Source organism: Triturus cristatus, chromosome 7, assembly GCF_964204655.1.
Source record: "Triturus cristatus chromosome 7, aTriCri1.1, whole genome shotgun sequence".
Taxonomy (NCBI): domain Eukaryota; kingdom Metazoa; phylum Chordata; class Amphibia; order Caudata; family Salamandridae; genus Triturus; species Triturus cristatus.
Genome location: NC_140590.1, coordinates 102,922,996 through 103,475,804, shown reverse-complemented (window position 1 = coordinate 103,475,804; position 552,809 = coordinate 102,922,996). Strand labels below are relative to the sequence as shown.

Below are 552,809 nucleotides of genomic sequence, written 5' to 3'. Positions count from 1 at the left end.
TAGCCTTTGCTCCTACAAATGAAATAAGTGTTGTGTGGGGACAGGAAACTGCTATTGTTCATTCCAGTAATATTCAATACTGTAGTACAGTCACTTTTTCCCACTGGAATACTACCAAGACTGCTCACACAAAGATTTGCTTGGGCTCTAGTAATAGGCATAACAAAAGGCCCGTTACCCTTGGCCGGTCGAGTGTTGGGGAAAACATAGCGTGTGGAGGAATTTCCTTTGCGATACTCTTCCATTTCCCATACAGTTCCTTTGGCTTGTGGGTCCCCTTCCTCATCGGGGTAACAAACTTTATTACGTTTTGCATTAAGTCCTCCTACATCAGCTAGAGTAATATTAGCAATTTCAGAGGCCCACAACAGTGCAAACCAGGCTCTACAGGAGCCATTATGTGAGAATGGCAAGGGAATGAAAGGCGTTCCTCCCTTCTTCTGATGAGCTGGCATCATTCCGCATACCCAGCAGTTGGTAGTGTTTGTAGCTTTATGAGTATGATGCAACATTTGTATGAAAGTGTTATTGAGATGCGACATCCGGTGTTTCTTCTCATGATAGGGAAGAGTAAAATAATAATGTTCGGCGGGGACAGGAGTAGTAGCAGTCAATAACTTTCGAGCCGGAGCTACTTCCTCCACAACCCACATAATAACAGCAATGATGACAACAGTCAAAGTTAGTCCAATAGCGAGCATCATATTTTTACTACAGACTTTTGTAGCATTCAATTTCTTCTGCTCCGGCATGTTCATTTAGTTAGTGAACAACAAAACAGATGGTGCCCTAAGGTCCTGGGCAGGCGTTGGTTACTTCACTGACGTTGAGACGAGTAGTCACTAAAAGGCTACCCCTTTGTAGTCAGTCTTTAACCACCCAGGACAGTGGCTCAAACAGTCTCTTTCTGCGATAAAATGTCTTTCTTCCTGGATAGAAGCAGATATCTAGATGTACAAGGGATCGTGTGGTACGGGAAGACTTCCTCAGGTCTTTCAGGTGACACAGCTCGTCCTTTCTTGGTGACCAGGATGTCACAGTTATCTGTCAATGCAGCTGGGCTCACGAGGGTATGCGGAACTTAACGACAGTGGGCGGCGGGCACCCAGTTCTTCTGGTTGGTCACTCGTACCACAGTTCTGGTATCCAAGAGGACTTGCTCCGGTCCATGCCAACGTGGTGCCAAACAATTGGTCCGCTGGAAGGACTTTGTTAAAACAAAGTCGCCAGGCCGCAGATCATGGGCATCACCCTGCGACCTGTCTGGAAGGGCTTGCCGTACCTGCTGATAAATAGAATACAAGCTATCAGTTAACTGGGACAAATAGTCACTCATCAACACATAGGGTAGATCATGTATAGGGCGAGGCTTAGGGATTCCCCAAATATTCATGGGCCTGCCAAACACAACCTCATATGGCGTAAGGCCAGATCATGTATGGGGGTATTGATCTGATAGAAAGTAGGGCAGGGCATCAGGTCATTTAAAAAATGTGGAAGCCTGTATTTTAGCCGATTTCAATCTCAGAGTGGAATTGTAACGTTCCACCAAGCCTGCTGATTATGGGTGAAAAGCGGCATGAAATTTCTGCTTAATCCTTAACCCTTTCATGACATATTCGACAACTTGCCCAATGAAATGAGGTCCGTAGTCATTCCATAAGACCCGGTCAATGCCAAATCGAGGAAAGAACTCTTTTAGGCGAACTTTAGCTGTCGTGAGAGCTGTATTATCCTTCGTAGCATATGCCTCCACCCATTTACTGAAGGCACAAACCAGCACCAGGACATATTTCAAGTTATTACAGCGCTCAAACTGAACGTAGTCCATTTGCAGGACCTCAAAAGGTGCAGTTGGTTTCGCAAACCCTCCTGTTGGAGTTCGCGTACCCTTTCCAGGATTATACTGAAGACAAACCAAAGAAGACTGGACCATCTTTTTAGCAGTGCTGGCAATATGAGGATGATCCCAAACTTCCATAAGTTGTTTTGCCATTGAGGATGCTCCAACATGTGCTGGCCCATATACCATGTGAATCATGGGGTATAATTAGGCTGTGGGTAACTTCCATTTGATCATATCTTTATTCCTCCAGCAGCCCTCATCATCCAGTGCTTCCTCCTTAGACCATTGGTCTAGTTCATCAGTGGAGGCAGATTGTTGCATGTCCAGTACCTCTTGCCTGGGGGTGAGTGTTTGATTTGCTCAAACGCTCCGTCCATCATCCCCTTTGGTATCGCTTTGTTTGCCCTAAGTTGGCAGGGTATGCCCAGACGTGGGTCCTTTGCTCACTCTGCCACTGGATTCAAGAAAGCCTGGCTGATGAGGGATATGAACCCGAAACCGGTCCCAGGATGCTTGTTTCCGGTCCAGGGAAGACATTGCTTGGCAGTTCGGGCTGGACTGTTCCCATGAAGCACAGGATCAGACTGATTTGCATATGGCCATGTCTGAACTGGGGTGGTGGAGTGAGCTAAAGAATGATGATGGATTAAACCCAGATCAGTTGACTGGGGGTGAGTGTTTGATTTGCTCAAACGCTCCGTCCATCATCCCCTTTGGTATCGCTCAGTACCTCTTGCCTTGCATCATGCCAACGTTCGGCTTGTGACTTCACTACATACAAAGATGTGGTACTTCGCTGCATTGCGGTTTCACGGGCTGTGTAATCTGCAAAGGCATTACCTGCTTCTATTCTATCAGTCACTTTCTTGTGTGCACTACACTTAACAATTGCCACTTTCTTAGGATAGGTTAGGGCAGTAAGAAGATTATGTACTAATTCTCCATGCACTATCTGTGTCTCATGTGAGGTAAGAAACCCCCTTTCTTTCCATAGGCGGCCGAAATTGTGTGCCACCCTGAAAGCTTACTGGCTGTCAGTAAAAATATTAACAAGCAAATCTGTACTAAGCTCACATGCTCTCATTAGTGCAATCAATTGGGCCACTTGGGCTGACTTCTGTGAGATGGGAGCTGTTTCCACCACTGTCTGAAGTGTTGTAATCACACAGGCAGCAGATGTAGTGCCATCAGGCAATTTTAGACATGATCCGTCAACCGATAACTCCCCATCAACACTAGAGAGAGGTGTATCTTGTAAGTCAACGTGGCCCTTTGTTTGCTCTTCAGTAAGGAATATACAATCATGTAACTCTTGCGACTGAGACTGAGTAGCTGGAAATGGCAATAGTGTAGCAGGATTTAGGGTCAGACATCTTTTCAGTGTAATATGAGGGGTCACAAGTGTCAATTCATATCCTGTGAAGTGGGCACTATTCAAATGCTGTGTTTTTGTTTGATTTAGCAAGGCATTAACAGAATGAGGTACTAACACAAGCAGTTTATGTGACAAAACTATTCCTTCACTCTGATGTATTGATACAGCCGTTGCTGCCATCGCTCGGAAACATCCAGGCAGCGTGCGAGCGACTGGATCAAGAACAGCTAAGAAATAGGCACAAGGACGTTGCTTATCACCGTGTGTCTGTGTTAAAACTGAGAGGGCACAACCTTCCCTCTTGTGTACATAGAGTGTGACAGTCTTAGTGTAGTCTGAAGTTCTTAATACTGGTGCAGAGCAAAGAGCTGTCGTAACTGTTGGAAGGCATTCTGACATTCAGTGGTCCATGGGAAGGGCATCGGAGTGTCTTTAGTCAAAAGGGCCAATATAGGTTTAATAACGTATGAGAAACTGGGGATCCACTGCCTACAGAAAGAAATGAGGCCAATCAGTGCACAAACATCCTTTTCAGTACGGGGCACAGGAGTATCTAAAATAGTCTGAATGCGGTCTGGTGTAAGTGCACGTCCCTCCTTAGACAGGAGGTGACCTAAATAGGTAACTTGCTGGCTACAAAATTGCAATTTCTTTCGCGAGACTTTGTGATTGTGAGAGGCAAGAAATGATAACAATAACAGTGTTTCTTCTTCACACTGCTCAGGGGTATCTGCAGCCAACAAGATGTCATCGACGTATTGGATAAGGGCCACCCCTTTGGGTACAGGAAAGGAATCAAGCTGCCTTTTTAATGCCTGACTGTAAATGCTGGGACTCTCTGTATAGCCCTGTGGAGCTCTGCAGAACCGGAAGGATCTATTTTTCAGGGTGAACCCGAACAAATAACAGCTGTCAGGATGAATGGGTATTGAGAAGAAAGCATTCTTCAAATCGATCACCGAAAATGTAGTGGCAGTAGGAGGGACCATAGTGAGAAGTGTAGTGATATCAAAAACTACCGGATATTGAGGCACTACAATTTTATTATCTTCTTGCGAATAAATAATGAATCTGTAGATTTTAGTGTCAGTGTCTTTTTTCAAAATAGGAAGGATAGGGCTATTGCAAGTGTTATAGGGGACTTCTTCCACTACTCCTACATTAATCAAATCCTGAACAATATGTGCTAATGCTTCCAAACCTTCTTGAGATATTTTGTATTGGGGCAGTCGAGGCAATGAAACATCCTCCTTTACTTGGATATGTACAGGTGGAATAACCATTTGACCAACATCAGTATCTGATTTAGCCCACAAAGTACCAGGTTAGGATGCCAGGGCGAAATCCTCATGGATAAGACAAGATCTCTCAACCACTGGATAATTGTCATTCAAAATAACATGCACACCTTCCGGAGAACAACGTATTGTGGCACAAAAATATTTAAGCATGTCAATACCCACAATAATGTCAGGTGTGGTAGGGGAAAGCAAAAATGAACATGCTGCAGTGAATTTATCAAGTCTGAATTCAAGTGGCTGTGAAAGTGGGCTAGGTGTAGGTGTCCCATCGAATCCTATTGACGTTATCATTGTGCCATACAGGGGAGCCTTAAGGAACCAGTTTTCTAGACAGAGCACTACGAGTAGCCCCTGTATCAACCAGAAACCGATCAGTAGAGCCCAAGACATTTGCGTCAACTTAAGGACCCATTTGATCTACTGGCACCTCAACCGGTTCCTTACACCGTCCTAGGCATCCCTATGCGTAATCAGAATCTGCAAGGACCTCATCAGAATAATCAGACATTTGATATTGATTTTATCTATCAAACGTAGTAGAGTAATTTGGTCCTTGTGCAACTGCCTCAAACCTGAGACGAGCTCCTGCACCTCCCCTGTTTCCTGAATTCCCTGGGCGTCCTCTCATACTGCCCCTTCACTGCTGACCTCACAAAAGAGAGCACTCAGAACGCCAATGCCCAGTCTCTTTACAATAAGCACACTGATCAGGGGACAAATTTGCTTGAGGGAGAGGGGGTGCTCCAGGTGTATACATTGCACGTCCGCCTCTTCCACCTCCCCTAAATGGTGGACCATATATTTGAGCCAACATAACCTTTGTCTTTAAGGCTTTATCCTTCTTATCCTCCCTGACTTTCGCTTCCTGTTTCTGTTGCTCATAATATTGGACCATAGTCAAAAGAGAAACTGAGGAAGACGTAGTCCAAGAACTCTTACTGGCCTTTTAACGACTAGCTATTTCTGGTAACATATTAGCGACAAATTTATTGACAAACAAATACTTACCCGTATCATCGGCCAATGACTGACCACTAAAATCATGGAATGTTTCTTCAATCCTTGAAAAGAAATCAGAAACTGACTCATCTGTTTTCTGTTTACAGGATGCTAACGTAGTCCAATCTATTTTCTTAGGAGGTATGAGAGTCTTTAACTTAGTCACAATAGCTTTAGGAAGATCTAATATCTCCTTCCGAGGTTTCTGCTCAGGCTCCCTGTCCGCATCTATTTGTTCCTAATGTTCCCAAGTATCAGCATATGCTACATTGTCATCTATTTTACGTATCGTTCTCCAAATATCGGGGGGCAAAATAAGCCCAAAGAACATATGAATATCTGGCAAGGTCATAGTGCAGGAGCTGATGGCTCCTTCCACCTCCTCATAAAAGGCGGCAGGATTTTTCCTTACGTCGGGCAAAGCAGCTTTAAGAGCCATCACGTCAGCTCTACTCCAAGGAGTGTAAACCCAATTATATAAAAAATATCCCTTTGCATCATCTGAAGTTTTATCATCATTGGTTCCCCCACACTTCGGAGGAACATACAGGTGTGCAGCTTCATGCCTAGGTTTAACAGTAACTATAGGACTACTAGGTGCAACCTCTTCCACCGGAACATCTACGTCCTGTGCTTGAGTTTGAACTGCTTCTATACCTCTCTGTTTTCTAGCTCCTTTCGTAAACGCAATGTTGCGTCTCATATTTTAACCACGCGTCTAATCATATCAGATAGGTTTGAAAAAGGAAAAGTCCCCTCTGTTAATCATTTATAATCAGTATTTATATCAGCTGGCTCTAGTTCCTGAGAAATGTGTCTGTAATCGAATATTACCTCCCAAACGAATTTTTCTACAAAATAAAATTGCTCTATATTTTGCCACTGTTGAACCATAGCTATGATGACAGATGCAGTGTGAGGCAGACAAGCCTCCTCTCTAGCAGCGGGTTTTTAATTTATCTTTTTTCTTCTTTAGTCAAAGTAGAGCGAGTCTGTCACCCATCTTGTTTATCTTGTTCTTTGTCGTCTGAAGGCAAATGCTCGTCGTCAGAAGCCTCATCAGGGGCTCTTGGAGTTTGAGGTTTATACGGGGGTGGGGGACGTTCTAATAGGATGCAATCATCCTTAGTTGTATCAAGTAGGGAATAGAGAGGGCGCCTAAAAGGATACTGGCCATTTATCTCTAATCGACGTTTTCTATCTTCTTTTTCTGTTTTTTCCTCCTTTTCTTTATTTTTTAATTCTAGCGTTTTTTGAGATATCGTTTTACGTTGTACTTTTTCTGCTATAGCTTCTGCTCTCTTCGCTCTCTCTCGCACTTCTTTCTCCCACACACGCACACAATCAAACATATCTTGTCGACTTCTTCTTTTAAATCAATCAATCAGAGTACTTGTAAAGCGCGCTACTTACCCGTGAGGGTCTCAAGGCGCTGAGGGGAGGGGGGGTGCCGCTACTGCTCGATGAGCCAGGTCTTGAGGAGTCTTCTGAAGGAGAGTAGGTCTTGGGTCTGCTGTAGGTGGGTAGGGAGGGTGTTCCAGGTCTTGGCGGCGAGATAGGAGAAAGATCTGCCTCTGGAGGTCGTTCGTTGGAACCGGGGGACGGCGGCGAGGGCAAGGCTGGCGGAGCGTGGTTGGCGGGTGGGGGTGTGGAAGCTGAGTCTGCTGTTCAGGTAGGCTGGTCCGGCGTTGTGGAGTGCTTTGTGTGCGTGGGTGAGGAGGTGATCCTCTTGTCGACGGGGAGCCAGTGTAGGTCTCTCATGTGGGGGGTGATGTGGCTGCGGCAGAGGGCGTTGACGATCAGTCGGGCGGAGGCGTTTTGGATGCTCTACATATTGAACCTTTTAAAGATCAAATGACCCATTCACTGGCCATTGCAAATCGGAATCTTTCTTTGTGTATTTGTTCCACAGTGGACCGTACATTATGGAAGAAATACCATATTTGACATACATATCCCTATTAGGCGTCCCTTCTGGTTGAGCCGGCTGACTTTTTTCTAACTCTACTTTGGTACCACCAGAGCAGCAACACCACCTACGGAGTGTGCTGAGCACAGGCATGTTTTACCAAATTATGTGTAAAATATTACTACTCCAAACAAATATTCAAAAAGGAGAAAAATCTCCACTTTACCTGCTTCCTTTGGCTTGGCAGTTCGGGCTGGACTTTTCCCATGAGGCACAGGGTCAAGACTGGTTTGCATATGACTGGGTTCAAACTGGAATGGCATGGTGAGCAAAAAAAAGATGGATTTAGGCCGAGATCTCTGTACTGGGGTGAATGTATGACATTGTTCTGCATTCTGTCCATCAACGGTTGTTTTTGCATTTGTCACCCCGAGTAGGACGGGTATGCTCAGACGTGGGTCCCGTGCTCTCCATGCTACTGGAATCAAGCTATCCTGGATGAAGAGGGGTGAAACCCTGAAACCGGTCCTAGGATGCTTGTTTCCAGTCCAGGGAGGACCTGGCTGGACGGTTCTCATGAAGCACAGGGTCAAGACTGATTTGCATATGGCTGGGTTCAAACTGGAATGGCATGGTGTGCAAAAAAACGATGGATTTAGGCCCTGGGGTGAATGTATGACATTGTTCTGCATTCTGTCTATCAACTGTTGTTTTTGCATTTAGTCAAAGGAAAGCAGCATTTTAGCGGAACATTTCCCCCTTCTCCTCCCTGCCTTGGTGGATCTCATGGCCAGCTCTCTTCAGCTCTGCTCTGGCTCAGAAAGTGGAAGGCAGCTGGACAGGGTAGTGCGACTATTTGTTGCTTTCTTTGCCAGGCTTTCACCTCTCACTGCCAGATTGTTTAACGTCCTACAAGTGGGGCTGACAGTCCTTCACTGTGAGTTATCTTCATAGGAGGGAAACATGCTGCACTTTTAAAAATTGTTTACATTGATTTAGGCAAAAAAGTGTTGCTCACATTATTCATTTGGCAGCTAGTGGACACAAATATGTCCTGTGTGTATCTTGATTTAACCCAGATAACCTCCCCTCCTTCAGCGCCCCACCCCCCAAGATCTGGAATTACTTGTGTGTGAATAGCCGAGCAGGAATGTTACTGTCATCACCTGCCTTGTTGCTCGGAGCGCACACAATCGCATGCCATATTTATTTACTTCTTTCTTTTTGTGTGCCTGTTAGGCGTGGAAGCTGAAGTTTGGGAGATCAGGGAAAGGGGTAAATGAGGGGCGCCAAGTGACAAGGCCCCGAATACTTTGAAAACACTTTACCTTCAGAAGCACTGCTGGTTCTTAAAGCAGCTTTGTGTTGAAAGGTTTTTTTAAAGTAAAGGCGTCGGCTCCTATGTAGGCTTTAGTATTATCACTCCTGTCGTTTTGTGGATACTTTAATATCCCAGGTTAAAGGATGTTAAGTGTATGTACAATCATGCTTGCCGCGCGTAGTTTTATATCTCCAAAATAAAGCCAGGAAATTTCAGATAATATTTATAGTCCATGCTGAATAGTACTGAAACAGACATTCAATTTTGACCAGTAATTTATTTTACATGCAGCATATACTTTACCGTCCTGCCGTGTTTTTAGACATGTATGTGCTAAGACCGGATCCATTACAGTTGTGACTCATGTTTTTTTTTTAAACTGACATTTATATTTAAATTTATTTTTGTGAAAGCTCTCATCTTGAAAACGGGAAAGTGGCTGATATTAGACACGGTTTTTCAATGAAATGTGAAAATACTGTTTCTCAAACATGGTACTTTGTTGTATTTAATCTTATTTTAATAATTTGTTTTCACAACCCCCAATGCTAGCCAGAAAAAGTATCTTTATTTCACGGGGAACTCAGTAATTGATTGCTGCTTATCTGAAGATAATTTATGTCTCTGTCAAATTTCCATTTTTATGCTTCTGATCAGGTTCAAAAGCCATCTTTGCATTAGAAAAGCACAGGATTGGCTCAGAACACGCAGTCTACATTAACAGTATGCTGCACTTACTTTGCTGCATGCACTTTGAGTAGATGCATGGTGTTAGAACTGGGGGTCTCTAGTTGGCTGAGGTAGGTACCTTAGTCCAAATAGGGAACCTTGCAACTAGTCAGGGAAAGGAGGAACACCCTCTAAGATAACCCCTGCTTACCCCCCGGTAGCATGGCACGAGCAGCCAGGTTTATCTCCAAGGCAAGGTGTAAAGTATTAGCAACCACACTCCCAGTAACAGAGTGATAACACCACAAATGGACACCACACTGGTTTATAAAAATAGCGGTATCTTTATCAAAAGGAATACGATGAGACCAAACAATAGATATCCAACATTTGCGTATTTGTAATCTTTCACTTTGCCGGTTATTAGGCCAGCAACCACTTATAGGTTCTTGCGGTATTAATGCAGTCCTAATGCAATGCTATGCAGTCCGTACTATTGCAGTTCGTAATGCAGGAATAATGCGATTCGTAATGCAAGAATAATGTGATTCGTAATGCAAGAATCAGGCAGTTTGTAATGCAAGAAATAATGCGATTCGTAATGCAAGAATCAGGCAGTTCGTAATGTAAGAATAATGCAGTACTCCAATCTGCGCCGTCAACTCGGGCCCACACTAGGCCCCAACACCAGAGACAACGGTCATTAGCTTAAAGTGGTGGCCCTGGTACTGCTGGGCAGGTACAGGCCGCTCGGGGACTCAGCGCGTCTAACATGGTGCAGCAGGAGAGAGCTCGGAGCACTCCTGCACTCCTACTGCACGCCTCCCCAGGCAACACAGGCTTGCGGCTCCTGACCGGAGTCCAAGCCTTACTTGTGGGGGGGGGGGTGCGCTGCCTCGCTCTCTCTCTCTCTCTGCCCACTCGTCGGACGTCCTGCTGGGCGGCCCGATGACGTTGCAGCTCCGTTGTTAGGCGACGCTGTAGCAGGATGGGTTACGGCGCTGCCTTCTCCTACGTTGACGATCTTGGGCAGATTTCTCTTGGTGAACAACGATCACGATCCCTTTCACCTTGCAGCTTTCTTAGCTTCAAGAAATCCTTTAGCACGTTGAGGCTCAGGCAGGCGGCAGTGATCCTTACTCACAGCCTCAGTTATGGTGACAGCTCGGGCCACAAACAGAAATACAGCAGCGTGGATGATGTTTCTGTCAGGAACCCCGTCACGCAGTCCACAGAGTGCCCTGCATTGTTTATCAGCACCCATAAGGTGGGAATATCATTCATATTGCAGTGTTCCTACAATAAGTACTTTGACCAATGTTTGTTTTTTCTTTTTGTATGGACCTTGCCAATGTTTATTAGATATCTGAGGATCAGGGGGCACAGGTGCAGCTGCTAACACGTGAGCAGTAACTGTACTGAACACATGGATTGAACACACCCGGCAACTGCCTCGATCTGCAGACACCTGTTGCTTGGCTTTCTGTTTCCTGCCACAGGAATTCCCTATAGCCTCGCGTCATCTGAGCCTCAGCTAAAGAGAAGGATTCCATCTGTTCAGGAACCACGTGCGCTCTGCCAGCAGAAATTCTCCCGGTGTTTGAGCTGGCTAAGGACTGAGATAAGGACATTGCAGAACTCTTTTAAAAGCGCTTCAGAGCTAAGTGTTCTATTGAAGCTTTGCATGTAGTTTTTTGTTATTGAAAATGATTGTGAGTGCTATTTAGGTGAAGAAATTTGCTTTAACATTAGTGGTGTTACTTTTGAATGCAATTTCGAAAACTGCCTGATATTGTTGAACTGTGCTTTTACATTAATGGTGTTATTTTTTAATGCAACTTGGAAACTGCCTGATATTGTTGTACATGTGTTGTACATATGCGCATGCTACGTAAGATCTTCCGGTGGATCCCCACCGAGACCAGGAAGACGGTCACCCAGGCCATCGTCACCAGCCGACGTGACTACGGCAACGCCCTCTACGCCGGAACCACCGCCAAGCTCCAGAAGAGACTCCAGCGGATCCAGAACGCCTCAGCAAGACTCATCCTCGACATCCCCCGACACAGCCATATCTCCGGACACTTGAGAGACCTGCACTGGCTCCCGGTCAACAAGAGAATCACCTTCCGTCTCCTCACCCACGCTCACAAAGCCCTACACAACCAAGGCCCAAGATACCTCAACAGCCGCCTCAACTTCTACACTCCCATCCGCCAGCTTCGGTCGACCAGCCACGCCCTCGCCACCATCCCCCGCATCCGAAGAGCCACAACAGGAGGAAGGTCCTTCTCCTACCTGGCCGCCAAGACTTGGAATTCCCTCCCGACCCACCTCCGCCTGACCCAGGACCACCTCGCCTTCAGGAAGCAGCTCAAGACCTGGCTGTTCGAACAGTAGCGGACCCCCCATCCCCAGCGCCTTGAGACCCACCGGGTGAGTAGTGCGCTATATAAATGTTTTGATTTATTGATTGATTGATTGTGTTTGATTGCGAAATAGGCAACAATTCTTCCTGGTATTTTTTAAGCTTTCTGATGCTTAATGCAACATGTTTTCTGGTCGTGTTTGGACAACAACTCTCCTTGTATTTTGAAGTTGACTGATTTTGGTTGTGCACTTCTTTGGCAGTAGTAAGGGGACATTTAATAACATTGTAAAGCGCCAAGGACTATATGTAAAGTGCGCCTTTTTTTATATTGTTGTGCGCGATTGAGTTTTAGTGCGCCATTCTTAAGTTGCTGGATATTTTGGGCAGCATTTTAAGGCCCAGTTGCTTAGTGTGTTTTAAATCAGGCTTGGAAACGTCTTTGGAAAAGTCTTATGCACAATCAGGTGAGATCATAAGGTATTACAAATAAACAAATATACTACGTGAATTCATAACATAGAACACACAGTCTAATACAAATTCCTGTCTTATGTTTATAGAAACCTGTATATACATTTCTTAATGCTTATTGAGAGACAAACTGTTTGAAGCGCCATCATGCCTAAAAGGTAATCATAAGTAGTAGAAGACGTAATGTTAGTATTGCTAGCAGTCTAAAGAGTTTTTAGGGCATTCTGTGCTTATCAAACTCTGTGTATCTTAGGAAAAGTTACAAGTGGCTCGCCGTGTCGAACTCCAGAACCTGGCTGGCCCAGACGGCACACCATGTTCTTGGCAAAGCGCAAAGAGTAGCAGTCTCTCTTTCTTGTCTCTCATCCCAAATCTCCCTCCCTCTTTGGGCACCTGCCAGGGCTTCTGTTTTGGGTCAGCAGCACTGAGAAGTGTTCAGGGGGTTGAGTAACTGTCATCGCCGCTGCAGACGGACCTGGTTTTCAGGTGAGTGGCTGGACTCACATATAACAGTTTCACACTGCGGGGGCAATGCGATTACAGAGCACCTCGTAAACAGTACCACAGACCACATGGCAGTCTTCCAGAAATCCTGTAACACGTTGCGGCTCGGGACGGTGGCAGTGATTCTTACTCACAGCCTCAGTTACGATAACGGCTCAGGCCACAAACAGCAATACAGCTGCGTGGACGATGCTTCACGCTGTGGGGGCAATGCGATCACGGGGCACCTCGTAGACAGTACCACAGACCACACGGCAGTCTCAGGCATACAAAAGCACCACGCACCAAGCGTCGCTGAGACACGGTTGGAAACTTTTTTATGTTCCTGAGTTTCCACAACAGGGGACCAGCTCTCCTTGGACCCTTGGAGACACGCTACTTCAGGACACAGCACACAGCAAAGTCCTCACAAGCAGGGGGACACAGCACACAGCAAAGTTCCTTGGCCTTTCCTTAGTCAAATCAGCAAACTGCAGGCCAGCCCCAGAACACACAGCAAGGGCAGTCCTTCTCTTCAGTCTCTTCAGCTCTTCTTCTTTGGCCGAGGATCCTCTTGATCACAAAGTAGGTTCAATCCTTTTTCAGTCTGGATTTCAGTCTTGAGTTCAGGGGTTTCAGCTCTCACATTTATACCCCTAAATGCCTTTGAAGTCTTTGTCTTCAGGGGGCTCTGAGCCCAGTCCAAACCAGACCTGGGTGTCTTCCTGTCAGTGCACACCCTCTTCCTTTGATAGTCAGGGTCTGGGGCCCAGACGCTCAGCAGGAGGTGGAGCCATCCTTTTGTGGCAGCAACACAGCCCTCTTCACATCCAGGGGGCTAATACCCCCACCCCCATCAAATGCAGGCCAGCCTGTTGCTGTCTCTGCTCTTCCTCCCTGGGGTCAGGACACGTCCCAGACCTTGTCACATCCAAACCCAGATGGTCAATACACAAACAGGCGGAGGCGCACAGGATGGTTTAAGACAAGAAACCAGCCACTTTTAAAAACGTGGTTTCTAAGCACACAATTTAAAAACCATCTTCACAAAAAGATGTGTTATTAAATTCAAAAAGACATGGTACACACCTCAGTACAAGTCCTACCTTTCACATACACTGCACCCTGCCCAGGGGGTTACCTTGGGTCTACTATAGAGGTGTCTGTTGGGCATAAAAAGGGAAGGTAAGGCCTGTCAAGTGGGTGCACTTGTCAGGACAACAATGCAGTTAACAAACTGCGCGCAGGCACCGTGGTAGGCCTGAGATCTCTTTTTAGGGCTACTTGTGTGGGTGGCACAATTAGTGCTGCAGGCCCACTATTAGCATTTGCATTTCCAGCCCTGACCCACATAGTGCACTTTACTAGGGACTTTACTAGTAAGACAAACATGCCAATTATGGACAACCAATTACCGTAACACTTTATACAGGGAGCACTTGCACTTTGACACTGATCAGTAGTGGCAAATTGCCCAAAGCATCTAAGACGGCAACATAATGTCAGAAAAAGGTCTAGTAGGAAGGCAAAAAAGTTTATGGAACTTTAGCCAAAAAGGGCCAGGTCCAACACATGGTATGTGCTTGCTGCGTCAGTCTGGACAGGTCATTCCTATTTTCAGCAAGAATTGCAGCCCAGCCCATTTGGAAGCTCCTCCAGCAGAAGCATCATTAATAAAGGGGCTGGCTTCACATAGGGTTGTTTACTTTCTCGACTGTGGGAGAGCAGCAAGCTACAATGGATTTGTGATAAGGTTGTCCACGGGTTTTGGTGCACAATTTGTCATTCTTAGTCCTCTGGGCAGCGCTGCAGCTGTGTCTCTGAACCCAGTGGTAATTCCTCATTCTTAGTCCCCTGGACCGTGCTACAGCTGCTTTTCTGGTCCCATCAGTAATACCTCATTCTAGGTCCTCTGGACCGTGCTGCAGCGGAGTCTCTGTTCATACATCCACTACACTCCAAACCAAAACACATGAGTAAAACACATTGTCATTTACAACACCATTAGCTCTAACTCTCAAAAATGCGAGATCTATTGCATTGAAAATGCTTGTTTTTTCAAGGCGCAGGGACCGAGTCCCAATGTCCTGTAATGCCATCCATAACACGTTTCTCTAAATTTCAAGAGTTATTCAGAGACCTTTGGGTCAATGACCCGGCTTTTGGGGTCATGGACCCAGAATAAGTTACAAGAAAAAAACTCGCTCATCCTACCAGATTTGTTTATTTTTTTAATTTAGGCCCGGGGACTAAAAATCCAAATGCGTATCTATTTGTAATCCTTTCAAGCCCATCCAAAAACTCTCTTTAAATTTTTCTCAAATAGATTTACACCACACCAAGCAGCAAAGGAACCCCCTTGAGGAGAGTTTTACTTCCATGCCAAGTTGGGTGTAATTCTGTTCATCTGTTCTTTTCTGTATTGAAAAGCAAGATTCCTTAAATGGGCTATTTCACTTATTTGACCCTGCTCTTCCCCCCTTTTTTTGTTGGTCTTTATGCTTGATGGATCTGCATTTCCCATTGAAAAGTAATATTTTGATTTGCCTATACTCTGTTAATGGATTTGCATGAAGTGCGGCAAACACCACCGTAGTCACACAAGGGTTAGAATGCCAAATTTCATGCACATCCGTACAGTTGAAGAAAAGATATAACAATACTTTACTCAGAAAACGTGTTTTTGTTGATTTGGTGTGAATCCGCCCATTCGTTTAATATAGATCAGCATTTTTAAAAGTTGCTGGGTAGCTTGAAAAAGTTTAACACCTCTGTACAGACTCCTGTCAATCACATTTGAGTTTTTACTCACAGTCACAGGTTCAGTGTCAAGCCAATAAAGACAAATGCATGGTGGTATATCAATCACAAGTAGGACATGTTTACCCACTGTCGCTCACCCACACACACTCATGGGCAGCGGTAGGGTTCTGACATTGTCATTGACTCAACGACACACCATTGGGATTAAGGTCATAGCTACTAAACACGTTTTATATAATCCTGGAGATTAAAGAAACATACATTCTCAAAGGATGATGGTAAATTAAAAAGAGGTTAGAAGTGATAGCAGTTAGCAGTAGATAGCATTTAGCAGTCATGCTATATTTAAAATGTTTATTTATCCTTCCATTTGGTTTTTAAATAAAAAAACTAGTAAATTCACTGAAAAGAAAAATAGAACCAGAGTCACGGCTCACCAGTTATTTTGTTGCAGGAGCAACTCAGGTCACCCCTTGCACTGTGTATGACATCACACATGACATAATTAATGACAGCATAAGTGAAATCATTTATGATAGAATTGGTTAAATCACTGTCAATAAAAAACAAAAGATATCAATGCATAGAAAGGGAAATAATAAGAACCTGCAATCAATCTTAGACCAAAATAGCATTTGCTGCATGCTTGTCTCCCACACAGACTCATGTAAGCATAGAAAGACTCTCAGAAGCACATACAAAGACACACTTTAGTCGTACACCACGCACTCAAACACACATTCACAAAGACAGAGGCACATTGCTATATTCAGAGCCACACTTGAGGACACCATTTGCAGAGCACTATAGCCTCAGACCCACAATCACAGAGACACAGGATACCCCTTCCTACACAAACAAGCATTTGCAATGCAGTAGGTCTCGCATTTGTGAGAGTTAGAGTTATTGGCGTTGTAAATGATAATGTCTTTTACCCATATGTTTTAGTTTGGAGTGGATGTATGTGGTGTGGAGTAGAAATATGTGGGTTGGATTGTAATTGTTAGTTGTGGAATTGTGTGGTGTGGATTGGGTTTGTGTAGTGGAATTGTGTGGCATGGTGTGCAGTGGGATTATGTGGATAGTAATTATGTGTTATTGAGTGTACTGGAATTATATGGAGTGGGATTGTGCGTTATGGAGTGTAATTAAGTGGAATGGTATTTTGTGGGTTGATGTGGATTTCTGTGTTTTGGATAGGATATATGAGGTGTGTTGTGCAATTGTGGTGTGAAATGGAAATGTGTAGAGTAGAATTGTGTAGTGTGGAAGTGTGTGCCATTTAGTGTAATAATGCTGATTGAAATTATGTGGTATAGTGTGGAGTGTATTTGTGTGAATTGTGTTACCAAGTTTGAAAATGATGAAACAATTACAAAGAAAGGCGGCCATTCAGTGTGCACACATTCACAAAAAAAAACAAAAAAACATGTTGCTTCTACTAAAAGGCACAACTAATATCTGTGAGATATGGGAGACTGAGAAGGGCTCTTCACATTCTGTGAGGTGGAGGAAGGGGCATACATTGCATTACACCACTGTGTACATTGAAACTTAAACCTCAATGAAAAGTTGACGAGCGCATGAAAGAGGTTTTTTGGGAGGCTAGAGCCTATAATTATTTCCTTGTTTCTTCGTTAATGGTCGTTGATTGTGATTGTACTGCTTTATCGCGAGGTTATTTAACAGTTTTCCTCACAATCATTGAAAGTGAATGGATGTTGGCGATCTGTTTTTTCACTGCAAAGGTATTTGAGGCTTTACCTCTTATCACTTCAGGGATACTAGCTTGACATTTTTACACATTTTTAAACCACTGCAGGCATTGGTGGCTTCAGAGAGAGATCCTGGGCAAATCTCTGTTGAATGAAAGACCTCCCTATGTCAATTACCCAGTACTCGCTCCCATTTCATTCACCCTAAAACCCACGCCATCCGGCCTCAGACACTGTAGACAGGCGGGACCCGATTCACAGAATTAACTTAAGACTAAATCCTAAACTTACTACTTTGAGCTATTCACAGAATGCACTTACTACTTTTGGTATTCACAGACTGCACTTACTACTTTTGGTATTCACAGAATGTATTTACGACTACTAACTTTACGTCCGCACTCGGGCCGGAAATTCCGGCCCGGAGGCAGAGATTCCGGCCCGGAGGAGGGGCTTCCGGGCCGGAGGCGGGGATTCCGGCCAGTGGCGGAGATTTAGCCATGGCCGAAATCTCCACCTCCGGGCCGGAAACGCCGAATCAATGAGAATCAATGAGAAAAGTGGAAATTTGTGAAAAACAACTTTTTTTAGCTTGATTCTGAACATGCATTAAAGAATGAGTGATGATACAAATCTTAGGATACAATAAGAATTATTTAGTGATGAACTGAAGATTACGGAATAATAGGGCAAATGTAGTTAGGATTTGGCAATGGTGTAAATTGGTAGATATAAGGCTCTGAATTCTTGACACATTGCGGGCATTCTTGGAACAATTGTCACCCTCCTTCATTATAACTGCACTAGAATGATGTTATTAATTCTTTATAAGTATGTGGTGTAAGTCTTGCACTGATATAACATTGGTCATTCTTGCTATTTTAGATCATTATCACAACTTCTGCTATTGGAGCCCTCAGCTTGTAACATTGTTGTAACATCCATCCATGTATTCACACATTCAGCCACCATCCGTTCATTAACTCAATTACTCAATCTGACATTCAAGTCGGTATCTCCTATTCATTCTTCCACCCATACATTCATGCTCTCACTCAATTATCCATGCACGTACTCATCAATCTGCCGACTCGTTCTCGCATTCACCGTCCTCAATCATCCTCACCAATCAATGGAGATGCAGTTTTACTTCTACCAGACCAGTTGTCTTCTCCACTGCAGCTTTACTGCAGTACGTCAGACCTGTTCTTCCAAGGAAAATATAATCTTTTTATGCAGACATGTTTGCAGTTGCTTTGGATCCACTCTGCACACTGACTTAAGGATGTTAACAGCATTTAATCAAAGTGAAGGAAATAGGGTCGCAGGCTGCCCCAGCCTCATCTCATGATGCACTGTGTTACCCTCATTCTGTAGTATATGCATACCTTAATTTGTGAACTGAAACTGGTTTAAACGGACAGTCCTATTGGAACATTTATGTGTACCACAAATAACTTTTTGGGAGTAATTAGTTTTTGTCCAAAGGAGGAGAAATTGACCATAACATTTGGTGACAATCTGCACCCAATTGCTGCCATGCACCTCCATCACAGCTGCTTTTAGTAGCCTGCCTCTTCGCATTGAAAGTATGTGCAGGGTGGAGTGGTAGGGCTAGTGCCAAGACAGTGACCCGTCACACATCCCTGGTGTTTGTTTGATCAGTACAGCAGTGCAGTGGGGGTGTTTTCCTGCAGCTTCAGAAAAACGTAAGTAAAAGGACGAGTTAGGTGCAGGGCTCTGTCATTTTTAAGAGCTAAGGGGCATATCAGCAACAAGCGGCGATAATTATCGCTAAGCGCACTTAGCGCTAGGATAATTATCGCCGGCTAGTGTGGATTTTTATCGCTGAGATAGCGTGCTATTAGCAACGCTTATCTCAAAAGCAATAAAAATTCTCATGCTAACTCCCTAACATGAGATTATCTCTGGAAACCGAGCGATAATCTCACGCAATGTGGCGTTAGCTTGCTGATAGGGCCCCACAAACTTAGCCATGATATCCACCTTCCATAGGATATCATAGCTAAGTCAGTCCTGAAGCAGGCGTAAGGAAAGTAGCAATTACAGGGGTTATCGCTACTTTTCCTGCCGCAATGCTTCATAGCGTGGGGCTTGATGATAAGAGAAATGTTGCTTAGCGACATTTCTCCTGTCATGTCTGGTCAGGAACGCCCACTTTGATCTCATTAGAGATGCAAATCAGGGCGTTAGGAATTCCTACGCTAACGCAAGTTTTCACACGTTAGCGTGAGCTTCATAATTAGGCCATAGGGGTGACTGATAGGTTTCTATGTGCAGTGTTAGGGGAGGTATAGTGAACCTATACTTCAGTAAGGGGTGCATGCACCACCTTACCCAGGCTGCAGTAGCAGACCTGTGGTGTCATTTTGGAGGGCTTTCCAGGGGTGTCACAATACATGCTTCAGCCCCTGGTAGGCCTCTGGGGTACCTATGCCCTGGGTACATAGTATATAATATATTAGGGACTCACAAGGGTACCCCAGAATCCAATCTGGAGTGTACCTAAAGTACATGCAATCAATTTAGAGAGGAAGCAGCTAGGCTGGGGCCCTGAATAGCAGGGTCCCAGCCAGACTAAAGTCGAAAAACAGTGAAACACCAAGCAAAAAGTGAGGGTAACCATGTGAAGCCGATCCTACTCTCCTACACCCAGGACAAAATAAAATATTAAAGATGTCCCTGTAAGACAGAGAGAAAGCATAAAAGCTAGCATGGCGTAAGTGATTGGTTTTGCAACATGAGGAGCCACCATGTCCGAGGTGTTCTGGAGCAACAGCTCAGATTACAACAGAAACTGCAGCTTCCTGCCACCCTATTAAGAATCATCCAAAATGTCCACTAGATTATATACAGCACAACTTCAGATGACCACCAGAATGGGAGCAGGTCCAAGGGAGCACATGGTTCACAGTCTCGGACCCCTCTCAAACCATCACTGATTCAGCAGTCAAATATGGTTATTGTTTACAAATGGTGTTACGTGTGTTGCTCACATTTTAAATGCAGATTCTAGAGCATGAATTATCTAAAAGCATAGTGACCTGATTTTGCACTGTTTGCGCTGCTTGTGTAATAACTTTAAAAACGTTCTTGAATTAAATTCACTCTCAATTTTCATATTAGAAAGGTGGCAAACATTTACGTTTTTAATATCTTATTATCTAACCACAGCAAACATGGTGAGAATTATGTTTTCTCCATGTCTTGGCCGATAGTTAAAGTTTAATTTGGAGCAAACACCATTTGCTCCACTCCTTAATACAAAAATTTCAAAAACCAGTGCCACTGGATTCTACCAGTTTTATTCAGTTACTTTTCGGACTAATGGGGGTATATATATATTGGACCTGGTGAACACCAAGTTATTAAACTCATATAATTCTGCTGGTCTCGTGGGCAGAGTTTCAACAGAATTGGCAACTGTCCTCAAAGCTTGAGCACCGAGACCAAGCCCCTTTGTCCATCACGTCTCCCGCCACCCCATCGTCACCCCATGGCTCAATGAGTCCGATTACTTGCCTAGGGGTCAGATCCATTCCTGGGTGCGCGGGGTCCCCTCGCCGGTCCTCAGACAGCATCATTCACCTCCCGGCCCGCACGGACTGGAGAGCTCCGGCACGATCATATCGAATGCCTGAATCAGTAGCTCGAGAGCCTTTAGAACTGTGCTCGGACGGATGTTGTTAATCTGCCAGAACGGGAATCAGCGGCGAGGCAGGAAATATATTAGCCAGCTCATGGGTGCTCCGTGAGATGAAGCAAAGTGGAGAAGGAGGATGACACAGGCCTCCCTTAAACAGGAGCCCAGATGACACAACAGGCATCTGTTGCACAGAGCGAGTCAAGAACACACTACAGCCCGTGGCGTGTGTACCAACTCATGGCCGCCAGTGCCGATGAAGGAGAGGTGTGTTTACCTCTCTTCTGCAGGGGGTGACTCTGAGGTGAGGAGGGGGAGCCTGCTGCGCAGTGTGCAGCATGGGGAGACATGAGTGTCGCGCGCCTGCCCTCCCGGGGGCCGCGTCGTCAGGCGAAAGGTGGGGGGTGGGCAACGTCTCTTAGGGCTTCTCTGATGGAAACTGCAGATTACAACGGCTTGGTGGGAAGACAGCCTCGCAGTGTGGGCGGGGCCTAAGGGAGACAGGGCGTGCACCAACCCCACTTCCAAAGAAACCGGACAGAAAACCAATGACTATAGATCTCGCAAGCGAGCAGCTGTGCTGCATCGCAGGCAAGGCCTAAAAACAAAGTTCCCTGTAACTCAGGCACACTTGTGCCAAGGCGCGAGGGTACCTGAATTGGCACTAGGCTGCCTGAAGTGCACCTGCGCTATATGAGGGCAGAAGTGCAGCGTATCTTAGTAGACATGACACATTTCTGCTCTCTCCCTTTCAAGCAACGCAGCATTGCAAGTTGCCTTGCTGCAATGTGTATGTGTAGTAGGCTGCATTATTTTTGTGCAGGAAGGGACACTTTCCTGCATGGAAAATATCCCGAGGCATTTTCCTCTTAATAAAGATATTTCTCCTCATTACGCATCACTTGGGGAGGTGTGGCATTTTGATGCATTCCAAGTATGCCAGTAATGGTAAATCTGAGCATGCACTAAAATCCCTGGGTGTTGCATGGGTACACCCGTGCAACAACGGCGTAACAGGCCCCCACGATGTGGGGGGTGCGAGCTGTAGAGGGCCCCCTAAGCACAGTATTCAGGCCCAATAGCTCCAGAATAAATCCAGAGCGAGGCCCCTCCGTGTAGGTGGCAGGGGGGCCCCCTCAACTTTCATTATTCCACTGCCATGCACCACCCATGGAACACCTCCCTGGGGCACGGAAAGACAGCGCAGCAATTTGCACTGCGCTTTGGTACTCCAGAATTGTCAAGCCACTCAGGGCCACACCAGGGGGCCTTGCATTGCTTGATTAATCTAATTTATGAGTTGCGTCACTCTTGCACAACATTGTGAGGCGCAAGGACAACACAACTCATTGGTAAATATGGCCCCAAAAGTGTACTCAGGTTATGTGGGCACTGCCTTAATGTTAATGAGAAATACCACCCTCCTCTGATCCATCAGGGAACTCAAAAGAAATGAAGTATGCTTAAGACGCTGACTGCGAGCCTTACATACTCAGTGTGTTCTCATCGCTCTTTCCGGTTAAGAATACTAGAACTGACAATGCACACTGGTCATCTTCAGTCACTCTAGCCTATTACCTGTCATGCTGAATCACTTCACAATTTGCATTCAATGAGCATCCATTCATAGTCTTTCCTTCTTCAGCCAATCAGATGTTCAGTCTTCCCAGTGCCAGTACAAATCATTACTAGATCTAATTCTAAAAACAGGACTTCCTTTAGTTACAGCTAATAATAATGATCATATTAACCAGGCCATTTTAAGCTATTCAAATAATGCATCCTGAGTCATCTTGTGAGCAAATATGTTGATCGACAAACATTAACCTTCCAAGCACCTTAGAAGCACTCTTTTGGCATCTTCTGCAAGATCATCTAAGATGCTGAGTAATAAGTAATAAGTAGTAGCAAAAGAAATCCCCCCGGAGAGCAGCGGTATGTTGCTCATGAAATATTCAAAAGTCATGAAGGCGCCATTCCCATTCTTCATCAGCAGGTGTGTTACCAGTTGAGTGGTTATTTCTGTAGAAGCCACCTGTGATTGTATCACTGATCTTATTGTTTCCACTGGCTTATTAACTTTTTGTGCAACTCTTTGGAGCGATTCTTCATCCAGGCCAAAGTCCCTGAGATACCCTCTTATCGCTTTTATCAAAATGGCAATATCACAGGCGATCGATAGGCCTGGGACAGGCAGAACTGCAATGGTGCATGATAAGGTCGCCAGCTTCCATATCTCCGTCTTAAGGGCCTCTTTCTTCTTGTCCACAACATCTTGGGAAATGTTGGGCAAAGAGAGCAGGAAGGCCTTTCGCTTGTGTTCGGGAAGTTCCTCCCCTAACACCATTTGCATCTGCAAAAAATCAAACTTGCCAATGTCGAAAGATGAAACAAGAAAGATGTGGGAGCATTTCAGCCCCCTCATAGTTAGGTGCTTTGTGCAATCGTCTCTTATCTCTTGGAGTTTTTCCTCCTTGTTAAATGGTTTCTTTCGACGTTTTAATGCATCAATATCATTATCAATTTTTGAGCGCACAAAGTAAAACTGTTTTCCCATATTTTGAACTGCATCCGCGAGCAGGATTAGGTTTTCCCTAATTCTCTCTGTAAAGACCAGGATAAAGAAGTCATAACGATGAAAGTTTACTTGCTGAAGATACGTCTCGGCCATAAAGGTTGGTGTTCCAATTCCAGGCAAGTCCCATAGTTTTACGTTTTCCCGATGTTGGTAGGGATACGCCTTAGGCACGGTTGTTTTCTCCACCGCACTTGTGGGGGCAGCCCCTTTGTCGTCACTGGTCATGCCTCTCATGGCATTGATGAATGTAGATTTACCACAGCCAGATTCCCCTGTGACAGCAATATCAAGCTGTGTTTTCTCTAAGAGTTTCTTAGATAAACTTAGCCCACAATCTGGCAGTCGAAAGGCAGTTTCAATGTTTTCAAATTCCTCCTTAGATATTTCAAATGGTTTAGCATTGGTGCCAAAATGAGCCATGTTAAGTTGGATCTTCTGAATTTAAGCTTCTTTCTCTTTCACTGTGAGTTCTCAAGGTGGCCTACAGTCAAACGAAAGGGAGAAAAAGTAATACAAGAAACTATTAGTGATTGAAAGGAAGACAATGAAAAGTGACCAAAATAATGTAGCTATGCATAAATAAAATCTTTGAAACTATACTTGAACTTTTAGACATCATAGCAAAATTTCATTCATATCACCATTTGCAAACAGATACTCAGGGGCTTATTTATGAGCCCCTTCCGCCGCCGGTGCTTTGCCTTTTGGAATGCACTGGTGGCGTAAAATATGGGCCAGACTGTGACATATTTACAAAGTGATGCATCTAAGCAGATGCATCACTTTGTAAATCCCTGTGCTACATTATACCGGCAGCAGGTATAATGTATGCAGGGTGGGTGTTCCTCTCAAAAAAGGCTCATAGAAGTGTTGCAGTGAAATCTATGAGATTTCACTATGACACTTCTAGGACTCTACTTCGTCAAATCCTTACGCTGCCTCACAGCAGGCGCAAGACTGATGCAGGCCCTGTCACATTGGGCGTGCCCCATGTAAAAAGACACATTGCTGGAGTAGTGTCTGTTTTCAGAACACCCCAGCAGTGCGCCAATTTTGCACACACAGATACGTCAGGAATAAATCCTTGCAACATGGAGCGCCATACAGTAAATGCGACGCATCCATGGTGTCGCAAGGAGGGCGCACTGAAAAGTGTTGCATTGATGTTTTTACGCAGTGATGCAACACTTTTCATAAAAGAGGCCCAATGTTTGTACTATTTTCATGAGCAATGTCGATGATATGATAGGGATGCACAGCTGTAAGTTGCAGAGGGAGTACAAAGTTTGGGGAGAAGAGCATCTATCTACAAGTGATAAAATCTGAACAGTTAGGGGTCAGCTACTTACATAAAGGTAGAGTCAGGCCATTCTAGAATAAATTTGCATCTGAATATGGGAGAATGTAAGGAGCATTACAGGAAGTAACTGGTTTTCATGAAGATCAAGGTAGAGAAAGTGTTGACGAATGATGCAGAGAACTATAAAAAGTTGGTATGAATGAAGTATATAGTTACTACTCTTAATTTGACTTTTATGTACATTGATAATATGTAACCAGACTCCTGTAAAGGGTAAAGATGGCCAACGCAGAACAAAGTATCAGAAGGAAGAAGTGTCTGGAATTCAGGGTTCTGGGAGTAGCTAGCTATGGAACACATATATAAACTACTCTTATTTGTGGGAGACGCCAAAGGGGATTACGTTTCACTAAATAATATTTGTGATTGTTACATATTACACATTGCTTAGATTACAGTGACTGCTTAGATGTACAATGATAATTAATTAGCACATTCATGCTTTCTTCAACATGAGCAGGAAATTTGGCACTCTGCCCTTGGCTTGTGGTAAAAAAATGTTTCATCTTCCCATGATGACAACCTGAATACTGAGTAATGTCTTCAAACTCCTTTTATTTTTTAAACTGAGGGCCATTGTCAGATTTTACTCTCTTAGGTATGCCATAGCTGGAAGATGTCCACTGGATTCACACTTCTGTGTGGGATGCATGAGTAAACATGGACCCCTGATTTCAGGGACCAGGTATGGCTCAGAGTGAAATTGATGGCTGGCAGTACATCGTCTGCGAAGTACCGCGAAGCTATTACAAGTGAAAATCTCTAACTCTCATCAGTGATCATCAACTGATGGAAATAAATCAGTGATCCTTGTTCCAGGACTTATTAAGGGAGTGGAGAAATCACCAGGGATTTAGATATGGGGGGGTCTGGTTTGACTCTGGCAGACGTGGCAGGCGGTAAGCGTCTCCTACACCAGCTGATACAGACACCACACCAGGACAACGCACCTTCCGTTTGAGAGCACGCTTTGTATCAATAATGCTGGGAGGTAGATGAGTACGTCAGATAGTCGGCACCTATGGTTGACCTCTCAGACAGGGTGGGACTCCCAAGACACATCTCATGGTGCCACTGGCAAGCCCACTGCTAAACTATGTATTGTAAGGAAAATCAGGACGTTAATCCCACTCTTCCTGTCCTATCATTGCAGAATGAGGTGCACGTCCAGGATCAGCAAGCCTAGAAGGAAAGTGAGGACAAGCGGGGAAGAGCCAACGTCATGGCTATGTGAAGGGGACATGATGTTGGTAAGATTTAAGGTCCACACAAGGACGATTCACCGTTTGACCTTCAGCTAAATCTGATCACTGACATCAAGGGATTCATATTAAATGATTGAGACATTGACGCAAAAATAAAGGAAACGCTTAATATGTCCACCTACTGAGTGAAGAGCTCCGTGGACTCTAATTGGCTGAAAAAGGCACTGCCATCAAAGATCTCCAACCCACATCCCACCATCAGACTTTCTGAAAGACTTTGGGCCACATGCATCAACGAGAAAACTGGTCGCAAACGGGCAGATTAGCAGAATCTGCCCCTTTGCGACCGGTATTTTTGCATTTGGGATGCATAATCCCAAAAGCAAAAATCGCAATTCAAGGAATCTCCAAATAGTGATTCCTTAAATTGCGATTGCATTTAAGGAATCCCAAATTGAGATTCCTTAAATGCAATGCATTAAAGTAAAAAAATTAGCGATTTCGCTAATAGGTAGAGCAAATTACCATGAAGTTGAACTTCATGGTAATTTGCAAAAACTTAGAAAAATGCACTTTTGTGCAATTTTCAAAGTTTCATGTTGCGCACACACATGCCCTTAGAGCATGTGTCTGTGCAACATATGTGCATAGATCAATTTCATGGGTGCAATAGGGTGTCATTTTGACACCCTCGCACCCTTGAAATTGCATGAGCAATTTGCGAGTACCTACCGGTACTCGCAATTTGCTCATGCAATCTCCAATTCATTCCTATGGGCCTGGAGGCCCATAGGAATGAATGGGACGGCATTCCTTAATTGCGAGTCGCACTTTGCGAGTCGCAATTAAGGAATTTGTAGGAATCGCTATTTTTATAGCGATTCCTATATGAATAGGCTTTTGCAATTCCTTAATTGCGATTCCTTAAAAATCGCAATTAAGGAATCGTAAAAGTCTTTGTTGATGCATGTGCCAGTTAATGGGCTAAATGTTGTAGTTCTTAGCTGAGCAAAGAGGAGTTTAAGGGCCAGATTTATCAATACTCTGCACAAGTGAAAAGTCACCCAAAAGACGCATATCAGCACAGTGTTGAATTGTTATTTACTTTCCAGCGCAAAACTTTATTCACACTGGAAACGTGCCTGAAAGTAACACAAAGAAGTCCTCTGCAATACTTTGTGACAAAGGGCATCCCACAGGGGATTCATAGTTCTATGCCAGGACCGGAGGCTTCAGATTATGCTGACTCTTTCTTCGCTGTTTATTAACATATATTCACAGCAGCCAATTAAAATTCAAACATTCTCAAAACTACATTTCCCAACATTCCTCTATTGACATCAAAAGTGATACACCAATCAGGCCAAGCCTCAGCCGATATAATGAAAGGATGCAATTATGATTCCTCTTTCTTTCCATATCTGAGACAAGTACCCAACTTTATTCTCTCGTTATTGTGTCAAGTGTGTTGTTCCTAACAAGTAATGTACGACCTTAGGGCTTTGGCCAATTATCGCACACCCGACATGGGTGGTCAGGAGGCGGGAAGCGGAGCGTTGGTCATACGAACAGTGTTGTCCCATTTCTATCTCACTCCCGCTGTGGGAAACCTTGGACATATTAGGTGGAGCGAGCCACATTGCCTCGCAAGTAGAGCCCCTGCACCTCTGTGAGCTGCCAATTGCCGGAGGTCCCAGAAAAATGCTTCCACTACGCCCATGTGGACAAGTGAAAACGTTACCTACAGGCTTTGCCTAAGGGTTTCAGGGTCCTATTAAAACTGCCACCTTGCTGCCATTTTCCTTTATAGATATCCAGGGCAGCCCCTCCCTCAGCTGCTTGTGATCAGTGTTACGAGAATTACTTGTTCGTTCTTCACCATGGCAGAGCACCAATATTTCACTGACGATGCCAATGACCCTGACATGGATGACGATCGAGCCCTGTTTCAGGAGAATCTTGTAGAGGCCCTAGATACCTCTGTGATACACTGTGTCAACAGAGCTCTAGCAGCCGCCCTCTAGCCCTTTACATGCCGCCTGTAGCACCATGCCCTCAACTCCGCCCCACCTTCAGGCCATCCCACGCAGGTAATGACACGCTTTCCTATAACTGCCCCCACACCCTCCAGCTCGCAAGACTCACATTCCCATCCACCCTCCTCGCCACCCTCAGAAACTGATGACTCTCCATTCCCGCCCCAGAATCGCGCAACAATGTCCCTTCCAGAACTTTTCAGGGTGGAAACTGCTCCTACGTCGCTGAGACCTGTAAAGAGGCAGTGGAGGGCGCCACCGATATAACAGAGGGCCACCCCCAGGACAAGGAAACTTCAACGCCTCCCCAGGTGCTTCAGGTAAGGCTCAGTCCACCTTTGTCTGTAGAACTGGCGGGCAGGGCACAAAGCTTCCTCCCCAACTGGAGGTCCATCATGCATGACCCATGGGTTCTGGAAACTGTCTCTGGGTTCAAACTAGAGTTTTCTGGAACACCCCACCAACCCTTCCTTCCACAACCCCTCCTTTTTTCCCTTCAAGATCAGTCTTTTGTTCGAGACGAAATACGCCAACTCCTTCAGAAACAGGCAATTTGCCACTGCCACCCTGACCCCTCAGAGTTTTGCAGTACCATCCTCGTGGTACCCAAATAAGGGAAAGGTTCTCATTTGGTCATCAATTTGAAGGAATTAAATTCTTGGACTCTTTATCACCATTTCAAAAAGAAGGGGATTCAACTCCTTCAGGATGGGGACTGGATGGTCCGTCTCGACCTGAATGTTTACCTCTCCCTTCCCATTTTCCCCCCTCATCGCAAGTTCCTCCAATTCACTTGGGAGGGGGGTGTCAGTGGTTTTGTTTCAAGGTCCTTTCTTTCAGTCTGGCCTTTGCACTGTGGTGCTTCACCGAGATGATGCACCCTGTGGTGGAACATATTCGTGCCAGGAAAGTAAGTCTTATCATATATCAACTTAACAACTTCCTAGTGGGGTTGGCATCTTTAGGATTAGGCTATTCTTCCGTTAATAACTACAGTTCCGCCATCTCAGCCAGGCATGCCTTGGTGAATGGAAGATCCGTTGGGGATTATACCCTAGTGAGCCGAGTCATGCCAGGTATTCGCTTAAGTAATCCTCTGCAACCCAAATAGTCACATTTGTAGGCTGTGAACACTGTCCTCTCCTTCTTACAGAGATGGGCAGCTAATTCTGATCTTTCACTGAAACATCTCTCAGTGAAGCTGACTATACTACTTTGTTTGGTGTCCTGCAGGAGTGTATCCAACGTGAAAGCACTGGATTTAACAGGTAGAGTGTTTACCCTCACTGGGGTCTCTTTTACTTTATCCGGAGACAAACAAAAACAGTTTCTAGACAGATTTCATATGCACACTTTCTGAACAATCTTAAATTGTGTATTGTGCAATGTCTGAAAGAGTATGAAGATTGCACCAGGGTCCATCCAAACCCAGATGGCCTTTTGACGAATGCTACCGTTATCGGTGATGGGCCAGGTCGCCCTGCTGAAGATGGTGGCCCTCCCTAGACTCTTATACGATTTTTCCAATCTGCCCCTACACGTTCCGACCAAATTTTTCCAAAATCTTGGAAAAGAGGATCAGGGAATTTGTCTGGTGTGCCGGGGGCTGCAGAGTGGTGCTATCAAAACTGTATGCGCCCCTTCTGCGGTAGCAAACCTGGAATTGTATTATCTCACGGCTCAGCTGCAATGGGTGGCCAAATGGCTCTCTGGACTACAATTGCCTAACACGCCCACTACTCTACTGCCCTGGACATTATCCCGTGTCCTTCATTTGTTCCACACAATTACCCTTGCTAAGGCACCAGACCCTCTGTTACTGGGTGTCGAACACCGCTGCTACTGTCGGAGTCTCTGCCACAATCAGTGACTCCCTATGCGCCAGGGCTGTCTCTTTTGGGCATGCCTAGACATGCTGCCCTTACCTCGGCGACAGAACTTAACGCCTGGTATGCTGCTGGCTTGCACACATTGGGAGACTTATATAGTGATAATGCCCTAATCCCTTACAAAACCCTAATGGGTGAATCTTAATAGTGCCCGGACATTTACTCTTGCGCAATTGCCTAATGACAACACTTAACTGCGCATGGGAAGACTTGACGACTGAACCGCAGACTCACTTAGAAGTACAATATTTGCAGGTTAAAGGACCGGGTAGTCAAATAGTGCACTGGTTGGCTGCTTCGCTTTTGACCCACATGCAGCACTGCGGGTCTTTTGGGAGGTAGACCTTACTCGTCCCTGTACAGATCGGGAGCGGGCTGCAATCCTAGAAGGCCCCACTGATGTCCAGTGTAATACAAGATTCCGTCTCATACAGTTTTACATTGGGTACAGGGCATTGCTCACATCCGCCAAAAGCAATTGCTATTTTTACTGTATAAATGCTACCTGTCCCTGATGTGTCCGGGTGAATGCTGATTTCCTCCGTATGATATGGTCTTGCTCCAATTTATACACTTAATGGCAGGTTGTTACGACCCGGCTATCGTCATGTATGGAGCGTCTTGCCCTACATTCATGGGAGGTGTGCGTGCTGGGGCTATTGCCTAGGGCCAAGATACATAAGAAAAATTCCAGATTTCTCAACCTGAAATTTCTAACTGCAAATGACTTACTACCCGCAAGTGGAAGTCAACAGAACCCCTTCCAATTGAAGCTTGGTTGCAGTCATTTCTTGTGTGGGCGCAAGTGGAGAGTGAAGCATTACACAGAGAAGATGCTCTAGGGCCGCGCAAATACCCAGCGGCTTTAGCTGGAATGCAGTACTAACAGTCTTCTGGGCATCCATGCAAGGAAATGACAGGAGTGAATCCAACCGGTAAATGGGCTGGGGTCGGGGGAAATAGATGATTGTCATTTCCATAGTCTGATGCTTTCTCATACTGCTCCGTCTCTCCATTAGCTGAGATCCCACTAGGCTATGTCTGTTTTCACGTCCACCACTGTAGATGATCTCTTCATTGAAAGATGTGGGTTGGGGGGAAAAGGGGTTGACGCAAAACACTGTAATCACATGCTCCATTTGTTAACTTTGTTTTGGTTTTTCATATAATGAAATCTTGTCCTTTCTTCTGTGAAAATGCACTGCAATGAGAAATCGTCTGCACACTGATATATAACAGCATAACTAATTTGTTGAACACAGGATGATTGCTTACTTAATTCTAGTTATTTGTTGAAGGCAATTATTTTTTGGTTTTACAATATCATTTGCATGTTCTGTATTGATTGTATTTGAGACTGAATGACCTGCCATGTCTCTGTATATGATGTCAACAGAATGCAGAAATAACAAAATGTACTAAAAAGATTCAAACAAGATCACCCCTAAACTCCAAGATCTTTTAAAACCAAATCACCCCCCACCTCTCAACATTTGAAAGCGGACCTTTACAGATGGGCTCCCATGTATCTCTCATGGATAGGTCGCATTCAGACGACCAAGATGATGGTGTTCCCAAGGGTTCTATACCTTTTGCAGGGCCTTCCAATCGAGATGGAGAAGTGGTTCTTGACCACTTTAAAATCCATGATTATCCGCTTCATATGGTGAGGACAAAGGGCAACGGTATCACTTCGTCAACTAAGTCTACCCAAAAACGGGGGGGGGGGGCCTGGTGCTACCGGACATGAATCTATATTATAAAGCAGCCCAATTACGAGTGATCACAGAATGGTCTGCCGTGGAATCTGACAAACACTGGCTGCATATGGACAGGGCAGTGACAAGAAGGTGTATCTGGGACTTAATGTAGAAACCCAAAGCAGAACGACCGCCAAATGTATACTTAAGCATGCTCAATAACTACTCTTAAGGTATGGTACGACATTCACAGGACTTCTGCACTGACCACCTTTCTGTCCCTCTTCACGCCCATACACTATAACCCAGCATTTCTGCCTGCGCAGACACCAGGCGCCTTCGATGCCTGGAGGGAGGAGGGGGGCTACCATACGATCTCGGACTTATTCCATAATTGGGATATTCTCACCTTTGAGCATTGCCGGAGGGAGTTTAATTTGCCAGCCACTGAATATTATCATTATACCCAACTTAGACACTGGGTTCTCAGTCGTGAAGTAAGAGAAGCAGCGACCGGGGAACTTACATCAATAGAGAAGCTAGCAAAGTCAGAAAACGGCATAAAAGGTAAGATCTCACACCTCTATAAGATACTCAAAGCTACACTGTACACTAGCCAACCAAGGCACAAACTTTTCTAGGAACGCATCTTGGGGGTGAGCATCACAGAAAAGCAGTGGGACAAACTGTATATGGACATGCACAAATGTAATCAATCAATGGGAATGCGGAAGGCCAATTATAAAGTACTATATGATTGGTACCTATACCCAGCGAAGCTTGAATAGATTTTCCCCAAGACCTCTGATTTATGTTGGAGAGGCTGTGGGCTCCAGGGGGATTTTAGACATACATGGTGGGATTGCCCAACGCTTAGGACTTTCTGAACAGAATGACAAGCGCAGATTAAAGACATACTGGGCTATCCCATACCCTCCAACCTGGGATCGACGTTACTAGGTCTTAGGTCTGACACCCTTAAACCCCAAACAGTTAGTGATAGATCTATTTGATCGCTATGCTTAGGGGCAGCAAACATGGCAGTAGCAGCAGCATGGAAACGGAAAGAGGCGCCCTCCATGACCAATGGCACTCTTGCTTGTGGCAAGCACTCACCATGGAAAGGATGGCAAGTGTACTAGCAGACACATTTTAAAAAATTTGAGTATAACTGGGGACCTTTGGTGGCATATCTATCACAGAAGATCTCCATTTTTGAATGCCCTACGCGCACCTGGGCACTCTACCTCTTCCATCTCTAGAAAAACTAGGTGGGGAGTGGGGGGGGGGGGGAGTTCGGGACAGCGACATCGAGGCACTTCATTTAATGCACCATGCACCCTTAATGTTCTGCGGGCAGGGTGGAGGGGGGTGTGTTGAGGGATTGAAGCGTCTTTGAAATTAGTTGAATTTCAAGGCTGACCAATAGTGCTATTTTGCTGTTACGCTAAATATGATTGGGATCAAAAGAGGCAATTGTACCACCCTATAGACTGACAATGTATCAACTGTGAGAAGTGGATGGAACAGCACTATGTAACGATATGATTTTTTAAAATTTCAATACAAATATTGTTGATAAAAAAAAAAAGGTTCAAACAAAAATGAAGATCACACTAGGGAATTTCAACGCTCCATTGGTGGACAATTACTAATTTCCCTTCAAAAGCCTTTCAATGCAGTTTCCTCCAATACTTCATCTAGATGAGTGTAGTGGCTTTTGGGGGAAGCGAGTGTTGACACCAGTAAATTCGGTGCCCATTCGGTCAGGGGAGCAATGGCTTCCAAATCATTTCTACTGGGTTCACAATTCAAAGACATTATGAGGGCCGAAAATTAGTCCTCTGTTTCTACTTTTAAAACATTTTACAGCAAACCTATTGTAGATGGGGCCTCGGTAGTATTAGACCAGCTTTAAACAAGCATAATCCGAAGCCTCCCGTCCTGACGTAGAATTAAAATAATTCAAGCTAACGCAACTAAAAGTTTCAATTCTATTAAGGACTTGGAGGCGAGGATTATCCCACCCAGTTTATCATAAGATTTATGATTGATGGATTTTGCATGATATATTATTACCTCATGTTCGATTTGACATGTGTTGAGACCATTTTCATGAATAGATTAGAGAGATTTGTTTTTTGATTTGCCCCAAGACTTTCCTTGGTGGATTGGAATTACGCTGTTTTTTTCTTTTCCAGGTTCTGAGGAGAAAACAGACTAGCTGTGCTCCGTCGGGTTTATCTGGGTTCCAGTCATACTTCTGGATGCCCCAACAGAACGTTCCGCTCCAGACCATCAGTAGGGTGGGCAGTTGGGTGCTTTCCAGTTTTCATGTGGTTCAAGCTATCCGAGTTCATGGGACTGCTCACTGTAGTTTTTCAAAGAAGGAGGAATTATAATGGTGTCCTCTCATTATATCGGCAGATTCTCAGCCTGATTGGCGTATCTCTGATGACATCAATAGAGGAATACTGGGAAATGTAGTTTTGAGAACATTTTATATTTGAATTGGCTGCTGTGAATATATGTTAATAAACAGCGAAGAAAGATTCAGAATAATCCTCGCCTCCAAGTCCTTAATAGATTTGAAAATTCTAGACACATTAGCTAGAAAATGTTTTAGTGTTCCCACGCTACTACCCATGGCTTTTGATGCAAAGTCCTATCTACAAATATTTGTACACAGGGTTTGTGCCACAACATAACAGGACAGATCCGATGAGTGTTTGCGCAGGCCAAAAAGTGACTCAAAGTGGCACATAGTTTTGATAAACTATTTACTTTTCGGCACTTAGTTGCCTATAGTAGCGCAAAATATTGTTTCGCACCGTAAAGTAATGCCTCTTTGAGGCAGGCCTTAACTTGGAGGAATGTTCAAAGTTTGCAGCACATTTGTTATGTTTGAAAAGATTTAAAGTTGGTCTAGGCATACTCTTTTTTGTGCTGGAAGGGTACTGTTGCAGTACAATAGCTATGCTTCACCAGGCACACTCAGAGAGTCAGCTCTGAGGGAGGGCGCAGTAGCACAATAGTAGTTATAATGCTATCCTGCTCTCTTCTAGCGCACCACAATTCATGAACTGTGGTTGAAGTGATGCATTTCGCTAGATTTTAGTAAGTCTCCCCTACAGTATCATCACTCATGAGTGCATGGGGTGGCAAGCCAATGTTGGCACTTTCTGGTGCATGTTTTCTTGGATTGAGCATTCCAGAATCCATAAATTGTGGATGGGCAGATCTCAGTAGCCAGTTGTAGAGTGTGTATGCAGTAGGCTATTGCACTGGCCACACTTAGATCAGGTATTGTACATTGGCACCATATTTCCTGCATCATGCTGTAGCTAAGTTGATTAACAGCAAAGATGTGTTTGTTACAACTGGTCTGTGCCAGAATGGACGAAACGTTACAAACAGCGCAAGGACTTTCAGGCCTTGCGTGGACTCTGCAGCAGTCCTCATGCACAAAAGACACCAATGGGGCCCTTTTGTTGTTACTTGGTTGGGGTGACCAGGCATTCCGGATTCGCTGGGACAGTCTACAGTCCATTATCTCCTTGTGTTTGTTTTGTTTGCCCTAAGTTGGCAGAGTATGCCCATACGTGGTCCCTTGCTCACTTTGCCACTGGATAAAAGCTAGCCTGCCTGAGGAGGGGTCTTACCCAGAAACCAGTCCCAGGATGTTTGTTTCTGGTCCAGGGAAGACCTGGTTGGCAGTTCGAGTTGGACTGTTCCCATGAGGAACAGGGTCAAGACTGATTTGCATATGGCTGGATCTGAACTGGGGTGGCAAAGTGAGCTAAAGGTTGATGATGGATTCAACCCATATCTAATAGTGACTGGGGGTGAGTGTCTGAAAAGTTTCTGCGTTCCGTCCATCTTCTCCTTGTGTTTGCTTTACAGTGCTGGTTACTCACCAGGGGGCATATCATCAAGGGCAATATCGCCGCTTTAGCGGCAACTTTTGCCGCTAAAGCGGCGATATTTTTATCGCCCTATGAGCAAGCTGTCGCTAACAGCTGTTAGCGACGGCTTGCTGGCAATAGCGCCCATGTCAATGCCGCTTTGCATGTCAGCGATAATAATCGCTAATGACATGCAAAGTAGGCGTTCCCTAAGCGTTCCCTCTGGAAACAACCCTGGAAAAGGCGTTAACCGCACATCGCGGTATCATCAAGCCGGACCCTGATTCCCCTAGCAACATTAAAAACGGCGCCATCAGCTAACGTCTGCTAAATGTCAGACTTAGCTATATTTATAATGGGAGGTGGATTCTAAGCCTAAGTCCACATCTCCCAATTAACAAGGATTCCCTTAGCGCTGTAGTTGCATCGCTGGATTTCCAGCAATGTTCCCTCATAACGCCGCTATCGCCGGAATTTTTCCGCCGTGGAGATAAGCGTTGATAATAACGCGTTATCTCGGCGATTATTTCCGGCGATAGCCGACGTTATGCAAATTTGCGCTACGTGGGCTCTGCGATGTTTATCGCAGTTTGTTGGTGATATGCCCCCAGATGTCCCTGCAGTTTTTGACAAATTTAACTCATGTCCCAGTTTTTAGAGAGTATTAACTGAAAACAGAGCGATGCAGGTTTGTATGTGCTCAAAGACAGGAAGTGTTAGCAGCTCGTATCAGAACCCAATTTAATTAACTCCTATGAGGCTTGGTTGAAAAGTTGCTTTTAATTTAGTTCCTTAGTGCCTCGCTGTCTGTGTTTCTATGTCGATGCACGCTTCCATGAAAGTCTTTCTGTGTCCCCTGGCTGATGTAAAAGTGTAGTCCTTCCTCTACATTTGCTAAATGTCCCGGTTTTTTGGTTTTAAAATCTGGTCACCCTACACTTGCCGCAGCATACCAAGACTTATGGAAGCACCGGCTCTCCATGAGCTTTGCTGTAGCAGGAGCAGAGGTTACATCTTCATAGTAAGCACTGTAATGAAAACAATCCTTCCGTTGGCATGACCATGAGGGACAGAAGACATTACTGCATCTGCTGAACAGGTTTGTAGTGATGCGCATGCTGGGCTCTAATGGGAGAAACCACCTAGTCCCCCCTTTGTTATTTAGTTCCAAGTGGTTGCATCTAGTGATTAGAGGTCAGGAGCCTCTGAAAGTTCTAGCCAGGCACACGGTGTATGGATGTTTGGGGGCACCACATAGCGGAGGCCCCAGGGGGACGGGACCCAGCTTGGGGCCCCCAAAGTCCCTTTCCGTCTGCCTTTACATGGAGGTTGGACAGCCATGGAAAGGTAGAGGGAAAAGGACATCGTAATCCCTATGGCAGTGTCTGTGCGGTCAATGCCCCATTGTAGGGATTACGATTACGGTCTGACCGCTGCATGTCAGTGGCGGTGGTCCTTCCCCCTCGCCCAAATCGATCCGGCTGCCGGCATTGTATTCTGGCAGTTGGGCCAATACTCTGGATGTCGGGTGGATCGCCATGACGACCTGTCGGTGGTGGTCAGCCAGACATCATCAGTCCCTTAATTTCTGTGGGCCCAGAAAAAATTATTGTGACCTTATGTAATGTAACCGGTGCTTATGTAAAGTGCTCCAGTATCTTCGGGTCGAGTTTGCACTATATAACAACTGCAGAAAAATGCACAAGGAGGTTAAAAAAAAAAAGCTAACATAAAGAAAGGCAAATAGATACCCATTTAGTGGTAGATTTGTACAAAGTGAAACCAGAAAACATGGATGAATCGCAGCTTCCCCACTTACGTTGCGTGATTTTAGGCAAATATTTGAATTCACCAAAACTCCTTTTTCTTCACTGTCACGTATGAAAGAAGTTTCAAATAAGTGAGTTTAGAATACAAGTTGTGCAAAAGCATATTGTGTTTCACTTGTTAATGTTGCTCTGTAATAATCTGGGCCACATACAGGGTTTACTGGACAACCGTCTTGCCGCTTAGTTCACTAATGGTTCATGTTTGAAAATTATCACTTTAAATAAGTACTTCTCAATGGAGTGGTTTAATGTGATATAATAATGTCAAAGTTTCCAGATGTTAAAGGAGGACATTTTTTTCAAAGAGAATTGATAATATTTTAGGTGATTTTTGTTGAATGATTCACATAGCAAACACTTTCAGGGCTCAGCTCATGTACAGGCGATGAAAGGCCACCCAGACCCCTGGCTCTGATCTGCCTCGGCTCTCCCTGCTACTCTCTTGGCTTGCCAACCTCTACTAGTGATGTGTGGTTTTAAAATAGAAGGGCTGACCCGTAACCTCATTGGAGTCTTTGGGGCAAGCCACCAGCTGTACTACACAGTGTACAGTGCCTCTCGCTTGCAAGCACGCGTGTGCCTGGAGCCTACGACATGGGGTACTCGAGAGGGAGGCCAGATTAACGGAAGTTAACTTAGGGCTCGGCCCTCACTTTTATAAATACTTTTAATTGATTTTAACAATGTGGTTACAATCACGAACACCACCATCGAGTTACAGCCGCTACCCAACTAAAACCGTAGACTGTAAAATTGTACATGACGCGTGAATCGCCCCAGAAGCTGATGTCCAGAAGGACTTTTCCACGATAATGGAATTATTTTGCAATTGTGTAATACATTTACTCAATTCCTAATTGTCATCTCCAAGCCCACTACACTTTATAATTGATTAGACCCCTGTGACAGAACCATCTGAGTGCTCAGGAATGGACCCCAGCCCAAGGCGAGAGCCGAAGGTCTCATTAATGGAGCTGGCTTACTACTGTCCTCCAGAAACATAATTTAGGGCACAGCCATACACACAAACAAATGTTGTGCATAGAGCTTCACAAAACATCAGGACTCTAACTGGGATACAAAAAGGAGGGTCTCTAAAACAGGTGCAACCTATGTAATTAAGGGCTTAGTTTAAACATGTAAACTAAGGGGCAAATTTAGCAAAACATCACGCAACGCAGCAAGACATCTTGCTGCGCTGCGTTGTGTGACAGAGAGAGTGCAGCAATGCGCCATATTTAACACTACATAGCACATTTCTGTCCTCTCCTTGCGCTGGCGCACTAAGTGCTGTCTGGCACCAACGCAGGCACCCTTCCACAACCTGTTGGCAGGATTGTTTCATTGCAGGAACTTATACCTTCCTGCACAAAAAACATCCTCTAAGGCGTTTTCCTCTCTCTACCTGTGCTACAGAATGCAGCACACATAGAAAGAGGAAAAAGGAAGATTACTAAACATGTTTCTCCTTGGTACACAAGTGGCGGCTGGTAACATTTTAAAATTGAGGGGCTGAAAGAAGACAAGTAAAACTCAGTGAAATGCAATGAGCAAGTTAAGCTTGCCCCAACTCTTAAAGGAAAGGTTCAGGACTACTTATGCTCATGTTTGTCCACCTTTCGTGTAAATGCGATGGAAACACTGCACTCTGCCTCGCCTCATTATTTGGTGGAGTACTGATGTCAAACATGCATTAATTTCATTATTATATTCTAATACAATAAACATCATATACAACAGTCCAGAAGGTGGCGCTGTTTTATTACAGTACATCCGAACAGCTTTGCATTGTCTCAACTAAAAGGCAAGAGAAATGTAGGAATTTTAAAAAATGGTATTACAAAAAATAAGAATTTTTACAGCTTTCACTCAATAAAATCTAGTCACTGAAAGTGCTACAAGCGTACCTTACTGTGAAATAGGAACAGTAGAATTCCCTAAAACTCATGAAGAACCGTTACTCATCTTTGTAAAGAAGTACTTAACCCCTTCGCTGCTAGGCCTTTTCCCCTCCTGTGCTAAGCCCTTTTTGGGCTATTTGAGGTAGTGCGCGCTTAGGTCCCTGTAACTTTTTGACCACATTAGGTATCCACGCCAAATTTGCGTCCTTTTCTTCCAACATCTTGGGGATTCTAAAGGTACCCAGGGTTTGTGGATTCTCCTAGAGGGTTCCCAGAAATTAGTCAAAATACAGCAATTTTTTTTTTTTTTGTGAAAAATGTGAAAAACGGGCTGCAAATGAAAGCTTCTGGGTTTTTCTCTGCAAATGGTATCAAAAAAGGGTTTGTGGGGCTGAAATCACAATTTCTCCAGCTTTTAGGGAATGACAGAATTTTGTTAGAAAACCAACATTTTTTACACAGTTTTGGCATTTTTCTGGGACATACCCTATTTTTGCTATTTTTTGTGCTTTCAACCTCCTTCCAGTTAACGGTAGAAAAAGGTAACAAAACAATAATGGATCCTGGAAAGCTATACATTTTTGAAAAGCAGACAAAATTCTGAATTCAGCAAGGGGTCATTTGTGTAGATCCATCAAGGTTTCTTTATAGAAATTTACAGGCAAATATAGGAAAAATTAAAAATTTGTTGAAAAAAGCAGCCTTTTGAGTCAACGTTTTTACCTGTAACTTCTTCGAATTATGACATCTCTTTGAAAGCAATGTACCGTTACATCCGGTAGACCTTCCTGGTTGTGGGGACATATAGGACTTGTAGGTTCACCAAGAGCCCAATGAACCCAGAGTAGAAAAATGAGCAGCATTTTGTAATGTTTTTTTTTTTTGGTCCGGGTATATAGCAATTATTGTGGGAAAATGTATACATGGAAAAATCGGTATGAAAGTCACCTATGTATTTCTGAAATGGGAACAAATTACAGAGTTCAGAAACAGTGCATATTTGCACATTTTCGAAATTGGGAATACTCATATTTGCATGACAATTATTGGTCATTTTTCAAAATGACTTTTTTTTTACACAATGTCTTTCATTTGGAAGGGAGAAATGCATCAAAAATCAATAGGTAATAACAGTTGCTTTACAAATTTGAACTACCCTAAGTCTCCCGAGAAAAATGGTACCTCACTTGTGTGGGTAGGCATAGTGCCCACGACAGGAAGTGGCTCAAAACCTAAGGTGAACACACCACATTTTCACACTGAAAATTTACACTTTTTTTGCAAAGAGTCTAGCTGTAGTTTTTGAACCCTAGCCCTGCCGGCACCTAGGGAAACCTAGCAAACCTATACATTTTTGAAAACTAGACACCCAGGGGAATCCAGGATGGGGTGACTTGACTGCCTCCCACCATGGTCTGTTACCCAGAATCCCTTGCAAACGTAAATAATTGACAAAAAAAACACATTTTCCCCACATTTCTGTGATGGAAAGTTCTGGAATCTGCGTGGATCCACAAATTTCCACCCACCCCGCGTTCCCCAAAGTCCTCCGAGAAAAATGGTACCTCACTTGTGCGGGTCGGCCTAGTGCCCGCGACAGGAAACGGCGCAAAACGCAACGTGGTTTTGCAGTGAAAAATGACCCTTTTCTTGGCAAAGTGACTAGCTGTAGATTTTGTACCCTAGCCCTGCCGGCACCTAGGGAAACCTAGCAAACCTATACATTTCTGAAAACTAGACACCCAGGGGAATCCAGGATGGGGTGACTTGACTGCCTCCCACCATGGTCTGTTACCCAGAATCCCTTGCAAACGTAAAAAATTGACAAAAAAAACACATTTTCCCCACATTTCTGTGATGGAAAGTTCTGGAATCTGCGTGGATCCACAAATTACCACCCACCCCGCGTTCCCCAAAGTCCTACGAGAAAAATGGTACCTCACTTGTGCGGGTCGGCCTAGTGCCCGCGACAGGAAACGGCGCAAAACGCAACGTGGTTTTGGAGTGAAAAATGACCCTTTTTTTGGCAAAGTGACTAGCTGTAGATTTTGTACCCTAGCCCTGCCGGCACCTAGGGAAACCTAGCAAACCTATACATTTTTGAAAACTAGACACCCAGGGGAATCCAGGATGGGGTGACTTGACTGCCTCCCACCATGGTCTGTTACCCAGAATCCCTTGCAAACGTAAAAAATTGACAAAAAAAACACATTTTCCCCACATTTCTGTGATGGAAAGTTCTGGAACCTGCGTGGATCCACAAATTTCCACCCACCCCGCGTTCCCCAAAGTCCTACGAGAAAAATGGTACCTCACTTGTGCGGGTCGGCCTAGTGCCCGCGACAGGAAACGGCGCAAAACGCAACGTGGTTTTGCAGTGAAAAATGACCCTTTTTTTGGCAAAGTGACTAGCTGTAGATTTTGTACCCTAGCCCTGCCGGCACCTAGGGAAACCTAGCAAACCTATACATTTCTGAAAACTAGACACCCAGGGGAATCCAGGATGGGGTGACTTGACTGCCTCCCACCATGGTCTGTTACCCAGAATCCCTTGCAAACGTAAAAAATTGACAAAAAAAACACATTTTCCCCACATTTCTGTGATGGAAAGTTCTGGAATCTGCGTGGATCCACAAATTTCCACCCACCCCGCGTTCCCCAAAGTCCTACGAGAAAAATGGTACCTCACTTGTGCGGGTCGGCCTAGTGCCCGCGACAGGAAACGGCGCAAAACGCAACGTGGTTTTGGAGTGAAAAATGACCCTTTTTTTGGCAAAGTGACTAGCTGTAGATTTTGTACCCTAGCCCTGCCGGCACCTAGGGAAACCTAGCAAACCTATACATTTTTGAAAACTAGACACCCAGGGGAATCCAGGATGGGGTGACTTGACTGCCTCCCACCATGGTCTGTTACCCAGAATCCCTTGCAAACGTAAAAAATTGACAAAAAAAACAAATTTTCCCCACATTTCTGTGATGGAAAGTTCTGGAATCTGCGTGGATCCACAAATTTCCACCCACCCCGCGTTCCCCAAAGTCCTACGAGAAAAATGGTACCTCACTTGTGCGGGTCGGCCTAGTGCCCGCGACAGGAAACTGCGCAAAACGCAACGTGGTTTTGCAGTGAAAAATGACCTTTTTTTTGGCAAAGTGACTAGCTGTAGATTTTGTACCCTAGCCCTGCCGGCACCTAGGGAAACCTAGCAAACCTATACATTTCTGAAAACTAGACACCCAGGGGAATCCAGGATGGGGTGACTTGACTGCCTCCCACCATGGTCTGTTACCCAGAATCCCTTGCAAACGTAAAAAATTGACAAAAAAAACACATTTTCCCCACATTTCTGTGATGGAAAGTTCTGGAATCTGCGTGGATCCACAAATTTCCACCCACCCCGCATTCCCCAAAGTCCTACGAGAAAAATGGTACCTCACTTGTGCGGGTCGGCCTAGTGCCCGCGACAGGAAACGGCGCAAAACGCAACGTGGTTTTGGAGTGAAAAATGACCCTTTTTTTGGCAAAGTGACTAGCTGTAGATTTTGTACCCTAGCCCTGCCGGCACCTAGGGAAACCTAGCAAACCTATACATTTTTGAAAACTAGACACCCAGGGGAATCCAGGATGGGGTGACTTGACTGCCTCCCACCATGGTCTGTTACCCAGAATCCCTTGCAAACGTAAAAAATTGACAAAAAAAACACATTTTCCCCACATTTCTGTGATGGAAAGTTCTGGAATCTGCGTGGATCCACAAATTTCCACCCACCCCGCGTTCCCCAAAGTCCTACGAGAGAAATGGTACCTCACTTGTGCGGGTCGGCCTAGTGCCCGCGACAGGAAACTGCGCAAAACGCAACGTGGTTTTGCAGTGAAAAATGACCCTTTTTTTGGCAAAGTGACTAGCTGTAGATTTTGTACCCTAGCCCTGCCGGCACCTAGGGAAACCTAGCAAACCTATACATTTCTGAAAACTAGACACCCAGGGGAATCCAGGATGGGGTGACTTGACTGCCTCCCACCATGGTCTGTTACCCAGAATCCCTTGCAAACGTAAAAAATTGACAAAAAAAACACATTTTCCCCACATTTCTGTGATGTAAAGTTCTGGAATCTGCGTGGATCCACAAATTTCCACCCACCCCGCGTTCCCCAAAGTCCTACGAGAAAAATGGTACCTCACTTGTGCGGGTCGGCGTAGTGCCCGCGACAGGAAACGGCGCAAAACGCAACGTGGTTTTGCAGTGAAAAATGACCCTTTTTTTGGCAAAGTGACTAGCTGTAGATTTTGTACCCTAGCCCTGCCGGCACCTAGGGAAACCTAGCAAACCTATACATTTCTGAAAACTAGACACCCAGGGGAATCCAGGATGGGGTGACTTGACTGCCTCCCACCATGGTCTGTTACCCAGAATCCCTTGCAAACGTAAAAAATTGACAAAAAAAACACACTTTCCCCACATTTCTGTGATGGAAAGTTCTGGAATCTGCGTGGATCCACAAATTTCCACCCACCCCGCGTTCCCCAAAGTCCTACGAGAAAAATGGTACCTCACTTGTGCGGGTCGGCCTAGTGCCCGCGACAGGAAACGGCGCAAAACGCAATGTGGTTTTGGAGTGAAAAATGACCCTTTTTTTGGCAAAGTGACTAGCTGTAGATTTTGTACCCTAGCCCTGCCGGCACCTAGGGAAACCTAGCAAACCTATACATTTCTGAAAACTAGACACCCAGGGGAATCCAGGATGGGGTGACTTGACTGCCTCCCACCATGGTCTGTTACCCAGAATCCCTTGCAAATGTAAAAAATTGACCAAAAAAACACATTTTCCCCACATTTCTGTGATGGAAAGTTCTGGAATCTGCGTGGATCCACAAATTTCCACCCACCCCGCGTTCCCCAAAGTCCTACGAGAAAAATGGTACCTCACTTGTGCGAGTCGGCCTAGTGCCCGCGACAGGAAACGGCGCAAAACGCAACGTGGTTTTGCAGTGAAAAATGACCCTTTTTTTGGCAAAGTGACTAGCTGTAGATTTTGTACCCTAGCCCTGCCGGCACCTAGGGAAACCTAGCAAACCTATACATTTCTGAAAACTAGACACCCAGGGGAATCCAGGATGGGGTGACTTGACTGCCTCCCACCATGGTCTGTTACCCAGAATCCCTTGCAAACGTAAAAAAGTGACAAAAAAAACACATTTTCCCCACATTTCTGTGATGGAAAGTTCTGGAATCTGCGTGGATCCACAAATTTCCACCCACCCCGCGTTCCCCAAAGTCCTACGAGAAAAATGGTACCTCACTTGTGCGGGTCGGCCTAGTGCCCGCGACAGGAAACGGCGCAAAACGCAACGTGGTTTTGGAGTGAAAAATGACCCTTTTTTTGGCAAAGTGACTAGCTGTAGATTTTGTACCCTAGCCCTGCCGGCACCTAGGGAAACCTAGCAAACCTATACATTTTTGAAAACTAGACACCCAGGGGAATCCAGGATGGGGTGACTTGACTGCCTCCCACCATGGTCTGTTACCCAGAATCCCTTGCAAACGTAAAAAATTGAAAAAAAAAACACATTTTCCCCATATTTCTGTGATGGAAAGTTCTGGAACCTGCGTGGATCCACAAATTTCCACCCACCCTGCGTTCCCCAAAGTCCTACGAGAAAAATGGTACCTCACTTGTGCGGGTCGGCCTAGTGCCCGCGACAGGAAACGGCGCAAAACGCAACGTGGTTTTGCAGTGAAAAATGTCCCTTTTTTTGGCAAAGTGACTAGCTGTAGATTTTGTACCCTAGCCCTGCCAGCACCTAGGGAAACCTAGCAAACCTATACATTTTTGAAAACTAGACACCCAGGGGAATCCAGGATGGGGTGACTTGACTGCCTCCCACCATGGTCTGTTACCCAGAATCCCTTGCAAACCTAAAAAATTGAAAAAAAAAAAACATTTTCCCCACATTTCTGTGATGGAAAGTTCTGGAACCTGCGTGGATCCACAAATTTCCACCCACCCCGCGTTCCCCAAAGTCCTACGAGAAAAATGGTACCTCACTTGTGCGGGTCGGCCTAGTGCCCGCGACAGGAAACGGCGCAAAACGCAACGTGGTTTTGCAGTGAAAAATGACCCTTTTTTGGCAAAGTGACTAGCTGTAGATTTTGTACCCTAGCCCTGCCGGCACCTAGGGAAACCTAGCAAACCTATACATTTCTGAAAACTAGACACCCAGGGGAATCCAGGATGGGGTGACTTGACTGCCTCCCGCCATGGTCTGTTACCCAGAATCCCTTGCAAACGTAAAAAATTGACAAAAAAAACACATTTTCCCCACATTTCTGTGATGGAAAGTTCTGGAATCTGCGTGGATCCACAAATTTCCACCCACCCTGCGTTCCCCAAAGTCCTACGAGAAAAATGGTACCTCACTTGTGCGGGTCGGCCTAGTGCCCGTGACAGGAAACGGCGCAAAACGCAACATGGGTTTGCAGCGAAAAATGACCCTTTTTTGGCAAAGTGACTAGCTGTAGATTTTGTACCCTAGCCCTGCCGGCACCTAGGGAAACCTAACAAACCCACGCATTTCTGAAAACTAGACACCCGGCGGCTTCCAGGGAGGTATGGCTTGCGTGGATCCCCCAACGTTTCCTTACCCAGAATCCCCTGCAAACCTCATTTTTTGCTCAAAAAATCACTTTTTTCACACATTTTGGGGTGGGAAAGTAGTGGCATCACCGGGCTCACACAAATTTACCACCACCCAGCGTTCCTCCAGGTCTCCCGGTAAAAATGGTGCCTCACTTGTGTGGGAGGCCCAAGTACCCGCGGCAGGCAAGGGCCCCAAACGTAGTGAGGCGACATCAAGATGGCCTATCGCCAAACCACCTGGTTTTGCAAGGGGGGTCACTTTGGTTTTTGGCCCGGTGCGCGGCGGTCATCTAGGGAAACCTACCAAACCCAGGCATTTTTGAAAACTAGACACCCGGCGGCTTCCAGGGAGGTATGGCTTGCGTGGATCCCCCAACGTTTCCTTACCCTGAATCCCCTGCAAACCTCAATTTTTGCTCAAAAAATCACTTTTTTCACACATTTTGGCGTGGGAAAGTAGTGGCATCACCGGGCTCACACAAATTTACCACCACCCAGCGTTCCCCCAGGTCTCCCGGTAAAAATGGTGCCTCACTTGTGTGGGAGGGCCAAGTACCCGCGGCAGGCAAGGGCCTCAAACGTAGTGAGGCGACATCAAAATGGCCTATCGCCAAACCACCTGGTTTTGCAAGGGGGGTCACTTTGGTTTTTGGCCCGGTGCGCGGCGGCCATTTAGGGAAACCTACCAAACCCAGGCATTTTTGAAAACTAGACACCCGGCGGCTTCCAGGGAGATATGGCTTGCGTGGATCCCCCAACGTTTCCTTACCCAGAATCCCCTGCAAACCTCATTTTTTGCTCAAAAAATCACTTTTTTCACACATTTTAGGGTGGGAAAGTAGTGGCATCACCGGGCTCACACAAATTTACCACCACCCAGCGTTCCCCCAGGTCTCCCGGTAAAAATGGTGCCTCACTTGTGTGGGAGGCCCAAGTACCCGCGGCAGGCAAGGGCCCCAAACGTAGTGAGGCGACATCAAGATGGCCTATCGCCAAACCACCTGGTTTTGCAAGGGGGGTCACTTTGGTTTTTGGCCCGGTGCGCGGCGGCCATCTAGGGAAACCTACCAAACCCAGGCATTTCTGAAAACTAGACACCCGGCGGCTTCCAGGGAGGTATGGCTTGCGTGGATCCCCCAACGTTTCCTTACCCAGAATCCCCTGTAAACCTCAATTTTTGCTCAAAAAATCACTTTTTTCACACATTTTGGGGTGGGAAAGTAGTGGCATCACCGGGCTCACACAAATTTACCACCACCCAGCGTTCCCCGGTAAAAATGGTGCCTCACTTGTGTGGGAGGCCCAAGTACCCGCGGCAGGCAAGGGCCCCAAACGTAGTGAGGCAACATCAAAATGGCCTATCGCCAAACCACCTGGTTTTGCAAGGGGGGTCACTTTGGTTTTTGGCCCGGTGCGCGGCGGCCATCTAGGGAAACCTACCAAACCCAGGCATTTTTGAAAACTAGACACCCGGCGGCTTCCAGGGAGGTATGGCTTGCATGGATCCCCCAAAGTTTCCTTACCCAGAATCCCCTGCAAACCTCATTTTTTGCTCAAAAAATCACTTTTTTCACACATTTTGGGGTGGGAAAGTAGTGGCATCACCGGGCTCACACAAATTTACCACCACCCAGCGTTCCCCCAGGTCTCCCGGTAAAAATGGTGCCTCACTTGTGTGGGAGGCCCAAGTACCCGCGGCAGGCAAGGGCCCCAAACGTAGTGAGGCAACATCAAAATGGCCTATCGCCAAACCACCTGGTTTTGCAAGGGGGGTCACTTTGGTTTTTGGCCCGGTGCGCGGCGGCCATCTAGGGAAACCTACCAAACCCAGGCATTTTTGAAAACTAGACACCCGGCGGCTTCCAGGGAGGTATGGCTTGCGTGGATCCCCCAACGTTTCCTTACCCAGAATCCCCTGCAAACCTCATTTTTTGCTCAAAAAATCACTTTTTTCACACATTTTGGGGTGGGAAAGTAGTGGCATCACCGGGCTCACACAAATTTACCACCACCCAGCGTTCCCCCAGGTCTCCCGGTAAAAATGGTGCCTCACTTGTGTGGGAGGCCCAAGTACCCGCGGCAGGCAAGGGCCCCAAACGTAGTGAGGCAACATCAAAATGGCCTATCGGCAAACCACCTGGTTTTGCAAGGGGGGTCACTTTGGTTTTTGGCCCGGTGCGCGGCGGCCATCTAGGGAAACCTACCAAACCCAGGCATTTTTGAAAACTAGACACCCGGCGGCTTCCAGGGAGGTATGGCTTGCGTGGATCCCCCAACGTTTCCTTACCCAGAATCCCCTGCAAACCTCATTTGTTGCTCAAAAAATCACTTTTTTCACACATTTTGGGGTGGGAAAGTAGTGGCATCACCGGGCTCACACAAATTTACCACCACCCAGCGTTCCCCCAGGTCTCCCGGTAAAAATGGTGCCTCACTTGTGTGGGAGGCCCAAGTACCCGCGGCAGGCAAGGGCCCCAAATGTAGTGAGGCGACATCAAGATGGCCTATCGCCAAACCACCTGGTTTTGCAAGGGGGGTCACTTTGGTTTTTGGCCCGGTGCGCGGCGGCCATCTAGGGAAACCTACCAAACCCAGGCATTTTTTAAAACTAGACACCCGGCGGCTTCCAGGGAGGTATGGCTTGCGTGGATCCCCCAACGTTTCCTTACCCAGAATCCCCTGCAAACCTCAATTTTTGCTCAAAAAATCACTTTTTTCACTCATTTTGGGGTGGGGAAGTAGTGGCATCACCGGGCTCACACAAATTTACCACCACCCAGCGTTCCCCCAGGTCTCCCGGTAAAAATGGTGCCTCACTTGTGTGGGAGGCCCAAGTACCCGCGGCAGGCAAGGGCCCCAAACGTAGTGAGGCGACATCAAGATGGCCTATCGCCAAACCACCTGGTTTTGCAAGGGGGGTCACTTTAGTTTTTGGCCCGATGCGACAGCGGCCGCCATCTAGGGAAACCTACCAAACCCAGGCATTTTTGAAAACTAGACACCCGGCGGCTTCCAGGGAGGTATGGCTTGCGCGGATCCCCCAACGTTTCCTTACCCAGAATCCCCTGCAAACCTCAATTTTTGCTCAAAAAATCACTTTTTTCACACATTTTGGGGTGGTAAAGTAGTGGCATCACCGGGCTCACACAAATTTACCACCACCCAGCGTTCCCCCAGGTCTCCCGGTAAAAATGGTGCCTCACTTGTGTGGGAGGCCCAAGTACCCGCGGCAGGCAAGGACAACAAACGTAGTGAGGCGACATTTGGGATAGGCAATGTTGATGTTGCCTCACTACGTTTGTTGTCCTTGCCTGCCGCGGGTACTTGGGCCTCCCACACAAGTGAGGCACCATTTTTACCGGGAGACCTGGGGGAACGCTGGGTGGTGGTAAATTTGTGTGAGCCCGGTGATGCCACTACTTTCCCACCCCAAAATGTGTGAAAAAAGTGATTTTTTGAGCAATAAATGAGGTTTGCAGGGGATTCTGGGTAAGGAAACGTTGGGGGATCCACGCAAGCCATACCTCCCTGGAAGCCGCCGGGTGTCTAGTTTTCAAAAATGCCTGGGTTTGGTAGGTTTCCCTAGATGGCCGCCGCGCACCGGGCCAAAAACCAAAGTGACCCCCCTTGCAAAACCAGGTGGTTTGGCGATAGGCCATCTTGATGTCGCCTCACTACGTTTGAGGCCCTTGCCTGCCGCGGGTACTTGGGCCTCCCACACAAGTGAGGCACCATTTTTACCGGGAGACCTGGGGGAACGCTGGGTGGTGGTAAATTTGTGTGAGCCCGGTGATGCCACTACTTTCCCACCCCAAAATGTGTGAAAAAAGTGATTTTTTGAGCAAAAAATGAGGTTTGCAGGGGATTCTGGGTAAGGAAACGTTGGGGGATCCACGCAAGCCATACCTCCCTGGAAGCCACCGGGTGTCTAGTTTTCAGAAATGCCTGGGTTTGGTAGGTTTCCCTAGATGGCCGCCGCGCACCGGGCCAAAAACCAAAGTGACCCCCCTTGCAAAACCAGGTGGTTTGGCGATAGGCCATCTTGATGTCGCCTCACTACGTTTGGGGCCCTTGCCTGCCGCGGGTACTTGGCCCTCCCACACAAGTGAGGCACCATTTTTACCGGGAGACCTGGGGGAACGCTGGGTGGTGGTAAATTTGTGTGAGCCCGGTGATGCCACTACTTTCCCACCCCAAAATGTGTGAAAAAAGTGATTTTTTGAGCAAAAATTGAGGTTTGCAGGGGATTCTGGGTAAGGAAACGTTGGGGGATCCACGCAAGCCATACCTCCCTGGAAGCCGCCGGGTGTCTAGTTTTCAAAAATGCCTGGGTTTGGTAGGTTTCCCTAGATGGCCGCCGCGCACCGGGCCAAAAACCAAAGTGACCCCCCTTGCAAAACCAGGTGGTTTGGCGATAGGCCATCTTGATGTCGCCTCACTACGTTTGGGGCCCTTGCCTGCCGCGGGTACTTGGGCCTCCCACACAAGTGAGGCCACATTTTTACCGGGAGACCTGGGGGAACGCTGGGTGGTGGTAAATTTGTGTGAGCCCGGTGATGCCACTACTTTCCCACCCCAAAATGTGTGAAAAAAGTGATTTTTTGAGCAAAAATTGAGGTTTGCAGGGGATTCTGGGTAAGGAAACGTTGGGGGATCCACGCAAGCCATACCTCCCTGGAAGCCGCCGGGTGTCTAGTTTTCAAAAATGCCTGGGTTTGGTAGGTTTCCCTAGATGGCCGCCGCGCACCGGGCCAAAAACCAAAGTGACCCCCCTTGCAAAACCAGGTGGTTTGGCGATAGGCCATTTTGATGTTGCCTCACTACGTTTGGGGCCCTTGCCTGCCGCGGGTACTTGGGCCTCCCACACAAGTGAGGCACCATTTTTACCGGGAGACCTGGGGGAACGCTGGGTGGTGGTAAATTTGTGTGAGCCCGGTGATGCCACTACTTTCCCACCCCAAAATGTGTGAAAAAAGTTATTTTTTGAGCAAAAAATGAGGTTTGCAGGGGATTCTGGGTAAGGAAACGTTGGGGGATCCACGCAAGCCATACCTCCCTGGAAGCCGCCGGGTGTCTAGTTTTCAAAAATGCCTGGGTTTGGTAGGTTTCCCTAGATGGCCGCCGCGCACCGGGCCAAAAACCAAAGTGACCCCCCTTGCAAAACCAGGTGGTTTGGCGATAGGCCATCTTGATGTCGCCTCACTACGTTTGGGGCCCTTGCCTGCCGCGGGTACTTGGGCCTCCCACACAAGTGAGGCACCATTTTTACCGGGAGACCTGGGGGAACGCTGGGTGGTGGTAAATTTGTGTGAGCCCGGTGATGCCACTACTTTCCCACCCCAAAATGTGTGAAAAAAGTGATTTTTTGAGCAAAAATTGAGGTTTGCAGGGGATTCTGGGTAAGGAAACGTTGGGGGATCCACGCAAGCCATACCTCCCTGGAAGCCGCCGGGTGTCTAGTTTTCAAAAATGCCTGGGTTTGGTAGGTTTCCCTAGATGGCCGCCGCGCACCGGGCCAAAAACCAAAGTGACCCCCCTTGCAAAACCAGGTGGTTTGGCGATAGGCCATCTTGATGTCGCCTCACTACGTTTGGGGCCCTTGCCTGCCGCGGGTACTTGGGCCTCCCACACAAGTGAGGCACCATTTTTACCGGGAGACCTGGGGGAACGCTGGGTGGTGGTAAATTTGTGTGAGCCCGGTGATGCCACTACTTTCCCACCCCAAAATGTGTGAAAAAAGTGATTTTTTGGGCAAAAAATGAGGATTGCAGGGGATTCTGGGTAAGGAAACGTTGGGGGATCCACGCAAGCCATACCTCCCTGGAAGCCGCCGGGTGTCTAGTTTTCAGAAATGCGTGGGTTTGAAAGGTTTCCCTAGATGGCCGCCGAGCCCTGGGCAAAAAACCAAAGTAACCCCCCTTGCAAAACCAGATTACCTATTGTTACTACAGCGTGAGAATTTAGGAATAATACTGCAAAGAAAATGTGGCAGACAATTTGAGGTTTACAGGACAATGGGGATAAAAAATATTTTTCAAATCACTAGAGAGACATCACCATGAACTCCCAAGGGTTTTCGACAATATCTACAGTTGGTGGGTTATTCTTACATGGAAAGTGTACCTTGGCAGAGAAACAAAAGACAAAGATTCCTGCACAACCATCTATTCCTCAAACACACACACATACTGGTTGGATTTGGCACGAGGGCAAGTCATGGTTCAGTGTATTAAATTTTATTAACAAGGGATTTCACAAAAATGAAATGCACTGTCAATAATTAAATTCACAAAAAACCAAACCAATGACTTGCAGCTCGTGAGCTGTAAAGCCACGTCAAGGCACCAACCACTTTACAGGCCATTTACACACCTTTCATACGTGATACAAACAAGACCATTCGCACCACCAGGTACAAAAGCAACACAGTACAAAAATCACCAAAAAGGGACAAGGTACACCCTGCTTCAGAAAGACAAATATTACTGCACAGTCATCTAACCCGCAAGCACACACACATACTGGTTGGATTTGGCACGAGGGTGAGTGATGGTTCAGTAGATAAAATTGTATTACCAAGTGATTTCACAAAACATGAAATGCACTGGTAATAATTGAAAGGGCAAGAAACTGAACCATTGACTCACAGCTCGTGAGCTGTAAAGCCACGACAAGGCACCAACCTCTTTACAGGCCATTCATACACCTTTCATACGTGTGAGACATACAAAACCATTCACACCGCCAGCCGCGGGCCCATCACATAACAAAACTCACACCAGCACACAGCGCCATTCAAGGGCCCATCACTTTCACACGCCCACAATCCAGACACAGCAACTACACAGGCTGAAGGATTGCGTGGAGTGGCACTCAGCTAGCAGTGTGTGTAGTGACCAGCAGAAAGTCACTACTCACACACAGCCAGCCAAGCACCAGTCGACACACACCGCTAGCCAAACGCCAGTCCACGCACACCGCTAGCCAAGCGCCAGTCCAGGCACACCGCCATCCAATCGCCAGTCCAGGTACACCGGCAGCCAATCGCCAATCCACCTACACCGCCAGCCAAGCTCCAGTCCACGGACACCACCAGACAAGCACCATTCCACGCACACCGCCAGCCAAGCTCCAGTCCACACACACCACCAGACAAGCTCCAGTCCACGGACACCACCAGCCAAGCTCCAGTCCACGGACACCACCAGCCAAACACCAGTCCGCACACACCACCAGTCCACACACACCGCCAGCCAAGTACCAGTCCACGCACACCGCCAGCCAAGCACCATTCCACGCACACCACCAGCCAAGCACCATTCCACGCACACCGCCAGCCAAGCACCATTCCACGCACACCACCAGCCACGCACCAGTCCACGTACACCGCCAGTCCATGCACACCGCCAGTCCACGCACACCGTCAGCCAAGCACCATTCCACGCACACCACCAACCAAGTGCCAGTCCACACACACCAACAGCCAAGCGCAAGCCTACACACACCGCCATCACATTTTGGATTTTTTTAGAAAAAAATAAAAACACAAACAAATTGCAAATAGATACAAATCTTCTAACAGAAAATCAGCAACTAAATACATTGCACTAACACCAACCTTGAAACAGAATCATATTTTCCAAAGAATACAGACCAGGCAGTTCACTTTACCACTCATGAATCTTCCCAGAAGTTTTTACGCGTGTGGTACGCTCGGAAACAAGCAGAGAGACACAGTGCAGGATGAGAGGGACAATCGGGGCAGTACATACGACTCTCCTTCCGCAAACCTCTTCGCCAACAGACTCTACATCTCCTACTGGGAAAATCTTTTGCGGGTGTGGGAGGAATGTGATCTGGAAAGTGGCGTTCTTTCAATCTAGCAACATCCTCCACCAGTCCAACTCTAGGAACACTTGCCTGTTCCACTACAACAAGGCTGCCTATTACAGACTCCTGAAACTTAGCAAAAGTCATCTTTGACTCAGGGCAAGAATCCTGGAACACAACAAAAGCATTAAACATTGCCAAGTGGAAAAGATGGATAGCCAACTTCTTGTACCAAATGTAAGCCTTACGAAGAGCAGTGTAAGGTTCCAACCTCGGATCTACTCTGTCAACACCACCCATGTGCCTATTATAGTCTAAAACACATACAGGTTTGCGCGCTTCAGCGACCTGACCCCAAACAGTCACAGGTGCAGTGCTTTCATCATGGATGGAAGTCAGCATGTAGACATCTCTCCTGTCTGTAAACTTCACAGCAAGAAGCTCCTGGCAACGCAACGCACTGCACTGTCCCCGCACAAGCTTTTGACAAACAAGTTCTTTCGGAAAACCTTTACGGTTACAGCGGACTGTGCCACAAGCAAAAGTGTCCACTTTGGCCAATTCCCTGAACAACCGCACACCAGTGTAGAAGTTATCTACATATAAATGGTGGCCTTTGTTAAAAAATCCTCTACCAAGTTCCCAAACAATTTTCTCAGTCACTCCAAAAGTGGACGGACAACCAGGGAGGTTAAACCTAGATTCCTTACCGGTGTACACCCTGAAATTAGAGACATATCCAGTCCTACTGTCACACAGCATATACAGCTTTATTCCATAGCGTGCCCTCTTACTAGGAATGTATTGCCTAAAAACCAAGCGGCCCTTGAACAACACCAAAGACTCATCCACTGCAATTTCTCTACCAGGGGCATAAATCTCAGAAAATCGATCAACAAAGTGATCAAGGACAGGCCTAATCTTAAAAAGACGGTCACAATCAGGGTGATCTCGTGGCAACGCTAAACCATTATCAACAAAGTGCATCATCCGAAGCAGAAGCAAATACCTGTCACGAGTCATGACTGCCGGAAAAATAGACGTTGCCATCAAGGGACTGCTAGACCAATATGAAGCCAATGATGGCTTCCTTAGCAAGCCCATCAAAAAAGTTAAACCCAAGAACTTCTTCATCTCTTCAACATTTGTGGGAGTCCACCGGGTAGCTCTAGAGTGTGGCTTAAGACTGGCACTGTTGTCCCTCAAAAACTGTTCGGCATACAAATTAGTCTGCTCAACAATCTCTGCCAAAAACACATTGTCCATAAACAACTGAAAAAAATTTACAGGCAAAAAGTTCTCAGTATTCACTCTAGACCCTGGAACACCAGTAAACTCTGGAAATTCCGGCTGCACCATGCCAGGGGCAACCCAGAGGTCATCACTTTCAACGGGAAGACTTGCAGCCCCAGCCTGCAGCCCAGATGTCTCTTGCCGCACTACACCAACGGAAAGGCTTGCAGCCCCAGCCTGCAGCCCAGATGCCTCTTGCCGCACTACACCAACGGGAAGCCTTGCAGTCCCAGCCTGCAGCCCAGATGTCTCTTGCCGCACTACACCAACGGGAAGCCTTGCAGCCGCAGGCTGCAGCCCAGATGCCTCTTGCCGCACTATCGGCACATCAGTCTCCTCCTCTAACACAGGCACTTCATCCGCACTAAGAGTATCTTCATCATCCGATGACCCCATACGGAGAGAAAACTCACTGCCAGAATCGTCCCCTGCCCCCTCTCCCTCAGAAGCAGAGTCAGTCTCTGACCCAATATCAGAGGAAGACTCAAACAGCAAACCAACAACCTGCTGAGCAGTCATCCTGCGGCTAGCCATTATACCTACTAAGATAGAAGACTGCACAAACAAGTCAACAACAACCAACAATGTGCAAACCAAGTAAGTAAAGAAATGTGTACCTTATATCAATAAGATCAATGTACTCAAAAACTATACAATCCAAAATCAAAAGAGACAGCTGCACTCACCAGAAACAAACTCTGCAGTGACACAGCAAAGACCAACGATATCAAACTAGAAAGAAGAAAAAAAAACAAATTACTCACAAGACAACAAAATACACATCGAGCACCAATGCAAAAAGTTTTTGAAACTCAAAAACCAAACATACTGCTATTATTACACCATTTGCAAAAAAAAACAGGCAGAGAAATCAAACACATTTGCATTGTACAAAAAAACAGTCTCTTACCAAACTACACAAACAGCAAAACCACCAGAACCAAAACGTCAACGTGAACAGAAGAAAAGCCTTCACCTAGAACAAAAAAGTAAACAAAAAAAACATTACAATTGGAAATCACAAAAAATATAACAATAAACATTATAACATGCCATGTCACTACCCAAATGGTCAATCGGTTTGTGTGCCAGGTCAGGCAGAAAACAGCAGGAAAAAAAAGGCTATTCAGTCCCGGGGCAGGTGAGCCAAATACATATAACAAATTGCACCCTGGAAGCGAGGGGTCACTTCTATTTCTAATTGAACTAATTCCCTGGTGTCTAGTGGGCTTTTCTGCCCCCAATGGGAGCAGAAACGGCAAGAAAATAAAACCGATCTGCCCACAGAGGGGGCAGAAAAGTCTTCAAAACATTTAGGGGCCCAAGGAAGCAACCCTTGCCCAAGGGGTCGCTTCCTACAATAATATTTATATCCCTGGTGTCTAGTGGGCTTTTCTGCCCCCCCCCTAGGAGCAGAAACGGACAGAAAGACGACCAATCTGCCCCCAGGGGGGGCAGAAAAGTATTCTAAATAATTAGGCCGCAAAGGAAGCGACCCTTGCCTAAGGGGTCGCTTCCTACATAGCATAAACGACATCCCTGGTGTCTAGTGGGCTTTTCTGCCCCCCCTGGGGGCAGAAACGCGCAGAAAGCGGACCGATCTGCCCCCAGGGGGGGCAGAAAAGACTTCCAAAAATTTTGCCCCCAAGGAAGCGACCCTTGCCTAAGGGGTCGCTTCCTACATAGTAAAAACGACATCCCTGGTGTCTAGTGGGCTTTTCTGCCCCCCCCTGGGGGCAGAAACGCGCAGAAAGCGGACCGATCTGCCCCCAGGGGGGGCAGAAAAGACTTCGCCAAATTTTTACCCCCAAGGAAGCGACCCTTGCCTAAGGGGTCGCTTCCCAAATTCGAAATAACAAATCCCTGGTGTCTAGTGGGGCATCCCTACTCCACGATCGCGACGCTGTGCGCGATCGTGGAGCAGGAATGCCCTGTATTGAGACATCGGGGGAGAGGAAATACTCTTTCCTCTCCCCCGATGCCTCAATACTACAAATTTCACCGCCGCGGCCCCCACCGGACTACAAAAACCTACCTCTGCTCCCTTGGACGCGCTGGAAGAAATGGATTCCAGCGCGTCCAACGCTTCCTGATGACGCCGGCGCGCGCTGTGCGCGCTGACGTCATCAGAAAGCGTGGGGGGGCTCGGGGGTGGCAGCGGAAGCTCTTCCGCTGCCACCCCCGTAAAGGGGATGAAGATCGCTGCACTTCCCCCGGGGGCTGTCCTCATGACGGAACGGTTCCGTCATGAGCACAGCCCAACCGATGCTCATGACGGAACCGTTCCGTCATGAGCATCGAAGGGGTTAAAGTACCTGGTCCTGCAGCATTTAGTGGAGGTTTCTGATTGCCCTCTATAATCAGCTTCGAACATAACACAGTCAAAATATGCAGTCTGCCATCCATTGAACATTGCAGATGGACTGCTACAAAAGAGAAGTCTCAGGCTGTACGAGTGACGTAGCTGCAACTGCACTACGCTGGGCTTGAGCGTACACAGCCCTGTGACAGAGGATTTTCTTGACGTGATGTCGTCACCCCTGCGGTGCCCTTACTATGATAATCAAGGGCTGTAAAACAATAAGCCCCAAGGGAGATATTCCCATAGGTGCTTGGCTGAACTTTCAGATGATGCTCAGAAGGACGGAAGATGAGGCCCTTTATAAGTAAGATTAAGGGAAATATTTACCAGGGCACAAAATTGGAGGGCCGTGGCCCCGAAGCCATAATGCAGAAACCGCCCCTGTGGTACACCTCCCCGGGTAAGGTGTAGCTTCTCAGGTCTATCACTCATGGTAAATCTGGGAATGCGCCAAAATCCATGGGTGGATGCTTGGGAACACCGAGGCTCCACCCTTGGGCCATGCAGGGGCGCGGAAAACCTTTGATAAATGTGCCCTTCATTTCTGTTATCCCAGTAGCGTGCCACTCGGCTGGGTTTTTGGGCAAGATTTAGTAAAACATGTGAAATATAAACAGGAACTAAATGGCTGATATCGATTAACTTTAAGCATTTGCTTTCAATGTTCAGAAATCTACCAGTGTTATTTGCCTGTTAACAGACCCCGTTGTGGGTCCGTTTCAACGCCCGTTTGTAATTTTTAACGGGTCTCGGACCCAGCCCAGTTATGCCACTGCAAAACAAAGAAAAACCTTTCAAAGTAAAGTTTAACTCACAGGGTTGCTGTGTTTCTCCCCTTCTCCTCCGCGAGGGCTCCGCTTCTCCCACTGCTGACGGGCGTGAAATGATGAGCTGGGTCCGGCGGAACCCTGTCTTCAAGAACCCGCTGGGGATCACGTGACCCGAGTCCCTGACGGCTGGCTGACGAGAATCGAAACCGCAAACAACTTTAAACAAAAGCTACAGAACAACCTGTCCAGCCAACAGCAACGCCCGCGTCAAACTGAAATACATACCCCACTGCCAGAGCTGGGGCAGGCCATCACTGTCAGGGGCCACACAGCGCTCCGTTAGAACTGTCAACATCGAGGCGCTTCGTCTATGAGGGAGACAGAGTGAAACAAACGAACCCAGTGTTGATGGGGGCGGAATCAATGCGAGAGTGACAGATTGTCCATAATAAGCGCTAGACCGCAGGAGTGCGACAGACAACCTGTGATGACGGAGGGACAGTATGTGACAGAGCAGTGAACATATCAAGGGTGCGAGGAGGGGGAGGAGCTTAGCGCGTGATCAAGATGGCCGCGTGAGCCTAGAGCTCCCGAGACCCTCGCTCCCTCCGGCATCTATCCTGTCTATTATCCTGTACTTGATGCCCGGGCTATTGGAGAGGATCTGCTGCTGAGGCGGGAACCGTTGTCCGGGTCGAAATCGCCCACCGGAGACCGAAGTTATACTGCCTGGAAGTTTGGGGCCTAATCCCCGCACGGTGCCCGGGACTCGCGTTGGCACAGTGCCCGTGCCCTAATTGAACAACAGCGGCCTGGTCGGGGAGGAGTCGTCGGAGGTGGAGGGGATTTCACTTTCACTTTCGATTTTGCCTTCCAGTCTCCAGGGCGCCCGTGACGGGGCGTGCGCGGCGCCAGCCACTGGTTGCATGCCCATTTACCCTGTACGGGCCAGGAGATTGTCTACACGGCAGATTGAGATGTCGACCAGGTCGGACGCCGAAAAGCAGAAGCCCAAGAACACCAGGCGGGGCACCTCCACCCAGACTAATACCATGGACCGCTATGCCCATCAGAGGGGGTCCCCGGGCGAATCGGGCCCGACGTCGGAAGCCTCGAAGGACGCGGCGTCCCCCTCCACAGAATTAACCCTGCAGGACATCATGGGGGCCATCGAAGGGATGAAGTCCTCGATTGGGCAGCAATTTGAGACCCTGGCACAAAAAGTAGATGCCATATCGATAGATGTCAACCTGGTTCGGGCCGACCTCGGCAAAACTAATGAGCGGGTTCAGTCCTTGGACCTCAAGACTGCCGGCCTCCTGGGCGATGTCTCCGGCCTCCAGCAGGAAGTCCGTACTCTCCGGGCAGCAAATGATCACTTCGCCCGCCGGTTGGAGGACTTCGAAGGCCGTGCTAGGCGCAACAACGTCCGCATCATTGGGGTCCCGGAAAATTCGGAGGAGCAGTCGGTGGACCTGTTCGTGGAGGACCTGGTGGTGAACCATCTGGCACCCAAAGGCCTTAGCAAGTTCTTTACCGTCGAACGGGCCCATAGAGTTCCTGGTGGGAGGCCCAAGGTGGGGGCCCCACCAAGGCCGATTGTCGCCCGGATCTTTAATTTCAGGGATCGAGATGCCATACTACAAGCATCGCGGATGGCCGGCCCGCTGCCATTCCAGAACACTACTGTAAGCTTTTATCCGGACTTCACTCAGATGGTGCAAAAGCAGCGGCAAGGCTTCATGGCGGTCAAGAGAAGACTGCGTGAGATGGGACTAAAATATGCCATGCTCTTTCCTGCAAGGTTGCGGGTGGTGTTCGAAGAGCGAACTTTCTTTTTTGAGGCACCCGACATGGTCGGAGACTGGTTGGACACTCTGCCCCAAGGGCGGCCTGGCATGGAACGCTCTGGTGGCGCAGATGGTGCCGGTGACGAACATTGAACCGGGACTTAAGTACCACGACTCCGATCCCTCCGGGAGGTTGATAGTCCGGGGGGTGGCGGGGGCAGTAGGGGAGCTTTTCCTCCTCTGGGGTTCTTTCCGTAGACTAGTTTTATAAGGGGCGACAGGCACACTGCAAGTTGGGGGGCACTTTAGAGCTTACGCAGGGGTGCAGGGTGGGGGGTGGGTGGGGTTTGTTGTTGGGGTTGTTGTTGTTTTTGGTTCTGCAAGGCGTCATGATGCAAGCTCCTGTGGTTCGGGTCGGGTTCCACGTGGGTGGTGGTGTTCTCCTTACATGCTGGGATGGGGGGTAGGGGCCTCAAAATACTCAGTTGGAATGTGAATGGCCTGGGGGATCGTATTAAGCGTGGGATTGTACTGCAATTTCTGAAGAGATGTGCCCCTGATATTGTCCTCTTGCAAGAGACGCACTTGATTGGCAACACGTGCCATGCACTCAATCGTAAAGGCTATAAGTTTGTTGCTCATTCCGGGTTCACCTCGGGTTCCAGAGGGGCGGGAATACTAGTCAGGTCCTCTCTCCCATTTGAGGTTGACTCTACTACTGTAGACGATAGGGGGCGCTTCGCGGCAGTAGCGGGACGGTGGGAGGGCAGGACGCTGGTCCTGGTGTCGGTTTATGTCCCCCCTGCATTGCAGCCCACTACCCTAGCGGACTTAGAGAGGACATTACTGGATCTCCCAGAGGGCGTGTTGGTGGTGGGTGGTGACTTTAATGCGGTCGGCTCAGGCCTGCTTGACAGGCACCCGCAGAGGATTTCGGGGGGGGCTCAGAAGTGGCTTCCTGATTTCATAGATACCCTAGGGCTGGTTGATTGTTGGAGAATGTTGCATCCCACACAACGGCAGTACACTTTCCACTCAGGTGCGCATGGCAGTCTCTCCAGAATTGATTATGTCCTTACTCTGGCTGCACACGCTTCCAGTGTCTCTGAGGCCAGGCACATGGCACGAGGTATTTCTGACCATTCTCCGGTGTGGATCTGTATGGATGTTGCCAGAGGAGTGGGTGGTAGGGTGGCCCCAATTAACCCGTGGCATCTTAGAGACCCTGTGACTCGTAGTGAGGTACTTAAGGCGATCGACCGTTATTTTCAAGAAAACCTCGGTTCGGTCACGTCGGCGGTGTCCTTGTGGGAAGCATTCAAAACCGTGATTCGGGGTGAGGCCCTCTCCTTGATTACAGCGGCCAAGCGTCGGAGGGACGCGGAGGTCGCCCAGCTGGAGGCGGAGATCGCAGACCTAGGGCTTGCCCTGGAGGGTGAGGTCACGGAGGAGGCGCTGCACGAATTGAGCCTTAAGCAATCGGAGTACAGGGCCCTCGTGACGGACGCAGCCAAGGCTCTGAGTAGGGAACAGCGGGGCCGTCTGTACGACGTCGGGGACAAGGCCGGGAAATTGATCGCGTGGCTGGACAAGAAGGAGAGGGTCAATCGAGTGGTGCCGGACCTAGTGACGGAGGCTGGCGTCCTGGTCACGGAGCCGGAGGACATAGTCCAGTGCTTTGCGGATTACTTCCGCACGGTCTATACATCCGTGTCGGATAGGCCTGTGGAGGACTCATGTGCACTCCTGCGCGATCTCGCCCTGCCTTGCCTCTCCGACGTGGACAGGGACGACCTTGATGGCGACATCACGGTCGATGAGATTGCGGGGGCGATCCGTTCTTTGCGTCCGGGCAAGGCCTCGGGTCCGAATGGTCTGCCCATTGAGCTCTACAAACTCCAGCCGGACAAGATCGCTCCGCATCTACGAGCCATGTTTGTGGAGGCGCGGGCGACGGGTTCCCTCCCGCTCGACCAGCGCCTGGCAATGATCGTGGTCATCCATAAAGATGGCAAGCCTAGAGACAGGTGCAGTTCATACCGGCCGATCTCGCTCCTTAACGCTGAGCCGAAGATCCTTGCTAAAATCCTCGCAAACCGGCTAGTCAGGGTGATCGGTGACCTGATCCACCCCGACCAATCTGGATTCATCCCACATCGGAATACTGCGTTGAATCTTAGGCGCATTCATGGTGTGATCGCAAGGGTCGGGACGATGCGGGAACCAGCCGTGGTGGCGGCGCTCGACGCAACGATGGCGTTCGACACGGTTGAGTGGGCATATTTGTGGGCCGCGCTCGCGAAGTTCGGCTTCGGGCCCGGATTTGTGGGCTGGGTGAGGCTCTTATACGAAGGACCTCTCGCCAAAGTTGCGGTTAACGGGAGGGCCTCCAATCCCTTCGACTTGGGAAGGGGTACCAGGCAGGGTTGTCCCCTCTCGCCGCTGTTGTTCGCTCTCGCCCTTGAGCCGCTAGCGGCATGGATACGGTGGCACCCAGACGTGAGGGGGATTCGCTGGTCCCCCGATCACGAGGACCGCATTTCCCTCTATGCCGACGACATTCTGCTCTATCTTACCTCACCCCGGAAGTCCCTTATAGTTGTCTGCGACATCTTGACTTCCTTCGGGAGGAACTCGGGGCTCACCATCAACTGGGGTAAGTCATATCTGTACGCCCTGTGTGGAGACGCTCCGGTTCCCCCGCGGAATTGCCCGATCCAGATCGCCCGGGAGGGCTTTCAGTATCTTGGGATCTATATTTCAGCCGACCCCACGGTACGGTATGAGCGAAACCTGCTCCCTCCGTTGGCGCGCCTGCGGCGGGACGTGGCAGGCTGGAGGCGGCTGCCGCTTTCCCTCCTCGGTCGTGCGGCGCTCTTTAAAATGATGTCGCTTCCCCGCTTTCTCTATGCCCTGCAGAACACCCAGGAGCTGGTCCCGGCCAGTTACTTTCGGGAGGTTGAGAGTCTACAGCGTTCGCTGCTGTGGGACGGCCGCCCGCGTATAGCGATAGCAAAACTAACTCTCCCTTGGTATGACGGGGGTATCGCGCTTCCCGACATCCGGAGATACTATTGGGCCTCCCAACTGAGCGCAGTCAACCACGGAGTCTACGGTCCTGCGCTTAGCCCCGGCTTCGCTATGGACCGGTGGTTGTTGCGGGGTGGTGGCTACTATAGAGCACTTTATTCAAGGGCCCCGTGAGGGGCCGACCGGGGTGGCGGTGCACGTGTGGAAGGCAGTCACGAACTCCCTGGGGTGGAAGGATAGACTCACACTGGCCACTCCGCTGTTTGACTCGGACATGCTGGGGAAACTCTGGAACTCTAAGGGTTTCGACAAATGGGACCTGATTGGTATTTCCAGGGTGGGGGACATGCTGGCCAAGGGGCGGATTAAGTCGTTTACAGAGCTGCAGACGGAATATGCGCTAGAGGGCACGGAATACTTCCGGTACACGCAGGTACGTCATGCGCTGCGGTCGGTCCTCGTTGAGGGGGAGAAGGTGCCCGAATCCTCTCCGTTGGAGGACCGGATCTTGGACGGCCATGTGCCGGAGAGCACAATCTCTCTCATTTACAAGAAGCTGGTGAACGTCCGTACCGATCTCCTCCTGGGGGTGCGGGACCAGTGGACTAGAGACGGTCTTGAGCTGGACGATGAGGACTGGCAGTGCGCTGTCTCCTCCCCGAAAGAGGTTGCCATCCCCGCCAGGCTGCGGCTGGTCCAGCTTAAGATACTCCACAGAGTCTATGTCACTGGCCCCCGGTTGGTCCACATGGGTTTCTCCGAGGACGGGCTGTGTAAGAGGGGCTGCGGGATGGTGGGCACCTTTCTGCACATTATATGGGAGTGTGGTGTGATTGCGGAATTGTGGAAGCAGATTCATGTTGTGATGCAGGAGGTCACGGGTATTGTGTTGCACTCAGAGGCGCGGCGCTGTCTCTTGAACGTGTGGGGCCCTACAGACTACGATGCTGCGCAGACTCAATGGGTGACCCTTGGTAATATGGTGGCCAAGCGGGATATTGCACGATTGTGGGGATCCCCTAGCCCGCCCACCCTGGATGCATGGAAGAACAACATGGACTGGTGCATGTTTCAGGAGAAAACAGTGTATTGTGCACGGGGGAGGCCCAAGAAATGGCACAAGGTGTGGGGGGGGTGGAACCAGTATAGGGGGTACATCTGCCTGCCTCCTGCCACTGACCCACCAGAGGAGCACCTTTCCCCCTAGCCCCACTTCCGACTTGAGTTTTGCGGATGAAATCTGATAGAAAGTTAGTGCCTCTGCCTCTCCCTCCCCTCCACACTTGAGGGCTGATCTGATGGTGGATATGGGGCCGCCTCATCGGTGGGATCTGACGCGAACACATGATGTATATTGCCTTGCTCGTTATGTTTTTCTTTAAAAATTGAAACCTTTTTTCTCTCCTGCATGACAGCTATAGAAGACTACATATGTTGATTGACGAGCTGCCGAACCTCCGGGTTGTCGGCTGAATAGCTGTGTCTCTGAAATATCCGAATAAAGGTTTTAAAAAAAAAAAAAAAAAAAAAAAAAAAAAAAGGGTGCGAGGAGGCGGGCTACAGAGACGTTGATTAATGGAGGCCAGGGGGAGAAGAAGGGACAGAGTCTTGGGTGAATTGAGGGGCAGGGGGAGAAGAAGGGACAGAGTCTTGGGTGAATTGAGGGGTAGGGGGAGAAGAAGGGACAAAGTCTGCGATAGATTGAGGCAGTAGGAGAAGGGACAGAGTCTGAGATAGATGGAGGCAGTAAGAGAAGGGACAGAGTCTGAGATAGATGGAGGCAGTAAGAGAAGGGACAGAATCTGCAATAGAAGGATGCAGTGGGAGAAGAAGGGACAGAGTGTGCGATAGAGCAGGGGGAGAAGAAGGGACAGTGCCTGCGATCGATGGAGGCATTGGGAGAAGAAGAGACAGAGTCTGTGATAGATGGAGGTAGTGGGAGAAGAAGGGACAGAGTCTGCGTTAGAGGCAGTGGGAGAAGAAGGGACAGTGTCTGCAATAGATGGAGGCAGTAAGAGAAGGGACAGTCTGAGATAGATGGCGGCAGTAAGAGAAGGGACAGAGTCTGAGATAGATGGAGGCAGTAAGAGATGGGACAGAATCTGCAATAGAAGGATGCAGTGGGAGAAGAAGGGACAGAGTCTGCGATAGATGGAGGCAGTGGGAGAAGAAGGGACAGAGTCTGCCATAGAGGCAGTGGGAGAAGAAGGGACAGTGCCTGCGATAGATGGAGGCATTGGGAGAGGAAGGGACAGTGCCTGCGATAGATGGAGGCAGTGGGAGAAGAAGGGACAGAGTCTGCGATAGATGGAGGCAGTGGGAGAAGAAGGGACAGTGCCTGCGATAGATGGAGGCAGTGGGAGAAGAAGGGACAGAGTCTGCGATAGAGCAGGGGGAGAAGAAGGGGCAGTGCCTGCGATAGATGGAGGCAGTGGGGGAAGAAGCAACAGACAACCTGTGATGGAGTGTGACAGACAACCTGTGATGACTGAGGAACAGTGGAAGGAGGGACAATATACGACTGGGCAGAGAACAGCAATGAACCTATCAAGAGTGCGAGGAGGAGGGCTACAGAGACGACGATTAATGGAGGCCAGTGGGAGAAGAAGGGACAGAGTCTGCGAAAGATGGAGGCAGTGGGAGAAAAGGGGACAGAGTCTGCATTAGATGGAGGCAGAAGGGACAGAGTCTGCATTAGATGGAGGCAGTAGGAGAAGAAGGGACAGAGTCTGGGATAGATGGAAGCAGTGGAGGCAGTGGGAGTCTGTGATAGATGGAAGCAGTGGGAGAAGAAGGGACAGAGTCTGCGATAAATGGAGGAGTTGGGATAGAGGGACAGAGTCTGTGATAGAAGGAGGCAGTGGGAAAAGAAGGGACAGAGTCTGCAATAGATGGAGGCAGCGAAAGAAGAAGGGACAGAGTCTGCAATAAATAGAAGGAGTGGGAGAAGAAGGAACAGAGTCTTGGATGAATGGAGGGGCAGTGGGATAAGAAGGGAGAGAGTCTTGGATGAATGGAGGGACAGTAGGAGAAGAAGGGACAGAGTTTTGGATGAATGGAGGGGCAGTGGGATAAGAAGGGAAAGAGTCTTGGATGAATGGAGGGACAGTAGGAGAAGAAGGGACAGAGTTTTGGATGAATGGAGGTCAGTAGGAGTAGAAGGGATAGGATCTGCGATAAATGGAGGAGTGGGAGTAGTAGGGACAGAGAGTCTAGGATGAATGGAGGGGGGATGCATGACAGATCCAAACATGCCACTACCACTCATGACCTTACAACGCGGTCTAAACCACGAATATGTCTGAACCACGCACGTCTTTACCACGCACACCACTACCACATATGTCCATAGAGGTACATGGAAACTACATTTACCACGCATAACATTACCAGGCAAGCCTTTGCCACCCATAGTAATACAAGGAAAACGTCTTAAGCAAATTAAAAAAACGTTTCTACACTCCGAATATTTTTTAGAGAGACAAAAAAGTTACGGGTTTTCTACAGTGTAGTAAAATGGAAAGTAACGCAGTTATTATTCTCTCTAAAAATATTTCACCGGAAATATTTTCGAATACAAAATAAACAAGATACATTTAAACTTAGACACATATATTAGAAACAATCCCGTTTAGAACTGTAGTCCTTCCTTTGTATCTCTGCTTCTAAAGTTACCTATGTAAAACTAAAATGGCTGTCGTAGTAAGTGACGACTTTAACCAGCGTTTTCCTCAGACATTTTTAATAAATACACTTTTAATATAAAACATGCTAAATTGCACATTCCAGTGCCTATTTTGTTTGAAATGTGGTTGTCCCTTCAAAACAACTTTAAAATGAACCGTCCACCATTCCGTGACTAGCGGTACACTGACACAGGTCGGGACCACACGTCTCTTCGGTTCTCTCAGACCAGTGACAGTTTGCTGTGGAAACACTGCCATCTGCTAGGTAAATTAGGGTTGCCTTTAACCAAACAACATACCTAATACAAGCAATGCATCTTGAATATATATATTTTTTTAATCCTTTTTTTCTCATTGTAGGAGAGTAGGATCTGCACTTATGTTGCCCCCATTTTTTTCTGATGTTAACACTGGTTTCTGGCTATAGTCTGGCTGGGACCCTGCTAATCAGGGCCCCAGTCTCTCTGTTCTCTCTAAACAACTTGGAGTGCATATTAGATGCACTAGTGATTGGATACTGTGGTACCTTATGAGCCCCTAGTATATGGTACCTTAGGTACCAAGGGCATAGGTACTTCACAGTCCTACCAGGGGCTGAAGCATGTATTACGTCACCCCTGGGAAGCAGACTAAATCTGACACCACAGGCCTGCTACTGCAGCCTGGGTGAGGTAGTGTTAGCACTCCTCACTGAGATATAGGTTCACTATATCTCACGTTACACACACATATAAACCTGTCAGTCACCCCTAAGGCAGGCCCTATCAATCCTGAGGGCAGGGTGCTTGGTTTCCATGTGAGGGGGTGCCTCTGCCTAACGGGTTTAGGGTTCAGCGGTCCGGGGTACGGCATGCACACAGGAGCGCGGCCAACTCCGCTCACGAGGACGGCGTCAGCCTTGTGGCGTGGTGAGTGGCACCACCCTGGCAGAGACGTTGGGCTTTCCGGAAGAGGACCACGCCCAGGGCTACGTGCTTTTTATTCACACCCCTATGGTGTCTGGCGTACGCCGGGCCATCCCACTCTGCTCATGCTTACGGGGGGAAGTAACTGGCAACATTTTTGCAAACTCCCCCACTGGCCGGGGTGACATGGTTGCCTCCACTGTCCTCTACACTCCATACACTAGCTTGGTATGTCGCCATGGATATGGGTGTGTTCTGCATACTGCGGTCTGTCCAGCACATCTCTGCCACTCTTGGCTTTGTGTAGTTTCCCAATCATGGTTCTCCTGCATCCTTCACACATGCCTGGTTGCCACCTCTCCCCACTATCGGCTATTGTGTGGCTGAGGTGCCATGTCGTTGATGGCTCATGTTCACGGCTTGCCCAGTTTTCCATTGTGAGTTGTCCTGTCGTGTTGGTGGGTGGGCATGTTGTTCTGCATGTTGGTTTTGTTTTTGTGACCTGTGCATTGCCAGAGTTGTGAGTTGTATGGTTGTGGAGTTGAGGTGGGTGGGGTGTTCATTTTGAATTGGCCAGGGGGCTGTGCATTTCCCTTGGTGCCATCCTGGGGACGCTGGTTGCTAATGGACTGTCGGAGGATGGTGGAATCGTGCACAGTGGCTAGGTATTTTGAGGCGAGATTGGTGGAGGTTCCACGGTGTTCGGTTGTTGCCTGCACAGTGATGTGAGACGTGTGATTTCTGTTGCAGTGATTGTGTGCTGTGTCGGCAGGAGGCACAGGTATGACATGTGTGCTGTGGATTGCCCACAACACGTGCGTGCATCCAGCTATGGCGTATGGTCCTTGCTTGGTCTCCAGCGGATCCTGCGCATTATGTTTGACGTATGGAATTGGGGTACCAGGCTGTGGGGATGTCCAGGACAGGTGTGAGTGACTTGGATGTGGCTGGCTGTGTGACTCCTCCGACTGTGGCAGGTGTTGGTTGGGAGGTACCAGGGGCCTACAGGTGCAGCACAGCTAGCAGCTTTTTGTGGGGTGGGATGTTGGTTGTCCGCTGTGTTGGTGTCGTCGGCCTGTTGGGCGTTGTTGGTCATGATGCGTGTGATGGGTGTCCTTTTGAGCCTGTATTAGGCAATGACATTGTCAGGTGTTGGGTCTGTGAGGCTGGTGCGTTTCCTGGGGGTCCACTGTATTTGTCAGTGCCACCTGGGTGGTGGTCCGGGGGCGGGGTGTTCCGGGTGCTGTATGGTGTCCTGTGATAGTGGCGGTGGGTGTTTTGGCCCTCTTGGGTGTCCAAGCCGCATGACCAGTAGCTCCATGGCATCTGCTGCCCTTCCGATGTGGCTGTGGGCTGTGCTCCATTTTGTGGTGCAGGCTGCGGTCCGACTTTGCACCAGGTCAGAGCACGTGTTATTTTCCTGCTGCTAACGCGCCTTATCGCCTGTTTTGGGCTCTTATTGCAGCTCTGGCTGTTCGTTGTGAATGTTGTGGAGTTGTGTTGTCGCGGCTTTTGGCACCGTAACGCCTACTCTGCATCTCATTAGCGATAGTTGCGGGGGACATCCTTGGCAATGTTTTTTGCGACTGCTATCGCGCATAAACTGGTGCTGTGGGCTGTTTACACCAGCTTGTGAATGGGCGGTAAATTTATCGCAACTTTGGCTGCGATAAAGTGCCGTTAACTCGGCGATAGCTCCTTGTGAATATGCCTCTCAGTAGCTTATCCTCTTCTGCACTTCTTTTTAACTCCAAAACTGAAAATCCAACAACCTTTAAAGGCAAAAAACAGAATGGCCATACCTAATTTTGGACATCACAAACTATACTTCTGGTAAGCAAATCTTACCTTTTCATTTATCTTTCTCTAACAATTTTTTTTTCTCTAAGAAGTGATGTGGAAAATAGGAATACAATTTACAATTTCAAACTGAGTTTCAAGTTGAGTCGTATGGGAGGTCGGTCATTTCGGGTGAAAGCAGCTATCTTGTGGAATTCTCTCCCGTTGGAGATTCGCCTTTTGGACGATCTCTTTCTATTCCGTAAAGCTGTAAAGACTGTGCTATTTTAACCATCTTATTTTCTGTGCTGTTTGTGTGTTATTCCCTTTGTTCTGTTAGGTGCGGCTAAGTTTATCTTGTCATGCGCCAGGACGCCCCTTAGCTGGGGCAGCTGTACGCAATACAAATGCCCCTAACATAACATAACATAACAAACTAGGTTTCTACCCAGTTCATTTTGTCTTTTGCTAGCCAAAATTAACCAATTTGACTTTTTACCCCATATAGCCATAAAAGCATGAGCAAAAAAATGTAAACATTATAAAAACACATTAGCTTATACTTTTTTCTCTTTCCCTTTTCTCAATAGCATAAAACATAAATGGCCGAAGGTCAACAAGCTGTATATTTAAAATCCAGAAGGGGCAATCAACTGCTAAAATACAGTGGCCACCTTTATTGTAAGGATAGATTGACTGAGCCCAGGAGTCATTGGAGGTGTGTGCAATATTTTTCATCCTATTGCACAGGCAGAGCGGTTACTCTTCAAGACTGTGTGGAAAGCACATCTGAGCATAACCACTCTACCTCTGCAATGGAGATAGAAGTTAGGGAGAATGTTTAAAAAACTCAAGCATCTTGCATTCACCTCCGAAGAACTCTGTGGCGCAGTCTTGAGGGAGGTATCAAAACATTGCAAAACCAAAGGGGTTGATGGACGGAGTGTTGAACAATGCAAGCAGTCACCCCCAGTCAACTGATCTGGGTTTAATCCATCATCATTCTTTAGCTCACTCCGCCACCCCAGTTCAGACATGGCCATATGTAAATCAGTCTGACCCTGTGCCTCATGTGAACAGTCCCGCCCGAACTGCCAAGCAATGTCTTTACTGGACTGGAAAACCGGTCCTGGGATGCTTGTTTCCAGTCCAGGGAGGACCTGGCTTGGCAGTTCGGGCTGGACTGTACCCATGAGGCACAGGGTCAAGACTGATTTGCATATGGCTGGGTTAAAACTGGAACTGCATGGGGAGCTAAAAAATGATGGATTTAGGCCCAGATTTCTGTACTGGGGTGAATGTATGACATTGTTCTGCATTCTGTCCATCAACTGTTGTTTTTGCACCGGTATCAAAACATTCCCATCCATGTTGCTAGTAGTATACCTGCAGTACCAAACCTGAAAAGGATGATACAGAGGTCAAAAACAGGCAAGTAATCCACAACGTGTGACCCCACAAACTTTTTCTGATATTAACATTCCCCAAGAACTTACAATTACTTTCACTAATGAGACTTTTTTGCTGCATGATAAAGAAACCCTCAAAAAAGACTAATCATTTTTTCAACAACCCGTAAACGGTAAATCTTGGGAATAGTAAGATATTTGGATGATGGATTATGTTTTTAAATCCACACCCTATCCATTCGCCGAAATATATACTGGTCATACCAAAATTAATAACACAACCGTACCTTTGGTGTACAGTTTATTCCCAGACAAAAAATCCTCAACATATACAGATTTTTGTCAGTTATAAAATCCAAAATCTTGAATAAAAGACCTACAAAGGTGATTATTGACTTTGAATTATCAATGACTAATACTTTTACTAAATTATATCCCACCACCCAAATTAAAGGATGTTTTTTACACTTTTCACAGGCATTTTGATGAAAAATCCCCAAAGCATCCTTAGTTAAGTATTAGACCTGGCATTCTTGGCGTAATTTTCCCTGACTTCTTGCCTCTACCTCCTGTATTTTTTGATGCTGTGCTGGATTTCGTTTTTGCTGGCTTAGATGCTTTGGGCACTTTGCCACTGCTGAACAGTGTCAAAGTGCCAGTGCTCCCTGAGGGCTGCGATGTGCACAGCACCCGTGCTTAAGGCACCTAACTTCTCCTAAGAGTTTGTAGTACAGACAGACGCTTCAGAGCATGGCGTAGGAGCAGTACTCTCACAACTAAATGACGAGGGTTCGGACCAACCCGTAGGCTTTCATTAGTAGGAGGCTACTTCCCAGGGAACAAAGGTGGAGTGCAATTGAAAGGGAAGCTTTTGCTGTGGTCTGGGCACTAAAGAAGCTAAGACCCTACTTGTTTGGGACTCACTTCCGGGTTCAGACAGACCAGAGGCCCCTCAGATGGTTGATGCAGATGAGGGGTGAGAACCCAAAACTGTTGAGGTGGTACATCTCCCAACAGGGAATGGACTTTATGGTGGAACACCGCCCTGGCATTGAACACACCAATGCTGATGGTCCGTCCAGGTTTTTCCTCCTTAGTGATGAGAACTCCCAAGGGGATGGATAGTTCTCCCTTACTTTTCAGCTGGGGGGGCACGTGTTAGACCTGGCATCCTTGGCGTGGTTTTCCCTGACTTCTTGCCTCTACCTCCTATATTTTTGATGCTATGCTGGATTTCATTTTTGCTGGTTTAGATGCTTTGGGCATTTTGCCACTGCTGATCAGTGTCAAAGTGCAAGTGCTTCCTGTATAAGTTATTATGATGATTGGTTATCCATGATTGGCATATTTTTCTTACCACTAAGTCCCTAGTAAAGGGCACTAAGTGTGCCACGGCTGGTAAGTCAAATGCTACTAGTGGACCTGCAGCACTGATTGTGCCACCCACCTAAGTAGCCCTAAAAGAGATGTCTCAGGCCTGCCACCGCAGTGCCTGCGCGCAGTTGCTAACTGCCATCCTGACCTGACAAGTTGAAGAACCAGGCTGAATTAGGCCTGGCGGCGCAGGGTACGCCTGAAATCTTCTGAGTTCGCCTGCTTAATTGTACAGAGACACGGAACACTCTGTTGGCATAGGAACTTCAATTTATTAGCTGCAGCCTGGTACAGTTGTCCTAGAAGTACATCAGTGGTAGGTTCTCAGGAGACTGCCACTTAAATCCGTGGCTCACAGTCTTTTATAGCGCTTATATCCCCTAAAGCAACAACGCCCTCAATGTGCAAAAAACAAAAACATGTCATCCACTAGCAAACATTCATTTTACAAGAAACAGGATAACAGTTAATAGAAATTCCTTCCCTAGGGTCGTGTTCTCTACCTGACTCTATAGGCCAGGTGGCATGAGCATTCCTAAGTTTAATTAATTTTACAACAGGACGTGTTTGCGTGATGCAGGTGGTGATTCGTAAAACAAAGGGAAGGCAGAGAAGGATCACCAAGGGTCAATAGATGGTTATCACGGAAATTAGTTGCTTCGAGCCGGGTCCCAGAATGTACCTTGCTCAGAGGAAAAGGAAAAAGGTCATTTAACATGTTACAGTTCAGAGTACGAAGAAACGCTACGAAGGTCGTCGGTGCCTGAGTGAGGGCAACATCACAATGGTGTCAATACGCAAGATGGAGCCGTAATCAAATTTCCTCAGACCCTCCTTTTGCCATTACTCAGGCAAATCCTAATTCATTGTTAGGTGAGCATTTTCCATTCTACACATTTCATTTAAGCAGGTATATGTAAGCTATCAACAGGGATACAAAGAGAACAAAGCATCGAGTCATAATTAACATTCAGATAGCAGAAGAAAGTAATGACCATTATTACAAACAGGATTATCATTTTTTCACAACCCTAGGCAAAAGCAAATCCTAAAATTATTTAGCGAACCTTTTTAGGGCTCTTATGCATTTCAGTGACTATTGTATACTCAGGTGAAACAGTGGCGATCCTTATCAATGCTCTCAGGTGAAATGGGGATACTCTTCAACAGAGGATAGACTTCATTCTGCTTTTACTAAACAGAATACTACTCTAAAACAATGCCAGCAAAACAATAAGAATCAATCTCCTAACACCCATTCTATGCAATTGCACGGGAACCGCTTGTGCAACCATAACTATGCCAAAGTCCGTTCTAAGCCTCTCTGGTAGGCTTCTATCGTCCATCAAATCTGCTTCTGTTGTTTTCTTCCGCATTGGGCCTCTTCATTCAGGCCTTCCATGAAAATAGTGCTTCTCAGTATCCGTTGGAGTGCCCTCCTGGCAAACACTCACAGCTCACTCGAAAGTTTCAATGTCTCAAGGCAGTGCACCAATATATTTCCTCTGCGGCAGGCACTACAGATATTGTGCTCTTCGTTGGTCATGGGCACAGATCATCTCGTGCAGACCCAAGTACTATTAATCGGAAAGAGCAACAGACTTTCACGCTCAGCAACACTTTCAGGCTCCAACACTCGCTATTCAGTGTCAGAGGATATTTGGGCTGCTCTTTCATTTAATTTTCCTTTCATCATGTAGTGCCTTAGATCCTCCGGTGCACTGCCCTTCCATTGGAGCAAAGAAAAGAGAGGGGGGGTGGCCAAAACTCAGGCCAAGGGGCTCAAGGGACTGCACACTGTCAGAGGTTACCAGCACATGACAGGTAGAAAACTGAAGCCTCAAACCAGCCCTGCCATCAACAACAGGGATCCTTCTCTTTTGCTCTTTTACACTGAAACTCTGGTTTTCTGATGTCCAGCGCCGTCTGATGGAGCAAGTACGATGCTTTGGAGATACAATTGACGACGCGCTGGCGATCGCTGTCCAGCCTTGCTACTTTCTGGGTGCTGGGACTGTAGGGCCAAGACATCCGCCTTTCATCTGTAGCTGTCACTGATGGGAATTAGGCTTAAATCAATGTTCTGCAGGTTATTATGACTTAATTCCCGCAGAATCTAGTGACGTAGGAAATGTGACACAGTTGTTCGTTTCCTTCAGTTTAGTATAAAAACAGTTCATTGTATTTAACAATAGGACTGCAGGCAGGTGGCCTGCAATCTTCAAGGGAGTGGCCAGAAGCCACGGGACAACTCTGGTTTAGAATGCACTGTCACTCTCATAAGATGCAAAGGCAAAGGCAGCTCTTCTAGTCCAGGGGTCTCCAACGAGTAGCTCGGGAGCCACTGGTAGCTCGCCAGTACTTCAAAGTAGCTCTCTGAGGTGAAGTTAAGCCCAGAATCAATTTCCGAGTAGGTGCCTATTAAAGAAGGCATCACTGATCATCTCAAGACCCTAAGAGTGACAGCCAGCCAAACGTATCACAGTAACTCATACCAACACTCAAACACAGTGTGCCAGCCTATAGGATCTGCTACATGAGAGTCTGTATCCAATCTCAATATAATTAAGCCACAAGGAGATTGACCATGTTGCAGTCTCTCCTTTATCAGTCACAACATGTGTGTGAACAGTGCACCATCAAAAAGGTATGGCAGCAGTAGCCTGAGCTGTAATCAGTGCTGACCCACCAAAATGCGGGACTGCAGGAGTCATAGTGAAAATGTGTCAGTTTAGATGCATGATCAGCTCAAAACCTGAGGAGAACAGGGTATGATACAGACCAGAGAAAACTAAGAGACTTTTAGAACAGATCACCATATTAAATGCTCCTAATAGAGAAAGAGGTTGCTCCGAGGGGAGTGTGAAAAAAGAAAGTGCTCATGAGGTAGGACAGATATAAAGGAGGGGAATCCAAAAGGCAAATTCAATAACCAATCAATTAAACATTCTGGTTATCATTAGTAAAACTGGACGTGGTTCATAGTGGCACCAGTTTTACAGATAGGCCAGTCCTTTATGGATTTACAAATATTCATTTCATGATTTTCTAATGGGATAAACATCTCTTAAATTACTACATCTGTGTGTTCCTACATTCCTTATCTAGAACACCTCAAAAGGGGAAACGCAAGATACAAATTATCAGGGGCATGCAGATACCTCCCTTTAATAATTGTGCAGCAAGTGCACCATGCAATACACAGGCTAAACAATATCTCCTCATGATCACTGAGAATACCTGTCACCCTAGTCTAATAATTCTCAGGTCTCTGGTGTCTGATCTACAATTTTTCCTTTCCCTAGTCACCTGTCCGGAGGGGGCACTATACCCACTTAAAATAACAATCCTGTTACTCAGGACAGCAAATAAGAAACTCTTGGTATCTCTTATGACTACATGTAGAAGTGCAATATCATAAGGAAAGTTAGGTCACCTTTAGCAAGAGCCACAGATTTATAGTTCATCCTTAGGGTCTAATCAGGGAACATCAATCTAGGCTGCTCGTCCCTTAAAGGAAGTAGCAGTAACATGACTAACTGCAGGTGACACACTTTTAATCCTGTATATCTCTTTGTTTATTTTGTTTTTCAATACCATTATAGCCAAATAGACATGCACTGGTGAAGTGTTGTCTGTCATATTCACAGCATGAAATATCATATCTGTGAAATTTAGTAACCAGAACAAGTCCAACCAACTGTTGCGTAGCGATGGGCATCGTCATGACCATCCCCTCACAACACAGGGGAGCTTGTAACAGTATTAAAAGCAAAAGCGTAAACACAACGCAAAAACAAAAAAAACGTGCATAAAATAAAAACACACATGCCAAGCCATCAGGTATACTTGCTGTATACCAAGCACAGAAAGCATAGACAAATTTCAATATCATATGTAAATGAACGGTGACGCACAACACTATGTCATGCACTTTATGAACAATGAACCTGCAACTCAACAACTAATATACTGGCCTGCTTAATTTGTCAGGCTCAAAAATAATATTCCATTTCCTTACTCTTTTCTTTTGACAGCAGGTAACCAAAGTGGTGACCGGCTGTCAAAACAACTGACTGTGTCGCTTCTGACATACAGGATCAGCAGGAACAATTCATAGAAAGACAAAATGCACAAAAATAAACACAAACATTTCTTTCCAAAGAAGTTATGCAAAAACACATCTGTTTCAACACACAGCTGACAGCACCCTCCTTTTTGCAATTTGCACATTGATTAGGTTCCACAGGGACATATAGAACACTCGTTCCACCACCTCATGATATGGACCATCGCTGTTTCGTTGGCTGTTAACCCCTGCTTTTTCACTACTCCTCTTCACCTACTGTAACATTCTCAGTCCTTTCTAGTCTTCTCTCACCCTGATTTCCTGCCTATAGTCATTCAGGGTGCTCATTTCACCATTATTCCTTCACAACTAACATCTTCGTCAAACCAACTCACATGTCCAACTGTAGTCTTGTCAGCCCTCGAACCACCCAGAACAATCCATGAATGATCTGTGGACAGAAGCAAAAAAAAAATACACAACACACAAAAGAAAAATACTTCACATAACACACAAAAATATCAACTATAACTTTTAATCAGGAGACAAAACATAACACACATTAACAAAACACAAAAAATAAAAAATACAAACCTAGTGGTACTTAACTGTAACCATCTTGTCAACTTTGCAATGACTAAAACATGTAAGCATGTTAAGCCACCTTAATTTTAACTGTCTAAAAGGAAAACATTTTCACAGACACTGCGCCACAATTCCTCCTGTGAAAGATGAATCTTAATTTGCTGATCGTTTTTACCTAGGCATGTAGCCCACAAAAGTCTAAGAAAGAGCTTCATCTTACTTTTTGTCTGAGGCTAATGCCACATTTGTTAAATGAAGGCAACTACGTGGACATTATTTTTCAAAAGCAGAAATACCAATGTATCATTTTCTTCTCAGCACCCCTTTTTTTTTATTTTGTCTTGAACAATATGGGAACAGACAGGGCTCCGTAACGATTCTCGGCTGTCCTATCTTATCAGAAAAGCTAAAAATAGCACCTCAGCGCGGAACCAGCCACTGTGAGCACTCCTGGCCCCCACCACTTTTCAAGGTTCCTATAGTGTGCAAGCATTAATGTCTTCTTGTCAGAGAAGCTTTTCCAAGCAATGGTTTCTCCATCTGTTTACACTCACTTCTAACTCCCACCTTACTGACCTCAAGGTCAAAATCTGCCTCGCGCTCTGCGCTCCTCAGCCCTGTCTCTCTACTCACCCTGAAGCTTGTCACAGACAAAAAAACCTTCCTAACTCTTCCTAACCTGCAATAATTAACCCTTTTTAAAAACACATGTTATATATAGTACTTCTGTTAGGGGCTACAATTTATTTCTATTCTTAAATTATTAAAACATTTACTGTGAATAACTCACAGAACATAATAACATAACATACTAGCTTTAGAACAAATGTTTGTTACTACCTTATGCAACGGTACTTAGTTCATCAACCTTAAAAGGATGAACGTCTCAGTAGGTCTAGCTAGAGTTATAACCTTCAATCTTGATATTAAACCCAAACCTCTGCACTGGGCACATTGGCTCACTGAGACATTAAAAGCAACCCCAAATGGGAACAAACTGCAAATTTGTATTATACCTAAAAATATGCATTTACTGAAGCCTAAGGCACTTTAAAGCTATTGTAAAGGGCAAGAATGCTGTTAAATAGTCTAGTTTACCCAATTTCGACTTTGATATTTGGGGCACTTAAAAATAAATATCCTATAATTGTGCTACATATTAATCATCCTCAGAATGTTCTTTACAGATTGAAGATATTGGATATTAGACATATCTCTTGCAAATCCTTTAAAAAAAATGAGTTTTTTTTTTTTTAAACCTGCGCCAAGTGAAATTCCATATACAAATGTCCTTATTATGCAGTACAACACAACTTATAAAAATGCTTAAAGAGAGGAAACCCTTAATTGAAATGTCTTCCTGTAATACAAAATAATGAACCTTAGTTTTGGAACCTTTTTTAAAACAACATTTTGAAATGCAAAGTTTCACCTGTGTTCAACTGAGGGCGAAGTCCTGGCTGAGTAAACATTCCTGTCTATTAGAGCTGCTTGCTTAGCGACAATAAAAAAGCTTGTCTCTCAGTGTTGTAACATGAGCACGGTGGCAGTCTTTTTCAAACTAAGACATATCAATGCGTGTTGCGTTTGAGTTCAGCAAAAATTTACTTCAGCTGAAGTGTTTGCCTGTTAATATCTAATACAATGTATGTAAGTAAAAAAAAATACTATAAGTTTATTTTTCTACAAAACACATAATTTCGTTTTTGAGGCCATTGTATTCCTAGTGAATGTGAATTTTAATTTTAGTTTTTTAAGCATTTAACAGTTTGTACATGTGCATAGTTGCTTACTCTATAAATTATACAGCAACATATAGCTATTTAGCATATCACATGGTTCATTTCTGGATTTTTATTTAATTTCTACTTAATATTAATTAACTGACATTTTGCTTAACAGACTGAAAACATCAAGAAATTTCCCTTTCATGATTAATCTCATTATCTTTAAACTGCTGGGCAGCCTGTATAATCGTCCTACTTTGTGTTTTCTTATCTCTTTTTGCCTGTTTAATTTCTCTCTGTTTGGCTTCTTGCACCAGAGGCGGCAAGAGTCAAACATTGCCAGCCGGGCTTTTCTTTTAAACAAAATTGCTTCCAAATTATCTAATATGTCAGGCTCAAAGCTTCGTGTATCGGATCCATGCCTCATTAAAGGCAATGGGGCCAACACCATGTTTAGAATAAAGCTCATAAGTGTGAGTTCTAACCGGAGGAATTGGACAAGAGTCCTCCAGCTGGGAATCCCTTTCACAACCAAAACAACAAAACTTTCTAAACTTACTCAGACCAGGCATCGTTATTTCACTGGACTGTTCACAAACATCAAGGGGTTAAATCTAATAACACAGCACAAATGTACTCACCCCTCGGCTTCGGCTTTTGCAATAGCCGAATCAAAGACCCAAATCAAACAAAATAGTGGGAGCTACCCACCAATACTTAACTAAGAGTCTTCTTACGCCAACAGAGGCCCGTCTAACGTCTCGCGATACCATACATCACCAAAAAGGGCCAAAGCAAGGCGGCAGTCAGGGCAGCAGTCGTCAGCAGCCGTCAGGAAGGAGAAACCGCGCTGAAAAAGACCTTCGGACCACTTTGACATGCAGGGGTCGCTTGACGTGGTTCGCGATTTCTCCAGAATTTTCTTGCGGGGTTCCTCACGACCTTCAGGCAAAACCGCTACCTCTGAAGCCGCCTCACAGAGGGCACCATTTGAAGAACCAGGCTGAATTAGGCCTGGCGGCGCAGGGTACGCCTGAAATCTTCTGAGTTCGCCTGCCTAATTGTACAGAGACACGGAACACTCTGTTGGCATAGGAACTTCAATTTATTAGCTGCAGCCTGGTACAGTTGTCCTAGAAGTACATCAGTGGTAGGTTCTCAGGAGACTGCCACTTCAATCCGTGGCTCACAGTCTTTTATAGCGCTTAAATCCCCTAAAGCAACAACGCCCTCAATGTGCAAAAAAAAACATGTCATCCACTAGCAAACATTCCTTTTACAAGATACAGGATAACAGGTAATAGAAATTCCTTCCCTAGGGTCATGTTCTCTACCTGACCCTATAGGCCAGGTGGCATGAGCATTCCTAAGTTTAATTAATTTTACAACAGGACGTGTTTGCGTGATGCAGGTGGTGATTCGTAAAACAAAGGGAAGGCAGAGAAGGATCACCAAGGGTCAATAGATGGTTATCACGGAAATGAGTTGCTTCGAGCCGGGACCCAGAATGTACCTTGCTCAGAGGAAAAGGAAAAAGGTCATTTAACATGTTACAGTTCAGAGTACGAAGAAACGCTACGAAGGTTGTCGGTGCCTGAGTGAGGGCAACATCACAATGGTGTCAATACGCAAGATGGAGCCGTAATCAAATTTCCTCAAAGTGCAGCCACTTTCCAGGTCCTACCTCTCCCTTCTTGTGCACATAGGACACCCCTATAGCATGCCCAAGGTACCCCTATGGGCAGGGTGCAGTGTATGTGGAAGGTAGGACATGTACTGATGTGTGTACTATGTCCGGATAGTGAAATACTGCCAATTTAGTTTTTTCACTAATGAGAAGCCATTTTGCCCATAGGATATAATGGGGAATGCTGTGTACCATGAGTACCTGCATATCTTCCAACAGGAGTGAGATAGCCCATTGGAGTCTGGTATCCCTGAACTCAGAATTTAATAACACATCTTTTAGAAAAGGTGTTTTTTAAATTGTGTTTGAAAATAGCACTTTTAGAAAGTGGCTATTTTCTTGTTCAATCTTCCTGTGTGCCTCTGCCTGGCTGTGGATTAACTGTCTGGTTTGAGAGTGAAAGGGGCTGGGGTGGCTCCAGGAGTCTGGGTGAGTCAGCACTAGGCTGAATAAACCTATCTATATTTAGAGTGGTGGGAGGAGTAGCACCTTGGGCCTGACTAGGGCTGTGCCTACCTTCCACAATGCTGGCTCCACCTCCTGCGGTGCGTCTGATGACCCTGGCCCACCTTCACAAAGGAAGAAGTAGTGCACTGGCAGAGTGCACCCAAGACTGGTTTGAACTGTCCAGGACCCCTAACACATGAAGGACAAAGACTTTTGGGGTATTAAAGTAAGAGCTGAAACCCCAGTAAAATTAATACTTCTACAATCAAGAGGACCCTCTGCCCAAGAAGATCAACTGAAGAAACTGAGGAGAAGTACTGCCCTTGCTGCGTGCTCTGGGGCTGGCCTGCAGTTTGCTGATTTTACTGAGGGTGAGGACAAGGGACTTTGCTGTGTGCTGTGTCCCCCCCCCCTGCTTGCTGAGGACTTTCCTGTGTGCTGTGTCCAGAAGTCAAGAGTCTCCAAGGACATGAGGAGAGCTGGCCTCCTGTTTCAGGAAAACTCAGGGATATAAAAGTTTTCCAAAGCCTCATCTGCTCAGCGCTGTGTTCATATTATTGCGCCCAGTGTGTATTTCCCGTAAAGCCCACACCTCTGAGAAAATCTCTACTGGTGAGATCGCCTCTACGTTGCTGAGTGTGTGGTCCAGCGCCCAGTGGGTGTCTACGAGGAGTTGTGGGGAGAAGTGGGACCAGTCAAGGCGCAGCGACTCCAGTCACAGCCGCTGGCCCGAGATTGTAATCGCAACAAAGAACAAGCAAGCTGTGCAGAGCTTCCCAGCTGCCTGCCTAGCAACTGGGACTCCCCTACCGACATCACCGCCACATAGAGCAGAGGGCCGCCCAGCAGGAACCCAGCCCGAGCTGGAGGAGAAATGCGGCTGACTGTGGGAAAGAAGTCTCAGCCTCGCAGGAGAATCGCCGCTAAAGGAGAAGGGCTCCCCTGGAGGATCTCCCAGCGTGAACCAAGCATCAGGAGCAAGACCACGCTTGAGACTGGGAAGCGGCCGCGAATGAGAACTACCTGCGGAGATAGCGCGAACTGCACCCTCCACGTCGTGACCCAGGAGTGCTACAGGTGGGGTGTGCCTTGCTGGCTGGGGAGCTGTCTCGGCTTACCCTTATTCGCACCGTGAGTAGAGTGTGATACCGGGGCTGGCTTGGGGTGGCCTTGCCTAAAACTCTACAAACAACGTTCAGGAGCTCACAAGAGCTAAGGAGTGATTCTTGATTACGCTTCCTTCTTGAGGTCATCAGTGCAGCTCGTACCGGTGCAACAGAAGAGCTGCGGTACCGAGGTCCGCTGCAAGGAGCCTATTTGTTTTTCACCATTTGGGGGCATAGTGTGGCAGCGCTGACCACGGAGTCAGCCAATTAAGAGGCACAGCAGTTTACCAGCCACGAGAGGCCGGTATGTGTAATATTTCTTGCTGGGCACGTTTCAGGGCTTAAAAAACACTGCGATTAACACCGGAGGCAGTGTTGGAGGGCGTACAGTGGTACACATCGATCGTGGAGCTAGCAGGCCCGTGAGGGAGAGTTTCCCAGCCAGAAGAGCACCGCGTGCAGGTGCTTAGGGTAACTGACTTGTGATAGGTTGTGGAATCTGTTGGTTTATCACCTTCTATTTGCCTAAAGAGACTGCTATTGCTACAGGGTATTTTTTTTTTATCACAAGAACATTCCAGAGAACATTCTAAAGAAGAGTAATTGTGTATGTGGACGTTTTTGTTGTTTTTGTTCTTGCCTAAATTTATATAAAGATACCTATTTTTTTTTATAAATACCTGTGTGGTGTCAATTTGCGGTGTTTCACTGTGTTATTGTGGGTGTTGGTTCAAATACTTCACACATGGCCCTGGTGATAAGCCTGTCTGCTCTTGCCAAGCTACCAAGGGGTTGAGCAGGGGTTATCTACAGTGTGTTTCCCCCTTACCCTGACTAGAAGCAAGGGTCCCTATTTGGCCAAAGGTACCTACCTCTGCCAACTAGAGACCCCCATTTCTAACATTAAGTATTATATGTCTGACAGTAAATTGCAATTCGAATTACGCACACTTCCTGCCTTATGCTTCATACCAACTGAATGTGTAGACGAGTTCAACAGTTCAATTACTGAATGAAATTATTTTACACAAAATGGCAACAAATTGCCACCCTTACCAAGGGGTTTATTATGATGCCAATGGGACCGGCTTCCACGCTCCTGTCGAAGGTGGTCGGACCGCCAAAGGTCTTGTCGGAAGTGGTTGCTTTGACCACCAGATTATGATGCATTCGAATACATGGCTTTCTGACCTACCCGGTTCCTCCATCTTAGACAGGAAATTCCGTCAGCGCATGCCTCGAAAAGGACCAATAGAGCCGATCGGAGCGCAGTACTTCCTACGAACTGCCCGCCCAATTATGATGCATATTTCCGACGTGCCATCTGTGGCGGTCCAACCATCTCATCAGAGCTGGTGGAAGGGGAAGGATATAAGGCCAAAACTCACCTCTACACAGTTTCTCACTTCCCTTTAGCAGTGACACACCTACCCATAGGCATTGATGTGACAACAAATTGATGGCCTGCCAATGAAAATCTGCTCTGTAGCATGGTCAGCATTAGGAAGGGGGGAAGTCTCAGCATAGGGTGACCAGAGTTGGAAAATAAAATACAGGGACAGGCCCGACATAGAGGTAGGACTAAAAATGTGCATATACACATAAATATGAAGAAATATGTATTGTTAGATCACCACCGTTATATGTGCCGCATGGTATGGCAACATAATATACATGCACATACAAAAGTATGTGCTACTTTTATTAATACACTGGCACAGAACATCCTCCCTGACCCGAATAACCTCCTCACCATTGCTGGGAGCAAGAACTGAGGGTATAGCTGAACTTCTGCTGTGCTGCTTGAATGAGGTTGTTGCTGTACAGCATCAGGGTGAAAAGATATATCTTGAGAAGTACCGCATGAGAGGGCAGGAAGGGGCAGTGAAGGAGCGAGCACTGACAGATGTATTGCGGGCCTTGAAGTGGTTCAGGGAATGTAGTGCATAACACTGGCAGGTTGCAAACGTAGTTGCACAGAAGGGTTCCACCTAATGTCCATTGAGTACAGCAGCCTCAGGAACAGACAGAAAGCTTACTTTGCAGCAGCATCACCTACCACTACCCCAGAAGTAACAGCAGAGATATTCGTAACACTACATTCACAATCTCCACATGTCAGAACTGAACCTAATACAAATACCTATGGAATAAAGCCACACATGCATCACCAAAATGATTTGTAATGTGTACTATCACTAATCTAGAGGCTGTGCAATTGCAGAAGTAATGACATACCATATGTGTGCTACAAAATGCCAATCCCATGGATGTGGCTTACATGCCTGTAAAAGACACCCTCATGGACATAATACACGCCCCTTCGAGAGCCACCCCCAAACTCTGGTTATCTTAACCACTGAAACTCCTGTCATGACGAATAAGATAAACTGGTTTCAAACCCAAAAATCACTACACTGATCCACTCTACTACAACCCAGACAGAGAGTGTGTGTGTCAGTGTTTGCAGGTGATACATCCCAGCTGTTCTCAATTGACAAAAAAACAGCTACAGTTGGTTTCTTCGACTACATGTCTAGTCTTACCTTACTGTAGTGCGTCTTAAGTGTTGTGCATACGTCTCTTTTGCTAACAGTGTGTGCCTCATTTGGGTTTGTGAAAATATGTTCATAATTAGCCCTGCTAGTCATGGGATGTCCATTTCTTTTTCACATTTAAGGCAGTCTCCTATAATCTCCCATGTGAGGGTTGCCACTTGATTTTTCCAGATAGCTAGCCAAAATAGGGCAGGGTGTGCCTGTATGTAATCTCCGATATAATGAAGATTCTCTTTCACTGTGGCAGACAAATTGTGACGTGGAGATTAGGGCACCCAAAGGTTTCCAGCAGAACCTGTTTTCCTCGCACTGCAGCCCCTGAAGATTCCCCAGACTTCCGCACCATAAGTAGCTGTAGGAATGCACTGAAATTTAAAAATGTAAGATAGCTAGAACGGCTCCTGTCATCCTTGGTTGTTGAAGGCTGAAAACCGAATTAAAGGCTTCGGTAAACTTGTTCCTGCACAAGGCCATGTGATCAGACCAGAAACCATTAACAGCAAAAACAAGCCCCAAATAGGGGAAAGTGCTACTGCGTTGTAAACTCTGGTTGCCCACAGAGATAGAATTTAAAAGGTGCTTCCTTGGTCCACAAGCGATAATTTATAGATTTATTAAAATTAGTACATAGATCAAGAGTGGCCATAAAATCAACAAAACCCCGTACTAGGAGGAGTAGAGCATTGGGTGTGCGGCCCATTAAAACTGCATCATCGGTGTATAGTAGTGCGGAGAGTGTATTACCGTTAACTCTGGGGACATCGTTGGGTAACTCAATCAATGATTTGTGTAAGTTATTGATATGTATGATAAAAAGTAAGGGGGCCAAGACACATCCCTGCCTGACCCCTCTGCCAACCTTGATGTCATTAGAGACCTGACCCCCGGTGTTAATCCTGACTCGGGCTTTCAGATGCTTATGAAGGTGTGCTAAAAAGTGTGCCAGGGCCTTGTCTAACCCATACTCTAACAGGGTTGAACACAGTTGTGTCCGATTTACATAGTCCAAGGCTGAGGTCAAACCTATAAAGGCCAGGTAAATGGGTGACTTCTGTGCAATGGTGTATTTCACTATTATTAAATTAAGATTAAGGCAGTGCTCGATCGTGCCCACACTGCTCCTAAAACCCAGTTGACCTTGTTGTAAAATAAAATTGTCTTCAGACTAAGTTTTGATCTTATTATATAAGACCCTCCCTCAGATTTTGAGAGTGTTGTCGATCAGGGAGATTGGTCTGTAACAGCTGGGTTAGGAGCGGTCACCCTTTTAAAAAATTGGGACAATGGTGCTGGTTGAGCAGGTGCCAGGCAGTGGAGCACAGGATAAAAACTTTCAGGAAATGGGAGGTGTCCAGAATTCGGTTTTATATTTAATGAGGTTGATTGATAACCCATTGGGACCAGGTGCCTTATTACCCAGACTCTGGTGTATGGCTTGCTCAACTTCAGGTAAAGATATTGAGATCCCTATGGGGTTTGAGGCCCGGGCGGGTCTTCCTCATGTGAGGTGGCGTTGTAGATCTTCGAGAAATGAGCCTCCCAGGCCTCGCTATTTATATTGCAGCTGATTGGTGTTAGTGATAACTCCATTGGTCTCATATCTTTAATGGCAGCCCAAAAATGTTTTCCCATTCCTTAGTATGGCAGTGTTAGCAAGGGCAGCCCATCGATCTGATAGTACTTCCTCCTTCTGATAAGGCCAACTTATACGTCTGTCTAAGTACCTTAATTGGAAGGGGGCACCTTGGGTTGGTTGATAAGGCCTTTTGTAGTTGTCTATTGATCGCTGAGCACTCACCATTGAACCACTAGGGCCTTGCTGCAAGGCAGCCGAAGGTTTTGATAGCGCAGGCTTCACAGACCTGCAAAGTTTGGTAAATGTGCTAATCACCTCGGGATTGGGTTCCTGTTCAAACAAGCAGGAGTTTAAGAGTTCTGGGTTGTCCCTGACTACCGTATGGAACAGGTCCACATTGTTAACCCCTCGCCACACTAGTCTTAAGTTGTCACTCGGGGGTGCCACATTCTCTTTTAGTTGTTGGCCTCGGGGACAATTTAAACACAACTTGAATCGGGTTATGGCCACCATGGGACAAGTACTGCTTTCACTGGAAAATCTTCAAGGGCAGGAGAGATAAAAATATAGTCAATAGTACTTACGCAATCCGTCCCTCTGAATGCTGGCTCGGGTGAGTTGTTATCATTGGTTACGGGAGCTATGTTCATACCATGATAGGGGAGTATTATCCCTGACCGAAAGATATATTGTGGGGCCATCCATGCAACAAGACAGACTGTATATCTCTGTCAAATATGCATGATGCCTTCTATGTCCAGGTCACTGACAATGTTCAGGCACAGACTTGGAAACTCTAACTGTGAGTAAACCTCAGAAGCTGCTGTACATATGTGTGCAATGAAGTGTCATTCAAGGCAATCTCCCCATGATTGAAATAGCTATCAACTCCTGTGACACACAATCACTAACTGTAAGTTAGGCCCTGTTGTAACTTAAACGTACATCAATATGGACATTTCAGTTAAGAAAAATAGCTTCGCTCACAAAGCACTGCAATGGCCCCACACACAGGATAAAAACAGCAGCTGACAATTGGGGAGGGGTGAAAAGCTGCAGTTTCTGGAGGCAAGTGGGTTGATTTACAAATCGCTACATATAAGTAGAACTCATAGGCAGTCTTCTGTGTAGGTAGTCAAAAAGATTGGTCTGGGTTAGTCCCATTTTCCCACTTTATTCAATGGCTGTGAATGCCATTTGACACTCTGCCCACCGCCCGGATCAAAATAGCCGGCGGTCCACGATGCAGCATGCTCCATTGGCAAGTTTAGTTTACCACTGTTGGCGGACACATCCAAAGAGCCGCAATTGCAACTATAACAAGTAACAGCCTCTGGCTGTGTCTGCTAGGGTCAAGACCACCTCTGGCTGTGTCTGCTAGGGTCAAGACCGCCAACCACGACCTTTAAAATAGGCTGCATGTAGCACATCTGCATTTGCCATTGGTGTGGGTTAGAGCTCCATCATGTCTATATTCACATTACTATGTGTAAGAGGAGCATCTAAGTGAATCTCCCGCCCTCCCTTAATATGGTCACATTGAGAGAAGCCCAAAACACGCAATAGTAGGTGAAACGAGCTGGAAAACACTGCTTACATTTTTTTATCCAAAATAGGGATTCTACCATGTATTATGTGAATATATATGCACCCATGTGTGTGCTGCTATTTTTATTTTTATTTGAAGTGTTTAGTCATACGTGAAAAATGGTGCACAAAAGATCAGAGCTCCTTCTCTCAATTTGTGGGAAGGGCAATGTTTAAAAAAATTGTAAAATACCCCTCACACACTGAAACCTGATTCAGTGTCATGCTTCATCATTGGGGTCTTCCCGCCCCTCTACGGGACGGGGCGTGCTACGACTTACGTAGACGCAAGAGCACTTTATTCAGTGATTGGTGAGTATGTGCAGTGCGTCGGATCGTGAAAAGAAAATGTGAGATGGTTAAACATTCTCTGGCTAGTAGAACGAAAATACTTTATTGTCTTTCCTGGCTGAGAATAGTAAAAGTGGGGAGGTGTAGATGGTGTGCTATAATGAGTCACCTCCTACAAGGTCGACATGTTTCAGAAGCCATCCTCTTGGCTTTCTTCCTCAGGACCAAAAAAACAATCCCTGTTACACCTCAACGGGTGATAGAATAAATGTACATATGCCTGATAGTCCAAACACTGTCCTTTGTTCCCTGTTATGGGAGTAGAAAAATATACCACTTGTATATCTTAAGAACCTGAAAGGAAAAATATTTTGTATAAATCATGGCTTTCATCATTTATCTTTATCTATTCACATCACCATCACGTGGAAAGTTTTAAGCTTTTTTGTGATATATTTCTCTTTTACAACTCTGTTGTAGGTAATGGTACCATTTGGTAAATATCCTCTGCTCATAAATCATCTGAAAGAACACTCCTTGTGATTTCTAGTGCCCGTATCACATTTATTCAACATTCTTTCATACATATGTATCTCCTAGCAAGATACATCTTATGTTACAATACATTCATACATAAAGGAAGTATTTGTACACTCCTATTGTGCCCCAAAAGATTACAGATTAATGTTCACAGCAAACGAGCACTCACATTCATACTCCCATGACGAGCCTTGTAAAAAACGGGAGATGTTTGGCAAAAGTCTGTGCACTCGTCCTTTTTAAACTGTGATCTCATGATGTGTCTTTTTTTTTAAAAAAAAGGTATTCATGCTCTCAAAAGGATGTGCCATAATAATACATACTTTAGAATGTTATCGTTATCGCTCCATGAGCTCACATGAGCGGTGTAGGGCGCCTTCAAATAGACACTGTGGGTATTTTAAAAGACCAGAAGGAAAAACAAGGTTTCAACGCCAGGGTCGTTTTTAAACAAACAAGCGTGGTCTCTTTGGCTTTTTTAAGGACATGCCATTGTCCTACTTACATGCTGGAAGGAGCGCCATCACCAAAGGAAGTACCTTCTCGTGGCTCGTCGGAACCTAAATGAAGTTTGCCAGAGATCGCTCTTTTAAAGTGCAAGGAGGCATGGTTGATAGGAAACAGGTGTGGCTGGAAACACTAGACCTTGAAATTTTAAAGATGGCCGCCGGTAAATGGACACTCCTCCATGACTCCTACATGCTACGGAACAGCATCATATCCCATTTGATGACACAACTACTACCGGAGAGGGCCTGGCTTGTTGGTGAATATGATGTTTTTAAACCTTTTATGTGTGAAGATTATGTAAATGTTTGACTGATCATTGCACTCCTGTCTATCTTCCATGTAGGAGAATCAGGGTATCCCAACCAGCCTTGGTTGTTGACGCCACTGAGAAAACCAATAATGTCAGAGGAAGTCCACTTCAATAAGGCCCATGGAAGAACAAGGCGGCCATTGGAGTGAGCTTTTGGGCTTCTGAAGGCCAGATTTCACTGTCTGGACAAAACCTCCTCTACTCACCTGGGAAGGTGTGTCAGATCACCGTCGCCTGCTTCTGCTCCACTATCCGGCACTGCGACGGAACATCCCTCTCATCGTAGAGGATGGAGACCAGCAGGAGCCACCGGGTGAGGATCCTGGAATGCCTAATGATGATGACAGTGGTGAAGAGGAAGAAGGTTACATGCGTCAACAGCTTATCAACAACTTCTTCTCATGACCGTAAGTACGCAGTGAGATGTCTTTACGTTGTTACAGTGATTGTTGTTGTATAGCTGTGAGGACTATGTGTATGGATACATGGTGGGCCTGGACAGGTGTGCTAAACTCTGTGCAAGGCTGTTTTTGGAAATAAGTAATGTCACATGCACGCAGTATTGATGTAGGTTTGCATGAGTGACACTCACCAATGTATTGTGTAACATAAAAGTTGACAGAGATACTGGTGAGATGTATGGTTACCTAGTTAATTTTTTTTGTTTATTATTTGTAGGGACATTAACCATATCATCCTCATTTGGATATTTCAAACTTGTGACATCATCAGGTACATGATGCTGTGTCTAAGTCCGAAGTGGACATGGACTGTTTCTGGGAATGTCTATCTTGTGGTGGTCCTCTTGCATTATGTGCTCCAACACAATGTCGTTGTGGCGACAAACCATGCTAGTTTTCTTTCACATTGGCTATGTCCTCTATGTGTAGAACTGCATTAAGCAGTTGATGGGTCTCATCATTGTATGACGCAGTGCTTGTGGCACACCACTGACATATGTTTATGACAATACACCCGATGCAGTAAGGAACCTGCGCTTAAAGATTAGATTTAGTGTTCTTTTGTCTAGTGATGTTGGATACCTTTTGTGAAGTATTGGATGTGGGTCCAGCTGATGAAATGAACCAATTGTCTGTTGCCTATTTCCTATGGCATTGTGCGAGGTGTCTCCTCCTACCATGTCTAAAAAGAATGCACATGCCATTTGTGGTCACTGGCACAGATATTTGAGTGGGATATATAGTTTTGCTGATTGTTTGCCATCGTGACAGTCTATTGTTTGCAGTAGCAGTCCGTGGAAGGAGATCCGTAGGGCGGTGAGGCGGGGCGGGGCGGGGGAGGGCCAGGGTGAGGAAATGTAAACACCGGAATATGGATGAACGGAGGTAAGTACACATTTAAATAAATAAAACACATTTCGTTGCGCGCGCTGCATTGCATTTTGCAATGCAGCGTGCGCAACGAAATTTGTTTTATTTATTTAAATGTGTACTTACCTCCGTTCATCCATATTCCGGTGTTTACATTTCCCCACCCTGCCCCTCCCCCGCCCCGCCTCACCGCCCCACGGAACTCCCTCCACGGACCGCTACTGATTGTTTGGCACTATGGAATAAAGGTAGTCTTACACTGGACATCTGTATGTCTATCTTGTGGTGACATGGTTGAGCGACTCTGTAGCACTTTGTTTACAATAAACATCTCTGTTTACCTAAGTAGCTTATACTTTCATTTGAGAAATGACTGTCATGATTCCACTACCTAGTCTGCACTTGTAATACCCACAACTGCATACTACCAATGCACGTCACGTGCAAATCCGATAAGTTAGCTGCTTTTTACCCCTGTTAAAAACCCACCCCTATACCCTGCATCCAGCCTCCATAAGTGTGTTATGTTTTTTGTGTAAATGTATGATAAATACATTGTTTTCATGGTACTGTATATGCAATCCATGTTATGTATAATTTGTGTCCTTTATTTACGATATTTGGATTGTCAAAATTATGGTTTCCTTTTATGCAAAGCACTGTTCACGCAAATGCATCTAGTGAAATACAGCGGCACCCGCAGCGCCAGCTTTCGTTTCTGTTTGTTGGCAGAAGCAGGCTTGAAGTAATTGCACGCTGCACGTAGGGTGCGCATCACGTACTTTTCCCGCTCGGGGTGTGGCCACGCTATAAATAGACACGCCCGAGTTCTAGAAGGTGCTTAGCCTTCCATCATCGCTCGAAGAGACAACCGGCCACGAAGCTTACCTAATCTGTCACCGCGACTTCCCGCCTGGATTCTTCTCGGCTTGGCTTCTTCGCTGAAACATCTCGGTGAGGTTTCTGAGATCTCCGCTCCGATTCCTGAAAAAGAAAGACATAATGAAAGCTAAGTGAAATAATTCTTTACCTTAAGGCGCCCACCTCAAGACAGCTGCATTTAGAATTTGAAAACACAATTTTTGGAAGCCTTTTTTTTTTAAGAAAGAAAAGCACTCCGAGACTTAAAGACTTTGGAAACAATATAAAAGAAAATAAATTGTTATTTGTCTGTTATTATATATTCTTTCCAAAGAAGTACTTGATGGAACAAAAACTTGGTAACAATTACAAGTAAGTGATAAGGGGCAATAAGGTATTGAGAGATTACTAGATTAAGAGAGTATAAGGCGTGTAAAGAATTGAAGTAATTTATTTCTTGTTAACTCACAGGAGATATTCTCAGGACACAATCCACACAAGGTCTCAGACTGTACATCTCGACGACAACACCCCCCCCCCCCCCCCCAAAGTACAAATTGACGCCATCACAAGACGTCAAGGACTCTACACTAGCTTTCGTATGGTCGCAGGTAGGACACCTAACTTTAGTACACCACTCATTGAAGAAAACTAGAACAGTTGTAATTAAATCCTTTGACTCATTAGGAAGCTGAGTCTAAATCTTCCCTGTTGCCTCGCAGGTCGACAATAGGAAGACGCCAGCGTTGAGTATCCGGCCCTCCTCCCCAAACCTTATCCCTTAGACTTTGTGGTTTTACATATTCACAGGTTATAAGGTAGGTGACAGGGAAGTTGGCTCATAGCGTCTCTGCAAAACTACAATCAAGCACCCTACAGGGAAGAGTGCTTATCGTACCTTGACAATCTCAGGGTAACTAAAAATATATTGCCAGATGTAAATGATACCACATGAGCTAGTATTGTTGTGTTAAGTGAATTTATTACACTGGTCACGTTGAGTACAAGAAATGATACAAATAAAATATAAAGAGAAAAACACAATGAAGTGAAGTTGTCAGTGTTGGTGGATAAATTCTTTGAGATTAAAGTCACATTGACTGGAGTCCAAAGTCCAACACACTCCTCCCATCGGAAGTGGAAAATTGTGAATGAATAGTCAACAAAGTGAAGGGATTGCACACAAAGATGGAAATCAGGGGCGCCGTCTCTTACTGGCGGTGGTGGGTGTCTTGCCATGTCGCTCCATTCTGTGGCCTAAGGACACCTGCAGTTGCTTAATGTCCCAGAGTTCCTGAAATTCCTGGCCCATTGCTCCCTGGTACCCCTCATAAGCACCCAGGGCTCAAGCAAGGTTTGCCTGGACATCCCTGCCACCAGAATCTTGACACTGTGGCCCACATTTGACCTCCCACCACCCCTGCCCCCATATGCTTCTACTGTTGCTTGTGCCTGCACCCTTGCACCAGCTCCTCCATCCTCATTGAGTAGGTTTTGGCTCATCAACAGTGGTGCACAGGAGATGTTGTTACCCATGCTGGATTGTGTGGTTGTTGGAGTAGGGGTCCACTGTTAGATAGAAGATGTGGTGGAAGATGTTGAAGTGGACCCAGTTGGACTCACTGATGCTGTCTGCCCAGTCAAACCTGATGGGCCAGGTCCCCTTCCACGTACAAGTTTGGAGGGAAGTCAGCATTGCTTGAAGGTTGATTCCGAGTTGGAGGCTGAGGCTAGGGGGGAGGGTGTGGCCAAGATGACAGCTGGGTCGGACGCACAGTGAAGATCTCCGCACCAGGCCTGCTAATTGTCCAGTAAATCATCCCGTCTGTTGCTGTGTGCAGGCAGCTTGCCTGAAGCAATTTGGACTTTGTGGCTGCATTTGGCCTAGATCGAGCTGCAGGATTAAATTCCAGCGGTGCGAGAGCCTGGGCCCAGCAAGTCACACTCAAGCAGTGGCCCGATCACTGACGGTTGTGCGGTTGGGGACTGTGCTGAGTCTCGTGATGTCTCCAGGGCTGTCATGGCCCAGATGGAGAAGGTAACAGGCTTCACATCATCGTGGTGTCCTGTACCAGGACTCCTGAAGTTTGAACTGACCCTCAGGACAACCAACGGGCCTCTCTTTTGGTGGGCACGCCCCTTGCATCGGTGCCCCGGAGAGGACAAAGGCCTCCCTGCCTACCTGACCGCACCTTCATTATAATGTGGTGGAGCGGCTCGTGCAGCCCGACTCTGTTCGGCTCTTGGAATTGGGTGGTGCTGCTCCCCCTTTGGGGGCCTGGAGGCCCTGTGCTACCACCACCCCCTATCAGTGGTATGGCCTAAGGTGTTGCTTCGTCCTGGAGGGAGGCCTGACTCCTGTGTTGCTTCATACCTGTGCACTGGGGATTGTATGCACCGAGAAGGACTAGTTGGACAGACACAGTGCTGGGGCCCGGTGCGGCTTCCCAACTCTATTTGCACATTTGCGACGGAGCCCGAAGCAGAAAGATGAGCCAGCATATTTGGTGCACGAATGCCTATCTGATGTACTACTGCTATTATTGGGGCTACGTCACACCATGAACAAACAGGGGCTTAACAAATTGCACCGCTCTCCTGTGCATGCTCTACAGGAATACTTGGCTTCTAGTCAAATATACTAATTTTGGAACAGGCTGGCCCACTGCGGTGTGCTTGAACTTTGAGTGGCGCCCGACCAGGGACTCGAGGACAAGGGGACCCCCGAAGTGACTCACACCATCTATTTACATTGACTGGGAGTTCATTGCCCTGCAGTAACCCCTTTGGCATTCCGGCGCTGTTAAACCCAGGGTGGTATACCTGAGGTGACAAACTTTTCGGATACCTCCCATTTAGACATCAGTCACTTTCTTATGCCTCTACTATCCACATAATAAAACCATGGATTAGAATGCCCTAGCCACCGTTCCTCTTGTGGTGATGCGGCTCAGTATGTGGTGTTGATTGCTGCAGCCAAGCCCTCCTTGCTGGGACATGGAATATTAAGCACTGGGCTTGTTGGGTCTCTCTGTTTACGTCCCACCATTCGGTATTTCTGGATACCCTCTGACGCCTCCTCACTGCTACTGCTATTCATCGCGCTGGGGTGCAGCAAACCCAGTAAATATAAAGCCCCCGATATGGTGAAGACAAAGAAAGATAAAGCCCCAGCAGTGGCTAGGGGTGCCCATGGGAACGAGGAACGCATAAACATCAGCAAGCCCGCGTATACAACGTTGACAGCCCCCCTATCGGATCATTCTCGTCAATTCGATGAACTCCTACCTGGTGTTCTCGACATTAAATCCACTCTTGAACCTAAATTGGACTCTTTATGTATTAAAATGGGCCACCTGCGGGAGGACCACAAACAACTGAAAAACCGAGTATAAAATACGGAATCCACGCTAGCTGCGCTGCGTCCCACAGTGGCAGATTCTGATAAACGTCTACCAGCTATCCAGGAAGAGATAGAATATTTGCATGGACAAGTGGGGGACCAGTAATATAGATCGAAGGGAAATTTTGTGTGGGCATCCCTGGGCAGGCCTTGAGGACTAGTTTGTGAGCACGATTCATCAGGGTAAACAATCTCCACGTTTGTGAGAATGCCCAAGTACACATTTATCCTGACTATACCCTGGAAGTTCAGTGGCGTACATCTTACTTTCTGGATATAAAGAAATGCCTCCGGGTCATGGCATCAAATATGCTTTGCAGTTCCCCACAGTTCAGGTGCTTTATGAGGGTTCACTTCATTCTGTGCGACTCCAGAGGACACTTGGTCCTGGCTAGAACACAGGGGTCTCGCGCCCTCATTTGGGGAAAAAACTGTCCCCTCCATGTCATCGCAAGAACAGGGACAACGTAAATCTCATAGCAGACATCGACCAAGGGACCCCACTAAAGAGCAAGCGGCTAAGGAACGTGCTCGTGTAGTGGAAGACGTGCAGAAACACACCGCCCCCCTCTCCCTCAGAGGCAGAGAACTGGCACATTGACTCACCGAATCAAAACTCACAAAAAGGTAACCGGATGGCGTATCTATACTACTCGCCAAACTTTCACTGTGAGGGTAGAGGGACAGACACACACGTGTTAAGACGAGAACCTTCACAGAGTGCAAAAATTAAAAGAGTGAGTTTAAAACTTCTCCTGGATGACAGAGTCAATCCTGTATTAATGTCTCCAGTGGATAGATTAAAAACAGCATACACAGAATTTGAGATTATTTAGCTGTTGCTATTCCTGTGTATTGTGCAGTGCCAATGCATCAACAGGAACATTGAAGTAATAGCCTTACCACAAAGCATTGCTGATATTTGATGTGGTGTCGGTAATGGATTTATTATTTCCTGCTCTGGAGTCCATGGGAAGTTGAGGTTAAGTAGGCAGATGTGTCAGAGGATAGCAATTTGTGTACACTGAGTATGGAGACACAACACAGGTGCCTGCTGGTCGGTGTTGTCCTTTCCATTAATCAGATCTGATTACTTGATTAACTGGTTAGTATTACATACCTGGTAGCTACTTACACTATTTATATGTATAGAATTGGAAATGAACACTTATTATTGTTGCTGGGATGATTACTTAATGGTTATGTACTTACAGTCCACATTTACACATGTGAATTTGTTATTGCTTTTGACATTTGTCATTTTATGTGCAGGTATACAGATTGTCAACATTACTAACACATATACTTTGGCTACTACATATTGTACAACTAGATGAACAAGACTTTGGCTATTACTGTGATGTGTGCTAAGGTGAAAAAGATATCTTAATACACATGTAGAGGTGTAACGGTGGACTCGTGGGGCACGGGGACGAAGGCTCTGCAGGAAGCGGGGCCGCCATTACTGCAGCACGAAGGTCAGCTGTCTAGCGCCCTGACAGCCTATTTAGGGACGAGCTGGCGCGAGCGCGCACTTCCTAGTTCGACTGAGGCCTGAGCCGGGAGACGTGTGAGTGGATTGCGAGTGAGTGATTAGCGCGCTTTGCACAGTTCTAAGCTTTTAATTATTCCATGTCTGCTGCTATTGTTTTTACTCTGCTTTAAAAAGCGCTGAGAATTTACAATCATTGCTGCCATTGCTTTACCGGGAATTGCATTTTGAAACCTTTTAGCCAATCAGGAACTATTTTTAACTTACTTACTGAACTTTGATCCTACGGTGGACTCGGGGGGCACGGGGACGAAGGCTCTGCAGGAAGCGGGGCCGCCATTACTGCAGCACGAAGGTCAGCGGTCTAGCGCCCTGACAGCCTATTTAGGGACGAGCTAGCGCGAGCGTGCAGCAAACGCGCGCAGCGGGCGCGCCGCTGGCGCGCCTAAGGTAAGCCCGTCTGCGCCCGTCCGCGCCAGTCCAGCGCCAGGCGCCAGGGACCCTGCCAATTTCAACCTAACTGTCAGTCCGGCGCTCAGGTATGATTCTGTTGCCTTGCGGAGGCTTCGGAAAGAGAGGCACCCCTCCTACTGTATCTGCCTCCGACCAAATGATCTGCCTCTCACTGCCCTGGACTACTGTCCCGGATGTCTGTCCGCTATCCCTAGGATCCTAAATCGTCCTATTGTCACTAAAGGAGTGAGGGGAGGAAGGGCGAAAATCGAGAAGGATCTCTCTTTAACATGTATTTTGGTTAATGCTAGATCATTGGTCAAACACAGTCATGAGTCCGCTAGACTTATGAAAGATCTTGAGGCTAAGGTAGCGTTTGCCACAGAAACCTGGACCGACCCGCCTGCGAGGCCAGATATGGAGGCGGCGACCCCCCCAGATTATCTGTGCTTTACACAGGATAGGCCTCTTAGGAAAGGTGGAGGCTTGGTGGTGATTTATCATCACTCATTTAAAGCCTCCTTTCAGTCTACACCGATGGCCACCTGTGAAGCTCTTTTTTTCAATCTAATGCTTACGCCTCATCAATCGTTCAGGGGCTGCTTAGTCTACAGGCCACCAGGAACCAGAAATGCTTTTCTGGCATCCGTCGGTTTGCTCCTGGAGGAGGGGCTACTCTCGGATGCATTTACAGTTCTAGGTGACTTTAATTTTCATTTGGAATGTACGGAAGATCCTGACACTAGGGCCTTGGAGGAACTGATGCTGCCTTTAGATCTTAAGCAGCAGGTAGTAGGCCCTACGCACAGGGGAGGTCATACGTTGGATGGGATTTTCTCTAACCAATGTAATATACACTTTAAGAGCCTCCTTCCCCTGGCCTGGTCAGATCACTCCGCTGTCCAATTTGAAATCGTATTAAATAATCCAGGTAAGACTCTGTCTGGATACAAAAATAGGATAAATACTAGAAGCTGGAATAGGGTGAAGGGAGACCCCCTGATCAAATTGCTGTCCTCTTCGGCGGTCGAAACGTCAGGCGATGTGGATATGGCCTGCCATAATTACACAAGCTGGCTGCAGGAAGCCTGTGATATCGTTGCCCCTATAAAAAGTTTGCGGCCAAAGAGAGCACTGCCTTCTGCTCCATGGTATTCACAGGAAATTAGAGCCCAAAAGCTTATCTGCAAACAGCATGAACGCAGATGGAGGAGTAATTACAATGAATCTGACAGAAAAACTTATAAATCCAGCCTTCTGACATATAAACAGGCAATTTTCAAGGTGAAACAATCTTACTTTGCAACACAGATTGCAGACTCCAGCAACTCCGTTAAGGAGCTATTTAAGACAGTGGCCAACCTGGTAGCCCCAAAGCCATGCCCAGTTCAACCCAGCTAACAGCTGTGCGAGGACTTGGCCAAATTCTTCTCCTCAAAGGTGGAAACCATCTTTGATGTTTTTAAAAAGAAGAATTTCTGCAGCCCGGAGACTAGAGGGGAGGGTCCCAGACAAAAATACGTCTCCTACCCAACACTGGCCAAATTTTGCCCAGTGTCCTCGCTAGACACGAAAAAGATCCTGCTGGAAGCTAAGTCCGGATCACCTTTTGATCCTTGCCCTATTAAGGTGGCCAAATTAGCTGCGGGTCCGATTGCTGAGCAGCTTTCCAGGCTATTCAATTTGATGTTTGAAACGGGACTGTTTCCTTGTCATTGGAAATTGGCTTCCATTCTCCCATTAATTAAAAAACCCCATCTCCCGAGCAGTGACCCCAACAGTTTTTGCCCTATAGCCAGACTTCCGCTTCCAGCTAAACTCGTGGAAAAGGTCATGAATAGACAACTTAGTCTTTTCCTGGAAGATTCCCAAGCACTTCATTCCACGCAATATGGTTTCAGGTCAGGCCACAGTACGGAATCGGCTTTAATTAAAGCTACAGAAGAAATCAGGGAAGCAGTAGATCAGGGCGGCAAGGCAGCGTTGATCCTGCTTGATCTGTCCGCGGCCTTCGATACGGTTCACCACTCTACTCTTCTGAATCGTTTAAAAACCTGCGGGATTGTTGGGAAAGCCGGGGACCTTATTAAATCCTTTCTAGCCGAAAGAAAACAAGTGGTGACCTTGGGGGACTTCCATTCGAAATCTTTCTCAACACCGTGTGGGGTCCCTCAGGGGTCCTCACTCAGTCCCACTCTTTTTAATGTGTATGTTAGTGCGCTGGCACCCGTCATAGGGTCCTATGGTTTTGGCATTACCTCCTACGCAGACGACACGCAAATTGTAATACCACTGACCCCAGGGGGAGAGGTGGACGTGGAACTGCGACTGCGGGGAATGCATGGTGGCTGTGAGCAGTTGGATGTCCCTAAATTGTCTGAAATTAAATTCGGACAAAACTGAGGTTATCTTGTTTGGCAATTCCTCCAACTTTTGGACCCCAACCTGTTGGCCTAACTCCATGGGCACCTTTCCAACTCCAGCCACCCAGGTTAAAAACCTCGGTATGATATTGGATGATAAACTTACCGTGGAGCGCCAAATCAAAGCAATAACATCTAAAACCTGGTATGCCATCAGAATGATGAGGAAAGTGCTTCCTTTGCTCCCTCAAGAGAGTAGGCATACGGTGGTAAGGGCCTTAGTTACTACAAGACTGGATTATTGCAATGGCTTATATTTAAATGCTCAACAAAGCATATTGAATAAATTACAGACCCTACAAAACGCGGCAGTCCGTCTGCTGTCAGGCTCTTCCAGGTTTTCCCCGGTTACGCCAGAAAGAAGACCTCTTCACTGGCTCTCTATAAAAAGCTGTATACATTTTAAGGCGCTGGCCATGGCATTCAAGGCCTTGCATGGATTGGGCCCGGACTTTTTAAAGCAACGCATACACTGGTATGTTCCAAGCAGATGCCTTCGTTCAGAAAGCACTAAACAGGCGCATGTCCCTCGAATCAGGAGGGCCCGATGGGGAGGCAGAAGTTTTGTTCATGGAGCTGTTAGGGCGTGGAACTCTCTTCCTCTCTATCTTAGATCCTTGCCTGATTTATTGTCCTTTAGAAAGGAACTCAAGACTTGGCTTTTTCTGCACGACTGATTCCCTTCATTATGGACCCCTGACAGGTTGATCCTCAGGACTTCTAGATAGCGCCAGGACACCTCCGGGTATTTGTCGCGCTTAATAAGTTTCAATAACATAGCATAACATAACTTACCAGACTCCATTCCCCCAGGTATTCCAATCCAGCCCTCAGAATGCAGGATGACGTGTACCTTCTCCCAAGCAGTGTGTAGGAATGGTGGTCCGGGATGGACTCTGCCAGTCTCCTTTGCGGCCAGATAGTGCCTATTGACCAGTGCCTTGATCCTCTTCTAGGGGTGAGTGTCTGAAAAGTTTCAGCACTCTTGTCCATCAACTCCTTGTGTTTGCTTTGTTTGCTCTAACTAACAGGGCATGCCCAGCCGTGGGTCCCTTGCTCACTTTGCCACTGGATTCAAGCTAGCCTGGCTGATGAGGGGTGTTACACCGAAACCGGTCCCAGGATGCTTGCTTCCAGTTCAGGGAAGACCTGGCTTGGCAGTTCGGGCTGGACTGCTCCCATGAGGCACAGGATCAAGACTGATTTGCATATAGCTGGGTCTGAACTGAGGTGGTGAAGTGAGCTAAAGAATGATGATGGGTTCAACCCAGATCTGTGACTGGGGATGAGTGTCATTAAAGTTTCAGCACTCTGTCCATCAACTCCTTGTGTTTGCTTTGTTTGCTCTAACTTGGCAGGGTATGCCCAGACGTGGGTCCCTTGCTCACTTTGCCACTGGATTCAAGCTAGCCTGGCTGATGAGGGGTGTTACCCCAAAGCCGGTCCCAGGATGCTTGTTTCCTGTCCAGGGAAGACCTGGCTTGGCAGTTTGGACTGGACGGTTCCCATGATGAACAGGGTCAAAACTGATTTGCATATGGCTGGGTCTGGACTGGGGGGGGCGAAGTCAACTAAAGAATGATGATGATTTCAATCCAGATCTATTAGTGACTGGGGGTGGGTGTCTGAAAAGTTTCAGCGCTCTGTCCATCCTCTCCTTGTGTTTGCTTTGTTCGCACTACAGGGCCGATTACGATGTTGGTCAGAAAGGCTCCGAACGGCATTCGGATCCTCCCAATCTGAGTCGAAACCCATGTGTCTGACTGAACTGACACATTTCTGACCAACGGATTACGATAGTAAATAATCGTTCGGTCTTGTCCGACTCAGTTCCAACCGGCATTCGGAGACTCCTATTCAGTCGAAGCCGATTCGTACAGCTCAATGGACCGCGTTTCTGAATGACCGATTACAATGTCAGATTCTAACTGCCTTTCCAACTCGGTCTGTCCGACACGAAAAGGCTGTTGGAAACTGACTTCGGGGGCACAAAGCACGCCCCCTTCACTCGGCCACTTCTAAATTGGCCCCGTGGGGGTATCCATGGAACCCCTCTTTACAATCATGCACAGTGTGGCAGGTACCATGGGGTGCCCACCACAGGGTGCAAGGCTTTCCACATCCATCCCTTTTGTCAATGTTGTCGGTTGGAACAGAGGCTCCCATTAAAGTCAATGGGTGTCTGACCGAACGGTGTTCGGAACCATCGTAATCGGTCGGTCGGACTCCCCGAACCCGTGTCGGTCGGAAACCATTCTGACACCGAGTCGGTCTGAATGCTTTCCGACCGACATCGTAATCGGCCAATATGTTGGCAGGGAATGCCCAGATGTGGGTCCCTTGCTCACTTTGCCATTGGATTTAAGCTAGCCTGGCTGATGAGGGGTGTTATCCTGAAGCCGGTCCCAGGATGCTTGTTTCCAGTCCAATGAAGACAGTTCAGACTGGACTGTTCCAATGAGGAACAGGGTCAAGACTGATTTGCATATGTATGGGTCTGAACAGGGGTGGCAAAGTGAGCTAAAGAATGATGAATGATTCAACCCAGACCTTAGAGTGACTGGGGGTGAGTGTCTGAAAAGTTTCAGCACTCCGTCTATCATCTCCTTGTGTTTGCTTTATTAATACACTTTCCCACCCCATAATCTTATAACCCTCACATCCTGTACCTTAACTCATCACTCACATATTGTCAGGTTTACAGAGCTCCTCAGGATCCGGGCGATGCTATATATGTCCACCTCCTGATATCCTCGGTCTCCAACCAAGGGTTACAGAGCCCAGAGGTGATCAGGCGAGGGATAGAATGGGGGAAGGGTCAGCAGGGACAAGAATCTGTAAAGACAAAGAAGACATTTTCATACATGGTTCACATAAACAGTCTACTCTCATAAGTTCTCATTAGAAAGCCTCAATACCTGTAGTTCCCTTATGCCAAGTACTAAATCAGAGATCCAGCTCTCCGCCGTACTCAATTATGACCCATTAACCAAGCTCTTCCAGAGCAGTCACCAGAAACAATCGCCATCTTGGACAGTGTTTGGTCAAACATTAGCGAGGAAATAAGGTCTTCAGTCAGACCTATTCTCCCATTGGTGAAATTCCCCCTTTTTGTATAAATGATATTAATAGTAACTTAGGATGGCTTCCACGGCGAGTACACCGCTGCCCTTTCGTACCCTCGTTGTAGCGCTCCTTCACTAGGCTGAGGATCAACACGCTATGGTCCCTATGTCCGTAGTAGGGCTGCTGTGGTGCTATCTCAGCCGGGACAGTCACCTATCCAATACAGTGGGTGTCTTTCTGAGTGTTGGTCACCTGAGTGCCTGGTGTTCTTGTATGCACTCCGAGTAGACCGCGCTAGTGCCGGGTTGGATTGGAGCTCCTCCGAGCTTTTCCTGATATCTGTGCTCTTCCGAGCACTGCCTGAAAAGTTATGCTCCTTCGAGCCTTCCTGTGATTCCTGATATCCGTGCTCTTGTGAGCACTGCCTGAAAAGTTATGCTCCCTCGAGCACGTCCTGATATTCCTGTTATTCATGCTCCTCCGAGCACTGTAATTGCCGCAATATGAAAACGACTCGTCCGAGCCGTTGAATCCTCAAGGGGAGAGGCGAGCGTTTGGAGAATGGTCGCGGCAGCGGCAAGGGGTAATCCGGGGTTCCCGCTCCGCCTAGCGTACTTGGAACCGCTCACCTGATTAGCTCTCCTTCCGGCTCGCTCTCCGCTGCTCCGAGTATCTCCTCGTTCCTCCGGGACGCAGTGGCCGATATTCACGGTGATTTCTTCAGCTGCTATGATACAAAATAACGCACGCCTTCTGCTGCGCTGGGCTTCCTGATATAGACGCCCACTTCCTGGTTCTAGGGCTGATAGGACATGTAGTTTCTATACGCTAGGCAGGCGCCGCGGACCTTGATTACTCACAGTAGGTCCCCTCCCCAAGTGCCTCCTAGCTCCAGGTTTCCCCGGATACCTGGCGTAAAACCGATTCACCGCCCCCGGTGCGTGCACCGCCTCCGATGGCTCCCAAGAATCATCCTCCGCAGTGTAGCCTTTCCATGAGACCAGGAACCATAACTTGACCCTACGAAATCGGGCATCGAGGATGCTCCTGACCTCATATTCCAAACCCCCGTCTCCCCATATCGGTGGCGGGGCTCTCCTTCTGGATGCCCCAGCTGGCTTCAGCAGACTGCAGTGGAAAACCGGGTATATCCTCAGAGAGCTAGGCAGCTTAAGTTTGTACACCACAGGGTTAATCTGCCGCACCACCTCGTACGGCCCAATGTACCTGGGGTGGAACACGCTACGTAGCTTGAAACGGATGTGTCTGGTGGACAACCAGACTCGATCCCCCACGGCATATGTAGGACCAGCGATTCTCTTCCGGTCTTCCCACCTCTTGTACGTTTCTTTGGCCTTCCGCTGGGCTCGATGTGTTTTCCGGTGAAGGACTTGCAGTTCCCGCAACCGGTTTTGGACCGTAGGTTGGTTGCCCACCTCCACCGGTAGTACCACAGGGAGAGTCTTGGCGTTGTACCCAAAATTGGCCATGAACGGGGACTCCCCTATCGAACTATGCAGCGCGGCGTTGTAAGACAGTTCTGCCATCCATAACACGGAAACCCACGATTCCTGGGACTGTGACACTTAACACCTCAGGTATTGTTTTAGCGTTTGATTGAGGCGTTCGGTCTGTCCGTCTGTTTGAGGATGGAAGCTGGTGGATGTAGCAGACTCGATCTGTAATGCTTTGCACCAGGCCTTCCAGAAGCTTGCTATAAACTGTGGCCCCCTATCCGACACTATCACCACCGGCAATCCGTGTAGTCTTACCACATGTGTCAACAATAACTGAGCCGTCTGTCCTGCCGTAGGTAGATTTCGGCAGGGGATGAAATGACTCATCTTGGTCAGGCTGTCCACCACAACCAGGATCGCGGAGCAACCACTATCGACCGGCAGTCCTGTGATGTAATCCAAGCTTATGTTTTGCCACGGTCTTTGCGGAGTGAGCAGAGGAAGCAACTTCCCTTTTTTCTTACAGTGCTCTCCCTTGTTTTGGGCGCACACCTCACAGGAGGTAACCCATAGACGGATGTCTTTGGTTAATGTTTTCCACCAAAAACGCCTGGTCACTGCCTCCGTCGTCTTTCGGATTCCTGGATGACCAGCCAAAGGAGAGACATGGCACCATTGAAACGCCTGTGTTCGTAACCTCTTTGTAGGAAGGAACAACCGGTTTCTGTAAAAAGGAAGACCGCTCTTGATGGCACGTGCCATCTCCTTGTCGGCCCATCTTTTCCAATCCTCAGGGGATCGTCTGATTCGTATCTCATCCAAGAATTTGTCTGCTCGCAAGATACAGATCACTTTGGCGGGGTTGATGATTGCTACCGGTGCAGGTGTTATGGTCCCTTCCCTCGTGGACTGTCGGGATAAGGTGTCTGCCTTTCGGTTGTCCGTGCCTGGCCTGAAGGTGATACAAAAATCGAACTCCGCAAAAAAAAGCGTCCATCTCATTTGCCTTGGTGTTAGATGACGAGCTGTTTTCATGTATAGCAGATTCCGATGATCTGAGTATACCGTTACCGGATGTTGCGCCCCCCACAAATAGTGGCGCCATTCCTGGAATGCTTTCTTTATCGACAGGAGTTGTTTCTCGGCAATGGTATAATTTAACTCTGCTTTGCCTAATTTCTTGGATAGATATGCTACCGGGTGTAGCTGACCAGTGGCTTTGTCTCTTTGTGAGAGAACGGCTCCTATAGCGTCTTCGGACGAGTCTGCCTCCACTATGAACGGGACATCTGTCTGCGGATGTCGTAGTATGGGAGCAGATGTAAATTTAGTTTTCAGAAGTTCAAATGCCGCAGCGGCCTCTGTCGACCAAGTGAAAGGCACTCCTTTCCGAAGCAGCTGGGTTATGGGTACCGCAATGTGAGAGAAATCCTGTATGAACCTGCTGTAGTAATTAGCAAACCCTAAAAAGCATTGAACCTCCCGCACCGAACGTGGAGTGGGCCAATCATGGATCGCTTGCACCTTCCTTTCAGACATACCTAATCCCTCTGGATTCAGAATCACACCCAAAAACTCAACCGTGATAACCCCAAACTCACATTTGCTGAGTTTACAAAACAAATGGTTGGCCCTCAATTTCTCCAATACCAAGATAACATGACGTGTGTGATCCTCCACTGCTGCTGAGTATATCAAAATATCATCGATGTAGACTACTACAAATATGTCCATATACTCCCTCAGCACCTCATTTAAAAAGAACTGGAAAGCCGCCGGGGCATTACAGAGCCCGAACGGCATCACCAGGTATTCATACAGCCCAAAACAGGTCTTAAACTCCGTTTTCCACTCGTCCCCTTGTCTGACTCTCACTAAATGATATGCCCCCCGGAGGTCTAGTCGGGTATAGATAACCGCCTCTCGCACTTGATCCAACAGGACACTGATCAGTGGCAAAGGGTACCTGTTCCTCACGGTATTTTTATTCAACAGCCTATAGTCGCAACACGCCCTTAATTCCCCATTGGCTTTTGCTATAAAAAAGAGCGGCAACGCCGCAGGGGAGCGTGAAGGTCTAATGAACCCCAGAGCTAAGTACCAATCTAGATATTCTCTTAGGTGGCGTGTCTCGGGTTCCGACAACGCGTATACTCTGCATGTGGGGATGACCGCCCCGTCCACCAGGTCTATCCGACAATCAAAAGGCCTATGCGGGGGGAGGCGTTCCGCCTGCGTCTTGTTGAAGACCTCGGCGTACCTGGTGTATTCCTTCGGTAACTCCACCTCTTTTTCAGCGGCCGTGGCTATGCAAAAGGTAAATGTCAGAGCGAGCGCCTGTGATTGATGAACTCGCAGGCACTGTTCTGCACAACCTCCCGAAAGGAACCTTACCGTTCTTTCCTGCCAATCCACTGTTGGATTGTGACACACAAACCAAGGCATCCCTAGGATGAATTCGTATTGCGGTGCCTCTATGACGTTAAACTCAATCTCCTCCAGATGTTGTCTGTTACCGTCTTGTATGGTCATTTTTAGATTCTCGGTGTGGAGGGTGATCCTCCCGAATTTCAGGGGTTCACCATCTACCGCCAGAACCTCTTCTGGGGATTCCCGAGGCACTACACCCATTGATAGCAAACTTACCAGCCCGCTATCAATGAAGTTGCCGGTGGCTCCCGAGTCCAACATAGCTAGCACCTGGTGTACTTGAGTACCCACTTCTAATCCTGCGTGTAACACTATATGAGCTTCGGTATCTGTAGATCGAGAAATGGCTAGTGAAGGTATCTTCCACACCGTGTTCTCAGCTATCAAAGGCGAGACTATCTCAGGGTTATTCACTTATTTTCCCAAAGTAGACACCGCTGCTCTTTTTCCTCTATATGACCCTGAGGGGGTTTTAGGCTTGGAGGGGCATTCGCGTACAAAATGCCCTCTTTTTCCACAGTACATGCATAGCCCTAGGGTGCGGCGGCTTTCCCTTTCCGCTCGAGATAAAGGAGCTCGGAGGGCCCCTACCTCCATGGGTTCACCAGCGAGGGACACTGGGGTCTGCTCTTTCCGGGTATACCTAGAAGTACCCCCGCTCCCTTTGTACCTGTCTCCCCCTCTTTCTGCCATGCGACCATCCAGTTGCAAGACCAAATTCATCAACGCAGCGCAGGAGGAAGGTTGGGGATCTATCTGTGCCACCACATCCTTCAGCTCTTCACATAACCCTTGATAGAACAAGGACATACGTTTTTCTTCGGCCCATGCAGCCTCCGCTACCAACCGGTTGAATGAGATCGTTCTTACCTTGCCTCAAGGAGAGCAGCTCCTTGTCTGTACTAAAAGTAGTTGTTCGCCTATCAAACACCCCTTCAAAAGCGGTTCTGAATGCATCCCAGTCTGACAGGATAATGTCGTTATTCCTAACCAATTGGACTGCCCAGGACACAGCGTCTCCCACCAGGTATGAAATAGCGAAAACCACTCTAGAGTGATTGGTAGGGAAAGAAGAGGGCTTGCATGAAAAATGCAACATGACCTGGGTCAAAAAAAATTGAATTTTTTGTGGGTCCCCCGCATATCTCTCCGGGCTCGCCAAAGGTATAGGCGGAGGCACCGTCACATGAATCTGTTGGCCACTTGACCCAGAAGCATCAAAAGGGTTACGGGTCAGCCTATCCACCCTGTCTCTCAATGATGCCGTCTCTAATCGCGATGCCACTAGTTCCTGCTGGACTAAAGCCAGTGCCTGCACTACATCCTCTAAGGAGGCCATACCCTACACCCCCGGACCGGGACGAGCACCTAAAGTGGGTGCGTTATTCTGTCAGGTTTACAGAGCTCCTCAGAATCCGGGCGATGCTATATATGTCCACCTCCTGATATCCTCGGTCTCCAAACAAGGGTTACAGAGCCCAGAGGTGATCAGGCGAGGGATAGGATGGGGAAGGGTCAGCAGGGACAAGAATCTGTAAAGACAAAGAAGACATTTTCATACATGGTTCACATAAACAGTCTACTCTCATAAGTTCTCACTAGAAAGCCTCAATAACTGTAGTTCCCTTATGCCAAGTACTAAATCAGAGATCCAGCTCTCCGCCGTACTCAATTATGACCCATTAACCAAGCTCTTCCAGAGCAGTCACCAGAAACAATCGCCATCTTGGACAGTGTTTGGTCAAACATTAGCGAGGAAATAAGGTCTTCAGTCAGACCTATTCTCCCATTGGTGAAATTCCCCCTTTTTGTATAAATGATATTAATAGTAACTCAGGATGGCTTCCACGGCGAGTACACCGCCGCCCTTTTGTACCCTCGTTGTAGCGCTCCTTCACTAGGGTGAGCATCAACACGCTATGGTCCCTATGTCCGTAGTAGGGCTGCTGTGGTGCTATCTCAGCCGGGACAGTCACCTATCCACTACAGTGGGTGTCTTTCTGAGTGTTGGTCACCTGAGTGCCTGGTGTTCTTGTATGCACTCCGAGTAGCCCGCGCTAGTGCCGGGTTCGATTGGAGCTCCTCCGAGCTTTTCCTGATATCCGTGCTCCTCCGAGCACTGCCTGAAAAGTTATGCTCCTTCGAGCCTTCCTGATATTCCTGATATCCGTGCTCTTCCGAGCACTGCCTGAAAAGTTATGCTCCCTCGAGCACGTCCTGATATTCCTGTTATTGGTGCTCCTCCGAGCGCTGTAATTGCCGCAATATGAAAACGACTCGTCCGAGCCGTTGAATCCTCAAGGGGAGAGGCGAGCGTTTGGAGAATGGTCGCGGCAGCGGCAAGGGGTAATCCGGGGTTCCCGCTCCGCCGAGCGTACTTGGAACCGCTCACCTGATTAGCTCTCCTTCCGGCTCGCTCTCCACTGCTCCGAGTATCTCCTCGTTCCTCCGGGACGCGGTGGCCGATATTCACGGTGATTTCTTCAGCTGCCATGATACAAAATAACGCGCGCCTTCTGCTGCGCTGGGCTTCCTGATATAGACGCCCACTTCCTGGTTCTAGGGCTGATGGGACATGTAGTTTCTATACACTAGGCAGGCGCCGCGGACCTTGATTCCTCACACACATATATATATATATATATATATATATATATATATATATATATATATTTAGAAAACCTTCTAAAGTATGTAGGTAGTCATTGTTAGGATGTAGCTTCCATAGGAAGGGCGTTTTTGATTTGCCTAGAACTGTGGCAACATTTGAGGAATCCTCGAAATGTTTTTCATACTAGTTAAACGCTCACTGCAGCTGCTATCTTGAAAATTCCGGTGTGATTCATCAAGCAGGGGCAGGGAAAAAGAGGGGGGGGGCCCAAAACACGTTTTCCCAACGTTAATTTTCTTAGGAAATTTTAAACAAGGCTACAGCCCAAACTGCTGAACGGAATTACACCAAATTTGGCATAAAGTAGCTGTTGGTCCAGAAAGCAAACTTTTTGTGAAATGGTGGAAGGCCGTTCAGTAGTTTTGGAGTTATTTAAAGATTATTTAAAGAAATTTCCGGTCGTATAAACAGGTATACGGTGGATCCACGACCTCTCCCAATCTCGTGCTAAGATCCGATTGGCGTACAAAACTTCAAACCAGGAAGCGTTGGCAGCCATGTTTTGAACCGAGTCATAGAAAAACGATTACAAATAAAAAGAAAAGAAAAGGGGGCAGGGTAGAAACAGCCGGACAGCCTAGGCCTCCTGGACCAAAAAGCATTTAACTAAAACAAAAAAAAATTGGCAGGGGCCATGCTGGATCCATGAATCCTGCAAAGTTTTTTTAAAACGAAGCATGGGCTCCCATGCTTTGTTAATTATAAGCCCCCGGGTGGTCCATTTGCACAAATAGGAGGGGGGGCGCTCTGTCCCCCGCTCCTCGGGCTTACTAATGCCCGCAGGGACCACCACCTCCCAGGTGCTTCTTTAAAAAAAAACTGTGGGGAAGGCCCATACAGCCTCCCCTGCTGCCCTGGGGACCACCACCTCCTCGAGGCTGTAATAAGAAATAATGCAGGGGCCGCATGCCCTCCCCCGCATCCCCACGGACCACCACCTCCCCGGGAATTTAATGGAAAATAATACGAGGGGGCTGCATGCCCCCCCCAGGGCCCCAGGGAACGCCACCGCCCAGGGGCACATACAGAATAATTAAGGGGGGTCCATAGCGGACCCCCAGGTACCACCACCTCCCCGAGGCAAATAGAAATAAAGGAGGGGGGCTGTTAAATAAATACCATTACTTAATTAATATTCCAGTATGAAATATAATAATTGACTATTAACACCCCCCACAAAATTACTTACCTTAAATGTGTGGTAAAGGCATGCGTAGTAAAGACATTCGCTGTAAAGACATATTCATTGTAATGTATACGCGGTACTCTTGCATGCATGGTGAAGACTTCATTGTAATCGCATGCCGTGGTAAAGGCTGTTTCCCATGGAGGGGCAGTAGGAGAAGAAGGGACAGAGTCTTGTGTTAAATGGAGGAGCGGTGCTAGAAGAAGGGACATAGCATCTGCAATGAATGGAGGGGCAGTAGGAGAAGAAGGGACAGAGTTTTGGATGAATGGAGGTGCTGTAGGGGAAGAAGGGACTGAGTCTGCGATAGATGGGGGAAGTAGGAGAAGACTATTTGGTGAATAAATCTATAAGCAAACAAAGGGCATAGCAATGAGCTTTTCCTTTAGTCCTAGCTACGCCTGTTTGGCAATGGACTGGTGGGAAAAACAATTGGTCTGGCATGCGAAGAATGACAAATTTGTGATTAAAACGATTATGTGGCTACGTTATATTAACGATCTTTTTATTATTTGGGACGGATCAGAAGAAGATTTTATTGAGTATTTCAATATTTTGACCTCCACAAATGCAAATTTCAAATTCACATATAACATCAGTCACTTGAGAGTGACATTTCTGGATACGAAAATATATATTCAAGATAATAAAATACACGCAGCACTACATCGGAAGGATACTTAAACTAATGAGATTTTACTTGCAGAAAGTTTCCACCAGAGTACTTTAATTCAAAACAAACCATATGGCGAGTTCTTATGGATCAGAAGAATTTTCTTTGAAGAGAAAGATTGGCCTAAAGACAGTAAAGTAACGTTACAAAGATTCATATAGAATTAGAAGGCTATAACAGCAAGAGAAGAAATATTAAAAGTAAAAACTCCGAAAACCACTGAAAACCTAGAAACAATCCGTCTGGTCACTACATACTCTATTACTCTATGGAATCCCAAAAAATCAAAGGAATTCTAAAAAATAATTGGAAAATACTCCAATTGGACCCAACAGTAGCTCAGATAATGGGAAAACATACAAATGTGTCATTGAGAAAAGCGAAGAACCTGAAGAACAGCAAACCAACGCAGTGGTTGAACACAAGTGGTTTCGTAGAGTGCTATAACTGAAAAGTATGCCAAATTGCGAAAAATACAAAACAAATCAAATTGTCTAATAACAAAATATGGAAAATTCAAAAACTAATAACTTGCAAAAGCCAATACGTAGTATACGTAATTGAATGTCCTTGCGCTTTGAAGTACATTTGAAGTACCATCTGTGAATCAAAAAAACGTATCCTGGTACATGTTCGAGCTACCGTAAACAAAGACCGCAGTAATATGGTAGCAAAACATATGGAGTCACACGATGGAGGTGATTGGAAATTGCTAAAATTCTTTGCAATTGAAATTGTGGACCCCCATGAGAGAGGCATAGACAGGGAAAGAAGGCTGAGACAAAGAGAATCTTGGCACATCTTGGATCGGCGTACCTTAATACTGTATGGCCTTAATCAAGATGAGGAATTGTATGTACACTAATAATAATCTCTATTACTTTTTGCTTCAAGACTGGATTATGATCAATTTCACAATATATCACTTTTGCACTTTATTTGGATCACCAAGCCTGTTTAATAATTAGATACGAGTGGAATAGGACTAATGTATATGATCGAAAAGATTTGGGATTGAAATGTAGGCATAGTAAAGGATAAGACGCTCTTTTTGACTTCGTAAAATTGGATTTAACCTACCCACTGGAGGGTTGGAGTGATGTATTGAACAATTGTTACAGTCAGATTTATGGTTAACCCACTAGAGGGTTATATTTTGTAACAATATAATCAAATATAAATATGGTGTTAAGAACTAGTCAATTAACAGATGGCTATTGGAAGCAAAGAATTGCCAATCGAACATATTATAGGACAAAAAAGCGATGTCCAAAGTACGAATGTTTTAAAAAACTTTAACGATCATAAAAATGTATACCTTTTCCCTGACCTTTTTTCATTATATAAGGCTTGTTTATAATTCACAGATTGATGCACTTGTTAACATTATTTAAAATGAGTTTTTTTTTTTAACTACATCTCCCAAAAAGCAAAGTGATGTAAGACAAGAAGTGACCACAAAGAGCGTAATGAATTACATTGTATTTAATTTGTCAAAATGCATTGTTTTTTGTTTTCCGTGAAAAAGGTCTCTGTGAGACTGAAACGTGTTGGTTTGTTGCATCTGGCCCGTATGAATCTTTACTGCCGGAATTAAATGAAACTGTAAACTCCCTATGAGTGCCACCCGCTCTTCTTTTGAAGTTTTGTGTGTGTGTTATATATATTTAGCTAAGCTGCCCACAAAACGTGGATGGCCAGTATGGGTATAGTAGCCCCAAAAGCTGTACCAGTGGACCGAGGTGTCCCTTGCAAGTAAGTTTAGTAGTGGCAGTAGAGCCAAGCAGACTATTCTTAGATTGTCTGAGAAGGCGCATGACTGACAGGTACCTTGCTAAATTCAGTGAACTCTCTTGATAGTGTCCCCTTATTTAAAATCTCCTATAGACCAGGGTAGCTTTAATTTTCACTTGACGGTGTTTCCGTTTGTTTATCCAGCTGCATGAGCCAGCAGCAGTATAGCTCCCCAGAGAAGTCCAGCTGACACACATAAAGTCTCAAGCTTCCAATGGGAGTGAATGTGAACCTTCAGGTGCATGCACATGGCATTGCTAAAGTGTCTTAGAGAGATATATATATATAATTATCGATGGGTAGCCATCCATTATGGAGATGTTTTTCACAGAGTGGTTCTGAGTGGCTTTGCAAGGCTGGTTTCCCGAGAACACTATCTGCCAGAACAGATCTGTAGAGTAACACAGGACTATGGACAGGTGTATGTTTCAGGCAAGTACCCCTTCCCTTAGATTGAGAAGGGGTACTTGCCCAGGGAATGGTCATTGTCAGTCCCCAGAAGCCTATTGACTACATCCTTGGCCCATCAAAGAGAAAAGAGCTAGCTGGGAGGAGCGGCAGCTCAGGGGCGGATCAAAAGCACAGATGTCTAAGGCTAGGGCTACTGTCTCTAAACAGAGTGAACGGAGGCCCAGAGAAAGAGTAAGGGGGTAGGAGGGAGATGTTGTCCAACGTGTGAGGACCAGAGGGTCAGGGGTTACCTGCACTGTGAGGAGAACACCCCAAAAAAGACCCCAGAGAGGTCACTTCTCACTTGGAAGTGCGTCCTGCGCTTTCTCAGAAACGGTGACAGGCAGACCCCTACATGACACTGCAAGAGTGTGTCATATTTGAATGGAACTGTGTGTCTACCCTGGAAGTCTTGGACTCCCAGGCACATGTCCAGTTTCGAGGTAAAGAGTGTGCAGTCTCAGGGTTTCACCACTGAGATGGTGGAAGTAAGAGTGGAAGGAGGGTGTCTGCACCCTGAAGATGTAGCCCCTCACCGAGAAACCTAAGAGAAGAGGCCAAAGGGACCTAAGGAGCAAGTGAGGGACCCCTTGCCACTTAGCGGTGGGCGGAATTTGCGTAATCGCGTTACGCAAATCTTCGCGAAAATGTTAAAAATCTCCGCGAACACGCGGAAATATCGCAAAGACGCGGAAGTTTTTGTCCCGCCTGTTCACGATGTTTTTTGCGTGATCGCGTTGGATATGTGTTGCCAACTTGCCCATGCGGTCACTAATGGGCGCGGCCATCTTGTTTTCACTTGTCCCGCCCGCTCGCGATGCTATTTCCGGGTCGGGCAATGCATGCTCGCGCCCGTTCGCGATAGGTATTTTCTGTTCGGGAACGGGTATTACGTGTTCGCGATGCTTTTTGCGTGCTCGGGGGAAAATATCTCGCGAACTTGCCCGAGCGGTCGCAATGGGCGCGGCCATCTTGTTTTCACTCTATTGCTATGGTTCTGGGGTCTCCTTTTCAATCCTCCCTCTATCTTTTCAATCCTTTGTTTCTGCAAACTTTTTTTGATCTTTTTTATTTATTATCTCTCTCTCTATTTTTCTGATTCTATATTTTTAGTTTTTGTCTACTTTTTGTATGTTTTTTAACTACTTTTTCTATTACCTGATTTTTTCATTTCTTTTACTTACTTTTTTAATTTTTACCTTTTCTTTTCCGCCCCCCGCCTACCCCAGAACCATGGCAAATGGCCACAGGGAGCATCGCAGCCAGAGCCGCGACCGCCTTTCTTGCGGAAGGCGGCGCCCACAATGGGTGCAGGCACGGGCCTTATTTGGGGAAGTGGGTCCGGGTACAGGCTCCGGGAGCGTCTGCAGCGGTGGGGAAATGTGCGCCAGGCAGTGTTTCGCTGCTCTGACGTCCGGCGCAGCCAGAACCAGTTGACGCACCTGTGGTCCGATATCCTGGACCGGGAGCAGGACCTGCTGGACCTGCTAGGAGTGGAGGTCCCGGGTCTTGGTGAGTAGCTATTTAATTATTACTATTTTGTGTCTGTTCTTCTGCTCTGTGTTATATATTGCGAATATATTTTTTTTCCGACCAGCTAGAATGCTGCTGCTTACATTACAGGTAATTTAAGTTTAAAAGTCTTCTGTGATTGTTATGACACAGGTGCTCTGCGCTACTAATCTTGTTATTTGCAACTTTGCGTTTGCACTCGTTTTGCGTGATTATGTAAGAGTTTATTTTAGAAAACTTAAGTGAGGTAATGCTAGAGTGACTCTAGTCCTTCCTTTGTCCTGTCACTAAGAGATAGGGGTGGATTGATACTTAGGTTTAGTTACTTATTATGAGCTTGTAATTGTTTTGCGGTCTGCGACGCGTGACGCCCCCTCCGTCACGTCACATGCTGCTGAGTGCTGCTAGTGCTGACCCCAGTCCTTGTAGAACCGTTTGTAGTTTGTTCAGTGAGTGGTAATAGGCTTAGCATTAGCAGAACATCAACATCAACCAACCAAAAATTTGGTGTATGCAAAAATGCAGGCATGTGTCCTCCATTAATGCATTTTTGAGGACAAAAAGAAGTGGAAATGCTTACTTAATGTACAACTGGCACGCCTGGACTAGGTGGGCTAGGTCAGGTGGAACGTACTACTTAGGCTTAGTCAGTACTCTAGAATCAGAATGGAACACTGGATTAGTGTAGATAAAGAATAACTAGTCGGTCCGCGAATCCGCCGATACTACTTGTCGACCAGATTAGATAGGTAAATTTTATTGCAATTGTTGTTTACATAAATGTTTTTTTGACAGTCTTTTAAAAATATTTTATTTGTTTCACACCAATCATCAATGTTTGTCTCTTTCTTTCTTATATTTTCCATGATCAGCACCCAGGGGCAAGAAGACGGGGGCAGAGTTTGCGGGAGCAGTTCCACAACACCAAGGACAGTAGGACCAGAACGAGGGCTCTTCTGCTGGCCCCAGTAAGTCTTCCTGTTTTTAATATTAATAATTCTTATTTAGTAACTTTTACTGCACCTTATTTTTCCGAACTATTGTTTCCGTTTCCTAATGCTATTTTTTACCAACAATTATCCTTCGATCTAGACAATCTGTTTCTAAATTCTTGTTATCCCTGCCTCTAACTGCCTCTGCTATGACTCTCTGTACTACTACTATTAGTCTGTCTGTAGCTAAGCATGCCCAGTTGGCCACTCTTTATTTAAAAGGTTTTAAATAAAACTCAGATTCACCAGTAGCTCTAGCCATTGAGTCCAGTCCTTTGGGTTGTCCTCTTGTACTCCTTCTAGTCTTCTTAATCTTTGAGGCTTTATTAATCTTGATGTTTTTCGACAATTCCCACCAACAAAATGCCCAACCAGATTTTACTATTTTGATAGGATAGGACATACTACTACTGTTGTAGGGATTTTCCACATACAGAACTTTGCACAAGAAAATAGGATGTTGGTGATGGGAGGTTGGACCTTCCTCACACCTCAATCAGAAGAGAACCCACCACAATCCCCTGCCCGACTTGTTATAGTAGTCTTTCATTACTATTAGCTCTCCGAACCCCCCATGATACCCAATGAGTAGACAACCCAGAACATAACACTCCCGACCTCTCAGTCGTGGAAGCAATGCACATGCACACCCTTCCTTTCGCTCACTCACTCGTGTAAGTTCATCCACACCAAATACCACCGAGTCTATATAAGTTCAAAGGTTTATTTCCAACTGACAAGCTCTGTATGTAGTTCTATAATGCAGCACCAACAGCAAAATGCATAAGATTAAAACTATAAACATTGTTACACTTAGTTACACTTACAACTACAAGTCCATAGAATGAATATCCCTTTGTAGGAATATAGTTTATATAAAATTATAAATGAAGATCTCTGAGAAAATTCTGTGGACCCCTTACCTTAGAAGAACCTAGTACTGGTTACATCATAAGCTCTGCAAAGCTCTGGTTCGTAGAAGGGAATCTTCAGTCAGTTAGGAGAAAAATAGTGCGTGTTAGTATATTGCAAGCATTTCTCAGTCGTGCCAAAAAGTGTAGCATTTTGGATAAGCAATATGGACTAACACCAGAACTCCATAACAAAGTGGCTTGTTTTGTTTGACCTTGTACGCAGCGCTTAGACAGTAGCAGTATGAGCTCATGTGGGCTCAAAGGCGTCACTCTTTATACAACAAGCTGCGAGGTAACGACGCGTGTGTAAAAATAAAAGACACAAAGGTAAAATGGTTGCATGGCTCGGGCTAACTAAGCAAAGACTAGAATGACCCTAGGGACCATATAACTACTAGTGTCTACTCTACTACTACCTGATTTGTACTAGTGATGTATGTTGTATATGTATGTATTACTATTAACTCATTTTTTCAATCTTGCTAGTGAAAAAAAGGGGGAGGTGTATATGACACCTAAAAAATGTGTAATGTTTTTTCAAGGCGCACTACCAACCACCAGTGCCGGGGCCAGCGGCGAAGGCGACGCGGCTGCTGACGGAGGAGAGGATGCGGCAGTTGCAGAAGGAGCTGTGGACCAGGGTCGTGGACCAGGGTCAAAACGGACTCGATAATTCTCGCCTCGGTACCTACTCTAACCAGGAACACACTCGGCAACTCTGGGCATTAAGCTTGCCTCATCTCTACAACGGCCCCCCACAGACGCCAGGGATGCCTGGTTTCACCTTGGAGATACCCAGAAAGGGACCATCTCACAGGATAAACCAGGACGGGTTCCCCAGCGGTCTTCAGCGCCAGGATACTCCATGGAGTCACAGTGCGCTTTACAAGTTCACCCACATTTACATTTACAGCTGCAGGGGGTGAGCCAGCAACAGTGGCGGCCGGAGCTAAGTTAGATTCCTAATACTTACTTATTGACATTACACTCACTGCAAGGGTGTACTGTATAATACTGTACAGTTGAGACTTACTAAGTAAGAAGTTGTTGTGAATGGTTGAAGACACCCTTTACTTAGCATTAGTAAAAGCATTAGCGGCGGGAGTTTTGAGTAACCAATGGCCTCTTCTATCTGATTTCAACTCAGCTGTGAAAGTTTTATGGAGAAGACTAAAAGTCAGATCAGATGACCTTGATGGATGGGTTGAACGAAAAGGGAAAGAAGAGTGGAAGGAAGAAGGAAGGGCGAGATTTAATATTTATGACTGGCAGAGAAGGATACGTGGGATGCATGCATGCATAGGTGGCTGATAGGAATCAGATGCATGGTTGGTTGAATGACTGAAACTCCCACAAATGTTAAAGTCCAAGAAAGTGGGAGGATAGATACATACCACAAATGTTATGTACTGTGCTTGCTAGTGCTACCATGACACAATGTGTAGAATTAATTTGTCTTACTGCTTTGCTAAGAGTATATTTTACAATAGTCTTGTTTTTTCTTCTTCATATATAGCTACTCCTTCCAAGGGAAAACCTGACTGGAAGGAGTTGGCAGCTAAGGCCGGAAGCTGGAGGCCATACAGACTGAATATCGTCGGCTGGTGGTTCTGGAAGAGGAGGAGGAGGAGCCGGCAGCAGCTGCAGCCTCTTCCAATGCCCCGGGCCCAAGCCACCGCCCTCTAGTGGTACGCTGCCACCGTCTGGTAGCCGCCCGCCGCCGCTCCATCAGTGCTGCCCCCTCCTGTGGATGCAACTGCTGTGCATTGAAGCGTTGTGTTGCCCGCCTGGAGGAGCAAGTACGTGTCCTCCAGGGCGTTGGGTTTTCTCTTTTCATTGGACAATTGAACATTTTGTTTGACGTTTTCTTTACGGACATTGGTTGGGGTTAGGGAGAGGCGTGGGTCAGGTGTTGTGGGATTTATTTTACATAGTTTATTTTTGTTAGGGTATTAAATAATGTACTTCTACTTTACATACAATGTTGTTAATGTTTTCTGGGTGGGGTTACTGTTTTACATCACACTGTATCCTTCTTTCCTTGCTGGTGCAGGGCCGCCCACAGCCAGTGTTTGATTTTAAAAATTGGCTGACTTTGTAAGACACAAACAGATAGATGCGGCACCCCTCACTGAGTGACTTGTCCTACTAGTACTGTCAGTCTCTTCTACTCTAGGCACTCTGCAACTGGACTCAAAAGGGTGTGTGAAATTGAATTAATGAAAACATGTCCATTATTAATTATGCCTCCCCCAAACTTCTCTTACCTTTTCTTGATGTTTAACTTAGGCACAGCGATGGCTGCATGGTGATGATGGTTTTGTTTCCTTACATGGTTGTGGTGGTGGTAGTAGTAGTAGTAGACACTGGCAGCAGCATTTGCAAAAAACGAAAATGAGGCAGTCAGTAGCCTGAGAGAGACTCTTTGAGGAGTAGTAGAATGAAGTACAGTACAGAACTTACTGCCAAACAATAATATGCAAAAATACAACAAAACATAATGGTGGTGGGGATAGCGTAGTAGTACACAGAGTTATAAACTCTAGTTGTGTCGAGTCACTTGACTAGGCCTACAGTACATGGGACACAAGCGTAACTGTTAGTGCTGTGTAGGAGGATGATAACAAATCCATTAATCCAATCAATGCCGGCAATTAATGCTGATGTATTAGGTTCCTTTGGTAAAAGAATTACCTCACAAATATACTGTTCATGGGTGGGCAAGCAGAAGAAGATCCCCGCCCTGCCTTGAAATTGAAGTACTGTTGCTTTTGCCACATCCGCCCCAGCAAGCATGTGATAAATTATTGGTGTACATTTAATTTAGTCATACCTCAAGTCACACAGCCCGGGGGAAGAGGGTTAGGGTTTGTTGAATGGTTGGGAAGGGGGGTTTGGGGAAAGGTTTGAGAAAGAAAAACAGTATGCATGGACAAACAACAAACAACATAATCTTTGTAGACTACCATATCCATATCAATATGTTAAGGGAGAAAAAGGAAATGCATGCAAAATGATGATAAGGAGACTCGGATTACATACAGTTTGTGTTCAGTGTTACCGGGCTTACTTTTACAGATAGCAAAGAACATTTTAAAATATCTGTAGGGATGAATTATAAACAGAGAGCAAACCTAATGATAATAATAATAATAACAACAAGAACACACTGTTGTAATGATTGTAGACAAAAAAATGAATCGAATTATTTAAAAGATGATGAAAGTTGATACTGTTACTGTGTTATCCTGGTCAAATGGGGAGTTGAATCTCGGCATTCCTCTTGGTCGTCCCTTCCATGGATGCTCCGTCCATCAATCTTGGGTGACGCAACTGCCTGCCTGCCTGGCAGGTATAGATTCATTGGTAAGGTAAGTGTGCATTGTTTTCCCAAGTATAGCAGAGGGTAAGGCCCGGCCTGTAATTGTAGATGCAAAAACAAAACGGATATTGAGAAACCAAGTTGAAAAAAATGCACAAGTTATGGTGTAGTGCAACAAGAACACTTTCTGAGGCGGCATGGATGCATCATCTCTACTCTAGTCTGTTTCCAGCATTAACCTACAACACCAGCAGGACAGAGCAGGCCCACGGTGACGACACCCTTTGCACATCCTCAATTTAGCATACATTTTTTGAAAGAGTTGGACAAAGCACATATCCAGCAACATCGCATTTTACAATTTAAGTGACTAAATCAATGCCCCGTAGTCATACCACCACTACACTGCTACACAGACATTTAGGTCTGCCGTGGTTGTTGTTTACTGACTTATTCCATCAATCATTTCCGATCCGTGTACTGAGTGGCTGTAAAGATACTAGGTCACTGTGGTCGACTCATCATGATGGTGTTGTACAGAGTGAGTCCCCTTCCTATATTCAAAATGCAATGTATCGGCCTACAGTAGAAGTACAAATTTGTTATTAAAAATACAAGAAGGGAAAAGGGACTTGAGTTACTTTTAGTGTGTAGATTATTACATAAAGTACACAATGAAGTAACTTCATGCACAACAAACAACAACAAAATCACTCAGTCAGTGTCCAATGCATGGCATCATTCATTACCTGTTCCTTCTCATCTCCAGTTAATGGGCAGTCTCTCTCGGATCAGAAAGGAGGATAGCTATAGTAGTCATCATCAATCATGTTTCACTTCTTTTGGAGGGACTAGGAAATATTTTCTTTTTTCTTCTATTTTGCATCATCCAATCATCATCTGTCTTCTTGAGGGCAATGGATTTAGGGAGATTCAGGAGGATGGAGGAGCAGGATTCGGAGGAGTGTACTGTGAAATGCAGACAGCTGAAACTTGTATATGGCAATAAAACAATTAGAAGACGGTGGTGATGGATTTGTTGTGATTAAAAGTTTCTAACCAGAAAGAGAGACACACAGATAAAGAAAATAAGGGAAGAAGACAGTAAGAAGTGCAAGCCCAATTGTCAGGGAAGTATGGCTCATCCTCAAACTCTGGGGGTTCAACCAGAAGTAGGTAATCATCATCTAACATACCACTTCCGTCACCTGAGCCGCTGTCCTCATCTTCCTCCCTTGATTCATGTATTGTGTAATTCGGTGGTATAAAGCGCTGATTCATTTTGATCATGGTTTACCTCTCCACGTTTTAGGGCAAGAGACTGGTCCTTCTCACTGTTACAATGGAACCAGCAGCACTGAAAACACGTTCAGAAGAGACACTTGTGACAGGGCAAGCCAGATAGTTTATCGCCAGCCTGCTGAGCAGTGGCCATTGGGCCCTTTTGCCAAACAAATACCGCAATGGGTGTGATCAATGTACACCTCTGTTGGGTCGTCCAGATAGGCCTGGACCATCCGCTCAATGTTCAGGGGTGCTAAACTTTTTTCGGGCTCTTTTCTCGTTGCATCAGCACTAGACTTACGAATGCCTTGCTGTAAATACCAATCCTGTAACGATTTTACTGGGCCTAATGATCCAGTTCTTTCTGTTGTCGATAGTGTTGGTGAGTGTTCTGAGCCAAATGCACTGCCCTCAGGCTCCGAAGTTGAACTTGACGCCAGATGCCCTTCTGCAGTACTTGTTGTGGGCTTATCTAGCGGGCTTTTAATTAGCAGCAGTTCATTTTCAAACTTACTTGCTGACTCAGCTATCCAAGTTTTGTACCGGACAACATCCATTTCTGAAACAGGAATTAATGTCTTCAGTGCCCATTTTGTCCGTGGATCCAGAATTGTGGCACAAATGTAATGTTTTTGTGACAAAATCTTATTTTGCACCCTTGTATTGTCAGCTAAGCGACGGGCTAAGCTCTCCACCAACTCATATGCTTCTTCTTATTCCTCTACACCTTTGTATGCTTCAGAAACCTCCTTCAGCTGATGCTCCAGCATTTGCAACAATGGGATAGCTTGGCCCATAGTACAGTCCTCCTTGCTGACTTCACGTGTGAAGACCTCGAAAGGAAGAAGAATCTCAGTCAGGCATTTAACTAGGCACCATTGGTTCATCTGAAGGGTCATGCCTTTCACAGTAGCATCCCCTCTTCGCATGACATATTAATTGATTGGCCTGTACTGCTCAAACAGATGGTCAAGCATGTAATAAGTTGAGTTCCAAAGTGTTGCCACCTCCTGGATGAGTGCTTTGACTGGCATTCTATAGTCACGTTGAATGATCCTCAGCTGCTTCCGAGCTTTAAAAGAATGGCTGAAATGAGTGCATATTCTTCGGCAGGTGATCAGTAAGTTGTTGACTATGGCTTCTTTTTTCAGAAAGTCTTGAACAATAATGTTAATGCAGCGCGCCAAACTCGGAACCCATGGCCTTAAGTACATTACTGCCATTATCTGTGGAAACAAAAACAATCTTAAGCCCTCTTGGGTGCAGCCATTCAAAAACCTTGCTGTGAAACTCTTCCAATATGTTTATAGCAGTATGAGATTTCTCCATGGCGAACATGGATACAGTTGCATGTTTCCGAGTAGCTTTAAAAATCTCAGCTGTGTCAACAGCACCTACTTCAGATAGCTTATCTCTAACCCCCACAAATGAGACCCAGTGTGCAGTGATGCACATGTAATCAGTGGCTTGGCAACTGGTACACATGTCTGTTGTTAGGTGGATATTGTGAACAGCACTCTGCTGCAAAGCTTGTCCAACCAATTCCAGCACATCATGATGTAGTGCTGGAACAGCAACTCTTGAGAAATAGGTCCGGTTGGGAACCTTCTATTTAGGGCAGATGGTTGACACAAATTCAAGGAAACCCACCCCTTCCACAAATAAAAAAGGGAGAAGGTCCAGCGCTAACATTTTAGCCAGCTTTGCATTGTACAACTGTGCCTTTGGGTGGTTGCGTTGGTACTGCCCCTCCAACCTAAGCATGCTGTCAATGGTAGGCTGGATTATTTTCCTTTGTAGTGCAGTTGTTTTCTTTAACCCAGTTAGGCTCAACGACGCACTTTGTTTCATTGCAGTACTACTCGGTCGCCTTGGTGTCTCAGCCTGACTCTGACTCTTAATGCGGTGTCACTGAGATGTTGCTGAGGAGGATGTGGGCGGTACCACTACACTACTGGGGACAGGGCTAGAAATGTCTCCCTCTTGTTCACCTTCCACCGCGATAATATCGTCCCCTGATTCTTCATGCCCAACAACAATAGGTTGAGATTTACTTTGTTCTAAGCAAAGTAGGTGAGCCTCCCACACGATAGTGTGGTGTATTTTGAGATGACTTGTTTGGCCTCTGGTACCATAGTTTGTACCAAGCTTACCTCGCCTAACAGCATGTCGACAAATTGAGCATATAGCAATGTTCTCCTCCTTACTGCTAACCGAAAAGATGTCCCAAACTGGGGAGGAGAACTTTCTGGTACTGCTGGATGTGCCACTTTCAATACCAGATGAACTGGAAGGTGTGCTTGGAATGTGACTCTGTGCAGCTACACTGTGACTTCTACCACTACCTACTGAGGTGGTGGTTGAGCTGGATGTAGGTCCCTGCCTTTCCTTTGCAAATGAAAATATGGAAGCTGGAGGTCGTGGTGGTGTTACCTGTGTTGGTGGTATCCGTGCTACATCCCTTGCAGCCATTTTGGATAGGGTAATAGTGTTGGTCTCCATATCCTTTGGGCCGGGAGTGATGTCCGTGATGTCTGGCTCGTCATCATAATCATCCCCCTCTTGTACATCTACCTCCATAACTCTAAGGCTTTCTGGAACCTTCCTCTTCGCTAGCCTTGTCTTGTGGCGTGCATCACTCTCAGACTGAGCTGGTGGCTTCCAAGTGGCATCAATCAATCAATCAGTCCATTTGTAAAGCGCACTACTTAGCGGGGCTTGAAGAAGAGGATGGACTAACCCTCCTTTTCCTTGCTTGGAAGACAATTGATCTTCTGAAACAGTGGCTTGCCCCTCTTTGTCTGCAGGAAGCTCGATTTCCTGAAATGCCCCTACTTCAGGGGGAACAACTACTATTGTGGGCTGTTCTTGTGGCGGCTGCTGTTCTTGTGGCTGCTGCTGTTCTTGCGGCTGCTGCTGTTCTTGCGGCTGCGGCTGTTCTTACAGCTGCGGCTGCTCTTGCGGCTGCGGCTGTTCTTGCGGCTGCTGCTGTTCTTACAGCTGCGCCTGCTGCTGCAGACTTATCTGCTGAGTTTCCGCCTGTGTTGATTGTGTACTACTTGCGATAATGACATTTTAACATTGCTGCTCGTTAGTAGACTGGCTACCTCTGCGACACTCATGGGCTTGGGCCTAGGTTGGTGTGGTTGGCCCGCTGGTGCAGAGGTGCTGCTCCCAGCGTGGTTCCCACTGGACAACGCTGCTGCAGGCGTAATTTGTTTTGGCCCCAAAGAACACATTTGCCGGCACACCAGTTGTGGTTAGTGCCTCTTGCTTTTTCTGTTCCTTCTTCTTCTCACCAGCAACTTTCTTGGTACTGGAGGACCTGGTACCTTTCTTTGGGGTCATCTTCTTCAGATGTCAGACAGGACGCAGGTGCACAAGTTGCAGAGATGTCTGTGGTCACACGTGGACGTGGTGTGGTGCACAGCAGGACTTCTGTCTGGCAGTCCAACGGATGATGTTGATAGTTACCTCCGCCTCTATCTTTTTGTGCACCTAAAAGCAAATAAGCCAGGAGAAGAACATCAGTGAAATGTTGCATTTGTTGTTGTGGTTCAATTACTACTAGTAAAAACAAACAAATAAAAGATATAGTGTAGCCATTTGTGAGACGTTGGCAACAACGGCTATGGTATACTACTTACTGTGTACAGTGTACACACTACACTCTCAGGAAGGCTAGGAAAGAATAAGAACAGCAACCAAAATACAAATGTAATGGAAGGGAGCTGCTGCTGGCAAAGGGGATGGATGGAAGCAGTAAGCCAATAGGAAAACCATGCAGGACCATATGGCAAAAGCAACACACTAATAATAACTCCTACTAGAAAAGGCCACCAGCCACATGGACACTCACAAATCACAAGCAACAAGAGAGGAGGCCTGGGAAACAATGAACTGACAAAAGGCCTATAAAAGAAGCCAGGCAAAAGATGCATGCTAATCCACACTGCTGTGCCTTTTTCATGCAATAAAATTCAAAAACGAAACTCCACAGGGCAAAACAAGGTCTGCAGGGTATACACCAACGCACCAGGCACACACAACAAAGGCATTTCTTTAACACACACCCAAAAACAGAAATGCCACAGAAAAAACACATTTTCCAACTCAATCCAATGCCATCCATGCCCTAAATGATGTTTAAATTCAACAGAACACACAGAAACACTTGCTTAATGCACCTGTGGCTACCTGCTCTGAGCCTACTGGATGAAAGCAGGCCCATGGGCAGACAAGGCCACACACGCTTGCAGGCCTAGGCTTCAAAATGGCCACCAGCCACATGGCCAGGTCCACCCAACTACAAGAAACAGAAGACAGACAATGAAGGCCTGTTGCAAAAAACACACTGCCTGCCTTCAAAATGGCCACCAGCCTCATGGCCAGGCCCATAACAAAAAGCCTAGGCCACAAAGGAATACCATGCAGGCCTATATATGGCAAAAGCAGCACACTAATAACTCCCACCAGAAAAGGGCACCAGCCACATGGACACTCACAAATCACAAGCAACAAGAAGGAGGCCTGGGAAACAATGAACTGACAAAAGGCCTATAAAAGAAGCCATGCAAAAAATGCATGCTAAACCACACTGCTGTGCCTTTTTAATGCAATAAAATGCAAAAACGAAAATCCACAGGGAAAAACAAGGTCTGCAGGGTGCACACCAACACACCAGGCACACACAACAAAGGCATTTCTTTAATACACACCCAAAAACAGAAATAACCCCCCAAAACACATTTTCCAACTCAATCCAATGCCATCCATGCCCTAAATGATGTTTGAAAAACATTCTACACACACCAAAGGAACAGTTGCTTCATCATGCACCCTCCCATGACTAGCTCTGGGCCTACTGGCTACCCCCAACAAAAAAAAGAATGATAAGTACCAAAATTGTAGTTGCAGCAACTGCAATGCCCCCAATCAGATACAACACCAACTTACTTGTAAAATATCAAATTCAAAAGTCCTCAAATCCAATGATAATGCTGCAGCAGACACAAAGAGTGATCCTTCCAGCTCAAATCCAAAGGCAGAATGAACAGGAGATGGACAATGCACTGGGAGGAGCCTGCTGGACAGGAACAGGAAGTTGGAGACTCTGTGGCACTTCCTCCCTCTCCCCCCAAAAAGCTTTTTTTTAAAAAAAGGAGTCCTTGAACAAAAAAGGACAGCCAAATGTCAATCTGAGGAGTTTTTTTCATCCAAATCATCATTTACAGAAGGTTTTATGCAGCTAGAGTTAAAATTCTTCTCCAAATTGAAAATTCGGCGTGTTTGCGATCGTGAGCTTCACCACACTTCCGCCGGATGTCGATGGCGCGTCCAAAATGACGTGTTCGCGATCTCATGCCCTCTGTCGCTGTGGAGATTGACATGTTTGTGACATCACGCTCTCTCTCGTGGAGGAAAAGGACGTGTTCGCGATCTTAGACTCTCGCGGTGTCTGATGGCGAGGCGAATGACGTGATCGCGATCGTGAACTCTCACGGGATAGCGCGATCGGCAATCAACATCTCGTGGAGCACGCAAACGGATTGGAAAACTCGTCGGTGAACGCGGGGATCCCGGTAAGGCGATCACGCGCGAGAACGCATTTTCAAAGCGCGAACATGGAAAAATCTTCACAACGTGGCAAATAGCGGAACGCGAAATTGTCAAAATATCGTAAATTCCGCAAGCAGAACGGAATTTTACGCCCACCCTCACCAAGGCTGGAGTTGAGGCCTACCCAAGCCCCAAGATTGGAACCTGGCAGTGGGTGTCCATGGGCCTGGATCCTGACAATGACAGCTGTCAGTGCCCACTGTTGGTTGCTAGCCCTTTGTGCAGAGTTTGACTTTGGTTGGAAACAGAAGTCTGAAGAACTGAGCAGAATGGGCCTCATCACCCTGTCGACCATAGTGGTACCCTCTGCCTACTGGTATGCATCTGTGAACAAGCTATATATGTAATCGCCTCCCAAGTGCAGGGGAGTGAAAGGTTCCACGTAGACATGGTTAGTGACTGGGGCATATGCTGACCAAGGGGTATAACTTTTTTCAGAGGGGCAGAGAACAACAAACAAGTGCTACTGCAGAAACAACAAATGGCCCATATCCGTCAAGGCATTGGTTAGTCTATCCTAGCTCTTGGCAGGGGGTGTGGGAGTCACATCATGTGTAGGAAATCCACCTTTTCTGTGTGGTCAGCCCAGATTTTTCCACCTTTTGATAGCCCATATATTTTTGTAGGCTTTAGAATTCTATGCACCTTCACTCTGCTAACCACAAGTAAAGTGCCTGTTCTCCACTTTTACACGTGGTTGAACTTGCATACTCCTAATTGCCATATTTAGCTTGTCTATTAGTCCCTAATATATTGTATAAAGTGTGCCCAGGGCCTAGAAGTTAAATGCCATCAGTGGACTGTAATACCTATTGTGTCATCCACTTCAGTGACATGAGTTCAAGCCTACCATTATAGCCTGACTGTAGCAGTGTAGAAACTGCAATTCAACCAGTCATAATAAACTCTTCTGACAGGTAAAAAACTCTCCTTTAAATATTAATAAGTCACCCCTATGTAGGCCCATAAAGTAGGGTGCATGGTATTTAAAATAGGACAAGTAGAAATTTCATGGTAACATGTCTTTACAGTGGCTAGCACCCAAAAGCTATTTTCAGAGGCAGGCCTAGCTGTCCTATGTGAAATACCAGAGTACATAATACAATACAAATTCTGTATCTTAGATATGGATCAGCTAGAAAAATAATTAAACAATTATTTCAATAGTATTAAAAATCAAATAAATGGTGAAGTCAGATTTTTAATAAATGTTAAGGAAAGGTAACTTAGTACGTTATGTTTTCCTAAATTGCATTGGCTCACCAGTTTCTCCCAGCCAATAATTTGCCTTGAATATGTGTGAAATACCTCCCAGGAGCAAACAAAAGGAAGACCTAAATGGGCAGAGATGATTCCTCTGACCTCCACAGATATTGAAGGGTGGGCCAGTGGGCTTCTTTTTTGACACTACAGTATTAATCCTGCTTGTGTCAAAACCTGCTTAACCAGTCAGCTGGGTTCTCATATAATGTTTGGGGCACACTGAAAGGGGAGAAAACAGAATGCCAAGGTAATTATTGTGGGTCCACAGTCTAGAGGATGCTGTTTTTGTCCTGCCAGACTTGTCTTTGAGTTCACATATATACCCTGGGGCACACTTGAAAGGGAGAGAACGCAATGCTAAGACAATACTTGTGGATCCACTCTCTGATTTCTGAATGATTGTCTTACAAGATGTTCGTCTCTGGATTTGTTGTGTGTAGAGTGGCTGCCTCAAACTGGATTTTAGTGTTAGATGTGGGTTTAGACTATGACTACCATAGTACACTTGCAACACAGAGACCCAGCCCTCAGAGCCCAAGTTTAGTGTGACCAAAGACTTTCACCAACTTCAAAATGCTCAATGTGGGTAGGGTTGGCCCTAGGGACTTTTAAGTTTTTGGTAAGGAACTGCAAATTCAGACCTACTAGCTAGTGCCAGTCATAAATATGGCACCTCTAAGCACCCACTTCAGAACACTTCCCGGACCTGTGAAGATCAAAAGAGGACTGGACCTGCTGTCTGTGATCTGAGAGGCGCTCTGAAGGGCTGGACCTGCTTCCTCTTGTACCAGGATAAAGAAGTGGATTCTAAGAGTCAGATGGCTGACCTTCTTTGTAGGCTACAGAGCCATAGCAAGCTGCAAGAAGCTTTCTCCTGGAAGTACCCAAATGACCAGCTGCAAGTGGACCTGGACTAGACCCTGCTGTTGGCCTTTGCCTTACACCCTGTGAGTCTCTAGGTGCCTCCCCTCAGGTCCTGGGGGTTTGGAAGTGTACTGCTGTGGTAGATTGGGACTTAACAAACTAAATCTGAGGGGGGCATGGTCTGGAAGTGCAAGATGGCAGATATGGCTCAGTGAAGATCTCGCCGTTCCCCCTATCAAATACACAATCCTCAGTCATCTTCTATTTGCAGCAATTTCCCTGATTGGAAGGCCCCCCACTAGGGAGGCCATGTTGAGTGAGATGAGTTCTGCCCCGGGACGGAGGCCTGCAGGTGCCCTGTGCTGAGTGGCGTGCGGGGGGTGTCTGGTGCGCGGCTCCTGAGATTTCCTTTCACTGTGGAGAAGGAGGCAGCAACTGTAGCGCAGGGGGGGTCTGTTTGGAGTGCTGGGCCTACTGCTACCACTGGTGGCATCTGGGAGCCTCAAAAGTGGCCGTGGCATGGTCAATGAGATGAGATCTGTGGAGGAGTGAGAGAGGCCGGCACCTGCGTGGACTGGTCCGGGCCGTATCATGAGAGGCGCTGGTCTTGAGGGACTTGGGATGGACCGAGTGCTTGAGCATCGGGTGGTGAATGGGGAGTATGACGCACTGAGCATCCATTGGGGGACTGTGGCCCCAAGTAATGCCATGGCCCTGGTAGTGACTGCCATGCAGACTGAGCATGAGGAGCCCAAGATGGAGTGGTGGCTACCCATTAGTATTGAGGACATCTGAAATGGTGCACATTCCACTGTGTATCCCCCAATGCCAGGCTAAGAGCCGCAGTGTGATCGGCCCTGCTGAGGGGGAGAACCTGTGGGCCACTTCCTGGTGCCTGACCCACCTTTGGTGCACACTGTGTATCAGGCGGTGCCCTGACGCTTGGTGGGTCTTTCGACTGGGGGGGGGGCTTCAATCCTAGACACCTGTGACTCATTGCATTGCTGACTGCTCATACTGCCCCCAGTGACTGGGGCTGACATGTCTGCTGGCAGTTCAGTGGTTGCCTACCTACATACGACTGGAATCCTAAGCCTTGGGAGAAGCAGCTAGCATGCCAATCAAACAGGGTAGAAAGGACAAATCCCCTGTCCTCTATACCAGTGCCACGGAAGAGGGAAACCGCGGAGCCCCCTGACAGGGGCTTGGATCCCTCGGCCAAGACAGAGTTCATTTTCCTGACCATTGAAAACTGCAGGAAGGTGTTTGAGACACAGATAGGGGGAGTGGGGACCGAGATCTCGCTCCTCTGCCAGAACTCCTGCAATGCGGTGGAGCATATCTCAGACATCGAGGATTGCTTGACCACCCTGGAGACCTCCACAGTGTGCAAAATTGAAATCAACAGTCCATGAACTGTGTTGTGGAACTGAAGATTGCATTTTGTGGACTTCCTGGAGGTAACTGAGGGAACTGATGCCTTGCTGAGTCCTGGATCAAGGCCTCCTTCAAATACCTAGTCCCATCTCCCCATATCCCCATTTCTTGATAGACCGTGCGCACCGTGCGCTGAGCCCTGACCCTCCTGGGAGTGCCGTCCCGCACTATGATTCCCTGCATCCATAATTACAGAGATAGGGGCCTGATTCTATGTCAGGACCGGAGGCTCCAATTATGCTTCTCTATTTCTTTTCTGAAATACTCAGCAGCCAATGAAAAACTTAGAACAAAACTACAATACCCATAAACACCGTATGTGTCACATGTACATCCATTGAGTCTCTGCCTATAAAAGTTCCATCCACCGGAACAGTGTCCTCTTTCTTTGCTGCTCCGCAGCCAGTTAAGTGCTCTTGTCATTGTCTACTATTTATTGAGCATAAAGTTCATTCTGGTGGTGATTGTGAAATTTGCTATTGTGACTTGTGACGTCACGTTACTATAGCGACTGTATTTAACGTATTCCCTTGCTTACACCCTGCTTTGTATTGCGCATGATTGGGGCTTACCGTGGGTAGTTTCCGCATGCCCGAGTATTGCCGCCCGACGCTATGTGCCGCTTAATGTCCGCTTCGGTCTGGAGTACGGCGCCGCTTTGTGTGTTATCGCAGCCGATCGGCTGCTGCCGAGTGGAGCGGAAGGTGCCGGGGAGCGATAACGCACGTTTCTATTGACGCGCAGTCCTCTCTTCATTTCCAATGAGCGGCCGGTTACGCGCCTGCGTGGCAGCCATATTTGCCCTGAATCCATTACTGAGGCTTGATTGAACGCCGGAGCAGTGTTTTTCATGCTCCTGACCCCGTTTTCTTAGCGTTTGGCCAGAAAATCAGCTCGTTGTGCTCCCCAGACGCCCTGCACTTACAATGCTGTGTTGGAGCTGGATAATAATTGCATAGGCTCTGCCTAGAGTGGCTTTTGGGCAAGCTTTCCTCCCTCCAAGTCTTACAATAAGTACTTACATCCTTTTAGGATTACACTGAGCTTGCCTGGGGTTCTTGCCACTCCCCCTGACTTCTATATCTATATATCTGTGCCAAGTGCGTTTTTTCCCCAAACATTTCACAGACAGTCCTCCTGGGGTCTGCAAAGCTACACTTTCATTGTTTCAGTATGGCCAAGTATTATTATGAAGAGGACTATTATTACGAAGAGGAACCGTCAGGTTCTATGGAACAAGACCTTGTTGAGGCTCTGGACGCAGGTGTCCAATATTTGGTTAACAGAGCTTTGGTGAAAGCGATAGAGCTCCTCAAACGTCATTTGTGCTCATACGCCAAGCAACAAGGCTGGCTCCCCACCTCAGACAATCGCCTTAGGTCTGGGGGAATAGGGGTTAAGAACCCGCACGCAGCAGATTTCGCCAGACTTGCAAAGTCTATGGAGGAGCAGAGGTATTCCGCCTCCTCCAGTAAGGCGACTATTACAGAAATCTCACAGGATGATGACCAGGATACGTCCTCCGACCCGTCAACCAATCAGGAGGAGGCTCCTAGACCTGCCAAAAAAGCAAGGAAGGAGAAACATACAACGGAGTCTTCAGCTCCTAAGGTACTCAATTTTGAAATTGTTCACCCCAATTCTTCTGCTTGGCTACCACCCCAGGAGGTGGCTGATTATGTCCAGTCTCATCTGTGCCAATCCTTCGACAAGGATGTACGGGCACGACTTCATTTGGAATGCCCTAGACCTGATTTAGCTGGCAAGGTGGCTTTAAACTCCCGAGGTTGACCCCTCCATGCTTATTTGCCTCAAGAAGTTTTCGAACAATCCCGAAAAGGGTCTTGATAGATCGTGGCGGTCATGTCAGGACAAATTATTGGACATGACTGGCCCCCTGACGTAGATCCTGGAGTTAGGCTTTAGGGCCAAGGAGTCCGGGATGGCGATTTACCCGGAGGAACTCATCGGTTGGGCCCAGAATGCCAACTGTGCACTGTCTTCAGAACATCGATGCTCTATTTTGTTAAAATTAGACCCCAAATTGGCAGAATTCTCATCATCTGAATCAGGTCCACTGGCCTAGGGCTTGCTTTTCGGACAGCCGTTCCTCAAGGAATTGACCAAGTTCGTGGCGACGTTCAGCGGTCTGGACAAGGCCCAAGTGTCCCTAAAACAGGCTTTTCACCCGGTTTTCGGCAGGGCTGGAATTATTTAGGGGCGCTCGATCGGCCGGGGTTATAATCAAGGCGCCCCTCGCGGTCAAAGAGGAGGTTATCAAGATCCCAACACCTATAATACCTTAAACAACAACTCTTCCTTCTACCCCATACGACACACCAAGAATAGATTCCGCGGAGGCAGATTTGGAGGCAATTCAGATGGACAACAAGATTCCGGATCTACAGGCGAGACTAATTCCCTGTTCAGAGGTAATCTTGGGGGGCAGAGTGAGGTTTTTCCTAAATAACTGGCGCACGATCTCTCAAGATGCATGGGTTTGAAAACCGTGCAGGGGTACAAGTTAGAACTGTACGCTGACCCTTCCCAAGACAGACAACCTCTACAGATGTTTTTTACCCAAAGCGATCAGACTTTTATCTCCACAGAAATAAACTCCCTACTTCAGAAAGGGACCATTGTGGTTTCAACTCCACACCCTCCGGGATTTTGCAGCACCATCTTCCTAGTGGACAAGAAAGGGGGTGGATCCAGACTAGTCTTAAACTTAAAAGAATTAAATGCCTGGATAGTCTACCGTCACTTCAAGATGGAGGGCATCCATCTTCTGCGCGAACTTCTCCGAGAGGGGGACTGGATGGTCCGTCTGGACCTGAAGGACGCGTATCTATCCATTCTTATCTTCGCGCCTCATCGACGGTTCCTGCAGTTCATTTGACAGGGGATCTGTTACAAGTTCAAGGTTCTCCCGTTCGGCCTATCGTCAGTTCCATGGTGCTTCACGAAACTCCTCCGTCCAGTAGTAGAATCTCTGAGGGCACGAGGAGTGCGGCTGATAGTCTATCTGGATGACATCTTCATAATGGCGAACTGTCCCCAAAAAGTCACCTTACATCTCAAATGGACAATAAATCTCTTACAGAGCCTCGGGTTCATTGTGAGTCAACGGAAGTCAGTGCTGACCCCGTCGCAGTCGATCGAGTTTCTGGGTTTTCTTGTGAACTCCCTGACATGCCAGCTTATGTTGCCGATGCAAACGATCAGATCCATCAAGAGGGAGTTGAGGTCGACACTTCACAAACAAATGGTGTCTTTGAGATCCGTGGCCAGGATAGTGGGCTTACTAGCTTCCTCAATCCAAGCGATTTTTCTGGGCCCCCTTCACTACCGAGCCCTTCAGCAGCTGAAAATACAACATCTCCAAAAAGGCCTCAGTTACTCGGAACTGATTCCCCTCTCAGAGGAGGCGAGGCTCGAGATGGTATGGTGGTTACACCACATGGAGGCTATGAACGGCTGAGCCCTTTTCGGATCGAACCCGGATATAGTAATCGAATCCGATGGCAGCCGGTGGGGTTGGGGCGCCCGTTGTGGTCAGTTATCCACGAGTGGCCGTTGGTCTCCGGAAGAGCTTACATTGCATATGAACTGCCTGGAGCTGTTAGCTGGTTCATTTGCAATCCGCTGTTTGTCGCCACAGAAAACAGATTGTTGTATCCTACTGCGGATGGACAACATCTCGGTGGTGCGGTACGTGAACAAACTGGGTGGCTCAAAGTCCCGCATGCTGGCATAGATTGCCAAGGACTTCTGGCACTTTTGCCTCCAGAACAGAATCTCGTTAGTGGGGGAGTATCTTCCAGGCCACATCAACGAGGTGGCAGATTGGCACTTCCGTCACTCCCGTCACTTACGGGACGCCAGCGATTGGATGCTACATCCCCAAGTGTTTTGGAACTTGAACGATCTTTGGGGCCCCTACCAGATAGACCTGTTTGCATCCCATCTCAACAGGCAAATTCCCAGCTTTTTCAGCTGGTGTCCAGATCCGGAGGCTCTGGACATGGATGCGTTCCTTCAAGAGTGGCCGACAACCACTCATCACTCTGCTCTGGAGGGCCCAGGCATGGTTTCCGGTAGTCCTAGAAGTGCTCTGTGCAACCCCAATCATTCTACCACGATTACAGAATCTGTTGCTGGACCCTCTACGGAACCCTCAGCCGTTGGTAGAGTCAGGCCAACACCCTCTTGTAGCTTGGTGGGTTTCCGGGACAGATGGAAAGTCCCAGGCCTTTTAAAGGAAGCTGATAAATTCATCAACAAGGCCTGGTCGGCCATCACTCACAAACGGTACGCTTCCTCTAGGAGAAGATGGTGTGATTGGTGCTCTCAATGGGATGTGGATCCCGCTACAGCACATGTCTCTCTAGCCGCTAATTTCCTGGCGTCAATGGCATCTTCAGGCTTAGCCTATAGCACAGTGAACAACTTTCAATCGGCCATCTCAGCAGGTCATGTACCCGTGGATGGCAAACCACTTGGTGAGCATCCGTTGGTGTGTAAACTGCTAAGAAGCGTGAGGATGGTTAAACCCCTTGCCTAAAGTACTCACAGTTGTGGGATGTGTCTGTTGTCCTTAAGTTTTTAGAAGCCTAGCCCTCTAACAAGTACCTTTCTTGAAAACAGTTATCTGCTAAGTTGTCTATGTTACTTTGTCTGGTCTCTTGTAAGAGGGTGTCAGATGTTCGAGCTCTAGACCTCACGAGGCATAGGTTTTCGGGTTCTTTTTCTCTATTCCTTGCAGGATCGGATTCTAAATAGAACTTGGGATTCTCTGATGAAGACTATTCTTCGTACATACGAGGTTTTATCAATATTCTTCGGGCCAAGTCCCTGTTTGAAGTTTGGCCCCATTGGTCCGCAGAAGATCGAGTAAGAGGAATTCTTATGGTGACAAATTCATTAAAGCAAGTGGTTCAGAGACTTATCTGATTTTTGTTTGCGAAAGAAAGAGGACACTGTTCTGGTGGATGGACCTTTTATAGGCAGAGACTCTATGGTTGTACATGTGACCCATACTGTGTTCATGGGTATTGTAGTTTTGTTCTAAGTTTTTCATTAGCTGCTGAGTATTTCAGTAAAGAAATAGAGAAGCATAATCCTCGCCTCCGTGTCCTTAATAGAATTGAAAATTCTTGTCACGAATGTTAGCAAATTTTTTATTCTTCATGCGGCCATTACAAACTGGGAGCGGTGCGATGAATCTTCCAAAATATCTTTATTTCCGGACTACTATAAACTTGTCCATCAACGCAGGACATTTGATTCTGTGAAGCAGAAACTGCGCTCCATGGGTATCTGTTACACACTACTCTGAAAAACTCAAAGTACTTTTCAACAATAGCCCCTACTTCTTTGAGAACCCGGAGCAGGCGTGGACTTTGGTTGAGGAGCCTCCTTCCATGCCCTGGGGACCGACCGAGGAGTTGGGGTCCCTGGGAGAGGGGCCTCGCAGCGCATATCCAAGTGCTTTGAGTCAGAGGAGTCAGTGGAAAATATATCCACTCGGCAGCGAAGGAGATCATGCTCCACCAATGTTAATGGAGAACCACACTCGCAAGACTATGAGGATTCAGACACTAACAGCACTACAGTAGCTGGGTGAATATGCCCAGGCTGGGTGCTTTGAGAGGTCAAAATACTTGGCAGTAGCCACGAGTTGTGGGTGCAGCCATGATCATCTTGTCAAGGTTATCCCTTGTGTTCTACCTTGCTTGTTATCTTCGATTGCTTGTGTGTTAGAAGTTCATATTGTTGGGGTGAGGGGGAACTCACCCTCTGAACTATCCAGACCAGATGCCCTTCTGCATGTTTGCCCGGTCTGGTTATAAAGGGGGTTTATTTCTGGGTTTTGTTTCCCTGTCCCTCTATATGCTTTTGGTAATGATTTTTCCTGACTTTTATAAGGTGGGCGACTGATGCCTCCATATTCCTGGAGGCATTAGGTTGGGGGAGTTGGCTCCACTGGACAAGTGGTTTGGCTCTTTTTGTTCACTATTTACTTGTTCGTTCTGTGTCGAGGTAAAGGCCAGTGGTGCACATCTGGACGCTCTGCTGTGACCTAGTCATGATGGCTCAGGGAGTGGGCCCCGTGAGGCTGCAGGTCTACAAAGTGCTGTCATGGAATGTTACTGGTGTAAATGACAAGATTAAATGGGGCGGTGATGCTGTATTTGAAGAGACAGCGGCCGATGGTGGTGTTTTTGCAGGAGACCCATCTGAGGAGGACCAACTGCTCCTTTTTGGGCAGGTATGGGGACAGAAGGGTATATCACTCAGGCTATGTCCAAGGTTCCAGGGGTGTGGTCATACTTCTGAGATGGTATTTCCCGCTAGAAGTGTATAAAGTGGTAACGGATGCCCTTTGGTCAGTAGGTAATGGTCATGGGCTCTCTGGGGGGCCGCTCGTGGAATCTATTGAACGTTCATGCCTTGCCTTCCGTATTAGACCCTACCATCCGTGACATCTTGCAGCTACTCACAGATGCCCTGCCTGGGTTGACAGTGGTAGGGGGTGAGTTCAATGCTATTGTGCAATCCCCATTGGACTCTGAATCCCCTTCGGCTTGATCTAGGTCACTTAACCTGGGCAGATGGATTGACTCCATGGGCATGGTTAATGTGTGGCTTAGAGCCACTGAGAGCACTGCTAATTCACATACTTCTCTTCCCCACATGGCATGTCAACCAGGCTTGATTACTTTTAATCAGGCTTGATTACCACAAATGTTAGGTTGATCACTGACTCGTGTATTCTTCCTCGTTGCTCTCTGATCATTCTCCAATGGAGATTATTTTTGCCAGCCAAGGGATGGAAAAAGCGGCTGAGACACATAAACCTCGGATGGTTGCTAGATGAATCAATCGCAGATCACCTGAGGAACAGTATTGCAGAATACTTCAAGCTCAACAAGGGCACCGTTTCCTTCCCATTCTCCAGCTGGGAGGCATTCAAAGCAGTCACAAGAGGCACTGCACTGTTACTAATCAGAGGCAAAACTAGGGCTAAAGGGGCCAACATAAGGCAACTTGAGGGTTCTGTGGTAAACTTGGAGGCCGCCCATGCTCACAACCCCACTGATTCGTGGTGCCAGAGTCTTGAACTGTCCAGAACTGCTCTCTTGCAGAAACTCCTTGATAATGACCGCTTGGGCTGGCTCCATATCCAAGTAAGGACATACACCTTGGTAGACCGGATTAAGAAACTACTTTAGTGGCTCGCTAAAAAGAATCAAGTCCGAGGCTGGTGTCCGAGATACACATACCCGAAGGGCGTACTGTTGTATTGGCCTGGAACACCGAAGTTGCTTCCTACTACAAGTTCCTATATGCTGGCCGACACAAACAGTTGACGTCGGGCAGGGAAATCCCCTGGTGCAGGATCTGACTGACAGGGGTGTCCTCGACCTTTCGATTATGGACAAGGAGATCCAATCGGCCATTACAGCTTTGCCCTCGAGTAAAGCTCCGGGTCTGCATGGCTTCCCGATAGCCCGATAGAGGAATTTAAAAGGTACTTCTCCCCTCCCTAGCATTCCCCCACCTCAGGGCTCTCCACGAAGATACCTTTTAATGACAGACCCTGCCTTATGACCTCCGAGGACGACGATCATGGTTATCCATCAGCTAAGTAAACCATCAAACTCCTGTGCCTCTTACCGCCCCATTTTGCTTATTAAAGTTGAGGTCAAAATCCTTGCGAAAATACCTGCCATACGTTTGGCTACTGTTACACGCACCCTAGTACACAGTGATCAAATTGGTTTCATGCCGAAACATGGTACTAGGCATTGTCTGCAGTGACTGTTCGTCCGGCTCAACCGGGTGGACGAGCTGGAGGACGTCAGTGCTCTCCTCCTAGTTGACCTAGAACATGCGTTTGGCCTTCATATGAAGGGAGTGTTGCCCAAAATGGGCTTCAGACCTTGATTCCTCTCTTTTCTCAATACTTCATACACAGACCCATGGGCTGAAGTCAGGGTCAATGGAGTGTTGTCAAGTCGCTTCCCCATAGAGTACAGGACGCGACAGAGCTGCTCGCTCCTGCCCCTGCTGTTTACACTGGTGCAGGAGCCTCTTGCAGAGCTCACCCTTGTTGATGCTAGAGTCCAGTGGTTCTGCTGGAAAAGTGGTCAAAAAGACAGGGTTTTACTCTATGTGACAACAAGATGCTCTTTATCCATTCTTAGCCACCTGGGGACACCATCCCCCGTATAACGGAGCTCCTGTGAATTTATGGGGATGGATCGGGTCTGCGAGTAAATTGGAGAAAGTCAGTGCTGGCTCTGATTGGGGGCGCACTCCCTGAGTCTGTGGGGACTCTGGGCCTGTGTGTGGCCATTGACTATTTCAGATATCTAGGCATGACAATAGCTCATACTCCACTTGTTGGGACCTCAATATAGCGCTGCTCTTTGCTGGAACTAGGATGGAGTTCCATGAGTGGGCTACCTTCCCACTCTCGATGGTAGGCCTGGGGGCTACCTTGAAGATGATTTCACTCCTCTGATTCCTCTACGTCCTGCAGCACTACCCCCATGTGCTCCCATCTCCTTTTTTCAACAGCCTTCAGTCCACTGTCAGTACTTTTATCTGGACAGAAAGATGCCCCGGGTGTCCTTTGTAAAATGCTTACCGTCTAATGCATGACTGGGATGGGCAGACATTAAATTGTATTATTGGGCCTCCCACATAGTGCCAATCAATAATTGGCTGCATGGTGACAGACACAACCATACTTACATGGTGGAGTTGGTGTTGGTCGAAGTTAGGGGTTCTCACTCCACGCAGTGGACCCACCACGTTCCCTGCCCCATCACTAAAGTTCCACTTCCCAGCTGGCATGCGGCCCTACAGCATATTAAATGGCAGGTAAAGTTTACAGCAGCAACCCCTTTATGGCAGGGCACATGGCTTGGCCACACTGCTAGACTAGCAGGATTCCTTCAGTGAGACCACATAGGAATCTCGACACAGGGAGATATTTGGAAAGGCAGCGAGAATAGGGCTTTCGCAGAACTGGTCCTTAAATTCCAATTGCATAAAACTCAGTTTTATAAATACATGCACTGACCACCTACAGGGAGTGACTGTCCTTGTTACCAGACAGCAGCCCACTTGAGAGACATGTCATGCCTGACAGGCTGGGCAGAAGGGCCATACCGCAACTCTACAAGGCCATAATCAATATTTCACCAGATCCTCTTGGGAGCAGCATGGGGTGCTAGAGGACATCGACTGGACATAGGCCATGTTGGCACCTCAAGTACTAATGATCTCAGACTCATGCAGTTCAAATATTTGCATAAATTCTACTATGACCAGAGAGGCTATGGTGCATGGGTAGGTCAGCTACACCTGGTACGTTCCATCATGTGGGTTGGCAGTGCCCGGTGTTGGCATGACATTAACAATACTGGGCTGTGGTGGCCAGGCCCCTTGATCCTGCTGGGCCTCATGGAAGAAGTCTGGGGCTTGCGCAGTGTACGCTCCCATGTGGCTCTTCGTCACATAGCGTCAGAGCGGGCCAATAGCCCGAAACTGGGGTGGGGGGAGTCTTCCACAGTCGAGGAATGGCTAGGAGGAATGGATAGTTGTGCCAAAATGGAAAACCTGGTGTTCAGAAGGAGGGGTGGGGGGGGGGGGGGAGCAGCAGGAAATACATCAAGTTCTGGAGCCGGTGGCTAGAGTCGGCACCAGCCCTTTGATCACTGGTCCCAATCGGGGAGTGCTGGGCTACTTCACACTACATAAGAGTGATGCACTGTGGTGTGATTTTCTGGCTGTATGTTCTATGTGTTGGCTTGTACCTGACAAGAGTTTGGTGTTTCCTTGTTATGCTTACAGAAAACCTAATAAGAAGGTTTGTTTTTCAAAAAGAACTCAATTTGAAGATAAAATATTCAACTAGGATGAACCTAGTTGGTGTATCTTAACAGTGCTTCAAAATGAGATTAGGTCCCAATCTATTGCTCCAAAAAGCATAAAGTGCCAGCAAGGGATATCAGGACCGGCTGTAGTGGGACAAAATCAAAAGTTGAGGCAGACGGCGATGGAGCACGGGCGCAGGGAAGGGAGGGAGCAGGCTAAGCATAATAAGCAAAAGTGTTTTAGTCTTGGATGCGTCAACGTCAAGGATTCTGTCGACAGGGAGGATGTGGGGTACAGACAAGGTGATGCACCAATGACAATACACACAGCGGTGGCGATGCGCTGGTTCTTATCCATGCAGCAGCAGCAGCAATGCGTAGGTTCCAATGAGAGAGGTGTGGAGATTCGGTGTCATCATGAAAGCTGCCGTCGACCGGATGCGAGGATCTTGCACCGGGAACAGCGGCACGCATTGGTGGTTCGGAAGACGATGCATCAGCTCCGATTTACACTGCAGTGATGATGCCTTGGTTCTGATCCACACAGCAGCGACAATGTGCAGGTGTTGGCCCAAACAGTAGTGGTGATGTTCCAGTTCCGATCGCTACAGTGATGGCGATTTGGTGGTTGTGCTGGAGCAAATACCTGTGTCCCACTTCCAAGGGTCCAGGACTGGGGTTGCACCACTTGGCAGGACACACTCACAGATGGTAGTGTCCAGGTGCAGAAGCAGGGTGGTTAGAAGTCTTTTATGTCTTTGCGATTTCAGCTCAGGAGGCCACCCAACTAGCCCTTGGTGTCACACTGAGTTCTCGAGTCACGTGATGCAGATTTGCTCCTTCTCACCCTGGCAAGGAGGGCAGCAGGTCAGCACAGCAGGGCAGCAGTTCTTCCAGAGTAACAGTCTAGCAGAGTGGCAGTCCTTCAGCAACACAACAGCCCTTCTTCATGGCAGAGTATCCACAGGTTCAGAAGTGGCCATGACATGTAAAACTTAAAAGTACAAGCCCTACCTTTTAATTACACAGCACCCTGCTCTATGGGCTACCTAGGGCCTACCTTAGGGGTGGCTTATCTGTTTAGATCTTGGCAAGGGATTTTAAATGTCGAGTCGACATGGCAGTGGAACACTACATTCAGGCTGCAATGGCAGGCCTAAGAAATGCTTTAGAGTGCTACTTATGTGGGTGGCACAATAAGTGCTGCAGGCCCATTGGTAGCATTTAATTTACAGGCCCTGTATAAGCAGTACCACTCTACAAGGGACATACAAGTAAAGTAAATAATGCCAAACAGGTGTATGGCATTATACTAGGTTTTAGGGAGAGAACACAAGCACTGGTTAGCGGAATACGAAGGGGAAAGTAGCGGTTGCGAGAATTCCTTCTTAGCGCCGTAAGGATTTCCCAGATTGTCGCTTTTAACTGTGGGCTCTGTCCTATTTTATCGCCATTGTGCTTTTAAACTGTGACTCAGTTTTAATTCATTACTGGACCATCCAGGGAGGTACGCTACTGCAGTGCGGGGGTGATTGCTTTAATAACTAAAGAAAACTGTATGTGATCGGACTCACCTATTTGTTATTTGTGTGCAGTCTCCGCTTCCCCGGTCCAATGCCGGCTTCGTGCCGTTTGATTGGAGGGAAGCGGACACACCTTTTTCTTACGGCCAATCACCCACAAGCCTGTGCATTTCCGGTTACGAGACCGGAACCAAGCCCCTCCCGCGCCCGGCCACCTATTTTAATTCATGCTGGGCCGGACGCGCAGCGGAATATGAAGGGGAAAGTAGTGGTTGCGAGAATTCCTTCTTAGCGCCGTAAGGATTTCCCAGATTGTCGCTTTTAACTGTGGGCTCTGTCCTATTTTATCGCCATTGTGCTTTTAAACTGTGACTCAGTTTTAATTCATTACTGGACCATCCAGGGAGGTACGCTACTGCAGAGCGGGGGTGATTGCTTTAATAACTAAAGAAAACAGTATGTGATCGGACTCACCTGTTTGTTATTTGTGTGCAGTCTCCGCTTCCCCGGTCCAACGCCGGCTTCGTGCCGTTTGATTGGAGGGAAGCGACACACCTTTTTCTTATGGCCAATCACCCACAAGCCTGTGCATTACCGGTTACGAGACCAGAACCAAGCCCCTCCCGCGCCCGGCCAGCTATTTTAACTCATGCTGGGCTGGACACACAGCGAACGCGCGCAGCGTGCGCACCACCGGCGCGCCAAAGGCAAGCCGAAGGCAAGCCCGTCTGGGCCCGTCCGCGCCAAGAACGTGCCAAGGGCAGGGAATGCTGACTGAACACTGCCAAAGTGGGTATACAGTTCTGAGGAATTAAAGTTGCTTAACAACAAGAGACACTGCAAGTGTCAAGTTGCCCCGGAAAAATTATGGGGAGGTTGCTCATGCTATAAGTGTAGATATGAGTTTCTCCCTCGCCCTACCACATTGATAAATAAAATAAGCCTACCTACCTTAGCACACAAAGCCATGTTGCAAGGAGGTCTAATTAATGCGAGATCACTCAGCAAACACTGTCAAGATATTAGGGTCCTAATACTTGATATGCAGCTCGATTTTTTATTTATTACGGAATCATGGCTGAAAGAGTGGTGCAATCCGGATATAGCCACTGCACTTCCATCTAGCTATAAAATTCATAGGAACGACAGATTAGATGGCAGAGGGGGTGGCTTGGCCATCATTATTCGTGATTCACTGTCTTGCTCCACCCTGAATCTGGACTCCTTTAAGGGCGCGGAAAGCCTAGGCTTCTGTATCTCCCTTGATGCTTCATTGTCATTTTCAGGAGTCCTGATCTACTGACCACCAGGGCAAAGTGCCACCTTCATAGACTCGCTGGGAGACTCCTTAAGCCAGCCACTTCTCAAATACGCTAATTTTACGATGCTTGGTGATTTCAATCCTCATTTGGAATCTAAAGGCTCTCCAGGAACGGACAATTTCCTTCAAACTATAGAGCTCCTTACTCCAAAACAACTGGTTGAGCACCCTACCCATCAGGCGGGACATACCCTAGATGGGATCTGTTCCAATTTTACTGCACTTACGGTAAACCCCCCATCCCGCTAATCTGGTCAGATCATTTTATGATTCCACTCACAATCGAGTTTTCGCAAAAAGAGTGCCCAGATCTACCTTCCCTCGACTCTAATCCCAGACGTGAATGGACCAAACTAATGAATGATCCTAAGCTTATGATCCATGCACAGGCATGTAGACCGGATCTTACAGGTAACCCTGAACAAGACTCGCGCTGTCTCCATACTTGGCTCTCAACCATTTGCAATGACCTAGCTCCTCTAGAGAATTATGACCAAAAAAAAAAAGGAGGAAACCAAAAACTCAGAAGGCACCGTGGTTTACTCCCGATTTAGCAATAAATGAGTGTCAATGTAAGCAACAAGAACGTAAATGGAGAAAGTCATACAACAGCGACGATAGATTAGCCTATAAAAAAAACCAGAAAACTTTATCATGACCACATCAAAATCGCTAAAAAAGTATATTACTCAAAGGTAATAATGGAGTCAAAACTTGACCAAAAAGCAATTTCTAAAATTATAAAATCCTTCACCAATCCTAAAGGTTTACAGAAAGAGCTACCCCCCTCACAAACCCTGTGCAATGACATCTCCAATTACTTTAAAGACAAGATTCTCAAAATTAAAAATAATTTTCCTTCTACCCCTACCAATAAAGAGGCTAGTGACTCAGACTCTGGTCAGACTATCTATGGTATTACGACCTTTAAACCGTTATCACTGGAATCAACCTTCAAGGCCATTATGACCTGTAAATCAGGATCCCCATTAGATGCCTGCCCCCCCCATGATCCTACACAAACTTATTGACATAGACAACCCGGTCATAAATCAAATTGTCAACTCCTCACTAAGTACAGGCACTGTTCCAGACGACTGGAAACTCGCCCTGGTCAAACCTCTTAAAAAGAAGCAGAATGTGGATTCCTCAGTTCTCTCCAACCTCCGGCATATTTCACTGCTCCCGGTACTGGGCAAAATCACGGAGAAGTTCGTGCACAAAGAACTCTCAAGGTTCATCGAATCTAATAATACTCTTCATCCCCAACAATCTGGCTTCCGTCCCAGACACTCAACGGAGTCTGCCCTTCTAGAGGTCACGGAAGCATTAAAAACTCTTGCTGACAAGGGAAAGAAAGCAGTCCTGATCTTACTGGATCTATCCGCCGCGTTCAATACTATCTCGCATGACATCCTTCTAACGAGACTCGAACGCCGCGGCATTACAGGTACTGCTCTAGAGTGGATTAAATCGTTCTTAACCAACCGCAGACAAACTGTCTCCCTAGGCCCCTTTCTTTTAACAGAGAAAATCATAACAACAGGCGTCCCTCAGGGCTTCTCCTTAAGCCCTCTGTTGTTCAACATTTATATGGCCCCTCTTATCTTTCTTATAAACTCCTTCGGAATCGAAGTAACATCCTATGCTGACGATACCCAAATGATCGTCTCCCTTGACAAAAAAAGTAGATGCCGAAGCGAACTTCAAAACTTGTTTATCACATGTCATACAGTGGATGAGGGATAACCATTTGCAATGTAACACCGACAAAACAGAAATTCTACCCATTGGGACAAATGTTACCTTTGTCCCGGATAGTTGGTGGCCAGAAGGAACCCCCCCCCCACCAGATATGGTTAAAGTAGCTAGAAACCTAGGTGTCCAATTCGATTCCGCTCTATCTTTTCTCCCTCACGCGTTAATCACAGCAGGAACCTGCTTTAGCTTAATATGATCACTGAAGAATTTTTTTGATCTCATTCCATTTGCGGCGAAGAAATCAGTAGCAGTAGCCCTAATCCTCTCGCGCTAGGATTATTGCAATAGCCTTCTAGCAGGGACAAATAAAACTACAATAAAAAGATTGCAAGTGGTCCAAAACGCTGCAGCTCGTCTTGTTCTGAGGCTCCCACGCAGAGCATCTGTCTCCACGGTGCTGAAATCCCTGCACTGGCTTCCAATCCATAAGAGAATCCTCTTTAAGATTCTCTTAATTACCCATAAAGCCGCGCGCAGGTCAGGACCTAATTACCTTTCAGCACGTTTCTCCCCTTACACCACCATCAGGACTCTCAGATCATCCAGAGCTAATCTCCTAAAATCACCCAACTTTAAACTAACCACAAAGGGAGGCAAAGCGGTCGCTTACCTGGGGTCTAAAGCCTGGAACGCACTTCCAATCAACCTAAGACTACAGGAATCCGAATCTCTTTTCAGGAAGGCACTAAAAACATGGATATATAATCTCCCAGATGGCCACTGCTTTGCGTTAATCTAAATATATCTTACACGGAATTCTTATTGATCCTTCCCTACCTCGATTTCTTAGCGCCAGGAGGCTCCTTGCGGAGTGACAGTTTGCGCTTTATAAATGCATATTTACATTTTACAAAATGCACAGAGTGCTAAGACGAACAATAACAAATTCAGCAAAAAAAAAGGGGAGGAGGAAGGCAAAACATTTGAGGTGACCCTGCAAAAAGGGCAGTTTTTCAACAATCGAGAGCAGTGCTTTGTGGTAACTGCCCTTTTAAGATGATGCAGGAGGAGGCTCTGATCTTCTAAGGGTATCAGTGTAAGCTGACTGATATCACAGTCTAAGTAGTGGCCCCCCTAGCAGTGTTAGTGCTCCTCCTCTACAAAGAGTATCCGTAAACCAGTAAGCATCAGTGGTCATTAACACATGGTAATGCCTAGTCTTTAGAGTGTGTTCCAACAAGTTTAAAGTAGTGTTCGGACAAAATATTGAATTGAAAATATCGAGATGAAGAAATATCAAGGGGCATATTAGCAAGGAAGTGGCGGAGAGAGGCGTTAGCCGTCTTGGCTTAATGCCTCTCTCCACCACTTCGGAAACGCGAGGCTCCACCATATTATCAAGGATATGGTGCAACCTCGCGTTTCCCCCTGCGATGGCGCTAAGTTTTACAACTTAGCTTCAACGCAGGCACCCTTGCACCAGAGTGCCAGGGTGTCTACGAACAGGGAGGTTTGTTTGTGTACAGGAAGGTGTCCCTTCCTGCACATAAACAAACCTAAAATGCCAGTTTGTAACTTACGAGTGTACTGCTTCATGCAGCGCACATGTAAGTTATCTATGTTGTTAGTATTGTTCACAAAAATATCTATGTTGTTAATATCGTTTACAAAAATATCATTTTTAATATCGTTTTCTAATTATTTTTATGTATTTTTGTATATGTTTTAATTGTAGATGTAGATTTTTTGTATAAGTATTGTTAGTATTTTTATTGTAATTTATTATGTCATGGCAGGTTCTGGGTTTTGTGGGGGTGTAGGGTGGGAAGTAATTTAATTATAATTAATTAATAATTAATCTATAATCATTATTAATCCTTTAAATGATGTCATTATGTAATTAATTTATTTTTTCAGTTAAGGATTAGATGTGGGTTGTGGAGTTTGTTGGGGCATAGTGTGGGAAGTAAATTAATTATAATTAATTATTAATAATTACGTGTTTAATTATTATTATTTAATTATTCATTATGTAGATTCTGTAATTCATGTATTTTTAAAGTTATGTTCTAGGTGCAGGCTGTGGGGTTTGTAGAGGTACAGGGTGGGAAGTAAATTAATTTTAATTATTTAATAATTTGTTTTAAATCATTAATTATTTAATTTATAATTATGTAAATTATGTAAGCATTTATTTTTTAAGTTATGTTTTAGGTACAGAATGTGGGGTTTATAAGGGTACAGGGTGGGAAGTAAATGGCATAATTAATAATTATTTTAAATTATTAATTATTTAATTGATAATTACTTGTTAGGTGTGGGTTGTTGTGCTTTTCGGATTACAGGGTGGGAAGTTAATGAAGAAATAATTTATTGATAATTATTACTCTATTATTAATCTAACGCTTTCCCTACTGTTGCAACGACTGGAGTGGGAACAGTAAATTTTACCCCTTCTGAGTCCAACTCTTGCTCTACTGTTGCACACAGTGGAGTGGGAATAGTAAATGTTATCCTTCCTTAGTCCAACGCTGACCCTACTGTGGCACAGACTGGTGTGGGAATAGTAAATGTAACCTTTCCTGAGTCCAACCATTCCCTACTGTTGCACCTAATGGAGAGGGAAGAGTAAATGTAACCCCTCCCGAGTCCAGCGCTTTCCCTACTGTTGCACACATTGGAGTGAGAATAGTAAATTGTACCCCTCCTGAGCCCAACACTTTCTCTACTGATGCACACACTGGACTGGGAATAGTAAACTTTTCCCCTCCTGAGTCCGACCCTTTCCCTATTGCTGCACCTACTGGAGTGGGAATAGTAAATGTAACCCCTCCTTAGTCCAACGCTTTCCCTACTGTTGCCCACACTGGAATGGGAATAGTAATTTTAATCCCTCCTGAGTCCAATGCTTTCCCTACTGTTGCACCGATTGGTGTGGGAAGATTTAATTTAACCTTTCCTGAGTCCAACGCTTTCCCTACTGTTGCACACACTGGAGTGGGAATAGTAAATGTAACACCTCCCGAGTCCAACACTTTTCCACCTGTTGCACACACTGGAGTGGGAATTGTAAACTGTTCCACTCCTGAGTCCAACGCTTTCTCTGCTGTTGCATTCAGTGGAGTGAGTGGGAATAGTAATTTTTACCCTTACACTTTCCCTACTGTTGCACACATTGGAGTGGGAATAGTAAATTTTAGCCCTCCTGAGTCCAGCACTTTCTATACTGATGCACACACTCGAGTGGGAATAGTAAACACTTCCCCTCCTGAGTCCAACCCTTTCCCTACTGTTGCGCCTACAGGAGTAGGAATAGTACATTTTATCCCTCCTGAGTCCAACTCTTTCTCTACTGATGCACCTACTGGAGTGGGAATAGTACATTTTACCCCTACTGAATCCTATGCTTTCTGTACTGTTGTACACACTGGAGTAGGAATAGGGAATTATACCCTTCCTGAGTCCAACGCTTTCCCTACTGTTGCATTTACTAGATTGGGAATCGTACATCTAAGTACACACAAGTCAAACACTTTCCCTACTGTTGAACCGACTGGTGTGGGAAGAATTAATTTAACCATTCCGGAGTCCAACACTTTCCCTACTGTTGCACACACTGGAGTGGGAATAATACGTTTTACCCCTCCTGAGTCCAACGCTTTCCCTATTGTTGCACAGATTGGAGTGGAAATAGTAAATGTAACTCCTCCTGAGTCCAATGCTTTCTCTACTGTTGCACACAGTCGATTGAGTGTGACTAGTACATTTTACCCCTCCTGAGTCCAGCACTTTTCCTAATATTGCACTTACGGGAGTGGCAATAGTAAATGTAACCCCTCCTGAGTTCAATGCTTTTCCTACTGTTGCACACAATGGAGTGGGAATAGTAAAATGTACCCCTCCTGAGTCCAACGCTTCTCTACTGTTGTACACAGTGAAGTGGGATTCGAAAATATATTTTACCCCTCCTGAGTCAAACATTTTCCTTACTGTTGCACACATTGGAGTGGGAATAGTAATATATATATATAAACAATATTATTTTATGTATTTTTTCGATATTAGTGTAAAACAATAGTTCTTTCTGATTATTTCTGTACTTACCATTATAGGTATAGAAAACAATATTTTTGTGATTGATGTTTTTGACATGATATTTCTGTATATTTCTGTTTCACAATATTTTTGGTCTCGATATTGTGCCAGTGATCCCTGTCAAGTCTTTTTGTATATGGAGGGGGAGGGGGGGGGGGGGGGGGGTCAGATCACTTGGTATGGACCAAGGAACAAAGAGCAGAGAGTGTGCAGGGCATGGTCTTCTGGATAATCAATAAAAGAAATATATAGCTTTCAAAATGCAAGACAGAATGAATGCAAGGGTGGAATGATGTAGCGCAATATAGAGGTGGTGATTTTATTAATCATTGATGGAGTTTCAGTGCAGGGGTGGGGCTTCATATGTGGAATGGGAAGAGTTGTACCTGGGTGAGCAGTGTTCTTGCCTGAATGCAGGGCGGTGTCATCTATAGACATGAATTTTGTTAAGAAAACAACTGTTTTGAAATGAAAAATAGTTTGACAAATTAATGTGTGTGGCAAGTTTGTCTATTTGTTTTTTATGTATCACCTCCCAGTACATTTAGCAGCTATGGTGTTGGGGCACAAGGTGGGGCCAAACAAGTATAGGTGGGGCGCGGCCCCACCTGGTCTCCCTCTAGACGCACCACTGACGCAGGGGAGGGCCTTTGGGGCTGCAGGGTGAGGATTGTGTCCATGGGACTGCAGGGTGAGTCATGTGAGAGTGTAGAGTGAGTGGTCTGCCTTTGTGAGCGCAAGAGTGGGTCTTTAAGAGTTCAGAGTGATAGTTATGAGCAGTAAGTGAGTACAAAGCAAGTAATGTGTTCCTGTAGGGATGGATCAGTATAATTATAGGATGAGTGTTATGCCTGGGTGAGTAGTGTGCCTTTACGAGTGTACAGTGAGAATTGTGCCTTTGTGACTCCAGGGTGAGTGGTGTGGGAGTGAGGTGCACGTGTTAGTGAATCAGTGGGATGTGCCTGTGAGAATGCTGAGGGAGGTATGTATCTCTGATTTGTGCCCATGTCAGTGCAAGGTTAGTAGTTTGTGACTGCAGGATGAGAGGGGTGGGTTGCAGGGTGAGTGGTTCACCTGTTTGAGCGCAAGGGTGGGTCACTGAGTGCAGGATACGCTGTGTGCTGGGATGAGCCTGGGTTGAGCCAGTATAATTTGTGGTCATGTGACTGCTGGGTGAGCAGTGTGCTGGTGCAGGGGTGGGTCTATGGGAGTGCAAGGTGAGTGGCAGACCTAGGTGGCTGTGTTGTGCATGGTTGGCTTTTGTGAATGTAGAGATGGGTATGCATCAGTACGAGAGACGATGAGAATTGTGCCCATGTTAATGAAGGGTGAGCATTGTGTGAGTTTAGAGGGAATGGTGTGATAGTGCAGAGTGAGGAGTGTGCCCGTCAGAGTGCAGGGGGTGGGCCTGTACGAATGCAGAGTGAAAGTTGTGCCTGTGAAAGTGCAGTGTGAGTGGGGTGCCTGTGAGTGTATGGTGAATGGTGTGCCTGTGAGAGTCCATGGGTGGCTCTGTAGAAGTACAGTTTGAGAGTTGTTCCTGTGTGATTGCCTGGTCAGCTGTCTGAGTGCAGAGCGAGGATGTAGTATGCCTGTTTGAGTGCAGCAAGGTAAGAAGTGTGGCTGTATTGGTGCAGGAGTGGGTCTGTTTGAATCCAGGGTAAGAGTCGTACCTGTGTGAGTACAGGGTGAGGTAAGTGGTGTGCCTGTGCGAGTGCATTGTGAGACTTTCCTGGTGTGGGTTTTGGGTTTGAGGCATGGAAATGCAGCATGAGGGGTGTCTGAGTGTGGGGTGAGCAGTGAGCGGGTACAGGGTGGGTCTGCAGGATTCCAGGGTGAGTAAAGAGCTTTGTGAGTGCAGTTAGATTTGTACCCATTTGAGTGCAGTGCATGTAATGTGTGAGTGCAGAGTGAGCGGTGGGTCTGTGTTGAGTGCAAAGAGAGTTGTGCTCATGGGAGTGCAAGATGAGCAATGGGTGAGTGCACAGTGAGATTTGTGTTTGTCTTAAGTGCAGAGGTGGGCCTGTATGAATGCAGGGTGAAAGTTATGCCCATGAGAGTGTAGTGTGAATGGTGTACCAGTGAGTGGAGGGTGAGTGAGGAGTGAGAACTTTGAGCGGTGTGAGTAAAAGGTAAGCGGTGTGCTTATATGGATCTGTTTGAGTCTAGGGTTCGTGGTGTACGAGTGCCAGGCGAATAGTGTTCCAGTGAGTGAAGGGTGAGTGCTACGTCTAGCTGTTTGTGAAATGCTCAGTGTGCTTATGTAAATGCAGGGGTGGGACAGTATGAGTGCAGGTTGAGAGTTGTGCCCATGTAAGTGCACAGTTAGTGGCTAGGCAGTGCAGGGTAGGAGGTATGCGTGTGTGAGTTTAGGGGTGGATCTGTATGATAAAGAATAACAGTTATGCCCATATGGGTGTAGCGAGAAAGGGATGAGTGTAGGGTGTATGGTGTGAGAGGGCAGGGCGAGCAGTGGGCCTGTTTGAGTGCAGGGTGGGTTAGTATGAATGCAGGGTGGGATTTAAACCCATGAGAGTGTTGGGTTAGTTGTTTGCCCCCGAGTGCAGGGTAAGCGGGCTGCTTCTGCGCTGTGCATCTGAGGGCTGTGCTTAATTTGAACTTGTGGTTGCAGGTGAGGCCAGCACTCATTTTTGGGGACAACCCCTTATTTTCCTTCATCAAACTTTGAACCAGTACAAGAGAGTGAAAAAGCACAGGGCAAAAAGAAGGAGGACGATAGGATGGGAAGACCGTTACAAAGGGAGAAAGCAGAAAGCTGCAAGAGTGAGATAAGGGCAGGGGAGGGAGTGTCTGGTGATGGATTAAAGAGGCAGGAGGTGGCATCAAGCCTACAAAACATTATTTGGCAAACAACATTCGGTACTATCAGCAGTGGGCGTCAGAGCAAAACTGTGGGCTCCAGGATCTATTCTTTTACAAATTAACACTGGTGCAGAGTGAGAATTGTGAGCAGAGTGAACACAGGCAGTGGTGTAGCGAAACTTGAGGAGGCCTCCCTGCAAAGTACATGGAGGGCCCCCCCCCATTCTCTGCGCCAGCCAAGAGCCCTCTGGCCAGCGACCCGCCATACTGCAGGGGCTGCAGGGGCTGAAGGGATATGTTATGCCACTGTTAACAATACAGCTGTTATAAGTAACCCTGGATGGTGGAGTTAATAGTTGGGCTTAGTTTGCTGGAAGTCTATCATAGGTGGTGGTCTATCCACTACAGAGTCCCTGCCATCAGTATGCCAGGGAGGTTTGCTCTATTTTAGGTAGGTTTCCTGATGCAGACTCCTGTCATGATATAAAACATTGGGCCCACTCATCGTTCAGTTATGCCAAAAGTGCATCCACTGCTCCTTCTCTTTCAGACTTCCTCCCTATCATCCCAGCCTTTTTCTTTCTATTCTCTGTCACTTTTATCTCCAACTTTTTCTCTCCCATCCCGTCGAAATCATTCCACTATGCTTTTCCTATCTCCTGTGCAGTATTTCTCTCCCTTTCTCTGCTTTTTTTATGCTATCTGCTTTGTATTTCCTTCATCCATTCCCTACCTCTCTGTACTCTTTTCCTCTTTTATACCCCACCCTCTCTTCCTTATCAGCTTTCCAGCTGACCTTGTCCTGATAGCACCTTATCTCTCGTCTTGAGCTCTTATTGCCCTTCTTCTTCCTCATACTCTTCCAGAACCCCTAGCCTCAAAGGTTGTATTTATTTACTCCAGAGTCTTCACTGGGGTCTCCAGAGTAGTTAGATGGTGCCGTTCCTCAGTGCTATTTGGCCTGGCTCCCATTGTGCCCACCACTACAGCTGCTCGATGTATAGGGTGACAACCCTGAAAAAACAGAAACTGTACTTTGCCACACACATTAAATTGTCCAACTACCTTTTGTAGCAAATCAGTGTTGTTTGATTAAAATGTTTGAATCTCTCTCTCTCTCTCTCTCCTTCTACATACATGCACAGACACACGCACACATGCACACACACACACACACACACACACGCAAACACACACAGGCACACAAAAAGGCCACTGATGGGGGAGAGGATTTTGCTGGAGTGGGAGACACATCCTTACCTCTGACCCACCACAAGAACATTTTGTTTTGGACCATGTATAATAGCCTTGTTCAAACCCCGTCACTTCCCTCATCACATATACAGCATTCTTGTTGTTTTCTGTACAGTGACATAGCAATGTTGTTGTGGACTCTTATGCAAACAAAAAACAGCCCCCTGCAGGTCAATACCTCATATACCAAGACATTCACATTGACACAACTCCCAAAACCCCTTAGGCATATTCCAACTTAGGAAAAGGTAAAAAAGAGTATAATGCATGAGGTGCATCATTAGGTCAGCACATTGGCTTAAAGGGGATGTATATTTTTATTGTGGTCAGAGTACGTTTATCAACATTTTCCATCAGCTGTGACATTAGTAAACCTGGTCTTGGGATCTCTCCCTGCTGCCTTTTAATTTTGCTAATTGATTGGTGACCACACTCTGATAGTAAATTGTAAAGACCAGGCAGGGCTAATGTTTTTAACACATGCAACTGTCTGTTACCATTCTTGGACAGATGTATTTAAACAGTCCATTGTTGTATTTCCTGGATGCTAACAACTCGCTCTTGCTTCTTTTTCAACTTCCACGCCACTACCTCACAAAGCCATTTACTGATAAGCACCACTATCGATCAAGGACAAAATCACCCCAAGAAATGAGCTGTGTTCCAACCCCACACCATCTTCCCAATAACTCACTTTAAAATACTCCGCAGAGGGCTGATCCATTTAATGTTTGACAACTTCCCTTGAAACAGACTTCCTGTAGAGAATCACTACCCATCTAACCTGCCACTGTTCAGAGAACAACTCAAGGGTCTCCTGCCAACACCCAACCTACCAAGATGTGATGATGCTACTCAAGACTCACTAGTTTCCCCAACTCCTGACTTATTGATCATCAGCCCAAAACTAAGAGCGACCTCTCTCTCCAACCTACTGTCCTGCAGAAACAATCCAAGGTGTCTTCCCCAAATTTCTCAAAATCGATAAAGATAGAGACAACCATTCACAAACGTAACCTTTCACACTGTGCAGCTTTCTCTTCTGGGGTGTCTGAGTGACTGACAGACAGACACACGTTCACTGTAGAGTGAGTCTCAGAACTTCTCTTGTCACTTGACAGAGACAAGGCATTTGATCAAGTGCACTGGCCTTTTTCTGTGGGAAATACTGGATAAGACGGGTCTGGGTACACGATTCAAAACATGGGAATTGTGCAACTATTCAAGCCTCGCAGCTCGGAAGCTGAGCTGGACTTTTACTTCATCAAAAGAAATGGACTGACATACTCCACAAAATGCACACCTCATTCTGTGCCTCGGGAAAAAAAGCAATGCTTAAGATTACACACTATTGGTACTACACCCCAGCCAAAAGGTGAAATGGAAACTCAACAGTCCTAATGGCTGTTAACGCAACTTCGGCCACCCAGACATACTGACTCATGTTCTCTGGCTTCGTCCCAAACTCAAACGCTACTGGTTGGCCGTGCTGAAAGATATCAATGAAATGTTTCCAACAGATATACCATGTCTTTCTAGCTACGTCCTACTGAGACGCCAATGATAATGGCTTTGTGTGGGGCTAAACATGTCATCAAAGCCAAATGGGGCACAGATACATTGTCGTCTCACTTTCACTGGCTGTATAAACTGTGGGACCTTACAGGGAAGGAAAAGCTTACTGCTTCCCTGCAGAACTAGTTGCTACACTTTGACAACATGAGGGGCCCATGCATCCAAGCTCTGGCACAGGACTTTTGCAAACTTACTAGTCCTCTTTACTTATGAGTACACCAGCTTACAAGACGAGGGGGCACGCCTGATCAGCAGGTCAAAGACTGACCGCAGTGGGTACAACGCACTAAAAGACCCAGCCCGCTGACACTGAATGCATTGCAAAGAGCTAGTTCTGGTGAGAGAGTCTATGCTCCCTGGGTGACGTTGTTTCTTTCTCAACATTTTTTATCACCTCTCTCTGGGCTTGTTTCTTTCACCCTTTCTGCCTCCCTGGGGCCTATCCTATTGCTCCCTGAGGCCCTACTTCATCCATCTTTGCCCCATCTCGCGATCTATTTGAAGGGATTTCTTTCACTCTCCCAGGTTGTCTAACATTACCTTTCTCTCTTTGCTCATCTTCTCTTTATCTATCCCCTGACACCGGTCCACGCAATACAATCTACCATCTCAGTCTTCTTTAATTCTCTCTGCACAACATATTTTGATGATGTTCAACAGAAATAGAACATATTGCTTTTCAGTGATCCTTATAAAACTCAAAATTCACATGCTCTCTCTCTCATGGCTTAGCTGCCTTTCTCCCTCATTCTCAGGGATGCCTCGTTTGCTCTTGTGGGGTCTCCTTAAAACGTTTTAATGCGCTTTATTCTCCTTGTAAATAGTGCTTCTTATTGACGTACACCAATTTTACTTGTGTTGATGGAATATTACATTAACCGCACTGTGTTTCTCAGGCTCCTTTCATACTTTCTCTTTGGGGCTTTTTTTTCACCTTTTGATCTTGTATTCTTTGATACGCCTGAGTGTTTTTTTCCTAAGTGCAAATTAATACATTTTCCATAGCTCTAATCCTGTTTTCTTTCTCACATGCACACATTTGTGCTATTTAAAGATTGCTTTTTTCCTATTCACATTCCTGGGATGCTTTCAGGTTTCTCAGATTTGTGGTCTTATTTTTTCGCTGTTACTCTCAAACACTGTAAACTTATTTCACTCTCCTTTGGTCTGCACAACTCTCTGATAATCCTCTTCACCTCAAGGCACCTCTTATAATAAAATGTTTCTTTCTACAGTCTAAAAGGCATTTCTGTACACATTTAACGACCTCAAAAAGATGAAACTATGGCTTAGCCTAGTTGAGATTCAAATTCATGAACTACAGATCACATAACATGTCTTCTCTTTTGATCTCACTGTATCTTCTCTCTCACTTTCTCCCTCTCTCAAAGTCTTCTTCTTCTCTTCTTAGTTCTCTCACCCTTCACCTCTCTTTCTTTCTCTCTCTCTGCCTCACTCTTATTCTTTCCATTTATCTCCTTCTCATTATCTTGCTCCTCCTCCGTTTTACGTTCTGTTTGTCCTCCCTCTTTCGTTCTTCATCCCTTATACTCTGCTTCTTCTGTCACCTAATTTGTTCTCTTGCTTTTCACATTTGTTTCCCCTTATATTGTTACACGTTTCCCTTCTCTCATCTCCCTGCTCTGACGGATGCTGTCCCTCCTCTAATTTCATCTTCCACTCTGTCCCTTATATTTCTCTCTAAGGGCCATATGTAGGTAAATTACATTTACCGATTCTTAAATACCGAATTTTACCGATTCGGTATTTATGAATCGGTAAATGTAATGTAGGTAAATATTTACTGATTCGGTGTCTGTCGGTATTTTAGAATCGGTATTTACCGATTCGGTAATGGCAACTGGCTTCCCATTCATTCCTATGGGCCTGGAGGCCCATAGGAATGAATGAGAAGCCAGTTGCCATTACCGAATCGGTAAATACCGAATCGGTAATGGGGGAGGCATCATCATGGGTGACAGGGTGTCACATTGACACCCTGTTGCACCCCTGATACGTCCATGTGTGCACATGTGGCGCACATACATGCCCTAAGGGTATGTATGTCTGCCACATTGCACACTTCAAAGTGCACAAAAATGCTTTTTCACAGCTATTCGTCATTTACCACCAACGTTTAGTTGGTGGTAAATAACGAATCCCCACACCAACGACACACTCCCCCTACATCTCATTTCAGGATTCGGTATTTACCAAATCGGTAAAATTACCGATTCGGTAATTTCCGAATCCTGAAATATGCCCCCTACATACCAAGAGCCTAAATACCGGTCGGTAACGGGATATTTACCGAAAATCAGCCGTTACCGACCGGTATTAGGCTTCCTACATATGGCCCTAAGAGTTCAGACTTCTTTATGTGTAGACGTCTCACTTTGCACTTGGAAAATTAAACTATAAAATAAGGTAAGAATCCCATACTGGAGTAATATGTTAAATACCTCCAAGGGCTGCACCACCTCCTGGATAGGCAGCATTCTAATATAACACTGTATATAGGTTTTAACAACATAATGCCATCTGAAAAATACAAATTGCAGCATTTATGCCCCTATGTTCAAATATGCACTGGCCGGCGCTTTGTGTTCTTGGGTCCTCTGCAGTGTCTACCATTGAGCTCAGGTCAAGGAACATTTCTCCAGCACAAGTGCTTTGCCCAAATGGACTGCTGTGAATCTAAGCACATTTATAAAATTTTGTTAACGAGCTGGAAAAGACTTTGCACCCCAGGAGGGACTGTATGTACAGACAAAAATCTTTAGTTTAATGCCAAGTGTCTAAGATACAGAAGCACTCACCTTCGTTCACCGCGGAAAATCACTTTGGCTTCCTTAGCTGTGTTTATTTCAACTTTCCAGTACTGGTTCATTTTTATATGTTTTTCTAGCTTTCAGGGGAAAATATGCGTATAGCAATTGAGCTTGGGAATGGTGAGCAGGGCTGGCTTTAGGGCAGTGCGACTAGTACGGCCGTACTATGCGCTGACCTGGAGAGGGGCACTGTACTCAGGAGGGGTGCTGTGCTTAGCAGCTTCTTACGATTTAAAAACACCTGCTGCAGACTTCCTTCTGCATCCAGCTTTCCGGCAGCAATAAAAACGTCAAGATAACTCTTGTATTTAATTTTCCTGCTAGAGAAATAGATTAGAGTTGGGTGTAGTGGCAGTTTTGACTCGCCATAAAGTAGCACAGAGGGTTAATATGCCTACTGCAAAGAACAGATCTGTATTTTTTTAGGCTAGGTGAGTGGATTAGTAAAGCCAGCCTTTAACAATGCTTTAAAACAAATGAAATGTGTGTGAGAGAGGGGCTATGGAGAGATGAGGGGCACTTTTGCCAGATGGTAGTGAGGGAATCCGAGGAAGAGGTCATTGGAGGAGGGCACCCAAAAAAGACTGTAGCACTGGGCACCAACAGAGCTAAAGCCGGCCCTGGTGGTGAGTGACGAACTGAAAGCATTGCATGTGCCGAAAGTGCTTACTCGGCCTTCTTAGCACCTCCTCTAAAGTGTCTTGATTATGAACTTGTTGGACCTGTCAGCCTTAGGGTAGTCTCCCCATTTATTTTTGATCGTGCCTCATTTTTTCCACCCTCATTTTCGTTGTAGATTTGAAAACCCCCCGTCAGCCCCTCAGGGTACTCCACGTCAACCGCCTGAAGCCGCACCATGAGCGATCAAAGCTTGCTCTCCTTATGGTGACGGATGGGAGCGAGGAGGAAGAGAGTGAGGCTCTTCCTGACCTTCTAGCGGTACAAGAGAAGGATGGTTCGGTGGAAGGTGTAGTCCTCTCCCCATCCTTGACCCCAGAGCAACAGAGGGACTGCTGCCATGTCCTGGGACAGTTCGCCTCGTTGTTCTCCCTCACGCCTGGAATCACTCATCAGTGTACCCATGATGGGGACACAGAGGACAGCCCCCCGGTGAAGAACAAGTCTTACCGGCTCTCTGACCGAGTGAAAGATAGCATCCAGCGTGAGGTGGCAAAGATGCTGGAGCTGGGGGTGATAGAACCTTCCAGCAGCCCGTGGGCTAGTCCAGTGGTGTTGGTGCCGAAAGCGGCCCCACCGGGTACGACACCGGAGCTTCGTTTTGTGTGGGCTACCGGGGGTTGAACTCTGTCACGAAGACAGATGCTCACCCCATCCCACGTGCAGCCGAGCTGGTGGACCAGCTGGGAGCAGCCCGGTACCTCAGCACCATCGATCTGACATCCGGATAATGGCAGATTGCCATGGCCGATGGAGCACGGGAGAAAACAGCGTTCTCCACCCCCGAGGGCCACTACCAGTTCCGAGTGATGCCCTTTGGGCTCAAAAATGCTCCGGCCACATTCCAGCGGTTAGTGAATCAGGTACTATCTGGCCTGGAGTCCTTCTCAGCGGCCTACCTGGATGACATAGCTGTCTTCAGTGGCACCTGGGAGGACCATCTGCAACACCTCCAGGAGCTGCAACGTGCTGGCCTAACAATTAAAGCCAGCAAGTGCCAGATTGGACAGGGATCTGTCGTGTACCTGGGACACCTGGTGGGCGGAGGTAAGGTGCAACCCCTCCAGGCCAAAATAGAGACCATCTTGGCTTGGGAGCCCCCCAAGACCCAAACAGAGGTCTGAGCTTTCCTCGGCCTCACTGGGTATTACCACCGGTTCGTCAAGGGATATGGTACCATCGTAACCCCCTTGACGGAATTGACCTCGAAGAAGCAACCTCGCAAGGTCATATGGACAGCTGCGTGCCAAGAAGCCTTTGACACGCTGAAACATGCGATGTATACCGCTCCAGTACTAGCAACACCAGATTTCAGCAAGGAATTTATTGTGCAGACCGACGCCTCAGAGCACGGCATAGGTGCGGTGCTCTCGCAACTCAACACCAAGGGCCAAGATCAACCAGTGGCCTTCCTATCCAGGAGACTCCTCCCTCGGGAACGGCGATGGAGCACCATTGAGAGAGAAGCCTTCGCGGTGGTCTGGGCTCTGAAGTAGTTGAGGCCATACCTCTTTGGAACTCACTTCCTTATCCAGACCGACCACCGTCCCCTTCGCTGGCTCATGCAGATGAGAGGCGAAAACCCCAAGTTGTTGAGGTGGTCCATTTCCCTACAGGGGATGGATTTTCGGGTGGAACATCGGCCCAGAGTTGACCACGCCAATGCTGACGGTCTCTCCAGGTCTTTCCGCCTTAGCGATGAGAACTCCCTAGAGGTTGGGTAGCTCTCCCCTCTTTCGGCTGGGGGGGACGCGTGTTGGACCTGTCAGCCTTAGGGTAGTCTCCCCATTTATTTTTGATCGTGCCTCATTTTTTCCACCCTCATTTTTGATGTTGGACTTAGGTCTCCGGGCGCCTTTTCATCGCCAACCAGTGTTAAGGTGCAGGTGCTCCCTTCTCCCAAGATGGCTGCCACAGACCCCTGCTACTGCAGAGTGGTCTTCATAGTAGCACCCTAGCTGCCAGGAGCTGGCTGGAACCCCACAACAATGTTGCAACACCAGCCCGCCTTTTTTGTCCCTTAGGTAGTATGGGGAAGCTCCTGGAATGTGCTGGAACCTTCTAGAAGGGAGGTGTGGTTTTTACTTTTGCTGCCTTGGCTAGAGGTCACCTGACCTAGGGATACATAAGTGAGGGAGGGAACTTTTTGGAGTTAGTTGGCCAGTTGGGGTGAAGCAGAGCTGGAGAATCCACGCAGGAGTGTAGGCGGTAGGGCCTAGCCAGGGACTTATGCCTCTGAGAGTGACAGGGCTTAGGTGCTGCCTCTTAAGTGAGTGAGGGATCCTGTGAAACCCACTGATCTTGCCCAGCAGTAGGAGGACCCAGGGAACCTCTGCCCAGCCTGACTAGGAAGGACCTAATCGCCAACCCATCCCCTACCCCCCAAGGAACAGAACCCTAAGGGCGCCAGTATCATCTGCGCCACAAAGACTGACTTTTGAAACTGCAGAAGTACCATCCTGAAACTTCATGCCAAGCTGACTATTGTAACTTCGTGAAACGACTGATTGCCTGACTGCTGGGGATCAACCAGGTGCTGGCGCTGTGTTTCCTGCGCTGCCAGACCTGACCTGTGACCCCCTGTGCAGATCTGCTGTCGAGCGCGGAGCTGGCCGAGCTCCCGCTTAATTTGTGACCCCCCCGGGTGCCAGGATCCGCAACGCGATCACCGCCGCGGCCCGTAGGCCTCAGGGAAGTGTCAGTGTCAAGTCGGAGCCCGCGGAGAAGCCCGGGGCCCCGCCGCTGCCGTCGCAGCATCCGAAGGAAGAGCGAGTGTCCGGGAGAGTCCCGCGCCGTTGCGCGCGTCGGAAGGAGGACCCGGAGCGGAACCGAGCGACGAGATCAAGGTAACCCCCGGGAGACTGGCCCCCCCCTGCTCCCCGGGAGTCGTGGGAAGGCCCGGTGCGCCCCCTGCCAGGTGGGAACGACACCGCATGCAAGAACTGTGACTTTCCCCCCTCTGTGGGATTTCCCGCCGTAATTGTGAGTCTCCCCTCCGTGGGATTACCCTCTCCTGGGGACTGCCATTCGCCGGACTCAACAGTGTTCAAAGCGTTCTATGTCCCCGTAGCGCTGAGCGTTCAATTGTACTCAACAGTGTTCAAAGCGTTCTATGTCCCCGTAGTGCTGAGCGTTCCATTGTACTCAACAGTGTTCAAAGCGTTCTATGTCCCCGTAGCGCTGATCGTTCAATTGTATTCCACAGTGCTCAATGCGTTCTATGTTAGGGTAGCGCTGATCGCTCAATTGTATTTACCACTGCTCAATGCGTTCTACGTTAGAGTAGCGCCGATCGCTCAAGTGTAGTTACCAGTGCTCAATGCGTTCTATGTTAGAGTAGCGCTGATCGTTCCATTGTATTCAACAGTGCTCAATGCGTTCTATGTCTCAGTAGCGCTAATCATTCCTGTGTATTCACCCACCCACGAGCGCTCCTTTCGCCAGTGAAGGTCCCGAGTGCAAGGCGCTTACTGTGCCCACCACGCTTATGCTCAGGGTGCTAGGCAGGCATTATACGACCGCCAGTTATGCTCATGTGCCTTTGTTTCTTCGTAGACACCCGTAGCGCCACGTGTGCAGGCCCCGGCCCGCAGCACTAGGGAAGTTCATACTGCAGGGGTTGCGGAGGTAACAGTACTGAGAGGCTGTAATGCACATGTTAAAGCGTACAGGTAATGAACAACTGTAATGCACATGTTGAAGCGTTCAGGTCATGAACAACTGTAATGCACATGTTAAAGTGTACAGGTAATGAGAAACTGTAATGCAAATGTGAATGTGTATAAGCTAAGATACATTGCCCTCCAAGATCACCGCGTGTGATCCTTTGATTAGATAAAACCTGATTAATTTGCATTCACCTTATTGTGTGGCGTCCATTATTGTGTGCGTTTACTGCTTCAGAGGATGCGTGTGTTGTATGGTCGCTTAACACACAGGCCTTTGGGTGCCCAGCCGCTCGTGTCACGTTACCCCCTTAGGGCCTGGAGACCCCAGGTCTTACAGAACTGCTCTGTCATTGGATGGCTGATGCTGCGCAACTCACTTATGAAGCACCACAACTCCTGACAAGCAGCCAGAGCACCATCGTGATACAGCCTCTCAGAAATAATCTACAAATTAAACCAGTGATCATCTCTGATACCTATCTACGGCCGGTCTGTTTGTTTTTCTACCTGCCCTTTCAGTTTCTTTCTCTCCAGCGAGTGGAAACAGAGAGGTTGGTGCAGGGCAGATACGAGCAAAAACACTGATCTGAGGAGCCTACACAGGCAAGATGCCCCCCCCTCTCGCTCCTGAACCCCGTTGCCACTGCACTGGCTGCACCACTGATAGCTCTGCCCCGGATTTTGTATCTTCCATTGCGTTCCAGCAGGATCCTGTTCCTGGTTCTGCAAACCTTCTCCTGCCCCAGTCAGCACTGTGCTGCCTCGTCCCTTCTCGGAGAAGCAGTTCCCTGTGGAGAAGGCTCTCTCTGAGGGCCCCCATCCTTGTTCCGGGCCTGGCTCTGACTGAAGAGAAACAATGTAAGTTGTTACTTTGTTTCTCTTCAGTCCTGGGTCAGGTGTGGAGCTCAGAGCAGGCGGCAGACTGCAGCTGCTTTAGAGCAAGACACACAAACAGCTCTCTACAGATGAGCTGAGGGGGCCCCCCTTCACGTACTGAAGACTGGGCCCCCCCGCACCACGGGGGCTGCGGGGGTGTTTGTTACACCCCTGAACGCAGGGTGAGTGGTCTGTAAGTGCAGGGTGAGCAGGGTACATATATGGGGGCACAGTTTGAATTGTGCCTATGTGAGTGTGCAGGGTGAATGGTGTGTGAATGCATGGTAATTGGTGTATGAGTTCAGAATTAATGGTGCACCTGTGTGAATGCAGGGTGAGGGAAGTGCTTGTACAAATACAGGGTCAAAGGTGTGTCCATGTGCATACAAGGCTAGCAGCGTGCCTGTTTGAGCGCAGGGTGAAGGATGCACCTGTATGTATGTTAAAGGTATGTATGTCCGTGGGAAGGCAAGGTGAGCAGCATGCTGGTGTGACTGCGGGCATAAAGGATGTGCCTTTACAGATGCAGGGTTAAAGGTGTGTCTGTGTGACTGCAAAGTGAGCAGCATGCCTGTGTGACTGCGGGTGAGAGGGCTGTGCCTGTATGAATTCAGGGTCAAAGGTGTGTCCATGTTCATACAAGGCTAGCACCATGCCTGTGTGACTGTGGGTGTGAGGGCTGTGCCTGTATGAATTCAGGGTCAAAGGTTTGTCCATGTTCATACAAGGCTAGCACCATGCCTGTGTGACTGTGGGTGTGAGGGCTGTGCTTGTACGAATACAGGGTCAAAGGTGTGTCCATATGCATACAAGGCTAGCAGCGTGCCTGTGTGAGCGCAGGGTGAAGGATGCACCTATATGTATGTTAAAGTTATGTATGTCCGTGGGAAGGCAAGGTGAGCAGCATGCTGGTGTGACTGCGGGCATAAAGGATATGCCTTTACAGATGCAGGGTTAAAGGTGTGTCTGTGTGACTGCAAAGTAAGCAGCATGCCTGTGTGACCGCGGGTGTGAGGGCTGTGCCTGTATGAATTCAGGGTCAAAGGTGTGTCCATGTGCATACAAGTCTAGCAGCATGCCTGCGTGAGTGCAGGGTGAAGGATGCGCCTGTATGAATGCAGGGTCAGCGGTGTGCCCATGTAAAAGCAAGGTGAGCAGCATGCTGGTGTGACTGCGGGCGTGAAGGATGTTCCTGTATGAATGCAGGGTCAAAGGTGTTTCCATGTGACTGCAAAGAGAGCAACATGACTGTGTGACTGTGTGACTCATGAGGGATGTACCTGTATGAATGCATGCCTGTAAGAATGCAAGGTCACAGGTGTGTCCGAGTGTATGCAAGGTAAGCAGCATGCCTGTGGAACAGCAGGTGTGAGTCTGTATGAGTTCAGGGTGAAGGTTTTATCTGTGTGGATGCAGGATGAGCGTTGTCTGTTTGAGTGCAAGGGTGGCTCTTAGTGCAGGGTGATTGATGCAGAGAGCACGCTGTGCCTGTCTGAGCATAGCGGCGCATCTATATGAATACGTGGTAAGAGTTAAGCCCAGGTAAGTGTTGTGCCTCCAATTGCAGGTGTGGGTGTGTAAGTATTGTGTATGCATGGGTGCAGTAAGAGTGCTATATCCATGTGAATGTAAGATGGGAAGCCTTCCTTTTTGAGTACAGGGTGCAGCACATTACAGCCAGACAGATTGACATTTCCAATGCTGGTTTTATTTTCTATGGGCCATTTTACAAGGAAGTAACTCAGCACGGTGCCTTAAGCCATTTGGCTGCACTACGCTGCGTTACTTCCAAAGCAAAGAGATGCGTCAATGCCTGAACAGACACCTCCTGAGGCGGAAGCCGGGAGGAACGATCGCCATTTTTTAAAGCATTTAAATACTAAAAATCGCTGTTTTACCTTGCTCGCACACACCGCGCAGCTGATCTAAACGCTGCCGCGGGTCAGTCAACAATTTGCCGCCATCAGCGAGGGAAGTGAGGCCACGCCCACCGCCCTGAGGCCATGCCCCCCTCCCTGGCTACTATATAAGACGCGCTAATCTCCAAGCCCGCATTAGCCTGAACAGACACCTCCTGAGGCGGAAGCCGGGAGGAACGATCGCCATTTTTTAATGCATTTAAATACTAAAAATCGCTGTTTTACCTGTTGTTGCACATCTCCCTGAGCACTCCCCCCTCCTTAGAGTCGCTCGCACACACCGCGCAGCCGATCTAAACGCTGCCGCGGGTCAGTCAACAATTTGCCGCCATCAGCGAGGGAAGTGAGGCCACGCCCACCGCCCTGAGGCCACGCCCCCCCTGGCTACTATATAAGACGCGCTAATCTCCAAGCCCGCATTAGCCTGAACAGACACCTCCTGAGGCGGAAGCCGGGAGGAACGATCGCCATTTTTTAAAGCATTTAAATACTAAAAATCGCTGTTTTACCTGTTGTTGCACATCTCCCTGAGCACTCCCCCTCCTTAGAGTCGCTCGCACACACCGCGCAGCCGATCTAAACGCTGCCGCGGGTCAGTCAACAATTTGCCGCCATCAGCGAGGGAAGTGAGGCCACGCCCACCGCCCTGAGGCCAAGCCCCCCTCCCCTCCCCCCAAAAGTATGTGCCTCTACCGGACGTGCAGCGGACCCGCGCTGCGGGCGCGCCGCCAGCGTGCCGAAGGCGCGCCAAAGGTAAGCCCGTCTGCGCCCATCCGCGCCAGGACGGGCCCAGGGTCTAGTCCCCCTGCTCCTCTCAGCTCGTCACCCATCAGTTACTCCGCAAGCACACTTCGGCTACTCGCCATGAGTACCCATGAGCTCTGCCTCCATTCAATCTCTCCCGATGAGCATCAAAACAAATGCAACCACTGTCCATTCAGACTCACCCCCCACTCCTCCCCCAAAGTTAGGACATTCAAAATGGCCCTGCTCAACTGCAGATCCCTCCCCAAACACAGCACCGAGATTAACCTTCTAATACTGAACAACGATATCGAAGTGCTGTTCCTCACGGAAACCTGGATCAACTCAGCATCTGACCCAGACATAGTTCAAGCCCTACCCCCGGGCTACATAATTAAACATTTAGATAGACCTCAAGGACAAGGAGGCGGCATAGCAATTATCACCAAAGCTCACCTCTCCTGCCAACTCAAGGACAGCCCAGCCCTCGATTGCGAAAACACTCACTTCTCCCTACATCTCTCCCCGGAGAAAACACTGTTGGGACTTCTAATCTACCGACCCCCGGGCCCACCTGGACAGTTCCCTAACTCGCTGGTGGAGACAGCCACCTCTCTAGCCTGTCTATCTTCCAACTTCACAGTGCTAGGAGATCTTAACATTCACTTCGATGACCCAAGGAACAAAATAGCTGGAGACCTCAAAGAAGACCTAGCCGCACTCAGCCTCCCCTTAAAAAATCCTCACCCCACCCACAACAAGGGCCATCTCTTGGACCCCATCTTTTCTAACATCCCGGAACTCACCACATCCTCACTCCTACCCATCCCCTGGACAGATCACCATTTGATCCTCCTCAAACTTCCAATCTCTACCGAACTCACCCATAGCCTCCCACCCCAAGCACCCTCTCGCCCGTGGCACAAACTAAACACGGATGCTTGGACCAGCCAGCTGATAGCCTCCACCCCCACCTTGGACCCGGACCCCTCACTAGCAGACACCCAAATTCGATCCTGGATTAAAACATCCCTAGACGCGGTCCTCCCCGTCAAACACCTCCCCAGTAAAAGGGGATCATTTAAGTCACCCTGGTTTACTCCGGAACTGCGTGAACTACGCAAAAAATGCAAAAGACTCGAACGTCTCTGGAGGAAAGATTGGACCTTAAACAGCAAAGAAACTTACAAATCATCCATGAAACAATACAAAACCCTTATAAAAAATACGCAAGCTATCTATTTCGAAGAGAAAATCCTAGCTGCTTCCAACTCCTCCAAGGAGACCTACCGCATAGTAAAATCACTTATGAAAATCCACGAACCTCAGCTGGCTGCTGATCCCACCGGAGCCAGATGCACCCAACTCGCCGAGTTCTTCTCTTCCAGGGGGATCAGTGGCAGTGATCCTCCTGGACCTGAGTGCCGCCTTCGACACGGTGGCCCTTTCATTTCGCAGATTACTGAAAACTTGGCTCTTCCCCCAATAATCCTATAACAGGAGTACTTTCAGGCCGACACTATAGCGCTGGGACACCCGAGGGTAGCTACGCGCTCTATAAAACCCAAATCAAATCTAAATCAAATCAAATCAAATTTACAGCAATATGACATATCCCTGAGCTCTCCCATGTGCTGGCGCACCATAGGATGCCATGTGCTAACACAGGCATCCTTGCACCATGGTGCAAGGGTGCCTGCGTTGCAGGGGTGATTGTTTTTGTGCAGGAAGGTGCCCTTTCCTGCACAAAAACATTCATCCCTGCAACGGGATGGAAGGAACACCTTCCTGCACAAAAATAATCACAAGAGCTGTTTTCCTCTTTCTATGTGTGTTGCATAATGCAGCACACATAGAAAGAGGAAAAACGAGAAGAAATAAAAGTATTTCTCCTTGTTGAGTCTCCTTATGCCTACCCTGGGGAGGCATAGGATTCTGACGCATTCCCAGGTTTACGAAATGTTGTAAGTCTTGGAATGTGGCAGAATTCATGGATTTTGTGTGGTAACACTCACAGCAACACCCATGGAATGCCCCTTTCACGCAAAGTGCTCCATGAAAAGGGGCTGTATTAACAAGGACATGAAATGCCACGCTGGGTGGCTTTATGTGTCCTTGTAGATATGGAGCACCACATTACGCCCCGTTGCGTCACAAAAAGTGAAGCACCGGCGGCGCAGGGGGCTTGTAAATATGCCCATAAGTGTTTTGTACTGGAGGGAAACTTTCTACATTCATCTCAAGTAAGCGCCGCAGGAGTTTCTGGAAGAAACCTGCAAAGAAAAGATGAAGCGTTGGTAAACTCTGAGGTGACCAATTGAAATGTCCGTCTAATGCTGTGGGTGGAGCTAGCAAAGAGACACAAACCAGCTACATCACCCAGAAGTAGGGCCTTCTCTCCACACATAATGCCTTACCCAGTGGGTGAGAGGTGACAAGTCCGAAGAGCAGAGTATTAATGGTGAAAATAGTGAGCAATTCCTACTTGAAAGATGAAATATGACTCCTGAAAGTGACAGCTCAGTATTGACATTGATAGGGTGCAAATATCATTTCATGTGTAGAGGTGTGTCATAATCAGGTGTAGAGCACACCAGCATATAATCATCCACTGTATTAACGTGAAATGTGAGAATTGTGAAATGTATTAACATGAATGAGTGACGTATTTCAGGCCATTGACAAGTAGAATGGAGAAGTAACATAGAAAATGAATGTAACAAGCAGAAACGTTATCATGAAGAACTCGTGTTGTGAAGCAGATAATAATTTGTGTATTAAATGTGCTTATTACTTCTGTCATTTTACACATAGGTAAATGTATTAGCTGAAATTGCATTAATGCCATGTAGATTCGTAAAACTTACATGGTGCGTTTGTATGTTAGCTGAAATTCGTAGGTCTGAAATATAAGTCCCTGGAAAACTCTTGCTACAGAATTAATAGTTGAATTTCATGTGCGCTGTTCAATCTGTTCTTTCTCACATTTTGTGTTGCAGGTGAAGAATCGCTCTTGTTAGATAGTTAATGTCTTTGTTTCACTAGCTAGGCAAGGAGGAAAGAAGTTCCAATCATTGGCCAGAGTCGATACAAGGGGTTTCTCACAGGAGAAGGCCTGGGAACCAAGGACAAATTGTAACAAAAAGGTACAAGGATGACATAGTTAAAAAATACCTTCAGGACTGTACCCAGAGCAAATGGCATGATTTGAAATGCACCACAGTAGTGCTACCTGTGGAAAACCGGTTGTTGGAATTAGGGACAGGGCCCCACTTCTATCCTGCCTTCAGAGAGAGAGCATCTTAGGACAAGCTCTTTCTTGGTAGCTTTAGGCTACTTGACCTATTGATTGTGGAGAGACTTCTCAGGACGACTCCACAGGCTAACACCTTTTATTCTATCTGAAATGCTTAAATAGGGGTGTTACCTTAGTTTTAGAGTAGGGATAGTTTTAATGCTTTTCACTCACCGACCCTCGATGCAGGAAAACTTGGACTCAATCTTCGTGATCTTCTGTATTCTACTTCTTGAATTAATTGTGCTGCACCCTCTAAATTGGATGCACAGATTTGGCTTCATGCTAATACCTTTGTATTTCTATACCCTTGTGTTGAGGTGCATTCATGTCCTGTTATTTGTGGGTTTGTAATAAATCAACAAATGTTAAGTAGTTGTCCATGGGTTAATATGTATCCAAGGAAGTTATTGGATATTTGATTGATTTCTAACAACTTTTATCCCCTTTACACTTTCGTGCTGCAAAAAAAGAACCATCAGAGTGTCACTCTAGGTCTTGAAATTATATGCCCAGCCCTTTGAGTTGGTAGCAGAGTAGGATGGTTCGCACATGATGTAAGGGGAGAATGTAGAAGTAGTTTAGCATAGGTGGAACCTAGAAACCCAAAGCCCCAAACAAGTGCCCAATGATCAAGAACAAAAGGCGATGAAATCTAGCAGAGACCGACAGAGTTTGATGGTGTAGCGAGATCAGCGGCGGAAGGAGGAGTGACTATCAATAGGGTGTATGCAGAGTGTTAGATTGCGGGAATGGTTTGACTGTGTGATGTCTTGTGGAGTTAGAATGAGAGTCGAGTGAATGTGATTTTGTGCTGGATGTGGTCCAAGAATTGAGATTTGAGTTACAGGTCCCGAAGTGGACTAAGATCCCGGTATATTAAAAGGTGTAGAAGACACCGAGAATGTGACTGTCTGACCGAAGAATCGAGGAGTTATCGTGAGATGTCATCGGCAGTTCCACTTAAGACAGGGAATTTTGTGTGAATGGGATGCATGGGAATCATCTAATGGACTTCGTTTACAGTGGTACACAAGGTCCGCTGGATGAGGGTCACTGGTCGAGTGCCATTGTGTGTGAATGTTCTTGAGTGGCTGAATTTCATTGATCCTTTTAGATGGCATACAATTACGGATTTAAGATGTATGTGTGAGTGAATGCATACTGAGAAATTGTAAAGGAGGGTGAACAGCTGCCTAGAGTGAAATGTTACCTCAGGGTGTGTCGCACTGTGATAGGTCGGTTGGTGTAACGCTGTGCTGGGATTGGTCTGAAGGCATCAGGAAGTTTAGGATTGAAAGAGATTGTTCCATCGTAATCTATTGAACAGTAAATTGTAATTTGGAATCACGCGATGTTTTAGAGTGTTGCGGAATCTTTTTAGGGGAGATGAGGGGGTTGTTACTCGATTGGGCAAAGGGGAGCCACCTGGGGATACTCCAGCACACTATATGGCAGCAATAGTTGGGCTCCATACCATAATTTGGCCTCAAAATTGGCACAAGATCACTGAAATCAAGTTCATTTTGGTTGGATGTACTGAATCAGCTCAGAGGAGTTTGTGCTGTGACCTTTGCCTAGACCAACCCAGTTTGAAGCGTTAGATGCATGGATGCATGCAGCTCATGCTAAACAGAGGGAGAAATAGCAAGGGAGAATGAGGAAAACTGCAAGGGCAGACCAGGATGCACAGTGAGATGAGAAGCTCAAGAGATAGAGGGGTATATTCTCAAGAACGTGCGATAATCATCGCCAAAATAGGGTAACGCAATGTTTCATATCGCCGTCTATCGGTGGAAAATAACTCTGTGTTAACGTCCTATTCACAACACGGCGGTAACATGCACTAGATTCCCGATAAAGCGTCAAATGTCCATGATAGGATCACCGGGACGGCGATAAAAATCTACACCCGAACGTGAAAAAAGCTGCGATGGGCCCAACAGCGATAAATATACAGCGATAAGCAAGTCCCACAAGTCAGGCAGGAAAAAGCACTATAAAGATGGCAGCAAAAAACACAAACAAAACACATACAACTGTGAAGCACCATGGAGGTAGCCGGAGCAAGCACAGAGAACAACCAGAACCCCACAAGCCCCACGGAGGACCAGCCTGGGACCATCATTGGGGAGACGGTGGCAGGAGTTGGGGGACCGGACACTGTGCAACAGGACCTGAGCCAACAGCAACAGGGTGAGTAACAACCAGGGACTGGAGGGACGGGGGGAGATGGGCACAATGGCACACATGCACAATAAAGTATAGCACATCTGTGAAGAAACCATGCCCAAGAGTCACAACTCCGACCAAGAGCCCAATTTACCCAAGTCTGCAACATCTCAGCACTGTATAAGCACAGCAGTGAAAGGTACACCACCTGAAAGGGATAAGGGCCCGCAAAATCAGAGCTGAAAGGGCAACCCACCAACAATGCAGCACACACACATAAGAATCTGAGCACCTCAACATTGTCAACAATGTGGTACAAACTGCAACACTTTCACAATAGAACAGAGGACACAACTGCTGCCGCTTGTGTGCAGAAAATGGCAATTCACATTTGGCATAGCAGGAAACTGTGAGATGACAATGTACAAGTACAACCTCACATCCCTGATGGTGTAGAATTGTCAGCTGCCCCGCTTCAAATAGGCATCTCCTCACAAACAGTCACAATGTACATTGTCATGCAGTCTGTTAGTAAACTTGTACAATGCGTTAACATACATTTATTTATTTTATTTATTTAAGCAATTTATTGAGCGCACAAATACCCTAAGGTGTCTCGGCGCTATGGACAGCTTAGTTGAGAAAAGAGGGAGAGGAGGGATTATTTACTGAATAGCCACGTTTTTAATTGTTTGCGAAAGAACAACAAAGTAGGGGTGGTTTTGATGTGTAAAGGGAGTGTGTTCCAGAGCTTAGCCGTGGCTACAGTGAATCTTCTGTCTCCCCAAGTGACTTTCTTAGTTCTGTGGACTGTTAACAGATAATCTGATGAAGAACGTAAGGTTCTGTTTGGTCTGTATAGGCATATGTTTTTTTTGAGAAATTCAGGACCCGAGTTGTGCATTGCTTTGTAAGACAAATGTGGAGCAGATCCAACCACACAGCACTGATGATGAAGAGGACCTCCCCAATATCGACACAGACACCCTCCAACTGCGCATGGACAGCTCTGGCACCCCACACCCAGGAGTAGGGCAGCCCAGCTGTATCCAGGAGCTCCCATCCCCTGCACAGACCACACAGCAGGAAGCACCCACCACCACGGCTGTCTCCCAGGACCCCCACGACCAACACATGGCATTCCAACGCTGTGTGTTAGGGTGCCAGGAGAAGGTGGCTGATGAGGTGCGGGTGGGGTTCGACCTCATGGCAGCCAAACTAGATGCCATACGTGGGTGTCTAAGTCCCATCAGGGACCACTTACAGTCCCTAACGGACACCCACGGTCCGCTCCATGCTCTCCAACAATCCATGGCTGACATTGCTGGAGTCCTGACTCTGACCCAAGAACAGCTGTCTAGTCAGAGTGGCTCCAGCGATGTCAGCCAGGAGTTGGGTCACATAAGGAGAATGATGGAGAGCCTGGAGCGGATGCAGGCGGAAACAATGTTTGCCACGGCTGCACACCAGCGAGATGTAGCTGGGATCTTCCATGCCCTGCAGATCCTCATCATGGCATTGCAACCACAATGGCTGGCGTGGATGAATGCTGCTGCTACCACCCCATCCACATCTGTGCTCCCTGAAGTGTCAGTGCCACACAGTGCGGCAGACATTCCACCTCCAGCTCCTGATGTGTCACTGCCACACAGTGATGCAGACAGAACACCATCAACATGTGCGGATGACGATGATGATGAAGAATCCGGCTTCGTGCTCAGAATGAAGTGGTAGCATTAATCTCCGCCATATGGCCGGTTTCAGCTTGGTTCCGCACTCTGCACCATGCCCTGGAATAACACCTTACATTGTCCCTCAATACACTCAGCGACACTCACCTTGGACCTCGACATGGACTGATATATATTTCTTATTACCAATGACACAGCAATCACACTGCGGACTGAATTCTTCCACTTCTGCTGAACTTGTCAATCCCTAAAGGAATCTGGCCGGCCCTCCACGGGGCAACAATGTGAAAGTGGGGTTTCATGGTCCTGTACTGGTCCAGCTTAAACACAACCACTGAATGTGAATGAAACATTCTAAATCCCACAGATGTGTCATGGCTATGATCAATCAAGTATGTAAGTATGGGTGAATGTAGGGACAGTGATTCAACAAAAAGGTACTACCTGGGTAATGCTATCAATGCGCATGTATGGCCATGACCCAGATGTGAAGTGAGACACACATTGTCATTCAAATCAACACTCATCACAGTTGAATGCAAGTGAAGATGCGTACACTTTATTAGCATATGCGTGTCAATAGTGGCAAGAAAAGTGCCACAACATGCAGACCAATGCAGCAGTATGTCAGAATGAGGAACCTTGCCAAGCACCGCTGTCCACTCCGGGGGCGTGACTCACCTTTCACAGTTGTGTGTCAACCCCTAGTTGTCCGCTCATGAAGTCGGAGTCCAGTCGAATGCAGCCATGTCCACTGTTGTCGTGGGATATGTTCCAGATCTACAAGATGCAACGAGGTGTTGGGACATGTGCAATGGGTTCAAATCAGTTGTGGCTGCAGGTACATAGTTACTCATCCATGAAAGCGATTGCAGCTTCGTAGGCCATCATTTCCAACATGAGGTCGTTGTCGACTTCATCAAACAGGACAGCGAGTCCATCCATTAGCAGGTCCGGACAGATGTGCTGCGTCCACCCCCTTTCACCAATTAGCACCACAGCCCATTAGGGGAGCGGTTCAATGAGGTCACTGCACACGAGGATTTGTGCAATCTCCCAGGTCCAGCTGCCAGCATGTATGCCAAGTAGCAACGCATCCCATAAACGGGTATCACGGTGACACCCCTGGTCGTGTGCCAACAGGGGGCGCACACACATGTCTAAATACAGTTCATCTACCATCCTGTTGGATAGGCAGACATCCATGCACCACTCGAATATGCACGATCGACAATGCAACACAGGCTGAACGCATGTGACGTTGGCAAGGCAAAAGCTTAGCCGGTAACTGTGCCCCAGTAAATGCAGCATTTGTGCACGGTACAGTTCCACATGACAGGGGTTGTGCATGTGTCCGGGATGTTCGGCTATTGCGTTAGTGGCTCTTGTTGAAGCGGGACTGTTCTGACCTGCGCCAGTTCTGTGGATGAAATGCCACATCTCGGATCAATGAGTTGTTTTAGTGTGCACCGGTTGTACGCCCGGGATGTTGTAGGAGTAAGTGCGAAGGCCATTCCATGCAAGATAACTTTGAGCAAGGACTACTGTGTGTAGGGTGTGTATATTTTGGTCTCTTGTTGGGCTGTGCATAATGTGGAAGTCGGCATCAGCTGTTATAGTATCTGTCAGGGGGTGCCAGGCACATGCAATTCCGAGGTCGGAGGTGCAGATGTGCTTTCGCCTGATAGTTCAGACAAAGGAGCTTTTATCCATAGTGTTGGTTTGTCATCTGCTTGCATTCAGGAACTGTGAGGTGGCTTGTTGTGGGTGGGGTGGGATGTGTGCGACTTTGGGATTCCCTTTTGACATGTCTTGCATGTGGCATATGAGCGGCATCACTGTGTGTTACGTTGCCTCACAGCTGCTCTTACCTCCCCCTGAACCCATTTACTTACGTGCACTGCGTGATTGCATCACTTGCACTCTTACCGCACAGTATTGTCATGCCTGTCTGCGCATGTCCCCAAGCCTGAGAAAGACACTGTGATGTTGGCCATTGAAGGTGGTGTGTAGTGAGTGTAGGCGTATGGTAAGGATAGGGCGGACACAGATGTAGAATACATGCCTGGCTGAACTGGCGCTGCTAATGTGGCTAGGCATTTGGCTCATGTTGCAGCAAGACAGATACACACAACACTTGGCACGTATGATCCTGGACCCCGAGCGGTCTTGCGCTCCTTCATTCCGCTGTTCGTGCGAGCCCGCCCTCAGGGTGAATGCTACATTGCAACATTGTCACTTACAGGGGGTGACGGCTTAGCCACATGTCCAAGCTCTTCCCCACTGCCTGAGGTGACATGGTTGCGTCCACTGTCCACAACACTACAAACAACAGCAGTATATGTCCACATGGACAGGTCTGTACTCTGCATACTGAGGTCTGTCCAGCACATCACCGCCACACTTGCCATTGTGTATTCTTATTCATGGGTGACTTCCCTCCTTCACACATACTTGGTTCCCACCTCTCCCCACATTCTGCTATTGTTTGGCTGAGGGGCCATGCCATTTTTGGAACGTCTCCTGTCCTGATCTGTGCTGCCTCGGTGGTAGTCTGGGGAGGGATGGTCTGGGGGGGGGCATGTGGGTGGTGGCGGTGGGTGTTGTGGCCCTCTTGGGTCTCCGAGCTGCATGATCAGTGGCTCCCTTTCATACTGCAGGTAGTCATCCTGCTTTACACCAGTAAAAGACAGGTGTTAAATCCTTGCTGCTAATGCGCCTTATCGCCTGTTTTTGGATCTCATCGCAGATCTGGCTGGTCGTTGAGAATATCGCGAAGTGGTGTTTTCGTGTTTTTTTGCACGCAAATGCCTACTCTGCATTTCATATGGGTTAGTTGTCGCTCTCAACCGTGGTGATGTTTTTTGCGGAAGCTATCGCTGGAAAAACTGGCAATATTGGCAGTTTGCACCAGCTTGAGAAAGGGGAGATAATTCTTTCACCACTTTTACTGCGCTAAAGTGCCGATAACACTGTGATAAGTCCTTGAGAATATGCCCCAGAAGAGAGTGGATACCATTGAGGGAGAAAGGTTGAACCCAGTACTGGTGGGAGATGGAGAGTCACCGGACAGGAGTAAAAGGAGAAGTGGGAGTGATTGTAGTGAGAATGAAGACAGCTTCTTTGATGGGTTGTTAGCCTTGAGTCCTCCACCTTACAGTCCACAATCTGGTAAGGAGGGTGAAGCTCGGAAAGTGCTGAGAATGGGGTTAGTGTAGTAGCTCAAGTGGGTCCTGATCTAGGAGTTGTGGGAAGGATATTAGCAGGAGTAGGGGTGATAGGTGTGTCTGCCTTGGGAAGTATGGAACAGAATGGTGTTAATGCTGCTTCACGGTTGCAGGAAGCTCTTACAGGACCGGTTACCATTGGTCCTGTTGTTCCTGTTTACGACAAGAGCTCAATGGGAAGCCTTAGTCAGGTACAGCCCATACATGCTGAAGGGACTGGATTAGGATGTATAGGGAGCACAAATGTGAATTACCATTCCTTAGTTCTTATGGAATCTAGTACCCCTTTGGCAACTACTGCTGACCCTTCCCGAGTTCGTATTGGCTGCAGTACTATATGGTCTATGCCCATTGTAAGCACCCTTTCAGATTTGCAAATGTGGGAAACTCCCGTGAGTGGTGCGAATTTGGAAGCATGCACACGTCAGAAACCCTCTGTCAGCATGTTCTGGACGTTGCAGACTTGGAGTCCTGGTTGAGAGACCGTAATAACAGTAAGGAGAGCCAGAGTAGTATGTCAAGGTAGGGTACCATCAAAGCTGCAATGAAGGTGAAGCTAGTGGAAGTGGTGAAACTGAAAGCCGAAGTTGACAATATCATCAGTGAGAATATACCTTTAGGTAGAATAGAGACCTATGAGGCGGATGGTTTGTAGTTTGTAGCAAAAGCTGTCACCCGAAGGGCAAGGCAAGCACATGAAAAACTGTCAGAGTTGGCTGAGCGGTATGGAGTGGAATTGTCTCTAACGAAAACATACAGGGAAATCATATGCTTACTTACATTGACCAAGAGCTAAAGGAAAAGAGAGTTATGGGGTTGAAAATGCACATTCGAGAGTTGGTAATAGGAATAAGGGCCTGGAGCATGCTGGATAAGTGGGAGGAGAGATGGTCAAAGAAAAAGAGCGAAAGAAAGGCGACAGGAGAGACACCTCCTCCAGGAGGGGGGAACGCAAGGAGTAGAGGCATACCTGTTACGGGAAGTGCCTAGTGAGGGTATATGTGTATTCCTTGAAGTCGGGGTGACCGTGCTGCATTTACTAATAATTTCCCCAGGCTGAGGTAGAAACCTGCTGAGTGGTATAAACACGTAAATCACTTTGGTAAGATCTCGAAAGTTTTGTGGATTGACCTGAACACCCTGTTCGAAATTGTGGCCCCTAGTGACCTATGGTCAGCTTGTAAGATAGCTATTGACTGACCTGCAGCTGAGCCAGAGAAGGATCCAGTAACTCATGGTCCTTTGCCAGTAGTTATGAAGAAGTACGATCAGGTGATTACATGGTTGCAGTCCAAAATGGCCCCTCACAGCATTGATCGGGTTAAGATAGATTGAACAACAAGGAACCTAAAGAGGCGGTGCATGCTTACCATGAGAGGCTGTTAAAAGCCTTTAAGCAGTACAGTGGGCTAGATACTCTTGATCCCTAAGACATGGGTCAATTTGTATGCAAATTAGTGACTGGACTGAGGCCAGAGATCAGCCTCATGATCCAACAATACCTGATTTGTTGGCAACAGCTTTCTGTGGATGAAATCCTACAGTATGCCAGGCGTTGCAACGATGAGGTGGACTAGAAGCAAAGGAGAATAAAAGAGAAATTGATGCTGGTCCAAATGCAAAATGCTCAGAAGGGAGAACAGGTGCAGGATATAGTGGGATCTATAGCTCGTGGTCAAGGGACGGTCCCAGGAGGTGTCCAAGTAACATCAGTTGCAGGGCTGACAGGACAGGAAAGAGGAAGATGTTTCCCCATAGATCCTAAGACAAGGATAGATGTTTCAAACCTAAAGAAGACCACTCTCTGTCATTTTTGTCACAAGATTGGGCATTAGAAGCGTGACTGTCATCTCAATCCTACGAATCAAGTTCAGGAAGGAGTACTCGTGCAGGTAGCAGGTGGAGTAAATCAGTTGCCGACAGTTACTAGGCCAAGTTTTGCTCAATACGGGAGGGAATCAGAATCAGTAAGTGCCAGTGCCTCAACCTCCAAAAATCTTGCAGGGCAATCGGACTTATCACCAGATGCCTTTAATGGAAGCTCTGGACGGATTTGATCCGGACCCATTTTTATAACTTTGCCTGAGGAGGAGGAAGACTGTATACTTATTTTATTTATTTTTTATTTATACATTTATTAAAACGCCTGGTTACACCTACAGTGTGTCCCCGCGCTGAGACATATCGAAGCGAGAGAGAAAAAACTGCTGTATCTACGGGCTGATAGATGTTCACTCGTCAAAATTTGTGAACAGCCATGTCTTCAGCAGTTTGCGGAAGACCCTTTCGTTGGTTTCTGTTCTAATGGTTATCGGCAGGGTGTTCCATAATTTGGCCGCTCGGTACCTGAAAGAGCGAGCCCCCATTCTGGCCCTAAATGTTCTAGGGACGGTCAGTAGGGCCCTGTCCATGGAACGTAAGCTACGACCAGGAATATATCTGGTCAGTAGTGTTTGGAGGTATCGAAGGCTTTTATGTAAGAGTATGCGATGACAGTAGCACATAGCCTTAAATAGTACTCTCCTTTCCACTGGAAGCCAGTGTAGGGCAGTTAGGGCCTTTTTTGTGCTGGTTCTCCTAGGGAGGCTAAGGACCAAGCATGCAGCTGCGCTTTGGACCCTTTGTAGTCTAGTTAGTCCTTTTTTGGAGGCACCCAGATACAGTACATTTCCATAGTCTAGTTGAGAAGTAACTGTTGCATGAACTATGGTTCTCCTGGCTTTAGTGGGGAGCAGATCTATGACTTTCCTCAGGGTTTTCATGGCCCCGTAGCATTTTCCCGCAACTTTCTGGATCTGACTGTCAAAAGACAGTTTAGAGTCCACCCATATTCCGAGATTCTTTACCTCTTTTTTTGGGAGGGGAACTTGGCCCAGTGTTTCTGGCCACCATGCAGATGACCATATCGTGGGTGATTTGCCTACAATTAATACTTCGGTCTTACTCCCGTTCAGTTTGAGGCAATGGCTTGTCATCCAATCTGCTACCTCCTCTAAGCATTTAGTAAAGCGGAGAGCTGCCTGATCCTCATTTTGGGATAGCATTACGATTAGTTGAGTGTCGTCCGCATAGGAAACTATCGACACCTCATGTTTCTCTACACACTCTGCTAATGGACCCACATACATATTAAAGAGGGTGGGGCTCAGAATTGATCTCTGCGGGACCCCTTGAGGTAGAGGGTGGCTATCCGATCTGTGTGCAAGTTGGGCAACCTGAAAGCTCCTGTCGGTCAGAAATGAAGTCAGCCATTTCAGGGCATTGCCCCTGATGCCACACGGCTCTAATCTATGGAGTAGCAGAGGGTGGGAGACGGTATCAAACGCTGCGCTGAGGTCCAGCAGGATCAGCGCAGCTGTCTTCCCTTCATCAGCCTGTTTTCTCAGGGTCTCTGTCGCCATTAGTAATGCTCTGTCTGTGGAGTGTGCCCTTCTGAAGCCTGACTGAGAAGGGTGTAGTATGTCATTGTTGTTAATGTGTTCCACCAGCTGTCTATTCGTAACCTTTTCTGCGATTTTTGCTACAAATGAGAGTAGTGAGATAGGGCGTAAGTTGTCCAGAACAGTGTAATCTAGCTAGGGTTTTTTCCTGAGTGGTTTCACGATAGCCTGCTTCCATTTAGCTGGGACTATCCCCATCTGGAAGGATCTATAGATAAGTTCAGCTATGTATGGTATGATCATGTCAATCCCCTCCATTATTCTCTCTGGTCATGCCGGGTCTAGAGGGGAACCAGATTCTATACCTTTTGATATGGCTATTAATACCTCCCTATCTTGTATTTTGAATTCGTTTAGAGTTGTTCCTGCAAACTCCTCCTGGTTGACAGCAGGAAGATTGCTGCCCAGCTGTGCCTCTGTTGAAAAGGACGCATATATTTTATTTACCTTATTTGTAAAGAAGTTAGCTATTTCATTGCAGATCTCTTTGGAGGTTGCGATAGCTTTATTCTCTTCTTGATTTTTGAGGGACTTCAAAATTGTAAACATTTCTTTATGCGAATTGTTAGCTCTTTCAATTTTGTCTGTATAGAACTCACATCTAGTTTTTTTTATCAGGGAGTGATAGGCCTTTAATTCTTTCTTATAATCCTCCTTAGACTTATTGCTATAGTTTTTCCTCCATATGCGTTCTAATTTCTTACAGGTTTTTTTTGCCTTTGATAATTTATCGTTAAACCATGGTGTCGTTACCTTAGGTCTCTTAGGGATTCTAGTGCTCCAAGGTGCCACCTTGTCTAGTGTGTTAGTGATCCAAGTATCTATCTGTTCATTAGCCGTATTGATATTTTCATCCAGCACTGGCTTCTGTTCTCCAAGCGCTTGTGTGAAAGAGGTGGAATTGAAATTATTCCACTTTCTAGTGGTAATAGCTTCTTTGGGCTGTTGGGCCTTCCTCCTCTGTGATGGCACGGTAAATGGGACTAGATAGTGATCTGACCATGGTACTGGCCAAGGTGTTCCTATTTCTACCTCAGCTGAGTTAGTGAAAATGGGATCTAGTATGTGACCACCTTGATGAGTTTGTGTTTCCACTTTTAGTTTTAAGTTTAGCACGAGCATCTCCTTACAAATGGCATTAATTTCTTTATTTTCAGTGTCATCGAAGTGTATATTAAGGTCCCCCAGTATCAGGAATGTATTATGTTTTAGAGCTGGATATACTATCTTATCCTCCAGACTAGTCACAAACTGTGGTATCTGGCCAGGTGGGCGATAGATAAGAAATCCGGTTATGGAGTTACCCTCTGCTATGGACAAAGTAAAAAGAATGCTTCACAGTTTTCTAGGTCGGCTTGTTTGACCTCGCATTTCATGTCTTCTTTGTAAATTATGGCAATGCCTCCACCTCTCTGTCCTACCCTGTCCTGTCTTGCTAGGAGGTAGTTGGTGGGAATAGCATCTATTACATCCGGGGTCGAGTTCTCAGTTAGCCATGTCTCTGTCAGAAATAGAGCATCAATCGCTCTCTCACTAAGAAGATCGTGGATTTCATGTCTATGTTTGGCCATTGACCTGCAGTTCAATTAAGCCATCTGTATTTTAGTTTCCTTCGTAGTAGATGCGCTATCTCGGAAGGTTTCTTTACAGTGTTTACATGTCGGTGCCATGTTGTCAACATTCATACTATGTTTACATACATTGCTGGTAGACAAACATAGTCCCCATAGTTCCTCTTTGGTGTAAGTAATCCTTACTTTGTTCCCTTTGGCACCAGGGCTTCTGGCCCCTGGTCCCGGTTGGGTGTGGACGGGCGCAGACGGGCTTGCCTTAGGCGAGCCTTCGGCGCGCCAGCGGCGCGTCCGCTGCACGATCGTTGGCACATCGATCTTTAGTAGGCAGTCCGGCGGAAGTCCCGCCTTTGCCTGCTAGGCCGGAAGTGCCGTAATACTGATGCGCTCTGCCCCGCCCTCCACACAACGGCACACAGCCGGGATGGACCGGGGCGGGCAGGTTAATAACGCGGTAAGCTAGTAGTTGCTACCTAAGCCATTTATTTCTGCAAAAACTGCAAGGGCAAGCACTCTTTAAAAATACACAGCTAAATCAGTACACAACTTAAAATATTTTAAAATCACAGGTTAAAACAGGACGATATTGGATATGTAGCGCGCACTCAGCACTCTCACCTCGAGTGTCTCTGTGCGGTCACGAGCACCTCGTCCTCTAGTAGGCAGTCCGGCGGAAGTCCCGCCTTTGCCTGCTAGGTCGGAAGTGCCGTAATACTGATGCGCTCTGCCCCGCCCTCCACACAACGGCACACAGCCGGGATGGACCGGGGCGGGTAGGTTAATAACGCGGTAAGCTAGTAGTTGCTAACTAAGCCATATATTTGTACAAAACATGCAAGGGCTAGCACTCTTTAAAAATACACAGCTAAATCAGTACACGACTTAAAATATTTTAAAATCACAGGTTAAAACAGGACGATTTTGGATATGTAGCGCGCACTCAGCACTCTCACCTCGAGTGTCTCTGCGCGGTCACGAGCACCTCGTTCTCTAGTAGGCAGTCCGGCGGAAGTTCCGCCTTTGCCTGCTAGGCCGGAAGTGCCGTAATACTGATGTGCTCTGACCCGCCCTCCACACAACGGCACACAGCCGGGATGGACCGGGGCGGGCAGGTTAATAACGCAGTAAGCTAGTAGTTGCTAACTAAGCCATATATTTGTGCAAAACATGCAAGGGCTAGCACTCTTTAAAAATACACAGCTAAATCAGTACACGACTTAAAATATTTTAAAATCACAGGTTAAAACAGGACGATTTTGGATATGTAGCGCGCACTCAGCACTCTCACCTCGAGTGTCTCTGCACGGTCACGAGCACCTTGTTCTCTAGTAGGCAGTCCGGCGGAAGTCCCGCCTTTGCCTGCTAGGCCGGAAGTGCCGTAATACTGATGCGCTCTGCCCCGCCCTCCACACAACGGCACACAGCCGGGATGGACCGGGGCGGGCAGGTTAATAACGCGGTAAGCTAGTAGTTGCTACCTAAGCCATATATTTGTGCAAAAAGTGCAAGGGCTAGCACTCTTTAAAAATGCACAGCTAAATCAGTACACAACTTAAAATATTTTAAAATCACAGGTTAAAACAGGACGATTTTGGTTATGTAGCGCGCACTCAGCACTTTCACCTCGAGTGTCTCTGCGCGGTCACGAGCACCTCGTTCTCTAGTAGGCAGTCCGGCGGAAGTCCCGCCTTTGCCTGCTAGGCCGGAAGTGCCGTAATACTGATGCGCTCTGCCCCACCCTCCACCGGGGGCCCGGGGCGGGCAGGTTAATAACGCGGTAAGCTAGTAGTTGCTACCTAAGCCATATATTTGTGCAAAAAGTGCAAGGCCTAGCACTCTTTAAAAATACACAGCTAAATCAGTACACGACTTAAAATATTTTAAAATCACTGGTTAAAACAGGCCGATTTTGGATATGTAGCGTGCACTCAGCACTCTCACCTCGAGTGTCTCTGCGCGGTCACGAGCACCTCGTTCTCTAGTAGGCAGTCCGGCGGAAGTCCCGCCTTTGCCTGCTAGGCCAGAAGTGCCGTAATACTGATGCGCTCTGCCCCGCCCTCCACACAACGGCACACAGCCGGGATGGACCGGGGCGGGCAGGTTAATAACGCGGTAAGCTAGTAGTTGCTACCTAAGCCATATATTTGTGCAAAAAATGCAAAGGCTAGCACTCTTTAAAAATATACAGCTAAATCAGTACACGACTTAAAATATTTTAAAATCACAGGTTAAAACAGGACGATTTTGGATTTGTAGCGCGCACTCAGCACTCTCACCTCGAGTGTCTCTGTGCGGTCACGAGCACCTCATTCTCTAGTAGGCAGTCCGGCGGAAGTCCCGCCTTTGCCTGCTAGGCCGGAAGTGCCGTAATACTGATGCGCTCTGCCCCGCCCTCCACACAACGGCACAGAGCCGGGATGGACCGGGGCGGGCAGGTTAATAACGTGGTAAGCTAGTAGTTGCTACCTAAGCTATATATTTGTGCAAAAAGTGCAAGGGCTAGCACTCTTTAAAAATACACAGCTAAATCAGTACTCGACTTAAAATATTTTAAAATCACAGGTTAAAACAGGACGATTTTGGATATGTAGCGCGCACTCAGCACTCTCACCTCGAGTGTCTCTCTTGGCACAGTCTTAGAGGTAGGCCAGAGTGGACCACACGTAGAAGCTGATGTAGATTGTCATCATATTACATTCTTGATTGATACTGGTGATACCCGTTCTACTGTGAGATCAATCAATCAATCAATCAATCATAGCATTTATAAAGCGCACTACATACCCGTGAGGGTCTCAAGGCGCTAGGGGGGGGGGGGGGAAGGCTGCTACTGTTCGAAGAGCCAGGTATTGAGGAGTCTCCTGAAGGTTAGGAGGTCTTCGGTCTGCCGCAGGCGAATGGGGAGGGTGTTCCATGTCTTGGCGGCGAGGTGGGAGAATGATCTGCCGCCGGCGGTCACTCTTCGGATGCGGGGGATGGAGGCGAGGGTGTGGTCTGCCAAGCGGAGCTGGTGGGTGCGGGTGTAGAGGCTGAGTCGGCTGTTGAGGTACGCTGGTCCGGTGTCGTGGAGTGCCTTGTATGCATGGGTGAGGAGCTTGAAGGTTATCCTATTGTTGATGGGGAGCCAGTGCAGGTCTCTCAGGTGGGGTGTGATGTGGTTGCGGCGAGGGACGTCGAGGAACAGGCGTGCGGAGGCGTTCTGGATGCATTGGAGCCGTTTCAGGAGTTTGGCCGGGGATCCTGCGTAGAGTGTGTTGCCGTAGTCCAGTCTACTGCTGACGAGGGCCTGGGTGACCATCCTAGTTTCGATGGGGATCCACTTGAAGATCCTGCGAAGCATGCGTAGGGTGTTGAAGCAGGCGGAGGAGACAGCGTTGACCTGCTTCGTCATGGAGAGGGTGGAGTCGAGGATGACCTCTAGGTTGTGTGCGTGGTCGGTGGGTGTAGGGGGTACTCCTAGTGCAGTCGGCCACCAGGAGTCGTCCCAGGCCGAGGGGGAGGATCCGAGGATGAGGACCTCCCTCTTGTCCGAGTTTAGCTTCAGTCTGCTGTTTCTCATCCATTCGGTGACGGCCTTCATTCCTTCGTGGAGGTTGGTTTTGGCGGTGTGGGGATCTTTGGTGAGGGAGAGGATCAGCTGGGTGTCGTCGGCGTGGGAGATGATGTTGAGGTCGTGCAGTCATGCGACGTGGGCGAGCGGTGCCATGTAGACGTTGAACAACGTTGGGCTGAGGGATGAGCCTTGGGGTACGCCGCAGATGATCTTGGTGGCTTCGGAGTAGAAGGGGGAGGCTGATGCTCTGAGTTCTGACGGAGAGGAAAGAGGTGGTCCAGTCCAGGGCCTTCTCTTGGATTCCGGCGTCGTGGAGGCGTGTTCGTAGTGTGCGGTGGCAGACCGTGTCAAAAGCGGCTGACAGGTCCAGGAGGATGAGGGCCGCGGTTTCTCCATTGTCGAGCAGGGTCCTGATGTCGTCGGTGGCAGCGATGAGGGCAGTTTTGGTGCTGTGGTTGCTGCGGAACCCGGACTGGGACGGGTCCAGGATGCTGTTCTCCTCGAGGAAGCTGGTCAGTTGTTTGTTGATGGCCTTTTCGGAGACCTTCGCCGGGAACGGGAGCAGGGAGATGGGTCGGAAGTTCTTGAGGTCCTTGGGGTCCACCTTGGGTTTTTTGAGTAAGGCGTTGATCTGTGCATGCTTCCAGCTCTCCAGGAAGGTCGCTGTCTCGAAGGAGATGTTGATGGTTTTCCGGAGATGGGGTGCGATGGTGCTGCTGGCTTTGTTGAAGATGTGGTGTGGGCAGGGGTCTTCCGGGGATCCGGAGTGGATGATGTTCATGATCTTGATGGTGTCGTCGTCGTTGATGTTATTCCAAGCGAGTAGGCAGTTGGTGCAGATGGTGGTCATGGGAGCAGGGGTCTCTGCGGTCGCCGGGGTGGTGACTGCGTCAAAGCTGTCGTGGATGTCTGTGATCTGGAGTAGCCCCAAACCTACCCCTCTCGGGAATATCGATCCAAGTTGTAGGAGTCTCTAACAAAAGAATGACAAACCCTTTGACGGAAGAGGTGTTGGTGAAGATCAGAACCTTTCAGGATAACCATCAGTTTGTGGTGTGTAATGTGATTCCAGTGTGTTTGCTAGGGCATGACCTGTTGTGCAAATTGAATTGTAACATCTACTGCACATCAAAGGGAATTAAATTGCAAACTAATTGATGAGGACATTGCTTTCAAATTGGCCAATAAGAACCACTGCACAGCCATTTTCCCTCTACTGACAGCAGAACACATGCCGCTGTATTTGAGGGACACTGTCTCCCCAGTGATATAGGACTTCTCAGGGCAGGAGATCAAACTGATTCGAGGATTCGAGGCAGTTCGCATATAGGTCAAGCCAAATGCAAAGTTTCCGAGACTGCCTCAGTACAACCTGATCCCAGAGGCTGTGGCAGGGATTACACCTGTAATTGAGTTCATGATTGCGCAGATCATCCTGAAGGAGATGATGGAAAGTTCATGCAATGCTCCTACCATGGTATTGCAGAAGCTGAGTGGGAAATATTGCATTATTCAAGATCTTAGAAAGGTAAACAGCATAGTGATTCCATGTTGTCCCGTGGTACCTAATCCACCTACGTTCCTATTTCAGATCCCTTGCGAAGCTGCATGGTTTATGGTGATTGACCTCTGTCAAGCATTTTTCTCCATCCCGTTGCATGAGGAGAACCAATTTTTATTTACTTTCCATATGGGGAATCGTGTCTTAACATGGTGTTGTATCCCACAAAGGTACACTGAAAGTCCATCCATATTAAATCATGTCTTGAAGAAATACTTTAAGAGCTTGATTCTGCCACAAAACTCAGTGCTAGTCCAGTACATCGATGACCTCCTCATTGAGTCTGAAATGCGGGACACTTGTAGGGACCATACCATTGCCTTACTGAACCATCTGGCTGACAATGGGCATAAGGGGTCTCCATGTAAGCTTCAGTACTGTCTGACTGAAGTGCAGCATTTGTGTCATCAAATTGAAAAAGGCAAGAGGAAGTTGTCACCAGAACGAGTGGAGGCGATCATGAAAATGAATCCGCCCAGTACCCAGACAGAAGTCAGAATGTTCGTGGGGATGGTTGGCTACTGCTGACAGTAGATTCCTAATTTCTCCTTGATGGTGAGATGAAGGCTTTACAGATGCTTACTCACAAGGATGTGTGTGATCCGGTACCTTGGGATAACGACTGCCTGCTTGCTTTCCTGGAGTTGAGAGAGAACCTGTGTCGCGCTCCAGCTTTTGGAATGCCGAATTACAACAAAGCATTCTCATTATTTTGCCATGGCCTAGAAGGTTGTGCTCTATCTGTACTCACCCAGACACATGGAGGTGCCCGTAGACCAGTGACTTATTTCTCAGCTACCTTATATCTTGTAGCTTTAGCGTTGCCAGGATGTCTCCAATCCTTTGCTGCAACAGATGTCAGTATTGAATGCTGTGAAAGCATTGTAATGGGTCATGCTCTTACAGTATGTGTACCACATTCAGTTGAGCTCCTGATGACGAGAACCAAAACACAGCATTTGACAAATAACAGGCTAACAAGGTATTAGCAAGTGTTACTCGCTGCCGGGAACATCACCCTGAAGTGTTGTTCTGTGTTAAATCCTGCTACCTTGTTTCCTTCTCCAAATGCTGATGGTGAAGAGTGTGAAGACCATGACTGTCTGGAAGTTACTGAGCTTTGCACGAAACAGGGCCCTGACATTGTCAATGAGCCATTGCCTGATCCCAGACAAGTCCTTTTTGTTGATGGTTCATGCTTAAGAGACAAAACAAATTTGAGAGCAGCGTTTGCTGTCTGTACCATTTCCAGAGCAATGTAAGCTGCTTGTTTAAAGGGAGTACACTCCACACAGGTGGATGAAATCATTTCCTTAACTCGTGCATGCCAAGTTTCTGAACAGATCCGAGTAACCATCTATACTGATAGCCAGTACGCGCACGAATCTTACCTGCTGCTGTCTTGTTGGGGCTGCAGGTCCTGCCGTGAGGGGAACGGCGTTTTCACCATCGACTCCCGCCTGGAGGGCTGCGAATCTCTGGCATCGCCGTGAGGGGAACGGCCAGCGATACTTCATCTCCCATAATCCCCGGTCCCCGGCGCCTGTCATCCACGTCATCAGGCTGCGCCAGGGGGGATTAAAGCCCGCCTCCACACCCGCAGCGCGGGACGCGCGCGGGCGGCGCCGGACGAAGCCCGGACAAAGGGCGGGCCCTCTGAGGCCCTCAGAGGACCGAGTGAGGCCGGGACGGGGCCACCTCCTTTCAGTCACCTATTCGTTACAACTTGAAGGTACTGTTCATTGGTCCACTGGCCATCCCTCATTTGGGAACCGTGGGTACTGTTATTTAATTCCGGGACTATTTGCCTCTTAACTATAGTGTTCGCTACGTGTCATTAATATTTGTATCTGCAGCCCTGCGCAACAACTCAAACCGCAGACAAGGGGTTATTATTCGTCAGCATGGCTCCAAGAGGCACCCGTAGCAAAACCGCCGCCGCTGTGACCGGCCCCATTGACCTTTTTATTTCTAAGGCCAATGATGCCATCAACCAGGGCATAAACTTACTAGAACGCAGGGTATCACAAGACTTGGCGCATGCCAAACGCTCTTCGCTTGGCCTTATTGCTACCGCCACTACACCTGCACAAATTATGCCTAACAACATTAGACCCCTACTTGATGTTTGTGCTGACATACACACCATTCCTAGCGAGGTTAACCTCTCAGCCTCAATTCCCCTGTTAGACACAGATACTGACACTAGCACAGACCTGGAAAAAACGCCAGATTTACTAATTAACCCCTCTCCTAAAGTACAATCTGCTGATAACACCAGGCATGTTAGAGGTAGGCGAGAGGGGGCAGTTCAAAAACTGAAGTTACCCGTACCCAAGCCCCGGATAACTAAGATCAGGAAATATGGCCGGGCACAAAAGAAACCTGGGAAAAATACCAACTCCGTCCCTGACAAAAATCATAACGCGACTAAGGTTACGGTAACACCTCAGAGGGACGATAGTGAAACTGTTCAGCAGGGCAGAACAACGAACACTAACGGAAACATAGATAAGGCATACGACCCCCTGTTGGAAAGATTGGGGGATTTATTAAGTATTTATTTATCCCCAATCGAAAATAGGCTTGCTCGACTAGAAAAACTGCTAGGTGAATTGAGCAACCCTCTTAAGATTTTTCTAAAGGGAGGTCCTACAATCAGTACAGAAAATAGTAATCCCACCAATATAGTAGGCCCCAAAACAACCATTTTACAAGTACCCCCAGTCGCCCCAAATAATGTAGATATAGCTGTACCTGTCGTGCTGGCCAACGGCCCAATTACAAAACAAAAAACAGTAACATCACACATTAACAGCAAACCTACGGATAAAAGAAAGGACCCTGGCATCTATACCACCGTGAATACCACACTCTCAACTGTGACCACTACAGGTCACCCTTCATATTCAATTCCCACAAGCAATCCTACCTTGCCCCAACCTATCCCAAAACCGCCCAGACAAGTTCCGGCCCGCATTAATCTTCCTCCGGAATGCGGTGCATATGTATTAGTGTTAGTAAACGTTACCAAACTAAGAGAGGATCAGGATGAAAATCCCACATCACTCAAAAATAAAACCCTGCACTGGCTAATTACCAACTGCAATTATCCGATTGATGGTGCAAGGGAGATTATTAACACACAGCGGGTGGGTTGGATTGGACCCCTTAGGAAAAAATTTGAGGGCGACTGTGTCATTGTTAGTTTTAGAAAACCACATTGGGCAGAGAAAACATTAGCTAACGCCCCTTTACCATCGCCATGGGAATTTAACACCACGCTCCTTCCCTTAGGTTATTTTTATCGACACTTGATATCCTCAGAACAAGCCACGGTTAACCCTCCTAACAACTTCCCCACTAACCCATACCAAGAGATGAATTTTGGTGCAAGGGTTAAATCACCCTTTTTTGCCCAAAACCAGAACTTAAATGCCGCCTCTTTTAACGACCTCAATTGGCATCCACAACCTCTAATGCCAATTCTTACCCCCAACCATCCACAACATTTTCAAGCCCCAACTATGCGTCAGAGCAATCACAGGGATAGGTCTTATCCAATCCCTAACCCACCCCAGTTTGCACAGACAACACAAGTCAGGCCAATGTACAACATCCCAACTTTCAATCGGTTCGACTATCTATCATCATTAGACGAACAGGATTGACTGAGCATACCCCTCAATAATGAATCATGCAAGAATGTAAAAGCCTGTAACCAAGAGGATGCCACAACTACAAACTCACTTGCATCACTCCACGCTAAAACAGTACTTCCAGAAATCATATTGTCGGATAGTACTCCGGCCATTTCAAAAGAATCAACCATTTATGATAAGGGGAATACTAGGTGCACATTTATTAATCAGGGGTTTAAACACGGCTTATCAATCCTAAGCTGGAATGTTGCAGGTTTAGAACCCAAGCTCTCTGACCCTGTTTGGACAGAACTAATTAAGGACATAGACATACTCATGTTCCAAGAGACCTGGGCTGTTGATAACCTGTACATCGAAGGCTACCATTGTTTCAGCCTGACGGCTTTAAAACCCAGTTTTGGTCGAGCGGTGGGTGGACTCTTTATGGGGATCAGAATCTTAGCAGGCGGTACAATTAATGTTTTGGAATCAGATAACCTAGCTAATTCCAATATTCAAATCCTGGAATATAAATTGAAATCAAAGACCACAATTTATTTAATCAATTTTTACAATAATGATTTTAACGGTGTACCGAACAAAAATTTTGTTGCCTTATCTAAGGTTTTAAATATAATTGATTGTTCCATGTCAGTAGATATTAAGACTAGTATTCTGATTGGGGGAGATTTTAATGTGAAACTTATAGATAACTATGGATCCACTAACTTTGATCACTGTAATGACCGCAGGGGCCTGGAACTGATTAGTATACTCTCTGATTTTAATCTTGTTGATGTAATGAGCGTAGGGTATGATATGAATTTTCCCTATGCCCCGACGTTTAAGGGCAGGGATAACGGTTCAATTATCGATTACATTTTTGCATCACCTGTGTTAATTGACTGCTTAATCAAATCCTCTGTGATGCAAACTTCCTTCAGCGATCATAATCCTTTGTTTGCTATTTTTAACCTCGCACCCAGTCCGATTTTTATGAATCTAAATGGAGCTAGGGATATTACACCCTCAATTGATGGCCTTCGCCTCAAATGGAGAGGAATTGATTGTGGGGCCATTATAGACACAATTCAGATGGTATATCCGGATCTATTGAAATGTCTCTCCTCACCCAACACAAATAATGAAAAACTGATTACTGATTTTGAAGCCTTATGCACCAATATAAAAACTCTCCTGTCAGTCCCACTCTCTACTGACCATAAAGAGCCACGGTGGTTCGATACATCTTGCTCCGTGGCCAATAGAGAGTTAAGAAAGGCCCTCTCTGCCAATCCCAGGTGTAAGGACGCTGTTCGAGCCGCTAGGAAAAACTATAAAGACAAAACATCGAAAAGGAAGGCAAATTTGCTCTCCGATCACTGGGACAAGCTGGTTATCAGCGCCAATCTGGGTGGCAGCGGCCCATTTTGGACGGCGGTTAGGAGAACGAGGGAAATGGGCAAAGAGCTTACTAAAATTAGTTGCAACATAACCAGTACAGCCTGGGAGACTCATTTTTCTAATATTTATGCTGCCCCCTCTGATGAGCAACCCCTCCCTAACTCGAACCAAACAGCAGGCTTAGAGATTTCTGACTCAGAAGTCAGGAAAGCTATTAAAGAGAGCCTAGGTAACAAGGCGCCCGGGCCAGATGGCCTTCCTATAGATATCCTCAAATTTAATGTTGATCTTTGGACTCCAATACTCTTAAATATTTTTAATAGTCTTCCACATGTAGCTATGCCTGCCACCTGGGCTACCAGTATTATTGTCCCCATTTATAAAAAGGGAGACAGGTCTGACCCAGTAAACTATCGTCCCATCTCCCTTCTGGACAATACTCTAAAAATACTAGGACGTATAATTTATAACAGGGTACTGTTATGGGCATCTGATTCTGACTTCTTAGACCCCTGCCAGATGGGGTTTAGGAGTGGGGTTGGAACAGTCGAGCAATGCCTAAACTTAAAATTGATAATAGATAAATACTGCATTGCCCGCTCATCCCCCGTTTACCTAGCTTTTATGGATCTCTCATCCGCATTCGATCTTGTGAATAGATCCAAGCTGTGGTTAACTCTCCTGACAAATGGCCTCGATGCCACTCTTGTTAGATTCTTAGCCTATCTCCATACCGACTTGAAAGCTCGGGTACGTATTGGTATGGGCGGAGAGGTATCGGGAGCCATTAAGATAGGGAGGGGGGTGAGACAGGGGTGCGTTTTAGCACCCCTGTTGTTTATCATTTATATTAATGGCCTGTCCAACTGTTTAAAGAAAGCTACCCCCGATGTCCCAATCATTTTAGGAAATCCCCTGCCCGTACTTTTATATGCAGACGACGCTGTCCTTATGGCACGCACACCAAACGCCCTACGTCTGCTTGTACATAGTTTTGTAAATTTTATGGAGGGACTGGATCTAAAAGTTAATTTTAAAAAGTCTTTTATTATGCCTTGTGGGCCAGGCAAAAGGAAACTCGGCACTATTCAAATTGGAACAGATAAACTTGAATCTGTCCATAAGTTCCCTTATCTGGGGTTGGTTTTCGCTGCGAACGGCTCCTGGAGTGGGCATGTGGCCCACGCCACGAGCAAGTTCTCGAAAGCCAACAACTCCGTCCTGAGTCTCCCACGCCCCAAGAAAATTGGCGCCACTAAAGCTATTCTTAAAATTTTTAAATTACAGTGTTCCCCTGTTGCTACGTATGGAGCTGAAGTTTGGGGATCGGCCAGCAGCATTGGTATTCAAAGAGAGGAAAACCGCTTTTGCAGGAAACTGCTGGGAGCTCCAATTTCCTCTTCCAATTTCATCTGTCATAACGAACTTAACCTCCCATTCATAAACGACTTTATTAAAGCAAGACCAGCACTCTTCTGGATTAGAATCTGGAGGAATGGGGCTGCAGCCCTTACGCAAAACATTATTAGGGACTGCCTCAATAGTGATAAAGGCATACAGATCCCCTGGTTTAAAGAAGTTTTTAAAATATTTAATGAAATTGGAAGAGGTATCTTGTTTACAGAGCCAACGGCCATTGAACCAAAGGACAAACATGAGGTTCAAAAGGCACTCTATGCACTTTATCGTAATGAACGGCTTGGAATTGAACTACAGAAATCAGGGGTCAAAAAATACATTGGTAATGGTCTCTGTATGCAAATTATGCCATCCTACTTATTACTGCCTATGTCGAACTGGGAAAGATCCTTACTGTTTCGTCTAAGGGCAGGAACTGTTAAATTTTTGCTCTCTTTTCCTTTGGGGTATCAACATCATACTGCCCTTACTCCCTGCCCCTGTGACGGTACAAGCACTCAAGATGATTGGCATTTTTTGTTTTTCTGTAAATATTATGTGAGATATACCAAATGGCTTTTATTCCCATACTTTAGATAGCTCAGACCTCTTACACTCCAGGAATCCTATATGCTGTTGCTCACCCTGGACAATGATGAATTGACATTTCGCACTAGCACTTTTCTAAGACTAGCCATACGTGCACGTAAGACTATGGAAAGTCCTTGTAATCAGATCCAGTCAAAAAATACTACTGCTTAAACCTTATAAGTTAATGGAATTTACTGTTTATCTTCTGTATGAATTGTCTTGTCATCATGAAATGTAACTTATTCAACTGTTTTGTATTATGTGTATGTACATGATGTGTCGGTACTTTTATGAATTTTAACAAATTCGAATAAAGGTCTTTTGAAACTTGAAACTTGAAACTTGATAGCCAGTACGGTTTTGGGGTGGTTCATCACTTTGGATAGCTATGGTCGCAGAAAGGGTTCCTAACTTCATCGGGGTCTCCGATAAGGAATAGGGAGTATGTGAGACAACTGTTGGAAGCCTTGCAATTGCCAAGAGAAGTGGCTGTCGTTAAGTGCGCAGCCCATGAAAGGGGAGAAGATTTTGTTACCATCGGGAATAAGTACGCTGATGAAGTTGCACATTTCTGTGCTATTCATGCACGTTTGCAATGGGGAATATATTGGTGAGAGTACAGTGAATACTGAACTCAGCATGATGCAGCTGTTGCTGACACGTGGGATTAAGTGAGACGTATGCAAATGGAAGTCACATACAAGAAACAAGCAGGTTGGATCAAAGCAGGTTGTGAGAAAGGGGAAAATGACATTTGGGCATCAGTTGATGGCAGGGAGGTAGACCAGACTATTTGTTACATCCAATGGCAAGGCAAATTCATGGAGCAGCTCATATAGGACGAGATGTTATGGTGAGATGGTTCAGACTTGGTTCAATCTGACGTTTCAAGTGATTGCAGAAGCTGTTTGTCATTGGTGTGTCACCTGTCAACATATGAATGCTGGAAAAAAGACTGTGATTGGCTTGAGTCATATTGGGCGATCAGGGGTTCCTTTAATCAGATCCAAATGGATTTTGTTGAGATGCTGGTGTGTAATGGGTTGAGATACACCCTGGTTGTTGTGTGCATCTTTTCTCAATGGGTTGAATCTTATCCAACTAGAAGGTGTGATAGTCTCACAGTATCAAAATTGTTGTTGAGGGAACTCATTGCTAGATTCGGATTTCCAACTACATTGGAATCGGATAGAGGTACGCACTTCCACAATGAAGTCATGAAGTTGTGTGCACCGCCTTGAGTGTGGATCAAAGACTGCATTGTAGTTACAGGCCTAAGAGATCAGGAATGGTGGAGCAGATCAACAGTACCTTGAAAGCTAGGCTGCCTAAAACGTGTGCCTCAACATCTCTGAAGTGGCCTGATGCATTGCGTTTAATGCTAATGAGTTTGCACAGCATTCCTGACAGGAGAACTGGGTTGTTGCCTCATGAGATCCTTATGGGAAGAACCATGCGTTTGCCTGCTGTGCCCGCTACTGCATTAGTGAACATCACAGAAGTTTTGGTCCTTGACTACTGTAAATGATTGGCTGCTGTGGTTTGTTCTGTGTTTCATCAGGTTGAACCTGCGACTGCATAGACTTCAAAAGACCTCTGCCACGACCTGACCCCAGGAGATTGGGTTCTCATCAGAAAACACGTGAGAAAAAAACTGTCTTGATTCTCGGTGGCGAGGACCATATCAAGTGATCCTGGTGACTAACACTGCTGTGAAGGGTAGCAAAGTGATGAATTGGATCCATGCTTCCCATACTCGACGAGTCACAGGTTCCTCTGATGAAACAGCTTCTCACTCAGAAGTATTTTCAGCCATTACCAAAGGGTCATCGGGGGGGATTAGCCAAGCTGGGGAGGTACCTGAAGAGACTGGATACACAGGAGATCGATATGAGGGGTGTCAAGCTGCACAAGACCCTGATATAGACTCTGAGGGAGACGGTAACGTTACGACTGGTATAGAGTCTGACTCAGCGGAAGAGACTGGTGTGACAAGTGTCACATGGTCCTTGAGGACATTGTCGTCTTCCCTATGTTAGCACAAGCACGCTGCACACTGTCCGCTGCTTTGCGCACATTACTACACACATTTATTTTGCATATGCCTCTCTGACACTTTCACACAAGAATCTACAATTGTTTTCACGCTTTGCAGGTTCCTGGGATTTAATCTGAACATTGTGAACACGATTGAACAATTCCCCTTGTTATTCAGCTCTGGTCCTCCCTAGCACTTAGACAAAACATTCAGATGCAGTTGTTTGTTTGGAAACACGTACTTTGGTTTTATTGGAATACACGGATAGGTAGCACACACTTGAAGAGTGACCTTTCCAGGTAGAAGAGCATGACAGCACCTAGGATGTAGATCTACCATCTATAGACTGAAGTACGGGGTCTGCAGATAATACCCAGAGATCTTCTAATATATAATCATCTTGCTTCTATGCAAGGGGAGGGAGGTTAGGCTACGCCGTCATTCACTATGACAGCTCCATTTATGATTTACGGACTATTTGGTATGCTAACCATATTTGTGTTATGCAGTTTTCTGCTTATTGTGGCACGTATACTGCATACTAAACTAGGTTAGTTAAAATAAATATTTTAAACTTGTTTGTGTCTCTGTCAGACCTTATTGTGGACGAGTACAATAGTATAAGCGAAAGGGTTTGTCTTACAACTGCGAATCCTGAGAGAGCCAGGAGTGTTGTGCTCTGGGGTGTCTAATCACTTGTTCCTCTGTGAGTGAGTAGGACGGCAAGTGAGACAGTGTAGCTAGTTGGTCCCAGGCTCATGGGTACTAAGGTGGTAGGATAACTCAGTCCCTACAGAGTAAGGTCCCATTATCCGACACATAGTTCTGCGCTTGTGCAGAATCCCTACAACATGGCGCCACCAACGTTTGGCCTGGTACTTATTCACGGGACCCCTGAGTAGCTCCTGTGCTCTTCCACGATACCCTTTCACTGGTTCCAGGAGATGTCTGTGGTGGGAGGGCTTTGCCTCCTCCAGGTGTAGGCTACAACTATTTCTGTAGGTTTTTCAAGCTTGAATTCTGAAAGGTTTAGACCTGTTTTGCGCTACCATTTTGCTGACTTTTGGTTATAGATCATGGCACAACCAGTCGCGATTCCGGCACATAACCAAGCGGTGGTTACAAAACATTTGAAACAGCATGGGGTCCCCAATACGGGGTCTCAAATTGTTTTCATGGTCGAGGTGGATCTTCATGGGCCCACACCCCGATGCCTGGAATGACACCAGGTGGCCCCCGCCCTCTGAAGCCCACCCATCCCCAAGGTCCACGCACGCAACCTCGGAATCATCCTGGACTCCGAACTCAAAATGGACTGTCAGATCAACTCCGTCACATCCTCCTGCTTCCACACCCTCTGCCTCCTACGCAGGACCTTCAAATGGATCCCCCTCGAACACAGAAAGACCGTCACTCATGCCCTTGCCACCAGCAGACTTGACTGCAGTAACGCACTCTCTGCCAGAATCAACAAAAACCTCACCCGCAAGCTACAAAACATCCAGAACGCCGCCGCAAGACTAATCCTCAACCTGCCAAGACACTGCCACATCTCCCAGCACCTGCACACACTCCACTGGTTCCCCATCAAGGCTAGAATCACCTTCAAGATTCTTACCCACGCACACAAAGCCCTCGACAACACCGGACCAGCATACCTGAACTGCCGACTCAAATTCCACGCACCCCGAAGGACCCTAAGATCAGCCCAGCTCTCCCAAGCCGTGGTCCCCCGCACCAGGAAGTCCAGATGGGGAGGCCGCTCATTCACCTTCCTCGCGGCCAGAGCCTGGAACGCCCTACGGCTCCACCTCAGACAGACAACATCACTCCCCATCTTCACGAGAAACCTCAAAACATGCTCTTCGATAGACCTCCTCCTTGATGGACTGGATCCTGCACCTCTCCTCCACCCCAGCGCCTTGAGACCCTTACGGATGAGTAGTTGCGCTCAACAAACCCATGATTGGTTGAGTGAGCATACAGCTTTGAGGTATTTTATATCTGGGTTACATTTCCTGCAGTTGATGCAAATAATATTTTTTTTCATGCTTACACGGTCGTTGCTGCCCCAGCAACGTCTTGTCCTTATGCGATGATTGAGTTCCGTTAACGTGTTTTGAGCATATGATTTGGTTTATTAGTGCCCTTTCCTTACTTACCCTGTCTCTTTTGTTTGTATGAGCCCCTTAATTATTGATGGGGCTCTTGGCCTGTAATGGCTGGTTTTACACCACATCCCAACTATCTTAATGTTAATATAGCAAAACTTCGGTTGCTATAAGGACAAGTAATAATACTCTATTGACAAGTCATACAGTTTATTTCTAGTTCTTTCCTGGTGGCTTCGGCTGGGGCAGGTACAGGGCGGAGGCCTTGTAATAAGTCTCGTCATGATTAACTCACTGATGGACAAACGTCCTCAGAATCGTGGATTGCTCAGAAAATTGAACAGCTCAATGCTATTTTCCCACACACAAGTCCTCTCGAAAAACACAGGATCCACACTATGGGGCAGATTTACAAGGACTGGCGCATCCCTGTATATCAGCAGGGATGCGCCAGGTAAGATGCGTCACGCAAGTTTACCCTTGCGCCACCAAAGATGCACCGCATTTGCAATGCGGCGCAAGGATAAACAGATGCGTAACACATCTGAAGGCGTAAGGGTGGCGCATTGCTGGAGTCGTGTCGCAAGAGTGACGCAACTCCAGCAATACTCAGGGGCTGCCCATATCTAACATGCTGCGTCACGCCTTATGCCTGCTTCAAGCAGATGCAGGGTTTTGACGCAGCGGCGTCGGAAAAGTGACTCAGTGAAATCTTGTAGATTTCACTGCGTCACTTTCCCGAGGCTTTTCCCGATGGAATGCCCACCCTGCATACATTAAACCTGAGGCAGGTTTAATGTGGTGCAGGGCTTTACAACGTGACGCATCTCCCTAGATGTGTCACGTTGTAAATAAGGCGCAATATGGCGCATGGTTTACGCCGCCGCTGCGTCACAGAAGTGACGCAACGGCGGCGTAAATGTGTCGCAAGGGGCTTGTAAATCTGCCCCAAAGTGTTTACCATGTGGTCTGATTCCCCCCTTTAGTGGACTGCAACACCTGGGGGATGATGTTTGCCTCTGTGTATACACTTTGTATTGGCACCCCCTCTATAAGCGTTCTTCTGAGCGTTCTAAAACGTGTACAGGATGAACCCATGGTTGTTCTAGCCCTGGATTTGGGGATGAAATTAGTGGATATTATTTCCATAGTCTCCGTTATGATTCTGGCTAACATTAAAGGTGAGACTGTTTGCTTACAGGTATGACAATGCCTAGCGGCGTTGGCGGACGCTGATCGGAAACGACAGTTCCCAATTATTATTGTGAATGTTTCTACATCGTTAGGACACAATAATTTGGGAGTTACACAAGTGCAGGGTAAACCCCCTTCTGACAAGGAGGGTCGTCCTGTCTTTCCGAAAAAGACATGGGACAAGAATAAGCAGCAACAGCAGCCTAGGTCTTGGGCTGGTTCGCCTCCACCTGACGCTTCTGAGAGTAGATATGATTTATGCGACTGCTCTAAAATTAAGACACCTGTGAGGTTCCAGGTTCCTGATCACAGTTCTCCTCGTTTCTTTTGGGAATCATCAGATCAACAATTTGGCAGGGGAGAGCGACGGGATCGCAGGCAGGGTCCACGCAGCAAAGGTGAGATCCACAGCAGCAGTTTGACTTGAAAGTCAAACGGGAGGAACCACCTCAATATCGTGCCACATTTCAAAAGAAAAAAGTTGCTGCTTTGACAGTGAAGTATGCCCCAGGCGGTGAGAGCCCTCCCCCTAGACAGGAGTTGGGCTGTGACTCTCTTCGAGAGTGCAGCGGAAGTTACCAAAGTTCGCCGGACACTCCACCATCTTCTGGAGGCAAAAGCAACTGACACTTTCATAACTGTTAAAACCGTGGACGCCCACGTAGCTCCACCTGAAATCTTTATCATTTAGCCCTTCAAATCGAACGTGATGTAAAACGCATTGTCAATGCAGTGTTTTGGAATAATTTAACTTCTTCCGATGACATTTTGCTGACAGTGGTTAATTGAGCTCCTCCTTTTGTCCTCGCTTGACCTAGGGGCAAGGATCTAATTCTTCACTCCTTTTCTCAGTATGTCCCTGAGGAGACTAAACAAGCTTATGCTTCAGAGTGGGCTCTAGCCTTAGCTATTGTTTTATATCGTAATCAGGCAGGTTGGGATGAGGATTCCATTACGGTCTACACCGCAGCCCCAACCACAATATCCCATTAAACGCAATGCTAAGGCGACCGTTAGTGGCATTCTGACTCAATTGGAATATCAGGGTGTAATTCAGCCCTGTGTCTCTTCGATTAATAATCCTCTTTTTCCGACATTGAAACCGAAGAGTTCATATCATATTGTTTTGGACTACAGACACTTGAATAGTCACGTTTGTACCTTTGCAGTACAGAACATACAAAGTTCAGCATTAGTATAAAATATTGTCAGCAAAAAGTTTAAAACCACCTTAGACATTTCTAATGGATTTTACAGTCACACTTTGGCTCCGGAAAGCTGTGACTTGACAGCATTCAGTGCTCTCTGCAATCAGAGGCACTATGCGAGATTGCCTATGGGGTATACGAATAGACCCGGAGTTTTTGCGGCACGCATTGTGTTGATTTTACATGAAATAGATCCTGATGAATTTTCATATGTCGATGACATTTACCTGACAGATGATGAGCTCAACCCCCATCTTACGCGTGTGGATCGCGTTATCACCAGTTTCGCCGCTTTGGGTTACAAGTTCAATATTGCAAAATCCCATATTGCATTTTTGGCAGTTCTTTTCCTTGGTTATGAATTAGACAATGAGGGTAGAGGGTTGGCACCCCACTCTTTGGAGAAGTGTGCTCAATTGCAACCTCAGACTACCCTCAAGAAGTTACAACCTTTGCTGGGTTTCTTGAATTTTGCCAGAACCTATATTCCAGATTATGCCCAACGTATCAAACCGCTATACGCTTTGATACAACCTTCCTTTTCTTCTTCCAGTTTGCTTCCGGAACACACCGCGAGTCTGTACTCTTTGCAGTCTGATTTGCTTGCAACTCAATACTTGCGAATAGAGAAAATACTACCAATTTGGCTATACGGATTGTACCAGCAACAGTAGGATTCACTTATGTGACTTTTAATGAAGAAGACAAGAGTCCAATTGCCTATAAATCACATTTGTACACTCTGCAGAGTTGCGTTTTTCATCTCTTGAAAAAATATACACTGTAGTACAGATGGCGATTCTAAAGGAGCGCTCTCTGGCTCAGGCCAAACACATTTTTGACGTTTAGCCAGAGCCCGCTTTGGAGGCTGTCACGAAGGCGAGTGTACCCAAAACCTCTGCATCCGTGTTGGATACAATTGGCTACTTTGTTGATGTCTGCTAATGTCAATTTTATTTTTGATCCTTCTTTATAAACACAAATTTCTTCAATATGAACATGTTCATCCTCCTCCCTCGTCCTTTCTTCCTCTCGATCAGTACAAATGCATCATTTACACTGATGGTTCCGCACTGCCAGCCATTGGTTCTAAATAGGCTTATTCTGCTGCCTGCGCAATAGTTGCAGGTACGATTGAAAACTGTGATTTTAAATCTTCCCTAGTTCACACGCAATCAATCGGGGATTGCCCAGCACAATTGGCTGAGTTACGTGCTTTACCCTTGGCTCTTGAGTTTGCCAATCCTGAGTTACCTACTCTAGAAGGTGTGTGACTCTTTCTATGGTGTACAATCCTATAATGACAACGTATTCTTTTGGAAGTGATTTTTGAGATTCTAAAGGTAGCACAATAAAGCATAAAACGCTTTGAGTTTGAGTGGCTGGTCTTAAGGACCATTTGTACTCATGCATGTTATCCATACCGTAGAACATCAGCACGTGAGAGCACACACTGTTGGTAATTCTACGGCTGATGAAGCAGCCAAATTTGCAGTAGCCACATGTTCAGTTGCAGCTGTTACAAGGTCCACGTCTAAATTTGACGATGACATTTTGGCGGATATAGCCGCAACAAAGTAGGGTTTCCCTTCCCGTTATACTTACCAGTTAACTACTGATCAGGTACCATTGTGACTATTCCCACAGTTGGTGATCCCAACGAGGACCACAGACTTTCTCAGATTGTAGCCGCCCAAGAAGGAATGGCTTCTGCGCTCGCAGGAGTGATGGCCACAATTTCTCATTTACAGCAACGTTATTGGTTCTACTGTTTTGCGTTCACCACAGACTTATGTCTTCATTTCTAATCATCCCTTTGGGTGTATTTATCTTGATCACAGTGGTTCTTTAACACCCGACAATGCCATGCTTTCAAATATATTTTGGTTGACCTGGATTCATGCACTAGGTTCCTCTGGGTTTGGCCACAGCGCTGTGCAGATGCTCATACTTTTATAAAAGATTTGCATGTCTTTGTAGGGAAGTATGCCTGTGGCACCTTCCATTCAGACCAAGGTCCGGCTTTTGCCTCTAAGGCTTAACATGATTTGATGAAGTCTATGGGGGTGCAGGTGCTTTTCTCATCTCCATATCGGCCTGAGAGCAACTCTGTTGTGGAGCGGATGAACCGTGACTTAAAGCAGTCTTTAACAGCAAGGGTATTAGGTACAGGCAGTGGATGGTTGACTCATCATAATGAGTTTCAACGTGCACAAAATAATCTCCCAAGAAGATCTTTGGGTTGGCGGACCCCGTACAAAATGCTCTTTGGCATTAAGATGTTTGTGCCAGACCTTGATGGTCTAGATGTTGTGGCAGCTGCCCCAACATTTGATGTAGATAATCATTGTGCCATGATACAGGAGCTACAAAAGAATTGAGATTCTGTAGCAAAATTCCATTTGCCCTTGCCAACGGATGCTGCAGTGCTGGTTCCTGTGTCTGGCTGGCTTCCTAAAGTTGGTGATCTGGTCCAGTAAAAAGTGGCGAACAACAAAGAATTCAGTCCCACATACCGTGCTCCGGTCCCGGTCCTTGGTATTATGGGCACTCGAACTGTGATCTTACCTCTGCTATCTGGATGAAACGACAATCGATTCATTTCAGTTGAACATGTCAAGGTACACCATATGGCCAATTCTCAAAAGTGTGCCTACAAGCATCCCGCGTCAAGATGTTTCACTACATCAGATGAATTTTTTTTTCCTGATTCTCCCAAGAAGCTGGATGGGGTGATGAGTCTTCAGTTGATCAATTAACTGTTTTACCTTCTATATCTTTCACGGTGAAAAAAGAGTATACTTCCCCACCTGTTGAACTTTCAGTTGATCTCCCAGACACTGGAATACATTTGACTTCTAGTGAAGAACAGCCCCCATTGTTTCAGCTGAGTTCTAGTAGTTACTATATAGACCAAGATAATTTTTCTTCTAACACATCTTCGTTGTCTTCTACTATCTCTCTGGCCCCTGCACAGATTTGTGTTTTCATCTTGTGGATGAAAAGAACTTACCTGGTCCCACCATGGACTTACATCTGGATCGCATTGTCAATGGTGCTCCTCTTCATGTGGATTGGATTCATGACTGTCTTTTTCCATTTGAACAATGGCCACCACCTGCCTGAACACTCTGCTTTGGAACTGGTTGACGGAGTACTGGCCCCTCACATGTTTTCCTGTAAAATAAAAAGAGATCAGACCCTGGGTAAGGTTGGTAAGCATTGTTTGGGACAAGGTGCCATTCAATGTATATGGTCCTATGCAGACCCTGGAAATTCCATATGTCCTCCGTGTTTCCCTAGGTGATGTTGTTATACCTGGAGTGCATTCGAATGATTGGGATGTTAATGCTGTAAATTCTTTATTTTCAGCTTTGAATTATACCCAATGTGAACATTGCCCAACACAATCTAAAGGGGGTTATGTAACACAGAAAAAGAAATGTACATTTTTCACTGGTTACAATCTATTCGATCTCGCATCATAATATTTCAAATTGAATTTCCCCACTTTGAACAAATATATGCTTACGCAGACTAAGTTGGTTTATTCCTCATCATTCATAGCAAATCTGTCGCTGAAAGGTTACGACTGCAAGTGCAAGTTAGCGAGTCCTTGCATTGTGCCTGTCTAATACCGTCTTAATTGCTATTTTTAAATCAGAATGTTCAGCAAACTACTTGTTTTGGTTTAGCCTCTGCAAACATTTTAAATACTCCCTCTATTCCGTCTCTGGCTCAATATGACACATGGCGTACATATACTAACAATACTACGGAAGAATTAACTTCGATGATAAAAAAAATGTACTTTTAATTCTTCTGTGATTAATCCAGATGGTTGGCCTACAGACACTAATGATTGTCCCTTATGCTCTATAAATGAAACACAAGGGTTTAACCAACATAGGCCGGATCCACGTTACCCCCATTCACATACCGTCACTACTTATTCGGTTGGCAACCTATGCCAACAATGGTTGGAACATTCACACTCTCGTCTGTGAAGCACCATCTTTCCCTTTTGTCAGGTGACATTGATCTTCCCGATTTTCTTCTAAGTCCAAAGTCCCTACGCAACAAACGTTTTGTTTATGCAGCCTATAATGAATTTTGAAAACTGCCACAGATGGAAGCAGCAGTACGCTTACGCCAAATAGATCAGGATAATTTGGGAAAGGTACATGCAGTAGTTGATAATAGTATTAACACGCTATCTTTTCAGATATACACCTTGGATAATATTGTGTCTTCTGTTATTAATATTGTTCAGAATGAAGTGTCTACTTTGTATCATGGTCAGAATCAGCTTCGTCTGTCATGCAATTTGGTTGGACACTACAAACACTTAAAAATGGGAGGGTACCATGGGACTACCTGAATGCTACAGCACTGTTTATACCTTTTAATTTGACCGATTAACAAAAATGTATGCCCATGAAAGGCACAACATATACTATGTTACACATCAAGGAACTAGAACAGTTACCATTTATGTTAGCAGAAACAGTTTCTGCAGTATGGTTAATACATGGGGTTATTTCATTACCCATGAAACTTTATTGTTCAGTTAATTAAAATTGTTACAATATTCTATCAACAAACAAAGGAATGTTTAAAATCTAACTCAATTTTACTAAGACTGAAAAAACATTAAAACAATTAAAATAATAAAAGAACTATTGCTAGAACTGTTATCCTATCTAGCAGTAAGGTGCTGTGCATAGGACTTAAGGAATAGTTCTATCATAGTCTCTCTTGCTTGATGGACGACTGATTACTTTTATGTCTCAGTTTTCAGTTTCAGTGCGGATCGCATTGCGTCTATGAATTTCCCTAATCGGGCCACAGTTTGAGTTGTATTAACAGAGAAGCACAAGTCTGAAACATCTCTGCAACTAAGAAGGCCATAAAACCTACAGATGGGGAGAACCAAGCGCTGCCGCCCACTAACTAACTTTGGGTAGCAGCACAGGAGATGCAGCCAAGATTCACGGTGGTAGCTGCAGAGTCGACAGGCCACTAAGTTGTCCTGCCGGGCCCAAGTTGAATTAAAGTCCATGATAGGCAGTGCGAGAAGTCTCATGTAGATGATTCTTTCCCGGGCCAAGACTGTCAGGGCTTGCTCAAGGTAGGGCTGCGGTTTTCCCACAATGTATGAGGCGTCCAGTGGAGAAAGATTGGATTGGTGATGCAAACTTTCCAGGTCCCTTTCAAAAGATACTCTCTTGACCTGTGTGTTCACTGTTTTTCTCCAGGCTATTACTGGGATGTCAGAGTTGTGCAGATTTTGGACATCTATATCCAGTAATCTGGTGGCTGCTGCCAACTGCACCTGCCATGGAGAGCCATCCTCTCAAAGATCGTTTTAATTTGCCTTTTTAATGACCATACTGGGGCTCGCAGAGTTCTAATATAGTATTTTAATAGATCGCCTGAGCAAGTAATGTCTGGACGGGTGAGACCCAGCTCCAGCCTTAAACTTGCTCTCCTGGCCTGTCGAGGGAGAGCTAGAACCTTTTTATAGGCCAGAATTTGAAGATTCATAAGGAATTTACTAAAGGCACCGGGAAATAGCTACTTCTCACTCAGGCACTTCAGGGCGACGTGCAGCGGACCCAGCGCTGTCACGGGACACCCTCTACCTGCCTTCATCGCCGCTAGCCACGCCCACTCTGTGGCCACGCCCCCTCCCCGCCCTACTTAAGGGCTGACTCCACGAGCTTTCAATCGGCTCCGGTCTCCTGAGGCGAAAAGCCGGGAGGTGACATCGCTGATTGTAATTATTCTGTGTTTTACTGGTGTGTTTTTTAAATAGCTACTTCTCACTCAGGCACTTCAGGGCGACGTGCAGCGGACCCAGCGCTGTCACGGGACACCCTCTACCTGCCTTCATCGCCGCTAGCCACGCCCACTCTGTGGCCACGCCCCCTCCCCGCCCTACTTAAGGGCTGACTCCACGAGCTTTCAATCGGCTCCGGTCTCCTGAGGCGAAAAGCCGGGAGGTGACATCGCTGATTGTAATTATTCTGTGTTTTACTGGTGTGTTTTTTAAATAGCTACTTCTCACTCAGGCACTTCAGGGCGACGTGCAGCGGACCCAGCGCTGTCACGGGACACCCTCTACCTGCCTTCATCGCCGCTAGCCACGCCCACTCTGTGGCCACGCCCCCTCCCCGCCCTAAAGGTCCACTACTTAAATGTGCATTCTCAGAACGCGCAGCGGGCGAGCGCAGCGGGCGCGACGAATGCGCGCCGAAGTTGCGCCTAAGTTAAGCCCGTCTGCGCCCGTCCGCGACTGGCCGGGACTAGGGGCGTCTCACCCTGCCCCACTCACCACCTACACCCCGGACCAACTTCGTAGCTACCAGGGCCACTGGCCCATCCCGGCGACAACAATTTCCCGGATATCTGCTCTTGGCATAACTCCCCCCACCCCCCTGTCTGGCCCTGTTCCCACAGGTGATACCTCTCCTACGAGTTATGAGTCAGTCCCTTTGCCTATTCCTAAAAACTTCACTGCCTTCTACCTTAATACTCGGTCTGCTGTTGCCCATGCGCACGAACTCTTGGTCCTGTTGGACCTTCATGCCCCCGATCTTCTCTTTTTAACCGAGACCTGGTTCGGCGATGACTCCCTCCCTGCCCTCCTTTCCACCTTACCGGCCTCCTACTATGCCCTTAGGGCGGATCGTTCTTCAGGTAGAGCTGGGGGCGGCGTGGCGGTCATCGCACGTACCGATCTCCCTTTCCAAGTTCTTTCCTTACCTACCATTGCCACCACCGAATTTCTGGTGATTCGCACAGTTTCCATCTCTCCCCCTCTAACCTGCTTCCTCACCTACCGCCCTCCTCAGTCCCCCCTGCAGTTTCTCCCCGACTTTTTGGAGGCCCTGGCTACCATCACAGTCAATAATTCCTCCATCTTGCTCCTTGGCGATTTTAATTTCTGGCCCTCTGATCCCTCCGAATGTCCGTCATCAAAGGAATTTTCCGAAACCCTTCACTCCCTAAACTTTATATCTCACGTTCACTCCCCTACCCACATTAGAGGTCATCGGCTTGACCAGATCTGGTCCCTGAACTGCCCTGTGGAATCACTTTCTATCTCTCCTTGTTCTTGGTCTGATCACCACCTGATCTCCTTCCTCCTTCCTATTCTCCCTCCAGCTAAGCCCCCCCGGCCCAAAAACACATGGGTCCGCTCATGGGGCCGTGTCAACCTCGAGAATCTCTCCTCTCTTCTTACCCGCTCTCTCCCCTCTCTTCAGGGCCTTACCATCGCCTCCCAGGTTGATACCATAGATCAGTGGCTCTCCCATAGCTGCGACTCCGTTGCCCCGCTCAAGCGCATCTCTTCCAAACGCGACAAAGACGCTAATCGGTGGTTTAATAAAGAGCTCAAAACCACCAAATTAGCAGTCCGTCGCGCGGAGCGGGCCTGGAGGAGAAACTATTGCCCCACTTTGAAACTGGAATACTCTAACATCCTGAGCCAGTACAAAAAAGACATCTTGGAGGCTAAAACATCTTATTTCTCCTCCAAGATTTTAGCAGCAGAGAACCAGTCTAAGGAGATTTTTACCATCGTTCACAACCTGGCGTTCTCAGACCGAATTACTCTAAAACCAGTCCCGTCTGAAGATCTTTGCCTCTCTCTCAACGATTATTTCATTCACAAAATTTTAACCATCAAGGCCAACATCCCTCCTCCTTCCCCCTCTTTTGATGCTCCTCGATGTCCTCCCCCCAAGGGCGCACTGACCACCCTTCCTCCAATCACTAAGGAAAATCTCACCTCTCTGATCCCTTTGATCAAATCTGGCTCCCCACACGATCCCTGTCCTGCCCATATCCTCCGCCACATCTTTGTCTCTTGCCCAGACCCTCCCCTTCATCTCCTAAATAGCTCCCTCTCTCAAGGTATAGTCCCCAGCTCCCTGAAATCCGCGGTAATTGTGCCCATCTTGAAAAAACCGGGGGCAGACCCTTCTGTCCCAGCCAATTTCCGCCCCATCTCCCTTTTGCCATTTTTGGCTAAAGTGCTCGAGCGCCACGTCACTCGCGCCCTGAGTTCCTTTGTGGAGAAGCACGGAGCCCTTGCCTCCCGCCAAGCTGGCTTCCGCCCCGCACACTCTACGGAGTCCGTTGTTATGTCGGTTCTAGACACCCTCAGGGAGGGCATGGATACCAATCAGCACCAGGCCCTTGTGCTCCTCGATCTCTCAGCCGCCTTTGATACAGTGGATCATAACATTCTACTTTCCCGTATCGGGGCGGCGGGGATCGGGGGGACTGCCCTGGTCTGGCTATCCTCCTTCCTGAGCAACCGCACCCAGGCTGTCCGCCTGGGTGAATTCACAGCGGACACCCGGAAAGTTCTTCTGTTTAATTTGTATATTGCCCCTTTAATTTTTTCTCTTCAACAGATGGAGGTCACCGTTTTCAATTATGCGGATGACCTCCAGCTGGTCTTTAATCTCTCTTCTCCCTCTGCTGTCCTTAACTTCCAAACTGTCATGCTTCACATCAGGGACTGGATGAACCACAACCACCTGAAACTCAACCCTGATAAAACCGAGTTGGTGCTGACGGGCGGTTCATCCAGCCCCTGGTCCCCTCTTTTCTGGCCCCCCGCCCTTGGTCCCTCTCCTGCTCCCTCTTCCTCAGTTAAAACTTTAGGCATAAAACTTAATTCTCAACTCACCCTTCACTCCCAGGTCAGCTCTGTGGTATCCTCTTCTTTCCTCTCTCTGCGCACTATACGCAGGGTGTCCCGCTTCTTCACTTTTTCTGCCCTCAAACTCATTATCTTGGCCATGGTGATGTCCCGCCTGGACTATGGGAACGCCCTGTATGCCGGTATCCCCGCATACAGTTTGCGTCGCCTACAACAGATACAAAACCAGGCGGCTCGCCTGGTCTTCAATCTCCCTAAATTTCACCATTCCACCCCACTTCTGAATTCACTACATTGGCTTCCCGTGCGAGCTAGAATTCAATTCAAGCTCGCATCCATTACCTTTTTGGCCCGATCGGGCTTGGCGCCAGCCTTCATTTCTTCTGAAATTGCCTCTTATATCCCCACCAGGACTTTACGTTCCTCCTCCCAGTTCCTCCTCACCATCCCACGCTTCCGGAGAAATAAGTGGGGCGGATCTAAATTTGCTATCCTTGCCCCTACCCTCTGGAATTCCCTTCCCCTTGAACTTCGTTCCATCACCCTCTATTCACAGTTCCGCAAATGCCTTAAAACCCACTTATTCGCTAAATCTCTTGTATAAACACTCCCCCTTCCCTCCTTGTTTTTTAACCTCAGTTTCCCGTCAGCCATAGCGCCAAGAAACCGCTGGTATACGTGCGCTCTATAAATACTTTCAAACTCAAACTCGAAAAACTAAAATGGCCATAGTTGAGAGAGGGCACTAATTTTGCCTTGAGAACTTTCAGAATAGGTTCTGCAGTTGGACTGTAAAGTTGCTGGTTAAGGCTTTTTAAAGAAAAAATTATGCCAGCCCCTTTCCTTCTCAGAAGTTTCAGGTGGGCTGTAGGTTTAGCTCCTTCCGATAGCCAGAAGCCCAAATAATTGTAGCTTATGCTTGTCTTGATTTGCAGAGCACCAAGTCGCAAGTATGTGGTCTTCTTTAGTTGATACTTCCCGAAAATAAGTATCCTGGTCTTCTCCCGATTCACCAGGAGTTTGTTCTGTTGATTGTATCCATGCAGAGCATTTAGGGCCTTCTGTAAGCCGGTTCTCGTGTGATCCATTATTACAATGTAGTCTGCATACTGGAGTATTTGAAGCCGCACATTCCCCAGTCTTGGAGGCAGTAATCTTGCCCCCTCCAGGGCTTTCCCCAGGTCAGCTGTGTACAGATTAAAAAGTATAGTTGAAGTTGAATTTATTGTTCAGTTAATTAAAACCTTTACAATCATGCAATAAACATTTCTTTTTTTATTTTTATAAAATAGGTTAATGTAAAAACACAATAAAATGACAGTAAAATTTGTCCAAAAAGTGTTAAACAGCAAGAAAAGGAGTATCGGGCAAGATGGGGATGTCGAGTAAAGTGCAAGATGTAGGGCATAAAGTGAAACAGCGTGCGCAAGGCCGTGGAGTGCTAGGGGCAGCTGAGGTTAGGTAGCTATGGCTATGACTTGCTAAAGCATATAACTGCGAAGCAGTGCGTGCCCTGCGCGGTGCCATAAGGTGCCCGGCGGCATTAGTCTGGGGCATAGCAGCGATTTGAATAGAGGAGGAGAGCTAGAAAGAATCCTTCTTGCAATAAAGGGTGCGGCTTGCTGCAAGCATGGGCTCCTTCTTCTAGATATTAGCGACTAGCGTCGATGTTCGGCCTAACTTGCAACAGGGTCCAGTGGTGTGTGTTGAAAGTACTGTTTTTGGGTGTCTTACTGTAGGGAAGGGTAAAGTGCTGTGTGCTAAAAGTGCTGTTTTTCTTTTTTTTAAGAATCTTTCTAAGTGCTGAGCTTTGTTAGCGATTGTTAGTTGCTGAGTATGGTGGTATGTGCAGGGGCCTGCAGTAGAGTTATACATTAAGACTTAAAAAGGGTCGAATGGTCGTGTTAGGGAGAAATGTTGGAGAGGGTTTTTGCTTCCTGGTAGAAAACATTTAAGGTACATGGTTTACATCTTTGACATTACTAAAGTTCCTGTTTGTGGCAGCAGCACAGTCTATAAAGTGCATGTAATACCAATCTTGACGGTACTAAAGTTCCTGTTTAGGGCAGCAGAGCAGGTACCGTGGTCCGTTCTGTTGTCGTACAGTCCACAGCCTGAGTAGCCTGCCTTTTTATGATCGTTTCTGCGGCGGATAAGTATTTTACCAGACGACAGCTTAGTTGGACGTCCTCCCCAGAGGAGGATGCTAGCACTGCTTGTCTGCAGGTTCGGATGGATTTGTTGTTGAAGGAAGGTCTTAACAGTGTCCGACGATCCTGTTTTAGGGCCTTGCATATGGTCAGTAAATGCACTATATCCTCTTCCCCCTCCCCACAGAGTTGGCAAATTGCTGGTTTCGGGGGACGAAGCCAAGGTGGCATGTGATATGTAGATGGTAGTATGCAGGGCCGGCTTTAGCACTGGTGGCGCCCTGTGCGACAATGTTTTTGCCGCCCCCACCATGACCACCTGGACAACGAATTCCCGCACTACCACTGCCCCTTATGTCACCATAATCACTCTCACTTAGATGCATTTAATTAGTTTTATAGTGTCACTCATAAAAGTGAAGGGTGTCAGTGCACTTTACATTGTACACAGGTTACTCAATCATATGTGTGTAAATCAATGGATAGGAAACTTTACATAAGATAGACTGGTAGAATTTATATGTCATCCATTCTGGTAGGCAATAAAGTTTAGGAGGGCTTGGTCTGGAGAAGCACAAACTCAGAATTTAAAACGTAAGACCATGGTTGGAGATTATATTTAGTAATTGGAATTGTTTTCCACCCAAATCAACTCTTTGTACAACATTAGCATATTGAAAGTCTGGGGAAAAAATCAATACACTCTAATCTATACTTGAAGTCTGCATTTCAGTTATTTGATGACAGTTAAGAGCTCACTGTTTTTTATTAGTATTTTAACTTATAAACTACAAGTAACAAAAGGAAGTCTGTGACAAAAGCAGTAACCCCTTGACCTATTTCCATTATTTTCACTTCGTGATTTGCACGGTACACATTCTTTGCAGCAGGCATATTAACCCTCTGCACTACCTTATGATGAATCAAAACATCCCCCATTCAAAACTTCCACTAGACAAAACTTCTTTCTGTTTCCAGGAAGAACATCAATCACGGGAGTAGGCTTGACATTTTTATTGTGGGTTGAAATTTGCTGGACGTCAGGAACGCTGCAGTGGGTGCTTTTAAACAGAATATAATCTAGAAAACAGGTGCCCCCATGAAAAGTCAGCACCCGGTGCGGTGGCACCGGTCGCACCGCCCTAAAGCCGGCCCTGGTAGTATGCCTAGGCGAGCTTTCAGGAATTTCTCTTTTGTTACTCTGGAGAAGTTGGTGAGGAGGTAGGCTTGTGGGATTGCCTTGCTGTAAGACTGCAAGATGAACCAGCCATGAGCACGCTTTGTCAGGGCGGCTTTGTCCTGTATGAGTGATTCTTTTTTGATCACATTATTTACTATTTTTTTAAAGCTGGCAACGGTAGCTGGTACCTCCCAAAGTTCCTGGAGACCCAGCTGATTGAGTGAATCGTCCAGATACCTTTGGACTGGGCATGCCCCCTTGGTGTTCAGGTCTTTCCACAGATGCATGTTTAGCGAGCCCGACGGTCCCCCTTTGATTTTGAACCAGCTTTTGATGAATGCCCCTTTGCGGACGAGCTCTTGCCTTTGCATCCCAAGCTCCAGCCTTAATTGTGCAGAGGAAGTATATCCTGGTAGCCCAAAAATCAATCGAATTGCTCTTGTTATTGTGCGATCCAAAGTTTCAGCATCTCTCCCTCTCAAAGCTTCACTTCCATAGCTGATTGATGGTATGAGCTTCACCTGGATCACTCTGATTAAGGGAGATATATTTGGGCCAGAGATGTTGTTCTTTAGGTTTCTTAGTGCCACAGCGGTCATTAATCCCCTTTTTTTTATGGCCTCAAGTTGGGCTGTGTACTTCCCTCTATCATCAACAATGATTCCAAGGTACTTGTAATTTTGTACGGCTTCCAGTTTACATGACACCATGTGCCAGCAAGGTTGTGACTTTTTTTTGCGCCAATTCACACAGAGAGTTTTAGTTTTTTCTCTGTTAATGCTGAGTCTGTTCTCCTCTGAGTACCGAGATGTAGTGTCGAGCAGACGCTGTAAACCCACCGGTGTCCGGCTTATCATGACCAGGTCGTCTTCCTAAAAAAGATTAGACAGCTGGAGGCCACCTATTTTGGGTGCGTGCGAGTTGTTGCCATTAATGGAGATTGAAAGCTCGGCCATAAAAAGATTAAAGAGTAGCGGAGCTAGCACGCAGCCTTGCTTTAATCCGTTGGTGGTTGGGATCTTTTTTGTTAGGTGGTCTCCTTTGCCCAGTTTTACTTGTACCCAGGTGTGGCTGTGTAAGAGGACTAACTGTTTTAGTAATAGTGGTGGAATATTCAGCTTCATTCGTTTTTACCACAATAAATTCCTGTTTATATGGTCGAATGCTGAGCTGTAGTCAATGAAACATAGATACAACGGCTGTTTTATGGCAAGCGTAGCATCTATCATTAGTGAGAGAGTCACGATATTGGTGGTGGTACCCATGTTCTTGCAAAAACCTGTTTGATTTATCGGGATTGCAGAAATTCCTGTCGCCCACGATGTTAATTCTTGTAAGAGCAATCCTGCGTAATATTTAGCTTCGTTGTCAAGAAGAGCTACCAACCTATAGTTTTTTGGATTGTCCCTTTTTCATTTTTTATAGATGGGGGAGATGATCGAGCCCCTCCATGAGGATGGTATCGTCGAAGTGCGCAGGATTGATTCAAAGGTCGGTTTTAATATGGATGCCCAGTATTCTGTGTCTTGTTAGAATAATATGGGCGGGATCCCATTTGGTCCTGGTGCGCCCTTACGTCTCCCCTTTTAAATTTTTTTGCAGATTTGTTTGCTTGTGATTATAAGAGGCATGCCCCCTTGGTGTTCAGGTCTTTCCACAGATGCATGTTTAGCGAGCCCGACGGTCCCCCTTTGATTTTGAACCAGCTTTTGATGAATGCCCCTTTGCGGACGAGCTCTTGCCTTTGCATCCCAAGCTCCAGCCTTAATTGTGCAGAGGAAGTATATCCTGGTAGCCCAAAAATCAATCGAATTGCTCTTGTTATTGTGCGATCCAAAGTTTCAGCATCTCTCCCTCTCAAAGCTTCACTTCCATAGCTGATTGATGGTATGAGCTTCACCTGGATCACTCTGATTAAGGGAGATATATTTGGGCCAGAGATGTTGTTCTTTAGGTTTCTTAGTGCCACAGCGGTCATTAATCCCCTTTTTTTTATGGCCTCAAGTTGGGCTGTGTACTTCCCTCTATCATCAACAATGATTCCAAGGTACTTGTAATTTTGTACGGCTTCCAGTTTACATGACACCATGTGCCAGCAAGGTTGTGACTTTTTTTTGCGCCAATTCACACAGAGAGTTTTAGTTTTTTCTCTGTTAATGCTGAGTCTGTTCTCCTCTGAGTACCGAGATGTAGTGTCGAGCAGACGCTGTAAACCCACCGGTGTCCGGCTTATCATGACCAGGTCGTCTTCCTAAAAAAGATTAGACAGCTGGAGGCCACCTATTTTGGGTGCGTGCGAGTTGTTGCCATTAATGGAGATTGAAAGCTCGGCCATAAAAAGATTAAAGAGTAGCGGAGCTAGCACGCAGCCTTGCTTTAATCCGTTGGTGGTTGGGATCTTTTTTGTTAGGTGGTCTCCTTTGCCCAGTTTTACTTGTACCCAGGTGTGACTGTGTAAGAGGACTAACTGTTTTAGTAATAGTGGTGGAATATTCAGCTTTGGTCGAATGCTGAGCTGTAGTCAATGAAACATAGATACAACGGCTGTTTTATGGCAAGCGTAGCATCTATCATTAGTGAGAGAGTCACGATATTGGTGGTGGTACCCATGTTCTTGCAAAAACCTGTTTGATTTATCGGGATTGCAGAAATTCCTGTCGCCCACGATGTTAATTCTTGTAAGAGCAATCCTGCGTAATATTTAGCTTCGTTGTCAAGAAGAGCTACCAACCTATAGTTTTTTGGATTGTCCCTTTTTCATTTTTTATAGATGGGGGAGATGATCGAGCCCCTCCATGAGGATGGTATCGTCGAAGTGCGCAGGATTGATTCAAAGGTCGGTTTTAATATGGATGCCCAGTATTCTGTGTCTTGTTAGAATAATATGGGCGGGATCCCATTTGGTCCTGGTGCGCCCTCTCGTCTCCCCTTTTAAATTTTTTTGCAGATTTGTTTGCTTGTGATTATAAGAGGCTGTTCTAAAATTAAGTTAGATGGTAATTGAGATGTTCGAGCATCGCTGTCAAGCAGGAGAGTACCGGTAAGCGGCTCGAGTTCATAGACTTTATTAAAGTGAGTTTGTAGATAGGTTGTCCAAGCCTCTTCTGTTACGTGAGAGTTGATGCCTTGATTTAGCAGGTTGGCGAAAGTATTGACCTTTAACCAAAATTGAGCGCTGTTGTTGGTTTTTATATTGTGCAGAAGTTTAGTCCAGAAGGCCTCCTCAGTGTCTTTTTTGAGGCATCAGATTAATTTTCTGCGCTTAGCTTTCAGGGCTTTCAGTTCTTGCAAGGTCACAGGATCAGCTTTTCCTTTATTCAATCTCCGAAGTGCATGGTTTATCAACTTTTTTAAGTTTTTCATTTGCACATTATGTCCAATGTTGGGACAGGGGTGTTTAATCCGAGCAGATCCTGAGTTCCTGTTTGGGTGGGATCCTTTTTTTACACCATATTTGCTTCCTAAGTTTCGTGTGAACGACTCCCAGCTTCTCAAGCCATCGGAGTCTGCAGATTGTGCTTCCTCCACAAGTTGTTTTGCAAGGATGAGGAAGCCTTCTGGATCGTCCATTTTGCATTTTATTCTCTTTTCATTTGATGTAAATTCCAAATCATGGTTGTTTGCTGACAAGGTTTGTGGTGTGTAGCTTGAACCTATTGTGATTTCCTACGGTAAATGATCACTGAGGTCGGAGGTTCCAATTACTTTTGGGAACACGCAGCGGGAGACAAATGTAAAGTCTATTGTGGTGCTTGCCACCATGTTGTGGAAAGTTGCTGTCTGAGGGCGGTCTCCTGGAAATCTTCAATTTAGAGATCGGAAGCCTAGCTGCTCTAAGGTTGCTAACAGCCTCTGCGCTGTTTTCGTGTGTCTCCCACCTGCATTATTGTCTTGTGTTGCTACGGTCCACAAAAAAGGGTCCTCTTCCATGTCGATGTCTTCAGGTGTTCTCCTGAACATGTTTGCGTTGAAGTCCCCAGTGATGATCAGACTGTTGGTCTGCTCTTCCGTAAAGATTTCCTCTAGCTTCTCTTTCAGCTGCAGAGTGCCTTTGGTTCTATCGCAGGGGTGTATGTAAAGATTTATGAGAATTACCTGCATGTTTTTTCCCTCCCCCTGTAGGGTTAGTCTGAGCGCTTGCATAGCATTTGGTGGCGCTTAAAAAGTATAGGGGCAAGTACGCACCCTTGTTTTAGACAGTTATTGGTTGGTACCTTGGCGGTAACTGATGTTTGACTGATTTTAATACGGACCCAGGTCCCCTGATATAGAGATTACAGCCTTTAGCAGCTGTTCGGGAATTCCCCAAGAATGCAGTTTTTCCCACAGTTTCCCTCGATCAACCAGATCAAAAACTGCACTATAGTCCACAAAACAGCAGAAAAAGGATAACTGTGATGGCTGGGTCGCGCAGTGTGACAGATGGCCCAGTAAAATATTGTCTATAGTAGACCTTTGGGACCTAAATCCAGATTGAAAAAGGGGAAGGATGTTGTTATCTGTTGCCCAGGCTTCTAGTTCTTTCAGAAGTATTCTGGCATATGCTTTCGCTTCAACATCTAATAAAGCAATAAGCCGCTAATTGTCAGGTTTTGTACTGTCCCCTTTTTTATAAATAGGAAAAAGTATTGACCCTTTCCACGACGATGGAATGGTAGAAGTGGCGAAGGCATGCTTAAAAAGTGGTGTTAACTGTTCTGCCCAGAATCCCTGCGAAGCTTTGAACACTGATGCGGGAAATCCATTGGGCCCTGGAGCGCCATCTGTCCTCATTTTTTTAATCAAGGTAGTTACCTCAGCCACAGTGATGTTGGGAGTTTTGACGACTTTGTCTTTTATTGGAGATTGTTGATGAGGATAGGTTTGAATGATATTCTGATGGGTTGAGTACAGCTGCGTTGCATGGTTAACCCACTCCAAGGCTGCTACTCCATTTCCTTTTGTCTGACCGGTGTTAGTTTATTGCTTAATGTATCTCCAAAGTTGAATATGTCCTCTTTCTTTAAGGAAGGTAAATATTTTCACTCAGTCTGCCTCGATTTTCTTGGATCGTATCTCCCAAACTTTCTTTCTGTGTTCTGCACGAAGAGCTGTTACTTCCTGAGTTTTGGGACTTTTGATTCCTTTCCTTCTTGTCTTCAAGGCCCTTAAAATACTGCGTTGTGTGTGAATCAGGTCTCTTGATTTGATTCATTGAGGGGGTCCCTGGGAGTGGGTATCCTGCACTTGGGTGCCTCCAGTTCGTCCCCCTAGGACTGATTTTAATTCTACTAGGAGTGCTTCCCAGTGCACCTGAGGGGGAGACTATGCTCATGACTATGGAATTTGACTCTTTATAATTTACCCACTCCAGGAGTTTTGGACCAAGATTGGTAGTCCATTTTATTCTGCTCAGGACTTCGTAGTATTCTTTGCCAATTGAAACCCCCCAGTGCTTCCAAATGTGTTGCAGTTTTCCCGTTTAGCTGCAGGGTTATCCTCAGTGGCCTGTGATTGCTCTCATCCCTATTGTCCACTTCGAAGTTGTTAAAGTATGGTACTAGGTGATCCGAACTAAAGATATAGTCTATTGTAGATATATCCCTGAAGGTTGGGAGAGGGAGCCAGAGAGGAACCACAGCTGTTTTGATGGTGTGAGCAGAGACCAAACTATGATTAAGAAAAAGCCGCTGCAATGGCGCAACATCGATGTGCGGTAGGGTATGCACTTTCAACTTCCCTAACTCCAGAGTATTCAGGTCACCAGCGATAACGGAAAAGTGTGAGACCAATTTATTTATACGCTGGTCCATTTTTGTTATCAGTGTTTTTAATACTTGTTTTTTTTGCTGGGAGGCAGGTTTTACATAGCAGTTGATTACCAAGAGACGAATTGAGTTTTTGTTAATTTTCAGTCCGCTAATAAGTACCGCTTGCAAGTCTGGGGTGTTAGTTACAATAAAAGTTGTCTCTAGTCTGCGAGCTTGGTTTATAGACCAGGCCCAGCTGGAGCAGCATCAGCTTCACTTTAGGGAGATCAATCTCGGTAGGTATACCCAGCAAAATGAACACAGGGTCTGGGGGTATTTATTCTTGCAGAATAAGCTCCAATTCCTTCAGAAGTGTGCCCCAGTATAGCTGTGCATGTGTGCATCCCCAAATAGTGTGAAAGAAGGTCCCTTCTATGTTCTTACATTTCAGGCAATTGGGGGACTCCGCTCTACCCATCTTATGCAGTCGGGCCCTGTCATAATACATTCTGTGTAAATACTTAACCTGAATCAATCGCAGCCGCGATCTGATGGCAACCTCCCTCGGGTGCACCAGGGCCATTTCCCAGTCTAGATCTTCTATGTCTCCCAGATCAGCCAACCAGTGTGATCTCAGTTTCCACATTGGGTCAGGTGTATTATTCATGATCCTCCTATAAGTCCACGACACTGCTTTCTCTCCAATGTCACCCATCAAAAGTCGCCCTTCTAACGGGCATATTCTGGGAGGCCCTCCATATCAACATGTTGCGCCCGCCAGGCATGCCTCAGTTGCAGATACTTAAAGTGTTGCGTCATATTCATGTCATATTCTAGCTGGAGGCGCGGGAACGTCACCAGCTCTTTACGATAGATTGTATCCTTCAGCTGGGAAATACCAACCATATCCCATTTTGGAAAGCCTTTTAGTTTGACAAATTCCTTAAGTTGTGTTCCCACCCAAAGCGGGGTTTCCTTGGTCACCCGGTTTTCCCACTTCATGAACCTCCCTGCCTTTTTCCATGCCATTATCGCTGTTTGCGTGGCCGGTAGCAATTTTGCAACACCCTTGCCTCCATAAAGGTAGTGGGAGTACGGCCTATAGAAGAACTGAGTGTGCTCAAGCGCATATGCCAGCTGGTCCCTCTCGCCGAAGGCCTATTCGTTGATTACTATTAAATGAGCAGCCCAATAGTGGGCGCGTAGGTCCAGCAGGGAAATACCACCACTATATTGGTTACATTGCAGCTTCCCTGGTGCCACCCTATGGGGCTTCCCTCCCCAGAGGAACTTCCTCAGGATGTCATCAATTCTGATGAACCACTCTTTCGGCACTGACTGGTAGGTATTTTGCAAAACATACAGAAACTTCGGGAGGGTTATCATTTTAAAGAGCGCTGCTCTTCCGAGCAGAGTTAGGGGTAGGGAGGCCCATCAGTCCGCATCTATACAGAATTCCCCCAGTACCTTGTACAGGTTCCGCTCCAGTGCCCGTTGCCTATCTAACGTTATGTGGATACACAAATATTTTATCCCCGTGGTTGCGACATGTAGTTGGCTAGGATAAACGATATTCTCGACCACTTGTCCCACTGGATAAACACTTGATTTTCCCCAGTTGATTTTATACCCCGCACACCTGCCATAATCCTCATAACTCTCCACAATGTTAGGGAGCGTTGTTTCAGGGCTCGTAACATATAACAGTATGTCATCAGCATATAAGGAGATGCGTTCATCCAGATCGTCCATGTCATTTACACGAAAGCCGGTTATGTGCGGGTGTGTGCGAATGGCGCATGCCAGGGGTTCCAGGACGATCGCAAATAATAGAGGGGATACGGGGCAACCTTGTCTGGTGCCCCGTTCAATTGGGAATATCCGGGACGTTAACCCATTGACTCTGACCCTAGCTAAGGGTTTCTCATACAGAAGGGCAATCCATCTCCTGAACACAGGGCCAAATCCCAGTCTCTCCAACACGGCCATGAGGAACGACCAATGGACCGTGTCGAATGCCTTCTCGGCATCTAGGGACAGTATGAGGTGCGGGTCAGTCCTATGACGCACCAATTCCAACCAATTGGCAACCCGTCTGAGATTGAGTCTTGTTGACCTATGAGGCATAAAACCCGACTGGTCCCTATGGATAAGTCCTGTTATAACCTTGGTTAGTCTGTTAGCCAGAATTCTAGCCAAAATCCTCGTCTCCATGTTTATGAGAGAGATGGGTCTACACGAACTGCATTTCTGTGGCGGCTGCCCCTCTTAAGCTATCACCACAATAGTTGCTGTCCTCAAATCTTCAGGGAGTGTGCCCCTTTCCCGCGCCTCTAGATACACCTGAAGTAGATGCGAGCTGAAAAGCGCCCCATGTTGTTTAAAAAATTCCAGTGGGAGTCCGTTAGGGCCCGCGGATTTCCCTGTTTTTGCCTGGCTTATGGCTTCCACAATTTCGGCGTTTGTCAATGTTGCCTCCATCGCTTGTGTGTCACTGGACTCTAGTCTAGGGAGCTTCATAGATTGTAAATATGTGTGTATCTGTTCTGTGTCTGACAGTGGTCTTTTGACATAGAAGGCCTCATAATAGCCTGTGAAAGCACACGATATCGCATCCGGGGTCTGATGGACCTGATCCTCATCCATCTGTAATCGGGCCACCCATCTGCTTTCCATCTCTTTCCGGCTGAGCCAGGCCAGCAGTCTACCAGTTTTATCACTAGCATCATATAATCTCCTGTGCATGGCTTGTATTGCATGTTGCACGTCTTTTTTGGCTAGCGCAAGATATTCACTCTGCAAGAGTTGTAATCTTCTTAACCTGGAGACATTGTCTCCGGTACTGGCTTGCGATTTGGCCTGTAGGAGCTGTGTTTCCAAGTTCTCCACCTCCTCTGTCTCTTGCGTTTCTTATGCGCGATAATGATTTGTGCCCTGTCTTGGAGGACTGCTTTGTAGGCTTCCCACAGAGTAATAGCGGAGTCCACCGACCCCAAATTTTCTTTAAAATACAAATCTGCATCCACTCTAAGCTCTTGGGACACCTGCGGGTCTCGCAGTTCCCACAAATTCAATTTCCAGTCTCTACGTTTGTATTGTGACTGTGCACCAGCTGTTAACCATACGGGCAAATGGTCCGAAAGACCCCTCGCTATGTATTAAATTCTTTGTATTTCACCTACTTCTCCTGCCAGGGTAAATATATAATCTATTCTCGGGAATACCTTATGAGCCCCAGAATAGAAGGAGTATGCTTTAGTCTGGGGGTGCTGTTTCCGCCACAGGTCCATAAGTGCAAGTGTGTCTACGAACCTTTTGAGAGGGGTTTCCCTTGGGCCCCCTTGATGGATCGTTGTGCGATCCCATGATGGATCCATCACATAATTAAAGTCTCCCCCTATAATGTGGGTGTGGGAACCCGCCTCAAGGAGAATGGCGGCCAGTCTATCCATTGTCTGCTTCTGTAGCCTAGGAGGCGCATATACGCTAATGAGTGTAATATGTCTTCTATCACAAAGCCCCTGTACAGCCACATATGTCCCGTTGGGGTCACTCCAAGTGCGTTCTACCCTAAATGATGGGTTTTTCTTAATTAAGTTCGCGACCCCCCGTGCCCCAATGGAGAAACCCACATGTGCCAGTGTTGTGTATGGTCTATGGCCCAGAAAGTTGCATCGCGTACCCTGTAAGTGTGTTTCCTATAAGAGGATCACATTCGGTTTCAGCCTTTTACAGTACGCCGCTACCAACCCACGTTTGACCTTGTTTTCCATTCCGTTGACATTCCATGATAAAACTGAATACGGGGAATGATTAACTGTCATTCTTGTTTTGTCCGCTTTTCCCCTGTACCTCCCCCTGCTTCGTACCCTCCCCCTTCTCAATCCCCCCTGAGTGGCCACAATAAATACATTCCTACATGATACATTCCTTTTTTGTGACAAAAAAACCATATCAAACTCACCCCTCCCTCTCTCCCACCCCCTTCCCCACCCAATCGACTCCCCCACGGGTCAACGTGACCAACTTTGTCGCTTGGATCAGGAGAGGTCTGTCCCCCACCCCCCCAACAAACAAACCTTCATTTTAAATAACTCTAAAAGACACAAGAAGAAAAAGAAATGCACACACAAAGGGAGGCGAGGAAGCCCCTCTCTCACCTTACTGTCCGCACCACTCTTCCAGCCCGTCTCCGCACATCATTCGGCCACCTCTCCGTGTTTAATATGCGCCTCTGCTCCAGCCACCATGTCCAACCCCCCCTGGTTTTCAAGGAGGTTGATATCCTGCATGAGGGGATGTTCCCCCTCTGAGTCTGTGGTGATGGCCTGGTCTGTACAATCAGCCAACCTTTGTTGGGCTGCGTCCTCTCCCACACCGCTCTTATGATGCCTGACCCCCATCAAGATGTTTTCAGAATCCAACGCTCTCGGGGTACTCCCCATGGCCCCCCTAGTGTCATATGGAGTCGTCCTGTTAGGGACCCTCTGGGATGTTTCTCGAGTTCTCCGTTTGGGCCTCTGCGTCCGGGGCCTGTTACTGCATCTGTTTGGGGCCCTCCCACTGGGCGATCGCTGAGTCCCCATGGGTCTAACAACCGGACGCTCCTCGATCCAGTGCCAGGCCTCCTCTGGTGTCGTAAAGAACATTGTCTTGGCCTGGTATATTACCTTCAATTTTGACGGGAAAAGAAGAATGTAGGTAATTTGCATGTGCCTCAACTTGTCCTTGACCGAGTCGAACATTTTACGCTGTTTCTGGACTTCTCTGGAATAATCTGGAAACACCAGGATTTTGGTGTTGTGGATCTTGACTTCCCCCTTCTGACGGATACCTTGTAGGACAAGATCACGGTCTTGGTAGTTGAGAAACTTCGCAATCAATGGTCTTGGCATCGATCCCACTGGAGGCCATGCTCCCGGGATCCGATGAGCCCTCTCGATGATAAAGCACAGCGAAAAGTGTGTGTTAGGTAGGGTATCTAATATCCACTGTTTCAGGAAGGCACTGGCATCTGTCCCCTCGACGTTTTCCGGAAAACCAATAAAGCGAAGGTTATTCCTCCTTGCCCTGTTTCCACATCATCCACTCTCCACTGTACCTCCTTCATGGCCGTTTTCAGCTCTGTGACCTCCTTCCGAAGGGTATGTGTAGTGTCCTCCACCTATGATATTCTATGTTCTGCCTGTGTGACTTTTTCTGACAAATTCCGTAGATCCTGGCGGAGTAAGTTGACATCAATCTTGATGCTGTTGATTTTGCCTTCAAGGGCCTCCCTGGAGGAGCGGATAGCTTGAAGGAGAACATTATTATCCGGTGCATCCATAGTGGGCATTGCGGTGGTCTCCGTCCCCAGCAAGGGCTTAGCAAATTTGTCCAACTTGCCTTGCTTCTGCGTTTTAGTGTCCTTGTCACGCGCCATTAGTGGTCCCTCTCTTTGGTGCCCAGGTGGCTTACTTGAACTGCAGGATTCACTTCGCCCTACGTTAAGGGGTTTGCAGTGTCAGTGTCGGAAGTCCCTTACGTCACTATTGTCTCACCAGTGGGCCCACCACCATGCCCCTCCAGCCTCCGCGTAGTGTACCTCTGATCTGACGCCCTGTCACTGGTGCCTCTCCGACCATCAGCTTCCCTTGCCGCCTTACATCAAGTGAGCTATTCTCATCCGCCCGCACCCAGGTGATCAGGATTTGCCGGCCCTGCGCAGGTTCCTGCCTGCTTCTTGTTCTTCACCTCTGGCGTCGCGCATGGACTGCCCCACGTTGTCCGGCAGCACCCTGCCCAGTGCCAGGCTCCCTCAATGACCGGCATCAGCAGCACTGTCCTAGATTGCAGAACAGCTCCACCAGCTGCTCAGGGCCAAAAGCCCCACACAGGCACAGTGTTCCGCCGGCTCACCTGTGCTGGCGCGTTGCCAGATGGCGGCACGCAGGGTCCCAGTGGTCTTTCCTCAAGTACCAGTTTAATCGCAGCGTTACGGTCCTAGTGCTCGCCCATCACCCTTTCTTACAATGCCCCGGGTGCACTACTCCGTGTATGCTTTACTGGCTAGCTTCCACTGCCATCACTGTCCGTCTGTGTCTCAGCAGTCCAGCAGCCCAGAGGGGCAAGAGGGGTGGGCCCCAGGGGAGAGCAGGGAATACAGCTCCAGCAACCCTCCACTGCCGCCGACCCCCAAAGATCTCTGTCCCTTCTCCTCAGTCAGGGTGGAGGGGGCGGAGGGAGAGAGGAGCGAAGGTCCCGGCACTCACCCCCAGCACTCCAGCCATCCCGGGCTCGCCGGCAGATTCTCTCTTTGGTCTCAGGCCCCCACCAAGGCCGCCGGACACTTGAGCTGTCAGGAAGGGCAGGGTGCGATTATAGCGCTGCACCGCCTACCTCTTTCCAGCCGGCGGCCGTACCGCACCGCAGCCGTCTTCACAATACAGCCTCCCACGATGCCTCTGTTCCGGCGGGCGGGAGGGAGAGAAAGCGACAGGGCTCCGCCGGTTCACGACTGTTCTCCACTCCGCAGCCTCCCCAGGAAAACACAGGGCAGCTCCTCACTCTTCACGGCGATGGTGTGCCCGGCCCTCCAGCTACGCCACCCCCTCTGCCGCCATCTTGTCTTCACGCCGCGTCAGCTCCGTTCCTCAATTTCTGGCCAGCTCTGCCTCAGACGGGGCTCCCGGGACCCGAATTATCTCCCGCACGGTGCTCCTCACTACTGTCCACAGGATTGCATGTTCGTGGGCTGTCCGATGGCTCAGGATATGGTCAGGATTACTCGCAGGCTGGGAGAGCTACTGCAGGACACATCTAGTCCGCCATGCAGCTTAGCCACGCCCCTCAAGAAGTCTGTTTAGACCAGCTACATTCCGGGATATAATGGACAGCTGAGTGTTATTTCCCGGGGTTCTGGTGCTGAACAGATGGCGAACAGGCTTTTTGATGTTAGAGGTGCCATCCTAGTTGCTGATCTACTTGACGAGACCTAATACCCTCCCCAGGGGTATGGCTTGGCCCACTTGCATGAACTGTCCTATGTTCTGAGGTACTTGTTATCCTGTATGTGTAGTACAGACTTGTCTCTGCAGCTAATTATTTTCGCTTGTAGGTTGCTCACTGTCCCCTTTAGGACTGAGTAAACTTCCTTCATAGGCGATGGTGCTGCTAGCATGTGCGGATATTTCTATGGGTCGGGAAAAGCAATATCAATGCCCCAGTCTGCCATTTGAGATATTTCTACTGGTGTTAGCCCCACACTGGTATGACGACTCAGCCCTATCGAGGTTGATTCCCCATGGGTGTCAATGGAAAGGCGAAGGAACTTGACCCAGGCTAGATCATCTGAGTATGTTTCTGACAGCTTCGGAATGTGCTTGAATAGACAAAGTATATTACCCCTATTTAAGATGTTGTGTTGGCCTTTGATGTAATATCTAGGTGTGAGGATTACCTCATGTTTTTTTTGTGCAGACTTTACTTAGTTTACTGACCTGACTCTGCTTTTAGATGGGTGTTTGAACCGGTCTGTAAGGTACTTTGGTTGAAGTTGGGCCTGCATCATGTTGTCAGGTCTCTAGGCTAGCACTGGGGCTTTGTGTTGGCGGAGTGGTCCTCTGAGGAGCCGTGGGAGAGGGCCCTGGATGGGGTAGACCCCGGTGGCAAATCCTTGTTCCTTGGGTGGGCTTAATTGACTTTTATACTCCAGCTTCTTGATGTTTAGTGAGGGAACTGATTGAGTATTTATTGCCGGACTTGGTAAGCTGTACGAATCCCCCATTCGGGGAATTGACTGTAATGATCTTTCAGTCGCTTGTTATGCATCTGATGAAGTTGATGCTGTAGCTTTTTCGTCACTCACTGCATGTTTTATAGTAAAAATTGGAAAATTCCGAATTTTTCTATTGTCAGCTTGTGATGTTTGATTATGAGTTGACAAGAGGACAACTTTTTTAGTAGCTTTGGCTTTTTTCTCTTGTTTGCTTAGTTTTTTTTTGGCCCTCCTTGAGAGAGGCTCGTCCTTTCTTCCCTGGGTAGGATCATTGCTCTCAAGCTCATTGGCTAGGTGTATGGATCCAGGGCTGGAGTTGAGACCTGATGAGCTGATGTAGACTTTGGTGGATACGGGTAAAACTTGATTGTCAGGCTTTGTTGTGGGATTACTCAAGTAGATTGTAGCCAGATTGGCTGGAAGCTCTACACTGTTTATTATGGATGCCGTGCCACTGTTATTTAACTGGCGAATAGTTCCTTGTTTGTCCCTTCAGTGAGGCTACCAAGTCTGTTAAAATTTTAGGGAGCGTTGCCCATTTATCGACGAGTTCAGCGCACGAGCAAGTACAGTGTCGGTTGTCCTGCGTAAACACTAAGCTTGTTTTCTATAAAATCAACCTTGTTGTTTAACTCCACCAAGCGTTGTGCAATTGTAGATAGCAGGTCAATTTGCAGCTCCATTTTATTAGATTGCCAAAGTAGTGCCCTTGCCATTGATTGGTTCATTTCGCTAGTTAAAGTTGGTCCTGGGTAGTTTATGAAGGTGCTACTGTGTAGACTTTGGCTTTGAAAACTTTGGGTTGGAGAAGGAGCGAGCCTAGTATCATTGGCCGTTCTAAGGAGATTTGGAGTAAGCTCCAAAGTTCTTTGTATCTTTGTTTCCAAATTCTGTAGAAATATTGGTGCTAAGAACCCGCAATTTCCCTGATGTTCTAGGGTTTCAGTCTTTATTAAACCAAATCCTGATGGCTCAAAAGAAGATGCCAGAATGGAGGACTGCAGAGCTGCTTGTTGGTAGCAGTGCATTTGGACTGGGACAACCTGCTTGTGTTTTCTGAGAATTGGAGCAGTGGTGGCCCCTGGTAAATCAGGTAAGTCACTTGCATATTTATATTCATTTCCCGGCCGAGGGCAGGATTGGAACCGGCGTCTCCCAATTTGAGTGCTCTGGTCTAGTATTGCAGAGGAGTGAATGTTGTGAGATCACTACAAGAAGGGGTTCGTTCCATTGCTGGCCTTAGTCCTTTTTGGTAAGCCGATCGGGATGGGGGGATTCTTATCATTAGAATGGCGTTTGTATACAAATTGAGTGATGAGGCCTGCTTTTGGTGTCTTTAAAAATGACTTCGAGTCAGGGACTGCATTCCGTGAACTCATTAAGATTCTGGGTGAAACTTGAGTCGAGGGGTTTGATTTTACAAGGACGTTTCCTTGCCGTTGGGAAGCTGTTTTTTTTTTGGGCATCCTGTGGTTGAGGCCCGCTGTCAATGACTGTATATTACCCTGGTAGTCTTTTACCTTCCTCCTTGGGGGTAGACGATCACCAGAAAGGGTGGCTGCGGCGGCCCAACAAACCACCTCTTGATATTAGGCTAATTTTGAACAGCTTGAAGTCTGGCTCCCCTAAGGACCCTGTCCCTCTTTCCGTGCTCCAAAAACTTGAAACATCATCTTTGACGTTAATTATAGAGCTACTTAATGCCTCATTAATGGAAGCTAAGGTACCATCTATGTGGAAACATGCAATGGTTCTTCCACTTTAAAAAAAAGTTAATGCCGATCCGGCACAATTATCTAATTTTCGCCCTATTTCTCTGCTCCCGGCCTTTTTGAAAATATTGGAAAAGCATGTCAATACTCAACTGTCAGCTTTTGTTGAATCTCATAACTTTCTACATAGTTCTCAGTCGGGCTTTCGACCTGGTTTTTCTACGGAGACTACCTTATTAGGTGTCACTGAAATTATACGAAACTGTGTGGACAGTGGTGATACCGTGGCACTCATTCTTCTCGACCTAAGTGCCGCGTTTGACACGGTCTCTCATGCACTGCTTTTGCAAGCGTTGCAATCTCTAGGAGTGTCCGGATGTAGCACTTAACTGGCTTTTGGTGTATGGCACCTTCCAAGTTTTTTCACCTACATCCAGTTCAAAAAAGTACTTTTCACCTTACGTGTTCCCCTAGACTCTATTTTGAGCACGTTGTTATTTAATATCGACGTTAGGCCTTTAGCACTTATTGCAGAAGATTCTGGGCTCTCCCTGTTCTCCTACGCCAATGACTCCCAGATTGTCTTCTCTTTATCTGCTGACAGAACATCCAACCCATCCTCTCTCCAAGTGGGGTTGAGAAACATCGCAGATTGGATGCAAGCCAGGGAAAAGAACCTATGGAGCTCCCTACATTGGCCATCTGAAATGGGTGCTCTACCTCTACCCAGCCGGCAGGTTCAGAATCTGGCCGTCATAATTGATGAACAACTTTCAATGAGGCAGCAAGCGGTGAAAGTGTCATCCACTTGCTTTACCATCCTTAAATGGCTTAGGAAAATCCTTTGCATGATGCCATTATCTACACAATGCACTGTGGTCCATGCTCTTATTACATCTGGGCTGGATTATGGCAATATTCTTTATCTTGGAGCCAATAGCCAACTGGTTCAAAATGCGGCGGCCAGTCAGCTCTGCAAGCTTCCCAAAAGTGCTTCCATCTCAGGTGCTCTTCGTGAGCTGCATTGGCTCAGGGTTGAGAACCGTTTAAAGTACAAAGCCCTGAGCTATATGTTTAGAATCATTTGTGGCAAAGCACCACAATATTTGAAAGCTTTGGTTCAGTATTATCTTCCCTCATGCTCGTTACGTTCAGCCTCACAGGTTAATTTTATTGTGCCAAGGATTAGACTGGCCCGGATGGGTGGCCGATCGTTTTCTTATCTTGGCCCACAGCTGTGGAACGCCCTTCCGAAGGTACTGCGGACCGAAATTAGTTACGTGAACTATCGCAAGGGCCTAAAAACCTGGTTGTTTCACTTATAGAGTTCTCTTGTCTTTCTTTACCTTTCAGGCGGCGCCGGGAAACCTTTGGATAGCTGTGCACCTAATAAGAATAAATTAACAATAACAATAACCTCTCCCCAGGGGGCCAAAGGAAGTCAGTAGGCCCGGAGCCAAAGGTAGTCAGGAGACCCGGGGCCAAAGCCAACCAGCTCTGGAATTTAGCCTCTCGGGAGTTGGTGGGGAACCCAGGAGGAGGCCAGGGAGAGCCCAAAAGACAAAACAGGACACTCGCTAGCCCTCGCTTTCCCTGACGTACACCCCTCTGTGCCCTGGGCATACCTCCCTGCAGCCTCCCTGAGTTTCTGCTGCATGCGGGATGCTGACGGGGCACTTCTCCTTCCGCGATGACTCGAACGACAAGAAGGAGCCACAACAGCTGGCAACAACAGCCACTATGCCAATTGCCAACGGGTCTCGGTCGGCCCCCACCGCTGCTGCATTTCCAACCAAGGCAGCCGCCGACGGTCCAGGAGCTGGGGCCCGCAGGCAACCGGACTCAGCATAATCCCCGGCACCACCACCACAACCAGCAGCGTAACGGCGTTGCAACAACGAAAGCAACAACGAAAGCCTGTACTGCATGGAATAGAGAGCATCACTAGTGGGACAAGCATTACCCATCTTACTATTCCAATTTACAGCTTGTACGAAATACTATCCAGTAGGTAGATTGTAGCCTTCAGTTGAGATTGGGCTGAGCAGCATTTTGGCTGCTCCTGGTGGGGCTGTTCCACTTGATCTACTTATCTTCAAATAAACATCTTGAACGTCATCTACTGTGTGTGGACTTAAATACTACATAGATACAAACTGCTTGGAAGCAGTTACATACATGAACTGTGGTCCTTGCCCTTCGAATTCCGTTGTCAGTGTGCAGAAAATTATGTTGTCCTTACAGGGGAGGGTTGTGACTCTATAGTCAGCCACTCCTTTGTGTGTAAACAAGTGAAACTTTACAGCGCCGGCAATGTTTCATCTCCTAATTTGACTTGTTTTATAAAGGGAACCTCGGTTCCTGCAATCCAACTCTCACTTTGCTTTCTAACGGCAGATATCTCATTCTCAACAATCAGAACTGCTGTGGCTTACGGTCAGGCATCCCGTACATTGTAACAATTTCACAACGTGTTACTTGTTGCAGCAATGTCCTGTTTCCACCGTCCCCATGTGGGAGTGTAGATAGTTTGCTGTGGCCTTCCATTCCAACTTCGAAAACAGATTCCCATAAGCTTAGCAGACTCAAAGCGCTGTTGTTTCAAAAAGAAGTTGCTCTCACGTCAGCCTGTGAGACCTTTAAATTGCAGGTGGTGAGAACATCTAGTGAAATTCAGTTGTTACTAAACACCAATCTCCCCCCACACTTTGGAGAGTTAATTCACCAAATATTTAATGCGGATACGGCAGACCAAGTCCACTTTTTTTTAATTGTGGGATATGGCCTGGTCACCTCGCTTCAGACTATTTTTGGAGTAATCCCTGCCTTTAGTCATTCTATTTTTTCTACTGTATTCGGAGGGTTTCTCCTACTGCTCCTTCTGATTTGTGGCGTCCTTGTACTTCTATTGCTGTTCCGCAATGGCTGCTCGATATGTGGTTCTACCAACACAGCAACAGTTGCAGCAATACCCTGATCGGATACGGCAGCTTTTTGGTTTGATGCCATTGGAAGCTCTTAACTTCGACTATTGGCTAATCTTCCGCTATGTCTACTTCACTTGTGTGCAGCCTGTGTTCTACTGCATTCGGTGCCCCTTTTAATGGGCCCTGGACGTCTGCCTGTCCACCACACCATGCCCTGCCCTGGATTTTGAACTGTTGATGGGTCCGTTGATGTCCCATAACCAGGACTGTTCCTTGGGTATGCAGCTAATGTGCGATCCTTCGCTGGGGCCGGTGGCTGAAGCGAGTCCCTGGGCCTGTGCACAGCGCCTCTTGGATCTGAGTTTCATCAAAGTAGACATAGGTTGCCCTGGAATGCTCCTGACAGCCACTGGATAGGAGGAGCATGTCTGCTCATTTGATTTGCCTAATTGGATGGCATCCCTTTTCACTCTGGAAGGTTCTGATGCCGTATTGAAGCTTATGGCATTTCACTTGTCACGCAAGGTTTTTGGCCCGGATGATAAACTGTGATTGGATATATTTTTGCATCCAAAATTGTTTCGATTTTCATTACATCAATGTCCTACTTTGGACTTTGGTTTCAATTTGGCCTTTGAATGAGACGCTTTGGCTCTGCTTACCTGTGACTTCTGTTTTAGCCCAGTGCTAACGTCCTGATCAAGGGAAGGATGTCATATGGGCCTTGAGGACATTGTCGTCTTCCCTATGTTAGCATGAGTACACTGCACACTGTCTGCTGCTTTGCACATGTTACTACATATGCTTATTTTGCATATGCCTCTTTGACACTTTCACACAAGAACCTAGAGTTGTTTTCACACTTTGTAGGTTACTGGGATTTAGTCTGAACATTGTGAACAAGGTCGAACAACAATGCCCCTTGGTATTGTGTTCTGGTCAGGCCCTAGCACCTAGACAAAACATTCAGATGCAGTTTTCTGTTTTGGAGCACGTTCTTTGGTCTTATTGGAATACACGGATAGGTAGCACACACTTGGAGAGCGACCTTTCCAGGGAGAAGGGCATGACAGCACCTATGATGTAGATCCACTATCTATAGACTGAGGTACGTGGTCTGCAGATAACTCCCAGAGATCTTCTAATATATAATCATCTTGCTTCTGTACAAGGGGAGGGAGGTTAGGCTACTCTGTCATTCACTTTGACAGCTCCTTTTATGATTTACGGACTACTTTCTATGCTGACCATATTTGTGTTATGCATTTTTCTGCTCGTTGTGGCATGAATACTGCATGTTAGTTCAAATAAATATTTTAAACTTGTTTGTGTCTCTGTCAGACCTTATTGTCGACGAGTACAAGAGAATGCCTTAAAGGGTGTGTCTTGCAACCGCGATTCCTGAGAGAGTCGGGAGTGTTGTGTTCTGGGGTGTCTAATCACTTGTTCCTCTGTGAGTGAGTAGGAGGACAAGTGAGACACTATAGCTAGTCCGCACCGGGCTCATGGAGACTAAGGTGGTAGGATAACTCAGTCCCTACATACTAAGGTCCCATAATCCCACGCATAGTTCTGTGCTTGTGCAGGATCCTTGCAACACAATTGGTTGTGTGCAGTTAAACAAAAAAGATGCTGCAGGTGAAACATGGCCTGTGAGACAGAGTAGAAGCATTCTGAGACTTGCATCTGAGAGAGAACTTGCACCAACAGATGAATCTCCGGAGTGTGATCTGAGTAAACTAAGCAAGCCACAGAAAGTGCTAGAAGGTGCAAGAGAGCTTGAGTGGTGTGTTGGAGATACCCCTCTCCAGAATAGACTTATCTGGTTACAAATGCCGGGGGAAGCGAGGTCTGAGATTTTGATACAGGTTGTTGAGATTTTGCTGAGTTACTGGAATTAAAGCTAACTTAATTTTGTTATTGACTGTACCATTTCCACCAAGCTTGAGCAGTTTACGGACTCTGATTCTGGAAGATATTGAATTCCTAAGCTCCGGAGCTCCACAGTTTCCTCAAGAGATTGCAGCATTGTGAGCTGAACTAATCCAACAAGTCATTGGGAAGGTTAGCTCTAATCTCATAAGGGATGTAATTTAAACTTTGAACTGTAAATAAGTTGCTTGAAAAAAGATATTCTAGGCCAGAGTGGAAGAAGAATAAAAATAGGGACTTTCATCTAGAAAAAAAAAGGGCTAGGGAAGTCTTCCAAGCTGTGTAAATACTGTATAAAAGACTGTTGAAAAGAACATTTCAAGGTTTCAAAGAGAAAGTTGCTCAAGTACTTTGTTACTTTGATCAGGAACGACAGTTCCCAATTATTATTATGAACGTTTCTACATCGTTAGAACGCAATAATTTGGGAGACCGACCAGTTACACAAGTGCAGGGTAAACTCCCTTCTGACAAGGAGGGTCGTCCTGTCTTTCCGAAAAAGACATGGGACAAGAATAAGCAGCAACAGCAGCCTCCACCTGACGCTTCTGAGTGTAGATATGATTTATGCGACTGCTCTAAAATTAAGACACCTGAGAAGGTTCCAGGTTCCTGATCCCGGTTCTCCTCGTTTCTTTCGGGAATCATCAGGTCAACAATTTGGCAGGGGAGAACAACAGGATCGCAGACAGGGTGAGTCCACGCAACAAAGATGAGACCCACAGCAGCAGCAGTTTGACGTGAAGTCAAACAGGAGGAACCACCTCAATATCGTGCCCCATTTCAAAAGAAAAAAGTTGCCGCTTTGACAACAAAGTATGCCCCAGTGAAGTACTGGGTTTTTAAAACCCAGCGGTGCAGGGGAACACACCCTAAGACTTCGGGTTCTTCCTGTTTCAGACCTACTTCTAGGTGAAGTCAAAGATCGATTTATTGGCTGCAGACCAATTACGGGTATCCGAGAAGTACAACACAATGTATGTTCTCAGGAGACTGCTTAAAACTTACAGAAACGGCCTTCTCCTTATATACAAAATATCATGCTTCAGGCACACATTCCTCGTTTTACGATATGGTCATTCACATGTATTCATTACAAACGAAAAGGCAGAGTCATGATGACCATCCCACATTCCAGTTAAGCCAGCCCACAATTATTTACCCAGCGAGGCTCAGATCCCACATCAGATATCAACAGACCCCAATAAACACAGCCATCTCCTGTTTGTAAAACAAGCCATAAAGCAGGAAGAGTCAGGTGTGAAAGAGATTAGCCGGAGGCTTGTGTGGGATGAAAAGGCTTTATGGTGCGTCAAACCCTGATGCTAATCACAGGTGGCCGTAGGATGGGGAGCTCGTGGGACCGGACTGACCTGGGGCAGCGGAGCCAAGCTGCACAGGTCACAGAGAAGTCAAATAGAAAGCACACATAATCTGAAGGCCTGTGCTTGTTCGTAATGTGTAGCCTATGTGAGGGCAACCATAAAATGGCCACCGCTCCAAGATGGAACCCACGAAGTCAATGTGTAATATCGTATACACAGTGCATTTATCGATAAAACGTTATGCAAAGCACTTGTACATACTTCATTGGCCATTCGCGGTTCGCTAAAACCGGAATAGGCAGGGTAGGGCCCTGCCTCCCACGCGGTCCCAAATTTTAAAGTACCAGAGACCCTCCTTTTGCCCTTACATAGGCAATAACTATACTCATTTTAATCCGAGTCCAGGTCTATATTCATGAAGTTATAGAGATGTTGCTGTAGCATCATCCTATTACTTAGCTCGTCCCTCGATACAGATTTCCTTACGCATAATGTAGCACAGAGGCCACATATCGCAGGAGCACACTGTATACACAGACAGAACAGGAAAAGGATGGCTAAGATCATTCCAATGACCATCAGAATCTTCCAACCCCAGGCAGATATCAATTCCCAGAACCACCCCACCAGTGACCAATCTCCTTTATCCATCTGAATAGATTCAGATATTTTATGCAGTTTGGAGATGGCTTGATAAACTGTTGGAGCGTTATCTGGTATGAAAATGCAACAGCTAGATTGGATGACCTTACATACCCTACCGCGGTCTGCAAGTATGACGTCTAGAACCATACGGTTCTGCAAAGTCATGAGGCGATCTGCTTGGAGCTCAGCTGTCAAATTACCAAGGGCACCAGCCGTTACATTAACAGTGGATTCAACCACACGAGTCAGTTGTCTCAGGTTCCTACTATTAACCATAGGTCCCCAAAACGGCAGGAAACCCAAAAAGAAGTCTCCCGCTTCCTGACCGGCAGTATCCTCCTTACTAACCACGCCTCTTACAACTCTGGTCTTGTGATAATCAGAGGCAGCAGTAAATGTCGGCGGTAGCAAGTTTGCAATATAACATGTGCCCGAGAAATCAGGGGGCAACCATGTATATGCTCGGTCATTGCAGACAAAATATGTACCCTTGGCAGGCAAAAACGCAGGGGAAAACTGTGATGGAAAAGTGTACGTTTCAGTACAGTCACTTTTCCCCAGTTGAGCTCTTGGATTCTGACCATTACCTTGTAAACAGAACCGACCTATGTGGGGTACGACCCAAATTGGGGATGAGATTTTTCGCTGCCTTTCACCCAGACTAATGCTATACCCCGTCGCGTTCCAACCTACATAAGCTCGCAATTCATCCTTGGGAATAGATGAGTATGCATCGATATCTCTGCTCATATCGGCAACTCCTTTCATTAAGGCTTTATTATTTGTGCTAGGTCTGATGGAACGCGGTTGTTGCGGGGAGTAAGCATCTAATGCAAAAAGAAACATGGTCTGGAATGCCCATGACGATCCATTGTAGCTAAACGGCAGCACTAGATAAGGAATACCCTTGTTAATGGTATGTGGCATTAAACCACACACCCAGCAATTGGTTGTATTCATAACTAGCTGGTGCTGGTGCAGGAGTTTAATGAATGAATTGTTTACGAACTCAGACCGTCTAGCTTGTTCGTGTTCAGGCAGAGGGTGAAAAGAGTGCAAGGAGGCAGTAGGAGGAGGCATAGGTTGTACAGTGGGTGCAAATGGTACTTGAGAGGAGAAGAATACATAACCTACAGTAAACACCATCATACTACATAGTATAAACAAACATAATAATACAAAACGTTTTCTCTTCATTATTTTACATATTTTCGTCTTAAAGTTCATTTCCTCAGCGAGTCTCTCCATCTTGAAAAACTCCATCCTCTAATCGTGCCGCTCGCGGCGGGTGAGTATCTTCTGCTAAGGAGTACGCCCGTCAGTCCAGGGAACGCCCTAGACCAACCAGAACCGTTGACCTAACGTCTTCGGCCTGTACCCCAAAGTCTTGGCACCGCGACCCTGCGGCTGAACCCGGATGGTGGTTCGAAAAACAAAAATCAAAAAGTCCTTCAGATGGGAGAGCTATAATATCAAAAAAAAAATAGTAAGGGAGGAGAATTTTTATTTGTCCATAGGCCTTGGTCTCAAGTTATATCGGTTTCTGCCAGGTACTGTCTGGTCCTGGAACAAGAGTTCAGGCTCTGTGGTGTCCAATCGAATTGACGGTGGCACAGCTTCTTGCAAAATATCGTCACTCTCTTGTTCTGAAGTTGTGCCTCTTACGCGTGCATTACTAAATGGTACAAAACGGGGTACAGTGTCTGTTTCAGAATCAGCGATACCCTCCTGGACCCACCGGTCATATGGTAGGGGCAAAGGGATCCGTTTGCAGTGGGCGCCGTGAATCCAATTCTTTTTCCCTTTAACTCGAACCGCTGATCTTGTCGATAGAAGTACGAGGTGAGGGCCGATCCAACGGGGCTCATCGTTGCTCTTTCGCTGAAAGTTCTTCACGAGTACCCACGTGCCAGGGTCGATAGGGTGTCCTGGAGCTTCAGAGGCCTGGGGGAGAGTATCGTGCACCTGTTGGTGTAAAACACGCAATTTAGCCGTCAATTCATACAGATAGTCAAGCAGTACTGGATGTTCGATTTCGCTGAATTTTGTCGGTCTTGGCACACCCCATACATTGGCCGGGCGGCCAAAAACCACTTCATATGGACTAAGTCCCACTCGTGAATGCACAGTCATTCTGGTGGATAGGAGTGCTAAAGGCAGAGCGTCAGGCCATTTAAGACCGGAGCTCGCCTGGATTTTGGCCAGTTTTAGCTTCAGAGTGCCATTGTAGCACTCTACTAATCCAGCTGATTGGGGGTGATTTGCAGCGTGTAATTTTTGCTTTATCCCTAACCCCTCACACACATTCTTCATCACTCGACCCACAAATTCACTCCCATTATCACTCCACACCATTCTTGGCATTCCAAACCTAGGGAAAAATTATTTCACAAGGGCTTTGGCTGTGGATAAAGCAGTGTTGTCTTTTAGGGGATATGCTTCTATCCATTTTGAAAAAGCGCAAACAACAACCAGTACATATTTCAAGTTGTTGCACCTTTCCATGTGGATAAAATCTAGCTGCAAAACCTCAAATGGATATGATGGAGGCGCAAAATGACCAGCTGGAGTCGGGGTTCCCTTACCAGGGTTGTATTTCAAACATACCATACAATTCTTGACCACATTCTCTGCACACTTGGGAATTCCAGCGTTCTGCCATACTGGAGCCAACAACTTACAGATTCCTTTCACACTGATATGTGCCATTCCATGTGCCATAGTAACCACTGGAAGCACATATGCATCAGGTAGCAACCATCGCCGATGTTCTGACAGATCAACCCAACAACCATTCTCATCCAATTTACCCGTACTTTCTCTCCACTTGCTCAACTCTTTCTCTGTGGCTTCAGCTTGAAGGGACTTCACACTTTCTATCGTGTTTTCACACATTCCAACATCATTAACCCATCTTGCAGGGCCTGCAACATACATTCGAGTCTTCACATCTTTTGCTGTTTCTTTCGCGATTTCGTCAGCAAACGCATTACCACGACCAACATCATCAGTGACTTTCTTGTGCGCACTGCATTTCATAATCGCAACTTGTAACGGTAGGGTCAGTGACTCAAGGAGATCATTCACCAACTTGCCATTCTGAATTTTAGCTCCATGCGAAGTCAGGAACCCACGTTCCTTCCACAATCGCCCAAAACTATGGGCCACACCAAAGGCGTACTGGCTGTCAGTATATATGTCACTTTCATTCCTTCAGACAACACGCATGCTCTTGTAAGGGCAATTAATTCTGCTGCTTGAGCCGAATTATGTGGCACACGTGCAGTTTCAACGATCGTGTGCAAAGTCGTGATAGCATATGCAGCAGTCGTATCACCATTCGGAAGCTTGAAGCACGAACCATCCACCCATAAGGTACCATCACACTCAGTCAGGGGAGTATCTTTAAGATCTATTCTCCCTTTCGTCTCTTCTTCTGTTCTGAACAGACAATCATGCTGCTCAATCTCATCTATGTCTGCTGGAATCGGCAATAATGTAGCTGGGTTCAACGTGTTGCATCTTTTTATGTGTATATGGTTTGCCAACAGTGTCAATTCATATCCTGACAATCGAGCACTAGTTAAGTGCTGTGTCTTGGTCCGGTTTAACAATGTGTCCACAGCATGTGGAACCATAACAATCAATGTGTTATCCATTACCAATCCAGCAGACTGTCGAATAGACATAGCTGCTGCGGCTGTAGCTCTCAAACAACTTGGCAATGTCCTCGCTACCGGGTCCAAGGTTGACGAAAAATACGCGCATGGACGCGGTCTGTCTCCAAAAGGCTGTTTTAGCACTGATAATGCGCAACCGTCCTTTTCATGAACATACAATGTAAAAGGCTTGCTGTAGTCAGGGGTACCCAACACAGGAGCTGAACATAATGCATTACGCAGTTCCCAAAAACTTTTCTGACACTCTTCAGACCATGGGACAGGATTCGGTGTATTTTTACAGGTTAATGCTAACAAAGGCTTTGCCAGCAAAGAAAAATTTGGTATCCAGTGCCTACAGTATGAAGTAATGCCCAAGAATGCACGCACTTCTCTCTGTGTTCTTGGCACACTTAATTGTGCAATGGCTTGAATTCTTTCTGGGGTCAATTTCCTTCCCTCCTTCGATAAGAGATGACCTAAGTAGGTCACTTCTTGTCGACAATATTGCAGTTTGGAGAGAGACACTTTATGATGAGAGGCAGACAAATGACACAACAATGACAATGTAGCTTCTTTGCAAATCCTTTCAGTATCCGCGGCGATTAGTAAATCATCAACATACTGAATAAGGATAGCGCCACTAGGTAAAACGAGTGCATCAAGCTGCGCTTTTAAAGCCTGACTGTATAGTGATGGACTTTCACAGTAGCCCTGTGGAGCGCGTTTAAAGCGGAAGCTTCGACCACCTAAACTGAAGCCAAAAATGTCCCTGCTCTCCTCTGCAATTGGGATGCTAAAGAAAGCATTCTTTAAATCGATTACTGAGAACCATGCAGCGGAGGCTGGAATCATAGTTAACAAGGCAGTTATATCAGGGACAACTGGAAACTGTGGCACAACAATTTTATTTACCTCTCTAAGATCAATCACAAATCTGTAAACAGGTGGCTGTGAAGGGTCCGTACGTTTTAAAACAGGTAAAACAGGACTATTGCAAACGTTGCCTCTTGTCTCTTCAATTACACCCTTTTTAATCAAATCACTGACAATTGCTAACAACGCTTTCTGACCTTCATTGGAGATCTTGTACTGGGGAATGCGTGGCAATCTGACATTGGCTTTTAAAGTTACCACGTATGGTGGTATTTCCAAAAGACCCACATCATTGGAACCAGTAGCCCAAAGGACATCCGGAAGGGATGACAATTCAGGTGGCATTGTGTTCTTTGACAAATACATCGGGGAAATCACTTCCTTACCTAATGTAAGTTGTACTCCTGAGGGAGAACAATATAGCATTGCATGCAATCTTTTTAACAAATCCAACCCTAACAGATTTTCACCACAACCTGTCGTTCGGATGAGGGGTGCTTTTAGCTCGCAAGGTCCAACAGAAAGGGGCATAGGACTAGAAATCGGGTTCCTAACTGGGGCGCCAGAAAAACCTACTGAAACATTCATTTCGCCAGACAAAGGCGCGCCAGGGAGTTTTGAATGCATAATTGAACTCTTTGCAGCACCAGTGTCCAGCAAAAAGGGCTCTGTTACACCCGCTGTAGTTACCTTAACATACGGTCCACTCTGATCCACTGGTACTGAAACAACTCCCTCTCTCTGTCTATGGCTGTCCTAGTAATCATTACCTTCCACATTGTCGTCTTCTGCATAATAATCATTATTATAGTACTGAGCTGTATTACCAGTTGCATTGGCTTGCTGATCAAAGCTATTTATCGTATTTTGAGGCGGAAGAGGACGCGCGTTCTGGGGAACATTTCCACGCCCTCTACCTCTAGGAGCTTGCTGACCACCTCTACCTCTCGCGCCATACGCATTACTAGTACGCTGCATTAATTTAGGACAACTATACTTAAAATGACCTTCCTCTCTGCAATATGAACATTGATTGGGACCTATAGGGATACGTGGTTGATAATACCCATTCATTTGCTGGTTATTCTGAAACTGTTGGGGTTGCTGATAGATACCTTGGGTTTGCCTACAATTATTCTGACCTCCACGTGGCGGATAAGCCTGCTGTAAAAGTACCTTCGTTTTCAGTTCTTTCGTTTTCTTGTCTGTTCTATCCTTCTCGTCTTTATCCCTATTTTCGTAATACTGTGCAGTAGCCAGTATTTGCGCTGAAGAGGAAACAGCCCAAGAACTCTCTGAATCTTTTAATTTCTTACACAACTCGGGAAGTAGATTCTGCTCAAATTTATCAACAAATAACCGTTGGCCACCTCAGTACTCATGTCTTGACCACTGTGGTCAATAAACGTTTCTTCAAACCTTGTAAAGAAATCGGACACTGTCTCATCTTTCTTCTGCTTGCATGCGGATAGTTTATCCCAATTCACGCGCATCGCGGGCATTAAAGTTTTCATGTATGTAATAATTCTACCGGGGAGGTCTGCTACGAGGGGCTCAGGTTTTGCACCACCAACTTGTCTAGTGTCTGCAGCAATGATATTAGCCCATGTGCCCCCTAGTTCTGCAGCATGATCCGTATTACGAATGGATCCCCATAAAGGCTGTGTAACAACATTCCCAAACAACATATCTATGTCAGCCAGATTCATGACACACGAGTCTGCAGTCTGTGATAACTCCTTATAATATCCTGCAGGGTTTTTACGGGGATCAGGCAATGTCTGTTTAAGCGCTAACACTTCAGAACGCTTCCATGGGACATGTACCCAAACACGCTGAAAATGAGCTGGAACAGCTGGATTAGCATTTGGATCAGCAGGTCTCCAAACTGGAGGAACCTCACGCATCGGATATTGGCGCGCTTTTACCTTTTTCCCCACAGGGAATTCCTGTTCGAACAATGATTGTTGACAATCGCCATTCCTGAAGGACAGTAAAGTCGCAACCGCTTTATCTACATCGGGACCCACAATTATACCTGTTCCAAAATCAAATCGCACTCGACACAACTCCTGCGGGTTTGAGTTTGAACCATGATCCTCCAATTCCTCACAGAGGAATTCACACATTTTGTCAAACACATACCTCTGTTTTGGGGCGTCCCATTGGTGAAAAACATTAACAACTGATTCCACATCATAGAGTGAAGGGAAAACAATCCACCTACGCGCCATATGATCTAGTACCTCTTTCTCTTCGGGATTAGGCAGCTGACTGCGCAACTGCTTACGTTGTAAACCAGGGGTCACACTAGATGACCCAAAGAGAGGCGATATTAAACTAGTAACTACATTCGCTAGTCGTTGTCGTGCTGAAGGAGAAGTTGAGGCGAAAACGGGGGGATAGACAGAGGGAAGAAAAGTGGATGCAGATACAGGTGCCTGGGTAGTGTAAGGAAGAGCGCCAGGGGAGGCAGCTGATGTACTAGGCAAAGTCGCAGGAAGCGCGGGGGCAACAGGTAACAAAACTGGCGGCCCTTGAGAGGGCTGCACTGCAGGGATAGGAGCCAGCTGAGGAGGAGCTGGCGGCTGTGGGAAGGCTTGCAGCACATTAACTGGAGGCTGCATATTTACGAGCTGTGGAGGCGCTGTGGCATTTTGCGCATACGGGGGTGGCGAACTTAGCAAATGAGACATTAGGGAATCTTTCTCTTTTTCTTTCGTCTCATCTTGTGGAAGGGGTGACAAAACTGGGTAACATTTATCTATCCCTAGTTTACGCTGTCTATGTAACTGCTCATTCATTTGTTCCTCCTCATTATCTTTAAATTACACAGCTGCTTGCATCATTGACATACCTTTTTCTCTCTTATTTCTTTTTGCTAGCTTAATTTCCTTCTGTTTGGCTTCCTTTCACCATAGGCGGAAAGAATCAAACATCGCCGGCCGGGCTTTCTTTTTAAACAACTTAACTTCCAAATTATCTAAGATATCTGTATCGAAACTACCATTTTGGGGCCATTTTAAAACACCGTCCTTTCTGGTGTATCGGATCCATACTTCATTATATGCAATGGGGCCCACGCCATGTTTTACATAAAGCTCATAAGTTGGAGTTCCAATTGGAGGAACCGGACACAAATCCTCTAATTGGGAATCCCTTTTACAACCCAAACAAAACAATCTTCCAAATACACTAGAACCAGGCATCTTCGCTCACTAGTCTAGTTTCAAACTTCAAAGGATTATCGAATACGATAGTCTCGTGAATACATGAGTCCTCTGGCTTTGGCACTTGCAAGCTCCAAATCAAAGCGATCCCGAAGGATACCAAATTCCCGAAGGATACCAAACAAACTGGGAGACGCTCCACTTATACTTAACTGAATATCGATGATCGATGGCGTCACCAGAAGACTCTCTCAATTGTTTCGCTCTACCAAATCGTCAAGGGTCCAAAACAGGGCGATTAATCAGGGCAGCAGTCCTTCGTAGCCGTCGGGACGCGGAGAACCTTGCAGAAAAGACTTTCGGACCACGTCGACATGCAGGGGTCGATGAAGTGGCGGCCTTCCTCCGGAATTTCCACACGAAGCTCCTCACGAACCTCTGGCTTGGACCGGTACCGCTGAAATCGCCCCACGTTGGGCGCCAACTGAAGTACTGGGTTTTTAAAACCCAGCGGTGCAGGCGAACACACCCTAATACTTCGGGTTCTTCCTGTTTCAGACCTACTGAAACACAGAGTCTTCTAGGTGAAGTCAAAGATTGATTTATTGGCTGCAGACCAATTACGGGTATCCGAGAAGTACAACACAATGTATGTTCTCAGGAGACTGCTTAAAACTTACAGAAACGGCCTTCTCCTTATATACAAAATATCATGCTTCAGGCACACATTCCTCGTTTTACGATATGGTCATTCACATGTATTCATTACAAACGAAAAGGCAGAGTTATGATGACCATCCCACATTCCAGTTAAGCCAGCCCACAATTATTTACCCAGCGAGGCTCAGATCCCACATCAGATATCAACAGACCCCAATAAACACGGCCATCTCCTGTTTGTAAAACAAGCCATAAAGCAGGAAGAGTCAGGTGTGAAAGAGATTAGCCGGAGGCTTGTGTGGGATGAAAAGGCTTTATGGTGTGTCAAACCCTGATGCTAATCACAGGTGGCAGTAGGACGGGGAGCTCGTGGGACCAGACTGACCTGGGGCAGCGGAGCCAAGCTGCACAGGTCACAGAGAAGTCAAATAAAAAGCACACATAATCTGAAGGCCTGTGCTTGTTCGTAATGTGTAGCCTATGTGAGGGCAACCATAAGATGGCCACTGCTCCAAGATGGAACCCACGAAGTCAATGTGTAATATCGTATACACAGTGCATTTATCGATGAAACGTTATGCAAAGCACTTGTACATACTTCATTGGCCATTCGCGGTTCGCTAATACCGGAATAGGCAGGGTAGGGCCCTGCCTCCCACGCGGTCCCAAATTTTAAAGTACCACACCAGGAAGTGAGAACCCTCCTCCTTGGGTGGTGACTCTCTTCGAGAGTGCAGCGGAAGTTACCACAGTTCTCCGGACACTCCACCAGCTTCTGGAGGCGAAAGCAACTGACACTTTCATAACTGTTGAAACCACGGACGCACGCGTAGCTCCACCTGAATTTTTTATCATTTAGCCCTTCAAATCGAAGGTGATGTAAACCGCACTGTCAATGAAGTGTTTTGGGATAATTTGACTTCTTTCTATGACATTTTGCTGGCAGTGGTTAATTGGCCTCCCCCTTGCTTGACCTAGGGGCGAGGATGTAATCCTTCACTCTTTTTCTCAGTACGTCCCTGGGGAGGCTAAACAAGCTTATGCTTCGGAGTGGGCTCTATCCTTAGCTATTGTTTTATATCACAATCAGGCAGGTTGGCACGAGGATTCTCCTTTGCATGTTATTCAATTACAGCCTACACCATGGCCCCAACCACAATATCCCATTAAACGCGATGCTAAGGCGTCCATTAGTGGCATTCTGACTTAATTGGAATATCAGGGTGTAATTCAGCCCTGTGTCTCTTCGATGAATAATCCTCTTTTTCCGATATTAAAACCGGACAGTTCATATCATATTGTTTTGGACTACAGACACTTGAATCGTCATGTTTGTACCTTTGCAGTACAAAACATACAAAGTTCAGCATTAGTAAATAACATTGTCTGCAAAAAGTTTAAAACCACCTTAGACATTTCTAATGGATTTTACAGTCACACTTTGGCTCCGGAAAGCCGTGACTTGACAGCATTCAGTGCTCTCTGCAATCAGAGGCACTATGTGATATTGCCTATGGGGTATACGAATAGCCTCAGAGTTTTTGCAGCATGCATTGTGTTGATTTTACATGAAATAGATCCTGATGCATTTTCATATGTCGATGACATTTACCTGAAAGATGATGAGCTCAATCCACATCTTAAGCGTGTGGATCGTGTTATTACCAGTTTCGCCGCTTTGGGTTACAAGTTCAATATTGCAAAATCCCATATTGCATTTTTGGCAGTTCTTTTCCTTGGTTACGAATTAAACAACGAGGGTAGGGGGATGGCACCCCACTTTTTGGAGAAGTGTGCTCAATTGCAACCTCAGACTACCCTCAAGAAGTTAGAACCTTTACTGGATTTCTTGAATTTTGGCAGAACCTATATTCCCGATTATGTCCAGCGTATCAAACCGCTATACGCGTTGATACAACCTGCCTTTTCTTTCCAGTTGGCTTCTGGAACACACCGCGGTACTGTACTCTTTGCAGTCTGATTTGCTTGCAACTCAATACTTGTGAATAGAGAAAATACTACCAATTTGGCTATATGGATTATACCAGCAACAGTAGGATTCACTTACATGACTTTTTAATGAAGGAGACACGGGTCCCATTGTCTATAAATCACATTTGTACACTCTGCAGAGTTGCGTTTTTTGTCTACTGAAAAAATATATACTGCAGTACAGATGGCGATTCTAAAGGAGCGCCCTCTGGCTCAGGGCAAACACATTTTTGTTGTTTCGCCAGAGCACGCTTTGGAGGCTGTCACAAAGGCGAGTGTACCCAATTCAAAAGCACTGCATCCGTGTTGGATACAATGGGCTACTTCGTTGATGTCTGCTGAGGTCAATTTTGTTTTTAATCCTTCTTTATAAACACGAGTTTCTTCAATATGAACATGTTCATCCTCCTCCTTCGTCCTTTCTTCCTCTCGATCAGTAGAAATGCATCATTTACACTGATGGTTCCGCACTGCCAGCCATTGGTTCTAAATAGGCTTATTCTGCTGCCTGCGCAATAGTTGCAGGTATAATTGAAAACGGTGATTTAAAATTTTCCCTAGTTCACAAGCAATCAATCGGGAATTGCACAGCACAATTGGCTGAGTTACGTGCTTTACTCTTGGCTCTTGAGTTTGCCAATCCTGAGTTGCCTACACTAGCAGTGTGTGACTCTTTCTATTGTGTACAATCCTATAATGACGACTTATTCTTTTGGAAGTGATTTTCGAGATTATAAAGTTAGCGCAATAAAGCATAAAATTCTTTGGGTCCGAGTGGCTGCTCTTAAGGACCATTTGCCACTCATGCATGTTATCCATACCTTAGGACATTAGCGCGTGGGAGCACACACTGTTGGTAATTCTACGGCTGATGAAGCAGCCAAATTTGCAGAAGCCACATGTTCAGTTGCAGCCGTTACAAGGTCCACGACTAAAATTGACGATGACATTTTGGCGGATATAGCCGCAACGAAGGAGGGTACTCCAGTGCCCTAGGGTTTTCCTTCCCGTTATACCTACCAGTTAACTACTGATCAGGTACCATTTGTGACTATTTCCACAGTTGGTGATCCCAACGAGGACGACATACTTTCTCAGATTGTAGCCGCCCAAGAAGGAATGGCTTCTGCGCATGCAGGAGTGACGCCCGCAATTTCTCATTTACAGCAACGTTATTGGTTCTACTGTTTTGCGTTCACCACAGACTTATGTCTTCATCTCTAATCATCCCTTTGGGTGTATTTATCTTGATCACAGTGGTCCTTTAACACCCAACAATGCAATGCTTTCAAATATATTTTGGTTGACCTGGACTCATGCAGCAGGTTCCTCTGGGTTTGGCCACAGCGCTGTGCTGATGCTCATACTGTTATAAAAAATGTGCATGTCTTTGTAGGGACGTATGCCTGTGGCACCTTCCATTCAGACCAAGGTGCGGCTTTTGTCTCTAAGGCTTACCGTGATTCGATGAAGTCTGTGGGGGTGCAGGTGCAGTTCTCATCTCCATATCGGCCTGAGGGCAACTCTGCTGTGGAGCCGATGAACCGTGACTTAAAGCAGTGTTTAACAGAAAGGGTATTAGGTACAGGCAGTGGATGGTTAACTCATCATAATGAGGTTCAACATGCACAAAATAATCTCCCAAGAAGAATTGTGGGTGGGTGGACCCCGTACGAAATGCTCTTTGGCATTAAGATGTTTGTGCCAGACATTGATGGTCTAGATGTTGTGGCAGCTGCCGCAAGATTTGATGTAGATAACCATTGTGCTATGATACAGGATCTTCAAAAGAATTGAGATTCTCTAGCAGAATTCCACCTGCCCTTGCCAATGGATGCTGCAGTGCGGATTCCTGTTTCTGGCTGGCTTCCTAAAACTGGTGATCTAGTCCAGGAAAAAGTGGCGAACAAGAAAAAATTCAGTCCCGCATACCAGGCTCCGGTCCCGGTCCTCGGTCTTAAGGGCACTTGAACAGTGATCTTACCTCTGCTATCTAGATGCAAGGACAATCGATTCATTTCAGTTGAACATGTCAAGTTACATCATATAGCCAATTCTGAAAAGTGTTCCTACGAGCATCCCGTGTCAAGATGTTTCACTACATCAGATTAATTTTGTTTTTTTCCTGACTCTCCCAAGCAGCCGGATGGGGAGGTTGAGTCTTCAGTTGATCAATTAACTGTTTTACCTTTTATATATTTCACGGTGAAAAAAGAGTACACTTTCCCACCTGTTGAACTTTCAGTTGATCTCCCAGACACTATAATACATTTGACTTCTAGTGAAGAACAGCCCCCAATGTTTCAGCTCAGTTCTAGCGGTTACTATATCGACCAAGATAATTTTTCTTCTACCATATCTTCGTTGTCTTCTACTATCTATCTGCCCCCTGCACAGATTTGTATTTTCATCTTGTGGTTGAAAAGAACTTACCTGGTCCCACCATGGACTTACATCTGGATCGCATTGTCAATGGTACTCCTCTTCATTTGGATTGGATTTATGTCTTTTTCCATGTGAATAATGGCCACCACCTGCCTGAACGCTCTGCTGTAGAACTGGTTGACGGAGTTCTGGCCCCTCACATGTCTTCCCATAAAATAAAAAGAGATCAGACCCTGGGTAACGTTTCAGCAGTCCCAATCGCAAGTGGCATTGTTTGGGACAAGGTGCCATTCATTGTATATGGTCCTACGGAGACCCTGAAAATTTCATATGTCCTCCGTGTTTCCCTAGGTGATGTCGTTATACCTGGAGTGCATTCGAATGATCGGGATGTTAATGCTGTAAATTCATTATTTTCAGCTTTTAATTATACCCAATGTGAACATTGCCCAACACCATCTAAAGGAAGTTCCGTAACACAGAAAAAGAAATGTAAATATTTCACTGGTTACAATCTATCCGATCCCGCATCATATTATTTCAAATTGAATTTCACGCTTTTGAACAAAAATATACTTATGCAGACTAAGTTGGTTTCTTCCTCATCATTCATAGCAAATCTGTCGCTGAAAGGTTACGACTGCAAGTGCAAGGTAGCGAGTCCTTGCATTTTGCCTGTCTAATACCATCTTAATTGATATTTTTAAATCAGGCTGTTCAGCAAACTACTTGTTTTGGTTTAGCCACTGCTAAAATTTTAAATACTCCCTCTATTCCGTCTCTGGCCCAATATGGCAAATGGTGCACATATACTAACAATACTATGGAAGAATCAGCTTCAATGATAAAAAAAAATTACTTTTAATTCTTGTGTGATTAATCCAGATGGTTGGGTAATATGGCCTACAGACACTAATGCTTGTCCCTTATGCTTTATGAATGCAACACAAGGGTTTAACCAACATAGGCCGGATCCACGATACCCCCATTAACATACCATTACTACTTATTCGGTTGGCAACCTATGCCAACAATGGTTGGAACATTCACACTCTAGTCTGTGAAACGCCATCTTTCCCTTTTGCCAGGTGACATTGATCTTCCCGATTTTCTTCTAGGTCCAAAGTCCCCACGCAACAAACGTTTTGTTTATGCAGTCTATAATGAATTTCGGAAACTGCCACAGATGGAAGCAGCAGTACGCTTACGCCAAATAGATCAGGATAATTTGGGAAAGGTACATGCAGTAGTTGATAATAGTATTAACACGCTATCTTTTCAGATATACACCTTGGATAATATTGTGTCTTCTGTTATTAATATTGTTCAGAATGAAGTGTCTACTTTGTATCATGGTCAGAATCAGCTTTGATCTGTCATGTAATTTGGTTGGACACTACAAACACTTAAAAATGGGAGGGTACCATGGGACTACCTGAATGCTACAGCACTGTTTATACCTTTTAATTTGATTGATTAACAAAAATGTATGTCTATGAAAGACACAACATATACTATGTTACACATCAAGAAACTAGAACAGTTACCATTTATGGTAGCGGAAACAGTTTCTGCAGTATGGTTAATACATGGGATTATTTCATTACCCATCTCACTATTCCAATTTACAGCTTGTATGAAACACTATCCAGTAGGTAGATACAAACTGCTTGGGAGCAGTTACATACATGAGTTATGGTTGTTGCCCTTCGAATTCCGTTGTCAGTGTGCAGAAAATTATGTTTTCCTTACAGGGGAGGATTGTGACTCTATAGTCAGCCACTCCTTTGTGTGTAAACAAGTGAAACTTTACGGCGCCGGCAATGTTTCAGCCCCTAATTTGGATTGTTTTTTAAAGGGAACCCCGGTTCCTTCAATCCAACTCTCACTTTGCTTTCTAATGGCAGATATCTCATTCTCCACAATCAGAACTGCTGTGCTTACGGGCAGGCATCCCGTACATTGTAACAATTTCACAATGTGTTACTTGTTGCAGCAATGTCCTGTTTCCCCCGTCCCCAAGTGGGAGTGTAGATAGTTTGCTGTGGCCTTCCATTCCAATTTTGAAAACAGATTCCCATAAGCTTAGCAGACTCAAAGCGCTATTGTTTCAAAAAGAAATTGCTCTCACGTCAGCTTGTGAGACCTTCAAATTGCAGGTGGTGAGAACGTCTTGTGAAATTCAGTTGTTACTAAACACCAATCTCCCCCCACACTTTGGAGAGTTAATTCACCAAATATTTAATGCTGATACGGCAGGCAAAGCCCATTTTATTTTAATTGTGGGATCTGGCCTGGTCACCTCAATTCAGACTATTTTTGGAGTAATCCCTGCCTTTAGTCATTCTATTTTTTCCACTGAATTCGGAGGGTTTCCCCTACTGCTCCTTCGGGTTTGTGGCGTCCTTGTACTTCTATTGCTGTACCGCAATTTCTGCTCGATCTGTGGTTCTACCAAGACAGGAACAGTTGCAGCAATACCCTGATCGGATGCGGCAGCTTTTTGGTTTGATGCCATTGGAAGCTCTTAACTTCGACTATTGGCTAACCTTCCGCTATGCCTACTTCACCTGTGTGCAACCTGTGTTCTAATGCATCCGGTGCCCCTTTTAATGGGCCCTGGACGTCTGCCTGTCCCCTACGCCATGACCTGCCCTGGATTTTGAACTGTTGATGGGTCCGTTGATGTCCCATTACCAGGACTGTTCCTTGGGTATGCGGCTAGTGTGCGATCTTTCGCTGGGGCCGGCGGCCGAAGCGAGTCCCTGGCTCTGTGCACAGCGCCTCTTAGTTCTGAGTTTCATCAAAGTAGACATAGGTTGCCCTGGAATGCTCCTGACAGCCACTGGATAGGAGGAGCATGTCTGCTCATTTGATTTGCTTAATTGGATGGCATCCCTTTTCACTCTGGAAGGTTCTGATGCTGTATTGAAGCCTATAAGCACAACCAAAGGTGCCCCTGAGTCCATAAATAAGAATATATTCACTTGGAGTCTAGACACAGTACATTGCCTACACTTGAGTTCCACTACGGAACAATATTACATCAAGAAAAACTTTTTATACAACTGTGAGTCTGGATATACATAAACTAATTACCATCACCAATGAGATTTTATCCAAGAGGTTATATTTAATATTTTTAATTCAATTGTTTATGACCATTGCCACTTTTTTATTTCTTTTTAAAGAAATACCATTTTCATGGTTACAAAAATTAAAACACCACAAGAAACATAATTAAATCATAATTGATACATAAATTGTGAAATGTACACAAATTCTTAACATCTTTTTGGTCCTAAAATTGGAAAAAACTGATATATATCATACAACGGGAAAATCATACATCATTGTTTCCTCGATTAAATTTGAATTTAGCGGTCCAGAAAGAAGGAGGTCAGAGATAGCATTGGAATAGATTGTGAACAGTTATACCACAATTAATTCAGTACACTTTGACATTTCATAAAGTCTCCAAAACGTATGTCCTGTTGCTGCTCTTGACCTCGTGTGTGAAGAAAGGAGAAGATTGTGTGAAGTTGAGAAAGTGCGGTTAAACCAAAAAGTGAGCCGACGCGTTTCGACCTTCAAGTGTGGGGACCACAACGATTTCTAGGAAGGTCTTCCTCAGGGCTGTACTACTTTGTGTAGGACACTAAAGAATGAAAAATATATCGATCAGTATGGTGCCTAGTGATATTGTCCATCATACTGACTATAAAAGAAAAAGGTGCAACTTACAAGGTAAAGGGCAAATCGTAGAACTTCCATACCTGAAAAGATTGAATAGAAGATCGGTTTTTGAAGAAACCAATTTGTTCTAAAAGAAGGCGGCAGCCGCTGCCTGTGGTTTTAAATCTCTGTAAATTAGAAATATATATATATATAAATATATATATATATATATATATCTTTTCGCAAAGTGACTTCAAAAAGCATTACAAATGAGTGTTGATCTCATTATCTTGCTTTATCTCATCTGGCATTTAGACAGACCAGCCTAACGGGGCTTAAAGGGCATGTATCAAACTAGTATGCATTTTTGTTGTGGCTGGAGACTGAGTAGCAGCGTTTATGTTTTTTATTCGATGCTGTTTGAAAATGTGAAAAACATACATTCAGTGCTGATGCACACATGTTTCAGTTTGAAAAGTGGAAAATGGTTAATCTGTGCCTGAACATGGCCTATACGGCATCTTAAGAAAAATGTTCAGTAACATTTAAAATAAGATAGATGCTGTTTCTCATTATAAATGCATTACGGTGGACATAGATTTTGAGAGACCACAGTATTTGATGCAAGATCTCAACTAAACTTAAAAATGACCCACTTATTCTCAATCTTGCACTAGGGATATGATTTAGAGCATGTCCTAAAATATACACAATAAACGCAATGGGCGTTCGAAGCATTGTATAGCTATTGCAGAGCCAGAATTAATTAATTATTTATACTACTTTATGCCTGGTGAATCGTAACCTTGATACCGTATATTACACGGACTAAGCGTACTCGACATCAGACGTATAAGTGATGGTCTGAAAACATGACAGAGCATGTATAGCGCTTGCTTATACTGACACATTTGTGAGTGAACGAGGGATGCTTACATTGCCAAAGTATCGGCGCGTACATCATAATATAAATAAAAAATAAAACTTGTGACCCTCTGTTTGAGTGAGCCCAGCCAACTAGAATAATGCTTGATACCACACAATTAAGCTTTAAGTGTGCTGTATAGTGGCACACATTGGGGTAGTGATGACGGGCTTTAAAATAAACATAAGGTACTCACGTTACCTGAATGCCGGCGCGTTCTTCGCGTGTTGGTGAGTGTATTCTCCGAAATTGTTCATCTAGCGCACACGGCGCATAATTACTTTCGCCGATTTCATGAGCGCTCGGTCAGTGTAGATGCTTTTATCAAACAGTTCAAACGCTTTTGACGAACGATCGTTTCCGGGTCCCTAGTTCGCGGTGCATTATAAGGCTTTGTTTGACTGCCCGACTTCCTGTGATGTGGGAGATAAACATGTAGCAGCGCCATCTAGCAACAAAGTTGCTGGATTTCTTTTTCTAAAAAGTATGAAACAAAGCTTTACCGAGTCTTGAAGTAGATCTCCACAATGGATGTTATAAAAAAGAGAGAGAATGCTCTTTTATACAGAACATGTATTCTGTGCAAGGCATAAACAGTGCTTTTATTCAGAACATGTATTCTGTGCAAGGCATAAATAAAGCTTATTGTTACAATGCGAGGACAATACTCAACATTGAATCTAGTGCAAGAAGACATGCTGTTGTTACCACCCTCATACATATTATGATCCCTGATATTCAGAATTAAATCAAATAACAGTACATCATATTTGATAAATCATCGCCCAATAGAATACAACGGATAATACTTGATCAAATACAAAAATGAAATGAAAAGGGTAAACAAGACACACAAATGTTACCAGCCATAAAGTTGTTCGATACAGTGTTCAGTTTTTAGATACAATGCATGATTTCGGATAACTCATTTATCCCAAAATCAGTAGTACCCAATTTCAATATATATTTAGCTTCATAATTGGCTAGAAGAGTTTCAATCATAGCACCGTTGATCTGTTTTAACACCGTCCATTTTATTTCTTGAGGGCTATGATTTTTTTCAATACAGTGTTTCACCAGAGGAGCTGTTAAAATCCTACATTTAATCCGTGATCGATGTTGGGTAATGCGTGTTCTAATCTGTTGAGTTGTATTACCCACATAGGCTAGGGAACAAGGGCACACTATGTAATACACCACATTGGTGGTGTTACAGTTGGTGAACTCAAAATGTTTGATAGTTCCGTTTCTGTATTCAAATTGGCTACCTTCGATAGTGCTATCGCAAGATGTACAATTACCACACCGGTGGTGACCTTGAACTGGAGGTAACGACAACATCGATTGTATAGTGGGAGGGGATTTTGTAGCATGTGTATTTGCCCTCACCAAATGGTCTCTAATACTCCGGTTTTTTGCAACGCAAAAATGGGGAGTGCCCCAAATGGGTCTAGCCCTTTGACACATTGCCAGTTACGCTTGTATTGAAGCCTATGGCATTTCACTTATCATGCAAGGTTTTTGCCCCGGATGATACACTGTGATTGGATATATTTTTGCATCCAAAATTTTTTTGATTTTCATTACATCAATGTCCTGCTTTGGACTTTGGTTTCAATTTGGCCTTTGAATGAGACGCTTTGGCTCTGCTTACCTGTGACTTCTGTTTTAGTCCAGTGCTAACGTCCTGATCAAGGGGAGGTTGTCACATGGGCCTTGAAGGACATTGTTAGCATGAGTACATTGCACACTGTCCGCTGCTTTGCACGTTACTACATGCGTTTATTTTGCATATGCCTCTCTGACATTTTCACACAAGATCCTAGAGTTGTTTTCACACTTTGTATGTTCCTGGGATTCAGTCTGAACATTGTGAACAAGGTTATTCTGTTCTGGTCAGGACCTAGCACCTAGACAAAACATTCAGTTGCAGTTTTTTGTTTGGGAACACATACTTAAGTCTTATTGGAATACATGGATAGGTAGCACACACCTGGAGAGGGATCTTTCCAAGGAGAAGGGCATGACAGCACCTATGATGTAGATCTACTATCTATAGACTGAGGTACGTGGTCTGCAGATAACTCCCAGAGATCTTATAATAAATAATCATCTTGCTTCTGTACAAGGGGAGGGAGGTTAGGCTACTCTGTCATTCACTATGACAGCTCCTTTTATGATTTACGTACTACTTTCTATGCTGACCATATTTGTGTTATGCATTTTCTGCTTATTGTGGCATGAATACTGCATGTTAGTTCAAATAAATATTTTAAACTTGTTCGTATCTCTGTCAGACCTTATTGTCAACGATTACTAGAGTATGAGCTAAAGGGTGTGTCTTGCAACGGCAATTCCTGAGAGAGTCGGGAGTGTTGTGTTATGGGGTGTCTAATCACTTGTTCCTCTGTGAGTGAGTAGGAGGACAAGTGAGACACTATAGCTAGTCGGTACCAGGCTCATGGATATTAAGGTGGTAGGATAACTCAGTACCTACATACTAAGGTCTCATAATCCGCCGCATAGTTCTGTGCTTGTGCAGAATCCCTGCAACACAATTGGTTGTGTGCAGTTAAAGAAAAAAGATGCTGCAGGTGAAACGTGGCTATGAGACAGAGGAGAAGCATTCTGAGACTTGCATCTGAGAGAGGACTTGCACCAACAGATGAATCTCCGGAGTCTGATCTGAGTGAAACTGAGCAAGCCACAGAAAGTGCTAGAAGGTCCAAGAGAGCTCGAGTGCTGTGTTGGAGATACTCCTTCCGGAATGGACTTATCTGGTTACAAATGCCGGGGGAAGCGAGGTCTGAGATTTTGATACAGGTTGTTGACATTTTGCTGAGAGTTCCTGGAATTGAAGCTATTCTAGGCCAGAGTGGAAGAAGAATAAAAATAGGGACTTTCATCTAGAAGAAATAGGGCTAGGGAAGTCTTCCAAGCTGTGTAAATACTGTATAAAAGACTGTTGAAAATAACTTTTCAAGATTTCAAAGAGAAAGTTGCTCAAGTACTTTGTTACACATGAATAAGAGACGGAAAAAAGAGACTGTGTATTGAACCTTTAACTAGCTGTAATCCGAGCTACTTTAAAAATGTAGTCTGGAAATTCGAATCATAGGCACAAATGTGTTAAAGGTACACTCATTGTAGGAGAAGTTATAGTAATAGCTGTAGTCATTACTGAGTACATTTTAAGTGCACACAAAGATGAGGAACATGGAGTGGGGGTACATGGGTCTCCCCTCCACACTCTCCTATGGGACTAGTAGGTCCCGTTTGTTAGGATAAGCATTGGGAACTATGTTCCCCGTTATTTCTAAGTGCACAGATGAATGACACTACTGGATGCACTTATAGCCACGCACCTGTTACTTGCATGAGTATGTGGCGTACCAGATGACCTCTGCCAGACTTGTTATTGTATCACTTGTGTCTGGACTTCACTTTTGTTTTTTTCCTACAGGCGTTAAAATTTAGTCGCATACGAGGTGGCAAGTACTGCGCTCAATACCAAGTGAAACCCTCACTGACTAAATACGGTAAGGGCGGAACCCGTTTATGCAGTATAGGTCCGGATGAATGCCACGGACCCCTTATGGGGCCAGCAGGCAGAAACATGTTGACCACGTACGGTGGGGGGACAATAGAACCCCCATCACACCGACCTTTGTTTTTAGAACACCATACAGATGCCAGTTACATTAAAATAAGTATGACATCTGTAATGGAAGTTTAACTTCACATTTTTGTAAGGGCCCCCACTTAGCTTTAGAAGTGCATCCCTGTCTTCAGGTGTATGCCCGCCCTCTATCAAACCAAGTTTTTAGAGGGCGAGGACTGGTCAATGATGAAGCATGACACCAGATGGTGTGTGCAGGGCCGGCTTTAGGGCGGTGCGACCGGTGCCACCGCACCGGGTGCTGACTCTTCAAGGGGGCGCCGTCCTTGGATGTATTTTATAGCTTTAAAAGCACCTGCTGCTGCATTGCTAGCCTCCAGCAATTCTCATACAGCAATAACAATGTCAAGATAACTACGGTGATTCATGTTCTTCCTGGAGAGAGAATGAGTTTTGTCTAGTGGAAGTTTTAACACATTTTATGGTAGCTCAGAGGGTTTATATGCCTGCTGCCAAGAATGTGTACCATGCAGATCAGAAAGTGCATATATTTTAAATCAGTCAGTGCTTTTGACAGAGAGATCCTTTTGTTACTGTCAGTGTAGATGTTAAAATCCTAACATGGAACAGTGAGCTAATAACTATCAAAGAGCTGCATGCAAACTGCAAGATATAGATTAGAGCATTATAGATTTTCCTCGGTCTTTCATTATTCTAATGTTTCAAAAAGGGTTCATTTTGGCAAGAATAAAAAATCTCTATTATTAAGTGTAACCCCAAACCATGGGGTTATGTTTTCAATTATGAGTCGGTGCTTCTCCAGACCAAGCACTCTTAAACTAAAATGTCTACCAGTATGGATGACATGTGACTCCTACACCTTGTAGTCTTCTGGCTTATGTAACATTTCCTATACACTGATTTACACACCTATGATTGATTGTCTCTGTGTAGTGTGTGTGTGTGTGTGATGTAAAGTGCTCTGACACCCTACACTGGTATAGGAGGTGCTATACAACTAATTAAATACATGTGAGAGAGAGTGATAATGGAGACTTGAGGGGCACTGTGAAAGGGTGGTAGTGAGGGAGTCTGTGGGGGGCGCCAACAAACATTGTCGCACAGGGCGCCACCAGTGCTAAAGCCGGCCCTGGGTGTGTGAGACCAGTCTTTCACTTTTTGTGAGATGCCTGCACTCACAAACTAACACTATTACACTGTAGCACTTAGGTCATCATACTAGGAGCGGCTCATTTGTGGTAAACATTATAGTTTGGAGGCTGCCTCTCCTAGCACCCAGTGCCTCTAGTTGCCTTCCCCAGGTCTTCCCTGAGGTTTTGTGGTTATACACATCCACACCTACCTTTGCTACCTCAAAGGAGGGTACATTAGGATCTAAAGAGGCTTAATAGAGCCAACTAGTCACATTCTTCATGTATACTTATCTAAGGGTGATTACAAACTGAAGGCTTATGCTAAGCTGCTGTATGAGTATATTGACACTATGGGAGTGAGAGACTGCTATGTGTGCATGCAATTACCTGCTTCAGTGGAGGAGGGAATTCTCTACCATCACTTACCCTTGATTCGTGGCATTAGTTGTAGTTGACTCCTTAGCATGTTTTATGAAAGGAGCCATTATGAGTACTACTTCTAAAAGTATGATGTGGTGCTCTCAGAAATATCAGTCTATAAACATCTGAAGAAATGAGCATTGCAAGCAAATAGAGAATGGAAAATTACTTTGCACCAACAGTAACATTAGACACTACTTATGCTCATAGACATAACATTGCATATTAACAGACATAGAAAAGAAATTCATAGATCAAGTAGAAGATAGACGTAGGCGATTGTAGGAAAGTGCCCCTTTTTGCATGGTTACCCCCCACTTTTATCCTGACATCTGATGAAACCTGACTTGATTTGTCCTGGGTCCCTGCCAATCCTGTTCCGAGGGCCTGGGCTCTTTCCCAAAACTGTCCCTTGTTCCCACAATTAGAATATCTATGGCCACAGGTAAGCCCCTTGTAAAAGGTAGCATGGGTACCAAGGGCACTGTGACCAGGGAAGGCCTCTAAGGGCTGCAGCACCTATGGTGCCACCCTTAGAGGCCCGGTACCTTAACTCCCACACACTGCCCTTGCAGGCTGCGTGTTTTGGTGCAGAGAAAAGTGAAGAGTCGACATGGCACACATCCCGGTGTGCCATGCCTGCAACCCACTGGCCGAGGTAAGTCACCCCTCTAGGAGGGTGCGCTAACCCTCAGGTGGGGGTGGAGTGGCATGAGCCTTGTACCCCTACAGTGTCTAAGTTCATTCTTAGACACTGTAAGTATAGTAAAGCGATTAAGAGTATATAGTCTGGGAGTTGATCATTACGAACTCCACAGCTCTATAATGGGTTTACTAAAAACTGGGAAGTTTGGAAGTACCCTCTGAGATACTTTTAGATTCACACACTTTCTTATCTTTTTTTGCACTCTGCCCCTTATTCACATAGAGGTATAGATACACTTACATGCTAGGTAAGAACACTCCTGCTCCTTCCCGAAGGGGAAGTTGAAGCCCACACTAGGTACTTTGCGGTTCCAGTGTGCTTGGAGGAACCCAATGATGAAGCATGTCACCCTAGGTTGAGTAAGGGTTTACGTCCATTAATAGGTCATGCCCACCTATATACACACATACACCGCTCTCTCTTTTTAGTTAGTTTACTATCCTATATTTAGTGTGAGTTGGAAGCAATATAGGTTAGGTAACACCGGCCCTGTCTTTTACGTGTTACAAACTTCCATTAGACCCGTTGCGTGAGTAATAGTATAATAGGGGGTGTACCCATCAAAAGGAAGGGACCCATTGGTCCTGACCTGCACACCTCCTTAACGCCACCAAATGTATTATTTTGGGGCAACCCTTAACTTTGCCTCCTCAGATTCCAGGAAAAAGAAGAAGAGGAGGACTCCCGAGTGATCCTGATCTGTGATCCGGTGATCCCAACCTCCATCAAGCTTCAAGACGACGCCTGCAGCCTCAACCTTAAGGGCCCTCCAAACAAAGACTGGAGCTGGTAAGGAAATCAGACGTCAAAAGACACCCCTGCACCCGATGCCCCACGGCCTTGGATGGCCCAACTAACGGTGTCCAGGCATCCTCCAAGAACCCAACTTGCCTCTCTCGCCAGTGGTCACCTTCAAGAAGTCTTGCTGCCCAAGCCTGCAGCAACTTTTTCAAACCGATGGCCTCCATTGGAAACCACAGGGCCCGATGTCTTTTTGACAACCTGCACCCGGCCACCCCCGTGCTGCTGGTGGTGCAGCTCCTGTGCTAATCTTTGGCCCCTGCAGTGTTGACCTTAATCCCAGGAGCTTTGCTCCCACACCAGAGTGGCCTGCTTGCAAGTAGCCTCTAACTGAAGGCCCCATTAGCATTTTTGGCCAACACTGGGCCTGTGCATTCTGCACCCGGCCGCCCCAGTGCCACTGGTGGTGCAACTTGATGTTTGTATGGAGAAAGAGTAACTACACTGCAAAGCTTTAAAAGTCTTACCTTGTATTGTGCGATTCCTCCGTGTGGTATCTAGGCATACCACCCCAAATAGTTGATGTAATCTAAAAGTAATCAAAAAATATCCTAAAAGTAATTAGTGTTATTTAAATTGCTTTTTGAAACCATACCAACCTGTAACAATTGCAAATCCACTCCTAATTGCATTTCTGTGTAAAGGTTTAAAATTGAAAGTATAGTTTACCTACCTGTACAAAGTCCTCCTTGGTTCTAAAAATAAAAGTATACCTTTTTTTATACTTTCCCAATTGGTCTGGATTCGTTCTCTGAGTGTGTGCCATCAGTCTAGATTGAGTGAATACAATAAATGCATAACACACCCTCTGCATAAGTCTAACTGCTCACCCAGACTACCATACAGAGAGCTGTTAGTACTTACCTAATTTAGGCTCTGCTATACCTCTGGGACTCCATGGACTCTATGCACACTATATATTACTTTGGTATAGTGTATGCAGAGCCAGCTTCCTACAGGAATTAAGCATCAAGTCTGATAACAAGGACAAGAATTCAGAGTGGACCAAGGAGGAGTAAGCTCAAAAGGCTAAGGGACGTTTTGGTCCTATAGCTTTAGATTGGAGAACAACGAGGCAAGCTTTGCGTGCGTCAAGTTGCAAGTTGGTATCATACGGTATTTGGGGGACAGAGTGTGTGTGATCATATCTTTCAAATAAATGGCCCTTGGAAAATGTTTTTGCAAGAGTCATTTTGAATGGTGTGTATTTTGTGTGTGGAAAATATGCCTATGTTCGACTGTCTAGCAAATGGTATGGTACTTATTATTTAGCAGATATATCATGTGGAGGATTTGGAAGGGAAACCATATATATTTGGAGCGATAATACCTAGTCTGGGAGTGATATTGAACAATATCAAAATTAGAAGACTGTCAACCATAGTGGATAAGTTATCAGTTAACACAGCTCAGTCTTTACTGCTCATAGATGGGGAGATGGTCTTGATATTGGCGATAGTGATGCAGAACCATCCTGCATTAAATGTGTGGTTGGCGAAAGAAGGCGGAGTCTGTTGGATGCTGAAAGTCCAACATTGTTACAATTAAATCCCGGATAGAAGTAAAGAGGATATATCAATATAATCACTGGTATACATCATGTGATACAAGATCTGGCAGCAAAAGGAGTTTTGGATAAGATTGGAAAGGGATTTGGTACAGTGGGGAATTAGTTTGCAAATCTAGGAAGTGGTATATTTGGATACACCTTGAAACCAATAATAACTTTTGTAATCTGTGTTATTATCTTGGTAGGAATGATAAGGGCACATAAATGGCATTAGGTGAGGCAAGTGGAGAACTCCTTATGGGAATGGGAAAGAAGATGGAAAGACTGCTGGACAGTCATTATGAGAATTTGAAGCAATTGGAGGAATTCAGACAGAGGGGGTTAGCTACGACATCTGTTTTGATCGGTCAACACTGCAGGGATATTTTGGTGTATTTTATGATGACTTAACGCCATGAGAGCGAGGAACTGATAGAGTGCAAATCTCATTTCATTTGAAGGGGTGTATCATAATCACGTGTAGAGCACACCCCCATATAATCTACATTATTAACATGAATGGTTAGAATTGTGAAATGTGTTAACATGAGCAAGTGACATAAATTAGGCCATTGACAAGTAGAATGGAGAAGTGACATAGAAAATGAATGTAACAAGCAGAAACGTTAACATGAAAAACTTGTGTTGTGAAGCTGATAATAATTTGTGTTTTAAATGTGCTTATTAATTATTACTTAATGTAATTGTATTTTATTTATTTAATTTAGAAAGTTTTATATAGCGCGAACATGACCACCGAGGGTATCAGAGCGCTTTACAGATTATGCAGCAGGAAGGGTACAGGCAAACAACCAGATTCAACATAGTGAAAAGTACATAGTCTTAAAACATCCAACAATCTCGCGAACCAAGCCGCTGAGCTACAAAACAGTGTCTATATTCCCATGGCCAAGTGGGGAAGGCAGACTGAGGCAGATATTTCTTCATCAAGGGCCCTTTAACTTCTATTTTGAAGAGGACAGTTGAAGGGATCACCCTGACTTCGGGGGGAAGAGAGTTCCAGATCCTCGGTGCGATATCTGAGAAGGCTGGATTATAGGTCTTTTTTTTCTTGCATTTTTGTGGTTTGAGTAAAAGGGTGCTGACACTTCTGGAGGCTCTTGAACCACATGAGAGCTCCAGTTTCTGAGCGAGGTACATCGGGGTCTTGAAGTGAATGGCTTTGTGTGCCATGCATGCAATTTTTAACTGTATCCGAGCTTCATATGGGAGCCATTTCAGGGCCAGCAGGACCGGAGAGATGCAGTTGTATTTTTTAGTGCCAGTTAAGAGCCTAGCAGCAGAATTGAGGGCCACCCTAAGAGGAGCCGTTTTCACTCTGGGCAAGCCACAAAGCGTTGCGCTGCCATAGTCCAGCTTTGCGATCACTAATGCGTGCACTGCAACCTTTAGGTCATGAGCAGGGAGAAAGGGTTTGAGCTTCCTTAGGATGCTGAGTTGGAAGTTCGCTCCTTTCGTAAGGGAACTGATGTGCTTTTGCATGTTCAGACGTTTGTCTAATATAATATCAAGCGAGGATGCAGAGTCCACGAGGTGAGGTCTACAGTTAAGAGCAGTAAGCTGATTCAACCATTGTTCAATGACCGGAGATTGCTTGTGGGGTGAGATTAGGAGGAATTTAGTTTTTTAGAGCACTTAGTTTCAGGTGGTTACGTGTCAGCCAGTTTTGTGTTTCCAGCAAGACTGAGTTGAGGGACTGAATGTCCTCAGGGGAAGCGATCTTCAGGTATAGTTGAGCGTCGTCCGCATACATATGATAGTGAATGCTGGATGATTTCAGAAATTCTGTTAGAGGCTCCTTGAATAAGTTAAAGAGCGTGGGAGAGAGTGCTGAACCTTGGGGAACCCCCAGCGTAACCCGTGCAGGATGGGACAGCGATTGGTTCACTTTGAAGCTTTGGGATCTATTCAAGAGGAACGAAGAGAACCAGCTAAGCACAGGCCCAGAGAGCCCCATTCTGTGTTCAATGAGGTCAATTAGGTTATCGTATTTGATAGTATCAAATGCTGACAAAAGGTCAAGAAGGATCAGTAGGCACGACTCATTGTGGTCCAGCATTCTTAGCGAAATCATCAACAATGTGCGTTAGCGCCGACTCTGTGCTATGGCCCGGGCGGATACCAGATTGACATTGGTCCAGGAGTTGGAAATGGTTGATGTGGTCACAGAGTTGGGCATCAAACAACAAAGGAGAGAGAAAGGGTTTTCTTGAACGGGAATCTCCTGGTCCCCTTATAGTATAGTTATCAAACAGTAGACGGAGTACACCCTGGAGACACACCAATGTCTCCGAGGTATGGGGGGGGGACAAAAAGGAGAATTCCTCCTTTTTAAAAAGACCCCTATAGTGTTTTGCCTTTCTGCTTAGCCAGTCTAGTTATCATGTAGAATGTTGACATTCATGTGATGCAATGGAATGTTGGTATGCTGGACTCTTGTAGTGAGTTGGGATTGGGCTGAGCAAGAAAGAGGCTGCTCCTGGTGGGGTTTCATCTCGGCATATACTTGGAATAAACTTCTAAACCTACTACTTCGTCTGATTCCTGATTCATACACCTTCACTACAATTTTGGCGACGATCTGGGTGAACTTTCCCCTGCTACTTAAAGGACTTTCAAAATTGATGTAACTTCAAGATAATGGATTTCCTTTTCTTCTAACTACTAATTCATAAGCATACTGGCACCCAGCTAGCCCCACCAGTGACCACTCCACCGGTCTCCCACATCCCAAGTGTGCCGGTCACTGCTGTAATGTGCTGCCTGCTGGCGTGCTTCTCCTACGAGGATTCCCCTGCCTTTCTGTCTGTTCTGCCAGCGTGTCCTACCAGCGTGCTTTGTTTTGATGCCTACTTCTCCTGCCCCTCTTTTGCATTCGTGCATCGAGCTGACTTCCCTAAGGTTTCTGCCACGACTAAGAAATGCAGAAGTTATGTCGTTCGGGGGCAAAGATCTAGCCCCATCTGTTTCTGCTAACAGCAATTGCCGTCCGCTTGCGTTATGTCATCCAAGGGAATTGGGTGAACAGCCAGTTTTCCATGTCCTGTAGTAATTTTCCAATTTAGTGAGTCTGTTGTGTCACTGGGAGTTGTGCATATTTTCTATTCTGCCTGAAAATCACCGACACGCAGCTTTGTAGTTGGGTTTGTGATTATTTTCGATTATTTTCTAGTGTTTTGAACTTTGACTGTGTTTCACTTCTTTGGCAGTTTAACCGCTACTACTTGAACTGCCATTCCACTTTCAAATTTTGCACAAGCTGTTTTCAGAGCGCATCCTTCAGCGAGCGCTCTTACCTGCTTTATTCTCTGAAGCCTCCATGACGTCTTATGCTGCTCCTTCCCGCTTTGCTGCTCCTGGACGCTCTACCGCCTTCACGCACTGTGCCACCCAGCACATCGTCTAAAAACATGCCGCGATCTTGCGTTTGTCTACTTTGCTTGCCTCCATCTATATTGCGAAGTTGTTTTATGTGCCAACCACGTTTTTTTTTTCAAGAGCAGCAGCAGCGTCAAACTTCAAGAGCAACTTTTCACAGGAAATCTTCTAAATTTAGCACAACATCGGGGATGTCGATCTTTTTCTAACCTTAATGGGTTGCTGTACTCCAGTTCTTCTTGTTGTGCAGGACATCAGCAATTTCAACTGTGTTTTGTTTCCTCAAGGTACTGTTGGTGAGAGTACTTTCTTCATTAAAAAAGGCACGAAGTGCGCGAGTACTTTATTTACACCTTTATTGTCTACAACTTGCAGTTTATAAAGTTTTCTTGAATCCCTGCTGCGAGTCCTCTGCGCTGATTCGCACAGCCTTTTATGTTCTCTTTCCACATATTTACGCTAATGGACAACGGTGACTACCTTATTTATTTTATTGTTTTTGGGAACATTTACTGTGTGATACATGGTTAATCTAATTTTTGTTCAAGTTACCACTGCACCTTAACTCTTTTATTCATGTTCATGCATGATTTTGTGATACATAGTTAATGTAATTTCTACTCACGTTTCCACTGCACCTTAATTTTTAGGTTCTGGAATGATTTCCTTCTACAGTGCCACTTATCGGGTGAGAATTCGCTCACCGGTAAGCATTATGTATCAGTTGTAATTTTCTAATGGATACTTAATGATTCTATTGTTGTATTCCAAATTTAGTTCTACAAGCTTTACTTGTTTTTACTTATTTCTGCTTATTTCTTACAATTGTTTATTCGCTAATTCCAGCTTTGTAACTTTCAATTTATATGCAATTTTTGTGATATTTGAGATTGGTTGTTATCTGCATTGTTATCTGCATTTTTCGTGCTTCACATTTCATTTTCTGCCTTCAGTTCATTTCGCACAATCTGTGCAATTTCTTGTGCGTAGACGTACGTCACTTGAAATTAATTTTTCACATTCTTCTAAATAATGATGATGAATGACCCTCGTTATTTTCTTCGCAGGTTAGACCGTTCAAACTATGTTAGAATTTTTTCGCTAATTATTCTTGATGTTGGTCACCTGCATTTTCATTCTTCTTTATTTGTTTTATACTCATGAGTTTTCTTAGTTCTGTGCACGGAACCTCTTCCATTGATTCACTTCAAAAGTCCTGGGTTATTCTTCTTCAAAAGTTCTGCTAGTTCCTGTTTCACTTTGCGCAAAGGTTTCATTCATTTTAGTTCCTGGCAATTTATGTTTTTCCTCTGATTCAAATTTGTTCATACTCCTGTTGAGTGTTGTTCCTCGCCCTTCTTCTTGCTTTCTTGGAGATTCTTGCTGTTTTCTCCTGTTAGGAGTACTTTTCTTGTTTTTTGTGTGTTTCTCTTCCTTGCCTACCGTTTGTCCGTTCACACCTTCATACCAGTCTGGCCAATTGGTGTGTTTTGCTGTAACCTTGAACGTGTTGTGTAATTCTCTTTTGTCCTTGAAAGAGAAGATGTCTTCCTTCCTTCATCCTTGCTTTACTTCTCCTATTTTTTCCTTCATCCTTGCTTTACTTCTACTCTTGCTATGTTTTTTGTATAATGCTTCACATCTTTTTCACATTTTGTATTCCTCTCCTTATGTAATTATTGTTCTCTTCTTTTCTTATTCTTGCTCTTTTCATTTGTTATGAGTGTTTCTCATTGTTCATATTGTGTTATTATGTTATTGCATTGTTTTTATACCTTGTGCTTTTTGATGCCATTATAAAGGGGAAGATGTGTAGTGTTTTGCCTTTCAGCTTAGCCAGTCTAGTTATTATGTAGAATGTTGACATTCATGTGATGCAATGGAATGTTGGTATGCTGGACTCTTGTAGTGAGTTGGGATTGGGCTGAGCAAGAAAGAGGCTGCTCCTGGTGGGGTTTCATCTTGGCATATACTTGGAATAAACCTCTAAACCTACTACTTCGTCTGATTCCTGATTCATACACCTTCACTACAACCCCTCGCTCACCAACCTAGTTGGTGACATGCTTCATCATAGGGGTCCCAACCGAAAAGCAGAGTGCTATCCAGGTGTGCTTCAACACCTGATTACAGTGTAACAGAGTTGGGCAAGCACACATTTCTCCAGGAGCTTTGCCAGGGTGGGGATGTTGGAGATTGGGCAAAAGGTATGCAGGTCTGTGGGATCAGCAGTTGGTTTCTTTAGAATCAGGGTTACTTGACCCGATTTTAGGCAATCTGGAATAGCACCTTGCCGAAGTGATGCATTGACGGTCGTAGTCCACAATGTTAGTAAGGAGGATCTAACTTCTGGGAAAAGGTTCGATGGCAGAGGGTCGGTGTAGTGATTGGAAGGTTTCAGAGTCAACAGTGTTTTGCGTATAGTGCATTCGTCCAAGGTTTGGGACAGACTCCAGGATGCACTGTTTTGGGGGAGGTAGGGTTGTGCAGTGTCAGTGATATCCACACCTAGTGGACAGAGAAAGGTCAGTGGACTGATCAACAGGTGGCCACGGGCAGATCGTAATTCAGTTTCAATCTTACTAGTCTTATCTGTAAAGAAATCTATGAATTCTTCGCAATAAGGCAATGTCCCTTGACCGAGTCACGCGGAGTTCGGATGACTGTTGCCTTGGGACTTGATGAGTTCGAAAAAAAATTGTGACGGTTTCTTGCTTGGGTCTAGTGGAGTTCTGTAAAAGGTGGCCTTCGAGCATCTGATGCGTTTATTATATATGCTTCTCAGGGATCTCAGGTGGTAGAGATGCTCAAGGGAGGGATAGGACCGCCACAGCCTTTCGGCACATCTTAGGTTTCTTCTTTCGGAATTAAGACTATCATTAAACCATGGTTTGGAGAGTTTAGAGGATATTCTTTTAAGCTGTAGTGGTGCAACCGAGTCTAGTACGTTCAGCATTGCGTGGTTATAGGGGGCCATAAGGTCGTGGACATCGGACATGTTCGGTGGGGAGGGCAGGATGTTATCGCAGATAGCAGTCAGATCTTGCGGGTTGATGTTCCGTAGGCATCTTTTCAACTGTTTTGGGTTCTTAGGCTGAGCTTTACTTGCTCTTGCCGATTCCGATATGCAGAAGGTGATGCAATAGTGGTTTGTCCAATCACATGGGAGGATCGAATCCAGGAGGATGGAGTTGGGCTTACCAATGACATGATCTAAGGTAGCTCCTTTGATATGAGTAGGGCTGTCACAGATTTGAATTAGGTTGACGCCAAGTAGGAAGGATTTAAGGGTATTGACCACTACATCATTTACATCGTTCCAGTGGAGTTTGAAATCTCCCAGGAAGATCTGAGTGCCGGCTCGGTGAGAACAGCCCGGGGGCGGGGCCAGCGATGAGGAACATGGCGGCGGGCTGAGTGCCGGTTGCAGCGGCTCCGGGGAACTGCCGAGGCTGAAAATGCCGATAAACGTAGCGGGACATTGGCGGCTGTAGCTGGCACTCCAAGGCGGTAAGAGTTGGATGGAGTTGGTGCGGTGACGGAGAGGATTCTATTCTTTTCAATTTCGCCTCTATTTCTCTTTTTCTCGAGGTACGGCAGAGGCGACGGCGCTAGGACCTGCTCCTTTGGGCCCCTATGTGTGGAAAAGAAGTGCTGCAAGTAGGAAACTCGGGCATATGCCGGAGGAACTGGTGGTTTCGTTCTCGTCTAGCCTTCGCTCTACTCCAGCTCCGTGGCCCAGTGTGTGAGAGAGTTTCTAGTCTCTCGTGGGGTAATGTGGCGCCAGTGCAGGCGCAGGCACAGGCACAGGCGGTAAGCTGTTGTGGTGGGGGGAAAGCGCCGGTGTGCCAGGAATAGATACCAACTCCGCTCACAGGAGTTGAACGTGGGTGGTGAGTTGGATTCTGTCGAAAGAGAACGGCCCATGCCATTAACCCCTTGCAAGGGGGGGAAAAAAGTAGGAAACATAAAAAAAGCAAAAGTGCCTAAACCTGCGCAATTGCCCCTTAAGAAAAATTCGCCCTCACTCAAAACTTACTTTAGAATAATGGAGCAGGCTGCTGGTCATGATAAACAGGCAGAGTCCGATCTTACTCCACAAGGAAACCAGAGTGCGGAGATCCCAGTAATCCCCCTTGAAAATCAATTTGCCCCCCTGGCAGGACTGTCTGACACTGGGAGTGGGATACTACCGGTACAGCCTGAGGCGATGGAGGGGGCGGTTAAAGGTCCAAGTCCTCAGGTTGCTCCTACACTGGTTGTAATTCAGGAAAAGCAAGGCGAGGACCCTGGCCTGGGCCCGGCCTGTGATCAGAGTCTGGGGAGCTTAAGGGAACCAGAGAGCTTAGAGACAGACAGGTTGGGCTCCCTCTTTCAGTCCTTAAGGGGGGATTTGATGTCTAAATTTGAGATCTCGGAGGGCAATCAAAGGGCAATTCATGATAGGTTCGATTTATTGGAATCTAAATTAGATGATATTATCGCCCGGATCAGTAAATTGGAACTGGAAGTGGTAGCCCTAACCAAATCTGTCCAGGGGAACTCCAAAGACATTGAAACTCTGAAAATACAGAATAAATCCTTGGCTTCAGATGTGGAGAGGTTAGAAACCCAAGCCCAAAGAAACAACTTGAGAATTTTGAAAATACCAGAGGGAGCGGAGCTGGAGGACATCAAGGGTTTTGTCTGCAACCTGTTAAGAGAAGGGGTTTTAAAAGACCGTCCAGACATTGACTTGGAGGCTGAAATTCAACGAGTACACAGAGACCCCTTTAAGTTACACACAGATAGAAAAGCACCTAGAAAAATCTTGGTAAACTTTCAGTCTTTTAATATCAAAGAGTTAATCTTGGGGAGAAGTCTCTCTAAAGCAGACCTTCATTATCGGGCAACCTCATATCTCATTAGATCAGATATAGGAGGAAGAACAGCTCAGAGGCAGTGGGAGTTGGGTACCAGGATGCCAGAACTAAGATCGTTTGCAGCTCAAGTGCAAATGAAATTCCCAGCTCTCTTAAAGATTATGTGGAATAATAAAATGCATAATTGTACCCAGGTCACGGAAGTTGATGATCTCTTAACTTTGATGAGACAGAAGTGACATGGATAAAAAAAGGTGCAAAATACTGGAAGACATATAGGTCACTTTGGACACATAGGGGGTGCGTGGGGTATAGAGGTTAAGTAACTAATAGGAAACTAGGGGAAAGAAGGGAATAATAAAGGTAAAAGGAAAAGGGAAGGGGGGGATGGAAGATAAAAAATAAAAATAAAAAAAAAAGAAGAAAAAAAAGGACATACATAAAAAGAGGGAAAGGGAAAAAAAACAAAAAACATTTTTTAACCTAATTTGTCACGTAGTACCTTCGCACTTTTGCACTTATTCTTTCATTATATTTCTCTACGATAGGAGTAACTGGAGTAATGATAAAAATTCCCGTCGATGCTCGTAGACCCAAAGGCAGTTCTCCCAGAGCCCTATAGAGGTGTTTTTTTTTTTACCGTCAGGTATGTTGGGGGGGTTCCTCGGGGGGGGGGGGGGGGGGGTGCCGGGTGGTGGGTAAAAAGTAAAAAAAACAGTCCTCATATATAGGAATCATATGTTTAGGATGAGAGAAAACGTAGAGTACAGTTATGAGTAGATCGACAAGTATTAAAACCCTCTCCTGGAATTTGAACGGAATGGGCGATAAGAGAAAACAGTCTAGGGTCTGTGATTTTTTAAGAAACTCTGGCGCCGACCTTATGTTAATACAAGAGACACACCTTGAGTTCAACATCTGTAAGCCAGTCTTTGAAAAACTGGGGTGGGTGCAGGAGATAGTGTGTTCCAGACAGAAGGGGGTGACTAGGGGGGTTGCGATTGTTGTTAGGGCAAATAGGGGGATAAGACTGATAAAGTCTGAAACTGATCAAACTGGTAGATGGATAGTGGCAACCCTCTCCATTCACGGCATCCACTACACATGTGCAGTATATTATGGCCCAAATGATGATGACCCCGGGCCTCTGTTGAAATTGGCAGCAGGTCTATTAGCATCCCCAGGTCCTGTGATTTTGGGGGGGGATTTCAATCTTATTTTTGATTTTAATCTGGTTAGGACATCAAAGGTCAAATATCATGCCCCTTCAAAATCACTTTCTGTCCTGGGAGCTATGATGAAAGACTTTAATTTGCTGGATGTTTGGAGAGCCAAGTTCGGGTTTACATTCTATAGCAAGAAATATAAAAACTATTCAAGAATTGATTACTTCCTAGTAGATCAACATTTGCTTACAGACATAACCTCTCTGTCCCATATCCCAGTAGGGATATCTGATCACGCGGTTGTCGAAATGGTCTTTTCGTTAAGTTTCAGACCCCCAGCCATTAGATGGACACTAGAGAGGACACTGCTTTTAGAGGATCAAGTAAAGGTAGAAATGAGGAAAAAACCAACTGAGTTTCTTAATATTAATATTGGCTCCTCTACCATTCAGATTGTGTGGGAATCATATAAGGCTTTTCTACGAGGCATGTTGAGCTCCCTAATGGCTCAAAATAGAAAGTTTCTTTAAAAAAAAAAGCAGGATGAGCTGAAAGCAATTACTGAAAAAGACTTGGAATTACAAGCGGCCACTGTTTCAGATAGAGAGAAGATTTCTAAACTAGAAAAGGAGCTTTCAGAACTACAACTATCTCTTAAAGCCAGCGAAGAGAAGATTATTAGGAAATAATGGGAAACTAGTAAGCTGAAGAATTTTGAATACGGGGAGAAATGTGGGGCCCTTCTCGCCTGGAAAGCCAGAGAGGATAGATCCAGGAACAACATTAAAGTTTTAACACAAAGGGAGACAGGTATATCAATTTTGGAGGATGGGGACATCAGGGAGGAAGCGAGAGGGTTCATGCAAGGCCTATATAAGGAAGATAAGAGTGTTGAGTTAGAGAAAGTTCAATCTTGGTTAAATCAGAAAACCTTACCCCAAATTTCAGAAATCGATAGGAACTATCTAGAGAGTGAGATTACGGAAGGGGAAGTAATAGCTCAACTCAAGAGAATAAAGCGGGGGAAAGCGGCGGGCCCAGATGGGTTACCAAGCGAAATATATACAGATTGCTTAGAGCAATTGGTACCTGTCCTTACTTTACTCTTTAACCATTTATTGATTTCTGGCCAGAGCATCCCCCCTACCTGGGCTGAAGCGACAATCACCCTAATAGTAAAACCCAATAAGGACCCAAAAAAAATTGAGTCCTATAGGCCCATATCTCTCTTAAATTCTGATTTGAAACTCTATTCGGGGATCTTAGCAACCAGGCTTGCTAAAATTATAAAATCTATAATACATCCGGATCAAAGAGGGTTCATTCCGGGGAGGCAGCTGAATGAGTTGACCTTCCAGGCGATTGGAGCCATCGACTATGCGGAAGACAGAGGGCTCCCATTAACCTTAATTGCAATAGACGCAGCCAAGGCCTTTGACCAAGTAAACTGGATCTATCTGTGGGCCACTATGGCTGGGTTTGGGTTCCCTTCAATTTTTATAGAGGGAATTAAATCTCTTTATCAGGGCCCCAGAGCTAAAGTATTGGTTAATAACGGCTTGTCCGACTGGTTTCAGATATCCCGCGGTACGAGACAAGGCTGCCCTTTGTCCCCCCTTTTGTTTGATATTTATTTTGAGCCTTTTGTCTGTGGTATTAGGGCTGATCATGTAATTCAACCTTTTAAGATAGCAGATTTAGAGCTAAAGGTCGCTCTTTACGCAGACGACCTTCTTTTATATACTTCCAATCATGTGGAAGCCATACCTAGGCTGTTTTATTTAGCTGAAGAGTTTGGAAGGCTCCCGGGATATCAAATAAATAGAGAAAAGACTGAAATAATGGGATGGAATAACACTACACCTATACAAAATGTAAAACATAGAATGATATATTTGGGAATTAATCTAACTCAAGAACTGAAAAACATCTCGTAAATTAGTTGGCAGATAGTAGTAAAAGAAATAACAAAAACATTAACAAGATGGGGTAATCTGCCATTAAATATTTATGGACGTGTCAACCTCATTAAAATGTCCATACTTCCTAAATTAACCTTTCTGTATAATTCCATCCCCCTTATCATTTCCACAGAAAGAGATTAAGTGCCTTCAAGGTAAGATCGGCTCTTTTATTTGGGCATGTAAATCTCCCAGGATAGCTTGTAAAAAGCTAAGAAGAGGGTTAAGGATTGGGGGTCTAGGCTTACCTGACTTACTCATATATTGTCATGCCTTTCACTTCAAAAATGTCAGACTACTGACCAATAAACTGGATTCAACCTCACAGGGCCGCCTTTTTCAGGCTTTGCTCCATGACCTACCACAGGGACAGGAGTTTTTTTAATTTAAATTTGGCGACCAGAAATTTTATTAAAAAGTCAGTTTGAAGATCCTACAGGCTGCTCTTAGGAACTGGGTATATGTCCGGAGGGCTCTGGGAATCCCATATTACCACGCTAACACCCCAGTTTGGGATTCCCCGGGCACTCCGGAGTGCCTTCAGGACCAGTTGTCCCAACCTTTAAAAACAGCTGGCGTGAGGAGATGGGGAGATCTTTGGGGTAACTCGGGCCTTTTGGACTGGGATTCCTTAGCTTCACTAACAAATGGATCTTTAACAAGATTTAAGTTTTACCAACTCTCTGCCTGGTGGTCAAGGCAGATGGTACAGCGACAGAGGGACCTTGAGATCCTTGAATCTGTCTCCAGGGGAGGAGGGTGGAAACGTGAGGTTTCATTTTGGTATAGGGCCTTATTGGGGGCAACAGAAATGTTAAACTGTGAGTTGGCTAATCTCTGGGGTAATTTGATATCAGATAGTCCCGAAGCATTAAGTAAGATCGGGACAGATTCTTTCTCTTTGTCCCAGAGCCTAATAAAACCGGCTAATCTAAGGAGAAACCATCTGTTCACGGTATATCGGGTGTACTGGACCCCTGCTAGATTGTCCAGGGTCACTCGAGTGAGCTATTGTTGCCCACGCTGTAAACTCCCGTCTGCCGATGACACACATATTTTTTTAGAATGTCCAAAGATTCATGAATATTGGCAGGAGATTTTTGACTTCCTGGGGAAGGTTTTAACAAGTACCATTACATGTTCTCCGAGGTTAGTTTTTTTTGGCTTACCGCCCGGTTATAACGTTAATAATTATTCCACACAATTTATATTCTATGTGAAGGTTATAGCCAGGAGAGAGATTTGCAAAGAATGGAAGTCAACGGCTCCCCCCAGGTTTGCTGACTGCTTACGAAATATCATAGAAGTCAGCAAGATGGATATGGCGTGCCAAGTTGAGAATACAGATAACGTGTGGTCGGAATTGGTGGCCTGGTTGTCGACATAACGGTCCGATGATTATGCCAGAGGTTTGTTATGATCCGGTCCTCCACAGCCCCGAGGTATTCCATCATAGGACAGGGGAGTGGGACAAGGAAACAGCCTACCTCTGGGCGATCTTTATTGCTACGCATTGAGTCCAGGGCGGTATCAACAGTCAATGTGAAAGGCATATGGGGTTTCCATCTAGAGTATAGACTGGTGGCATATATGAGGACAAAAAAAAAAAAAAGGAAGATCTGAGTGCCATGGAAGTCTGTATTGGCCGAGATAATGTCCATGATCTGTTCTGTGAAGGAAAGGTTGTCGCGTGGGGGGTGGTAAAACGTGTGCAGTTTGCAGGAGTGATTGTTGCCAGCAGTCACTTCAATGCATAGGTATTCACAAGACGGCAGGAGGTCAGTCGTTAGAACTTTCACTGTGAGATTGCTACAATGTAAAACATGCGATGCCTCCACCTTGACCACTGGATCTGTCCAACCTAATGATATCATAGTTGGGAGGTATTAAAAAGTCCAGGATGGGGGCAGCTGAGTCATTTAGCCAGGTTTCCGTCAACATTACAAGGTCAAGATCCTGCACCAGGGTGAGGTCGGCAATGTCCGCAGCATGTTTAGCGGACGATCTACAATTTAGGAGCACGCATTTGAGACTTATGTTGGTGTCTGTTGGTGCCGGAAGAGTGGTGGTGACTTCCGTGCGGTTGTTCTCATTTAAGGTTCTGGTGTTTGGCCTAGGTTCCCTGAAGGGATCAGTGGGGATGGATTACATTTTTTGCAAGTTTGCTATGGTAGGGGGATGTGCTGGAACGTAAGAATGTAAGAGAGAATGAATATCCGTATCAGACAGGCAGGCTCTGCATCTGGAGGGCGAGCAGGGTTGTTTGGGAGTGGAACGGTGGACAACCTATGAGGTGTGTGGGTGACGTGAGAAGGTGACTGCCACAAATAGGGGGGGGGTAGAGCCCGGTACACCCGCAATCTGGGAGCGAGCGTAGATGGAGATTTTTCATGGTGAAGCAACTTAGTCTGGAGTTAGCAGACAAAGCCTTAGTGATATGTAGGGGACTACGAACCTCTGACTTAAGTCGTTGTAGGCAGAATGCTATCTCGCTCAGACAGCCTTTCAGTGAGGTGTGTGGATGGGATTGGGAGGCTAGGTCCAGGGGACCCTGGAGCTGGAGAGAGCTAGTGAGGTCGGGGGAAAGTAGGGAGGGTGGTGACTGAATGTGCCCAGAAGGAAGAGATTCTGGGAAATGGAGCTGCATGCTCGGAAGGATGGGTAGGATAGGTGAGGAGCTAGTGAGGTCAGGGGAAAGTAGGGCAGTTGGCGACTGAATGTGCCCCAAGGGAAGGGATTCTGGGAAATGGAGCTGCAAGCTCGGAAGGATGGGTAGAAAAGGGGAGGAGGGGACTGACCGATAGAGACCCCTGGAGGCCGGTGGGAACCTGATGGGATTATGTGTTGGACTGGAGGAAGGTGTCTTGGGGAGAATCAGGACGGTGCTGTAAGCAATGGAGCTAGGGCTTGCTAACAGTGCAGGGGGGCAGGAAGATTAGCGTGATGATTGTGCTGTCGCAGCTCGTTCATTGCGTGCATTGCAGGTGAGTTGGTATTAATTAAGAGTAAGGGTAGGTAGAAGGGGGCACTTAGAAGCAGATGTGGGATCAGAGGATGGTGGTGGAGAGGTGGGAGATAGAGTTTGCGAGGACTGGGGGACCACTAGGGGTTCCGCCCTTACGAGGGGGGCGGAATTGATGTTAGCCACTGTATTCATGATGGTGGGGAAAAATGTGTCAAATAACACTAGATTGCGGTCTGAGGCTTGTATAAGGATGGTTCTATTTTTGTAGAGGGAGATGGTGGTTGCAGCTCTGTAATCCGAGGAGGGCGTATTTATCAGTCTAAGACCATGTGGCATTTTCAGGGAAGTGGAGATCTTGAGCAGAAAGCAAATGGCGTTCCGCCATTGAGCAAGACATTTAGTGTAGAAGATGAGGTCATTTATGGTAACACCCTTTCTGATAGAGAAGTAGGGGTCTGAGATAAGAGTTTCCGTATGTGTTTTAAATTGTCTACGTTTGACATTTTTTGCAGCATTTTTAGATAGGTACGGGGATATCTGAATCGGAAAGCGTCATGGCCAGTCGGTTCCAGGTCGGGAAGGAAAGGGTTCAAAGGTTTAGGCTCCATGTTATCACAGGTCTTGTCTCCGCACAGAGGAGGTGTAGGTAAGCAGGCGTCTGGGCAGAGGTCTGCCCTGACCATAGGAGGCGTAGGTAGTCCAAGCGTCTCGGGCAGGGGTCAGGGACATGACCTCTCAGCGGGAGAGCAGACGGGGAATTGAATCGCAATTGCTAGCAGCCCCCCTCGGGTTCCTTTGGGAATGTAGTTAGTTGAAATTGCATTAGTGCTATGTAGATTTGTAAAGCTTATATGGTGCATTATTCTGTTAGCCGAAATTCGTAGGCTTGAAATGTAAGTCCCTAGAAAACTCTTACTTCAGAATGAATAGTTGAATTTCATGTGCGCTATGGAATCTGTCCTTTCTCAGGTTTTGTGTTACATGTAAAGAAGCACTCTTGTTAGATAGAAATGTCTGTCTTTGTTTTACTAGCTAGGCAAGGAGAGAAGAAGTCATATTCATGTGGCCAGAGTCGATAAAGGAGGTTTCGCACAGGAGAAGGTCTGGGTCCAAGGACAAATTGTAAAGAGAAAGGTACATGGATGACATTGTGGAAAAATACCTTCAGAACTGTACCCAGAGTGGATGGCGTGAATCAAAATACACCATGGAAGTGTTAACTGTGGATAACTGGTTGTTGGAATTAGGGATAGGGGCCCACTTCTTAATTGCCTTCAGATAGAGAGCATCTTCGAACAAGCTCTGTCTTGGTAGCTTTAGGCTACTTGACCCATTGATTGTGGAGAGACTTCTTAGGAAGACTCCACGGGCTGACACCTTTTATCTTTTCTGAAATGCTTAAGTAGGGATGTTAATGCTTTTCACTCACCTACCCTCAATGCAGGGAAACTTGGACTCATGCTTCCTGATTTTCTGTATCCTACTTCTTGAATTAATTTTGCTGTTCATGCTGCACCATCTAAATTGGATGCATAGATTTGTCTTCATGCTAATACCTTTGTATTTCTATGCCCTCATGTTGAGGTGTCTTTATGCCCAGTAATTTTTGGCTTTGTAATAAATCTATTTATGTTAAGTAGTTGTTTGTGGGTTAATATGTATCCAAGGAAGTTATTGGCTATTTGATTGATTCCTAACGACTTTTCTCCCCTTTACACTTTCATGCTGTGAAAAAGAACCATCATAGTGTAACTCTAGAACAGTTCTAGAACTTATGGGTCTGGCCCTTTTAACACAATTTTTATCAATATATTCATGTTAATTATTATTCTATTTTTCCGTGTACCAATTAGTGTATTCTTTATTTTATGAAAAACACTATGGTTAGTAAATAGGGGCCCCCAGTCTTCCATATCAAATCATACAAAGGCATGCAGTTAGGTCAAAGGCAGAAACACGCCTAGGTACCATTTTGGACTCATGCAGGAGTTGAGCATTTGAATGTTGCCTGAAATTCAATAGTGTTCTTATGTTTACCCCGAAAAGATGTATGCCCCAACACCCCAAGGCAGTGTTCCTAAAGAGAGCTTAGTGACCTGGTGCAGACTTTCATTCTGTCTGTATTGTCAGCCCCCACTTCCTGTGTTCCACCCAAGCACATGGACTTAATGGAAGCTGAGATACTGCAGGTGAACGAGGGTCCTGACGTCAGTGTTGCTGAAGATTAGTGGGCTCTTAGAAAAAGTGATTGGTATGGACAGGTCTTGAGAGTTCAATGAAGACACACCAAGCTTTGCATTATACAGTTTATTTCATGTCACTAAACTGTGACAGGGCCTATTCTCTTTTCAGAACGTTAACAGAACAGTAAACTGAAGAACTTTAAAAATATGTTTCATTGATCAAAAGATATATAAAATGTCTGAGTACCCTGGACCGCCATGGAAAGCCTGGGGCCACTTGATCACACCACTGACTCCCCCAAATTCCCCCTCCCCTCCACCCCCACTGATAATGAACAGCAGATTTAAACAGAGGTACAGCCTGGTGCAGCTAGCTCAGAAATTCCCCTGACAGACTTTTCTTGAAAGTTACTGACATCTTCCAGTGATAGGGGGAAATGATCCAGATTCACCAAAAATTGGTTAAATGTTACCCCAAGTGTTACTTGAGTGGCTTCAAATAACCCCGTACTTCATTGAAAAATCGTCAACGTCCACCTCACGGGATGCTTTAAAAATCAGCATACATCTCACTGCAGAGCATCATAAACAGCCCCAGAAAACCCCCTGGTAGCATGAGCAGTCCCAAGTCTCGCTGAAGTGGATTAGCAATGTCACAACTCTCACAAGAAAGCATAACATAAACATTTGGTAACTAAACCCCTATCTCCTTGGAATTTATAAAGAAACGTCTGATCTCATTATAGTGAATTAAAAGGGCCACTTCTCCCAGTAGGGAGGCACCCACAGTCTCATGGGAATGTATAAAGATGCTGTAGTGACAGCTGCCAAGAGTGCCTTCTTTGAAAGATGGATTTCAGAACCGTGTTGTGGCCCACCTCTCTCAGGGCCTTACTGGGATCGGTCCACGTTTAGACACCCTGCAACACATGCCCAGTTGGCACTAAACGCCGGGCCCGATCCACACACCCATAGTTGCGGACTCCGTCACAGTACAAGCTGTGGTAAAGCAGTAAGCGAAGGAAGACATTTAAACATGGTGTGCGGTTGTAACAGACTCCACTCCTGCAGCCACATTTCCAAAAGAGAGAAAGAACATGCCCAACATTATAAACCTGAAAATTGGTTTATCTGCAAAGTTTCTGGCTGTGCTGTGTGGTGTTGAGGAGCAGCATAAACTGCAGATGTTGATGGGTCCGTGTCTGAAGAGGTGCGATGAGAACATGGAACAGATAGTGGCTAAAATCGACCTTTTGGATGGACGTTTGGTAGCTTATTGGCCAAGTTCTACTCAGTGCTTCCTATCAAGTTCTAATAAAACAACATTAAAGGTGTACTAGTCGGAGGTCTTTTCTGTTAGTTAATGCCCTATTGGAACAGCTACAACCCAACCACAAGGGTATTACAAACACAAAACACCCTACCCTTCAGCTGTCTTGCTCTTGAAATACATGCTTGTTCTCTGTTGAATGGGTAAATTATTTCATTTAGCGAATGATGTCAAGTAATACTATAAGAGCTCATCATCTGGGCCAATCAGAGTAAGAGATGGTCTTCCCATTGATACAGGCCACACCCTTTGCACTTCTATTTGATTCAGTGATATATTTTGTGGCAGCCAATAGGCATCCTGCCCCTCTATCTCAGGTGCTTCTATGGTCTAGGTATTAAGAATCTACACTTGATTCCAGGGCTCTGGTCAGAACCCTTTCAGCATCTTCTGCAATTTCTTTTAAGAAGTTTTTCAGCATGTAGTATGTGGTGGCAAAGGAAATTCCCCCAGCAGCTGCAGAGCCGAAAAAAGGGATGGTACTCAGAGCATATTCAATGACCATTAACCCACCTCCAGCAGCCTTGGTCATTAACTTACAGACAATTTCCGTCGTTATCTCTGTCACAACCATTGGAGACTTGATCACTGCCTTCAGCTCATCTTCAGACTTGTCAAATTTTCTAGCAAGTTTACTGAGTGATTTTTCATCCAGACCAAATTCCTTGAGGTAACCTTTCATTGTCTTCACCAGGATGACAAGGTCACACGCGACTGAGAGACCAGGTAAAGGTATGGTAGCAATGGCGCAGGAAAGTGTGGCCAGCTTCCAGATCTGCTGTCTCAGGACCTCCTTTTTCTTCTGTAAAACTGCTACTGAAATATTGGGCAGTGAGAGCAAGAAGGCATGCCTTTTGTGTCCAGGCAGTTCTCTTTCCAGAGTGTCCTGCATCTTCTGGAAGTCATAGAGGCCCAGCTCACAGCAAGACAAGAGAAACACCTTTGGGGATTCTATACCCCCTTCTTTCAAGCAGTTGGTACAGTTGTCTCTAATTTCATTCAAGATCCTTTCCTCATTGTAAGTAGACTTGCGACGTTTTTGGCACGCGAACAAGTCAGAGTCCACTTTTGAACGCACAAAGTAGAACTTTTTGCCCATTTTTTGGATCTCGAGTGCAAGCAGGATGTGGTTTTCCTTGAAACGCTCAGAGGCAATGAGAATGAAGAAGTCATAGCGGCTAAAATTCACTCTCTCTAGATAAGCGTCAGCTTTGAACTTGGGTGTTCCAATGCCCGGCAGGTCCCAGATGGTCACATTGGAATGGTTTTGGTACTGATAAGGTGTTGGGTCCATGGTGGTTTCTACCACCCCTGTCTGGGCTGCTCCATCGACTTCATCTTCGATTCCCCGGATTGCATTGACGAAGGTAGACTTGCCGGACCCCGATTCTCCTGTGATGGCAATATCCAACTTGGCATTCTCCACTGAATCCAGAGATTTCCTCAGCATCGAAGCAGCTTCAGCCAGGTCTCCTTTTTCTAGTGCAGCCTGAACATCTGCCACTTCATCATCTGTGATGAACTCATAGCTTTCCGGCCCATCGTTATCTTCAACACCAGCCATGTCAGAAAAGGATGGTAGTTTCAGATTCTTGAAAATGGAAGTAACTTCAGTTTCCAAAGGTGGGCAGTGTTCCTAGGAAGAAAATGAGATGGTGCAGAGGTCAGAACAATTTGCAAAATATAATCCTGAAATCATGTTGTCAGGTGCATGGATATCTCCACTCAATTACAATCTACAAAAATCTATCATCACCTCCTTTACAGTATCACCTTCAGGGACAGTAAGACTTTTCCATTTTTAGGTCTCACATATAAAACAGTTTTAAATGTTTGGTGAGAGCTAATGCTGTCACACAATACGCACAGCACACATATACACAACATATAATATACACATATTCATACCTAAAGATACCGAACAGCCTTTGGAAGCTGTGGTTTTGTTAGCTTTAAGCACTAGGTTTAGGGGCTTTCCATAAGTGTTTGCATCAGTCAACAGAATTTGGTCGAAGTGGACTATTTAACAAGTAGTTCACATTCATTTATCCCCCTTACAGAGCCCTTTTACTACTACATGTGCCTGGTCCCATCACTGCCCGCCATCTGCCCACCTTACTGTTCTGCCGAACAGCCCCACACCAAATGTATCCGTTCAGATCACTACATTACATGGTTAAAGGATGTATGACTCCTATCACACCACACGTCAGGGAATTATACTGCCTCCTGATAGCTAAACATGCTCAATTCAAACTCCTCATACATACATTGAAGGCACTACACAACTCAGCCGCCCCAACCTAAACAGTTTCATCCCCTTACTTCAACTAACCAGGCACCTCTGTTCCGTGGGTGTCCTACATCCTATGCACACACAGAACCAAATCAGGAGGGCAGGCATTCTCTTACATCGCTTCTAAAGCATGGAATGACCTCTCAAGCTGAAGACTGGGCATTTCAATTAACCAACCTACCATAGGTGAGGATAGGTACACACACTAGCTCAGTGCCAGGATATCCTCGCTAGTGATGGTGTGCTTTACGAAGACACATAATATAACATCCCATTAAAAGGAGAAAAAAAGTATTCTCCCAGACACTTGAGGGCATATTTATGAACTCCTTGCGGAGCCGGGTCATCACTTTTTGTGAAATCACATCTATGAAGCCATGCAAAGCTACTTTACGTGGTTTTGAATGGTCTCAGATTTGGAGTTAAGCAAGGCAGCGCAGACCGCTGCAGTGACTTATCCTGCGCTCAGGACGCGTGCCATGGGATTTGCAGTGGGTATTCCCACGCAACGCCCATGGGTTTTGATGCTTCCCCAGATTTGCTAGAATGCCTCCCACGGTGAGGTATAAAGAGGAGAAATAACTTAAAGCTCCTCGTTTATTCCTCTTTTCATGTGTGCTGCAGTCTGAAGCACATGAAGAAAAAGGAAAACTTATTTATGGATTGTGTGCAGGAAGGTACCCCTTCCTGCATAAAACAATCCAGCCAACAGAACAGGCACCCGTGCACCATTGAGGAAACAGTTATATGATCTGAATATGAGTGCAGACATTTTTTTTTAAATCTACCTGACTTTGTACAACGTTGTCTGAGAAATGTTTCCATGTACGTGCTGACATTGTGCATTCTTTTGCTCTCCATGCCGTTGGATAAGTACCGAATGGTGCTTCTCTGAGATGTAAAGCTACTTTTTTCCATCCAACTTGCAATTAGTCAAGCCCTGTGAGTCACTCTCCCATTACTTAACTTGAAAATGTAGTGTGGTTAGCTATTCTTTTTGTATGTATAACTGGAAGGCACTTTCCACACCATGGTTCCAGGGTGCCAGTCTTAGCGTTAGGCTGCCAAAATGGCACCAGCACTGGGAGAAGGACAGGAAACCGCTGGATTGGTTAAATATGGTGCATTCCTGCCTTTTCACTTTGACATAGGGCAGTGCAGCAAATGAATGACCTAGCCAAATCCACATAAATGTGGCCGTTGGCATCACTCTGCCAGTGGAACATAGTTAACAAAGAAGGATTTACTGATACACTTAGAAGATCTAGTTACATACTTTAATCTAAGTAGAAGCTCAACAAGCATTGGCATAGCCAATAGGTCTCGCTTTTGGAACCTTATAAGTGTTTAGCCATGCAACAGTTGATGTTGCTGCACCAAGAATATTGTGCTGCATATCTAAATACTTATAAGGTCCCAAAAGCGAGACCTATTGACTATGCCAATGCTTGTTGAATTTTGTTTTAGCCACAATACATTGCATCCACACTGCTGTCCAGCATGGCTAATAAAAACATTGCCAAAAGCAGTAGCTTTCATAGGAGAGAGCTATTGGCTTTGCTAATGCTTGTGTTTTTTTTTTAGGTTAGCCACAGGGAGATGTGCCTAATTCGTCTAATTGCCCAGAATCACAGGATGTTGAGAAGAGGCCGGGAACTGCACCTGGCTCTCCTGCTCCAAAGTTTGCAAGTCGGGCCTTTAGGCCACATCCCCTACCCTTCTTAAGAACTGTTGCCTGTTAAGGAAAGAATGTGGCCTAAGGGGTAGGGCGGTGGGTCTTGGAGCTGGGGAACCAGGTTTGAGTTTTGGCAGGGACGCTCAACGTTATGTTGTTCTGGGCAAATCAGTTAATGTCCCCGTACCTAACAAAAATGAATGTGTCAGCCTGTAACGTAACTGGTGCTCATGTAAAGCGCTCTGATACCTTCGGGTCTAGTTTGCGCTATATAAAACTCCGCAAGATAAAAATCAGTTTCTAGGAATTAAATGCCCAGATGTCGAGTTTACTGGATTTGTAGTGCGTCACATCCTTGCCAGAAAAGGTTGGTAAATGTGTTTCTCTATATCACTTTAAAATATGTGTTTACTTACCAACTCTGTTTTTTACAGCGATCACGTTTAATGGATAATAATGGCAAACCTACCCGAAAGCAAAGGCAGAGAACAGGATCCCTCTGGAGATAGTAATCCGATACTCGCCCGCCCCATTTGAGTAAACAAAAGGCCCAATTTACAATTCATTAATTTTGCGCTGCATTTTCTGAAAGCATGAAGGGATGTTGCTCAAACAACGATATTTTCTTTACAGCCCCAGAGAGGCAGATGCGTTTGTAAATTGAGCATCGTTTTGTAATTCTTCTTTTTTACAATTTTCATCCTTAAGAAATACTTACATTTTTTAAGACAGGAAAGACTCACGGGGTGTGTTTTTGTTTGCCTCCCTGAAGCAACCATCATCAAATACAAATGGAACTTCTTGTTTACAGACATTTACTGGAAGGGTTTTTTTTTTTTTTTTTTTTATCAATTCTTGTCCTCAAGTGCGGCTTTGTGTGTGCATGCGTGCTTCAGTGGAATGCAGCTTTGTGTGGCTGTGTGTGTTTCATTTCAATCTGGAATTTAGCACCAGTGTGGAAAGGGCAACAGATTTGATTAGGAAGATGTCTGCCACATGTTGATAGGAAAAATAACAAGCCCGGCAGAGCGTGGCGCGCGCGCGCCTGACGGGGGCGGGGGAGCGCATTCGAGGAGGGTGAGCATACGATGCCAAAAGCGGATTGCATGGCGGCACGATGCACGTGATTGTGCGCGTGCTCGCCATGCAATCCGCTTTTGGGAGCACTTTTGGGAGCCCCTTATAATAGTCTCGCTTTGCAATCGCTTACGCGATAGCAAGGCGAGACCTAAAAACGGCACTATGTACTCTACGTGACCTCTACACGACTATATGACTTGTTCCTCTCAGGAGTAAAACAGTTAAAATGAAGTAACGCCAATTAGAGTGAAACTGGGAAAGGAACTATATATAATGAATCTGCCACAGCTGGATTTAAACAAGCATTTGCAATGCAATTGGTGTCGCATTTGTGAATGTTAGAGCTATTGGCATTGTAAGTAATAATGTTTTTTAGTCATTTTTTTTGTTTGTAGTGGAGTAAAGTAACAGATAAAGCAGCTGACTTTGGAATTGGTGAAATAATTTTCAGTTTTACGATTAACCATCTTGTGCTTTAAGTAAAATACATTTTTTGTTCTTAATAATGGGTATTGCGCAGGTACTTGGTTCATAAAACCAAAAATAGAAGCAGCAGTGAAGTCAACCACTCACTAGTAAGGAAGAACGGGTGCTGCAGAGGGACATTAATAGAGGGTACGGTGCATTGTATTATGTGACAACGTGTGCACTTTGCGACAAGACACTCACTACATGAGGGGCGCGTGCACTATAAATCTATGGGCTACAGGGGCAGTCATTCACTGATGTGCCGAGAGGTGCGTTATCTGTCATACGTGAGGGTGGCACTAACTGCGGTGCAGGGAACAGTTAAATGAGGAATAAGTAGGACACCTGGTGCACTTTAATGACCTCCTGTTAGAAATAAAACAAGCATATGGTGCATTCTGGTATTAGAAACACACTTCATGAAAGTTAACGTGCAAGAAGTGTGTAAGGCACACGACATTTATGTAGCTTGAAATTTCGTGACACATGTGACTTATTTCTAGGCCTGGGCTAAATTTCCGTTCCGCTCGCGGAAATTGCGATAATTTGACATTTTCACGTTCCGTGGAGAGCGCGAAAATGTCAAAATTTCCGCATTCCGCAGCTTAGCGATAATTTGTTTCTTGCTCGCGCTGTAAAATAATACATTCTCGCGCGCGATCGCCTTACCTGAATCCCTGCGTTCGCCGACAAGTTTTCCCGATCCGGTCGCGTTCTCCACGAGATGTTGGATTGTTGGTAGCCATTTGCGCTGTCTTGCGATAGTTCGCGCCCGCAGTAACGTCATGCGTCGCGCGATCACGTCTTTCTTCTCGCGATCATGCACCGCGAGAAGAGTGAAAAGAAGATGGCCGCGCCCGCGAGCAACCGCATGGGTAAGTTGGCGAGCCGCGACCACGCAGAAAATACCACGAACAGGCGGGAAAAAAACTTCTGCATCTTCGCGATATTTCCGCGTGTTTGCGGAGATTTGTAACATTGTCGCGATACTTTGCGAAAGTCGCTTTCGCAAATTCCGCCCACCCCTAGTTATTTCATATGACCAGTTACTCACCGTATGGTGTGGCCTCCTCTCCTACTACTCAGTGGTTAATTTGTAAAAACAGTAAGTGCTGGGGCTCTCAGCCGGAAGCTGCTTGCAACAGACCATATCTCCTGTTAGCGCCGACTAAAACAGAACCATAAATGTGGTGTGATGGCCAGAGCTGCTGACTTCGGAGCTGTAAAGCCAGGTTCGAGTCTCGGCCTTGGCTGAACATCCTGTGATTCTGGGTAAATCGCCTAATCTCCCTGTTCCTACCAAAAATGATTGTGCAATGCAACATGTACTCACGCAAAGCGCTCCACCTCCTAGGGTCAATTTCACCCTAAATAAAACTGCAAAACAAATGTTGGAACCATTCTTATAGCTCACACTGGCAATAAAGCGCTTTATAGTACTGGAGGCAGGAAGATTAAGTGAGTTTCCGAAAATCACACAATGTTGAGCTGAGGTCAGGAATTGAACGTAATAATTCTGCATGTAGCTGCGGAGTCATTAGCTCTCGCCACAAAGTCACCTTCTCATTACTTAATAGTAATGTTTGTTACCCTCTTCTTTCCAGTCCTCACTCGTTATAAGCGCTTAGCAGTGACTGGGGGATGCTGGGAATGCCAGCCGTCTCTGGGTGCCCAGATGAGGGTGGTCAGTATTTACCTCAAGTTTCCTGTCTCCAGAGCAGCTGAGGCGAAAGGAGAGGTGTGAACCGCCCTGAGAAGTGTACCCCCTGGACACCACACCATCTAGAAACCTCCCAGCATGGTTGGAATGGAGGCATGCAAAAATAAAGGTTAGGCCCTGGCAGGGAGGTCAACCAGTATACCCAGAGGAAGGCATTGCTGTGGTGGATACCACTGCCTCTCACACCCCTAGTTCAAGGGTCATGAAAGAACTGATGTCAGCACAGCGCGGAGAGCCAACTACAGTGTGTGGTCTCTGGCCCTGCTCCCAGCCAATCCGCAACACACAGGCGGCTCTTAGGAGGCTATGGGTGCTACGTGGGGGTTTTGGGGGTTAGACCTTTGATGTCAGAGATCGAAGACTGTACGGTGTCACTTCCAGGACCCTTGGCATTCTGGGTAACCTTTAACCGGGTCTCGTGTAGCTTCTTGAGAGCCTATTAGGAAGTACCGAAACTTTGTCTTTCTCGTCTTTGAGTTCCTTGAAATCTGCTGACCAAGCACTTTATTTTACATCGTGCCACCTCCTCACTCTGTCAGCGTGTTCCTGGCGCCCAGCAGCTCTGCGCCCGCGCTTCATGGCACACTATGGTATGACAGCTGCGGCGCCTCCCCTTCCAGCTCGGCCCGTGGACCCGAGATAGGCGGCCGGCACCATCTTTAATATAAGAAAGGGGCCAATGCCAGCCTCTTTTCCTTCCGGCGACACTTAATTAAAAAAGCTCTGAAAGTAAAGGAAAATAAGTAATTCAAGCAGAGCCGCATTTTACCATGGGAGTTCTGGAGCTGCCTGTGAGGACACTCTACGTCACGGCTGCTAGAAACTTTCAACTATTTTAACTGCCCAGAGCATATCCGATGAGGGGCCGACACCGCTTAGCACCCCCACAATCTATTTTTAATGTGTCCTTTAAGTAGTGTATGCATGCACTCTGCTGCTCAGTGTGAGCACCCTGTAGGCAAAATAAACAAATAAGAAAAGCGGGGGGAGGAGTAGAACGAGGCATAGGAAGGCGAAAGGCATGGCTCATTGAAGTATAGGGAGCAGGGGACTCCTCCACCCTTCTTTACAAAGGCACTACGTAGTGAGGACGGCACAGCGCTGCTCGCTTAGCAGCATTTAAGTGTATCATGTACAGGCTAACTTTAAGTTGCCCGAAGGCACCCTGTGAGGCACCAGAGGTGATGGGGTGCAGTGTTATTGTGCAACTATGTGCAAGCTGGAGTAGTTGTATAATATGGTGTGCAGCGCTCATTAAAGGATGCTAGCTACTGAGCATATCTTTGTTTTGTCAGGATCTAAGGCCTGGGCTAGGGTCGTCCAGGCGTCCTGTGTGTGGCGTGACGGGACGGGCGGAATCCAATAAATATAGGCATTGGTTTTCCACCACTGACTTAACGTGGTTGGGGGGACCAGGCATGTGCGAGCACAGCTTGGGGTAGAAGCTGCGACACACTACTGGGATAATTTGGTTGGGTCCCAGGCATGCGCTGGAACAGCCGGCTGTAGAAGCTGCGACAGATTTGGGGGGGGGGGGCGTGGGGGTTGTTCTCCCCTCCCATTATTTTGGGCATCACTGGGGAGTTATAGGGGTCAGGGATAACCCCTCTTTGAGTATGGCGAGGAGCCCGGTCATGGAAGGCAAGGAATCCTCGCGCAGGAAAGTTAACATTGCCATGCGTAAAATTCACTGAACAGAGGTGGTTTAAATTTATCAGGCATGGGTTTTAGCATGCCAAGTACACAGGATGTTTTGATTAAGAGGGGGTGCACCTGTCAAGAGTGAACAGGGACCTTGTACCTGGGAGAGGCCTGGGAATCAGCAGGATGTAGGTAAAGATGCCTACCTTTGTGGGGGGCCCTGGGGTGACGGTGGCCACACCCAGTGCTGTGGCGGAGTTACAGGGCGATCCAGAGGCTGTAAGGTACAGAAGCGTACCCTCTGCAGGAGCACAGTAAGGGTGCTAAAGCCAAATATCCCCAGGGAGGTCCTCTCGTTGGACCCTGGAAGAGCGACGGCGCCCCGTTAGTCCTACGGGCGGTTGTAGACCTGAGCAACCGGGCGTTGCCTGCAACGCTCCGCCCCCCCTTAGCTGGGGGGCGTGAGTAAGGGGTCGGACTGGTTGTCCACCGGTGGGAGGGGCTATCCCCTCCCCCAAATCTAACAAACACCGGTTGGCTAGGGCCACGGTGTATTTTGGCTCATCAGGTGGGCAGGCGGCGAGGGGCTGCCTGCCCTGGGATCGCCCGTAAGATAACCCACCATGTTGGCATATCTGTTATGCAAATAAACCTGCAGCAATTTTCTCCACTAAAAATGTGTCTTGTCTGATTATTTCTCTAAGTGATTGCTCTGGGAGGGATGGGGAGTGTTGCCGATATTGGCACTATGGAGAGAGAATAGTATGCAGCTCTCAGAAGGAGAGGTTGTGGGTTCAGTGGTTAAAGCTATCGACTTGGAAGCTGGGGACTAGCGTTCGAGCCTTGGTATGGGCTCAACATCTGTAATTATTAGCAAATCCGGATCTTGCACTTTAAATTAATAATAAATAAATGGCATCTCTGAAGGAGTGGGAGAAAGATAAAATGAGTTAGTTAAAAAACCAAGTGACAGAAGTGACGGGCTGCTTGGAAAGTGAAAGCGTGCATCCAGTGCAGAAAAGCATGTTGTGCCAACAGTAGGAAAAACTCATTAAATAAAGTAGTCTTTACAGACTAAATAACAAGGTACTGTGTAACAACAGAAGCAAAAGGGCAAGTAGCCATGGGAGGTTACAAATGAAGACAAGGCAGTATACTAAGGAGGGACAAACAAACGGATTACTGAATCGGAAGCCAGCATTTACAAAGGACAAAGACACAAGCCAATGAAAAATAAGGGCAGGGCCAAGAGTGGGCGGAGCTTCTCTTCCATACTCAAGTACAGCAAGTCTTGCAGCACTGACTCTAGGCTCGCCCTGATAAGGTCTGGCTTACTACAAACCTCTAATTTTAGACGCCATTCAAGGACATTACACCAATAAGATTAACAACTGGGTTAATAAATAAAAATACATTTTAGTTGTTGGAAGGGATCTGACAAATATGACAAGAAGTCTCCTAGGCTTGACTCCTGCACAACATTTTTGTGATCAACTGAGTGCGTACTTTTCAGATGAGATGTCATTAATATGAGACGACATTAAGAACAGACCCTTTTATCCCAGTGTCAATTATGCATGCTTTGTAAATTGTATAGTGCTTACTACTCCTACCGAGGCATTGGAGCGTTTTTTCCATGAGTAGCATGTTACTACAGAACCCAAGGGTAGTAGATTAGTACAACTTCTTTTTTTTCTTGTGCATTAGTTTTCTTAGGCTTCTGCTCTTGATTTTTTCTGTGTTTAATAGAGTTTGGAGCAAAGATAGAATGACAGGAGTGGATTTGAAAAGGGGAAGTAGAAGTGTTTTTGTGAGTGCTGATGTTGCCTCAGGGAACATTTACAGAATTGATGGCATTGGTCTGGAACTGGATGGGCAGCAATCACCTTTCACCCTGTACAGTGCTCCGCTGCCTTTTGGCTAGGTTCACGCTATAGAAATACCACATACAAAGCTGAATGCAGATAAGACCGAGGTCACGATAGTAAATGAAAAGTTAGATCTATAGCTTGAAATCTAGTGTCCTACAGAAATGGGCCCTTTACCTACCCGTTCACCTTCAGGGAAGAGATTAGGAGTTAAAATCGACAACCAGTTGACACTAACTAATCATCTGCCATTTGTAGTCTTTAACTACTTTGTCTTGAAAGTAAAAAAAAAAATGTTTCACCATGTCTGACAAATGTAGGATAAAGAGCAGTGGTTACAACACTATCGGTTTCAGAGTGGACCATGCCAGTTCATTATATCCTGGACTCCCTAACGCCTTACTGAACAGACTTCAGATGGTACAAAATGTGGCAGCCCACTAACTCTTGAATGCCCCTCGAAGTCACTCTCAGCCTCGCTTAAACAACCTACATTGGCTCTTAAAAGAACTCCTTCAATTTAAGGCCCTGTGTGTGACTTTTAAAGCATTACATGGGCAGGCTTCTACCCTTATATGGAAACGAATAGTACAGTATGCACTGAATCGTACCTGTGGTGCAACGCAAAATAAAGGCTGCCCCTGCAGAATGTGATGAAGTCTCTGCTCCACAAACTCCAGACCATACAGAACACCGCAGCCAAACTCGTCCTCCCTCGACACAAACACATCTCCCAACACCTGCGTAACCTCCACTGGCTCCCTGGCAAAAAGAGAGTAACTTTCAAGATACTCAGCAACGCCTAAAAATGCCTACACAACACCAGAGCCCAATATCTAAACGATAGAATCTCCTTCCACGTACCCATGAGGAACCCCCGATCCGCCAACCTCACCTCGCCGAAACCCCGTGCATCTGCAGAGCAAGAACAGGTGGAAGAACCTTCTCCTACATCGCAGCCAAGACATGGAACGAGCTCGCAATAGACTTCAGATACGCACCCACCCTACACATCTTCAGGAACACCCTCAAGACCTGGCTCTTCGACTGACCGGAGCTGCCTCCACCCCCACTCCCACCAGCGCCTTGAGACCCTAACGGGTGAGTAGCATGCTTAAAACCCCCTGATTGAGTAATTGCTTACTACCCATATGTGGAGCACTCAATCGCTTACCCACACACATAGCAAGCAACACTGTGTAGGGTGTGAGGTTGGGAAGGTGATGTTTTTTGTTTTGCCCCTATGTGGGAAGTGTTTCCATTTCATGCGTGTTCACCAGTGAGTGCGGTTATCATGTTATGCAGACCTTTCAACTCACACAGTGCCACCCTATGTTACGTGATATCGGCTCCCATCACATGGTCACCTGATAAGAAGCCAATATCACACGGTGCGCACACAATTAGCTGAAAGCCTGTGGAGAGCAGAATTACAGCTAATTGTTTGGAGGTTCTGCTCAATGGATGTCACTTATGAATTGGGAAACTTCCCAAAGACTTCGACTGCAACCTCAAAAGCTTTATTTTTGGTGCTGGTGGGGTGGAGGACGGTGGTGGGGTAGGGGGCTTCTACGGCAGTGAATTTTAAAAAACCTTGTCATAAAGTGGATGTTTTGCTTCTGGTGGATGCGCTCGAGTAAGTCACTTGGATCGGACTGGAGTATTAGAAAAGGACACTGTGCCTTTCAACGACTGGGTTGAGAAGGCCATTGTCATCATTGCACCCATGAAATCCCATTCACCCAAGAGACTGAAGCCTTTGGACCCCTGGTTCTCTGAGGCTCTCAAATTAGAGAAATCTCGATGTAAAAAGCTACAAAGGCAATGGAGAACCAAATATGATATGGATGATAAAGTGATTTATCAGTCTGCCCTTTAGAAATATCTTGCAGCAATTCATATGGCTCAAAAAGCATTTATTGCCATGTATATTTCTGAAGCTGATAATTCTCCTAGGGAGTTGTTTGAGGTGGTTAGTACCTTTCTTTTCCTCTCCGCTATCAAAAATACTCTTACTCCTTCGATGGAGCTCTACGAAGGCCTCTCAGATTTTTTTCATGACTAAATTCAAGCTTTTTATGTTCAGTTTCTGATGCCTTTTTCCACTCCTCAGAGTATGTATTCCTTCTCCTCTTCTGTCCCTTACTGTCCTGTTTTGAGGATGTGGGGAGGATGAGCATTAAGGGCGAGAGCGGCTGACCTTGAAGCTGGGGATTTGTGTTTGAGTCTCGGCAGGGACACTCAAACATCTTGTGATTCTGGGCTAATCACTAAATCTCCCTGTGCCTAAAAATGAATGTGTCCGTCTGTAATGCAATGGGTGCTTATGAAAAGCGCTCTGATACATTCAGGTCGAGGTCGCGATATATAAAACTGCAAAAAATAAATAAAACTGCGTTTCAATCCATATCCCTGGAGGAATCCTTCAAATAACTTGTCAACGGCAAGTCAGGATCGCCCCTCGACCCCTGCCATTCTCATAATGGTTGTTTCGGTGGTGAATCCCACGTGAGCAGTTTACTTAAAGACTCCCTTGCTCGGGCGATCGTCCCCTCCGGTTGGAAGCAGGCACTCTTACTCCCCCTACTTGAGAAGGACTCAGCCAATCCCAAGATTCGTAGCAATTTTTGGCCCATCTCACTTCTCCCACTATGGCAAAGCTTGTGGACAAAAATGTGAAGACAGCTCACACATTTTTGGGAGGAAAATCATCTGCTCTTTGATTCGCACTCAGGTTTTTGCTCCTGGTATAGTACGGACACCTGCTCTCTGAGGTCTCTGAATATATGAAAGTAAATCTCGATTTAAACTTCCCGGTTGAGGTAATGCTTTTGGATCTTTCTGCGGCATTTGATACAGGCTCTGAATGAATGAAGAATTTGTAGAGCGCTGGAATCACCCCCAAAGGGGTATCTCCGCGCTGACAGTGGAGGAAATAGAGGATAAAGGAACACTTGGTTATTAAAAAGTTCAGTTTTCAATAGTTTCCTAGATTTATGAAGATTAGGGCACTTGCGTAAGGCATTGGGGAGTGAGTTCCACAGACGAGGGGCTAGTTAGGCAAAACTTTTGCCCGCGGTTCGAAGTTTGTTAAATCGAGGGACTACTAGCAGAGCCTTCTCTCAAGAGTGCAGAGATCTGCTGGGACGATAGTGGATGAGTTTTTCCGCCAGATATCTGGGCCCCCTATAATTGATCGTTTTATGGACCAGGCAACGGATTTTAAACTTGATTCTGTCATAGATGGGGAGCCAGTGAAGTGATTTAAATAACGGCAGGGAGGCTGTTCTGGGAGGCATATTAAGCGCTAACTGTGCTGCCGTATTCTGAACTACTTGCAATCTGTTGAACACTACCTCATTTGCTGCTCCCAGGAGTGCATTGGACCAGGGTTTTGCGGACATATAAAGGGAGAAGGTGGAACACTCCCCAAAGGAGCTTCAGCATGAGACAACAAATGCCTGAAATGGCAGCCACTTGGTCTTTCATAGATAAAGAGAGGTCTAGATACACTCCCAGATTTTTTGCCTTGGCAGAAGGGGTGAGGGCAGGGCCTAGTTCTGACGGCCACAAATCGGGGGACCACAGGATTAGTGTTTTGCCAAACAGTAGAACTTCTGTTTTATCGGCATTCAACTGGAGAACATTTTTCAACATCCAGTCAGAGATAGCTTGCATACCGTCTGCAAAGAGCTGTCTTGTTTCCACCGTGTTATTATCAAACGAAAGAAGAAGTTGCGTGTCGAACGCATACGAGAAAGGAACAAAGCCATGGTCTCTGCTGATATTTGCAATGGGTGCCACATATATATTAAAAAGAGTAGGACTAAGGCAAGAGGCTTGAGGAACCCCCTTCATAAGGGATTTAGCACCAGATCGAAAGGGACCCAGATTGACGGTTTGGATATGCTGCTCTAAAAAGCTGGAAAGCCCTACCACCCCAATTTCGGTCAGTCTTTGCAACAGCCTATGATGAGCTACAGTATGAAAAGCTGCGGAGAAGTCTAGCAGCACTAGTGATACTGCCTTATTGTAGAGACATTTTAATAAAGTCCGTCACACCTATGAGGGTGGACTGGGTAGAGTGTCTTGGTCTAAAACTAGACTGTGAGGGGTCTAGACATAATTGGGCTTCAATATTTTCCATAAGTTGCGAGTTGATATATCCCTCCAAGAGTTTGCTCATGAGCGAAAGGAGCTAAATAGGGCGGTAGTTGGATAGCTCTGTGGGAAGCATGTTAGACGTTTTACAAATCGGAAGGATTTGGACAGATTTCCAAGCCAGAGGCACTTTGCTCACCCAGGGAGTAGTTAAATAAAGTGCATATTGGCGAGGCAAGATGCTGAACCAGCAAGGCGAATAGTCTACCTGGCATGATGTCAGTAGGAGAGCCAGATTTAGCTGTTTTTAACATCTCTTCCACTTTAGAATTCTGCAAGGGGGGGGAGCTAGCTAGGACCCCATCTTTCCTTCTGTGAACTATAGAAGAGATAATGAGAGTATCAGGGATACTGGCGTCCCTGGGAAATTTGTTGTAGATTTTATCAATTTTTTCATTAAAATTGAACTGGATATGTTATCACATAGAATCTGATAAACAGGGATAGGATTAGCGCATGCGTTGGGCGACGTAAAAGATTTAAAGATCGTGTAAAGTTCCTTCGCGGAATTCCCTGCTTCTTTTAATTGCACGGAAATATGTCCTTTCCGAGTTAACTTAATGTTTTATGACAAGGGATTGCTGCCACTTTAAATATTTCTTTCTCTGCCTGTGATTGGGTATTGCACCATATTTTCTCCAGCTTTTTACATTTAGATTTTTCCCTACTTAGTTCTGGGGTAAAGCAGACTGCATGGTTTCTGCGAGATTTGGGCTGCTGGACCTTAAGTGGAGCCAAAATGTCTAAGGCTGCCCCAATAGCATGATGGAGTTATTGAGTTTAATATTTATATCCCCGGGCTTGGCAAAGGTAGGGGCTCTGAACTCCTTCGAGAAAGCTTCTTCTGAGATTTTATGCCACTGTCGTATTATCTTCCCGATGGGAGGGGCTTTGGCCTCAATCTGATGAGTGCTATTAATCTTGAAGTTGACTAGAGAGTGGTCCGACCAAATCACAGGCAACGGGGGGGGTAGGCATGTATGTGTGGAGAATTGGTAAGAATAATACCCAACATATGCCCTGCTGCGTGGGTCGGCCCTGAGTTAATTATTTCCAGCCGCAGGGAGGCCAAGTCTGCCAGCAAGAGGGAGGCGTCAGTATTCTCGTTAATTTCACTAAGTCCCATAGTATGAGAAATTGTAGAGAAGAGGTGACGTTGGGGGCGATCCTTTCCATTAATTTTAAAGAGAAGTCCTTAAGAGGCCCTGGGGGGGGGGGGGGTACACTAAAGCGCCTTTCCAGCAATACTGTGGTGAACGCTCAATCTTATAAAAACAAATCTCTATCGAATGGTCTAAGGAAGTATCCGTTATCGTGATGTTCAGGGTTGATTTGAAGACAATAGCAACAGCTCCACCTGTAGTACTGTCCCTATTTAGATGCAAAATTCGATCCTGGTCTGGGAGGGCTAATGTAATCTCCGGAATGGAGAATGGTTTGAGCCAAGTTTATGATAGAAATCTTACGTCAGGGCCTGGGATTTTAGTGTACCCCATATTTCAGTACAATGTTTGGGCAGGGATCTAACATTTATTAGACAGGCACTCCAACTATCGGGAGGACAAAGAGAGGCCTTTCTGCCTAGAGTCATAGAAGTGCTTTTTACTGGTATCAGGTCAACTGCTGAGTCTTGGAGAGGGGTATTGTACACCCCTGTGGAATAAGATTCTGGTATTTGCAGAATTTACAGGAAAACGACCCCACCAGATTGGCTAAGAGAGCATTTGCATGACACCCCCGTGAGGCGACAGCCAAGTTTGCTGACTGGCATATGCCTTTAAGCTCTGCTCTAGTGTAGCTGTAACCTGGTAGAGAATGGCTATTACCAGGGGCAGGGGTCCTGGCGACGGCCGGGCGCGAACGTAGTGGTCTTTGGCGCGCCAGCAGTGCACCAGCTGCGCGCGTCTGCGGGATCCTGTCCATTAAGTAGACAGGCTGAGGAAAATTATCCCGCCCACCCTGAAGCCATAGCCAGAAGTGACGTGACCAGAAATGGGGGCAAAAAGAACTAGACTGCTCGCCCTCCCCACACAATCGGAATTGACCTGCGGTGGATCGGAGTACAAGCAAATATTCACTCTTGCTCGAGTGGCTAGAAATAATGGATATTAAAGAGGTTATGTTATAGAAATCATATAGAGTGCACGTTCACCATAATTTATCTTGGCAATCATGCTCTGTTATGGTTCAAACCTTTCATTAGCAACCGTAATTCGGTAGTTTTTCTTACTCTTTCACCTCTGCAGCAAAACCTCTGGATTGCGGATTTCCGCAGGGTTCGGCACTCAGCCCTACCCTTTTTAATATTTATCTGTCACCATTAGCCAATATTGTTGAGTCCTGGGGAGCTAAAGTAGTATCCTATGCGGATGACACTCTACTCGACTTTTTCACAAAAATGTTCCTTCCTGTTTGAGTTCTTTAAGTCTTTCCTCAAGTCTGTTATGGACTGGATGAATAATAGTTTTCTAAAGCTAAACTCATAAACTCAGAGAAAACTGAGATTCTGTTTTTTTTGGTGCGAAGTCTACCCCCGATTCCAATCTCTGGTGACCATCATTGCCCCTCTCCAGTGGCAGGGAACCTTGGGGTCAAATTTGATTCTGACCTCACTTTTGAGCCTCAGATTAAAGCACTGTCTGCCTCTTGTTTCCTGACCCTGAGATCTTTGACACATATACTGCACCACATTCCACTGGAACACCTAAAAACAATTGTTCATGCTTTGACCACTTATAAACTAGACTATTCTAACAGTTTGCATTTTGAGCTTCTGGCCTTTCTCATTCAGTCTCCAATTTATTCAAAACACTGCTGCCCGTCTGATCTTCAAAACCCCTCCTTGGGTCTCGATATCAAGTCATTTGCACCGGCTTCAGATTAACAGAAGGATCCAGTTCAAGGTCCTTACCCTTACCTCTAGCATTTTCAACCAAAAGGGACCTCTCTACCCCAGGCGCTGCTTTAATTTGTTTTCTCAGGCCCGCTCACGATACTCCAATAACCTCAAACTGTCTCACACCCCATGAGCAGCGCTGGCATATTTACCCCTGCTGCAGTGGACATGAAAGAGACGTGCTGCCATGTGCTTAGTTTCAAGGAGCTTGAAGCGGAGGACGTAAGAGACTTGTAGGTGGAGGGTTGCACCCACCTCGGTGCTTCCTATATTCAGGAGACAGCAGTCTGGTAAACTGCTTGAAAATGGCCTAGCACTGCCCAATCACCAGCCCCGTGCATCAAATCATACCTGGGCCCTGTTGAGCTGCTGGAAGAATGATTTAGGCCTGGGGGCAACAAGGAATCTACAGGATCCTGACTGAGTTGTGCCACTTCAGGGCACCTCCTTACTCTGTTGTTGTTGACCAGATTGTGCTTTTTATTATTTGGTGCAAATCCGTACAGTAGTTTTTGGGAAATTTAGGCTGTACATTATAGATACATCTCCGGCTGCGGATATTTTGCTGTGGTTTCGCAAATAAATCATGGATCGACACGCCAACAGAAATGCTCTGATTGGCTAAACGCAACCTGAACAGAAAGTTGTGGCTGCCATTTTTTCATCCAGGAACAGTCCGCAGGGCTGAAAATTTGCGTAAAAGCCCACATAAGGGGTTAGGTGGAGATACTCTGACCTCATGTTTGAGAAATGGGTGTGTAAGTGACAAGTTATGTGTCCAAAATAGATTGTTTTAATTGCGTGTGATATTTGTGACGACAACGCAACCGCCAGCACTGCCCCCCCCGTTTACCATAGCGGGGACTTTGCGAATATCGCAAAGTCATCACAAACATTAGTAAAAATATATAAAAAAATATATATATTTGTACACACTCACCAGTCTCTGTCATACACTCATGTATGCACTCACAAAATCACTCAGACACTTATACACCCATTCACATACCCACTCCCACACATACATTCAGTCACATATGCACTCAGATACTGATGCAACCACTCACATACTCATTCAGGTACTCATGCACCTACTTAGAGACCCACTCATAGATTCATGCAGACAGTCTCATACCCACTTAGTCTCTTACACCCACTCACAGACCCACCTGGGCACTCATGCATCCACTCACAAACCTACTCAGATACTCATACACCCACTTACAGACTCACTCAGTCACACACCCATGTACAGAGCCATTCAGAGACTCGTGCTGCCACTTACAGACCCACTGACACACTTACGTTTGTCCTCACAGACCCACTGACACACTCATACACCCACTCACAGATACACTGAGACACTCATACACCCATTCACACACCAATACAGTCATTCACACACTCAGTCACAGACCCTCTCTGAAACATATGGACTCAGTCACTCACTTACTCATACACTCAGAAACACACACACCCACTCACAAACTCACTCAGATATACACACACCCACTCACTCACCCAGTCGAGGCTCATGCATCCACTCACAGATTCACCCAGACACTCGCCCTTCCAGTCACAGACCCACTAGTGCATGCACCCATTCACTCACCCACTCAGAGACTTATGCTCTCACTGGCAGATCCATTGAGACACTCATACCCCGACTCACAGATCCACTCAGACACTCATACATCTATTCACGGACCCACTCACACCCCTACAGTCATTCACACAGCCATTCATAGACCCTCTCAGACTTATGCACCCTGTTAGTTATACACTCAGAGACTTATGTACCCATGCACAGTCACAGTCACAGACCCACACCCCATTGACATAACCACTCAGACACTCATGCTGCCAGTCATAGACCCACTCAGAGACTCATGTACTCATAGATCCACTCAGACACTCATGCACCCACTCACTCACCCATTCATACATCCACTTAGACACTCTTGTATCCACTCACAGATCCAGTCAGACAGTCATATACTTACTCACAAATGCACAAAGGTACTCATGCACCCACTCACAGATTGAGTGAGAGACTTACGCAACCAATCACAGACCAATTGTGACACTGATGCACCCACACATAGAAGTACTGAGGCTGCCACGCATTTAGTTACAGAAGTATTGATAGACTGATGCACCATCTTACAGATTCACTGAAATACTTATACAGTTTATGAGCGACTTAGTGATACAGAGATGCATGCAGTTATAGAATACACTGAAAAAGTTATGCACTGTGTTATAGAGATATTAAGGGAGTTGTACATGCTATTATACAGTCGTTTAGATAGTGATGTGTTTAGTGTGTTTGTTATAATTCATTTTGCAGCTATAAGTTTTGAATGTATTGGTGGCTATTGAATATCTGCATTTGTTTTGTCATTCTGTGACGTATTCGTGGTGATCGCGGCTACCGATAACATTGCCATGCCCATCTCCACGGCAAAAACGGAAAATCAGATTAAATGGTTGTTTTTATGCAAACTCCCTACAAACATATGGCTTTAAACAGTGCAGTATTAAACTCCTAGTGTCTAAAATACTGTAAAATGTGTGTATATATGTGTTTTGCACCCCCTAATAAAGGTGTGATCTTCGCGGTTACTGGAGTCATCATGACTCTCGGTGTAAAAGCAAAAACGATAATTAGGGCCCAAACACAGTTTTTATAAAAGCTACTACAAATATATGTGTACAAATATGTTTTCAAAGCAGTGATGTAGTTAGTAATGAGTGAATTGTAATAGAATTACTTTTATAACTTACAATTTTTTAATGTGGTGGTGGTTGAATGTCTGCTTTTGTTTTGCGATTTCACAACATGATCATGGCGGATTTCAAAGATTCACAAAAAATTATTTGACAAGAAAATTAACAAAATGTTGGCCTCTTGGGTGGCTCAGATTTAAAAAAAAAGTCTTTAAGTGTATTTCTCAGTATGTGAAATAAATTTGCTGATCATTGATTCTCCACAGTAAATGTACCTCGCCGGCAGAACACAGAGAGTACGCCTCCCTCCGTTCCGATCTGAGGCCACCGGAGTCATCTGCGGCGTCCTGCAAGGATCGTCGCTCAGCCCCACCCTCTTCAACGTCTACATGAAACCCCTCGCGGCCATCGCACGCCAACACAACCTCAACATCATCTCCTACGCCGATGACACCCAGCTGATCCTCTCCCTCACCAGAGACCCCGACAGCGCCAGGACTAACCTGCACGAAGGGATGAAGGACGTCGCCGAGTGGATGAACACGAGCCGCCTGAAGCTGAACACGGACAAGACAGAAGTCCTCATCCTTGGACCATCACCCTCCGCATGGGACGACTCCTGGTGGCCCCCAGCCCTAGGCACCGCACCAAAGCCAACGGACCACGCACGCAACCTGGGCTTCATCCTGGACTCTTCCCTATCAATGACCAGACAAGTCAACGCCGTCTCCTCATCCTGCTTCCACACCCTCCGCATGCTCCGCAAGATCTTCCGATGGATCCCGACCGAGACCAGGAAGACGGTCACCCAGGCCCTCGTCACCAGCAGACTAGACTACGGAAACACCCTCTACGCCGGAACAACAGCCAAGCTTCAGAAATGACTTCAGCGCATCCAGAACGCCTCCGCCCGACTCATCCTAGACGTCCCCCGACGCAGCCACATCTCGAGCCACCTGAGAGACCTACACTGGCTCCCTGTCAACAAGAGAATCACGTTCAGACTCCTCACCCACACACACAAATCTCTCCACGACCTGGGCCCAAGATACCTCAACAACCGCCTCGCCTTCTACGCACCCACTCGCCAGCTACGATCCGCGCGCCTCGCCCTCGCCGCCGTCCCTCGCATCCAGAGAGCCACCTCCGGAGGAAGATCCTTCTCCTACCTGGCGGCTAAGACATGGAACTCTCTGCCCATCCACCTTCGGCTGACCCAGGACCACCTCGCCTTCAGGAAACAGCTCAAGACCTGGCTGTTCGAGCAGTAGCAGACCCCCTTCCCCAAGCGCCTTGAGACCCCTCCGGGTGAGTAGTGCGCGATATAAATGCCTTGATTGATTGATTGACAACGTTGTGCAGACTCAAAAAATATCCAATTATAGAAAGAAAATATGAAAATCTTAGAGGCTAACTTTTAAAAAAAATAGATGTTACAATTAAGATATAGAATTTAAAAAAACCTTAGAAATTCACTGAAAAAAACAAAGGATACAGGGACATTATAGTTAGGCTGACATTTCACTCATACAAACCAGAGAAATTCAGCAGTTATAGTCAGCTGAGCTAACTATAACTCGCGCCCCTGCAATGCACGGCTTATGGCCTTACTTATTACATCACTCATTACTTGGTCAGTGACATCACTGATGACATCATCCAGTGACGGTGAGTGTTTTTAAAAAGTTTATCGGTGTTAAATATGTATACCAAGGTGTATTGTAATCAGTGTGTATGAGTGCCTGAATGGATAATTCAAGGGGTGCGTGAATGACTGTAAAACTCAGTGATTAGGTGTCTTAGTGAATTTATGGGTGAATGACTAGGTTGTGTGAATGTCTGAAACAGTCTGTCAGTTGGTGTCTAAGTGGCTGTATGGGTTATTGATTGGTTGCCTGAGTACCTGTATGGGTGTATACGAGTGACTATGTGGGTGTGTGAGAGGGTGCGTGAGTGCCTGCATGGATGAGTCAGTGGGTGTAGGAATTGGTGAGTGTGTAAGAGAAGGGCTGTATAAGTGACTGAGTGTGTGTATCGCTGTGTGTGTGAGTTAATGGATGTGTCAATGGTATATGAGTAACACTGCATATGTGAAAGACACTATAGGTGGGTGGTGAAGTGACTATGTGTGAGTGACTGATTGTGAGAGTGGCAGTATGGGTGTGTGCTTGCATCAGTGACTATATAGGTTAGGGAGTATGTGTTAGTATCTGTTTGAATAAGTGAGTGGGTGTGTGTATAACTGTATACGTGAGTGAATGGCTATCTGATTGACTTTATAGGTGAGTGAGTAGCTCTACTGGCAAAGTGGGAGTGGCTGTATGAGTGGACATAGCACTGGCTATATTAGTGAGTGAGTTGGTGTATGAGTGTTTGTATGGGTAACTGAGTGGATGTTTGTGTAGTCCTATGAATCAGTGAGTGGGTGTGCAAGTATGGGTATGTCAATGGTTTTGAGAATGGTAGTGTGGAAGTTGGAATGGGTGTATGAAAGATTATATTGGGGTGGGAGTGGATGCGTCAGACATTCTGTGAATGATATCCTGTGATGACCATGGCATGAGTGATGTAATAAGTGAGGCCAGGCAGTGTGTTGCGGGCGCCGAAATTATAGTTAGCTTAGCTAACTATAACTGCTGAATTTCTCTGGATTTGTACGAATGAAATGACAGCCTAACTAGAACGTCCCTGTAGCCTTTGTTTTTTAGTGAATATATATATGGGGGGAGGGGAGGGAAGGGGAGAGAAAGAGAGGGAGAGAGAAAAAAGAGAGAGAGAGAGAGAGAGAGAGAGAGAGAGAAAGAAAGAGAGAGAGAAAGAAAGAGAGAAAGAAAGAAAGAGAGAAAGAGAGAAAGAGAGAAAGAGAGAGAGAGAGAGAGAGAGAGAGAGAGAGAGAGAGAGAGAGAGAGAGACTTTTGGTCAGAAGTATGATTCAGCAAGGAGGGACTTTGTACAATCATCCCCTTTGGTATCGCTTTGTTTGCCCTAAGTTGGCAGGATATGCCCAGACAATGGTCCCTTGCTCACTTTGCCACTGGATTCAAGATAGCCTGGCTGATGAGGGTTATGAATCCGAAAACGCTCCCAGGATGCTTGTTTACGGTCCAGGGAAGACATGGCTTGGCAGTTCGGGCTGGACTGTTCCCATGAGGCACAGGGTCAGACTGATTTGCATATGGCTATGTCTGAACTGGAGTGGTGGAGTGAGCTAAAGAATGATGATGGATTTAACCCAGATCAGTTGACTGGGGGCAGTGTTTGATTTGCTCAAACGCTCCGTCCATCATCCCCTTTGGGATCACAGATGTACCATCCGACCTGGACGAGGCGCAGAATACAGCCGCACCAACAAGAGGCCCCTTCCCTTCACTCACTGAATGCCGTTTTTTACGGGGAAGCCTGGGTGGAAGAAAGAAACCACCTCGGGGAAGAGGAAGAGGCGGAAACAACGCACAAGGAAAAGACAAACCAGGAGAGGAGGCGAAGGCCAGAGACATTGAGACGCCCTATGGGAAAGGACAACAGCGATCCAAGCACCTCAAATAATGGGTGAGCAATTTAACAATAATAATCTTTCTATTATTAACATTTCCTCGCTTAACATTACAAGTGAGGAATGTGCAGTATTAGAACTTGGTTTGTCCTTTTGCCCTACTGCTAACTTTAAACTTCCCAAGAGCCCGTATTGACATTTTTTTGTTCATAAGAAAACTTGAATTTCTCAAGGGCCACACTCAAACATGGTGGGATCACCTCCACAATGGCGCCATCTGGGGCACGGATGGGGAACTATTGATCAGCATGGGAATTGCTACCGATCACAAATCCAGAAACGACTTTAAACCTAAATCCATGTTTAATCCGGTTACTCTACATGATGGCATAGATACCTACCATGAGACGGTTTTAACAGAGCTAATGGGACTCTGGGAGAATCAAAACAACTCCTTTGCTAGCAACTTAACTTCTGCGCAGAGGGTGGGCTTACAATCCCTCCAAAATGCTGATTCCTTTATCATCAAGCCCTCTGACAAAGGGGGAAATGTCGTACTTTGGGATATTAATAAATACAGGGCTGAAGCCACACGGCAGCTAGAGTTCTCAGGTAGCTATTTAAGATCTAGCCAAGCTGAATACAGCAGCGCCATTGTCCAGTATCACCAACTCTTTGAGACATGGCATGGGCAAGGGACCCTGAGACGCAACAAATTCCTCTTTTTGATGGTGAAGAAGCCAGCTGCCCCAGTGTTTTATATGCTCCCCAAGGTGCACAAGAGCCTCACTGATCCACCCTGGAGACCTATCATTGCAGCAAACCAAAGCTTGCTAGAGAATTCGTCTATATACCCTGACTATTTTCTCTGCGATTATGTTTTTAACTTACCATCTTACGGCAGGGACAGCATGGATTTTCTTCCTAAAATACAGGGCATTCCATGGAAAGCCTCATATGTCCTTGCAACAATAGATGTGGTGTCCCTGTACACCTGCATCGAGCATGATTTAGGCCATGAGGAATGCAAATATTTCCTTCGTGACAGACCTATCTCCATGTTTGACCACACTGCGCTACTGCTAGATATGCTACATTTCCGCCTACATAACAACTGCTTTCTTTTTGGGGACACATGGTATAAACAGTACACAGGGACCGCGATGGGGAGTTGCTTCGCCCCCAGTTGTGCCTGTATCCTCATGGGATGGTGGGAGGCGGAGCATCTCTGGCATCAAGGCAATGAGTGTTATTCAGACAATCTGATCCTGTGGACCCGCTACATTGACGATATTTTTCTGATTTGGGATGGCCCACAGAATTCGTTACACAATTTCATTGCAGGACTTTCCACCAATGACCTAAATCTCAGATTCTCTAGCAAGGTAGACACTACTACTATTTAATTCCTGGATGTTTTAGTTGGAGGTTTGTGACGACAATATACACACAAGTCTGTTCAGAAAGGCTACAGCCGGGAACAGCATATTACATGTACAGAGCCACCACCCAGATGGTTTGAAGATGAGCATCCCATATGGAGAGCTACTCAGGGCCAGACGTAACTGCAGCACACCACAGCCACTGTCCAGGGAAGAAGTGAACATGATTGACCGCTTTAAAGCACGAGGCTATTCAGGGAAGACTATCAGAACAGCCTTTGAAAAGGCCTCCACAAGGGATAGGGAAAGTCTCTTAATCCCGAGGACACGCAGTAAGAGTAAGCAGGAAGTGAGACTCATTACCACCTTTTCAAACGCATCCCAGGCACTTCATAGCTTTGTAAACAAACACTGGCACCTGGTCAAACAGGATGCAGTCATAGGCAAGCTGGTCAGCCCCAAACCACACATTACATATCGCAGATGCAAATCCTTACAGGATACACTGGTACACAGTCACTTCACACAACAATGCAGGAGAACAGGCACATGGTTAAAGGAAATCCCTTGCTTACGCAAATGCGGCCGCTGCAAGGCCTTTGCCAACAGTCGCAATGTAAAAAGCTATCAGCTGCCATTTGAAAGAAATTAGAGAATACTTCCATTCATCAATTGCAACACTGATTTTGATGTATATGTCCTGACTTGTATCTGTGGCTTGCGCTATGTTGGTAGCACTGTGTTTCCAGTGAAGAAGCATATACTTGAGCATCTGCGTGCTATGAGGAATAGGGATCAAACCTACACTGTTGCTAAGCACTGCGCGCTGGAGCATGGCGAGGTCTCTGATATCAGCGCTAAGATCTCTTATTTTGGAATTGACAGGGTTGCAGTGCACCCCCGTGGAGGTGACCGAGAACGCCGCCTGCGACTTTTGGAATCCGAGTACATAATTCGCCTGCAGAGCAAGGCTCCCGGAGGCCTCAACCGTGAGGAAGACCTTCATGTCCACCTAGGGTAGAGAAGATATCATATACAAATGGTGCCCTAACAACCCCTTGGAATATATATATATATATATCCATATATATCCTACTGGCAGTTGCCAGTAGGTAGTTATAGTTAGGACCTATCTTCCATAGGAAATCCGCAACATTCTATTTGGATTTGACGAATCTTCGCGAAATTTTCCAAACTTTTGGCCAGCTCCGGTCTGCTCCAATCCTGAAAATTTCACGGTGATTCGTCAAGCGGGGGCCGAGAAAAAAGTGGGGTCCCAAAACACGTTTCCCCATGCATTTTCCCATAGGACCTGTTGATGCAGCTACAGCCCGAACTGCTGAACGGAATTATACCAAATTTGGCAAAGAGGTAGTCCTCAGTTCAGACTCGTGCCTTTTGCTTAAATGGTGTAAATCCGTTCAGTAGTTCCTGAGAAAATTAGAGTTAAAAAGATAGATATATCTGGGCGGAGCCTATCCACACATCTCATCGTGCGATCTGATTGGCTGTCAGTACTTCATCCAAGAAGTGTTGGCAGCCATCTTGGGACCAATATACATGATAGCACCTCATTAAAAAGCATTGCAGTTAATAGAAGGTGTTAAGACTTTAGTTACATTATAAATCATTTGTTGATGGTACCATACTCATTTTAGGAATTGTGGTGTGTTCTAAGGTGATTTTACCATGTGAAAAAGCCTTCTGCTGTGATATCATGAATCATGTTTGAGAGAAAACTATTTTCTCATGCTTTTCCCACAGAGGTTTGGAAGGTGATCTATAAGCTAAACTGAGAGCATATTTTCTGTAAATTCACATTATCTTTCTCAGTCATGTGAGAATGAAGTCTGACATTCTCAGTAAAACATGTACATCCAACAAGGGCAGAGACTGTCAGTTGATTCCTTTGTGTTCTACTGCAGCTTCCCAGAGTGTTATTAAGAACAACTAGAGTGCTAACAGTCCTACTTATGACAAACGTATTGCACACCTGAAGCCATTTTGATTGGAATAAAGTGGTAACTCTTAAAACATTTAATTTAAAAAGGAACAAAATGAGGGGGTTCATTTTGCCATAGAAAGTAGCATTAGTGCTGCAGAAAGAAAAAATTAGGGCACATTTTGAGTGACTTCTCAAATCCTCTTCTATTTCATTAAACAATTCTGACATGCAGACTGAAACATGCACTTTCAATACCAGCAGCAGACTTCCCTGGTGAGAAGTAGCTTTACCACAGTGATCTAATGAGCAACTAGAGTGCTAACATTCTGAATTTATGGCAAATGTGTGACACATCTGAATGCCTCCTTGATGGAATCAAAGTAAAAAACTGAAAGTATTTCCTACTGAGGAGACTGTAGTAAATGAGGAAATATAGGAAACTTCATCACAAATAAGTCTCCCAAAATGGCCACCAGAGACAAAAGAGCCCAAATGTAGCACAAATATCACCCAGATGTAGCCCAAATATAGCCCAATGACAGAATGTCCCAGAGGGTTCTAACGAACAACTAGAGCGCTAACAGTCTTACTTATGACAAAAGTATGGCACACGTGAAGCCATCTTGATTGGAATAAAGTGGTAACACTTAAAACATTTAATTTACAAAGGAACAAAATGAGGGGGTTCATTTTGTCATAGAAATTATGATTAGTGCTTCAGAAAGAAAAATTAGGGCACATTTTGACTTCTCAAATCCTCTTCTATTTCATAAAAGAATTCTGACATGCAGACAGAAACATGCACTTTGAATACCAGCAGCAGACTTCCCTGGTGAGCAGTAGCTTTACTACAGTGATCTAATGAGCAACTAGAGTGCTAACATTCAGAATTTATGGCAAATGTGTGACATCTGAATGACTTCTTGATGGAACCAAAGTAAAAAACTGAAAGTATTTCCTACTGAGGAGACTTCAGTAAATGAGGAAATTAGGAAACTTCATAAATAAATCTCCCAAGATGGCCACCAGAGACAAAAGAGCCCAAATGTAGCCCAAATATCACCGAGATGTAGCCCAAGTATAGCCCAAAGACAGAATGTCCCAGAGTGTTCTTAAGAACAACTAGAGCGCTTACTGTCTTACTTATGACAAAGGTATGGCACACCTGATGCCATCTTGATTGGAATAAACTGGTAACACTTAAAACATTTAATTTAAAAAAGGGGGTTCATTTTTCCATAGAAATTATGATTAGTGCTGAAGAAAGAAAAATTAGGGCACATTTTGAGTGACTTCTCAAATCCTCTTCTATTTCATTAAAAAATTCTGATATGCAGACTGAAACATGTACTTTTAATACCAGCAGCAGACTTCCGTGGTGAGCAGTAGCTTTATTACAGTGATCTAATGAGCAACTAGAGTGCTAACATTCAATATTGATGGCAAATGTGTGACATATCTGAATACCTTCTTGATGGAATCAAAGTAAAAAACTGAAAGCATTTCCTACTGAGGAGACTGCAGTAAATGAGGAAATTAGGAAACTTCATAACAAATAAATCTCCCAAGATGGCCACCAGAAAAAAAAGGAGCCCACATTCAGCACAAATATCACCCAGATTTATCCCACATGAAGCCCAATGACAGAAGTGTGCAAAACACTTATTTTTTGTGTATTTGCAGTTTTATATAGTGCAGATTTGTCAGGTATTGGAGTGCTTTATATGAGCATTGGTTACATCACACAAGATTAAATTCATTTTGGTTGTAGACATGGGGAGATTAAGTGATTTGACCAGAATCACAGAATGTTGAGCTGAGGCAGAAACTCCAACCTGGTTCCCCAGTTGCAAAGTCTGCAGCTCTGGAAGTAACACCACATCCTCTCCCCTAAGTGCAACATTTAATCAAGTGGTCAACTGGAAAAAAAACAAAGATTACAAAAGATAATCTAAAGAATCTAAAGAATAATAATAGTTCTTTGTCGCTATTTGAAAACTCAGAAAATATGTCCTCATTTTAGTTTTTTAGAGCACTAACCATAATTTTGATGCAAATAAGACCCTCTCATATATGTAATTTCTAAAGGAAATGCTCTAGGTATCACAGTTTTATTACGTCAAGATGACGTCAGACGTTCCACGCTTTTGTAATAAATATAGAATGTTAGCAATCTAGTTGTTCATTGGGATACTGTTGAGAGGCAGAGGCCTGGGGCACGGACTCTGAAAATTGAAGGCAGGTAGGAGAGTGCAGAGGCAACAATTTGACCACACTGGGCAGGCAGGAAGGGTAGTGGCAGCACAACAGACTATGGAGGGCAGTGGAAAGGGGGGCAGGGGCAACAAACCAACAATACAGGACTGGCAAGAGAGGCTGTGGCAATAAAATAGACCATTGTGGGCAGAAGGAAGAGGCAGTGGTAGTACAACCATACATGCCAACAGACCTGTTTCAGCCAGGAAACGGGCAATGTTTTTAAGCTCAAATGGGCTTTATTTGATCTGTCTTCTGTCTACAATCCCCTCTTTTTCAATGTAACTCAACGGGGAAAATCAATACCCCAGTTTTTTTTCCAAATCTCTGTGAGGGGGTGGGGCCGGGGGCGCGACGCCAAACTCCTTTCTTACCTGTGGTACGGGGAGTGCGAACGCCGGATAGAAAGCAGAGACCCCGGAATGAGACTCCGGAACACCCGTCAACCACACCCCCCTCTCCTCTCTTCCCACAGACAGGCAAGAAGACGGAAGAGGGAGGGGCTAACCCCGGAAGCGATACGTATCCACCATTCAAAGGAGACCTGGCCCAGGAAGTGCTCTCTCGGAGCGGAGAAGGAGCAGGAAGCCGAAGGACGAAGGAAGCGAAGCAGAGAAACGAGGACCGGAACGACGGCGAACCGGACCAGGTCGGGAACAAAGGCGGAACCGAATCAGAGGATCCGGAGGAGTTCTGGAGCGAAGACTGGTGGTGTCCCCCGGAGGAGGCTGTGGAGCGGCTGCAACTCAGGAGAGTTGTGGCGAGGCCGGTGAGTGACGAAACTCCAGGGGAAAGACCGACAGGGAGCAGGGAGGAGGGAGGAGACTGAGCAGAGGGAGGGGGGTGGAATCGGGTACAGGCAGGACCCCGGGCACTAATTAGTTCGTTTTGCCAGTGCACCCTTAGTCCTGCAACCCCGCATAAGTTATTCCTGAGCACAGTGTGAGTTTCGGGCATTCTTCGCATTTCTTCTACCTCTGAACCTCGTGCAACCTTTCTCACCACGCGGGCTTTTCTGACACACACCTTTCAACCCCCTTATATGTTTCTCATGGTATTATTTAGAAGAGACGACCATTGCGTTCTAAAACCCATCACTCTCCTACCCTATCCTCCGCGACACAGCTGAGGGGAAAGTTGTTCTGGAAAGCAGAAAGCCAGACTAAGAAACCCGGGTGAGGTGACGGGTTGAGTAACGCCTATAAGTACTGAATGACCCTGACACTGACGGCCCACTGTTTCTTCTTTTCATGAGCCTTCGGGAAGATCCAACCATGGCCGAAGAAGCGAGGCAGACGCCCTTGAGATCCAGCTCCGAGGAAGACGACGACGAACAGCGTTACCCCAGTACCTCTTCACGGATAGGAACCGATACCTTCCCAACCGCCACAGCAAAGAGTGACCTACCTGATAATAAAATATTCTCACTTGGAAAATATATTCAGCCTCCGCGTCTGTATATCCGACCCGCCCTCCCACAATCTCCCTCTTACCAAGTTCAAAATGTTCGCAAGTATGGTACATTGGATCATGGTAGGCAGGAGGAATTGGGGTAGGGACATGGACTCGGATGACAGAGGACAGGAGGGACATGGAGAGGTGCACCAAACTGACCCTACAGGGCAGGCATCAGGGTTTGCAGCAGCACAATACACCACACAGGGCATGTGGGACGGGAGTGCAGCACAACAATCCATAGAAAGCAATAGGGAGGGGACAGGACCATTCACATGGACAACAGAGAACAGAGGGGAAAGAGGCAATGGTAGCTAGCTGACCATAATGGACAGACAGGAGAGAAAGCTACAGCATAACAGACCATAAAGGGCAGGAGGGACGGATCAGGGGCATTACAATGGATCAGACAAGCCAGGAGGGAGGGAATAGGGGTCTGCACATGGAAACAGAGGGCTGGGGGCAAGAGGGCAGGGCAGGAGCAGCAAGATGACCATGGAGGTCAGGCAGGATGGGCACTAGAAACAAGACACACCATGGAGAGCAACAGTAAGACTATGATGGCATACACACAGACCATGGAGGGAAGGTGGGAGGGGGTCAGGGGCAGCTAGCTGGCCACACAGGGAAGGTGGGAGGGGCCATGGCAGCACAGAAGACCATGCATGGCAAGCGGGAGGGTTAGTGGCAGCACAATGGCTATGATGGGCAAGGAGGAGGGTGCAGGGCCATGCACAAAGGACCATGGAGGATAGAAGGGAGGGTCAGGACCTGGGCACAGACAAGAGAGTTCAGGGGAAGGGGCCTCATACCAGACCACGCGGGGCAGGCAGGAGGAGCAGTTGCAGCACAATAGACCAGGGAGGGCAGAACGGCGTGGCAGTAAAATGGACCATGGAGGACAGGAGGAAGGGGATAGGGGAATGGCATGAGGACAGGCAGGGTGGAGGTGGCAGGGACAGGTTACAGTCATCTGACAATGCTAGGCAGGTGGGAGGGGAGTGGCAGCTCAACAGAACACTCAGAGTAGATCGGAGTGGCAGGTCCATGGAACATGGTGGGCAAAAAGGATGGAGCAGGGGCATGCACAAAGACATCGGAGGGCAGGGGGAAGGAGAATAGGGGCAGCAAGCTAAGCACAGAGGCTAAGCAGGAGGTCAATGATGGGCCATAGAATTGGGCAATGGAGGGCAGGAGGAGTGGACTGGTACATCATGCTAAATGGAGGGCAGTGGCAGCACATCAGAACATGCATGGCAGGAGGGAGGAGGCTAGTCCATGGATTCAGACAACAGAGGATAGGGAGGAGGTGGATGGGGCAGCAAGCTAACTGTTCAGACAAGGTGGGTATTAGGAACTTTATTGTTTTTAAAATGTGTGTCTGTGCGAACTACTTAAAATATGAACAAGTATGCAGCATAATCTCACTTTTATTCAGGAAGAAGAGGACGTTTGTGACTGTGACTCCGGGCTCACTTGGCAGAAACACCCCCTGACCCTCCACCCCCATAGCAAAATGTAATGCCCGTGAAAAGGGTAAGTGGACGCAGTGTTATATAGAACATAGTCCTGAGAGCACGATTGAAAATGAAAACTAGATATAGTATATGGTATAAACTATGCACCAAAAAGTGTGATGAACCGGGCGTGAAATATAATATGCAATACATTGTGCGCAATGACAGATTCATTGGAGAGCGCGAGATAGCACAGGCACTAGCGCGTGCTATGCGATATGCGCCTTGGAGTGTAATATGCACAGGGCAGTGTTGTGTAACCTAACTAGTCTCTAAAGTTGGAATATAAAATATGTGCTGGGGAGTGTAACGTTGCATATGCACTGTGACAAAGATATGGATCCCAGATTGTAATATGTATGGCATAGCGCTGTGCGTTATAACACAGGCATCGAGGAAGGCACGTTAGATGGGGCAATATAACCCGTGCAAAGGCAAGTGTGGCATGACATATTCACTGGGTGGTGTTACAGTGCACATGGGCTAGAGCGTGTCATAGCATACGCACTAGCTGGTGGAATACAACACAGAGGTGTGTGGCACTCGGCGGGCACTGGTGGGTGTAACACAGCATTGGGCTCAGCCAGGAGCACGCTGTGACTCTCAAGTGAGGTTTGTCTCCTTTCCAGAGAGTAAAATAAAAAGTATTACACATCCGGCGGTGGATGGGTGTTTTATTAACCGTGAGGGGGGTTTCTTGCATAGTTTGGTCGAATTTTTGTCGAATCCCCTTTGAATGGCTTGGTGTGCGTGTGTATTAAATGTGCCCGTCAATAGCTACCCATGTTTGTATAAATAAACGACAAGGGTGTCTACTTGGAGAGTACCCACCGGCGGGGGCGCCGGGATTAGGCACGGTAGGGCGTCAGACACGTCAGAGCTTCACTAGCGGTGTAGATACATTACACGTGGATTCATTGTATGCATAGTCGCCTTTTAATGAATATCACGCAAATCGTCATGGTGATAGGTACATACGGTTTGTCCAGCATGTCCTAGGTGTTTCTATAAATATATATATTTTTTAAATAATAAAAAACAAAAGGCCAGCCCCGGGGGATGGGGTCCCCGGGGCCATAAGTGGCCTGAGGAGGGGGGCAACGCAGCCCCCCTCCTAAAGAACAAAAAAAAAGGCCATGACCCGGGGGTTGGGGTCCCCGGGGCCGATTAAGGTCTTGGGAGGATGGCCAAATTTATTTTTTTCAACAAAAAAAATTAGGGTGCAAGCCCTAGGGGACGGGGTCAGCTCCCTGACGCATGCTGTAGGTACCTGGTGGGCTAGTTGGCCCCCAGGGGACCGCAGGATTGAAGAGGAATTAATTCCCCAACTTAAAACGCGCCACAGGGCGTGTTTGCACACGTCAACTCCGGCCCCACCCCCTCCCTTCACCAGTGTGTGTAAACGCGCCCTGTGGCCGTTCTAATTTGAGAGATTAAGTCCCCCTTGAATCCTAAGGGTCCATAGGGTCAAACTAGCCCACTAGGTAACTCCAGCAAGCGCCACAGAGCTGCGTTGCATAGAGGTGTATTACCATTGTACAAATATTCCTCTAAAATCAGCCGAACTACGAATTCCGATTTACTCACCTGTAATCAGGAGAGAACCCAGTGCTGCATCTTTTAGCCCAGCACTGACCCTGAAAAGTAATTTTAAGCGTACTTACCAGTAACTTGTATTTCCTTCCATAGGAATCCATTGTGTGGTTTTCAGCAGAAAATTTTCTAAGTGTCCATTTTTGAAACGTACAAATATTCCTCTAAAATCAGCCGAACTACGAATTTCGATTTACTCACCTGTAATCAGGAGAGAACCCAGTGCTGCATCTTTTAGCCCAGCACTGACCCGGAAGAGTAATTCTAAGCATACTTACCAGTAACTTGCATTTCCTTCCATAGGAATCCATTGTGTGGTTTTCACCAGAAAAGTTTCTAAGTGTCTATTTTCACAAACTAAAAATATTCCTGAAAAATCGTCTGTATGACTTAAACACATTCTTTCAACTGTTTACAGGAGGTTGGCCAGTGCTGGATCCAGGATCCACCACTGAGTAAGAAAAAGTAATGATAACACTACTTACCTGCTAAGGGAATTTTCTGCCATAGGATAACATTGATGATTCCATGTGAAAAAATTTCTAAAGTGTCAACTTTTAAAATACAATAATATTCCTTAAAAATAACTACTGTAACCAAAGCGCTTTTACTCAACTGTTTACAGGAGATGTCCAAGGACTGAGTCTAGGATCCAGTCCTGTGGTTAGAAAAGTAATCCATAAAGTAACTAATTGCATTTCACTAGAAATTCACATTGAGCTCAATGTCGCTTTGTGTTTGAAATTGTGTTGCCCATTGCAACAACTGTAACTACTGTACTTAAAAGTCTGTTGCCTATTTGCCAAGTATTTAAACGAAAGTAATTCATTCTGAGAAAGTATATTTTGTATTGTAATGTATAATGTAATTAAAAAAATATATCTAAAAATAAATAGTTAAAAAATATAGTAAATCAGTATAAAAAAAATCAGTATAACAATTAATACATTCAAAATTGTCATTTACAAAACCTTTGAAATTCACTGAAAAAACTATAGGTTTCAGGCCTGATATAGTTAGGAATTAGCATTTAAAAAACCTTTGAAATTCACTGAAAAAACCATAGGTTTCAGGGGCATTATATTTAGGAATTGGCATTTAAAAAACCTTAGAAATTCACTGAAAAACCATAGGTTTCAGGGGCGTTATAGTTAGCTGGACATTTCCCTCGTACAAAAACCCTAGAAATTCCCCCGTTATAGTTAGTTCAGCTAACTATAACTCGCGCCCCCGCAATGCACTGCTGATGACGTCACATATTACATCACTCATGACATGGTTAGTGACATCACTGATGACATCTGAAATGACATCACTGATGACATCACTGATGACATCACTGATGACGTCATCCAGTGAGTGTGTGTTTCTGTAAATTTTAAATATGTTTAATATATATATAGGGAAAAACCTATGGAAGAATGAGTGGGTGTTTAAGTGTGTGAATGGATGATTTAGTAGGTGCGTGACTGACTCTATAAGTGAGTCATTAAACGTATCTTATTCCAGACTAATGACTAAACTATGTGAATGTCTGTATCTGTCTGTCTGTTGGTGTATAAGCGGCTGCATGGTTTTGTGAATAGCTATATGAGAGTTTCTATGGGTTATTGATTGGTTGTCTGAGTATCTGTTTGGGTGCCTGAGTGTTTGTGTGGGTGGGGTGTGTGTGACTCTGTGCATACATGTGTGAGTCGGTGATTCTATGGGTGCATGGTTTTAAGAGTGCATCTGTGATGGAGTGTATGGTTGGGTGAGTGCATGTATGGGTGTGTTAGTGATTCAATGTATATCTCAGTGGTACATGTGTGAGTAACTTCATATGTGAAAGGCAGTATATATGTGTGTAAGAGTATATAAGTGGGTATATGTGAGAGTGTGTGATTGTTAGAGTGGCTGTATGGATGAGTGTGTGCTTGTATCAGTGATTGTATAAGAGCGTAAGAATGTGGTACTATTTTTATGAGTGAGTGTTCTTGTGTGTGTATAACTGCATAGGTGAGTAAATGGGAGTGTGATTAATTATTTGCATGACTGACTAGGTGTGAGAGTACCTCAATGGATGATTGGTGGTGTGTGAGTGTCTATGTAGGTGTATAAATGCATATGATAGTCCTGTACTGAGTGACTGTAAGTATGAGTGACTGTACAGGTGAGTGAGTGGATGTGTGTGTAGATCTAAGAGTCAATGAGTGGGTATGTAGTTATTGGTATTGGAGTATCTATGGTTTTGAGAATGGACGTCTGAAATTTTGATTGAGTATATCAAAGGGTGTGAGAAGATGCACTAATTTATCACATGGATGACGTCATCAGTGATGTAATTTCAGATGTCATCAGTGATGTCATCAGTGATGTCACTGACCATGTCATAAGTGATGTAATATGTGACGTCATCAGCAGTGCATTGCGGGGGCGCGAGTTATAGTTCACTGAACTAACTATAACGGGGGAATTTCTAGGGTTTTGTACGAGGGAAATGTCCAGCTAACTATAACGCCCCTGAAACCTATGGTTTTTTCAGTGAATATAATCTGATCACCTGCTTTTGCGGGCAGATCATCTGACACCGGCATGCTGATGTGTCTTCTACCCGCTGGATTGCGGTGCTGCTCGTGTGCTGCCTCGCCTGAGGGCATGGTGTTTTGGAATTGATACGCGGCGGCCCTGCCGTGGAGGCATGCACCACCCCGATTTTATGGGGGTCACGGACTTGAAATCACTAAAGTCTGAGGTGAAGCAGCATCAAGGGATTAATGGACACACAGTATTCTGGGGCCCATTCGGGGCTTTTCATTTTTCAGCTGTGGCGCTCCCATTCAGGGAATTAACACTGACTATGTATCGCACAATGCAGCGTTTCAAACTCAATTGAGTTTTATTTGAATAAATAGTGGGAGTGTTAAGCGCCAAGGACAGTCGAGCCTCTGATGACGAGCGAACGGCTCAGAAACGCGTCAGGCGAAGAACGACTGACAAGCTGACACCGGCATGCTGATGTGTCTTCTACCCGCTGGATTGCGGTGCTGCTCGTGTGCTGCCTCGCCTGAGGGCATGGTGTTTTGGAATATATATATATATATATATATATATATATATATATCTATAGGAATAGACAACTAGCACTAAGGAGACTTGAGTCCAGATATATCATTCTGTTGGACAGTAAGATTCCTAATGGCCTTAATGCTGATGAGGCATTAAATGTGCATTTGTAAGACAATAACTGCCTCTTCAAAAATTCGTTGATCCATCCTTTTATTGCTGACCCATTTAGTCATTGTTATTATTTGAATTTCGAACACACTTGGTTTAAAGGAACATCATTTTAATATTCATGCTAGTATAGGTATCAATAGCAGGTTAAAATAATACCTTAGATTTAGTTACACCACTAAATAGCAATCGAGTTAGAGCATGGCATTATTTAAGTTCAGGCCCACTGGGGCTTTATTTTCAAACAAAAAGTTTAAAGTTGATATACTGTTATATTGTAACATACTCTAAATATTGATGAGCATTGCGCTAGAATTATGATGGTGTAAACTAGCTATTGCGGTTTTTGACATGTTGTATATATATCGTGATTTGGAAGAAAGACGTATCTTCCGCTGTGATTTCCTTTATGTTTACTATGTGTTTATAACGTTTCTAAGCAACTGCTTAATTAATTTCAGGTGGTGAGACTGTTTAAATGACTTACAAACAAATGGGTCGGTCACAGTGAGCAAGGCGGACTTGTTCCGCCGAAACGCGTCTGGCTTCATTGTTATGAAATAAATCTTTTCCTTTGAAATACCCACGGTGTCAGCGCCTGTTTCAGATCACAGAATCTTCAGGATTGGATCTAATATATCTATATATATATATATATATATATAATCTGATCACCTGCTTTTGCGGGCAGCTCATCTTGTCTTTTCCCTTTCTTCTTCATTGATTACATCCATGCCTTTCTGCAAACATTATGGGGCTGTAACTCTCTCCAAGCGGCTGCTTGGAATAGTAGAATGCATTGCTACCATGTTCTCACTGTATAGCACCGGGGGTGGGTTTTTCCTAGCGTTGACCAAGTTATTTTCTAATTTTCCTTTTCCTATAGTCGCTGTATTATTTTTCAGTTTACTTCACTTTACTTTCATTATTTCATCGTCTAGCAATACCATAGAGCGCTCACACTAGGGCAGCCGGTACCCATTGAGTACTGTTTGGCTTTTAGCTTACAACATTTTTAGAATGCCGCACACGTTTAATGGGGTCTATAACCTACAGCTTCCCCTTTACTAATATCCACAATGCCACTTGGCGCTGCTACTGCTTGTGGATGGCTTTATTAACTCATCCGTCAATTATAAACCATTTGGGTTCCAGTACTCCATCTGGGGGGGCGTCCTCTCACATACAGCTACTTATGCCTGCGCTAGACAGATAGCTCATTCTTTATCCTCGTCTGTTTAATTTAATTTGTTTTATTCTCTTTATACATATATATTGGTTGCATGATGTTCATTGCAAAAACAAAATTATGACAAATGCTGAATTAAAGTGGTCTGAGTCTGTTTTCATGTACACCAATGACTCTTTTCTTTATGTCTATTCAAATTTTGCTTGGTCATGCTTGGTTGTAAAAACATTTAAAGTAGCCACTTCCAGTCTTAGAAGTGACTTTGACAAAGACCTTGAGGTTGAAACGCATCAGTCAATAAATCTTTTCTCTTATATTCAATCCTGAGTGCGGCTTTACCTTTTTGTTGCGAGACAGGAGGAATTTGTACACATATATATACACATACACACACACACACACCCACACACACACACACGTACAGTATTTCTAGCGCACGAACATAGCAAAAAGGCAGCAGAGCGCTACATAGGGTCAAAAGTCAAGCATAAAGTGGCATGATAGGAGAGGTACCTGGTTTGTGGATGGTTAATGCATTGTGATGTAGTAGTATTTAAAGAGGTGAGCCTTTGGCTCCTTACGAAATTGGAGCGGCCCTGATGGATAAGGGTACGTTGTTCCAGATACTGGGGGCATAGACTCTAGTAGCTTGTTTATGCTTTAAAAAAAGTCCTGGACCCAGTTTCTCTCTTTCTTCACAATTGTCTCAGGGTGCTCAAACAGGTGGGCCCATCCCAGCACCGAGAAACACTCTTTGATATACTTCAACCACGGGATGGCCGAACCATGCTCACAAGATAAACAGTCTCAAATGACTGCCTGATTAAGTTTGGCTTCTTTCGTATACCAAATAGAACACCAAAGAGCCACGTTTGCGGCATTAGTAGTGTCTTGAATATATCCAAAGCCTAACTCCAAATGCAATGAAAAATGAGGGGTAGAGGGAAGGACACATAGTAACCAGCGCCAGAATCTATTCTCTTCCGTCTGCATTGCAAGGGCATCCCTATATACCCAAATACCCATTCCATATGTCAAAATTGGCAAGCATTTCCGTTTATAGATCTCTAATATCGGCGCAATGGGTTTTTTGCCGATGGACATGGCAAGCGAGGAAGCAGTACCAACGGCTTGGGTTAAGCGCATTATCCTATTTTTAGTACAGGTAGAACAAGTACAGCCCTCCTCAAAGTCCAATCCCAGGTAAGGTAAGGAACTAAGTATATTCAAAAGTGCTTGCATAACACATAAAGCTCTCTACTCTAGAAAGCCAACCTACCTAGATAACCGACTCACAAAGGCGGGACAAAAAAGACCCCTACGAAGCTCCAGCACTCTTCTCCTCACGCCTCCCAAGTTCAAGACAACCAAATACCTCACCCGATCCTTCTCCGGGAATGCCCCCAGAATATGGCACACCCTTCCTAAGGAACTAAGTGACAATCAATCTTACCTTCACTTCAGGATTTTTTTATTTTTTATTTCTCTTCTCAACAACTTTCCCTACTTATCTTCCTGAATGGCTATTCTGTTTTAAATCACCTTGTCCATCAATTTCACTGCTCACCCTGACCCCTACTATCACCCCCCGCCCCCGGCTTTCCCCACCCCTTCCTCCTAATGTACACCCTTACTCCTACTGCATTAGAATACCCCCCCCCTACTTATATCTAGCTCTTTTTTATGGCCTACTTGCCGTAAATCAATATTATTCTGATACCTCTTTGGAATGTTATATATACATTTCCCTGAAAAGGCTTATAATGTTTGACTCCTTCCTTCCCTTCTCCTATACCTCATGTAAACGATGCATATACCTCTTGCAAATGATACTTAACCCATGTAAGACTCTTTATTGTAGGACTCTCCCCTCACACTTTTTGTTTTGCCTCCTCTATTTGGAGTCCATGTACAGCGCTCTGATGCTTTCAGGTCAAGTTTGCACTATAATAAACTCAAACAAGCATTGGCATAGTCAATAGGTCTCGCCTTTGGGACCTTATAAGTGTTTAGTTATCCAGCCCAATATCATTGGTGCAACAACATCAAGTGTTGCATGGCTGAACACTTATAAGGTCCCAAAGGCGAGACCTATTGGTTATGCCAATGCTTGTTGTTCTTGTAACCAACTCAATAGTGGTGACCTAGAGTATTGTGCACAATTTTCAAGTGCACCCTAGTAGTAGGAAACGCAAGGCCCTCAAGCGAGTGCACAAGTTTGGGTGCTCAGAAGTCAGTGTGCTGACCGAAGGCTTTATTTGTGATGGAGTAATGTTTTATTGCTTCCCATAAGAATCTACATGCCAGGAAGCTTGTGTCAAATTACACTGCTAATTATTTCACAGCACACTAATATCTATAGTGGGATTTGCTAGATAACTTTGACAGGATTGAGAAGGTGGGCTTCTTGGCCAGTGGTTTAGATGAGGCAGAGAATTTGTAGAAGCGCCATAGTTGCCACCTTTTCTGCATGTGTGTTTGTGAAATGTCTATGATAGTCGTGTGGCGTTAATGCAGGCAGAAAAGTAATATTCTGCTGAGAACACCAGTCCAGTTCTTAGTTTGCCTTCAGCGACCTTTGATTCTGTGTTTATGGGGACATAAGCATCCAAGGAATGCAGCTAATCACATCAAACATGGGACAACTTAAGGTGAGATGTCTGGTTGTCTCATGTCAGTTCCCAGCCTACTATGGACCCTGTGGCTTAGACACACATTACCTCTACGTCCCTCGTCCTCGACCCAGTCATAACTAATGAGGTATTCCACATGACAGGAAACAAAACAGGAAAGGCTTTTAGGATCCACCCACCCTCCCGTCAGGGGCTATAAGTACATAGCCAACAGAAAGCACATCCGGTTTTGTTTCCTGTCAGTGGACCTGACGGGAACGCTGGGGTAGGTGCTGGGCACTTACCTGCTTCATGTTGTCCTGTGGTTTCCTCCTCTGCTGAGCTTTGGGGGCGCTCATGGTCCTTCGTGGGACTTCCTCGAGTCCGGCTGCTGGGCTTCCTGGACTCTTCAGGCTCCTGGATGCTGGTTCTGCTGGGCTGCACTGGCTTCCTGGGTTACTGATGCTGCTGCTCCTGCTGTTGACAGTGAGTCCTTCCCTGTGGGTGTGCTTCGTCCTGGCCTCCTGTTGTGCTCCGCTGGTATTTTCAATGGATTGGGGAGCCTCTGTCCCCCGCAGGTCGAGCGCCCGGGGTGGGGTCAGGGCGCTCCGTATGTGGGCTGCCTGTGTGGTGGGAGCGCCCAGGTTGGGGTCCGGGCGCTCCCTGCTGTTTTCTCTTGGGAGCACTCGGGTTGCACCGAGTGCTCCGCTTATGCTATTGGCGGCGTCTGGGAGCGGAGCGCCCGGTTTGGGGTCCGGGCGCTCTGTGTACATTTTCCTTGGAGCACTCGGTTTCCCCGAGTGATCCGTGTTTATGCAGCTCCGGGCGGGGCCTTCATTGTAGAGCGCCCGGTTTGGGGTCCGGGCGCTTCGTTGGTATTTTCATTGAAGCGCTCGGGTTTTCCCGAGTGCTTCACGTTCGCGCCCTTCGGGCGGGTCCTTTGTTGTGGAGCGCCCTGGGTGGGATCCGGGCGCTCCGTTTAGTGCTGTGCCTCGGGAGCACTCGGGTTGGGTTCCGAGTGCTCCGCTTTCTTTGATGCCGCCATTGATGCGCCCGGGTGGGCTCCAGTTGCGCTTTTCCTTCGTGAGCCGGTTTGGTGCCTTCGGTGGCCGCGCACTGTTACTTTATTTTGGAGTTCTGGCCACGCCCCCTCCCGCCTCGCTTTCGTTTTCACTTAGAAACAGGAAACCACCCCAAGCACACAGCTGTTTGGTTTTAAAAGGAGGGGGGTGTCGCTTTCGCTTCAGTTCTTCCTGTGTTTGGCTTGCTGGTTCCTGCCTTTGGTGTTACTTCGTTTGCTAGTTGGTTCTTGATGGGGAAGCATCACAGAAAGCGGAGACACGTGTTTCCTGTTTTCTTTTCCCCTTCCCTTGCGGACAGTGGGGATCCTGTCCCTGTGGGGAAGCGCCCGAATTTGGATGACAACAGGTTGAAGAGCCTGATTTTGGAGACTTTGTCTGACCTAAAGTCCTCCAAGAAGTCTCCTGGGAGTCGTTCTGGTGGGGGCGTTGCCCTCTATTCGGACATTTCTTCTTCCGATTCTTCTGGTGACGCTTCCTTGGGGGCAGTGGATCTGGAGGGCAAATATATATTTCCATATAATTGTTGCCTGACTTGCTTTCTCATGTGCGTGAGAACATGGGGTTTCCTGATGATGCTGTGGCCAGTACTTCCTCGGATGCTGTCTTGCCGCAATTTCAGAAGCCTGCTGCTACTTCACTTCCTATTCATCCCTTTGTGATGGATGTCCTCTTGAATGAGTGGAAGGACCCGGATCAAATTATGTTGCCGCGCTTCATGTCGGCTTTATCCTTTACAGGGCATGGAGAAGTCTTTTCCTGAGTCTGTGCATGTGGATTCCATTGTCGCGAGTTTGGTTGGTCATCCTTCCATGGCGGATGATAACATTCTTCGTGATGGGGTGGATAAGAAGATTGACTCTGCTTTGCGAAAGTCTTATGCTGGTTCTCACCTTGCCATCCGTTCTGGTATCTATGGAGCTTATGTCGCTCAATCTCTGTTGACTGACTTTAAGACTTTGTTTTCCACGATGCAGGAGGGTGGCTGTTGCCCGGATTTGCTGGAATCTATAGAGCGTCAGGCTGAATTCCTCTTGGATATTGCTTTCGATTCTGTGCGCACTTCTGCCTTGTCCTGTGGTTCCTCTATCGCTGCTCGTCGGAATCTGTTGTTAAAGGGTTGGAATACGGATGCCGCCCAGAGGTCCATGGCTTTGCGTTTGCCCTTTACTGGCCCTCATCTCTTTGGGGTCGCTCTTGAGGATAGGCTGCATAAGGTGTTCAAGGAGCGTAAACATTCCTTTTCCTTCCGTCAGCAGCCTTCTCGTAAAAAAATTTCCTTTTCACAGGCCAAGACTTTTCATCAGCCTTCCAGGTTTCAACAGTCCTCCTTTAAAGACCCGAGGGGTGCTGGTAGAGGTTTCCCTCGGAAGTTCCAGAAGAAGCCTCCCCGTGATGCTGGACCGGGGCCGCAGCGTTCCTGACTATGCCACTCCGGTCGTGGGTCCCGCTGGTATGGCACCTGAGATTGGTGGGAGGTTGCGATTGTTCCTTCCCGCTTGGCATCTGACGACCTCCGATCAGTGGGTCCTGGAGGTCCTGGAACAGGGGTATCGGATTGAGTTTCTGTCCCTTCCTCCTCCCTCGGGCGTGGTGCGGACTCCGACTCCATTGTGCCGGTCCCGTCGTCAGTCCTTGGTGGCCGGTGTTCACGCTCTGTTCTTGAAGAAGGCGATTGTGCCCGTTCCCCGGTTGGAGTGGGGTCTGGGGACCTAGTCGATTGTTTTCCTGGTTCCGAAGGTCACAGGGGAGTTTCGGATTGTCAACAATCTCCGGATTCTGAACTTGTTTGTGCGGAAGATCCCATTCAAGATGGAGACTTTGCAGCGGGTGGTTACTTTGATTGAGGCCGGCTGGGTGTTTGATACTCTGGATCTCCAGGACGCTTATCTTCATGTGCCCGTGGCTCTGGAGGATCAGATGTTCCTGCGGTTCAGCCTCGTGGGTCATCATTGGCAGTTCTGTGTCCTTCCGTTTGGTCTCAGGTCTGCTCCCCGAGTATTCACCAAGGTGGTTGCTCCCTTGGTGGCCCATCTTCCCCTCCGGGGAGTGTCGGTGTTCCCCTACCTCGACAATTGGCTGCTCCAGGCTCCTTCCCCGGCTGTCCTGTCTCAGCACCTGTCCTTGACCATCCTTACGCTAGAACAGCATGGGTTTCTTGTGAACTTTCAGAAATGTCAGCTCCTTCCTGCTACTCGGCGAACTTTCATAGGGGCCGTCTTCGATTCAGTCCTGGGCAAGGTGTTCTTGCCGGATTCACAGATTCAGCATCTTCAGTGCCTGTTGCGGAGGTTGTTGTCCCGGGCTGCGGCTCCCCTCCTTCAGTAGCTCGAGGTTCAGGGTCATTTGGCTGCTACTGTCTTCACGGTACCCTGGGCCAGGGTTCATCTTCGGCCTCTGCTGTGGCATCTTCAGCATTGGGTGCCGTTTCCGGTTCAGGACCATGCTCTCTCTGTGCAGGTGTCTCTGGAGGTGGTGTCTGCTCTCCAGTGGTGGCCGGATTCCTCGAATCTCTCCAGGGGGATGTGGATTCGTCTGCCACCTCCTTTGGTGTTGACAACAGATGCCAGTGCGTCCGGTTGGGGGGCTTCTCTGGGTCAGTGGTCTGGTCAGGCTTGTTGGCTCCGGGTGGAGTCCCACCGCTCATCCAATTGGAGGGAGCTGTCTTCTGTGGACCGTGCTCTTAATTTCTTCCAGACCCGTCTGCTGGGGTGCAATGTCCTGGTGAGGTCGGACAACTCCGTGACTGTGGCTTACATCAACCACCAGGGCAGTACTCGCAGTCCTTCGTTGAATTTGGTGGCCTGTGCAATTGCGGGTTGGGCGGAGTGTCATCTTCTGGCCCTCTCTGCTCAGCATATCCGGGGTGTGGACAATGTGGTGGCGGACGCCTTGAGTCGCAGTTTTCCATCTTCACTGACCCTGTGTCTCTCCCCCAGGATTTTCCGGTTGATCTGTCGGAGGTTTGGGACTCCCCTGCTGGACTTGTTTGCCTCCCGGGCTGATGCCCAACTCCCCCTCTTTTGTTCTCGGACTCCGGAGTTGGGTGCTTGGGGGGTGGAGGCGTTGTCTCTTCAGTGGCCCCCTTGGTTGCTGTATGCCTTCCCCCCCATCCCCCCCTGATTCCTGCCTTCTTGCTGAAGGTCCAGCAGGTGGGTGCCCGGGTGGTGGCGGACTTGCCTCACTGGCCGCGGAGGTCCTGTTCCCGTTGTTGTTGAGCCTGGCAGTGGGCCCGCCTTGGATTCTTCCCCACTACCCGTCTCCGCTGAGGTCTCCCTCCCTCCTGGTCCCTCTCACCATGGTGGTCTGGAGGTTAGCCGGATGTCTCTTGGAGTCCGGGGTTTGCCTGATCACCTCATCACTGTGATGCAGGGGTCCCGTAGGAGTTCCACTTTGTCCTCCTACTCTGAGCATTGGGCTTCTTTCTCCTCCTGGTGTTCGGGGCTTGGTCACTCTCCTGTCTCTTGTCCTATCGCTTCTATCCTTCAGTTTTTCTTGAATGGGTTTCAGAAGAAGTATGCCTTGTCTACTCTGAAGGGGCAGTGGATTGCCATTCCGGCTTTCCGGGGTCCGGCTTCGCTTCCATCTTCGGATGGATTGTTGGTTTCCCGGTTGTTCCGGAGTTTCTCTCTGTCCTCTCCTTCTACTCGTTCTCCGGTGCCTCCTTGGGATCTTTCTTTGGTCCTGGGTGCTCTGCAGTCCTCTCCTTTTGAGCCCTTGGAGTCTGTAGACCTTAAATTCCTCTCTTTTAAGGTGGCTTTTTTGGTTGCTGTTACTTCTGCTCGGCGGTTGGGTGAGCTCACTGCCTTGCGTTGTTCTCCTCCCTTTTTGCGTTTCTTGGATGACGCAGTGGTCCTTTCTTTGGATCCTGGGTTTGTTCCGAAGACTCGTTCTCGTTTTCATTGCTCTCAGGAGTTGATTCTTCCTTCTTTCTGTCCTTCTCCTTCCTCGCCTTCTGAATTGTTGCTTCACTCCCTGGATGTGAGACGTACATTGTCTGTTTATGTTGCCCGCTATGCAGGGTTTTGCTCTTCGTCTTAGGCAGATAATCGTGTCCCCACTATACAAATTTAAAGAAGTTGCAATTAAAAGGAAACAAGAGCTACTGCTTGCAAACGTTTCCTCGAGCTTGACACTAAATGTATACAAGAACATTATAAATGCTGATTTAAAAGCGAAAATACTTCACAAAAAAATTGATAAGGCTAAGGAGTTGAAGCGATGATTTTCCTCACGCTAACCAGCGATGCGTTGAATCCTCACTGCAAGGGAGGATGATGCGCTGGATTGTGTGCAGGACAAAGCGACAAACTTCTGCAAGCTAAGCCGGCGATGCGATAAAATCCTTGCCGCGAAGGGAGAATGATGCGCCGAGCCTGTTGCGTGTGCGATCTTGTTGCGATGAAAGAAAATGGCGCTCCGCGAGGGAGCGACGATCCTGGTGTGATGCGATGAAAATGGCGAACGCTCGGCGTCCGCGCTGCAATGTCGTGAAGCGATGAACTCGATGCGATGATCTTTGGTTAGCGAGCGTTTTGAGGCACGCTAACATGCAATGCGATAATCTTCGGGTTAGCGAGCGTTTTCAGGCCCGCCGACAGGTGATGCGATGATCTCCGGTAGCGAGCACTCGGCGGCAGCAGAGCGACGATTTTCCTCACGCTTTCCAGCTGCAACGGCTCGCAAACGGGGGTTAGCAACAATTTTCAGCGCTCTTTTCTCCACAGTAGAACTAGAGGTCCTGGAACTGACAGGAGCCTCACCTGCAGATAGAAATCCCCACTGGGAGGAAACAGGAGGCTGGTGGTGGAGTCTGATGTGCCTGAGACTCCTGCAGGAGCTAGCTCTCTTCTAGCCCTTGGGTGATTGCTGTAGCAAAAATAAAAGTTCCTTCAAAGTCCTTTTCCTCTGCTTCCAAGTCCAGTAGTAACCACTGCAAGCCAGTCCAAGAAACCACACACAAGCACAAGGACAGTCCTTCTCCTGCAGATTCCTGTCGTTACACGGATTGAGGTTCATCTTGTTGTCCAGGAGCAATACAAATTGTAGGGGTTTGGGAACAGATATTTATACCCCAAAAGTCTTTGTTCTAAGAAGCTACTAGAAACTGAACCCAGCCAGAACCAGTTCTGCCCAGCCCTGGAGCACTTTGTTTACCAGGCTGCATCCTTCCTTTCAGAAAGAGGGGCTCTGCCATCAGACACACAGTGGGAGGTGGAGCCAGCATTCACCTTGCCAGGCACAGCCCTATTCAGGTCCAGGAGCCTACCCCTCCCCATACTCCAATGCAGATCTCTCTATTCAGCCCAGGTCTGACTCAGCCTGCCCTGTCCCTCCAAAACCAGACAGCCAATACACATCACAGCAGAGCACACTGGACGGCTTAGGCAAGAAAATACCTACTTTCTAAAAGTGGTATTTTCAAACACAGAATATAAAAATAAACTTCACTAAAAGATGTATTTTAATATTCTGAGCTCAGGCATACTAAATTCGTGTTTCTACCATGTTCTGTGGGTCAGTTAGGGCTATAGAATGTAATAGCCAAACCTCCCATTCTGGCCTATGGAGAACAGGTAACCTTACAGTAGTGAAAAACGAAATTGGGTGTAATTCACTACTAGGACATGCTACACACATCAGAGCATGTCCTACCTTACACATACAATGCACCCTACCATAGGGGTGGCTTACATGATGTCAAGGGAAGGTTCAGGGGCTGGGAAGTTGGTGCACTTCACAGCCAAGATGGCAGTTCTGGACTGCACGCAGACTCTGCAGAGACACACTTTACAAGCTGCTTCTGTGGGTGGCGCAAACCAGCGCTGCAGGCCCACCAGCAGCATTTGGTTTACCAGCCCTGGGCACACACAGGCCACGCAACTAGGGACTAACATGTAAACCAAATAAGCCAATCATGGATATACCAATTCACATGTCAACTTTACACAGGGAGCATTCGCGCTGTGGCACTGAATGGCAGTGGCCCAGCGCCCAGAGCATCTATAACTAGCAGAAGGTGACTACCACGCTGCGCTGGGATTACATGAATAGCGCTTTGCTGTAACTTGCGCTTGCAATTTTAAAGCCTCCTCATTTTGTATTTCACTTGAGCTTATTTTTTACCCTTGTTTTAACTACAGTCGCGCCCCCCCCCTGGCCCCCTCACGCACTATAAAACTTCTTACAAGCACCGCAATTTTGCGGGTCCAGGCTCACGGGGTCACGTGACGCGCCGCCGCCATTTTGGGAAGGTCAGTGCCACTTCCTGTGTTCGGGGGTTAGCGCTCTAGCGCTGTTACACTGCCACATCGCCTATTTAAGGCGAGCTTTTAACGTGGGTCAGCCTGGAGAAGGTGACTACCACGCTGCGCTGGGATTACATGAATAGCGCTTTGCTGTAACTTGCGCTTGCAATTTTAAAGCCTCCTCATTTTGTATTTCACTTGAGCTTATTTTTTACCCTTGTTTTAACTACAGTCGCGCCCCCCCCTGGCCCCCTCACGCACTATAAAACTTCTTACAAGCACCGCAATTTTGCGGGTCCGGGCTCACGGGGTCACGTGACGCGCCGCCGCCATTTTGGGAAGGTCAGTGCCACTTCCTGTGTTCGGGGGTTAGCGCTCTAGCGCTGTTACACTGCCACATCGCCTATTTAAGGCGAGCTTTTAACGTGGGTCAGCCTGGAGAAGGTGACTACCACGCTGCGCTGGGATTACATGAATAGCGCTTTGCTGTAACTTGCGCTTGCAATTTTAAAGCCTCCTCATTTTGTATTTCACTTGAGCTTATTTTTTACCCTTGTTTTAACTACAGTCGCGCCCCCCCCTGGCCCCCTCATGCACTATAAAACTTCTTACAAGCACCGCAATTTTGCGGGTCCGGGCTCACGGGGTCACGTGACGCGCCGCCGCCATTTTGGGAAGGTCAGTGCCACTTCCTGTGTTCGGGGGTTAGCGCTCTAGCGCTGTTACACCGCCACATCGCCTATTTAAAGCTCGCCTCGGCACGCAGCGGTGACGCGCAGCGGTCACGCCTTCGCTACGCCTGAGTCTAGCCAGAGTCCTGCCCGTCTGCGCCCGTCAGCGCTAAGGCAGGGTCAGGGCAGGAGACGCTGGACCCCTCAGGATGATATTGGCTGACGCCCTGCGCCAACTGCGCTGCGAGGTAAGAAGCTGCCACCATGGCGCCTTGGACCCTCTGAGCGGCCCTTACCAGTGTCCTAGCTGTTCCTTTAGGCTTCAAAGGCCACAGCCCATCTTAAAACTCCAACCTAGCCCACCCACGCTACATACAGCTGACGTAGTCGCTGATCATGTTGCCCGACCCTCAATAAAAATCCTGCATCTAAACGTCAGATCCCTGGTCTGCCATTATCTGGAAGTGTTCTCCCTGATTACGGATGAGAATCCCGATGTATTCTTTCTCACCGAAACATGGCTACATGATCAAGCCATGGTAGCCACGAACCTAGCTCTACCAGTGGGTTACACAATGTACACGCTTCATCGTAACGCTAGAGGGGGAGGCATCGCGGCTGCGGTAAAATCATGCTACCCATGTGCCTGGTAGCCTGTTTCCATAGCGGGGTGTGAGAGCGCTCAATTTAACATCTCTATAAACCCCCATTTCACTTTCTCGGGACTGCTCATCTATAGGCCTCCTGGCCCGGATGTAGCCTTTCGTAATAGCCTCCCGGAGGTAGTCTCCTCCCTTGCCTTTGAAGACTGCCAACTTCACTATAGTTGGAGACCTCAACTTACACATGGATTCACCGATTACCAACTCAGTCAGCAGTCTTCTAGCTGATCTTGAAGCCCTTCAACTAGTTCAGCTGATCGAACAACAGACTCACACTGGAGGCCACCTACTGGACCCCTTCCTGACAAATATCACCAACATTTCAGTGCTTCAGCCTAAACCCATGGCCTGGACCGATCATTATCTGATCGAGATCCACATTGCAACATCTACCCCCTGCTTTAGAAATAACCTCACCAACATTTTTAAACGACCATGGAAAAATTTAAACCTAGTGGATTTCCACCAGCTTCTGATGAAGCATCACCCATACCCCCCCACTGAAGTTACCCGTGGTTATGATAGTTTTTGTGAGTGGCTAACTCAAGCTTTGGACTCGCTCATACCTGCTAGATGGAGCAACACCAGATCAGGTCCCTCCAGTCCATGGTACAATGATTCCCTTAAGCAGCTTAAATCCTCCTGCAAAAAGGCGGAACGAGCCTGGCGTAGAGCGTATGACACTGACCTCAAGTTAGCTTACAGGGCCTGCACTAGGCTATACCATCAGGCCATATGCAAAGCCAGGGCTGCGTATTACTCATTGGAATTAAAAAACAGCACTAATCCAACGAAGGTAATCTTTAAGGTGTGTAAAGATTTAACTAGCAAAAAGACGGCAACCTCAGTAAAAGCCACCTTAGCTCACTGTGAAGATCTCGCCTCTTTTTTTGTTGAAAAGGTCGAGGCTATATATAGGTCCTTCCCTCAGTCCACTTCCTTAAATAATACACCTGTTCCTAAGCCAACTGCCTCAAAATCATTGCTATCCATTCCGGGCCCCACCTCTGAGGAGTTCAGATCTTTGGTTACCAAAGTTAAGTCTGGCTCCCCCATGGATCCTCTAAGACCTGCTCAATTTCGGGATCTTGCAGAGTGCTACTATCCTTCACTTCACAATCTCATTGAACTCTCCTTTGACTCTGGTACTGTGCCCACTAAGTGGAAGCAGGCCACCATAATTCCTATATTAAAGAAACCTTCCCTCGACCCCGCCAAACCCGAACACTATCGGCCCATTTCCCTTCTCCCTTAGATATCAAAATTAGCAGAAGCACACACCAATAACATCCTGTCTTCACACCTGCAGGAAGCTAGCATTCTTGATCCTTCTCAGAATGGGTTCCGTGCGGGTCACAGCACCGAGACCGCTCTTTTAGCAGTTGTGGAGCAGATAAGGAAGATGCTAGACAGTGATCCGACGGTGGCACTGATCCTTTTGGATCTTAGTGCCGCTTTCGACACTGTCTCTCATCCGATCCTACTCCAACGGCTTTCTGAGGCGGGAGTCGGGCAAGTAGCGATTGATTGGTTCCGCTCCTTCCTTGCGGAGCGCACCTTTAAAGTCTCTACGCCGCCTTACGAATCCTCTCCCTGCCCTATCTTACAAGGTGTTCCACAGGGTTCGGCTCTTAGCCCTACCTTGTTCAACTTATATGTTCAGCCGTTGGCGGAGGTAGCCCGTAGTCGTGGTCTTACCATGGTGTCATACGCTGATGACACTCAGCTGGCGGTTGCACTTAATGGTGACACCACTATGGATGCTCCCGCTTTCCAGGCTGCCCTTAAAGAAGTAGCAGGGTGGATGTCGGAGAATCGACTTCAACTCAATGCTACTAAGACCGAGGTCCTTGTCTTCGGCAAGGACACTAAGCTCTGGGGAGATCAATGGTGGCCATCAGAGCTGGGCCCCGTTCCCACTCCCGTTACAGAGGTTAGAAATCTCGGGGTGTGGCTTGATAACAAGCTCTCCTTTACTCCCCACACTAAGAGAGTGGCTGGTGTCTGTTTCGGCACTTTGCAGTGCCTTCGGCCGATTTTTAAATTTTTCGATGCGGCTACCAGACAAATAATAGTCCAAGCCATGGTCCTCACCAGACTGGACTATGCCAGCTCACTCCTGCTGAGAGTGAACCAGGCAGAGCTAGCTCGCCTCCAGCGTGTCCAAAATGCGGCAGCCAGGATGTTGGTTGGCCTCCCTAAATTTTGCTCAGCGCGACGCACTATCCAAGATCTCCACTGGCTGCCAGTAGGGTAAAGGATCAAGTTTAAGGCTCTCTGCCTGACTTTTAAAATCTTAAATTGGCCTCTCCTCCTATCCTTGCCCAGACTATCTCTTATTATATCCCTTTTAGAGCTCTCCGGTCATCAGGGCAAAACCTTGCCATTGTCCCACGCTACAAAAGAACAAGAATAGGCGGACGCTCTTTTGCAGTGTTGGCGGCCTCTCTCTGGAACACTCTGCCTACCTCACTCCATTCTATTCCCGATCTGCTCCTGTTTAGGAAGGCATTGAAAACCTTCCTATTCTCCACAGTCTAAATCTCTGTTGATCTGGCCTTCTCAATGTATGTTGTGTTTGTCACCATCTCTTTAGCGCCGGGACGCCTCTTGGCTGCGGCATCTGTGCGCTTTATAAAAAATTATATAACATAACATATAACATAACAGCAAATACAGAGGAGACACAGCGAAAAATGGAAGGGAGACTCACGCCAATGGTGCCAGGTCTAACACGCGTCCCCTCCAGCTGAAATGTAGGGAGAACTACCCATCCCCTTGGAAGTTCTCATCACTAAGGCGGAAAAATCTGGACAGACCATCAGCATTGGCGTGTTCTGTACCAGGGCGATGTTCCACCGTGAAGTCCATACCCTGTAGGGAAATGGACCACCTTAACAACTTGGGATTCTCACCCCTCATCTGCATCAACCATCTGAGGTGCCTGTGGTCTGTCTGAACCCGGAAGTGAGTCCCAAACAAGTATGGTCTCAGCTTCTTCAGTGCCCAGACCACAGCAAATGCCTCACGCTCAATTGCACTCCACCTCTGTTCCCGTGGAAGTAACCTCCTACTGATGAAGGCTACAGGTTGGTCTAGTCCCTCCTCATTCATCTGTGACAGAACAGCCCCCACCCCATGCTCTGAAGCGTCTGTCTGGACAATAAATTCCTTAGCAAAGTTGGGTGCCTGGCGTACGGGTGCTGTACACATGGCAGTCTTGAGGGCATCAAAAGCTTTCCGACAGGTGTCAGTCCAGTTCACAATCTTGGGCCGCTTCTTGGAAGTCAGCTCAGTCAAGGGTGCAACAATGTTGCCATACCCCTTGACAAACCTCCTTTAATAACCTGTGAGTCCTAAGAAGGTCCTCACCTGGGTCTGGGTCCTTGGGGGCTCCCAAGCCAGGATGGCTTCAATCTTGGGCTGTAGGGGTGCCACATGGCCACTCCCTACCTGGTGTCCTAAGTACACCACAGAACTCTGGCCAATCTGGCACTTACTGGCCTTGATTGTGAGGCCTGCTCTGCACAGCGCCATCAACACTTCCCAGAGGTGGTGCAAGTGGTCCTCCCATGAAGAACTAAGCACTGCAATCTCATCCAGGTAGGCGGCACTGAAATCCTCCAGCCCAGCCAACACCTGGTTGACCAACCTCTGAAAGGTGGCAGGGCCATTCTTCATCCCAAAGGGCATCACACGGAACTGGTAGTGCCCATCTGGTGTGGAGAATGCTGACCTCTCCTTGGCCCCATCAGTTAAGGCGATCTGCCAGTACCCAGACGTTAGATCAAACGTGCTGAGGTACCGGGCAGCCCCTAACCGAACTATGAGCTCATCAGCTCTGGGGATGGGGTGCGCGTCGGTCCTCGTGACCGAATTGAGACCTCGGTAGTCCACACAGAACCTAAGTTCTGGAGTGTCACCAGGTGCGGCAGCTTTTGGTACCAAGACCACGGGGCTGGACCAAGGGCTGCTAGAGGACTCAATCATCCCTAGGGCAAACATTTTAGAGACCTCCTCCGTAATGCAGGCCCTTATCCTGTCAGTCACTCTGTAAGCCTTGTGCTAGACAGGAGGACTGTCCCCGGTGTCTACCTCATGGACGCACCAATCAGTGACACCAGGCACCAGGGAAAATAAATCAGAAAATTGCCCCAACGGCTGGTGGCAATCTCTCTGCTGCTCAGGGGTCAGTGTGGTGGAGAGGACCACATCCTCCACGGACCTATCCTTCTCTCCTGCACACAGGAGGTCAGGAAGTGTTTCACTCTACTCCTCCATCCCTGCATCTGTGGCAAGAAGCATGTCCACTTCAGACCTCTCAAAGTGGGGCTTTAGGCGATTCACATACAGGACCCCCAGGAGGTTTCTGGGAGATTTAAAGTCTACCAAATAGGTAACTGGACTTTTGAGCTCCACCACCTCAAATGGACCGGTCCACTTATCTTGAAGTGCACAAGGCTCTACTGGGGCCAGTCCCCAAACCTTCTGACCAGGTTGAAACTCGACCAGAGTGGCATTTTGGTTGTGCCAACGTTTCATCTCCTCCAGGCTGGCTTCCAGATTTGCCTCAGTAATTTTTCTGAAACGCCGAGTCTGGTTCCTGAAGGCCAAGATGTAGCTAAATACATCTTGGGGAGGCTTCCTGGGAGATTGCTCCCAGCCTTCCTTGACCAGACTCAGAGGCCCTCTTACCGGATGGCCATAGAGCAGTTCAAAGGGACTGAACCTTAAGGACTTCTGTGGCACCTCACGGTATGCAAACAACAAGCATGGCAAGAGGACGTCCCACTTACGCCTCAGGGGCTCTTCTAGGCCCATGATCATGCCCTTCAAGGTCCGGTTGAACCTTTCAACCAGACCGTTACCTTGGGGGTGGTAAGGAGTGGTGAACTTGTAAGTTACCCCACACTCCTTCCACAGAGACTTCATATACTGGGAGATGAAGTTGGTCCCCCTGTCGCTCACCACCTCTCTGGGGAACCCCACACCGGAGAAGATCCCCATCAGTGCACGTCCCACCATTGTCCTGAGCGGGATGGCTTCAAGGTACCAGGTGGCATGGTCCACCAAGACCAGGATGTACCTTTTGCCCATGGCTGTCTTGGGGTCCAGAGGCCCCACAATGTCAATGCCCACTCGCTCGAATGGGGTACTAACAACTGGAAAGGGCTGGAGTGGGGCTTTGATCTCCCCCCCACTCTTCCCACTTGCCTGGCAAGTCTCACAGGTCCTACAATACGTATCTGAGCTCTTGCGCATCTGGGGCCAATAAAAGTGGGTGACCAGCATCTCAAAGGTCTTGGTCTGCCCCAGATGTCCTGCCAATGGAATATCATGAGCCAACCCCAGTAGGAAGGCTCTGAAGCACTCGGGTACCGCCAGCACACGGGCTGACCCCGGCTCAGCAGCCTTAGGCTCGCTATACAGGAGACTGTTCTCCCAATAAATCAGATGTGAACCAGACATGTCACCTGCTGCCTGGGCAGCAGCCTGTTGCCGCATACCCTAAAGAGAAGGGCAAACTCTTTGCTGCTCACAAAACTTCTCCCTGGGGGGTCCTCCTTCCTGCTGCCAATGGGTCAGCTCAGGCAGGTCCCCCAGGTCGGTACTCTGCTCCCCGGTAGGCTCCAGGGCATCCCCCTCAGGGTCTGCTCCCTCCTGGGCCGTGGGAACCAAGGGGGCCGGCTTCCGGTACCCCCTGCCCCTTCTCTCTAAGGCAGGGACCTGGGCCATACTCTCAGGCTCCAGGTCTTTCTCAACACCCTCTCTGGCTGCCATGGACTGAGTGGTAGCACATGCCCACTCAGGCAGACCCAACATCTCCAAGTGAGATTTCCTCTCCACCGTAGCCCACGGTGAGTTCTCTAAATCATTGCCCAACAGACAGTCTACAGGCATGGCGGGCCTCACAGCCACCTGAAGAGTTCCTGAGACCCCTCCCACTCAAAGGGAACCTGAGCCACCTCACATTGGCTCTCTGAGTTGTCTGCGGACGCTACTGGGTAGAATGCATGGGGAACAACCTGCTCTTTGGACACCAACCGGGAGCTGACAGCAGTTACAATGGCTCCTGTGTCCCTTAGAGCCTCCACTCTATGGCCATTGATGGTCACCCACTGCCTGTACTTGTTAGTGTTATCAGGCAGTGCAGGCTTAGGGACCATCTCAAAGTCTCCTAGTGAGACAAGGGTCAATTCTACGGGATCCCACCCACCTTGGGCACCCATCTCCTCCCCTCCCAGGGCTACACTAGCAAGCTGGTGGGGTGGTGCACGGGGTGGTGCAAGAGCATCCCTTTGAGGACACTGTGGATCCAAAGTATCGGTGGCCCACTTGACCACACTTAAAACAAGTAAGGGGCCCCCTCTGAACAGGCCTACCTGTTGGGGGCACTGGCTTCTTATCTTGGGGAGGCTGGGACACCACTGCTTGGTTCCCTTGGGAATTACTTTGGGGCCCTTTGTGGAATTCCCTTGGTTTACCCCTGTCCCCCCTACCTCTCTGCTGGGGACCCTGCCCACCTTTGGCAAAGTCTCCCACTGGACCCTTGCAAACCCGGGTGCTCACCCAGCGGTCCGCCTCCTCAGCAAGCTTCCTAGGGTTAGTTAGCTTGCAATCTATCAGATGCTGGCATAGCTCAGGAAAACAATTACTAGATAAATGCTCCCATGCAATCAAATCATACAGTTGCTCAAAAGTTTCTACTTTGCTACCTTTTACCCAGCGCTCCATTGCTCTGCAAAAAAACAGACACATATTCAACCCACGTGGTACCCTCTAGCTTCTTGCTGGTTCTAAATCTCTGCCTGTACATTCAGGGGTCAAATCATAGCGGGTAATCAAAGCTTCCTTCATGTGGGCATAAACCATCCTACTTTCTGGGGGCAGGTCCAACAAGGTATCCCTCTCCTCACTCACAAAGCGTCCCCACAACCCCGCTCCCCAATCCTTCTCAGGGACCCTGTGGGACACCATAGCTAATTCATAAGCGGCAAACCATTGCCCAATATCTTCACTTTTATGGAAATCCTTAATAACCTCTTTAGGTATCTACACTCTACTCTCAGTATGCACTACTGGTATGCTGCCACCAGAGGGGGAGATCTCTATACTCCTTGCTTTAATCTCCAACTCCCTCAAACTTCTCTCATGTTCAAGTTTCACTTTCATCATCTCAAATTCTAACTTCTTATTCTCTAGGTCCCTCGGACCATCCAATTTAAGCTTAGCCATCTCCATATTATGCCGCCTATCTCTCTCCCTGTCCTCCATCTCTTCTGGAGTCAGGCCCCTTGAGGACACACTAGTGTCCGGGATGGAAACTGCTTTATCTCTTACCAAATCTACCACTTCATCCTGCTGCTCTCCTGCATTCTCTCCCCCCTCCACAGGCTCTTCCATATTCCTAGGGGCATCCCTGGCTTCTAACCAGGCCTTCAGCGCCTTGTAATACTCTTCCCTCTCAGTGAGACCTGTGATAGGGACTGTGAATTGTTTGCAAAAATATCTGAGCTGCTTAGAAGTGTAGGTGTCTATTTTCTCTTCTTCCCAGGAGAGATCCTCAGAGGCATTGGATCTGGGCTTGGCCTTTGTAGCAATAACTGCCAATAACAATCAAAAAAAGAATCAAAAACCTCAAAAACTGGCTCGATAGAAGAGAGCGTGCTAGCCGACTCATCCCTGAGCTCATGGGAGTGGACGGTATCCCTGTTACGCACCCCCAAGAGATAGCCACACAATTTGCAGCCCACTATGCTACAGTACATACGTCGGTGGCACCTCACACAGTTGACGACTCCCTAGACCTACTCAGGGACATCTCCCTTCCTACCCTTTCGGAGGCGGACCGTCAATTCCTCGATAGCTCCCTCTCCACTGAGGAAATCGCTATAGCCATACGAGCGTTGCGGCCGGGTAAAGCTCTGGGCCCCAACGGTATCCCTATTGAGCTGTACAAGCTTCGCCCTGACAAACTAGGACACTATCTACGGTCCATGTACACCTGCAGCCTGGAGACGGGGATATTGCCTCTGGATCAACGCTTGGCCACGATTGTTACCATACATAAGGAGGGGAAGCCTAAAACAGATTGCTCATCCTATCGGCCTATCTCATTACTAAATGCCGAGCCCAAAATACTGGCTAAGGTACTTGCTAATCGACTGGTTAAGGTTGTGGGGGATCTAGTCCATCCCGACCAGTCAGGCTTTATGCCCCGACGGAATACCGCCTTGAATTTGCGCAGAGTACACGGGGTGCTGGGTAGGGCCCCCACAATACGAGAAGATGCGATCATAGCCTCCTTAGATGCCACTATGGCATTTGACACCCTTGAATGGGCTTATCTATTTGCAGTGCTAACAAAACTTGGCATGGGTCCGATCTTTATCAGCTGGGTGAAACTGCTATACGCCGCTCCTATGGCGCAGGTAGTCGTCAATAATAGAAAATCCGCCCTCTTCGAGCTTGGTCGTGGCACCCGCCAGGGCTGCCCCCTTTCTCCCCTCCTGTTCGCTCTGGCCCTCGAACCCCTTGCAGCGTGGATCCGCTGCGGACCGCACTGCCGGGAGACACCTCACCACCTGATAGCACCCCCCTGAAAGACAGACTCCTTGATGGACACCTGCCCGAGCGGGCCATATCCCTGACTTACAGGAAGCTGATCAATATCATGCGGGACCCTTTAACCATACTGAGAGAGAAATGGGCTGGGGACGGTGTAGAACTAGATGATGAGGGGTGGCAGACAGCGGTCTCATCCCCTAAAACAGTTGCAATATCAGCAAGGCTCCGCCTAGTGCAACTCAAAATATTGCACAGAATATATTTAACAGGGCCGCAATTGGTGCACATGGGGAGGCAAACTGATGGGTCCTGCAGACGGGGATGCACCCAGCCAGGTATTTTCATATACATCATATGGCATTGTGGGATAATTCAAGAGTACTGGCAGAAGATACACTTGATTATTGGTGAAGTCCTGGGGGTTGAACTCCGGCCGGAGGCTCCTAGATGTCTCCTTAATATCTGGGAACCCACGGACCTCAACGCCTACGCCATACAATGGGTCACGCTTGCTTGTATGATAGCTAAAAGAAATATTGCACAGCACTGGGGGGCCCCGCAAGCACCCAAAATTGCAGAATGGAAAAAGGACCTTGATTGGTGCATGCAAAGGGAAAAATCGGTATACACTGCGAGGGGTTGCCCACGGAAGTGGTCTAAGATTTGGTCCCCTTGGAATTTGTACAGAGGTGAAATATGTGCCCCCCCCAGATTGAACGATTTAGATGTCTCCCCTTCCCCGTAACTCAAACGGCAAAAGTATATTGTCTATGTATGAAACCTTGTGTTTGCCATTGCCTATGTTGTGACACTGTGAAGCTATGCCTTGTTGTCGATGTCTTTAAAATAAAAAGAGTTATAAAAATAAAACGTACGTAGTTATGTTATGGTCTGCACTCACTAATAGTGTACACTATAATTACTGTATGCAATCAAAAATGCAAGTCCAGATCCTCACCGCTGACCACCAATGTTAGAAATGGGGATCTCTAGTTGGCAATGGCTGGCCACTGTCCAAGTAGGGACCCTTTTTCCTAAGTCAGAGTAAGCAGACTACACCCTTTGATAACCCCTGCTCAACCCTGTGGTAACGTAGCACGAGCAGCTAGGCTTATCTCAGAGGCAGTGTGTGAAGCATTTATGACCATACACAGTAACACAGTGAAGAACACTACAAATGGACACCACTCAAGTAGTTATAGGAAAATAAGTATCTTTATATATAGACTTAACACAAGACCAATAACGGTAAAAATCCACAATACTAGAAAATAGGGTTACTCTGAAAAGGCTGTAAAAATAGTTCAAAGTGCACAAAGAGGTGTTCAGTTCAAGGCAGTGGTCTCTGCGACCCTTTTACTCACAAGGTACCTGGATTCTGTAGCAAAGCAACAAAAATGTCGCTAAGGAGTTGTAGCGATGATTTTCCTCACGCTAACCAGCGATGCGTTGAATCCTTACCGCAAGGGAGGATGATGCGCTGGATTGTGTGCAGGACAAAGCGACAAACTTCTGCACGCTAAGCCGGCGATGCGATAAAATCCTTGCCGTGAAGGGAGGATGATGCGCCGAGCCTGTTACGTGTGCGATCTTGTTGCAATGAAAGAAAATGGCGCTCCGCAAGGAAGCGACGATCCTGATGCAATGCGATGAAAATGACGAACGCTCGGCGTCCGCGCTGCGATGTCGTGAAGCGATGAACTCGATGCGATGATCTTTGGTTAGCGAGCGTTTTGAGGCCCGCTGACATGCAATGCGATAATCTTCGGGTTATCGAGCGTTTTCAGGCCCGCCGACAGGTGATGCGATGAACTTGGGTTAGCGAGCGTTTTGGGGCCCGCTGACATGCAATGCGATAATCTTCGGATTAGCGAGCGTTTTCAGGCCCGCCGACAGGTGATGCGATGATCTCCGGTAGCGAGCACTCGGCGGCAGCAGAGCGACGATTTTCCTCACGCTTTCCAGCTGCAGCGGCTCGCTAACGTGGGTTAGCAACAATTTTCAGCGCTCTTTTCTCCACAGTAGAACTAGAGGTCCTGGAACTGACAGGAGCCTCACCTGCAGATAGAAATCCTCACTGGGAGGATACAGGAGGCTGGTGGTGGAGTCTGATGTGCCTGAGACTCCAGCAGGAGGCTAGCTCTCTTCTAGCCCTTGGGTGATTGCTGTAGCAAAAATAAAAGTTCCTTCAAAGTCCTTTTCCTCTTCTTCCAAGTCCAGTAGTAACCACTGCAGGCCAGTCCAAGAAACCGCACACAAGCACAAGGACAGTCCTTCTCCTGCAGATTCCTGTAGTTACACGGACAGAGGTTCTTCTTGTTGTCCAGGTGCAATACAAATTGTAGGGGTTTGGGCACAGATATTTATACCCCAAAAGTCTTTGTTCTAAGAAGCTACTAGTCACTGAACCCAGCCAGAACCAGTTCTGCCCAGCCCTGGAGCACTTTGTTTACCAGGCTGCATCCTTCCTTTCCGGAAGTGGGGCTCTGCCATCAGACGCACAGTGGGAGGTGGAGCCAGCATTCAGCTTGCCAGGCACAGCCCTATTCAGGACCAGGAGCCTACCCCTCCCCATACTCCACTGCAGATCTCTCTATTCAGCCCAGGTCTGACTCAGCCTGCCCTGTCCCTCCAAAACCAGACAGCCAATACACAAAACAGCAGAGCACACTGGACGGCTTAGGCAAGAAAATACCTACTTTCTAAAAGTGGTATTTCCAAACACAGAATATAAAAATAAACTTCACTAAAATATGTATTTTAATATTCTGAGCTCAGGCATACTAAATTTGTTTTTCTACCATGTTCTGTGGGTCAGTTAGGGCTATAGAATGTAATAGCCAAACCTCCCATTCTGGCCTATGGAGAACAGGTAGCCTTACAGTAGTGAAAAACGAAATTGGGTGTAATTCACTACCAGGACATGCTACACACATCAGAGCATGTTCTACCTTACACATACAATGCACCCTACCATAGGGGTGGCTTACATGATGTCAAGGGAAGGTTCAGGGGCTGGGAAGTGGGTGCACTTCACAGCCAAGATGGCAGTTCTGGACTGCACGCAGACTCTGCAGTGGCAGGTCTGAGACACACTTTACAAACTGCTTCTGTGGGTGGCGCAAACCAGCGCTGTAGGCCCACCAGCAGCATTTGGTTTAGCAGCCCTGGGCACACACAGGCCACGCTACTGGGGACTAACAGGTAAACCAAATAAGCCAATCATAGATATACCAATTCACATGTCAACTTTACACAGGGAGCATTCACGCTGTGGCACTGAATGGCAGTGGCCCAGAGCATCTATAACCAGCAAAAACAGAGGAGACACAGAGAAAAATGGAAGGGAGACTCACGCCAATGGTGCCAGGTCTAAAAGGGGGTGGTGATGGACGGAGCTTCAGAACCAATCAAACACTCACACCCAGTCAACAGATCTGGGTTTGATCCATCACCGTTCTTTAGCCCACTCTGCCACCCCAGTTCAGACATGGCCATATGCAAATCAGTCTGACCCTGTGCCTCATGGGAACTGTCCAGCCCGAACTGCCAAGCCATGCCTTTCCTGGACCGGAAACAAGCTTCCTAGGACCGGTTTCTGGCATTTCAGCCGTCTTCAGCCAGGCTTGCTTGAATCCAGTGGCAAAGTGAGCAAGGGACTCGCGTCTGAGCATACCCTGCCAACTTATGGCGAACAAAGCGGTACAAAAGGGGGTGGTGATGGACGGAGCTTCAGAACCAATCAAACACTCACACCCAGTCAACAGATCTGGGTTTGATCCATCACCGTTCTTGAGCCCACTCTGCCACCCCAGTTCAGACATGGCCATATGCAAATCAGTCTGACCCTGTGCCTCATGGGAACAGTCCAGCCCGAACTGCCAAGCCATGCCTTTCCTGGACCGGAAACAAGCTTCCTAGGACCGGTTTCTGGCATTTCAGCCGTCTTCAGCCAGGCTTGCTTGAATCCAGTGGCAAAGTGAGCAAGGGACTCACGTCTGAGCATACCCTGCCAACTTATGGCGAACAAAGCGGTACAAAAGGGGGTGGTGATGGACCAGGTCTAACACGCGTCCCCTCCAGCTGAAATGTGGGGAGAACTACCTTGGAAGTTCTCATCACTAAGGCGGAAAAATCTGGGCAGACCATCAGCATTGGCGTGTTCTGTACCAGGGCGATGTTCCACCGTGAAGTCCATACCCTGTAGGGAAATGGACCACCTTAACATCATCTGCATCAACCATCTGAGGGCCTGTGGTCTGTCTGAACCCGGAAGTGAGTTCCAAACAGGTATGGTCTCAGCTTCTTCAGTGCCCAGACCCCAGCAAATGCCTCACGCTCAATTGCACTCCACCTCTGTTCACATGGAAGTAACCTCCTACTGATGAAGGCTACAGGTTGGTCTAGTCCCTCCTCATTCATCTGTGACAGAACAGCCCCCACCCCATGCTCTGAAGCGTCTGTCTGGACAATAAATTCCTTAGCAAAGTTGGGTGCCTGGAGTACGGGTGCTGTACACATGGCAGTCTTGAGGGCATCAAAAGCTTTCTGACAGGTGTCAGTCCAGTTCACAATCTTGGGCCGCTTCTTGGAAGTCAGCTCAGTCAAGGGTGCAACAATGTTGCCATACCCCTTGACAAACCTCCTCCTAAGTACATCACAGAACCCTGCCCAATCTGGCACTTACTGTCCTTGATTGTGAGGCCTGCTCTGCACAGCGCCATCAACACTTCCCAGAGGTGGTGCAAGTGGTCCTCCCATGAGGAACTAAACACTGCAATGTCATCCAAGTAGGCGGCACTGAAATCCTCTAGCCCAGCCAACACCTGGTTGACCAACCTCTGAAAGGTGGCAGGGGCATTCTTCATCCCAAAGGGCATCACACGGAACTGGTAGTGCCCATCTGGTGTGGAGAATGCTGACCTCTCCTTGGCCCCATCAGTTAAGGCGATCTGCCAGTACCCAGACGTTAGATCAAACGTGCTGAGGTACCGGGCAGCCCCTATCCGATCTATGAGCTCATCAGCTCTGGGGATGGGGTGCGAGTCGGTCCTCGTGACCGAATTGAGACCTCGGAAGTCCACACAGAACCTAAGTTCTGGAGTGTCACCAGGCGCGGCAGCTTTTGGTACCAAGACCACGAGGCTGGACCAAGGGCTGCTAGAGGACTCAATCACCCCTAGGGCAAACATTTTAGAGACCTCCTCCTTAATGCAGGCCCTTATCCTGTCAGTCACTCTGTAAGCCTTGTGCTTGGCAGGACTGTCCCCGGTGTCTACCTCATGGACGCACCAATCAGTGACACCAGGCACCAGGGAAAATAAATCAGAAAATTGCCCCAACAGCTGGTGGCAATCTCTCTGCTGCTCAGGGGTCAGTGTGGTGGAGAGGACCACATCCTCCACTGACCTATCCTTCTCTCCTGCACACAGGAGGTCAGAAAGAGGTTCACTCTACTCCTCCATCCCTGCATCTGTGGCAAGAAGCATGTCCACTTCAGACCTCTCAAAGTGGGGCTTTAGGCGATTCACATACAGGACCTGCAGGGGGTTCCTGGGAGATTTAAAGTCTACCAAATAGGTAACTGGACTTTTGCGCTCCACCACCTCAAATGGACCGGTCCACTTATCTTGAAGTGCACAAGGCTCCACTGGGGCCAGTACCCAAACCTTCTGACCAGGTTGAAACTCGACCAGAGTGGCATTCTGGTCGTGCCAACGTTTCATCTCCTCCAGGCTGGCTTCCAGATTTGCCTCAGTAATTTTTCCTGAAACGCCGAGTCTGGTTCCTGAAGGCCAAGATGTAGCTAAATACATCTTGGGGGGGTTTCCTGGGAGATTGCCCCCAGCCTTCCTTGACCAGACTCAGAGGCCCTCTTACCGGATGGCCATAGAGCAGTTCAAAGGGACTGAACCTTAAGGACTTCTGTGGCACCTCACGGTATGCAAACAACAAGCATGGCAAGAGGACGTCCCACTTACGCCTCAGGGGCTCTTCTAGGCCCATGATCATGCCCTTCAAGGTCCGGTTGAACCTTTCAACCAGACCGTTACCTTGGGGGTGGTAAGGAGTGGTGAAATTGTAAGTTACCCCACACTCCTTCCACAGAGACTTCATATACTGGGAGATGAAGTTGGTCCCCCTGTCGCTCACCACCTCTCTGGGGAACCCCACACGGGAGAAGATCCCCATCAGTGCACGTCCCACCACGGGGGCCGTCACTGTCCTGAGCGGGATGGCTTCAAGGTACCAGGTGGCATGGTCCACCAAGACCAGGATGTACCTTTTGCCCATGGCTGTCTTGGGGTCCAGAGGCCCCAAAATGTCAATGCCCACTCGCTCGAATGGGGTACTAACAACTGGAAAGGGCTGGAGTGGGGCTTTGATCTCCCCCCCACTCTTCTCACTTGCCTGGCAAGTCTCACAGGTCCTACAATACGTATCTGAGCTCTTGCGCATCTGGGGCCAATAAAAGTGGGTGACCAGCATCTCAAAGGTCTTGGTCTGCCCCAGATGTCCTGCCAATGGAATATCATGAGCCAACCCCAGTAGGAAGGCTCTGAAGCACTCGGGTACCACGAGCACACAGGCTAACCCCGGCTCAGCAGCCTTAGGCTCGCTATACAGGAGACTGTTCTCCCAATAAATCAGATGTTAACCAGACATGTCACCTGCTGCCTGGGCTGCAGCCATACCCTCAAGAGAAGGGCAAACTCTTTGCTGCTCACAAAACTCCTCCCTGGTGGGTCCTCCTTCCTGCTGCCAATGGGTCAGCTCAGGCAGGTCCCCCAGGTCAGTACTCTGCTCCCCGGTAGGCTCCAGGGCATCCCCCTCGGGGTCTGCTCCCTCCTGGGCCGTGGGAACCAAGGGGGCCGGCTTCCGGCACCCCCTGCCCCTTCTCTCTAAGGCAGGGACCTGGGCCATACTCTCAGGCTCCAGGTCTTTCTCAACACCCTCTCTGGCTGCCATGGACTGAGTGGTAGCACATGCCCACTCAGGCAGACCCAACATCTCCAAGTGAGATTTCCTCTCCACCGTAGCCCAAGGTGAGCTCTCTAAATCATTGCCCAACAGACAGTCTACATGCATGGCGGGCCTCACAGCCACCTGAAGAGTTCCTGAGACCCCCCACTCAAAGGGAACCTGAGCCACCTCACATTGGCTCTCTGAGTTGTCTGCGGACACTACTGGGTAGAATGCATGGGGAACAACCTTCTCTTTGGACACCAACCGGGAGCTGACAGCAGTTACACTGGCTCCTGTGTCCCTCAGAGCCTCCACTCTATGGCCATTGATGGTCACCCAATGCCTGTACTTCTTAGTGTTATTAGGCAGTGCAGGCTTAGGGACCATCTCAAAGTCTCCTAGTGAGACAAGGGTCAATTCTACGGGATCCCACCCACCTTGGGCACCCATCTCCTCCCCTCCCAGGGCTACACTAGCAAGCTGGTGAGGTGGTGCACGGGTGGTGCAAGAGCATCCCTTTGAGGACACTGTGGATCAAAGTATCGGTGGCCCACTTGACCACACTTAAAACAAGTAAGGGGCCCCCTCTGAACAGGCCTACCTGTCGGGGGCACTGACTTCTTATCTTGGGGAGGCTGGGACACCACTGCTTGGTTCCCTTGGGAATTACTTTGGGGCCCTTTGTGGAATTCCCTTGGTTTACCCCAGTCCCCCCCACCTCTCTGCTGGGGACCCTGCCCACCTTTGGCAAAGTCTCCCACTGGACCCTTGCAAACCCGGGTGCTCACCCAGTGGTCCGCCTCCTCAGCAAGCTTCCTAGGGTTAGTTAGCTTGCAATCTATCAGATGCTGGCATAGCTCAGGAAAACAATTACTAGATAAATGCTCCCATGCAATCAAATCATACAGTTGCTCAAAAGTTTCTACTTTGCTACCTTTTACCCAGCGCTCCATTGCTCAGCAAAAAAAAGACACATATTCAACCCACGTGGTACCCTCTAGCTTCTTGCTGGTTCTAAATCTCTGCCTGTACATCTCAGGGGTCAAACCATAGAGGGTAATTAAAGCTTCCTTCATGTGGGCATAAACCATCCTACTTTCTGGGGGCAGGTCCAACAAGGTATCCCTCCCCTCACTCACAAAGCGTCCCCACAACCCCGCTCCCCAATCCTTCTCAGGGACCCTGTGGGACACCATAGCTAATTCATAAGCGGCAAACCATTGCGCAATATCTTCACTTTTATGGAAATCCTTAATAACCTCTTTAGGTATCTACACTCTACTCTCAGTATGCACTACTGGTATGCTGTCACCAGAGGGGGAGATCTCTATACTCCTTGCTTTAATCTCAAACTCCCTCAAACTTCTCTCATGTTCAAGTTTCACTTTCATCATCTCAAATTCTAACTTCTTATTCTCTAGGTCCCTCTGACCATCCAATTTAAGTTTAGCCATCTCCATATTATGCCGCCTATCTCTCTCCCTGTCCTCCATCTCTTCTGGAGTCAGGCCCCTTGAGGACACAATAGTGTCCGGGCTGGAAACTGCTTTATCTCTTACCAAATCTACCACTTCATCCTGCTGCTCTCCTGCATTCTCTCCCCCCTCCACAGGCTCTTCCATATTCCTAGGGGCATCCCTGGCTTCTAAAGCAGGCCTTCAGTGCCTTGTAATACTCTTCCTTTTTAGTGAGACCTGTGATAGGGACTGTGAATTGTTTGCAAAAATATCTGAGCTGCTTAGAAGTGTAGGTGTCTATTTTCTCTTCTTCCCAGGAGAGATCCTCAGAGGCATTGAATCTGGGCTTGGCCATTGTAGCAATAACTGGCAATAACAATCAAAAATAGAATCAAAAACCTCAAAAACGTACGTAGTTATGTTATGGTCTGCACTCACTAGTAGTGTACACTATAATTACTGTATGGAATCATAAATGCAAGTCCAGATCCTCACCGCTGACCACCAATGTTAGAAATGGGGATCTCTAGTTGGCAATGGCTGGCCACTGTCCAAGTAGGGACCCTTTTTCCTAAGTCAGAGTAAGCAGACTACACCCTTTGATAACCCCTGCTCAACCCTGTGGTAACGTAGCACGAGCAGCTAGGCTTATCTCAGAGGCAGTGTGTGAAGCATTTATGACCATACACAGTAACACAGTGAAGAACACTACAAATGGACACCACTCAAGTAGTTATAGGAAAATAAGTATCTTTATATATAGACTTAACACAAGACCAATAACGGTAAAAATCCACAATACTAGAAAATAGGGTTACTCTGAAAAGGCTGTAAAAATAGTTCAAGGTGCACAAAGAGGTGTTCAGTTCAAGGCAGTGGTCTCTGCGACCCTTTTACTCACAAGGTACCTGGATTCTGTAGCAAAGCAACAAAAATGACGCTAAGGAGTTGTAGCGATGATTTTCCTCACGCTAACCAGCGATGCGTTGAATCCTTACCGCAAGGGAGGATGATGCGCTGGATTGTGTGCAGGACAAAGCGACAAACTTCTGCACGCTAAGCCGGCGATGCGATAAAATCCTTGCCGCGAAGGGAGGATGATGCGCCGAGCCTGTTGCGTGTGCGATCTTGTTGCGATGAAAGAAAATGGCGCTCCGCGAGGGGGCGACGATCCTGATGCAATGCGATGAAAATGACGAACACTCGGCGTCCGCGCTGCGATGTCGTGAAGCGATGAACTCGATGCGATGATCTTTGGTTAGCGAGCGCTTTGAGGCCTGCTAACATGCAATGCGATAATCTTCGGGTTAGCGAGCGTTTTCAGGCCCGCCGACAGGTGATGTGATGATCTCCGGTAGCGAGCACTCGGCGGCAGCAGAGCGACGAATTTCCTCACGCTTTCCAGCTGCAGCGGCTTGCTAACGGGGGTTAGCAACGATTTTCAGCGCTCTTTTCTCCACAGTAGAACTATGGGCCCTAGAACTGACAGGAGCCTCACCTGCAGATATTAATCCTCACTGGGAGGAAACAGGAGGCTGGTGGTGGAGTCTGATGTGCCTGAGACTCCTGCAGGAGGCTAGCTCTCTTCTAGCCCTTGGGTGATTGCTGTAGCAAAACTAAAAGCTCCTTCAAAGTCCTTTTCCTCTTCTTCCAAGTCCAGTAGTAACCACTGCAGGCTAGTCCAAGAAACCGCACACAAGCACAAGGACAGTCCTTCTCCTGCAGATTCCTGTAGTTACACGGACAGAGGTTCTTCTTGTTGTCCAGGAGCAATACAAATTGTAGGGGTTTGGGCAGATATTTATACCCCAAAAGTCTTTGTTCTAAGAAGCTACTAGTCACTGAACCCAGCCAGAACCAGTTCTGCCCAGCCCTGGAGCACATTGTTTACCAGGCTGCATCCTTCCTTTCAGAAAGAGGGGCTCTGCCATCAGACACACAGTGGGAGGTGGAGCCAGCATTCACCTTGCCAGGCACAGCCCTATTCAGGTCCAGGAGCCTACCCCTCCCCATACTCCAATGCAGATCTCTCTATTCAGCCCAGGTCTGACTCAGCCTGCCCTGTCCCTCCAAAACCAGACAGCCAATACACATCACAGCAGAGCACACTGGACGGCTTAGGCAAGAAAATACCTACTTTCTAAAAGTGGTATTTTCAAACACAGAATATAAAAATAAACTTCACTAAAAGATGTATTTTAATATTCTGAGCTCAGGCATACTAAATTTGTTTTTCTACCATGTTCTGTGGGTCAGTTAGGGCTATAGAATGTAATAGCCAAACCTCCCATTCTGGCCTATGGAGAACAGGTAGCCTTACAGTAGTGAAAAACGAAATTGGGTGTAATTCACTACCAGGACATGCTACACACATCAGAGCATGTCCTACCTTACACATACAATGCACCCTACCATAGGGGCGGCCTACATGATGTCAAGGGAAGGTTCATGGGCTGGGACGTGGGTGCACTTCACAGCCAAGATGGCAGTTCTGGACTGCACGCAGACTCTGCAGTGGCAGGTCCGAGACACACTTTACAAGCTGCTTCTGTGGGTGGCGCAAACCAGCGCTGCAGGCCCACCAGCAGCATTTGGTTTACCAGCGCTGGGCACACACAGGCCACGCTACTGGGGACTAACAGGTATACCAAATAAGCCAATCATGGATATGCCAATTCACATGGCAACTTTACACAGGGAGCATTCGCGCTGTGGCACTGAATGGCAGTGGCCCAGCGCCCAGAGCATCTATAACCAGCAAAAACAGAGGAGACACAGCGAAAAATGGAAGGGAGACTCACGCCACTGGTGCCAGGTCTAACAGTCGGCAAAAGTAAAAGCGTTTCCCTTGCGGGAGCGAGCAGCGCCAGGAGCGATAATTGGAAACATATGGCACCAAAGCTCGCTCCCGCAAGGGAATCGCCAAACGTGCGTGCGTTGCCATTGAAATTAATGCAACGCGTGCACGTTTTTAGAGCGAAAAGTTAACCAATTCCAAAAGGTCTTTTTCCTATGCAACAAATGCACGCTGCGTAGGCGAGACCTAAAAATAAAAGTAAGTAAGGAGAGAAAAATGCATCCTAACATTATATTAGCATTGATGTCTTGATGCCCAGCATTCATTTAAACGAAATGATTTTGATTCAAGGTTCAATGCACAGCAGACCTGTAAGCTATGTTTGTTCTACCCAAATGCCAGAGCTTAATTTGAGCCGGTGAGGCTCACCAGCACTCATGTTTAGGGACCGCCACTTATTTTCCCTCTTCAGATATGGACCGCAAGCGAGAGAAAAACACACAAACAGGAAAGAAAGAGAAGGACCGCAAAACCTGCACAATAGGGAGAAAACAGGAACAGGCAAGAGGCAGGTGAGGTGTCTGGTCGTGGATTAAAGAGGCCTGGGGGGTGGATTCTATTACAGGACCGGAGGCTTCGTATTATGCTTCTCTTTCTATTTATTGCTACCCACAGCAGCCAATGAAAACTTTTGTTACATGAAAAAACAACACTTTTCTCATGATGCATATGTCACATCACTTCCTGCAGGGCCCCATAAGAGCCAGCCATACCGGAACTAGTCCTCTTTCTTTGCTGCTCACGCAGACAGTTAAGTGGAAAGCTACGATTTGATTTAATCTTAATGCTTATGTGTTTTACTAGCGATGGCTATTGTAAGCTGATGCTGATAATGCTTATGTTCCGGCGCGCGCGCCCTGACTTGTGTGCAGCCTTTGGTTTGCTGGGGATTTGAATCGCGCTGTGGCGCCTGGTGAACACCGCGGTAGAACGCGGTTCGATCGACGGCATTTTTTGCCGATTAGCGGGCCGAAGCGCGAAAAGCGCAGGATTTCAAACTTGGGGATTTACACGCGACGCTCGGCCGCACCGCATGCCCCGTTAGCGCGTTGCGCTTACCGATCAGCACCTGGTACCGCCCCGCCTCCGGTGGGTTCGAAATTGATGTCTCATGGGCGCTGGGCTTCCCTTGTACGCCGCTGACGCCAGGAGCCTGTTAGTTTTAGTTTCGTTAGCGTTTCCACGTGCGTAGCCCAATCTAGTAGGATTTAGTAGGATTTGGGCTACGCACATCGAAACGACCCGATTAGTTTCGTTTTCAGCATTTGAGCTGTAGTTTTTACCGAAAGAGCACTGCTGACGCCTGGCTGGCTGTAAGAACGACCTGGGCCTGGAGGGAGCACACCTCCTTATATTTAATATTGCTCTTGGCTCCATTACGCCCTGTGGGCTGAAATAATTATTCTACAGCTGTTGGCTGAGGAGCTAGGTACCGGTGCTGCTGTGCTGTGGGTTGGCTCCCCCCTTGGATTCCTCTTTGCTCTTGCCCTATGAGCAAGTACCGCTACAAGTGTGGTTCCACTATGGATACGTGGGTGCATTATGAGGAGGATGATACCTTGTACGAGGAGGAGGTAGGAGGACCTGCCATTGAGGACAATATTGTTGAGGCCCTGGATGCTTCTGTCCAGGAGTCGGTCAGCAAGGCCCTAGAAAAAGCAGTTCCTGGAACTGTACAGCAAGCTCTGGCGACGGCCTTAAAGCCCATCACTAAACAGCTGGAGAGGTTTGCTAAGAAGCATGGCTTCCCTAAACAAACAGAGGGGACGTCAGGGGATTCCCGGGGTCAACCTTGGCCACATTCACAGTCCTACGAGGCGCTGCCGCCCCCAACTCGAGAGCGTGAGAGGGTTCAAGACACTGATACAGAGTCTACGTCCACTTCCTCGGACACACCGGACGACTCCCCTCCTAAAAAGAAGTCCAGGAAGACCAAGCATGCGGAACCCCCAGAGGTTCCTACACCCTTTACTTTTAACCCCGCAGATATCGTGCACCCCCGATCATCGGACTGGTTACCGGCTCCGGAGGTGGCTGCGTACCTGCACGAGAATTTACGCAAGGGGTTTGACAAGGAGGTGCGCAGTAGGCTAAAGTCAGAATGCCCAAGACCGGACCTCTCGGACAAAGTGGCGGAGACGCCGGACATTGACCCCAGCATGCTAACGTTCCTAAAAAAGTTCGCCAAGGATCCCAAGAAAGGGATTGATCGCGCTTGGCGGGGTTGCCAAGACAAGCTCCTGGATGTGGTCGGGCCCCTGGCAAAAATTTTGGAAATGGCCCTTGAGGCGCAGGAATCTCGGAGTGCGATCGATCCACACGTGCTAGCGGGCTGGACCCAACGAGCTATCTGCTTGTTAGAGAATGCCAACTGCGCGATATCGACAGAACGCAGGAAATCGATATTAATGCGGATGGACGCCAACCTTACTGAGCTGGCCGCGTCGGAACCTGGGCCGTTGGCGGACGGCAACCTCTTTGGGGACCGGTTTGTTAAGGATGTTGCGAAGTATGTGGGCACGTTTACTACCCTGGACAAGGCTCAAGCAGGGATCAAGCGCGTGTTTCACGCCGGTGTTTTCAATAGGGCCGGACGAGGGCGGGGACGCTCGTTTGGCCGTCAGCACACTCAAGGTCCCCAGCGAGGAGATTTCGGACGCGGCAGGGGTGACTGGGACTCCACCCGTGGTGGTACCTTCTACCCCACCAGACAGCGCTTCAACAAACGGCGCTTTAACAAAGGCTCCTATCGTGGAGGATTCCAAGCCGCTGATTCCTCAGGTGAGCGCTTCAGATTTACTTCCTCTTCCCTTGGGGGGGCGTACTCGGTATTTCTTTCACAATTGGGCTCAGATATCACAAGACGCTTGGGTATTACAGACTGTTCAAGGGTTCCAACTAGAGTTTTTTCAGACGCCCCGTCAGGTACAGCGCCCCAGACAGCTTTCTTTTTCCCAACGCGAGTGCGATTTCATAGATTCAGAAATAGACGCATTGCTGCAGAAACGCGCGATAGCTCCTTGCAGAGAGGGCCCTCGCGGTTTCTGCAGCACTATTTTTCTGGTACAGAAGAAAGGAGGCGGTTACAGGTTAGTACTCAATTTGAAGGATTTCAACCACTTTCTTACTTACAAACACTTCAAGATGGAGGGCATCCATCTTTTGGCGGATCTACTGAAACAAGGGGACTGGTTGGTCCGTCTGGACCTGAAGGACGCTTATCTGTCCGTTCCCATATATCGTCCCCACCGCAGATTTCTTCAGTTTCAATGGCGGAACCGGTGGTACGAGTATTTGGTCCTTCCTTTTGGACTTTCCTCAGCACCGTGGTGCTTCACCAAGGTGCTGAAGCCGGTCGTGGCCTACCTCAGAGAACAAGGGGTTCGCATGATCGTCTATTTGGACGACATGCTCATTATGGCGCAGTCTCCGGAACTAGTGGCTCGGCACCTGCGCATGACCATTCATACTTTGCAGAACCTGGGGTTCGTGATCAACGAACCGAAGTCGGTCCTCTCTCCCACGCAGACGATAGACTTTCTGGGGTTCGTCATAAATTCTCAGACGGCCCAACTCTGTCTCCCGAGCTCCAAGCTACGGGACATCAAGAAGGAACTACGCTCGTTTCTATCCAAGCAGATGGTCTCGCTCAGGGGGATTGCCCGCATAGTGGGCCTCCTTGCGTCATCCATTCAGGCGATATTCCCAGGCCCCCTGCACTACAGGGCCCTTCAACGCCTAAAGATCCAGCACTTACAGAAGGGCCTTTCTTACACGGACGTAGTCCCCCTCACCCAGGAGGTGAGGGAGGAGATGCAGTGGTGGTTGGCCCACGTCGAGGCGTGGAACGGCAGAGCAATCTTCGGCTCATTGCCAGAGGTGGTCATAGAGTCCGACGCCAGCCGTTGGGGTTGGGGAGCGCGCTGCGGAAATATGTCCACAGGGGGACGGTGGTCCCTGGAGGAGTTAAATCTTCACATAAATTGTCTGGAGCTCCTCGCAGGATCCTTTGCGATCCGGACGTTGGCCCCCCGGCAGATCTCATGTTGCATCCTTCTTCGGATGGACAACGTGTCGGCAGTCCGATACATCAACAAATTGGGGGGCACGAGGTCCTCGATGCTGGTGGAGGTAGCGAAGGCCTTTTGGCATTACTGCCTAAACAACCAGATATCGGTGGTAGCGGAGTACATTCCGGGTCAGTCCAACGTGGTGGCGGATTGGAACTCTCGCCACCTCAAGGACTACAGCGACTGGCAACTTTGCCCGCGGGTGGTTCACTGGTTACAGGAGATTTGGGGACGCTGCGAGATCGACCTATTTGCTTCCAGGCTGAACCGTCAAATGACGCAGTTTTTCAGCTGGAGGCCGGACCCTCTGGCGCTGGCGACGGATGCCTTGGCTCAGGAGTGGTCTCAACAGTTGAACTATGCGTTTCCACCGTTCATCCTCATTCCCCGAGTGTTCACTCAGGTGATGCGTCAGAAAGCGGAGGTGATACTGGTGACTCCCCTGTGGAAGTCGCAGCCTTGGTTCCCGTTGCTGATGGAGGCGAGTTGCGACTTCCCCAGGCGGATCCCTTGGTCCTCGACCATGCTCCAGGGCCCTCAGGGGGAGACACACCCGATGGTGCTATCGGGGCACCTGACCCTGATGGCCTGGAGACTTTCAGGCAGCGTTGGCAAATGCCAGGATTTTCGGACCAGGCTGCAAACTTTATCAATCAAGCATGGGCCCCCTCTACCAAGAAACGATATTCTTCAGCCTGGGGATGCTGGGTTCGTTGGTGCGTGGGACAACATGTGGATCCCGTGGGGGCAGGATTACCCTATGTTGTAAATTTTCTTTCGGAGAAGGCGTCGCAGGGTTTAACCTACCGCTCGGTTAATAACTTCCGCTCCGCCATCTCGGCAGGCCACTCTCAGATCGAGGGCAAGCCTGTTGGGATGCATCCTCTCATCTGTAAACTCCTAAAGGGCATTAGAGTAGCCAATCCTCCCAAACCAAAGTATTCCTCTTTGTGGGACGTCTCGCTGGTTCTGTCTCTCTTCAATAGTTGGCCGGACAACAATAGGTTGTCCAGGAAGCAGTTGTCGGCCAAACTGGCCATGTTACTTTGCCTAGCGGCTTGCAGACGTTCCTCGGATGTTAAAGCGCTCGATATTACAGGTAGAGTATTTACTCCAGAGGGCGTTTCGTTTAATATTACGTCTAGAACAAAAACCTTGTCACGTTGTGTGGATTATCATGCTTTTCCTGATAATGCTAAGCTTTGTGTGGTTCAATGTCTCAAGACTTACGAAGAATGTACCAGGTCTCTCAGGCCTGATGGGGTGGTACAACTGTTAATTGCTCTGCAAAAACCGTATAAACCTGTTACTGCGGCTACCATAGCCAGATGGCTGAAAGGTGTTATGCAAGAGGCAGGGGTAGATACCCAGGTGTTTGGTGCACATTCTGTTCGAGGCGCCATGGCCTCCAAGACTTTCATGTTGGGTTCTACGGTGCAAGATATAATGCGTTCTGCAGACTGGTCGTCTGAATCCACGTTTAAACAATTTTACTATAAACCGGTGGGAGATATATCCTCTGTTGTCTTTAATCAGCGTTAAACTAGCATAATACGAAGCCTCCGGTCCTGTAATAGAATCAAAAATTAGCTAGCATTCGCGCCAAGAATTTTCAATTCTATTAAGGACACGGAGGCGAGGATTATCCCACCCGGTTAAATTACTGTAATGTAATTTCTTGCCCACCCGTGCTGTATATACTCTGTTTTGACAGAAATTACGGGCTGTTTATTTCTATTCTTTCAGGATCTGACAAGAAGATGGATTGATCCGTCGTACGGAGTGGCGTGTTTCCCAGCTGGTCTGGTGTTCTTCCACGTTGGAAGCTGTTGTTGTTGAACTTTAATACTTTTGAACTTTAATACTTATTGGACTTCTGTTCGGAGCAAAGAAAGAGGACTAGTTCCGGTATGGCTGGCTCTTATGGGGCCCTGCAGGAAGTGATGTGACATATGCATCATGAGAAAAGTGTTGTTTTTTCATGTAACAAAAGTTTTCATTGGCTGCTGTGGGTAGCAATAAATAGAAAGAGAAGCATAATCCTCGCCTCCGTGTCCTTAATAGAATTGAAAATTCTTGGCGCGAATGCTAGCTAATTTTTGATTCTACGCCACACAACCTTGGTATTCGGGGTTTGCAAATGCTTGACACCAGCACTTATTTATGACAGTCTACCACATGGTGGCGCTGGTGTCTAAATTTGTGCAGATTACATCAGTTTAACAATGAAATGCACGTTTGAAAAATATTTCCAAAGCTTCTTGGACATTCTTCCTGCTTCGGGAGCCATTGATTTCCCAAAATGGCACATTTATAGGATAGTGGCCCTGAGTAGGATGCGTTTGTATTGGCACGTGGCGGCGATGGTCGTCCCTGTCTGTGTGCACCAGTAGTAGCCTCCTGAGCAGTATCGTGAGCTCCGGCACTTCTTTATTTACAAATGAAGCACTGTGAGCTCACCGCGGGGAAGGGATTAAACAGGCAGAGGAAAGAAAAAATGCACACACTACTCCCCTCGGAGCAGTCATCCCCAAAACGCCTGTCATTCCTATCTCCAGATACTGACAGCACAAGTCTCTCTCAAAAACACACACGCACACCCTACACAACAAGCATCAAGTGATTGGCAGGCATACTGACTAATCAGACGTCTAGTCACCCCAGACATCCCTCCAACTACAGATGTAGTAAATGAAGAGTTTTTTTATATTTATTTTAAAAGTTTTATATAGCGCTAGCTTGACCCGTGGGTATCAGAGCGCTTTACATACATACTGTAAAGAGTTGAAACAGCAGAGCTGCGCCCCGAGGCACGCCATGGTGTGGAAAGCAGAACTATCTCTCGGGTCACACAGAAGTAGCAGGCTTGTTTAAACAGGGGATCTCGGTCTCAAAGCACAGGTGTTGATTGAACCCAGCGCTGGGCCCAAGGTCACACAGATGTAGCAGGTTTATTGTTTAAACAGCAGAGCTACGCTAGGCGTAGCACACGCTGTTGTAAACAGAGTTCAAAGCGCAACCCCGAACCAGTGTGGGGATTAAAGATGGTTAGGGTGGCCGATGTGTTGGGGGTAGACAGGGGCAGGCTCGCGTCTGCCCTCCTGCGGGTTACCTTTGGTAAAATAACCCCCCACATGTTAAAGAAATGCATTCTGTAAATGTTGCAGCGACTTTAGCCCAGTTTTGCACGGCGATAGCTGCATGATTTACACGAAAACATAGTGAAGGCTCGGCTCGTGCACGGGCTCTCAGAGCCGAGCCACGGCCTCGCGCTGATCATTTGTTGGTTCGCCCCCTCACCCCAGATCCCCGCTCACTCACCTGGTCTGGGGGTGAGTCTCCGGAGGCAGGCAGCAGCTGGAGGCGCACTATGTGGAGCAGACACTCGGAGGGACCTTAAATGTCTGACTACCGACGTCACTGAAGGAAAACCGCTCGAAACGACGAAACCAAGTACTGTAAATATCACTTTCAGTTTCGTTTCCTCCGAGAGCGAGCGGCGCCTTTCTGTAAACGGAGTGACTTTCAGAAGCAGCCAGCGGTGTCCGCCTCGGGTGCGGCCTCTGGGTGAGCCCTGCGCTCTGCCGCCAGGGCCTTTCCTGCCCCAGGGGAGGGCGGGTCCATGCACTGCGGGGAATTTCCCTCTTCCACCTTGAGGCAGCGAGCCAGGAAATGAACAGCGAGAGCCGAGCCAAGGGTCTTCTTGGCGCTGAGTGCCCAGGCACTACTCGAGCCATTAAAAGCGTTGGCATGGAAAAGAAAAAGAAAACCACGTAAATGTGAGATATGGACTCCTCGCATGTTAAAAAGTGAAAAAAATGTTTTGCTGAGTTTTATATAGCGCGAACTTGACTGGAATCCAATCAGGTATCAGAGCGCTTTACATAGCACCAGTTACGTTACATGAGGACACACATTCATTAGGTCTCGCCTACGCAGCGCGCATGCACTGCATAGGCAAAAAGACCTTTTGCAATCGCTTCGGCTTTTCAGCCGAAAAAGTGCACGCGTTCCATTGCCTTCAATGGCAACGCGTGCACGTGTGGCGATTGCCTTGCAGGAGCGAGCTTGACACCATATGTTTGTAATTAACAAACACATGTTGCCCCTGGCTCGCTTCTGCAAGGGAAAAGCTTTGTGTGCTGTCGCACTCCCCCCACCCCTCCCACTTTTAGCGCACGTTTTTTCAACATTCCACGGTTAAACAAAGATTCACACTTTTGTTCCTTCTTTTAAACATCTTATTGTCTACAGCTCTGGGTTTACCATCTAGCCGAAAAACGACAAGCTCATTAAACAGAAGAGAAGAATACGTTTTTCACTGTGTAGATTATCTCTGTACAAATGTAGTTTTGTTGTGGAGGAACATTATCGGTAACTTCAAAAGCATGTGACTGAGACAAAGTATTCTGGTGTTTTGTAACTCCAAGCGCAAAGGGTAGTGGGAAATGTTTCGATCCTGCAGTACTGCAAAATAATGCAGCCAAATTTTTGGTGGAAGTAAGTCACACGAAAATCATTAGGGCCCGCAGACTTCCACCAACATTCAACCTGCTATACAAATGTGCCCCAGTCATACAAGGACCACAGGCTGCTGTAGGGAGTGTGGCTTCTGTGTTAGGTTTTTATAAGTGCAGAGCTATGTGATTAAATAGGTCATGAAAGTCACAGGCGTGGCCTGTTGCTAAACCAGCATATTCGGCGCATGGATGTGCATCTCAAACAATAACAATGCATCTAAGTATTTGCAGTGTGGCTATGTAAGAGAAGCATTCAAAATGGCTTCCTGGTCATGATCCAGATTGTGCCATTGAATGGTAACCTCTGAAAACCCACAGAATGAAAGATGCTGCTAAATACTCAAGTATAACAAGGTGAAATTATGATCTACACCCAACAATGGTTTTTTGTGACGCCAGGCATGTATCAAGCACAGTAGACCCTTGCGTCCATGAAAATGACAGAAATTCTGTTATTTCTCGACTCTCATCGTAGTCTGAACTGGCTGTGGACCAACATCGCATATTCCTTTTCTGATTGACATATCGGTCAATCATCACCAGCGCGAGGTTGACCATACTGCAGAACTTCAAAAAACACAGCAGCATATCCAAATTTGAAAATGCAGAAAACAGGCGAGGGATTACGAGAAAGCATAAGCATGAACTCACAAGAAGTGAGGTCTACGGAGACGGTCAATTAAAGCATCTGTGCGGAAAGCTTTGGTTTTAGTTGGCTGGCAGATCCAACTCCAGTCATCTAGTTAACATCTCAAGGCCTCTTTTTCAATTCCCATTATTAGCAAGAAGCAGCAAGGGTCATTCATTCTAAGGGAACGGGGTGGGTGCCTAGAAAATTAAATATGGGTTGGAGTTATTTTTCAGACACTGAAATTCCTCCGCTAAGAGTGGGCCAACGTTTTATAGTTGCAAAGCATAAGATGTGTATAGCTTTCATTATAATTATGTTGAATGCTTTTTTGGATTCTCTCCTATTCCATTCCATTAGCTGGCACTCTAGCTGCTGGCATAAAGCCCTGTTAGACTGTTTAAACTAACACCAGGTATGCCCAGCCCTGCTTAGCAACATGTTTGAATCCCCACACATGCTCGATGAGTGGGAGAGTAATCTCTTCCACTGCCCAGCTGTGCGTCCTTGCTAGCTGCACATTTGCAGCACACTACGAGTAGATCTGACCAATGAAAGAGGGGCTTGTGGAAAGATCAGGAGAATACAATAATGCCTAGAACTGAAAGTGAGGGAATCACAGGGACTTTTATCACGTCCTTACCAATACCCAACACATTGGACAGATTTCCAAGAAGGAAAAAAAGGGAAGAATAACAAACACCCAGGTCCCAAACAACTAAGTTAATACACTTCAGAGGACTTTTTGGCTGAACGCAATATCTTTTCCATGATCTGTAACGTATGTAAAGTACACAGGAATTGTGTGGAGTTCCCTATGCAGCTGTAGGACATATAACTCGCACCAGAACATGGTTGTACAACACATATAATATGGATGTAGGGTTGGTATAATAAGCACAGGTAGACTTTGAAGGAATTGAAATACATTTCCTCTTGAAGCAAAGATGGGTAAACTAAAGACATCCTGTTTCTGCACTGTTTCTATTTTATGGTATGTTTGCAGAACTGGTTTTAAAATAATTGTCCCCTCTCATCCTGAACCTCTACACGGAGTCTCTTGGTGCTCTAATCACAGATAGCATCATCAAGAGTCACCAATATGCGGATGACACCGATATACTTGAAAGTCTCCTCTGTTTTAGAGTTCCAGCACCTCAAACACTACCTGTACATCACCCAGATCTGGCTGCCCAGCGCCCACCTGAAGCCCAACCTGAACAAGGCAGAATTCCTGTTATTTGCCAAGAACAACAAGGAAACAGTAGAAACCTGGCTCAATTACATGAACCTTAATGGCTTCGTACCCCGACTTCAACTGAATGCCAAATTACTTGGATTCACCCTGGACACCAACCTCTGCCAAAAAATAAAGACAGATTGGCACCAGACCTCTCTTCTAAAGAAGTGAAACGGTTTCTTCAAGAAAATGACTTCAGAACTGCTGTTCAAGCCCTCATTCTCTAGCATTTAGATGATGGTAAAGACCCCTCCATGCCCTTCCAAACTCCACATTAGCACCCCTCAAGGACTTCTAAAGGGGTATCATTTGACCTGAAGAATAACTGGAAGCCACTGATTGACAGAAAGAGATCCAAGCTTGCTAAAACCACCGGGGCAGTGGCTAGTTTCGCAGGTAGGTTTGGTTCTTGGTCACCGAGTGTCCTACTGAAAATTTACTAGGTCAAATGCACATTTGGGGGTGCACAGAGATTAATGAAATCCAGGCAACAGAAAATACATTTTTAAGATGACTTGTGCAGGTCCTACAATGTACCCCGACCTTTTCAGTTCATGAGGAGCTTGGAATAAGTTATCTAGCCGACACGGTTGCCCTTAGCCCACTGCTGTATTATGTTAAGGTCTGGACCAGGAAGGATCTAAAACTTAACAGACTGATTCTCTCGGGCTGTCTGTCCCTTGCCCTTGTGCATCGAATCCTCTGGATAGCTTATGCGAAGGCTGCTTTTGCTTCTCTAGGGAGAGAAGATATTCATTTAGATCCCCGTTCACTGACTCCAGAGAATCAAAAAGCGTAAAGGTGCTGTTCCTTGAGAAGGCTTTGTTAATCAGAGAACAGGCTAGGGTGCTGAAACCCTCTGAGGGGATACATGCTATTAAACTTTAAAGACTTTTCAGGGTATGGAGCATTACTTAGTGCAGGTACCCAACATGCCTGATGGGTTTTTATTGGCCATGTTCAGCTTTGACTTGTTACACCATCTCCTGGCCTCACCTAGTGGATGGAAAAAACCTGGTCTTAGGTTGCCCAGTGGTTGTGACAATAAGTCTCTGCAGAACACTCTACATTTTGTAATGTTCTGCAATTATTTTTGCGGGCCTAGAAAGCAGTTTTAGCCCCACTTTTGAAATCCCTGAACTCCTTTCAAGTAAGCCCTGCTCTCGTGTACCTGCTGATGCCCCCCAATGAACAGGTTTTATTTGCTGTTTCCTGTTTTTAAAGAGCAGCACTGATGTCCGGGAGATGGAGACCTGACTGATCATTGTATCTATGCACATGGGGTGCTCCTTATTTGTTTTTAGTGTGATCTGGCTTTTAAATTCTATGTATTTTTTGCTCATGTGTTAGAGAAGTATGATTTTATGTAATGTTCTCTGTGCTCTTTCATGGTTGTTGTTTTCAACTGAATAAAGATTTTAATATGATGAGTCACCAAAATGCTGATGGCACAAATATACTTGAAAGTCTCCTCTGCTTTAGAGATCCAACACCTCAAATACTGCCTGTACATCACCCAGACCTGGCTGTCCAGCGCTCACCTGAAGCTCAACCTGAACAAGGCAGAATTCCTGTTATTTGCCAAGAATAACAAAGAAACAGACACGGCTTAATAACATAAACCTTGATGACTTCGAACCGTGACTTTCACTGAAAGCCAAATTACCCGTTCTCACCCTGGACACTAACTACTGCCAAAAAAAAAAGACAGATTGGCACCAGCCCTCTCTTTCAAAGAAGTGAAACATTTCCTCGATGAAAGGGACTTCAGAGCTGCTGTTCAAGCCCTCATTCTCTTGCATCTAGAGGATGGTATAGACCCCTCCATGCACTAACAGACACCACAATGGCACCCCTCTAGGACATTCTGCATGCTGCAGCACATTTCAATCAGGGCCTTTAGCAATATGATCACATCACCTCTAACCTGAAGGAACTCCATTGACCCCAAGTGCCAGCCCACAGCGTCTTCAAAACCTGTTGTGCCATTTACCAAGTCATCACAACTAGCACCCACTCTAATGTTGCAGACAAGCTCGCCATGTCTGTTAGTTCTCAGCAAACCTGCAACCAGGACACTATCTGTCAAACTGGAGATTAAGAAGTGTAAAAAAAAGAAAAAATACAAGGCAGCAGATCTTTTCTTTTCCCATCTATGCACCCCAAATATGCAACACAACAAACAATTGATGGACGGAATGCTGACAATGCAAACATTCTCCCCCAGTCAAGAGATCTGGGTTAAATCCATCGTTCTTTTGCCCACTACACCACCCCAGTTTAGACATGGCCATATGCAAATCAGTCTTGACCCTGTGCCTCATGGGAACAGTCCAGCCCGAACTGCCAAGCCATGTCTTCCCTGGACCGGAATCAAGCATCCTAGGACCGGTTTCTGGCTATCAGCCGTCATCAGCCAGGATTGCTTGACTCCAGTGGCGTAGTGAGCACGGGTCCCACGTCTGGGAATACCCATCCCACTTAGGGCGAAAAGCGTTACAACAAACAATTGATGGACGGAATGCTGATGCAAACATTCTCCCCCAGTGTTTGTTGTAACGCTTTTCGCCCTAAGTGGGATGGGTATTCCCAGACGTGGGACCCATGCTCACTATGCCACTGGAGTCAAGCTATCCTGGCTGATGACGGCTGATAGCCAGAAACCGGTCCTAGGATGCTTGATTCCGGTCCAGGGAAGACATGGCTTGGCAGTTCGGGCTGGACTGTTCCCATGAGGCACAGGGTCAAGACTGATTTGCATATGGCCATGTCTAAACTGGGGTGGTGTAGTGGGCAAAAGAACGATGGATTTAACCCAGATCTCTTGACTGGGGGAGAATGTCTGCATTGTCAGCATTCCGTCCATCATTTGTTTGTTTTAACGCTTTTCGCCCTAAGTGGGATGGGTATTCCCAGACGTGGGACCCGTGCTCACTACGCCACTGGAGTCAAGCTATCCTGGCTGATGACGGCTGATAGCCAGAAACCGGTCCTAGGATGCTTGATTCCGGTCCAGGGAAGACATGGCATGGCAGTTCGGGCTGGACTGTTCCCATGAGGCACAGGGTCAAGACTGATTTGCATATGGCCATGTCTAAACTGGGGTGGTGTAGTGGGCAAAAGAACGATGGATTTAACCCAGATCTCTTGACTGGGGCAGAATGTCTGCATTGTCAGCATTCCGTCCATCGTTTGTTTGTTGTAACGCTTTTCGCCCTAAGTGGGATGGGTATTCCCAGACGTGGGACCCGTGCTCACTACGCCACTGGAGTCAAGCTATCCTGGCTGATGACGGCTGATAGCTAGAAACCGGTCCTAGGATGCTTGATTCCGGTCCAGGGAAGACATGGCTTGGCAGTTCGGGCTGGACTGTTCCCATGAGGCACAGGGTCAAGACTGATTTGCATATGGCCATGTCTAAACTGGGGTGGTGTAGTGGGCAAAAGAACGATGGATTTAACCCAGTTCTCTTGACTGGGGGAGAATGTCTGCATTGTCAGCATTCCGTCCATCATTTGTTTGTTGTAACCCCAAATATGCAACAACATCCCTATAGCCATCCGGCCCGACGCAAGGCTGCTCCAATTTAGGGAAGAGTTGAAGATGCACCTCTTTAAAGAGCACCACATCACAATGCTTTACCAGTCCACAAACAAGCTGGCTCTCCTATCACTAGTTAACTTTATACTTGTCTTTGATACCTTTCCTTGTGAAGCTCACAACAAAAAAGTTAATTGTAGGTTTGCATGTAGTTCATGAATTTATCAACTTGCTATTCAGTTCAACACGAAATGTTTCTAACTTAGCAAATGTGCTTATCCAAATATGCACTTCCATAAAATAGGACCATAAAGGTCCTGTCTGGTGTGCCTGGCTGTTGAAGATGACCAAGCAGACTGGTTTTCTGGCAACCTGGGCTTCGTCTTTTTTCTCCTTCGAAATCTTTCTAAAACATTATACCAGGACTTGAATCAGCTTGGAGAGCTTTAGTCATTTTTAGGTCGAGCCTAGCGCAGCGCGCATGCGCGGCTCTAGGAAAACGACCTCTTGGAATCACTCAGGACTTTTCACACGCTCGTGCGTGTGGTTTTTTTGGATCATTTTTTCTATTGGGCTTTGCGTGCATCTTTGTAAAAAGACAGCACGCAATTGGGCATAGGCGGTTGCATGCCCCACTTTTCCCAGGAAATGTATCCGCTCACGGCCTACGGCTTGCGGTTACGAGCAGCGGCACGCAGTGTGCCATCTGTTATGTGTCAGATTTCACACGAGCCCGCGCGCATCACTCGTGGGACGCTGCAGTCCTCGCATCCCACGGAGTTTTTGCCTGCGGGAGCGAGCAGCTGCAGTACCTCCTTGTTTTTAAACGTGCAGCAATATCACCGGTTTCACTGTATGCTCCCCAGCTACACCAGACAACAAAATAGTACACGGAAACTAAATGCGGTATTCCTGTTAGAAAAAACAGATACTTAGGAGAGGTGTTTATTTCAAGTGCCTTTTTCCAATACTGAAAGTCACGAGCTGTGGCTTCCTGCAGGGCTTCGCATCCAGCTAACGTTTTATGGCCTGTAGGTTACTTAAAGCGCTTTTAGTAACCTACGATACCGCCATTCACGCAGGGCCATTTTTAATATAAAAGACGACAAAAAACAGACTAAGGTGATAGGAACTCCTTTTTTTTGGCCTAAAACAAATTCACTATCGCCAGGACGTCAAGTCCCTTTGTGCTGAGAAACAACTTCCTGTGAAGTAGTGTCCCCAGGACTCGGAGTTCAGGACTTAGTCATTACTGTGTCACAGTCAGCAGAATCAGTCATCATAGCTTAGCACCCTGCCATAGAGTGGGGAGCAAACGCCTTTCAGCCTGCCTTTAGAACAATCACTGGCAGCGAAAAAACATCCCGAACCCCGCTGTGCACACCCACTCGCTGGGGCTTTCTGTATGTCTTGAGACCTCTAAAGTACAAAAAAAGGCAGGCATGAAGGACACTTGCTAAGCAGGTTTGTATGAGTGAATATGCAAATTAGACAACAATGGCACATTGCCCCACTGCTGCGATCCATTTGATATTAATATTAGCCTTCAAACTAATTCTACTTAAAAGCAAGCATTTGCATAGCTAATAGGGTCTTGCCTTTGGGACCTTATAAGTGTTATCCAGCACAATATCCTTGGTGCAACAACATCAACTGTTGCATGGCTTAACACATATAAGGTCCCAAAGGCGAGACCTATTGGCTATGCCAATGCTTGTTTTTTGTTATGCACAGGGAGATTAAGTGATTTGCCCAGAATCACAGGATGTTCAGCGTCATTACCGAGACTCGAACCCAGTTCCCGAGGTCCGAGGTCGAGCGCCCTTGCCGTTAGGCCAACTCCTCTCTTTTAACATGTGGAAGCGTTTTACTCTAGAAGAGTATATTATATACAATATTTTGAATTGTAGGGGGGATGATCTTCAAAGCCCATTAAAAATGACTCATTGGGGACAGCAATTTAACACTATTAACCTTTCTTTCTGCCTATGATGTCCTCAAACCCAGCATTTGTAACCCTAATGGTCTGTCGACCCAGCAGCTCTACTGTCCCATCCTCTTTAGCCGTCCCTCTTTATTTATTTTTATTTATTTGCAGTTTTATATAGTGCGAACTCGACCTGACGCTATTAGAGCACTTTACACGAGCACCAGTTGCGTTACACAAGGACACAATCATTCTTGTCAGGCACAGGGAGATTAAGTGATTTGCCCAGAATCACAGGATGTTGAGTCAACGCCGATTCTCAAACCTGGTTCCCCATCTCCAAAGTCGGAAGCTTTGGTCATTACGCCACATCCTCCCCCAGTGGGCACAGCAAAATGTCCGAGGTAGGATCATGAAAGGTCTCATTGTTGACACTCTGGAGAAGATGGTTAGTGTCCAGGCTTTCACTGCCTGCCCTGGCACACAGTGCACTAAGCTCTAAATCCACCACCTCGCACACATATACCTGCACTCTGCTGCTTTACATTATTGCTCCTTTTCCCTCTTGTTAGTGGTTAGAGGCCTAAGGCAATGTATCTATGCAGTGGCGGCTGGCATGTAAGGAGGGTGGAGAGGCCAGGAGGAGGTCAAAAATAAAAGTAAAAAACAAGTAAAAAAAATAATAATTCCACTTACCTTCCGGGCAGAACATCCTCCTCACGCGGACCTTCTCCAGGCAGACAGGCTCCACACAGGAAACTGTAGTAACCAATCCTGGAGCTGCTCTCATGCAGCATAAGAGAAGCGCCAGGATTGGAAGGTGTGGCCTCCTTCGGCGCTCCAGAGGATACTGGAGCCCTATGTTGTCTCTATCCCAGCTGTCTAGGACAGCTGGGCTAGAGAGGTTTAAAATACATATGGGTTCCAGAGTAGCGTGCTCCTCACCAAAAAACCCACTTAAACCCCCCATCAGGGGTAGCAAGCGTTATATAAATGCAAACCTTTTTTCCCTTCTCTATCCCTCCACTATCCTTCTAAATCCAAATAACTGGCTAACATATCCACCACTCAAATTACTTTCATATTTTCACTATACTAATTCACCACTAACATTGTATGGGTTCCAGAGTAGTGTGCTACTCGCCGAAAAAAAACACTTCAACCCCTCATCAGGGGTATTAAGTGCTATATAAATGCAATTACAATACAATACAATGCAATGTCTGGCTGGCCGTCGCAAGCTGGCCGGCCAAAGGGACATGCGCACTTTAAACTAAAAGTGCCCTGCCCATCACTGCTAGCCCCGCCCGCCGATGGGGTTTTGAAAAATAAAATGGTAATAAATGAACTTTATCAACATTTTATTTTTCCATCTCTGGGGGAAATGTTTTAGTGGGGCGACGCACCTTGGCCTTAAAGGAGGAGCCACCCCTGTATCTATAAACCATTGTTTCATCAGTCTTGGGGAAGTCCACTCCACCTGCTAGTCTCCTTTCTCATTCCTTGTAGTGTTTTTCCTCCTTTCCTATATTGTCGGCCCTCTTTTCTGTTTTTTCTTGCCCCCTGTCAGCAGTGCTTTGAGGTCCCCTTATGTCACTTTTGAATTAGACAAATTAGCAACAGAATAATTCAGGACAGCCACAGCCAACAACCACAGTCCCTGATCATTGACATACTAAGCTTTTACTTTAAATGAATACTGGGTTACTTTCGCTCAGTATCACTCTTGGTATTACAAGTTCTTTGTCTCTCTGTCTGTCTCTCTGTCTGTCTCTCTCCCTCTTTCTATGAGTCTTTCTCTCTCTCGGTCTCTCATTCTCTAATCGTTCTTCGGGCCTCTCTCATGGTTCTTGCCCACCCATAGTGGAGTGTGAACATCAGCAAGATGGAAAACTACTGTTCATTCAAAAGAGAAATTGAGAAGGTATATTTAATTTTCACCAAACATTGCTAACAACACATACACCCTTGCACCATGGTTCATCTCCCCTGCCTCCCTCATTTTTTAAACAAAATATTTATTATTTTTAAGTACAACCAGGTGATTGGTACCTAATATGACATATAAATATTAAATGTCGACAGTTCGCATCCCGCCGACAATGTATGCAATCTTCTGCCCGTCAAGATTCAGGAGTCTGGGCCCTCCTAATAAGTAATAGTCAAGCTACCAGACTGAAAATGTTATCCTGTCAAACATGGCACCTTCGTTGCCGCAAAGGTCCTTGGTCAACAACTTGCAGTTCAACCTATAAGGAACAACAAACACCCCCCATCCCTCTCCCCTTCTCCCGCCCCTGGCGTGCCATGGCTGGGCCTGCTACTAGGTAGAAAGGGATAATCTGACTTTCTCCCCATTGTGGAATGAAGAGGGTGTCGGGCAAGGCCTCACAATAATGTTAATGTTAGTGCCCAAGTTTTGAAATCCTCTATGTGTGCCCATTTTATGGGGGGCTACCACTTCACATCGTAGTTACTCTCTCCAAGGCCTAGAGTGTTATTTGTGTCATCAGGGCATATGTAGGGGTTCTTCAATTAAAGAGCGGTCTAGGGGGCATATTCACAAGGAATTAACTGATTTATCTCCACCTTAACGCAGCAAAAGTTGAGATAGATTTAACACCCCATTCACAAGCTGCTGCAAACTGCAGACAACACCAGTATTCCCGCGATAACTGCCCCCAAATTTATCTCCTCGGTGGACACCACCAACTAACACTAATGAGATGCAGAGTAGGCGTTCCCGTGCAAAAACACACGAGAAAACCACAACACCACATTCACAACGAACTGTCAGATCTGCGAAGTAAAGCAAAAACAGGGGATAAACCGCGGTAGCACCAGGGATTTTACACCTGCCTTTTGCTGGTGCTAAGCAGGACGACTACCTACAGCATGGAAGAGAGCCCAGCCAAGAGCCACACCTGAAGACCCACAGATGCCATGGAGGCACGGGTCATGCAGCTCCGATACCCATGAGGGCCACAACACCCACCGCCACCACCCCCAACCCCCGCCATATTTTTTTAATTACCTGCCAACCCCTCAGCATTCACCCGTGAATGCATTTCCATCTATCACTTGTAGGTGCTGGCTGGCAGGGTCTTTCAATAGAGCGGGGGTACAGAGGTCGGGGAAAGGGCCTCTGTTGACGCAGCAGTCTTTCAGGCTGCATGCCAAAAGTTAAAAGAACCAGAGAATGTCTCCTGCATTTGTTATTCACTTGACATCCTTACCCTCACATCCTAATATTTGTAGAGCCATGTTCGCAATGCGATATCGCCTGGGTTGGGAAAGGTGAGTTATCTGGCGGTCATGTGCCGATCCACAGTTATCGACTGCTAACGCAGGAATAGCTATCGCCATTGCGATGTAGTTGTCACCTGTTTTCTCCACCTTTCACTGTAATTATCGCCATGTAGCGCGGGCTTGTGAATTCCATGCTGTCACGGTGAAGAAAAAAAAAATCGGGGTTAGGCAGTGCTAACTTTTTGCCGATAATTTACTCTGGAGATAGTTAGCAAACGTTCTTGTGAATATGGCCCTTGGTGTTTCAATTCCTCCACTAATGCCTCCCAAGCTCTGGCAGCCTCAAGGGATCCCTGGCCCTGCCTGGCATCTCTGAGTCGTACCGTTCCGGCATAGTCCGCCCAGCGTAAGACTTCACTTCTCCGTCCCTCAGCACTAGGCCCTCTCTGTGCCTTCCAGATCCCGGCAATCTCCCTTTTAGCCAAAAGGAGCCTCAGATCCTGAAAACGACCAGTAACTGCAGTCTTGAGCGTATGCGGGAACCAGTGGAGGAGATAATGTCCTGGTGTGTAGTGGGCCTTCCTATCTACCACCTCAGTCAATGTGCCTGTCACCGTCTTGCAGAAGTTGCCTGGCTCTGGACAGCTCCAAAACATATGGAGGAATTCAGTCCCTGATTCTCCACATTAGATCTTCCCTTCCTTTCTCTTGGCATCTTCCACGCTTATCAACCTCGAAGTACAACAGCCCCTGTATCCTACAGCACTCAGTAGCTCCTCTTCTGCCCCTCACCCTACACTAACATAGCACTTCCTTGCCCCTGATCCAACACTATTCACAATTCCCATCCTTTTCGCTCTTAAGGCAGTACCCTTACACAACCAGGGCCTCATTTACAAGAGGCCTGTGCTGCCGGAGCATCACTTTTTTTGACGCTCCAGTGGCCCAGGCCTCTTAATCAGATCTATGAGGCGACGCAAAGCCACCCTGCAAGGCTTTGCATGGCCTTATAGATATGGAGTAACGCAAGGCAGTGCAAAAGGCAGCGTTGTCTTACTCTGCGTCAAAAAGGTGTTCCATGGGCGTTACGGTGTGTGTTCCCATGCTACACCCATGGATTTTGACGCTGCCCCAGATTTGCAATCACATTTAAATCTGTTGGAGGAGGAGCCTAGCGCGCAACCAAGATGGCCGCGTAGGTGCGAGGCTCCCGAGGACCCTCGCGACCTCCTGAATTAATCCTGGCGATATCCTGTCCTTGTTGAGGGGACTGTGTCGGTGAACCCGAGCTGAGGCGCCGCCCGTTCTTTGGGCTCGAATCGGACCCCGAATACCGGTGGGAGCATCGATTGAAGGTTGCGGCCTTCTCCTCGCCGGCCCCCCGGATTGGAGTAGTGGGGCGATCCGGGGACGAAGTGAATAACAACGGCGAGCGGGGCTGAGCGACTCGCATACCCCGCACTTTCACTTTCGCTTTTGCGCCCTCCTTGCCTCAGGCGGGGTCGGGCTGCGGAGCGGGGTGCGGTGGTGTTGCCTTGTCCAGGTGCCCGGCTGACCCGCCGGCGGTGGGGTGACCCGCTGCCCGGTGGTCGCACCCGTCCCCCCCCCTGACACCCGTGATTTGGTGTGGCGGCCCGTTTTGGAGATCTTGGCACGACGGTGTAAGGGCCAGCATGGCCACCAAACAAGATGGCGACCGGGCGAAGATGAAGACAACCCGCCGTGGCACGGCGCACCAGGCCAATAGTATGGATCGCTATATGCTCCAAAAGGGTTCTCCGGAGACAGCGCGGTCGTCCCTGGTGGGCCCGACGGAGGCACCTGCCCAACCGGTGGATCTGACCCTCCGGGACGTCATGGGCGCCATCGCAGAGATGAAGGCCTCGGTGGACCAGCGTTTCGATACCTTGGCGCAAAAAATTGACTCTGTCCTGGTGGATGTGGGCCTTGTGAGGGCAGACTTGTCAAAAACGAACGACCGAGTTGACTCCCTGGCCCACACCACAACGAGCCTCACGACGGACGTGGTGGCCCTCCAGAAGGAGGTGCGCCGGCTTGGCCAGGCGAGCGCCCTGATGGACCGGCGACTGGAGGACTCCGAGGGTCGGGCCCGGAGGAACAATGTTCGCATTATTGGTGTGCCGGAGGGCCGAGAGGCGGAGGCGGCGGATCTCTTTGTGGAAGAATTGATCCTGACTCATCTCCAGCCCCGGGGGCTGAGTAAGCTGTTTGCGGTGGAGCGTGCCCACCGGGTCCCTGGGGGCCGCCCTAAGACCGGTGCCCCGCCGCGGCCTATTATTGCCCGAATTTTTAATTTCCGGGACAGAGACGCCATCCTTCAGACCTCCAGGCAACAGGGACCGGTCAGGCTGGACAACATGGATGTACACTTCTACCCAGACTTTACTCCGACGGTCCAGAAGCAGCGACAGAGCTTTCTCGGTATCAAGCGTCGCCTAAGGGACTTAAACCTCAAGTACTCAATGCTCTTTCCGGCTAAGCTGAGGGTGGAGGTGGATGGCCATACGCACTTCTTCGACCGGCCCGAGGCGGCTGGGGACTGGTTAGATACTTTGCCTGGAGATCGGGGTGGGGGGGGCGCGGCTGGCGGGGAGGGCCCGCCGGATCAGAATTGAGGGGTGACTGTATAGGCCTTGCTCGGGATATTACTCCTTTACCATATATTGCTTTCGTATGTTCCCCTCCCATGGAGGTCGGGTGGGGTCTGCTGGGGGCTTCCCTCCTCCTCTGGGGGACTAGTTAGTACTTAGCTACGGGGCGACAGGCACACTGCACTTTGGGGGGGCTGTCTGGGCTCATGCAGGGGTGCAGGGAGGGGGGAGTTCTGTTGGGACCGGGGGGTGGGGGGGTGTGTTGTTTGTTAACACCGCGAGGCAAACCCGCAACTGTTTTGTTGTTTTTTAAGATGCTCGGTGGGGGGCGACCGATTGTTTTGACGTATCATGGGGGGTAGGGATTTGATTGTGTTGTCATGGAATGTCAACGGCCTGGGGGATAGGATTAAACGTGGTGTGGTCCTGCAGTATTTAAAACGTATTTCACCAGATGTTGTCTTCTTGCAGGAGACACACCTTATTGGTAACACCTTCAATGCAATGAATCGGCGGGGATATCGTTTAGCGGCCCACTCCGGCTTCACTTCGGGCTCGCGGGGGGTGGGTATTATGGTCAAGAACTCGCTCCCGTTGGAGATTGACGAGGTGCGCCATGATGAGAGGGGACGCTACACTGTTCTGGTGGGACGAATGGAGGGTAGAGTGTTCATCTTCATATCAGTGTACGTCCCGCCTGGGTTACAAGCCACTACATTTGCGGACCTGGGGCGCCTCCTTCTGGACCTTCCGGGTGGCCTGTTGGTGGTTGGAGGGGACTTTAACGCGGTTGCCTCTGGGTCTATGGATCGCCATCCCCCTAGGGACCTCCCCCGGGCACAGGCGTGGCTGCCCGGCCTTTTAGACACGCTGGGCCTGGTGGATTGCTGGCGCTTAAAGCATCCCGTATTGCAACAGTACACCTTCCACTCGGGGGCCCATGGTAGCCTCTCGCGGCTTGATTACATCCTTGTCCCGGCGGCCCATGCAGGGAGGGTGGGGGAGGTGCGCCATTTGGCACGGGGTATCTCAGACCACTCCCCATTGTTGTTGCATTTCGATGTCTTCCCGAGGGGGGATGGCAGAGTGGCCCCGATCAATGCATGGTATTTGCGCGACCCCACCATTCGTGCCGACTTGATCAAATCCTTACAGCGCTATTTCGATGAGAATGTGGGGTCGGTCCCGTCTGCCATCTCCCTGTGGGAGGCTTTCAAGGTGGTTCTTAGAGGGGAGGCCCTCTCCTTTATTTCCAATGCCCGGCGGCGCGAGCGGGAGGAGGTGACCCGGGTTGAGGCCGAGATTGCAGAACTGGAGGGTGACCTGGGGAGCGGGGTAACAGACGCCAAGTTGCATGTTTTGCATTTAAAGCAGGCGGCCTATCGGGCCCTCGTCACGGAGGCGGCCAGGGGCCTCAGTAGAGAGCAGCAGGGGCGATTGTATGATGTGGGGGACAAGGCTGGCAAATTGATTGCGTGGTTAGACAAGAGGGAGAGAGCGAGCCGCGTGGTGCCTTTGATTGAGAGCGTGGATGGTGTGTGCGTCACTGAGCCGGACGCCATTGTCTCCTGCTTCGCGGATTATTTCCGCGAGGTCTACTCCCCGGTTTCTCCCTGCTCGGAGGAAGATTCCCAGGCCTTGCTTCGGGACATCGCACTGCCCTCCCTTACGGTGGAGGACAGGGATTCGCTGGACGCCCCTCCCACCTCGGACGAAATTGCCTCGGCTATTCGCTCGGTTGCATCCGGCAAGGCCATGGGCCCCAATGGTATTCCCATTGAGCTATACAAGTTGCGCCCGGATGTGTTGGCGCCCCACCTGCGCGCGATGTTCCTTGCGGCCCACTCGCGGGGCTCCCTCCCGCCGGACCAGCGTCTGGCTACAATTGTGGTGATCCCCAAGGAGGGGAGGCCCCGTGAACGGGTCACATCCTACCGGCCGATTTCGCTTTTGAACGCGGAGCCCAAAATCCTCGCCAAGGTGTTGGCCAACCGGTTGGTTGGCGTGGTGGGCGACTTGGTCCACCAAGACCAATCGGGCTTTATACCACACCGCAACACGGCGCTTAATCTGCGGCGCTTGCACGGGGTGCTCGCGCGTGTCCCATTTGTGCGGGAGCCGGCCATCTTGGCGTCCTTGGACGCCACCATGGCGTTTGATACGCTCGAATGGCCATATATTTGGGCGATGCTGGCGAAGTTTGGGTTCGGCCCGGGTTTCGTCAGCTGGGTCAAATTGCTCTATTCGGGCCCGCTGGCGCAGGTGGTGGTGAATGGGCGAGTATCTGCCCCATTCGCGCTGGGGCGGGGCACGCGACAGGGTTGTCCCCTGTCGCCTCTCCTGTTCGCCCTGGCCATGGAGCCCCTGGCGGAATGGCTGCGGTGGCATCCTTCTATCCGTGGTCTCCGCTGGACCCCCGAGCATGAGGACCGCGTGTCTCTCTATGCTGACGATATCCTCTTGTATCTTGCCTCCCCGCGCAAGTCACTGATCGTCCTGGTTGATGTTTTGCGTTCCTTCGGTCGCAACTCAGGCCTGGTCATCAACTGGGCGAAATCCTGTGTCTATGTGCTCTCCGGGGAGGCCCCGGTCCTGCCACGGGACTGTCCGATCCAGATTGCCTCCCAGGGGTTCCGGTACCTGGGTATATATATCACTCTCGACCCGGAGGCCCGCTATGAGCGGAACTTGCTGCCCCCCCTCCAGCGTCTGAGGGAGGACGTGGTGCGCTGGCGGCGTCTGCCGCTCTCGCCGCTCGGCCGAGCGGCCTTATTTAAAATGATGTCCCTGCCGCGCCTCCTCTACGCCCTCCAGAATACCATGGACTTGGTCCCAGCACGCTACTTTCGCGAGGTGGAGGGCCTCCAGCGGCGCCTGTTCTGGGATGGGAGGCCGCGTATTGCTCTGGCTAAATTGACGCTCCCGTGGTATGACGGAGGAGTCGCCCTCCCGGACATCAAACGGTATTACTGGGCCTCCCAACTAGCTGCAATTAATCATGGCCTTTACGGGCCCGCCTTGAACCCGGCATTCGAGATGGACCGGACGCTTCTGCCCGGTGGCGATTATAATCGAGCGCTCTACTCTGGCACGCCCGACTCCCGTTTGACGGGACCGACGCGTGTCATGGTGCGTGTCTGGCACGCGGCTAATGCAGCTATGGGGTGGAAGGACCGTTTGACCCGAGCGTCTCCGCTGTATGCATCTGAGAGGTTGGGCTCCCTGTGGACGTCGAAGGGCTTCGAGAAGTGGGACACGATCGGAATCAGCACGGTAGGAGATCTCTGGACGAGGGGGGGATTCAAAACTTTTGAGACGCTGCAGGCGGAGTTTCAGCTGCAGGGCGGTGAGTACTTTCGGTACCTACAGGTCCGCCATGCGCTGGGCTCCGTCTTCACGGATGTTGCATCTATCCCGGAGTCTTCCCCCCTGGAGGACAGAGTGCTAGATGGCCATGTCCCGGACAGCACGATCTCCCTCATATATAAAAAACTGATTAACGATAGATCGTGTCTGCTGACTAGTCTCCGCGAGGCCTGGGTTGCCGACGGGCTGGAGCTGGACGACGAGGATTGGATTTCCGCGGTGGCCTCTCCGAAAGAGGTGGCCATCCCGGCTCGCCTTCGTTTCGTCCAGCTCAAGATCCTTCACCGGGTCTACGTGACGGGGCCAAGGCTTTTACGTATGGGTTTTGCCGGTGATGGAATGTGTAAGCGTGGCTGTGGTGCGTTGGCAACTTTCATGCATATATTGTGGGAGTGCCCGAAGGTGGAGCGATTCTGGCGTGGTGTGCATGAGGTTCTACGAATGGTTACGCGGGTCACGCTGCTGCCTGAAGCGAGGAGATGCTTGCTGAATGTCTGGGAACCAAATGACTACTCGGTACCGCAGACGCGGTGGGTGACTCTGGGATACATGATAGCCAAGCGTGATATTGCCCAATTGTGGGGATCCCAGAGGCCCCCTGCGGTGTCGGCCTGGAAGGAGCATATGGATTGGTGTATGTTTCGTGAAAAGGTGGTGTATGTGGCGAGGGGTAAACCTGGGGCGTGGATGAAACTTTGGGGCCCCTGGAACGCCTACCGCGGGGGTATTTGTGAGCCGCCGCTGCTACCGGCGGTCTCGCCGGCTCCGTCTCCCTAGATGGCGCCCCTCCCTTGGCCGCGGGCGCGCGGTCCCCCAGTCCCTGATCTACTCCCGTCCCCCTCCTCGGAATTTTGCTGCTGGTGTGGATCCCCCACTTATGGAGCACGTGTTGTCACTTTGGATCGAGGGTTGCCTTGCGGTTGTGGTTTGTTTATGTTGTTTTGTATTGAGAAAATGGAACCGTACTGTGGGCATGGAGCTTGGAGACCTGCACCATTGATCACTCCTGTTTTCCTACTGTGCACCGCTGAGAAAATTTTTTTTCTTTATGCTGTATGTATGTAATATGCTTTTGATGCTCTAGCGGCCGGCCGGGTGGTTGTAGGCCCATACCTGTAACTTCTATAAACTGCAATAAACGGTTTCAAAAAAAAAAAAAAAAAAAAAAAAAAAAAAAAAAATCTGTTATGTTAAATTAGTTTTCTAATGCGCGAAGCTACTCCAAGGAGTGTCCCGGCGCGAGCAGAGGGACTGAGATTATGTCCATACTAAACAAAGAGGTGAGTTTTCAGCAATCTTTTAAAAGCCACAGGGTCTTCAATATTGTGAAGCGCAAGCGGCAAAGCGTTCCAGGCCTGGGCCGCCAAAACGGCGAGGGAACAGCCACCCAGCCTGTGCCGATGAAAACGGGGAACCTTTGCCAGGCGAAGAGCGGAGGAGCGTATCAGGCTCCCTGGAACATAAAAAGAGAACCGTTTCTGCAAGTAGGTTGGCCCAAGGCCATGCAAAGCACGATGGGCAATGGTAATAGATTTACATTTCACCTGGGTCGCCATAGGAAGCCAATGAAGAGAGCGGAGATAACCTCGCATGCTACTTCTTAAGGGAATCTCTCCCAAAAGCCGAGCCTCCGCATTTTGTACCACTTGAAGTTTGTTAAGGGAGTATGCCGGAATCCCCACATAAAGCGCATTAGCATAATCCAGGAGGGAGAGAATGAACGCACGGACTACTGTCTCTTTCGACGCCTGTGAGAGAAGTGGGAGAAATCTTCTCAAGATTTTGAGGAGGCCAAAGCAACACCCTGAGATTCTCTTTACTGGGGTGGCAAAAGATAAATTATCCACAAACCAAACTCCCAAGTTCTTAGCAGTGCTACTGCTAGAAGATGGTGCCAAGAAATCAGACGGCCAGATCAGATCTCTAAAGGGGAAAGTTACCATACAAGAGTATCTCCGACTTGTCTTCATTGCATTTTAATTGGGGGCCCGCAAGCCACTTAAATACCGAAGACAGGCAGAATTGAACGGACACCACGGATTCCTCATCTTTTTTCCAGGTGAAAAGTAGCTGGGTATCGTCAGCATAGGCGATCACCTTAGCCCCCAAATCCTTAGCCAATATGACTAGAGGAGTGAGATAGATGTTAAACAAGAGGGGGCTAAGGAATAACCCCTGTGGGACCCCAGTAATAACCGGCAGAGAGGCAGACGCTGCCGGCGGGAACCAGACTTGTTGTACCCGACCCTCCAAAAAGGACTTAATCCAGTCCCAGGCCGACCCTGAAACACCAATCTCCGCGAGTCGGTCAAGCAGCAAAGAATGAGGCACCGTACCAAATGCAGCAGAGAGGTCGAGCAGCACTAAGGCTGCTCTCCCGCCGGCATCAAGGCACTCTCGAATAGCCTCAGACACTTCCACCAAAGCCAATTCGGTACTGTAAGAGGTTCGAAAGCCCGACTGAGCTGGGTGCAAAATGTCCGCTCTCTCCACAAACTCAGTCAGCTGTCTATTCACTACCTTCTCACAGACCTTGGCGAGACTGGGAAGAAGAGAAATGGGCCTATAATTCCCAGGAATCAAGGGATTGAGGTCAGGCTTTTTTAATAAAGGAAGAATTTTAGCCTGCTTCCAGTCATCAGGGACTCGGGCTTCTTGCAGAGAATAGTTTATAATGCTGTTTACCTCCGGATTAACAACCTCCGCTACTGCTGCCTTAATCTGGCGGGACAGGGGTCAGCAGGTGAACCAGATCTTAGTCCCTTCAAAATTTTCAAAATACTAGGCAAATCAACCGGGGAAAATTTACCCAGAGAGTGCCTAGGAGAGGTAGGATCAGAGGAAGACGACAAAGAATTAGGTGGACACAGTATAAAGCTTGCTTGAATCTCTAGGATTTTATCCATAAAAAAATTAGACAGTGTGTCACACCAGGCATCTGTGGCTGGCAAAGAACTTGATTGTGCTATGGGTGACATAAAGCTCTGTACAATTGTAAAGATTTCCTTTGAATTGTTTTGAGCCTGATCAATACGGACAGCATAATAGTCCCTTTTAGCTTGAGAAATAGCAGTGTAATACATTTTCTGTCTCTGCCTAAGCATACCCTTTGCCACCGGGCAGTACTCGCTGAGACGCCAGGAGCGTTCCAGTTTTTTCCAGTATTGTTTCAATAGAGTCAGCTCAGCTGTATACCACGGTTTAGAAGGAGTCTCCCTGGTGCGCCTCGCCGAAGTAGGAATAGCAATGGTAGTCATAGTAGACCGAACCCAGTTGGTAAAAGCTAAGAGGCTCCCTTCCAAATCCTGTGGCAGTACCGGCCTACAGGCGGTCAAAGCCATTGCAAATTTGGAGAGCTGATTCGCGGGAGGCAGGGATAGGCAGACTAGCTGAGGCCACCTCCCAGGAAAAAAAGGTCAGATGATGATCAGACCAAGAAACTGGAAGCGGGTCATCAGCTGTGATGGAAAAGTTAGAGCAGATGGGATCGAGAATATGGTCCCCTTGATGGGTCGGCCGAGTGACCCATTGAGAAAAATGGGCGAGCTGAACAGTATCAAAGAACTCTGAGGAATCCGTAGAATCCATCTGATCAAGATGTATATTAAGATCGCCCAATATCATACAGTGGGAAAAGTGCAGAGTCCGTGCGGTCACTGCCTCGCCCCAAGATTGAAGAAAGGCCTTCGCAGGGCCAGGGGGTCGATATATCAAAGAAACCCCCAGTGTGAAATGGGCCGAAAAGCGAATGCTAAAGTCAAGAGCTTCACACACGTCCCAGGCACTAAAATCACACTTGAGAAGATCCCACTTTTCTTTAAACATGATAGCCACCCCACCCCCCCATCCCTCCGTGTGGTCCAATCCACATATCTTATAGCCCCCGGGAGTGGCCAATGAAATAATAGGATCGGAGGAACTGTCCAACCAGGTCTCCGTAATTAACAAAAGATCCAATGAATTGTCGGACAGCAGCTAAAACACATCCAGATACTGTTTTTTCAATGAGCGAGCATTTATCAGTGCCGCTGAGATGGTAGGCGCCCCAGTAGACCTGCTAATGGAGGCCGGATCCAAACAAAGTCTAAACCCACTTGCAGCACCAAGAAAATCCTTTTTCAAAGATAGATCAGGATAAACATGGTGACTACAGATTGCTGACCTTAAAAGCCTTAAAGACTCACTGGTGAAACACCGACGGTCCGAAGTGGCGATAAGCCGACAGGCAGCATTACTGGCCCTGGCCACTACCAGGACGCTAAAGGGCGCAGACGGGCTTGCCATAGGTGCGCCAGCGGCGCGCCCGCTGCGCAAACGCGCAGCGTGCATTTTTATAGATCCGGTAGCCAGAACAACTAGAGAGCGACCAGTCAAAACAAAAATGGTGTCTCTCACTGGCTTGCCGGAAAACAGGAAGTGAGGAAGCCCCCAGACCAACATAATGAAAAAGTAGGTATTAGAGGTTCAAATTACATGCAAGCATAAAATATTTTGAAAACGGTCTAAAAATCAATCAGTGAACACAGTCAATGTAGCAGCACAATTTTAGCAGCAGAGTGGAATAGTACGTGCAAAGAGCAAAGTTACATCAGACCCTCAAGTAAATATGGGGCTGCACCAAGACCTTATGCCTCCCCAGAGCAGGCGTAACAATGAGAAATGTTTTAATTTCTCCTTGTTTTTCCTATTTCTACACAAAATGAAGGAAACGCCTGTCATGACTGTTTTTGTGCAGGAAGTTGCCCCTTCCTGCACAAAAAGGGTGCCTGCATTGGCACTCAGCTGCAAATAGTGCACCGGCACTGGCTATCTTGTAAATACGCTGCATTCCTGCCCTTTCAAATTGGCGTAGGGCAGTGCAGGAAAAAGACTTGCGCCATGTCTTTGTAAATGAGGCCCCCCCAGTCTTTAATCTGTGCCCGTGGTTGCAGAAATTGGGCATCATTACGTTTCTGGGACGGGACTTGTTATTCATCACCAGACTTTTAGTTAGAGCAAGAGACCCCAAAGCAGACAATGGAGAGCGAGCAAAAGATAGAAAAACAGTAACAAAAGGAGAACGCAGGACTAAACAAGAGCCTGCAAGAGTGAGTTAAATAGACAGGAACTGTCAGGTGGTGAAAAGAGGAGGCACAAGTCGGGATCATATACTCGAGACAAAAGAATGGATAGAACCCACAGAGGACAAATTGCAAAGCCTCAGAGAGTGTATAGCCCCTTCCAATCACCACCTAATTGAAATAAAGGGCACCGGATTCTGACGTCATCAATTTGAGTTTGCAAACTTGTATCTTGGATTCCTTTCCACAAAAAAATGAATCTGTGACCTGAAGTAATGAAGCAACAAGAGTATTTATAAGTCGTGAAAACGTGTTGTCTTAAGTTTCTGTAGAAGTCAGTCACTAAAACTTTTCTCTCACTTAACCCTAACCTTAGAGTCCTCCATAATAGTCAATCAAACTTAAGATACAGCCGCAGAACTGGCCTCCTTTAGACATAATCAGTCTAGGTATCGTTAAAGCCAGCTGTTGGCAGGGCACAGCTGGCTGCTAATAAGAACTTTGGGCCGCTGTGCTAAGTACTGTTGTGTTTCATACATCAGGCATACTCACAGCCGTTTCCCCCTCAACTCTGGAGCTTCCCTCAACCATGTCTCCTCAGCCTGTCCCCTCCCCATCCTTCTCCCTTTCACACTCGTCCCATCCTCCACTCAGTCCATCCCCCGTCGTCTTCCCCGAGTAACCCTTCTCCTGTCAGCTCTTTCTCTTATTTTACTTCATTCTGTACTCCGCCACCTAGTCTTCTAAAAGTACTCCCTGCCACCTTACGTTTCTTCTCCAAAAAGAACCCGGGCGCAAGAATCCTGCAATGATGTGTCATTTCCAATGTTTCCTTCAGAGGTTTCTGGGAGAAGGGATCTTTCAAGTGGCTACAATTCGGTTTTATAGCTGACACACTCCACAATGTCAGAAATGAGGCCAAAGAAAATGCAGGGGTGCAGGGTGTCAGCTGGTCGCCGTGCCTGCTGCCAGCAGGCAGCTCATAGCTGCTGAGTCTCCTGGGGTCACAGAGCCAGTGGTGCCAGTCAGCAGTCATTTTGGAACTGCCTGGCCATACGATGGGGGTTTCAGGCCAGTGGCGTCTCCAAGTGGATTGGATATTTGTGTAGCGGTCCTGTCCCTGTGGTCCTGCCATTTGTTGTGTTCTGCCTGTTTAGCAGGACACAGCACCACTGTTTGTAGATGGACATTTCTGAGAGTTTTAATTTTTCTTTAGCCACAACCTTAGCACCCATATTAGTAGAGTGCAAGTACAATCCCCAGAGTTTCATTGTGCTATTGAATGGTCATAGTTCCTCACATCAATGGTACTCATTGTATCAATCTCAGAACAATGAAAAATCACATAAACTCATGTGGAATCGAACATGTGAGTATGGGGGCAAACACAGACCTTTGGAGTGGGCACATTAGCTCTTTGAGTCACCTGTGTAACACATAACTGTTACAGTACCAGAATTTCCAGTACGATAAAGGTGTTCGAACAGTGTACTGACACACAAACAGTAGAGTGTGTTGCTGCTACTGCCGTTCATCTCTGCAAAATTGCTAATTAATAAAAAAAATCAAGCAACAGCAGGGCGGCCCGGCTGGGGACAAAGATGGCAGATTCTGTTGGTGCTGAGGACTGGCTCCCTGTCGTCTAGGTGTGCCTGTCCTCAGAGCAGCCTGTGACCGCCAAGGAGGCTCTCTGCAAACTCACTGACACCTAGCAGTCACTGCAAACCATGCTGACCTGATAAACTTTTCAATCCTTGCTGACTTCTAACTCTAGCCAGACCCACTGACCACAGTCCCCTCTGACACACACTGCAACCCTAGCACACTCAGTAAACCACATGCCTTCAACAGACTCTGCAAACCAGCTAACCTACAACACATTCTGCAAATCTCCCTAACCAAAAATACAATTTAACCCTCATTGTGCATGCAATATATTACAAGCATGCACAACACTCAAGGTGCAATACAACAAAAGCAGTAAAATGTATTTGTAATGCCAGAAATAAAGACTTACTTGAAAGCCCTGGTGTAGCAATGAGGAAAAGAAGGAAAATGTCTTAGGGAAAATAAAGTGCAGTGCTTTAGATGGTCAGTGTTTTCATTTATCTCAGGCTGTGATGGGCTTGAGACTGAACCTCCGATCTGCACCAGGAGGAGGGCACCATCGTTGGGTGCTCTGGGCGCGCTTGCGCAGTGGCCTAAGATCTGCAAATAAGTAAACTACAACCTACAGGTGCTCACCTTCGGCTGTGTGCCTGTATGTGTGTTTTGTGAGAGTCTTCTTGCCATGCATTTGCAAGTACAGTAGACACTTAGAAAGAACAAACGGGGCCTCACAAAGTGGTACTATTCTCTGGCGAAACCAGCCAAATAACTTTGGATCCGGCAGCACTGCAACCCCCGCCCAGTGAGCCCCGCCCACGGCAACTGACGGGGGTGGGCGGGTTAAAGGCCTTTTAGCCCTATGGTCGTTGCACGCCTGATTATATACATCGCTACAAGGCACAAGTCCTGGAAAAAAAAAGTAGGCGGGGACTAACCAAGCTAGGCAGTTCGCAAGTGACATCATGGTGCATGACATCAAGGCGTGTGATCTCGCACGTGGCATCACAAGAAATGACATCAGAACCCTTGACCTCACAGGAAGTGACATTACAATAAGGGACATCAGATCTTAAGGCCTCACACATATGTTTAGCAGGTCTACTATTTGTACATTTGAGCACATTACAATATTTAACAAATGAGATTGTGAGTCTGGTTTGTGCCAAAAAAGTAACACAACACCGACGCAAAACCTGGGTGTAGGAAACTGGATTGCGTTGCAGTTGTCCCCCCACTTTTTGCATGGTATTTGATGCAACTTTGACTGAAGTGCACTGGGTTCCTGCTAACCAGGTCCCCAGTGCCAGTGTTCTTTCCCAAAAACTGTGCAATTGTACTCCAAATGGCAATACCTTTAGTACCCTCTGTGAGTCTCTCGTACATGGTACCCCTGCTACCTAGGGCCTGAGTTACTAAAAAGGGTCCCTAAGGGCTGCAGTACAAATTGGGCCACCCTAAAGGGATCCCTCACCAAGCTTATAATGCAAACTGCACTGCAGGCTGCGTGTCTTGGTGCAGACAAAAGTGAACACAAAAAAGCGGCGCACCGCCTGTGTGCCATGCCTGCAAACACTGCATGCAGTATAGGCTAGTCACCCCTACAGCAGGGCTTACCACCCGTACACGTGAACATGGAAGCCATTTTTAAAAGCATGTGCTGTGATACTGGGAGCAGATCCTGAATGATATTGATCAAGCTTTTCGCACAACCATCCCCCTCTTTCCTGCATATATAATCTTTGGTCTCCCCAATCCCTTGACCTTCACCTTGCGATCAGTCGGGGGTAGACAAATAGCTCTTGCTTTGAATGTTGCGTGACAGGCCCTCTTGGCATGCTGGGGCACTAATGAGATTCCTGACCGTTTAGCATGGCTGAGAAGACTGTGTGGGTGGTGCTGGCTATGGAGCGCATGACAATGATGCTAGATAACAGAGCGGATAATTATCCGGAGTTATGGGCCCTGTTCATTACAATCCTATCGGAGGAACTCAGAGAAGTGACGTGCCCAAGGTTTCTGCAAATCCTGTGCTTGGTGTCCCCAAATAGCAGAGATGCAGCGTAGGTTGCCACCTGCAACACTACACCCCCAAACACCACAGTGGGCCCTGGAGGATCGCGAGGCTCTAGGTAAAAGCCACCAAGGTGCCAACAGATCTGGGTTTGATCCATCACCGTTCTTTAGCCCACTCTGCCACCCCAGTTCAGACATGGCCATATGCAAATTAGTCTGACCCAGTGCCTCATGGGAACAGTCCAGCTCGAACTGCCAAGCCATGCCTTTCCTGTACCGGAAACAAGCTTCCTAGGACCGGTTTCTGGCATTTCAGCCGTCTTCAGCCAGGCTTGCTTGAATCCAGTGGCAAAGTGAGCAAGGGACTCACGTCTGAGCATACCCTGCCAACTTATGGCGAACAAAGCAAAAACCAAAGGAAATGATGGACGGAGTGTTGAACATTGCAAGCACTCACCCCCAGTCAACTGATCTGGGTTTAATCCATCACCGTTCTTTAGCCCATTCTGACACCCCAGTTCAGACATGGCCATATGCAAATCAGTCTGACCCTGTGCCTCATGGGAACAGTCCAGCTCGAACTGCCAAGCCATGCCTTCCCTGGACCAGAAACAAGCTTCCTAGGACCGGTTTCTGGCATTTCAGCCGTCTTTAGCCAGGCTTGCTTGAATCCAGTGGCAAAGTGAGCAAGGGACTCATGTCTGAGCATACCCTGCCAACTTATGGCGAACAAAGCGGTACAAAAGAGGGTGGTGATGGACGGAGCATCAGAACCAATCAAACACTCACACCCAGTCAACAGATCTAGGTTTGATCCATCACCGTTCTTTAGCCCACTCTGCCACCCCAGTTCAGACATGGCCATATGCAAATCAGTCTGACCCTGTGCCTCATGGGAACAGTCCAGCTCGAACTGCCAAGCCATGCCTTCCCTGGACCGGAAACAAGCTTCCTAGGACCGGTTTCTGGCATTTCAGCCGTCCTCAGCCAGGCTTGCTTGAATCCAGTGGCAAAGTGAGCAAGGGACTCACGTCTGAGCATACCCTGCCAACTTATGGCGAACAAAGCGGTACAAAAGAGGGTGGTGATGGACGGAGCATCAGAACCAATCAAACACTCACACCCAGTCAACAGATCTAGGTTTGATCCATCACCGTTCTTTAGCCCACTCTGCCACCCCAGTTCAGACATGGCCATATGCAAATCAGTCTGACCCTGTGCCTCATGGGAACAGTCCAGCTCGAACTGCCAAGCCATGCCTTCCCTGGACCGGAAACAAGCTTCCTAGGACCGGGACCGATTTCTGGCATTTCAGCCGTCTTCAGCCAGGCTTGCTTGAATCCAGTGGCAAAGTGAGCAAGGGACTCACGTCTGAGCATACCCTGCCAACTTATGGCGAACAAAGCGGTACAAAAGAGGGTGGTGATGGACGGAGCATCAGAACCAATCAAACACTCACACCCAGTCAACAGATCTAGGTTTGATCCATCACCGTACTTTAGCCCACTCTGCCACCCAAGTTCAGACATGGCCATATGCAAATCAGTCTGACCCTGTGCCTCATTGGAACAGTCCAGCTCGAACTGCCAAGCCATGCCTTCCATGGACCGGAAACAAGCTTCTTAGGACCGGTTTCTGGCATTTCAGCCGTCTTCAGCCAGGCTTGCTTGAATCCAGTGGCAAAGTGAGCAAGGGACTCACGTCTGAGCATACCCTGCCAACTTATGGCGAACAAAGCGGTACAAAAGAGGGTGGTGATGGACGGAGCATCAGAACCAATCAAACACTCACACCCAGTCAACAGATCTAGGTTTGATCCATCACCGTTCTTTAGCCCACTCTGCCACCCCAGTTCAGACATGGCCATATGCAAATCAGTCTGACCCTGTGCCTCATGGGAACAGTCCAGCTCGAACTGCCAAGCCATGCCTTCCCTGGACCAGAAACAAGCTTCCTAGGACCGGTTTCTGGCATTTCAGCCGTCTTCAGCCAGGCTTGCTTGAATCCAGTGGCAAAGTGAGCAAGGGACTCACGTCTGAGCATACCCTGCCAACTTATGGCGAACAAAGCGGTACAAAAGAGGGTGGTGATGGACGGAGCATCAGAACCAATCAAACACTCACACCCAGTCAACAGATCTAGGTTTGATCCATCACCGTTCTTTAGCCCACTCTGCCACCCCAGTTCAGACATGGCCATATGCAAATCAGTCTGACCCTGTGCCTCATGGGAACAGTCCAGCTCGAACTGCCAAGCCATGCCTTCCCTGGACCGGAAACAAGCTTCCTAGGACCGGTTTCTGGCATTTCAGCCGTCTTCAGCCAGGCTTGCTTGAATCCAGTGGCAAAGTGAGCAAGGGACTCACGTCTGAGCATACCCTGCCAACTTATGGCGAACAAAGCGGTACAAAAGAGGGTGGTGATAGACGGAGCATCAGAACCAATCAAACACTCACACCCAGTCAACAGATCTAGGTTTGATCCATCACCGTTCTTTAGCCCACTCTGCCACCCCAGTTCAGACATGGCCATATGCAAATCAGTCTGACCCTGTGCCTCATGGGAACAGTCCAGCTCGAACTGCCAAGCCATGCCTTCCCTGGACCGAAAACAAGCTTCCTAGGACCGGTTTCTGGCATTTCAGCCGTCTTCAGCCAGGCTTGCTTGAATCCAGTGGCAAAGTGAGCAAGGGACTCACGTCTGAACATACCCTGCCAACTTATGGCGAACAAAGCGGTACAAAAGAGGGTGGTGATGGACGGAGCATCAGAACCAATCAAACACTCACACCCAGTCAACAGATCTAGGTTTGATCCATCACCGTACTTTAGCCCACTCTGCCACCCAAGTTCAGACATGGCCATATGCAAATCAGTCTGACCCTGTGCCTCATGGGAACAGTCCAGCTCGAACTGCCAAGCCATGCCTTCCCTGGACCAGAAACAAGCTTCCTAGGACCGGTTTCTGGCATTTCAGCCGTCTTCAGCCAGGCTTGCTTGAATCCAGTGGCAAAGTGAGCAAGGGACTCACGTCTGAGCATACCCTGCCAACTTATGGCGAACAAAGCGGTACAAAAGAGGGTGGTGATGGACGGAGCATCAGAACCAATCAAACACTCACACCCAGTCAACAGATCTAGGTTTGATCCATCACCGTTCTTTAGCCCACTCTGCCACCCCAGTTCAGACATGGCCATATGCAAATCAGTCTGACCCTGTGCCTCATGGGAACAGTCCAGCTCGAACTGCCAAGCCATGCCTTCCCTGGACCGGAAACAAGCTTCCTAGGACCGGTTTCTGGCATTTCAGCCGTCTTCAGCCAGGCTTGCTTGAATCCAGTGGCAAAGTGAGCAAGGGACTCACGTCTGAGCATACCCTGCCAACTTATGGCAAACAAAGCGGTACAAAAGAGGGTGGTGATAGACGGAGCATCAGAACCAATCAAACACTCACACCCAGTCAACAGATCTAGGTTTGATCCATCACCGTTCTTTAGCCCACTCTGCCACCCCAGTTCAGACATGGCCATATGCAAATCAGTCTGACCCTGTGCCTCATGGGAACAGTCCAGCTCGAACTGCCAAGCCATGCCTTCCCTGGACCGGAAACAAGCTTCCTAGGACCGGTTTCTGGCATTTCAGCCGTCTTCAGCCAGGCTTGCTTGAATCCAGTGGCAAAGTGAGCAAGGGACTCACGTCTGAGCATACCCTGCCAACTTATGGCGAACAAAGCGGTACAAAAGAGGGTGGTGATGGACGGAGCATCAGAACCAATCAAACACTCACACCCAGTCAACAGATCTAGGTTTGATCCATCACCGTACTTTAGCCCACTCTGCCACCCAAGTTCAGACATGGCCATATGCAAATCAGTCTGACCCTGTGCCTCATGGGAACAGTCCAGCTCGAACTGCCAAGCCATGCCTTCCATGGACCGGAAACAAGCTTCTTAGGACCGGTTTCTGGCATTTCAGCCGTCTTCAGCCAGGCTTGCTTGAATCCAGTGGCAAAGTGAGCAAGGGACTCACGTCTGAGCATACCCTGCCTACTTATGGCGAACAAAGCGGTACAAAAGAGGGTGGTGATGGACGGAGCATCAGAACCAATCAAACACTCACACCCAGTCAACAGATCTAGGTTTGATCCATCACCGTTCTTTAGCCCACTCTGCCACCCCAGTTCAGACATGGCCATATGCAAATCAGTCTGACCCTGTGCCTCATGGGAACAGTCCAGCTCGAACTGCCAAGCCATGCCTTCCATGGACCGGAAACAAGCTTCTTAGGACCGGTTTCTGGCATTTCAGCCGTCTTCAGCCAGGCTTGCTTGAATCCAGTGGCAAAGTGAGCAAGGGACTCACGTCTGAGCATACCCTGCCAACTTATGGCGAACAAAGCGGTACAAAAGAGGGTGGTGATGGACGGAGCATCAGAACCAATCAAACACTCACACCCAGTCAACAGATCTAGGTTTGATCCATCACCGTTCTTTAGCCCACTCTGCCACCCCAGTTCAGACATGGCCATATGCAAATCAGTCTGACCCTGTGCCTCATGGGAACAGTCCAGCTCGAACTGCCAAGCCATGCCTTCCCTGGACCGGAAACAAGCTTCCTAGGACCGGGACCGATTTCTGGCATTTCAGCCGTCTTCAGCCAGGCTTGCTTGAATCCAGTGGCAAAGTGAGCAAGGGACTCACGTCTGAGCATACCCTGCCAACTTATGGCGAACAAAGCGGTACAAAAGAGGGTGGTGATGGACGGAGCATCAGAACCAATCAAACACTCACACCCAGTCAACAGATCTAGGCTTGATCCATCACCGTTCTTTAGCCCACTCTGCCACCCCAGTTTAGACATGGCCATATGCAAATCAGTCTGACCCTGTGCCTCATGGGAACAGTCCAGCTCGAACTGCCAAGCCATGCCTTCCCTGGACCGGAAACAAGCTTCCTAGGACCGGTTTCTGGCATTTCAGCCGGCTTCAGCCAGGCTTGCTTGAATCCAGTGGCAAAGTGAGCAAGGGACTCACGTCTGAGCATACCCTGCCAACTTATGGCGAACAAAGCGGTACAAAAGAGGGTGGTGATGGACGGAGCATCAGAACCAATCAAACACTCACACCCAGTCAACAGATCTAGGTTTGATCCATCACCGTTCTTTAGCCCACTCTGCCACCCCAGTTCAGACATGGCCATATGCAAATCAGTCTGACCCTGTGCCTCATGGGAACAGTCCAGCTCGAACTGCCAAGCCATGCCTTCCATGGACCGGAAACAAGCTTCTTAGGACCGGTTTCTGGCATTTCAGCCGTCTTCAGCCAGGCTTGCTTGAATCCAGTGGCAAAGTGAGCAAGGGACTCACGTCTGAGCATACCCTGCCAACTTATGGCGAACAAAGCGGTACAAAAGAGGGTGGTGATGGACGGAGCATCAGAACCAATCAAACACTCACACCCAGTCAACAGATCTAGGTTTGATCCATCACCGTTCTTTAGCCCACTCTGCCACCCCAGTTCAGACATGGCCATATGCAAATCAGTCTGACCCTGTGCCTCATGGGAACAGTCCAGCTCGAACTGCCAAGCCATGCCTTCCCTGGACCGGAAACAAGCTTCCTAGGACCGGGACCGATTTCTGGCATTTCAGCCGTCTTCAGCCAGGCTTGCTTGAATCCAGTGGCAAAGTGAGCAAGGGACTCACGTCTGAGCATACCCTGCCAACTTATGGCGAACAAAGCGGTACAAAAGAGGGTGGTGATGGACGGAGCATCAGAACCAATCAAACACTCACACCCAGTCAACAGATCTAGGTTTGATCCATCACCGTACTTTAGCCCACTCTGCCACCCAAGTTCAGACATGGCCATATGCAAATCAGTCTGACCCTGTGCCTCATGGGAACAGTCCAGCTCGAACTGCCAAGCCATGCCTTCCATGGACCGGAAACAAGCTTCTTAGGACCGGTTTCTGGCATTTCAGCCGTCTTCAGCCAGGCTTGCTTGAATCCAGTGGCAAAGTGAGCAAGGGACTCACGTCTGAGCATACCCTGCCAACTTATGGTGAACAAAGCGGTACAAAAGAGGGTGGTGATGGACGGAGCATCAGAACCAATCAAACACTCACACCCAGTCAACAGATCTAGGTTTGATCCATCACCGTTCTTTAGCCCACTCTGCCACCCCAGTTCAGACATGGCCATATGCAAATCAGTCTGACCCTGTGCCTCATGGGAACAGTCCAGCTCGAACTGCCAAGCCATGCCTTCCCTGGACCGGAAACAAGCTTCCTAGGACCAGTTTCTGGCATTTCAGCCGTCTTCAGCCAGGCTTGCTTGAATCCAGTGGCAAAGTGAGCAAGGGACTCACGTCTGAGCATACCCTGCCAACTTATGGCGAACAAAGCGGTACAAAAGAGGGTGGTGATGGACGGAGCATCAGAACCAATCAAACACTCACACCCAGTCAACAGATCTAGGTTGGATCCATCATCGTTCTTTAGCCCACTCTGCCACCCCAGTTCAGACATGGCCATATGCAAATCAGTCTGACCCTGTGCCTCATGGGAACAGTCCAGCTCGAACTGCCAAGCCATGCCTTCCCTGGACCGGAAACAAGCTTCCTAGGACCGGTTTCTGGTATTTCAGCCGTCTTCAGCCAGGCTTGCTTGAATCCAGTGGCAAAGTGAGCAAGGGACTCACGTCTGAGCATACCCTGCCAACTTATGGCGAACAAAGCGGTACAAAAGAGGGTGGTGATAGACGGAGCATCAGAACCAATCAAACACTCACACCCAGTCAACAGATCTAGGTTTGATCCATTACCGTTCTTTAGCCCACTCTGCCACCCCAGTTCAGACATGGCCATATGCAAATCAGTCTGACCCTGTGCCTCATGGGAACAGTCCAGCTCGAACTGCCAAGCCATGCCTTCCCTGGACCGGAAACAAGCTTCCTAGGACCGGTTTCTGGCATTTCAGCCGTCTTCAGCCAGGCTTGCTTGAATCCAGTGGCAAAGTGAGCAAGGGACTCACGTCTGAGCATACCCTGCCAACTTATGGCGAACAAAGCGGTACAAAAGAGGGTGGTGATGGACGGAGCATCAGAACCAATAAAACACTCACACCCAGTCAACAGATCTAGGTTTGATCCATCACCGTACTTTAGCCCACTCTGCCACCCAAGTTCAGACATGGCCATATGCAAATCAGTCTGACCCTGTGCCTCATGGGAACAGTCCAGCTCGAACTGCCAAGCCATGCCTTCCATGGACCGGAAACAAGCTTCTTAGGACCGGTTTCTGGCATTTCAGCCGTCTTCAGCCAGGCTTGCTTGAATCCAGTGGCAAAGTGAGCAAGGGACTCACGTCTGAGCATACCCTGCCAACTTATGGCGAACAAAGCGGTACAAAAGAGGGTGGTGATGGACGGAGCATCAGAACCAATCAAACACTCACACCCAGTCAACAGATCTAGGTTTGATCCATCACCGTTCTTTAGCCCACTCTGCCACCCCAGTTCAGACATGGCCATATGCAAATCAGTCTGACCCTGTGCCTCATGGGAACAGTCCAGCTCGAACTGCCAAGCCATGCCTTCCCTGGACCGGAAACAAGCTTCCTAGGACCGGTTTCTGGCATTTCAGCCGTCTTCAGCCAGGCTTGCTTGAATCCAGTGGCAAAGTGAGCAAGGGACTCACGTCTGAGCATACCCTGCCAACTTATGGCGAACAAAGCGGTACAAAAGAGGGTGGTGATGGACGGAGCATCAGAACCAATAAAACACTCACACCCAGTCAACAGATCTAGGTTTGATCCATCACCGTACTTTAGCCCACTCTGCCACCCAAGTTCAGACATGGCCATATGCAAATCAGTCTGACCCTGTGCCTCATGGGAACAGTCCAGCTCGAACTGCCAAGCCATGCCTTCCATGGACCGGAAACAAGCTTCTTAGGACCGGTTTCTGGCATTTCAGCCGTCTTCAGCCAGGCTTGCTTGAATCCAGTGGCAAAGTGAGCAAGGGACTCACGTCTGAGCATACCCTGCCAACTTATGGCGAACAAAGCGGTACAAAAGAGGGTGGTGATGGACGGAGCATCAGAACCAATCAAACACTCACACCCAGTCAACAGATCTAGGTTTGATCCATCACCGTTCTTTAGCCCACTCTGCCACCCCAGTTCAGACATGGCCATATGCAAATCAGTCTGACCCTGTGCCTCATGGGAACAGTCCAGCTCGAACTGCCAAGCCATGCCTTCCCTGGACCAGAAACAAGCTTCCTAGGACCGGTTTCTGGCATTTCAGCCGTCTTCAGCCAGGCTTGCTTGAATCCAGTGGCAAAGTGAGCAAGGGACTCACGTCTGAGCATACCCTGCCAACTTATGGCGAACAAAGCGGTACAAAAGAGGGTGGTGATGGACGGAGCATCAGAACCAATCAAACACTCACACCCAGTCAACAGATCTAGGTTTGATCCATCACCGTTCTTTAGCCCACTCTGCCACCCCAGTTCAGACATGGCCATATGCAAATCAGTCTGACCCTGTGCCTCATGAGAACAGTCCAGCTCGAACTGCCAAGCCATGCCTTCCCTGGACCGGAAACAAGCTTCCTAGGACCGGGACCGATTTCTGGCATTTCAGCCGTCTTCAGCCAGGCTTGCTTGAATCCAGTGGCAAAGTGAGCAAGGGACTCACGTCTGAGCATACCCTGCCAACTTATGGTGAACAAAGCGGTACAAAAGAGGGTGGTGATGGACGGAGCATCAGAACCAATCAAACACTCACACCCAGTCAACAGATCTAGGCTTGATCCATCACCGTTCTTTAGCCCACTCTGCCACCCCAGTTTAGACATGGCCATATGCAAATCAGTCTGACCCTGTGCCTCATGGGAACAGTCCAGCTCGAACTGCCAAGCCATGCCTTCCCTGGACCGGAAACAAGCTTCCTAGGACCGGTTTCTGGCATTTCAGCCGGCTTCAGCCAGGCTTGCTTGAATCCAGTGGCAAAGTGAGCAAGGGACTCACGTCTGAGCATACCCTGCCAACTTATGGCGAACAAAGCGGTACAAAAGAGGGTGGTGATGGACGGAGCATCAGAACCAATCAAACACTCACACCCAGTCAACAGATCTAGGTTTGATCCATCACCGTTCTTTAGCCCACTCTGCCACCCCAGTTCAGACATGGCCATATGCAAATCAGTCTGACCCTGTGCCTCATGGGAACAGTCCAGCTCGAACTGCCAAGCCATGCCTTCCCTGGACCGGAAACAAGCTTCCTAGGACCGGGACCGATTTCTGGCATTTCAGCCGTCTTCAGCCAGGCTTGCTTGAAACCAGTGGCAAAGTGAGCAAGGGACTCACGTCTGAGCATACCCTGCCAACTTATGGCGAACAAAGCGGTACAAAAGAGGGTGGTGATGGACGGAGCATCAGAACCAATCAAACACTCACACCCAGTCAACAGATCTAGGTTTGATCCATCACCGTTCTTTAGCCCACTCTGCCACCCCAGTTCAGACATGGCCATATGCAAATCAGTCTGACCCTGTGCCTCATGGGAACAGTCCAGCTCGAACTGCCAAGCCATGCCTTCCCTGGACCGGAAACAAGCTTCCTAGGACCGGTTTCTGGCATTTCAGCCGTCTTCAGCCAGGCTTGCTTGAATCCAGTGGCAAAGTGAGCAAGGGACTCACGTCTGAGCATATCCTGCCAACTTATGGCGAACAAAGCGGTACAAAAGAGGGTGGTGATAGACGGAGCATCAGAACCAATCAAACACTCACACCCAGTCAACAGATCTAGGTTTGATCCATCACCGTTCTTTAGCCCACTCTGCCACCCCAGTTCAGACATGGCCATATGCAAATCAGTCTGACCCTGTGCCTCATGGGAACAGTCCAGCTCGAACTGCCAAGCCATGCCTTCCCTGGACCGGAAACAAGCTTCCTAGGACCGGTTTCTGGCATTTCAGCCGTCTTCAGCCAGGCTTGCTTGAATCCAGTGGCAAAGTGAGCAAGGGACTCACGTCTGAGCATACCCTGCCAACTTATGGCGAACAAAGCGGTACAAAAGAGGGTGGTGATGTACGGAGCATCAGAACCAATCAAACACTCACACCCAGTCAACAGATCTAGGTTTGATCCATCACCGTACTTTAGCCCACTCTGCCACCCAAGTTCAGACATGGCCATATGCAAATCAGTCTGACCCTGTGCCTCATGGGAACAGTCCAGCTCGAACTGCCAAGCCATGCCTTCCATGGACCGGAAACAAGCTTCTTAGGACCGGTTTCTGGCATTTCAGCCGTCTTCAGCCAGGCTTGCTTGAATCCAGTGGCAAAGTGAGCAAGGGACTCACGTCTGAGCATACCCTGCCAACTTATGGCGAACAAAGCGGTACAAAAGAGGGTGGTGATGGACGGAGAATCAGAACCAATCAAACACTCACACCCAGTCAACAGATCTAGGTTTGATCCATCACCGTTCTTTAGCCCACTCTGCCACCCCAGTTCAGACATGGCCATATGCAAATCAGTCTGACCCTGTGCCTCATGGGAACAGTCCAGCTCGAACTGCCAAGCCATGCCTTCCCTGGACCAGAAACAAGCTTCCTAGGACCGGTTTCTGGCATTTCAGCCGTCTTCAGCCAGGCTTGCTTGAATCCAGTGGCAAAGTGAGCAAGGGACTCACGTCTGAGCATACCCTGCCTACTTATGGCGAACAAAGCGGTACAAAAGAGGGTGGTGATGGACGGAGCATCAGAACCAATCAAACACTCACACCCAGTCAACAGATCTAGGTTTGATCCATCACCGTTCTTTAGCCCACTCTGCCACCCCAGTTCAGACATGGCCATATGCAAATCAGTCTGACCCTGTGCCTCATGGGAACAGTCCAGCTCGAACTGCCAAGCCATGCCTTCCATGGACCGGAAACAAGCTTCTTAGGACCGGTTTCTGGCATTTCAGCCGTCTTCAGCCAGGCTTGCTTGAATCCAGTGGCAAAGTGAGCAAGGGACTCACGTCTGAGCATACCCTGCCAACTTATGGCGAACAAAGCGGTACAAAAGAGGGTGGTGATGGACGGAGCATCAGAACCAATCAAACACTCACACCCAGTCAACAGATCTAGGTTTGATCCATCACCGTTCTTTAGCCCACTCTGCCACCCCAGTTCAGACATGGCCATATGCAAATCAGTCTGACCCTGTGCCTCATGGGAACAGTCCAGCTCGAACTGCCAAGCCATGCCTTCCCTGGACCGGAAACAAGCTTCCTAGGACCGGGACCGATTTCTGGCATTTCAGCCGTCTTCAGCCAGGCTTGCTTGAATCCAGTGGCAAAGTGAGCAAGGGACTCACGTCTGAGCATACCCTGCCAACTTATGGCGAACAAAGCGGTACAAAAGAGGGTGGTGATGGACGGAGCATCAGAACCAATCAAACACTCACACCCAGTCAACAGATCTAGGCTTGATCCATCACCGTTCTTTAGCCCACTCTGCCACCCCAGTTTAGACATGGCCATATGCAAATCAGTCTGACCCTGTGCCTCATGGGAACAGTCCAGCTCGAACTGCCAAGCCATGCCTTCCCTGGACCGGAAACAAGCTTCCTAGGACCGGTTTCTGGCATTTCAGCCGGCTTCAGCCAGGCTTGCTTGAATCCAGTGGCAAAGTGAGCAAGGGACTCACGTCTGAGCATACCCTGCCAACTTATGGCGAACAAAGCGGTACAAAAGAGGGTGGTGATGGACGGAGCATCAGAACCAATCAAACACTCACACCCAGTCAACAGATCTAGGTTTGATCCATCACCGTTCTTTAGCCCACTCTGCCACCCCAGTTCAGACATGGCCATATGCAAATCAGTCTGACCCTGTGCCTCATGGGAACAGTCCAGCTCGAACTGCCAAGCCATGCCTTCCATGGACCGGAAACAAGCTTCTTAGGACCGGTTTCTGGCATTTCAGCCGTCTTCAGCCAGGCTTGCTTGAATCCAGTGGCAAAGTGAGCAAGGGACTCACGTCTGAGCATACCCTGCCAACTTATGGCGAACAAAGCGGTACAAAAGAGGGTGGTGATGGACGGAGCATCAGAACCAATCAAACACTCACACCCAGTCAACAGATCTAGGTTTGATCCATCACCGTTCTTTAGCCCACTCTGCCACCCCAGTTCAGACATGGCCATATGCAAATCAGTCTGACCCTGTGCCTCATGGGAACAGTCCAGCTCGAACTGCCAAGCCATGCCTTCCCTGGACCGGAAACAAGCTTCCTAGGACCGGGACCGATTTCTGGCATTTCAGCCGTCTTCAGCCAGGCTTGCTTGAATCCAGTGGCAAAGTGAGCAAGGGACTCACGTCTGAGCATACCCTGCCAACTTATGGCGAACAAAGCGGTACAAAAGAGGGTGGTGATGGACGGAGCATCAGAACCAATCAAACACTCACACCCAGTCAACAGATCTAGGTTTGATCCATCACCGTACTTTAGCCCACTCTGCCACCCAAGTTCAGACATGGCCATATGCAAATCAGTCTGACCCTGTGCCTCATGGGAACAGTCCAGCTCGAACTGCCAAGCCATGCCTTCCATGGACCGGAAACAAGCTTCTTAGGACCGGTTTCTGGCATTTCAGCCGTCTTCAGCCAGGCTTGCTTGAATCCAGTGGCAAAGTGAGCAAGGGACTCACGTCTGAGCATACCCTGCCAACTTATGGTGAACAAAGCGGTACAAAAGAGGGTGGTGATGGACGGAGCATCAGAACCAATCAAACACTCACACCCAGTCAACAGATCTAGGTTTGATCCATCACCGTTCTTTAGCCCACTCTGCCACCCCAGTTCAGACATGGCCATATGCAAATCAGTCTGACCCTGTGCCTCATGGGAACAGTCCAGCTCGAACTGCCAAGCCATGCCTTCCCTGGACCAGAAACAAGCTTCCTAGGACCGGTTTCTGGCATTTCAGCCGTCTTCAGCCAGGCTTGCTTGAATCCAGTGGCAAAGTGAGCAAGGGACTCACGTCTGAGCATACCCTGCCAACTTATGGCGAACAAAGCGGTACAAAAGAGGGTGGTGATGGACGGAGCATCAGAACCAATCAAACACTCACACCCAGTCAACAGATCTAGGTTGGATCCATCATCGTTCTTTAGCCCACTCTGCCACCCCAGTTCAGACATGGCCATATGCAAATCAGTCTGACCCTGTGCCTCATGGGAACAGTCCAGCTCGAACTGCCAAGCCATGCCTTCCCTGGACCGGAAACAAGCTTCCTAGGACCGGTTTCTGGCATTTCAGCCGTCTTCAGCCAGGCTTGCTTGAATCCAGTGGCAAAGTGAGCAAGGGACTCACGTCTGAGCATACCCTGCCAACTTATGGCGAACAAAGCGGTACAAAAGAGGGTGGTGATAGACGGAGCATCAGAACCAATCAAACACTCACACCCAGTCAACAGATCTAGGTTTGATCCATTACCGTTCTTTAGCCCACTCTGCCACCCCAGTTCAGACATGGCCATATGCAAATCAGTCTGACCCTGTGCCTCATGGGAACAGTCCAGCTCGAACTGCCAAGCCATGCCTTCCCTGGACCGGAAACAAGCTTCCTAGGACCGGTTTCTGGCATTTCAGCCGTCTTCAGCCAGGCTTGCTTGAATCCAGTGGCAAAGTGAGCAAGGGACTCACGTCTGAGCATACCCTGCCAACTTATGGCGAACAAAGCGGTACAAAAGAGGGTGGTGATGGACGGAGCATCAGAACCAATAAAACACTCACACCCAGTCAACAGATCTAGGTTTGATCCATCACCGTACTTTAGCCCACTCTGCCACCCAAGTTCAGACATGGCCATATGCAAATCAGTCTGACCCTGTGCCTCATGGGAACAGTCCAGCTCGAACTGCCAAGCCATGCCTTCCATGGACCGGAAACAAGCTTCTTAGGACCGGTTTCTGGCATTTCAGCCGTCTTCAGCCAGGCTTGCTTGAATCCAGTGGCAAAGTGAGCAAGGGACTCACGTCTGAGCATACCCTGCCAACTTATGGCGAACAAAGCGGTACAAAAGAGGGTGGTGATGGACGGAGCATCAGAACCAATCAAACACTCACACCCAGTCAACAGATCTAGGTTTGATCCATCACCGTTCTTTAGCCCACTCTGCCACCCCAGTTCAGACATGGCCATATGCAAATCAGTCTGACCCTGTGCCTCATGGGAACAGTCCAGCTCGAACTGCCAAGCCATGCCTTCCCTGGACCGGAAACAAGCTTCCTAGGACCGGTTTCTGGCATTTCAGCCGTCTTCAGCCAGGCTTGCTTGAATCCAGTGGCAAAGTGAGCAAGGGACTCACGTCTGAGCATACCCTGCCAACTTATGGCGAACAAAGCGGTACAAAAGAGGGTGGTGATGGACGGAGCATCAGAACCAATAAAACACTCACACCCAGTCAACAGATCTAGGTTTGATCCATCACCGTACTTTAGCCCACTCTGCCACCCAAGTTCAGACATGGCCATATGCAAATCAGTCTGACCCTGTGCCTCATGGGAACAGTCCAGCTCGAACTGCCAAGCCATGCCTTCCATGGACCGGAAACAAGCTTCTTAGGACCGGTTTCTGGCATTTCAGCCGTCTTCAGCCAGGCTTGCTTGAATCCAGTGGCAAAGTGAGCAAGGGACTCACGTCTGAGCATACCCTGCCAACTTATGGCGAACAAAGCGGTACAAAAGAGGGTGGTGATGGACGGAGCATCAGAACCAATCAAACACTCACACCCAGTCAACAGATCTAGGTTTGATCCATCACCGTTCTTTAGCCCACTCTGCCACCCCAGTTCAGACATGGCCATATGCAAATCAGTCTGACCCTGTGCCTCATGGGAACAGTCCAGCTCGAACTGCCAAGCCATGCCTTCCCTGGACCAGAAACAAGCTTCCTAGGACCGGTTTCTGGCATTTCAGCCGTCTTCAGCCAGGCTTGCTTGAATCCAGTGGCAAAGTGAGCAAGGGACTCACGTCTGAGCATACCCTGCCAACTTATGGCGAACAAAGCGGTACAAAAGAGGGTGGTGATGGACGGAGCATCAGAACCAATCAAACACTCACACCCAGTCAACAGATCTAGGTTTGATCCATCACCGTTCTTTAGCCCACTCTGCCACCCCAGTTCAGACATGGCCATATGCAAATCAGTCTGACCCTGTGCCTCATGAGAACAGTCCAGCTCGAACTGCCAAGCCATGCCTTCCCTGGACCGGAAACAAGCTTCCTAGGACCGGGACCGATTTCTGGCATTTCAGCCGTCTTCAGCCAGGCTTGCTTGAATCCAGTGGCAAAGTGAGCAAGGGACTCACGTCTGAGCATACCCTGCCAACTTATGGTGAACAAAGCGGTACAAAAGAGGGTGGTGATGGACGGAGCATCAGAACCAATCAAACACTCACACCCAGTCAACAGATCTAGGCTTGATCCATCACCGTTCTTTAGCCCACTCTGCCACCCCAGTTTAGACATGGCCATATGCAAATCAGTCTGACCCTGTGCCTCATGGGAACAGTCCAGCTCGAACTGCCAAGCCATGCCTTCCCTGGACCGGAAACAAGCTTCCTAGGACCGGTTTCTGGCATTTCAGCCGGCTTCAGCCAGGCTTGCTTGAATCCAGTGGCAAAGTGAGCAAGGGACTCACGTCTGAGCATACCCTGCCAACTTATGGCGAACAAAGCGGTACAAAAGAGGGTGGTGATGGACGGAGCATCAGAACCAATCAAACACTCACACCCAGTCAACAGATCTAGGTTTGATCCATCACCGTTCTTTAGCCCACTCTGCCACCCCAGTTCAGACATGGCCATATGCAAATCAGTCTGACCCTGTGCCTCATGGGAACAGTCCAGCTCGAACTGCCAAGCCATGCCTTCCCTGGACCGGAAACAAGCTTCCTAGGACCGGGACCGATTTCTGGCATTTCAGCCGTCTTCAGCCAGGCTTGCTTGAAACCAGTGGCAAAGTGAGCAAGGGACTCACGTCTGAGCATACCCTGCCAACTTATGGCGAACAAAGCGGTACAAAAGAGGGTGGTGATGGACGGAGCATCAGAACCAATCAAACACTCACACCCAGTCAACAGATCTAGGTTTGATCCATCACCGTTCTTTAGCCCACTCTGCCACCCCAGTTCAGACATGGCCATATGCAAATCAGTCTGACCCTGTGCCTCATGGGAACAGTCCAGCTCGAACTGCCAAGCCATGCCTTCCCTGGACCGGAAACAAGCTTCCTAGGACCGGTTTCTGGCATTTCAGCCGTCTTCAGCCAGGCTTGCTTGAATCCAGTGGCAAAGTGAGCAAGGGACTCACGTCTGAGCATATCCTGCCAACTTATGGCGAACAAAGCGGTACAAAAGAGGGTGGTGATAGACGGAGCATCAGAACCAATCAAACACTCACACCCAGTCAACAGATCTAGGTTTGATCCATCACCGTTCTTTAGCCCACTCTGCCACCCCAGTTCAGACATGGCCATATGCAAATCAGTCTGACCCTGTGCCTCATGGGAACAGTCCAGCTCGAACTGCCAAGCCATGCCTTCCCTGGACCGGAAACAAGCTTCCTAGGACCGGTTTCTGGCATTTCAGCCGTCTTCAGCCAGGCTTGCTTGAATCCAGTGGCAAAGTGAGCAAGGGACTCACGTCTGAGCATACCCTGCCAACTTATGGCGAACAAAGCGGTACAAAAGAGGGTGGTGATGTACGGAGCATCAGAACCAATCAAACACTCACACCCAGTCAACAGATCTAGGTTTGATCCATCACCGTACTTTAGCCCACTCTGCCACCCAAGTTCAGACATGGCCATATGCAAATCAGTCTGACCCTGTGCCTCATGGGAACAGTCCAGCTCGAACTGCCAAGCCATGCCTTCCATGGACCGGAAACAAGCTTCTTAGGACCGGTTTCTGGCATTTCAGCCGTCTTCAGCCAGGCTTGCTTGAATCCAGTGGCAAAGTGAGCAAGGGACTCACGTCTGAGCATACCCTGCCAACTTATGGCGAACAAAGCGGTACAAAAGAGGGTGGTGATGGACGGAGAATCAGAACCAATCAAACACTCACACCCAGTCAACAGATCTAGGTTTGATCCATCACCGTTCTTTAGCCCACTCTGCCACCCCAGTTCAGACATGGCCATATGCAAATCAGTCTGACCCTGTGCCTCATGGGAACAGTCCAGCTCGAACTGCCAAGCCATGCCTTCCCTGGACCAGAAACAAGCTTCCTAGGACCGGTTTCTGGCATTTCAGCCGTCTTCAGCCAGGCTTGCTTGAATCCAGTGGCAAAGTGAGCAAGGGACTCACGTCTGAGCATACCCTGCCAACTTATGGCGAACAAAGCGGTACAAAAGAGGGTGGTGATGGACGGAGCATCAGAACCAATCAAACACTCACACCCAGTCAACAGATCTAGGTTTGATCAATCACCGTTCTTTAGCCCACTCTGCCACCCCAGTTCAGACATGGCCATATGCAAATCAGTCTGACCCTGTGCCTCATGGGAACAGTCCAGCTCGAACTGCCAAGCCATGCCTTCCCTGGACCGGAAACAAGCTTCCTAGGACCGGTTTCTGGCATTTCAGCCGTCTTCAGCCAGGCTTGCTTGAATCCAGTGGCAAAGTGAGCAAGGGACTCACGTCTGAGCATACCCTGCCAACTTATGGCGAACAAAGCGGTACAAAAGAGGGTGGTGATAGACGGAGCATCAGAACCAATCAAACACTCACACCCAGTCAACAGATCTAGGTTTGATCCATCACCGTTCTTTAGCCCACTCTGCCACCCCAGTTCAGACATGGCCATATGCAAATCAGTCTGACCCTGTGCCTCATGGGAACAGTCCAGCTCGAACTGCCAAGCCATGCCTTCCCTGGACCGGAAACAAGCTTCCTAGGACCGGTTTCTGGCATTTCAGCCGTCTTCAGCCAGGCTTGATGGAATCCAGTGGCAAAGTGAGCAAGGGACTCACGTCTGAGCATACCCTGCCAACTTATGGCGAACAAAGCGGTACAAAAGAGGGTGGTGATGGACGGAGCATCAGAACCAATCAAACACTCACACCCAGTCAACAGATCTAGGTTTGATCCATCACCGTTCTTTAGCCCACTCTGCCACCCAAGTTCAGACATGGCCATATGCAAATCAGTCTGACCCTGTGCCTCATGGGAACAGTCCAGCTCGAACTGCCAAGCCATGCCTTCCATGGACCGGAAACAAGCTTCTTAGGACCGGTTTCTGGCATTTCAGCCGGCTTCAGCCAGGCTTGCTTGAATCCAGTGGCAAAGTGAGCAAGGGACTCACATCTGAGCATACCCTGCCAACTTATGGCGAACAAAGCGGTACAAAAGAGGGTGGTGATGGACGGAGCATCAGAACCAATCAAACACTCACACCCAGTCAACAGATCTAGGTTTGATCCATCACCGTTCTTTAGCCCACTCTGCCACCCCAGTTCAGACATGGCCATATGCAAATCAGTCTGACCCTGTGCCTCATGGGAACAGTCCAGCTCGAACTGCCAAGCCATGCCTTCCCTGGACCGGAAACAAGCTTCCTAGGACCGGGACCGATTTCTGGCATTTCAGCCGTCTTCAGCCAGGCTTGCTTGAAACCAGTGGCAAAGTGAGCAAGGGACTCACGTCTGAGCATACCCTGCCAACTTATGGCGAACAAAGCGGTTTAAAAGAGGGTGGTGATGGACGGAGCATCAGAACCAATCAAACACTCACACCCAGTCAACAGATCTAGGTTTGATCCATCACCGTTCTTTAGCCCACTCTGCCACCCCAGTTCAGACATGGCCATATGCAAATCAGTCTGACCCTGTGCCTCATGGGAACAGTCCAGCTCGAACTGCCAAGCCATGCCTTCCCTGGACCGGAAACAAGCTTCCTAGGACCGGTTTCTGGCATTTCAGCCGTCTTCAGCCAGGCTTGCTTGAATCCAGTGGCAAAGTGAGCAAGGGACTCACGTCTGAGCATACCCTGCCAACTTATGGCGAACAAAGCGGTACAAAAGAGGGTGGTGATAGACGGAGCATCAGAACCAATCAAACACTCACACCCAGTCAACAGATCTAGGTTTGATCCATCACCGTTCTTTAGCCCACTCTGCCACCCCAGTTCAGACATGGCCATATGCAAATCAGTCTGACCCTGTGCCTCATGGGAACAGTCCAGCTCGAACTGCCAAGCCATGCCTTCCCTGGACCGGAAACAAGCTTCCTAGGACCGGTTTCTGGCATTTCAGCCGTCTTCAGCCAGGCTTGCTTGAATCCAGTGGCAAAGTGAGCAAGGAACTCACGTCTGAGCATACCCTGCCAACTTATGGCGAACAAAGCGGTACAAAAGAGGGTGGTGATGGACGGAGCATCAGAACCAATCAAACACTCACACCCAGTCAACAGATCTAGGTTTGATCCATCACCGTTCTTTAGCCCACTCTGCCACCCAAGTTCAGACATGGCCATATGCAAATCAGTCTGACCCTGTGCCTCATGGGAACAGTCCAGCTCGAACTGCCAAGCCATGCCTTCCATGGACCGGAAACAAGCTTCTTAGGACCGGTTTCTGGCATTTCAGCCGTCTTCAGCCAGGCTTGCTTGAATCCAGTGGCAAAGTGAGCAAGGGACTCACGTCTAAGCATACCCTGCCAACTTATGGCGAACAAAGCGGTACAAAAGAGGGTGGTGATGGACGGAGCATCAGAACCAATCAAACACTCACACCCAGTCAACAGATCTAGGTTTGATCCATCACCGTTCTTTAGCCCACTCTGCCACCCCAGTTCAGACATGGCCATATGCAAATCAGTCTGACCCTGTGCCTCATTGGAACAGTCCAGCTCGAACTGCCAAGCCATGCCTTCCCTGGACCGGAAACAAGCTTCCTAGGACCGGTTTCTGGCATTTCAGCCGTCTTCAGCCAGGCTTGCTTGAATCCAGTGGCAAAGTGAGCAAGGGACTCACGTCTGAGCATACCCTGCCAACTTATGGCGAACAAAGCGGTACAAAAGAGGGTGGTGATGGACGGAGCATCAGAACCAATCAAACACTCACACCCAGTCAACAGATCTAGGTTTGATTCATCACTGTTCTTTAGCCCACTCTGCCACCCCAGTTCAGACATGGCCATATGCAAAGCAGTCTGACCCTGTGCCTCATGGGAACAGTCCAGCTCGAACTGCCAAGCCATGCCTTCCCTGGACCGGAAACAAGCTTCCTAGGACCGGTTTCTGGCATTTCAGCCGTCTTCAGCCAGGCTTGCTTGAATCCAGTGGCAAAGTGAGCAAGGGACTCACGTCTGAGCATACCCTGCCAACTTATGGCGAACAAAGCGGTACAAAAGAGGGTGGTGATGGACGGAGCATCAGAACCAATCAAACACTCACACCCAGTCAACAGATCTAGGTTTGATCCATCACCGTTCTTTAGCCCACTCTGCCACCCCAGTTCAGACATGGCCATATGCAAATCAGTCTGACCCTGTGCCTCATGGGAACAGTCCAGCTCGAACTGCCAAGCCATGCCTTCCCTGGACCGGAAACAAGCTTCCTAGGACCGGTTTCTGGCATTTCACCCGTCTTCAGCCAGGCTTGCTTAAATCCAGTGGCAAAGTGAGCAAGGGACTCACGTCTGAGCATACCCTGCCAAATTATGGCGAACAAAGCGCCCTAAGTGGGATGGGTATTCCCAGACGTGGGACCCGTGCTCACTACGCCACTGGAGTCTAGCTATCCTGGCTGATGACGGCTGATAGCAAGAAACTGGTCCTAGGATGCTTGATTCCGGTCCAGGGAAGACATGGCTTGGCAGTTCGGGCTGGACTGTTCCCATGAGGCACAGGGTCAAGACTGATTTGCATATGGCCATGTCTAAACTGGGGTGGTGTAGTGGGCAAAAGAACGATGGATTTAACCCAGATCTCTTGACTGGGGGAGAATGTCTGCATTGTCAGCATTCCGTCCATCAATTGTTTGTTGTAACGCTTTTAGCCCTAAGTGGGATGGGTATTCCCAGACGTGGGACCCGTGCTCACTACGCCACTGGAGTCTAGCTATCCTGGCTGATGACGGCTGATAGCCAGAAACCGGTCCTAGGATGCTTGATTCCGGTCCAGGGAAGACATGGCTTGGCAGTTCGGGCTGGACTGTTCCCATGAGGCACAGGGTCAAGACTGATTTGCATATGGCCATGTCTAAACTGGGGGGGTGTAGTGGGCAAAAGAACGATGGATTTAACCCAGATCTCTTGACTGGGGGAGAATGTCTGCATTGTCAGCATTCCGTCCATCAATTGTTTGTTGTAACGCTTTCACCCTAAGTGGGATGGGTATTCCCAGACGTGGGACCCGTGCTCGCTACGCCGCTGGAGTCTAGCTATCCTGGCTGATGACGGCTGATAGCCAGAAACCGGTCCTAGGATGCTTGATTCCGGTCCAGGGAAGACATGGCTTGGCAGTTTGGGCTGGACTGTTCCCATGAGGCACAGGGTCAAGACTGATTTGCATATGGCCATGTCTAAACTGGGGTGGTGTAGTGGGCAAAAGAACGATGGATTTAACCCAGATCTCTTGACTGGGGGAGAATGTCTGCATTGTCAGCATTCTGTCCATCAATTGTTTGTTGTAACGCTTTTCGCCCTAAGTGGGATGGGTATTCCCAGACGTGGGACCCGTGCTCACTACGCCACTGGAGTCTAGCTATCCTGGCTGATGACGGCTGATAGCCAGAAACCGGTCCTAGGATGCTTGATTCCGGTCCAGGGAAGACATGGCTTGGCAGTTCGGGCTGGACTGTTCCCATGAGGCACAGGGTCAAGACTGATTTGCATATGGGCATGTCTAAACTGGGGTGGTGTAGTGGGCAAAAGAACGATGGATTTAACCCAGATCTCTTGACTGGGGGAGAATGTCTGCATTGTCAGCATTCCGTCCATCAATTGTTTGTTGTAACGCTTTTCGCCCTAAGTGGGATGGGTATTCCCAGACGTGGGACCCGTGCTTACTACGCCACTGGAGTCTAGCTATCCTGGCTGATGACGGCTGATAGCCAGAAACCGGTCCTAGGATGCTTGATTCCGGTCCATGGAAGACATGGCTTGGCAGTTCGGGCTGGACTGTTCCCATGAGGCACAGGGTCAAGACTGATTTGCATATGGCCATGTCTAAACTGGGGTGGTGTAGTTGGCAAAAGAACGATGGATTTAACCCAGATCTCTTGACTGGGGGAGAATGTCTGCATTGTCAGCATTCCGTCCATCAATTGTTTGTTGTAACGCTTTTCGCCCGAAGTGGGATGGGTATTCCCAGACGTGGGACCCGTGCTCACTACGCCACTGGAGTCTAGCTATCCTGGCTGATGACGGCTGATAGCCAGAAACCGGTCCTAGGATGCTTGATTCCGGTCCACGGAAGACATGGCTTGGCAGTTCGGGCTGGACTGTTCCCATGAGGCACAGGGTCAAGACTGATTTGCATATGGCCATGTCTAAACTGGGGTGGTGTAGTGGGCAAAAGAACGATGGATTTAACCCAGATCTCTTGACTGGGGGAGAATGTCTGCATTGTCAGCATTCCGTCCATCAATTGTTTGTTGTAACGCTTTTCGCCCTAAGTGGAATGGGTATTCCCAGACGTGGGACCCGTGCTCACTACGCCACTTGAGTCTAGCTATTCTGGCTGATGACGGCTGATAGCCAGAATCCGGTCCTAGGATGCTTGATTCCGGTCCAGGGAAGACATGGCTTGGCAGTTCGGGCTGGACTGTTCCCATGAGGCGCAGGGTCAAGACTGATTTGCATATGGCCATGTCTAAACTGGGGTGGGGTAGTGGGCAAAAGAACGATGGATTTAACCCAGATCTCTTGACTGGGGGAGAATGTCTGCATTGTCAGCATTCCGTCCATCAATTGTTTGTTGTAACGCTTTTTGCCCTAAGTGGGATGGGTATTCCCAGACTTGGGACCCGTGCTCACTACGCCACTGGAGTCTAGCTATCCTGGCTGATGACGGCTGATAGCCAGAAACCGGTCCTAGGATGCTTGATTCCGGTCCAGGGAAGACATGGCTTGGCAGTTCGGGCTGGACTGTTCCCATGAGGCACAGGGTCAAGACTGATTTGCATATGGCCATGTCTAAACTGGGGTGGTGTAGTGGGCAAAAGAACGATGGATTTAACCCAGATCTCTTGACGGGGGGAGAATGTCTGCATTGTCAGCATTCCGTCCATCAATTGTTTGTTGTAACGCTTTTCGCCCTAAGTGGGATGGGTATTCCCAGACGTGGGACCCGTGCTCACTACGCCACTGGAGTCTAGCTATCCTGGCTGTTGACGGCTGATAGCCAGAAACCGGTCCTAGGATGCTTGATTCCGGTCCAGGGAAGACATGGCTTGGCAGTTCGGGCTGGACTGTTCCCATGAGGCACAGGGTCAAGACTGATTTGCATATGGCCATGTCTAAACTGGGGTGGTGTAGTGGGCAAAAGAACGATGGATTTAACCCAGATCTCTTGACTGGGGGAGAATGTCTGCATTGTCAGCATTCTGTCCATCAATTGTTTGTTGTAACGCTTTTCGCCCTAAGTGGGATGGGTATTCCCAGACGTGGGACCCGTGCTCACTACGCCACTGGAGTCTAGCTATCCTGGCTGTTGACGGCTGATAGCCAGAAACCGGTCCTAGGATGCTTGATTCCGGTCCAGGGAAGACATGGCTTGGCAGTTCGGGCTGGACTGTTCCCATGAGGCACAGGGTCAAGACTGATTTGCATATGGCCATGTCTAAACTGGGGTGGTGTAGTGGGCAAAAGAACGATGGATTTAACCCAGATCTCTTGACTGGGGGAGAATGTCTGCATTGTCAGCATTCCGTCCATCAATTGTTTGTTGTAACGCTTTTCGCCCTAAGTGGGATGGGTATTCCCAGACGTGGGACCCGTGCTCACTACGCCACTGGAGTCTAGCTATCCTGGCTGATGACGGCTGATAGCCAGAAACCGGTCCTAGGATGCTTGATTCCGGTCCAGGGAAGACATGGCTTGGCAGTTCGGGCTGGACTGTTCCCATGAGGCACAGGGTCAAGACTGATTTGCATATGGCCATGTCTAAACTGGGGTGGTGTAGTGGGCAAAAGAACGATGGATTTAACCCAGATCTCTTGACTGGGGGAGAATGTCTGCATTGTCAGCATTCCGTCCATCAATTGTTTGTTGTAACAGTCAATGGTTGTAGGCATGAGCTGTGTAAAAGCCTTACTGATCTTATTAAAAAGAATAGTTCGATAAAAGTATGTGCTACACACTGGAGAAAATTGGGGGCATATCAACAAGGGCTTTATCTCTGCTTTTTTGGCTTTAAAAGCCAAAAAAGCAGAGATAAAACTAGCGCCCTATCAACAACAGGCTGCTAACATGCAAATTTGCATGTTAGCACCCTTTTACTCTACGCTTCCCCTTGCATCTCTAATGAGATGCAAAGGGGGCGTTCCAGAGTAAAATAATAGGAGAAACGTCGCTAAGCGACATTTCTCCTATTATCAAGAATGTCGCTAACCCTGTTAGAGACAAAAAAAGCAGCGCTAACTGCGGTTAACGCTGCTTTTTTACGTCTGGTATTTTTCTGACTTAGCCATGATATCCTATGGAAGGAGGATATCATGGCTAAGTTTGCCTGTCCCTATCAACAAGGTAACGTGAGATTATCGCTGGGTTTCCAGCGATAATCTCATGTTAGCCTGTTAGCGTGAGGATTTTTATCGCTATTGAGATAAGCGTTGCTAATAGCACGCTATCTCAGCGATAAAAATTCACGCTAGCCGGCGATAATTATCCTAGCGCTAAGTGCGCTTAGAGATAATTATCGCCGGTTGTTGTTGATATGCCCCTTGGTTCCCTCGATACACGATGGATTCACTGAAAATAGAAATGTATGGTATATAACTTATGCCAGTGTTGGATTTAGGATTTAGTAATACATGCACAGAGAGGTACCCCCTGAAAACCTCCCAGCCACCGTTGTACTGACTGACTGCTTTTCGTCGACCTGCTACCAGAGACAAGGTTCTTACCTCAAAGGTTGAGGGCCTTTGCTTTTAGGAGGCCAGAAACCAAGCCTGCTCAGGCAGCCCCTCCCACAGGATGACCTGCAGATTAACATCCCACGGCCACGGGTATGCAAATCTGGCTTCTCTCACAAGAAAGAAACCCAACCCCTTTTGTCCTGAGCCCTTTGGCACCTGGATGGGTGGAAAAGAAGCTAATCTGATAGGCGTGTTCTCCTGCAGGCTAGTACCACCCCTAAAGTGGGCTACCTGAAATGAACACAACTTTTCAGAGTTGGCCTTCTGGGCGATGGCAAACTTAGGAATACTGGTACAGGGCTATGCCCACTTCCCACAGGAGGTGGTCATATGGGGGGCCTCTGGGTCAATATCCCATTGGCTTCTACCCTACACTCCCCTAACACTGCTAAATTTAGTATTTAGGGGAGCCCCTGGCACCAGAGATTTAGATCCTGCTGATCCAAAAGAAGAAGAAGGGTCGAAGAGCTGCAAAAGCAAGAATTACAGAAGAAGCAAGAGACTTGGCACGAGCCCCGCAGGCCTGTTCGGCTATTCTCGACAATTGCACCAACGTCGTCTTGCCCTGCAAGCTGCTGATCTCCCAAAGCCTGGGAGGATTGTCATCACTTCTCCAAAGATTGAGCTGTTCACCTGCATCTTCAGGTACCAAAGACTGAGCTAATAGGCTCCAATACCATGAAAACCTAACATTGGAAAGCACCACTTCACGCGAGCCGCCTAGCCCAAGCTGAAGTGGGCCAACTGTGCCAGTGTGGTCCCCAGATTCTGCCGACCTACAAAGAAGAAGGACACTGAAGAACCGCAAAAGCACAGACTGTGGAGAAAGCAACTGACCCAGTGCCAGCCCCACCGACATGTCTGCTGTTCCCTTCGAAGTGCGCCAAAAGTCATCTCATCCTGCAGCTGCTCTGCCTCACAACTCCTGCCTTCAACAGAGAACCAGGGACTCCCATAGAGCACTGGAACTGCCCCCCTGCATCCTGCAGGCACCCCAAAAAAGACTGTGAGACTCCGAAACCTCGAAACCCTGATCCTAAAAAGTATTACTGCATCTTCACTCCCGAGCTGAAGTGAGCCAATGGTGCCAGTGTGGTCCCCGGTTCCTCCAGATCCACAGCTCACCTTGGACTTGGCCACTGAGAACTTCCGGACACGCCGGCAGCCTCTGTTTGTAGGCCCCCTCTATAGCGAGTGCTTCCGGTGACTAAAATCCAACACCTAAAGACACCTTGGTACCCATCGCCCCTGGAGAAGAGGACCAAAGTTGTCCCTGAGCCCCGCAAGAGTTGAGCCCCCCAAATTTGGTTTAGTCCGACTGGTAACCCAGTCATAGTTTGCAGCCTCTTTTCCTACGGACCAATCTCCATAGACTTAAATGGGGCACCCGCCGCTGTAATGCACCTCAGCACCCAGCGCCCCAGTGCTGCCAGAAGTGATCTGTTGGTAAGTCCAGAAGATTGGTCCAGTAAATCTCTGTTAAGTGCCCAAATGCAATATATGTTTTTCCTTCAGAGGTTAACATCACACCGAAGTGTTTCAATTACGATTTAAAGTATCAAATTCACCCAACGCTGAAAAACACACCTCTGCATCCAGACGCCCTAGTACCTCCTGAGGTGACCTAATAGTGCTGCCTTGGACCTTGCGCCCTACTCACCTTAAATCCCGGGGAAGGGTTCCATATGTCATTGTTAAGTTATCTGATGCAATGCATGTATTCTCCAAATCTTAGCATTACCGCAAAACGCTTTAATCACAATTTAAAGTATCAAAAACCTGTTTTCTTCAAACATGCCGTTTAAAAAAGTACTTACCTGATTTTGATGATCTTGGTGCCTAAGGTTATATGTAGATGCGTGTTATTATAAATTTGCGTGGATCTCCTTGTTGAGTTGTGTGATCATTTATTGACTAGTGTGTGTATTTGCAGATGTCTAATACTCCTCTCTGATAAGCCTAAGACTGCTCGACCACGCTACCCCCTAGAAGAGCACCTTGGGATTGCTAGAGCAAGCCCCTGTCCACTCGTAAGGGAATACCTGAACTCTTTGCACAGTGTATCTCTGTTTGATATACTATAGAGAGAGCCAGCTTCCTACACTGGCCTCAACTTACACATTTATTTTTTGAAACTCTGGAACAAAGAAATTGGCAGCAAGGAGAAATGTGGTAGCAAATTTGTCCTGCTTAGTTGGTTGCAAAGTCTGTATTTTAAAATATCTTGTGTGGTTAAGGCACATGCTGCAGAGATCTTTGTGTGCCCAGTAAATCTCAGGGAATAATAATAATGGTAAAATAACTCAGGAGGCTAACGCATTTGCTGGAGAGATCTGTGTTTTGTCCAGTAGCATGGAGGGTTAGTATGTCTCCTGCAAAGCACATCATGTGACACACACACAACAGATTTTTATTTCATGTAGATAGGTAAGTGGGTTACTGATTTTAACACAGGGATCCTTTTTTCTTATGTAACACATACTGTACATTGGTTTACACATATATGATTTATTGGCAATGTTTAATGTGTAAGTGTGTTGTAAAGCACTCTGACACCCTGCATTGGGATGAGTCGTGCTATAAAAGAAATAAAACGAAATAGTGGTATTTAAATTGTTATTTGTGTACATATTAGGATAGACCAACACATCTGACATTCATATGTTAAAGTGTATGGATATCTTTTATATATGGGGACTGAACTAAGTCAAAAGCATGCCTCTCTAAGTACTAGTGAAGTCATAAGCTGTGTGCATTTGTTTCCCCTCCATTTCATTTACATGGAGGTGTGAGGCTGCAGGTACCTGTCAGCCAGGGCACTTGAACAAAAGAAGACCTGATGGCCCCTTCACTTCAGCCTTTGTTTTTGTCCCAGCTGGAATTTATAATAACAAAGCCCCCTCTCCTGCCCATTGCTGCGCGGAACTAAAGCAGACAACCTGCCGGCTCTGCTGAATGTATATTTCAGTGGGGCCCAACTTATTGGCAGGGTGGACGGCATCCAACATGTGAAAAGAGTGGGTAGACGCAGTATACCTGTGTGTTTCCAGACTTGAGCCCTGCACTGCTGCATTGAGTAATGTTTATTAGAAGTGATTTCTGATCCCCTCCCCACCGCCCTGAGGACAATGGCAGCAGTCACTGGAAAAAAACAAGCAAATTGTGAAGGGCCCCCTTGTTCACACACCACGTTAGCACACCCCTCATCCCACCTGCCGGGGTCGGACTGGTGTATTATAGGGCAATCAGGCAGTCCCCGGTGGGCAGGTCTAACAGAGCAGTGTGTGGGCCGGTTTTTAGCAGCAGTGAGCATGCTTATGGTCAGCTGAGCTGTTTTTTACTGTTATTTCCGTGATATTACCACAGACATTGCTTGCAGCAAACACAAATGCATGCAGTCTCCAACACATTGCAAGCAACCCATACAGCTTGTCTTTAAAAGTTCAAAACTGTCATAATTAGCAGATGTGGTCCACTTTCTTTAGCTTTGAGGGGCCGTATTGCAGAGAGTGCCCTGGTGGCCCACGTGCACCTGCTTTATGCACTCCGGGGCACTTAGCGATTACAGCAGGGCCGCAGGTGCTTGTGCGGCCCCTTCTGTAATACAGATAGCGGTGGCGCTCATGCAGCATCAGTACTATCTCAAGAGAGCGTTCCCTCAATTGCATGGTGGCGTGGCTTCATGCAAATGAGGACATCTCTTTACCTCTGTACCGTATTATGGATGCAGGCGCAAAGGCAAGGAAGCTATCAGGAGGCGCACTCAAAGTGCGGCACAAAAGAGTGGCATACTGTCAGTGCACCCCCTGACAGCAGATTTCTGGAGGGGGAAAAGTGGGTCACCCCAGACATCCCCCTGCAGGTGGGTGCTGTTACTCACCTGCAAACGGAGCTCTAATTCCTTCCTCATAGTGCAGGCGGGGTGCCTCATGCACAATGTAACATGGAGTGACTTTTAACAGCTTCTCCTTATTTCACTTGAATGTGCAGCACCCAGGGCAGTACGAGTTCCCGGCTGCCCTGAGGGCAGCACATTCTCTGTTATAGTGCGCACTTTCCCGGTTTGCACACGGCGCCCCTATTTGAAGTTGAGCCATGGCGCAAACAGGAAATGTGCACTCTATGTGTAATAAAGGCCCTGGTTCACTCGGGGGGGTCAGTTTTATTTTGGTGTCTGGGCCAATTCTTGACCAGTCTGCCCCTGTCATCTACCAAAGAAAGGTGACAGCTGTACTGGGTGGTTAACCTCCCCGTTATCCGCCAGCTTCCCTTTTTAGGTCTCGCCTGGCGTAGGCTGCGTGCATGCGCAGTCTCGCTGGCGAGATTTAATGAGTTGTGGATTTTCTGTAAGGGGCATTAAGCCCCACCCCTCTTTTCCATTGGCTGGCGTCACAGTTTATGCTAAATGGTTGCCAGCCATTGGAAAAGAGGTGTTGGTGACGTATTTGCTTGGCTTTCTGAGTCGTCGCATTTGGACGGCCTGGCCTGCTTTGCCTTCGTCGCAAAAGGTTTCTTATCTTTATGGGGCCAAACACATGGCCCCATAAAGACAAGAAACCTTTTAGCAGGCGAGAAAGCCGAGCAAATACGTCATGGCGAGCGCTGTTGTTTGCTTCACTTCATTCACTATAATGTTTGTTCCCCCCTACCAACCCCAATAGTTAACTCCCTCATCCCTTGGGCATATTCTTCACTCATCTAGCGATCTCAGTCGCGGTCTCAGTTAGGTCAGATTTAGTACCCCTGCCTCTCACACCACATTCTTCCCACCTCTTCCCGCTGCCTCTCCCTTTCAATGTCTACACAATTCCATCCCCTGTAAGCACCCGCTCCTGTGGAGCACAAAGGCCAGTACTATGGTGTCCGCTCTTCCATTGGACGCACCATCTCCTTCTCTGGGTGGGCGCCATGGACACATTACTGTGGGGGTAGTCATTCATTGCAGTGCATAAGAATGCCTTCACACAATGAGGGATAAACAATAGAGAGGGCGGCGTTTGCTCTCTGGAACCCGGTCAGCCTGGGGGCGGCACATGTGCCGGAGTACCCATAAGTATAGATAATTAGAGGCGCTTGGAGGAATCGCTTTTTGGGGGATTATTTGGGTTCACGACAATGGACACAGATTATTTGGGGACAACAAGGGGCAGCGCCACCCTCCTTCCTCCTCACCTTCTATTCCGACGGGGTCCATCTGCACATGCCGGGTGCTATCTGCATAGCTACAAAACAAAATATTGCTAGCACAGCAGTACGTAACTAGTACCGCGTGACCTGCCGGTGTGATCATCTGATTTCGAACTGCATGCAGGGAAATGTAGTCCTTTCGCCCTTCCCGTCATATTTGGCCAATGGAAGTTGTAACTCGGCGTCAGGGGCGATTGAGTAAATTCCCGTCTGCGTCTTTTTCCGTGCTGCGTCGCGTGGCCTGCCTGCCGAGTCAGCTCTTTGGTTCCTCAGATCAGTGAGGGTAGAGGAGGTAGTTAATTTTGGTCGTTTTATATGGCGCGAACTCGACCCGAAGGTATCGGACCGCTTCACATGAGCACCAGTTGCTTTACAGACGGACACATTGATTCATTCTGCCACAGGGAAATTAAAGGATTTGCCCACAATTACAGGATGCTTGTGTCTCCCACCAGACTCTGGTTCCCCAACTTCAAAGTCGCCGCTCTAGCCGGATGGACAACGATTTAGTGGGGGTGGGATTGGGCCGACATAGCAGGGATAAGAGAGTCACTGTGGCCAGAGAGAGAATAATCACATTCACTTTACCGTTTTCCAAGTTGGTAGGTCACAGCTGTCACACTGTGTGAGCAGAACCACGAATGGGTTACGTGTTACAAGGGTGGGGTTGCTACGTTGAATCGTCTTCACTGTTCCCGCCTTCGTCTGTTTTTTCATGTGAAAATAGCAGGCAAATAACGGGGCCGCCGCCAGAGCGTTGTCTTGTATGAATTAAACACACCAGGATATCGATCGGGTGGAGTCTCGGCTCAGAAAGCACGCACAATATCTGCTTTGTTCCAAATGGCTCTTGTTGAGTTTTAAAGTTCACCCCAGAGGCTTTGAAGCCCCCAAGTGTAGTCTGGCAGAGGTGTGCATACTTCACCTGCATTTTTGTCTCCACTTTAAAACGTGCGCTGGCCTGCGCGTGCTTGTTCTGCTGTTTGAGAGTGACCACCAGACCAGGTCTCATTGTGTGCTCTTGCGCATGCCTCTCTGAGAGGAATGCGCCCAATGTTATTTCATCACTGGATGTGCAGTTGTCAAAATAGAATACAGCGTAGCTTTAGAAAAATAACAACATTTAAAATTCCATCGTTATACGATATGTTTATATCGTTAGTTACCTGACCTTTGGGAGAGATATCTGCCCCAGAAGATAGGTTTAAAGGTTCTTTAAAGAATATATCTTTGCATGCCATGCTGTTGATCCTCTGCAGTTTAGCTAAGGTTCACAATATAACATATTGTTTTTATACAGCATTTTCCTACCTCTTGTGAGGCCCAAAATACTCTAGTACCACTACATACAAAGATGCAGAATGCATTAATCCAAAGTTACACTGGGATTTTTCGATCTATTGCTTCCTCTCACATAGTGTTTTTCCCATTAGATCAAATGTTTTGTTGACTTTCGAACTGCTGCAGTCTTTTTTGCTTTTTTGTGTTGTCATTAAAAAAATGCTGTCTGAACCACTGCTCCCAGAGAATCCTCAGCGTCTTGGATCAGCACTGTATGAATTTCACATTGAAGGCCGCAACAGTATTTCTGACACACAGTTGCAGGGAAAGCCAGACATTATTCCTCACTCGGGCTCCCTGGGGCAATGAACCCTTCCACTGCAGATGATCTATGAGCTCGGCCCTCAGGGTGAACTGAGTGTTGCAGCATGTTCAAACTGCGGATGAGCTGTTCACGGTTTTCTCTCAACAAATGTGATTTTTTTTGTGTAGCCAATAAAGGCATGTTATGTGCATTCAGTTGTGTAATGGAGAGTGCTTAATTTGAGCTGGTGGTTGCAGGTGGGGCCCACTGGCACTCATTTATGGGGACCGTCATTCATTTGTACTCATCAGACTTTGATCCAGAGCAGTAGGGATAAACACACAGAAGAGGGAAGCGAGAAAGATGAAAACAAGCATTTGCAATGCAATAGGTCTCGCAGTTACACGAGTTAAAGCTATTGGCATTGTTAATGCCAATGCCTTTTATTTATGTTTTTATAACGAAAACAAATGTAAAAGGCATTGTTATTTGCAATGTCAATAGCTCAAACTCGCGTAAATGCGAGACCGATTGCATTGCAAATGCTTGTTTTCCTCGCCTTGTTGTTGGGTGCGACTGGCTCCAATGACTAACATTTCTTTTTTACAGCACTGCAAGGCCTGGAAATACTAGCGGTTACTATTTCACAATTTATGGTACATAATTTACGGCCAGCGGGATGATGTCACTCTGCGCGGGCTCCGCCATGAGCCAACCTCGCTGCCCTGCCTCCCGCTTAACACTATCTCCAAGGAATGAACATTGGACTCATTGAGCTGTTTCCCCCCGCATGCTGACTGATATCACCACTGGAAGAAGAGTCAAGCACGGCAGAGCCCATGCTTAAACAAGCATTGGCAAAGCCAGTAGGTCTCATCTTTAAAAGCAAGTGCTGACATAATGTCTTTGTTAATGGTTTTTATTTTATTGTTCTAAAAAGCCGTTGGCCATGATAGGACATTAAAACTAAAAATCAAAAAATGGCTGGTGGTGGATCACAACGCATGTAGCATGTTTTTGCCTTGAGTGGTACCCTCTGGGCAACAGTGGGTGTGGCAGGCACTGTGAGGTCAAATTTACTGTTCTAACTCTAAAATTGGGGGAAACTGCAACTTTCCCAAAACTAGTGACGAAGGCTTACACACTGTTCTTTTTTTTTTTTTAAATATAAGCGCATGGTAGTCGCATTCACTGAAAACCCTTGCAGATGCTCTTTTACCAGTGCCGGGGGTTGTCCTTATGTAACTCACTTTGCGCCTTGTATTACTCGCAGTTACAGTATCTAGTCCACAGTACGCCCAACATTTCCCCAATATCTTCCGGTGTTTCTTGGGGCATCCTCGGGCTCATTAAATCAGTTACCCCAATTTTGCGGAACAGTCCATGCCTGCCCTCCACTCCTTCATCGAGGGGGCTTCTGGTGGCCACCAGGATCTGGCCATGTCTCTTTTGGCCACCAGTGTGCCCAGCCCCAACAAGGTCCGGTCCCCTCTTAGGCCACCCATGTCATCCACCCGACTCAACAGTGCAGCTCTTGGTGATGCCTCAAGCATCTGGCCCAGAACCGCTGGCAAGGCAGCGATTACAGACAGCCAGTACTTCTGGATGATAGGACGCTCCCAAACCATGTGATAAAGGTCACCCACATCTCATCACAACTGGTGCAGCAGGAGTCCGGACGTTTGTGGGCTCTCCACAAACGCTCAAGTGTGTAATGGGCGCAGTGCAAGTAATTCAATTGAACAAGAAGCAGCTGGGCTCAAATGGCTAAAGGCCGCAGCGCCATACACGCCGTCTTCCACTCCTCCTCGTCCAGCAGGCCCAGCCATCCCTCCCAACGCTCCCTCAGATGCCTCAGTGTACATGGAGAATGATTTACCAGATTTCTATTTGTCCTGGAGATGCCACCCCTAGTCAGTGTGCCGAAAGGTAGCCGGGCCTCCCAGCAGTAGTATTCTGGAAGTTCAACCAGTGCCTTACTGTACCCGGAAGCCCATGACAGAGTTGGAGGTGTTCAAAGAATAGTGATTTGTGAAGGGATAACCTCTGTGTTGGAAACGGGTATCATGGTGCAGAGCGGGCGGGCCAAACTCTGGAGGAAATGTGCAAAGCATCCACGCAGTACACACAGGCGACACACAAGGCACACTACAAAAAGAGACGCTACACAAGTTTGTGTGAAAAGAACTTTTGTATTGTCAAAACACAGTATGTTTGGTAATCTCTACACGGCGCCAACTGGCGCTGGGTCAAAAGGTACAGGGGGGAATTATATACAGGGCAGGGCCAATCGGGCCCCTGCTGGAATCATTGCGACATAGAAGACAATAAAAATAAGTCCATCAGCCTCAAACCTGCAAGAAAATCATCATGGCATAACATTAGGCAATAGTCCGGGTCACCTGTAATAAAAACATCATGGCATTCCCCTATGCATCACCAAAGTGAGTGACCCCGGAGCCTGAGGCCGAAATTCAGGTAGGCAGTTCATTGACACATTAAAACCTGGCAGCTAAACATAGCGCTGCACATAGCCAATCAATAGCGCGTCACATAGAGCCTTTTAACATAGCGCTGCACATAGCAAGGCAATAGCGCTTTAAAACATGGCATCGGACATAGCGCTGCACATAGCAAGGCAATGGCGCTCTAAAACATGGCATCTAACATAGCATTGCACATAGCAAGGCAGTAGCGCTTTAAAACATAGCATTTGACATAGCGCTGCACATAGCAAGGCAGTAGCGCTTTAAAACATAGCATTTGACATAGCGCTGCACATTCCTATAAAAACAGGCACTCCCTAACAAGTTAGCAGTCCCAGACAGTACAGTCACGGAACATGGGGGCCCCTCCTCTGGGACTCTCCATTCAAAGTTAGGCCCCAAATGTGGTATCTGGGAGCCCCCCTCCAGGGGCTCTCGAGTTAGCAGTGGTGTGGCCCACAATAAGACGGCCCAGCTGGCGCAGCCCGCCAGGGTATATCGACCCCTGGGACTCCTGGGCGCAACAATGCTTCCTGCTTCGTTGCCGCTGCCCTCTGTCGGACGGGGCAGCGGGGAGGACCAGTCCGGGCACTGGGGGCGGGCACCGGCAATGTACCCCGAATTCACCCCCCTACCACTCGACATTACAGCCCCACTCACCGGCTCACTGAAGGGCTCCTCGGGCCAATTAGGCACACGTTGCAGCGGTACAGTCACACTGGTGCAGGGGGGGGCGGGCACCGGCAATGTGCCCTGTCGCCCTCTCAATTCCCCGCTCCTCAAAAGGCCCCTTCGGTGCAGCCGCCCGCTTCCGCGGTGCAGCTGTGAGGGCTGGGGCTGGTGCAGGCACTCGCTCGGCTTCAGGGGGCCTCAGGTACCGACCCCGTACCTCGAACGGCCCCCACCGGTCTCCACATGTAGCCCCACTCACCGGCAATCCTTGAGGCGGTCTCGTCTTCACCCGGGTTCCGGCGGACTCTCCTCAGGTGCAGGGCTCTCCTCAGGTGCAGGGCTCTCCTCCGCTCACGGGGAGCCCTGCGGACGCCAGCTCCTTCTTCGGCTTCACCCGGCCCCCTCCTGGGACCCGGGACTTCGATCTGGAGCCTGCGAGGCTCTGGGCCAGCGCGGGGTAGGCTCCCGCCTGGCGCCACTTCAGAGGCAGCCTTCCTGTCCCGGCCGGGCTTCGATGCAGCTCCACCCACGTCCCGGCCGGCTGCCTGACTTCCGCGTCGCGTCTGTGGCGCGGCCTCTCCCCGGGCCGCAGCGGTGAGTTGGCGCAATCTTCTCCTTGCGGGGGCAACACGGGGTAGGCTCCCATTTTCAAATAAGGCGCCGATACGGGGTGGGCTCCCGTTCCATCAAAGGTGCATGCAGAGCGCCGCCATGACGTGGGGTAGGCTCCCGCGGCGCTGGCAAATCAACAGTTCTCCCGGGCCACACCGCGCTACCGGGACACGGGGTATTGCGCTTACCAAGAGCTAGGCAGCCCCCTCAGCTCCAGGACATAAGACAATGCGCCTTTTCCCCGAGGCGCTCCACACGTAGCACCCTCCATTTCAAGCACTAGGCAGCCCCCTCAGCTCCAGGGGCATCAGGCAGCTGGGATTACAACACTCACCAGCAGAGCACAATCCATGCCACTGTAGCGCCCACCGGATATAGTGCTCCCCTTCCACAGGCAGCTTGTAAATAGCGCTCTCTCTCCGCAGGGACTGCAGTCCGGGTCCCACGAGGCGCTTGCTGGCTCCTGCACCCTTGGTTGAGGGTTTCTCAAGGGGGGGAAGTTGAGTTGGTGGCTGAAGGCGGACTAATTAGTCTCTGCCCGTCGTCCCTGGGTTCTCCGCTCGCTGGGTCAGATCAGTGGGTTAGTTCAGGATCCCTCACTCACTTAAAAGGCAGCGCCTAAGCCCTGTCACTTTCAGAGGCATAGGTCCCTGACTAAACCCTACCGCCTAAAACTCCGGCGTAGGCTTCTACAGGTCTGCGTTGCCCCAACTATAGCTTTCCCTCGCCCTGGGGACAGTAGAGGGGGGTAGGTAGGCTCAGGGCCCAGCACACAGGCCCATGTGGCGGTAACCCCTGGCAGCAGGTCCCCTCTCTCTCAGGGCCACCCTCTGACTGAGCACATGGCAGCCCAGCTCCGCCCTTTATACGCCCCTCACCCCACCTTCCAGACAATGCCAGAAGCTTCTAGAAGCGTCTGGGGAGACTGGCTCTAACTGGCCTAGGGGGAGGGGTAGAGCACCCTGGGTGCCAGGCTTTCCTCCAAAAGTGGGGGTTGCTGGGAAATAACCACTAGACTGTTGACCCAGCTCAGTCAAACGGCACAACCACACAGCTTTGGCATCCATTTTAAAAATTACATATTTAAAATGGGGAAACTCCGTCTGCGTACATTATCACACAGCTTTCAATCTTGCATTTACACATCATGAGATTTCCCAGAAAAGCGAAACATTTCGGGGGAAAAGGGCCAAGTCCAACACAACCCCCTTCCGGCCAAAAGCCAGGGTAGACCGATCAATGCCTTGATGGGCTTCCCTGCTTAGGGCGAGAAAAGGTGGACGCAGGCCCGCAACTGCAGGAGCACCCGCAGGTTCTCCTCCACTCTGGAACCCGATGGTTCCCTCTTTCAAACCTTCCTCGACCGACTAAGCCACCACCCGGGGGTTCCCTAGCTGGTTGTGGCCAGGACTGGCCCCTTGGTCATCCAGATGTCTCTGGCCCTTGCGGTCTCACAGAGTGGGGGGCAGTAACCCCAGGCCCGTAGTACCCGTTGACCACTCTCCTCCTCCTCCTTGCAGTACCAAACTGCCACTGGTCCTCCGACCTGGGGTCTGCACCCTCAGGCTGACCAGCCATCAGGGGCAAGGCTCTCCTCCCCCTACCTCTCCTTCTGGGGTTCCTCACCCTATGCGAGGCACCCTCAGACCACCACTCTCTCCCCAGTCCAGGGCCTTGACCCCTCAACTGGTTCCCCAGCCTAGGGTCTAAACCCTTAGGCTGCACCAGTGCCAGGGGCGAGTCCTCCCTCCCCCTGCACTCCCTCCCAGAGTTCCGCACCCTCCCAACGGGAGAAGTACCCCTGGAAGACCCTTCTGGGGTGACACTGCTAACAGATGTCCCACCCGCCAGGTCAGGCAGTACCCATCCCTGGCCTCCCAACCCAGGATCTAAGTCCTGTGGCTGAGCCGGTGCCCGAGGCGAGACCTTCCTCCCTCTGCACCCCCTTCCAGAGTTCCGCACCCTCCCACCTGGAAAAGTACCCCTGGAAGTCACTTCTGGGGGGACACTGTTAACAGATGCCCCACCCGCCAGGTCAGGCAACGCCTGAACCTGGCACCCCAGCCCAGGATCTAAACCCTGTGACTGGGCCGACCCCAGAACCCCAGGTGCTCTGATTACAGTCGCCCCTGGTTCTCCTGACACTAGGGGCTCCCCTTCACTGGGCGGCACATCAGGACAGCATAGGCTCCCAACCTGGGGCTCCCTTGTGGAACTCTCCAGGCCCTGAGACTGCGGTTGGGGCACCTCGGGACACCTCCCCGTCTCACTCCTTCCTATAGATAGGACGTGAGGCCCTACAACCCTCTCTCTTTCCGGGGACCTAGCTGGGCTATTCGCCACCTCTCCCACCTCGCTGGGTTGGAAGATCCCTGCACCACCCCTTTCAGGGTCACTCCCCAATGCCTCCTCAGACACCCTGGCACTCACCCAGAGGTCTGCCTCCCGTGCAAGCTCCCTGGGGTCGGAGAACCCACACTGTAACAGGTGGTGACGCAACCTTGGGAAACAATTCCCGAGCATGTGCTCCTTGATGACTGCCTGGCACAGCCCTTCCCAATCACTCACTGCACTCCTCACCACCCAATCCTCCAATGCAGTCCAACACACCTCCGCAAACTCCCCCCAGGACTGGTGGGACAGTTTTCCCCTGCCCCTGAACACTACCCTGTCCCCCTCCTTCTGGGAATCAGGCGCCATCTCCTGGGCTCTGGGAGTGGGACACCCTACATTGGATCCACTCTCGCTGCCACCACTGGATCCCACCCTCACCGGTGAATGCAGACCACAGAAACCACTCTCAGGGGACAATCTACACTCCCGAGCTAGTCTCTCCCTGGCAAAGGTCCTCTCTGCCTCAGCCATCCTTTCCTGCGCTAGGACCCTTTCGGTCTCTAGCTTCTTCTCCTCCACACTCAGCCGTGCTAGCTCCACCCTGAGCCTTTCCAGCGCCAGCTGATGCTCCCTCTCTTCCCTCCTATCCACCCACTCTAATGGGGACAGGGAAAGGGACGGGGCAGTGCCCCCGGGACTGGACCCAGCACGGGACTCCCTAACTCTGGTGTCCTCCCTCGCTACTGGCGTCTCCCCCGATCATCTTCTTCCTCCTCGTCAGTGTCACCCCCCTCCTGGGCCCCCTCACTGTCGGAGTCCTCCCCTCTCTGGAGGTCCTCCTCCGGGTCTCCACTAAATCCACCCTTTAAATATGCAGAGGGGTAATCTGACAGGTCCCCACTGATCTCTAAGGGTTCCCCCCTCTTGAGGGCCTCATAGAGAAATAGCTTCCGGCGTGTGTTGCCTACTGGGGGTATCCCTCTCTCTCTGCAGATATACATCACTTCTTGCTCCGTTTACTCCCCAAGATCATCCTCGTTGTAGGTTAACCCCATCCTGGCGAGGTACACCCAGGACACACCACCCACAGTGCAACAGGGGAACACAATTTAAAAACACCACTTCTAGGAGGAAAGCACAATCAAGGAAAAAACAATAATTCCCAAAACCCTGAGATTACATCACGGCTCAGTTTGCAGTGCAACCCGTTGTCGCTGCGGTACTGCGCAAACACAAGTCCTATCCCACCGCTGAACACCAATGTTGGAAACGGGTAGCTTGGTGCAGAGCGGGCGGGCCAAACTCTGGAGGAAATGTGCAAAGCATCCATACAGTACACACAGGCGACACACATGGCACACTACAAAAAGAGACGCTACACAAGTTTGTGTGAAAATAACTTTTGCATTGTCAAAACACAATATGTTTGGTAATCTCTACACGGCGCCAACTGGCGCTGGGTCAAAAGGTACAGGGGGGAATTATATACAGGGCAGGGCCAATCGGGCCCCTGCTGGAATCATTGCGACATAGAAGACAATAAAAATAAGTCCATCAGCCTCAAACCTGCAAGAAAATCATCATGGCATAACATTAGGCAATAGCCCGGGTCACCTGTAATAAAAACATCATGGCATTCCCCTATGCATCACCAAAGTGAGGGACCCCGGAGCCTGAGGCCGAAATTCAGGTAGGCAGTTCATTGACACATCAAAACCTGGCAGCTAAACATAGCGCTGCACATAGCCAATCAATAGCGCGTCACATAGAGCCTTTTAACATAGCGCTGCACATAGCAAGGCAATAGCGCTTTAAAACATGGCATCGGGCATAGCGCTGCACATAGCAAGGCAATGGCGCTCTAAAACATGGCATCTAACATAGCATTGCACATAGCAAGGCAGTAGCGCTTTAAAACATAGCATTTGACATAGCGCTGCACATAGCAAGGCAGTAGCGCTTTAAAACATAGCATTTGACATAGCGCTGCACATTCCTGTAAAAACAGTCACTCCCTAACAAGTTAGCAGTCCCAGACAGTACAGTCACGGAACATGGGGGCCCCTCCTCTGGGACTCTCCATTCAAAGTTAGGCCCCAAATGTGGTATCTGGGAGCCCCCCTCCAGGGGCTTCAAGTTAGCAGTGGTGTGGCCCACAATAAGACGGCCTAGCTGGCGCAGCCCACCAGGGTAGATCGACCCCTGGGACTCCTAGGCGCAACTATGCTTCCTGCTTCGTTGCCGCTGCCCTCTGTCAGCGTGGGGGCAGGCACCGGCAATGTACCCCGACATTAGAGCCCCACTCACCGGCTCACTGAAGGGCTCCTCGGGCCAATTAGGCACACGTTGCTGCGGTACAGTCACACTGGTGCAGGGGGGGGCGGGCTCCGACAATGTGCCCTGTCGCCCTCTCAATTCCCCACTCCTCAAAAGGCCCCTTCGGTGCAGCCGCCCGCTTCCGCGGTGCAGCTGTGAGGGCTGGGGCTGGTGCAGGCACTCGCTCGGCTTCAGGGGGCCTCAGGTACCGACCCCGTACCTCGAACGGCCCCCACCGGTCTCCACATGTAGCCCCACTCACCGGCAGTCCTTGAAGCGGTCTCGTCTTCACCCGGGTTCCGGCGGACTCTCCTCAGGTGCAGAGCTCTCCTCAGGTGCAGGGCTCTCCTCCGCTCACAGGGAGCCCTGCGGACGCCAGCTCCTTCTTCGGCTTCACCCAGGCCCCCTCCTGGGACCTGGGACTTCGATCTGGAGCATGCGAGGCTCTGGGCCAGCGCGGGGTAGGTTCCCGTCTGGCGCCACTTCAGAGGCAGCCTTCCTGTCCCGGCCGGGCTTCGATGCAGCTCCGCCCACGTCCCGGCCGGCTGCCTGACTTCCGCGTCGCGTCTGTGGCGCGGCCTCTCCCCGGGCCGCAGCGGTGATTTGGCGCAATCTTCTCCTTGCGGGGGCAACACGGGGTAGGCTCCCGTTTTCAAATAAGGCGCCGATACGGGGTGGGCTCCCGTTCCATCAAAGGTGCATGCAGAGCGCCGCCATGACGTGGGGTAGGCTCCCGCGGTGCTGGCAAATCAACAGTTCTCCCGGGCCACACCGCGCTACCGGGACACGGGGTATAGCGCTTACCAAGAGCTAGGCAGCCCCTTCAGCTCCAGGACATAAGGCACTCACCAGCAGAGCACAATCAATGCCACTGTAGCGCCCACCGGATATAGCGCTCCCCTTCCACAGGCAGCTTGTAAATAGCGCTCTCTCTCCGCAGGGACTGCAGTCGGGTCCCACGAGGTGCTTGCTGGCTCCTGCGCCCTTGGTTGAGGGTTTCTCAAGGGGGGGGAAGTTGAGTTGGTGGCTGAAGGCGGACTAATTAGTCTCTGCCCGTCGTCCCTGGGTTCTCCGCTCGCTGGGTCAGATCAGTGGGTTAGTTCAGGATCCCGCACTCACTTAAAAGGCAGCACCTAAGCCCTGTCACTTTCAGAGGCATAGGTCCCTGACTAAACCCTACCGCCTAAAACTCCGGCGTAGGCTTCTCCAGGTCTGCGTTGCCCCAACTATAGCTTTCCCTCGCCCTGGGGACAGTAGAGGGGGTAGGGAGGCTCAGGGCCCAGCACACAGGCCCATGTGGCGGTAACCCCTGGCAGCAGGTCCCTTCTCTCTCAGGTCCACCCTCTGACTGAGCACATGGCAGCCCAGCTCCGCCCTTTATACGCCCCTCACCCCACCTTCCAGACAGTGCCAGAAGCTTCTAGAAGCGTCTGGGGAGACTGGCTCTAACTGGCCTAGGGGGAGGGGTAGAGCACCCTGGGTGCCAGGCTTCCCTCCAAAAGCCGGGGTTGCTGGGAAATAACCACTAGACTGTTAACCCAGCTCAGTCAAACGGCACAACCACACAGCTTTGGCATCCATTTTAAAAATTACATATTTAAAATGGGGAAACTCCGTCTGCGTACATTATCACACAGCTTTCAATCTTGCATTTACACATCATGCGATTTCCCAGAAAAGCGAAATATTTCGGGGAAAAAGGGCCAAGTCCAACACTCTGTTTGGAGGTCCTGGAAAGATTTAATGTAGTTGACCACCCAAATGTCACACAATCGGGAAATGCAATGTTGTCCCACCCTTAATCCCTGAGAGCTGTGCGACCTGGTCTAGCCATCCACCAACCCATAGTGGGGTTTCCTACACTTTCACTGATCCCCACACTATATGCAGTTCTGCTGCCCACCTTGGGTGCCCAAAAGGTCCAGAGCACAGAGGTTGTCTCACTCTTGGTTCTACTTTTCATACAACTCCCCCCACCTGCCGCTCCCAATTCACTATACCATATGCCTCACTTCAGTCTGTTCAAGCTTCCTCTCCCGCCTGTCCGTTCTCTTTTGCTGAGGCCTCCTTGTCCTTCACCATTCTCCTATATCTCTCACACTGAGTCTTTGCTCCAGGGATCTCCACCATCCTCCAGCCATCGAGCCACTCCCACACAGCCTCTGGGGTGGTAAAGAAACAGGCCTTACCTTCCGATTCCACCCGGAGACATGCTGGAAACAGCATGGGGTATTTCACACCCTTGTCTCTCAGTGCTTTTCTTTCGCTGACATAAAACTCTGCCTAAGCGCCTGGGTTTTAAGACGTGACGTCCGTAAAAAAACGAATCTGGGTGTTTTCGAGCAGCACTGGTGGGGCTATACGAGCGGTTTGAAGGATTGCGTCTTGGTCTTTATAATTACAGAGATGTGCTATCATGGGTCGAGGTGGCGCTCCCGGCCTGCTGGCGCATCCACCCGGTACCCTGTGGGTCTTTCCACAGAGAAAAATTTGGAAAGCCCCCGTGGCTGGAGCTTTTGTTGCATAAGATTTTCCACAAATAGGTCAGGCATCTGTCCTTCTGCTCATTTTCTGGACTCCAAGAATACGGATGTTATTGCGCCGTGATCTCCCTTCTTGGACCTCCAGTCTAGCTTCCAGGGTTGAGGTGAGTGCTTGAATTTCTTTTATTTGAGCCTTAAGCGCTGTGGTGTCCTGCACTAGTGATTTAATAGTATTTTCCACCTTGTGTACTTTTGCACTCATGTTGCGTAGGATCGCTCGGATCAAAAACACTTCTGTTGAAACAGAGTCCAATCGAGACTCCAGGGCTGCTTGTACTCTTTGTATTGCAGCAATTACATCATTGAGAGAGAGAGAAGGTCCATCAGCCACCGCCCCAACTCCGGAGGGGGCGTTCCTGAGAGTTCTCTCTTGCCTCCACACTCCTCTGAAGTGTGAACTTGATTGGTGTGAGGCCTTCATGCTTTTCCCTCCTGTCATGATGTGGTGCAGCCACCTTGGGTAAAGCGGTCAGCACAGTCCGGCTACTGAGCTGCCGCCAGCCAGGAATCTACTAGTTACTCCCTGTGGCCTTTCAGGTTGTTCCTTACACACTCCATTTATCCCTCCGCTTCCAATTTGGTGCCCCGCTGGCTAATCTCCTCTCCCTCTTTCACCTCCTAAGTCTTCACAGGTTCTCCAAGTCTCTGAAAGCTGTACCAGCTTCTGCTGGAATGGTAGGGGGGTTCACAGGCCACTCCAGACCAGCAGGAACTAGTCTCAGTCTCCCCACACACTTAAACTTAGGTGGGCCCCTTAACCCTGAGCGTTCAGACTCTGGACGCTGGTCTGGGGGTTTATAAATGCTGGATCCCCCACTTCTGCCACTATACTGAGTGCTTTAGCCCCCCGTGGCCGCTCCTCCTCCCCAATTTGATTGGGGTCTCTTCTGGTCTGTACCTGCTATTTTCTTCTATTATTTTCACCGATTCTTGCTGCTATCGTGATCAGGGCCCTTCTCGCTTCTTTTAAAAAAATATATTTTTATTAAATTTCAAATAAGAGCATCAAATGCAGCTTCAATAACAAAGCAGCTTATCCAGCAAATTATAGTTCACGCTGCTCCCTCTCAAACTCTCTCCCCTCTTCCCACCCTCCCCATCCACCGGTGCGCCGTAAGGTATATACAGTATAATCAATTACAGAATTCCCGGAGCAGTTTAATAACATTATTTAGCAGGGACAGTACTGTACTGGAGGCTCTGAGATCATACACAATAACTGCCGCTATTAGCCTATGGCTAGTCGGTCAATCTATTCAAGTGTGGGAACTGGGACCCCCCGTCCCTCTTCAAGCGAGCCCTCCTCTGAGTCTGAGTCCGGTGTCTGAAGTGCTGCAACTAAGGCCTCCCATGCCCTCGCTGTCTCATACGCTTTGTCGTTATTCATACGTGAGGCTTGTTGCAGTCTAAGTATGCCCTCACTCCGCGCCCATTTGAGCAATTCTGCCCGCCATCTCCCCACCTTAGGTCCCTGGCGTGATTTCCAATGCATAGTAAGCTCCTGTTTAGCCAATACCAGCCCCAAGTTTAAGAATTTGCTAGTGACTTTCGTTCTGGCAGTATGCGGAAACCAATGAAGTAGGCAAGTACCCGGTTCTAGTGCTAATGTCCTATCAGTAATAGTATTTAAGAGGTCCAACACCTCCTCCCAATAGGTTCCCAGGTCCGTGCACCCCCACATCATATGCAGGAAGTCCGCTCCCTCTAGAGCACAGCGCGGACACTGAGCCGCCGCCGCCTCGAAATACTGATTAAGCTTTGCGGGTGTTAGAGACGCTCTATGCAGGACATAAAACTGTATCAATTGAAACCGGGCATTTCTCGTACTTTTCCATGCCCTCTTAACCAGTTGAGCCCATGTATTCTCAGGGATTTCCCTGCCAAGGTCCGCTTCCCATTTCCCCTGTAACGCTCGCAATGGGTCCAAATTCTCTGTCAGCATTCGCCGGTATAAGCATGTTATAGCCTTAAATGAACCCGCGGCCATTACTACATATTGGCATGCCATTGAGGTTCGTGGTTCCGACAAACCCGCCCTCCAATAGCGTTGGATTGCGGCAATAAGCGCTGAATGCAACAAGTAGTCCCCTCGTGGAAGGTCATGCCTATGCCGCAAGTCCTGGAAAGACAACAAGGTCTCGTTCTCGTATAAGTCCCCCAACACCTGTATCCCCAGGACCTCCCAATTTTCCAGCGCTGTCCAGTCCCCTCCATGTGGGAATGCTGTGCGCATACCCAGCGGTATCTCCGGGGCATATGGACGAGCGAAACCGGCCCTACGCTGACTCTGGTTCCAGCACAGCCTCATCATCCGTTCTTCAGTCGTGAGCGGCTCAAGTCACATCTTCTGTTGTAGTACTATAAAAGATAAGATATAATGCGGGACCCAACGACCCTCAGGGCCATCCGGACCCCTGGGCCCTTCTTGCTTCTGCTGCGCTGTTCTGTTGTTCCAGGAGGGGACAGCAATGCACACCACCAGGGAGCTGATGCGAGGTTTCTCTCACCCGGAACCACCGTCAACATCGATGCCTCTCACTATTAGAGGCCGATGATTTGTATGGTTGTCAAGGCCGCCCTTCCACAGCTCCGCCGGGCTCGTGAGCTGCCTTCCCTCCGTGCTCTCCTCTGCTACGCTCACTCTCCGCAGCGTTCGGACGTCTTCTGTTGCCGGGTTCTGGCCAAATTAGTGCCGGATTTTGGGGGGGATTGGAAGGTTGGGGTTTGGAGCCGCTTCAGGCAGCGGCCATCTTCGGTCGCCGGCAATCCACGCCACCCAGTCTGGTGTCTTTGCCAACCCTTTTCAGCAAGAGCAGAAAGCATAGGTCAGCCTTTTAAAAACATGTGCAGCTGATAATGCAGGAGAAACCAATGGAATTTGGTGGATGCAAAATCTGCCTGGCATACTGAAAAGATGGGTGATTCTGCTTTGGTAGGTACTGCAAGTTTGCCCATGATAGTGATATACTAGTCCACACCAAACCACATAGTACAACTTAACAACACACCACATACATCCAATCCACACCACACAATTCCACATCGCACCACAAAATCAACAGCACACCACATAATTAAACTCCACTACATACCACTCCCCAACACAAAATACCATTCCACCTAATTACACTGCACAACACACAATACCACACCACATAATTCCAGTACACCCAATTCCACATAATTACTATCCACATAATCGCACAGCACACCAAGCCACACAATTTGACTACACAAATCCACTCCACACCACACAATTACACAATTACACAATTACACAACTACACAACTAACTAATTCAATCCAACATGCGTAATTCCACTACACACCACATTCATACATTTCATCACACATAGATAAAAGACATTGGGACATATTATCAAGAATGTGTGATAATCATCGCAAAAGTAACTCAACGCAACCTATAACATCGCCGCCTATCGTGGGAATTCACGCCGTGTTAACCAGGCATTCACAACACGGTGGAACCATGCGATAGTCACCAGAGAACGCGTCAAATGGCCACAATAAAATCAACGCCACACCGCAAAAATGCTAAACGCGAATGCCAAAAGTGCTGCGATGAGGCCAATCGCGATACAAAAATCGGCGAAAACGCGTCAGGTGGGAACAATCACCATAACAGTAGAAAAAAACTGACAAACAAATGCCAAACAACAGCCAAGCACAATGGATGTTACCGGAGCAAGTACGGAGGAGAACCAGAACCCCACAAGCCCCCCAGAGGACCTTCCTGGGACCTCGGGGTCAGGGAAGGGCAAGGACAAGAAGAGTAGGAAGAAGCACTTCAGTCCGCAGGATAACAGGATCCTGATTACGGAGGTGGTTGAGCACCATCAACAACTGTTCGTCACCTCCACTGTGTCACTGGCGACAATAAATTGACTATGGCAGGCCATGGTGGACAAGGTGAATGCAATCGGTGTGCTGAAGAGGACAATGGACGAGGTCAAGAGGCGCTGCAATTACGTCAAGTGCAAAACCAAGCTGAAACTCACCAACAACCGGAAGCCAGCAATGCAGACTGGAGGTGGGAGCCCAGCGCCACAGGAGGAGCTGGACGACATGGAGGAAATGGTGTCCACAGTCATCAGTGGGGAGACAGTGGCAGGAGTTGGAGGACCAGACACTGTTCAACAGGACCGGACACAACAGCAGCAGGGTGAGTAACAACAAGGGACTGGGGGCACAGGGGGAGATGGGCACAATGGCACACATGCACAAGTAAGTAGATCACAGCTGTGGACAAACCATGTGCCAGACCCCAACTCCCACCAAGAGAACTATGTACCCAAGTATGCGACATCTCAGCACTGTATGAGCACAGAAGTCAGAGGCACACCGCATGTAAAGGATAAGGGGCAGGCAAATCAGAGCTGCAGGGGCGACTCCCCCAAAATAAGGCACACACACGCCACATGCGCAGCACATCAACACTGACTACAAAGTGGCACAAACCACAGCACGGTCACCACAGAACAAAGGACACAACTGGTGCCGACTGGGTGTAGACACTGGTCAATCACAAGTGGCATTACAGGGAAATGGGAGTTGATAATGTACAAGTACAAACACACAGCTGTGATGTTGTCGAAATGTCCACTGTCCAGCAGCAAATGGGCAGCCCCCCGAAACAGCCACGATGTACACGGTCATGCAGTCTGCATGTAAACATGTAAAATGCAACAACACACATATGAACACATTGTTAAACTGCATCTCCCCTTCACATTGCAGAGGGACAATCACCACCTCCTGCAGAGCAGTCCTAACCTCTCTTCTCTGATGATGAAGAGGACCACAACACCTTTGACTCCGATGCCCTCCGAGAGTTCATTGACAGTCTCCGCAGCACACCTCCAGGAGCAGGGCAGCCGAGCTGCAACGAGGAGAACCCACCCACTGCACAGACCACACTGCAGGCAGCACTCACCACCACGGCTGCCTCCCAGGACCCCCACGAAGAACACATGGCCTTCCAACGCTGTGTGTTGGGATGCCAGGAGCAGCTGGCTGAACAGGTGCAGGTGGGCTTCGACCGCATGGCAGACAAACTAGATGCCATACGTGGGTGTCTAAGTCCCATCAGGGACCACTCACAGTCCCTAACGGACACCCACAGTCCACTCCTCACCCGGGAGTTGGGACTCATGCGGAAGCTCATGGAGAACATGGAGCGGGCCAATGCAGAAAGAGCGGCTGCCACGTCTGCACACCGGCGAGAGGTAGCTGGGTTTCACAATGACCTCAAAACCATCCTCATGGCATTGCTGCCACAAGGCCTGGCGCCGATGCATGCTGCTGCTACCACTACATCCACATCTCCGCCCCCTGAAGTGTCAGTGCCACACAGTGCTACAGACATTCCACCTCCGGCCCCTGAGGTGTCAGTACCACACAGTGCTGGAGAGAGGGCAGCACCACCGACACTTGAGGCACATGAGACAGCAGAGAACGAAGATGCGGATAAATCTGCCCTCGTGGTCAGAAGGAAGTGGTAGCATTCATCTCCGCCTCATGGCCGGTTTCAGCTTGGTTCTGCCCTCTGCATCATCACCTTCCACTGTCCCCCGATACACTCTGCGACACTCACCTTGGACCTCGGCATGGACTGCCATAACCTGTATGATCGCCAATGACACTGCTATCAGACTGCGGGCTGAACTCTTACACTTCCTTTGGGCTGGTCATTCCCTGAATGACTCTGGCTGGCCCTCCACAGGCCAACATTTGAAAGTGGGGTTTGCATGGCCCTGTTCTGCTCCAGATGCAACACTCCGCTGAATGTGCATTAAACATTCCGAATCACACAGATGTGTCATCTCTATGGTCTTTCAAGTGTGGTAGCATGGATGGATGTGGTGTCAGTGAATTCCTCTTACATCCATGTGGCTCATGTCATTGGACTTGGGTCACAGGGTGACACATTGTCGATTGTCGTCCGGGTGACGCAGACGCAACAACAACGTAACACACATTTGTTACTTCCTTGTCCGGCCCCGTACGGATGCACGCATAGACCCCCAGGGTCATTGTACAAACCCTTACGCTGGAGTGGAATACGCCAGGCCAGCCCACTACGCTTACGCTCTAGGGGGGACAACAACGCCACATGTGCCAGGACTCCCCTGTAGTGATCTGCTGCTCACAGGTCTAGTTATCAGCATGCCACGGCCACTCCCTCACGGCTGGTTTACACCCACACCACAACCATCCAGCACACGCGTCACAGCACATGTGACCCTGCCAATAAAAAGGGCCGGACGCACGTGCACGACGCCATTTCCAACCTCTTTCGGTGTGTATCCGTGTGGTGTGCATGTAGGCATGGGGACCCAGGGGCCTGAAACATCACATTCCGCAGGCCCGGAGGGGACATGATGGCGTCCGCACCACGATAACCAATCATAGAGGGTCCATGACTGTGGGGGCGCAGACTTGGTGACACCGGATACACTGCGGCCGGCACAGGCACACCGCCACGGGACGGTGACTTTGGGTGCACTGAGGTAGGGGCACCTTAAGTGCTGAGCGGGTGTGCAGCCTGCGATGATGCCCCATCCCGGTGGTCCGGACGGCTCAGGTTATGTGTGCCCTGCTGGACTGCAGTGTAGGTCTGAGCCAGCGGGTAGCGCGGGCCTACTGCCATGTGGCATCACCTCCTGGATCACAGAGTTAGTGGCACCTATGAGACTGAGCGGGTGTGCAGCCTGCGATGATGCTGGGTGCACTGGTAAGTCCTCTGCCATGGAGTAATCAAGACCCAGCACCAAATGTGAGACCTGGTGGCCTGCGGAGCGGGCTGCATGATGTGGAGGATGCCATGTCTGCAGGCCCCGGGCTTGTGGCTTGCAGCGGTACGTGGTTGGCCCTCTTTTCTACACGCCGGTGGCGGAAGGTGAGCAGTGAGGCCTGTGTGCGCAGGGGCGGGCATGCACCGATGGGCGGTGGGAGGGGCTGGGGTGCAGCTGCCTGGGTGTGCAGGGGTGGTCAGGCCATGATGTCTTGTGCAATTGTATATACTTTGCCATTCAGGTATCTGGACTCTGTTTCAGATGGTGGGTCTGTCTCAGATGTGGAACCTGGTGAACTGCACTACATACCGGCACGTGGTTGGAGACACCGGTGGCAGCAGGTGGGCAATGTGGCCTGGGTGCGCAGTGTCGCCACTCTCTTTTCCTGTCCCTCTCTTCTTTTCTCTAGCTCTCTCTCCCCCTATCTGTTCGTATATCCCTCTCTGTCCGTCTATCTCTCTCCCCCTCTCTGTCCGTCTTTCTCTCGCTCACCCTCTCTGTCCGTCTTTCTCTCGCTCCCTCTCCTTCGCTCTCTCTCCTTCGCTCTTTCTATCCTTCGCTCTCTCTCTCCTTCGCTCTCTCTCTCTCCTTCGCTCTCTCTCTCTCCTTCGCTCTCTCTCTCTCCTTCGCACTCTCTCTCTCCTTCGCACTCTCTCTCTCCTTCGCTCTCTCTCTCCTTCGCTCTCACTCTGTCCTTTGATGTGCGGACACACCTTCTCATCATGATTTTTGTCTTGCAGGCTGTGACCTACATATTGTCCCGAGGGAAGACGACGTGTCTTCATTTCTGTTCTGTGTTTATTTTAATACATTTTCATTTGTTGCTTCGAATGTGAATGTGTGATGCTCATTTTTGTGACGTCACATGCATGTCACCAGATGTGATTGTGCGACGTCATGCGGGTTATCTGGTATATGTTTCTGTGTGGTTGATGTGACATATCTTTGTCCAGGGGTGGGTGGGGGGTGCCCGGAGTGGGATTCCAGGGGGGTGGGGTCATGGGGTTGATGGCGGTGGGTATTGTTGCCCTCTTGGGGCTCCGGGATGCATGTTCTGTGGCTCCATGGCATCTGTTGTTCTTCAGGTGTGGTTCTAGGCTGGGCTCTCTTTTGTGGTGCAGGTTGTAGTCCGACTTTGCACCAGGTCAGAGCAGGTGTTAGTTTCCTGGTGCTAACGCCCCTTATCGCATGTTTTGTGATCTTATCGCAGATCAGGCTGGTCGTTGAGAATGTTGTGGTGTGGTGCTGTCATGGCTTTTTGCTCGGGGAAAGCCTACTCTCATTAGCGATAGTTGTCAGGGTAATCCTTGGCGATGTTTTTTGCGGCTGCTATCGCCAGAAAACTGGTGATATGGGCTGTTTGCACCAGCTTGTGAATGGGGTGGTAAGTTTATCGCAAATTTGGCTGCGTTATGGTGCCGATAACTCGGCGATAGCTCCTTGAGAATATGGCCCACTGCCATTTACAATGCCAAAAGCTTTAACTCAAACAAATGCAAGACCGATTGCATTTCCAATGCTTGTTCTAATATTTGTGACCTGTTTATGGGGAGAGGATCCTCATGCTTCTGACACATTTTGTAAGTGAAGTAGTTGGATCTGTGCCAGTGTTGGCTGGTGACATTTAAAAGTGGTGGGCGTAAAAGTTAGGGATGAGTTTTAAGTAGCAAGCAAACAGCTGCATTTTCATTTATTTTTGCCTGTCATAATTTTGAAAACTGTGTACCCCAGTGATGGAAGCCCCATCGCACCCATTTGCATAGAATTACAATTACAACTGAAATACGTGACCACTGTCCTGTGCGCTCTGCAGAGAGGCCTATGATTGGATGTCCATGTATTCTGAACACCTTTTTGACCCAGTGACAAACCATATAGGAAGCTCTCAGTGCCTTCAATCACAGCTCCAGAGCTCTCAATCCTGCAAAGAAGCAGTGCCACTCAGTTCAAAGTATGCACTGTACAAGCGCAATGTGCTACATGAAAAAGTACAGAAAAAACATCCTGGAAGTAGCTAACGTTATTTGACATTATCCTGCATATTGAATTGGCACCTATGAAAAGCTGGTAGCCTACCTGAATGACAAAGCTATCCATAGACTGCTGATGCCTAGCTGTGGTCCAAAGTCACCCTCAGATGCTCATGAAGAAGATCGACATGGCCAAGTGAAGATGAATGCTAAATAACAAATGTGCCCATCGGCCCATCATCCTAAAATCATGGTGCAGCACAGAGGCGCAACTAGAGCCAAATTTCGGGGGGGGCTAAGAAAAAATTTCGGGGGGGCTGAATCTTTCAAGCCATAGGCAGAGTGGAGCTGTAGGGGCTCTTAGAAGGGGTGAAACAACAGCAAGGCCTCATTAACATGCAAATGGTCTTTTAAAGACCTGTGAAGTGCTCGGGTGCTGCTGTGTGTGCACCGGGAAGCTGTCTCATCCCGGGCTGCCACACACGAGGGGGGGGGGGGCTGAAGCCCTGTGAGTCCAATGGGTGTTGCGGGCTCTGCAGTACAGAAGTTGAGAAGGCAGATGCCTGCGGCAAAAGCATCCAGAGAGGAAGAGTGGACAGGTGTACAGGCGGTACAGCAGTAGGAAGTGGAATGGAAATAATTCCTGTCGCTAGATAACAGGCGTCGGAGGAGGCATTCAGCCAAGGAATGTGTTCCGAGAGCAGCCGTCCAGCCGAGCCATCACGTTCAAAAGAGAGGGAAAGGGAAGGAAATGGTTGACTTCCTACAAAAGCTAACTCAAACCTAACCAATCCTGGTGTTTCTCTCATGTTGTTTTCAGCATGAGGGAAGAGTCAGGATTGGTTTGACCAGGTTAACGCAGCATTCCTTTTGAGGTTAGGAGCCTGTGCCTGCAATTCCTTGTCAGTTTAACACCACCGGGATTGGTGTGGTCTGAAGTGCGCATGTCAGGCTGGCTGTCGCAAGACAGCTGGCCAATCGGACATGCACAGTCTGCACTGGCATGCTTGGCAAGTCATCCTGCTGCTCCTACCAATCAGCAGGATTCAGCCCCACCCTCACACTCACGCTAGAACAGCGTGGGTGGCACATCATATTATAAAATGGTAATGACCATTTTATCCATTTACCTGCTGCGCTCGCAGCAGGCGGGGTGACGCTACTCTGCCCTTTCGGAGGACCTGCCAATGTGTTCCCCCATTGTTCTTCATATCTTGATTCTCACATCTATCTCAGCTGGTTGAGTGGCTTCTGCTTCTTTTTGGGATCCTTGCAGTGGGCACACGCAAGAGGAATGAGTCATTCATCATTCCTGTTAAAGGTCATGTGCTTATATTTTGTGGAGTTCTTTATTGTAGACACTTAAATGGGGGTAGAACTTAAGATTCTTCCTCTAGGGGTCCGGTGCCCCCGCTACATTATTGAACAAAGGGTCAAATGTATCAATATACTGGTCGCATAAGTGGTTTTAAATTGCGCACCAACTTTTTGTGACCAGTCTTTAATTTGTACTAATAGATCAGGCTGCAAAATGTCAACTCCCAGGAGCCTGCAGAACACCAGCCTAATGAATATTAATTAGACAGGTCACTATTTGTGACCATTGATTGACTACAGGCACAGGCATGGTGGCCTCCAAAGAACAGCAAACCACCATCTCTGTGTTTACTTTCCTAAATGGAATTTTTTTGTTTTTTAAGCAATAGGTGTTGCTTAAAAAAATAATGCATCTTTAAAAAAAAAAAATACGTTTCCCATTTGTGAAAACTTTGCGGGGAGAAGGAAGAGGTAACTTGTACCACAAACTGCTCTCCTGAGGTTATCCAGATCCATTCACATAAGGGAAAGAGCTCCAAGGGGGCACCTTCCCCTTTGCAAATCAGTTACCACCTTGTTTGAGGTATCAATAACTGAATATGATTTGCGACCACAGTTGCGGCTGCACATTATTGCTATATATCACACCAAATTGCAATTAGAAGGGGGTACCCCTTTTACTCCCCTTCTAATTGTGATTTGGAATGAGTTGCTGAACCCATTTTGCAAGGTGGAAAGGCTTTCCTGACTAGCAAAATAGATTAAATAAATACCTAAAAGCCCTTTAGCGTTGCAAACCATGCAATTTTGTTGTTTGTAGGGTTTGCAATCGCGAGATGGCTTTGTACATGTGGCCCTAAGATTTTCTCCCATGGCAATATAGCCCTGACTGGTGATTCACCATGTATATTTACTACCTCCTCAAAGAATGAGCGAGTCCGGCACCTCTTCTCTGTCTTCTATGCCTCAGGAGGACATGCATCTGACTCGGAGAGCCTTTGTGAATGTTCTTCCTCAAGGCCTAGTGTCTGGGCATCCAGCTCTTAGTACACACTGGTATAGTCTTTTCTAGGCTGGGTCCCCATTGGGAAATCAGGGACCCTCTGCTAGGATTGATAGCGCTTTCCTGTCACCCATGCTGAGCTTGATACAGCCAGAGACCAGTACAGATGCCTTGTGGTGAGTGCCAATGGGAATTGCCCTTCATTTCTCTGAGACTAAGGGGCTGATTATGATGTTGGTCCGAAAGCCTCCGACTGCTGTTCTTAAGATTTCCGACTGCGGTCGGAGGCTTTCCGACTGAGGTTGGATGCTTTCCGACTGACATAGTAGGTTTACGGTCTGACCACCAAATTACGATGTTGGTGGTCGGAGTGTAAACTGGCCGGTCATTCCGACGCGGTTCATATGGACGCACGGAGATCGCCAGCCAGTCGGAACAGCACCATAATACCCCATGGACAGCATTTCCACCGTCGGGATTACAATGTCGGTTTCAGACAGCCTTTCCATGTCTGCCTTTCCGATAAGGAAAGGCTGTCGGAAAGCAACCTTGGGGGCCTCTTGTACGGCCCCCTTGTCTATGCGGTTCACGGTTGTGGGCCAGGGGGTACCTAGGGTGCCCCCTGTAAATCCCTGAACGGTGTGGCAGGCGCTGTGCGGTGCTTGCCACAGGGGGCAGAGATTAACAAAGACTCCCATTTCTCTATGGGAGCTTGTGTTACAGCCGGTTTACAACCATAACACATGCTCCCATAGGGTAATGTGGGAATGCAACCACACCATGTGCGGTTGCGTCGTAATTAGGCGGTGGTTCCGCGACGGTGTTGTTCGGAGGAAACTCCAACCAACATTGTAATAAGTCACTAAGTCTCATCTGCCTGGAAAACTGAAGGACTGGAATATACCAATTGGACTTTTGACAAGATTCAACTTCTTGAACATCATAACTGGACTCACCTGGAGGTCTCTTCCTATGGTTTACTCGCCCCGGAAATTCTTATTGAGAAAGGTCTAAGCGACTCCTCTTGGCCCCTCTATTATTATTATTTTTTTTTTTTTTTTTTTTTTTTTTTTTTTTTTTTTTGGTCGTAAGACATTTATTATTAACAAATGAAAGAGATGTTGTACACTGCGTCACGCCAACAACCCGGAGGCAGGCCGCTATCTGGTAGATTATACAAAGATTACATATAAATAACTTTAAGGCCGTCATCCGGGCGGTGGATCATTCAGAGGTAAACTTAAGGTACAATAAAATCTGCATTTTGCACTGTGCACCTCTAGCAAGTAAACGGTCTTACTTTTTCTCTTAGTGCTGCTGACAAGTGAAGGATAGGGCCCCTCTATTATTTAATCTATTGATTGCTTGCAGATGATCTGGATCTTGCAGATCTGAAGCCTGAAGCAAAGGATTATGAAGGAAAACTGACTGTCTTAAAAAAGTTATTTGGTCAACCAATTTATGATTAAAAAAGGTAAAATCAAAATAATGGTATGTGACGAGGAACCATAAGTTTCCATGGTGGCTGAAACAACAGTAACTCGGAGGAAGTGGACAATAACCAATACTTAGGCGTGACTTTTACCAAGTGCATTGACTTGGATGTTGCAGCTTCAAAAAATAACATCAAAAACCCTCACTGCCTTGACCGGATGTCTGTAAATAGCTCCTCCCTTCTGCACTGACGAAACGCATCTCCTGACGAGTCTAGTGCTTCAGCGATCCCCGCTGCCATGCTCACGCCACCCACCTGATTGGAACAGACATTGGAATGTGAGAAGTGGACAGATGGCCCACTCCAGGAAAACTCTTTTTTACTTGTTTTTAGACACAATCACAATATTATTTATATTGGTACAGCTACACAAACTCTTGAGGGCAGGTCTGGTCTGGGGGGGAAGCCCTGTTAGCCCGTGCTAGGACACAGCAGGTAGGGGAGCACGACCCACGGACAAGGGATTCGTGGTAGTTAGCTTGTTGTGTTGTGCTGCCTGTTTAGGACACAGGCAGGGAGGAGGTAACTGCCTGTTTGTGGGATTTTGCTTCAGTCATTTTAGCTTCAGCGTGACTGAACCTAACATTCTGCCTTCAGGATTGAAAAGGCCTGCCTTAGGGATGATTTATAGGTTTTAAGTGCAGTAACCTCAGATATAAGGAACGTTATATCTGTAGTAAGTGGTGCAAGCACCAACTCACACACACTGCAATGGCAGGCCTGTAGTCACAGTTTGAGTGGTCTCTCATGTGTGGCATAATACATGCAGCAGCCCATGGGAGACCCCTGGAAACTATGAAAGTAGATCCTACTTTCCTACACCTAGATTCACTCTTGCCTTTTGCAAGCACTTGCCTAATGCCCAAGCCTGCGCAAGATAGACTCTGGAGATATAAAGAGGATAGGTTTTGTAACAAACCGGGAGGGAAAAGAGGTTACAAAGGTATTTTTTTAATCGGAATTAGTCAAATCGATTTTGATGAGTGCAGAGGAAGATAATTTGAAAGACGGTAGAAGACCGGTACATGCATGAGTTAGGGATGGATGTGCTGATGGGCCAATACGTCCTGACAAACCATGCTGGTTTATGTTTGAATCAAGTAAGGATATGCTCGCATGATGTTCAACACAGCAGAACCTTTACAAATTCAAGGCGGTCTGCAGGTGACTATTGCAAGTGGAGCCAAGGGACTAGAGATAAGAGACCACTCTGAGTCTTGACGACAGTGGAAGGGGGTGCCTGAGTATTGTGACTTACGGACTTCATGCAGCCTGGTAGATTTGTCTTTGAATATAGAGGGTAAGAGGAAACGTTTAGACCAAAATTCTTTCAAAGAAATGTTGGGAATGTATGAGATTATGCACCTGCAGGAGACATGGCTGTGCGAAGCTGCTGAACCCTGAGACGGGTTCCTAATGCTTTCAAAGGAGGCAAGGCGTCTGGGCTTAGGTCGGGTTTGGGTGGCTACTTACGCTAGTCTTTACAAAAGTAGCCAATAAGTGACCATATTAAAGGTTAAAATTCAATGGATATTGACAGGTCAGGTACAGCTTTAGAAGAACATCCTGGCAAAGGTATGCATAATTGTGATTAATACCTATATTCAAACACTGAATGCTGAAGACTATCCATCACAGCTAGGACTGATTGAAGAAGACTTAGAGAAGATTTGCACAGAATATTCTAGCCAGTTGATAACTCTTCTAAAAGATTTTAATCACAGACTAAACCCAACATCTAGTGATCGAATGTGCAAAGTGCCCCTGGCCATCTTCCTGAGAACTTGATGCTCAGCGTGTGATGCTGCTTTGGTAAAGTTTGTAGGATCAATGGGCTATTTTGTGTAAACTGTCGAGTAGGTGCAGATTGTCCAGCTGTTCAGACCTCCCGCATAGGGAATCAGGTTGTCCAATTGACTATTTTTTATTGATGTATGGCATTTGTCCTCAGTAGAAGGGTTTGAAGTGTTGCATACTGAGGGTAGTGACCACAGACTCTTGCAGCTAGTGTTTAGTGCAGGACAACGCCAGTTAAGAGAGAAAGTCATCCCATTGTAAGTTGAGTATCCTAGACGCATCACAACAAGCATATCGGGTGAAAACCTAAAGGTACTTAATGATTTCATGTTAGATTTTATGTTAGATCAAAAGTTGCGAGAGCAGTTGGAGGGCCAGTACGACTTTTTCACATGATATGACAAAGTCATAGGGCAGGTCATTAATTGTATGAGGGTGGGATTTTGTATGAGGGTGGGATTCAGCTTTAGAGCTCGGAAGGAGAACTAGTTACTCAGTGCAAGAGAAATGGTTGGTTTAATAGAGAATGTGTGAGATTAAAACAAAAATATAAATGGGAGAGATTGCTTAAGAAAACTTACAACACAGTACTAGGTGGAAGCCTCCGCTTGTCAAAAATCAAATCTACGAATCTGTTAAAGAGGAAAAAGTATTTTATAAGTAAAAATAGGCAAACTATGCATGAGATAATTGGAGCAAATAACATGACGAAGTTTTGGCATTTGGTAAGTGAAGGATGAGGATCAGGGGAAATGAGATGCTTGGTGTAGGAAAGTGCCTCTTTCAACATGGTTAGCCCCCACTTTTTGCCTGACGTGATTTTGAATTGTAAGTGCACAGTGTCCCTGCTAACCAGGTTCCCAGTGCTAGATCTCCATTCCCCAAAACTGTACCAGGATTGTCAACTTCAGTTACCCCTGTAAGACCCTAGTATATGGAACCCAGGTACCGAGGGTCCTCTAGGGCTGCAGCACTTGCTGTGCCACCCCGGAGCCCCCTCACCAAGGCTAGGCACTCTGCCACTACTGGCTGCGTGTCTTGGTGTGGGAAAAAACGAAGAGTCAACATGGCACACAGCCCTGTGTGCCATGCCTTACATACACTGTATAAGGTATCTGTAAGCCGCCCTACTGCAGGCCTTCAGCCCTAAGGAAAAGTGCACTGTACCTTATGTGTAGGCCTATCTGCATGAGCAGATATGCCCCCCCAATGTCCAGTTTACTCTGTGACGTTGCAAGTGAACAGGGATGCCATAAAGACTACATGGGCTGGGTACTAGTCAACACGAGTTCCCTAGCTCTATGATGGCTTCACTGATTTCTAAGATGTTTGGTACCAAACATCTTGTCTTAATAAATCCTCACTGATTTAGTGATGGATTTATGAATACATTCACACAGGAGAACATTCTATAGGGTTCCCTGAAACCTAACCAAACACTGGAGTGTTCTCTGGCCGGTTTTCTCCAGCCTGCCTCCACTAGACATGTTTCTGACCTCATGGGGTGAGGGCCAGAGCTCTAAGAGCACAGAGACAAAATCTGCTCTGGGCGGAAATGCTTCACACCTTTTCCAGGACCGGATGGCCTTCCTGGGCAGGAAGCTTCAAAGGCAATGCTGCCTCTGAAATCCACCCCAGTAAACTCAAGATAGCGAGGAAGGCCAGGACCCCTTTTCCTGCCCTATGTTTGGTGGGAGGAAAGGTGGGAAAATTAGTTAGATTAGAAGTAGGATCCCTATTGAGCCTACACCACCCTTAGGGTGGGGCAGGGAAGGTGACCCCCTCTCCTGAATTTCCACCATCTTGAAATGGTAGAAGAACCTCCAATCAGGGCTAGGGTAGTGCTCCCTCCCACAGGAAGGGGTCACTAAAGGGTGTAGACCGCCTAAAGTTGGAAATCCCAATGGCTATTACCTGTCTCCCCCTGTAACGTGCCTAAAATCAGTATTTAGGTGGCTCCCCGAGACCTGAACTTCAGATTTGACGGACGAAAAGTAGACACAGAAGAAGACGTACTGCTGGACCAAGAACTGAGCCCTGCTGCAGAAAGAAACCAGTAACGAAAGCTGGGTGTGGCTCTAATCAGTAAGGCTGAGCCTGAAGCAAAAGTGAACAAGAGAATGCCAGTACTGATGGAACTAGAAATCCATTGAATGGGACGTGGAAGAAACCTCAAACGACCACGCTGGTACTACTAAATAGTGTTTATTTAAATTATTTTACATATATTAATCGATGCAAATACATCTTGAGTATAATTCTATGTGTGTACAGAAGTCTGAAGCCGTCTAAAAAGAATCACAATAGACACAGAAAGTGCAATGGGAAACACAGTTGAATAAACTAACCCACGCACTCCGATCTTCTATATTCTGCCTAAAGTGCATAAAAATGAGACTTCGCCACCAGGTAGACCCATCGTTTCCGGGTGCGACTCTTTAAACGAACCAATCTCCAAATATGTAGATTTCTTTTTAAAACCTTTCATGGAAGAAGTACCATCCTTCCTCCAAGACACGACAGATTTCATCAACAAAATACAAAATATTCCATTCACGTCAGAAAAAGATTTTCTGGTGACATTGGATGTCAATTCATTATACACTCAAATTCCTCAGGACGAAGCTTTGGCCGTCCTTTCCTACTTTTTGGACAAAAGACCAAGACCATTACGGGTCCCCACGGAGTTTATCCTAGATCTAGCCAGCTTTGCTCTTAAAAAGAACTTTTTCTCCTTTGACAATGATTTCTACTTTCAAATAAAAGGAGTAGCGATGGGTTGTCCATTTGCTCCGGAATTGGCGGTACTTTTCATGTCCATGTATGAAGAAAAATTTGTTTATAACAACAATCCTTTCAACCAGTACATCACCACTTGGATGAGATTCATCGACGAGATTTTTTTGACATGGACCGGAGATGAAGACCAACTAAAACAATTCTTTGATTGGCTAAACCAGAGATCTCCCGATATTAAGTTCAGCATTAATTCATCAAAAATTAAGATTCCATTCTTGGATGTTGAAGTTTTTCCAGCTGAAGGGAGTTTAGCAACCACACTTTACACCAAGCCATCTGACAGAAACAAGGCCCTCCTTTTTTCAAGCAACCACCCCAGGAGTTTAAAAGAAAATTTGCCTTACGGCCAATTCCTGCGAATAAGACGGAATTGTTTTTAGAAGGAGGATTACAACACCCATGCCAATCATCTTCTGGAAAAATTACAAGATAGAGGCTACCCGACGAAACTGGTCAAATCAGCCAAAAAGAGAGCACTGTGCACGCCAAGAGAAACCCTGCTGTCCAAAAACAAAAAAACTGCCATTGACCATCAGGTATTTGTTACGACCTTTTGCCCCAACTCGAACCAATTGAGGAAAGTTATTCATCAAAATTGGCATTTATTACACGATCTGGACCCCACCTTCAAGGATGTTCCTCTTTTCGCTTTCAAAAGAGAAAAAAATGTAGCCAACCACATTGTGAGGGCATCATTGGAAAAAGCCCCAAAATCAACATTAAGACAAATGCTAGACCTTACGCCTATACAAGGCCACCACAAGTGTGGAAATTGCTTATGTTGCGACCAAACAGTTGGGGGAGTTTTATTCTCTCATGGAGGAGTCCATTGGAAACATGAAACTTTTTCAAATTGCCGGACAAAATTTGTTATCTATGGCATTTTATGCCCGTGCAAAAAACTCTACATTGGCAAAACCAATCAGGAGGTCCGACACCGGATAACGCAGCACAAATCACGAATAAAGAAAAATGTGGAAACAGCACCCCTCGTCAACCATTGGCAAAAAATGTCACATACTGTACAGGATCTTAAGTGGACGGTTATTTCTAAAGTCAAATGTGGCCAAAGAGGAGGCGACCTAGAGGCGAAACTAGCACAACGTGAAGCCATGCTTATCCTGAAATTTGATACTTACATCAACGGCCTAAATGAACTATCAGAGATTTACAGATTATAAAGCCCATTTTCTAGCCTCTGACGTACCATCCACTCTGCCTCAACTTTGCAGCACGAGAGATTTAGCTTCCGCATCGGGTGCCAAGCAACAACGTTCCTCTTGGCGGATTTCCAACTACATTACCCAGAATTCCGGGTTTCCCACAATCCTGTATTAAGGCTTACACGGAAATACCTTTAGTCCACCTTTCTCGCATTCGCTGCCAAGCAATTGTGATTTGCCCCGTGACTCAGGTAACTGGGCCTAGCCCGTCGGACGTCCTTTCCACCTACTTGAGACGCGTAGGAAACGAGACCAAACCGTCATGTTCTCTTCCCTTTGCAGGTTCGCCGCCGCCGTCTCTAGAAGCCTACTCCGTCCTTGAAACGAATTATACTAAGGTACGATCCCACTTCCGCCTTCACTTTCCACATATTGTTTACATGCATTCGAATTTGAGGTAACATTACGTTCCTCCTTCCAACAGAGCTTTTGCGCCTCCCCTCCATCATGGGTGACTCGCACCCCAGATCAAAATAAGTATCCAATATCCTCTGGTTCACGGACGAACCCAACTATTTGGACGTGAGTTACTCCCCTTGACGTATTGACTTATATTATTCGGACATTTTTTGTGGTCTTTGTATAATGTCGTTTTACTGTATGTGGTAAAATAGTTCCTTGTTTTCACTTTTTCCAGTAGGCCCATTTCGTTCAGAATCTGATTCCCATTCCCGTCCTGGTAAGAACTGATCTTGTTTCAAGCGTTTTGAGAACTGAGGCACTGTCATTTTTTGAAAGAAGTAGATTCACTTCCCCCCTTTTTCTTTTTCCCTTCTAGCGTGTATGGTCCTGAGGAGAACCCCCCATTCAAACCATTAGGGGTTCGAAACGCGTCGACCTTCGCTTTTGTGTTGTCACATTTTTGTATTTCTTAACACTGGTGAAAAATAACCAAGTGGTGCATTTATTACGATTCAATCTGCAAGGTTAAAATTTACAGCAACATTTGTTGTCATGCACCCTTGTCAAATTTCTCTTAACTTTCACCAGGTTGAGTTTTCCCTTTGGTCATTTCTGACTTAAAAGGTTTCCGAAGGAAATTGTGTGTGAGTGTGTTGTATTTGAATGAGGAGTGGTGTATGAATGTTTATCCAAAACCTTTGTGGTTGATAAGTCTTGTTTAGTTTATTCAACTGTGTTTCCCATTGCACTTTCTGTGTCTATTGTGATTCTTTTTAGACGGCTTCAGACTTCTGTACACACATAGAATTATACTCAAGATGTATTTGCATCGATTAATATATGTAAAATAATTTAAATAAACACTATTTAGAAGTACCAGCGTGGTCGTTTGAGGTTTCTTCCACGTCCCATTCAATGGATTTCTAGTTCCATCAGTACTGGCATTCTCTTGTTCACTTTTGCTGCAGAAAGAAACCGGCACAAACCCTGCCAGCTGCAGAAGGTCTCGATAATTGCGACCTGCTGTCTCTCCTGGACCATGCGAGATTCCCAAGAAATCCTGGAGCTCCTCCAGTTGTCGCATATTGCCACTAACTTCCATTTGGGCTAGAGGCTCTAGTCCCAGGCCCACCACCGACAAAGAAACCGACACGTGGTGAGGAACGCCAAGGACCGTGTCTACACGACTCTCCACTTACTCTCCAGTTGCAGCAACCAAGGCTTGTTGGACTCCACGCCAGTGACTGGCCCCTTCAGTGCATGCACCGACCTGAGGGCTCCTCTTAAGGCACCTGCGACTGGCTCTGGAAACAATAAGCTTGCACCCTCCTGTAGGTGGCATCGACTTCACTTAAAGCAGAAACTTGGGCAGGACAGCCCTGACCGCAATAGCCAGCCTTGCCACCTCAACGATAGCAGACCACTGCTGGTGATGACCAAGACAACCACCTACGACCTCTGGTACTTCCAATCCAGGTGACCCGAAACTGCCTGCTGAACCTTAGTCCTGGTCGTGCCAAAACCTTCATCCTATCAGTGAAGAACTGCCTGTGGCTGGGGTGACCTTGAACTCCCTGACGGAGTGTGCTCTCCATCAACCACGATGGTAAATGAGTTGTGGGTGTCCAGCCATATAACCCAGCAACTTTCGCTAGAGTTACCGCTGTGAACTAAAAACTTACATTATTGCTATTTTTCCAAACTTTGCACATTGATATTTCCGAAAGTATTTATCCTAGATCTGTGTTTATGGTCTTAAAAGTTATAGAAAAATCAATGTTAGTTTTGCAAATTGTTTCAGATTTATTCTTGAGTGTGTGTCTCATTTATTGCCTGAGTGTTTACAACAAATGCTTAACACTACCCTCTGATAAGCCTAACTCCTCGCCCACACTACCACAAGAAGAGAGTTAGTATTATCTACTTGTTGCCTCTAGCTTCCTTTGGGTATTTCTCGCACTCTCATCATTTTGGTACACTATACAGAGAGGTGGGTTTTCTATACTTGGTAGGCGGATATGACTGTGTTAACCACCTGGGTAATATATATGGTAGTGATGATGACAAGGTGGGTTTGAGGACAAATTTTGAGGTGGGTTACATTTTACACTTTAGGGGATAAAAGAAACAATGTTGTCCCTCAAAGTAACTAAGGTAGCGGGACCAGACTACCTCCCTGCAGTAATATTAGACAAGCATTGGCATAGCCAATATGTCATGCTTTTGGGACCTTATAAGTGTTTAGCCAGAGCTATTGGCCTTGCCAATGTCATTAAGCTATGTTGTAGAGCAGCATGGGTGCTGCATAATTTTGTTAACTCTGCAACATAGTTTGGTCCTCTCCCGCCAGATAATTCCAGTGGACCTGGGTATAACCAAATCTCACTGCAATTATAAGAGTATGCTACTGCAGTGTTTTCTATGTAACGAGTTAACCGCACTTGGCATATAGCATCTGCCATAGCATTTGCAGCATGCAACAAAAGACATTTAGGGCCTTGTTTATCACTTTTTTGACGCTCCGGTGGCGCAATGTGCTACTGACATATTTATAAGGCCGCGTAAAGCCACGTTATGTGGCTTTTCATGACCTTGTAAATATGTGCCCCTTTCACACAGAAAACTGCGTGAAAGGGGTGTTCCATGGGTGTTGCTGGGGCGTTCCCAGCAACATCCATGGCTTTTTGACACTGCCCCAGATTTACGAGAAATCGTAAGTCTGAGGCAGCGCCAAAAACGTACGCCTCCCCGGGGAGGCGGAAGGGAGGAACAACAAGGAGAAATATCTTTATTTCTCATCATTTTCCTTTTTAGGTCTCGCCTTGCTATCGCGTAAGCGATGCAAAGCGAGACTATTGTAAAAGGGCATTTCAAAGTGCTCCCAAAAGCGGATTGCATTGCTAGCACGCGCACAATAACGCGCTTGGTGCCGCCATGCACTCCGCTTTTTGGGAGCACTTCAAAGGGTTCGCTCCCCCGCCTGGAATGCGCTCCCCCGCCCCCGCCAAGCACGCGCGCCACGCTCCGCTGGTCTTGTCTTGTTCTTTCAGAGACCATTCACTGAGACTCCCCCGCGAAGCTGTTTTATGGATCAGTAATTTCACTCAGAGGTCAGAGGCTGCATGGGTCTCAAAGATTAGAATATGGGATGGCAAGGAGGGCTCATCATTGACAGCGGTTGCATTATCTAGTTTGTGATTATCCATTTGTACATCTCTGCGCTCACGTTTTACTTTCGCATGTGGTGCAGCATTTTATCTTAAGCCTTCACTGGAGCCGTTTCCTTCGGCCTGGGTAGCTCAGCACAGTTTAACAAAATATTGCCCAGTGCCGGGTTTCGTGATTGGGTGCCACATGAGCTGCAGAGCATGGATGTGGCTGTTCGTGTGTCAGAGCAGCTGTCTGCCCGGGGCTGAAAAGCCACGTACATCGGGACACCACTACAGAAAATGCAGTTGGCATCGAGACAAGTGAGCGTTCAGGGTGAAAATACACGCACGTTTAAATGCTTGCAAAAGGCTTTGGGAATAACATCGATTGAAATCAAAGACATTTATGAATTATTCATATCATCACGTCCAATCTCTAGGGCCTTATTGTCTCGATGTGAGCCCCTATTTTATACACACCATCCTTTTGCCATGCACCTGTGATTTCATGGTGTGACCAAAACAGCGCTTTGAAGCATGTACTAGCCAATACTCGGGCTGTTTTCAGCAACACGAGTTAAAGGAGGAGGGGGAGGGGTGTATGCAAGGCGGAAAGCGGCACCACCTAAAGAGGTTCTGCTATCCGTAGCCTGCATTGCAGTTGCCTTTTGTAAGGCAGCCGTTTCTATGAGTAAAGTGTTCAGGAAGTGTCTCCATCGCATGGCCTTCACCCCCTCGCAGCCGCCGCTGTCGAACCCCCCCACCCCCCTCCCCCCCCCAAAGACACCAGCCTTGTGTTCACTTCCATAAGCTAACGTTACATTTTAGGTGGGCACTGAGAGCTATAAGTGAGACAGTCTTCTAACATCTCTCCTCGGAACAAGTGGTATAAGTGCTGCATTTTTTTTTATTTCATTATAGTGGGTAGCTTTTCCCCATAGCCTCCCCACTTTATCATCCCTCGACAGGTGCCAGTGCAGTCTCTTAAATTGATGCCTCTTCTCCCCATGTCTCCCCATCATTATTGCTGTTCCTTCTGAAATAATATGCTGTTCCCCGCATGGCGCTTCGGAACCATAACACCACATGTTGTTGCACTTTCTATTATTAGATCTCCTCTGTGCATTTGTTTTTCAGTATCGGTTTGCATCACGGTGCCTGGAGACCGTGTTAATTAATTGGCATTCCCTCTGTTGTTTAGCATATTGAGAGCAGGGCAATACGTTGACGTTCTACATATAAGAAATATATCTGCATGTCCAAAATCGCTTGGGTACCGTCTGTGGAAGTACGCTTGATAGCAGAGACATTCATTACTGTTAGGTCAGGCCTACATAACTAGTTTGGTTTTGGTTGCCTCATGTAAACAAATCTTATAAATAAAATATATATGTACATAGGAGGTGCTTTGGGTCCACCCTCTTTATTTATTGGTGTGTTCAGCAGTCAGCCTCACTTTTGCTTCCACCCACCACAGCATTCAACAGGGGACGATGGGATCACTCACTTTAGCCGTTGTATCTCCCTGATTGCACACGCAAATCTTTCTAAAAAGTAAATGGAAATGCACTTATTGCATGGCGAGCGCGCGCACAATCACGTGCATCGTGCCGCCATGCAATCCGTTTGGCATTCTACTTCAAAGGGTCCGCTCCCCCGCCTGGAATGCGCTCCCCCGCCAAGCGCCACGCTCCGCCAGGCTTGTTCTGTGAAGCTGTGTTTTGCACTTCGCAAACCTTCCATTTCAAATTCTTTCTTAGCTGCATTCACCCTATGGGAATCTTTTAAGCTTTCCAATCATGAGCCCTTCTCTTAGAAACCCACCCTCTGTAAAGCGCCCACCAGAGCGCCTGCACCCTCCATGACGATAAGTTTTACTCTGCTCCCAATTCCCGCCAGAGTCTGCCAGTGTAAGATATTGCCTGTTTTTAATCATTTTAATAGTGCACGCTAGCCATAAGTTTACTTGAATTTCCCTGGGCGTCTTTCTATCAGCGAGTATCAATCCTAAAATAGTTTTTTCTAAAAATAGCAACAACAAAAAAGATTGTTAGTATAACAGTATTATTTGGTTATGAATACTAAGGGGAAGGTACAGTCCTAGTATCAAATCTGAATCCAAAAATAAGTCGAAACGTCAATTCAAACTGTACTGTTTCCTGTGTGGGACTGTTCACTTCCGCTAGCACCACGTACTTTATTAAATAAAAAACTATCTTTTATTATTCATATAAAAGCAACAACTAAACAGACCAATCAACGTGTTCCCTTCCTTAAATGGAAATATTTCAGAGCAACTTCATTTTCCATTACTTACATCAATGAGAATAATTTAGCTGACGTCAATGGATGTGTCCATTACATTTCAATTCGAAATTCGAAATTATTTGCTTTTCACATATGCACCAATCTCATTCAAGACCAGTGCAGGGGGATCCACAGCTGTTATCGAGCCGGATTGGACCCCGCACCACCCCCCGCCCCTCACCCCTCAATGAAATATACTGAAATATCCTTTCGGATCAGAAACCTGCAGAGAGTGAGCAGGCGTTCATATTATCACTTCCAGCTGGGAGCAAAACAAAGGCCTCATTTGAATGACCATCAGCTGTCCCTGATTCTGGCTGGGAATGACCTGGAGCCCAATACATGTTGTTGACTATTTGATATACCATTCCACCTTCCAGGAAGTGATTCTATTGCATAAGGGCTATTTTAGATTTGAAATCAGCATGCGGTTTGATACATCAAATTCTGTACCTACTACAGACATTCTACCCAGAAAAACAATAATTTTTACTGCTTTCTTCCCAGCACTGGCAAAGTCAGTAGCGTAGGCTTTAATGTGATAAACAGCATGTGTGCATGCAGTGCACGTAAGCGTCACACTCTATTATGGTGTATTTCTTTCTATGTGTTGTCTCTATGACCTACTTCGTAATCACATTTCTTTTGTTTTTGTGTGCATTTTGTGCCATAGTGGCATACTTAGGTCTCGCATTACTGAAAATTAGAGCTATTGGTGTTGCATTATTATTTGCAACCCCAAAAGCTCTAACTTTAACTAATGCGAGACCTATTGCATTGCAAATGCTTGTTCTATGTGCGCTGCATTCTGCAGCACACATAAAAAGAAAATAATCCTCTTGTGTTTGTTTTTGTGCAGGAAGATTTCACTTCCTGCACAAAAACAATCATCCCCTTAACGCAAGAACCCTTGCACCGTGGTGCAAAGGTGCCTGTGTTGGCGCACGGCAGCCCATTGTACTCCGGCGCAGGGGAAAAGGACAGGAATGCGCCATATCTAATAGATACAGCACATTTCTGCCCTTTTCTTTTGCCGTAAGGCAGCGCAGTAGGAAGGCCTGTGGAGCTGCCCTACGCCATAAACTAAGAAACGAGGCCCTTAATTCCTAATCGAAAGAGATCAAAAGTAACCACAACAAAGTGTGACAGGCATGTGCCAAGCTTTGGCAGATGCTTGGCAAAGGTTCATTAACCAGCCCTCGATTGCTGTTCCCCTCTGTTCAGTGCGGGTAATGAAGTGACACTTTTTAATGTGGGTTGAAATGGCAAAATAGTGCCACATCATTCACCATATTTTGCGTTTTTTCTCCACACAGTTTGTCAAAGCTTCCATATATTTGGTCCAGACTTATTACATATGCAATAACAGAGGTTTCAATAGCGACGTTCTGCAACACGAGCACCCGCTAGCAAGATGAGCATAGAACGCGCCTCAGACTCCCAGCGTGGCCACCTCGGGAGCAGCTCCGCCCGCTCAGTGCTGCATCCGGCAGTAAGAACGAACTGATTGCTCATCCGCTGCTGCTTGAGCGCCTCCAAGTCTATAGTGTCATTGTAATGGTATTTATGTAGCACTTACTACCCCTGACGAGGAATGCGGATTACAACTAACTCACCAGCACCACATGCACAATGCATGTAAAGGCATGTGTTTATTTGTGGGCGGTCCCAGTTTCAAAGCCATGACCTGCCAGCACAGAGTATGCAAGTAACAGAAGATTGATTCACTTCACCCACATAAATTATTTGCAAAACGCCTGGCACCACAGTAACATCTCTGTCATACGCAAACGACTGTCTCTTGTACGCAATTAGAGCGCACTAACATGGGAAAGTATGTGCACCTATTTTTTTTGTTGAAACATTTTTTATTAGTTTCCAAATCAATAACAACTGTTCATTACATCACGGGTTCCCGCGTGCCGTAAGAGCAGCCCCCCTCCCAATCCCAACTCTTCCCCCCCCTCCCACCCCTATGTCAGTGCGCCCCTGTCCCCCATTTCACCCTTGATGTGCCCCCCCGACCCTGGAGTTCAATTGCAGTTGCTCACCTCCTCTCTACGTAAGCAAATAAAGTATGTGCACCTAATACACAATTTATTAGAAAGCAAGTGGATCGAGCAAAATCATTAATAGTAAAAGGGTAAGAACTTATTCCTGAGAAAAGATGAGATAGAATTGAGTGCTTAACTCCCTACTTGTGCTTTGAGGAAAAGAAGCGATTTTGCCTCCTCACTCTGTGGTTAATGAGGTACCTGTTGGGTTGAGCCATGATACCTTGGGGAATGTTTACAAGATAATGACTCAAAGCAGCGCTGAAAGACATTTTGCTGCGCCAAGCTGCGTCATTTTAAAAGCACTGGGATGAGTCGTATTAACAACAATACAGTGCATCCCCTGCGCTGGCGCACAGTTGGCTACCATGCATCAGCGCAGGCACCCTGGTGTCATGTTGCAAGGGTGCCAGCGTTGCAGGGATGATTGTTTTTATGTAGGGACAGAAAGCTTCCTGCACAAAAACAATCATTGATGGCATTTTCCTCCTTCTATGTGTGCTGCATAATGCAGCACACGTGAAAAGAGGCAAACAAGGAGAAATAAAGGTATTTCTCCACGTGGCACCACTGATGCATCCCCTGGGAGGCGATAGAATCTGACGCATTCCTGGGTTCATGAAACCTTTTAAATCTGGGAATGCCTCAGAACCTATGGTGTTGCTTGGGAACACCCACAGCAACACCCATGGAATGCCCCTTTCACGCAGAGTAATGAGTAAAAGGTGGCCATATTTACAAGCCCATGAAGAGCCACGCAGGCTGGCTTTGTGTGGCCCTGTAAATATAGGCCAGCACACTGCACCAACGGAGTGTCGGAAACAGTGATGCACCAGTGGCACAAGGGGCTTGTAAATATGCCCCCCTGGTGCCTAAGTAAGCTTCGCTAAGACAGAAAACTGGCACTCCTGTCATTTGAAACCGTGGAAAATAATGATGTAGATTTGACACGCTCTGACCCCCATGCCATTCATAGACCCCGGAAGATTGGAGTAGGAGAAGGCAGATGTGAACCGGGGTCTTACACTAGTGCTGGGAGGAGCGCTGACGGATTGTACTTCCTGTTGTTATCTAAACAGTCGTCCTTGCTGTGCTACATCTCCAACGCCTGACCTAAGAACAAAATCCAGTCCAGGGCTACGGTGAGGTTGCTGCAATGATAATGTAATCATTTTGAGCACCCTCAGCCGGGTCTACCCAGCTGTGGGTCCCATGGGCCGCTCCGTGGTACTTGTTCGCAGGGCTTTAAGTGGGATGAAAGAACTGGGGGGTCTCTTAGAGGGGCGTGGCCAATGTCATTAAGGGCGTGGCTTAAAAACACCTAAACTAAAAATCTGTGCTCAGCATTGTGTGCCGCCCAACTTGTATTTTGCTGTTTCTGTCATTGCATCCAAATATGATTCAACAAGTAACATCATACCTACAACAAGTCAGGTCTATTGGCTTTGTCAATGGTTGTTAGTTGCATAAGATAAATAAGCAGCAACTATGGCTTGAATATAATACTGATAAAGCTTCCGCTTAAAACCCTGGTGGCACCAGGACAATGTTGCTGCTCCTGAGTTTCAAAAAGAGAAGGGAAATCCAGAGAGAAAATGACTCTCTTTAACGGATTTCCCTCCCCTATAACGCTCACCTGGCATGACGTTGTTGGACTTGACTCTTTTTGGCAGGTTCACCCCTGAACTTTTTGCCTTAAGCTCTAACATGGTGGTAGTGGTTTTAGGCCTCTGGGCACTTTAGCACTGTGACCCAGTGTAAAGTGCGTGCGCTCTATGAGTGCGTGTGGTGAGATTGGCCTGCCCTCCCATAGGAATGCATGGGGGATATGTGTGTACATGGTAATTTCTGATATGAGAGGAGTGCAAGGTCGAGTTTAGTATGTTTGAACTCATGAGAATAAATGCTGCGCAATGGTGTGCGCAGATTTATGGTGACTGGTGGAGAAATGCCACTTTTAGAAGTTGGCATTTCTGTGTTCTGTGTGTCTGCCTGCCTGATGTGAATTGCATGTCTGGTGATTGACAGGAGCTGAGAGGTGTGGGTGGCTCCAGGAGGGGCAGGGTGAGTCAGCTAGGCTGAATAGGGACACCTGGGCTGAGAGTAGTGGGAGGAGAAATCCCCTGACCCTGAATAGGGTTGTGCCTTCCCTCCACCCTGCTGGCTCCGCCCCCTGTGGTGTGTCTGATCACTGAGCCCCCACCTGACAAAGGGGAGAGGAGCTGGGCAAAACAAAGTGCTCCAAATCCCCTCTAAACCAGTTCTGACTGGTATCCCCAAGCCCTGTGCTGTGACACAAAGGGATTTTGCTGATATAAATATAGGGACTGTGACCCCATGAGAAGGTGCTGTTCTGAACCTGGTCCTCAACCTGCGGGGCGTGCTGCTGCTGGAGCCCAGGAGGACCTGCCAGGAGGGCTGCCTCCCTGGGCCCAGCTATGCCTCTAGGACGTTTTTGCTCCATTTCTTTTAAAGGACTTTAAACCTAGCGCCTGGAAGCGCGCTTTATTGGCTATCTGTGCAGAGCACTTTATTTTGTGGAGGAGCGCTTATGTGGTCCCCTTGCAGTGTGGGGCTGCGAGCGCCTTCGGGGGAATCCTGCCCTAGGGAGTCCCCCGCCATTCTGATTTCATAGAGGGAGCCTACCCCTCATTGCCGCCTTTTTCGTTATGCCTAATGCGGGTGCCCACCCCGCTTATTTGATCTTCATGGTGGGTGCCCACCCCGCTTATGCGGTGTTTTGGCAGGTGCCTACCTCACGTTTCCGCTATTTAAAATATGCGGGAGCCCACCCCGCGTTTCACCGCTGCAGCCCGAGCCAGCCACAGCGACCAGGAAGTCAGGCGAGGTGCCTGACGCTGGGTGGGGCCGAGAGGAGGAGGCTGCCATGGCCGCCAATGGCAGTGCGGCCAAAGGTGAAGGTTGCCGCGGCCGCCAATGGCAGCGCGGCAGAAGGAGGAGGCAGGCCAGAAGTACAGGAAGTCCGGCGGGAGCCCACCCCACCTTGATGGACGCCGCAAAGAGAAGCGGCCGGATTCCCAGCGGGGCTCTCATCAGCAGAGAGAGCCCCGCGAGTGGCTGACTGGGTGAAGAGGAGACCGGGAAGAGAGGAGCAAAGTCCCATGCCAGCCCCGGTGAGTAGGAGCTTCATCCTGGTTATGGTGCCTTGTGAGGCACAGTGTTGCTCCCCCAAAGGCACTGCGAGTGCCAGCCTTTGTCGGTGCCGGTTCAAGGCACAATATATGAGTGGCCCCACCTGGCAGCGGGTTGCTCCAACGTGAGGGCACAGAGGTGCCCGGGCCCCATAGCTGCATGCATCCCAGTTGCCCCGCTCGCAGAGAGCACCAATGGGGTGATGTCAGGTGGAGAGCCCCAGTGAGGCCCATGGGGCACAGTTGTGCCAGGGCCTATTTGTCTGATCCCAGCTGCGCCGCACAAGCGCGGGAAGCTGCGCCATTTAGCATAAAATATTTGGAAGTCCCTGAGGGGGACAGAGGAGGCACAGCGGTGCCAGGCCTTCACAATTCTTCAGAGCTGCCCAGCACATAGTGGGCAGCTGCTACGTTTAGGCCATTTTATTCTTTGGGGGCATGTTTTGAGTTAGGAGTGAGATGCACTCCTTGGCCCCCTACTTTCACAGCTGCGCAGCACTTAGGGCCAGCTGCTACTTTTAGGTTTGCGCAATGGCGCTATTGGATTCAGCTGCTTGGCAGCAGCAATGACATTCTGGACACTGGGCGTTTGAGCCCCTTTGAGATGGCCAGTTGGCCAGGGGGACTGTGAGTTAAATAGGGCACCAGGCCCTAATGTGATTAATGCCTCTACTATGGTTTTTATTAGGAGACTATGTGCTAAATGTGATATATGTGGTGCTAGGAAATGTGATTCATGTAGTATGATTTACGCACCCTGTTTTATACCTCTAAATGTGGTTGTTATGATTATGAGGTTGGCTTGCATATTATGGTTTATAATGGTGAGGTTGGCGCAGAATGTATTTCACGCCTAAATGTGATACTGTGCATAATGTGGTTTATGTTACAGGCTGATGCTGAGTACAGTGGTTACCAGTGATTACTGGTTGTACGTTTATGAGATGTATTACTTTTACTAAGTTCGCTGTGTGATGGTTCTGACAGTGGTCCAGTGGGCCCGGTCAGGTGTTGTTAGAAGGTGGCTCTGACACTATGGGTCGCTCGGATTTTTCGCTTTTTGAGCACCTTATTGTTGAGCTTTTACTGTTGGGGAGCGTCATAAGTTGGGACTCACCCACAGTGAACTCAGGATGGAAGAGACATGCCAGGGAAAGTCAGTGTGTTTTACTGTGTTTTCACTTCCTTATTCCCCTATGGGAATGTGGAGCCAGGGGCTAGATTAACTTCAATTAGGCCTACAGATTCCAGACACGCACTTAAGTCCACTGTAGCAAATGTGAACAGAAGTATTCTGCAGAGTCCAAAGTCATATTTGTACTGCTTTTGGGTCATCCAGAACTGTCATATTTCTCTGAGCCAGCAATGACCAGACCCAGGCTGAGGGCTGACCTCAGCTGGATGAATTGATAACCTTTCTTCCACAAGCTAGGGCCTCCTCTCCACGAAGAGAAGATGGGTGGGGCTGCAGGCCAATCAATCAACTGCTGTCGCTGGGTGCCAGGCACCAGGCTGCACCAAGGAGGGAAGGAGTTGGGTTTCAGAGGCCATGTGGCAGAAACCCTGGATGACGCCATTTTGAACAAGCTCAGAGGCTGGACAAGAAGGAGGGAGCAGGGGCAGGGACGTGATGTGTCGCTGTTTGATAGGACCAACAGAGACTTCCTGCCAGCCCCCTACTCAACTTTTAAAAAGTGCTTGCACAGGAAGGGAAGGTCTCTCTGGGGTGTGGTCCGCTGAGGGTGAAGGTGCTGGAGCCTGGCGCAATGGGCAGTTGGAAGGAGAGACCCCTTGACTGCCCCCAGGACCCTATCAGCACCAGAAGAAGAGCCCAGGACTGGGGCACAGAAGCAGGGGCCTCTGCGCAGGGAGAAGAGGGGCCCAGAAGGAGAGCCTGGTGAAAGGCTAGCGCAGGGAGCCAGTGAAGACAGCACCCTGCTGAATCAGAGACCCTGAGGGCGGAGGAGAGTGTTCCCAGTGGCTGGGGCTGGTAAAGAGGAGCATGAAGCGCCCCATAATGCCTCACCAGGCATTTGGAAATCTGCAGTTTTGGTGCTTTGTGGCCACCAGAGGAGGGGGGGGGGTCACCCTCACTTGTGAAAAGGTGCTGGGGAGCTGCTGGAGGAGCGCCGTCTCCCCCCCCCCCCCCACTCCCCCAGCCCGAAGAAATCTGCCATTTTGGTGCCTGGTGGCCCCCAGAGGAGGGGGTCACCCTCATGTGTGAAAAGGGGTGCAGGGGGGCTGCAGGAGCACCGCAGTCTCCCCCAGCATAAAGAAGAACAGTCCACCCCTAAGTTTCACGGGGCATCTGAAAGAATAACCCCTCAAGGGCTCAGCCAGCCTTTAACACCTTCTAGGCTGGAACTTATGTTCTACAGCTGAGGGTGTACTATGAAGTGCATCATGGAGTGAAGGGCTGAGTCGGGGATGTCTGGAGAAGGGCATCCCCTGGAGGTGAAGTGGTGTAATTGCACCGAAATGCATTTACTATTGGTTATTTTTTTCTAGGTGGACTGAAAGTCACATGTGTAAAGTGAAGTACCTGTGTAAGGTGATGTTAAGCTAAATGGAGTTATGTTGCCGGACCTTCCTGCTAGGGGGTCTGGCTGTATTTACGTAATCCCATGCTTTTACCTGTGATACCTTTTAAAGTGAAGAGGCGCACTGCAGAAGAAGTGTAGTTGCCAGGAGTACTTCTTTTGAAGGGACTGTAAGTCACATGTGTAAGGAGATGTCATAAGCCAAGTGGGGCTATGTTGCCAGACAGTCCTGCTAGGGTGTCTGGCTGAATATGCGCAATCCTGTGATTTGATCTGTGATGCCCTTAGGGGCTGTAATTGCAATGCATTCAAATGATCAACCAAGGTGATGAGTACTGTCATTCTAAAGTGTGCGTAAACATGGATTCTTGCTGCTGCGCTTAGGTGAAGACCCCAGACTGCTAGCCCTTAAGATATAGAGGTGCATACTTTATGGTCAGTAGGAGATGCTCAGTCAGGGTCATGTGTCACCAAGGCAGGTTTACCCCTTTTTAATGCTTGTTGAGGTAATGGGGTGGGTCGCCACTGGGATGGTGCCAGTGCGCAGGGCCCTCGCTCCAGGTTATGTTCAACTAACTGCATTGGGGCAAGTTGATGTGCATACATGGGAGTGGTGGTACTAGACCCCACCCCCCTGCGGGAGGGGTGGAGATGTTATGCAATGTCACAAAGTAATTCCAACAGCTTATGTATATTTGTAAATTGGTGCATAGTATTGAGTGGTATGTGTGTTTAATAAATGTACTCTTACTTTTATAAAGCAAAGTACAGACTGGACAATCAATTATTGAGTGTTATTTCTGTGCACCTGCAAATGGCGATTACTAGCCCACACCACCTCCCTTGAGTAAGCCTCAGACTGCTCTGCAACGCTACCCTCTGAGAGTCAGGCGCTACAATTGGGTGTTTGGTTCCCAGTGAAGGACAAATGTAGTCATGTTATTTGTGCAGGCCTCACAGATGCTGCCTCGTTCTCCAACAGGTGTATATAATCCCTTGTAAAAATTACCTGGTGCCAGGTGGCACCATGTATATTATGTGTTTACTATTCTTATGTGTTATGAGAATACAAAGGGTATTTTTGATAAAACCTTGTGTGGAGTTCCTTTTGTAGTGTGCCTGGGATGTTGTTGCTGTGTGCATGCGCAAATACTTTACACATGGCCTCCGGGATAAGCCTGACTGCTCGTGCCAAGCTACCAAGGGGGTGAGCAGGGGTTATCTTTGGCATGTAACTCCCTTGCCCTGACTAGAGTGGTGGTCTCTGCCTGGCTTTGGTGCAAGCCTTAGCCAACCAGAGATCCCATTTCTAACAGACATCATGCTGTAACTTCTCCCCTAGTGAGAAGTGAACAGTGAGTGCTGGGGGACAGTGCAGTTGTAGCTGGAAGTGGTTTAGGCTGTGCTATGCGCTGGTCCCTGCACGCGAGAGATGACCATTGCTATGATGATCGTTGTTGTTGGTAACTGTAACTGAGTTATGCAATAAAAATTGTTTTTGCAAAAAAAAAAAAAAAAAAAATAATAGTGAGAAGTGAACAGTGTAAGCAGAGCATATCGTTGTGCCTGCTGTCACTGCAGTCCAGAAAAAAACGGACCTAACCGCCTGTGCTGGGGCACAAAACAGAGCCCGATAGAGACCCGCTTTGAGGCCCCCTTTAAAAAACTGCCGGCGCTCAGCACCGGTGAGAGCCGGCCCACTTTAAACCCTGCTGGTGGGGGCATGCGGCGGCAGCGATTCAAGATGGCTGCCCTCTAGAGGAGCTCTGTGACACTGAGCAATGGACTGAGACGAAGGGTTTTCTCCTGCCAGCATTGCGGCGACATAGCCATGGATTCCCTTTTAGGAAGTCATGTGGAGCACTGACGCAAGTTTTTTTCCAGACCAAAACGGTCTATTTGGGCACTTTTTCTTCATTTTGCCTCTATGATGTTTGCGGCTGCCATTTTGTGTGCCTGAACCCTGCATTGTTTCGCGCTGGAGATGACACAGCGGTGAAGCACCTATGGTCATTGCTCTTTGCTCATTAGGGCTTCTTCATCATCAGTATGTCGTCTTTTTCCTCTTAAAAGTGTATACCTGCAACAGAACAATATTTCTCTCGTCATGAACCTACATTCTCTACTCATATGTACTTATATGAATATTCAAGTTACTACGGAGCCTAATCTCCTTTTGGCTTATTAATGTAACTTTCCACCAGATTGTTGTTTGAGTGGACTTGGATTCTTGTGCCTCGATAGTGGTCTCCCTCAGGTCTTCTTGCTACGCACTTCTTCTCCTTTTATTTATGGATCCCACACACTCAAACAAGCCCCAGGGGGCTGTTGGTTCTACTACTGGTGGTCACAAAGACTCGGTCAGCAATACCAACAAACGTATTAAAAAAGACCCGTCGTCTCCAACAAAATTACCTTCTCCTCTGACTTTGGAAGATATTATGGATGAACTGTGCAACATTCTATCATTTATGACTGAAACCACCGCACCACTTCAATGTATTGAGGAGAAATGGTCAGGTTTAGACTTAAGGCTTTCGGATGTCAAGCAAAAGATTAGTGACACACAGGATGTGGTTCCTAAAGTAGATTGCCTTTCTCGTGAGGTAGCGCAACTAAAGAAAACTACAGAAGATTTAGAAAATCGGAACATGCGCAACAACCTACGAGTTTACGGAATTCCGGGGGCCTCTGAAGGGTCAGATATAATCTACTTTTTGAAGATACATGTTCCTCAAATAGTTGGTTTGTCGACATCTACAGACCTCAATATTCAAAGGGCATACAGGATTGGCCCCCAGAGTGCATCTTCCTCAAACAAACCGCGGGGAATTATTGCATACTTCTTGCTATACTCTGATCTTATGATGATCCTCAACGCAGCCAAACAACACAAGCAGATGCTCTGGTCTGGCCACAAAATCTTTTTCAGTCAAGATGTCTCTAAGCCTACTTCCAATCGCCGTAAAAAGTTTCTTGATCTCAGACCAACGCTGCGATCCATAAAAGCACGATACGGCCTAATTCACCCGTGTTACTTTAAAGTAACCTACAAAGACAGAACTTCTACTTTCGAGGATCCTGCAGACCTTAGAAAATTTGTTCACGTCCACAAAGGAGAAGCAATGGAACTGAGCAAAACGTGATTTTTTTTTCTTACTTGTTCTTTCTTTTGTCCAACAGGTTTCCCCTTCGTATTTTGTCTAACAATGACATCTATATCAGCATTGTCCATCTGTTGTGTTGTGTCGCCTCACTCTCTTGCGTTGTCTTTTCCAACGTTCGGTAAGTTCCCTTACACTTTGTTGCTTATGTTTACGTTTTTAGATTACTTTTTTTTTTACTTTCTGCCTTCATTAAATCTGTTATTCCTCGGTGTCCGTCTCTCGGGTGGCCTCTGTCCTTTTCGCCCCCCCTTACATTAATGTTCTTACCATTTGTGAATACTATGACTAAAGCCCTTTTATCATCTTTTCTTCTGTTACATCTCAAAGGAGACTGTATTCTCCTTTGGCTTTTTCTCTCTATCCTCTTCACCCCTCTTTTTTCTTTTTCTTTTTCCTTTCTTCCCATTTCCTAAACTCTGCTGCAGCTTCTCTTTGTCACTACTTTTTTATGTTTATGGCTTTCCATTATTCTATCCCTGGGTCGTTTATATGGGTACATCAGTCTAACTATTTTTCTTTCACTCTTATCTCTCAGCCCTTTTTTTCCATTATGTTCTGGTCTATATCTACTCCCCTTTTTTTTCTTAGCTTTACTTCCATTCAGGTCTTGCCTTGCTTATTGTTACTATGCCTTTTGCATTTCATCTATTATTATTCTTTTAAGTTTTATATAGTTATGAGTTTAATTTGGAAGACGTTTTTCCAATGAATGGTCTACAAATTATCTCTTGGAATGTCAAGGGTATCCGTAATCCAATTAAAAAACACCATGTATTATCTCACCCTGCTAAATTGAAATGCCACGTAGCGTTACTGCAAGAAAGCACCTTAAAGACCAGGATTTGTCTTCTTTACGCAAATTATGGGATGGAGACGATTTTTGATCTCCAGCTGCTAATAACAAAAATGGTGTAGTAATAGTGTTCCATAAATCATTAATTGGCTGTTTGCAAAATGTGGTCAAAGACACTAATGGTAGATTGCTTTTACTGAATTTTTAAGTTAACAATACTCAATTCTCTTTTTGTAATGTACATGGCCCTAATGGTATTGATTTATCATTCTGGAATGATTTTTCCTCTCTCCTTTCTTCTCATGCCTCCGAAAATTTAATTTTGGGAGGTGACTGCAATCAACTTACGGACCCTTTTTTAGATCGAATATCCCAAACCAAATTGATCCCCAATAGAATGCAAAAGTCTTTCCAGAAAGAAATTACATGTAGAGGGTTGTTAGATGCATGGAGAATTTCCTACCCTGATGTACTGGAATTTTCTTTCTTTTCCCCTGTTCATATTTCTCATTCCCGAACTGATTACATATTTCTCACCCAATCATCTCTCCAATGTATGACGAATGATCAGATTGGATCCATTCTCATCTCTGATCACGCCCCTGTCATATTAGATATGAAATACCCTACACACACAACTACTTCACGCAGATGGTATTTTAATAATGCTCTCCTGTTGGACACTCAATTTGTTGAACAATTTACACAGTTTATGTAAGAATTTTTCAATAATAATCTCTCCTCTGTTCCTCAATTCCACCTTATATGGGATGCTTTTAAAGCCACTGCTAGAGGATTTATAATTGAGTTGTTCACCCGGCAAAAAGAAGGCACTTACAGCTGCAACATTAACTCTTATACAAATCAAGGCCCTAGAACACAAATATTTCACCATGAATTGTTCTGATACCTTGTTTAACCTCATTAAAGCTAAAATGCGATATAATAAACAATCCTGGGACAATGCCTGTAACAACCTGCTTAAATGCAATGCAAAAATGTATGGTGGCCGGAATAAAGCCGGCAAATCTCTAGCCAATTATCTCAAAATTAAAAAGCAAAAATCCAAGATCATTGCCATCACAGATAGCAAAGGAATTAGACACATTACAGAAAATAAAATGCTCTCTCTATACCCCGGAGTCAACCCCTTCTGCTGATAAAATTGAATCTTTCTTTCAAACTATTCCCAAACCCTCTAACAACCATACGGATCTCACTTCCCTGGATAGTCCAATATCAGAACAAGAAATCACAAACGCTATTACCCCACTTCCCAAAGACAAAACACCCGGTCCGGACGGTTTTACTGTATGTTTTTTTCTTCATTTCAAACAATTCCTAGTCCCCCATTTGCTACCCCTCATAAATCACTTTTTAGCCTCCGGTATATCACAGGGCTCTTTCACTCAAGCAATTTTATGTCTGATTCTTAAAAAAGACAGGGTCCCCTCTTTTTGTAAAAACTAAAGAACCATTTCCCTAATTAATACGGATTGTAAGATTTTTGCCAAATTATTAGCCCTTCGTATCAAACTGGTAATCCCAGACTTAATCACTATATATCAATCAGGATTTGTTAAAGGAAGGTCCATTATGGATCACTCAAGGACTCTCCTGAACATTATCCATTTAGCCTCCAAGGTGAACTCACTGATTGCTGCTATTGCGTTGGACGATAAAAATGCTTTCGACAGGGTAAACTGGGAATTCATTTTTGGAGCATTAAATTGGCATGGTTTTAGCCCCCCCATTCTGAGATACATCCAGCTACTATATTCTGCACCTTCCACTTCCATTTGGGTAAACGGCTGTCAATCCAAATATTTTCCACTTCACAGAGGAACTAGACAAGGTTGCCCTTTAGCCCCTCTTTTATTTATTCTTGCCCTAGAACAATTTTTTGAAAAACTTTGTCGCTTTTCACACTACACGGGTTTCCAAATTAATCATACAGAAATTAAGTATACTTCTTATGCTGATGACATTTTATTATATCTCTCCAACCCCACTACCTCTTTGCTGATGTTTTTCTCTTTCCTAAAAGAGAATTCTTTGGTCTCTGGTTATAAACGTAATCTTGACAAATACGAGATTATGCCATTGAATAAACATTGATTTTCTCATATGTTTCAATATACAGGTTTCAAATGGAACACTGAGAGTATTAAATGCTTAGGTATCCTCTACACCAGGGGTACTCACAAACTTTCTGTCGGGGGCCAAAATTACAGTGTGGTTAGTGGCCGAGGGCGGCACTGGTAGGGGTGGAGTCAGTGGGGGCGGGATCAGTGGGGGGCGGAGCTAGAGTAAAAAAAAAACCTTTCAAAACATCTCTCTCCCTCTCTCTGTCTCCCTCCCTCTCTGTCCCCCTCCCCCCCTCCCTCCCTCTCTCTCTCTCCCTCTCTCTCCCCCTCCCTCCCCCTCTCCCCCTCTCTGTCCCCCTCCCCCTCTCTCCCTCTCCCTCCCTCTCTCTCTCTCTCTCCCCCTCTCTCCCCCTCCATCCCCCTTTCCCTCTCTCTCTGTCTCCCTCCCTCTCCATCTCCCTCCCTCTCCCCGTCTCCCTCCCTCTCCGTCTCCCTCCCTCTCCGTCTCCCTCTCTCTCTCTCTCCGTCTCCCTCTCTCTCTCTCTCCGTCTCCCTCTCTCTCTCCGTCTCCCTCCCTCTCCCCGTCTCCCTCTCTCCGTCTCCCTCTCTCCGTCTCCCTCTCTCCCTCCCTGTCCCCCTCCCCCTCTCCCTCCCTCTCCCTCACTCCCTCCCTCTCCCCCTCACTCTCCCCGTCTCCCTCCCTCTCCCCGTCTCCCTCCCTCTCCCAGTCTCCCTCCCTCTCCCCGTCTCCCTCCCTCTCCCCGTCTCCCTCCCTCTCCCCGTCTCCCTCCCCGTCTCCCTCCCTCTCCCCGTCTCCCTCTCTCTCCGTCTCCCTCTCTCACTCCGTCTCCCTCTCTCTCTCCGTCTCCCTCTCTCTCTCCGTCTCCCTCTCTCTTTGTCTCCCTCCCTCCCTCTCCGCCTCTCTCTCTCTCTCCCACTCTCTCTCCCCCTCCCTCCCTCCCTCCCTCTCTCTCTCCGTCTCCCTTTCTCTCTCCGTCTCCCTCCCTGTCTCCCTCCCTCTCTCTCCCCCTCTCTCTCCCTCTCTCAATCCCCCTCTCCTTCTCTCTCCCCCTCCCTCCCCCTCTCCCTCTCTCTCCGTCTACCTCCCTCTCCGTCTCCCTCCCTCTCCGTCTCCCTCCCTCTCCGTCTCCCTCCCTCTCCCCGTCTCCCTCTCTCTCTCCGTTTCCCTCTCTCTCTGCCTCCCTCCCTCCCTGTCTCCCTCCCTCTCTACCCTCTCTCTCTCCCTCCCTCTCCGTCTCCCTCCCTCTCCGTCTCCCTCCCTCTCCCCGTCTCCCTCTCTCTCCGTCTCCCTCTCTCTCCGTCTCCCTCTCTCTCTCCGTCTCCCTCTCTCTCTCCGTCTCCCTCTCTGCATCTCCCTCTCTCTCCGTCTCCCTCTCTCTCTCCGTCTCCCTCTCTCTCTGTCTCCCTTTCTCTCTGTCTCCCTCCCTCTCTATCTCCCTCCCTCTCTATCTCCCTCCCTCTCCGTCTCCCTCTCCGTCTGTGTCTCTGCCTCTATCTGTCTCTGCCTCTATCTGTCTGTCCCTGTCTCTGCCTATCTGTCTGTCCCTGTGTCCGTTAGTCTCTATCTCTATCTATCTGTCTCTGTCTCTCCCTACTGCCCTCTGTCACCCTCTGTCCCCTTACCCGACTCTCACACCCTGCTGTTCTCTTGTCATTCTTTGTCACCTCTCCCCCCCCCGAATTATTAAAGCTGCTGTCACCACAGATTTTAGACGAATCTCATTGTGTTTTTAAAAAAATATTCTTAAAACTGCGTTTGGGCAAATTCCACCGGTTCCTAACATGAGACTGCAGTGCTGCGGGAGAGTGTGAGATTTGTCCAAGATCACACTGTTTCCTAGGATCGGCATTGGAACGCCTAGCTCTTGATTTCATTTTACACCGTTTTGTCACTATATCACAACGTTCACCCCAAACAGGCGATTTATTTACTTTACCTTATAAACTTTTCTTATTGTGTGACTCGGATTTGCAGATAAGAAGACAAAGGCGCCCACAGACACATTTACAATCCCTGGGGATTGCATTCTTTCTGTGATGCTTTTAGAATTCTCCACCTTGAGTGGATGGTAAACTAGCTGGAGGAAGAGACTTCACAGGTCTTTAAGAGACCATTTGCATGATAACGAGGCTTTGTTGTATTTCACCTCTTAGCGCCCCAGCAGCTCCACTCGGACTATCGCTTGAATCCCCGTTAAAAAAAACAAACACCGTTACGATGTCTGCAAGGTCCGCGGGCCGCCAAGAAAGGCTTGCCGGGCCGCTGGCGGCCCGCGGGCCGTACTATGAGTACCCCTGCTCTACACTAATAATATCAAAGAATCCATTAAAATTAACCTTGCAGATATACTTAAAAAACTTTCGGCATTTATCAACAGTTGATCTCCACTACTTTTGTCTTAGTGGGGTAGACTTGCTGTAATTAAAATGATGCTGCTTCCGATCATTAACTTCTACCTCTCTATGCTCCCAGTCACTCTCCCACTCTCTTTTTTCAATATTATTAACCGTTCCCTGACCAAATTTTTATAGAATAACCAAAAAACTAGGATTTCACTTATCAGACTTCAGCAGCCCAAAGAATTAGGTGGGGTTAATTTTCCTAATATTAGATGCTATCACTCTGCATTCACCATGAAACAAGTTTGGACCTTTTTATCTGATTTCTCACATTCTCCTTTAATGGCCTGGAGTTTGTTGGAACAATCCCAATATGCCCCATCCTCTTTTGCTGTGACCACTCGATTATCCCAACCCCCCAGATGTTTTTCATCGCCCATTTTTACGCATTCGACTGCAGTTGTTACTTCTCTGCTAAAAGTTTATCCCTCTCAATTGGATAACTTTATACTTACCCCTGTTTGGTATAACAAACACTTAAAAATAAAAAATAGAGCTTAATTTCGGAAAGAATGGATTGATAAAGGAATTATTACATTTGAACACATGATGACCAATGGAGCTCTCATGGACTTTATGGAGATCCAAGATAAATACGGCATATCTCTTTTGTATGCTCCTCATTACCTTCACCTCAGATCATCCATCACTCATCTTCACTCCCAAAACTCTTCCTCAACCTCACATAATCAGACATCCACTCTCCCGCTAGATTTCTCTACTCAATTTAAGGCATCCCATATATACAAGATATTAGCTCACCCCTCTGACCCTGGAACCAAATCCAGTATCAAACTTTTATCGGAAAAAAGATTTGGCACAAGAATTTTTGTTTCAGACCTGGGGCTCCATTTGAGCAAAACGTCCCACCTCCTCACGATCAGCAAGCACAACACAGACTGTATACTATTTCTATAACAGGCTTTTCCTCACCCCTACTGATCTTCATAAGTTCAAACTATTGGATGACACAAAATGTTGGTCCTGTCTCCATGGCAATAGTAACTTACTCCATATGTTCTTTCTCTGCCCTTTGGTTAAGAGCTTTAGGCTACTCATCTGGAAGAAATTTAATGAGATGGTATCCACTAATGATCCTTTTGACACTGTATACGTTTTTCTGGGTGGTTCCACTCCTATATGGAATACCCAGAGAAGCGTGGGTAAATTTATTGATTTATTTATAGCTATTACTTTTCAGATTATCACCACCAACTGGAAGGACACTTCTAAAATCTCATACCAAGCTTGGTGGAACATGTTATGTCACCATCACAGACTAGATCTTGCACACACCACTTCTACACCCCTGCTGATTAAAAAAGACTTACTTTGGTCACCACTTACCACATTTCTTTCCAGTTTGCCCATTTGATTTACTTTGTATGTATACTGTTATGAACCTTCCTCATAATCTCATGTTCAGTTCTTTCTTATTGCTATTTTTACATTACTATTATGCTGCCGCTTATCACTCCCCCTTATCTTTCTCTTCTCCCCCTCCCTTCTTTCTTTCCCTTTCACTTCCCCCCCTTACCTCCTTTTAAAATACTAAATTGCATTATAGGTTTAGAAGGTTCTCTCTGGTTTTGATCATTTACTTCTTAATATAGTCCAAACTTGTTATATCAATTTTGATAATGATACTATTTGACCTTTGTTTGAACATTGTATACTGTTGTTTTACTTTGTATTTCATCTCAATAAAGCATTTTAAACTTAAAATAAAGCCCTGCTGGTGCGGCCATTGTGCAAAAATTGGAAGAGGAGGGATAGGGCAGAGTGTGAGAGGGTATGAAGAAAGATGAAAGTGAAAGAAAACGAACCAGTGTGACAAAGCATAAAGAGTATGAGCTAAAGGGGGCGTATTCACAAAGAGACACACAGAAAAATACAAACAGTGAAAGAGGAAATAGGAACCGAGAGAGATAGGGATAATATTAAAAGGGGGAGAGTTCACCTGAGGTACACGGCAGCTGTCCTGTATGGCCCCTTTTATTTCTTGTTGGCGCTTGATCCTTTAGCAGTCAAATTTAGGACCTCTGCCTTAATGATTGGAAACTGGAGCTGGTAAAATCAAGCGGATTCTGTGCACTTACAATACCCTGCTCCTACTTTACATATGCGGAAACCTCGCTGCCTCATGTTATAGATACTATAACTCGATTTGGCCAGTGTTTAATTTGTAACGAAAAAAATAAGTGCCAGGGCCCTCGTCAGGAGCCCACTTGCCTTTCGCCCAGCACTTTATAGTAAGTGGAAAAAGATATGTAAAGACTGAAATTTATTGGCAAGAAGACTACTTTTGTAGTGTGCGAAATACTAATTCCATTCAGATCAAAATATTTAGAACTACCGGGTGCAACTACCCCTCACTTTAGAAGACTGACGCCGAATGGGAACAAAAATGAAAACACTATAATAATCTACGTCTGGTTGCATGTTGATAGTGCACACACCTGCTTGGGTTTCCTTCTCTAGGGCAAATGTGATAATGTTAACCACCTGTAGTGGAACGATTCCTGCACTCTGATGCTGAGAAGTCACCCCGCCCCACAATATGGCAGGCTATGCTTGCGCTCCGCAGGATGGCTCTGCCGGAAGACTTGAGGGCGTCCGACTCGGAGTTTTAATCTCAACACTTAACGAGGTAAATGCCCTTAGTGCGTGGGTAGCCAGTTGGAGTTTATTTCTACACGCTTACCTTGCACACAGTGGCTTAGCAAGCCCTTTGGCCCCCCCATGGTGGTCCCCGTGTTTGCTGCCCCGCTGCGGTCTCATCAAAGAGCTGGGGAGGGGGACGGGTGCTGGCAAGACGTTTTGCATTACGGCAGGTAAGCGCGGGGGAGGCACGCCCCCCCCCCTTGCTACACCACTGCTTGCACAGCAGGCTTTGAGAATTTGACCCATAAAGTGTCCTGGACGCAAAGCAAGAAAAACACTCCTTGAATGAAAATGGGCACGTGCCATTATCAGACCTATCTTTAAGAAGGATGATCCACTGGCACCTAAGAATTATTGGTTGATCAGCCTACTGGATGTAAGTGAGAAAGTTTTTTTGAAAAGAAATTGTTATGCCTAATGAAGATAGCCTTTCAATAGTGAAAGACGAAATTGGCAGTATTTCACTATCAGGACATGTTACACACATCAGGAGATGTCCTACCTTTCACATACACTGCACCCTGCCCAGGGGGGTACCTTGGGCCTACCATAGGGGTGTCCTATATGTAAGAAAAGGGATGGTTAGGGCCTGGCCAGTGGGTGCACTTGCCAAGTCAACATGTCAGTTAGCAAACTGTGCACAGTCACTGCAATGGCAGGCCTGAGACGTCTTTTCAGGGCTACGCATGTGGCTGGCACAATCAGTGCTGCAGGCCCACTAGTAGCAATTGATTTACCGGCCCTGGCACACTTAGTGCACTTTACTACGGACTGACCAGTAAGTCAAATATGCCAATCATGGATAACTAATCATGTTCACAATTTACACAGAGAGCATATGCACATTAGCACCGATTAGCAGTGCTAAAGTGCCCATAATCCTAAAACCAACAAGAGGTCAGGAAAAAAATAGGAGGAAGAAGCAAAATGTTTGGGGATAACCCTGCAAAAAGGGCCAAGTCCAACAGTATGGAATTGTAAATCATGATGAAGCACTTAGCTTATTGGTGAATATGACATTTTTGGATGTCACATGAGCAATTGGGCAATTTTTAACGGCTGCCAAGGGTGTTTTAAAAGATTTGGTAGTTACCCCTTATTCCTTTTAGTTAATTTTTTTAAATATGTTTTTATTTATTGAGTGTTCAAACCTTCCGGTTTCAGAAAGTCAGTACAGAAACACCAATCTCTCAGCTCAGATTAATCTTATAGAGTAACAATAAATGTAGTACAAACATTTTGAACATGTAGCTAAGATGTTAACGGAAAATATGCATGAAGGAATAATACCTCTTGAACTGGGAGAGCATACTAATTGTAAGCATCTGCATCTCTACTCTGTACAATGCATATAACAAGTTTAGATTCCCCAATAAACCAATCACAAAAACAAAATTACATAAACAATCCCACCCCCTCCCCCTGGTCACGTACAAAAAGAATCTCCAGCCTTGCTTTACGTCATTTCACCCAACTGCTCTATACAGCCGTGTGCTTACTCTGCGGTTACCACGGGAGCGCCCGAACGCCGCGCCTTTGAATCATCCTCCTGAGGAAATTCGATTTTCAATCACGATCGCATTGAGCCGCCATTTTGTGCTCCGCCGCCATTTTGTGTTGCCCTCACTCAGGCAGCACGATGATCGAAGTCTTTTCTGCTTTTCCTGCAATATTGTGTCAAAATAGCCTTGTGCCTCTGTTTACGAAGCTGGTGTTAGAGACTGGCCGAGTACACTAATCCCTGTCTGGTTTTTCTAATCCCTGTCTTAACTATCTGTTGGTTCACACTATTCTCTTCTGACTTTATCTCATCTTCTGGCCTTCGCTGTCCTCCGCTCGTATTCTCTCATTTCACAACTGTCCCCCAAAACACACAAACGTATCTCGCCACCTGCAAACCAGTTACAGACATGTTAATACCTTAACCTGTGGGAGGGATGGCAAACATAGTTGGAGGAGAGGCTTCTTCGAGTTACTCGATATCTTTGTTTTTCAACCTTTTCTTTTGGACATGTTCTGTTTTTGAACTTACCTTATTGGTCCTCTATGTATGTTTTAGGTGTGTTCTTGGTTAATGTATATGTCACCTATGTACTATAAAATATTGTGCGCCACGGAGTGAAGTGGCAGTCTCCTGAGAACATACTGTGTGTACTTCTAGGACAACTGTACTAGCTGCAGCTAATAAAATCTGATCTTTTACGCCGACAGAGTGTCCCCGTGTCTCTGTTAGCTGAAGCAGGAGAACCCAGGAGATTAAGGCGTAACCTGCGCCGCCAGGCCCAATTGGTTCTGGTTCTTCAACTGGCGCCCAACGTGGGGCGGCTTCAGAGGTAGTGGTTCTGCCTGAAGGTCATGAGGAACCCCGCAAGAAAATTCTAGAGGAATCGCGAGCCACGTCAAGCGACCCCTGTATGTCGAAAGTGGTCCGAAGGTCTTTTGCAGCGTAGTTACTCCTTCCTGACGGCTACTGACGACTGCTGCCCTGACTGCCGCCCTGCGTTTTGCCCTCTTTTTGGTGATGTATGGTAAAGCGAGACGATAGACGGGCCTCTGTTGGTGTAAAAGACATCTTAGTTAAGTATTGGGGGTCGCTCCCACATTTGGTTCTTTGGTCCTTAGGTTCTTTGGTTCTTTGGTTCTTTGGTTCTTTGGTTCTTTGGTTCTTAGGTTCTTTGGGTCTTTGGTTCGGGTATTGCAATAACCGAAGCCGAGGGGTAAGTACACTTGTGCTGTGTGAAGTATTTAACCCCCTTGATGTTTGTGAACAGTCCAGTGAAATAACGATGCCTGGTCTGACTAAGTTTGAGAAATGTTGTTGTTTTGGTTGTAATAGGGATTCCCGGCTGGAGGACTCTTGTCCGATTCCTTCGGTTGGAACTCCCACTTATGAGCTCTATTCTAAACATGGTGTTGTCCCCATTGCCTTTAACGAGGCATGGATCCGATACACGAAGAATGATGGTGTTTTAAAATGGCCAGAAAATGATAGTTTTGAGCCTGACATACTAGATAATTTGGAAACTATTTTATTTAAAAGAAAAGCCCGGCCGGCAATGTTTGACTCTTTCCGCCTTTGGTGTAAGGAATCCAAACAGAGAAAAATTAAGCAAGAAAAACGAGATAAGAAAGCACAGAGTATGACAATTATACAGGCTGCTCAGCAACTTAGAGATGATGAAGTTGATAATGCAATAGAAATTTCAGAGAGACAGCATCGTATGGCGATGCTATCCGATGTTTCCAGCTTCCCCTTCTGATAAAAGAAAGGATTTAGAGGAAGATCCCTTGATGTCTCACCTACTAAGATTGCCTCCGCCCTATGCACAAGGTGCTAATGCACCCCCGTTGTTATAGCCTGTTCAGCCACCAGTTGCGCTTCCGCTTGCTCCGGCTCTTCCACATTTGCCCCCTCAAGTAATGCCTCCTCTGTCAGCTTTGCCTTCGACTCCTTTTCCTTCAACTTCTTCGCCCTCTGCACCCCCTGTAATTACTGATTTCTCTTCAGTTAGTTCGCCTAATACCTTGTCCCCTATCCTTATGTCCAATTCTCCGTCTATGCGTAAATGACTCACAGAAACGGTCTCTAGTCTTTTATCTCTTTTCTTTGAGGCGTTAAATGTGTCTCCGGCTTTTTCTCGAAGACAGTCTCGTAGTCAGTTTCCAGCTTCCGAAGAACGAGAAAGGTTGGACTCTCTCGCTCGCAAATGTATTGAGAAAGGTCGTCGGTATAGTGTACCCGACATTATGCCTACCTTCTCACAGTGAAATGTGCCTACGCAGACATATGTCTTCAATACTATGTGTGATACTCTTGTTAAAGGTTGGGAGGATATGGACTTGGATTCGGTCCCTCAGGGTCTGTTAGATATTCAGGCTAATTTTGATAAGGGACTCATTGTGGGTTCTAAGGTTGAGGACGCTGTAAAGACACTTGTTTCCTTTAGAACCTTATTTACTTCACAGACTTTTCTTGACTCCGATCCCTCAGTTAGGTTGACACCGAAAAATTATCCAATGAGAGAGGTTCCTCCGGTATGGAGAGAAGAGGTTCCGGCAGCAGGTGGTAATCTAGCTATTCCTGCTCATTTCCAGCATATATGGGTACATGTGCCCTGGAAAAGATCTGAAGTCCTGGCTCTTAAACAGTCTCTACCGGATCCTCGTAAGAACCCTGCCGGTTATTATAAAGAATTGTCACAGACTGTTGATGCTTGCATCATGAATTTAGCAGATATTGATATGTTGATGGGGAATATAGTCCCACAAGCGTTATGGGCTAGGATTCGTAAGGAGAATCATGCACAAGAATTAGGTGCTGATTGGGATGCTATAATTGCCGCAGATAGAAACCAAGTGGGTGGTGCAAAGCCTGATGCTTTGATTTCAGAACTCCCTGGTAGGATTATTACATTAATGAAAACGATGATGCCTGCCTTGAGAGTTAACTGGGATAAACTAGCCGCGTGTAAACAGAAGAAAGATGAGAGTGTCTCCGATTTCTTCACTCGTTTCGAGGAGACATTCATTGATCACAGTGGTCAGGATATGACTACGGAGGGTGGACAGCGATTATTTGTAGATAAGTTCGTATTTAATTTGCTTCCCGAGCTGTCGCATAAGCTGAAAGACTCTGAAAGTTTGTGGGCTGTTTCTTCTTCAGCCCAGATATTGGCTACTGCTCAATATTATGAAAATAGAGATAAAGAAGAAAAAGATAAGCAAGAGAAAAAGACTAAAGAATTGAAAACTAAGGTTCTCTTGCAACAGGCTTATCCACCTCGTTATGCTCAGCCCCAGTTTCAACAGCCTCCGCAGTTTCAGAGGGTGTATCAAAAGCCTGAGCCATATATTCCACGACCTTTGTTAGGTCCTAATCAATGTGCCTATTGTAGAGAGAAAGGTCATTTTAAGAATAGTTGTCCGGTTTTATTGCAGCGTAATGGGACACTATCTGCTCCGCGTGGTCGTGCTGGCCTCCAGTCAGCAAACAGAGGTAGAGGTCGAGGTATATTGACCCAAGAACAGCGTTCCCTTCCTCCCTCTAATTCCGTGAACTACTTTGATCAGCAAAACGCTCGGTCTACACAGTATTACAATGAGGATTGTTATGTTGGAGACGGGAATGAAAGTCTTCATGTTAACTAGGACAGCCATGGACAAAGTAAGGGAGTTGTGTCGATTCCAGTAGATCAGAATGGACCTTATGTTAATGTCCCTACAATGGGTATTTCAGAGCCATTCCTTTTAGATACTGGTGCAATGAGAAGTTCTATCATTCATTCAAAACTCCCTGGGGCACCTTAGTCTGGCTTAACAAATGTATCTGTAGGTTTTTCTGGTGCCCCAGTTCGTAATCCGGTTTCTTGCCCTTTGCCTATTTCAATTGGCCCTTATGATTTAGAAGTTCCGCTTCTCTTAACGAATGGTTGCCGCGAGAATCTATTGGGCTTGGATATATTGAAAAGACTGCATGCCACAATATCTTGTTCTCCTTCTGGTGTATATCTCACTTTAGGACAGAAACTAACTTCTCCAATGTATTTGTCTAAAGATCAATTTCCACCTGAATTGCTTTCTCTTCCTACAACGCTTTGGGCCACGGGTCCAAATTATGTTGGTTGTCTTGAAATTCCACCTTATGTTGTTACTCTCAAGCCCAATGCTGAATTGCCACGCGTTCCTCAATATAGAATTTCCACTGAAGGTGAAAGAGCGCTTCTGGAAATCATTCATGATTTGATTCAGAAAGATGTGGTTGAGGAAATGAGAGGTAACATATGTAATAGCCCTATTCTTCCTGTTCTTAAACGCACTGATCCTTCTCAGCCTCCTGTTTATCGCTTTGTAATTGATCTTCGGGAGGTAAACAAAATTGTTGTACCGCAGTTTCCTGTTGTCTCAGATATCACTGCGTTGTTGACGATGATACCTTCTACAGCGGTTTGGTTTTCTGTTATCGATCTGAAAAATGCTTTCTTTAGTATTCCCATTGCTGAAGAGAGTAGGGACATTTTTGGCTTCTCTCTTGGAGGCCGAAGCTTCCGGTTCAAACGCGCACCTCAAGGCTATTGTGAAAGTCCCTCTATTTATAGTCAAGCTCTGAAATGTCATCTTGATGCTTTTTCCTTGCCGTCTGGTGCTGCTCTCATTCAGTACATGGACGATTTGTTAATCGCTGCTGATTCAGAGGATATATGCAAGAATGTGACGGTTGCATTGTTGCGACACTTATCCAATGTTAATCATAAGGTTTCACCTTTTAAGCTTCAATATGTTCGTCGAGAGGTTACCTACTTGGGTCATCTCTTATCAAAGGAGGGAAGACAATTAACCCCAGAACGTATCCAAGCTATTGCGCAAATGTCTGTGCCATCCACACAAAGAGAGGTACGTGCCTTTCTGGGCATTACTTCCTATTGTAGGCAGTGGATCTCTAACTTCTCTCTGTTGGCCAAACCTTTGTTGGCACTCACTTTGAAAGATACGCCTCAGCCCCTTCCATGGACTGACGAATGTCAGAGGAGTTTTACTGACTTACGTGCTGCTCTGTGTTCCGCTCCTGTACTAGGTACTCCTGATTACAGTAAGCCTTTTCGCTCTACGTTCACGAAAGAGAAGGTTGTGCGTTGTCAGTTTTAACGCAGCGATTTGCAGATAGACAGCGGCCATGTGCCTATTTTTCGGCTACGTTAGATCCAGTAGCTAAAGCATTGCCTAGTTGTCTTAAAGCGACAGCTACAGCAGCAATTTCTATTCGACAGTCTGCTGGAGTGGTGCTAGATAATACTCTCATTGTTATGGTACCACATGCAGTGGATACTTTGCTAAACAGAACAAAAACACAGCATCTTACGAGTGCTCGTTTGTCTGGATATGAGCTGACGCTCTTGGCTAGTCATGTGCATATCAAACGATGTAATACTTTAAATCCAGCTACTTTGTTGCCTCTTCCAGAAGAGAAAGGTGTTCAGGAACAACATGATTGTTTCTTTCGTACTGAGGAAGAGACAAAGGGTAGAATTGACTTAACAGATACGCCATTAGTGAATTCGGATGGAACGCTATGGGTAGATAGTTCTTGTTTTAAGCTTCCTAATGGAGAGACAACTTCAGCCTATGCTGTTACTACTTTGCATACAGTCGTGGAAACAGCACGCATCAGACATAACTCAGCTCAGGCAGCTGAACTTATAGCCTTAACCAGAGCGTGTGTGTTATCCAAAGGAAAAAGAGTAAACGTGTACACCGATAGTCAGTATGCTTTTGGTGTGGCGTTCAATTTTGGACGTTTGTGGAAAGAAAGGGGATTCCTTACTTCTCACGGCGCTAAGATACAACATGGTCAGTTGGTGACTGACCTTCTTGAGTCACTTGCTTTGCCTACCCAGATAGCAATTGTGAAGTGTAGCGCACATAAGAAGATTGTTGACGATGTTGGTCGCGGGAATGCATTTGCGGATGAAGTAGCAAAAAAAACAGCCAGAGATGCTACAAGTCATATGTATGTTGCAGGCCCTGCAAATTGGGTCAGAGAAAGAGGAATGTATGAGGATACAGTAGAAAGTGTGAAATCAATTCAAGAAGAGGCTACAGAAAAAGAATTGAGGAAGTGGAAGGAAAGTACAGGAATGTTAGACGAGATGGGATGTTGGGTAGAATTGTCCGAGCACCAACGTTGGCTGTTACCAGACGCTTATGTACTACCTGTAGTTACTATGGCGCATGGTCCAGCCCACCTAAGTGCGAAAGGAATATGCAAGCTTCTGGTTCCAGTGTGGCAAAACGAAGGAATCCCGAAGTGTGCAGACAATATATTGAAACATTGCATTGTTTGCTTAATGTATAATCCGGGAAAGGGAACCCCAACTCCAGCAGGTCACTTTGCTCCTCCGACCTATCCATTTGAGGTGTTGCAAATCGATTACATTCACATGGAACGATGCAACAATCTCAAATATGTTCTAGTGGTGGTATGTGCCTTTTCCCGATGGATAGAGGCGTACCCCCTGAAAGACAATACTGCTTTATCTACAGCCAAAGTACTTCTAAAAGAGTTTTTTCCTAGATTTGGTTTGCCGCGCATTGTCTGGAGTGACAATGGGAGCAAATTTGTGGGCCAAGTCATGCAAAAAGTTTGTGCAGGTCTTGGTATAAAACAGAAGTTCCATGCGGCAAACCATCCACAGTCAGCAGGTCTAGTGGAATGCTACAATGGTACTTTAAAGCTTAAGCTTGCGAAAGTGCAGGCTAGTACAGGCCTTAGTTGGCCCGATGCACTACCTTTGGCTCTTCTATCCACCAGAACGGCTGTACATTCTCATTTGGAACTTAGCCCTTATGAGATAGTTTTTGGACGCCCAGCTAATATATGGGGAGTCCCTCGCCCTAAGAAGTATTCAGACTTGCCATACCCAATGTTGATTGATTATTTGCACCACCTTACAACTAAATTGCGTGTTCTTCATCAACAGGTTCAGAGCGCTTTGCCAGAGGCCTCCACAGACTCAGGTCATTCCATCCAACCAGGTGATTGGGTTTGTGTGAAGAATTTCCAAAGGACAAAGAATTTGGAGCCTCGCTGGAGGTCAGGTTCTCCTAACAACTGGTACAGCAGTGAAGGTTGAAGGAAAGAAGAACTGGATCCACGGCGTGCATTGCAAGAAGGTTCCTTTGCCTCTGCCCTTTGATCAGTGGGTCCGCAAGGGTATAAGTGACTCTGATTCGAGAAGGTTCTCCGATTCATACCTTTTAGTGATGCACACTTGAATGGAACATTGTCGGAAAAAGAAAGCAACAACATTCTCCAAGAAGCTGTACCACCACATTTTCGTCTGAATACCACAAATCCACGAACATTGTTTCAGGATCAGACTGTACCTGATAAGGCCCATTACGATTTGAGACCCAGACTGAAGAAGAAAACTGGAGATTCTCTCTTCTATGTAGTTTCTATCCCGGCTGCAGAGTCACGGTAGGAGTCTTGGTTGTGACCTGAGTAGTGGCAATAGGCCTGCAGGACTTGCAGTGTCATAGGACGGCAGACAATCGTGACCAAGTGATTAAGGAAGATTGCCGTGAGCATCCATTTAGAATATGGAAACTACATTAGGCGAAAGAGAGAGAAAGAACAAAATGAAAAACAGTCATTGTAAAATAATATACAGTCGTTGTAGTATAACTTTATGAGTTTTAATATTATTGTGTATTTTATTGGCGTGTATAGGATGGATTGTTTATGCTATGCAGCAAAAAGTTGTCCCTTCTTCTGTTACTGTGCCTTCTTATTCCACTATCTCTCCACATCTGTTTCATACACTTCCTCAACATGAACTCGTTAGAAGAATCGATTATTACAATAATTCGTTTATTCAATTATTACACCAACACCAATTAGTAATTAACACAACCGATTGTTGGGTATGTGGACTAATGCCTCATACCACAGATAAAGGGATGCCATATTTAGTTCTTCCATTCTCTTATGAAGGTTCTGCTTGGGCTTATTTTGTAATTTTCTCTAACGCCTATCAAAGGCGATTTAAACGACCTGTCAGTTCTTATATTGGTGGTCCAGATTTCAGTCATAGTTCATTGATAAAGGGAATGGTAGCTATGGCTAAAATCATGGAAAATTGCTGTCGATGAAAGAAAAGCATACGCTAATTGGAACGTCACTCATTACATCACAAGCCTTAGTGATAAGGTTAAACAAGGAAAGTCTCCACCAATTTGGACTGTACCTCATCAAGGCAATTTCTGTTTACAAATAAATGGGCAAACTACTGACCCCGAACAGAGAAAAAGCTTTTGTTCCCATACTTATATCCACTCCTCTCAGAATTCGCCGCCATTAGTGCCATCTCAGGGCACGTATTTCATCTGTCACGATAGAGCCTATACGTGGTTGCCGACTGGTTTTTCTGGAACTTGCTATATAGCTTTTCTTCTTCCCCCTACATACACTGCTTCTTCTAATTTTTATAAAAACAGATACGGCAGAGGAATTATTGATTCCAAAGACACAGCAGGTCAAGAGGGAGGAGACTTCCTAAAAGGATTTCTTCCTTTTTGGGGTCCTATGGCAAACAGCAGGAATATGAGACAACTGGTTCGTGTTGTAGAGACTACCATAGACATCACTGTAGGAGCTTTGAGTAATATTACAGCGGAACTACAGGCGGATCGTCTTATGACTTCACAAAACCGAGTTGCCCTAGATATTATTCTTGCAGATCGTGGTGGAGTCTGTAAATTGATCAAATCGAGTTGCTGTATTTATATACCTGATGACGCTCCGACAGTATACCAGGCCATCTCTAAATTACATATAATCTCTGAGTCGATTCACCAGGACGAAGGAGATTGGTCGTTATTGGGATGGTTTTGGGGACTACTGTCCAAATGGGGTTGGAAAGTGCTAACATTCCTTGGTATGGTTTTGGCCATCGTTTTCTCTTGTTGTCTTTGTATGCACTGTGGTCCCGCCATCTGCGACCTTTGTGCTACTATGTGCATCCCAAAACCTAAGACACAAAGAACAGAGAATATTAGAATGATGTTACAGCAACAGCTCGATGACCTCATGGCCATCGACATCGAATCAGATTAACATGAGTCTGTGTATCTTGCCTGAGTTCTGGCAAAAGGAGGGTCTGAGGAAATTCGATTTTCAATCACGATCGCATTGAGCTGCCATTTTGTGTCTTTTTTGCTTTTCCTGCAATATTGTGTCAAAATAGCCTTGTGCCTCTGTTTACGAAGCTGGTGTTAGAGACTGGCCGAGTACACTAATCCCTGTCTGGTTTTTCTAATCCCTGTCTTAACTATCTGTTGGTTCACACTATTCTCTTCTGACTTTATCTCATCTTCTGGCCTTCGCTGTCCTCCGCTCGTATTCTCTCATTTCACAACTGTCCTCCAAAACACACAAACGTATCTCGCCACCTGCAAACCAGTTACAGACATGTTAATACATTAACCTGTGGGAGGGATGGCAAACATAGTTGGAGGAGAGTCTTCTTCGAGTTACTCGATATCTTTGTTTTTCAACCTTTTCTATTGGACATGTTCTGTTTTTGAACTTACCTTATTGGTCCTCTATGTATGTTTTAGGTGTGTTCTTGGTTAATGTATATGTTACCTATGTACGCCACGGAGTGAAGTGGCAGTCTCCTGAGAACATACCGTGTGTACTTCTAGGACAACTGTACTAGCTGCAGCTAATAAAATCTGATCTTTTACGCCGACAGAGTGTCCCTGTGTCTCTGTTAGCTGAAGCAGGAGAACCCAGGAGGTTAAGGCGTACCCTGCGCCGCCAGGCCCAATTGGTTCTGGTTCTTCACTCCGCGCAGACTTCCTACTAGTTAATTTATTGTGTGTTTTATATACAGGATGTATTTATGGTGGGTTTAATAGACTATGGTCTAAATAAACAAAAGTTTGACTGACTGTCTTGATCAGCTTAATAAGATGTAATCAATGTTATGGGGTCTATCTATGAGTCCAATATTTAAGGCAAGTATACAGGGGCGTGACACAGGCCCCCCGCAGCCCCCGCGGTGCGGGGGGTTCCGAGCTCCAGGGGGCCCCCTCGGCACTGCACTCTGGCCAGAAAGCTCCTGATTGAGCTTGGAGGGGGCCCCTCTTCCTACCGTGCAGGGAGGCCCCCTCTATTTTCATTACGCCAGTGCAAGTATAGCCTTGGATGCTACATTTTAAAATGGTGCTCACGAATATATGATCTTAAAATGGGCACTAGGTTTAACGTTGAACATGTTCTCATACAGAAACTGGGGCTTTGTGCTGGCATCTACAAACTTTATGTCTCAGTAAAAACTTCTATAAGGTTCATGGAACTGCTGCTGTTAGGTTTTCGCAAAAATGACAGTTGATGGACAGAATGAAGAACAATGTCATACATTCACCCCAGTACAGAGATCTGGGCCTAAATCCATCGTTTTTTTGCTCACAATGCCATTCCAGATTGAACCCAGCCATATGCAAATCAGTCTTGACCCTGTGCCTCATGGGAACAGTCCAGCCCGAACTGCCAAGCCAGGTCCTCCCTGGACAGGAAACAAGCATCCTAGGACCGGTTTCGGGGTTTCCCCCCTCTTCAGCCAGGATAGCTTGATTCCAGTGGCATGGAGAGCACGGGACTCACGTCTGAGCATACCCGTCCCACTCGGGGTGACAGTTGCAAAAATAACAGTTGATGGACAGAATGCAGAACAATGTCATACATTCACCCCAGTACAGAGATCTGGGCCTAAATCCATCGTTTTTTTGCTCACCATGCCATTCCAGATTGAACCCAGCCATATGCATATCAGTCTTGACCCTGTGCCTCATGGGAACAGTCCAGCCCGAACTGCCAAGCCAGGTCCTCCCTGGACAGGAAACAAGCATCCTAGGACCGGTTTCGGGGCTTTCACCCCTCTTCAGCCAGGATAGCTTGATTCCAGTGGCATGGAGAGCACGGGACTCACGTCTGAGCATACCCGTCCCTCTCGGGGTGACAGTTGCAAAAATAACAGTTGATGGACAGAATGCAGAACAATGTCATACACTCGCCCCAGTACAGAGATCTGGGCCTAAATCCATCGTTTTTTTGCTCACCATGCCATTCCAGATTGAACCCAGCCACATGCAAATCAGTCTTGACCCTGTGCCTTATGGGAACAGTCCAGTCCGAACTGCCAAGCCAGGTCCTCCCTGGACAGGAAACAAGCATCCTAGGACCGGTTTCGGGGTTTCACCCCTCTTCAGCCAGGATAGCTTGATTCCAGTGGCATGGAGAGCACGGGACTCACGTCTGAGCATACCCGTCCCACTCGGGGTGACAGTTGCAAAAATAACAGTTGATGGACAGAATGCAGAACAATGTCATACATTCACCCCAGTACAGAGATCTGGGCCTAAATCCATCGTTTTTTTGCTCACCATGCCATTCCAGATTGAACCCAGCCATATGCAAATCAGTCTTGACCCTGTGCCTTATGGGAACAGTCCAGCCCGAACTGCCAAGCCAGGTCCTCCCTGGACAGGAAACAAGCATCCTAGGACCGGTTTCGGGGGTTCACCCCTCTTCAGCCAGGATAGCTTGATTCCAGTGGCATGGAGAGCACGGGACTCACGTCTGAGCATACCCGTCCCACTCGGGGTGACAGTTGCAAAAATAACAGTTGATGGACAGAATGCAGAACAATGTCATACATTCACCCCAGTACAGAGATCTGGGCCTAAATCCATCGTTTTTTTGCTCACCATGCCATTCCAGATTGAACCCAGCCATATGCAAATCAGTCTTGACCCTGTGCCTCATGGGAACAGTCCAGCCCGAACTGCCAAGCCAGGTCCTCCCTGGACAGGAAACAAGCATCCTAGGACCGGTTTCAGGGTTTCACCCCTCTTCAGCCAGGATAGCTTGATTCCAGTGGCATGGAGAGCACGGGACTCACGCCTGAGCATACCCGTCCCACTCGGGGTGACAGTTGCAAAAATGACAGTTGATGGACAGAATGCAGAACAATGTCATACATTCACCCCAGTACAGAGATCTGGGCCTAAATCCATCGTTTTTTTGCTCACCATGCCATTCCAGATTGAACCCAGCCATATGAAAATCAGTCTTGACCCTGTGCCTCATGGGAACGGTCCAGCCTGAACTGCCAAGCCAGGTCCTCCCTGGACAGGAAACAAGCATCCTAGGACCGGTTTCGGGGTTTCACCCCTCTTCAGCCAGGATAGCTTGATTCCAGTGGCATGGAGAGCACGGGACTCACGTCTGAGCATACCCGTCCCACTCGGGGTGACAGTTGCAAAAATAACAGTTGATGGACAGAATGCAGAACAATGTCATACATTCATCCCAGTACAGAGATCTGGGCCTAAATCCATCGTTTTTTTGCTCACCGTGCCATTCCAGATTGAACCCAGCCATATGCAAATCAGTCTTGACCCTGTGCCTCATGGGAACAGTCCAGCCCGAACTGCCAAGCCAGGTCCTCCCTGGACAGGAAACAAGCATCCTAGGACCGGTTTCGGGGTTACACCCCTCTTCAGCCAGGATAGCTTGATTCCAGTGGCATGGAGAGCACGGGACTCACGTCTGAGCATACCCGTCCCACTCGGGGTGACAGTTGCAAAAATAACAGTTGATGGACAGAATGCAGAACAATGTCATACATTCACCCCAGTACAGAGATCTGGGCCTAAATCCATCGTTTTTTTGCTCACCATGCCAATCTAGATTGAACCCAGCCATATGCAAATCAGTCTTGACCCTGTGCCTCATGGGAACAGTCCAGCCCGAACTGCCAAGCCAGGTCCTCCCTGGACAGGAAAGAAGCATCCTAGGACCGGTTTCGGGGTTTCACCCCTCTTCAGCCAGGATAGCTTGATTCCAGTGGCATGGAGAGCACGGGACTCACGTCTGAGCATACCCATCCCACTCGGGTTGACAGTTGCAAAAATAACAGTTGATGGACAGAATGCAGAACAATGTCATACATTCACCCCAGTACAGAGATCTGGGCCTAAATCCATCGTCTGCATTCTGTCCATCAATTGTTGTTTTTGCATTTGTCACCCCGAGTGGGAAGGGTATGCTCAGACGTGAGTCCCGTGCTCTCCATGCCACTGGAATCAAGCTATCCTGGCTGATGAGGGCTGAAAGCCCGAAACCGGTCCGTGGATGTTTGTTTCCAGTCCAGGGAGGACCTGGCTTGGCAGTTCGGGCTGGACTGTTCCCATGGGGCACAGGGTCAAGACTGATTTGCATATGGCTGGGTTCAAACTGGAATGGCATGGTGAGCAAAAAAACGATGGATCTAGGCCCAGATCTCTGTACTGGGTAAATGTATGACATTGTTCTGCATTCTGTCCATCAATTGTTGTTTTTGCAGCTGTTAGGTTTTCAGCACATTGCGTTGCCGTGATTAGATATTATGGCAATACATTTTCCAAGATGGTGGACCCTCTGCGCCAAAGTCTAAACCAGCCCCTTAATTTTAAGAATAGTAGCCATGCTCTTGTCAAAAAGTGGGGGATTGGATTTTAAAGCGCGTGTACAGTAGAGCAAAGGTGCCTGGATCCGAGGACGCCGGTCTTCTGGGATACATAGGATGCATTTTTAAATACAAACACATCTTTTGTGTTGTTATCAAATTAATATGTCTCATTTCATCACATGAATGTCCCTCATGTACACTCAAAAGTCCTCGCAGATGTACAAATTTAATGATAAAACATGTTTCGATTCCTTTATGTAGTGGGTGTATGGGTTATAAAAAAAATTCTATTTCAGCACAAAGACCCCCATGAACTTTCAAAAAGTCCAATGTTCATTGTTTTTGATTTGCGAAAGCAACCCAACTATAATCATGGCATGCTGAGTGTGCAGTTTTATTAATTAATTTGCATCAATTGTGCACAAAACCCCCTGTGTTTGAAGGATCGGGGGCTAGTTTACATTGTTCTCCTGAAACCCTGCACGATTGTTTCGAGATTTTCCTTACTTAAAATATTGCCAATAATCTTTATGAGTTTGGCACTTCGAATGTAGACTGATTAACAAGGCTTTCTGTTATGATTGATGGTTCTGTGAGCCTTCTTGGCAGATTATGCAAATTACTTTGTATGCTCATATTGATGATGAGTCCATCAAGCACACATGACAGCATTAGCGCAGCGGGAAGCAGGAAATCCGCGAGCGCTGCACACGTGAATGAACCTGTTGGGTGCGCATGAGAGGAGGGGCCAGGGGCGGCTGGTGACATTTGAAAGTGGTGGGGCGTAAAATGATTGGTATACTTCACCGTTGCGAGCGAGCGTAGCGAGCGAGCCCGAACCCCTATAAGGAGGGTTCGGGGGGGTTCTCCCCCCGAGAAATTTTTGAAAAAAGAGAAGAGAAATGGTGCATTTTCAAGCAAATATGAGAAAGCAAGAATGTTAATAAAGCAATTGTGAAAGTGCGGTTATTACATTAATAAAGAGATGTCATATAACATAGGTAGATGCTTATTCAGTATAACCACAGAGCTTCATAAGAGACTTCGAGATACAATGCATTGCTGAGTAATATCAAAGGAAGCATTTTTTTATGAGCCACAGTGCTGTACCAAGACTCCAAGATGCAATATAGAAAGAAGAAAAACATGAAAAAGGATCAAGGTGCTGAAAAATAGCCTTGAACATAAGCTTCCCAGCTCAGGACATGAGCTCAGCAGCACCCACATGTTTAACGGGCATACCTGCCTGGCCCAGGGAACTGGAAACCAAACACTGTGGAGTATTAAATGTTTAACACGCCAGAAACCAGCTCCCCACCTTCAGTCTTCATGCTGAACAAATCAAACATTCACCCCCAGTCACAGATCTCGGTTAAATTCATTTTTTTTGCATGCCTGAACGTTTATGATCTGGAACAGGCCACTTGAATAAAACAGGTCAATTTCACAAAACATAATACATCCCTTGCACCTGCCTTACAGGTTAAACATATGGCTCACTATACATCATTGCATATCTAAAAACCAGCCTGAAAAACACAATTACAAGGCAAAATTACAAATTATACGGAGAAAAAAGCTCAATCTTGCTTATAATAGGTGCACACGACAACAGTAATCGCCATATCGGTTGCTGATGCCTGCTCTAGAAAGTAGACTAGGTTCACTAAGTGTGACTGAGTGCCAAAGAGATCAAAGAAATTAGCAAAATCCACAAAAAGGATTTCCATACAGGTAACACAGATGAATAAAAGAACAAAGAAAACATGGAAGCAATAAGAAGGTCACCAGACACCCCAAATCATCTGCAAAAAAGACCAATACAACAGGTGCCCAATAAAGCCCTTCAAATGTATTGAAGTGAAGGAAGCGTCCGATTTGTAGTGGAGTATTATTTTAATACCAGGGGCAACATCAGAAAAAGCATGGCTGAGACATGAGGATGTTGTATTTTGGAAGGGCCAGTCTTCCTTCTGGTCACTATGGCCACCTGCCAGATTTAAAACCTATTCAACAGGCTAATGTATAACAAGTACTTGTAAGTTAGGCAGCAATGTTCAAACAAAATGCAGGAGTGCAGTGGGAAATATTGCAAATTAAAATCAACATGAGTGGTGAGAGAGAATTTCAGCATGCTTGAGATAAGGCAGGCAAAGCATGAATCCATCCATAGAGACTAACAAACTTTTTTTTGCCAAAGCCATTCATAGAGTTAAACTAGCATTTTTAAATCTTTCACTTTTGCCAAGTCAGCCACTAAATCATATGGGACAATTATCAGCAAATTTCCTCCGACAGGCCCCACACCTGTTGAGGTAATGCAGCTGACAAACTTTAATGCGCCATGCCCGCGCACATTATGTTCACGTAGTGTGTACATCTGGGTACCCTTTACGGCGATGCAGCAACAGCCAATCATTTATTACACTCTAATTAGCACACAAATAGGCTCTCTTCCTGCAAATGAAAGAAGTGCAGGCTCGCTCCATGCAAATCAAAGAAGTATAGACTTTCTCACTGCAAATGAAAGAAGTGCAGGCTATATCTTGTCAAAGGAAAGCAGTGCAGGTACTCAGTTCCTGACTGTGCCTCACAGTTGTCCACCACTGAGCACATGCAGCACAGGAAAGCTTACCGTGCTGTATTGAGATACCAAGAAGGCTAAGAAAGCTATTGTGAAAGTGCGGTTATGGCAACAATAAAGAGATGAATTAGCAGGCTCCGGGCACTCTTCCTGGTTGCCATGGTAATGGCATGGGCCACTGGCTCGCGGAAAACATAAAAGAACAGCAAGAGCACGCATTCCACCCCGCCTTGCAGATTAGTCCGGTTGTCAAACTCAACACAACTTTTCGGGAGCCAGATAAGAGCTAAGGGCGGCCAGACAACACACAAGAACGCCTCCATGCAGAAATTTAGGATTGTAAGTGGACTGCTTTTGGGTGCTTTTATGACTTTAAGATGAGCGCAGTATGTTTGCCGTATATTATGTATGTGAGTTGCACATGGCTGGCTTTCATATTTCTGGGTGAGTGTTGTATTGTAATGCAATTGTAATGCGTAAAACCTCCAGCGGTTATTGATTTATTTTGTTTAAATTATGAGACACTGTTAATCATTTGTAGAGTTAAGAGACAAAGACATGACTATAAGGAGAAAATATATGCATTCGTGTGTAAACCAAGGAGCAACGTATAGCAATGCAAAGTCCATAGTGCATATCACGCGGTAAGAAATAGAGCTCGAGTTTTATTAAAGATGTCTGTGCTAATTAATTTAAAGATGGCTATTTATGTGCTGATATCGATCACAGCGTGAGCCCAGCAGTGATGGGGGTAAGGGAAAACAAAAGATCTACTGCGTCATGTGGATGTTGCACACCATTATGGTACATAATTACAATCATATTACGTTTCGAATATATTTATATCGGGCACAGGGAGCGTAAAGGATTTTCCCAGAATCCCAGGATTTTTATTTAGTTCTTGAAGCTGGCATCAGAACCCAGGGTCCCAGGCTTTAAAGTTAATGGCTTAGCCACTAAACAACACCTCAACATCACTTTCCAAACCTATATTTTAACTTGCAAATTATTGCGCACGTTGAAGTCCTGCAGCCATAAATGCCACAGGACTACGCATGACGCCACGGTGTGAGCTGCACATTCTCAGTAGCAGCATAGCGCAGTAAACAATAACCCTATGGCACTAATTGTATGCATTTGATGAGTCCGTCCAGTGCAATACATTAAAATATATAATAAATACATAAGTGTGTGCCTGCCCATATAACTACAAGCTCTCATTAACCGCCTGCATGCCTGTATGTTTCCTACAGAGAATAATTCTTAAAAATGTGACTAAACTTTGAAAAATGTCTGTCGCGTGCACTCCCCCTTTACCTCTGTGCTTATAATGTGTTGATTATATCACGCTATACCATAGTGGTTCCATTTCTGAGCAATGACTAGCATGTAATGCTAATTAAGAGGTTTAATTGTATGCCAAATGCCGGTAGCTTGTGTTATCTTTCAGCTTTTAAATGTCTGTTGTCACGTAGCATGTGTGCTGAATGCAAGCGGGGGAACATGCTTGCTCCATGGTAGCAGTCTGACTCCTCCATTGTCGTACGATCGACTGTTTAAGCCCTGCACGTCATACACATGAAACAGGATAGGCTTGTGATGTGTGCCCTCACATCACATTTTAAAAGAATATATGCTTCTTCTACACTCTTTTCAGGTGGGAGATTGCTGTGGCAGACAGGATAGAATTGACTAGAATTGCCTACTTATTCAAGACGTGTGCTCAGTCAGGCTTACGTTTTCAAAGCTCCTTTGCTTTCACTGGAGTTCAGGTGACACTGGGCAACTGGTTTAGTAGGCTAATAAAACGGTTATCTACATCCGTTTTCGGGACCACCGTTTCGATCTTTGTGCTCTTACAGCCAGATTGTTTTTCTGTTTACTTATTGACACTTCACATTGACGGGTCGCTTTATAGTTGGTCGTACACAGTAACCTTTTGTGCAGAGAAGACTACTTATAGCGACTGACTGTGCTGTTGACTAGCAATTGGGACACAGGCACCCGGTAACTAAATTAAGCAAGTACCTGTAAAACGGGCAACACAGTGTAACACTTTCTTGCAGTAAACCCTCCAAGTCTATATTTCACAGTTTCTCGTGTTACGTACACTTCCTTTCAACAGCAGATGACACGTCATTCTAGTATGTCCCTAGTTTGTACCCAACATGTTGGATCCCTGGGTAGGGTTGTGTCTCCGAGGAGACTCGGTATCTCCTGGACGCCTGCCCATAGCTGTCAAATATTTGTCATAGGGGTTGGGGGAAATGCCTTTGCACGAGGCGTTTGTGCCTACTTCCGAAGTATCATGAAGTTCCCCCAACTTGAGATATATATACACACACGCTGTAATACAATACTAAGAAAAAAAAATACACAACCCCTTGTTTAGGACCGATTTTTGTGTTTCGTTTCAGTTGCGGCTCGCGGGGGGGAGGGGGGGTGTATGTGTCGCGCGGGGGGGGGGTATTGCAGGGGGGGTATCGCGCGGGGGTGTTAAAATAAATTTTAAAAAACTAGTTATCCTACCTGAGCTGAGGACTCCTGAGCACGTCCGCACCGCCTCGGGTCATCCGTTGGAATGGCGCCTACTGTACAGCCCCTCTCAGGCTCTCATTGGCTGAGTCAGCCAATCCTGGCGCTGCTAGCAGCGCCAGGATTGGCGAGGGCACGGGTTACTGCTCGCCCGCCTGCCCATTAGGGGATCGAGGTTTGAGCCTTTGCTCAACCCTCGGTCTCCTAATGGGCATGCGCCAGCCAGAGCAGACACAAGTGCGCATGGCTGGGCACGGAGCGAAAATTCGCTCACCTTCCCCAATCATGCGCACTTGTGCTGCTGCCTGTTGCCCCTGCCTGGTCTGTCTGACAATCATGTCAGTCAACATGACGACGGACCGCCCACCCCCGGGTGGGCGGTCCGTCGTCATTCTGACTGACATGATTGTCAGATCTCCTCTTTGAACTTAAGTAAACTGATTACTTAAATTCAAAGACGCGGTCGCCGACGCTGCGGGCGGGGGGGGCTACGCCCCAACGCCCTAATGGACACACCGCGCCTGGGAGGGGCCTGGTGGGAGGACCAAAGACAACAGGATCTGAATCAAGCAATGAACCCAGCGGCGTGACTGAGAGGAGGGGACTGGTCCGAGTGTCACAATTAGGCGAGAGGATGTGGTCCGTCGGCTTAAACTGCCGACTTTGGTGCTGGAAACCAGGGTTTGAGCCTCGGTCATGTCCACATCCTGTGATTCTGGGCAAATCACTTAATCTCCCCGTGCCTCAATGTGTAATGTAAATACGGTGCTATGTAAAGCGCTCCAATACCTTCGGGTCGAGTTCGCGCTATATAAATATGCAAAATAAAAAAATAAAAACTTTGTGGAAGTTTATACCTAGGAAGAACTGTCAGCTGATACTAGCACCTTACACATTATATATACTGTATGTAATTTACTGTGAAGGTGACCTTATATGTATCAGATGTTTCACTACTTGAAGTATTTACTGCTTGAAACATCCTTGTAAATTGCCTAAAGATTTTTTTCGCACTTTATTTTCCATGCGATATGTAAGTTGTAGGATACAGGCTTGTATCCCACTGAGATTTAACTTACATCTGTTTGCTTATTATTACTAAATTTTGTATATTAAAGTTGCCTTTGTCCGGCTGGACACTGGCTGTAATATAGAACCGATTGAGGCTATATTCATTGTACCACTAAACTCTTTTTGCTTTCAGGGACCACTGTTTCCTGTAAAATTGATAAATACAAAGAGCATTCAGAACCATGAGGCAAAACTATACATTACCAGGTACCAGAAAACTAAACGCCGTGATTGGTTGGAATGGAAGAGAAAGTCCCATTCTTGCTCCTGAATTTGTCCCTGCAGCCGGTCTTCATTGCGGTCGAAGTCCTTGGGTAATTAAAAAAGAAGCACTAGAAATCTAAGTGGGACTAAGCACATTTCCACTGTTTTTGAGTTGCTGAGAAGTCTCAAGGGCATAAACATACCTCTCGGTCTTTCTCTCAAAACTCATTTTCCATCTAAGACAATTCCAACTCTCATCCCAGGGCAACTCAACTTTTTGGATCACTCAGCAACGCCACAGTAAATACACAAGTTCTGTGGAGATATGCTGCTTCTATATGACACACTGCCGACTCCCTTTGGGCACCTTCGGGCCCCAAGGAACCCTGAGGACCTCCACCTGGGATTGGACAAGGGGTCTGCTCTCAGCAACAGCTGGAACCTCTGGCCCCATCAGTGGCTACGCACCAGCTTTGGTGCTGATGTCAAGCTTAGCACCACAACCAATGCCAGACCCCGTAGAATCAATGCTATTGATTCCGGATGAGCAAGCACAACAAATAGTGCTCTCCAGCTCGGAGCAGATTCCACTCTGACTTTGACCTAGGTGGCGCTTGATCCCACTAAGCTGTAGTCTTCCAGCAACCCATCGGACACTCAATGAAGGGCCCAGATCACCCACGATTCTTTTGGCACAGACTCCATTAACAACCATTACCATGAAGGGGCTGAATTCACTCAACCCTATACTAACCACAACTGGTATGATGAGCTGCAAGAGGCCAGTTACCTGGATACTTCTCCAGACAGGAGGCTTCTCTCTTCACCGCTACTGAAGAGGGTGCCTCTATCGTGATATAGAGGGCTGCTGAGGTTCTTGACTTCCATTTGCCCACTATGAAGGTGAAAATCAGTGTCCTCACTGATGTCCTCCAGCCCAGACAAACTAACACTGAACACCTACTACCTTTCAACGAGGCCCTGAAAGATAACCTTCTTGGGACATGGGCATCAGCCCTTCCTAATGTAACATCCAACTCCAGAAAGCTTGGTGATGCAGACAGCCATCCATGAGCTAGATCAACTCAATGCCTTCCCTACCACTCCACCAAATAGAAAATCCAAGTGTCCTGACCCTTTGAGTAGTGCATGTTCTCAACCAGCTTGGTCTTATGATCCATCAAGGCCAGGTGCCTCCTGGGCTGCTATACTGCTGCCCTCTGGGATTCCTTTACTCAGGTCCTGCCTACTGTACCGGATGACTTGAACACACCCTTACACAAGCCATTCAGGATGGCCGTGATGCCGCAAAATTGACGATTTGTTGTGGGTTGGGTACTGCAGATTGCCTTGGTCGGGCAGCTGGCACCACCATGTCGCACAGGAGACATGCATGGATGAGGTCTATAAGCTACTCCAGGGATGTCCAATCTTCCTTAATGGACATGCCCTTTAATAGCTCTCACCTCTTTGGCAAGAAGGCAGACTAGGCTCTCAAGCGCTTTAAGGACAGCAGGGCCACAGTGCGCTCTTTGAGCATGTCTGCCATGGTGCTTTAGTTCCAGCACAGTTTTGCTACCTCTGTAGCTATGGTAGTGTCTTTCAATACCGCCAGCACTCACCCATTCAACCAGCCTAGCAGATACTACAGCTTTTTCGTGGCTGGGACTGTGGTACCAAATACAACGCAGACAACAGAGGCAGGGTGAAGCCTAGTCCACCACCCCGCCAGCTGCCACAGGCATAAAACCTCTTTGGTGTGTCCTTCAGGACACACAGCCACCTTGTCAGGGGCACCGTGTAATAGTTTCTCCTAGGGTGGCAAGCCATCACTTCAGACAAGTGGGTCCTACAGTGGAGTTTCACCCTTCCACTTCTTTGCATCCAACCACAACTTCCACCACCTTTACAGCGGAAGATGGAGGACTAGCTGTCCCTCTTGCAGCAGGAAGTGCAGGCCCTTTTGGCAAAAGGGGACATAGAGAAGGTGAATTCATTCTTTATTTGTGTGGTTAATAAAAACCAATACAAAAACAACCAATATATAAATGTGATAAAAAAATAAAATAGATAAATATATGTACATGACTTATTCATAAAAACCACCTTTGCTGTTGTTACTTTAAAACAATGGAGATAATAACAGTCTTTTAAGTGCAACAAGTCAGTCTTTCAGTAATGGCCAAACTGGGTAGGCCCCTCCCCCGGACGATTCCCACGCACTGCCTATGTAGACTTATCCATAAGAGCTGTGTGGGTGTGATAAATAAACTTAGCAAAGTTGGCCACGTGCTTCACAGTGTCCAATAAATATAACTGTTGGACTGCCTTGTTTGCGGTGCGCGTGCCCAGTTGAAGGAGAATGGGCTTTAGGTGGATTCGGCGAGCTAGCAGCAAGGCGGGACAGCAAAGCAGGATGTGAGCCAGCGACTATCGCTTATGGTTGCAGAGGCGGCACTGCAGGTGTGGTTGATGTATGGGGGAACTATGAGTCTCGTGAAAGCCTCTGACTGCCAGAGCTTCAATGTCCAACATACGAGTGCATGATCGTACTTGCTTTTTTATTGCTATTTTGATGGTTGTGTACTTAATTATGTCAGAGTCCCAATTCTCTGTGGCTAGTTTCAAGAGTTCTTTGGCTGAGGCGAGGCCAGTGGACCAGGGATTGCCAGGTTGTTGAAAGAAGTAATTTATGACAGCCTTCATCGAGTGCTCTGGTTCCGCAGTTGTTAAATAAAAGTATTTTGCTTAGCTGCTGATTCTTCCAAAGCTTGTCAGTTGAGATTGCATGCCAGACGAATTAAAGTATTCCTAGTGCAGGCTGGTAGACGAAATAAGCTGCACAATGTATCTTTTCAAGGTACTGTGCGATTTTACCTGGGAAAGCCTGCCGCTCATAGTTGGGGTATGGTAGTTGTTTTGCCGTCAAGACTCTTTGAATAGCCATTGTTGTTGGACTTTCTAAGACGGCATAGAGTTTGCAGATTGCGTAGGTAACCATTTTCCCTTTCTGCTGGAGCTTGTGGCGGTGGACCCGTGAGCGGCCAGTTTCACAGATACAGACCTCAAGATAGTTGTACGATTGTGCTCAAGTCAGGATTAATGACCCAGACTCCACTTGTCAATTTTTGTTTTCGGATAGTGGCCAAAGATCACTATCTTGGATTCTGGTGGGTTGGCGACCAACTTGCTTTTGGCGTTGTACTCTGAGAGGCAGATTTACAAGCCCCTTACCACACTTTTACGCCGCCATTGCATCACTTCTGTGACGCAGCAGCAGAGTAAACCATGCGCCACGTTGCGCCTTATTTACAACGTGACGCATCTAGGGAGATGCGTCATGTTGTAAAGCCATGCGCCACATGAAACATGCGTTAGGTTTCATGTTGGCGTTCCTGCGCAGGCTTGGCGTTCTGTTGCAGGAACGCCTTGTAAAAGTGATGCAGTGAAATCTACAAGATTTCACTGAGTCACTTTTCCGTCCATGCTGTGTCATAACCCTGCGCCTGCTTGAAGCAGACGTAAGGAGTGACGCATCATGTTAGGCATATGGCACCCCGAGCATTGCTGGAGTTGTATCGCTCTTGCGACACGACTCCAGCAATGCGCCGCCCTTACGACATCAGATGCGAAACGCATCACCCTATCCTTGCGCCCCGGTGCGCTGCATTGTAAATGCGACGTGTTTGCGGTGGCGCAGGGAGGGAATTGCATGTTGAATCTTCTCTGGAGCATCCCTGCTGATTTGCAGAGATGCGCCAGAACTCATAAATCTGCCCCTGAGAGTGCTGTCAAAGCTTTTCGGAGACCGATTTTGGTATGATCCAAAAGGACCAGGTCATCAGCATATTGCATCAGCTGGATCTTAATTTGCCCGATCCTAGGGGCCGCTAGAGTGGCTCCGTGCAGAGCACTGCCCATTTCCGCTGTGTATAAATTAAAGAGCAACGGGGCAAGGACACAACCCTGCTTTAGCCCATGATCTTTGGTGATTTTTTTCTGTAGCGGAGTCACATGAGAGTTTAACTCTCACCCAAGGGATCTAATGGCTTGTAGCAGCGACGGGCTGAAGTTCCAACGTGCCAATTTCTGCCATAGGATGTTGCCGTCTACCCCATCGAATGCTGCTGTATAATCAATAAAACAAGCAAAAAGCAGCGGGGTGCCATGAGCCGCCGCTTGGTGTACTAGGTATGATAGGGCAATGATGTTATCTATGGTGGAACCTCCTGTTTGGCCAAAAGAGTGCTTGCATAGGCCTTGCCCTCAATGTCCAATAAGGCAATCAAACGATAATTCCTGGGGTCAGTGCTTGGCCCTTTTTTGTATATTGGATGCAGCAGTGACCCCCTCCAGTAGTCTGGAACGTCCTCCAGAAACCTGCACTCGGCATACAGCTGAGCCAAATTGTCAGCCCAAAAGTCGATGTCCTCCCTAAAGAGGGAGCCAGGCAGGCCATTAGGGCCAGGGGCTCCATTATAACGTATTTTTTTCAAGATGGTTCAAATTGCTTGTTTGGGGAGGTAAAATTGACCAGAGATTCCGTAAGTTTTGTTGTGACGTTGCCAGAGTTCCCCCCTAGTATTGTGATTCTATCTGATGGATTTATATTCAGGACAATCGGTGTATAGGAATTTCACGCGGGCTATCCAGTTGCTTGCGTCTAGTGGGTTCTCTCTATTAGAGGTCTCATGAATTAGCTTGTTTAGATATTGCCGAAATTCTTGGGATTTGCTTGGTGCCAGCAGCTCGAAAATCTTCAGCCATTTCGCCTCTGTAAGTTCACGTTTTGCCTGCCAAACCAGTAATGAGTGGCTCTTGGCTGCTAATGTAAGTTCCTTTTGGCAGACTGTGACCCAGTAGCCCGATAGGCCCTGCGTTTGGAGTTTAGTTTTTTGGAGCATTCCTTAATTGCTGGTTGATATCCCATTGTGTGTGCGGGGTTTACGTTGGTTCTGTGTTTAATGCACCCCGTAGCAGAGATGCTAAATCATAGGCAAGTGTACCTCATTCCCCTATGAGGCTCTTGTTGTTGTGACCGGTCTGCCAGCCTTTCCATGTAGATTTCCATGAAACAAATGTATGACTTGGGAGCGGCCCCCATTTGATTCTTCTAAGGAGTCTATGAACTTCTTCCCCCTTGGTTGCCCCGACACAGCGAAGAGTGTAGCGAGTTTTCGCTGCGATGGATAATTGCAGGGTTAGGGCGGCGTGGTCAATTTCATTCCGTGGTTGAACTGCATAATGTGACGTATGTTTTTGTAGTCTCTCACTCAGTAAGATATAGTCTATTGTGGTCTGGTTGTTGTAAGTGGGTGCTACAAATGCTCCCGAGTCGTGTTTTGTGGTTAGAGAGTGTGCCATTGCCAGGTTATATGCCAGCATAAAGGCGTTGAAACTTCCGGTGCTCCCGTTGGGTTGTCTTTCAGAAATGTTCTGCCCTATGTCATACTGTTAAATGGTAGCGGCAGTTTCAGTCGATAACCTTTCAAGTATTGCCCGGCGGTAATCGCCTCTCATACCACTCGATAATTTACCAATGAAAGAGGCAGGCGCCGAAGGCTGGAAGGCAGGAAACAAAGTTTTATTCCGTCGGAGCAGAACACATCAGATCAGACAGCAAGGTATCGTCACGAGGTGCTCTAACTGCATCTCTGAGACCTGGTCTCTTATACACAGGTTTATTGCTTTATTACACATAGTACATTCTTGAGATTCCCTTGATGCATGAGAGAACATCCCCTGAAGCCCCGGCTCAGATCCGATCCCACACATAGCTACAGTAGAAGTTCCCACCTCACCCGCAGTAGGAGATGGCTATCGCGCAGCAGGGTATTCCGCCAATTCCCGAGGATGTGTGCAACCGGCCGGGTCTCAGGGGGTAGGGGCTTTGATCTACTGTAATCCCTTTGATGTGGGGTGTTTCCCTTACAGTAGGGGCAATAAACTGCATCCGCAGGGCTAGGTGATGGCCTGGGATCGGGTCGGACAATGGGGCGCAGAGGAAGGGGGTTATCAAAGGAGAGGCATGACCATGTATGGGATGTCGGTCGGATGTGGTTCCGTAGCAGGGTCGTGCAGAAAGAGTGGGTTTATGGCCTGTGTGAGAGAGCGGGGGTGGCCGGCGCGCGGGGGATGCTTGCAGCGTCAGGGGAACGCGCTGGCGATTGACAATGAGCGGGGGAGAGAGTGGGGTGCTTAAAAATGGCTGCCGCGTGCTCGCTGTGCGTGGCGCTGGGGAGAGGCAAGATGGCGCAGATAATGTTCAGTTTGCAAGCTAAATTTCCACAGTCCTCCCTTTTAACATATCTCGCCAGCTTGTCTAGTTCAGATTTATCCACATAATACTACGGACTTCCACCTCATAAAGGGCTTTCATCCGCTCTGTTTCAAAGTTCAAAGTCTTAGGGCAGATGCAGTTCATAATAAGCGAACATAAAGGTGGCAGACACTGAATCCCCAAGCAACATCCACATAGTATCACAACCGGTATTAGGATAAATGAAATCAGCCTCCATCCCCAACTTTTAATAGTGTCCCAAAACCAGCTCCCAAGTGACCACCCTTCTTGCTCCTGATGGACCTCTGCGGAAAGTCTGTGGAGGTGTTCAATTGCTTTGTAGACTGAGGGTGAGTTATCCGGTACGTAGGTACAACAGCTGGACCCAATGATGCGGCATGCTCCTCCACGATCAGCCAGAACCACATCTAGAACAAGGCGGTTCTGAAGAGCCACCAGGCGGACGGCCTGAAGCTCAGCGGTGTTGTTGGCGAGGGCGCCAGCTGTAATGTTCATTGCTGTTTCAACTGCCTGGGTTAAGTGGCGGATGGCACGGCTGTTTACCATTGGACCCCAGAGTGGAACAAGTCCCTTTACTGCATCCAGGAACTGTGCTCCGGTGGAGTCGGCTTGTACAATGTCTTTGGCACGTTTCTGTCGGTGATGGTTTGCTGGAGCCACAAATGTCGGGGGAAGGACAAAAGCGATGTAGCAGGTGCCTCCCCAACCTTTCGGGAGCCAGGTGTAGGCCTTAGTACCACAGATGAAGTACATATTCGGGGAGGCAACAAAGGAGGGTGGATCGACTGAGTCCAATGTTCGGGTGATGAGGCAGGAGCTGTGGCCCACCAGCTGCGCCCCTAGGCCTTCGAGGCACACAAATCCAGTGATGTTGACGATGGTTAGAGCCACTGTCAGGGTGGCGGCCGTTCGTTTCCGGAGGTAAGAGAAGGTAGGTCTGGCTGGGTTGTTGAACACTTGCATTTCAACTCGTTCTTTGGCAGGGATGTCCAGGTGGAAGGAAGTGTTTGACTTCAGAGGGCAGAAGAGGGCAGAGGTTTTTCCAGTTTTGTTCAGCCAGAACCCATGGTAGAAGTGTGACACGGTTTTGCCGGAAGTGGCATTGTCCTTGTAGCTCTCCTGCAGGAGGATCAGCCAGGCGAGGCAGGAACCATGGACAGAAAAAGGTGAAGGGATGAAAGGGATTGAGTGCCCAGTGGCATGTGGTAGCAATCCACAGATCCAGCAGTTAGTGGCGTTGGCGGCAAGATTGTGTTGGTGGAGCAACTGCACAAAAGAGTTATTCCAGAACTCCTTACGTCTTTCTCGGAGTTGGGGTGAAAGTGAGATCAGATGGTGTTCTTTCATGGTGGTAGGTTGGGCGGTGGTCAGCAATGTCCTATGAGCAGGGGCGTTCTCCTCCATGATCCAGTAGGTGACCATGAGGAGAAGGCAAAAGAGAAGGGTAACGAAAAGTATAATAATCTTCGAGCTGTGCATTCTGTCAGTCTTTGGGTTTTTGTAGTGGGTCTTCGGACGTCCGGTTGCTTCCATCATCTTCATGTCGGGCGCTTCCATCACCTTCAAGGAACTCGGTAGCGGGCAGAACCACAGACTTTGTTTAGTTTCTCTCCTGATGGCCTTTGAGGGGACTAGGCAACCGCTCTGAGATTTTAACTTAGTTTGTGGTCTGCTTAGCCGAAGTTCTCTCCTTTCGTCGCAAGTTATACCCTTCCTTGGATGGTACAGTGGGATCGGGATATTCAGTCAATTCAAGTGTCTCTGTATCCGGGCAGCGGCTCAGGGATGGTCGGTCTTTGTCCAGAAGTTCCTCTTGGGCGGTGATGTTGTCCGTGGTTGTCAGGGTCGATGATACCTTCTTGCAGTGGTGTGCATGCAGCCAATTGCGTTTCCCCTCCACTCGAAGAGCTGTTCGGGTGGTGATCAGGACTTGCAGGGGGCCCGTCCACCGGGGCTCCAGACTCTTGGTGCGCTGGAAGTTGCGCACTAAGACGAAGTCACCGGGTTGGATGTCGTGTCCGGGGCCCCTGGAAACATCGGGAATGGCGTGCAGCACCTGCTGATGGATAACAGACAACGTTTTAGTTAGATTGTACAGATAATCAGACATGAGGACGTCCGGGACGTCGTGGATGGATGTTGGTTTTGGTGCAGTCCAAAGGTTCATGGGCCGCCCGAAGACGACCTCGTAGGGGGTTAAGTGGTGTTTGGTGGGGGTGGAACGCATTGATAGCAATGCTAGCGGGAGAGCGTCTGGCCATCTTAGTCCTGTGGTGGCGACTATTTTTGCTATCTTAAGCTTCAATGTGGCATTGTGTCGCTCAACCAGGCCTGCAGATTGGGGATGGAAGACCGCATGGAATTTCTGTTTTACACCCAACCCTTTTAAGATGAGTTGGATAACTTCGGCTACGAAGTGGGGGCCGTTGTCGCTCCACAAAATTCGACAAAGGCCGTATCGGGGGAAGAATTCCTTCAGTAGTACTTTTGCAGTAGTCATAGCAGTGTTGTCGTGGGTTGGATAGGCTTCCACCCACTTGCTGAAGGCACATACAACAACAAGTACGTACTTCAAACCTTGGCACCTTTCTAACTGGACATAGTCCATTTGTAGGACTTCAAAAGGGTGATTGGGGACCCCAAACCCTCCCCGGGGTACAGCAGTTCCTTTCCCAGGGTTGTGTTGGAGGCATACTAGGCATTGTTGGACCAGACGTTTGGCTGAGTCTGGGATCTTGTCGTTGTGCCAGACTTTGGAGACGAGTTCGATCATGGGGGCAGACCCTATGTGTGCGGGGGAGTGTGCCATGGTCAGCATGGGGATCAAGTATGAGTCTGGTAGCAACCATTTGTTCAAGTCTTTAGCTCGCCAGCAACCGTCATCGTCCTTCAATCCCACCCGGGCCCATTCAGCTAATTCGTGTGGTGTGCTGGCTAGTTGGATATCCCTAATCGTTTCCCTAGCATCCTTCCATTTCTCAGTTTGTGACCTGGTCACGTACATGCGGGTTGTGGACCTATTCTCGGCTGTGGTTCGGGCAGTAATGTCAGCTAGTGCATTTCCCTGTCCTATGATGTCTGTCACCTTCTTGTGTGCCTGGCATTTGATCACAGCCAGCCGTGTGGGGAGGAGAACCGCCTCGGTCAGGGCAGAGACTAGATCTCCATGCAGGATGGGTGTGCCATGAGAGGTCAGGAATCCCCTCTCTTTCCATAAGAGCCCAAAGTGGTGAACTACCCCGAAGGCATACTGACTGTCTGTGTAAATGTTTGCGGTTGTCCCTGCTGCCAGAATGCATGCTCGTGTGAGAGCTATTAGTTCCGCCGCCTGCGCGGATCGCTGTGTGATGCGGGCTGTCTCAACAACTGTTCGGGCCGTGGTGACTGCATAGGCAGCTGAGGTGGTGCCATCGGGGAGCTTGATACATGAGCCATCCACCCACAGTTCTCCGTCAGGGTTCGGGAAGGCAGTATCTCGGAGGTCGACCCTACTCTTGGTCTGTTCGTCGGTGAGGGTCACGCAGTCATGTATAGGGGACGCATTGGGGTCATTGTCAGGGAGAGGTAGTAGAGTAGCTGGATTCAGAGTGGTGCATCGTTTCAATGTGATGTGGGGTGCAAGCAGAGTCAGTTCGTAACCGGTCAGTCGTGCGCTAGTCAGGTGTTGAGTCTTGGTTTGGTTCAGGAGGGTGTCAACCGCATGGGGTACCAATACAGTGAGGGAGTTCGAGAGCACAATCCCCTCGCTTTGCCGGATAGAGACAGCGGCGGCGGCCACTGCTCGAAGGCAGGCAGGCAAAGCTCTGGCTACGGGGTCAAGAGTGGCAGAGAAATAGGCACAAGGGCGTTGTTTAGGGCCTATGGACTGGGTTAGGACAGACAACGCACATCCCTCCCTTTCGTGGGTGTAAAGGGAAAAAGGTTTAGTGTAGTCTGGGGTTCCTAGGACTGGGGCGGAGCAGAGGGTGTCTCGTAATTCTTTGAAGGAGGATTGACATTCGGGTGTCCAAGGGAGGGGGAAGGGGACATCTTTAGTCAGCAGGGAAAGCAGAGGCTTTACGATAAGACTGAAGTTTGGCAACCATTGTCGACAAAAGGAGGTGAGGCCTACTAGGGATCGTACTTGCTTCTGAGTTTTGGGAACAGGGGTTTCTAGGATGGTCTGAATTCGGTCAGGGGTAAGTTTTCTCCCGTCTTTGGATAGTAGGTGGCCTAAATATGTTACTTGGGGTTGGCAGAATTGTAATTTCTTCCTGGAGACCTTGTGACCATTCTCCGCGAGGAAGCGGAGGAGGTGAATGGTGGCCGTGACAGCAAGTGGAGTGGTGTCGGCCGCCAAAAGGATGTCATCGACGTACTGTATTAACACTACTCCATCGGGTAGTTGGACTGCATCTAGTTGTCTCTTGAGGGCTTGGCTATAAATGCTGGGACTCTCAGTGTAGCCTTGGGGTGCCCTACAGAATCTGTTTGAACGGGCTTTTAGGGTGAAGCCGAAGAGGTAACGGCTGTCTGGGTGGATGGGGATGGAAAAGAATGCGTTCTTGAGATCAATGACGGTAAAGGTAGTGGCAGTGGACGGAATCAGGGTGAGGATGGTGGTGATGTCTGAGACCACGGGGTACTGAGGTATGACTACTTTGTTAACTTCTCGTAAGTCAACAATAAAGCGGTATGCTTTCTCATCTCCCTCGCCTTGCTTCTTAACAATGGGTAGGATAGGGCTGTTGCAAACATTACTGACTACTTCTTCTACCACTCCTGCATCGACTAGGGACTCGATGATTTCCACCAACGCCTTCTCGCCTTCGGACGATATCCGATACTGTGGAAGCTTCGGGAGCACTGCGTCCGGTCGGACGGTTATGTGTACTGGGTCGATCACCATGCGCCCTACATCTGAGTCGGTTTTAGCCCATAGATGTGAAGGTAATGTGTCGAGTAGGGACAGGTCAGCATCAGTTATAGAGAGCATACGCCGTGTGTGACAGGGTCTGGACAGATCTGGGTTATCGTGCAAGATGACCCGAACTCCGTCTAGGGAGCATCTGATGGTAGCTCGAAAATGTTTTAGTAAGTCAAGTCCCATAATAGCATCGGGGGTGTTGGAGGAGAGCAGAAAGGTCGTGTCAGTGACGTTATCGTCTAAGTCAAAGGAGATTGGTGCTGATAAGGGGTTAGTGGAGGGCGTTCCATCGAAGCCTATTGAGGTTACGTGTGAGCCAGACAAGGGTGCCCTAGGAATCAGTCGTTTAGATAACGCACTACGTGTCGCCCCAGTATCTACCAGGAATGGAGATTTCGTGCCCAGGACCTTAGCGGTGACGTAAGGACCTTGCTGGTCAACACGGAGTTCGACTGGATCCCTCTCTTGCCCCTGGCGGTCCTATGCGAAGTCATGAGTGCTTTCGTAGTCGGACTGCTGATACTGGTTTTGTCGGGGGCGATCAAAGGTGTTTGATCTGCCTGGCCTGTCGTTGATGGCGTCGTTCGTGTGCCCTCGTCCCTGTCCTCTATTTCTGGGGTCATATGCTGTGTCTCTGGGATCCCTATTTTTGTTCAGTTCCAGAAGGACCGGGCACTGGGATTTCCAGTGTCCGAACCCTCTACAGAACGCACATTGGTTCCCATCTAAGTCTCTCCGTCCGTTGTAGGGTGCAGGTGTATGGTCTCTAGGGGGTAGCTTTCTAGGGGCGGTTGGTTGGTAATTCCCTTTCGGGGGTTCCCTTCCTATGGTCACCCCTTGCAACTGTGCTATCATTACCCTCTCCTTTAGTTCCTTTTTCTTCTTCTCTGACGTCCTATCGTTCTCGTTCTTCTGGTTTTCGTAGTATTGGGCCATCTGGAGAATTGCTGCGGGTTTGGAGGCTGCCCAACTACTCTTGCTGGTCTGTAGTTTCTGGGAAACTTCTTGTGACAGACCCTTCACATAATTCTGGACAAAGAGGTGATGTCCGGTTGCGGTGGTCATGTCTTGGCCACTGTAATCGGAAAACACAGTCTCGAATCGGGAGAAGTATTCAGACACATCCTCCTGGGGTTTCTGGCGGCAAGCCGTCACTATCGACCAGTCTACCTTTCTTTCTGGGATTAGAGTCTTCAGCTTTTGTACAATCTTGTCTGGGAGCTCTAATATGGCTTTCGGGGGTTTCTGTCCTGGTTCTCGCTGTTTATCTATGGTATCGAGTTGTACCCAGGTTTATCCGAACGGCTCAGCGTGGTCAACTTTCCGGATTTGTTTCCACACATCAGCCGGCAGGCATAGCCCAAAGAACAAGTCGATATCTGCTAAAGTCATTATCATTGAACCTAAGGCTGTACCCAGTTCAGTGTAGAAGGCAGTCGGGTTCTTTCTCAAGTCGGGTAGAGTTTTTCTAAAGGTCAAAATATCTTGCCGGTCCCACGGCTGGTAGACCCAATTATATACAACCCTTCCCTTCGCATCTTGGTGGTTGATGTCGTCATGTGTTCCCTGACCTCGTGGGGGGACCCAGTAGGGGGCAGCTTCTTTGATGGGCATCATGGCATCAGCCCTTCCTTCCTGGGGCTTAGTCGCTATGGGGGTTTCTGCTTTGGTGGTCTGTCTGTGTTCTTTAAGGTGTCGGTAGACCTCGAGTTTACGAGTGAAGAGGTTCGTCACATCGCCCTCTCTTTCTTCTCCGATGTCTACATTCCTATATAGGGCCGCTAAGCCTTCGGGACCTTTATCGTGGTACCTATCCTCATATGCATTCAGGGCGTGATAACAAAGCCGTACGACAAAGTGTCGTCTGCGGCTGTCGGCATACGAGTTATACACGTCTGTTATATACTCCTCACTTTCCTTTCGCTCCACCAGTGTCCTTACTATCTTGTCGATTCCTGCTCGTTCATCCTTTGTTAGTCGATTCATTCTGGTAGAATCTTTCTTTCCCATCTCATGGTCATCTAGCGTTATAGCCGACGTTGGGTTCAGTACAAGAGGCTCAGCCGGCGCGGAGGCCATGAGGACCGAGGCCCCTGTACTGCTTTCGCTCGTGTTTGGGGGTTGTGGGTGTTGCACTACTGATTGGGAGGGTGCATATGGAGGGGGCATGTAAATGATCGGGGGACCTAACAGTAATTCATCATTCGTTCGCTGCTTGGAGGACAACTCAGGGTAGAGCAAAGAAGGGGTCCTAACAGCGTACTGGCCTGATGTTTCGGGCTCCTGCCTTAGTTTAGTTTCCCTTCTCTCCTTTATTTCTTCTTCTAACCTTCTCGCGGCAAGGTGAGCTGCCTTTCGTAATTCCTTTTCTGCTTTTACTTCTTCCCTCTTTTTCCGTTGCATTGCTTCTTTGCGCCACATGCCGATACTGTCAAGCATAGTAGGCGTCGTCTTATTGCTACGCAGAGCTATTTCTAGCACTTCTATCTTATGGTCGTCGAAGGATCCCATCAGTGGCCACTGACTCTCGGGGTCCTTCCTTGTATATTTATGCCATAGCTTGCTATAAGCTACGGCGACTAGTCCATATTTAGTGAACATGTCCTTATTAGGGGTGCCCTCCAGTGGAGCCGGATGGTTCACCTCTAATAAGCGGTCCGGGCAGAACCAACTACCAATCAGTGGGGAGAAGATAGGCATGACGGGTTTCAACGGGGACAAAAGTCAGCACTACCTATCTTTTCACTGCTTGCAAAGACTAGACAGAATATCTCTATTCCTCGTTATTTGTAAGCAGAGAATACCTCCAAAGAACCAATATCGAACAACTAGTGTTCGGACAATCAATCAATCAATCAATGGGGAGATAAAGATAGGCACGACGGGTTACAACGGGGACAAAAGTCTGCGTTACCTACCCTTCACTATTTGCAAAGACTAGACATAATATTTCTATTCTACGTTATTTGCAAACAGAGAATATCTCAAAGAGCACTATTCTTCAAAACAATCAATGTTCGGACAATCAATCAGTGGGGAGATAAAGATAGGCACGACGGGTTACAACGGGGACAAACGTCTGCGTTACCTACCCTTCACTATCTGCAAAGGGAGAGAGAGAGAGTATTTCTACTCCTCCCCGTTTGTAGACAGCGAATATCTCAAAGAGAACAATCAATGAGCAATACTAGTATTTCAAAACTTCAAACAATCAATCAATTGTTTCGCAATTTGTCGTGTATCACGACCTTACCCGGACCGCGTGGACAGTTTCTCGTCTTCCGCCTCCAGCGCCCGATCGTCCTCTACTCTCCGTATTTGCCGCGGCACTCCTGATGGTTCCCAGTCAGGACCGTAGATCACTCGAGAGAGGTCTGTTCGGAACCAGTGAAGTTCGGATGATCGGCTGCCAGACGAAGGTCTATTGGGCAGGAGCTCTCCCGATCGTTGCAGTCGTTCACTCTGTCGTCGGGACCTCTCCCACTGGATCCACGTGTCTCTGATGGCCCCACGTTGGGCGCCAATTGTTAAATGGTAGCGGCAGTTTCAGTCGATAACCTTTCAAGTATTGCCCGGCGGTAATCGCCTCTCATACCACTCGATAATTTACCAATGAAAGAGGCAGGCGCCGGAGACTGGAAGGCAGGAAACAAAGTTTTATTCCGTCGGAGCAGAACACATCAGATCAGACAGCAAGGTATCGTCACGAGGTGCTCTAACTGCATCTCTGAGACCTGGTCTCTTATACACAGGTTTATTGCTTTATTACACATAGTACATTCTTGAGATTCCCTTGATGCATGAGAGAACATCCCCTGAAGCCCCGGCTCAGATCCGATCCCACACATAGCTACAGTAGAAGTTCCCACCTCACCCGCAGTAGGAGATGGCTATCGCGCAGCAGGGTATTCCGCCAATTCCCGAGGATGTGTGCAACCGGCCGGGTCTCAGGGGGTAGGGGCTTTGATCTACTGTAATCCCTTTGATGTGGGGTGTTTCCCTTACAGTAGGGGCAATAAACTGCATCCGCAGGGCTAGGTGATGGCCTGGGATCGGGTCGGACAATGGGGCGCAGAGGAAGGGGGTTATCAAAGGAGAGGCATGACCATGTATGGGATGTCGGTCGGATGTGGTTCCGTAGCAGGGTCGTGCAGAAAGAGTGGGTTTATGGCCTGTGTGAGAGAGCGGGGGTGGCCGGCGCGCGGGGGATGCTTGCAGCGTCAGGGGAATGCGCTGGCGATTGACAATGAGCGGGGGAGAGAGTGGGGTGCTTAAAAATGGCTGCCGCGTGCTCGCTGTGCATGGCGCTGGGGAGAGGCAAGATGGCGCAGATAATGTTCAGTTTGCAAGCTAAATTTCCACAGTACGTGTTGAAGTCCCCAAGGATGATGGAGTCCATGCCTGACATAGAGAAGGTACCAGCATCAGAATTTGGTTCCGGTTGCTACTCCCACTACTTTCTGGTGCCAAAAGAAAATTGGGGCCTTCGTCCTATTTCAGGCCTTTGCCCTCCAAATGCCTTTCTGAGAAAGGACAAATTCAAGAGGCTCACTCTTGCCCAGTTCTTGTCTGCCCCTACCTTGGAGACTGGATGGTAGCTTTGGACCTGCAGAATGCTTATTTCCACATCCCCATCCTGCCAGCCCACAGGCTGTATCTGTGGTTCACTGTGGGGCAGAAGCACTTTCTGTTCCCTGTGCTCCCCTTTGGCCTCACTAATTCCCCTCGGGTGTTCACAAAAGTGATGGCGGTAGTTGCAGCGCATCTTCGGAGGTCAGAGATCACAGTTTTCTCTAACCTCGATGACTGGCTGCTGAAAGTTGTCTCGGCCCAAGCAGTCATCACCCATCTCTAGACCACGGTGAACCTCTTAACATCTTTGTGGTTCACTATCGATGTGTGGAAGTCACACCTGACTCCTTTGCAGATACTTCCCTTCATCTAGGCTATTCTGGACATGGTGCAGTTCTGTGCCTTCTCCCCGGAGCAGAGTATCCTGAACAGTTGAGCTATGATCCTGATGTTTCAGCCTCTGTCCTGGATCTCAGTGATGTCCTCCTGCACCTTGCTGGTCAAACATGCCTGGTGACAGACACAGGCCCTGCACTAGGTTCTGAAGTCCCAGTGGGTAACACACTAGAGGGATCTCTCTCACCACATCCAGATTTCGGAAGAGAGTGCAAACAACCTGCAGTGGGGGCTGCTGGATTGTGATTGGGTCAGCAGCAGACGCCTCTCCTTACCCCACCTAGAGATAACTGTGGTGATCCTTGTCTTGATTCTGGGTTGGGGAGTCCATATGGGAGAGTTGGAGAGCAGACGCATCTGGTCTTTGGTGGAGACCTAGCTCCACATCAACCTCCTAGAGTTGTGAGCCATCCAAGTGGCGTTGAAAGCACTGGTTCAGATGCTCACGGACAACACCACTGCCATGTGGTACTGCGACATTGTTAACCTTCACTCACCCGAAGTCCAGGTTATTCAACTTGAGAGACGTGAAGAGAAATTTCAACTCCCCTCTAGAAGTTACTCTCGGTCCAACTGAACTTGTAAAGACAGCTGACCAAAAGCAAATTCCCAAGGGAAGGGAAAATAGGGACAAAATAACAAACTGAAAGAAAGACTCCGAATTCTTGCTTCAGTAACTGGTGTTCTGGAGTATGCTGACTGAGTCTCTAATCATAAAACAGAAACAAGAAAACATAAGCTTATGATTTAACTTTTTGCCTCTGTTATGTTTTAGAACATTACACCAATAAAAAATTATACCTTTCCATTCTGGTCTTGTTTCCACCAGAATATTATGCACATGTTTAAGCAGCGTTAATGCAATTACTTTCTGTAAAGAAAATAAACACACTTGAATAACTATCACCTGTCACTGACTAATTAAAGAATTCACTAGTTTCCTTAATATAAACTTACTGACTAAACATTGCTTCTTTTAATTCTAGGGAGTCTTTAAAGAAATTAAGGGCCCGATGTAGGTGGCTAAATACCGGTCGGTAACCCCGAAATTCGGTAAATTTCAGGGTTACCGACCGGTATTTAGCCATTCCTAATGTAGGTGATGATTCGGTATTTACTGAATCTGTATTTACCGAATCGGTAAATGCAATGTAAAAAGCACATAAAAGAGTGCTTATATGCTTTAAGAATTTGTTAATTACCACCAACTTCAAGTTGGTGGTAATTAACGAATTCCTTTAAAAATTCACTTTCAAAATTTTTTTTTAAGTGCCATGTGGCACACATCCATGCCCTTAGGGCATGTATGTGTGCCACATGTGCACACAGGCACATTTCAGGGGTGCAACAGGGTGTCCTTTGGACACCCCGGCACACTTGAAATACCTTCCGGTATTACCGATTCGGTAATACTGAATCGCTAATACAGAATGGCTTTACATTCATTCCTATGGGCCTCCGAGCTCATAGGAATGAATCGGTTGGTATTCCTTATTACCGAATCGGTAAGGAATATTAAGGAATCGGTATTTTTTACCGATTCATTAGCTACATAGGAAATACTGAATTAGTAAAATTCGGTATTAAGAATTCGGTATTTATAGATTATCTACATCTGGCCCATAATGTCTTTCTTTCCTTTACAGGTTCATCTTGATGTGAATAATCCACAAAATGACTTTTAAATAAGGTAAGTATCAAATGACTGATTAAAGTAGTTTCAATCCTAAAAGTTAGTTATAAATCACCAACACCTAAAAAAAATGCGAGCCAGCAGTGTTTCACCTTTAATCTGAGAATAAACAATCCTTGTGTTCCCAAAAAACGAGTCTTCGCGCAAGAACCACACTCCACGCTGTTACTTGAAGCGTAAAAGGCCATTTTATTAGGACATGGTTGCAATCATTTAGACTTTATTCGACAGTACATAACTGCAATAAATATACTTTCCCCATCCCATACCGACTCATTCTCCTTTCATCCATTCTCAAACCATCTCACCTGTTAGACTCTTCCCCCATTCACTCGGTGACCTCCTTCCTCTCCCCATACTCACCTTCACTTGCCCTCCAAGCATCCTCTGTGCTAATTTCCTTCATTGGTCATTGCTTCCCGCGCCCGCTATCAGTCACCTGTGTACCGTTCTCCCCCCCCCCGAGGGGTGGATCCGCCCGTATGTGACTACCCACCCCTCCAAAGTACCGTGACGTCTCTACTCTGCAACCTGCCCTAAACTGGCTAGCTTAGCCCAAAAATGTATCCCAACCCTTCGCTTAACGTCTGTAGGGTGGGTGGGCGGACAAACTTTTTTCTCCCTCCCGGTGGTGCTCAGGTGTCAGAAAGAGGCCGGATACTCCTCTCCTGACACCTATATATCCTCCCAACTCCCGCCCCCTTCCTTCCTATAATCCCACCCCCACCATGTCCTTCCGGTCGTTGCGCGAATACCCCGGGGGAAGACTGGTCTGCGACCTTCACTTCCCCCGGGGCCCGCATCGCGCAAGAACCACACTCCACGCTGTTACTTGAAGCGTAAAAGGCCATTTTATTAGGACATGGTTGCAATCATTTAGACTTTATTCGACAGTACATAACTGCAATAAATATACTTTCCCCATCCCATACCGACTCATTCTCCTTTCATCCATTCTCAAACCATCTCACCTGTTAGACTCTTCCCCCATTAACTCGGTGACCTCCTTCCTCTCCCCATTCTCACCTTCACTTGCCCTCCAAGCATCCTCTGTGTAATTTCCTTCATTGGTCATTGCTTCCCGCGCCCGCTATCAGTCACCTGTGTACCGTTCTCCCCCCCCCGAGGGGTGGATCCGCCCGTATGTGACTACCCACCCCTCCAAAGTACCGTGACGTCTCTACTCTGCAACCTGCCCTAAACTGGCTCGCTTAGCCCAAAAATGTATCCCAACCCTTCGCTTAACGTCTGTAGGGTGGGTGGGCGGACAAAATTTTTTCTCCCTCCCGGTGGTGCTCAGGTGTCAGGAAGAGGCCGGATACTCCTCTCCTGACACCTATATACCCTCCCAACTCCCGCCCCCTTCCTTCCTAAAATCCCACCCCCACCATGTCCTTCCGGTCGTTGCGCGAATACCCCAGGGGAAGACTGGTCTGCGACCTTCACTTCCCCCGGGGCCCGCATCGCGCAAGAACCACACTCCACGCTGTTACTTGAAGCGTAAAAGGCCATTTTATTAGGACATGGTTGCAATCATTTAGACTTTATTCGACAGTACATAACTGCAATAAATATACTTTCCCCATCCCACACCAACTCATTCTCCTTTCATCCATTCTCAAACCATCTCACCTGTTAGACTCTTCCCCCATTCACTCGGTGACCTCCTTCCTCTCCCCATTCTCACCTTCACTTGCCCTCCAAGCATCCTCTGTGTAATTTCCTTCATTGGTCATTGCTTCCCGCGCCCGCTATCAGTCACCTGTGTACCGTTCTCCCCCCCCGAGGGGTGGATCTGCCCGTATGTGACTACCCAAACCTCCAAAGTACCGCCAACCAGGGAAACCCCCGGAGGGCGGTTCCCTGCCCCACCCCCAGCTCTAGTGCACCTTTCGCCTCCATCCAGTCTACCTCGCGGCACCCTGTGGACTACCCTCCATCCCCTAAACCTGCGTCCCATATAAAGTTCACTGTTGCCGGGACACCCCAGACTGCGAAAGGTGCACCTATTCTAAACAGGACTACCTGTCCCCCCAGGTTGCGTTCCTAATGCCTCCCCCACCCCTCAAGGCACCCGGTGGATGACCATCCACCCTTGAAAACTGTGTCCTGTGTCACTAAGCAGTATTTACCAAACAAACCCCATCCGTGACAAAATTGTACCAGTGCACACACCATAGCATGGGTGTTGGACCCCGAAACGAAACTGTGTTTACTGTCTTCCTTCCCTCCGTCTCCTCAACCGCGGACCTTCCCCTTCTAATCTTAGTCCATCGCCCCTAAACTCCCTTCCTGTCAAGGCCCCCTCCGGTGGATGACCATCCACCCATACAGCCAGTATACGTTGCAATCCAGTAACCTTCCAGGCCAATTCCCCATCCCTGAAGAGCGTCCCAGCCCCAGACAAGACCGCCTGTGCCTCCTCCAATGGCCCCATTAACTGCGGGCCATTCCCCTGTAAGCATGTTCGACAGCCCTCAAAGTCCATTCTCTACAAGGCACCATCGGTGGATGACCATCCACCCATAAAGCCAGTGTCCCTTTCAACCAAACTACATTTCCAGGGCAATCCCCATCCATGAAAAGAGTTCCATCCCCAAACCAAGACCAAAAGCGCCACGTGTCCCTTCAAACAGTCCCCAGTACCTGAGAGCTGTCAGCTGTTAAGCCTGCTCAACCGCCCCCAAAAATCCCTCCTCTGGAAGGCACCCTCGGTGGATGACCATCCAACCTTACTCCATTCTCTGCAAGGCACCATCGGTGGACGACCATCCACCCATAAAGCCAGGGTTCCCTTCAAACAAGCTACCTTTCCAGGGCAAACCCCATCCATGAAAAGGGGTCCATCCCCAAACCAAAACCAAAATCGCCCCGTGTCCCCTCAAACAGTCCCCATTACCTGAGAGCTATTAGCTGTTAAGCATGTTCAACAGCCACCAAAAGTCCCTCCTCTGCAAGGCACCATCGGTGGATGACCATCCACCCCTACTCCATTCTGTGCAAGGCACCATCGGCGGACGACCATCCACCTATAAAGCCAGTGTCCTTGTCAAACAAGACACATGTCCAGGACCATCCCCCATCCATGAACGTGCCCCATCCCCAACCAGGCCACCAGTTTCCCCTCAAACCGTCCCCATCGCTGCAGACCATTGCCGTGTAAGCATGCTAGACGTCCCAGAGACCATTCATTGCAAGGCGCAGTGCTTCCCCATAATCCACTTCTTAAATTCAGAGTCATTGAACCATATCCCTTGCCATGCCTCTCGGATAAAACCAGACCAGCCATTTTCCTGAGCACCTTCTCTCCAGCGCCTTTGCTGGTCTTGGAGCCAGTGCCCATAACGTATGACACAGTCCCTCTCACTGGCCACAACGCTCACCCTGAGTCAATTCAACCGTTCCCCCTCAATCATCAAACATCCCAAATGACTGCGTTCCCCGCCTGAGGACATCCGTACACCCGCCATGTCACCTCTGTGGCTGGCCATTGTTCGGGAGAATGTCCGCCTGTCCATGCGACCACACTGGATCCCAGGCCACTCTCCCCACCTGTAGTAGAAAAAGAATGGTTAGTCCCGTATGGATTATGTCTCTGTCCCTTCCATCCCCAGACTCTCCAAAACACCCCCCCAACCCCTACTTTGACCTATAACGGCACCACACACCCTACTTATACTGCCATCTCCCCAATCTCCGACTTCCCCCCACCCCCGAACGCCGTCCTGATGACACCTCTGTGCCAGCCCTCAGGCGGAAGAATCGTGCCTCTCCTTAAGGGTGCCACTTCCCGTCGGCCCAGCCCTCGAACGAAACCTAAATAGCCTGTAGCACCGCTAAACTACCTTCCGAATTCGGCCACCCCAATTCCCCCGCCATAGGCATCCCTTCGTTTAACACCCATCACTGGTGCCTCATTCCCCCTCCTCGCTTTCCCAGCTCCGTTGCCACCCACTCCAATTCCCCCCCAACCGCTGTAGCCGCACAACAACTCAACCTCCTAATTGCCCTTTCCCGGGCCACTACCCTCATCCTTCACTACGCCTCAAGCGCCACGCTGCCCTATTTCGAAAAACGTCATGCCCCTGCTTCACCCAGACAAGCCCTGCACAAACCGCCCGTCACCCCAGCCCCTGCACCAGTGTCTGCCACCCCACCGGTACCATATCATCGCGTCTCCTGTGTCCTGCAGTACCATACTCCCAGATGCCCTTGATCAAATCGCTATATTATCAGTGGTGTCACTGTGCTGGCTCCTTGCTCTCGACACGCGACCCATTCCCATGCCCCCCCCCGACTAAAAACTGCGTCCTGTCAGCCAGAATCCCTGCTTTCAAATTACTGCCCGCTACAACCCCGGAGACCATCTCCACCCCAAACGCATCTTGCCGTGCCCGAAAGCCCCTTAACCCGTCTGGTTCCCCTAAGCAGTGGCCCAAGCCTTCTCCGTCTCACCAGCTCCCCCTCCGGCACATCCCCTCAGCCTCCTTTACTGCGATGCCTACCGAACTGTGATTATCTTGTCCAGTGGCCAGCCAACGACCTCTACCAGTCCCGCTCCCCAGCAAGTCCCCCCTGTATAACACTGCCCCCCGGCACACCTCGCGACGCTCGCGCTCCAGATACCGCTGCCTCAGAGCCCCGCATGTCCTCCAGACCCCAGACCCCCACCCAGTGTGCACCGTCAGGCCGGCCATCCCGTTGACTCCGCATATTTGGTTCTCGTGAGTCAAATGGTGCCATGGACACATGGCCTCCAACTGATCAATAAGGACCTCCAGGCCCCTGCCTACCCCCAAGGGCTTCGTGACCCGTCCGTTAGAAAAAATTCCCCCGAAAACCCACACCCCCTCCCTCCAGGTCCACCACTCGTCTGAGTACTTGCCCATCAACGTAAGTGCCGAGAAAAATTCTCCTGCCTGCCTTCCCAGCTGTGGGTAGCGGCTGAATATGGCTTCGAAGAAAGACCACCCCAAGTCGAGCTACGTTTGGGCTGACCTTAAACCTGTCTCCCACCGTTCCAGCCCAGCACACCCCCATCCATCTTATAAATACCCCCAGCTGTCCCCGGGCCTCGCCCTTCAACATGCTGCCCCATGTGTCCGAGACCGATATCCACAACTAGCGACAATTGGCACCCCCAGCTCAAAAGTCACCCATGGCAATTAGGGACAAGCCACCCTTTGGTTGCCAGTCTTCTGTTCGCCTGATATCACCATCGGCCGGTCGAAAACCCAAAACCCTCTCCTCGCGTGGCCCCAAAAGTTCCCTTCGTCTGACGTAATGCCGCCTCCTTGCGTGTATCACCACCGAACTCCCCAGCTGACCAGCTGTGCTTAATTTGGGCCCTGGGTTCCCCAGGTACCCAACATTGTCCCCACCCTACTGAAGGAAATACCATTGCATACACTTAGAAATGAGCACCCGGTGACAACCAGGGCGTGAACACATAGACTTCAAAGTGCGACTCCTAGACTGTAAACCCCCCCCCATTCATTTACCTGAGTGTTCGTCGGGGACCTCCTCTGCCAGACCGAAGCTGCCATCCCCCTTGGAGCTCCTTGTCCCCCGCTCCGTCGTAGGCCGCACTCGCCTGAAACAATCAACAAAATGGACTGGTTACCTGACTCCCCCCCCCCCCGCACCCCCCGGGCAACCCCCCCACTCCCAGGCCCCATCGGACATCCTCCTATCACACTGTACCCGGCACGCACACCGTCACTTTCTTCCATCCTCACCCCCAACACCATCCATACCACCCTTCACACAGCACATACTCAGAACTTGGTAGGAGTCACAAGGTTGTATGCTCAATGCGCGAATCCCTCGAAGGAGGGCAGGCTGCCGCGGACCCCCCTACTGCTTCTGGCCAGCGTCTCGGGGCCGTTGTGCGCCCCGCTGGCATCACCCCTTATCTGCCGGCCTTCGCCGCCGGACCTGGATCCCCCCCACCCACTCGGTCGCGAAACTAAGTGGGTCCCCAGCACCACCGTGCCTCGTGCCGTGCTGGCAGTCCCTCACCTGGACTCTGATGACCCCAACCCCCACTGCCTGCAGCCCCCCCGCCTCCCCCTAGGCCCACCCCCTACACCTCCTACCCTGGCAGCAGCCCCCATGCAAAGCCCTGCCTCGCTACTCCTAATCTGCCTCCTGCATCAGCCCCCCCCCCAAAAACTGCGCCGGACCCTGCATAGCCGAGGGTAAAGCCGCTGGGGTGGGCCCACTGTCCGCTGCCATGAACGGCTCCACAAATGCAGGGGTAAACCGTAATCAACTGCCCACGCCGCCCCCCCACCCCAACCACGTCCCTCTGAAACCCACGTGGGCCATGTGCAAGCCCGTTATGCATATTTAGACGGCGCAAACTCGACCAGAAGGTAGTGGAGCGCTTTCATCACACCTTATCTGTATTACACCTTCCGGCACTGGGAGATTAAGTGATTTGCCCAGAAGCACCGGGTGTGAGCGCGGCCATGAGGCTCGACCCTGAATGCCTACACCCGAGGCGGCAGCGCAACAAGCCGTCGGAAAAACAGCTCCTCACTCCGGGAAGCAGAAAGAGGAGGGGTCCCCGCCTATGCCCCCACAACCCCACCGCACACCCGCACGAAGAAACCGGGGCGCTCCCACTACACCGGGCGACTGTTCCGTCTGTCTGTGTCCCTCTGCGGACACCGTAGTGGTAATTACATCCACTTCGTTCTTTACCGCGACACACGCACACCCCGCCTTCCCCCGCCGCAGAACCCGCCCTGGGCCGCCCGTCAAGATCGCGCCGCCGTGAGTGCTGTCCCCGCACCCGCCCCCCCTCCCGCCTGACCCATGCCAGCACGCTCGCGCTAACAACCGCCGCGCCCGCAGACAGAGCCCCCCCAGGCCTCGCGCAACCCGGACAACCGCGACATGGCGGCCCCCCGCCCCCTACCTGAAGCGGCGGTCGAATCCACCATCCAGCGCACGGACTCCATCCTCCAGAGCACGCGAGGCCATCCCGGCCCACACGCCTGACGAGACTTCCCCAGGACGTAGGATATCCACCCGGCCGGCCCGCACGCTGCTCCAACGGCCGCCGCATCGATGACACCAATGCCATCCAGCCCGCTGTGGCAAATCCCTTTCCCTACTCTGACTACCAGTGCCAGCCCCCCGCCGATCGACCAATCGGCAGAAGGCCTAAAACTGTATGCCCTATCCGCTACAAACTTTTTTCTCCCTCCCGGTGGTGCTCAGGTGTCAGGAAGAGGCCGGATACTCCTCTCCTGACACCTATATACCCTCCCAACTCCCGCCCCCTTCCTTCCTATAATCCCACCCCCACCATGTCCTTCCGGTCGTTGCGCGAATACCCCGGGGGAAGACTGGTCTGCGACCTTCACTTCCCCCGGGGCCCGCATTGTGCATTAATTCCTCATATTAAAATGTCTGTCTTATTTCCAAAAAAGTAACTTGTGTCAAAAATGTCTTTTCTGTATTTAAATTCCTTGTCTTGTAATGAGGCAGAAATAGGATGTGCTTTTATTTCAAGAGATTACTGAAGTTTAAATATAGAAGAACTTACTTGTTCTTTGTGCACGCTTCAAAAGACCTTACTTTGTTTTTTCTATTTCAGGGCTTGAACTTCCTTTAAAGCTGGACTGGGAAAACCCCGAGCAGAGATTTCCTAGAAGACGGGGAAGGATTTATGAGTTGGACCGGAAAGCCAACTGGAGCATCAGCGTCGTCATGGATACCGCTCTACAATCACCAAGAAGACTCAACGAAGAATGCTGGATCCAGGTGAGGAGGGTTGATTAAAAGAGCGTAAGCGCTTGTTGCCGCTCGACCAGGACTTAAATAGCTGCCGGGAGGGTGGGGGTCTCTTGATAGTTTAGTGGAAAAAACGTGCTGAAACGTGCTGCAACAGCCTCTGGAACAACGTGCATTCTACAACTGAATTCTGGTGCACATGCTGCATCTGTTTTCAAAACACGTGTTCAACTAATGCAAGGAACTTCAGCATTAACAAGTCTTACAAATAAGCATTGGTAAAGGTATATGTCTGCCCCTAAAAACGAACAAATATTGGCAAATCCCCCCAAAAAAAGAAACAAACAAGCATTGACAGGGCACCAAAGATATTTCAATTGAACCAAGAAAAGGAATTACATGTAACTAGATATTTCCTGATTCTAAATAAGGTTGAGCGTAGTTTTTTGCACAAACCCTAACAGACAAGCAGCAACAGTAAAGAAAAATAATAGCCCAGCTAGCAGCACTTGTGTGTAAGCGTGCACTTGCTTCACCCCACCTTAGCTAAAGACGTTGTGCCTGGTGTGGAATGTGTACCACCGTGTTTGGGACCGCTGACTGGGTCCCAGGACCATCAATCTGGTAGCACAAATGTGCTACCAATGATGACGGCCCTGGTAAGAAGTATTGGCCAGCCCCCACGTGGCAGTAAAAGCTACACTGGCGAGGCTTCATAGTCGAGCCAATCCTGGCGCAGCGTCTGGATTGGCTGAGACTAGGCCAGGCGCGAGCGTGACATCAGACTGAGCCTCCTTGTCGAGGCAGATACACCTCGTGTTCACTACTACCACGCACGGGTGACGGGAACCGGCTGAACCTGCAGCATCGGCCGGGCGGACACCAGCGGGGACCCCCGGTCTGATTTGTAAGTTACGTTTATTTGTTTATTTTTAATTTTAATTACCCCCATGCTCTCCCCTCTCCCTCCCGTGAGCATGCCGCCGGCCGCGGCTGCAATGCGGCCAAGTGTTCAACGCTGCCATCTGTGTATTATTACCGCCTTTCTTTTTCGTTTATTATATTTATGCATTTAAACTTGGTTCGTATCTATGCCGACAAACTAGGTTTCAGGTAAATTACAGATGCGCTGCGTCTAATTAAAAAAATATTTAATAAACTACCCAGATCACCGGCGCGGTCCGCCATCGCCTGCTCGGTAATTACACCGCACTGTCTGATATTTTTTCACTGAACATTAAGGGGAGTCAGGTGCCTGCACCTTCTTGTCGACGCTTATCCGTTAACCGACAGACCCCCATGGACCTTCACAATATTAATGGCGCCATTCATTAAGTAGTATTACTCTTGTGGAATGACTAGCATAATATTGGCCTGGAGATAGGAACGGGCAGAAGGAATAAGTCAAATTAATTTTCCGGAGCAAACTCCCGATTGTGTAAATGACATTCTATACTGTTAGCATTTTAAATGTGACACAAATGGCAGCGAATACAATTAGAAAGCAAAATAGTAGAGAACATGGTTCAGGGTGCATTGTGCGGCATTAAAATGACACTAGCTTCACAAATTAATTTAGGATTGAATGGAGACGAGGTTTTTTTTTCATTCAATTTTGCATTTCCTGCTCGGAAGGCTGCCTCCTCCCCTGGCGAGCTGCTGCAGTGCTCGCAGCTGATGAAGTTGTCCTTTGTTGAACTTGAGCTTGAAGGAGATTTGCTTTGGTGCATTGCCTGCTGCCTGGGTGGATGCACAGAGATCTGGTTGTCCTTGCATTGGGGGTACCGTGTGTGCTATAGGTGGCTGTGCGCCACATGGTACGTCAATGTATGCACTAAAAGGAATGGGGTTTAATGGGTAGATATGTGGTGTGTTTGGTGCTCTTCTTGGTGCGGTTGGGTGTTTACCTTGCTTTCTCAAATTTGCTTGAAAATGCACCATTTTCCCAATCGTCTTTAAAAAATTTCTCGGGGGAGAACCCCCCTCCCTCCCCCCCCGAACCCCCTGTAGTTGTTTGGGCTCGCTCGCTGCATGCGCGCGCAGCGGTGCACTCAGACACAAATTTGACGGCTATGTTTATAAAGAATCAGGGTCAAAGCTTTCAAATGTTCCAGCACCAGACGTAACTACTGAGTAGGCCTATTAGATTAGTTCCTAACCTCGGTGCAAAGGGTTTGGGATGTGACCCACATACATCCCACTTTGGCAGAATAGAAAAAACACCGTTACCAAACTTTAGAATGAACCTGCACCCGAGAAACGTGTATTCTGTTTATAAAACGAATGTAGTACAATTTATATAGATGGATAGGCACAAATATTACAAACAAAAGAGACTTCTCAAACAGAAAAATGTAGCAGTCATGTATCTTGATTGTAGCTATATCAAATTCTTTATTGAAAATCAGTTGTCCTCAGCTCAGGACCACCATAATGGAAGGACCCTGAAGAAGTCCCAAGAGGAATGAAACGCGTTGGCAAAGCAATTGTGTGGTGTTTTTAAAAAAAAAAGAAAGAATAAGGAGGACAACTGATTTTCAATAAAGAATTTGATATATCTACAATCAAGATACATGACTGCTAAATTTTTCTGTTTGGGAAGTCTCTTTTGTTTGTGATATTTGTGCCTATCCATCTATACAAATTTTACGGCTCACCACTTTCAGATCTCACCAGCCGCCACTGGAGTGGCAGAATGGTATAGATATATACATGGCGGCAGTGAGTGTTACTTATAAGGGCAAAGGCTGTCCACAACAGTTTGAAAAAGTAAGGGGCCCCTGGATGCATGACTACAATTTGGTATGCGAGGACGAAGAGGTTGTTGACCAGGATCCGAAAAGTGATGATGCGGGGACGGGGGGCCTAGCCAGAGAGGGTTCTTGAGCTGCGAGCCATGTGGAGAGCTGTTCGTCCTGGCACCGTGGGGTGCTCTGTGGTGGGACCATGATGTGAATTTGAGGCTTCGGGAGACCCGCCTCTCTCCCTACCCCGCCACTCCCTTTTCAATTCCATTTCCATAGCCCTCACTGTGCCGCTGATGTGCTGATGGAACTTGATACGCTGGACTCATTCCTAATATGCATACTGTAACCGCATTCTTGTGGATGGCGCATGTTGTTTTCTCTTTGTTCTCATGGTTGCTCTTTCAACAAAATCTTTAATAAAAATATATTTTTTTAAAATATTACACGCTGACTCAGCTGACGAATGTCTTTCGACAAAAAAATACCAAGTTAAGGAAAGACATGATACTATTTTCTGCTAACAGGGCTTCCACTGGCCTAACAAAAAGAGGAGCTCAACACTTGGCAAGGACAAGATCGCTGCCTGGTTCCATGATGCGACACAACTTAGCAGCCATTTTGAAAGTATGAAAAAGTTATTTTCTATACCTTTATGATGGCTACCATGTTGCATGATGCAATGTAACGTGATGATGTGGCGGTCATTGCTTCACTCCACATTGCTTTAAGCAACTTGGTAACCGTTTCGAAAACATAAGAAACACAGTTTCAAGATGGTTGGTTGCTGCTATTGGCTTTGCCAATGCTGGTGCATTTTAAGAGCATCCAGTATTGGAAAAGTCAGATTTGACAACACATAGCATCGGTAAAGCGAGACAGATTGGTTTTGCCAGTAGCTGAGAAGGACCTGCATCTAGGAACACAGCGATTAAGGCAGCTGCAGCAGAAATCTACATGCATCCAACAAGTTTAAGGTATAACAGTAAGTTAACTCTGGTGGTTAATGCACCTGCTGGAGAGATGTTTCCCTTCTCTGGTCAAACGTTTGATGCATCAAAACAGCACAGAGTGTTACTATAGATGCTTCAAAGCATAGATGGGGAAGTCTCAGATTTGGGGAAGTCACAGAGTTGTGTTTTATGTAAGATGGCTAAGTGGATTGATAATGTTGTAGAGGTCATGTGTCAACTGCAGGTCACGAGTTACAAATCCTGGTAAAATAGCTGGATGAGTAATGCAGCCACTTCAAACAGTTCCATGTAACCTATGAGGCATATAAAAGTTTGGAACCTTGCAGGTTTTCACTATTATGTTAAGGTTGATGAAATGGGAAGTATAAAAACAATCATAATGAAGTGCAATAAAAATCAGCTTGTATTGTGTACTACACAATCTGTTATTACGACTGTACTTACCACAGAGACATGTGTACCTGACACACTATGTCTGTACATGCCTACACCTACATATCTCACATACACAACAGGCTTGAGTTTGGAAGTAAAAAAAACTTTAAAATCCAAGGAGACAATTTATTAAGGCGTAAAAGGGAGAGGGCAGAAATGCGCCATATTTACCATTGTATGGCGCATTCCTGTCCTCTCCATGGACTAGCGCACAACGTGCTGCTTTGCACCAATACATGCACCCTTACGCTGTGGTGAATGGGTGTCTGCGTTGTAGGCTGCATTGTATTTGTGCAGGAAGGGGCACCTTCCTGCACAAAAACAATCCTCAGAGGCATCCTCCTCTTTCGAAGTGTGCTGCTGAATGCACTATATGATAGGAAACAACGAGGAGAAATAAAAACTATTGTTGCGCCTCTGGAGGGAAGGCGTAGATTCTGACATATTCCCAGGTCTACCACGGTTGCTAAATCTGGGAATGATTCAGAATACATGGGTGGATGCGTGGGAACACCCACACTCCATCCACGTAACTCCCCCACCGTACAGTGTAATGCAAGGCAGCGACTAACACTGCCTTGCATTGACTTACCAAGCCACACCGGTTCACGCACGGCGGCCTTGCGTGGCTAGGTAAATCTGAAACTAGGTTTTGCATTGCCTCGTGTGGCTCAAGGGCGAGGCCAAATGTTGATACATTAGACCCTCTGTTTATGTCTTGTCAACTCGTATGGTTACTTGTTGAGTGGCTATGAGTGACTTAGATTATTGGGAAAACGTGCTTGACTCCAGCTGCGCTCTGTGTGAGTTCAACCCAACAACCCCCTCTTCCACCCCCGCCCCCCCCCCCCTGCTGGGGCACAGTTGGGAAGATTCACTGGGGCAGGATTCCTGAAGCGACTGAAGAATAGAATCCCAGATCTGGCAGAAGCGTAGAAGCCACTTCTAGAACCTGGCTGGATCCCACTCTATTCCTGCACTACTTCTGGTAGCCACAGCTCAGGTCAGCCAATGTCTCTAAAAGGACAGTAGGGTTGGGACCCCGTCTGTCGCATGTGCTTTTGTTCTCTAGCTGAAGCTGGATGGCCATGTATCTGGGTGCATATCTACTGTTGCTACTGCACCCTTCTTGTAAAACTATCTATGTGATTGCATTCCCGTCTTACACGTGGTACTATGAGTCGTGTTTGCTTAGTGTGCAGGGCTCAGAAGCCCTTTTGGGTCTGGTTCAGACTGTACAGATTCGCAGGATAGGTACATAAAAATGTGGACTCCCTCAGGTTGTCTGAACATATTGTTTAACGTGTTCTCCAATTTCCACCCGAACCTGCGTGTGATGTATAGATAATCCACATGTGATGCTTTTACACACACTTTCTTGAACCGCAGAGTTCGCTTCTCACATCCTCTCAGCCACAGCGGGGTCAGGCCAAGTTCACTGCATGCCCAAGGTCCCCAGGCAGGAAGCACTAACAGAGGACAAGAGGCCACTTCCTTCTTTCAGTTTTCAGAAACGTATAAATATTTATAATTCTTAATTGTCCCACAAGTAGTTCACAACTAAATATACAAACAGTACAAAAAGGTGCGAAATTGACCCCAGGAGCCGTATTTTTAGAATTGTAAAGCATGTATTGTGGCAGTTGCAGAAAAAACACACATTTCATCAATAATGTCATCAAAATACAAATATTGCTGGCATCTGTGGAAACCGACAGCCAATGGTACCCTTAAGATCGCCCTTGCTTGAACTGAACAAAAACGTTACTGGACTTTGGATACACGAGGAAGAGGCCGCGCCTTGGAAGCTGAAAACATGTAGCAGTTAAAGGGTTGCTATCATCAACACACAGCAGGCAGAGGGCGCTTCTTCGACTGCGATGTAAATTGTTATCAGCTATGAGGTGAACTTTGCTTACACACAGAATCCTGGAATTTTTTCAGCTCCTCCCATTACATAGCTTGGAATAAAAAATTAGCTAGCATTCGCGCCAAGAATTTTCAATTCTATTAGGGACACGGAGGCGAGGATTATGCCTCTCTTTCTCATATTTGCTACTCACAGCAGCCAATGAAAAACGTTTTGTATGCAAATAAAACTACATTTCCCATGATGCTCGTCCATACATCACATCCTGTATAGCCCCATAAGTATCATGTTTCTCCTCCTCTTTCTTTGCTCGAACCTTAATAATCAACAACATTAATACTTTAGTCCAAAATAAGGAATACGAGTCCAATAATCATCCTCCAACGTGGCAGAACCATATCCAAACTGGAATTGTACGTCTTCTAAACCCGAAGTACACCTGCTTCGTCTTCTTTTCCCAGAACCTGAAAGGAATGAGACAGGGAACACCCGTAACTTCTGCTTACACAGAATATCAAGTACATGCGGTTGGGTAATTATTACCAATATTGTAATAAACCTGGTGGGATAATCCTCGCCTCCGTGTCCTTAATAGAATTGAAAATTCTTGGCGCGAATGCTAGCTAATTTTTTATTCTATTACAGGACCGGAGGCTTTGGATTATGCTAGTTTAACGCTTATCCGACACAACTACAGTCATATCACCCACCGGTTTAATAATAATTGTTTAAATATAGAGTAAGAAAATCAATCAGTAGATCCTAAAATATCCTGTACTATGGGAAGCAAACCACATTGAGAGATATGGTCACACTAACAGACTGTCTCAAACATTTGGTTATGGACACCGTATTGTGGCATAACTGCCATCAACCACCGGCTCTAATAGCCGTAGACATATGTAAAGGTTCTATAATGTAATCCATAGTTATAGCACAACAATTATATCACAACCTTAAGTAGTAACCCCAAGTAATCTCCCTGGTAAACCTTGAGGCATGGAAACCACACGCAAGTTGTATTGTTTGGAAAACATAATGTGAACAGACCTTGACCAGATGCAATTCTGACATTAATTATAATGAAACTTCCTGGAGTAGATACTGTACCTGTAAAATCGTGGCCTGTCGCGTCGTCGGAACACCGAAAGGTAGAAGGTCTCGTAACACAGCCTGACGATAGTCTATTCCGTGTCGACATATTTTTGTTGGCCACTTTTCAAAGAAGAAAAGCGAGAGAACCTCCCACAGAGGATTATTCTGGTCTGGGTGTTTATGCTACCCATTGCCTTTCAACAACTCCCAGAAACAACCGACGCAAGCCCACCAACTTGCCTGTATCTAAAATGACCTGCATAAATGGCCGAAATGGCCGCTGCGAAGTGAACTCCACGCAAATCCGAATTACATTACCTGATAAAATATACACAAAGTAGGAAAAATCAGCCCTCACGGAGATAACACGACGTGTATGTACCAACAAACGCGATCTTCCGACGCCGAAAAAATATTGTGTTTGCGTGGAAGGACCCAGGGTTATTAAATAAACACCGACAATGTGTCCGAAAAACGTAGATCATAACAAAAAAACAATGTTTGAAAAATATATACCACCTGCGGAAACTGAATGTACAGCCCTGACATGCTTCGAACTCTGACCCTGTACCACCAAAAGGCGCCAGACTAACCTGTGAGCTATAGTTCCTTGGTATATCATAAGGACCACTGCCCCAATTCACCATGCGCGCCTCTGCATGAAATGGAATGTTGTAAAGGGTCACGGAGAACTCGGAGTCGGGCGCCGCCGACTCAAGGAGTACTGGAAAACAAAATGGAGACTTTTTTACAAGAGTTGCAACGATCGCTTCCGCTAATCAATGCAATTTTGCGTCCCCTTCTCCGAAATGTGGATGGAATGGAGGAAAACATAGTTCAGTCCCACCGACAGTCGTGAGACAAGGTATACATCCTTTACCCCATGGATTTTATCTCCAGCCGAACGTCTGTGATGGATCAGTCCTGCCACTAAAAAGGTCTGCGGAGCACACTGCGCCCTGTTGGTATGGATTCTATTCCGTAATGACTTAAATCTGATACTTCCGGCAGAATGCCAAAAGTCCGTGACCAAATCCGCTAGGACCATGACCTCGTACCCTTTGGGTTGTCGATAGCTCTCATAACCGAGATATTACACGTGGTGAGAAGTACGTGTCAAGAGACGTATGTGGAAAAGGACTCGAAATGACTGGAGGGCAGGAAAAAACAGTTTGACAGACTATGCTAAGCGCCCCCCTACTCCGGCAACTGCCCAAAATGGAACCCTCTGCATGGGTAACATCAGAATGGGCCCCATTGAAGCTCCCAATTAGGGGCTTGTAAGACACAGTTGATCTGGGAAGGAGATAACTCTGGAAAAAAATCTCAGCCAAGCGACACAAGTGTATCAAAGTGAATAGCCGAAAAAGGCCATTACAAATTGTAACCCCGAAGGCAAATTGGAATTCGAAGAGGAAATCTGACGTCGGGAAAGATGAGAGACTAAGGCCTATGTCTGTGTTAAGGAAAACACACACATATATATATATATATATATATATATATATATATATATATATATATATATATAGACATACATACACACCTACATATACATCCCGTTAAACCCGAATGGGAGGACGCCCTGTTCCCTTGAGGGAGAAATCACCCAATTAGAAAGTTGGAGGAGAGTATATAATTAACCCTCTAGTTCGGCATTGGAGCAGCCGCCAATGACGGGAAGGAAAAACTGGTGACCACGAGATGCTCTCCCGAAAGTCATATAGTAGAAATTTGTGGAACATGGTGGGAAAGCAATTGCTAAAAACAAACAGAATCCCTAAACGGTCTACAAAGGACCGGCCTCGTGAAAGACCCTCCGAAATCCAGAGGGTGTGACCAAAGGTTAACTATGTCTACATATCATAGATGCAACCCGTAACGAAGCTGTCCCAGATGGGGTCCGTCGCCACGGATCAGCACAGTCAGGACGTCAAAGCTTGTGTCCGGCCCTGACCAGGAGGTTGTCCTGGCAACCTGCCAGCTCCAGGAACCCTTTCTGAGATTTCTTGTACAACTAGCCAGTAAGAAGGAGACCGGCGTTGACGCCGGACGACTCTTCCACCGTAACCAGTGTACCCGGCCACAGTTCCCGAACTATAACTAGTGTGTCCTTATCTAAGTCCCGTCGAGCGCGCGCCGATGCCCTAATATTTATCATGTTGAGTGATATAGAAAAAAAACATGCCCAAGGAAAAGTGACTCAAGAATGATGGGCGTTAATCAAGCCTTGCGTCCCCGAGCTAGGGGCTGGTACATCTGGGGCCCGGTTGACCTACTCACGGACGTGTAGCACCGGAGCGTCAACATAATTATCTCAGGAGCCTTGTGCGCTCCGTTCGAATAGATCACATCCTCCTTATATATCTCACCCATGCGTTGCCATGGGGTGTCCGTATTCAATATAGTAGTGCCGAGGACAGCGTAACGGAGGGAGTAGAGGAGGAGCCACCCTGTGCACACGAGAATTGAAAAATAATAATGTATCGGCTCCTCAGCAAAGCTGTAGTCAAATTATTCCAGCCCCATGGGCGTCCGAGTCATAGTGAAATATCAGGAGCGTGTGCGCACTCCAAGGGCCAGCCGATTGTTACAGCCTGGAAGGCGTACAAAGAAATCTGCCCATGTAAGGCACGAGGCACAGAACCTATGAAGCAAAACAGGGACGCGTGCGACGTGCGTAGACCAAAATCGCCCAAATGTAGCCCAATTGGGTTACGCACACCGGAGCATTATGACTTCATAACCGCACTCGGCTACTAGGGAAAACCTTTGGCGGAGAAAACGCGAAACCGCGCAATGATCAGAACAACCCTATGGAAGTGATAGGAGTAATGTTAATTCAGAAAACCATAATCATTGACACCTAACCTTTGAGTAATAATCTAGACCTAACGTCTGTCCCACAGTGACTCATTGTGAATGCTGCAACGACAGCGCAGTATCTCAGCTCTTGAGGGAGCGTTATAATTCTGGGTTCGCCCGTACCAAGTCCTTCCCATGAGGATCAAACGGAGGCCCAATCAGTTATGTCGCAAGCATCATCAGTGCGCCATCTCCGCTCCTGTGGGAGCGACCTTAATCTGAACCCTGGCAGGCTAAACCAAGAGCGCTACCACGCGCACACAAGCCAGTGCAGTATGAAGACTGAACATTCATCAGAGAAAAAATCATGCCTAAATTGTAATAAGAGTTCAAATTTTAATGTAAAATAAATCTAAATATAATCTTGTCATGCGAAAAAACACAACCCTGAGAACCTGGGTGCGAACCCCGAACCTCTGGGGTTGGAGGCAAAAGCCTTGCCCCTAGGCCACATAGACTCGCTGCAAACCTTAAATGCCTAAACCTGAGGGGAACCTGTGGCGTATAACCGTCAATGGAAGCTGCCGAGGGCAGCGCGGCATTTTTAGGTCAGCGGGAGTACCATTAAGCCTGATCAGGCCGCCCGCATTAAAGATTCCCCGCTCCTGACGGGGATCGCCCCGCCATACTTGCCTTCAAATCGTAATGGCGGCGCGCGCCTGTTTAAGTTCTAATCGAGCCAAGCGTGTGAAAACAGCGCGGTACTCAGCGGCCAGCAGGGAGTGAAGCGAAGGCCGAACGGGCCGTCAATGCAATATCAAAGCTCTGCTCCGAGCAGGAGCGCATCACCAATCGGGAACCTCTAAAGAAGGCCTGCAGGCCATCGGGGGAGGAAAAAACATGTCCAAAGTGGACGCCCAGGTGATTATGCACAACGCTTCAGCGGGAGTGCCCCACAGATCACGCTGCTCCCAGTTGGAACCTCTTAAGATGCCGGTAAGCTGATAACAAGAGCGCCCGCGAGCGCTAAATCGAGAAATGTTTAAACACAATTATTCAACCTAGCGCAATATAAGCGCAAACATAACTGCAACATCGTCAAAGCTAATTCAACAGTCAGATAACATAATCACAACATAACGTTCTGAGCACTTAACTGTCTGCGTGAGCAGCAAAGAAAGAGGAGGAGAAACATGATACTGTGGCTCTTATGGAGCTATACAGGATGTGATGTATGGACGAGCATCATGGGAAATGTAGTTTTATTTGCATACAAAACGTTTTTCATTGGCTGCTGTGAGTAGCAAATATAAGAAAGAGAAGCATAATCCGAAGCCTCCGGTCCTGTAAAAGAATCTTAGCCTCTGCACAAGATGATGTTTTCAGAGGCAGGCGGAGGCTGGCAGACTACGTGGCGCCAAATCCAACCTGCTTAAAATGGCGGCTGGAGCTAGGCAGACATCTTAAAGTGCAGTTTATTGCAGTTAGACCTAAGTCTCGTTGTACAGAGCTATAGAGCCAGACAGACATCTTGAAGTGCAGTTTATTCCAGTTACACCTTAGGCGAGCTGTGCATATCTACACATGCTCCGCCAGGAGTTTGGAATAGTTGCTTGAGCTAGGCAGGTTAGTCTAGATACGCCTACAACTAGTTGTACATATCTATAAAGACAGGCAGACATCTTGAAGTGAATTGTAGTTACAACTTAGACTAGTTGCTGACATCTAAAGAGTCAGGCAGACATTCTGAAGTGCATTTATTTCAAGTTACACATTAGGTGAGCTGTACATATCTACACGCGCTCCGCCAGGAGTTGAGAGTGGTGGCTGCAGTTAATTGCATTTACACCCAAGACTAGCCGTACATATCTTGTACATATCTATTGAGTCATGCAGACATCTTGATGTGCAGTGTTTTTTACTTCAGAGAAGACGTACATATGTACACAAACCCCACCAGGAGTTTAGAATGACCAGCATATGTGCTGGCATGCAGTTTATTCCAGTTATGCCCAAAGGTAGTAGCACAGATCTAAGATTCAGGCAGTGCCAACAAGTTAAATTCAACCAATACAAACAGAACAGAACGCAGCGCTCCAGGCTGCACCACTTATACCACCTTACCATGAGAAATCCGCAGGAGGCACAGCTTTCTCATTACAAGCCGCCACGTTCTGGAACTCACTACTAGCCAGCATTTGAAGCTCCTAGAAACATATACACTTCCATAGTTTAAAATATGGCTATTTCTTAGATAACTGGACCACGACACATACTGGCAAACCAGAAAACTATTGCACACTCAAGTGTAATCCTCAGCTTACAACCCACAGATTGGAAACAACCCAACCAGCAAACTGCTTTCGATATGCAGATAAGCGAAGAAGGGATGACCTCTGGTTCACTGTGCCGTTATATAGTTATGTACCTGTATGTACAACAGTTATAGCCACAATAATACGAAGACCATAATACGCAGTGCAGTGACCAGCTAAGCAGACAATCATCATAAGAAATACCATAAAGGGGGAGGAGCCTAGCGCGCAACCAAGATGGCCGCGTAGGTGCGAGGCTCCCGAGGACCTCCGCAACCTCCTACGTTTATCCTGTCTTCATCCTGCATCGGTTGAGGGGACTGTGTCGGTGAGCCTGAGCCGAGGTGGTACCCGTTTCCCCGTTTTCGAATCGGACCTCGGGTGCCGGAGTGAGCACCGATTGAAGTTTGCGGCCTACTTCTCTCCTGACCCCGGATTCGCGTTTGGGGGCGACCCAGTGGCGAAGTGAACAACAACGGCGGGCTGGGCCTGGCGAGTCGCGTACCCCACACTCTTTCGCGCCCCCTTGCCGTTCTTGCAAGTGGGATCGCGGCGCTCTTTGTGTTGGGGTGGCCTCGCTGGGAGACCCTGCCTGCCTGCCTGCCTGCTGTGGCCCGCTCTGCCGTCCTGGGGTGGCCCCCCGGAGCTCGTGGCCTTGATTGCTTGCTCTCCACTGCGTGGCTGGTGCGGGTGTGAGACCCGCGACGATGGCCACGAAACAGGATGGGGATCGGTTGAAGGCCAAGTCGACCCGGCGAGGCGCCGCACATCAGGCCAACATCATGGACCGCTACACCCTCCCGAAGGGGTCTCCCGGCGGACCGCACAAGTCCTCTGAGTGCCCCCCGGATGCCCCGGATTTGCCCACGGATCTGACTCTGCAAGCCGTCATGGGCGCCATTGCTGAGATGAAGGCCTCGGTGGGCCAGCAGTTCGACACTTTAGCGCACAAAATCGACGCGGTCCTCGTTGATGTCAACCATGTGAGAGCTGATCTCTCTAAGACTAACGACCGGGTCGATTCTTTGGCCCACACCGCGTCGGGCCTCACGACTGAGGTGGCGGCCCTTCAAACGGAGGTGCACTGGCTCCGTCAGGCGAGTGCGCTCATGGATCGGCGCCTGGAGGACTCCGAGAGCCGGGCCCGGAGGAATAATATCCGCATCATCGGAGTACCCGAGGGACGGGAGGAGTCGGCGGCGGATCTCTTTGTGGAGGACCTGATCACTACCCATCTCCAGCCTCGGGGACTGAGTAAATTCTTTGCCGTGGAGAGGGCCCACAGAGTTCCCGGGGGAAGACCGAAGGTCGGAGCCCCTCCGCGGCCTCTTATTGCCCGTATTTTTAACTTTCAGGACAGGGATGCGATTTTGCAAGCATCCAGACTGCAAGGGCCGATTAAGCTGGAGAACATGGAGGTGAACTTTTATCCTGACTTCACCCAAGCGGTCCAGAAGCAGAGACTGAGCTTCCTGGGCGTCAAGCGGCGGCTTCGGGGCATGAACTTAAAATACGCCATGCTCTTCCCGGCTAGGCTGCGGGTGGAGGTGGATGGTCGCACTCACTTTTTTGACCGTCCTGAAACGGCCGGGGACTGGCTGGACACTTTGTCTGGGGGTCATGATCGGGATGGCGGGGAGGGGGCTGCGGGAGGAGACGGCCCACTGGACCGGGTCTGAGGTGCTGATGCTGGGATTCACTCCGGACGACGATGCTGCCACTTTCGGCCAAGCTTAGGGTCTTTCGTTTGTTGTACTCGTCTTCCCTCCTTTGGAGGCGGTGCGGGGTCTTGAGGGGGTACTCTTTCCTCCTCTAGGGGGTCTAACTAGTTCCAATTATATAGGGGCGACAGGCACACTGCAAGTTGGGGGGGCTGTCTGGGCTCATGCAGGGGTGCAGGGAGGGGGGAGTTTTGTTGGGGCGGTTGGGTTGGGGTGGGGTATTGTTCATTTGTACCACCAGGCAAAAGTATTGTTGTGCTATTCCTAAAGTGCTCTCGGGGGGACGATTGATCGCTTTCGGCTATGATGGGGGGTAGGGGACTGAGTCTTTTGTCCTGGAATGTTAATGGACTGGGGGACAGGATAAAACGGGGTGTGGTCCTGCAGTTCCTGAAACGAATTTCACCTGACATAGTTTTTCTGCAGGAGACACACCTCATTGGCAACTCCTTTCGTGCTATGAATCGACGGGGCTACCGCCTTCTGGCCCATTCGGGCTTCACGTCTGGTTCAAGGGGTGTGGGCATCATGGCCAAGACCTCGCTCCCGTTGGAAGTTGATGAGGTGCTCCATGATGACAGGGGACGTTACACGGTTCTGGTGGGTAGAATGGAGGGCAGAGTGATTGTTTTTGTTTCTGTCTATGTCCCGCCAGGGTTGCAGACGACCACCTTTGCGGATCTGGGGCGCCTCCTCCTTGGCCTTCCGGAGGGGATTCTAGTGGTTGGGGGGGATTTTAACGCTGTGGTTTCCGGAACTGAGGACCGTCACCCCCCTAGGGATCTCCCCCGTGCCCAAGCGTGGTTGTCTGGCCTCTTGGATACCTTGGGGCTGTTGGATTGTTGGCGTTTGAAACATCCTACGCAGATACAGTACACCTTTCATTCCGGGGCCCATGGCAGTCTCTCAAGGCTAGATTATGTCCTGGTGCCGGCGGCGCATGCGGGGAGGATCGGGGTATTTCAGACCACTCCCCGCTCGTGTTGCACTTCGACATTCTCCCGAGGGGAGAGGGTAGGGTGGTCCCGATTAATCCCTGGTACCTGCGTGACCCCACCATTCGCGCAGAGTTGGTTAAGTCCCTTAAGTGATATTTTGACGATAATGTGGGGTCTGTGTCATCGGCGGTCTCTCTGTGGGAGGCGTTCAAGACGGTACTTCGGGGGGAGGCCCTGTCCCTTATTTCCCATTCCCGGAGGCGCGAGCGGGAGGAGGTGACCCGTGTTGAAACTGAGATAACCGAGTTGGAGGGTGACCTAGAATGTGGGGTGACGGATGACAAATTACATGTTCTCCGACTCAAGCAGGCGGCCTATAAGGCCCTCGTCACGGAGGCGGCCAGGGGCCTCAGTAGAGAGCAACAGGGGAGACTGTATGATGTGGGTGATAAGGCTGGGAAATTGATTGCGTGGCTGGATAAAAAGGAGAGAGCGAGTCGAGTTGTCCCGTCGATTGAGAAACTGGATGGTGTGTGTGTCACTGAACCGGAAGAAATTGTTGATTGCTTCGCAGAATATTTCCGTGGGGTGTATTCCCCGGTGTCCTCCCGCTCGGAAGAGGATTCCCATGCCCTGCTTAGGGATATCGCGCTGCCTTCCCTTTCGGAGGAGGACAGAGTGTCGTTGGACGCCGCCCCAACCTCTGAGGAAATTGCCCTCGCCATACGTTCGGTCGCTTCCGGCAAGGCCATGGGTCCTAATGGTCTTCCCATCGAATTGTACAAGCTGCGACCGGATACGCTGGCGCCGCATCTCCGTGCTATGTTCCTCGCGGCCCGTTCGGCGGGTTCCCTCCCGCTAGACCAGCATCTGGCTACTATCGTGGATATTCATAAGGAGGGGAGGCCGCGGGACCGGGTCACGTCCTACCGGCCTATTTCGCTGCTGAATGCGGAACCCAAAATTATCGCCAAGGTGTTGGCCAATCGGCTGGTTGGCGTGGTGTGCGATTTGATTCACCAGGATCAGTCCGGCTTTATCCCTCATCGCAACACTGCGCTTAACCTGCGGCGCTTGCATGGGGTGCTCGCGCGTGTCCCGTTCATACGGGAGCCGGCCATTTTGGCGTCCCTGGACGCCATTATGGCGTTTGACACACTTGAGTGGCCATATATTTGGGCGACACTGGCGAAGTTTGGGTTTGGCCCGGGATTCATCGGTTGGGTGAAATTGTTGTATTCTGGACCGCTGGCGCAGGTGGCTGTGAACGGTAGAGTGTCGGCTCCGTTTGAGCTGGGCAGGGGCACGCGGCAGGGCTGCCCGTTATCACCGCTCCTCTTCGCGCTTGCCTTGGAGCCCCTGGCGGAGTGGCTGCGGTGGCATCCTTCTATCCGTGGTCTCCGATGGACCCCCAAGTATGAGGACCGCGTATATCTTTACGCTGATGATATTCTTTTGTACCTGGCATCCCCACGTAAATCACTGATGGTACTGGTTGACGTATTACACTCATTTGGCCTCAACTCCGGCCTTGTCATCAATTGGGCTAAATCGTGTGTGTATGTCCTCTCTGGGGAGGTTCCTATCCTTCCGCGGGGTTGTCCTATCCAGATCGCCCCGCGGGGATTTAGGTACCTGGGTGTCTTCATTACCCTGGACGCGGAGGCCCGATACAAACAGAACTTCCTTCCCCCCCTCCAGCGCCTGAAGGAGGACGTCGCGCGTTGGAGGCGCTTGCCGCTCTCGCCGCTCGGCCGGGCGGCATTGTTTAAGATGATGTCCCTGCCACGTTTCCTGTACGCTTTACAGAATACAATGGACGTTGTCCCGGCGCGCTACTTTCGCGAGGTGGAGAGTTTGCAGCGCCGCCTGTTCTGGGAGGGTAGACCGCGTATCACCCTGGCGAAGCTGACGCTCCCGTGGTACGACGGGGGGGTTGCCCTCCCAGATATCAAGCGATATTACTGGGCCTCCCAGCTGGCTGCGATAAATCACGGCCTTTACGGGCCCGCTCTAAACCCGGCCTTTGAGATGGATAAAATGTTACTGCCGGGTGGTGACTATAACCGGGCGCTTTATTCTAGCTCGCATGACGCACGTCTGACGGGCCCCACGCGGGTCATGGTACGAGTGTGGCACGCGGCTAACGTGGCGATGGGGTGGAAGGATCGTTTGACCCGGGCGACGCCACTATACGCATCTGAGCGGCTGGGCTCCCTGTGGACCTCGAAGGGCTTTGAGAAGTGGGACATGATAGGCATCAGCAGGGTGGGCGATCTCTGGACGAGGGGGGGATTCAAAACGTTCGATGTGCTGCAGACGGAATTCCAGTTGCAGGACAGGGAGTACTTTCGATATATGCAGATCCGTCATGCGTTGTGCTCCGTATTTCCGGACGTAGCCTCCATCCCGGAGTACTCCCCTCTGGAGGATAGAGTGCTAGATGGGCATGTACCGGACGGCACGATTTCATTAATTTATAAAAAACTCATCAATGATCGCTCGGGACTGCTGACTAGCCTTCGTGAGGCGTGGGGGGCTGATGGATTGGAGCTGGATGACGAGGACTGGGTGTCTGCGGTGGCCTCCCCGAAAGAGGTGGCCATACCGGCTCGCCTTCGCTTCGTCCAGCTCAAGATACTCCATAGGGTCTATGTTACGGGGCCGAGTCTGATGCGTATGGGCTATGCTGTGGACGGGTTGTGTAAGCATGGGTGTGGTTCTTTGGGGACCTTTCTCCATATTTTGTGGGAATGTCCGGAGGTGGCGCGATTCTGGCGTGGTGTGCATGAGGTTTTGCAGGCAATCACGCATGTGCCGCTGCTGCCCGAGGCGAGGAGATGTCTTCTGAATGTGTGGGAGCCAACCGACTACTCAGTGCCGCAGACGTGGTGGGTGACTCTGGGATATATGGTGGCCAAACGTGACATTGCGCAACTGTGGGGTTCCCAGAGGTCACCGACTGTCTCGGCGTGGAAGGACAACATGGATTGGTGTATGTTTCGGGAAAAGGTGGTGTATGTTGCGAGAGGTAAGCCTGGGAAATGGGTGAAAGTGTGGGGCCCCTGGAACGCCTACCGTGGGGGAATCTGTACCCCGCCGCTGATGCCTGATCCGTCACCGGCCCCGTCTCCTTAGCCTGTTTGTCTTCCTGGTTCTGGGCATTGAGTCCACCTAGTCCCCGTCCCGACCTATCCCCCCCCTCGATATTCCTATGGATCGCTAGGGTCCCCCCCCCCTAGGGGAGCACATGCTGTTGTTTCCGATTGTGGGTTGCCTTGTGGACTTGTTTTTTGTCGTTATTTATATAAAAATGAAACCGTTGTGTGGGGTCCGGATGGTGTGGCTGCCAACGCTTCTTTCAACTCCTGTGATCTCTCTTCTGCCGCAGCGTGTGTTCTACTGTTTGTATTATATGCTCCTCCTGTTTGCTAGCGGCCGGCCTGAAGGTTGTAGGCCCATCTTTGTATATCTTTTGGATTCTGTAATAAACGGTTTAAAAAAAAAAAAAAAAAAAAAAGAAATACCATAAAGCGACCCGTAGACCTGCTCTAATCTGACAGCGTACTGAAAGCCATACAACTGTACGTCAATGTCTCACACTTCATCATCCACCGCACTGCTATGTGTCTTATAACAAGATAACCGCACCTCGGTGCTCATCACGTACAACATGGCAACCCTGCCCACATACTGTCAAAACAAAGACAGCATCCCTGCAACCATAAACCCTACATAGTGTAGCGTGCTACCCGTGTAGCCAAGCACTTCAGCCCCCCCAAAGGGGTAGTAAATGCTGAAATACAATACTATACAAAGACAGGCCATACCATACAATGACAGGCCATACCATAGCCATACTATACATTGGCATACCATACTATTCATACCATAGTATGCATGACAAGACATGCCATGCCATACTATACAATGACAGGGCATACCACACCATTCCATATGGTACAATGTCACGCTATACAATACAGTATAATAATATTCAATGTCAGGCCATTCCTTACTATGCCATACCATATTATACAATGACAGTGAGTACCATACTATGAAAAGCCGTATCATACTATACTATACTATGGTAGGGCACACCATACACTGACAAGCTATACCATACCACACTATACTATAAAATGAAAGGCTATACCATAACAGACAATGATAGGCCGTACCATATTATGCCATACTATAAAATGACAGGCCATATCATAATATACAATGACAGGCCATACCATAATATACAATGATAGTAGTAATTCTTAGAACAAAAGTTGTATAACATTGCTAAAAAAAAAACAATTCACCCAGCCAATAAATCTTGCAATGGCAAGACCAATTCGCTTTGCCAATGCTAGTTTAGCATGAAGCTCACCTTGGCACCCTGGAGTTCGCTTGCAATGTCTGGTACACAGCCCCTTGCTGTGCCCACCCACTAGACCCTGCGGGATATTCTACGTGTGGCTCAGACCTCAGCCTGCCTTGTTGTTTGGAGCACAAATGTCTGAAGTCCCTTCGGCAGAGTCCATTCCCATGGAGTAAGGAGTACACAGTTACTAGATGCCAGAGCTCGCTTGTGGAGGCCAACAAAGGGGTGTGCAAAACGTGTGTCATTTCCAGCAGCATAAATACACAAAGTACTGCAAAACCACGGAAAATGCATCTGTCATACAAACAATTACCAGAATGGTCACTTCCGGTAAAAATCCAACCTGACAATATTATTTGAGGCTGATTTCCAGACATTCGCAGTCAAAATACTGCTGCCTGCATTTGAGTTTGTAGTCTTGTGCTCAGAAATTATCCAGTCTGCTCGTGTAAAAAATCTACCTGAAATGTTTTTTGGAAAGCCCATCCTAAAGGAACTGCTGCTCACATTCAAAATATTGCCGCTCACGCTGGGATTTGAAATTTTGCATAAAAAATGACCCTTTTCTGACAGAAATCTAACCCAACTTCCGCTCACGTTAACATTTCTCCCCAAAGATATGCGATGTGGCATAATGGCTTAGTCTCAGTCATGTTACATACATTTTGATAGGTAAAATTACTAAAGTTATGCAAATGACGCTAGCATATGTAAAATTCCAACCAAGCCTACAACAAAGGTGTTGTTTGAAGTGCAGTTCCCACATTTTAAGCTCTCGCCCCAAAACCCCAGAAAATATCCAGTTTGTGAAGAAATGACCACATGTAGAAAGTCTCTGAGGTCAAGCTCTGTAAGAAGTGGTGACCTTTGACTGCTTTGAGAAACATAGCACTCTTGTTGGTGCCTGTGAATTGGAGCAGAAAAAAACAAGCAGATTTTAGAAACACCCCTTAACAATTTTATTAAAATGCAGACTTTTGTAATAATTTGATTTTCAGGGGAATGGGAGGCGATGGAAATACACAAAGCCCCCCATCTTTCTGGGGAAATCAGTAACATCCTGCAGCAGTTAAAGGGTTAAAGTCAAACGCAGCAGCTGGACACTGTAGGCGGGAGGAGTTCTGAACAACAGCCCGACTTATCAGTAGTGGAAGTGAACTTTGCCTGGAAAACTCTCCAGCTGCTCCCGTGTCATCATGACCGGGATGGAATGTCGGTTTCTAAGCAAGACACGTTGTACAGAGCAGCCTCGGTCTGGCACCTCGTAGGGCGGACTCGGCTCCTGTAGAAGGATGGCTGCAACCAGACAGACGCCTTGACGTGCAGCTTGTTCCAGTTACACCTCGGAGCAGCCGCGCTCATGATGGTCCATGGGTCAGGGTTACGAATTTCAGCCTTTCATCTTTACGAGGAGGATAAAAGGGGTGCAATATATTGGGTAACAGTAGCATTAGTTATTTACAAACAGCGCTTAGAAATAGTGACGTGTTATGAGAAGTGAGGTATATATAAATATGCATATATTTTCTGCAGTTATAGTTACCTGAGCTAACTATAACATTCGCCCCACAAGTGCACTGCTTATGACCCTACATATTACATCGCTCGTGACATGACACTGATCATGATTACGCCAAATTAGTCTTCCCTAATTATTCTACTAAGTTACGACTGATGGTCGTTTATTTGCTTGCTAAAAGTGGTAGAGGGGAGTAAAACAAGTCATGGTTATACTTTCGAATTTAGTCATACTCTAAAGGACCACAGACTCCGAATTCCAAATTTGTGAATTTATTATAAAGCCAAAAATAATTGAATATAAACACATCTGAGTATAAGAGTATACAGATACATGAAAATCAATACAAAGCCAATTTTACCAATATAGTTCATCCGGCATAAAAGGCATAATATGATGAACTCCAAAATCAATACACAGCAAAGAATAGAAGCTGAGTCGAGGTCTCTTTTCATCTGGGAGTAAAACAAAACAAAGGAAAATATCTTTCCCTACACTGCTCTAAATGAGGGTCCTACCTATTTCTCTTATTTCATTTCCCAAAGGTGTCAGCACGTGTTGACTTCCTAAGAAGTACTCATCTCAAATTGGTTTCCTAGCTTAAGGCTATGGAGCTCACTCTAAGATGCTCCTTCTCCTCCGAGAATCAGCAGAAGATTCCAAATTCTGTCCCCGTGCATCATATCAAAAACAGACAAACGTTAGCCCCCAATGAATCATGTGGTAAACTTCTCTATTGTATCATTTCAGTACACTTTCCAGTAGCTTTAATTAATTCTTCTTCGTCTTCCAGTGGCCTTGGTTCCCAGACAGGCCAGGCACGAAAGGAGTCCTCCCTTCTCGCCTTGCAGTCTTCTTCAAAGACATTCCGGGTATCTCCTTAAATCTAAGAATAACGAGGCAGAATTCCTGCACCAGGAGTAGGATGAGCACACGCTACTTTCGAGTATAAAAGAGATTCATTTAATTAATGTTTTTGAGCGGCCAAGGAGAATAGAAACTAACAACAATTTTACAGATTGGGCCTACAATTCAGGCAATTTAAACTAAACACGGTTACATTGCACAAATATGATTTCATCTTTTTTTATTACATATACAGGAAATATGAATGTTTCTAATACATGTAAAATCCTACTTGAATGTGCACACTATATTTTAATGTGGAGATAACGTTGGTTAAATGCGTCTTAATACTCGTAAAACACTGCAAACGATGAAAATACATGTGAGTGCGTTTAAACCATGAGTATAGTGCACCCATATAATTAAGAGGGCTGTAACCGCTTTATCAATCACATATCAAATGTCATCACTGATGACATCATCCACTGAGTGCGAGTTTCAAAAATATTTCTAAAACTTAAGCTATGTACTAAGCTACTGCAGGAATTAAATTAATATTTTTTTCTGTATTACTAATAAATTATACTATTTCTAAGATATGTCATCTGAGTGGGTGTGTGAGTGTCTGAATCCATGTAAGTGGCTGTCTGAGTGTGTGAGTGGTTATATAGGTGAATAAGTGGGAGTGTTCGAGGCTGGATGGGTGAGTGAGTGTCTGTCTGAGTGGCTGCATGGGTGGGTGAGTATGTGTGTGTGAGTGGCTGTATCAGTCACTGAGTGGCTGAGTGAGTGGCTCTGTCGATTGGTGAATGGGTGTATGAGTGGATGTATGGGTAAGTAGCTGTTTGAGTGGTTGTTTTGTTAAGTGAGTTGTTTGTGAGTGGCTTTTTTGAAGATTGAGTGTCTGTGTGAGTGACTGTATGGGTCAGTGAGCAAGCAGTTATATGAATGTGTGAAGGGGTACATAAGTGGTTGTGTGGGTATGTAAGTGGGTGTGTGAGAAGTTGTATGGGTGAATGAATGGCTGTGATGAAAGGCTGTATGGGTGTTTAAGTGTGTGTGTGGGTGTGTCTGTAGCTGTGTGTGTGACTGCCACAAAGGAACCACATCTGCCCTTTTATCCAACAAGAGTCCACAGTTTTGCACAAAATATCTACCCAAGTGAAGTTGTTTCTACTGGTTAATTACTAAGTGCTATGTCCTTGGGTAAATGTCCAGTACGTATTCTACACAACAGCTGCATAATGGAGCACGAGGAAATGTCACCAGTGGCCTTGTGTGCGTTTTGGCAACATGTGTGTTTCTGGTGCATCTTTATCCAGAACTATATGATAACATGAATCCTCCTATAGAGAGGACTACGAGACTGCAAAGAGGTAAATCTCCACCAAACAAGAGTCCTTCCTCTTAACTATATGAAGTAAGTGCTTCGTTTCTTGGTGGAGATGTCCTCATATTCCGTGGCAACAAGGACTCCTCACCAAAATCAGCATGAAATGCACTGGGAGGGGGAGGGGGGCTTGTTAAACTGTCCATCATCCTGGCAAAAGGAAGGAAGACCATTGGATAATACTAAGGTGGGCGGGTCAAAGAGGGAAGCATCCCAGTCATTTAACATTTGCATACTTTTAGCAATTTAAAGGGAGAACCATGAGAGAACAAGAAAGAACCCACTCATCACAGTCACATATAAATTGTGCTCCAATAGATCATCGATGCAGTCACCTCCACAAAGGATTTCAGATCGTTTTTCAATATGGAATTGCCTTGAAAACACACTTACTTTGCCTTTGCCCAGCCCAGGAGCTAGGATCATATACCCTTTACAGTACTGGAGCTTCAACCGGGGCACCTGCTATGTTTATATGTGTAAGTGCTTACTGTTGAGGTTTAATTTATGTGAAATGAGCATCAGAGCCAGAACAGCCCTGGGGAACCCATCCCCCTGGGCTGGCCACGACTTATTGGGGGAGGTTGGCTGTGCGCCCCCCTCACTGGACCGATTTTGGACCTGGGGAGCCCGGCCATAATTCAATAGAGGAGGGGGATCGCGCTACCCCAGGGACCAACCCCCCCTATCCCCCAGAGTCCAGCACTAACTCCTCCCCGGGCCAATTTCAACCGAGAGCTCCACCCCCCAGGACCCAGCCATATCTCCCAGGGCACCCAGTTTGCCGAATGGGGACTGCGGGGGGAGCCTCGTTGCCCCCTGGGTCCCAATTGGCTCTCCGCCTCCTGCAGGAGCCAACATTTCTGTTGCACACAGGGATCTACTGCAAATGCAGCTGTCTGAATGCGAGAGCAATCTTTCATCTCTTTGCCTACCAGCATGTCTGCGGACAAGGGAAAGAGATAAAAACTCTGCTTCCAACAAGCAGGAGTGGTTTGACATCTCCCGTTTGCTGGAAGCAGAGTGTTTGCATTTGCTTGGTAGGAGTTGTTACAGCTCCCACCAAGCAAAAGCAAACAGCTATGTCCCAGGGGTGGACACCCTGGGACATAGAAGGAGCCGGCTCTGAGGGGAGCGGTCCCCAGGGCCATATATGGCTCAAGGAGGGGGGCTGCATGGCTCCTCTGCTTTCTTCTGCACGGGCCAGCCTCAGGGAGGTGGTGGTCCCTGGGACCGTATATGGCCCAGAAGGGAATAGTGCAGCCCCCCCTCCGTATTTTAATTTTGCATTTGGCCCCGGGGAGGTGCCAGTCCTTGGGGCCAGGGGTCTATGCAGACCCCCTCCATATTGTTTATTTTAGCCCCAGGGAGGTGGTGTCCCCCGGGGCTTCTAAAAGCCATAGGAGCAGGGGCCGTGTGGCCCCCTCCTTTTAAACAAATGACTCGGGTAGATCGTGGTCCCCGGGACATAAAGATGCCCTTGAAGGTGGGCCACGTGCACTCCCTTCAATATATTTAGAAAACTCTACATGCCCTGGGACCTGGCCCACCCGGGGGGTTTGGTATAAACAAGTGCGACAGAGACCGTGCTTGTTTTTTTCCTCCAATTTTGCCACAAATCTGCGGATCTACCCACAATTCTGCGGCAAAATTGAAAAAAATATATGTTTTGAACCCCCACACCTAGGAGGTCAGAGTATTCGTACCCTGCTACCTTTTCTTTATTTTTTTTTAAAACATTTTTTATTATTAAACAAGACAGCAGTAAAGACAGTTGCAATGACAGTATGAAGATGTCCAACTCATTACCCCTTATCAGTCTTTTAGTCCCCCTTCTCATATCATACATCAATACCTCAACGACCCCCGAGCCGCAGACAGCCCCCACTGATCCTAGTAACATGACCTTCCCCTGGGTTAGGAGACCTCAATGTCCCATCGTCCCACGGAGCCCATCCCACTATGTATTTTGAACTTGCATCCCCCCTCAGATATAACCTTCGCTCTATCATCTATGTTTATTGTTCCTGTGTTGCCCTTCCCAGTGGTAGGTGTCTCTCTTTCCTGAGTTCAATCACCGGAGAGATACAGATGTTCCCTCTATATTTATTCCAGTTTCCCCACTTGTGATCCCACACCCTCACCTTTTCTTTATTTTTAAAGTTTTTTGATAGACTCGGCTGAAGCAGAGTTCCAAGTTGGTTGCCAATACGTCCTGGTTGAAGTGTGGGCAGCCAATTAGATTTCAGCATGGGGACAGTCGGATCCTCACCCCTAGATATACAAATTTGGATTTGGGTTAATATCTGTAAAACTACTCATTTACAGCAGATCACAAAAAGGCCTCTTTCTGGACCAAGAGCTAGCTTTCTGCCAAACTTGGTGTAAATCCGTTCAGCAGTTTTTACCTTATCACTACTCAGTTTTCCTATGGGAAATAACATGGGGCAACACATGTTTTGGGACCACCCCCCCTTTTTTTCTCTGCCCCCGTGAGACGGATCACCCCGAACCTTTCAAGACATCAGCTGAAGTGAACATCGTATTAGTTTTAAAAAATTTGTGAAGATTCGTCAAACTGCACCAAAGATATTAGCAAAACCAAAAACACTATTCCTATGGAAACTAGGTCCTAAATACAACTACCTACTGGTGACCACTAATGGGATGTGTGTGTATATATATATATATATATATATATATATATATCAAAGGCCTGGATTCAGGATCTGGAGGGCCATTAAGAAGCATGGGTGAGCCATGAAGATGAATGGAGTTGCCTAGCATCTCCCAGGTGCCCAAAGAGCTAGCTCTCGAAATGCGGGATAGTCTTGTAGGGAGGGTAAGTAACATATCTGCCTATTATAGGGTTGTGCCTACTAGTTTTACTCTTTACTAGTTCTAGTATTTCTATAGGGTTGTATCTGTGCTTTATCTGTTCTGCTCTCTATCCTATATTATCTGGCTCGCAAGCTGTGCTCTCCTCTTCACCCTGCTCTTTGGCCTACCGCTCCCTCTTTGTCCTATCTTAACCGCCTCTTTCTTTACTTCACCGTCTTTCACTCCACCTCGTCCTCCTTTCTTCTTGTTGGCTCCGGTCTCTTGCTCTGTCTCACCCTCACCATCTCTCTCTCAACCTCACCCTTCTCTTTCCACCTCACCCTTCTCTTTCCACCTCACCTTCCTCTTACTCCACCTCAGCATCAACCTCCTACTCTCCACCTCTTCCTTCTGTGTACACTTCACCCTTCTCTAACTCTATGTTCCATCCTCCTCTATCTTTCTGATCCATCCTTCTCTTCACCGTCTTCCCTCTTTCTTGATATCCTCCCTCTCTCTGTCCCACCTCCTTCCTGTCTTACTAACTCTCCTACCAATCACCCTCTCCTTTCTCTGCTTCACCTTCTCCTCTTTCCACCTCACCCTTCACTCTCTCCATCTTCTGTCAGCATCACTTTCACTGCTGCTGCATATGGAGTAACAAATTTGTGTATGTAAAGGAAGCTTGAACACTCCACCGTACAAGCTGAACACACCACTATGCTACTTAACATGATCGACGTATGTCTTAAAATCAATGTATTTCTTTTTCATCATCAGATGTACTCGCACATTCGTGGAACAGTGATGAGGGATTACTTCTCTTCAAGCAACGCCAACCTGATTGTGGGTTGGGGGGAGAAGAACGTAGCTTGGAGAGAAGAGAATGAAAGTTACACAGAGAAAATAGAGCTATGGTTGAGATTTATTAATGATCTCCTCATCATTTGGAATGGTACACATGTAGAATTCCATGCGTATTTCAATATCCTCTAAAACAACGAATGGGGATTACAGTTAACCAGTAATGTCAGTACCGAACAAGTAGAATTCTTAGATGTAAAGGTGTGTATTGAGGACAATACCATACAAACGACTCTTTCATTCCCATGGCTACTAACAGCATTTTGCATGGACCAAGTTGCCACCCCAACTCCCTCAAAAAATAGTATTCCATATGGAGAATTCATCAGGATCAGACGTAATTGCTCTAATGAAAAAGAGATGCTGGAGCAATTTGAAGCAACTGAACAGAGATTTCTGAAGAGAGGTTATCCAATCAGGGATATAAAACAGGGCAAAGAACGTGCCAGATCAATATCTCGCATGCAAATACTGGTGAATAAAAAGAAAGAAAAGAAAAAAGAGACTCTGAAGGAGAACAACAGAGTCATTCTCACATTCAGTAAGGGGAAGCAACATATTTACAATATTTTTAATAAATATTAGAATTTATTGAGCAGAGATCCCGAAATAGGCCATAAAGTGAGCATGAGACTGAATTTCACCTACAAAAAAGTACCGTCACTACAAAATAAAGTAGTGAGGAGTCACTTCACTATCATGAAACCACAAATATGGCTTGACAAACAAATAAATGGCTTTGTATGATGTGATAAGTGCAAGGCCTGCCAAATCAGAAAAGGTGTGAAGGAATTCCAGGACTATAAAGACAAAAATATCACAAGTCAAAGAGTAACTTGTGACACAAACTATGTGGTGTACGTAAGTGAATGCCAATGCGGGCTAAAATACAAAGGGAGCACGATATGGCCGCTCAAGAAGTGCATATTGGAACATATCAGAGCGGTGTCAAATAAAGACCAGAACTATGCCTTGGGTAAACACCTGAAACAACACCTAGACAAAGATTGGAAGAGCATGCGCTATTCTGGTATAGTGTGCGTACGTAAAGATGAAAGGGGTGGAGATGGAGTCCAGAAATTAAGAAGTTTGGAGTCACGTTCCATCATTAGGTTAAGAACGAAGGCTCCATTTGGACTAAATGCTGATGAGAAACTCAACACACATTTGTGACATGTACCAGCATTATTATTGTATTCCTTATTATTATTATGGTTTTCCTTTAACACGGTACATGAAAAGTGATTCAGTATGTCTTATTCATAGTAAATAGTTAAGATGATAAGCACAAGATTTATTTGGTGTCTGACAGTTTAATTGCTGGTTTTAATGAGACAGGACAATAATATGTGTGCACTGAGCCAGAAATTGTGTGGGACACAATAGAATGAGCAGTATGTCGAAATTGGAAATTGCCCTAGCACATAACAGTGAAATGTACTGACCCTATGCAGTAAGATGGGGGGATTTTCAGAGTAACACAAAGCTATGATTATGTAAAAGGAAAATGGGACACTATGTCTGTATACTTATCAGCCAAACCACCTCTGTGGAAATATTGCCACACTAGACAAGTCCTTTTTAATCCCATCACCCCTACAGTAGGGAACAAATGGGGAGGCTGGCGATGGATAACATGACCTTGACTTGAACTACAAGCCCATGTCATATAAAGATTCACACACACCTCACACAACGAATGTGATAATTGAGATATGTGCACTCAGCATGATACTGAAGATACGCAGACAATAACATCAATTGTTAAGGAAAAGTCAGCAAATAGTACAGACCTTTCACACGTATGTCACATTATGAATGTGACTAATGGGGCAAGTGCACTTAGCATAATATTGTAAATATGCTAAATATGAACACCAACTGCTCAGGAATAGCTGGTGAAAAGCACAGACAGTCTCAAGCCGACACGGAGGAAAATGGCTTTGTTAGACCTGTCAGCCCTTTGGGTGGTCCCTCCTCATCATTATTTATTTTGTCCCACTTTTGCCTCAAACCCTGTTTGAATTTTTCCTTTTTGGGAACCACCAGACTTTTTCGTGTTGCTGCAGATTCAGGGAGCCATTTTATCTACCCCTGAAACTTCTGTCTGAAGGCCTGGAGCACAAAATGGTGGCCACCTGTGACATCACCAGCATCCACTGGAACCTGCTAGCACCTTCCAGAACATTCCAGAACCCTGTGACAGTTGGAGGCGGTTTAGAATGTTGGGAAGCTAAGACAGAGAGTTGGCAGTTGGAGCTGGCAGTTGGCACCTGACTGGTGAGGAGTGAGCAGCAAAAACGTGAAGGAGGAAGGAGTGAAGCAGCAGGGGTGGAAACTTGTGCCTGGAGTGGGGTCCATAAACCCACCCTTGATACTAGTCCCTACTGACGGAGCCCAGCCTAGAGCCCTGTGTGGGAAGAAGTCAGAAAAACCATCCTGAGGACCTGGACAGCAGGAACAGGCCTTAGAGACAAGAGAACAGCAAACTCCTGACCTGGAAGCTGGTTTCCCTGAAGTCCGACGTCGAGTAGCCTAAGACCTGGAGCCCGAGGTGGAGAAGCGGCGCTGACTGGAAAAGCAGACGTCGTACCCGGAGCCGCCAGAGGTCGAGAGAGGGCGCCGTCAGAGGTCGTGAGGAATACCAGAGGTCGAGGAGGAAGTCACCCGAGGTCGAGTGAGCGGCGTCATCGGAGGAGTGGAGTCCGCCCTCCGGAGTCGTCGGAGACCGAGGTGAAGGGTAACGGAGGTCGGGAGTGTGGATCGCACTCCGGAGTCGCCGGAAACCTGTGAGGAGCACCGGAGGTCGGGAGTGAGGATCGCACTCCGGAGCCGCCGGAAGTCGACATCGAGGCAAGACCGGCCGACGTCATCGAAACCGAGGTCGCCATCGGACCGGAGCCGCCTGAAGTCGACATCGGGTAAGACTGCCCGACGCCATCGAATCGGAGGTCGAGATCGAACCGAGGCCGCCGACATCGAGACCGGAGCCGCCTGCCGGCGTCGTCAAAGAACTGACATTGTGCCGAGGCCGCCGACATCGAACCGGAACCGCCTCACGGCATCGACACGACTCCAGCGGCGTCGGAGCATCAGAAAAAGGGCAGTAAGTGGAGTAGAGGGCGCCTTAGGCCCTGTGGAGACCTGAGAGACTGCTCTAAGGTGCCAGGGGTGAACTGGGACTAATCTAGAGAGGTTGTGTGGAGAGAGAGAGCCAGGTCTCTGGTATTTCCCCCCTTTATCTACCTCAGTTTAGGCCTCAGCCTTGACCAAGCCAGGGAGTAGACACCCCCAAGCCTTCCACATCCCCACAAGCTGTGCCTGGGCCAAATCAGCCCTTAGGAATCAAAAGTGATCTGATTCCATGAGTGTCACTGTCAGCTTTTAAGTATTTATTAGGGGCACTGTATTTATTGTATTTAACCTATTTATTGTTCCACTGTATTTATTGGTCCACAGTAGTTATTGATGCACAGTATTTATTGGTTACAGTATTTATTGCCTCAGAATATTTAATTGCCTGTCTGTATTGCACTCTTATTTATGCCTTCAGTATTTATGATCACCCCTATTTATTGAATCATTAAGCCAGTATTTATTTGTCCTGCACTTTCTAAAAAGTTTGTATATTGTGATTGTTATTTATTTTCTCCAATCAGCAACTAAGAGAAAAAGCAGATAAAGAAAGTTATTTTCATAATTTTTACGGTGTAGAGTCGTTTTTGGAACGGATGCACGCATGGTTATTGTTTGGGTATGTTGTATGCTTAGCACGGAGCCTGATTCCTGACCACTCGAGCCAAGCTACCACAGTGTGTCCGGAAGACCACCACCACCCCTTCTAGTGTGGGAGTGGTTTTCCAACAGGCTTGAATACAGAGATTAAAATGAAACCGTAACCTTAACTAAAACTGTGTAAAATAAGGAGAATAGCAATTAGTGGAATGAATGTGTTGTAAACATTGCTTCCATGCATATATCATTTACGTTTAAGAATTTTTTTTTGTAAACAAATGTTATTTGTCAAATACACATTCAACGGAGCTCCGTAACCCGGAGTATCAATGGACAAAATCCTGACTTTGACAGTTTTCTCATGAAATAACAAAAAAGAAATACAGAAGGGACATGCATATAAATTGCAACCCAATAAAACAAAATAACAAAAAACATCCCCCACCCCCCACCCCATCGCACAGCCAATCCAGCAAAATCAGCAAGTATATTCGGAGCTACAGTTCTACCCTCGCTATGAAACATGTCCAAAAGGCACCACGCCGCCCAATACTCATACGTTACATGCCCTCCCACGACAAAGGAGGAAAGGACTACGACCCACACAATCCCTACGCTGGAGTGGGCTCCAATTCCAATCCCCTGTAATCTGCCCAGCGTTTCCAGATGTTATAATGTTTACGCGGGCAGCCCCGCGCCAGAAAAATGGGAGCCTCAAGGCCCATACAGAAATCCAGCCTTGCCTTCCACACTGATACGGAGGGTGCGGCCGTCGCCTTCCAAGCCCTTGCAATGTCGCGCTTGGCAAGGGTAAAGCCTAGGAGCATCAGGTGTCGCTTGTAGACATTGACCCCTATATCCTCCATAACATGCAGGAGCACTAGTTTAGGAGACCGCGGGAGATCCCAACCCAGAACTTCCGAGAGGCATGCCAGTACACCCCGCCAGAACCTAGATAGTGCAGAACAATCCCATATAGTATGCAGCAGAGTCCCTTCTTCACGCAAGCAGCGAAGGCAATTCGGGGATGCCACCAGACCAGCCCTGTACAGTCTAACTCTAGTAAAATACACTCTATGGAGGTATTTAAACTGGATAAGTCAAAGGCTCATATCGATGGCAGCCCCGCGTGGGGAGGCCAGGGCCTCTGTCCAGTCCTCCTCCTCAAGTGGGCCCACATCCTCCTCCCATAACCCACGGAGACACTGTAAAGATGGGGAGCAGTTTGTCACAAGGGTCTGGTATATTTTTGATATCTTATGGTCCCGCAGGTCCCCCATGAAAACGTTCACCTCTATTGGACTGAAGTCGGCTAGCTCCCCCAGACCCACCAAGCTAGGAGAGAGAGCATGCCGAAATTGCAAGTATTTAAAAAATTGAGTGCGCGGCATTTGAAAGTCCTGCTGCAAATCCTGAAATGATTTCAGAACAGAGCCCCTCATGACGTCCCCCAAAGTGGAGATCCCAATCGCATCCCAGTCCTGGAAGCCGGGCAAGGCCGCCAACTGCGGCAGGCCTCCATTTTGCCAAAGCGGCGTCTCTCGTGTTAGGCGATTCCACCAGCCCATCCTCCTCAAAGCCTGTCTCCAAAACTGAAACACCAGTCGTGTCACACATGGCAAAGAGCGCCTCAAAGGCGCGGAATAAAGCAGCGTATGCAGTGAATAGTCTCCCATTAACCGGCGCTCTAGAAGATACGCCGGATCCGACCTGTCGCCATACCACCACTCATTAAGGACCAAGAGGTAGGAGGCCATATAGTACGAGAGAATGTCGGAAGTAGCGAGTCCCCCGCAATACGTGGATTTAAAGCAAGTACGGAGAGCCATCCTAACGATTCCCCCGCCCCAGAGAAACTGGCCCAAAGTCGCATTAACCTGGCGGAACCAACCCGAGGAGATAGGATATGGATGGTTTTGCAGCTAGTATAGCAAGCGAGGAAGAGCAACCATCTTGAAAATGGCCGAGCTGCCATATATAGATAGGGGCATGTGGGACCAAACTCTAAGATCTTCACGCACCCTGTTCCATACCGGCACCAAGTTCTTTTCCCAGGAAATCGACCGAGTGTCCGAGAGGAACACACCCAAATATTTCAGCCCCCCACACGCCACCTGCACCGCGGAGGCCCAGGCTCCAGGGTCAGTCCCTCCACCCAGGACCCAGAGGGTAGACTTACGCTCATTCATATACAAGCCGGTAGTCTCCCCAAACACCTGCATGATACGCAGCAACCGCGGGCCAGTCCTATCCAGTTGTGTAAGAAAGAATAGCACATCGTCTGCATATAAAGCTATACGATCCGACAAGCCATTGGCCCATTCAAGCCCTGACACCTGCGCATCAACAAGTACCCAAGCGGCTAGGGGCTCCATTGCCAGGGCGAAAAGATAGGGTGACAGGGGGCACCCCTGCCTGGTGCCTCGACCAATGGAAAAGACCGACGAGACAGAACCAGCCACGCGCACAGACGCTGTTATGTCCGTGTAAAGCAAAGTCAGATAGGAGAGAAAGCGAGGTCCTAAATTCTATCTGCGTAGGAGGGCGAATAAATATTCCCAGCTCAATGAATCAAAGGCTCGATCCATATCCATAAGCAATAAGGCCGCGCGTACCCCCAAGCTCTCTGCTGCCGCAATTGCTGTATGGGCTCTACGAATATTATGGCCGGTCGCCCGCTGAGGCATAAACCCGGCCTGGTCCGGGTGAACAATAGACGAGACGTGGGGACGGAGACGATTAGCAAGCGCCTTGGCAAAAACCTTAGCCTCGACGTTGAGAAGGAAGATGGGACGGTAGGATGCATGGTGTTCAGGAGGCCGGCCGGGTTTGTGGAAAACCACCACCTCAGCATGCCGCCAGTCTCTGGGCAAACGACCAACCTCCCTAGCCTCTTCCACCACCCTACAATAATGAGGACCAAGCTGCTGGAAGTACCGTTTAAAGAATTTGTTCGGGAATCCATTAGGGCCCGGCGCCTTGCTAGGCTGCAGCTCCTGAAGAGTAGAGTTTAGTTCATCTACTGAGAATGGGCGATCAAGGTCCGCGCTTACCTCGTCAGTCAGAGTTCTGGGTAGAAGATCATCCAAAAATCGTGCAATAACCTCTGCCGGCAGACATTCTTGGGGAGCTTAGAGGTCCGCGTAATAGGCCGCGAAACTTTCTGCGATGGCCGACGGATCCGAGATCGGTACTCAATTGGGTCCAACTACACCCGGGAGGACAAGGGAGCCTGTCGCCCCTTGGCACAATCTATGTAAGAGTTTGCTCGACTTGTCCCCCCACTGATATATCCTGCTGCGGGTTGCCAACCATGCCTGGCGTGCTTCGTCCAACAAAAGGGACGCGTGATCCTGTTGCGCCAGCAACAGCTGGCGACGGACCAGCCGCCCCCCCCCTCGTCTCCATTGCGCGCTTCTAGGTCTACGATCTTCGCCTCTGCCCGAGCAAGAGATTCCCTGCGGGCCCTGCGTGCCGCCACGCAGAAGGAGATATCAACCCCAACCCGCCGCCGAAACCGTTCCCACATTGTGCAGCAAATAGTGATCTATGGTGTCCCCCATGTGTTCCCTATATTCCGCCTGTTGGAGGTTCCACACGGAGAGGCGCCACTGGAATGGTCCTCGCGCAGGGCCAGCACGCAGTGTAATGGCCACCGGTGAATGATCAGATAACCCTCGGGGGAGAATGTCGGCCTCCACCACCCTGCCAGCGTCGTCCCGAGACACGAAGATATAATCGATACGAGAGAAGGAGTCGTGGACCGCCGAGAGATAGGTGAACCCCGGAGTCTCGCCATGCAACCGACGCCAAGGGTCATCCCAATCCTGGCCCACCACGAGGGAATGAAGCTTGGTGGGATTGCGAACCATCGGGGCCCCATCAGGCCTCCGCCTGTCAAGAGCAAGATCCAGCACATCGTTCCAGCCCCCACCAACCACTGCCAGTCCCTTTGGGATATCTGTCCACACAGTCACCAGTTTCTCACCAAAACCCCAGGACAGCGGCGGTGGGGCATAGACGCTCCCAAAAATCATGGACTCACCCCTCAAAGTACCCTGTAGGAAAAGATATCTGCCCTGCGCATCACCCCACGTTCTAACGTGGATGTAAGGAACTCGTCTATGGATCAAGACTGCCACCCCCCTTGAACCTCGCACAAAGCCCGCATGAAACACCTGAATATATCCGAAATGCTGGAAGCATAGTGCTTTAGTCCCCATAAGGTGTGTCTCTTGTAACATCAAGATATCAGCACCGGCACGTTTAGCCTGCTTAAGGATAGCGCCACGCTTAATCTCATCTAGCGCCCCTCTGACATTCCAGCTCAAAATGCGCAGGGACCCCAAGGAATCCACCGATCTACACGCCGTAGCGGCCATGCCAAAACATCAGAAGCAGGAAGCGCCCCAGTAGCCCAAGACATGTCACACAGCGCGACCCCGACCTGCAATTGGACAGTGCGATAAAAGAACAACAACAGTTCCCAGAACAACCCAACCAACCCCCTACCCCCACCCTATACCTCAAACGGTGAAGTACCTGTCGCGGCAGGCAGAGCAGGCAGACCCCAACAGGGGGTACCACCCCCCACCCGCCAATGGATCCCCAAACTACAGCACATCATCCCTTAGCCCGCATCCCCATCTGGAGTAACCAGCAGAGATGTCGGCCCTCATCGAGCTCCTCTGACCACTGTAAACATTTCTAAGAGTCCTTGATGCGCATGAACAAAGATGAATCAGTCAGCGGGTGCCGCTTGATCCAAAGCTGACCCCCCACGCTGCGGAGCATCGCCGGACTTGGACCGCCTCCTGGACCTGGAGCGGCGAGACCCTTTCTCCCGGCCACCAGGCACACTCCGGGCCACTCCGCTCGAGGATGAGTCAGATTCTCTACCGGGCGGGGAGTGAGGGCGCAGCCGCACCGTCTCATCCGTCCAACGGAAAACCTCCTCCGGAGAGTCAAAATAGTACATGCGGGAGCGGTAGACAACCCGCAGCCGGGCCGGGTAGAGCAACGCATATGGAAGCTTGAGTTCCCGCAGGCGGGCCTTAGCCGCAAGGAATGATTGCCGCTGTTGTTGAGTCTGTTTGGTATAGTCCGGGAATATCAGAATCTGGGCATTGTTAAACTGCAAAGGTTTGTGGGCCCTGGCTTGCTTAAGGATCACATCTCGATCGTGATAGTTAAGTAGTTTCGCAATCACTGGCCTCGGCCGAGCCCCGGGGGGGGAGGCTTCTGCATCAGGGCTCTATGTATCTGCTCCACCACAAAGCATTTCGAAAGGGAGTCGGGGGGCAGCCAGCTCTCCAGCCACTGGGTGAGAAACCTCTCCATGTTTCCAGACTCACATCCTTCCGGAAAACCATCAAAGCGGAGGTTGTTACGTCGGGCCCTGCCCTCCGCATCCTCCACTCTAGACGCCAAGCCCCGCTGGGTAGTCTCCAGAGACGCCACTCGCTGTTGCAGGGTAGTCACCACATCCTCCACCCCAGAGATCCGCGTCTCAGTCTCAGTGATGCGTGCCACCGCATTTCGCAGGTCCTTGCGCAGCAACATTACATCTGAGCCCACTGCCCCTATTTTGGCATCCAAGGCGTCCCTGGACTGGGTGATAGCCGCCAGGAGGGCCGCATTGTCCGGGACAGTGCCCTGGGCCCCACCCGCTGCCACCGCGGAGCCCCCAGGGCCAGCAAAATTGTCCAGCGTGCTTTGCTTGGAGGACCCTCCACTGGTTTTATCTCTCGTCATGGTGAGCCGGGTAGACCCTCGTGATCCCCCTACCCTCGGGCAAGCGCTATCACTGTGCACCCCAGTAGGGCAGCGCAAGTAGCCCAGGGCGACACTACTGTCCGGCAGCGGTCCGCGCAGCTCGATCCAACTGCCGATGCGGCCGTCGGAGTGCCGTCGCCGATTGTCCCTACCCTTCGTGCGTCAGGTGGCACTGCTCCACGCCATCCAGCGGGTGAATGTCAATGTCACTCAGCAACCCTGCGGGCGATGAGGATGCTGCCTGGGCGTCCCAGAAATCACTGCACGGGCCACCAATATCGCTGTATGCCCCAAGGCCCGGGTCCTCAATGGCACCCCCACAGAGCCACAGACAAGCCCCCGGGAGCGGACAGGATGCGCCCCTGTGCCATCCAAGAAACGCTGTAGGCTTTGCAGGCCGCGGTCACCCCCTGCACCCCCACGCGGTCCGACAGCATCGTCGAACCCCCACACAGACCTGGAGACGACGGGGGGAGGGGCAGGGACCCAAGCCCATCCACAGACAGCAGGCCCAGTGGGGGAACACCACTCACCCCGTGCCGCCCGGGTTCTCGCCGCAGCCCGATCCGACTGCCGACAGCTAGGAGTGATCCTCCGTGATGGCCGGGGTGCTCCGGAGGCCCAGAGCGGATGGGCCGGAGTCTATCCGCGAACCACAACGGGCGGGCCAACCTCCGCAGCTCGGGGGCCACGCACCAGGCCCCTCAATATCCAGACCAGCGATGCGCCAGGAAGGCGAGCCTCTGCCAATCACCACCAGGCTATGCACGGATCCCGGGAGCTTCCCCGCCGGGGGCCCAAAATGGCAGCAGCGAACACCTCCCAGGTAGCCAACTCTCTCCCCTCGGTCCGATCGACCGTCGATCACTAGGGGGGGAGGGGGGCGCCACACAGGAAACCCCCCGCCAGCAGGATAACTCACTCTGCGCCTCCAGCGGGGGCCGCCACATCCACCACTGCTCCGCCGCAACAGTATCCTCCAGCCGGGCCGCACTCGAGGCCGCGGTCTCAGCGCCGCCAACAGGCCTCCGCGCCGATCCAATCCTGTCACCACTGCAGGATGCCGCTCCGGACCCCAAAACACCGCCAACAAGCGCCGCCGCAGCTCCCAACCTCCAGGCACAGCAGGCGGGGGTATCGTGGCCAGAGGAGCAGGCTAACTTAAGGATTAATGCAGGGCTGGAGGGAGCCTACTTAGAAGCCGTCCGCCATGCTGGCTTGCTAAGCCACGCCCCACGTTTAAGAATTTTAACTTGATTTGTCAAATACAAAATGCATTTTTGTGTTAAACTACAGTTCCCATAAGGCTATATAATGGCCAAACCGGGCTTTTGTATATAAATAGAAATGGAAGAAGGACACACTAACCGTGAGCAAGACTTGTAGAAATGCATCAGTGCGTGGGTACAGATGCGAATGCTTGTTGAATAAAACTGCTGTGAAAATGAAAGATTCCTTGGAGTGCAATATTTTCTTTAGAAAATCCACATATTTTGGAGACAGGTCTATCTCTGACGTGTACTCCGGACTGGGAGAGCACGCCGCAACAGACCACTTTGTTTCTCAATATATATATATATTACCTACTGGATAGTTAGGATCTAGTTTCCATAGGAAAAGCGTTTTTTGTTTTGCATATAACGTTGGTGCTGTTTGACGAATCTTCATGAAATTTTCAAAATTAGTACGACACTCACTTTAGAAGCCGTCTTGAAAGTTTCAGGGTGTTTTGTCAAGCAGGGTCCGAGAAAAAGGAGGATCCCAAAACGTGTTTTCCTCATGCAATTTCCAATAGATATTTTAGACATGACTAACGCACGAACCGCTGAACAGAATTAGGCAGAATTCTGCAGAAAGGTAGCTGTTGGTCCATTTTGTAAATTGGTGTAAATCCTTTCAGTAGTTTTTGAGATTTTAAGAGTTGCGGAGTTATTAAAGAAAAACAAATTTGGATATCTAGGGACGCAAAGGCTCTGTGAACCCTCCTGAGCTCGTGCTGATATCTGATTGGCTACCAACACTTCAAGCAGGAAGTGTTGGCAGCCATCTTGGGACTCTGCTTCAGCCGTATCCCAGAAAAAAGGTTAAAGGGGATTTCCCAAGGGCTTCCAAGAAATCTCCGGGGACCACCACCTCCCCACGGCTCATTTTAAAATTATGGATTGTGGCCGCACGCATCCTCCTCCTGGGCTTCTAAGAAGCCCTGGGGACCACCACCTCCCTGGGGCAATAAAATGAGGCTCCCCCGCAGTCCCATTCCACACTGGGTGCCCTTTGGGATACCCAGGAGACATGGCCAAAACCCGCCGGGGATGGGTGGACATGTGGCCATCCTCCCCATGGTATAATGGCTGAGCCCTGGGAAATGGGGTCTCCAGAGCCAAGGGGGACCATGCGGCTCCCCTCAACTAATAAAAAAAAAAAAAGTCTGGGCCTCGATGGATGGGGTCCCCAGGGCCGGAATTGGCCCAGGGGGGAGGGGGTGGCAGCCCCCATTCTCTAATAAAAATATTAGCATGTGTGAGTGTACTTGTGTGGGTACGCAGGTGTGTGAAATCAGACCTTACACTCCTGCTGCCCTGAACATGTTCTTTACTGGTAGCTCTCAACATCTGAACCGTTGCTGCACCGAGCCGTGGATTATGTAGAGTGTGTTCATAGCATACACTTCATCTTCAAAGACCTGGGGGCCAAATGTATTATAAATCGATATAATGGCTGTGCAACCTTTCTACTTTTGTGGGTAGTGTCTTCTGCTGTACATTTACTCAAAAAATGAGTGGTGACAATTAGAAGAGCAAGAGAACAAACCATGCATGAAATGTGGGCCCGTTCCCAGCCACAGCACCAAGAGTACAACTCCTGAGGTTACCGACTGGACTTCGCATTGGGTGGTTGTTTTCTCAAATAATATTTGATTTCTTTACCAGTATGTATTTTAAGGGGAACAAAGAGGAAATGTCCAGCTAATGTGAGCACCTCAAATCTACACTGTCACTCCTAAAGGGGGACTGGCATTTTGTTGCCCCTTTCGCGTTCTTTTCTTCTTTCCCACTCGTCTCATCACCCTCTCTCGCCATCTCCATCACTCTCCCCACCTCCCCTTTTTGTTCCCACCTTTCTTTTTTGTTCTACCAATATCCTCCAGTCTCATCAGCCTCCTTCCCTGGTCCCTCGCCCACCACTGATCTTTAGCACATCACCCTTCTCTCGGAGCACCTTCCTTTCTCATCATACTCTTCCTTTGCCTTGCCCCTTCTCAACTCTACTCACCTTTTTTCCCCCCGAAGTTTTATATAGTGCCAACTTGACCCGAAGGTATCAGGTATCAGAGCGCTTTACACGAGCACCAGATACGTTACACAAGGACACATTCATTTTTGTGAGGCACAGGGAGATTAAGTGATTTGCCACGCATCAAAGGATGTTGAGCGTCAAGCCTAAGACTCGAACCCGGTTCCCCAGATTTGAGATCGACCGCC

At 47.6% G+C, this 552,809-nt stretch overlaps 2 protein-coding genes and 1 long non-coding RNA gene across 3 annotated transcripts; 1 reads left to right on the top strand and 2 right to left on the bottom strand.

Annotated features, from left to right (window-relative positions):
• Positions 1 to 22,709: 22,709 nt before the first annotated feature.
• LOC146808931 (interferon-inducible GTPase 5-like) lies at positions 22,710 to 23,885 on the bottom strand. Its single transcript, XM_085614806.1, has one exon. It carries the CDS (start codon positions 23,883 to 23,885, stop codon positions 22,710 to 22,712), a length of 1,176 nt encoding a protein of 391 aa, XP_085470932.1.
• A 67,454-nt stretch (positions 23,886 to 91,339) lies between these two features.
• LOC146808929 (uncharacterized) lies at positions 91,340 to 541,860 on the top strand. The gene is made up of 3 exons (XR_014966283.1): positions 91,340 to 91,433; positions 512,967 to 513,133; positions 539,734 to 541,860. It is a non-coding gene; the product is annotated as an uncharacterized LOC146808929 (long non-coding RNA).
• Positions 275,314 to 353,990, bottom strand: LOC146808930 (interferon-inducible GTPase 5-like). Its single transcript, XM_085615731.1, has 2 exons — positions 353,627 to 353,990; positions 275,314 to 278,170 (listed from the first exon to the last, which is right to left on the bottom strand). Exon 2 carries the CDS (start codon positions 278,096 to 278,098, stop codon positions 276,872 to 276,874), a length of 1,227 nt encoding a protein of 408 aa, XP_085471857.1. The 5' UTR covers positions 278,099 to 278,170; positions 353,627 to 353,990; the 3' UTR covers positions 275,314 to 276,871.
• Positions 541,861 to 552,809: the final 10,949 nt, after the last annotated feature.

What these genes read in the sequence shown, in the direction of transcription:
- LOC146808931 (XM_085614806.1), bottom strand. Translation starts at nt 23,885, where the DNA reads ATGGCTCATTTTGGCACCAATGCTAAACCATTTGAAATATCTAAGGAG.
- LOC146808930 (XM_085615731.1), bottom strand. Translation starts at nt 278,098, where the DNA reads ATGGCTGGTGTTGAAGATAACGATGGGCCGGAAAGCTATGAGTTCATC.